The 576,716-nt window shown below is 46.1% G+C and overlaps 1 protein-coding gene and 1 long non-coding RNA gene across 13 annotated transcripts; one reads left to right on the forward strand and one right to left on the reverse strand.

The window, feature by feature from the left end:
- Window positions 1-91,747: 91,747 nt before the first annotated feature.
- Window positions 91,748-447,738, reverse strand: LPP (LIM domain containing preferred translocation partner in lipoma). 12 transcript variants are annotated; one of them, XM_075418090.1, is made up of 14 exons: window positions 447,410-447,738; window positions 421,881-421,986; window positions 421,262-421,311; window positions 406,088-406,235; window positions 374,660-374,759; window positions 317,382-317,583; window positions 284,749-284,861; window positions 264,233-264,355; window positions 226,450-227,124; window positions 179,178-179,301; window positions 152,271-152,440; window positions 111,840-112,018; window positions 108,554-108,674; window positions 91,748-106,755 (listed from the first exon to the last, which is right to left on the reverse strand). In XM_075418090.1, the coding sequence occupies exons 6-14, from the start codon at window positions 317,572-317,574 to the stop codon at window positions 106,627-106,629; spliced, it is 1,827 nt and encodes a 608-aa protein (XP_075274205.1). In that variant the 5' UTR covers window positions 317,575-317,583; window positions 374,660-374,759; window positions 406,088-406,235; window positions 421,262-421,311; window positions 421,881-421,986; window positions 447,410-447,738; the 3' UTR covers window positions 91,748-106,626. The 12 variants fall into 12 exon arrangements, 7 of the variants coding, with proteins under 7 accessions (XP_075274205.1, XP_075274208.1, XP_075274204.1 ...); XM_075418093.1 differs by lacking the exon at window positions 447,410-447,738 and adding an exon at window positions 447,077-447,146 and having other exon boundaries at window positions 421,262-421,293; XM_075418089.1 differs by lacking the exon at window positions 447,410-447,738 and adding an exon at window positions 447,077-447,146.
- An 81,375-nt stretch (window positions 447,739-529,113) lies between these two features.
- Window positions 529,114-538,398, forward strand: LOC142361019 (uncharacterized). The gene is made up of 3 exons (XR_012763562.1): window positions 529,114-529,291; window positions 529,530-530,039; window positions 537,621-538,398. It is a non-coding gene; the product is annotated as an uncharacterized LOC142361019 (long non-coding RNA).
- The last annotated feature ends 38,318 nt before the right edge of the window (window positions 538,399-576,716 follow it).

Consider the following 576,716-nt stretch of genomic DNA (forward strand, 5'->3'; position numbering starts at 1 on the left):
CTCCACTTCCACAGCCCACCTGCAGAGAGGCACAGGGAATCCTGTAGCTGCGGCTCTTGGATTAATTCATGTAGGGTCCAGAAGCAGAGAAAGAGGAAGGCACTGCCAGAGCCCTAACAGCTGTGCGCTCAGCCAAGGGACTGGGTCTCTCACGTTGCCTCCATCCACTCCCAGTACTCACCTCTCCAGATTTCTCTGGGATGGTGAAGTGGCCAACGCAGGCCACGGTGGTCAGCGAGATTCGCTGCACTGGGAAGCAGCTCAGTGTGGTGCAGTCCCATTTGCAGACCAGCAGTTAGGAGGCTGTGAGCACCACGACATGCTCCTTCTAATTATTTCAGTTATCAGTCCTAGGGGGAAAAGCAGAGAGTTAACTCCCAGCCCCGTGCCTCCCCACCCCAAACCACAAATGCAGTTCTGCGTCTGACCCGAGGCTCTGTTGTTTCTAGCCCACACACTGATTATCTGAAAATCAAAATAGGAACTCAACCTTCATTTTCCAAAAGCATCCGGAGTAGCAGTGCTCAGTGACTTGGGCTGTCCGTGCCAGTTATTGAAAGCAAAGAGTCTGGGAGGTTTTCAGAGCCCTTTTTCAAGATCCAGACAGGTTTATTTCCCGTTCCAGGGCAGAGGATTTTTTTTGCAGATGAGAGACTGGAAAGCTTATTTCTCTAACGTGAAACAACTAAAATTAAAGAATAATCAACATTTTCCTCACTGGTCTGCAAACTGTGTTACAAGTGAGAGACAGCTTGGTGCGAGTTTGCAGGCTGTGCTATCAGCAGGAGAATTTCCCTCCCCATTTATGAAAGGAAATGAATTTTGCATCCACCGGATGGCAGTGCAGGGAGAGCAATCGTCTCAGTCATCGTAGTATTGTTTTCCTTCTAAGCCTCTCAGAAGTGATTGCAGACACAGAAATCCATTGCTTATTAAGATCTCCCTGTATTACAACCAGGGAAAAAAAATCTAGGTCTCATTAATAAACCATCTTCTAGGATCTCTGTAAGACAGACTCTGATTAGCCAAGATCTTTCAATAAATTATTTGGCTTATCAGACTAAAAGAAGTGATTGATTGGAAGGGAGTATGCTTTAAATAGTTCACTCTTCACAATAAAAACAAAGACTTTAGATGGAAATACAACTAGTAAAAAGGCAGTATTTCTAACTCAGCAGAAGATAATTCACGCACCAGGCTGGTGGTTGCTGGCAGTATACACAAAGTTCACTTGGGAGTTCAGACTCTGCAGGACTGAATTATTTCAAGTCTGAAATGGCAACGTTTTCTGCATTTTCTGTTGTCAAAACATTTCAACAAGCAGGAAAGCCTATTCTACTCTCAGACATGGCAGGACATTAGTTATTGACTGCGGAGACCAAAGTTTTGTTTCCTGCATAGCATGAAGCTCTAAGTAATCAAGCCGAATGATAAAATGCAGGTAGATAACGCTATTGAAATCCATCCTATCAGCAAGACGATTGCCCCAGGGTAATTAACGGCGGAAACCCACCAGGAAGCCGAGCCACCGGCTGCCCGGTTGCCACTAGAGGGCAATGGCAAACCGGCAACCAAACACTCTCGGCGAGGCTCTGAGCGAGACAAGCTGCCGAAAAATCTGCCGAGTCGTGTTTACCGAGGCGGGAGCCGCGGCTGCCCGGGGAGCGCCGGTGCCGGGCGGCTCCGCAGCTCTCCGGGAGCGGCGGGAGGGAGGGACGGGACCGGACCACCCCCCCCCCCCCGCCGGCGGGGAGCCCCCAGCCCCGGCGGGGAGCCCCCCAGCCCCGGCTGCCGGCTCTCTCCACCCCCGAGCAGTGAGCAGGTAGCGCCCGCCGTCGGCTCCGGGTTTTCGGTTGGTCTGGGTTAGTCGGTGGAAAATATTCACAGCTGGTTTTGGTCTGGAGCACGGCCGCGAGGAGCAGAAGTCGTTTTAACGGCATGTATTTAACGGCATGTATTTAAGCATCATCAAATAGGTGGTCAGACGCCCCTCTGAAGAGATGATTGATCCAGAATGACACATCATTCAATTCCAGATGTTGCAGAGAGCAAGAAAGGGAGGTGGAGAGGCTTCAGCAGCCTGATCTATTTGGCTAACTAAAGGGAAGGTTTGGAGGTGGTTTGATCTAAACCCATTAACATTTCTTAGTGGGGGCCTGTGAAAAATGAAAAAAGGCTCAAGGCCCTAACAAACAAAACTGTAACTAGATCCAGAAGCTCAAAGTAAAAGCTGGATAAAATCAAATTGGAAATAATATGAGCATTTAAAAATTAAAACTTTCAGTAATGCCAGTGGTTAATCTTGAACAAATCATGTAGAGTTTTTTTCTGCACCCTTGGAGCTCTTAAAACAAGATCTCTGTCCGCCTAAAATATGTGCTGTAGCTTAACAGTGAATTTTTGGCCTTGATGCAGACATTACAGGTACAGGTCTCATCTGAACGAGGCAGAAGGTGAGGCTAGATTAGCAGCATGGTCTCTTCTTGTAATTACAGTCTACAAATCTCAAGGTTCTTGTTGCAGAGAATTGTCTCGCAGCTGTAGGGGCTGACTCCCACCTTCGCAAACTCATTTCACAGGCTGTGTCGTCGCAGTAGCAACAGCAGCTCTAAGGACTCTCCCACAAAAGGAGGAGAGGTGGCCTTTGGCTAACGGGGCAGCTTCTGTTGCCCAGTCATTACCTGTCTCTTCAAAGACAGAGAGAACGAGCCTAACTTACACCAGACTGTCCAAGACCAAGAGCTGGGTCATTCCAGCACGGGTACCGGTTCTTGGGGCTGTGGTACCAGCTGGGAAGAGACTTGGGCAGGAACGGATCCATCAGAGTGACAGAGAAGTGTGGGCCAATTTCAATGTTTTGAGCCTCCAGAGACATTAGTCACACAGAGGCCATGTAGCACAGAAAGTAACATCTGCAGTGCCTACCCTTTTCCTTCCCAGCCCTGGGCCACACGGAGATCTTTAGTGACGGAAAACAAACGTATAGTGGATACAGCTCCTTGGGAGCTGTGTGTTGTGCAGACAGACACAGACCTGTGACTCAAGCATCCAAAAGCATCATACCATTGAAACAGTCCCAGCCTCAGCCCAGCCCTTGTGTGCTGCAGGACAGACAACACCAACATAAACAAAAGCTCAGCCTTTCCCACCAGAGACACAGAGCAGTGCTATTCCAGCTGCAAACTGTTTCCAACCTAACCAAATGTCAGTGCTTTACAAGACTGGACAGCTATAAACCAGACAGCATGTGATGACAGCGTGTTGGCCTTTGCAATAACTCAGGGACTTTTCTCTGTGGAAGCAGCACAGGGTGGTGCAGGAATAAGGCAGGTAGAGAGCAGGCGGAGAGCAGCAGAAGCACACAGCGGTCAGTGCTCGCGCTCCTCTGCAGTAGAAGGGCTTGCAGATGCTTCTGAGTGTTTTGTCAAGGCTGAAAGGTGCTGTTAGTGAGCCAAGGGAGCTCGCTGGGAGACAGCGCAGACACAGCATGCTGCACCAGGCAGGGGACGACAGCCACATGTGCTGAAGTGGGTGTGCTGGCCCAGGTGACTATGCCTGCCAGACCTCCAAAAGCCTGGCTCCAACAGTGACAGGGAACTCAACACACTGGGCTGCTGGCTTGGTTTTCTGAACCGGAAAAAAACTCACCAAATTACAACAAGAGGATTTGCTGTGAAAAGGAAGGTGACAAGAATATGTTTGGACATTGTACTGTTTTGCAGGACAGGATATGCCCTGGTCCAGCCTCCTCCAAGCATTCCCCCCCCCCGACTCATCTGTAGCAAGTCTCTCTCTCTCTCTCCTTCCTCCTACCAACCTGTGGTCCTACGCAAGACCCCCAGAGGTGTCACTCCTGCTTTCTTTAGGCTTGGACTCTTACATGTCCCCTCACCTGTGATCTCTCTAATGTCTGCAGCCTACCTCTGATAAAGACACCACATCTGACGGGGACTCCTGTTTAGCCAAAGCGATCAGCAACTAAAATCCATCACTTAGGATCGGCCTGCAATGCCTTTCTTATTCTGGCGTGTAACTGGAGCAGTTCTACAAATCAACAAGTTGCACTACTTTTCTGGGCAGGTCATGTTCAAAGCAGAAGGCCTAGAGTGACAGCAGCTGTCCCCCTTTCCAGGGCCAGTGGCATATAGGGAGCACCTTTATGCACGCTCACATATACGCAAAGCAAACACCGTGACCTTAAAAGCAAATGCTGGAGCCGAGACTGTGCTCCTACACTCTTCTACTCAATTTGCAGAACAGAAGGGAGGAGGTTATGGGGCAGCAAGTCTGATACAAGCAGCAGTCAGACCGACACAGCGCTGGTGGATGTAGGAAAGTGAAAGCATCTAGGTGGGAGTGCACAGCCGAATTAGGGGTCGAAGGGTTAAGAGAAGAGAGCCCATTATTCATCACTGCCACTGTGTTCCAGGCATAAGAAACATTTGGAGCTAATTAGAGGGAGAGCAGAACAATGCACTAGAGAAAGCAACAATGCCCTGGTTCAACCCAGCAGATGAGCTCCGTGCTCAGAGCAAATTGGTCTAAAATGAGTATTGCTCCATCTCAAAACCAGAAAGGTGTGACCTACTTCTCTGACCCTGGCATCAGCTGGCAGGAAGAGAATTGACAGAATGATTCTTCGTTCCCATCATGTGGAGATTGAGCATATTCAGTTCCATTTCAGAAATAAAAGCCAGCAGCTTTTCCAGCTGAATTTGGGGTAACTAATAACACAGAACTGCACTCATTAACTAAGTTGGCTTGTATTGTAAAGAGCTCCAAGCCAGCAACTAAATGGACTTGGTATAAACAGCCATGATAATCTCTATGTGATTTACGAGCCTTAACTAACAGCCTTAATATTTTCAAATGTAAAGTATACTCAGCTTTTAAATTATTCCAGTGGACTTTTGCTGAGCCTTACGCTCCTGAATAGTGACAATTTTCAAAACTGAGACTACAGCACCTGAATGCTGTGCTCTATGCAAGATCCGGGAAGCGCTTGGGACCCTCTCAGATGAACGCTCCCAGACAATCATAAATAATTAGCTGTAGTTCTGGAAGTTATTTTCCAAAGCCACTTAGAAGTTGCAGTGTCAAACTAGCTTGATTTTATTGTGAGCAGATTATTTTGGTGCCATCTTTTAGGGAAGCCATTCTCAGACGTTCAGCTTGCTGAGCACAGGATTCACGCTCTGAAGAAGAAATGAATACACTTCAAGTTTTGATGTCTGGGGAAGGAGAGAAAATGTCAAAGGCTCAAAAGAAACTAATTCATCAGTGGACTTGGGGGCTACAAGCAGGTATTTTTAGGTAGCCTGATTCCCCAGTATGTGTCAATAAAGAAATCTCAAAAGCTCCTGGGTTCAGAGTGTCTTGGTAAGAACGGCATGGGCATGACCTATATTTGGTAGCCATCAGACAGGTAGCTTTAACAACTTCTGTCTACAGGCAGAAATTAAGGCATTAACATTTAACAAATAGCAACTACTCTTTATGAGGAATGCCCACCAAACATTTTCAAACCTTACACAAATCACCACTTCAGCTGAACTGGCTTGAAAGCCACTTTGACACATCTTCACAACATGCAACACAATAGCAGAGGACCTGGAGGATGGCAGCAGGCTCTCCCAGAGAAGGGAAAATTGTCACATGTGCCCACCTGACGTCCTCAGTGACTCAGCTACACTTCACATAAGGCAGAGAACGTCGTGTTGCATACTCCCTATACCACCTTCCTTTGCTAGATGGGCTATTTAAAAAATTAAACAAATATGCATGACTGCCAGGACAGACAACTGCTAACCTGAATATCATTGCTGAAAGGAGGCCTTAGCTCCAGTGGTCCAGGAAGAATGTGGATGGGCCTGACAGCATCAGAGGATCACAGCACCATTCCCCACGTGCAAGGGACCTGCACTCACTGTGGTTTCCAGCTGGCACTTAGCCTATTATTAGGTTAAGCAACCTACGGTACATGCTGTGTAATTACACTGCCATGGCAGTATGCACCCAGCCATTACAAGATCATTTCACTGTAGTTACCAGGATGCTAGAGGCTTCAGTGTGCGGACGGTAGCTCCAGGGCTGCCACTTGCCAGACCAAATGCCATTATGATAGTGCAGAGTTGCTGCCTAACTAATTGCATCCTTAAAAAAGTTAACAGCCCCCCCTCCAAGAGGGACAAGAAGTGAAAGCCACAGGCAAAAGTCAATGGCAGGGATAAAATGCCAAGGAAGACAGCAGAAAGCCAGTCTTTGTGTCTGGGGACTACACAGATCTGGATTCCCATCTTCTGCCAGAAACTCCCTGCATCTCAGAGCCTATTCGGTACAATAGTGTAGATCCTGGGGAAAAGATATTTGAAAAGATGTGTGTATTGAGGATACTGTATCCACAAACGAGGTGGAAGAAGCCTGTTGACAGCATGTCTTCTTGCTTCCAAGTGATCAAAACAGTTGTTGTGGGAATCTGGGTATATTTCCTATGCTGTCCACAACAACTGGATAATAGCAATGTTTTTGAGCGCAGATTCCTCTGTGCCCACACCAGCTTAAAACTGGCTTTGGAAAAGTAGCTTCCTCATCCCTGCTTCTGTTCCAATCACATATTATTTGGAGAAGGGACTGGCTGAGGCTCAGGGCATGCGCAAACACCACCTGGCACTGAGAAATGCAGCATCAGTTTTGGCCTCTTGCGGCAAGATCACATAAAAGGCAGAATTGGCATCTGTAACCTGGGATTTAGCAACAAGAAGATATTTCAGTGACATCTCGGAAGAAAGCTCTCTGGCCATGTAGTAATGGCTGTCAGCTGGGTTGGAAGATCTTAATACTGTTTTAGCAAGACCAGTCTCTACAACTGGGAAAGCCATTTACTCAATCTCCTCTACTCTTTTGTGCCTTCACCTGCTCCACTAAGATCAACTGATGCCTCTTGTGTGAAGCATCACTTCCTGAAAATGCAGAAAGTGATTTTTGGTTATGGACTTGGCCTAAGCAGCAATCAGCTGCAAAATGGCTTGGTCCTGAGTTCAGATCCAACATTGGAGAACAGCAGGAAGAATGCTCTGCCACAACACTATCATGGAAATGGATGCCTTGCAGTAACTCTAACCTATCTCCTCCTTTCAACAGTTTTTTCAGGCATGTTGAATAACAATAGTATGAGAGTGATACAGTGTATCAGTGCCAGTTCGCTGTCAGTGATGTTGGCTCCTCCAGCAGCTATCCATACTCTTACTGGTATAAATGGCCACCTTCCTTCCAGCCACATTAACCTTCACTAACTAAAGATCAGGTAGGGACTGCTTTCCTGCTCCTCTTTAGGATGGCAAATAGAAACTTAACAAGTTTTTCAGAAAGTATCAAGAGGGGGAGCAGTATTTAAGACTTGGAAAAAAGGCCTTCTCTCAATGAATGACATTTTGTGGATGATGTCTTGCAGATATACAGCTGTTTAGCACACAATGGTTTTCCAAAGTGCCTAAACCTCATCCTGCCAGTATCTACTTCTGCACTTTTCAAATGGCTTCAGGAGACCTTAGAATTGTCAGGAATGGCAATAGATGTTATTCTTGTCTCGACTAAATCTAGGGTGCCACCTGCAAAGACTCTTAAGTACAGAACATTTACACTCCCAGACAAGAGTGATGTGCCACCTATTATACTGAAGAGTTGTCATTTGCCAACTGCTAGGATTTTCTTAACTAGAAATAGGTACTGCAGAGAAGCACCAAGTTCCAGCAAAAAGAAGAGCTCTGGCACCAACCTTTATTGTTTCCTTTAAAGAAATTGCTAGCAAAGACCTTTAAAGTGAAATCAATAATGATTCAAGTTCCCATCTCCCCTTGCCAGCTCTGAGCAAATCAGATTCACTGACGTTGACGTGTCTGTTGTTATTATTATCTTGTCTAAAAAAGAAAATAGTAATAACTTCAAAAATGCATCCAGAACTTGTAATCAGTAGGTCTCCAAGTAATTTTCAAAAAGGACAGTGTAATTATCTCAGTTTTATGAGTGAGTATCCGCATTTTAATAGTGGAATAACTAAGGCACAGGAAGAGGAATTAACTTGCTCAGCTGGCCAAAGAAATACCAAGGAACAGAGCCAGATATCCTGAATCCCTATCAAATGCCCTCCAGATAACACTCTTGCTAATATAATCAATTAGAAACATTACATATCACCCATCTTCAAAGAATTTCACAAACAGTGAACAGACATCTTCGGTGTTAAACCGCACAGTGCGTCTCGGTATCCCATTACACCACCAGCTTTGATCATCTTTGCTCTGTGCCTACAATTCATGTAATTAATAGTTCCCATTCTAAGAGGAGTGAGATAATTGACTTATCTAGCAGACACTTCGGAAAGAATATTATTGGAAATAATATTCTAAACATACACCTACCTCTACATGAGCTAGGCCAAATAGCAGCTCCACGTGAAGCAATGCTAGCACAGAGGCCAGCATAATCCAGCTGCTTGGGTGTTTGTCCTATGTTCACACACCTCACATGCACCACTGTGCTGCACCTCTCCCAGCCCTCCCATGTCTCCTTTCCAACAATCCATTACCCACACCATCACCACAGCCAGACCCCACCTGTACCTTCATCACCTCTCAGTCAAACTCCAAAAACTCGAGAAGTTTCCTCTGTACTCTTGATGACGTAGACCTTCTATGGCTTGGTCAAAGAGTCCTGGCTAAAATAAGGCAACATTGCAAAAGAATAGTAAAATAAATCTGAAAATAAAAGACTACAGCTAAAACATAACTACTTCTGCTTCATTTCTAGATCATCATATCAATGTCAAATGTGTAGGTGTTGCCTTTATAGAAAGCTGTTAACATTAATTTGTTTTGCATCCTGCACTCCGTAGTAGCCAAGTCAAAACTGCTCAGCTAGCCCATCACCTATCCTCTATCTGACTTAAAAAAAGTAATTAAAAAAAAAAAAAATCTGTGTTGTCACGTCTCATGCAGATGACAACAAGGCAGCCATGACATCCTCACTAACAGTCTGTTGTAGGATTCCTCACAACAGAAGACCTACCAGCTCTGAGAAAGTAATACCTCGGTCACAAAAATCAAAATGTTGAATACAGCCAAAGCAATCTCAAAGATCTTGATCTGTCACAGCAGAACCTTAGGTGGAAGCACAGGGAGCCCAGTGGGTTGCTACAATCATCTGTTGGTGTGTAGAAGTTTCCAACATGTTAAAGTGGGTTCCTTTTTGCTCACATATTATTTCAGCAGCTTTTCTGAAAGTACATGAAATTTAAAGCAATGCTAAACAAAGAAAAAAAAAAGACAAGAAAATCTGGGTGATTCTGTATGAAGCACATCAACAGCTGACACAAAAGACAGAGCTGAAGGGCAAAAAGTGTGGAGCTACTGGTAGTCTCTCCTGAGATACAAGAAGGTGTAAGAGTTGTGTGAAGCCCCCAGACCTCACATGCTCCTCTGCCTAGAAAGCCCACAAGCTTCAACACAAGTGACTTTTCATGCCAGTAGCAAAATGCAGAACCAGGAGCATTTTAGATGGTTTCAGCCTCCCTAACACTCCTTCTGCACAGCTCTAATTTGACTGTATTGATCATCTTTGCTCAGAGGAAATAAAGCTGCTTTCCACAGAGAAAAGTAGAGCAAAAGGATTAGACAGAAAGGAGCATAATTAACAAAGCCAGATATTTTTTCTACTAGCAAGGAGGATTCAGATCTGCACGTTACTGTGTGTGCCTTTAGCCCCCAAGGCACCTCTGATCTGCCTCCTAGCATTGGGTTCAAAGCCAGTAAATAATGACTTTCTCACATAATCATTACACTTAGGGTTTTAACCATCTGAATATTAACCTCTAGAATGAAGGCTCTGTTATGAGTGTGCTTATATGTTTGATTTCACACGTTCATGTTATTTGACTTGTACAGGCAGAGTATTATGTGGCTGAAATGTCCAGATTAGTTTTTGGGAGTATGTAGTGAGCCTGAATTGCCAAGATCTAAACCTAAGCACAGGGAACTTGCCTGTTCGAGTGTTGCTGCTCACAGCACAGTGCAGGCTATGGCACAGCAACAAAGAGCCATTAATTAGACAGCAACGATCCCATGGGTTTAGCTCCATTCCTCCATACATCACGTGTTCTTAACTGTCAAATTCAGGGATAATTATTTCCTCTCCCCCTTTGTCTTTTGGGCACAATAGCTCATGGGCAGCCACTGATGGCAGCTTATAAATATCTCTGCTGATGAGTATGGCTCTCCTGAGGTGATGTTTTGGAACAGCGGTCTCCAAGACAAAACTAAGGAGCACATTCACAACATGTGACAGATTAGTGGCTTTCAATGCTACTTTTTTCATTTGAGAAAGCCTCTCTGCCTGTCCCTTAGATTGATCCAGAAACCGAGGACACAGCCTTGCAAGATGTCAAGCAACTTCTAATTGAAGGGAGCAGGAGTTTAAAACGCTTAGAATTGAGCCTTTGCAAGAAGTGGTTGACACAATAAATGGCAGTGATCGACCAAGCACACACTAATACCATCCTTATACATTCCCAGATTACATGTACCACCGTCAAAGAAGGTGTTGCAGTTGGTCACTGCAAGGTAATTTCAGTCTCCTCTACTGTGCTCTGCTTCCTAAGCATTAGGGAATAAACCACCACCAATATAGCAAACTAGACAACAACATACTTTAGGACTTTGCTGCAACTCCAGCCCTCAGTGACTAGCACAGCTTCAAGTGTAAACAAACAAAAGCTGCAGTTTGCGCCAACTGTTTACTCTGATTTTAAGTCAGGGTTAGCTTTGCCAGTACAAATTATGCCTCCCTTTGTCTTCAAGAAAGCTGGCCATAGACTAGAGGAATGGAGACAATTTTTTTTTTATTAAATGAGCTGTCTGATAAGATAGATCCCTTTTCACCAGCTTTTACTTCTCCATCAATGACCAAGGATTTTACAGCATTTATTACATCCCCTCTCTTCCACCACTAATCAAATATAGATTGAGCCTATATCCTCACCAGAAGTTTGGGAGACAGATTCATCTGCTGGTGCAAATCACAGCATGAGTGTTGGTGAATGAGATCAAACTGCTGGGCACTTCTTTGCCCTGTTAACGTAAGTCATGAAACTCCATTTCAAATTTGGGCTCATTAAAGCAGAGAGCTTATGATTTCCTTGGCCGTATAAAACTGAGTATTCCAGATGAGACTCCAGCTCCCAAACAATTCCCAGCGCAGATGGACTAGTGAACAGTGAAAATAAACTGTTACTGGCTTTGCTTAACCTGGTAATGAAGAACTTCCTCACGGGATGCTGCTTTGCACAAGGCTTTGCACAGAGAGTAGGTTTGGAAGTCACAGGTGAGGACATGGGAATCCCAGTCCAGTGATGATCTGAAGCTTTCCCATTACCATCTTTGTCATGTTTCTCTTCCAGTTGCCCCATCTGGAACTCTTGCTTGTTTTTACCATCTGACATTTCAACAGCCTAAAAACAAGCAAAACAACCCCTCTAAACAACTAAAATGTTTGATCAGATCTTTTATATAAATGAAATGCTAGTGTATGCCAGGCATCTGAACTTGGTAAAAATAAATGAGTGCTTCAAACCCACTATTGTTCTCAAGGTCTCTGACCTTCAAAACATCATTCTATTCTATTTGTAAACAACACAGACATGAGAGAACATGTGAATACCACTTCACCCTTTGGTAGCAGCATCTATCCGAAGACCTCAAAGTGTTCTGCAAATATTAGCTAAGACTCTCATGCCTCTAAAGAACTCCTTCTCTTCTACAAATATTAGCTGAATCTCACCCCACGCCACTCAGCTCATAGGAGGTTAGTGCCGTTCTCCAAGTTCAGAAAGGTTGAATGGTCCGGCTAAGCTTATTCAAGAGTTCTGTAAAAGACTCAGGCAGCAGAAATACAAGTTTCTAAGAATTTTATGTATGCCTGAACATTTGGAAGCTCGTCCAGAGTATCATCCAAACCTGCACACCACTTTTGGCAACTCTAATAACACCAGGCCCAAATCTAAACCAATCCAGATTCAATTTATACAAGAGAAGGCAACCAGGAAAACTAAAACACTAGTATAACCACTCATCTTCTCTCCCCTACCTTTTTAAGTCTCATGGTCAGTTATCCTTTTGTGCCCAACCAGGTAAACCAGGGAAGAGGAAGTCTCAGCTTGCATTTAGCAAGGAACAAAAAGTGGCATGGGACCCGAGAGCAGCACACTGCACAGTTAAAGTGAGCGGTGATGAACGTTAGTTGAACTCACCTAGGTTTCCCGCAAACAGCAGTTTAGCACAGCTGCACTGGCACAGCTGGACCAGTTTCCTAGCCACTGACATACTCATACAGAGAAAAGGCCATGGTAACTTCTACATGGTAAACAGCCTAAATGTCCTAGAAGGGCTTGTTGGAGGCAATTCATTTCCAAGGCGTGGAAAACGTGCTTGGCTTTCGCTCACATATCTCTCTTGCATCTTTTGTAAAACTGGTCATAGACATTTATTTAATGGAAGTTTGCAGTACATCATGCCAAAGGGCATCACTCCAAGCTCTGGCCAAAACTGCATTTTACACGGATTTTGATTCCCCCGGGTTATGTTTCCATCAGAGGGTAGGAACACCTTCTCTCTGTGCTGTTTTGGGTCACCCAGACTTCCCAAGCAGCCCATCTACTTAAGGATTACCACAAATCCAGAAGCTCAGAGCTTGCACGTTGCAGACTTGAAATACAAAGCAAAGTTTCCAAATACGCTTTTCTTGCCTTTAAGTGACAGTTTATTTCCATTAGGGAATCAGTTAAGAATAATATCTTCCCAGAAGAGTTATACAACTCTATATTAACATAAAATCATACCCAGTCTAAGATGACAAATATGAGGTCCAGTCTATAATTATAGATAATGTGTCCAGGTTCCCCCCCTCCTGAGTTTTCTATATTTTATTCAGTCTTCAATCTGCATTGAACCTAAACTGAAAGAGCTGAGTGATGTTGACACAGCAGAAAGCAATGATGATAGCAGTCAGTATGAGGTTAAAGTTCTCCAGGTGGTTACGTTATTGTTGGATAGAAGGGGCCAGTCCACACAGGTGTTAGTTTTTGGCCTTTTTACAACATATTGTTGATTGTTAGAGTGCACTGTGACCATTGCACAACACTGATAATGAGTGTTGCCAGAGTCTTCCAAGCACTGTAGGAGCAAAAAGAGAAGGTCAATGGACAACTTCATGACAGCCTACAGGTACTATTTGGCTCTCTCAGAGGGAAAACTACTTGTTACTACAGTGCACTTAAGCCACAGGTAAAATGCAGAGCAGAAAGTGAAAACTAGGAGCCTGAGCCAGCCAGCCAAATTCAGAAGGAAAACAAAACCTACATCATAAACTTGGGGTTGGGTGGGAAGGTCCAACACAAGTGAAGTGATGGATTGTTTCCTTGAATGTCTGCAGCTCAAGACTGGGTCCCAGCTTTTGGTGGAAGGGTAACCATGAAGGTTGTGGTGCCGGTACTTACGGAGTTGATCAAACTAGAACAAAACCAGTCTCAGCCTTTGATACAGTGGTTCAAAGTGTGGAAGAAAAAAAGGCAAAAGAGGTCTGAAACCCACTTTCCTTTTTCTGTGACAAATTACTAGAAGCAAGAGAGAGTTCTTCAATCAATAGAAGTGATTTTTCAATCAGCAGAACTGACGCACAGGTCAAAAGGGTTGAGAAACTCTTCTGCTCTTCATAAGAAGCCTGCAGGACTGTCCTCAGAACAGCAGCCACATTCCCTCTTCCAAGACGTCTGCTGGAGGTCGTGCTCTCAGATTGGTAGCGTGCTCACTTCCCAGGTACTTTGGCCTTGCCTCTTGGTGATTATATGCCCTACTCCCATCCCCTCACCATCTCTCTCTTGAACCTGGGTGTGCGGTTAAACACTGTGCACCCCTGAAATAGTTACCAAACTTCATGGTGTCCAAAGGCTTGAAATGCTTCTGAAGCAACACAGTGGGGCAGAGTCTCAGAGTTTCCTTTTCTCCAGAAGTAAGTTAGGAAAGTGAATATGCCTTCTCTCTGAATAGGCTCCTACAATTCGTACTTCCCTGGCTAAAGAGCTGCTCTCAAACCTCCTATTAGCTGGTACAATGGCAAGTCTCCATCTCCTTGTGCTACCCTACTGCAGGTGGTGCAGAAAGGTGCTCAGCTGGAATTACTCTGTCATAAGGCACAGAGAGAAGGACAAACCACCTGGCTGCTCCATGGGTCCACTCCTGCTGCACAGAGCCCCAAAGGCTCCCTGTGTGACTCCCTGAGCTGAACTGGCTCTGCGGGCTCCAGACTCACTGGGCGAGTCCCCCCACCCTTCCTACATACAGGTTACAATCAGCGCTGCCAAGAGGCCCGGTACCATGCGCAGCTTCCTGTTCTGCAGGATACCATATAAACGTAAGCTAAGACACTCCCTGCCCTGAAACGCTTTATGTTTAAGCAGAAAAGAAAAACAAAAGATAGCAAAATAAAGGGGTGGCCTTAACAGCCAATCCAAGAACTGGGGCTTTTGTTGCAGAGCAAAGCAAGGTTTACCACTGATGCTGCTGTTGGTACTCCTAACAGTGGAGTCACAACACACCTGGTGTGCCTGGTGCTTCCCACAGGCTGTGCGTGCATCCGGGGAGCGCTAGGAGCTGGGCAACCTTGTCTTTGATGTTGGATGTCGGGACGAACTGAGGACGAATCTGTCTTCGAAGTGGTGTCTTCGTACCTATCAACTTATGCCACACCACGGACTTCTGAAGCAAGAGCTGTTGCACAGCATTCTCATCTTTGCTTTCCTGCTGCCCCATCCATCCATCTGCAAGGAGGTCACATCCCCTCTGACAAGTTCTTTGCTTTACAGCTTACTCCTGCTCATTTCAAAGGACCTGCCAGTGTTGTGTTCTTTTTGTAGAACTCCAGGGAACTTCTAACCTCATAATTAAGCAAAACAAATCCTTTGAATATTTTCCAGTTAACCTGAGATTGACACTAATGCTCTTCTCTCGGTGTTTCCACTATTTGAACAATTGGATTTCTCCTGTATGCCCCAGTTGCCTGGCCTTTTGCAGCATCAGAGATCTAAGGAATTCCTTTCCCAAAGATCACTCTGGTTTTAAAACACAGAGACCCTTTTCTGCGAAGTTCACTTCTACATTGCTCTTCTAGGTTGTGTCATTTAGCGGCAGAGATCAGAGAAGCCTTGCAGCAGCACACATGCAGTGAAGATATCAAAGAAGAGACAGCATGGCAAGTTTCTCATACACTAGCAACAAGGGTGAGTTAACACTGCTGAAAGCCTTCAGGGTTGCATTCTGCTCCTAATCTCACAGCATAAATATCCAGAGAAATGCCTTGCTGTCATGACAGAGGGTTAATTCTGACATCCAGAGCCAGCAGAGAGCATAATTGCAATGCCATAAAAAAATCTCAACATTTGTAATTCTTGCAAGAGGCTGGAGGTAGCAGGCACTGTGCCAGTCTGGTGCTTGCAGAAGCTGGGAGCCTTCTCACTCGGCTAAAAAGGCAGTTCTGCCAGCAAAGTCATGGGCAGCTTCTGTGCAACCCTGAACAAAGGGAGGAGAAGGTTCCCAGCACAGAGTAAAATAGCAGCACTCCCTGCAGATACAGAGCCCACACAGCACCTAGGGAGCAGCCAACACATTAGAGACAACATGTTTATACCATTTATTGCCCACTGTTGCTTAGGTAAGGCACATCTAAAAGCTATTGGGCGGATTGCCAATGTGTCCCAGCTGCCGAGGTGGGGAGTTTCTGAGCACTTTCTGTCCATTAGTTTGCAAACATCCTTCTGAAGAAGGTAAAATATTGTCACCCACACTTCATAGATAGGAAAATTGAGGCACAGAGAGCCAAGTATCCCAGTTCTCCCTCCCTTCTTTCTAAACCATCAACAACAATAATCCTTCCCCAAGTTACTGGAGCCAAAAGGCTCTTTCAGAAAAAGGGACACTGCCCCTTGCCTTGAACCAAGTAGCCAAGAGCAGCTGGACGTAGCAGCCTGAAGACAATGCAGTGCCTCACACGGTTTTACCCTGAGATCTTTTCCTCCATCACATCTCTGGGGTCCTTGCTTGTACTCGGGAAAACATGCTGTGCTGTGTATGCTCAAGGAGTTTACCTTCAATAAATAAACCAAACAAAGGGAGTCGGTGCTGGCACAGTTGTACGGTTTTCTTCAGGGAGAGTTTGCAGCAATGTCAAACTCACCTTTGCTGGTGGCTGCTGCCACTTGCTGGGAAGGAATCCAGCCCCCAAAGGGGAACACTTCAGAATATCAAGAGCCAAGAGCAATTTCACCCCCATTAGTTAATATCAGATATAAAGGACACACTCCAGTACATAGCAAGCAGTCATTGCCTCCCTGAAAGACAGTTTAAAAAATGTGGGTTTTAGGATCCTTAAATGATAAAACAGAAAAATATAGAAAGAATGTTTTTGCAGAATAATTGCAGGATAAGATTGCTCAGTAAGCATCAGTAGAACTCAGATTACTGCCTGGAAAAGTCCTGGGTCAGAGGCATATTGCTGACCCAATCCAGAGAGCAAGCAGTGAGCCCCATGGGCAGTACTGTTCAGGATGTTAGGCAAAATGGCCAACAGCATCCTTCTGTTTTTAATACAATGAAGTGGCATTCATTCCCCCTATCCTGGAAAAACAGAGAAACCAACGAGTGGCAAGACATTCTGAAGGAAGAGCAGGATCCAGGGTTAAACAATAAAGACGTATGCAAGTGCTGCTGAAACTCCCAAAAGCAGTTAAGCAGACCCACACTGTGAAGCAGGACTACGCAGCTTTCAAGCCCAGATCCCTCGGGACACTTGGTGTCTCCTGCAGCCCAAAGCAGACACTGTTGGGTCAATGTACCAGCCTGAAGCTGGTCCAGAGAACGCTGTTTAGTCTACAGGTGCACTAGAACAGGCTTCAGCAGCAAAGGCGGTCCTTCCCATCACAGAATTGAAGAGGATGAAGGAAAAGATGCATTCACCTCATGGCCCTTGAGAGATGATTGCAGCCCAACAGAAAGCTGGTAAGAGGAGCATGAAACTTAATAAGGGTAATGAATATCAAGAACAGTAGTCAGCTTGTCTAGGAATGCAAGTTCCCACTCTGGCTAGCCCAGAGCTGATAGCAAAGATCAGGCTCATCCTTTGGCTTTCCAGGCCCTCCAGGGCCAGCAGCTGTGCTGCACCGCTGGAACCAGCCCTGAGACAGCACGCAGCCTGCTTTCACTTTGGCCAGGTCAGGAAAGAAAAGCTAGTGGAGGGGACATGTGAGGATGGTGGATTTTCACAAAGCAGGGACAAGGGACGCAAAAAATTCCTGGCGGACTGATTCTCCCATAGACACTATGCACGTCCTCTTGCTAAACATCTGCCTTCCCTTCCTTCTCCATCCTTTCCTCTGTAAAGTCCTTTGTTTCTCTCCCTAGCAAAACTCAGGAATAAAAGAACTTTCTCCTCTTCCATGAGTCATATACACCAGTGATAGTAAAGCATATAACAGAAGTTATTATTGCCTAGAAGAGGAGAAAGAATTCTCCCTTAACGTCCCTACCACCACCAATGTCCTGCCAAGAATTCCTGGCAAAATCTGGATCAGAAACCAACTTCAGGGCTAAATAAGTGCTAGTAGAAATAGGTAAACAGCCTTGCGCTCCGTCATACTCCCTGAAACACGAAGTGTGCCAGCAAAGGCAGCACAGACTCTCAGAGCAGTAAATAACCAAGGAGGCAGAGCAAACAAACATTTGAAACTCCATATGGCAGAAACCCTCTTTTTGGAAGGAGGGGGTGAAAACAGTTTTGTCAGAAAGGAGGAAGTTTTCTCCCCTTCCCGTCTCCCCACTTCCCCAGTCCTTCCTTCTCTTGTTTACTTTGCTTCCCTGTTCCTAACCAAGTAAGAGAAAATCTAGTATTTGTGGAACTGGGCTCTTTCTGTTTAACTCGAGCTGTGCCCACAGCCCACATACTGGCTGGGTAAAATTTACCCAGTCTGACAAAGCGGTTTCTCAAGCTTGAAGTAAAACCGTAGTGATTTTTACACTACTAAAAAGACCAGCCCTTGATGGGACTAGCAATTATCTATGAATTCCAAAGAAAAAGCTTGTTGCATGGCACAGAACTGTGTCTGAGGATGCAAGGGCTTTCTATGCTTTTTGCTCTAGCTTTTCAGATGCTTTTAAAATATGGCAGCACAGGGAGCTCCACAGCAAAAAAAAAAAAAAAAAAAAAAGAAAAAAAAAATCCCACAGCAAAACAGGTCAGAGGATTTTTACCTGTTACAGGCAAGGGGTTGGAGGGACCTCGCTGTCAAGGAAGAAGCAGCATTCAATTTCAGAGAAAAGCTCTTGCCAGGAACACCAACCATGAGGCTCCTTGGGGGAGGTGGGCTCCTGCTGTGGTCCCCAGCACAGGGTAGCTGTACCTCTTTCTTTATGGGGAATACCTGCACGCATAGACCCGGAGTAGAAGAGGAAGGCAGTTGGTTTCCTTATGTTTGGTTTAGGAGTGGCTGCTGTGAGATCTAACACCCAGCTCTTATTGGTGAGGGTCTAGGGCCTGCAACTGTGTTATCGGGTATCAGAAATTCCCCTTGGGCAGGGACTGTGGGAGCAGAGGCTGCCCTCCGCCAGGCAGCACGAAAACAAACCTCAGCACAAAAGGGTAGGATGCCATGAAAAAAAAAATCCTTGGGAGAGGAAACAGGGAGAAACCAAAGCTGAAATCTTGATGCTTCTAGGAGACGTGGAGGGGGATAACTGAACAGGAGGAGACATGGCCAGCACAGGGTTGCACGAGGGCAGGCTGAGGGTCTGAGTGGGGCCAGCAGCCTGGGCCAGCTGGGCAAGGAGCAGCAACACCTCTGCTGCAACCAAGGGCTGCTTCCAGGCCGGCAAGCAAAACCTGTCAGCGCCAGCCACACTGCTGCTTTCTGTTTGTCTGCTCTCTGAGGTCTGGCAGACAGACTCGAGCTTCGCATTCCGCCTGGTCAGTGCCCAGCATAGCACCAAGGGCCTCTCAGTCCTTCTTGAAGGGAGAGAGCAAACCTTTTCCCAGGAGAACAGGGGTGAGGCAGACACAGGGAAGGTAGGTGGCAAGCCCGTCTTGGTTTCACATCTTTTCAGACCGAACATTTTGGAAGGAAAGTTTGCCTCGGACTGAGCCTCTGTCTGGGATTAATTCAGCTCAAATTTGTGGTCACCGCAGGCAGCAGGGAAGCTGCAATAGCTATTAGAGGACAAGCCAAAGAAGCAAAAGCAAGCAGGGACAAAGAGTAGCCCTTACCCTTCCCTAAAAACAGAACGGAGGCACAGGGATCCAAATTAAAGGGCAAGTACTAGTCACCAGTACTAGCGAGTCACTGTGGGCTGGCCAGCAGCAGGACAGCCGCCCCAGCCAGACCCTGCCTGCCAGCAAGTGGCTCTGGCGCAGCAAACGTGGCACACCCTCCTCGGGCGCGCAAGCCCCAGCCCAGCAGCCCAGAGCTGACCGGGGAGGCCAGCGGAGCTGGGAGCAGCCACGAACTGTGGGGATGGAGAGAAGCGGCCAGCTTGCCTCCTCCTGCGATTGCTGCCGGCAGGGTGCTTCCAGGCTGTTGGTGTTGGTCTTTCTTTGGCTGGGGGGACCTGAGTGTCCGAGAAACCCCGAAGGAACAAACTGCAAAAGGAAACAAGGCCGTTGCATGGCCGAGACAGAAAAAAACCGCAACGAGACAGTTCAGTGCCCGGCAACATCACCCGGGACGACCGACAGCCTTCTGCCCTTGCACACATACAGCCACCTCTGCCAAAGCCTCGAGGAGGGGTGGGTTTCCCACCTGAAGGCTGGAGGTGGCTTCCCACCTCTCCCGTCGGCTGCCCGGGCTTCGGGCGGTCGCTCCCCGCATGCGGCCGCCCGCTCGGACGGGAGGTGGCAGCAGATGGCCGCCCGCAGCCACCGGCCGGGCCCGCAGCACCTCCCGCAGGCAGCCCTTTACCCGAGGGAGAAACCCTCCGCGGCCCCCAGCGACGCGGACAGGAGGGCGGGAGGTGCTTCCCGAGGGCATCTCCCCATCCTCCGCCCCGTCCGCTGCCCCCATCCCGTTTCGCACACGCCAAAGCCTGGAAGCGCTTCGCCACAAATTGAGATGTTTTAAAAGCAGCCCGTATCGAGAAAACAGATGGCAGCAGCTAGGAAGCTCTGATTATTATTGATTAACGCAGGGTTGCGGTTAGCAATAGGAGATACTGGGAGCAGCAAAAATTAATGCAGACATTACTGGTGGAAGGGGGGAAAAAAAAAAAATCAACCATGAAGCAAAGGCAGAAGGAAGGAGAGAGGTGTGCTGCCCAGGTTCCCTCCTGCTCTCAACAACAAGGGAACGTGCTCAGAGAACACCTTGACCTGCAAATGTTTGTGCCCTACATCATCTGTGAGCCTTCACTGGAATAAGACTTTTTCTGAAATTTAAAAGAAAAAAATATCAACTGGAATTATTTTCCAACATTTTGAAATTTCCATTTCCATCTGCCAGCTTAGGAAATACCAGCGGGCAAACAGACCAGCCCAGTTGAAACAGGGAGTCCCAGAAATCTGTTCCCTCTGGATCCCTAGGGCTACCGTCCTTAGACCTCTAAAGCCTGAAAAACAACTGGATTTTAGAGTTCCTACAAGTCATCTCTCCAGAGCCGCAAAAAAAATTTCAGGTTTTAGTATTAGCATGCTGAAACAACAACACGAAACAACATGGACACCAGTACAAGGAATGGACTGGGATACCCTGCAGCCAGCCACCAGCTTGGCCTCTACCTTTCATCCCGTCTCCGCAGTCTTGTGCCCAGGTTGCTCCAGCCTCTGTCCCCGTTCAGATGCCTGTTTTACACAGCCACCCTCCAGGCAGGGCACCACTGGCTTAGTTTGCACCTCTAGCCCCAAGCAAAATGTGTTCTTTCAGGGAAAGCAGCTGTGCTGACTGAAGTCGCTCCTTCAACCATCCTTTTTTATTTTTGCGTGCTGGACCTCACCTCTCTCACGCAGTTATCTGCCCTTCCAACAGGAGACGTTCACACACAGCTGCCCACCAGAAGTGTCACCAGACAGAAACCAGCAAGCAGTTTTCATATCCTCTTCCCAGAAAAAACAGGTCTCCTCCTAGGAGAAATCCCCATGAAACATTACAGATCACAGAAAGCAGTACTGAACGGGAGCTCAAAAAGTCACCGACACCATCCCCTAACATGATCACCTAAAACATGATCACCTCCATTTAAACAGTTCTCGGTCTGGATTATTTTGGGAGTTGGGTTTGGTTGGGTTTTTTTTTGGGGGGATGGGAGTGAAGGGGGTTTCTGTGGGGTGTTTGTTTGTTTGTTTGTTTTCCCCCATCTCCAGCAAGGAAAATTGTATAACCTTGTTCAGAAATCCATTAAAGATTAACTCTTCTTACCCTCAGAAATTACTGTCTCATGTCTAGGTTTGATCAGATTTTCTGTTTCAAGGTAAGCCCCAGACTTTTGGGCTTATCCACAGGCAGTGTGAATGTTTTCTCTTTGCAGTATCTGCTTACGTGTTTGAAGACAATTCACAGTTCCCTGTCTCCTTAGCTGCAGAAGAACCCTTCAGGTATAGATAACTTGATGTAACAGCAACTCATATCTGTTCAAATTTATTGACTTTCTTAGAACATTTCAAATATAAATAATGGGAAGCAGAGGGACAGATCTCAAATCCAGCAGCTCTTTAGTACTAATGGAAGTCACAGAGTCCAAAAGTGTGGTTTATTTAGTTTCCTTTTTTTTTTGAACCAGATGTACAATCTGTTTACTGAAGACTGTATCAGAGTGCAAGATGTAGACTTACCTGCTTTACAGGTTACTATGGAGACATTCTTCCCTTCATTATTCTGTAAACAGACCATGTTACACAGAAGTGAGAAGTTCTTATTTTTGGCCATTCAAAAATTGCCTGTGATTAGGGTGTTTCTTGTGCTATGAACTAGTAAACATCTCTGGTGAATTGGTTTGTTTTATCCCAAGTTTGGCCAAGGGGAACTCAACTGACCAAGAGATGAAGGTCAAAGACACACATCTTACAGCCTTATAGTACTTCTTTTGAAGTCCCATCAGAGAACCGATGGCTTCACTTGCTGTTAAGTTCCCAGAAACGTTGATATCTGTCCCCAGAATAACACAGACCAATCCCATCAGGCTTGAATAATCACGCCCACCTTCTCCTCAAGCACGTTTCTAGAGAATTCTTGTAAATTATTTTGCCCAGTGTCAGATTAGGAGAACTAATAATATCAAACATTTGATATCAATAGTACCGTCTGTTGATTCCCAGTGGCCTTTGGGTCACGACTACTATATTTTTTTCTTTTAGTTCGTTACAAGTAACTGACAGCCCTTGTCTGTAATCAACACCATGGCAACAGCATTACCCATGATCTACGTGTCTCTAAAAATATGCCTTCAACTTTCCCCTTTTTACTTCACTGGCACTTTCCAAATGCCCAAGGGGTGGCACCTGTTAGTCTTGGCCCTTAATACTGCTTCCTCTACACCAACTTTTTGATAGTTCACTACAGTTTGCATAAACTACAAGAATTTTCATCTATTTCGATTGCTTATACTGCAATTCTCTTTCTTTAAATCTTTCCCAGAAATCTGAACTAGAAACAGGACAGTCAAAGCTACAGTAATGGGTAAGGATACAAACCAAATGAGAAACCGGTAGCAAAAGATGAGCAAGGCCTAAATAGAAGCAAAAAATGTAACCTGCCATGAAGTTGGCTCTGACAAGAAACTCTGACTTGAGTCAATCAAAATCCAAATCACAAGCCACGTCAAACAGGGATACTGCAGACAACTTCCTCTCAGAGAGATGGCCACAAACAGTGCTCCCACGCAACCAGGGGTCACTCCTGGCAAAGTTACGTAAAGCCCAAGCACTTTTGGTCATCAGAAGTGCTAAGATCACCAAGCTGACCAGCAGTGACAGGACAGAGGAGGTTTCCATCACACACCATGAGGACACTATACCTCTGCAAACCAGCCCTCTCACTTTTCCAGTTAGGGATAGCATTTAGGGCAGGGATCCAAGCCATCTGAAATGAACTCTGCCAAACTGAATCCACAGGCATTTGGGGGCCGAGAGCTGTAGGTAGTTCCCCGGTGCACAGTGGTATTAGTGCCAACAAAACCTTGCGCAGAACCTCACAGACCTTCTCTGTCCTTGTCACAGAGTACCAAAGCACAGGAGCAGAGAGGAGTGCAGCACAGCTTAAGGTCTCTGGTGATGGAACCAGAGGATATAGGTTACAAACAAAGAAAATGCATCTTCAAAAAAGAATCCTCCCTTCTTCCCTTTCCAGATGCAGAGAGTTTCTGCTCAGTTATTTACTTTGCAAAACCACAGTTATTCCAATGTCTTTTTTTTTCTTACATGGAAATATGGATGATTACCAGAAAAACAAATAATTGGGATGGAGCCCAGTTGGATATCACTGAGGCAACTAAGTGAGTATGCCTTGTGGAGGAGGAGAAGAGAGAGTTACACAGTTAGGAACTGTCTGTTGTCACATTTAGGATAAACATGACAAGAAGAGCTGCTTGTCCTCCCGCTACTGAGGACAGACTAACCACTCATAGTCAGGAAAAAATTGACATCCAGGTTTTCTCAGGAAAAAGATTTCAGAATCTGATTTAGGAAGTTGCTTGGAAATACCCCCTTTTCTAGACATATTCACATAAGCATGTAAACACACATGATTACTCTTAAATTCTATCATATTTTTCTGAATTTAAACCTGTGCTAAAATACTTTCTTGAACTGCATTTTTGTCTTCCTGGATTAAATTTGGATTAGTCACCTCCTCAGGGAGACGAAATGTCTCTTGTTCTACTCAGTTGACCCCTCCTGGGTCAATCCTCACATTTTTAATTGAGGTAAAGAAGACAGAAAGATGAGGTTTGGTTGAGGCTGGCATGAGCACACCTATTTTCTGTCTCCATGTAAAGTACAGGGTTTTCGTCATGTAAGCACACATGAAATATTCTGGCTATATGGAATTGAGGAAGGTACATCTTCTGCTCCCTGGTCCAGGTCTTTCTCCTATCCATAACCATGCTCTGAGATAAAAAAATCTATTAGCCAACAGCTTATTTCTATCTTTCTCACAAATCTTGCTATAGCTGTCGCCTTCTAAGACTGCTACAGCATTATGGGTCAGGACAATAAAATATTCACAAAGTGATATTGCAGATATGAGAAGCAACGACAGAGACAGAGTCCAAGCTGGGTAATACACATTTCCTTGTGTCTTACCTCTACTAAGCAGTATAGAGAAGTGTCATAAAGAAAGAAGCAGCTCTGTCTAGCAGGCACATTATTCTTATTTAAACATAAAAATGCCAGGAAGCACATTGGGATGCTACAGTCACTCATAGCTTCAACCATACAGGGTTGAATCTTCTACAATGGAAAAGTGGCCATTGGTCTGCTGCCACTTTTCCCTCCCACATCTCAGGACTCAAAGTTTTTGTAATCACACTCCTGAACTTCTGACACTACTTCTGTCACTAGCTCTTCATGACAGCCGGATACAGGCCCACATTGAAATAACTTCCACTCATAAGAAATTGTCAGAGAAATGTCTAAGAAAAAGCAGGTGTTGAGATCAAATGCACTCAATAACTTTTACTTCTGACCTTAGCCCCAACCTTGACTCTAGGATTCTTCAAACATCAAAGGCTCAGGGCACCAATCACAAATTGGTGGTTTTGCAAATAATAACATGAGTGTGCATGAGTAGAACAGATGCTTGTGGTCCTCAGGACAGGACTGACTGAAGACAGCTGTGAATAAGCCAGCACTGTGAGCTCATGACTCAGATACCCATATCCCCGCTGGACCACAGCAATAGGTTTCTTGCCTCCAACCCGATTCTCTTCAGATCCAGCTTGTATCTTTTTCACTAAGGCCAGAGCTCTGAGTGCCTCAGGGAAGAAAAGCAGAGGACATCCATCAGAGCCATCAGTGAGAAAACACTCTGAATTATTCATAACACTCGAATAGCAAAATTAAAATTAAACTACCTTACAAGACAATGGGAGATATGCTAACACTGAAGAAATTTCAGGGCTACTTTTATGTGCTGTACAATGAGCTAAAGCTGGAATGAAATACTTAATGGCTAAAAGGCTCGCCTGTTTGTTTTCTCTGCAGATGGATATATATATTGTTTTGCCTACATTTATATCCAGTTTTTACATAACTGTCGGCTTCATACCCGAGGCTATCTTCCCGAATCAAAATCTCTCCCGTACTGGTAGCAGAATAGGCTGCTTCTAGCTTTTTAACTTGTTAATAATGAACTTGCTCTTGCCTGATTCTCCTTGTTCCCTTCTGCTTGTGTGATACCTGCCTTGGGAAGTACACGGCTTTTGCATCAGTGTTCAAGCCAGTTTTCTGTATTTGCTTAGATGGCTGTCAGGGCTAGTTTTCGAGGTACAGTCTCCCTTTGATAGCTCCCAACTAGAGGAGAGCCAGTTCCTGAAATATGTTTCCCTCACGCTTGTTTTTCAGGGTTCTCCACTCTGCAAGGACTGACAGTGTGATAATGAGAGGCACTCCAGACTGGATTTAATGCTACCATATGCTAGACAGAATGAGAATGCATACTGCAGGAGAGCAGCCGGTACATTTCCACGTTAACAGAAGCCTGATTGCAAATTGCATTTAGTCTCAACAGCTCAGTTCACTGCACACAGATGCCACGGGGGACTGCAAAGTTAGCAAGATGTGAGGGAGTATGGCTGAATTTTTGAAAAAGAGCCTTGGCTGATCAGATGCCACAGACATTTGGAGCTGATGCCATAGAAGAAAGTTGCTGCTGCATTTGTTCTGCCAGAAATAAATAAGAATAATGTCATGAGCTGTTAGTCAAATTACAAACTCTTGCTAGGCTGGTGATTGTCTGCTGATACAAACGGCAGTACCAGCCGTCAAATGCTGCTCTTACAACTTGACAGCCAGCATGCAAATGAAGTCAGAGAAGAGGAATTTACTCTTTCAAAATCGGTCAGCATGAGATGAGATGGGTTTCCAGTCGGAGTGTGCCATGTCTCCCTGGACTGGCTGCAGAGTGCACCTCTTAGCTCTTACAGCAGACTTCACACAACTGAAGATACGAGGAGACTAAATGACTCGGGCAGGTCTTTCTCTCAGCTCATGGATCCGCTCAGAGCTGGTGGAGGACAAGTGCTCTTCTCTGCTTACTCGTGTATGATCAACCAAATCAACTTGATGGCCTCTGTCCAGGTCCTATGCCACAAAGATACTCAGCTCAGCTCATCCTAATAGGCGTTTCGATGAGCAGGCTGAACAGGGAGGTCAAGGACTTTTCAGTCCCTGGCCTGAGCCCGTGGGGCACAGATCCAGGACAAAGTAAAGATGCCTGGCAATGTTTTGACAAAGCGGTACAGAGTGTTTCACTATCCAAAGCTCCCAGGCTAGCAGCAATGCACAGAGAACTTGAGCACTTTTAAATATGGAACGAAACCATGGGTGCAGAAGTACTGCATGTAAATACAGTCATGGCGCTGCAGGATAAATGCTCTGCTCCATGTCGATAAGGTGAGATAGCTTCCTCCCTCCTTTGCCCTACTCATTGGAAAGCATCACACAGTTCAGCTGCTTAGATCAGTGTTGGTGAATGAAGTAAACAATCTCTCACGACCCCTTTTCCAGTCTGACATCAATATGAAACATTCCCACGTTCCTAAAGAATAAAGAAAAAGCTTTCCTTACCCCCACTGTACAGCCGGCCTGCAAAATTCACTGTTACTGAAGGTCACCAAGTCAAACACGGCAGCTGGGTCATTTTATAGCCATTAGTAATTCCTGTAGCTCAGAGAATAAAGATAAAAGTGATCTAAATTCTGCTCTTTAGGACATGAGCCAATCTTTACCAGGGTCAGGAAGGAATTGCTCCCACACACACATCACATAAGGGATCGCACTATCTGCCAGGTGCATAGGGGGGGTTCATTTCTTCCCCCTCTTCCCCACCATGTGTTACCAGAAACTGCAGGGACAGACCAGAGCATGCTCCGTGCCACGCTCTGTGGTTTCACAGATGAGTGACTACCAGCCAGAAGATCTAGGGTTCCAGGTTGCTCAGACATAAAAGCACTTTACATAATTTCCTAAAGCCCGGTATCAGCAAGGTGGCAACAGCTCCATGTGCAGTGAGCTGCCTCATGCAGTTCCAGGAAGAAAGTGCTATGGCTTAGCAGTCCCCTGTGGCATTGGCTTTACATTTCTGGACAACAACTTCATTGCTAGGCAAAAGGCATTTTTCATACTCTCCCTCTAAACACGTTCCCAGGAATCAAGCATCCAAAGGAAAAGAGAGAAAGAGAAGAGCCAGTTTCCCAGAAGGTCTCTCAGTAAAGCCAAAACAAAAGATCAGAGAGGAGCTTGAGATTTCAGACAATAGAAACAAGAGAAGCACTATTCAGTTCTGCCAGTGCCACAGGCAGGATGGGAACTACAGACCTGTTAGCAGCGGGTTTCATGTCTAGGGAGCTAGGAGGTTTTCATGAGAAGCAAGGATGGTCTACCTAGCGCTACCAAAGATCAGGCTTCCCCAAGGACAGCCTCTTTTCCTACCCACAAAGAATCCAAAGGGATTAGTCACTCGTCTAGGGATGTTCAAGAGACCAGGATAAATCTCCCAGCGAGAGCTCAGCTCTCAATCCCAGATCAAAATACAGCAATAGGAATTGCTGGGAGAAGATGGCCAAGTACCCCAAGTTGTTTGAGCAGTCAGCAAGAAGCTTTACAGAAGAAGCAAACCCACTTGAGCAGGTAGCTGCTGAGTTGGCTGGTAGTGAGCCATGGAGCTGGCTGTCTCTTGGGTGTCCATGCAGCTGAAGCAAATCAATTTAGACCTGCAAAGTAGACATGAAAGCGGGATCTGGTTCCCAGCTGGAGCTGGATGCTCCCATGAAACCTGTTCTGTTCTTCCAGGCATCCATGCTTCATTCCATGACGGCAGAAAAACCCATGCTTTATGAAGTTCTTCACTTTCATTTTCCGCTTTTTATGTTATATAAATTGGTGGTTTAGGGTTTCCTTCCACTGCTTGGAGTTCTTTATGAGGCAACAGACTCCTTTTTGCACTCCAACATGGATGGTCATGTTGTGCTCTTGCAGCACCCCATTTTGTGTGCTGAGCAAGCCAGGGACTAGAATGATGCAAATGCTAAGGGTTTGCAATACTGAGTTTAGTGGTCAACTCTCATCATCAGCTCTTTCACTCAGTCACACCTCAATACTCAATCAGAAGAAATATCACCCTGAGGAATACAAGCATTTCCAAGAGAAATACCCTGTCCTGAGTTCCAGAGGCATGAGAGGAAAGTAAGTGGATTCCTGGAGATCATAAAAAGATAGTTCCAAGAAAAGTTGTGAAGCTGCAACGAACTCTCAGAGAGAATACAAGATTGACTGTTTTCATATGACGAAGAGCAGAGAAAACCAGGACTCTACTAGCGTTGTCTGCAGTACAGAGGCCTTCTTTAATTTATGCTTTATCAGTAAATAAACTAAGAAGTCTAGTCCTAACCTCCATCATGGACACTCTCCTAGTGCTGGGATCCATAATTAGTTCCTGCACTGAGCCGTGCTTCCTCTTCCCTGCTCCGTTCATCAGTCTCACCTGTGTTTTTATCGGTCTTCTGCGCAGCACTTTTCTTAAGATCTTCAGTTGTTCCTGTAGTTTTCACAAGCTTGGTATGAGCAGCCATACCAGGCAGACGAGCCAATGACCCTGGAGACTGTCCTGTTCATACCAATATCAGCAGCATAGCTCTATTTTCTGTCAGAACAGGAGCCTACAAAAGGACTTTCCTTAGCCTTCGGGAAGATGTGTCCAACATGATCACATAGGGGTGGCTTTTTGGTAATGCATCTACTAGATAGATGAAAGCTGTGTAGTTCATATTCAGTATTTCCAAGTAAGATGTTAAGATAAGGATTTTCCACACATTGGAACAAGGCTCTGAAAGCTAACTCAAGTACTGTGGTTGAGAATATCTGCCAGGTCCTAGCCACATCCATCTGATTGACACTTACCATTTCCTAGAGCCCGGGCCTGCAACAACCCCCTTCAGCTGGGAGAAACAACACCAAAGACAGGCCTACTCAGCCTCACCCATACTCCCATCCCAGCAGACGAAATATCAGCAGGATTTGCTGGCCGACACTGAACACACTGAAACTGCTTTCCCCACACACTTTTTTCAATTTTTTTTGACAGAGAAGAAATGTATAATTTGGCAATACATGGCTTCCTATAGACATGTCACGCGAGGCACCTCCTTAACACTGTGTGGACCCCATGAACCCTTTGTCTTCTAAAGCCCAAGATTCTGCTCTAAAATACAGAACTTGAAGAAAACAATTAAGCTTATTTTTGTAATTAGCAAACAATTTCCAGCCTCATTCTCTAAAACAGCTGAACAACTTTAACTGAAACTTCCAAAACAGAAAGAAAGAAAACAAGACCAAAATCACAGAGGAAAAATTACTTTTTAGACAGTAGGCATCAGATGAAGCAGTTAAACTCTGCAACCTGTGAGCTCCTGCAAACAGTGTCTTCTGATGGAAAAGCATCAACCTCGTTGGTGATCCTAATATCTCTATCTGTAATGCACATGCTATAGAGACTGGCACTACTCTTTGCTGAATGGCCTGCACAACAGGGGAGAATTACATACTCCTGCTGCATGAGGGACAAGTCCTGAGCCCACCAGTATTCAACAGCTGGCTTGGCTGCAGATGCAAGGTTTGACTCAAACAAAAGCAATTCTTCTTCTGCCTTGGACAAGGTATTGCAGCTTGCCTACTGCACCGTTCACATCACATTCACACTGCACATAGGAAAGTCACCCTAAAGATTATAGTATGACAGGTCTGGGTGCCAGCCAAGCTTTCTCAGCAGGAGACAACTATTTCTTAGAATTAAATAAACAAAAAGAAGCAGTGCTGTGGTTGCTGCCACTGTGGAACTCATCTCCCCCTAACCCCATTACTGACCAGGCAGCATGCAAGAGCCTTGCCTCAGCTAGTTCTCCTAAGCATTTGCTTAGCCCCTCCACCTGGTCTTTGACACTTCTTTGAATTTCTTAGATACCAAAACTTTCCCTCTGAATTGTACTCAAGCTCCAAAGAAAAAAAAAAAAAAACACACACACACACAAGGCACCACTTACAAAGCTCTTATATCATCCAGCAAACAAATGCTGTCTGCTTTGAGCTCTTGCTGTTCAGTACCTACAGACAGTAGCTGTTTCTCCCTTTGCCTCCTTCCCTTCACACCCAGACATACTGGTGCATCACAGTTACGAAAAACATCACAACTGAAGAATGACCAATGGTACCTGGTTAGCTAGCAGCGATCAACTCAAACTGGATCTTTTCCATGACACCATTCCATGGCTGATGTGCCTGCCATGCTTCAATGGGACAGCTCCTTGATGCCCATTCTGGGAGCTCCTTAAATGCTGAGGATGCTGGAGGTAGAAAACAAACAAAGAAACCACAATGCAGAAGTCATTTCATACTGTCCGATTTAGGGACTGAACAGCTCAGTCCATGAGAGGTTTTAGTTCAGGTCCCATCTACATCATTAGTAAATCACTCACTGTCCAACCTCCCTTTAGTGAGTTTTGTGACTTGGGGCTTTGCTCTTAGCTTAGTGCTGGCTGAGCAGTGTATCAGGTACCAGCATCTTTCTGGGAGCACCAGGAACCATTTTACTGCAGAAAACAGACAATTCCTGTTACTCTGTGAATGATTCCCTGGTGCAAGGTCTCCCTTGTTGCTTCTCTGATGTCTAATCACAGACAAGATAATATTTCAGTCTTTTCCCCTCTTTGGAGCTACTCATACAGGGTTTCTTTTGTCTCCAGTAATCCCTTTGAAAACTTGCAGGAATGTAATACCTTGGTTGAAGGTTCACAAGTTGTGCGATATTGGACTGCAAACGTGCTCTATCCTTCCTTCCCTTCATATCAACTGCAAGTCACTCCTATGAACACATGCTTTCGAAGGCACAAGCTGTCTGATCATGCTCCGTCTCCAAAACACCCTATACCTCTGCACAGAAAGTCATGTGTCATCCCAACAAAAAGCATACAGCTCATCTCTCTTATGTGGGCTAAGATCACCTGGGGGTGGAGGAGGACATTCCTCCTGAGACAGCCTCTGGCAATAGATCAAGACAACAGACATATGCTGCCCTTCGCTGCAGTGTGGACACTTTGCAAGCTCCAGATGTAAAAGCAGCTAGCCAGAAATTCAGTGAACAACTAAGGGTTAATCTGTATTTGTTTGATTGTCAAGCACCTGAGACATGACGACAACACATTGGCACACTTTAATTGCAAAATATTATTAAGTACCTTCAATCCCCAAAGGCTAAGACACTTTAAAAAAAAAATAATAAAGCTAATGCATATAATAGTCTGTGTCTTGTTATTTAAGAAACCTCTTCCCGGCATTGGACGTCAACAGTACATGTAAATGCACTTTCTCCAATAACTATGCACAAGAAGCAGTTTGATGGAGTGCCAGAAAGCACAAAGACTGTTCTACCTTAGCAATGTACAGAACATGACATGTTCCCTTTCGAACTAATTGCTTTATTCAAAAAAAAGCCATTTACTAAATCCTAGCCTGGTCTCTTCCCTTGATGAGCAATTTCAGAATCCATATTGGAGCTTTTGTTTGTTGTTAAAAGACAGGGACAGAAAAGTGTTTTGTTAAGTCATTTTAATTTTCATCTTTAATGGAAAAGAGTTCAGAAGGGTGTTTTTCATTGTATTATTTGAACATTTGCATTATATATTCCACTGGGCCTTCCCTTGTGAGACTCAAGGCTGACAAGTTCAGGCTGTCAAACACAACCCTTTGCATAAAAAAAAATTACCCTACACCAAGATCCAGCTATACCTATTGACACAGACCAAGCTAGACATCTGAAAGTCAGAAAACATTAACTTTGTTATTATCCTTGTTGTATATTCTCACATGCATAGCATGAAAGCACTTTCAGAACTGCTTCCAAAATCCACTGCATTCTTGCTGTCAGACTGCTCCCCACCTCCCCGCATTAAAAAAAGAAAAAGTCAGGAATTCCTTCTCTTGCGCCTTCAAGAAACAAGCAGCTGGAATGACTTCACAGACAAATCAATGCCATTTCCAACAGAATTATTTCATTTTTTCTACCTACTTCAAAAAATTACAACAATTTCACAGTGAGCTGTAGGGAATGAGCTCATGAAAACTCACAGAGCAGATAGCATGAGGAAAAGTCTTTAGTTATATATTTCAGAATGTAGCAAATGGGCCTATCTGTTGCTCTGTGAGCAGTGAGAATAATTATGTATGCATTTGCTGCATCCCATAATCATCATCATCACTGAGATGACATTTCAGAGCTGAGTTGGGAATCTGCCTTTCCCAAAATTATTTTTTGTTTGGAAGGAGAAATTATTCTAAAAAATGTCTGGGGAGGACAGATATAGGAAAGCATAGATCTGAGAGTCAGGCACTCTATAGTCATAATCCTATCATCAGCTCCCCAAGCAATTCTATTATATTGTTAACGTCACATTTGCAAAATGGTAACACATCTGTCTATGGCAGAGGCCCAGGCTACTGGGCATTTCTGTGAGATATTATAAACTGGCGTATTAACATGAACTAGTCTGACTACGTCTGTATGGAGGAACTCCTGTGGGCTTTGTGAAACCTTGGCCAGATCTGGGGGGTTGAGGGACTCCCTTCATCATTTTATCCTGGTGAAAGCGCCCCAGGACCAAAGTCATTGCCTCGCCATAGAGCAACAGGCACTAAGGACAGGAAGCATCATGAAGAGTTATGTTTATTAGTTGCCCATCTGCTTCCCTCAGAAAACCCAGAAGGAAAGAGCTCATCTTTTAGCTCAGTGATAAAGGACAGGACAAGAGGAAGAAGGACCAGCTTGAGGCACAGTTAACATCCCCCTCCTCAGGACTATTTCCACCCACTGGGGCGTTGCTAGTACTGTCAAAGATGCACCAAAGATCCAAACCAAGGGGAGGACTTAGGCAGTTGTTCTGTCTGAACATACTGCTGGATCTCTACAGCATGGAGGAGAGGCCCCAGGTGCCACAAAGCCAGCCAGGCTCAAATACCTACTAATAGCTCTTCTCCAATATCATGTACTACTTTCAAAAGAAAACCAGACCGTCTTGCTAGTTCCAGATTAAGCCACATTAATTGATCACAGAGCCACTTCTCACCACTTTTTCTTGTTGGGGTGGTGCTAAACCTAACCTTGTTGCTTACTGATTCTCCAACTTGAGTGGAATGAAGATCAGGATATAGCTGCACCTATAGCAGCTCCTCCATATAATAAACCAGATTGTCATGTAGGAAGTCATGGCCACTCCTAAACAGAAGACCTTAAATTAATTATTTGATTTGTCTCCCTTCTTCTGGTATTCCTAGAAACTGGATATTGTCTTCAAAGTGCCAGAACTCCAAAAATTATTTTAAGATACTAATTTCCATTTTCACTGGTGTGGCAAGACAGCGGGGCCCTATTTATGACACAGGTGCTAGAAGAGTTTAAAGAAACCTGAGTGCCAATGAGACCCTCACCTCTGGAAGAGCTGTACTGTTATATTAGGCATGAGGACCTTATTAATAGGCACTCTGGGTAAATATCGCAGCACTCCTTTGCCCACTATTCCAGTGGGACTTTGGCTTCCTGATCTACACCAGCGTTTCACAACCAAAAGGTTTGTACAGGCTGACTGGACCGATATGAAACAGCTCAGACCAAACTGGGCTTGAGTGAGCGCAACCTTGGTTTGAAAAGGGTTCCTTGGAAGTATGTAGTGCCTAAACCTTGATGCTGGGAAAAAGTACCTGCAAAACAGTCTTCAATGCTCAATGATAAATTAGCTATGAGCCTGCCTAATACACATAGATCAGCAATCTTTGCTTCTCTGCTACCTCAATACATAGCAACTACTTGAAAATGCAAAGCATATTCTCCAGGTGTCCTGTACAGTACACACTGTGCAGAAAAGTGATACCAGACTTCAAGCCAGGACAAATTGCTGGCTGGACAAGAAAGCCACACTTACCCAACAACATGATGTCACTTATGCATATGTGGGAGGAGGAGAAAATCTTGATTTGTTCTGGCCATAGCTGAGGGCATGGCTTGAAATTAATTGATCATGGGTGCATTCAAAGTAACAGCTTTATCCATTTTCAGCAAAAAACGATGGCAAAACTCTGGTGCACAATACTGAATGTGCCAGGCTTCCTTTTCAAAGACTTTAGGCTGCACTTCACTGTATAGAAGCAATCAGACCCTCTCTGTCACCTTGCTAGGGGAAGTTCTGATTCAGCATTTGAACCCGAGCTCCCTTGGGGGTGGGGACCGGGAGGGGAAAGATAGCCTGATGTGTATAAAGCTTTCTTTGTTTACAGAATATTTAAGGCAGAGAACCAAATTAATTAGGATGAAACTTGCATGAAGATCATTCAGCCAGGATTCCAGGCCACAGCTTGTTCTTTCTACCTGTATGATCTCCACTGTCACAGTGTTTCAGCATTATACAACCTCACTTTCTAACTACTCTCAGAATAGAGAGGCAGGAAGATGTTTGCTGTCTCCTTTCAACTGATACACCTCTGCAGAATGTAGACATTAGCCTAAGTGTCCTAACAGTGGTATTCTGTAGGATAATCCTCTACTCTTGCATGTCCAGTCTTCATTTGCTGTAACACTGTTAGAGCACTGTTTTTCATAGAATCATAGAAAGTTTTGGGTTGGAAGGGACCCCCAGAGGTCATCTAGTCCAACCCCCCGCAGCGAGCAGGGACACCGCTAACTAGATCAGGTTGCTCAGAGCCCTGTCCAACCTGGTCTTGAATGTTTCCAGGGATGGGGCCTCCACTACCTCTCTGGGCAACCCGTTCCAGTGTTTCACAACTCTCATTGTAAAGAATTTCTTCCTTATATCTAGCCTAAACCTACCCTGTTTTAGTTTAAAACCATTACCCCTCGTCCTGTCACTGTTTGCTTTTCCCCACTGATGTCTTTTACACTCAACTCAGAAAGCAAAGCTCAGCCAACCTGCTTTACTCCCATTTAAGATCAATTTAACTTCCTGGCTCTGGTGCACCTTTTGCTGTGCTCAAGACCACTGCCACACAGTTCTGTTTAAATTTGCTGACATGGAAATTAAACCATTGTTCTTCTGATGCCAATAAACCAAAGTGCTGACAATTGAAATGGTTATTCCAGCAAAATGGTCAGGAATATCCACGTTTGTCATCTTTTGATGACTCCGGATGAGGAGTGCTCAATTCACAAAAAGCCAAAAGATGAGTTCTCTAAGGACCAATGTCACAAAATTGGAATCTCAGTGTGTTTTCTTAGAGCTATTTAATAGAGAGAAGTGGTTTTATTTAGCACCTGTCATCTCTAGTTCCCAAAATGCTCTCTCAAAAATTAAGTTTCCTAATAAGCTTCCTAGCCAGACATCAGGCTCCAATTTACAAGGGGTAAACTTGCTTAAGGTCACCCAGCATGGGAAAGAAGAGCTGGGAAGCAGCTCCAGGAATCTAGAGGACCGCACCCCTCACTAGCCACTAGACCACACAACTGTCCCCATTTCACTCTAGTCATTATTAAGCAGGATAGAAGAACATTGTGGTTTTATTTTATGTTAGCTGAACTCTTGCATTAACGTTTTACTGTCCCACTGAATGTTTTCCCTAGAACATTCTGTAATCCACAAATTAATATGTGAAGAACATCCAGTACAGTTTGGAGGAATAAAAAGAAATTATACAAGTGGCAATGGAGTTTTGATTTCCACCAGTTTCATAAATCAGAAAAGATGGAGAAAGAAGGTTCCTTACTTTATCACACATAGCTTTGTGTAATCCCAGCAAAACTGCTGCCCTTCCCAAAACCAAGCAGAAACCCTATTGTTGCGGCAAGCCCCATCTGGTCACATGGAGAACTTAAAACCACATGGCATTCTGTTTTGCATGGACAGAAAGGGAGTTTTGCTCCAAATACATGACAAGGGCCAAAAATAATCGTGCTCTACCTATGCACAGTATCTGGAGTTTTTGTTGTCTGCTCTTATTCATCACTTCATGTTTTCTATAAGTTTCCTTTTAGCTTCTGGAATAAGGGCTTCTCTATCCTGCAGACCTTCCCCTATTCTTGTTTTTGTCAAATCATTTTGTTTAAATATTCTTCTAGGTGGAAACAGATCCTCCCCTTTTAAGGACAGGTCCACGCTGCACTCAATGCAGTGAAGTGCAAACCTAAGGCAAAACCCAATCCCTATTCAGAAATTCTTTAAGTAGCATGAAAGTTGCCCACGATAACAAGGCTTGGATTGGGCATAGGCCCTGCTTGCTGGGGAGGATGCATCCGACCACAGCGGTGTGCTCCGTCAAGAAAAAACAACGCTATCACCAATCAAAATCCAATGCTCCACCCTGACTTTGAAACTCCCCATGGAGCTAGGCAGAGCATAAACCCTAATCCAAACACAATTATTTAAAAACTGTTTAAGGCAAACTAACTAGTAAACATTTCCCATCTGCCAAATAACATCGGCTGTTTCACATCAACACCGTCCGAAGGTGCGACCCCCACGGAGCCAGCGGCGGGGGGCCCCGCGGTGGGAGTGGGGGGCCCCGGGGCAGGAGCTCTCCCGGTGCTGAAGGGGCCCCTCCCCGCAGCCAGCCCTGCAGCCTCAAGCAGAGCGCACTGAAGTATTGAGTTTGAGTGAAGCTGCGGGAATAATGCAACTACAGAGCTGAAACAAGACTTGGCAAGACCGACTGACAGTGCAGGAAGGGTAAATGCCGGCAGGGAGCATCTGTATTGCCAGCATGAGCTGGGTGGAGGAGAACGGGAGTGCACCACATGTCAAGGTTTTGAGAAAAGTGCCTCCTTTCTACCCCCCAGCAGCCTCTGCTTAAGATGGTGCTCTCCCTTTGCCTTTCCTTGCAAACCTAAGAACAGCATAAAAAGCATCATAGTGATAACAGTTTAAGAGGAACAAAGCTAAGTTCGTCTAGTCATTAAAGGTATTATACCACTTTACCCAAAATCAGGACTGTTAATCTCCATGTCCTTGACCAACTTCCAGCTTGGGTTGTCAGAGTCTGTGCAGCTAAATTCAACTCTCAGCAGTAACCAGAGAGGCTGTCCTGCTTTATCCTTCACAAACAAACATTGTTCTGTATCATAATTCCAGCCAGAGGTAGACACGTGTGCCTGGACATCGAGCATTTTGGATGCGCTTCAGAATGGAACAAGCTAAAATACAGATCAGAAGGCCAAGGAGAGGCAGTTTTAATGCTCATCTGGCAGGCATGAACATGACACTGCTGTCACACAGCCTTAGCCAAGGAACAGAGAGAGGGTGTAAGTCTCCTCTTTAATTCACCTGGCATGACAAAACTGAACTTTGGTGTCCTAATCTGAGGCAACAACTTCCTTAGCATGCACACAAGGAATTTCATTTGTTCTGTCAGCATTACTTCTTCATCCTTTATGGCCACCCACAGACTGGTGTAAAAGTGATTCCCCGACACCAGCTCTCATTCTCTGTTCTGCTTGGCATTTTCCCCAGTGACATCGTCTATCCTAGGCCACTTCAGGGATCCAGCAGCTGTTGCACACTCAGTGCTGGTCTGCCGTGACTTTTGATTTTGTCAGACTGTACGCCACTCCAGAATCAGCACTGGTAAATACAGTAGCCAGTAGGCTAATGGTGGGTTTGTACTGCACAGAGTAAAACATCAGAGTAGCCATTATTTATGTTGTTCTTTTATTGAGGAGCCTGGAAAGCAAAAACCTGTACAAAATACTTTTAGCACTCTTGGGCCCATGACAGGATATCTACTGTATGAACAAGACAGTATAAACTAGTGTTTATGGGATTGCACCTGTCATCACTTCTCCAAAAGGGAAATCTCATAATAGAAGCAATTTCAATAGGGCAAGCACACTGCACACGTCCCCATTGCATCTATCAAAACGTACACAGAGATAGCAAAAATATGACCTGATCCACCTTGGTTATTATGAGATCTCAGAACATATGAAGCCACCCAAATTATTATGTATACTGTTATTGTGCTTAGAGGCTGCACCTGAGATCTTATATGCCCTATAATCAGACCTGCCTAACATAATCAAACCTGTCCTGTGAGTGAAAGTTTAGGGGCTATTCCCCACCACGTGACAAGCTGCAACTGAGTATAGCAGAAGCAACACAGTTAACCCCTTTCTTCAAGGTTTTACACTCTAGATAGACAAGGGAGACAGAAATAAAGACAGACTGGCAGAATAAGGTAGACTGGAGGAACAGCGTTGAAGAAATGTAGTGTAAGTGATGGTGATACTGCAAGGTGCTGGGGACAAACAGTAAAGACCTAGAAGGACATACCCCAGAGGGATCAGCATGAGAAGAGAGTCTGCATCATGGAAAGCATTACTTTTGGATGTCACTGCAACCCATCAAGGTGACAGAGGGGATCTGGCACCGAGGTAAAACCCAGTGCCAGGGAAATTTTTGCCAATGACTTTGTAAGGACACAACACATTACTTAAATGAGTAACGACTGCTTTACGTAACACAGTCACAAAAGGCAGACAGCACTGGCCACGCGCATTAAAAGTGCACAAATACTTAAAAGATAATGGGATGCAGCCTGTCAGCTCCTCCGCCAATGTCTAGGCACACAGTCCTTCCAAACATGCAGCTGGTGAAACCAGCGCAAATGAAGCTTCAGCAGAGGTTATGGATTTCTGCAGACTAATGACACCACTGAAGCAGGTGAGCATGATCTACTGCTTGTGTAACAGCAATATCCAAAGGTTTGGTCTGGAAAGCAGATTCAGTGCACTACACTCTGCAAACACTCAGCAAGGGCAAACTCTGTTCCAAAGAGCTTGAGGTTCAAGTGACTAAGATAAAGACAAGGTCATAGACATGTTTAATGCCTTGCCTGTGGTCATATGTGTCATTGACAGCCTATTCAAAAATCCAGCTAATATCTCTTGAGCTCCAGTCTAGCATCCTGTCCAAACACCCTACCTTCTCTGTAGCTAATACTTTCTTCTATTAAACAAAGCAGGCCAAAGACACTTCAAACTACAATACAGCCTTTGCTGAAAATTAATACCTTTAAAGAGGCCAACAACTTTGTTTCTATCTACTGTCAACTGACTAATTTGCTAGCTTTTTCTAAATACCTCTATTTGCAAGTCAGTCCTCCAAAAGTGCTGAAAATAACAGCACCTCCTTCCACACACCAACATGTTCCTTACCCATGGGACAAGATTTGTCTCCAACATGGTGATGAAAAGCCACTTCTGTGAAGCTCAAAATTACTATTCTTCCTGCTCTTGTCAGTGGGAATCGGTAAGGTCACTGCAGCATGAGCTCCTATTGAAGGTCTAAAGCCATTCAATTAATCTTGGTTTGCAGAGAACTCAGAATTTAAGTAAGGTCAAAGAGTTAAAAGAGATCAGGAGATTCTACACTTCCCACTGACATGATATTTCCTGCAGAGCTGACACAGACATGTAAGTTACTCCACTGACAAGAAAACAGAGCTTCCTGCAATCAACACCCTAAGCACGTATACATTTACTTTGAAAGATAGCAAAACATCTGGACAATCCATCTCTGCTTGCTACACACTGTCACCACAGTGGCAAGTTGTCATTCTGCAGGAAAAGGCTCTGTTTCTTTTTTGTTTAAGAGATCCTCTGTTCTCTAGTTATCATAGAGTTGCACAGACATGCTTCTCTGCTTCCTCAAGTGAAAATTGGCCAACCATGAGTCAACTGTTGTAATCCTGAGGACTTCATGGGTCCAGAATGTCTCCTTTGTGCCTGCTCAGTGTGGTGTAGAGCTCTTGAAGAGCTGGGCACTGTTCTCACACACCAGAAAGCAAAAGATGAAGACAGAAACAGTAGGAAGGGTGCAGATAATAATGCTATAAAAGGGAAGCCATATAAAGAGCTCTAATCCCAAGCCATGCAAAGTGAACCCAGACATCCCACAGATGCTGCACAACTGAACTCCTTCCAGGCACACTGAAGGACAAGAGGCCTGAAAAGTTTTTCCCTTTATGCAGCCTCTGCTCCTCAAGGAAGCCCATCAGTGTAACACTTATCCCTCCACACAAGGGACAGACCACATAGCTAAGGAGCTGAAAAGAGCAGCAAAGAAACCAGGCAATCAGCAGCAGGACAAGGATTCCCATGGGGAACAGCAAGTGGACAATAGTAAGTGCCACTTCGAGAAAGACCTACAGAAGTCATGGGTTGTGCCCAGACACAGGCACGTAAGAGGACATGAAAATGGCCTCAGAGATGCACCAACTCCAGGTGCCCCCAGAGGCTCAGTCACAATTGGCTCCTCAAGACAAGCAGTACTCATTCATGGCTCAACTACTTGCACATGCTTAAGCATGTTCCTGTACAGGCACATGCTGAAAGTAAGTTCAAAGCCAGTGGTTCTTGCCCCAGTACTAGGGACAATATTTGAAACTAGTGCTGAAGACGTCACTTTTTATGGCTGGCACCACACTGAAGGAAGCAGCACTGGAACAGGCCAGCCAAGCATGTCTGTCAACCAGTCCAGCCAGGGCTAGCAATGGTGCATGCAGGGATCCGCAGTCCCCACCCAGGTCAAACCTCAGTGCATAAAAGCTAAGCAGGACAGCACTCAGCCCAACTTCAATCACCAAGCTCTAGCTTAAAGGATCCTGACAGCCTTCCATCAGGCTACCTTTTATTATCACTACTTGGACCATCTCCATCATTTGCTAATGCAGAACAGATTAGGAGGTCTATCTATACATTATGAGATTCTTCCTGCTAGTGCAGGAATGCATTTCAATAGTTATAATATGTGACAGCCACAGAAACCCAGCTTTTCTGATCATCTTACAATTACATCCTTGTAAACAAGGACACAGATGTTGCTCTGATCATCACCAATGGGAAAATAGCTTCTAAATGCCACAATGAATACAAAGCTGTGCTTGTATCACCCCCACAGTTGCATACGTAGCAGGGGATTCCTGGCAGCTTCCCTAACTGAGAGGGCAAACCAGGGCAAGGAAAAAAGTGGCAGGAGCGTAATTTTGCCGGCAGTGTTAAGACAGAGCAGCCTCCAGGCAGCTGTAGGATGAGCAAGGGTAGGGAAGCAAGCCGTCATGATTCATGGTGAATCCTTGCTCCAACTTCTGTTTCCTCTCTCTTCAGCTGTGCAGAGTAGCTGGGTGAGACAAGATTGTCCTATTCCTGGGGACAAAGCAGGAAGACATCTGGGGAGGTAGTGCCTCTGTCTCCTCTACAGAGTGACAGTGAGACCTGTTGATCTTCCAAAATAAGCGTACAGGGCATGTTTATAACACCGATTGCTACAAACAACATCCTCCTCCGGCTTTTGGTCTAAAAAAGGACTATGCAGACAGGAAGGATGGAAGGTGGTGGTAGGTGAAATGGTCCTGGGAAAACAGCCCACTGAAAATATTTACAAGGGAAAACATGCATAACTTTGGAGGCAGCCAGTGCTGCCAACAGACCAACCCGAATGAATCCTTGCCATCAAGATGACTGCTAGGGTTTATAAGCCCTTTCCCAGGAGATGTCAGCATACATAATGTATGGATTCACACAAGTTCCCTCGTACAAGTACAGAGCACCACCAACACCATCCCTGTTTACCTGCCTGCTCTTCTGGGATAGCTGCATTTCCTTACTCTCCAGCATCATTAGCCAGGCACTGTTCCTCCACTTGCCAGCGCAGAGCCTGGTAGAAAACAAGCAAAGCTTTATTCAGGAAAAAAGTGCAAAATGAAAGACCATTTTTGGAAGATACAGCAACAATTTATCTGCTTAAATGATAAATAAAATACTTTCCCATGTAACCTTGGCAGTCGCCTGTCAGCAGCGTTCCACAACTAATAGTGGTCCAACCAGCAAACATCCCTCTTCCACATTACCTCCCTCTCCCATCCACTAAACCCCACTCATGGTTTGGCATCAGTGGGTAGTGATGACCTAGCACAGCAAGGTCACTCAGAGAGCAACTCCGTAGGGCATCTTGCAAAGTCTTTCTTGATTTGTTGTGAGAATTCACCACTGATCCCAGCTACCATGCCAGTGTTGGGAAGGGACTCATTCCTCTGCTATCTTATCCAAAATTTCTGTTCAGAGAGCTGCCGCTGCTTCAGCTTTTGTTGAATACTGCCACCAAATGCAAAGTCTTCAAAGGGAAATAGTCAGTATTACATCACAGTAGAGCAAAGACCTTGCTACAAAGAATCCATATGCTGCTAGACCTAAAAGCCACTTCCCTACTCTGTAATTTACCTCCCACCACCAAAATGTTTGTAAGGCTGTACCATGCTACAGTGAGTCCCAAGGCACTATTGCAAGATTTGTGAGCACCCTATCTACGCCTGCCTTATCTCTCAGAGTTTCTCTTTACTGTGTTGTGTATGAAAAACTTCTGTGGAAGTAGCAGTTCCGTGCTCATCCTTCCTGCGGTTCAACAACACATGAACAGAAAGCTCATTGCCACCTTCTGTACCATCAGACTGATGACAACTACATGGCTATACCATTTTATGGAGGGTCAAAGACTGAATATGAATTTGCTTATTGACCTCCATACCACTAGTTTTAACAGCCCACATTTTTTTCAAACATTTTATCATTTTTCCCAAGCTGAAAAATCCCATTCGTTATCTAGAAAAGCAATGTTTCTCACTCTTACATCCCGAGAAACTAAGTCATCAGTTGTTTAAGCAACTTTCACTTCCCCAAAGGAGGAACTTGAGCACTGGAACAGGTTGCCCACAGAGGCTGTGGAGTCTCCTCTGGAGATATTCAAGACCCACCTGGACAAGGTCCTGTGCAGCCTGCTCTAGATGACCCTGCTTCAGCAGGGAAGGTGGACTAGATGACCCACAGAGGTCTCTTCCAACCCCTACCATTCTGGGATTCTGGGAACTGGAACTTAGAGGACCCTCCTCTCAAAACCACTCAAACACATATAAAGTTGACACAGACCCAGTCCTGGTGTCGCTAGAGTAAAGTCTCCAAGCAGAGAAAGCACTTCTCTTATGCCAACACTGTGCAACATCAACACTAAAGATGCTGTGTCCAAGGGTGCTCCTTGGGGTGCTCCAAGGAAGCAATACCTTGCAAATGCAGAGGCTGCAGTTCAAGCATGAGATTGATTTCAAGTGTGACCTTAATGCCCATTTAACAAGCAAGCTCCAGTCTGGCAGCCTGCACAGAGAGGAAGGGCTGTTGCGTGGCAGCTGGTTATGCAGCTCACACGTGATCCATTCCGCTCAAGGCAGACTAAATCTCTACAGACAAGTAGAAAAGCAGCCTCTCCCACCCCAGGCATAGCCAGTGGGCTCCTGCATAAGACCCTGCCCTCTAGGTATCTGCTGCAGCATTGCCAAGAGACATGCAGGTCCTCAGCAGAAACAGGTCCAGACCCTGGATGCCTTCTACACCAACCAGACTTAGGAACAAACCTCCTCCTCCCCCATTCACAAGCTTATTCCATGTGTTTTGATTTTTTTGGTGTTTTTTTTTTTTTTTTTTCTTTCTTTTTTATAGCTCACCTCACTTCACACCTACCTCTTCAGCCTGAGGGCTGGGACCAAGTTGGCAAAAGCTGAAGAAGTTCTGAAGAGAACATACCTGACGAACAGGCCTCCCTTCTCTCACCAAACAAACCAAGCTTAAGGCAATTCCCACCTCACAGGCATCACACCCAAAGGACAACACAAATAGAAACAGCCTTGCAAGCAACAGCAAACATCCAAGATTGAAAGGAGTGTGACTTGGCTTTCTTCAGTAGCAGTGTTAACCTCCCCTGAGGTCAGATCCCACACGAACATGGGCTTATTATCAAGGAACTGAAAGAGGCATTGAAGAGGCACCAACACCTGACAAAAAGGTCTCATAGCCCAAACCACGCTTACACTTGGCTCTGTGTACCCACTTGTCCCTAGTTCTCTTCCCCGTCCCAACATTCCTATACGTCTAAAATCAGCACCACCCTCCTGTCAGACAGCTACCCCTTCTATGTTACAGGTGCTCTTTGTTTCAGAAAATAAGCAGTGGGTTATCTACTCTGTTGAATCATTAATTTCTGCCTGATGGTTTTCGAAATAGCAGGCTTGGCTTCTAGCAAGTTTCACAAGAAACAAACCATGACACCAAGAAGGATGCTTGTACTAACTACACAAATTCAGAATTTTGCTCACGAGCTGTTGATACAACAGCTACTGGCTGTCATACAACATTAGCACCAAGCTAGAGAATTATTTACTTCCAGAATTTTATTCTAAGCCTTGGCTGAATTTTTCCCCCAAATCCTGTGGCATGTAAGTTAGCATCACAGTAATACTTCCTGCTGGGAGACATTTAATGATATTGTTTTATACAGCACATATCTAATTATTAATAAGTAATGCATTGGACAGTTAAAAGAAAAATATCTACCCTGTGTGTACTGAGCTAACAAGGTCACACATTCAGAAGCTAATACTGGTACAGTGTCACGCTGAGCTAGAAAACCTCCTGGAGCTTCTGCTATCCCTGCATTACAGATTTGTAAGAAAGACAGCCAAAAGTTGAAGGACTGTAAGGATCGATTAGACCCAAACCAGAGCCTAACAGAGCTGTGAGACGCCAGGATAAAAACAAGATCGCCGAAACCAGACAAAGAAACTAAATACTCGGAAGTATTGGATCTGCAATGCTAGGAAACAACAGGAAGGGCTCTCTAGTGGGTTCTAGGGCTTTGTCTTTCCCAAATAGGAACACCAGAATAAACCAGGTTAGATAATTTTTCTGCTTTTTGGAATCCTTTCAGATCCATTTACATTTCTCCCCCCAGCCACATGCAAAACAAATCCCACCATCAGCCTAAGTTCTGACCCCTGATTTAGACCCTTGCTTAAACATCTTCAGAGTTTGAGTACTTTTGGGTGCACACCCAGTAGTCAAGGCAAGCCTGCAGTCCTGCTCCTTAGTTGAAATCTAGAAAGGACATGCTAACAGCAGAATAAGTGGTATTGCTTGGTTAGCCATGCAGATAATCAAAACAGTGCACTTCTGAGTGTAGTATTCTACATGAGAATAACAAAGAACAAAAAAAAAAATCCAAACAATTTTAAGCTATTCTCTGAAAAACACTAAAAACTGAGCTAGATCATACCAGACTGCATACTTCCTGCGTCACTTGGAAAAATGCTCTTGGAGCAGTGCTCTGGGAAAGTTCCTGAAGCGATATCTCCACAGGTAATGCAGAAGACCAGGCATTACTACTTTCTAATCAAAGAGGAGTCTGAGACCTGCTTTAGGCCAGTATGCAAGAAAAGGCACCATTCTCATCATATCACTGCCTCTTCTATGGCTGTGCAATGGAAATAACCCTCCATACAGCTGTTAGAGATGTGCTGCCTTCTAAAAGCAAAACAGCAGGGAGTCTGCTGATATATAAACACTTTGCCAGAGCACCAAGAGACTAGTTGCTGGCCCACAGTTTTGCTATAGACTTTAACTACTAGCTTCCAAACACAGGTATTTATGTACTTAAGTCTATTGCTTTAGCACCAAATTGCACACACTCAATATATCTGAAACACTGGCTTGAAACTAGAACGCAGGAGTAGAACTAGGTCCTGTGCTCCTTCAGACTCTTCAGTCAGAGTATCTGAGCACTTCTTGATCTTCCCAATGGTAGAGCTCAAAAAAAAAAAAAAAAATCAACACAAGTACGCAATAAGTCAGTGACAAAATAGGAAATTGAACCTGGTTCGGATGCCCTGACTGTATGGAAACTCTTGTCTCCAAAGTGTACACGACCCCACATTTTCCAGCACTTTGACCAATTTGCCTCTAAATATCTCCCAGAGGGAAAAAATATTTCATGGTCTAATAAGTATCAGTGTTGGGAAAGCCAGCTAACATTTCCCTCTGGGGTTAACGTGGACTAAGCACCGTGAGAATTACATTTTGACCACGTAACTCAGGTTCCTCTTACATGATTTCAAAGCACCCATCTCAGCTCGGGTCTCAGGCATAAAATGCTCAGGCATCTTTGCCTGGTTTACTGTCTCTCCATGGCATCTGCAAACACAACCCAAATTTTGCTGAAGTCAATAGAGGAGGTAGTTTAGCTTAAAATCAAGCTTTTTCTCTATTCTAAGGCTTAAGGTTTGCAAAGATAGTGTAGATAAGTTTCTCATGACTCAAAGTTTGAAGGATGCATTAGACAGTTATTAGAAAGTGTCCTAAGCAAATACTGATCACTTCTGGTAGCCGAGCATGAGGTATGTTATTTTTAACATGCTTGGCTAACCTAGCCTTAAAAACCTCTAGCGACCAGGAACTGCATGACATTCAGACTACTGCGTCAATATCTTTACCACCAGAAAGCTTTCTGAAGTGTCCAGCCTGGCTCTCTTATTACAATTTAAGTGCATTATTTCCCATCCTATGTCAATAGCTATGGAGAGCAGTGTCTTCCCTGCCTCCCCCCCCCCCCATGGGTCGTTATATATTTTGAAACTTCTGTTGTACTTGCTTTATTTTCATTCCAGTTTAGTCAGCTTTTTCCCCTCCTTGTTTTGAGGTTATGCTTTCAATATCTACAATTGTTCTCCCTGTTCTCCTTTGGCATCTCCCCATTGTCCACATCTTCCCTGAAATGTACCCAGTAAATTGTACACAGTGCTCCAGCTCTTTCCCCAGGACTGTGTAGAGTAAAAGAATTACAGCTGACTCTCCTGACGCTACATGAGTACTCATGGTTCTTCATAAATCTAAGATTTGTTCATTCTCCTGCAGTTACATAGCAACTCCAGATTTTATCTTCTGTTCTTCAAGATACGGAGCAGGCAGGCAAAGCTCTTCAAAACTACAGTAAGGGATGTTAAAAAGAATCCCAATTTAGAAGAGGGCTTCATTAGAAGTCATCATTACCCTTTGTTTAAGAGAAAAAACCCTTTTCATCCTTTCCTTAACTTATCTGTACTCTGTGCCAGGTCTGTTTTTAAGTGCACTGAAGCCTGACAATACCATTGGAAGAGAAAAAGAAATGAGCTATTCTCTGGAGGCGTTATTATGAATTGCATGTGTTCCTGGCTGTTTCCTCTGGGCCTATTTTATGAATCAGTCCCGAAAAGCAAACAAGTCATTCAACAGTCTCACCATAGGGTCACTCATCAGCTCAGGTTTTTATTTTAGCAGGAGAGTAACTAACCTAAAAGCTTTAGGCTACTCAAAATTTCAGCCAGAACCTGATACAGAGTGATGCCACTGAAACAGAGTTAAGCTCTCTCTGCACTGCAGAGACAGCAGCGTTGTTCTCTGGTTTGTGCTGGGGCTGTTGACAGAGGAACCATCTCTCAGGAGGGAGAGCACCAAACCCAGACTCATGGCAGAGAGCAAGCAGCCTTCTGTTCTTTCCACACCAGCACAGAAGTACTAGCCCCAGAGTCTTCCCAATGCTGACAAGGGACTATACAGGACCTGCATCACTTCTGCAGCACAAAGCAGTGTTTAAGCTGCTGTCTAGAGCAAAAATGCACAAAACCATTGCTGTGCACTTCCCACAGGTAGAGTCAAAACAGTTAACCAAAACAAGCCAATGTGGAATAAAATACAAAAGTCAGAGTATTAGGCAAAAATAAAAAAGAGCATGATTTGCAAGTTCTCCAAGGCATATATTTCCACCTTCCTCCACCACTTTGGTTCTGCAAGATTGTGAAGACATGCAGTTCCCTCACAGGTTGTCACGCTCTTTCTTTATAGGCTTCATTGGCCTTTGAGATGGCTCATAATAGATTTCGAACAGGAAAGGCTAGTACTGGACTATTGGTATTCAATAGAACTAGAAGATAAAGCGAAATTAACTTCACATTTTTCGGGTGCAGCACCCAGAATAATGATCTAGATTCATCTAATTGTACTTGGATCCAGCGAATTAGGTCCACCCATAGTAACAAATGGAACCAATTGCAAAATTTGGATGTGGGTCAGTGTTTAGAATCTAATCCAGCAGTTGGCAGTAGGCTTTGCAACTCCTAACATTTAAAGAGCAAGGGAAGAAAGAAATGAGCTAGGAGAGCCGATTTGACACAAGAGCCCTCTGAAATGCTGAAACCCTGAATATCAGGATACCTCCTGATCACCAGGAACAGAAGATTAGAAAGATGGCATCACCAAATCATTTAAACATGTTTGACTAATAATTGAAGGTACTAGGAGGAACATTAAAACACAATTCATGGTTCTGGGTGAGCCTTTTTCAGTATCTTGATTTGATTTACAACCCTGGAAATAGTTAGGGAGCCCAATATGAGACCTAAATATCTTTGGGCAAGCAATATGAACACCAGCTATACTTTGATATAATTTCATCTATGCTGCTACCAAAAGGCTTCCTTCACCCCACTCACTACTCCAAACACCACCATTTCCCAGTCTCACAAGGGCTGGAACAGTCACATAACCATGGTGGGCTTCCAAATACTGCAAGTTGAAAGCTGGGATATTCCACTTGCAAAATACAGGTTCTGGAAACACCAGGTGAGCTAGTGCATTTCAACAAGGTCCATTTTTAGCTTCTGTTTCAAACTATTTTCCAAGCTCACACCCAGGGAGTAGGAGAAGCAACAGCAGCCTACATAGGTGAGCACCATGTGCTGATCCAGTTTCCTCTAGTAAATCAGGCTGCTAACTCAAGGACAAGCAGTGCCATTGTGAGGGGAGGCACAAAGTTGTCACATGCGTCAATCATGGCAGCAGAAGCCAGGAATGCCAGCAGGGGAACAGAGATGGGCAGCCACATCCTCTCACCTCTTGTGCCCCTTTGCTGAGGCAAGAGTAATCCTGCTTACCAAGCAGCCTTCAAGGGGCATCATCAAGGCTTGTTAATGCTTGCACAGTGTTCACAGATCCTTGGAACTAAAGCCTTTTAAAAGCACAGACTAAAGCTGGAATTTTAAGTCAGCCAGTTTAAACAGTAAACAGAACACTTATTTTTAAGTGAAAGGGTAATTGGCCCTTGGAACTGCCGAGACTCACTCTGGATGGGAGAGCTTTCTGCATGCCATGGTTCAGCTTAGCCACCAGATACGGGCTGCCTGCAGGAGCAACTGGCTGCAGATCTCTGGTCTGTGCTTATTAACTAATGCCATCCTCCTGAACCCTGCCCTTTCTAGGCAGAACTATTTTTAAACTAACCTTAAAATCTCTTCCATGGAGCCAGCAGCATGACAAAACCCTGGTTAGACTGTAGACTGCCACTTCCACCACTCACCAGCATTTCCAAGCCTATGCAGAAGTAAATTGGCTGAAAACCAGAAAAAGTTGGAGGTTTCAAGATTCTTTCAGACACAGGGCTTTAGCACTAGTTTCTGTGCAGCTCAGGCAGATGCTGACAACACCAGAAGGCTGCCCAAGTCAGTTCATCCAGCCCTGTTTGGTACCTGGAAAAAGTGGAAAAAAACCAAGAGGATTTCAGCTTGCTAAACTTGACAGTTCGAAGTTGCTGAAGAGGTGTTTACAGCAGAGGATGGAAGCGATGAGCAGGATTTAAATGCCAGCCCTCCAAAGAAAACTTTGGGTTTCTGTGAACAGGACTACAGAAACAATCAAGCCCTCCAAATCCAAAGAGGACCCTCACATCTAGGATTTGACAGTTTGAGCCTTCCTTAACTCAGTGTCACTTCCTCCAAGTGTGCTCCCACCCCATCTCTGAGGTTGGAATGCTGACCTGGTGAAGAAACAAATAGTTATGTCCTTGCTGAATGTGCTTGGAAGGACTGGGAGCCCTGCAACATGTGTTGACCCAGGACAAATTCAAAGTGAATTTTTCTGGAGTCACAATAGTAATGTCATAAACAGGCTGGTGAAAATCAGAAAGAGTAACTGTGCCTCCAGGAACACAGCAAGACGATTAGCACCCCAAACTCTCTCAAGCAAGCATTGCTTTGAAGGGATTTTGGCTTTTTTAAAAAAAAATAGGTCAAAATTCTGAATTAGGCAAGCAGAGATCACCATCCACACAAAATTGTAAACAGTACCCCAAATTAAGGGGTGCTTACAGGGATAAGCCACATCTCCAGACCTGAATCACTCTCCTTAAACACTAGGGGGGCTTGAAAACCTGCTGCAGAGAGAAGGCCAGGTTTGAGTCCATCTTCCAAACAGATCTATTCCAGGCACAGAGAGTAACGCTGGGTGAGAGTTGAGAGAGCTGGAGGGCATAAACCCTCCTCCTTTTTCATACTTTAATTTTGCAAAGAAATAAAACATAAATAAACCAGGGGACTCAAATCTATAAAATTCAGGGGGTAAAAAGAGAAATTATTTACAACCAAGGATATTGGGACTGCTGAGAGTGATTTTCCATGCATGTCTCATGTTTTCTGCATCAACTGTTTGGGCTGAACTATAAGGGAGAGGAAGGGGGAAAGCCAGGCATGAAAAAACTGCCACCACTTGCTCACAAGAGCAAGTAAAACTTGCCAAAAGGAGAGGTAGGTCTCTGGCTCACCCATGCCAGACAAGGGCATGTGGGCCCACGGCAACAACCGGGCCTGGTGCTGTCTGCTGTGTTCCCCACCAGTTCCTCCTTCCCTGCTTATCCCACACAGCTGGTCATCCATCTTCCCTAATCCAACAGTTTTCTTGCTCTGCTTTAATGCTCAGCTGCCTTACATGACACCATGACCGACTTTTATTTTTCTCTCCCGGAGGATGGCAAAGCGTTTCTTCAGTGTGGCTCGCAAGGAGGAAAGGCAAAATTAAGGAGTGCTGGAGGAGCAAGGCAGGGCCCTTCTCAAAAATCCGTGGCTGTTTGTGAGAGGTTAGGCAAAGAGAGGTGATGCCAGCCCAGGCTCTCCAAACCGTGCAGCTGGAAAGGAGGCAATAACAGGAAAAACACAAGAAGGGTCTTGAGGTTTGCATCTGAAAGATGACACCTGAAACAACTTTACCAAAATCAGAGCATTTTCCCACCTGGCTCTTGCAAAGCTTAAATCAGCTCATTCAGAGGCAAGGGTAAGAAACATCATCGGGGCAGCAGCAGTGACTCAGGCAAGGGAAGACTGACTCAGGAGACACCAGCTCATTTCCATCCTCCCCTACAGACATGATCTAAGGAAAGTGCTTAGACCCAGAGCCTCCAAGATAATCAATTAACATGCCTGTATACCAGAAAAGTCAATCAGCTTAACCCTAACCCTAGGGAGATTCTGCTATCTCCACCAGTTTTCAGAGCAAATTACAAATCTTTGTTCCTTTGAGGATGTGGATTTTAGTCTCCATACATCTCACCTCCCTGGTGTTTGAGAGGACATAAAATTTCCCTAATTCTGCAAGGTATTCTGTGCAGCAGACTGTCAGGCATGCTTAATAACTCAATGAAGGGGTACCGAGAAGAATAAATTGGAAGTATTTACTCCTAAAATAACTAGAGTTTGGTCTGTTCTGTAAGGCCAAATAATCCTTCAAGGATTTTTGATTCTCTCATCCATCCAGACCTCTTTAGCCCTTGAGCTTTGAAAAAGCTTGTCTAGCACGATTTCAAAGGTACATTGCTCTGGCTTACCACGGCTTTCTTGAAATACATGGATGGTTGTCCTTGAGAGCAAACTCAGAACACAATTGCAACAAGGCAGGTGGTGTTAGTCTGCTCTCTAGCAATACTGAAGAGTCAAGACAAGCTAATTCCAGGCTGGTATTTGCTTTCTTCATTGCTGAAGAGTTTGCAGGACAGACAGAATCAATTCCCACACTTGCAGGTCAGGTCCAAAAGGGTCCTCATGACTCTCGCACTTTGTGTCAGGACTTAGCTTGCAATGGAGCCAATACAGACATGGTTTGGCAAGAATGGAATGAACCCTGGCAGCACTGGGATGGCATTCATGTGCTTTGGAATAATGGTCTCTGGGACTCGCTGGCAGAAGTGTAACCATGCACCAGGTTGTAAGCATCTGACCTAAGGAATAGCTCCAATCAGCAGCAGCAGCAGGCTTTTATATCATCATTCTCAGAGCTTTAATCATCACAGTGCCTGCTGCTAAGGAGGAGCAGAAGAGCAGTAAGTTGTAGCACTAAGTTTTGAGAGCTTCTTATAGCCAACTTTAGAACCCATTCCTGCTGGAAGTCACTGCACTGTACTCACTACCCACTGATGCGGAAGGGCTGGTCTGCACTGCTGCTGTTGAGGGAAAAGCATCTTGTTTCACTCATCTCTGAGTGTCCCCTTAGGGACTATTCTTTGCTGAACATGTCAGTAGCCTGGGAACAAGGTGCTGAATGTCCACCCTGTCACTTCTCACATAAGTACAACACAACACCAAGGTCCCATCCAGCTCTGTGTCCCAGGCACACCACTTATCCTGTGCTGTGCTTGGCTGCACTGGCCCACAGGGCTGGAGCAGGAGATGCTGCAGCTGGGAAAGCTCCAAGTACCCAAAATTCTGCTAGACAGCCAGATGCAGGTTACAGCCTCTCTCCTATCGCACACCATCCATGTCTCCATATATGACCCTGGGGGGGGGGGGGGCATGTTCCACCTTTTAGGAGAAAAAACAAAGAACAGTGAGACCTGATAGACTTGATCTTCACTATAGGATGCATTTCTGAATGGAGAACAGGGCTCACAATCTTACTGCTCCCCAGCCCCACAGCAGCTCCTATAATGCATCTCCAAAAAAAACCCCACACCTGGAAACTACCCCCAAGTGCAGAAGACACTGTTCCCTTCTGAGCATCTTCTTTTTTTCCAGAGCCCTTCCGGAACCCATCCGCTCTGCTGAATCCCTACTCAGGGAGAACACACAGCAGCCCAGCACAAGCTGCTCTCAGTTTTCCACTGCAACTAGCATAGGTGTTGTTTATCTTATTTTAGAGTGACCTGGCTTCTCTGGGGAAAGCCCTTGTCTCCAGCTCACTCAGAAAGACACAGTAGTTCCTTCTCTCCTCTCGGCATGAAGGGACCTTGCAAATGGTTAGGATGGATGAGCGTAGGGTAAATGAGAGTCACCACCACCTTAGGCACTAAACATGCACAGGGTCACCACTAAAGAGCTGGAATCCTCTCCCAGAGTCTGCACATAAGTCTCAGTGGCCACATCAAAGGCTCAGGGAGCTGCTTTCCAAAATCCACAGATTCCCCAGGTTCCCCACAACTTGTGGATAGAAGAGTAAAACAACTGACCTACATGCAAAGAATAAACACACAAGAGACAATTGGCAGGATCAAGGTACTCTGCACCCTCTCAGCCCAAACACATGCTGCTGGACTTTACAGGTCGGCAGCCACCATGCTCCAGGTGCTACTTCCATCTTCAGACATATGTTAGCATGCGCAGAGCATATCTACACAAGCATCCGAATTCACATAAACAGGGTGCTTTAGAAGCAGACCTCCCAATTGTCCCCACTTACTGCTTTCTGGTTCACATCACAGGGTGATCTTGGAGGACACAACCTGGACTGCTTTCAGAGGAAGCTAGACTGGGAGATACATGCCAGAGCACACCAAATGGCATTTCAACAACCAACATCTAATCCTAAGGACTGGTCCTTCAAGGCAGAGCTAATCCAAAGCAAAACACCCCGGAAATGCAGATAGCACTGATGTTATGTTCTCACCTCCATGTGATCTACTCCACAGAGCCTGTGTGGAGTTACTTTACTCCACTGGATTAAGTTACTCACACTGCCCAGTGACACCCTCAGAGCCACTCCAGCTACACTTTGCTCCCCGCCATCTGACTGTTTTCACCTGCTTCTTTTGCCTGGTGCTTAGATGATCAGTCGTCAGAGACAATCCCTCAGCTTTATTGCAGGCAATTGCAACAGCTATTCAAACAGGGCCCTTAGCTCTCCCTGCCTGAGATGTCTGAATAAAATGAAATTAATTCATTGCAGTTTTTACTGCCTCCAAACTTGCTTTCTACAGATGTTTCCCTCATTTCACCATGAACCATTATACTTCAGTTTCATTTGCAGAAACCATTAACCCATTATGAATGGGCTATATTGGCCTATTATAAAGAGCTGGTTCTAGTTCCTCTGCCACAATAAACAATAGCAGCAAAGCTGCTTGGCACTAGCCACCTTCTGAGAAGCTATTCATACTCTGGTGTTTGTGCACACTGCATGGTTTACGGCAGGGATTTTGCGTTGTTTATCTTCTGTTCCTCTGCAGACAGTGGCATTGTTAAACAGCATGTGTCCAAGAGAATCCACCCTCTCCATGGCATGTCCTCCCAGCTATTACGGCACTTCCCAGAAACCTACTGAGCTCTGGAATAAACAAGTCTCAATGGGGGGACTGAGCCCACACCCAAGAAGTAGAGTGCCATGAAGCCTCCGGAGCAATGAAAGTAACTTGGCTTTGCATGAAACCTTCCTTTTGCCTAATGGAAACCTTGTGTTGTCACCCTTCCTAATGATACTCTCTTGTCCCTTGCAGACAAAAGACATAATAATGGACTTTTCTCTGACTTGCTCCAACTGCGGTACAGGCCATGAGAGAAGAGGTTTTTATCCTTTTGACCCATGAGCTTGGGCACCCAAAGTGTTTCCCCTTGGACAGAAGGAGCAGAGATCAACCCTCGGTACAGATGAGCTGGGGTGTGGAGTGCCAGGATTCCTCCTAGCTCTGAGAAACCTCCCACATGCTCAGTTGGTTTGCTTTTCCTCACCCATCCAAAGATAGACCAATTGCCAGAGTTGGAGGAGATTCCTTCCTGTCCCCAAGTCCGATTGCAGCAACCATTACATAAACAACTTTTGTTTGTCCTTTTTGCCCCCTGCAGTTTGGGACCCGGTACATCCTCAGTGTCATCTAGCCCTGCTCTCCTGGCAAACGCCCTCACAGCAGCATTGGGAAACCTTTGCTGGCATTCTGACTTGCATACATGCACTCCTCTTCTGTCATGGGATACAGAGAGATGCTCTGCAGCATGTTATATTAGCTAAGGTCAGGAAGACCCTGCTGGTCTAAACATCCCATATGCAGTAAATTAAGATTGTGACAACTTGGATTCATTGATTCAGTGCATTTCATACTCACATTCCTAGGCTGTTTTTTTTTCTGGATGGCAACAGATGTCCAACATTTCTGCTGCACAAGCAAATCACTAGCAGCTGACACAGGCTCATTGTAGGATCTGTAGCTGGCAACCCACCTCTCTTCTGGGCCAGAACAGGTCTAGGCTAACAAGCAGGATCAATGATTGTTCTCCCTATGGCAAGACAGGCAAATATTCTAAAATCTTCCTGTGAATAGGAGGACAAACACTCAGTCCTGCATTTCAAAGATTTTGCCATCTGACCTTAGATTTGCTCTTTTTTCTATGGGCTTTGAACAGCATTTACCCATCTATCTAGGTCTTTCAATGTTGCTGTGTTTACAAGACATGCACATTTTACTCCTCTTCATAATTCATTCCCACTATAGTCTAGCTCAGGCACAATCAAAGCAAAAGCCCTTCAGAAGCACTAAACCCAGTACTAGGTTGCATAAAAATGATAGTTCCCATATGTCCTTATAAACACCATGCCAAGGTGTATATGTACTGTATTTACATTGTGTTAACATCTACCAAATTACCAAACCAGCAGGAGCACACACACCCATTCACATTTCTAAACAAGGTTTATAATCTGGGTGAGCATTTAACTTTTTTTCTTTAAAAAAAGAAAATTTTAGTATAATCTTGGCCTGCAGTTTCATGTTACTTGCCAGAACTAAAACATCTGCATCCTGTGGTATCAGACTACTTGGGGACTTTGTTAATTCAGAGGCAGCTAGAGTCTCAGATGGGATTACCCCCAGGAGAGCTTCCTGTCCTCCTGACATTTCACATGGTTCAAAAAGAAGAGAATTTAAGCTACCATGACTAAATTGTTTCTCTCCTTTACACTTGCATTTATTTTCCAGCATACAGTTCTCCGAAACATGGAACCAGGTCCATTAACAGAAGCTGAGGATCTGAAACTGCACTCTGGAAAGTTCCTTTCCTATCCAGGAATATTTCCTGGCTAGCAGCCTTCAGATTTTCTCTGGCTTGGTCTTTCTTTATAGTTAGTAGCTGATCAATCTCAAAGCTTGTAATAAGAGACTCTCACTGCAGTTTTTCAGCTGAGGAGCAAACCCAAAGTTCACTTTCTGGGGAGACATAGGAAGTCAAGTGCCAAACAGATCTGAGCAATAGTCTGTTTAACCAGTCCTTCCCTAACAGCAGCAGACAAGGGGCAAAGTAAGCTCTAGACCTCCTGCTCAGTGTCATGAAGTCTTCCTAGCCTGATGAACTGGGCAGCAGATTGTATTTTTAGGCAAAAGGCTGGCATCTCTCCTTTTAATCTGCATAAGATTCATCCTAAGACCTCGGTGAGATCTCCAGTACTATAGCAAACCAAATCACCTAGCCCAGATTTGAAGCAGAGGCTGAAGTCACAATACAGTAAAAAGTCCTTTAGATGCAGGTGTTACAGCCTCACTGTGCTGTAGGTTCTGACTGTGCTGTAGGTTCAAGAGAATTATGGTTGCCTCTTCCAGTATAAAGAGATGTCCAGTAGGATTTGAGCAGCAGAGAGCATCAGTGCATCTCAGAGCACTGGTATACAAGAGGGTTCCACCATGGGACCACTCAGGCAGGCTTTGATCAGACTGTTTTTCTTGCTGTTTACTCAGAAGTCATCACACTCTTCAGCTTCCCTTGCACAGCCCACCGGACAGCAACAGCTCTCAGACTGCAGCCTTGGGCTTGATCTAAATGGACAGGCAGAGGCAGACCTTCTAAGGCGTTGCTCAACTGTTGATTAAACCTGTAGCACCGGAGTGGAGGAGTGGCCGTAGGCCTTGATTCCTCATTCACTGACTCTGTGTATTATTGTGCGCAAATGAAAGTACAAATTCAAATTAATTTGTCATAGTCTAAGTATTACTTTTTAGCCATTATATTGATAGCAAAAGGCAAAGCACAATGATGTTTGGAATTCTTCATACATGCCCTATTATAACTTTCTGCTTATTCTTCACGTTTGAGACATTTGTCAGACCTAGAACAAAAGGAACACAGTTCCCTACTTTCAGGCCAACAAAATTAGAGAAGATGATTTTCAGATACTTCAGTTTTGAACTACACATGTATTTGGTAGACAGTGCAAGTGAAAAGCTTTGTAGTTAGGAACTTGGGCATTAAACCCAAGGGAGTTCCTGGGTGGTCATGTCCAACTCTTCAGACAGCCATAATTTACACAGCATTTTGGATCATTTCTGCAGGCAAGTTCGTGCTCAGGTCTTGGATTTCAACCACAATTTTGTCCTAGTTTTGTTTTTGTGATTGTGGTGCTGATACTCTCTTACTTTGCTCTTGTAGCAGCATATGTTGGATATATAGGATGAACAGAGGCAAGCTATAGTTCAAGAAAGAATGTCATGCATGAAGAAGGATTTCAGCATGTCCATTGGTGTTAAAAAAAAGAAATCACTCATTTTGTCCGGAAACCTAATCTACATCAAGACTTCTGGTTGTTTCACACTACTTCAGGGTTGAACCGAAGAACTATACGGGAAGATGCCCTTCACTTACCCCAGCACCCTTCCTCTCCCTTGATTCTTTGAGAAACTCAGAATCTGATGAAAAAGGATCACCACAGGAGCAGGCAGGACACACTCATCCTGACAGCCCCTAGTATGCAGGGTGGACAGGCTGCATTTCTAAGAACCAATTCACCCATTCTGCAAGGGAGGAAGGAAAGCACAAGAATTTGCCTGTGGTCCACAACTTATTTATAGCCACATCTGCAGTTAGAGCTCAGGTCCTCCTGGCCACTAGGAAAGCACAGTCTGAGCTCCAAGCATCTCTGAGGGTTAGGCAACCTCAACTTCTGCCAGCTCCTAAACTTTAAAGGAAGTTGGGTTGTTCTTTTTTCCTTCCCTTAAATCCAGACTCAGGAGGAGTTTTAAGTGCCTAACAGTAACATTTCCAAAATGCCTCAGTGATTTGGGAGCACAAGTCACAGTAATTTCATGCAGACGCTGTGGTGAAGACTGACCACTGACGCACTCCGAGTATGGAAAAGTTTTAGCCACCATCGTTCTGAAAGATGGTAAGAACAGGGCTAATCTCCAGAAAGCCTCAGTACAGCCTTTGAAAAACATCTTACTAATACTTTATCATGCACAGCGTCAATGCTGGAGTTGCTAGAACTCATTCATCTGGGACATAAATTCTTTTCCCCAAAGTGCTATTTAAGCTATATAGTCATTGGTTTTGAGCACAGTTCAAGACATTCCTTTTCCCTTAATATATACGCCTGTTTGGCCTAAAATTAAGAGTTGTGAGAACTCTGAAGGACTTTTGATAAGTAAACTGAACTGTATGTGAAGGAATGTAATAAATTAATCTCGAAGTCAGGGAATGGCCACTACCTGAACTACAGATTCCATTTAGGATAACAGAACATCTTAGAAGAGTCCAAATCTAGCCCGGGATTTACCTGTGTCTTTTGTGATGAACATGTTTCTTGATCTTGGAGTGAGTCTGGTTTTCTTAACATCTACTCTGCCAACCTGAAGTGGCCCTTTCTACACCATCTGCAAAACAAAAAAAGCAAACACTGTCTTCCCAGAGCACTGGTGGGATCTTTCAGCTGAAAGGGCCAACCAAGCATTTGTAAAATGCTGGCATTCAAATTCAGTGTAAGAGAGAAATCCCATCCCTCCTCCTTCCACAAAAGCTTCGGGAAATGTTTCAAGACCAGTATTTGCAATTAGCAGAAGCCTTATTCTACATAACCTCTCAGGGGAAGTCTCACAAGAGGAAAGGCTATCCAAGACAAAGATCTCTTCCAAACAGCTGGAAAACAACATGCGTTCATTAACCTATTCAAGATATTAGGGAATTTTGCAGAGCTGTGCTACAGATGTGTGCAATATCTTGTATTACAGATTTCTGATCTCCAAAGACAATGGGAAAGAAGGGATGGATGGGAGAAGCTGCCTGTGATGGAGACTTCTAGTTTCCAGGCTTGCATCTGGCACCCTATTAGAGCAGCACTGGGGAGATCAGGACTCCCAAGCATTGTATACCTGCTGTATCCAGGGATGAGTGAGCACCAAGCTGCTTGGTTTGCCACTGTCCATGCACATCTCCCCCGTTCTGAGAGGTGCAGGTAAAAGCCCTTGTTACTCCCTCACTGCCTATCACAGGCAGCACCTGTCAGCCCTAGCTATTCACTCACCAGCACATAGAGATGGCCCCTGCCCAAAGCAGCTCACGGTCCTGATGGCAGAGAAAGGTAACACAAGTTGCCAAATGTCACACACCAGTTCAAAGCCAAGAAGAGAACCCAGGATCCCTGGTTTGCAATCAAAGCCATCATCCCCTTCACTTGCATGCTTGCTATTGCCAACTAACAGCACACGATGCAGATCTGGGGGTGAAAGACTTGCACCTTAACGTGCCTGCACATCAGAACAGTTAACTTTTTCCTCCTTAGCACAAGTCTAACCTAGATCTTTACTGAACAGAACAAACTCAGTGACCTCCACGGATGAAAGAAGCCCTGCTAATGAACTGTCTGTTCAGTAAAGAAAAGGCCTTAGCACCTCTGGGATAAAGCAAAAAAAAAATTAAAAAAAAATTGTGGAGCATAAAAATAAATGGGCACAGAAGACCGGCTTGGCAACTGCTCCACACCAGCTGAGCAGCTCTAACATCTGGGAGCCATGAGGGCTTCAGATCACAGGCTCTCAGACATGCGCTCAACACCACGAACAAAGCATTTCAAAGCAAAGGGTAAGGTGGGGGCAAGGCCGGATTTGCTTACTGGCAGCATCCAAACATGTGCTGACAGAGGGGGCCAGAAAAACAAGCCAGCTGGAGAGGACAGCCAGTGATCGCTTACCATGCAGGTAGGGAGCCATCTCATAGCACATCGTCCACTTCCATCAGGGCCTCAGTTCTTTCATTAGCACAGCCAGGCTCGCTGCAAGGAGTCAGTAGTGACCATAAGTTAACTACATCAGACCTGCTCTCCTCAACCTACTACAGCATAGTCCTTCCGCAGAGCTAGGAGCACTACAGCGCAACTTCCCTACCCTCCACCACCTTAAAAAAGAAGTAGGAAGAGGTGACATCATCAGTATTGCCTTTATTGCTGGGTTGGACTTTGCCATTGCCTGTGCCATGCTCCTCACCAACATCCTAGAAACAGCCAACTCTGAACAGATAGAGCCAGCACCAGTCATAAGAGATGGGCTAGCACAGCCATGGGCCCTCTTGAAAGGCAAGGTGCAACCATCAGGAGTAGAAACTACAGATATTTTACTTTCCACTTGCACAAACACCACATTAGAAAATTGCCTGGAAAGCAAGAAAAAAAATCCCCAACTTTTTCTGCTCCTTAAAAACTGCCAACACTTCCCATACAGGGAAAGGTGACCGGAGGGTCAGTCAAACACCAAAAAACCCCGAGTAACTTGAATGACAGATATAAATTTTGGCACACAAATTACCTCTCCAGGCAGCTTCCGCAAGGCCTAAGCAGCTTAACGAGCATGTGAAGACCAAGAAAACTTCAAGTGGCAATGAACTACGCTGCTCTGAACTGGGTCGAGCTTTCCTAGCCTGGCTACTTCCATTATCCCTGACTTCAGCTTTGCCTGCAGCCCATGACTGTAACCTTCCATCATACTGCTCATTTACCTGTGAGGAAAGATGGTTTTGTGATCAAACATTAGCTTAGGCTTCAGAAAGGCTGGGGTCAGCTCCCATCTCACCACTTGCTCCCTGTGGTCGTCCCCCACCACCACTCATATAGGCAGGCAGTAAATACATTAGCAATCTACACCATTCTGCCTCAGTTATGACAAGAGCCATAAAAAAAAAAGCTATGAATGCATCGGAGTCTGCAAATTTCTCCCTTCCTCCCCATTCTGCCCTAGGCTTCTGTTTTGTTATGTTTTTTTCCCCCCCTTCTTTCCTGGGAAATGTGATGAAGGAGGGTGGAGTGGCTCGGGCTATGTGCAAATATTCAAACAGTCTCTTAGCAATAAATGGGCCTCAGTCAGTTCTATTATCTGTCTGGCTGTGGCTCCTATTATCTGCTGTGAATTGTAGCACTGATCTCTGGAACCGCATTCATCCACCATCATTACTAACTTCCACACCCTCCAAAGACCACACTCTAACAAGGCATGCTGGATAACACTTGCCATTAGAAGAGAGAACATTAAGGATTCAAGCTACTACTAACGCAATAAAAGACTCTGCATGTGGCTTTACTTTCATTGACCCTGGTTTGTTATTAAAGAAAATTCTAGGTTCAAAACTTAGACCTGCATTTTATATAGCGCATCAGCTGATTTATACAAAAAGCTGACTTCAAGCTGTTCTTGCCCATTCCCCCCCTTCATCCTAAATCTTCACGTAACACTGCAGCTGGAGAGCAGGCAAGGCACAGCACAGGTCTGCCTCGAGCTTACGGTGCACAAGTTTGGGTAAGCCAAAAAGCGAGCTTATCATGCCCCACAAAGCACCTGGGAGTCCACAAATGGGGACACCACAAGGACCATCTAGCAATTCAGGGCTGAAAGCCTCTGAAGCAGCACTGGTATGGCTTCTTGTTAGGAATGGGAATTTTGGAATCCAAACCCACATATGAATTCCTCATCATTTTCAGAAGCCCTCCAGTTCATTTGGGGCCCGTCTGTAAAGCCTAGATTGAAATCTAATATCCTTCCCCAGGGTAGGACGAAGGCTTTAAAAGAAAACTGCTCAGGTGTCCCTCCCATGGCCAGCAAGGCAAAGTCACAAACATTAACTCCACCAAAGCTCATTTTCTGATGGATTTCTACCTAGCAATGGATTGCTTTCAGCCTCCCAGGCACAGAAGCTCTGAATGGAGGCTTTCCTGAAACTGGGATATTTCAAAAGCCTCCCTCTCCTGCACAGATTCCCTGATGCTTTTCTCACTTGGACATCTATTTCATAGCAGGGCTTAATATCTGACTATTACCCTTCATTCAGCATGGCTGAAAAATTAGTCATCAACCTAAAAAGTTATTAGGAAACACTTGATACTATGATTGCTTTCCTGTGGAATGAAGGAAAGGGAAGAGGTGGGGGAGGGAAGGTGGGTGAACCCTTGCACTTACAGTCGGGAAGGCTTTTCCAGCACAGACACAGCTCTCCCGGGAAACCTCAGCCCACAGGAGAGCCCCCAAGATCCCAGCTTGGCACAGCTACTCCCACTGCTGATAGCCCAGAAATAGCCAGCAAAGACTGCCTTAAATAGAGCTGCTGCTCCCTGAAGCCATCTCTCCAGGCAGCACCACCCATGGCTAATGCAGTCCAGCTGAAAGCCATTCATCATCCAGAAACTGCTCACAGGCCTCAGCTGGGAAATGCAGCTGGGTGCTTCTCTCAGGTCAGCCCATAGGCACTTGGGTGCAGGAGTGGGACTGGCTGTTGTCCCGTCCGTGCATAGACCAGCACGTGGATGGGGTGAGCAGCCGGCTCTGAAGTATCATGCCATGGGCTGTGAAGCCCAGGAAAGGGCTGGGGGTAAGGGAAGAAACATATAGGATGAGTTCCACGGGGTCCACTTGTGTCGGGGACTTGCAGCTGCTGCCACCACCACCATCTCCTGTGCATCCCTATCCACAGTTGCTTAGGCAAAGTGGCTCAGTGTTGTCCTGCATCCTCAGATGGCTTCTGGCTACCCAAAACTGCTGTCACAGACCACCCTCTGCTCTTGGCACAACTCTTATCCAGCACCCTGGGAGCTGCTCCAGCTCTGCAGACGGTGTGATGTGCAGACCTGGGCTGGAGACAGTGAATGGCGCTGGAAGAAAGGAAGAGTTAGTGTGCAAAGACATGGAGGAAAAGTGGGAGCCCTGAAAGAGGCTGCATGGAATTGACCACAATCACAAAGGGTGTGGAAGAACAGAATATTACACCTCTTCAAGGTCATTTTCACACCATGTGTAGCCTGACTCAAGGGTGGAGGGAGAAGTAACCTGTTGCTGAAAACCAAGAACCAACAGACTAGAAAAACATGGCATCTCCTTAGGCAAGATTTTCTGCGAGGAAGAGCACAGCCATTGTATCCACCCACTCAACCCCTCTCTCTTACAGCTGAAAAGGCGTTTGCTGGGAAAGGGCTGCCGCTGGCTGATAGCCCTCGTGCCCACAGCAGGGCTGGCTGGAGCTGCCAGTCTAAAAAGCTTCATTTTAAGTGGCTTCCTGGCAGGCAGTGCCAAACATTTGCAGAAGATGTTTTGAGAAGAAAAAAAATCACACCTCCCACCCATTTTTATGCTAATAATAACATATTTGATTTGTATAGTTTATATGCTTCATAAAAATGCTAATTGCTCTTCCAAACAGATGAGAAACAGGGCAATTTTTTGCATCCCACCCTTCCCCTTGCACTACCCTTTATGCTTTTATGACGCAGCATTTATTTTAGTCGGAATTGTGCCCAGCTCATTCTATCTTTCGCACGACGCATCCTCCCTTCGCTTCCCACTTGTAAAAAAAAATAATAATAACTTGCAAATTCGTTTCAGTGGAAATATGGAAAAATATTAAGAGAAAAAAAAAGCATTGAAACATAAAGTACACAAGGACTCCAACACTGCCCCCCTTCCCCTTCCACAACTTTTTCCTTTGGTGCATACATTTTTCCAAGGTCACCTCAGAGGCTTTTCCTAGTTGGCTATTAAAACAAAAAAAACGCCTGCCCCAAGAAGCTCATGAAGCCATCGCTGTGGCTTGGACCATTTCCCTGTGTACAGATGCCACGGGAGAAGCAGCAGGGCGGGGGGGACCTGATATTTTTCCAAGACTTTTTCTCTCACCAGAGGAGGAGGATAAGATGGAGTGATGAGTGAGGTTCCATTTGTCCGGCAGCATGAGTCACTCAGCAGCAGTTTCCGATACACACGGGTTTTTTTTCTTTTTTCTTTCCATTACAGAATTTGGTGTCATTTATTCCTCCCTCCTCCTCCTCAAGAAAAGAAAAAAAAATCCCGCTACCGTTATGTCTAATTTATTCTGGGAACTTGTTTGTGGACCCACCAAACATGGTGGGGGAAGGGTGATTTGAAACACAATCCAAAATATAATCGGCTCTGGAAGCTTTTAAAGAGATTCCTTTAAGGCTGTGCCAAACCTTAAAGAAGGAAAATACTTCCACTAAATCCCTCCCACCATGAATGGGATCCTGTATGTCTGAGGCTTTTTATTGGCTGGGTGGTTTTGAGTTGTTGGTTGGGTTTGTGGGGTTTTTTTTTTTATATCAAAGATTTTACTCTTTCAAAAAGTGTCTGAGCTTTGCGGCTTTTCGGCAGGCAGTGAATTCTTGCTCCTCAGGCATGCAGTGATCTGACACAGCCCTCCTCCCTGCTGGGTCGGGTTCTCAGGCTAAGGTCTGGCTCCTGGAGCTTGAGCTGTTGTTTTTTTCTGGAAGCTGTTTTTTCCCCTCTTCACCCTTTAAAAGCAAAACTAAACAGAACTAAGCCCTTAAAAAGAAAAAAAAAAAAGAAAAAAAAAAAAAAAAAAGAAAAGCACCACGCTTCACAGGGCCCGGAGTCCCAGCCTGGCCTCCCAGCACGTGAAATATCTTCTTCGTCTGCAGGCAAGGGGGGGTTGCTGCCCGTGCAACCTCCATCAGCTCCACCACACCCACCCAGCACCGGGGGGTTAGGCAGGGGAAGGCCCCACCAGTGAGCAGATGATGTGCACAGGACTTCACTGTTGCGGCAAAGACCACCCAACCAACAGTTCTATGAGCAGCAAATGGACATGCATAGCCATGTTGCCTATAATTTCCCCCCAGAATAACCCCACTCAGTCTTGCTCCAGATCTTAAATGAGCAAATCTGAGCTGTCCCTCTACTGTAGCTCCTCTGTGACAGAATTGGAGCAGACTTTAAATGGTGATATTATCTATCCTAGCACTAAACCGGTCCTCTGCATAGGCAGAGAGCAAGGATGATTGCAGGGTTCACGTATTTATTTTGATGGAAGAGTATTTCAGGGAGCTCTGGAAGCACTGTTCTATTTTATCTAGAGGAGGAGGTCCTGCTGCCCTGTAGCTCTTTCCTTCCAGCTACACTTAAATCCAGGTCTGGAAATGCATACCACTATCATTTCTTTCTTGCAACAAATAGCATTAATTCGGCCCCATAGCCTGCACAGTATTTAATCCTGATCGTTGATTCTTTCAGATGCCACATTTAGCTTCAGCTCCTCTGTCCAAGTCTGTCTCAGCTCCACCAGTCCACTCTGGGCAGTGAGTAAATGAGAAAACTCAGCGCTCTGCGAGCAGTAGTCTCCTTTCCGAGTTCAGAAGGCACGGGCAAAAGGCTGCAGGGAGAATGACTGGAAGTTTGGTTGGAGTGAACCCTGTTTTGTCTGAATCCAGGCATACACCAGAGTCAAAGAAGGGACCTTTCTCCATTGACTAGGAGGTCAGGGACCTCAAGGCGTCCAGCCTACGACAGCCTCATTCTTCATGTGCCATGAGCAACTTGTCTTCTGCCTTTCAATTTCTTCTCAACTGCAATCTCACCCAAAACCAGTAAGGCCCATCCTTGTACCAGTGACTCTTCGAATACAGACTGGAAAGCCAGACAGGAACCCTGGCACTCTGACTGTTTTCTATTCAGTTAATATGCTTCTCATAAGGGGCAGCTGCAGTTCAAATATTTTATCACTGTTTCTCCTCCTTCCCCCAGAGGAACGTGTGCTCTTGGACTGCACCGGCTGTTCTGTGCAAATGGCTGCAGCAGAAGGCAGCCAGCTGTAGCCAGACCTTTCCTATCGGTGACTCGGGAGCGCACGGCGTTTTGCGTGTCCAGCTCCCGGAATGGCCCAGGTCGCTCTGTGTCCCTGGCCAGGCTTTGCGCCATCTGCCATGCTGACCAGTGCTCTCTGCTTGGCCGCTCTTAAAACAGTTGGGTATTCAGGGCCCAAGAGCAATATCAGAGACCCCACGAGAAATACTCCCACTGAGTCCTGATTTCCTGTTTACAATGACGTTTTGGGATGTGCTTCCAAGCCAGTGTTTAATCCCTTTACTTTGCCACATTGATTTTGAATCATTCTAGTTTAAGTGTTTTGAGTACCAAGACAAATATTTTTCATGAGTCTCAAACCACAAGTATCTTTATTGACCTTATTTTTAATTTCATCAAAAATAATCCCAAGTTTAGCTTGACAGGACTCATCTTCCACAAGGCCTTCTGATTAAGAACCAGCCTCACGAAAGCAGCCATTTAACAGGATTTCAAGGCAGCTCTGAAAGGAACAGGTTGAGACCTCCTATCCCACAGTAAAAAAGGCACATAACCCCCTTCAGGAATGCAACACAAACTGTTCTCAAAGAAAACTGTGCTCATCCAGCTTTGCATTTCTTATACATTAGGCTTCCGTAGCTGCCAAAACATGACTGGCATTTCCCAAACACACAAACATTATTTATTAAAGGAAATTGGAGTCCCCTCCCTGAAGAGCCAATGGGTCCTCAGTCTAAACAGAGCACAACCCAAGCGAAATCCAGAGCACGGAAGTACTGCAGCCTCTGAGCACTGCCACATCCATCTACAGGTTTGTGGCTATTTGCAGCTCAAGACAAGTTCAATGCAAACTGAATGGCCTGTTCTCTACACAAAGGAATACCATGGGATTTTCTGTGAAGGCAGCTTGCAGCAGAAAGCTCAATGTATTTTCCTTCCCCATTTGACAAGTTGTAATTCAAAGCTCCAGCGTGACCCAGCAGAATGTGTTTTCTGAATCTGTGGAGGAACCCAGTTTAAACACTGTAAGTTAAAGGGAAGCAAAAGAAGCCAACCTCACACCAGGTTTTGTGTGCCAAACCTCACCATATAGACATGTGCAATTATGGAACTTCCTGAAATGTATTTTTGCTAGAAAGAGAAATGGATAAAGGTTACTTGGAACTCTGAAGAGTCTCATGAAATGATGCAGGATCGTAACCAAATGACCCACTGAGAGGGGAAAGAAAACCGCAATGCCCAGTTTCGGGTAGCAATCAAAGTCTGAGCTCTCAAATATATGTGATAAAGGAGGTGTCCACATGCAACGTGTGCCAGCATGGTTTTTTTGAAGCACTGATTATACCTGGAGGCAGTGGGCCAGGAGTGCCTTGCTGAAGATTTGGTGTTGCTGGCATGAACATGCTCATTCATTCCCAGGAAAAAAAGTTACATATTTTTGCAGCAGTGTATTCTAATCTAAACTTCTCTGGCCTCCTACTAAAATGTCAGCACTTCTGGTCAGCTGCTCAGTATCACCGAGAGAGCTGGAACCTCTCCCAGCGCAAGCGCCCACATCTCACCCCCTGCAGGGCCCTGGGATGGGCAGGGTTTAAGCAGCCTTCACTGCGTTGCGATGTGCTCATTCATACGGTTGTTTGTGACCTTTTTTAAGAGTGGGTTTTTTCTTTACCCTCCTGATCCTCATGAACCCTAATTATGAATCCAAGGTCGTTATCAGCGATGTCAATTATACAACGGCTGAGCAGCTGCTCCCCCTGTTGCTGGCCCAATAGTGCCGTGTTGAAGCAGACAGCAGAATTTCTTGTGCCATTTAAAATTCGCTCTATCATGAGTTTCCTTTCAATTGCAAAAGCAGAAAAACAGCTTGAGTACTTTTCCTCCTACATCTTTACTTCAAGCTGCTTTTACAGTCCTCAGTGCATCCTTCAGCATCTCCTGCCTTAAACACATATCCCAGGGGGAATAAAGGGGAACTTAACAAAGAACAACTTTTCCCAGATGGTACCCAAAGTCATCTACAAACACAAAGATAGGAACTGCTTTAAAATAAACTCTATTGGAGATTTTTGACTGTGGGAGTATAGGGCACATGGCCGCTCACGTGTTACGAAGTGCTGTACTCTGTACTAAAGTACGACTGCTTTCGGGTGAGAACTCAAAGGCAGCTCACTAGTGCAGAGTAGCAACAGATAATGTTTGAATGCAGGAAGCAGAACAGCATTTTGCGTGCAACTGAAATGAAAGGGGGCCTTTCTTCACCTTGATATATTTTATAACAGTTGAGATAACTAGAGGGAGGTAGCCCCAAGAGCAAACTATCACAGCTATCAGCGATTTCCTCTTCTGTACGCGGGGTGAGGAGTGTGGTATGCCACATCCCACCACGTAGGAAGTGTTAACAAGCACTGGCTTCTGCATGGCAGGCATATAGCTAGCAAGTATCAAAAGAGACCTAACTCTTCCCCTTTCACATCTTTTGCTTATTTTTTGCTTTTTCATCTTGGAAGATGAAAGGTAGCTGAATTCACATGGGGTGACCTCCTCTGTGACTTCCCTTGCAAGGTGACACAAACCAGCACCACTGGGAAACACCCATTTGCCAAATCTAAAGTTTGTGGAGGAGCCTGCTTCAGTGCCTCTTCTATGCAAAGCAATGCTAAAATGATGTTGTACAGAGGAACACGGCTGTCTTTTATTCTGCACATCAAATGTTCATAAATGGCCATCTCATTTATTGGAGAGCTGCTGGCCTCCTCTTCCCTCCAGCCTCCTTATTTCCCACTCCCAGTTTCCACCTTGCAAAACTCCTACTGGGGCCTGAGACTAAATTTGGGCTCTTCCTTACTATTATCCCCAGCAAGGAAAACCAACGGGCTAATTTATGGTCTTGTTGATGCTTGTACAATCCTATCTCAGTGCCCATCTTTGCTGTGTCCCCTCTTACTGTAGTAATGAGGACCGCAAGCAAATTAAAAAACCTTGCCAATGTCGGTGCAGCCAGCAGCTGTGACTCAGAACACACAGAGGCTGCAGATCTGGTAAGATGGAGCTTTTTCACCCCAGACCACTTTTTTCTTTTTTTTAATAGTCCCATTAGAGAATAGAAAAACTTCAAAGAATTTGACTCTTTCTCAAAATTACTATATGATTAAGGATTTCTGCTGTAGCCACCTTTTTGGCTAACTGCAGTGACAGATGAGGTTCTCCGTACTGCCAATATCGCACAGTCTAAGCAGCTTCAGAAGCTTAAACACCTCCGTGAAGCCCTTAGGGTTTGCACATCTGGGCTTTAACCATGCGAGATCCAGAACTCTCAACGTCTTCAGACTTTGAGAGCTTCCTGCCTAGGCCAGGGGGATGCTGTCAAAATAGACTTCTTTACTGAGTGACTCAGTGCTGCTTTCAGTCCTCGCCAGAAGCCAAGCACAGAGGCATGAAGAAAACAAACAGAAGTTACTGAAGCATTTCAGAGTTTTCAGAAAAGTTTGGTTCAGCTTTAATTCCCGTAAAGCTCAGAGAAGGACGCAGAAGAAAAATATTTCCTAACCAAATTCCCCATGCAAAGGCTCTTAGTAGACAAGCATGTGTAAATTTTACAACAGCTCTGCATTCCTGGTCAGGACCTGCGAGGTTCCACATCCAGATGATGGGAAGGATTGTACACATACAGAACACATGGAAAAATGCCCTGTAGATACCAGCTCAAGTTTTGCCCTCAGTCCCACTCCCACGGCCAGCCGACTTCCCTGGAACTGCATAAGTGTTTCAGAGCAGAATTCAGCATCTTTTTTTTTTTTTTACGTTGTTTTTGAAGCGCTATAATCACTTTATGGAGGAGCCTGGCAGACACCAAAGGCTGCACGCATACAAGCTTGTTTGCTGGGAACTCTCCCCAAGGAATGTTCAGCTTGGATCTGGCCAGCTTTTCAGATAATTCAAACAGTAGAATGCCAATTTTGAAAAAAAAATTGTCCAAAAATATTAAGTGTGAAAAGCAAAGCTAAATTTGTGTAAAGTTAGAGAAAAAAAAGGTTAAATCCCAAACATGCTCACTAAATACTTCCATGCCAAATCCAATCTTGGATTTGTATTCACACACCCCTTCGTAGGTTGTTTCTGATTAATATCAGTTTGATATTGTAGAAAGGCAACCAGCAGATGCATCATCAGCTTCTTCCCTGCTGCCTCCCCCCAAAAAAAGTACCATGGCTCAAAGTAGGACAGCAAAGCAATAATATAGACTCCTCCTAAGCTTGTGATAATGCCACGATGGAAAATAGTGTGGCAAAAATGTTGATATGCCACATATAAAAATAATTTAATCTAATCTGGGCCAAAGAACACTGAAATATCTTCTTCATGACAAGACAGTTATTTCATGACATCGCTGAACAGCAGAGGGAAGTTCAAATCCCTGAGAACACTGCTACAATGACATTATTTTAACTTTAACCTTTTAAAATTTCTTTTAAATATAACTGTCTACTTCATGGGGTTTATGATGCTGTGATTTGGAATACTTCAGCCAGCCTACTATTTATTTTTAAACCACGCGCTTCATATACATGTATATGCACAAACTCAAATCCATCTTCATGAGAATTCTCTACTCTTTAAAAGAAAAAGCTACACAACCATACATGGAGCTCCAGCCTACAAACCCAGCGAGAAGACAGGCTCTGCAGCTGGACGCAGCTACAGCCCCCATAGCTGCAGCCGATCCCAGGGTCCGGACACAGGCTCAGCCCACCTCCTCCCATCAAGTCACAGACACCATAACATCGCCTGGCATATGCAGCTGCAAAGGGAGAGTGGTCATCGCCCCTCTGCAGATTTATCTTGATCAGTAGCCTATCTGCAGGCTAGTTAATCCTAACAGAGGGTAACCAGTGATAACGTACCTTAATAGCAAGCTGATGTCTTTAAACACAGCTGTGCATAGGGTATCTCTGAATTTCAGCAGCACAGCAAATCTCTGATGCTGTTTTGTTCCAGCTTTACAGTTCTTCAGAGCAGAAGAATTTATTTTCCCCTCCTAATTTAAAAATTTAAAATCTCCTATTATTCAGACTAGTTAATGGAGCAACTTGTAAATTCTCTGAAAAAATCCACCTGACATGCAAAGTCCACAGACTACAGATTTAAGGGAATCATTAGGCTATCTTCCTTAGGCAAGACAAGAGGAGTTAACTCTGGCTTTTTACACAAAACAGAGTCTCTGATTCATCACTGCACCAACTGACTAGCACAGTAAGACCAATTTAGGCAGTTTAGAAGAGACTACAGAACCCAAACCAAACAGTCAACAAAATTAGACCAAAAACCTGTGCTTCGGGGGGAGATTCTGACCCAGCCATAAAACAGCAACTGCAAGTTCTTCAGTCAGTGTTTGTAAGGTCACACTCCCCTCATCAAACTCACTGGAGATCCAGAAGACAGCTTCAATGTGTTCTCCCAATTAAATAGCTCGTTTGGATCTAATATGACGTTTATTGACTCCTGGGCCTGTATTGATTCTGAATAGTCTACAGCTAAGGTTTAGTAAATGCCTTGGAGATAAATCAGCATGCAGGTAATAAACTGCAGATCACATAAGCAAACATTACTTAATTATATTTCTATTAATATATTGAGTCTGTAATGAATTTTTGAGGCATTTAATTATCAATTTGACAAGATAATCTAGGGGTAGTTAATGATGGACCAGTAAATTGTTAAAAAAATACAGACACTTAATAAGTCTCCTAACTGACACTGAATTAACTTGCTTTAGCTGTCTGGTTAAATAGACAGTAGTTAATTACAGAGTGCTTAAACAGTCTCACAATTTTAATATATGACCCTCTTTGCTGTGCAGTAACCACGCAGCAGGAGACAAGGGGTTTTCTCCATGTATTCCCTTCGGGTGGCTGAGTTACTTGCTGATGCCACCGCTTTGTCTTCGTAAGATTTGTCTTCTTCAGGCCTTTATTATTTACAAATGCAACGGACCACTCCCTCTCCTTAGCGATTGGAAATCGTGGGTTTTAGTCCCTGCAGGATTAACAACAAAAGGGGAATTTTTCCCTTGTAGGAGGGGTAGAGCTTTGGAAATGGAAGAGGGTGCCCCGAAGCTCCAAGTGGTCCCTGGACAGGCAGAGACACCCGCTAGACATCCTGGCTAGCCACAGAATCACAGAATCACAGAATCACAGAATAGTAGGGGTTGGAAGGGACCTCTGTGGGTCATCTAGTCCAACCCCCCTGCCGAAGCAGGGTCACCTACAGTAGGCTGCACAGGATCTTGTCTAGGCGGGTCTTGAATATCTCCAGAGAAGGAGACTCCACAACCTCCCTGGGCAGCCTGTTCCAGGGCTCCATCACCCTCAGAGGGAAGAAGTTCTTCCTCATGTTCAGACGGAACTTCCTGTGCCCCAGTTTGTGCCCATTGCCCCTTGTCCTGTCACTGGGCACCACTGAAAAGAGCTTGGCCCCATCCTCCTGACACCCACCCTTCAGATATTTGTAGGCATTTATAAGGTCCCCTCGCAGCCTTCTCTTCTTCAGGCTGAACAAGCCCAGTTCCCTCAACCTCTCCTCGTAGGGGAGATGCTCCAGTCCCCTCACCATCCTTGTAGCCCTCCGCTGGACTCTCTCCAGTAGCTCTTCATCTTTCTTGAATTGGGGAGCCCAGAACTGGACACAGTACTCCAGATGAGGCCTCACCAGGGCAGAGTAGAGGGGAAAGAGAACCTCCCTCGACCTGCTGGCCACACTCCTCCTCATGCATCCCAGGATCCTATTAGCTTTCTTGGAAGCCAGGGCACACTGCTGGCTCATGGTTAACCTGTCGTCCACCAGCACACCCAGGTCCCTCTCCGCAGAGCTGCTCTCCAGCAGGTCCACCCCAAGCCTGTACTGGTGCATGAGGTTGTTCCTCCCCACGGATGTCAGAACATTGCTGTCTAGATATTCATGTATATCTAAGAAATGTGTTACCCAGAGCCAAAGTGAAGCTCCTTCTTTGGATAAAATCTGACGCTTTATTGTGACAACTGGTTCAGCGCTGACTCATACAAAGACGATCACTTGCCATAGTGTTTTGGGAGCATACAAAAAAATCCAAAAAAGGCAAATGAGCCAGCAAAGGCTGCACCAGAAACAAGCATTGACAGTTCATTCTTCATACCAGAGGTTAACGAATAAGTGTAACAAATATTAATAGCCATGACACCTTCTCTAGGAGTAGCCTGATCCTTTCTATCAGCCTCAAGCTGCATTGAGGAAGTGCAGCTTCCTTGAGCCGGGGAAGTCTTGGCAACAGCTGGTTTGAAATCTAAAACACTGCTGATAATCCTGGGCTGCGCATTAATAAAACATGGTAGATCCTTAATCAGCTGGAGAAAACACATACCGGTCATTTAAGCAAAAGACATTTCAGGAAGTAGAGCAATGTTGTTTGACTCCAGGAGTTCGGAGGCCCCGAGTCTTCAGTCTCTCCCATCATTAGCTTAAAGAGAAATTTTTGAGTGCTGGTTCTTTTAATTTATTTACTTTGGGGAGCCTTGAAGGATCAAGTTGTTTTCCTCAGTAATCATGCAGCCTAAAAGCCCTTTCTCCAAAGATAAATAAAAACATTCATGCAATAGCACAAATCCAGGAAGTAGGGCTTTAAAAAGCCACCAAATATTATGATACTGAAAAACTTCAGCAGAAACCGCAGGGACCCTTACTCAGCCAGACATTTGCATGACAGTGCAATGACACCAGCCACACCATTCTGCTCTTCAAGTCGTTGGCAGCTGTGGTAGCGTTAAGTAGCAGGGTTAGCGGGCAGAGTCCTTCCATCACAGCCTTCTTGAGGTACAAATTCAGGGGAGACAAACCCCTCAGTCTGGGAGTGAAGTAATTGTGAGATCTGTGTCTCTAGCTGCTTTATTTGTCGTGTCACATTCTTCAGAAGTAGACCAAGAAAGACTGAACGTGGTTGTTGCAAGGCTCAGTTCCCAAGGTGGTGTTCTCCAGCTTCAGCCAAGTGAGAGGAAAAGGTTTCTGCCACCTCTGGTTTGCCAGCTGGGCTGAGGGCAGCTTGAACACCTGAGCAGGCTCTGTTGGCTGCTGAGGACACCCCCATCCTCAGCTGGAGCAGAGCTGCTTAACTGTTCCTGCAGACCTGTTCTGCCCAAGGAAGACATGAAAAGCCATAAGGAATCCTTGCCATCTCCATAATATTGTTTGCTACATGTTTATCACTGACACAGAGGGAGGGAAAGGACCACATCTTCAAATCTGCATGTTCCCAGGTCTTTCCCTCTTGCCCAACTCCCCCAGACTCATCACGGATTTTTCATCCACTGATCAGTGACCTCCCCTCAAGGGGTACCTGGTTATTTTAGGGCAAACCATGGTTAACAAAGACCAGCATCTACACTGTCTCCTCTTCAGAGAGCAGTAGTTGAGGCTCGAACTCATGTGCAGCCCTTCAGCTTGTGATGGAGGTGGGACTGGGCTGATTCAAAAACCCTTCACTCACCAGGGCAACAAGGGGAAGCAGAGCTGAGTTTAACCCCTTGCTTACTGAAAGAGAAGGCAGTGCATTCCCTGTGCTGACATCAAGCCAGCCGAGGTCACTGGCAGGGCCGTGCTCTGCAGGGCACTTGCTCATGCCCAGTTCTTTGGGGGATGCCGTTTAGAGAAAGCATTTTGCCAGAGATGTCAGATTTACCACCAGCTCCACACGTGCGACTCAGCACATGCATCACCAAGGTGCTGTGGTGTTTTTCAAAAGCCACTTTTGGTCCCAGCACCCCTTGGGCTGTCTAGAAACAGGCTTTCACTGCATGCTGAGAAGCACAAGCACAGCCTGTGGTGTTTCTGAGCTGGCTGGTGATGGAGTGATTGGTCATGGCACGCAGCCGTGCTGTGGCCTCGGAGATTGGCTCACAGCCATGGCTCTCCTAGGATCCTTGACCAGTGCTGCTGTGGTCCAGGGCCAACTGAAAGCCATTGTCCTGCTTTCCAAGACTTCTGCTTCCTCTGACCTATCGCCACAGGCTCCTTCTCTGTGATTTCTGCTCAGAGTGGGCAAGACGGTCCTATTGCCTCAGGGTGAGCAGCTGCCCTGCCCTGCTGGGTCTGCAGAGATGGGCTGTGGGTGCCACCAACCCTTCACCTCTCCTCCCCAGCATGGATGAGAGCTCCAGCCCCTGAACATCCCTCCTCCTTTTACCACAGATGGTTGCCGGGGTTTCTCTTTGGCTGCTGCTTTCGGGCCCAGCTGCGGGAGGGCTCTGCTCCAACACAGGCTCAGCTGGGCTAGCACAATGGGAAAACAAAGGCCCGCTCGCTGGGGATCTGAGCCTTTTCAGCCCCGTTTCCTTTTCCGATGCTTTCATTTCCTCCGAGCGAAAGGCTGCTGAAAGGAGGACAGTGTCGCTGTGGCTGCTGCCGTAGGCATGGGGGGCTTGGATGTCACTGGCTGCTTCTTCCTCTGGGTCAGTGATTTCAAAGGGGCCTTCACTCAGCTCCTCCCTTAGAGATAACAGTTCTTCTAACGAGGCTTTCACAGGCAATCGGTAGAGACCTGAGATCACTCTACGTTAGAAGCAGCTGGCTTTGCCTGGCCCATGTTCCCACAGCAGATCCCAGCAGAAGTGCTGGACATCCTGGAGGAAGCGCAGGTGACACAGAGGCTAGCAGAGGCTTCTTGATTTTTTGGCTTTTGCTCTGCAGCCTTCAAGGCACCCAGCAAACCTAAGGAAGTGTTTGGGGAAGTCAGGAGGAACTGGGGCAGTCCATGCTTTGGCAGTTACAGCGTGGGGTGGGAAAGGGAAGGAGGGAATGAATGTGGCTTGATTTATAGCGTGGCTTTGCTGCGACTGCCTTTGCCATTGGGGGCTTAAGGGAAGTAGCGATGGAGAAGGGCAGGCTAGGTTAAAAGTTTTTTTGGCAGGTGACAAAGTTATCCTTGCTGGGAAAGGGAGGAGGTGTTAATCTGCACATTTGCTAAGGAAGAAATTAGACCCTAATTCCCTGACCTTACAAGAACTTCTAAGTTAAAACCAACCAAACTGAACCACACAGCGAAGATTTCCTAGAGGTGGGGGTCTCTCAGTGACCGGTACCTCCCCAGAGAAGCAGACCTGGATGTGACTGTTTTCAGTGGCGCCCCGCGACAGGACAAGGGGCAACGGGCACAAACTGAAGCACAGGAAGTTCCGTCTGAACATGAGGAAGAACTTCTTCCCTCTGAGGGTGATGGAGCCCTGGAACAGGTTGTCCAGGGAGGTTGTGGAGTCTCCTTCTCTGGAGATATTCAATACCCGCCTGGACAAGGTCCTGTGCAGCCTGGACCCTGCTTCGGCAGGGGGGTTGGACTGGATGACCCACAGAGGTTCCTTCCAACCCCGACCATTCTGTGATTCTGTGACTCCAGCGTGTCCTCAGGGAGCTGCAATCCCTCAAAATGCTGCCGCCACCCCTCCACACCCCCCCCCGGGGCCCGACCCCAGCCCACGCGTGCCCGCCCCCCCCCGTGGAGGCTTTCCATCACTGCCCACCGCGTTTCCAGCTTCCTCCGGCCCCCCCCAGCCCCCCGCCCTGCGCCAGCCCGGGCTCGTCAGCAGAGGGCACTCGGGGAGAAGGAGTGGCCGCGGGGCCGGGGGGATGGGGGCGTCGGGGGGGGGGGGGTGGCCGCAGTGGTTTGTGCGGTGCAGGTGGGCGGGGGATGCCGCCAGCACCCAGCGATGGGCTGCCGGAGGCCAGCATCCCGCCGGGACCTCCAGGGTCCCCTTGCCGGGGCTCGGTGTCCCACGGAGCGGCTGTGGTGAGGAGGGAACCGCACTGTCCCTCGGCCTGGGCTGCTGCGGGACCCGGGGGGCGGCTCTGCTCCAGCCCGGCCCCCCCGGGAGAGACGCAGCTGGAGCACACAGCGCTTGGCCCTTGGCCCTGTGTCTCCCTATCCCAGATGTGCCGCGGCCGCTTTGAAAACGGGGGGGTGGACTCAGAGCAAAGCCAACGTGTGTTCGCGCGGAGAAACTCGTGGGGGTCCCAACGTAACGAGAGGCACAGAAGCAGGCAGTGCGGTTCTTGGACGGCCCAGCCAAACAGCTCCCAAGGATGGAACTTCTCAGGAGGAGGAGAGAGATGGAAACAAAACACCTCTGAGGGAGGAGGCTGGCAACCTGACGCCTTTCTTCCCCTCTCCCATCCACCCCAGCAGCCTCCATCCCATGATACCCTCGCTCAGCAGGGCTGTGGGAGATGGGGATTTTTTGGAGACTCAGCACCCTCCCTCTGCCCCTTGGCTGCCTCTAGCCAGGCCCCAGTTCTGGGGAAACAAGACCCCAGCCTGCAGAGCCTTCAGTGCTGTTGGCAAACAGGTTTGCTTCATTTCCAGTTTCACCAAGTGACATGGGTTACATCTTTGGGGCTCAGGTCCCTCCTTGTCCCGCTGGTTGTTGTTTGGAGGGGGACCAGCCAGCTCTGCCCAGCCCCAGCACCTCCATGCAGGAGAGCAACTCATGGAGACGGGGTGGCCAGAAACAACTTATACAGCTATGCTGGGGATGGTGAAGGTGCGTACACAGGTCCATGGGGTGATAGCAGCGCCCGGTTTCAACTTGCCCAAGGGTCGCAGGGGGCTACAGCCCAGCAGAAAGGCCCTTCCTCTGAGCCGCTCTAACCAGGAACGGCAGGAGCAGCGCGCCACTGGAAGCGACTGGTTTGCTCCAGTAGCCTCTTTACAAGCACCAAGGGACAGCTCCTCGGGGACCGCCGGGATTTTAAAAGGCCACTTAGAAGCTTTAACACTGCGCTGGGGGAGAGGGTGAGGAGCACGGGGGGGGTCTGGGAGGGGTGGTTGCATTGACTGCTTAGGACTTCAAGCTGTAAACCTCTTCTTCCCTCGCTCCTTGCTGGGACGTTTTTATTGGCGAGATGAAGGGAGACAGAGCACAGCTCCACAACTTGCTCTTCTTCTAGAGGTTAATGACCCAGTTAGCAGCTCTTGGCTGCATTTCCCGACATTTTGCAGACATCAAGACCCGTCTCCCTGCCAAGTACATTCTGTTCCCTGGAGCTCAGCCAATGCATCTCAGATTACTATGTAATGCGACAAAGAGGGAGAGCTGGAGGTGAGGGTGGGGGCTGGAGGGGAGATACAGGAGCCGTTGGGAAGGGGGCAGGGAGAGGGTGGGAGAAGGGGAAGCACCATTTCTAAATTTAACATCTGAGATGGAAATGAAGCTCCCGAGGTGCTTATTTGCTGGATAAAAACGTGAATCCCAGGATAAATTGGAGTGATGCTTCTGGGAAACAGATGCAATCAGCAAATAATTCTCCCCTCGGGACCGTGCAGGCCTGCGCTTCCCGGCTCTGCTGACAGTCAAGCTCCTGCTTCTGATGCCCTTGGGCCCAGGACAAATACTACTAGGGAACTGGGGCTGCTTTCCTGAATGAGGGTCCAATGTCCCAAGAAGAAAAGTACCTTAGCCAGGAAAATGGGGAGTGAAGAGAGGGAAGAGGAAGAAGTTCCTGCATGGTCTTTTATTCGTATTTTGCACCCAGGGCAAAAGATGCTGCTCAGAAGCTCTGTGCTTGGTGAGCTTTGCTGCTTCAGATCCAGTTGCTTGCACAGTAACGGGAGGAAAGTCAGACCTTAGGGAAGGCTCTGTTGGCAGGGGTTGAACATACAGCTCGCGGGGCAGCTGAGCTACCAAACCCATTAGCAGCAGATGCCCGCCATTGCCAGAGGCCAGCACGATCATACACTCCACACACGCCAGCAAGCCTTTGCCCCACGAACAGTCTCATGTTGTCTCCTAAGCCATGCTGGGGTCTTCCCCTGCACCTCTACTGAAATCCCTTGGCCATTACACACACTGAGACCCTCTTCGCCCTTGCAGACTTCCCAGGCATCCAGTGCCATGTTTCTGATAAAAAAACCCCACATTGTTTTCTAGATGGTTCCTTGAACCAGAGAGCCTCACTTGTTGCCAGTGTTGAGAAGCAGGTTTGGGGTCCTGACCCAAAAGCAACCCTTGCAACCCTCCTCTCCCAGGCTGGCATCTCTGTTACAGCTTCCCCATCCTACCTAGGTGCAGTATCTCCTGCTAGTTCAGCTCTGGGTCTTGCTCACAGCTACTCTGGGAACCTTCCAGGCAGACCTGCAGCTCTGTCATGCCCTGGGCTGCATGCACTGTCCTGATGACATACCACAAGCTTTTCTCCACTCCAGGCACAGCCTCTAGCATCATATGGTCATGCCAGTTCTCAGCCCCAACCCTTGCCAGGCCAGGACTTTCCTTCCCCCCCCACCCTCCTACAGCTCTATCAACTCCAGTTGGTCCCAGCATATCCCTCACAGACTTCCCAGCCTTGGGCTCCTCTGCCCAAGCCCCACACCAGCAGCTCACCCTCTCCCATTCCTCCACTGCTGCTCTCTCAGACATAGCTATGCTGTTGCATCATGGTCCCAAACCCAACACATTCCCTTTCCTGTCCTTCTCCTGCCATATCTGACTGCTCCCATGTTGCCTGTCCCAGTCCAGCCTGGCCTCTCCAGTGTACAGTCTGCTGTTGGGGGGGGGGGTCTCCTCTCCTGCTCTCAGCACCCTCACGGCTGAGCCTGCTGGCACAGCCCTCATGCAACGAGAGACTCACTCTGGGAAACCAGCCTCATGAGCCACCTCTGACCAAGGTGTGCATGGACAGAACCAGTGAACGAAGGTGAGATTCCACCAAGCAAAGCAGGAGGCCTAGGCAGAGCTCAGGGGAGCAAGCCGCCACACACGAGGTGTCAAAGCCTGCCCACAGGACCTGAGATACCCTGAGGTCAGGCCCACGCCATGGGCACGCCCAGCATTGCTCCAAGCCCTGCTGTCTCTCCATGGCATGGCAGGAGTGGTCAGGCAGTGTCTGTGCTCAGGGCATGGGGAAAGGGCCAGTCCCCAGCCATGACATGTGCCAGGCAGAGGGTCTTCTCCCCTGTTTGAGGGTGGTTGGGTAGGAGCCAGGCTCCCTGGCAGCACCTCGGGACTCTCACTCTGCTCCCACGGGCTCGACAGCCCCCCTTGGGCCATCCCTCAGGATGCCGTCTCATGAACTTGGAGGAGAAGAAACATGAGAGGTCTGGCTCGATGGGACTGCTTATCTCCCCGGAGCAGAGCCCTCCTTCCTCTTCAGGAATTATTTCCTTGAAAGACAAGAAACAGCACAAAACTGCCTCTTGCTCAGCTCCATCTGCCACGCGGGGGCTGGGTGCTGGGAGGCCACAACTGCTCACCACACTTGCCAGACATGGCTTTAGGAGTATTTTTCACCACCTGCAGCCCAAGAAAGAGATGAGTTGGGTTTACCTGTACCAGGAGTCGCTCAGGAAAATCCTGAAAAATATTTGTGTGTCTGTGGAGAGGAACTTCCTCAAAAACCACAGTAAATGCCAGCATCTAAAAATCTGGCACTTTGTTACTTCACTGCTAAGCATCTGTCCTCAAGGCCAGCCCCATAGAGAGAGTCATCAGGGGCCAAAGCATCCTCTAAAACATAAGCCTAGGCTAACCACAAACATGCAACCCTCCCAACTTCTAAGCCACACGTAAGCCTCCTCCAAAGATGAGAAGGTCCAGACGCAGTCCTCTGATGCAGGACAGATGGGAGGAGAGCAAAGGTTGCAGGAAGGAAGGAGCAGCTCCTCCCCAAGAGTGCCCTTACCTGAGGAGCTTGGTGGAGGCATACATAGAGTTGCAGTTTTCTGGCAAAATCAGCCTTATCCTCTTTGTCTGGCTCACGCCCTTCCACAGCAGATGTCCCTCTACGGAGATGAACCCATGTCACAGCAAGCTGTGCTAGATGCTGCACAAACCCAGCGTGAGATCGGAGCCCTGGCCCAAAGCGTCTGCCATTTTGCTGTGCAGCAGAGCTGCTTGCAAGGGGAGCAACCTTCTGTCAGCAGGGATGGCACAGATGATGATCGTGTGCAAATGGGGAAAAAATTGCCAGAGACATCTCAGCATCTGGTACAATGCTGAGAAGACTTCAGTTGAGACAATTACAATTAAAGTATCGCTGCTACTGCCAATGCCAGAAGAAGCATTTGAGCCCTTATCAGGGTGAATAATAGCAGGTAGGTGACTGCTAAGTTCATGCTATTTTTTTCCACCCTTCCCTTTCTGCATAGATCCGTGCCAGAGCAGAAACCATGGCAGTGGACAAGCATCAAGGCTAACATGTATAAAGACAGAGAAATGTTCCAGCTCTATTTATGGAGCAGGTCAAGCCAGGCAAGCACCAGCTGAGTCCCCAACGTGACTTGTAGTGAAGCTGGTCCCAAAAGCTGAGACTTTTTGTGGTGTTAGGAGACTAGCAAAGGCTTCAGTCCCATGTGAGCTGGCTCCTGAATTGACCAACTCACAGAAACCATCAGGCAGTTTTTGTGCGACAACTACAGCCAGTCCAGGCTCAATTTCTCACTGTTTAACATCACCCGCAGATCCACTTGCCAGAGGAAGAAGTAACCCAGGTAGAGTCCTGTTCATTAGTCCAGTGTGGGCAGGGCAGGAAACAATAAGCTTAAAGTGCATCGAGGAAGGTTTAACTTTGGCACTATCTCTAAACATCTTAACTATAAAGCATAGTTAAGCACTGAAAAGATTGCCTAGGGAGATCATGGAGTCTGTATTCTCAAATGCTTTCAAGAATGCGACAGAGGCAAACATCTGCCTGGACTTGTTTGGGTCCAGCTGGTCCCATCTGGTGGCACAGTATGGACCAGATGACCTCTTGTTCTGCATCGGCCTTTCCCATCCCAGTTTCCAGGCACATTTGTTCAGCTTCCCTCTGTCACATGCTGTCCCCTCTCTGTGCGTTCACAGGATGTGTGGCACATCCTGAACCTGATGCTGAGCAAGTTGGTCTGACTTGTGAAATCATATTTTCCTTTAAATTACGATGAGTTTTGAGATATACATAAATGTATAGAATACCAGAGAATATTTATTAGGGTTGAAATTAACATTGATTGATTTGATTTTTGCTGATTAGGTAATTATGAGAACTAAAGGGGTAATCACCTTTTCGACAAGGAAATGAAACAATCATCCAAGCTAGACAAGTCCTGAGTTTCTAATTTGAGCAAAGGAGAAAAAAAAAAAAAGCTACAGGTGAAGATCGAAGAGTAGTATCTACACCACATTGTCTCTCACTCTCCAAGCAGACATGGGCTGGGACTTTTCCTACCGTGCTCATCTCAGTTTTATGCATCTATGTGGTGCCTTGTGCGACCGAGTGAGGAGATGCAAAAGGGTTAGCCCAGGAACTAAAGCAATGCAAGGAGCAGTTCTTGGCTTACTTCATGCCCAGTGGAGGAAGAAGCCTGCCCTATATCTCTTCACCAGAAGAAGGACCAGATCTGTCAAGTCACTGACAGCTGAACACAAGACTCACACCAGCAAGTCCTGCCTCGCTCCCCTCCCTGAAGCGCTCTCTTGCACATCTGCAGTCCCTCAGGGCCTCTCTCCTCCAAGGTGACCCCATGTGCCAGACTCGTTTGCTGGATGTTTGGGATATCTCCAGGGCTCACATCTCAGTGCTCCAGGGTTTCTTCCCCAGCCAGGAACACGGGAAGCGGCCACCGAGTGCAATCCTCAGCCTGATGCGCCGTGCCCGGTAAGAGAATCCCCTCGCTGGCTCGCGTGCGGCTCAGACACACATACACACGCCATGACTCCTTTCCCCTGTTCCCACCTGTATTATAATGGAAACCAGGATGAAGGGAGGCTCTGGAGAGCCAGCTACCATCCGTCCCTTAAAAACAAAACAAACAAAGGCCTTTTCTCAGCTGCAGTAGCATGAACGGAGCTTAGTCCCCCTGGCTCCTCCAGGATGTGGCTGAGTTATATCAGGGAAGAGCAGCTGTCAGCATGGATGTGCCTAAAATTAGCTCAAAGAGAAGGCTTCCTCCCTTTATTTATTTCTTTGCTCTTTAAAAGGCCCCTCTTATTAGATGCAAATTCAGCACAAAAGCTTCAAGCCAGTACAAAGGCGCTGCTCGTATTTCTCGATTACACTGAGAGGGAGGTCACAGCACTTTGTGTTTGAACTTCTGCTTAGTTCTAGCTGCTCCTGGGACAGAGGCTGGAGCGATGGGGTGACTCCGTGGCGTTTGGCTGCACGAACGCCTTTGGAAGCGCTGTACCAAGTGCAGCAGGTTCAGGTGGTGAGTGAGTTGGTGTGCTGGACACCAGTGTGTTATTTATTTAATGTTACAGGTGCCCCAGGAAGGAATCATGGAAAATGGGTCTCTAAACTTAGTTTATCTCCTTTCAGATATACACCCACCCAAGACATTTCTTATGATACACAATGGCATTATCTGCTTTCATCTGTTTGCCAGCTTTTCCCTACCATCCATCCTTCCCACTCTCTGACAACTTCAGGACTCCTTCACCAATTTCACTCCCTCAAACTGGAAGGGAAGGGGTGGATAGGTCTTAAAGATACTAGATTCCAGCAAGTTTTTGTCAGAGAGAAATACCTCAGTAAGGCCTTCTGTAAGCAAAGGACCGGAGACTGAATTCGCTCCTGCTTAGCAAAGAATCCACATATGGCACAGATCCATAGGAAAGCAGGCTCGATCACTTCTGCTGCTCAGGGGACCAGTTGTTAATTATAGAGCTTGGAAAACTTTGGCTCATCTCCTCTGTTTGTCTCTTGCCACAGGACTTGAAACGGGAGTACCTATAAAAACGTTTAGAAGTACTGAACAGAAGGAAAAACCTCAAACAAGATCTCTTTTAGTGTACCTATTCCATCCCACATACCTATCTTCAAAAAATACCATAAAATTTCTTCGTCAGTATTCCTGGAACGGGCCTTCTAGCACCCCAGTGTCTGCCTTCAAATTCTTCCTGACATTGTGCTCTGCAGCGACCCGTTCCCAGCCATTCAAGAGCTGGTTTCCTGAGGCTGCTGCCTTCGTGCCGTCTTGCTGCTCTCCCAGCTGCCTTCTCTTGTTGCCTTTCATTTTGTACTCTATCGTTTTATTTGAGATGAGGAATTGTTGTTGCCATTGCAGTAAGGTGCTGGGTGAGACTGAGACAGCTGGTTCCTACTGCAATATGAAGAGTCGATTAATGAAATGAGCAGTAAGTAGCAGAAATGGTTAACGTGGCTTCACAGCTGGGGATCACCCCTACACACAGTCGTGCTACAATACAACACAGTCTGGTCTAGCCTAGTCAAGTCATGCAGTAATCTTCGTCTACTGAGTCTACAAGTCTTTGGACCCAGGTTTTTGATTTGTACAAGCGTGGGAGGCCATGGACTATGACTACGTGCTATCAGAGCCTAAATAATAGGTGGGCTGGAGCGCTGACCCTAGCTGGACTCTTCCATCTAGAGCCAGTCTCAATATTCAAGGTCCAGGAGTAAAACTTCCAGACTGCAGCTTCAGTTTCTTCTGATCTCCCAAGTCAACTGGATGTACAAGCAAGCTGGATCCTGAGGACCCTATGGCTTTTTAATGAGAAGGGGAGAACTATTTATATTCTGCACAAATTTTTCCCTTGAGACAGCAATCTTGGGCAGAGCTAAGGACCTGCTAGAGCTACCTGCCTACCATATCTTTATCCTCTTCTCCAGGAAAGTACCTCAGAGAGCAGAAACTCAAGCAGCTCACAGTATGACTGGCTTAAAAAAAAAGTTCCCCCTCCCCCCCCATATCGCTCATCCATCTGCTCTGATGGCATCAGTGTTGCTCTGAACAGCACTACAAGTAGTGCTGATTGCAGAGCAGCAGCAGGAAGGTGGGAATCATTAAAAAGGCTCAGCCAAAGCCCTCTAATTAATTAGTTAGAAAAGCATCTTGGTGTTATTAGCGAGGCCTCAGCAGAGGAAGCGACACCTCCGTTCTAACAGACTCACCTTCCGCCCGAGCTGCTGCTGTGATGTTTGACATTGTGCTGGTGTAAACAGAAATTAGAAGTCAGTGTGACAGGAGAGGAGCCGCTGGCAGGCTCTGCCCTTGGTCAGTGCTGTGCTCTGTGCTGGGAGGTTTCCGTGCTCTCCTTACAGGTAGAAATCAGATCGCGGAGACGGCTCAGGTAGGGACAATTGCTACTCACCAGGAAGACCCTGATTTTTGCTGTGATTAAAAGCAAGCCCTGTTTTCCCAGGGTGCTGAACAGAAAGCTGGTTATCCAGGCATCTGTGATTGTAAACAGCCAAACATACACAAAAATGTGACCCAAGGCCCCAGGAACCGCTGCCTCCTGGGATCTAGACACATGCAGGATGCTGCTGTCCCTGGCAAACATGCACAGGCTGGCTGCATGGAGAACTGGGCTATGCTCAGAGCTGCATATTCATGGCATGCAAATGTTAAGCTACTTGCAAACTCCCACAGATGTCATCAGCATACAGTACCATGGCCACGAGCCCCAGAGATGGAATAATATCTTATGGGGAGCAGCAGGATGCTGCAAGTTCTGCGTGTTGCTGAAAATAAAAGCATCAGAAGGAAGATGGAAACACAAGACCAAAATAGCCAGGATTGCTTTAAGGACTCTTAATTTCCTTTGGGGAAGGAGGCCAGGCAATGTGGCTAGTACATGGGGTGAGGAGGCAGGAGGCCTGGCTCTACCACTGACCTGCCATCATACCTTTGGCAACTCTCTTTTTTCCCGTGCGCTAATTTTGCCCTTTCCCCACTTGGTACTGTCAGGCTCTAGGAATTTGTAAGTCTTGAGTTGATCCTCCAAACATCATGATTTTGGCTTAAAAATCAAGAGCTATAAGCATATACGTATGAATTATGGGCCTTTTTGAATGGCCTTGTGGTTTCTGACTCTTTAGGGATCGTATTTCCAACTGAGCGTGTCAGATTTTTTTTTAGTATGATTATTATTATTTTAAATGAAAGCCAAGAATTTCATTTAAACACAGGGCTCTGGCAGCTTGAGTTGGCCGCGCTGCCTGCTCTTCATGTGTCCTGCCTACTTAGACTGGGAGCGTCTGAGGCATGGGCTGTCACTGGCCATGTCTGCACAGCATCAAGCAAAACCTTCCCAATCTCAATTGGCTTCCAGCACTTCCCCAGGACAACTGATGACAAACAGCCATTCCCGTGGCTGTTTCCAGGGAGGATGGTAGGTGGGAGAACTCCCCTGAGTTTGGCCTGCATTAGAGCACAGGTGACCAGCAGACTGGAAGTGACCCAAGAGTAGGCTCCCAGGGGAGATTTTCGGTGCATCCTATTTTGGTCCTGCTGTTGCAGCCTTGCCAAGGTATTTCAAGGGCTCTTCAAGGCAGCAGAGATATTAAAAATTGAGAACATGTCAGTGCATGCATTTGCTGTTCCGTCTGCTGAGTTTCAGTCAAGGTCCCAGTCATCCTCTGGGCAGCGGTTTGGGTGGAAGATTGTGCTTAGTTGAACCATCTTGCTCATCCCATGATGTTGAACAACTCAAGTCCTGCACCTTTCACCTTGCAGATGTGTGGATGTACCACGGGAAGCTCCCCGTCTGAGCAGCTGTCACCAGCTCTGCAATGACAAGAAGCATGTCTTTGGCTCTCAACTCTGAAGCTCATCTCTTTACAGTGGCTGCCAATGAAGACGTTCTCTGAATAAATGAACAAACAGAGATCTTGAATCGAACAACACGTTCTTCCTCAGGTCAACTTTGCAGTGAAAGCAAATATTTCAAGAGAATATGGTTACTGCTTGTAGCTCTCTGGAGCCAGCCTGCTAACTATTCTGCGGTGGCTATAAATCTGATGGTGGTTCAGTTTAAGGACCTCACAGATGCTATTTCAGACTGATATAATGTACCATAAACGGGATTGAAAGCTCCCATCTATAGCAGACAAAGCCCTTCTGGTTCATTCAAACACTGAGGAAACCAACTATTGTATATATGAGCCGTTGGGATTCATCCAGAAGTGAGTGATAGCCAAAAGAATTTACACGTTCCTTGGCTGGAGAACATGTTGATTTCAGAAGGCAGCAAAGGTAACATGAGGATACAGGGAGACTCCTTCTCCTGGCATTTATTATTTAAAACTCGTCCTTTGACTCACCTCAGACTTGCTGCAAAAGGGGAAAGTCCCAGAAGCACTGAAGAGCCCCCACCATATACGAGATATTCCTGGTTTAGAGGCAGCAAAGCATTTGGTCTCCACAGGACGGCAAGAAAATAGAAGCTCATCCCACAGCCTCAGGCTGAATATTAGGGGATGTCTGTGTAGCTAAAGAGATACATCAGTATATATAGTATTGCAATCAGCTTGTGGAATGCATTTCTATAAAGCACTGTGAAGAACCAAGTGACTCCAAACAGGTCTGGAGGATGCAATTCATTGGCTTTCGACACAGGTGACAGCCACCAGACTCACCGCATAACGGTAAAGGTTAACAGCAAACAAGTAAACCCAAAGGCACACTGTAGTGGGGGGAGCCTGCCCTTGAAGCGTGAGACCATTGCTAATTAACATGGGTCGGGGACAGGCTCCCGGGGCAGACGGGCACGTCAGCGGTATGGTGGGGTGTCCTGGGAAGCTGTGCTGCTGGCATTGCTCCCGCGTGGGCCACAGAACAAGAGGGATCCCTGGTCTGATCCTTCCTGGCAGTTTCTGTGCTAAATGGGGCCAATTTGCTGGGAAGCTTCCCACCCCCAAGGAGGGAAGAGGTGGGCCGCGAGTTTAACAAACATTTCGGTATTTGGAAGTCATTCCCAGCTCTGGTTTAACACACAGACTGCATTTCCCATTGCTAACTGGCAGCAAAGAGCTCATCAACATTTAAATAAGAGGCTTGTTAATGCCAGCGTGAGGCAGGTTTGCATGCCAAGGCTGGCTAAGGTTTCGTGCCAAGGATTTTCTAAGAGAGAATTTCTCTAGGAAACTCCTTCAAAAGAAGAATTCATTTCTGGTTAAAGAGAGCGAGGGCTTAATTTGAAGAGGTGCTGAGCTGGTTAAGACAAACGGATAGTGCAAGAGCTGAAAGCCTGCGAAAATCAAACTCCAGCTTTTAAATCAATTAGCTGAAGAATGGCATGTGGTGTTTTGCAACTGATTATGCTTTCTGCAATGCAATAGCTAAAAGAAAAAAAAAGGCCACACATCACCTCTTCCATCAGTGCGGCTGACTTGCCCATCGATGCCAAACATACTAAGGTGGGGCTTTAAATGCACCTGTTGGCTGAGTGTGGGAATGTGACTTCTGCAAATGGTCAAATCCACCTTAGTACAGGAGAGATGTGAAATATTTGACTTTGTTTCTAGATCTCAAATGAGTCCTATAAATTACCAAGAATTTTCACTCTGTGACCTTGTTCTGAGCCTTCCCTATGGAGACCCGGCCCCCTTGTCAGAGCCAGTATGGATTAAGAGCACAGGTTTTGGCAAAGCTAGGGAGTCCTGTACTATACGTCTCCACGGCATGGTGTATTGCCTTTCCTTGTTCTGTCATATAACAGGAGTAATGTCCGGTGTTGGAATATGCGCATGGTAATTGGCTTTTGCTGTAATTAAATGCCTTGGTGCCAGCGTTTAATCAGCCGCCAAAGCCATTTATTGCCTCATATACTGCTGCACCATGAGCATTACCCCTTAATTAGTTGCTGAAATAGTGATGATTTAGCAGCGTCTTTATATTTATACTTTAAGACAGCAGATTTAGTCCAACATCAACAATATTGCAAGATAAAAAAGCAGCCCAATCTGCTATGCAATGATTTGGGCTTATTTATTTTTCCTTACCTTGTGGAAAACAGTGTCACGTGAATCTCCTGGTGACACTGCACTGGAGCTGCAGTTAGCACTCTGAAAGCAATTGCTACGTCTCTGCTCTGCTTCAGGACTGACCTTGTGTATTTTAAGTGGATTCAGTATCAATAAAACATTGTCCCCAGAAACTCTCAGCAGCAGCAGAGGTGTAGGTTTCCCACTCTTTGACTCACCATTACTAGGACTGCCTGGATACCTGGTCCAGCACCCAGCGGCAGCAAGCTCCCAGTCTTCCTCCTGAAAGCTCCCTGGGGAAGGGAGCTCCTCTGTGGCCCAGAGGAGCGGTACTTTGTCTTGCACGACCCTGGCAGGTTGTGATGGATGGCACTGACAGCAGCAGCAGTTCTCCTGACAGCCCGATCCAAACTCCTCTTCCCCCCTTTCCTTGCTGGTTTTTGCAGTGGAGGTGATGTTACGCAGCCCCTTGCCATTTTGTGGGGAATAGACAGTGGTGAAGGAGCCCACTCACTGGGTCCATTTATCTTCTCCAATTTCAGTTGTCTGCAAGCGAGAGGTCTGGACTATGATGGTATTTCAGAGCCCCTTGACGGTTAATAGAGTAAGAGGGGGATCTCCAGAAAACAGTTCATCCTGCCATGAAGAAGGTTTCTAAGAGACGTTGGAGGAATGGCCCTTTGGAGGTGTCCGTCTGTCACAGAGGGAGCCCTGCACCTTGCTTGAATTGGACTCTTGTTCCCAAACTACTGGAGATCGAAGAGATGAACCCCGCCCAGAACACCAATACTGCTTGCTAAGACTAGCACTGTGGACAGATTCCCCAGCTTTCCAAGTTTCTTCCCAGCTTTGAAAACACCTGAGGAAGCTTACAAAACCCCCAAATCTTCTCAAAATTAGCTAGAAAGCAAAAGTCATCCTTGCTCAGCAATAAAACCCCATTTGTAACACAGAGGAAGCCATACAGCAAGTTAGCCTAGATATCTTCAAGACAAACATACAAGACCCATCTTTGTTCAAAGCCGGGTGGTTAAATCTACAGTAGCCACAGTTGGAGATAGCCCTCACGCCAGCAGAACAACTGGTTCTTTGTTTGACCAGGAATGTCACCAACAGAGCAACCTGTGGGTTCTCCCAATGGTCCACACTGCCTCCATCCCACCCTGAAGCCCCAGTACGGCTAGCCTTGGCTCCTGGGTTTTAGACACACGTCACTCCCAGAGCTTTCATTAGTTTCAAAGAATTCTTGTTACCTTTGACAGCAAGAAGAGCAGTGCCAAACTATCGAATTAACAGCTCCCCCACCCTTGGCCTGGCCTCTGGCCCCTGGCCTTCTGATGTGTTTTGATTTGTGTGTGGACAACATATCCCTGGAACTTTTCCATCGTAACAAGTTTAGGAAAAAATACCTTGTCCTATAAAGGAAGTAATAATAGCGAGTTTGGAAAAATATATAGCAGTTCGAATGGACTTGAAAGCCTACACTCCCCTTACTGCCAAGACAAAGCTTGTCAGACTCCTGTGTCCTGTAGGAACAAGCTGCAGAGTTCGACCTTTCCTGAGGGAGAACACAGGCCCTTCCTAAAGGCCCCTGGGGAAGGGGAGGAGGAGCTGGGAGTGAAGCTGCTGCTCGTGCCTCATCCACGGCTAAGAAAGCATCCCCTGACAATACATAACCTGCTAAAGAAACCTTTCATGTTCACTGGAGGTGGGAAGGGAGGTACGAGATTTAATTTGCAGCCAATAGTAAGTCTGGACAATGGGAAAGACTGTCCACGGGTGAAGACAACGCCACTACGGAATGGACTGACACGGGATGTTGTGGGATCTTCATCTGTGGACGCCAGATAAAATTCTGTTGGGAGTGACAAACAGGGAATGGGCTTAGCTGTATTGTGTGCCTCGGGATCTCTACAACTCTGTGAAAAACTGTTTTAAAAAAACTACTTTTGCCGATATGAGTGGAGGACAGTATTCATCTCATTTAACTCTTAAAGACACAAAACAAACCTGCCTCAGACGCTCACCTGAAGCAAAGATGACAGACCTTCTCCACTGACTACAGAGGACTAGCAGGCCACCTCGGACAACAAAGCTGTCTTCCAGGCTGCTAAAGTTCATCGAGATGAATCCCACCCTGAAGACAACCTGTGTAGCTCTGCACTGAAGAAGATTTCTTAGACCAAAAGGTTTTTACACAAAGGTCTAAGGATAGAGACAGTAGAAAAACAGAGGCCATTAGCAGGGTACAGACATTTAGCAAGTAAGAAATGGTAATTGGAAAAGCTTACTGGGATACACTGGATTCCCTGTCACTTGAAGTGTTTCGGTCAGGTAAAGCGTTCGGTGAGCATCTGGTGCTGTGCCAGGTTGTCTGACCGGAGACGTGAAGGTCAGGCTGTGTGGTGATCAGTGGTATTTTTGAAGCAGACTGGACTGGACTGGGAACAATCCAGATTATTTACCACAATGACACCCTAGAAACAACCTCCTCGAGAAGACAGGCTTTGCAAACCACACTTCTTTCTACTCTGCCTGTAACAGTTCGAATAATGTTCCTCCACTCAGCTGCAAAGCAAGGTGCTTGGCTCTGCTGTCACCCCATCACAACTCAAATTTGAGAATACTTGCGGGCAACCTCTGCACATAACCCACCTCTGCAGATTAACTCACGGTTTAGGAGTGGAGTGCTCCTTACTGCAAAGGCACACGTTTTTAAGAACAGCGCAAAATTCATCAAGAGATGGCCAGTACAAGCAGGAGGTAGCCTCTCTTGTCACATATTTCTAGCATGCTTGCTTCACCCAACAGTGAAAGAGGCTCTTGAATTAAGTATGCTGAGAAGCCACACAGTGAAATTTTGAATCCAAAAGAGAGAGAGATGTAGGATATGAAGCATAATTGCAGGTGGAGGTTGGGAGAAAGTAAATACCATTCGACTTGAAAAAATAATTTCACACGCTAGCAAACAAAAATAAAATTTATAAGGAGTTTATTGGATTGGTAAAATGTAATAAAAAAGCATTTGTGATACTTTTTCTGCAAAGAAAAAAGGCATCTGGCGATTTTGCATATTTATTTTCCCTTACAAAACATTAGAAAAGCATAACTGATAGAAAGGATAACAACTGAAAGAGCAGAGCAAAGAGGAAAATACATCTCAATATAATTGGATAATGCATAATAAAAATACAGAAAACACATGCTTAAAACCGCTTTCATTCCTTACTGTAAAAAGTCATTTTACGTGTTGAATAAAAAATATATGCCGGTTGCTCTGAAAACTGCAGTTTAGAAGAGGTAACTAGCTGAGAACAAAATATATATATCTATATATTTTTATAAATATAGAAAATGTGTATATGCTGCATCTGTCCTCAGAACAAACTGGAATAAATGGGTTTCAATTCATGCACACAAGTTACCAGAGAAAAAACTTCATATATTACCTAGCGGACCAATCCTGTAAGGTGCTGATTGCATCTCCTATGTGCCCTCCAAGCCCTAGGGAAGTCATCAGTGAAGGAGACAAGTGGCCTGATGGGCTCATTGAGAAGGGAGGCTGCTCAGCAACTCACAGGATTCAGGAAAACTCCAATGGCAGCAGGATTGGGCCCCTCACGGGCTTGCATAGTGCTTGTGCTCAGCAAGGGGTAAAACTCTGACAGACAGGAGACCAGTCCTAAAAACTCAAGTAATGTTACTTCATTAGGATCTGAGGGCATGGAGTGTGCAGCAGAAGGCATTCCTCACACAGGGAATGCCTCCTTGTGCCCCTTTCTTGCCCAGATACCTAGGCTAGTGATTCACATTTAAAAGGAAGATGCTTCCCATACCACTGAGAGCCTCTGTCTGCCGGCACAGGGCGAGGAGAAGCGTGGTCACAGTCACGCTCCCCTCGCACCTGCAGCAAAGGCAACAATGCAAAACCTTCTCTATCTCAAAGGCTAAACTAACAGCTACCATAAAGCTGAAATATCACCTCAAACCCTTCCTAGTCATCCACCATGAATTACGGCACATCCAATACACTTCATCGCGGGTGAACCCTAGAACAGACAGGTCTACAGCTGGCAGGAACAGGCCAAAGCTTAGCAGCTACACAGGACAAACACATTCCCAGGGGCACTCCTTCCTTGCAGTTCGGAAGAGCTAAGCCAATCTCCCAGCCCTCGAGGTCTTCACCTTGGGGCATTTAGCCAAGAGGATCTTTCTGGAATGACCTGTGTATGGTTTAGACCCCCTTGTATCAGCCCACAGGTAAAGCCAGCGTGAGAGATTAGGGTCTGAAACACAGCAGATCTCTGCTGTTTGCTCTGAGCTGGAAAGTGCTGTTACCAAAACTGCAGAATTAGTACTCCTAGTCTCTCATGTGACTAACTGGAGGGAAGGCAGGGGGGTCTGCCCTTCAGTCTCTCTGATGGTCTAAAACACAAGCCGTGGCATGGGAAATTGCAGGACACTTACGGAAGTTGACGTCTCACCAAGGCAGATCCTGTCTAGCAAGATCATGAGAAAGTTCAAGCACAACCTTGCTCTGCCCATACCTCTACCAATATTCAGTCCTCACTCTACAGAGGGACAGCAGTGGAGGTCACAGTGGTGCAGTACTGAGCATTAAAACATCAAACCTTTCCCTTTGCTGCATTTCCAATAAACCTTGCATTTCCTCTCTGACCACAGCAAGGAAAAGTTTCCTAAAGCAAGATTTTGGGGATTGAAAGTGAGAGCACATCTTTTTAATACAGCAGCACCAACCAAACACCCAGCCTTTGGTTCACATTCAATCCTCTTCTAACATTACATAAAAAATGAATAATGGAGACCTCACAAGAGACAACAATAAGCGAATAAAATCTCCAGATACGATTGACTCTGGAGTTGTGATAAGATACAGACGTTTGAGGAGATACACCCAAGCACCTCCGCTACCGAACAGTTGCCTACCAGACAACGAAGTGTGTTAAGCAAAACAACAAGCAGTGCTGATGGGATAAGCCATTGCTTTGCTTATACCAATGGAGAACAGATGCTCAAAATTAACCTTTTCCTTCTCTTCTACATCATCCTCATAGATCCCATCCCTGCTTGGCACTAGGGCTATTTCTCTGCTGCCCTTAAAGGAGCACCACAGTTCTCTGAAAAGGCACATAGTGAAGAAAGTGGAATACACTTTTTATAAAGGCAGCTCTGTTAATAGCCTGCCCTTCACCTTGCTGGTTGTTCTCCTTAGATGCTTGTCAGGTGCTTAGCTACTTAGGCATTAGGCACATTAGAAATACTACTTTTGGGGTGGATAAAGAAAAGAACTAGATCAGGCTCAGGGAACAAGGCAGAAAATGTTGATTTGCCAAACCAAAATGGGCTTTCAACCCATACAGAGCTGTCAGTAAAGCACTAGCAGATATAAAAAAGCGCCCCAGTTCTGTATTTTCAATGGATACCATCTCAACATTTTTGAAACGCAAACCACAACCTCTGGCTGTGCAGTTCAGTGCAAACTGCTCTTATCTCACACAGCCCTGAATGAAACATTAGCACAAAGGCAGCCTAATTGGAACAGGATCTTCTCCTCCCTCCCTGAAAATCCTAACCATTGCACACAATCACAGAGCTAACAGCAGAGAGAAGGCACCTGTGTCTGGCAAAATACTTGCACTAGGAAGGCAGGACCAAGCCCTAGGCTGGACACTGACTCACCACAGGGAGCAGCTGTGACTACGGAGAGGATGAGGTGGACCTTGCTTCGTTAGCAGGCCTTCCTGAATCTCATCCTGCAAGAGTGGCAAGCTAGAGCAGAGGTTGTTCTGGGTTCTGGCTCTAGTTTAAGGAACACTTCAGAGGGTGGCATTTTTCTCCTTGGCCACTGGCAAAAAAACAATAAAAGCAACAAGAAACTTCACTGAATGGCCATGTCCCTTTCATTTTGAAATCTGAGCACTTTCCCAATGAAGGCATTCCTCCCAACTAGAATTCATATTTGGAAAACCTCCCTATATCAGAACTGGAAAATATTCTGATTGCATTTTTGGGTCCTAAACTCTAGGTGAGCTTTCCTAGACAGAGCTCCTAACTTTGCTTTAATTCAGTGCCCAAAGCAAAATGGCTCCATACCATATAGAGACCAGAGCAAGACTAGGACACAACATACGATGAGTAAAAATAATGGCACCATGCAAAAGCACATGGTCCTGACCATCAGAAATGCTAAATAAGCAAAGCTTCTAGCAACAAAATCCACATGAGATGTAGCAACAGCCATTAAAAAAAACATCAGAGCAACGTTTATTATTTTCACCTCTCTCTTCTCACAGATGAAAAGGGGCAGGGCAGTTCTTTTTCCTACTCCATTCGGCTTTGCTCTCCAGGCTGTCACGCTGCTGGCGCAGACCTGCGGAGACAGGACTTCCCACACTTCAGGAGAATGCTGAAGTGAGGCTATTTTTTTAACATCAAACTATTCCTGTTCACCATACACTTTGCTTCCAAAAATAAAACAAGCATCCGAGTCTTTAAACAAGCGGACGGACCCTTTAAAGTTTCATAACAATGTTTTCAACCTGGAGTAGGAGGGATGGGAACGGGAATACATTTTCCTATTTAGGGGAAATAATGCAACCAGCGTTTCTGGATATGCAATGCTGGGTAATAACAAATCAGAGGTCTGTTGTTGAGTCCGTTCTGCCAGCCAGCCCGTGTGAGAAAAAGACAGCGAGAAAACAGGTTTTTTTTTCACTGATGAACTTAAAATGAAAGGAGGGGCAATGCACGGGAAGGCAGAGGGTAGACAGGTACACGGCATGGAAATGACTTGCCTGGAGCAACCACACAAGTAGGCAGAAAAATGGCAAATATAACCTGTCTCCTTATTCCCTTAGCCCTGTTCCTAAAACTAGTCTGGGAGTGAGCTGGGGAAAGGGGAGGAGGGAGCAGCAATTTGAACATGGCAGATGCTCCAGTTTAAACCATATCTTCCCAAAGAGGAACCGAGGGTGGGGGCAGGGGAGATGGCTATTATTAATGTCCTTCCGTATATAGCAAAGCAGACATCCTGCATAATGGCAACACAATACATCAATAATAGCCCAAGAATAGCTTCCTACCGTTTTTTTTCCCCTGACAGTTCAAAACATAAAGAGAAAAATCAAGCTGCTGAGATAAATAGCTGTGTCTCCACCCCCACCTCAAATTGCCTTGGCATATTTTAAGAGATAAATGGTTCTGTGAGAAATTTAAATAGCTTTCTCTTTTCTTTTTTGGCAGCTGCAGGAACTGGGTCAGGTGTAGAAATTATTAATTTTGAAGCCTGAAAAACCCAAGGTTTTTTTTTTCCTTTAAAGCATCAACTTTCTTAGAAGTAGAGTTGGAAAAAATTAAAAAATAGAGGTTTTTTTTAGACAGAAGTCAGACCAAATATAATTAAATAGCAGCGCAAGCTGCAGAAAAGGGACAATTTGCATAACAGTTTAATGGACATTAAAAATATCCACAGTGGCTTGTTATTTTTTTTTTTTTTTCCTCTCACAGAGGGTAGTATTTTCATTCCTCTTGATCAAACATAGCACTGGGAGTACACCTTGAAGAAAAAGACTGGGGGGCACCATTCTGTAGTTTTACCCTAACTTTAGTGCACATTTCCAAAGAGACAAGAGATTACAGCCAGAGTGACTAGCACCAAACACTTTCACAAGGAGTCCATTAACTTCTTGACAGGTCTCAGGATTGACACCCCGGTGAGCTGATCTGCTTGAGGCTGCACTCACTGGTGCTCAGAACTGGTGAACCTGGTACTGAACCGTGTGTAAATCACTGCCTTCCCCCTTCCACTCAATTTACTTTTGCTTTACACATTGATACCAGGATTTCTAGCCCATCTTCTCCTCATGATGCCAAGAGCCATCTCCCACCTCATGCCATATGTGGAAGGATCTCTTTGCAACCATAGTACCCTGTGCAACCATAATACCCTGAATCTTCTTGAAACAAAAGGTCAAATCCTGTAGAAACCGCTCTGAGCAAAGAAATGCCGATATATAAACTCCCTCATAGGATAGTACACTAGTTAAGGCCTGTAAAAGGTTCACATTTCCAGTCCTACAAAGACTCCAAGATCTTGAAAGATACTCAGAGCTGGCATGCAGCCCGCTCTCTCTGCTGCACGACTGGTAAAATCCCCCATCCCTTGTGCTCTGTTCCGTGTCCCAAATCAGGCGGATACCTGAGAAGGAGGAGGACTCCCTCGTTAGACTTGCTGCACCTCCACAGGGCTCATGGCTTGTGCTCTACTTCCCTTCGTGACCAAATCAAAAATTTAAAAGGTGACAAAGACGCAGATGTAGATAGAACTGTGGTGCCTAGAAAGTCAGAGCACAGATAGGATCAGAAGACAGACTGTAATTACAGGCCCTGCTACTTATTACATAGGCCAGTTGTGCTACATGAGCCTTTGGTGGAAACTTCCTGCGTAATTAATAAAGGAGAAACAGAATACTTCTGCAATCACTTTTCTAGCTTTCACTGTGGGGGTCCAATCCTGCCATCCTGGATTAGCTCTAATCATAGACAATCCTTCTCTGCATAAACTGCAGGCATCTGCTCTCTAAGACTGGGGAAAAAAAAAAAAAAAAGAAGAAAAAAAATGACAAAACTCTCATTGCAAACCTACACCATGCAATCAAGAAGGAAAGGAAATTGATCCTGAAAACCCCCACCCAGATCGTAATCTGACAATGTTTTCAAGGCATCTGGCAAAAAGGAAGAAAGAAGAATGCTATGAAATATTTAAAATCCTACTTCTGTCAGGAATACGTGAGAGGGGAAAGGTGAGTTTAAAAGGGCTGCATTATTTGTAAGCCAAAACCTCAAAGCACCACCTTTTGCATAGGAGCATGAGATGCCCTTGGCCCAAGCCAGAGCAGTCCTGAGAACAAGTACCAGGCGCCGATTCAACAGGGACTGGCACGACAAAGTCAAGGCTGCGTGTGAGCAGGACCACAGAAGCTGTCCTGCACACCACAGTATGTACCACGGGACGTCAAGGTTAAGGCAAACGAGAGAGTTAATAACACAGTAAAACAGCTGCATGTTTGCAGCCCATAACCGCAACTCCTCATCTAAAGCTTCAGTCGGATTTTCAACAGCATGGGGAACGGGGCATCCCCAAGGGAGGATTTCTCCTAAAAGCATTTCTCTTACTGCTGAGACTCTTACCAGGGAGGGACATCCAAGGAAGGGGAAACTGCCCTGTGAGAATCGAGATGCATTGAATGGCACTTTGCTTTGCTCCTGCACCCGGGCTCTTGCCCTTTCTATTCTTGGATCCCCACAGGTGTGGAGCACCTTTGCAGAAAGATCTCAGCCAAGCCTGGCCATGGGGCTAATCCCAACCTGGAACATGAAAAGCAGGCACAGAGAGAGGGAGGGGAGCAATCAAGCAGGCACTCAGGAGTTACGATGCTCAGCTGCGCCTTTGCCTTGGTCACATCCACCTGCCTATACTGTACAGTTCCAGTGGAAACCATGAAGCACTGGGCATACCAATGGGATCAAAATGATTCTGAAACACTGAAACAAAAGACACTTCGGAACAAAACTGGCAAAACCACAATCCCCACAACACTTGCATAAGACAGAAAGAAAGAACCCCTAGAATGTATTTATCATAAGCTCTTTTATGCAGATTTTTCCATCTGAATATTTAAAACATGGTGAATATTAAACTTCAGAGAATCTTAATACATTCCAAAGCCCCACAGACCTTTGAAATGTTAGCTCATCAATATGCAACATCTAATCTTGTCAAAAAAAAAGAGGGGAAAAAGAAAAGCTATTCATCCTTTGCACATAGAGGTTACAGTGAGAATCCCAAGAAAAAAAAAAAAACAAACTTCCAGCATCTTATGCAATAGGTTAAATTTACTCTGGTTGGGAAAGTTTCACTTTCTGCAAGAGAGAAAGTGCCTGTACGTACATTGCTGCTGGAAGCTTCTTCTGAAGTGTGAGGCTGAAACTGTGTAGCCGGATTACAGTAAGTAGTTTATTAAAAAAACCAAAGCTTGTGGCTTTGCATCCTGCTCCAGTCCAATGCAGTCTCAGGATCCCCTCTCCAAAGGCCAGCAGACAGTGTGCCACCTAAAAATCCATTCTAGTCCAAAACGCTGTGGTTGAAATGGCTTTGCTTGTTTATAAAGTTTAGTGTTTCGTATCGCTTGCATCTGACCTTCAGCAGAAAGCAAAGCTCAGTTAACTGTGCAAATATGTACCAAATGGGAGTGAGGGAAAGCAGCCAAAAATGCTGCATGAGCTTCTGCAGGGCTGCAGGCTTTTAGGAGCACCAGTGAGATGAACTGGATGAGAGGTCACATTGATTTAGGCTCCAGGCAGGAGCTTAAAACACCATGTCATCCAAATTCACAAAGAAAATGTTCTGTTACTGCAACCCCAAATTTCCTGCACATGAAAACACTGTTTTCTTTCATCTTTAGGAGATGCTTGTTCTGTAATCCGACATTTAAAAATGAACAAACAAACAGGAGTCAGCTGACAAAGGATTCTTGCTGGTGAATGGAAGTAGGTCACTCTGAGTATTTTGCCTTTACAGTCTGGCTTAATATTAGTGTTGTACACAAACCAGTAACAAAACTGCACTAGAGACAGGCAAAGACTCCAATTTTGCCTTTTCTATGAATATTAGCGTTAACATTCTGCATTAATGTGCAATGCCTCCCCAGTACCCAATATCTGGTTAATTAAAAAAACTCCAAAACCTCAAAGAAAACCACACACTAAATTAAACAACAACAAGAAACCCTTACTGGTCAGCCTGCATTTAAAGACATCTACGTACGAGTAATCGGGCAGAGAGGAATTTTCATGAAGGAACATTAAAGAAAATGAAAGCTCCACATACTGGACCAAATAAAGTCTTCTGTCTCTCACGAATGCAAATTCTGGCTGCCCTTTTAGACAAACATATTAAAGGAATAAAACCGGAGGAAAAAACAAAAGAGGAAAAGCTAATAAATTCGGTTTTGGAGAAAAAAATATTTAAAAACAAATGAACTATCCTTCAAACAAATTTCTTCATGATAAATCCCTGCAATCATGTGGTTCTAAATTACATGGTTAAATATGACTGAAAAAGTAAGGCACAATTTCATAATCATTTTAAAAGCAATAATTATAATCATTTTCTTTGCTATCCATGTGGCAGGCCACTGATACTATGGATGCAGTAAACTACTTGATTAAAGATCTGGAAGAGTTTTTCCAACTACCAGCTAAGAGTCACAATACCTCTGTGAAGTAAGTAACATACTATCTTCACTGCAAAGATGAGTGCATGCTGAGCAAATGGAAAAAGCGGGTAAGAGAGCTGCTTGCGGACAAGGGAGGCAGAGGCAAAAAAGTAGAGACGCTCGCAGTGCCCGGTTCCTGGCGAGGGACTCTAACCCTCAGAAGCATAATGTCACCACCTGGGGCTTGTTTCACTCCTCATTTTCTAAAAGATCTAGGTATGATGAGAAATATGGACAAACAGCAAAAAAGAAAGCTCAAACTGCATGCTCTTGATACCGGTGATGGACCCCATTGCTTCCACATGTAACATGAAGCCAAAGAGACCAGGAACACGTGGCCAGGAATAAGGCCCAGCAAGCAGCAGTGCTCAGCGCTGCAGCTTCTACTACTTAGCCGTAGGCCCACAGCCACCTTACATGTGCATGTGTACGCCTGAGCGGTCTGCAAGTGTTTGAGGTTAGTTTTTTTGAGATCACAGCAGAGAATTTCCAGGCTGAGAGCTGCTTCTCAATGTCCACCAGGAAACCTGCCGAGGTTATGGTTCTTCTCTTAGATTTTCAGCTGCGGGGTGAATGTCACAATTTCACAAGTTTAAAGCCTACTCTCTCTCATGCTCCAAATGCCAGTCAGGCAATCGACTGTTGCAAATTCAAACTTGAAATGCTGAGGAAGCCAGGTAGTATTTCTAGAAATGTTCACGGAGAAACGCCATTCCCAAGCCCAGAAGGGTATGCGGCGATGAAGTTCAATCAGTATCTCTTGATCTTTATGGCAGTTGCCATAATGTGCTTATATTCTTCAGTAATTTCAGGGGGAAAAAAACCCAAAGAAGAAAATTGCAATTGCCAGAGAAAAAGACCCTAGCACTCCCCATAGCTAGCCACTCTGTGGCTTTAAGACGGGAAAGAATAATGAACCCTACAGAAGTAACACTGTTATTTTAAGAAGAGTCACATTATTCGGATTGTTCTAACAAAGGAAACAGTGACTTCAAAATTAGCAAAACTAGTTAAATATAGGGAAAAAGTATCTTGTGAAAAGTTTCAAAGCTTTTTTTTTATTTCACCAAGTCTAATATTGAACCGTTTCCCAAGAACACATGTGCTTGTTTTCAAATAGAATTTTTATCCAAAGAAGTTTTCAAAATTGTCACAGAAACTTTAATTTACCAGCAGAAGAAACCCAAGAACTACAAAAAAATGAGAAAGATGACATGGATTTTTGAGAAAAGTAAAATATTTGTTCACAATTCTGAAATCTATTTAGATAAAAATTCAATACGGTTTTAATTATAACAGCAAAACCCCCACCTGTTGTGGATAAAATTGCAAAAAGAGAGAATTTCTCATTAAAAAAATGGCCCTTCTAACATCACATAATTTACTGTAAAAATTGTGACCAGCTCTAACTAGAAATAGTGTTTTCACTGCTCTCTCTTAGTTTGTACTTTATTAACCTCTAGATAAGACAGTACCAAGTAGTTCCTGCTATCCTTTGGCAACAAACCCTCAATTACCATCACTAGTGTTTTCTTGTGGGAGTTTCACCGCAGTGAGGTTTTTCAGCACATCTCTCTCTGCTAGCCCTGACTTACAGTATCAAAGTCTGTACAACGTGCAGTCAAACGAACCCAGTGAACAAATAGCAAATCAACATGAACCAAGTGCAGGAACCAGGTATCAACAGACCACAGTTCAAATCCTTTCTGAGCCATTCAGCTGACGCACCAGGTGTCTAACATTTCTCTCTGATGCTGAAGCAAGGCAAAGACACAGGATTTCCCTCAAGAACCTTCTCTCGGGTCCTGTTATCCCTCATCTGCTGTACTTTCTCAAAATCAAAAAGAACCAGCATTTATGAAACCTAAGCTAGTCTTTGCTGACCATGGCCAGGCAACAGCCGTAAGAGGTTCAAAGAGATTTCAGTATGACTTGTTGCATATTCTCTTCAACAACCACCATTACTCTAAAACACCTCTTTCTCATTCTTCTCGGGCACATTTTGCTGACAGGCAGGAAGTCAACATGGCCTGTGTCTCATGATAGTCTTGCTCTTGCCATCAGGCTGAATGCTGTTATGTAGAGTTCACTATGACAAACACTTTGATACTCCCACACCTCTATAATTAAGTCATTACCCAAGTGTTTCGCAGCGGTCATAAAAATCTAAGAACTAAAATATTAAAAAAAAAACCAAAAACAAAATTAAAGGGGCATTATCTGATAGGCTAAAGCAATGGTGTTGCTTTCTGTTTTTAAAAGCAACATTCAGACAATGATTATAATAAGTGACAATAAAACCATCACATTCACAAAACACTAGTATTAGCCTTGGGGATATGCTTAAGGATTGGGCTGTAACCAAGGCAACGCAATCTTCTGGAGAAAGTTTAAGCAGTTTTAAAGCCATGGTTCAAAGATACAGCAAATCTGGCTGTAGGGCTACTTGTGACATATGGAAGGGCCACAGCTACCCAACATGAAACACTGACCTTTTAACAACTCATCCTCCAGTTGTTCAAACGTTGCGGTGGATCAGGCACCGGGTGCCCTCCTGCAGTTGGCACAAGGGCAATGCAGGAGCCATTTCATGTGTTCTGGGGAATTTGTCAGAAATTAGACTGTGCCCACATCCTGCCCAGATCAAATCTGTATGACTGGGCGATACAGAATCAGTCTGGTATTAATGATGGTAGACCCACGGCTTATGTCACACCATGCAATGGCTTTAAGCCTGTGCTTAAACAAACCCCAAGGGCTTAAATATTTTGCTGAATTAGAACCTGATCCTGGACCCTCCTGGGCCCCGTCTGGCCACAAAAATCATGGGATCAGGCCCTGCTTGCCAACAAATGCTAGACAAAGCCAAAGGAGCATAAGCAAAAGCTCTTCAGACTTGAACAGAAATGTCTGTGTGATCTTCCAACTCTTTCTGAAAAGAACAGTTTGGACATTACCACAGCCACAGATGACATGAATTTTTATCATGACTAAGAAGTGCACCTGAAGAAAAGCAAGGTCTCTTTGGCAAAAAGACTCCTTCCTTGGAACAGATAAAACAGGACATATTATAAATGTGTGATAAATATTGTGATGAAGCAATATCCCAGTGGTTCTTAACTGCAGTGTAATTGAGGTAAGTCCACTAGCATTTCCTAATTAAATCCTGAAGTATCAGAAGGGAGATTTCCATACACATGCAGGCCCGTGAGAGCCTCTAATGTATATACATTTATGCAATATCTTCCAAATACATTTATAGCAATTTTAGAAGCCAAACCCACACGTATTACAGAAAATAAAGAAGAGTGCTTTGGATGCTCACTTCTTCCAACAGGCAGATGGCTTTGGTGTTTCAGGAGTGAAAACAAAAGCATGATAGAACCTTTGCCCAGATGCCAGGTCTAGAAATTAGCCACAGTACCTCAAATGTCAACACTGCTCAATCTTTGTCAAACATCTTCTATCCATGGAGTATATAATACTTGAAAAATTTGGCTCTCACCTCCTTGCACGCCAGCCCAACTCACCACAGCACCCTAATAACACAGAGGATTCAGATCTAGATCTACTGGCTGGGCCTCAACTTTGAAATAGGCTGGAATCCCAAACCTACATACCAGCAAACTTTTCTGGAAAGAGAAGACAGAACTCCAAAAATCAGTAGTTTGGGCCAATCCAATTCCCATAACATCCCTGGGAAGCTGGAAAGAAGTGCTCTTGTGCTGAGGGCAGAAGACAAGCAGTCATATGACTTGCTCCAAAGCCAGCTCATGGCAGGGCCATAAAAAGCCCAAAGGCTCTGGACTTCAGTCTTCTTTAGTCCAGGCCACATTCTGCAGGATGGCACAATAGCTTGTTTCCATTAAATACCCCAGTGTTATTCAGGAGAGTCTCATCAGCCGCTTGATTTAACACTAACAAGAATAAGGAAGATCAGAGCTATGTTTGCTGCCTGATGAATGTATTCTGCACTCTAACGCATCACATCCTCCCCTGTGCATGCAGAGACGTAAAATCCTCCACAGGGATACAATGTGTTAGCAATCCCAGCTCTGACCTCTCATGTTTTTGTAGGGTTAGTTCAAACTGGATTTGTTCAATAGTTGCGAGGGGTTTTTGACTGGTGGTGGTGCAGACTGCATGTAAAGAAGTGAGTTCAGAAGTACCTTATGTGCAACAGTTCAGGGAGCAGGAGCCCAGATGGAACCTGGCAGGAGTCACGGCACAAAAAAACCCCTGTTTACGTCTGAGGCAGTAAAATTCTTGAAGGCCAGGGTAGAAATCTAGTGTAAAAAGGCAAAATGCTTCAGCACAGCCACTATGGTGAAGAAAGATTTCTTTTGCTTAACGATGCCACCCTTCTACAAAGAAGGATTCATTCTGAGCTGTGAATTTTGGGAATCTTCCTGACACTGGTGGAGTTTGCCAACGTACAAACCATGTAAGGAACAGAGGTCTCAGACTGGTATTTCTGTATTTGCATTTACTGTATACAGCTAAAGCCATAAAATTTCACAGTGCTCTTCCATAAAGGTTAGTGCTAAACTGAAAGGAAATGCACCACTTCCACGAGCTGCAGTGAGTATCTCAATTTTCTCCTCTTTGTTTCCTATTGGTCTTGTTCACGTAACTTTTCCTTTCTTTTCAGTATTAGTGGGTATAATTATATCAGGCTTCTGTTATACAGAATAAAGATCAAAGCACCACATTCTTATTGTTTTTCAGTGGGTTGCATGAAAAAAATTCTTATACCTTACTCTTGAAAAGTGCCAGTTTGTCACTTATATGGTCCATCAGCCTGCAACTGTTTCAGTTCTGCTTCTTAATTTAAGTGCAAAGAAAGGTATTTTCTTTGATTACATCTGCAAATAAGATATTAATGTCAATTCAGTGATATGAAAATTACTCCCTCACTATGTAATTTGCACCTTAGTTATTATGGGTTTCATGAACAAGAATATTATAGCTGTTCAGAGTGCTGTGGATTTCTAACTTTTTAACTTTCTCTTAATTAATCAAACTAAAAAAAAACCCAAAACATCAACATGAGAAAAAAAGATTATCTGTGCCCAGCTTTTATTTACCTTGGCATACGTTTTAATTCTGGATAGAAGATGAAAATGCTGCTGCTGGCCCAGAACTCTTCTGCAATGACATTTCACCAGAGAGAAGTTATAAGTGGCTTGGATGAAAATGAAATAAGAAGAAATAAATGTTTACTTTTTGGAATGGCATAAAAAAGGGTTTAATACCTTCTTTAGCTTTTTCAGGTAAAAGCTGAACAACAGCATGTATTTAGAAGGATCCTTCTTGCTGTTGTTGAAATAAGTTCTTTAGTTTTTTTAATGAGAACTCCAGATCATGCGTGTTAACACTAGAGAAATGTATATCCCAAGGCTTGCTCCAATCCCTGTTACAGTTGAAGGAAAATCGTCCCGTTGCAATACACAGGAGATAGAACAGGACCCTATTGCTTAAATGTCTACCCAGAAACCAACACTGCCAGTGGTCCCACTAGACTGGGGTGTGTGAGAAAGCGGCATAAGATCTTTTTGAGCATCGCTTTGCACTGCAGTTGTGTAGCCTTTTTTTTTTTTTTAACCACTGGGATTTTAAAGATGTCTCTCTAGCCCCACATCCTTAAAAGACCTCCTCGACAGACATGATTGGCTTATACCTCTGGTAAATCAAAAGCACATTGCGTGTACAGAGTGTGTGTGTAGTGTATAGTGTGTGCAGTGTGTGTATGTGTAGTGTATAGTGTGTGCAAGCTCACATCTTTCTGTGATTGCTCATACATTGTGAATTGGAAGCATCACTACCGAATAAACTTAATGCAATAGCAAAATATAATTTCATAAGAAAAAGAAAAAAATCCTACTAAACTGGAAGGGAATGGAGACAAGTAAGGGCCTAGGACAAAATGTATAGATAACAAATCTGTTCCCCAAGGATGCAAGGTCACACCTACACTCTTAGGTGCAGTACATTTGAAGTTGCATTGTTTGTGTTGTGATGAGAGGAGTGCTAGGTCTGCTCGCACACTTCTAGGGCAGTGGAGCTACTTCTGCTAGTGATCCAGATTCTATTCAAATCAAAAGGAAGCTCCCCACAGCTTCAGTGACAGCTGATCAGGTTCTCAGAATAACTTGGGAGGATGAACTAGCTCAGCCATCTTTCAACTTCTACCTTCATGTACTTCTTCAGAGACAGGAATCAAACACAGAAGTATAGTTAGGACCATGTTCAGACCTCCTTCTACAGGCAGATAACTTAGGTGCTGTGACCACTTATCTCCACCAGCTGCAGAGACAGCAAGTGGTCTAACTCACTCGCTACCCTCCCGAAAAGTCGTGTCTAAATTAGGTGCCTGTCATGGGCAGTCTGAACATGGCCTCTCAAACTGCCCTCTTGTTCCAAGGCCTTCCAGTTTTACTTTTTTTTTTTTTTTTAAAAAAAAAACACAGATATTCAGACCCTAGGCTGTAAAGAAATCATGCAAAGCTTGTGCAATATCCCCCAACTGGCATCCTGGGGTGGGTCACAGTTGATACTCAGAGATCAGTGCTGGCCTTGGCAGTCAGAGCCTGGATCCGAGCAGAGTTGCAGGTCTTGCAAAGGATGTGCCCATCCAGAGGGTAACAGCCCTGATTGTCCCCTTCAGACAGGAGGCCACCACAGTCCTAAGAAATAAGCAACCAGAAAGAGCAAAGTAAATAAGAAAGAAGAACAAGATTAACCAAAGAATCTATCAGTCAAAGAAAATCTCTCCTCACTCTCCACCTTGTAACAGGATCCAGCCTGAGTCAGCGCAAAGCATGAAGCTGAGGTACGTGATGTCTTTCACGATTAAGCCATTTCCTGATAAGAGACAATGCTGCAGAGAAGATGGGTTCCCAAGCTCTCTGCTGAATTTAATCCAATTGAAAATAAAAGGAGATTATTCTCTTTGCATTTCTGAAGGAAGGAAGGGTCTTTAGCATTGGAGAAAACCTCAAACTTAAGCACATATTTATTAATGCAGAAAAGGATACAAATGAAACATCACTGGGAAGGAAGCTTGGGATCGATATCTGCCTACAGGTAATCTCCTTTGGAAGAGTTAACACCACAAAGCTATAGCATCCATTCCAGGAGTGACAGTTAAGCAAACTTGCTGCCTGTCTCCCCTTGCCATAACTGTCACCTGTGTGTGTATTGCTGTTGGCCCAACAGATTGTGGCTAAAAGGAGGATATCACTGAGACAAGCACATGGAAACCCCACTAAAAGGCCCAAAACCTGCTCCAAAGACCTCAGTCTCTACGTATATAAGGCTAAGTATAGCTGCTAGGAAAGGACGGAATTATCCCTTGCTGTGTGATCAGGCTATCACTTGGCCCAAGACTGCTGATGGAGCTGTAGTGCTGCGATTGCAGCTTGCTTAGCGGCCATGTCTCCTCATTGTAAATCTGTGTTTGTAAATATACAAGCAAGTGGGGAAAAGAGGAATATAACTGTTGTTCCTTTTGAGATAGCTGAGGCACATGGAGATCAAGGTCAAGAGAGTGTCTGTGTCTTGAGCTCTCCACTGCATCTGACATTCATGTGTGTGAAGCCTAGGTAACTCAGAGGCCAGCACGAGGACATGCTGTACGACAAATTAGGTTCTACAAAACCTAGTGTAGGAATGTCCCCGCATCTTTAAAAAAAACACAGCCTAAGTAATAGGCTGATATATATCCTGGAAGCCAAGGTCAGGCTGAGAAGTGAACCATATGCCTCAAGTTTCAGCCTAGACCTTTAAGCCTTAGTCCATCCTTCTTTCTAGTTAAAGTTATTAAAACCTGCAACTGCAATAAATACATTTTGTCTTATTTTCTTACCCTGCCATCTGGCTGATGTATTATCCAACAAGTAACACTCTCATTGAACAATTCTTGAAGGTTCCCTAACACAGCTCTTCCCACATGTGAATTGCTTTCAGGTGATTTTTCTTCTCCATCTTCAAATTCTTACCATCAAAATTATATGAAGTGCGTAATGAAAATGAACAGGAAAATAGCACAAAAAGCACTGCACAAAACAAGAACGATCATGTTTATGTGTCCATTAAAATTCTTCACCCCAGAACCATATGTTGAGTTTCCTGTACAATCTTGCTCAAATTCTAACACGCATTAGCTTTCATTTTAGGAACATAAACATGAGCAACATTTGTGTCCAAGCTATAATTTATGAAGTTCTCAAATATTAAGCCCTAATTACCTGAGTCACATTCTCTTGCTCTCCTGATGAACCTGTTATAAACAAGGGACCTGATTTTCTCCTCATTTGCACTGATATAAATGATGAAAAATTCCTTGCATGCTGAAGTCAATAAAGTAATTTGATTGCAGAGCCAGTGTTACAATAGGGTATGCCTGTCTTGTGTATAACATGAGGTGGTGATGAAATTAAGCCAACTTTTGCTTTCTGTCCTTCATGCGATTAGAATACTAACCTCACATCGGTAGCACTGGACATGGAAGTCACGATCCAAGGCAACAATGCGTACAGTCTCCTCTTGTCCTGGGGCCGGCATGATGGGCTCCTTACACACTGAACATCTCGGTGCAAATTTCCTGAAGAAAGAAGAGATGGTCCCAGTCATTTTCAAACTCGGACCAAAGTTTTTTGTTAACTGCACCAGCAAGCCAGAGCTGTGTACATCTGTACAAACACGCCTCCATGTATGTACACACGTCACAGATTGTAGCTTTGCACAGCTGCCTCCTTAGAAAGAAGACAGGAAGGAGCACTTTAGTCTTACAATGCAATTTCAGGCTTGCAGGAAATTAAAAAGCACTTTGCAGACCATTGGGAGAGGACTTCAGGAATACCTGACAGGCAGCAAAGTGTATTCTGCTGGCCCTAATTAATAACTAAAGTGTCTGTTAAACGATCCACAAACATGACACCTATGCAATGCTGCAACTCTCAGGCTCAACCCCCAGCCTAACTCAAAGTCCACCCAAATCCTACGGTTAGAAAGATGACCAGGATCTACTTCAAGAGCATCTCTTGGGAAAAAAAAATAATCAAAATATCAAAATTTGGAGATTGGAACAAATAGGGAAAAAGTCTTAATAGAGTGGTAAAGATTTGCCACACACTACACTAATCTGTTGAGATTTATCCCATCCATTTTAAACTTCTGAGCCATCTTTCCCATTTATGTACACAGGAGCATGCCCCTGGCTGTGCTCACTCTCAAACAAGAAGCATCACGGCAATTCTGACTAGCTGCATTTTCTAACTAAAACTAACTCTCAGTTATCCATTAGTGGGTTGCCTGGGCTTGAAAGGGAACAGGTCTGATGCAGAGACACCAATGCTCTCTCTTCCACAGTCAGCCCAAGTTGGAGTTGTACAGTGACACGCACTGTGTGAAGGGACTGGCTTGGTCAGCTCAGGGATCAAGAGGAGCACAGACCTTTCTTTTTCCCCTTATATTGCGCACCGCATGCCCTTCTGGCTAATTCATATATGTTCTGTGTTAGCTCTTGTTTTGTTCCCCCCAGTTGCCTACAAGAAGTGGCCATTTCTGATCCCAGGCAGGTGGGGATGCCCGAGAACATTTAGCCTGCGGCGAATCATTATTTGCTGTTTTGGTTCAAAACCTATGGGTACCAATTCCCGGCTTGCAAATTCTGCTCACAAAAAAAAAAAACAACTTGTACCTACAGAATCTGCTGCCATGTAATGAGCGCTGGGGTCACAGGCTATGGAGTGACAGAGGGCAATGCTTATTGCAAACATCAGAACACAAGGAGATCAAAGGCCATTCTTTTCTGAAATGCCTAGGAAAGATTGACTGTGCCACCCAGCCTGTCGCATGAACCACCTCAGAATTAACTAGCTTCGAAAAGAAAGAAAGAAAAAAAAGAAAATCAATCTGTACTAGGAATAAAGAAAAATATTAATTTAACTGGCAGCAGATGAAAGATGTCTGTGTAGCTGTGATCTAAAGAAAAAATGAATTAAACAGTGGCTATAGCGAACACTCTGAAAAATAACTTAAATGGATCATGATATGACCAGAGCTGTAATCGCAGCTAATTATATGCTGCTTCATGCAGGCTCTTCCTTGTGCCATTTAGCTCAAATGTGGAGCTTAAAAATACTTCAATATTCCTCTGTCCAGGCCACTGTGGGTAATTCATTATGAGCCAAATATTAACTTCCAGGACCCAGAGATGACTCCTGCAGGGCCCAAGCTCAGGGGGTAGCAAAGTGACAGTCTGAGCATCAGGTACAGTATCCTTATCAAGAAGGATGTAGAAAATGTAGAGCACTCGACCTCCAGACCAGGAGATCTTGTTATCCCTCATCAATTGCAGGGAGGTTGGACTAGATGACCTTTAAAGGTCCCTTCCAACCCAAACTATTCTATGATTCTATGAATTAAAGCTGGGCTGGCTGAAGTGCTGCTAAATCTGTGGCTGGCCAAAGACATTGAGGGTCACATTAGATCTCGTGCTATTCCCATCATCTTCCCCTCAGTCTTTCACTCAGCAATTTTGTATCCTTTCCTCGGACTGACAGCCTCCCACTACCCACTCTCAGAGCCCCGAGGTCCACACCCAGTCACTGCCGAGGGACTTCAACATGGGACATCAGCTCATGTTCCGAACCTTTACTCCTGCAGACATGTGAGCCCTTGGCCCTTGGGGCTTAGGTAAAGAGCAGTCTCCAAACTGGAAGTGGGTGTGAGGAAAACCCTTCAGGAGCCTGAGCAGTGTGTAAGCCTTCTGTTGGGACTATGCTCGGGACCAAATTTTACCTCATACACAACTACTGGCACAGAAAAGCAAGGCAACACAGCAGCTGCCAATTAACCCAGCCTATCTGAGCTGCAGGGAACATCCTCATGTTGAATTTTAACATGCCAGTTGATGGTGGCTGCTTCCCTTTCTGTCAAGTCAGCCTGCTTCTTTGAGCTTTCAGGCCCACACACTGATGTCACAAGGCTCTAATTAAGTCTACCCTCTTAGACTTAAGAGATAAATGGCTGAGATGTAAACTCACATTTGTCAGTATTGATTTCCTCTTTTAATTGAGGGATGTAATGTGCCTGTCTTTTCCATACAGGGGAAACATTTGTGCTCTGATTATATCTACCTGTCTTCCCTAGATTAGTTGTGATGATGGGGGTGGTATCATGGCAGTGACAGAAACTACTTGCTACTATACCTTTCAACTTACTTTAAATAGCAGTTTCACTATAAATTATTACCAGGGCCATACTTTTAACAGCTTTAAAAAGCTAATTAGCAACTAGAAACACGAGGAGCTGTGAGCATCCTGTGGCCACCTAGATCCCTCTAGCTGGTAAGCAAACACCTGCAGAGTGCAACAGTACAGGACCTCTCTTAATTGCTCGGTGGAAGTCGGGGGAGATGCTGATGTGGAAGCGCATGTACAGACAGTGAGGAGAAACGTGAACATGTTGAGTGCAGGGGAAGGTGAGGGGAACGCAGAGCATTTAAAACAGAGGAACACAAAAGATTATGTACAAATTCAGATCTAAGCAAAACCGTGATCAAGCAGCACTGGTTCCTAACCAATTAATCTTGTATGCCACGGTGCGTCTGCTTGAAGCAAAGCTCTGCCTACTATTTAAGAGCCTTGGGAGGAAGTGGCGTAGGGTTCAGATCTTTCTGGACATTCAGAAGTAAAAAGGAGGATTTTTAGGGACAAGAGAGAAAGTCAATGAGCAAAGCCACTGAGAGTAGCTTGGGCCATACTTATGGAAATCCTCGATGCAGTGGATGTTCCCACCAGCATCCACGGTGAAGGGGATCCCGTCCAGGCTGCGATGGCACATCACACAGGTGAAACAGTGGGGATGGTAGGCCTTCCCGGTAGCTCGGAGGATCCTTTCCATGATGGGCTTTGCACAGACGCTGCATTGCTCCAGTGTGTTCTGCAAACAAAACACACACAACAGATGTGAGCACAATCTCAGGAGGACATTTACACAGAATCATAGAATGATAAGGGCTTGAAGGGACCTCTCGGGATCATCTAGTCCAACCCCCCCGCTAAAGCAGGGTCACCTACAGCAGGCTCTGCAGGACCGCATCCAGGTGGGTGTTGAATATCTCCAGAGAAGGAGAATTCACAACCTCTCTGGGCAACCTGTTCCAGTGCTCCGTCACCCTCAAAGTTCTTGCTCATGTTCAGCTGGAACTTCCTCTGCTTCAGTTTGTGCCCATTGCCCCTTTTCCTGTCACTGGGCACCACTGAAAAGAGTCTAGCTCCATCCTCTTGACACTCACCCTGAAAATATCTATAAGCATTTAAGATCCCCTCTCAGCCTTCTCTTCTTCAGGCTAAACAAGCCCAGCTCCCTCAGCTTTTCCTCACAGGAGAGATGCTCCAGTCCCCTCATCACCCTCACAGCCCTCTGCTGGACTCTCTCCAGTAGCTCCTCATCTTTCTTGAGCTGGGGAGCCCAGAACTGGACAGAGTACTCCAGATGGGGCCTCACTAGGGCTGAGTAGAGAGGGACGAGAACCTCCCTCGACCTGCTGGCCACACTCCTCCTCATGCATCCCAGGATCCCATTAGCTTTCTTGGCAGCCAGGGCACACTGCTGGCTCATGGTCAACTTGTTGTCCACCAGCACTCCCAGGTGTCTCTCCACAGAGCTGCTCTCCACCAGTTCAGCCCCAACCCCATACTGGTGCATGGGGTTAGTCCTCCCCAGGTGCAGGACCCTGCACTTGCCCTTGCTGAACTTCATCAGGTTCCTCTGCACCCAGCTCTCCAGCAAAGATCAAAATAGATCATACTGACCTTTTAAAAAGGTCATCTGGGTTGGAGGCTGCTGCTGGTCTACTTAGAAGCTTTAGGTACTTTCCTTTCATTTCTTCTAGGCAAATGCAGTACAGTCAACAAAGGGTATGATAACAGTGCAGGGCCTGGGTCAGGTCTTTAGTCTAGTGTGGGAACACAAACCAGAGCCTTCTCTCAGCAGCTCTGACAAGCGATCAGAGATGGGCCATCAGTGGGTGTGTCTGAGACATTGCAGCTTCTGTAGCCAAGAGCACACGGAGTTTTGCAGCCTGCACTCCTGGGTTTTTGCCTCCGGACTGCCCAGTCTGAATGACCTTTTGCAGCTGAACTGATTAGAGACAATCTCCATAGTGTGCAGTGCAAAGCTGAAGCGCAAACTCCTGGGGCTACACAGAGATCCCCTAACCAACACAGCTCCCATAAAGGATCTTTATCTGCCTTGTAAGAAAATCTCAATCTTCCTCTCCCACCACAGAGACTACTGTTGAGTCTGGAGCGAGAACAAAGCAGTGTCTGCAATGAAAGCATCGCAAGGACAGGAGTTCAGGATGACTGAAACTGTTCATCTATCTCCAGCCCACGACGTTTGAGATAATGACTGTGAAATGCCAGCTCTAAGGCCATGCTCCTTGCCACACAGGTTTTACATACTGGCCTGCTCCTGAAGTGCTGGAGCCGAAAAACCCCGCCTTTCAAGTGGGGTCCATTGAATGATTCATTTCATATCAACCCTCACTCATCCTTGCAGTCAGGTATAGGAACAACAACATAATTTTGCTTCAGATGGTTGTCTGTGAGGCATACCAGCTGACACCAACTGCGCAACTTACCCTTTCAAACTAAGCACCTTAAAAGACACATGCCATGAATGGAGGATGCAACCCACACAGACGGAGGCACACAATAAATCTGTGGCAATGATTTGGGTTATTTTATGGACTTTTGGAAAGAAAATTTTACCTACTACTCTTGCTTGATGCATCTGGTGTTATCAAATAACGTTATGCTGCACGTGGGTCAGGGCAATCCCAAACACAAGTACAGGCTGGGCGGAGAGTGGCTTGAGAGCAGCCCTGAGGAGAAGGATTTGGGGGTGCTGGTGGATGAGAAGCTCAACATGAGCCGGCAATGTGTGCTTTGCAGAAGCCAACCGTATCCTGGGCTGCATCAAGAGAAGCATGGCCAGCAGGTTGAGGGAAGGGATTCTCCCCTTTACTCCGCTCTCGTTGAGACCCCACCGGGAGTACTGCATCCAGCTTTGGAGCCCCCAGCGTAAGAAGGACATGGATGTGTTGGAGCAGGTCCAGAGGAGGGCCACGAAGACGATCAGAGGGATGGAGTACCTCTCCTATGAGGACAGGCTAAGAGAGTTGGGGCTGTTCAGCCTGAAGAAGAACAGGCTCTGGGGTGACCTTAGAGCAGCCTTCCAGTACCTGAAGGGGGCCTACAGGAAGGATGGAGAGGGGCTTTTCACAAGGGTGTGTAGTGATAGGACAAGGGGGAACGGCTGTAAACTACAAGAGGGCAGATTTAGATTAGATATTAGGAAGAAATTCTTCACCATGAGGGTGGTGAAATACTGTAACAGGTTGCCCAGAGAAACTGTGGATGCCGCCTCCCTGGAAGTGTTCAAGGCCAGGTTGGATGGAGCTCTGAGCAGCCTGGTCTGGTGGAAGACGTCCCTGCTCATGCAAGGGGGGTTGGAACTAGATGATCTTTAAGGTCCATTACAACCCTTACCATTCTATGATTCTGTGTTTGAATCTTTGATGAGTAGAAAGTCTGATTACAACATGGATTATGATTAAGATAGACAGAAATAAGGAGAGAGGAAAAAAAGAAAGGAAAAAACCTAATAGAACAGAAATATAAAAAGCCGCTGAAAGGCAGACCATGTTGACAAACACAGGAAGGCTAAAGTTCTTCTGCTTCCTCATGCAACAAAATTCCCAGGGAAAGTAGTGCTTTGACTGACCACATTGTTATTGCTTCTTTGAGCCAATATTCTCAGGGGCAAGATCCAGCCCTTACATGTGCAGCCAAAATGTACTGTCAGGAGATGAATCACCCAGGAGTTCAGAGAGGTTACTTCTACACTCACGTGTTTGCTATCGGACATTATCTCTGGGCTGCAAATCATTTGTAAGATACAAACATAGAAATACACAGGTTCATATTTGAAGATCAAAAGGATTGTTTTTGGAAAGGTCAATATGAAAAGTCCTGAATTGCAACCCATATGAGAACTGCCTAACACATTTGTAAAGACAGCACAGCCAGACTAGCGTTGGTTTCAGGCTGGATTTTGCTCTATGCCTTGTAATAATGGGCAGGAAAGAATTATTGCTGGCCTTTCTGTCTGGTTGCTGTCACCATCATCATCATTATAACAGTAGCTGGTATGCCAGAAAAAGCAAGGTCAATAATTTTCTCCTTGGAGAAATAATCTGGCAAATTTACCATTTTGCTTTGCATAAGCAGATCACATCATTTCAGTCCATATCCATCCTGTCCTCTGTACCGCCAAGGAAGGAATCCAGCATACCTGCAGATACTGATGGAAGATTGTGCCACTCATAAGGCGTTTGCTATGACAGCTGAATATGTGCAGGTACAGAGCATTTGCCTCATCAAGTCACTGCTTGCTTTGTTTCCAACAGCTGCCAACAACGGAGGCCAAGGTATAAGAACAGGGCAAGCAAAACACAGCAGTTCCTTCGGATATGCTCCCAGCCTCCAGCAATTTCTGGCTCAGGGACTTCCTGAGCTAGAGCTCGTCTCCTCTGTACTACACCTCAAGCTGATGTTTCTCCCATGAACTCTCCCGATCACTTTTTTAATTCAGGTAAACTGAGCACTCACAACACAGCCAGGAGTTTAGGAGCTTCACGGCTTACCTACACGTTGGGTCTGACCTGCTAAGCACTTCCCCTGGTCTGCTACCACTGCCCACGTAACAGTGCTCCAGACCACAACACCGAGCACAGCCTACCTGGGACTGTGAACAGAGCAGAAACCTGCAGCTACAATCCACCCTGCAAAGGGATTTACCACCAAACAGCCAGGCCTGGAAATGCTCTCACTATGGATCTGACAGAATTGCTACTCACATGTTTCTGACAGAGTTTAAGACCAAAAAAGATCATTACAACCATCTTGTCTGACATCTCACATTAACACTGGCTTTGGTGGAAGATTTGCAGTGAGCAGGACAGCAGGTAATCACTCTTATGGATTCTGCCTTCAGAAAACACGTCTTCTGCTCCCAAATCTCAGCTCAGTCACACTGACCTTCTCGCAGCTAAGACAGACAAGCGTTTTAAATTAACCAGCTCCTGATTAAACCTCTACAACCTGAAAATCAGACCCGAGAAATTTATTCTTTTCATCCTTCCAAGTCTGTACCAGTGAGGAAAAACAAAGTCATTAATTGCAGACTCCAGCTCACTCCCTGTCTGGGAGTATATTTGCTTAAGCCTCTTTCCTTGCTAGAACCCTGGCTCAGACCCTTCTCTTCGAGGTGCTACCAGAAGATGCCAAAGGGAAAGCTCCTTTGATTCATACCCATTTGACATCAGGTGGCTGTAAGGCAGGATTTGGCCTGTAGAGCTAACAGGATTTTCTTTGATTCTCTAATCAGGTTATCCCACATGTCTAAGTGCTGCCCCAGCAGCTAACAACCTGCACAAAGGTATTTCTGCACACTATGGGAATGGCAACCCTGTAGGATGGTAAATTTGGCTTCTTGATTTTGATCTCTTTCACAGTTTAGCTAACTCCGCTAGCACCTCCTGGAGCTTTCAGACCTTCAGAAAGCCAAACAAGATGAAGAAAAAAAAAACAACCCAAAACCTAACAGCCCTACTTTTCTTCTTTTCTCCTAAGATGCCATTGCCAGCCCTCTCTGTAATCAACAGGTAGAGCTGAGTGCATCTGATGAGCTACACAGATGACCAAAGCAAGACACAGGAAAGAAAGATAAGAACAGGTAGGAACATCAGACCCAGGGGCTGTGGTCAAATTCATGTCATAAGAATATGGACCACAAATCCATCACGGGCTGAGGGGAAAGTTTACCACCCTTTTCCCATATTTTTGACTAAGAGGCAGGGAGTGCCCTTCTCTTTTAGAGACACTTGTGTCTCCAAACCCAACTAATTTTGGGGGTTTGAAAAGGAGGGGGAAGGAACGATCCACTTCTAAGTGGAAGGTTGCCCCAGTGTTAAAGGCTGAATCTTGGTCCACATCTTGAAGGCACAACTTCTTATCCACGACAAAGAGAAAGACTCTCACCTGGGGAAAATAATGCACCCCAATATACCAGTACGAAAAATAACTCCAAGCAAAGATACACTAAAACACAAGCAAAGAACTGAAATGACCAGGACATCAAGCACCAGCTTGCAAGTAAAAACCAGAAGACTTAAATGCGTACAGCATAATCAGCAGCAAAGTGGGAAGAAACTGCTTGGGAACAAGTACCTGATAGCATATGGTTGGGGGAGTTGTCTGAGGGCCTCCCTACAGCAACACTCAGCCCTTCAGAAGCCACTGAAGCCAAAGGGAGTTGCTCTGCAGATGTTAAGGTTTAAATACGGGACACAAAGTGAAAATCCAAACTGCTGGGAAAGACTTCTGGCACGCAAGAACCATTGAAGACTGCAAATTGGAAGTGGCTGAATTGCCTTCTGAAAACTTCACATCCCAGGTTGAAAGGGCTTCGAGGACCAGAGGTGCAGTGACAGCCTGTGGGCTGCAGCTCATCCTGCTTCCCTAACGCTGCAGGTTATAACCCCTCATAACCAAATTTGGGACGACAGCAGTAACTTGCAATATGGTGCGGCACAAGGACCCTCCCACAATGACCTAGCAAAGAATGCAGAAGAAAAGCCACACAGAGATTAGTCATTGCTTCTTATGTATTGGCAACTCATCCAGAGCTTTAATGAACATAAATAATCTCTCCTGTGCTCTGAGCAGCAGACCGAGGAGAGCTCCTGTACGGGAACGTGAGCATGGTATAGCTTATTCTGCTGGGAGAGGGAAGCTGCTGGAATAAGCTACATTGGCAACTCGTGCACAGGGACACCAACTCACTTTCTGTGAGCGCTGCAGAAGAAATACGTTTTTTTGGAGTGACTGCGCAGAGGAGATGGTATTAGCTGCGGGAATCAAAAGTGACTGTTGTGCTAAAAACAGGCACACGGTCAACTACCGTAGTTGAACTGTAACTTAGTAAAGTGCGGTAAGTGAATTGCTTTAAGTCTTGTGACTCCTTCCTTCATTTCCTCAGACTGCGAGGAGAGCAGAGAAGGAGACATTTTCCCCTTTGTGGGGTAATTTTTGAGGCTTGAAAATGTTTCCATACTTAAGTGAAGACAGAACACTTCAATCTCAAGAAGTCTGGTGAATTTATAAACCCCAAATTAGATCAGGTCAATTGAAACGCTGCACTTCAAATAATTTCAAATGGTTTCATTTAGGTTTTGGGCCTGCAAGTATATAGTTGGATTACAAATTAAATATAAAGCAGACATTGGTGGAGGGGTTAAGTGTCAAGATGTAATTTCAACACTTTCAAAATCTTTTTTTTGGCATTATTTCTAGAAAAGGAAAATCCAAGACCCGATTTTGCCCCCGTAAAATCCCCAGCCATCCCCAACTGCTGTCTCCACAGATGGGTATTGGCATCCCTGCAACATCACCAGCATGATGTGGGTCTGAGCTGCGCATACAGCTGCCAACTGCACAATGTAGACTCAGGCCCTGGAGGTTGCTGTATTCAGTGGCTTTCAAATAGTTCTTCCATTCGGCTCAGTTTTTAGTGGCTTTCCCAGCACAGTAGCAATACCACAGCTGGCATGCTTCCCCTCTGCTGGAATCTGCTTTTCTTGTCAGGAAAACCTAATTCAGCTTTGTATTTTTGGACTCGGAGCAGCTGGAGGTGAATCTGGCAGTCTCTTCCCAGCATACAGGGTGAAAGAGTCCCTTCCCCTTGCCCTGTGACTGAGAAAGACTATTTTATGGCTTATGTTAGTAGCAAATATGACAATGACATGCAATTGAGTCCACAAATGTGCAGTAACATAAAGGCCATGATGAAAATGGAACAGGGCTTGAGAAACGCTTCACAAATGATATGCAGATGTGACAATAGGCTCTACAGTGAGAAGAGGAAGGAGCTCCATTTGCTTATTCCTTAACATAGCTGCCTTACCAAGTGAAGGCAAAGGGATGGCTTTGCCATTGTCTGAGCATACCAAAGGATGGAGAAACCTAGAGAAGGCTGCTGGATCTGGCAGGCACACAAGCTGGCCAGACTACCTGGAGAAAGGTACACATTTTTAATGGTGAACATAATTAATGTCTGGAACAGCACAGGCAGGGACAGAGTGACTTCTGTCTTGCTCAGTGCCAGTTTAGATAAGACCCACATCCATCTCTAGTACCACCAAGAGTGATGAAGTAACATCAGGGTTAAATGATTTGCTCTGCACTAGGCACAATGTCCAACCACAATCACACTGACTCCTTCCAGCTAAAAATCCACAAGAAGCCTGATGTTGGAAATTACTTAACCACTTTCTGGCACCCAAAGCTACTCATCTTCTGTACATTCCTTGCACTGACAACACTGAGATCTTTGTCACTTTAAAACAGTAGCGCTTACAAATGTAACAAATGAGGGATTCGTTCTCTAAACTGGCGGGCTGGAAGATAAAATGCCTGGATTTTACTTCTGGCTTTTCAACCAAGTAACTCTCAGAGGCAAAGCACTCCTATGCTCTGTGCCTCAATTTGCCTGTAAATAAAATGTCTGTAAAAGTTGCATATTCCAGTGAAAAACCGGATGCTATTAGGTTCGATAAATACTTGTAAAGTAGTTTGTGTGCCCAAATGGTTACTTTATGGAAACAAAGTATTTTTAACCGCAACAACTCCAGGATTCTTATCTATAACAACTGCACACACCTCAAAAGTCAACAAGGTCTGACTTTGGGAGGTGCAGCACTGGGGAACAGCATCTGAGCTGTTACTTGGAGTACTCCAGTGTGATTACAGCAATTTGCAACAGAAAATTTAACACCCGGGAAATGCTCCCCACTCACAGGTGACTTAAAAAAGCATGGAGAATAAAAAAAGTCTACACCTATAATATTTTTTCAACAACACTAATTGTAGTTGCACATAATACTACAGTAAGCCAAGCAATTGAAAGCATCTTTAGCAACTACTACATAAAAGGACATTTCTATTTATCTTGGTAATTGGCTTCTGTCCCTTCAGTAATTTTCATTCTGGTGGACGTGCACTTCCAAACCTCTCACATCTTGTCTACTGACACCAAAAAGGAGGAGCTGCACGTTCCCCACAGAACCAAAACAGTGCATGGTGTGTGTTGGCACAGGCAGCTCACGCTTGCTGTTAGCATTGCTGAGCACGCTGCACAGCAGGTACGAACTCCAGTGTAACTGTGTGAAGTCGGTCACACTACGCCAGGACTGCACCTGGTCCACAAAACATCCCACCACTAAGCTGGGGCAGGCTGTTCGACCGCTGGAGAGGTGAGCACCCGTCAAGCACAGCAGCACCAGCAGAGCACAGGAGATGAGCCTGCCTCGGCAGGGAGGGATGATCTGATAAGACAGTTTCCATCTCGGATGTCTTCAATCCGAGGGGAACTTAAGCTCACGACCAGACATTTGGCCTCTGTTCCAAACCATTGCATAATACAATGCCCAGTGCGCGATGCTGATTTTCAGCGATATCTAATTTGAAGGAAATCCCTCAGAATCCTTCCCTGACTGCCAGAGGTAAACAGTTTGTTTAGGGCTTCTGCAGCTCAGGCAAACTGGCACAAAGCTACCCGCGTTGCACAATGGCGGCCACACCTCAGAATATTAGCATTGCTTCATACCACTGAAGTCGCTACCTAAAGATAAATCATCTGCTGGCTTTGCTGACTGCATAAAAGACAGGTTCAAGGATTTGTTGGGACTCTTTCCTTCCACTTGAGTGAACCTTGGTATTTTTAGAAACTATGATATTCTATTAGCTTTGCTCCTAAGGGACAGGGGGAATACATTGCAGGTTTTGATAGCCTGCACGTTTACCTGTTATTAACACCCACATGTCAGGTGAGAGCACCTACAAACCATAATCATAACTCAGGGCTCTGCTGTGCAAAGTGCTCTGGGGGATAAAGCAAAGCTGTTCCCTATGCCCCAACGCTTCCAGTCTTTGTGTTATAGACGTCGTACTGCTTGCCTTACAAGTTCTCACCATCAAATCCATCTGTCACCTCAACACATGATGTGCCTGATCTCGTACGCCTGGCAGTTTTGCCTAAATAAGGACCGAAAGATCTGTCCTGTTGTGATTACTTTCTGCACAGGCAGCAGAATTGTTTGCCACATCACCCAGCTGCATACAGCGAGCAGATACGCTCTGCTCCTTGTTTAGATACAATTGTGGACAACACAGAGATTTCAAGCTTAATTAGCAACGCCAAGGAAGCTGTTAGAGAGGCATTTCAAACAGCTTGCAGTTTAAACTGATCAGAACTTTATGAAAACAAAACAAAATTGTGTAGCAAATTGTTAGGCTAAAATTCAAGTCAAACTGAACCGCATCAAAGGAAATACAAAGAAGTGACTATCGGCAAGAAGCAGGCTTTTTTCTTTTCTTTTGGTAGAGAATTTAATTTCATAGCCTTTAATAAACATGATGCTCCAATCCAAGCTTGCCACTCTGGCAAAGAGCTTAACCAAAATAACACTGGAACTCATAGCTGGCAGACTGAAGACACTATAAATTCATCAACTCTGGGCAGTATACAAGAAAAAAAAAATCCAAAATTCCTTTCAATTTTCCTGTTTTAGAATTTTGATGCAACTGACCATTGACATGGAAATGTTATCTTGACCTTAACTGCTGACTCGTAGAGGAAAAAATTACTGACTCTGTGACATTTAGGTGGTTATTTATAGTTCCCCTCACCCTCCTCTTTCTCAGTATTTTTGCATTAGAAATGAATTCTCGCCTGCCATGTTTTTCTGAAGGACTGTCTGAGCAGTTCAGAATTTGTGACATAAAGCCATCAAGAAAATGGAATCTTGTTGACTAACACAGAAATCAAATTTTGGTTGGAAACTCTGTCAACAAATTAGCATCCAGCAAAGATTAGGGTTTTTTTTTGGCTACAGACTGAACATCACCAGCCTCTTAACTACAACCTGTTTAAAGCTGGCATTTTATGCCTCTTGCGCTCTCCAAGAGAGATTTCCTAGAGAAACCAAGGGAAAAGACAGAGGTACTACTTGAGAGTCCGGGTACCTCTAAAGTTTGTACAAAAAAAAAAAAAAAAAAAAAGCAGAATCCTTTCCCTTCACTCTTTGAGAATAAAAATAACCTCACCTCTAAGCCCCAAGGAAAGTCACACAACCCATTTCCCCCCAGTTATTTCAAGTAACAGATAAGGGCATCTCTAAGTTGCTGCTAATAGCTACCAAAAGTTAAATATTTCAGCTGAGTATTAGTTTAACAGCTCCCCCTTACCACCTCAATTGCTCAAGCAAAGAGAAGGGAAAGCTTCTCCTGAATTGCTCATAAAAATCACAAGAGAAAGTCCTGTTTTCTAGTGGGAGAGCACTGGAAATTAAGGATGTCTGGCTTCTGTCCCTGGGTTCACCAGTGACTCTGAGTTTCATTTCATTATTTTCCACCTCTGTGCTTCACATTATCTGTGCAGTACATTTAGTAAGCTACTGGGAGGCCTGTGATGCTCTGACAGAACTCATATCTTTATTACGAACATCAAAGTTTACACCTAGAACCACGAAGAAATAAACAACTCCCTAAACCAATCCAAACCAAAAAACAAGCAAGAAGGTAATGACATTTTGCACTGAATTTTACAGAGCTTTCACTCAAACATCTTTTAAGCGCAAGATAATTTTTCAGTGTATACGTGAAAGTTGTGAAATACAGGTCATGGCAACAGTTCAGCACAAAAGTAGCTGCTTTTAACAAATAATGTAATCCAGTATAAAGCTTGGGAATAAAACAAACCCCAAACTCTCACAGCACTTGGATGCTGCTGCTACCTAAACTGACACTGAGAATATGATTCTCCCAAATCCCTGATGTGTTTCTTAAACAGTTGCCAAATGCATTTAAGTCCCTGATGTGAGAAGAACGTGTCAGAGCCTTTACCGCAATAGGAGACTTCTCTGTGCCTGCAATACGAGGGCCGAAAACCTTGTGGGTGCTCTAAGGTCCTTCCAAAGAGAGGGGAAAAAGTGGTTTCTTATTTCCAGAAGAAACCATCCTGAGCAAAACGTGTATTTTAAAGACTTTGGAAGAACACTGGGCATGGAGCACAGGCAAGCAGCACTCGCCACTGTCAAGAATAACAGAAAGCAGAAACTAGTGAGTGAATTGTAAGGCAAGAACTGTGTTTCTATACTCTTTCCTCTATACCAAGACCAGGAATTTTATTTCTTTTTGGGCCAGGATTTCTTCAGAAGCTTGAACTGAGTTATCCCCTGGAGCAACACCCATTCTTCTATCTAGAGTCAGACTCTAACTGGAAATAAATGCAGGCTGCTGAGTAAGTCCAGAGCCATATATATCACCTAGCAGGTACTGGGATTATTTTTAGATGCAATGACATTCCTATTCTTTTTATTCAGATGACCTGGATGCTTGCTTCAGTTCCTGGTCTGGAGAAGCAAGTTTGAGCCACCTGCTGAGATAAGGGTGATAAAGAAGGAAGGGATACAAAAAGGAAAAACGGAGACAGCTATGTAAGAAGAATCCAGACAAAGCGCAGCACAGATAAGAGAACTTCCAGAAGTGAAGTGAGATGTGAGAAAAGCGAAAATTCATCTGCTTTCTAGCTGGAGACTGATGTTCCACCCTGAGAACCCATCCGTCGCCTTCCTACCTCCACTATGAGATGATCTCATCCACAGAAACATAGAGAAGACGATTCACATCAGCCCCCCTGTACCTCCAGTCCACCTCCAAGGGTGCTTCTACTAGGACTCAGCTCAATGTACAGTTGGGAGAAAGGATGATACATTATATTCCTTCTAACCTTACAAACTGACACCCACGCTATAAATCAGATCTTTCCTGGAACAACGTGTGAAAAGTAAACCAGAAGCTTTGGGCTACTCTTCTGTTCAAGCCACTGTGGCGGGACTGCAGGCAATTGTGTTGCAGGGAATCTTTTGTCCATCTAGCTGATTTAACCTCTTGGCATTGTTCTTTTGCTCTTAAACTAGAAAAATTAAGGCTCCTTGTGAAAAAAAAGAAGTTTTCTTATTTTGGACAGGCAACATGGAGACTTGGATACAGAGATCTTGGATGGCAAAACCACTGGAACGCAAATAAAAATGACTTGGGCTCAGAGTTGCCATCAAGAGCAGATGGGCATGTCTGAGTGGGTGGTAATTCTCTGGTGTCAGCAGGGTTAGTCAAGGATGTTCAGAGCAGGAAACATTCACTCTAAAGTAACTTCTTTCCTTTCCATCACCACAAGAAATTCTGGATTAATTTGGAATATGAAGGACACTGGTCTGAGCTGTCGGGAAGGTTTATGTCAGAGCAACCCAGACCAAAATCAAGCTGACAGTTGGCATTTCTTTACCAGCTCTTTTATATCACTTGAGGAGGCTGCCCTGGGTGTTACTTAAAGTTGAAAAGCACAGTCACTGAACACTGTGCTAGTCAACTAACTATCAGTCCCTAATATATACTAACCAGATTACCCCAGAGTTTGTGAAACCAACACCAAAGGCTTTCAGCCAAATATTACGTTTAAAAAAAGAAACAACAGTTGAGAAAAACCAGCAAAATCCAACAGTGAATGGAGCTTTTGAAAAGAAGAAGAGATTCAGTTGGGCACACACAGCATTAACACAAACTCCACAGTATTGTGACAGCGCTCAAGACTCAACAAGCAAAGCGGAGCAGCAACGGAAGAAGAAACCAACTTGTCCAACCTCACTGTTTTCCTAGTGACACAGTTATATAAGAAATGTGCATTTATATAAACACACTGAATGTATAATAGATATTATATAACATGTTCATTCTCCAGTTGATAGCGTCCTCTCAGCGTATGGACTCTCGGGCTGAAATCACAGAGGTTATGGAATATAGGGGAAAAAAATAACATTATTCCAGGATCATTCTGTTCTGTAACTGTTCCATTCTGCTATGAGGATTTTCTTTCCATAACAGTGGAAAAGACCATGCTCTGGTTCTTCACACAGTCTTTTAAAAGGTCTGAGATCACCTGCACTAATGGTTGTTTCTTGTTAACGTAACTGCTGAATTGCTCATCTTCATGCTTCTACAAGTTACTTCCAACTTTCCTTTCTGAAGGCCAGAAATTGCCATTTCCCCAGCAAGAACATCTGAACACCCAGAGTAATCTGACCCTCACCTTTTGGCAAGCGGCTCATACAAAGTAACACTAGTACAGCCTGGATCTTTCCATAGCTGCTGATTTAATGGACCAACTATGAACAACAGAAGGAAGCGCCATTCTTCACCTGGCTCTAACCAAGGACCAGATCCAGGTGCAAAACGACAAGACAATCTGGTCATAAGATGTGGCTCATGTACCCAACTGATCCAGTTAATGCAGGCAATATGGACAAGTGCTGGTGACCTAACGAAACAAACACATTTTGCTGCCAGCACCATGCTACCCCACTGTGCAAAGTGGTCCCTCCTCACATTCACTGCCATACCAGCATCCAAAGAGACAAGGGAGAAGGACAGAGGGACAGGGAGTGGCAGTGGAGCGTGTGGGAGCAAAGAAACCATCTAGGACTTTCCGAGTCGCCCTCTTTTTCCAGGTTTGCTGCTGGGGCAGCATAGCCCAACTCTGCCCTACCTGTAAGTTTTCCTATGGAAAAGTTAACGTTGGCTCCTTCACATGCAGCGCGAGTCCAGCGAGCAACCTCCTGCCAGTTCTGCAAGGGCAGCTAAGGAGTCTTGCTGGAAATCTGGCCCCAGAGAGAAACAGCAATGGAAAGCAGCCATGTCAGAAGCACATTATTAAGCCATCAGACCAGTAGCTACAGGATCCCCACGGAAAAGTTGATCCAGGCACTTTATATAATTACTTGAGCCCTCCCAGAGTCATTTATTCCCCTTTGTGGCTGGCAGGGAAAGGCAATATCTTCTGGAGCTGCAAAGTCGTAGGGCTTTTTAAGAAGCCAGGTGAAGACGTTTCTCTTTGCAAAATCTTTGCTTGAGTACACCGTTCAGCAGCGATTCAGGCTTTTTGCAAAGCTAATACAGCAAGTTCAAATGAGCATGGCACGCAGACAGGTTTAAGCTTTCCATTTGCTTTACCTACATATGTTTTAACACTCACATTTTTAGATGAAGAGGCATAAAAATAGCTTAGTTATGCATATTGCCTACAGTGCTGCTGGACTCCACCTGTGGGAAGGAACTGGAGTTTAAATTTTATTAAAGTTGCACATGTTTCCAGGAGGTTGCTAATTATCCTGCGTGTTTTATACAGTATTTCTGGCTCCAGGGTTTTTCTGTACTTTTCTGAAAGAAACCAAACACAAAAATATTTGAGTTGAGATCTGGAATGCATGATTGAAAACTAGGCACTCATTCCAGGGTTCATCTGACCCCACATATCCCTGTGCTTACCAGGCTTTGGAAAGTGCTTTGAGATCTGCTGGTGAGAAAGTACAGCCTGGATACCAAAGACCTGTCTTCCCAATTTAAATCTCCTGCTTCCATGCACGTTAAACTCCACTGTTTGCCTGACATCCCCAGGACTACAGCTGGGTGTAGAGTTCATCTTTTCAGGGCCTGATGTGCAAATTAATTCACTCTGGGTACAACCTTCCTTTCAACTACCAATCGCTCACAGTCACTCACTGCGGAGTGTCCTCAGGGATGGGGTGTTCTATACTTCAGGGTGGTTAATTCAAACCGCCTTTTCTTAAAGGCGGTCTATGCCTGCAGCCTGAGTTGGGGTATGTTCAGCATCTTGGAAAAACAAAAACAAATCAGCCCATAGTCTCTCTCAGAGAAAACAAACACAAGATGGCTAGAAAGAAGGCCAATTTTTGAAAACACCAGCTTTTACCTCTTCTGACCTCAACGCCTGACCACCCCAAGCACCACCTAAGCGCTTTTCTTTTGCTCCTTGAACACAGGCAGACAGATCTCCAGTGACCATCATTCTTCAGTGGTATCAGCTGGAGCTACTGACATCTGGACCTGCCATGGCAGTGGTCTAACATGAGGAACGTGCTAGTTAGTGCCATGAACAGGACATGGGGACCCTGCCAGCATATGATGTGCACGCTTCCCATCTTCGCACCATGCCTGGGCTCTCTGCTCTCTTTTGGAAATGTGACAAAAAGAAAACAAAACAAGGCACCACTCCTACCCCAAATCCAGAGTTTGTGAGGTCCCTGGTGCTATCACAGCATTGTTTCTGTACAGAATCCCTGGCAACTGATCCACTTATAGTTTGTAGTGCTTTATAGGTTTGACTAAACCAGGACTTCCATGAGAGCGTCCAGGCCCAGTCTGAAGACATCAAGAGATGAAGACCTATCGCTTACCAATCTTTTGTTCCAGTAGTAACCAGTCATACTGTTAAACTATTTGTCTCATTTCTACTGTGAGTGTGTTTGGCTACTGCTTCCACCATTGTTCTGCCTTTCACCACTATAAAAGTTTATTATTAGCCAGGACTTCACTTATACATTACATCACACCACCTCTGAGAAGCTAAAATGTCTGAACTCATTTTAAAGTATTTCTTCTCCTACATTTGGCGCTCTTCTCCACCTTCTTCAGTGTTTCAGTGTCATTTTACGGAATGGACAGCAGACTAGATGGGGGAATTCCACTCTCTCACCAACACTGAACTTGATATAAAACCACTCTTCATCTTAGCCTTCCCCAGTCTTCACAAGCAGGCCTTTGCAAAGGCTGGTATCAGCCCTTCTTGCCACAACACTAGAAGTCTTCCTTAGCTGGCTGTACAGAAAGCTCTGCTCCTTCCTAAGGCAGGCACTCTGCAGGATGAGCCCCCGGCTATAAACAGAGCTGGTGTGCCAGAAGACGATGAACTTGTTTCTGCACAGACAGATGGCTTCACTGTTGTGTGTACTAAACCAGCTTCGCTGAAATGAGTCCAGGATGTTCATCAGTCCATGCCCCTCTATTCCACTGCTCTGACATCTTACTAATCCACTAATTTTACCAGCAGTTATTTTTTTTTTATTTGTTGCTAATAACAGATTACAGATAAGCATCAAGTACTATCAGAACTAACAGCTCTGCTGTACCACATGAGAAATCTACCTCAGCCATGCTCCTTCATGTGGTTTCTGTTGTAGGGATGGTTGCGCTGGCCACAAAGACGTGGTTGGGGGACAGATGGTTTATCCCAGGCTGCCTAGTTACCATCACGGGGACTCTTAAGCAGAAGCCATTAACGAGCTGTGTGATATAATGACAATTTAGGGTTTGTATAAGTTCTGGTAGTTAGTCCACATGTCTATACGAAACAAAAACTTCAATGTACAAAAGGTTTTGCAGAAAGATTTAAGAATTGCTTCAACAGGAGGAAAAAGTATTTTACCTAACCACAGGCAAAAAAAAAAAAAAAAAATTGTTAATCACTCTGACAAGCACCTGGAAAGCAACAAGCTGATGCTGGTTGTTATTGTGTAGGTGATTGTCACATTTAGACATGTCTGAGTGACAACATTTTCAAAGCCACTGGTCAAAGCTACTTCTGCAACAAGGACTCAAAATCACCAGGCAGAGATGGTCCCAGAGCGGGAAGCACGCAGAGAGCTCAGAGACTATCCCTCAAAAGACAGAACTTCAGTATAAAAGAAAGTGCTTGCCCATTGCCAGATCTTTCACAATCAGAACCAGGAGAAAGAGATGAGAAAAATCCCTGTGGAAGAAACTGGGAAGCATCTGCCACAGCCGATACAGAGCAAGACAAATTTCTGAAACTAATCTAAGATAGTTTTGTGCATCTGTAACTCCATTTCTGTAAGCTGCAACTTCATAAACCTTTTTAATTATTCAGTGACTTTCGGATGTTACATTTCTTTGCTCTAACCTGAACTTGGTTTGAATTAATGGTGATGATACTACATCAAGGTACTTAAAGTGGAGTACCAGGAGCATCTAGCGATGCCCTCTGTCAAAACACACTGCCACAGAGAAAAGAGTGTGTTTTCTCCAAGCTGCTCTGGCTAGTCTAGGAGATGGTAAGGCATAGAAGAGAAATTCAGCTAGGAGAAGCTCCTAACATCCCAAGACCATGGCCACCCAGTCAGCTAAGCCCTCTGAAGTCACTCTGTGCAAGTCTCAATGAACAAACAATTAACATCAACCTATTTCTCAGGGAGGTAAAACTGAGGCACGGGGAAGCAACTCAAGCTGAGCAAATGATAGACATAGGCAGCAGAAGAATTCAGATCAGGAGCAAGGGCTGGGAGATATGGACCCAGCACTCTGTTCAAATAGCTTAGCCCCAGCTACCTTAAGTTAACCAGATTTCTCATTTTCTTCCTTCTCCTTTAGGGCACTCTCAACAGCTTTGGCATGCTTGAGGCCAGCACGCATTTATGTTATGGATCTAGGAGCTAAGGGAAGCACTGAGGGGAAGGACTGGTAGGCACCTGAATGGACATAATGATGCTCTGGGCAGGAGGAGGAAAAACTCACTTCCCAGCTGGCTCCCAAAGCCCAGAAATGACAGAGTACAAGAGGTAAGCCAAGCACCAGGAAAACATCTTGGAGGAACGCAGACAGTAAACCTCAGTGCTGAATGCAGCTCTAGTAGCCTGGCCATGCTGTGCCAGATAGATGGTGTTACAGAGGGCCTAACATAGCTCACCTCCCGATATATATACCCCATATGGGGTAAAAGCAGCACGATAGGGCCGTTTTCCCATGCTGGGAGCTCCTCCCCGTGAACACCAGGAGTCCCTTCATTTGGCAGACTTGTGAAGGGCTGGTTACATTTTCCTCTCCCATTCCTACGGGCGCTGCCATTCGCACAGGCGCTGCTGGTGTATCAACTGCGCATGCATCTGAGCTTTGTAACTCCCATGTAAGAACATGCTAGCTCAGACATGCAAGATGAACACAACATATAATGGAAGAAGATTGACATAAGTAGACTCCATTTTTCAAATCTTGGCAAGGATTTCACAGGGTAGGGTAGTCTCTACCCTCTGTTTTCACATGCCAGGATATTTTCCAAAATGGTTTGTGCTTTAGATCCCATTCACTTCTTCAAAAAACGTATTTTTCACCAAAACCTGCTGGAAAACAAATCTATGTACAGAAAGGGGCAGCTGCACCATGCAGATATGCACAGCTGAAGATCTTTTATGTAAGACTCCTCCTGACCATGTGGAGAGCTGTTAAGATGTCAGATCATGGTTTGTTGCTCTCAGGGAGGCTGCTGCAGCACTCAGTCAGAACAAGTTTACATCTTGGAGGAATTAATTTGTCTGAATAATGTCATCCTGGTTAAACAAAATGTTAGGGAAAAATATTGCAGCATTCTGGTGCACCTCCCAGAACTGATGCCTATATATGGGGATTAGCCAGCGTGAAAGGGATCCTGCCGAGTCAAACTGGATTATAGCAGTATTATTTCATAGAGACAGAAGAGAAGGGGAGGGAGGGAGAAGCTAGGAAAACCTTGCAAAAATATCAGCTGTTTGACATGTTAAAGCAAACAGCACAGATGTGAAAATGCTGCCCGCTTACATGCGTGCATCAGAGCCAGGTCAGCTGACAACAGTGACCAAAAATAAGTTTTTACCCCTTTTAGCCCTGTAGGCAACCCAGCTCCCAGACAGCATGGTGGACTCCAATCCTTTCCTGGGCATCAAGAGACGCGCTGGCTGTGTTTCCACGAGGCACCAGCACCATGGCAGCACCTCAGTGGTGGTGATATTCCTCACATGGGGAGGATGTCCCAAAGATCCTTGCTAGGCCTGCCCAAGTGCAGGAACAGCACATAAGGGAGCAAGCAAGCTTGCAGACTCAGCTCTTGGAGCCCCTGGGGAGCTGGTACAGATGGCAGGAAGAGAAAACACGCAGGCTTTCAATAAAGCCCCTGAGGTGCCTCCATTTTCACCATCAGGCATTCACACCACCATTTATGCACTGATTGTTCAATGCTGGCTGGAGACTCGGGGCTGGTGTCAAATCACAAATAGGACATGCCCTTGTGCATCTTGTTTGCAGAACTGGAGCTGCAGTGTGTTCTTAGAGCGTGCCTGGAGGGCTGGTGTCCTCTCTCTCCAGCAAACAGCTTGACCTTACACTGACAGCATCAACTCCTCTGCCTGTCTCTCTATGGCCCAGCAAACATTTACCTGTGCAAAGCAGAAACGCTTGTCCAGGAGTAAGCAAGAGATGCCTACACCAACCATCTGCACTCTGCAATGCAAGAGGGAAGACTGAAGTCTGCCTGCCAGCTCTCACTTCAAAATCAGCCCTAAATATCCTACGTCTCAGGTCAGTGCTCTAAACAGTGGGACTGTACGAAGGGCCTAAGAGTGGGTGAAGATCCCCCGTACCTTCATTACATCATTAAAGGACAGACCCTGCTTAAGCACAGAAGAGCAGCAAAACTCAGGCAGGGGAGAAGGTGATACTTTTCAGGCCAGAAAGAGATGCCAAAATAAGAGGCAATGCTTATGCCTCTCTTTGTAGTACTTCTATTCAGCAAAGCTAGCCTTGGTGGATCAAAATTCCCATGTCTGCTCCTCCTGGGAACTGTCAGCGCCTAACTGAGTGTGGTGGATTATGCTAAAAGTTGTGCTTTGCAACACTGAGCTGAAGATGGCTGTGGTAGCAGTGGAAAAACACTCCTCCATCCTCCACTGCCCAGCTCCAGAATATCAAATGCAATGCTAGGCTACCCAGAGCTTACAAACACACGGTTCAAAGGGAAAAATTCAAATGGATTTGAGTCATGGGAGTACGGGAAAAAAAAAGATTCTCAAAAAACAAAAAGAACATATCAGTCATGTTGTAACTTAGAAAGCCAAAATTTCCTCCCAAAGCCAGCAGTGAAACATTTTCCAAGATTCCAGGGCACATCTCTGTCTGGACCTAATACAGACATTTTTTTAATCCAAGTTTCAAGCCCAGTAAAAACCATTTCTGACAGTAAGAACCCCTCCTGGCCAGCCAGCCAAAGAAATCACGCCATTCCTCCTCAGCCCGCCTTTTCCCCACAGGTAGCAGTGTAGCCCACACAGCTGCACCCCTCCAGCATCGCCATGCCCACTGCACATCTCCCATGGAATAAAACTCCTTTCCACATGTTTTTTGCAGTTGGCAGTCATAGCCCTGTGCTTTTCCAAGTGGGGAGCTGAAGCAGGCTGGGAGCCCATGGTGGAAGGACAGGCGCGGTCCTCACCCACATCCTCCCGAGGAGCAGTCCCATCCCTTCTCTGCCCCTGCACATTTCAGCGTATTTTCTGCATGCTGGCCTCAGCTGGGGCTGCAATGAGACCTCTCTCCTCTTGTCCCACCTACACCTCAAAGAAACGGCAGTTTTGGGGTGGTTCTGCCCTCTGGTTGAGGAGGTTTCAGAGCCAAGGTCACTCATTTCCAGGGCCCGTCTCCTAACCACACGTATTTCAAAAAATAGTCTGGGTGTACCGCACCTCCACTTTCTTTTCCTGGCTCTGTCAAAGAAAATGGTCAGAACTGCCTTTTCTGGTGGAGCCAGCCCTGAACGAGGATGAACTGGAGCATGACTAAACCAGCAGGCCACTCGGGAGGTATAGGTGGAAGAAAATCTACTTTCTAGGCACTCAGACAAGGCTTGCCTTAAATCCACCAAGCAAAGGCAACACCGACACTGGGGTGACTGCAAAAGAGTTGTAGGTAGGGCTGGTTAAAACGTTCTTCCCTGAGAGGTACCAGCAAGTCTCCATCATCACTCCCAAGAGACATGCATGTCAGACTAAGCATGTGGCTTGTAGCTAGATGAAGTTGTCTGGGATGAATCCCACCACAGGCATCAGACCCATTTAACAGAAATCCAGTTGTCTCCAAATCAGACAAAAAATGTGCTCCCTTAAAGAAATAGCAGTAAAAATCAACCACCACCCCCAATTCCCTGTGTGTAAACATCAACAAAAACTAAGTTAATACATTTTGCAAAAGTAAAACCAGAATAAATGCTTTGCCTCCAACACATAAGGAACACATTATTACCACATTGTCTTCAGTCATTATTCAAGCAACGCATTTAAACGTTCAGGGAGAAGAATGTTTGCTAAAATATTGTTATGTAACACAGCGAAAATGACTAATTCTGCCCTTGATCTTTTCGTATTTTGCTCCAAGTAAGAGTCACTAGATCTTATTCTCTGGTTGAAGCAGCAGCATGGCCAAATTCTGACCTGATTCCCCCAGTGGCTTTTACAGTGGGCCGATCCTATCCCCTGTAGCTGAGCTACTCCAGACATAGTGAGCATAACTGGCTTCTGAATCAGTCCTTCAAGGCTGCAAATTTCCAAAGACAGGTGGAATAAACAGCGCACATTTCTCCCTGCTCCCTGCTGACAGAGGTCAGAGATCATTTACTTCCAGTTCCTCATGAGCTGCGCAGAGTCTGGTGCCTTACGCATACACCAAGCAGGGCCAACTCCATTGAGCAGTCATAAGCATGCTTTAGCAACTGCTGATTCATGGAGCAGGTTTGCTACACGAATTCCTCCCTTTTCCTCATAGCAGATGGAGAAGTTATTGAAGATTCGTGCTGTGGGTATCCTTATTTCCAGTTCATATGCATCAAGAGTATACATTAAAGACAAGTAGACCTGTCTGTTCTTACAGACAACTACTAGAAGCTGCTGTTTTCCTATCCTAGTGGGGGTGGGAGGGAAGAAATTTGAGTTTATAAACTTTCAGTAGCCTTTTTTAAGCTGCAATTCAATCTAACCTGTATTGGGGTGAAATCTGTCCTGCATACACAGAACAAAGGTGACACTGACCCTGGTGGGTATTCTTCAAAGCGCTGCAGCTAGGGCTGGTAAAAAAATATTTTGTTTAAAGCTTCGGAAATCCCCCTGACTTCCCCTCCCAAACGGAAATTTCCATGTGAAATGCCTGATCCTGACACACTTTTAAGAAGCAGCTTTTCAACAGTGGGGAGAAAAGAATTGTTGGGGTTTTCTTTCAATGCTTTTAGATCCCATCCTTCAAAACATGGGATTAAGATTTTACAGTTTGATGATAAGGGAGATGAAAACAGGAATTCCCGTCACCTTCAGTTGAAATCTATTTCTTGTGCAACTCTGAGTACGTGTCCCCAAGTCACCCAAGAGGCAGCGACAATTTTTAGCCCCCACGGGGCTGCGTTGCCTTATCAGGTGATCTACCATGGCTTGGGTACCTGCAGTCCTCACAAGGCTGGGATTGTCTACATACCCTTTCTATAACCTCCAAGTAGGAGTATAATGCTATGCATGATAAGATGGGCTGGACATGTCTAGGTCTTGCTTAGCTTGGAGTTAAGAGGGAGGAGAGATATTTAAATGAAGTGTTTGAGATTTATCCAGATATTCCCACAGCCAGATCCAGCTCCTTGGAACTGACCCTATAGCATTCTCCCTCTTTTCCTAAGGGCTTCCTCAGACTGAGGTTCAACGGCACTCGTGAAGCTCTGTCACTGTATTAACCTGTACCAGTGAGACTTACCCAATCTGCCATTGAGGCTGTAATTGTCACCCACTGAACACCTACTACAGCATTTCTGTTATTTTTAATTAACAACAGGCAAAGTAAAATTACCAACTCAGTCCTCAGTGAGTCTGACTTGAATCTATGCCCCCTCAGTAACAGAGAGGTTCATTGTCAGCAGAGGAAAATGCATCAACCTGTCAAGGGATAGCGAGGCAGAAAACCCCTAACCATACCAGAAAGTTTCGGAAGACGAACAAGGCTCCTTCTCCGGCTAGAGCATCAGGGCTTATTTTGCAATTAGGAAAGAGAAGATAAAGGGACAAGTGAATTTCCTGCTGTGATGGGGCATTTGCAATAGAGTCCCTATAACTACATCTTGTTCCTAGTGGTACCAATCTACACAGTGCTGGGTTATTATGTAGTGTCTTGGACTGCTTGGAGGTAATAAGCATTCATGGAAAATGGACTGCTATTAGCCACCAGCAAAAGCTGATTATAATAGTGCGAGCACTGGAATATGTTTTCCACCCATTTACAAGAGGAGTAAAATAACAGGAGGGAAGAAAAAAAATAAAATAAAAAAATCACATTTGCCAGTGTTTGGAGCGTAGTGTGCTCTACATACAATTATCGAGAGAATGACAGGAAATTGACCCATTTACTCAGAAAAGTTCCTATCGTGTTCTGCACTATTTCATTTCATGCCCATTTGAGAACAAGTCATTTCTCTTCAGGGCAGAAGATAAATTGTCAGCTCGTACACACATCTCTTTTCACTGCCAGGCACAAAAATATCACAAAGAAACATTTCCCTGCCCTCTGCTTAATTTTCTTTTTCTTCTTCTTCATCTTCTCTAATAAATGGTGCTAACTATAAAAGTCAACTGACTGTAAATAAACTCAATTCTATTCCTACCTTACCTTATGATTGATTTTCGGACATAATGTATTCCACCCACAAGGTCTCTTGTCTGATTCAACCACTCTTCTCAGTACCAGAGAAAAATCAGATAGCAACCTCGGTGGAATAGCTTTATGTAAAAACAGAAACATTTGGCAACTACGGTTTTCTTAGTGGCACATTGTAATACACACTATACCGCATTACAGCCCAGCAGAAAGGCTTTGTGTCAGTATGGAGAGCTTGTGTCCTGCGGTGGGAGTCTTCTCTGCAGGGTCTTTGCTGCGCCTTTAGGCAGAGGTGCTGCCAGCATTGCCACTGAAGAAAAAGCAGAATGAAGTGGCACTTGGGTTATGGTAGGTATGTGTGGTACAGGGTGCAGGGCAGCCTAGCCATCTTCCCAGCTCTGTCCTTAGACTTCACCTGTCATTTGACCCATCCACTTCTCCACTCACTAGGAACATGCTTGACAGAGAGGGCAAGAGCAGCAATTGGATCACCATGATAGACAGAAAATTCACAGAAAAAGGAGGAGCCAGAGACCTAAAGACAGCAAGGTCCAGGGGAAAAGGCAGCACACGTGGGCGAGAAGAAAAAAAAAAAGTACGCCATGGAGATATCTCTATCTACGTCTACATCCTGATCTCAGGTTTCTAGAGAACTGAGCTTGCTGTCCCTGCTGCTTTCAAGTGACAGTGCTCAGTCCTGGTTAATATCAAGGACATCAATGAACACGGAATTAAACAGCGTCACCAATGGAAGTGCCAGCAGTCCGGGTCTGCAAGCAGAATGCAGGTGTCTCCCGTGCTGTACAGCTGGAGAACTGCTAATGTAAGGATGAGCCTTGGGCACAGAAGAGCCAGCATGGCAGTAATTTTGTACTCTCCAGCTCCAGCCATATCCTTCAAACACCCTTCCAGTCCTCAGCTGCTTTCTTCCCCAGTTTCTTGAGGTTCAAGTTAGAGCAGCCCAGCAAACCCCGAGATCACACAACCTTTCCTGCAGCTTGTGTGCTGGCCAGCACACCTCAGCTTATCCTCCCATCCCTCACTCTGCAAGGTGTAACCTCCTCTTCTGTATGTCTGTAGTACATGTGGTGCTGAACACACTGTTCATTTGCTCTAGGACTTCACATTCAATCTAATCACTTGCCATAGTTCTTTCACCTGAATATTAGCTTCCCTGTGCTCTTCCATCCTGGAGCATCATCACCAGGCGTGAAAATTACCAACCATTTGGAGCAGGAAATGAGATGGGGAAGGGAGCCCAGAGTCAGCACCAGCCTCAGTAGTTACACCACTTCAATCTTAGACTGAGAGCAGCAAAACTCATGTTTTGCACAGAATCTAGTCATGGGAAATGTTATTCTGACCACAGTTTTGACTATAATGGAGCTATGCAGAATATGAGCTTGGGAAGTGTCTTGCGAAAGAAAAAGCCTTTCTTCACAAACAAGCAAGATGTTCAAGGTTCTGCTAGCTCACAGCCAGACTAATTATTTTTTTTTTTTTTTAGCCCCCAAAACACTGTTCCCCAATTAGGAGAAGGGATTAGCAGAGTAACAAAAGGAGGAGCTTCCAGATCAAGAATCATTTGGAAATTATAACCAAAACCAAATTGCTGGGGTCTGCTCCCTGTCCCAGAGAAAAGCTGTTTGCTGCTGCTTAGCATAGAGCACAGCTGCCTCTGAAACACAGAGTCTGCACATGCCTACAGGGAATGAGAAAAGGAAAAAGAGAGAAAACAGCTCTCTGCCTCTCAGCGAGAGGGTTTTGTACCTCTCTGGCTGACAGCACGGACCTTTGGACATGTACAAGCGCACAGCAGAGAGCATTACCTGCTTGGGAATAGCACTGCTGTTCGCCTCTGTGAGGGCGGACAGATTCGCTCAACTCCCTAGAACAACAGTGAAAGCATTAAAAGACACTTTCACCTTCCTGTCTTCATCAGCCGAGGAATGAATTTCCTGTAGCTAATTACGCATTTTAGTACCAAGATAGTGATTGTCCTCTAACTGCAAACATCTGCCTCCAGCCTGGGGTAGAGCCCAGCGTGGACTGCAGGACCTTGAGCACTGGCATCAGGCGATTGCAGGACGGGATGGCAGTCCCTTATCTCCTGCCCAGTGAGTGATGCAGACACAGTTACGGGAACACGAACCTTGCTGAAATGGGATCCAGCACCGGAGGTGCCAGCTGCTGACCGTGCAGCCTCCTGCTACATATCAGCCCCATCCAGTCCTCCTCCCAGCTGCCCTCCCTGCCTGCTCAAGGCCCACACGGGAGGCCTTTGGGTCTGCTAGCTACCAGAAGAAGCTCAGCTCTTCCCTTTAAGGCTGGATGCAAAGCCCATCAATCCACATATCTGTGGCAATTTTTACACTGATGGGATATGGCTCTAGCTTTTATCAGGTAACTGCTGCTTATCCACAGGTCAGGCTCGCTGGGCTCACTCTTGGTCCCTTAGAAAATAACCAAACTTTTACTAACATTGAGTAAGGAAAGTCAGAGCCCTTCAAATGCGTGTCCTACTCCCTTCTCCTTGCTCCTTATTCCTTTGTTTATAAATGTTGAAGTATGAGTTAAACCTTGACTGCTGCCACAGCCCTGAAGTCACACTGATTCCCAGACAAGGGTGAGAGCAGCGATGTGACCCATCCACCATCCGCACAGAAGCAAACTCCCTTGCACAGGAGGAAACTTGCTTCCCCACTCCGTGTCACTTCATACATCAACACTCACCTCTCAACACCAAAAAATAAGGAAAAAATGAAGCAAACATCTTCCTCTGCCAACACATACACACATACACAAATATTCTGGTAGATGGAGGGGTTAGTGCCAGATTTTGAAAATTATTAAACATTATGTACAAAGAAAACATAATGAGCTCCTATGGGATGTAGAAAAAATTACCGATGAATGAGGGGAAAATGGATAACCACTCTTGGTTTTGCCACTGGTGAATTATTTAATAATCACTCCCCAGCAGATGGAATATATTTATCCACCCCATTAGAGCACATTTTACAATTTATTTACACTGCTTTAAAATATGATTATTTATTTTAAAAATAAACAAGGTATTCACAAGGGAAAATGGAAGTAAACACAAGTTAAAGTGTGGGGGGGAAAGCATCTTTATAGCTTTTTAGTTAATTATAGGGAATTTCCACTAAAATTCATGTCAATCTTCCTTAGTTATCTTCAACTTCAAAAACTAGAAACTGAAAACTCTGTTAATGTAGCCAGTCTAGACTCCTCACACAATAAAGAGGGTCACTTTATGAGATACAGTCTATGCCTCTTATGCTTTCATTAATCACATTGTTTTGGGTACTAGAAGTCTGATTCAGCTCCCAGTAATATCAAAGGAAAAATTCAAATCAGGATCAGTGGGAGCAGGCCCATACCTTAGACTAATTGGATTTACAGGATCAGGTCCCTCATCTAATCTAGAGTGACTCTACATCCGTGGACCGCCAAACAGCACTTAGCCTTGCCATTTAATTAGCTACTTATTCTAAAATGCAAAGGGTGCCATTTCGCAAAAATTGAAAATGCAAAAGGTATAATTTAGTACCATGTAAGTGCATGAGTATACTGTCTGCTCCCAAAATTAAAATAGCAATTGTGAGCAAAAGGTTTCGCCCACTCATCAGCAAAGTGTGCTACTGATAACTGCAGAGTGATTTAGACGAGCTTGAGGGAAAGTCCACAAGGGGAAGGAATACCTTTCCCAGGCAAATACCAAGTCCTTTTAGACTGAATTGAGGTTTCCAGATTCTTCCTGTGCAAGTTTGTGTGTATGTACAGGTATACACTGCCCATGGCAGGGTGCAAAGGAACTTCACTACCCAGGTGAGCACTGGTTTTTAGAGCCAGAATTTATCTGGTAGAGGAGAGGTCAAGAGACAGACCCACAGCGCAACACAAGTTTTCCTACTTTGCCCATACAAAGCAAAAGACAATCCCCAGCCCAAACCCACTGTCCCCTCACCAAAGAAAAGATTAGTTACTGTTGGTGAAACCTCTTCAAAGTTAGTTTTTCAGTAACCCATTGTGATTTTCTTTATGACCAGCAAAGGTTATTTATAGATCTCAAAGGCAGGAGAGTCCCACAGTGAAACCATCAACAGCTATTGGAGAGGCAACACTTTCAAAACTGACTAAAGATTAAGATTACTTAGTAGTAATAGTTAAAGTCTCACTGTCAAGAGTGGGTTAGCAGACCAAAAAGCAAGTTCCTCAGTCATTTATGTGCTTTTGAAAATTTTTCTCCAGGTCGCAGAGATAATTTCTTTCTCATACCTTGTTTCCCCTCCCCAGACCAAGAAATTCTGCAACTGAAATGGATCAAAATACATATTTTGCAAAAGATACCACCTTAAAAAGTAGGGACATGACAGACTTAAATCCAGATGCAGGTGTGGATGTCAATGCTTTACCAGCTAACTAGTTCAGTAAAAGGGCTACTCTATAAATAAACTGGTATAGTAAATGCTATACATCTTTAAAGTTAAAATTAAGTACTAGAATACTATAACTTAAAGAGCTCAGACTGAGGAGAGCAAATTGATATGCCCTCCTTGCTAGCAAAGGGCTCAAACATAAGCAAGCCCTCTCGTGAACTGGGAGTGCTGTGCTTTTCAACAAGAAAACCAAACCAACCTCTAAAATCTCAACATCCTGGAAGAGTAAAAGCAAGTTCACTGCATATTATTTCTGGAAAGACAGATATCAGATTTTAAAAACTGCTTCCAGCACAATCGCCTAATACAGGATTACAGACACAGATACAGATGTGCACTTCTCTGCTGGGATACAGATGTTGCAGGCAAGGGAGGAAAATGCTCCCCTACCCTCTCTTTAGAATGCAAAATAGAAGGGTCAAACACCTCATGTGGAGTTATGCACTCATTTATTTTAGAGACAGAAAGGATTAAATACATCTACATAAAGGAAAGAAAAAGTGTTTAAACAACAATAAAAAAAGATTTAGTGGTATTAATAAAGAACTCCCTTAAACCGGCATGTCATCATTAAAGTAATTAATAGGGCACGCAAGGCACTTCAGTGAAAAGTGAGCAGTGCTCACATTAGAACCTTTCAAGCTTTCACATGACCTCAAGACAGACTACGGCATTTCTGTGCAAAAGTACCCTCTAAAACAGAGATGGGAGCATTCAAGTCTATAAAAAAGTGATTTTAAAATTTAACTGATATGGTCTAAGTCTAAAATGCAAAGGTTAAGGGAATATTAGAAGGGCAATAATTCTATCTGATTAAACTTTCATCCGAAGTGACAATAAAATGTTCAAAATGAATTAAGGATTTTATTAACAGATGCAGAAGCTCTATAAAAGAGTTTGAAATCTAAGTAGCAGAGGAGAGGTTTTATGGATTTTTTTTTTGTCTGGATGGAGGTGATATTGCTATAAAACTTCAATCTTATTGCCACGCCACAGTGAAAGTAAACCTGTCAGAGGTAACAGAGCAAATCAGGACCGCTTTCTCTTCCTTCTCTATGCTGCAAGGACCTCTTTCCAGCATATAAGAATCTGTACATTCTACGTACAGCATTGATACTATAGGTGACAGACACACAAAGGCAGGTTATGTGCTGGTGATTCACCTGGACTTCTGCTGGTTGCAATAGTCCCAAGGTGGTACATACAGGCAACTTATACGGACTGTTCCAAACAAATACTGAGCAAAAATTGGTGCTACGCCACCAGGGACTCTTCAGAACGTTTCAGCCTTTCCAAAATGGAATTAAATCTTTCAGGACTGTTTCAGATATTTTAGTTATTAGTACCTTTGTGTAATAAGTGGATCACATCAATTTCTGAGCCCTTGAACAAATGCATTTCACTACCTTAAACCAATTAAGTTTAAGCCAACTATAAATCTCTGGAACAGGATCAAATAGAAGACTTTTGTGAAAATTATTACTAAAAGCAGGGCGTATATTACTTAGAGCAGAGCTCAGCCCCATCAGGGCAGTTTAGGCTCAGTAGCATTCGCCAGCCATGATTTAGGCCATCACTAATTTTTCCTTCTGCCTTGCTGCCGCTAAATTCTGGCAACTTGGTTGCCTTGGTGATTGCTGCAGTGTCTGTGGCACATGCACTGGAAGACATCTTGCAAAGTGGGTTGGCTTTTCTGGGAACTCATGAGCCTTTTGTGTATTGGCAAGAGTGCTATGGTGATCACCTGTGCCACGGTGCCTACTCTACCACCCCTCGACCCACCAATGCAGCAGTGCCCGTCCCACACTGCATCCTCTGTGCAAGGACCCAGGGCTCAACCTCTCGCTCCCTGCAAAGCCCCATCGTGTGCTGCAGCTGCCCCTACTCGCTGCTGAGGAGCAAGCCCAGAAGGCAGCTTGAGAGATGCTCATACCCTTTCTTTTGCCTTACACTACCCACAAGAAAAGCACAGCTCCTAAGAGGAGCAACCGACTGCAAATTGCCAGGGAGACTAGGATGTCAAACAAATATTTTTCTTTTCACAACAGAACATAAATATTTGGCAGCACATTTAATTTTAAAAGTCTAAAAGTTACTCAAATAGAGTGGAGAATGTTGCTATGATGTTCACTTGCTTCCTAAAATATGACCAGTCACAGATGGCTTGCTGTAGGAAATATTAAATAAATTTTTAAAAGTGTTGTCTGGCTTTAACACAGATTGCATTTACACAGATACCTCTGTTGGTGGAACGCCAAGATGGTGTATTGGTTCAAACACATACTTAAACAAAAAACTACATTGTCAGTAGCTAATGGAATATTCATACTTAAAATCTCAATCCCTGATAACATCTGAAAGTTAATTTACATTTCAACACTGTTCCCTGCCCCCCCCCGCTATATTTTCCTTCACAAGCAAGGGAAAATATCCAGGTTTGGTCAGTAGCAACTTTAAGGTTTTGGGCACCATAACGATTATTTGCTTAGATTTTCAGAGTAGTTTGAAATAATACTTACATAAAGATCATTAGGTAACATGAGAATCTGAAAACAACAGAAGGCCACTTTGTGTTAAAGAGTCGAACAGTAAGGACATAAATACAATCAGCCGCAGTGTTAAATTATCATATGTTAGCAGATTAACTCCAGCAAGACAATAAAAATCAAAACAATACAAAGATCTTTTCCAGTTCTCAGCATCTACAGCAACACATTCCTCTGGTGCCTGAAGAAGCTTACTGGATTCCTGCTTTATACCTGAAACCAAAGATGTTACAAGGGTTCTTGATCCGGTTTTCTTCCCCCACGAAGCTCCATGTTTGACAACAGCAAAAGTGTTTGGAAGCATGGGCACGTAGCATAAAGAATGCCATCATTTCCCGATGCCCTGCACTTACTGCACTGCCTCAGAGAGCTGGGCAGTAAGTCTGCTCAGAGGGTCACAGCATCAAGTTGCTGTGAAAAATCTATGTAGTGCTTCTACATTAAATGTCTTCCAGGAAGCAGCAGCCAAGGGAAAGCAGGGGCAACTCCGTGCAGATCCCGTCTCTCATTTTAAACCACCCAGACACCCCACCAGCCCCACACTTGCGGACACGCACGGTGCCATTGCTGCCTCAGCTCACCTGGATGGTCCTCACGGGGAAGGGTGCAGACACAGCGACCACAGGTCTCGCTGGCCACACCAACCACCATGCTCCCCGCTGCTGTGAGCTGCTGCCTACCCATGCACAATCATCTCTTGTCCCCAGCAAATGCTACAGCCCCAGAGTCGAGCTATAACCTGGCCTTCCTTCTGCCCAGAATACCCAGGTGGGTGATTTACCTGTCAATACTGTACTCAGCCCATGGCTTTACAATCAATGCAGCTGAGAAACAACAACACGCTCGCAACTCGCTTTGACCCTCCCCGTGAGCACCAGACGCTCACCGTACTCTTGGAATCAATAAACTCTTTCTCCTGTCATCATTCACGCCTGTTGTGCTTTCCCTGAACTGCCACGATTTTGTTTTTTTCTAACCAGAAATCTACCAAGCCCGCTGGGGTTTCTGCGTGTGGGCGCGCGATGGCAAGTTAAACCCTCTCCTCTGCAGCAAACCAGCCCCGCAGGCAGGCCCAGCAGCCCTGCAGGCAGGCAGCGGCCGGCAGGCTCAGCCCTGCAGCCAGGCTCAGCCCCGCAGCCAGGCAGCGGCCGGCAGCCCCGCAGGCAGAGGCCGGGCCAGGCCGCTAGAGGGAGCCCCGGCCCGCAGGCCGAGCTCCGCGGCGCGTGGCTGCACCGCGCAGCACGAGCCCCCTCCCCGGCCGCAGCAAGAGGTCTGGGGCGGGACGCGGGACCCTCCGCTCTTGGCGGGGCTGCTGCGGGGAACCCCCCCGCCCCCCCCCAGGCGGGGCAGAGTCTGCGGGGCTACTGGGAGGTGCCGCGGCTGGGCTGCCAGGCCTGCGCTTCACCAGCAGCACAAAATAACGGAAAGAGTTTGCTAAAAGTATTCGCCCTGTATTTACTTCAGCGGGGTCCGAGTTTTTTCTCTGGGAACTGGGTGGCACTTGGGCATCGCTGCATTAGGAAGGACAGAACACCCTCAACAGCACATGAATCCAATGGAAATGCACACCTAAATTACAGGCGCCGTTTCAAATCAATCACAGCCTTTCCAAAATAATTGTCTTCAGCAGTCCGAACTGACAAATAGCTGTGTGGGGCTACAAGCAAGCAGTCAGGCTTCATGGAAGGGAAGACGCGCATGGTACCTCCCGCGCGCTTTCAGCTGCCTGCTCGTGTTCATGCCCAGTCGCTAAACAGCAGGGGTTTGAGGAGGGGAAGAAAAGCAAGGCTGCTCCTCCACTTGAAGACCTCTGCAGGCTGCAACCAGGCAGAACGTCGGACATGGAAGACCTGAGCTGCACACTACAGGCCGTGTTTGTGGTCCTGGACAGGGCACTCCAGCTCAGAAACAGATGAAGCAGGGCTAGAAAAGACCCCCGGGTTCACCCTCGGCAAGAGGAGGCTCAATTTTTTATTTTTTTTTTAACAGATGTTTGCCCCACCTGTCCTTGAAGGCTTCCAGCAATGGATATCCATGCTGTAAACAAACTGCATTTAATCCTCTTGCAGTCAGTTCCCTATCTGCTGTACGGAGGCAATGCCACTGCCTTTCCCCTCCACTTGCTGCTGTGTACCAGGAAGGTGTTTAGAGGCAGAGCCTATGGCCCGTCAGCCACTGACGCACCGTAATGGGAGTTTATTACAGTGGGATCTCTAAATGCTACTCAGGTAGCAAGGGGTGAAAGCGGCAAACAGTTTGCTGAGAAGGTGGTGAAGTACAACTGAAAGAAAAGCCGAGATGAATGCTACGAACACTACATGGGGCTTCCCATCTAACACCCATCTACACTTGACCGCAAACAAGGAAGATGTTCCCACTGTTACAAAGATGCTGGTGCACAAGACTTTGTTCTTTCCTTATGAGCTGTTTCTGCTAGATTTCAAAGGCAGACAAGATTTGGGCTACCTTCTAAAGGGAAATCTCAACACACAGCTTGAAGTCATTGCTAAATTACTTCACCATCCGCTTTACTGTAGTATGATCAATAAGCAGATGTATAGCCAGAAGCCATAAAATCCTCCTGGTCCTGCAGAAAGGGAGACTATTTTCTTCCTAAGAATATACAGTTGGTCAGCAGAATTCACCCTGTTAGGCAAGACAGTCACTAAATGGCAGCAGCTGGTCCTTCACAATATCATCTTATTTCAATTACACCAAGAACTCCCTCCCCAAAGTTTCCCATGGTATAGTTTCTCTAGATGACACATCAAATCAAAGTTTATTTCATATAATCAAATATGAAAAATGCCTCTAATTATAAAAGCACAATGCAGAGAGAAGACAATTCAAGTAGTTATAGCTGCCAACACATGCAGGAGGAAAGATCTGGATCCTACCAAGCCATCACAAAAAGTCTCAAGCAAGCCCAGGTGTGGAGGAGGAGTCTTCACCTAATAAGGACACATTCTTAAAGATGGACCATGGGAAATGATCCACCCATCCCTAGAAAAACTTTGACCTACCAAGACATTGCTGAACTAGTTAAACTGCACTTCATGACCAATCTTCCAACATAGATGTATCTATTAAGATGCTGTCCAGTACTGTGGTGACTTTTCCAAAAATATCCCCCTCGTAACACTGGTATCATTGGTATCATCTAGTTGCTTTACCTCCACCATCCATAACTGGTCTTCCAGTAAAGCAACACTCCAGCTCTCTGGATAGTCAATTATACCAAGATGTGGCCTGATCCTCTCCCTATCTACTTCAATGTTAATCAGCTGCATTTGCAACAGTCAACAGCATGAAGGCAAACAGCAACCATAGGTTGAAAAACAGGGTGCACTACACCTTTAATCCTATCAAGTGATTTGGCCCAGTTAGCCAAGTCCATCCTGCTGCACTGAGAAAAGAACTATTTCATCCTCTTTAAGCCACCCACAGCAGACAAGCACGTGGTCTCAGAGAATGAGGTGAGCCCAGTGCAACTCTTGGCAGGGCTCATGCTCTCATGTCTTCTAAGAGCAGTAGGAATTTTTCCTCTTACAGCCTTGGTTTGAACACTTCTTGTCCTGTCCTTGTTGGATAGCGAGATGAATTGGCCCTGTCCTCTTTGATGGGATCCTCAGTCTCCACAGAGGAGTTCTATATAGCATACCTCATCATCTCACAGTATGCTTTCTCCCCTTTCTTTGTAATTCCAGTTTAGAAAGGAGGCTATTGACCCCTTCCCCCTTGCAAAGGAAGCTCTTCCTCCTGCCTAGTGACAAAATAAGAGGCATGACCCAACCCCTGTAACAACTGGTAGGGCATTGAAAAAACAGATGCAGGCTTCCGGACAGCCAAGTTCAGAATCCGTCCCAGTTTTGACAGAAGCTGCTTCATTCATCTTGCACACACATGTTTTTGCACCTCCTAGACATGGGCTGCAGGCAGCTCCAGGTGCAGCTCACACAGTAGCACCCCATGCGCCTCTATTTTATGCCCTGATTGCACAAGACCATTTACCACCCAAAGTAGTAGTGCTGAGCTTACGGCCGCCACTCCTCCCCCGGCTTCCATCTGTATTTTTTGTATCAACTGTTGCTGGGTGGTATTAATAGAAAGGGCTGTTACACTCGTCAAAGATATATTCCTTTTTCAGTTTTTACAAATGCTGATCAGTTTACCAGGAACGACAGTCTTCCCTTTCCAAAGTTGTTACCAGTTCGGCCTAGGCTAGCAAAATTATCGCAGCTAATAATCAATAGGATTAAAACATGCCTGTAAGCAAACCAAAACTCTGGACCTGTTTTTGTGTCTGCTGTGCCCACAGGCCTCTTCTGTTGTGGGTAAGAAATATCCAGGGCAGGAGCCCGCTGCCGTCTGGCACAGCCGAGCTGCGTCTCCCTGCTACACCAGCCGAGACTTCGTGCTTACAGATGCACGGGTCACAGGTTCAGCTCCCTGCTGCCGATGAGTCATGCAGGAGCACCGAACTAAAACTAGCAACACCAGCTTTTTTCTAGGAGAGGACTGAAGAAGAGCATTGATCTCAGTGAACTATTTCGAGGGCAGAAAAATTCCACCACGTAAAGAGTGCGTGACTTCTCTTTAGTTTATTTTATATTTTTGTTCCAGTTGTCATTTTGAATTCAAACTCTTTGGAAAGCAGGCATAATAGTCTTAATGATCCCATTGAGCAGTTTAAATTCAAATTGTGGAGCACTCGCAATACCACGCTGGCAGCACTTTCCATAAATTACTCTCAAATTCAATACATTGCTCGACAAAAACAAGAATAAAGGGCTTTTTACTTTAAAAAGAAGAAAACTTGTATCATAAAAAAAATCTTTAAATTATAGTTTCTCTTTTCTGGTCCAATTTAAATTGTTACATGGTTGCTAAATTAGCGCTGTAATCTCTGCTTACAAATTGCAGAATTATTTTTAAAAATAGATGTAATTTTACTGCAGGGATCAACCTTACACTTAAAGCTGTATGTGCTGGAGGTAGCTGCTCTTGCGCAGCTATCAACCAACCACACTCACGTGCACACGCAGGGTGAGGTTTACAATACCTGTCGCACTGAAGCCAATAGCGGTTTTACCAGAGATTTCAATGAGCACAAATTGAGTTAACACCGACATTCCAGAGTGATTAGCAAATTTAAGCTTTCCCAGGATGCTCCGTGGCACCAGTGGCTCTAGTCATACCATTTCCTAAAGTATCAGCACTTCCCTTGTGGTCTGGTCTGAACTACCTTCTCCTACTGAACTACAGCCTCTGATAGGCCAGGCAGCTAGAAGCTAGCAAGAGAGAGAAACCTTGAAGTTATGGGGGTTTTTTTCCCCCAAAACAAATAACTGGGGACAAAAAGTGGGGTGCTACAATCCTGAGTTTAAAGCTGGGGAACAGCAGTGACCAGGGCATGACTTCCGCGCACAAATCTTCCCCCTTCAAGCACTTCCCCAGCTTTAGTACTATGGAAAGATGAACCTCACCCTGCCAAATCCTCGTAAGTGATCTTTGGGGTAGGGTTTAAGGTCATGTCCTCAATATCTTGCAGCGCTCAGCAGAAACAGGAAACCTTGGTCCCTGAGTCTCCAGAGCGCACTGTAGAGCACACCCACCATCTTCCCCCACTCTCCAGGTAGACAGACAGATATGAGAGTTTCTTTCCTGTCCTTCAATTACTCATCATTTCTAGCCCACCACTCCTCCAAAATCTCCTTCTTCTGAGCCTAGCTATTTCTGTTTTGCTTGGTTAGCTGTTTCTGCTTTCTTGTCCCCTTCCCTATTGCACCATGGTCCTTCCCTGAGGGCCCAGCAGTGGGTCACGTTGGCTTGGACACAACAAAAGAAACCCTCAGAGGCCAGGAGCATCTGCAAGATCTTGCTGCTTTCTGCATGAACTGCAGGTGCTCAGCACCTCTCAGCCCTCTGCCAACCACCAGACTGCCAGGAAAGAGGATAAAGAATGGAGGAAAATTTCCATGTCCCCAAGAAAGTCATCAGGACATCAAAGAACATCCCATTCACAAAACAGCAGCATCACTCTTGCCAGATCGGTGTGTCTGGTTAACCTTGTGTTCAGTCCTTATGATAATACGGTATTTGGACAGCAGACAGCTGGCACTGCTCTAACATCTTGCTCTTCAATCTTTTATAACAACAGTCCCACTGATATTACTCTTAACCTCTTCCCTGCACTGAGTCCAGTGCTAAAATCTCTTAAACTACTTAAAGGAAGCAAACCAAATGTTTTTTGTCAGTAATTTGCCTTGTAAGGGAGGGGAAAAGTATACCGATAACATACTGCAGACACAGCATTCATCACATGTACAGCAGTATGCTGGTTACACTGGAAATCCTATCATGGTATTTCAGATGTTACTTGACTGTCGTAATGACTAGGAGACATCTGTCTCCTATTAACACTTTATTTTTTGCAGTTGCTTTTAGTTCAGCAGAAGTGTCTTAATAGAGAAGACTGGTACTCTTTTAGAAATAACATCAATAATGAAAGAATCCTTGGATGCGGAGCAAAACCAGCAAACACACTGGCAGCAGAAGTCACTGCATTCATAAGATGTAACAGGAAATGATAGTGACTGGCTTTTGGGTGGGGGGATTTGTGTGAAAGATTAACTCTGGTACTCAAATTCCCATTAGGAAAAGTATTTTTTTTTAAGACAGGTGACTGATCTCCTTAGATGTTAATTCAGACTTTTGGGGAATTTCTTAACTTGGTCACTGATAAATAAAACCAGAAACAAAAACAAAAACCAACCCTTCTTCAGGCTATTTAGGCTTGGTATTGACTAACCAGTAATTAAATACAGCTCTTCGCAGTAATCTTAATTACAGCTTCACTCCACCACAACTAAGAAGAGTCACATAAACTGAGAAGATTAGCCAATTCTAACTGTTGAAAAAAGTGTATTTTTATTTTTGTGCAGAGTTTTTATGCACATCAGGCCACAAGTCACACAAGGGAATTATTAAAAAAATAATCAAAGAATTCATGAATTTATATATCATGACCAGACAAATACTATAGCTCATTAAATAAACAAAGCAGCTTGGGCTAATGGTTTGCATAATAGGTCACAACTTTTGGACTTAGGGAAATGGGGATGTGTGCTAGAAATCAGTGTGAATTAAGTAGACCAGTAAACAAGCTTCATTTAATTACTCAAATTTATACCAGCTGAGAATCCCATTCTTTCATCTCACCACAGCCATGGATTAGCTGTGCAATCTTGGGCTAGTCACACAGGCTCCACCTTCCATGGGAATTCAGGTCCACAGGAATCTGAGTCTGGGTTCTTCATTCCCTTTGATTTTCTACAGAACTACAGCTCCAAGTGTCAAAGTTTTTTTCTGATAATGGGATTTGGGAAAACTCCAAAAAAAAAAAATCAGAGGCCACAATTCAGCAAAATCCTTATGCACAGGCTAGATTTTAAGCAGGTCATTACCTCTCATTGACTTCAGTATGACCACATCACATATCTAAAGGCAAAAGCATTCAGACTGTGCCCCAGCAATCGAAGGGCCCCCAATCCATTTGCAAGAACAACTTGCAAGCTTAGCTCAGGCCCTCAGTGTACTTACGCACTCACCATACCACTGAAGCCAATGCAGACCTCATTTCATTGAAAAATCAATGAGACATATGGTCTATGACACAAATTCCTCAGGCCTAAAGCCAAAGGCATGACAGGTGCTTAGATCCTTGGTAGATCTGGCTTTCGGCACAGCAGAGTCCTGAGCTTTCTGAAGGGTATCAAGACTTAGGCTCCCAACGCTTGTTTCTTCCACATTTAAGAGTTTAATGTGTGCTTGGGTGGTTTTTTTTTCCTTCGCCACATCAGACTGCCAGATTCCTGTTTTCTATTTCCCACTCACAGTACCAGCTGTCCAGCTACACATACGTAGCCCCATCAGCAGTGCCGTCCTTTCCCCTGCATATGCAGGAGCAGATGGATCTGAACGTGTTTTGGGTTAAATCCATAACCAGGTTTTTGTTGACAGCATGGATAAACATTTAAAGGCCCCTTCTGATTATATAAAAGAAAGCCATTAAACGTTTACTCTTTCCTCTGTACTCAGAGCTGCAAAGTCGTATCACAGAACGTACCACTGCAGATGCAACCAGGCAATTATCATTCCTTTATCCCTTAAATAGATAGAAGATAAATTTGAAAGAAAACGAGGAACAGAATCCTTCTCCCTTTCCTTTTTTATCCTTTTATCTCCCGATGTAGGAAGTTTACTGAACCCTTGCCAACAATTCACTCAGGCTAATGAAGTGTATAAGTAATGGGATTAAATAATCTTAAACCATTACTACAGTGGCTAATGCAGATGATTTCCCAAACTAAAGCAGATGAGTGGTGAAGAACACATGCTTGATTTAAAAAAAAAAAGAGAAAAAAGTATCAATCCGCAAGCAGATGAAGTCAATTCCAGCCTGAAGTCAATGAAATGTTTCATTCCAGTTAAAATTCCTCCAATCATATTATGAATGCATCTTCCTAAAGCCTGCAGTGCTTCGCACATGGTCAAACTTGCCACAAAGTTAACCTCAAATTCTTTATGGTGCAATCTGTTTAGTGCAAACAAAAATGGAAATGGTTTAAAAGGTACATATTCCATCAAAAGATCATTTCATTTTTAAAAGCCAAATAACAAGGCCCATATATCACTGCCATTGTAAATAAGACAGAATCCTCCCTTTTTATATTCAATATTTCAGCAATAATCCCACTGCAAAGGCTCCGCAGAAACAGAAGGAATAATGCGATATTGGTGACATTCTCAAAAATACATCTTATTGCTTTAATTATTATTGGAATGCCAGAAATATCGAGGAAAGCATCAATTTTTACTTTCAGAAGTGCAAATCCCATTCTGGACGGGTATCAGGTCCAGTGTTTATAAAAAGAACTCTGAATTGGAGGTTTAAAGAAAGACCTATCAATGTTTTAAGAACATTTTGGTGTTTTTCTTATTCTAAATTATAAGGATATCCCTACATACTGTATATTAAGGTCATACCAAGGTAAGGCCTCAGGCACATTATGTGATGTTTCTTTAATTTGCAGCTGTGCAACTGGTTCCAACTAGCTCTTATGGGAGCCTCTTAAAAGGTGCAGCTCCTCAGAGCAACTGTTAATTGTTTGCTTTAAGAGCTTGTTGGAGGCATGAAATGAAATTTTAGGGCAACCTTCAAAAGATATCCAATCCAAAGACCCTTAGATCAGTAGAAGGGCTTCCATCAAGCAATAAGAAGGTCTTGATTTTAGAAGTTTTAGTGCTATCTTGCATCCCAACTCCTAATCTTAGTAGGCACCACAGCCTGTAAGCATTTTGGTATTAAGTTTCTCAACACAGAAAGCTTCTAAGAGAAAAACTACCGCTTAAAAATCACTGCATAGTCTGCCCCTTACAGAGCTGAAATAATCACAGAAAGCACCTCTTTCCCCTGCTTTGACCACTTCATTTCAGAGATAGGTTAGACCAGGAAATGAAATTCACCCAGGAAGCTGAAAAGATCACAATTCTTCTGAAGACCATGGAAAAACTGGTGTCCATGGCACTGCCATGAGATTGTCAGGCTTTAACTGTAAAGCAACTGTACAGAAATGAAAGAAATCAATGTTTCCAATGTCTGTGCATTAAAACCAGGGTGCAGACAAGAATGGGTACTTACAATATAACAGGGTTCGCAGTAGGCTTTCTTCTCCACTGCATAGAAAGGCTGTCCCCTCAGCTTGTTGTTGCACATCATGCAGGTGAAGCACTCCACGTGGAAGACCTGGTCCATGGCCGTGCAGCCTGTGCCTTCCCCAACAACATTCTCCCCACAGCGGGCACAGCGGCCTGTCACCAAAGGGAAAGGACACGGGTCAAAGAAAACTCCTGGTCTTGACTGCAGAGGTGGTCCTCTCGCATGCCTGTGCTGCGTAGTGGGTGAGGGGGACACAGCAGCTCAGTCAACAGAAGAGCTATTTGTGCCACTGCTGGCAAAGATCCAGCACCACTGGAACGCACTCCAGTGGTGGCCCACATGAAAACATCTAGAAAGGCTTGAAACTGGCTCCCAAGACTGTACTGATACCAGTCCTGCTGCTGCTGGCTAGCAATCATCATAAAGAGCCTGAGCCCCAGATGCAAATCATTCAACTGTCATCCAACCCAGCTATATAGTCATCCTCAGCTCCTCAGTTAGATGGGATAAACCTGTGCCTAAAGCCTTGCCTCCACATGAAAGGATTTTGTGGTAGGATGCCTTGTAAAGCTGCCTCGTGGCAGCTCAATTGTTACCATTTAAAGAGTAGTTTTTGCTTGTACAGCTTAAACCAATTCCCTCAATGGAGCCAATTATACTGGCAAAAGAATTTCACTTTTTATGCTTTTACCAGTATAGCAGTATCAGTCCTCACGCTCCTGCTAACGTGCTGATACTGAGCTAGTTGATATTTTAAATAAAAAGTAGTAGCTAAAGACTGAGTGATTACCAAGAGTGCAATATCATCTCTTACATGGAAAAATGTCTTTTTTTCTGTTTGAAGATTAATACGGATTAAGATATTGTGTCTATTTAAAGCACAGAAACTATTCCTCAAGAAACTGATGTTTGGATACTCTGTTCCTACCAACCTTCAAGAAAGGTGTATGAGAAGCTGCTAGTAAGGACTTTAAGTAAAGGTAAGTCCTAAGAGCTCCATCTGTTTCTGAAAAAGGTCCCTAATGCTGCATACAATTACATAAGACACAAAAAGTCTGCATGCACACACACACACATGTACAAAAGGCTTGCTGCCTTCTTCAGATTGTTGTTGAAAATGTCATGTGGCAGATAGATGTAAAGTGAAGACAGGATTTCCGAGAAAGAGTGTTTCTTAGATCATGGGAAACATGTTCTCCTAGGGAAGACTGTGGTGCAGAGATGATGGAAAAGGGTGGGTCGAAGGCACCTTTGCAATTTTCCTCTGCCATTCATTTGAATTCTAGAAAACAGAGATGGCCCATGCAGGTCTGATGTCCTTACCCAGCAATCAGTGTAAAAAATAATTCATGCACAGAGTCATGGAAGGTATTTAAGACAACCTCACCCACCCTACACCAGAGAACCCCACCAGAGGCAACAGAGCAACTATGGTCTGGGGCTTTGTCCCACTCAAAACAGTATTCTGCAGTTTGAGAATAATTGTGGTGTCCCCAGTCTTGGGACCCTGCACTTCAACTTTCAGGCTCTGTGGGTGGAGTGGTGTGGTCGCTCAGGGTGGGAAGGAGGGGAAGGGAAGCGAGAGCTGACGTGCGAGCAGGAAGGCAGACCAAGTCCAAAATAGCATTACTTATAAATGCATAGACAAATAATATGACCATAATAATAATTAAATAATCCACCAATGATATGATGTTCTCTCATACCACAGTCTATGTTTATTGGCCTTTTCAAAAAAACACTGCAAGACTTCCTAAGAAGGCTTGGACGTGCCTTATCATCCCAACATCAGGGCTGCTGTCCTTGCGCAGTGCAACATCGATGTCCCCGCACTCACAACTTCTTCCCTGCCTGTCCAAGACTCCAGTAGGCTACATCCAGGGAACAAAGCACGTAAGCTACTTTTGGATCCCTCAGGAAGTGGCAGGATGATATATGTATACACATTTGAGATATATTAGGAAAGCTTGGAAAAGAACCCAGATCATTCTGATTTGCTACAACGGCACAACCGTAGTTGGCACTATACAGGACAGACAGTTCCTGACTCAAACAGCTCCCAGTCTGAGCAATGTGGAGAGAGAAGTCACCAAATAAATCCAGACAAGCCTGGAATTCCCCCCCCTAAGGAATTAATAATGTTGTTTTTATACTTAACTTTCTTTAGCATTTCTTATTAGCATTTTGATTGACAGTGTTGTGCTTTAATCACTCCACTGTAACGCTTCTTGTGAGGACTCCTTTTTTACGAGCAGAGAAGGAATTCAGGGTTCCCAGCATGGTGGTGAGGCTACAGATCATGGGGGAAGAATGGAAAAAACCATAAGGACCAGGAAGAAGAAAAAAAAAATCTCACTGGAGAGAACCACAGGAACAGTACTGCTCTGGGAAGAAGGCAGAAGAAACCTACTGTATGCACCACAGGAGCTGCATGTACAACAGGAGAGCACTGCTTGGTCCTGTGTGCGGACAAGACCGAGCGTGCTCCGGGGCCTTCTCCACACTGCTCGTGTAGCTGGGCTGTAATATGAAGAGACGTCTGGGGAGCAGTTAATATCTCTATATATAAAACACAAAATTGAAAGCCATTAGTGTATTACTTTACACAGTGTTTTTCCAGAGGGAATATTCTGCTGAAGAATTTATTTTCCCTGGTGTGCCATTCTGTGATCATCCGGTATTATTTTTACGAGGCATTTGGACACGGAATAATGTAGTGTCTATGCAAACACTTCTCGGCTTTCTTTGTTAACATCTGAGTAGAACATGTGGGAATCTTTTCTTCCCCTCCTCCTCTTCTCACATTCATAATTTAAGCAGCTCTTCTATACTTCAACAGTTACCTTCCTCTTTGACCAAGGCGTCTCTCCATTTGCTGGAGAAGCTGTCTATATGTAGACTGTACTTCTGGCTCTACTTCTTGTATCAGGCGACCTGGGGTTGTTTCCTAACTCAAACATACACTCTCGTAATATTTGGCAAATCACTTGGTGCCTTTGTATCTCCATCTCCTCTTTGAGCAAAGGGCATAAAGACAACTTCTCTGCCTCTCAAAGGTGCCCTGAGGCTACATTCCTGCCCAGCTCTGAGGCATTCCCCAACTAGAGTGCTGGTGGCCAGGTACAGACCAAAGAGCAGCACAACAGAAGTCTTGGCCAACTTCTCCCCTTGAAGTTGGTATTTCCTTAGGCTTTCCTTCCTCTTTCTGGGTTTTTCCACAGAAGATTCCCATTCAGGCAGCGACAGACTTAACTATCTACATTTATGAGAAGTCCAGCTTCTGCTATTCTGTACACAGACAGAAATGCTCCTGTAAACTCTTGCACAGGAAAGCTTAAAGAAAGGTTCCTTTTTCATAAGTTTATATGCAAATTGTAACACTGTGGCCTGGAGCAAACCATGTTTTTCATGAGACATGGCCACTCCAGTGAGAATCAAAACACCAGCTCTGTGCCTAGCACCGCCCCCAACTGACTCACTTGCCCGAAGGGTAAAAGCAAGTAAGCCAAAATATTCAAATTTGGGAGCTCACAGTTAGGTGGCCGGATCCACGTAAATGCACGCAGGCAAACACACGACCGATCTGGCTTGCAGTGGTGCGGCTGTTAGAGGCTGCACCTTCTGCAGACTCTGGGGAAATCTGGGATTTCACAAGACTTGTGTAAAACCAGGTCTCTTCTTCCCCCTCGCACACTCTTTTTGTGCCTCACTCAAATTTGGTTGAAAATGGCTATGAGTTTCGAGCGTTCTTGGTGAGGAAGGAACTGACAGACAGACAGGCACATGCACACAGGCAGTGCGATTGCACAAGCCTCATTTCCTCAGAAAACCAGAAAAACCCCACCAAAAACAATGTATCTATCATTATGTCTGATAAAAACAAAACAAAGGTCTGCTTTTCCTGTGTGCCAATTACCAACGGCGAAGGTATTTGTGGTTGGACTCACCACAATTAAGTGCCCACACATGTTCCCCATTTTAATATTTTCACACTGGTTGAAATAACCCAGTCCGCCGTGTGCAGAATACCCACGAGTGAATACAGAACAAGTTGCACGGCTTATTGGGAAAGAAGTAGCAAAGGCAAAGCTTGCAAGACTCAAGAACAAACAGATTGCACAAAAAAGATTACACAAATAATCTAAGAGAAAAATAGCAGGCAGTGTATTACAGTAGAAACGTAGAACAACGTGACCCACTTGCTTCCCACAGAGACAAACAGCACTTAAAAGGCAGCTTAAAGACAAAGGATAAAATTAGTACTGAACTGCATGAAGACGAAACTATGTCATTTCAACATTCTTCTTTTGCCCCTTCAGCCCTTTTTAGGTCCTTTCTCAAGATCATTTCGGCAAAACTAGAAGGTGATATGCTGGCAGCAAGCCTGGGAGACTGGAGTCCTCTATTATTGAATGAAAGAGTTCACAACCTTGGCCATGACCTTCCTTCAGCTTCGCCTGGCTGCCACATGTTGGTCTTACCTTGGTGGGACGTGCAGAGGTGCCCACAGAGGCTTCCCTGCTGAAACTGCTGGAAATGCCATCATTACTGAGTGGATCACAGGGAAACAGTTCAGCAGCTGAAAGGAAACATCCGCTACTATTCTTTATTCTGAAACCTCTTCATATACTGTCTTCTGTTGTATAAAACGATTGAAATATTGTGAATCTGAAGGAAGGAGGGGAAGGGAGGAGAGGAGCTCATATTGCACACGATGCCACGTTGTAACTTCTTATTACTTACTACTCTTATTACATGTTTTTTGCTTATACCATTACAGATCCTGGCTGCTCAGATTATGGAACAGCCCTGTTGTGCTGGGAATTGGACAAACACAGAATACAAAGAAGGGCTCGACTGCGGGAGTTTGCAATCTAATACAAGCAATACCAACTGAGTATAGATAGGAAATACAAAGAAGCAATCAGACAAAACCGGTCTGCAAGGAAAATTGTGGTCTCAGCACTCTAAATGTTTTACTATTGACAAGGAGTCTGTAGACAGCCCAGCAAAGGAAAAGGTTAAGGAAGAATTTCAAAGAGCATCCAGAGGGAGTTTGGGGGAAATTTGATGGGATGCTTCTGAGGGAAGGACAAAGACAGCACAAAAGGTAACGTAAGTGCTTGAAGACTGAACATAGACACCTGCAGACAGGAAGGATGAGTTGATACGTCACTGGAGAATACTAGAGGAAAAAAGGGCGGGAACAGGCCATGCAAGTAAAGACAAGAAGCTTCTTTGACAGTGATGCAGAAATATAGCCAGAGGAGAAAGTAAGAGGCAGGAATGATCCGGCCCAAGTTACAAGCCAGCGAGTGACATCTGCAGCTGCATTCTAGCTGAGCACGAACAGGGAGAAATTGCATTTTTAGCAAAGGATGTTGCAGAGATTCAAGGTCACTGGAGCTTGGATGCAGGCTTTATCTGTGAAGATGAATAGGAAAGGCCATAATCTGAGCTGTTACTCAGCAAGATTTTTAAGATTTGGCCAGAGTCTGGGCTTACTGTGGAGATGAGGAATTAGATACAGGGTGTCCAACCTTATCTGGGACATGAGTCACTTTTAAATGTCAAATTAAGAATGTGAGCCAATCAGACAAACATCTACTACTTAAGATGGATGATGGAATAGGTACACGCCATACTAATGCTTATGGCATAATATGCCGATACCGATCACACTAGAGCCAAATACAGAGGGAATGTAACTCCATCCAGCTAGCTTGAGCTGCTCCTGTTTGTACATCCAAGGACTGCAGTAGCCTCTTTTAGGCTACAGCATTATTTGTCTGTCATACCTACTTAGACACTAAGCTGTCACGGGGAACGACTATCTCTTGCTATGTGATGTACAGTGCCTAACACAGACAATTCAGGCAATAACTAGAGATAGAAGAGTAAAGAAAGCAGAGAAAATGTGCAAACCTTCTCCCTACAAAAGGCTTAAATTCATTAATTCAAAGCATGCATTCTATGTAGAGAGGAGACAGGGGATAATTTTCTGATAAAAGCATCAAAGTAGGAAGGTTTTACATTTGCTAAAATGTGGGGGAAAAAACATTGATATCTCGAAAACTTCTGCATTATGGAAAAAACTGTTTCCCAACTAACAGTACTGTGGGAATATACCACAAGGTCATATCCTCAGTGCCTATCAATTACACAATTTCCCTTGATCAGCTAAGTGTATTCCCCGGTTCTCACTGCAGCCCTGATACACCACGCAAGAAAGAACTAAAGAAATACAGCATACTGCCTTTACAAAATTGTACTAAGAACATTTTTAAAATATGTAAATACATTGAACAAAATATCTCGCTAAAAGTTCCCCTGGCAGCCTCTAGACACCCAGTATTTCCGCTGCGTTATTTTTCTAATCATCTCTGTTTAGAGTTCGCCAGCAAATGCATTTTAGAGATTCATGACACATTCTGCTTTTGGACGGCTTTGAATCAGCTGGCAGTAAATGTGGAAAAATCATTATTCCTAATGAAGAAATATTGATGACAAAACAGCATTTCGAGGACAACGTTGACCATAAGTCAACAATGTAACCAGATTTTCCCCTCTCTTCGTCCTCTTTCCTAGTGACTTTTAACCAAGGGTTTTCAAGCATTTCCCAAGCACGTGGGATTCCTCAGGGCACCTATATCAGACACCCACAATTATTCCATTTCAAAGGGATCCAGGAGCAGAGGTTCATCCGTAAGGATAACAGTGTAACAGCAGACCTTAACTGCCAGTACACCTTAATGGAGTTAAGTCCCAATGGTAGAGATCCTGCAACTCATAAGCACCCAACAGGGCCTGCGTTCCTTGATTTGTCCAAACGGAATAAAATAGGAATCTCTGATCCACAAGAGAGGGTTTATTCCCTTCCTGTGCAGCATGGGAGGTATGTGTCTGACTGTGGCTATGTTAGGGAAGGATGCGTTGATCATATTTGTCCCAGAGTTACTCCAATACTGTGGCACTCAGGGCACTACAATAACAGTATGAAGGGAAACCCAAAGGTAGCTTGGGCATTTTGTAGGAAACAATGGTTATTTTTCTCATCTTATCCTTGCCTTCCTCACCTATGCTTTTTTCCCTTTTGAACTCAGACTTCTCACTGAGTGGGAAGCCCTTGGCAATGGTTTATTGTGCCAGGATCCAAGCTTGAAGTTTCGCTATTTGACAGCAGCAGGCTGTATGCATCAGTTGTCTTACACAGCCTTTGGACACGAGACAGATCAATCTTAATTCTCTCTTCTTCAGCAGACATCAGAAAACACAATCCTTCACAGTAAGCAGAGCTTCATGCTGCAATGTGTGCCTGTAACACTCCATAAATTAAATCCAAGGCCATGATTTAATTACTGTGTCCTGGTTATCCTGCTTTAACTGCGTTGCACTTGTACTCCAGACGTACAGGTCCCTGCAGTGACCTCCTTGTCATTTGTTCTGTGCTTGTCCAGCAGTAGCTGCACTCTCCTGCTGCCTGCATCCCCTTCCTCCAACCACAATACAACTTCATATTCTCACTTCGCTTGGCTGCAAACCTGACACAATCCCAGTATGCCCTGGAGGTCTCATTCCACTCCACACAGCAAATGCACTGCAACTGTGCAGGCTCACGCTGCTAACACTTCACTGCACCTTTTTGAATGCTTCTCCATGCTGCTCATCACAAGGTTACTATCCCAGCCAGTCTCTAGCCCTCACGGTGAATCTTTCCAACACCCCGGGGAAGGCAGAGGACTGTCAGGACACCCAACTTGCAGGTGGGGAACTTGAGACCCACACAGGTTAAATTACTTGCTGAGGGTCACACAAGGAGTTTGTGAAGGAGCTAGGAACTAAAGCCACATCTTCTCAATCCCAGTCTAGTCTCCATCTCTGAAAAGGCTTGATGATGAGACAGACTTGTAGCATGAGAACCCCTCCATTTCAGAGTGAGGTCCCAGCCCCAGCCCTGCTAGGGTCGTCTCCCCAGGAGGAGGAAAGTGTTCCCTGGGCAGGCCATGCCATCACTCTTTGGCAGCCTGGCTGAGCCACGTAGCAAATGGACACAAAGGGTTTTGTGCCTCTGCTACTGTTGTCTGTAATAAGAGAGGACGAAAGGCCCATTTCCTTCAACATCCATGTGACGACGGTCCCTGTCCTTTACACATCTACTTCACCCTCTCTCCTCAACTCCCTGGGACACAAGACACAATTTAGCTTGTTTCTGATATAAAGCAGATTACAGTAAGTGCTTACCAACGTGATAGAGGTACCTTCCTAAATTACTGCAACCATAACTCATCACTGCCACAAAATAAAGGTTGAGAGAGGAGCACTCCTGATTTTCCCACAAAGCTATAAAAAATTCAAGTTGAACAGGATCTTGAGAGGTCATGGAAACTATCTTACTGCCTCAGAGGCAGGACCAGCTCTCTCTAAATCATTCTTGACAGATCCTTGTTTAACCTGTTCCTAAGATCCTCCAGCAACGGGGATTTCACCAACAACTTGGGCAAAAAAATTTCACTAGCCAGCCTTTCTTTCCATCAAACCAAAACGTCCCTAGCAGTAATCTAAGCTACTGCCTTTTTACTCTACTCACAATGGACATGAAGAACACATATGGGCTTGGTTTGGTCTACACCAGTTGCACGGGAAGCTCCTGAAGCACGGATCCACAGGAACCCTACAGCAAAGCTGCCCCCTCTCCCTCCCCAGGCACGGCACCTTGCAGCATAGGCAAATGCTGATCTGACCATGTGCCCAACACACCTGTGAGGTACCGTCCCCCAGCTTGGGTGATCTGCAGTGAGTGTCCCAGCCCAGTGGGGGTCAGTGATGCTCTACAATATTTAAGGTCCCAGATACTTTTTTTTCAGCATGCTCTGCCCTTTATTGTGTGTTGTTTTTTCTTTCTTTTTCTGTTGTGTCAACTTTTTGGTGCATGTTTTACCATGAAACAGCCTCAAAAACATCTGGAGACAAAAGAAAGGGGGTGAAAAAAAGAGTGCGAGAGGAAACACTCCTCCCGTTACTGATCGATCAAGGAAATACAAGCGAGAGAGTAAAGTGTACTGTTACTTCCTTTGTAAATGTTTCCTTTAATGCTGACGAAAGTTGCCAGATGACAGAGGCTACAGTTGTGTATCCACTGAACAGCCCCGGCTCGGCAAACAGAGGAGCGAGTTGCCTGCACAGCTTTGCCAGGCGCTCTCAGCCGGGGCTGGGGGTGTTGTCTCTGGAAGCAACAGCAATTCCTCCTCCAGCCCCTGACTCCCCCCGTCTCGCCCACACTGCAAACAGGGTGCCACGTCCCATGCTGCTTCCTGGGCACACCTTGCTTCTCTTCACTACTGCTCCCAACCCGGGCTTAATACTGATTTGCACCGAAAACCCCAGCTGACAAATGCTTAACTAAATAAGGAATGCAATCACTTCATTTGGTTAAAAAAAACTTTAAAAAAATTCCTGCTTCCACAGAAGTCCCCCACCTTCCTGTGCCATCACTCCTCTCCTTCAGGGGAAACTGATCACATATAGGAAGTTTAAAAAGCAAGAGACATAAAAACCTCCTTTATTTTCCAAAATAAAAATGGGGCAAAATTTGTAACGGCTGTGAGAAAATGGGGCTTTCCCATGCTTTCAAAAGCTGAAAAAGCTCTTTTTAATTTTACTTTCATAGGAAAATGAGATTTTTTAAAACAGAGATGACTCTTCTCCTTGGAACACATCACTAACGTTGAAATCTTATTTTTTAGTGAGACCTTACCACTACATGACACCCAGGGAACAACCTCAGCAGCTCTTCACTACTCTGGTGAAGGGAAGGCTATCAGCCAAGTTCTGGCAGGGCAGGCAGGAAACCTCTCTCTGGGCAACTTATCCCAAAGCTGATACTGTGGGGCTTTGCCCCTCCTAGGAAGGACCTTAGCAAGGGAAACTGTTGCTGGCACAGCTGTGGACCAGACAAATTTTGGCAGTTCTGGTGATCACAACCGCAACAACCATTGAGCCAGGTCCCTTTACACATTTGCAAAGCCACGTTGCATGATAAACCCTGAACGGTGGAAGTACCAAACATATGACAGCACACAAGCTGAGCAACCGCGCTTGTCCGAACCTCCTGCAGGGAAAGGAAGGCAGGACAGGAGGCAGAAAACACACCTCCTCCCACCCTCATCAGGGGCGATGGGCAAGGGGGGATTTCCTGGGCGATCCCCTGGCCCGCCGGGCTCACTCTGTAAAGCTGCGCCAGATTTCAGGATCCTCTTTTGGAAAGTCACAAAAAAATACCTTGCAATTACTGGGAGGGCCCGTGGCGGAAGCCCCAGCCAGTGGCTCCATGGGGCAGCTCTCGCTGGCCCGTCGGGGCCCCCTTGCAGGTGTCTCTCCGAGCGTGCTGTCCCAGCCTGCTCGCCCACTGAACTCAGGAGCTCAGACTTGCTGGTAGAGCAGTGGAGGGTAGTTTCAGGGGCTGCTGCACCTGACCCCATATGTAAGCGGTGTCTGCAAAAAAGAGCGGATCTGGAGGCCAGACGAGCTGGTCTCCTCTTCAGATGCTTGGTGTTCATTATGCAACGGTTCATGGATCTTCTCCCACCCACTCCTCCAGGTGGGGAGGACCAGCGACCGACTGCCCACAGGCTCATGCTGCTGCTCAGTGCAAGCATGCCATAAATGTAGATCAAACTCTCTTTAGCACTCACTTTCTTAACAGCTGAACCTAGTGCACAGTCAGAAGGGACCGGCTAAGAATCACACTGATACAGACTGCAGCCTTTTTGTCTACATCAAAAAACTTGTTGCCTTTTATTGCGTTCCTAATGGACTACAGTTAGGTTGTAGCACGAAAGCAGCCCCAAGAGCCCAAGTGATGGGTCGAGGCCCTGCGGTGTTAGGTGCTAAACAAAGACAGAGCAAACAACGTCCCCTTTCCCAAAGACTTTCACCTCCAACTGCTTCCATGTTGTGCAAGGGCCCTTCAAACCACTTCTGTCCCCCAGCCCAGCCAACCCATTTCACAAGCCCAGGACAGGCGCCATCAGTGTGTTCACCAGACTCCAGCCCTGCCAAAAATCACATCCGCTGCTGGGCATGAATGACTCAATTCACTCTTCCATAGCCTGGCTGTGCTCCAGCTGGTATTCAGCAGCTTGTCTCTGTCTCCCTGCATCACTGGGAGGGTGGTGGCATGAAGCGATTTTTACCAAAGGCTCTGTTCAGCGGAGAAGGTGAAAACGCTTGAGTAATGATGAAGTTTTGAGTCAGAGATACTTCCCATGCCAATGGCTCTGGCCTACCAACCTGGCATGCCTCCCACATGCCTACTTAGGGAAAAACGTCTGACAAAAAACAAGAAACAGGGAGGGAACCTGTCTTCCCCCTGCCAAAAGTTAAAAAAAGAAAAAAAAAAAAAGGTGGAGAAAGGCTGGGTCCCACAAAGAGCAGAGTCCTGAAGAAATGGCAGCTCTCACATCCCCAACAGCTTTGAGGCCTGGGGTTTTCAAAGGTGTCTGACTGCATTAGAAGAAGATGTCCCACCAAATTTCAACCAGCACCTCATTTATTTAAGGTCTTTTGAAAACCCTGCCTTTCACAATCCGGCACCAGCCCAACGCTTCCTTGCTGTTTAGAAACATGTGCTGTCTGCGTGTCGACAGCAGCCCAGCCGTAAATCACATCCATCGGGTGCTGGAAACCGCCTCACCTGTACGCTGACCATCCACCATCCCTTGCACTGAATTCCATCACTCCAAATTTCTCAGCAGCTGGAATCAACTAACTGTTTTTTCTCATGAAAGCAACCTACTGGACAGAGGTTTCCTTCTTCACCCCAAAATCTGGGACTTTTCCAACCAGGTGCAAGGTCCAAGATTTGTTTACTCTCTTGGACAAGTAACAGGCACTTTGCAATCTGGGATGGAGAGGCACTCCCATTCCAGAGGGGACGTGCGACATTTGTTTCTACTCAGGATGACCAGATGTGTCATAAGCTTAAAATGTCACATTGGTATTGAGAGCAAAAGTCCTTTTAAAATAACATTTGATGTTGGTGACACCATATTAATTATACTCATATAATTATGCAATAATTACAATTCTGTGCATCATTTGGGTCATGGGACCTGCTTTTACTGGCTGAGGTAGATGGAAAGTAATACTGATAACTCTAAACCATTTTCAAAATGACCTCCCTGTGGCACGTGCTGCATATTTGAAGTCCATGATAGAGCAGTATGATATCAAGTATCAACAGACTATTATTCTCATCTGATTGTCACATTCTCAAAGCTTGATGGAAAAGGAGACATAAGCTTTCTTGCTTGGCCCCCATTAGAAGTAAATTAGTGTAAAATATGAGATACATATTTATAAAAATTATTATTTTAAGAAAGTATGTGGAAAATCCATCTGCACAATCGCATGTGTCACTCTCACACATCCTACAGTTTTTGATTCATAATTAGAAAGGCTTAGGAAATAATAAGAAGTTAAAAAAACCCTCATACCATAAAGCCAAGCTGTTTAGTGGCCCTAAGACTGTTCGGTTTGAGGTGGTGGTTTAGACTCTAAGACCTGTTGACTAACAGTAGGAACCATGGGAAATGTGGGTTCTGATCCGTATTTATCATGATACTGATTGTCCTGACATGTAACCTGAAGTCCTCCGTGAGGGGGCTCTGATGTTGATCAGCATCTACAAAGGCGCACTCAAAGTATTACTCATCACATTTCTAAGATGGAAGGTTCTTTCTAAATTGGTTTCTATGTGAAGGGCACCAATCCCTGTCTCTTGAATTATTCACACAATTCTTGACCTGAGAATTTCGCTCTGATGGAAACTGAAACCCCAAAAGCTTTCCCTCCTCGTGACAGGGCAGAACCAATCGTAAAGGACCGATCCGGTATCAAGAGGTCATGATGAGTCCTGCCAGTCCAATGTCCTTGAGCGGGCATTAGAAAAGGCAATCATCAAGGCTATCATCAGCATGGATTATAAGCGTTTGCCAAAAACTTGGTGTTGAAAAACGGCCTGAACATCCCGAACCAATGACGGCATCCTCCGTATGAAGAAAGTTGGCAAATCGTTGCGCTCTGAACTTTCAGGACACTCTTTACTGGTTTACTACATACATGGGAGTTCACTGCGAAGACAGTAAGTATATTTAATCCTCATAAAGCACTTTGGTACGACAGTAGGGAAGACTGATGGACTTGTTTACATGCGATAACAGAATCATTTGAAATCCACTAGACCTCCAAATTTAGATCTGAGGTACGTGTAGAGACACTCATTTCAGTTTATCCCAAGCCTGATTTTAACTGATGTAAACTTAGTCAACTTCAGGTACGTTTGAATTTATATGAACAATCCCAGAAAGCCAATGCTGGTTCAAGTCAGTTGGTTTCCATTTGCACCTAAAATGATGCAACTTCGTTATGTTGACAAAGTCAGATGTGATGAGTAGATCGGGGAAGCTACTATTCACACCCCAGCATAGGAAACCATGTGGGAGATTTTCATCCCAGAGAAAGGCTACAACTTGCAAAACTGAGCATCCAAACAGAGAACTGCCGCAACGTGAGACCCAATGCAAATGTTTAAGACTTTAAACATTCTGGAAATATCTTTCATTGTTTTGCACTGCTCTAAGCATTCCTTTTGCAGCTTCTGCACAGATGAGTACCTATGAAACAACATGAATTATGCAGCTCCTGGGAAGTCTCCAGCCCATGTTCTAGGCCAGATGACTCCAGAAGCATTGGAGTTAAGCTTTAGATCCATGTCCAAACATTAGAACACCTGGAAAAAATTCTGAATTCCAGTATTGCTTCATAAGAAAGTCAAAGCAACCTCTCCGTAACAAGACAGAGACTGGCATTTTGGGAACCACAAGCTAAAGACTTATGAACTTCTTGTTCAGCAGATGAGCCCTGTCTGAGGTACTAAGGATCACCATGGGATATTCCTAGCTAAGAGGGATATAAAATTTGTTTCCCGGGGAAACAATATGAATATCTCATTTTATAGTCTTATTTCTGCTGCACATTGTTTTGTTCTCCCCTGTCCCCAGAGCATAAGCATGAAGCCACTGAAGACACTGATCTACTGAGAGCTTCGTCTATATTTAGTCAGCCAGACCTCTAGCCAAGCTGATAACAGTTTAAGCATCTTCTAGTCATCACACACCTATTGAGATGTGACCCACTATGCATCATGATTAGACCATGCTCCAAAAGATCATCCCGTAAAATGTTACTTGTTCTTCCGAACAGCTGAAATTTTCCTAGGCCAGAACAGCTCTTGTAATCAGACATTTGCCGGTTGCAGACCATTCCTAATTGCTGTCTAACAGCTGTTATTCATAGTCTCAGGACTTTGGTCATTCACAAGAGACCCAAGGCTACAGGTCAGCCTTCTTCCCTTGCCTCCTGAATGAAAGCACGTTGTTCTGCAAAGGGCAACAGGCAGTGAGACTGTGGGTGAACACCTTGTAATTGTACAAAACACAGGGAAGCTGAGCCTAGCAGACTTGAATCAGCTTAGTTATGGCTCCTCATGCAATGCCCTGCCACAATCAGACCAAAGAAATAACAGAAAAACCACCAAGATCCCAAGACCAGCTGGCTTTCTATGAAGTATTGTTTTTGTTTAAAAGACCAAGCCACACTTAGATCAATAGGCCTTACGAACAAAGCCCTTTACTCATGAACGTGGCATGACCAGGGCTAGCTCGGGGCACAGATCTGCAACCCCAGAACAGCAATGTCCCTCTGCCATAAGCTTGGGGGTGGCCTCTTTCCAGATGCCTGCCTCCGACCCTTGTGCTGAGCCTCCTGAAACTTGTGTTATCTGCGCAGTTTTTCGCCTAAGCCCTCTAGACCTGAAAGTATGTGTCTCTCCCCTGCGTGAGCAGAGCAGTTACCATTCGTCACTCATTATAGAGACAGCAGTGCAGAAAGAGACTGAAAGAGTTTAAATGACAAGCTTTCCCTAGGAGCTGGCCACATAACTGACACAGCCCTTCTGGCTCTCCTCAGCCGCCCTTCTGAAAGAGGGATGCCACAGAGATGGCAACGCACCAGCTGTGCACATCTGCAGTGCACATGCTCCACTTCCTTCACCTTTTGAATTATGCCTGTGGAAAAACAGTGGAAATAATTCTGACCATAAGCAACCTCCCTTTTTCACTCCCCTTCTCTTCTTGTTGCCTTGCATGCAAATTGAGTATAGACAGATTGACTATAGATAGAATAAGAGATTCTAGTTGTAGGTTGTGGCCATCAGTAGTGGCCTAACGGAATTACACCAACATGGCACACAGATGTGCTTTGCCATCTTATCTTTCAAAGAAGACAATGTTTTTAGACATATACAGATAAATGATGGAATATTTTAAAATGTCCCACTCAAACACCCACTCTTATTGTAGCCATACCCTCCCCAGTCCTGTCCGCCCTCCACACCTTCCTCCCTCCTCTAAACATGCACACTGGATTTGCCAACACAGGTGACAGCCACACTTCACAAAATCACGCAGGCATCAACAGCTGGATCAGTTGATGCGAGATGTTGAGATGGAGAATGGGAAAGAAGGGAACGCCATTAGAATCCAGGGTCCATGCAGCATCCTGCACTCCATATATACAGAATCATAGAATCATAGGTTGGAAAAGACCTCTAAGATCATCGAGTCCAACCATCCACCCAAGACCACCATTCCTACTAAACCACATCCTGAAGTGCCACATCTACACTGTTTTTAAACACCTCCAGGGATGGTGACTCCACCACCTCCCTGGGCAGCCTGTTCCGATGCCTGACCAATATATATATGCACGCACACACACACTTATATACATATATGTATTTCAGGATTCTCACTAATTTCAGCCACAGGACAGAAATGAGAAGCAGCTGCCCAGCTCGTGGAGATGACAAGGAGAACACATGACCAGAATTAGCTCCAAATTGGCAATGACAATCGCTAGGACTTCTCTGTCCAGAAGAGCTGACTTCACATGACAGTCTTCTGCAGAGCATAAATGACCCATGTTAGCATCCCTTCCAGACATCTCCCTACAGGACAGCTCAGCCCAGACACAATTCCTTCACTCATGTGATCACAGACAATCCCTGTGTTAAAAAGAGGTGGAAAGTCAGCACTGTCATGTTCCAGCCATTCATCAACACAAGCAAAAAGTCAAGGTAAAAGACTTTAGGTTTTCTGCAGGTTTTCTGGAAGCCAGCAGCTGATTTCACTTGCCTTTCAGGGCAAGCAGATAATAAGGAAATAGTGGCATTTTAAAAGCTGGTGTTTTTTAGAGTGTAATTTTACATGACAACAAAACCAACCAAAACTCCCCCAAAAAACTTCCCCTACTTCCAAACCATCCTTACAGAAAACGCTGCACATCATCTGCCCGGTCTGCCCCTGACAGCCCTGACAGAATCAGAACACGTGCTTAGTAGATAGTTATTAACCTCTCAAGATACTGTCTGGAACCAGAATTTGTTGAGGAAATTGTATATTAAAGCTGAACACTGCTGCTAACTGAATACAGCCTGATTCACAGCTTTAAACAAATAATTTAGCGTGGCTGGGACAGTAATTTGGAAAGATCTACAGGAGAAAATCATTCACATCCCGAGTCCAGCTGCCTGTCTTTAGCTGTGGACAGTGTCTTACGCTTTGGAAGGTGGTTGCACCCACCAGTGGGTTTGTTATTGCCAGGGTGCTTTACTGAACCACTGTGCTCAACATGGAAGTTAATTTTCCATACTGCTAAAACCCATACACCTACCCATGCTTTCCCCTTCTGATCCTGGTGCTGTGAGCGTAGTATTTCAGGGGTTAAGCTCTCACTCTCAGCTCACACTACCAGAGGTAACTATTTCTACATCTCTGTGTATGCCTTGGCAGACACACAAGAAAAAAAAAAAGAAAAAATAAATGCAAATGAGCAAGATCATAAATGAAAGCTGGTGACGAGGTATCAGATGTGGTCTCCGATCTCCAGTTTGTGCCCACAGCGATCCTATTGCTATTGAAGTTTTCCATTTCCCTCGATGGGGCTGGATCAGGCAGGGCCACAGGACAGGCGTGGTGCTTTGCCACTCTCCTAATCAGCTGACAAAATCTGTGCTGGCACAGTCCAGGCAAGTGACATCTTCACAGCAAGTTTCACAAGTTGAAACAGGTTTACTCTCAGTTGCTGGTAGCATCCCAAATGTGTGCCTGTGCTGCCTTCTCGTGATCTGCCTGCCAGTTTGGGATGACAGTCTCCTGACTTTTGAGCACCGGTTGTGACCTTGAGTTGTAGCCAGAGATGTGAAAACTGTGTTCATGTCCAAGATGACATGATGAACAGAAAGGTGCATTTGCAGACATGAAAAGAGTGCAGCTGACTAAAAGCAGCAGGAAAGTTTGGCTACTTTTGATTCTTTTCATTCTTTTAATCCTCCCCTACCTCTCTGCACCACCGAGAAACACTCTGTATTGATTATGCTGACACTGACAGCAGAGCTGGAATTTTTTTTTTTTTTTTCACATCTCAGATGAGAAAGTGGGTTATGATTCATCTCACACAATCTGAGTCAAAGCGATTCCTTAAAAAAAAAAAAAAAGAAAGAAAAGAAAAGAAAAAACCAAACAGTTTTGATGCGTTTCCATCAGAAGAGAACAGGCTGGAGGAGAACACTCCGCAAATGAGACAGCTCCGTTTAATTCTTTTTCTACCACATTTCACTCTCAGATAAAATCTGGCCTTTCCCCCCAGCTAAACTTCAAATGACACTCAAAAATACCCCCAAAAGTTACTGGCAAGAGACAAACCACCATATCAAAAAAGACAGCATGAGAGAAATGCCACCAGGAGAAGAAATAATAAATGCCACACTGTGCCCCCCACCCTCCCCTGTGGAACTGTGACTGCTAGACTGAAATGTAACAGATTACTATGGTGAATTATGAATTTTCCTAATAGCCTTGAACTATCTAAATGCTGAAGTGTGATAGCATTAGTGGGTACATTATACTAACAGCAGTTAAAATTACCAGGTGTGATCCCGGAGCGCTTTTCTCTCCCGCTTCTTATATTCACAGCCATGCTATTAACCCTGGAAAACAGGGCTTGTGATCTAACTGCTGGGAAGAGCCTTCAGACTGGTTGCGACTTCTCATCAGACAAGGCTCATGAGTCCAGTTTGTTGATTTTCACATAAAATAAAGAGTATGGCCACAGCTGTGGATAAGGCATGGGACTTGAAGGAATTCTAGGCTCAATTCCCACTTTGCTACTGCTTCTCTGCATGACTCTGGGTGAATCATCTAAACCCTGCCAGTCAGCCCCTCGTTTGTAAATTAAAGACAATAATCATTTCCTGGTCTTTGCCACATTGTCAGTTTGGGAGCTCTGAGGGATGCATACTGCTTCCTACTTCATGTTTAATTTGCACATAGTGTAGCATGACCACAGTCTTGCTAGCGGCCTTAGATGTTATCGCAGTACAAATAAGCCATAATATAACACGGAAGCAACCGCAAATATAGTGCAACCAGCTTCAAACAATAGGTGAGCTGTTTTCAGTTTTAAAAAAGCGAAAAATGGTTCATTTATGCCGCATCATGTGTGTAACTAACTCAAAACAAAGAGAAATTACACTGTTTTCATGTCACTGGGACAAAGATTTGCCCAGGACTGCACAGCTGGAAGTGTGGTTTCTAACTCCAGCTCCAAAACTGAGTGCCTGTATCTCTCTCCACAACTTAGCTGTAAGTTATGGCCAAAAGAAGACTGTCTTGAGGCTCACAACACTCCAAAGCTCTTCTGAAGTGAAAATTATTTCTATAAAACTACAGTCCACAATAACATTCTCACTCATTCATAGACACACATATGTACACCCCCTCTGAAAATACCTGTGCATGAGAATTTAGGGCTCATGAAATTGTGGATGGAAACTCCTGGTTTCTCTCATTTCCATAAAACAGATCTACCAGGAGGAGAGGTAGAGAGAACAAACCCTCTCCATCCCACATGCCCCTAGACAAACAGTCTGCCTTCAGCTCCTGGCCTCCTCGAGGAGATTCCCAACCAGGGGTCCTCCGGGTGCCACAATTTATGTTTTTTAGTGAGGTGATGACGTACCCACAGAGAACCCCCCTGAGACCGGCCAACTCATTTCATGTGAGGCAGGAAACAGCCATAAGGTAGGTCACACTTTCGCTTCTTAATGACCTGAGTTAGCTACGGACTAATGACCTGCAGCCAAAGACTTGATGGCTCATTATCAATTATTTAGCCATTTCAGTTCATAGAGAGTTTACTTTGGACATGTAAGTTTATCATGAACAAGCTGGATTCTCTTTGAACTGCTTCTCAAATAAAGATAAAATATTTACTTTGTTTTGATGCAGGACTATTAATTTGAGGGGGTTTGGCTAGTAGCCTCATCATTGTCCAAAGTCTATTCAGAAAGAGGCTGAGCTTTGCTATCTGTTTGTATGGTTCCTCGCACACTAAGGGCCCTATCACAATGTAAGAAATATCCACCACCCTCATGGATTATTTTTTTTCCATGGATATGTTAATTTTTGAACATGCTGAAGAATCCTGTAGAATACGTCTTTACTTTAGAAAGACACATCCCTGACATTTCATTATCACATTTCACTCCTCTTAGAAGACAGCAGGAAATTGTCAGCTTTCATTTACTGACTGTTGGGACAAACCTCATTCCACTCATGGCTTGAAGCCCACCTTTCTTTCACAGCACACAGGTTATCATGGAAATCCCTTTGCTAAAATGCTATCTTGGTATTCTGCACTTACTCTCCATTAAATGACTTTTGCATCACATCAGTTCTTTTTAAAAGTAGAAATATGTCTAGGTTGACTGCCAGCCATTCAAGCTAAACCAAGGACTTAAAAACACCAAGTAAGTCAAGCTGCTTGCTACCTGTTCCAGCTGGCATTTTATCACCTACAGTAACAAAGGGTAATTTTGGTTTTGATGCAAGCTTTAGATCACATCTGGGAAGCAGCGCTGGTCTCTGAAGAGACTGTACTTCAGAAACACTCATGATGCAAACTCTCGTCCACTCTTCTGTGGATAAGAAGAGGAAAAAGGGAATGTGAGTCTCCTGCCTCCTGGTACATGTGGGTACCAGGTGCTCAGGGCTTGCAGGAGTGCAGGCTTCCCTCACTCCCGACTGCTACATCTGCTTCATCTTCAGTGAGATGAGCACTCAAGACTCTGTAAGACTAAGGTCCCTGGCACAAAAAGATCTAGGTGCTGAGCCTCACAAAATATGTTTCCCACAATTACTGCAGAGTAGGATGTGGATCACATGAACAAGAGGAAGAATCATAGAATCACAGAATCACAGAATGTTCGGGGTTGGAAGGGACCTCTGTGGATCACCCAGTCCAACCCTCCTGCTGAAGCAGGGTCACCTACAGCAGGCCGCAGAGGACCTTGTCCAGGTGGGTCTTGAATATCTCCAGAGAAGGAGACTCCACAGCCTCCCTGGGCAGCCTGTGCCAGTGCTCCGTCACCCTCAGAGGGAAGAAGTTCTTCCTCATGTTCAGACAGAACTTCCTCTGCTTCAGTTTGTGCCCATTGCATTTTTGCATCCATTTACACAGTCTTTCAAATGCTGAAAAGCAAATTAAACCAGTTGACAGCTTCTGCATCCCTGTTTTCTCTTCCTTTCTCATGGCTGGAGATAAATGCATGTAGACATGGTGTATTTTGCTCTCCAGCCACTCACTAGCCTCCTCTTCTTCTCTTCTCACTTTGGAACTGTGGGCCAAAATCCACCCTGTAGGATGTGTTGAGACTATCCTTATAAATTTTCTCTCCAAACCCTACCTGCACGTGCTGTGGAAAGATGCCACAGCAGAAGTCACAGGACTCCCTGAAAGAAAGCTAGACGAGGGCGGTGAGCATTGACAGAAGTGAGACTGAAGAAACAGGCTCTGAAAGCCATTTACGAGGGTAATTAAAGCCCCTGGGGAGCAGAGGGAGGGTGACTCCCCTTGCGGCAGGCCACAAGAGGGCAGCTGGATGTTGGTGGTGCCGCACCATGACCTCCCTGCGCGCAGGCTGCTCCCAGCCTTGGAGGCTGTGCGCAAATGCTGGAATATGGCTTGAACATAAAAAATAATAACTTCAACTACAATGGAGAAAAGGGTCTCCATTATATATCTGTTCTTCCTGCTTTTGTGAGCAGTTACATAACAGAAAATGACTGTCGGCTCATCAGTCACTGAAAATCTAACCTACTATTTTCTGACCCAGATGTTGTTCAGATCAGGACATATGCTATCTTCCACCAGAAACCCAGCTTTTAAACAAAAGGTATGATGACACGTCACATTACAAGGCAAAATTACGACGTAATTATACTCTTGTAATAATTATATGCATCTTTTAATGATAACCTTTTCAGAAGAGACCTAGGAATACAGGCAAGATAAGACAACTTTCATTTTCTGGTGGTAATTCAAATGAAACCAAGAGGGTACCTGAGCCTCTTAGAGGCTACAGAAATGCCTGACAAAGACTGAAATGCAATGTAGAACATGTTCAATTTATAGACACTGGAATTGTTCAGCACACAGAGCCATGTCAAAGGAAACAAAGACACCATGAACTGAAGGAAGCCTTACCCGGACAATCTAGCGTGCCTCCTCATCTGAAGCTTCTATGACTCTACCACATTCTCTACCATATCTTACTTGGACTGCTACCTGCTAACCCACACCCTGCCTCTCAAGAAGTAAAATCAGGGAACATCTTGGACACCATTTGGACACCAGGTCTCTGGTCCTAGTGAAGGATTTTTAGCTTATGAAGGAGATTCAAAGCCAGTGAGTGAAAAGGTTGACAGAGCCTTGACAGATTCCATACTGGTGCCACTTGTCTTCCTTTAGCCTTAATTGTGACACAGTATCTCAAAGAACCATTGGAGATGAAGGCTTCTCCGTGGGGGTCATTCATACAACTGTTGCTGTTAGTCATCTCCTGTCTGAAGGACTATGCAGATCAAGTGCCCTGCAAACAGGGTGAAAGGGGAAAAAAGGCAGTTTACAAAAGGTAAAATAATCTGCCACAGGTCTCACGAGGTGAGGATGAGAAGCAGAAAAGGAAGGTAAGCATTCTGCTTGTTGGCCTTGCTCCTCAGCCTAACTCTGCACCACTTCTCCCATTGTCAAAGTCAGGGCATGTGGCAAATGCACGTAAGAAAACTACATATCCTGAATTATCAGCTCTGAGACAAATCAAGGTCCCTTTATTGTACAAACAGAGTATTTTCAACAGGATCATCTTAGTACCCCTATTCTCCCCATGTGCATGCCTACAGCACACTGGAACTACAAAAGAAGACTGCTACCTTATCAAATACATAAAACTGGTGATTCCCTTGGTAGCTCAGTGCTTACGGTAAGATACCAGCAAAAGTTTCGTCTCACCAGACAGGGAAACTCCTCTGCTGTGGGGAGTGACTCAGCTGGGACATAGTCCAGAAGGCACCAGCAGATGAGGGGCCCTGATGGCATTTTTCCAGTCTTAATCAGCACTGTCTGCATGGTGATACAGACTGATAAGATGCCAGAAGTAATTTCTTTCTATGAGACTTGAAACAGTGGTCCAGAACAGTTGTGATCTTTGTGTGTGTGCATTTTGGTTTTTTTTGAATGCAAAATCAAGGATTTTAATTTCCCATGGTGACCAACAAACAATTTTGATAGTTTCATCCTAACCTCCTGTAAATATCCACTTCTTCTCCCCCAGCCTTACTCAATTTCCACTCCACAAAGTATTCTTTTTTTTCAGCAAATCCAACATGTCTATCTACAATATCACATTTATCAACGCGGAGGGCTGTGACAGAGAGAAACCATCCCTACTGCACAGCGCATAACACACTTGGGAATCCTTTCTAATAAAAAGGGATTTGATTAAAGACAGCCAACTACCACAGATCAGCAACTGAATCAGCAGTAAAGAAGGAAGAGTAGCTTAGACTTGAGAGACTTCAATTTGCTTATCTGCCAAGGTCTTCCCAGGAGAAGTCACTCCATAAGTCACTCCGTAACACAGGGGAGAGTAGGACAGGACACGCACTAAAGATTGCAGTGCTTAGACTTAAGTATGGTAGTGTGCCCTTTCAACAAAACTAGGTCAGGCAGAATACCCAGCATGCATGTTTAACTCCTAAAAATTCACAGTGATTTTTTTAATTATTATGCTTACTGATGATGTTTCCATGCTTAAGCACTGCCTTGCCAATGGCAGCTAGAGGATTTCCCAGTGACTGCATCGTGCTGCTGTGTAAGTCTAGGCAACAAATGGCTGCAAACTGTGATCTTGCTGCTCCGAAGTGTGTCTCCAGCATGCTTCTTCTGGCTCTCACCATGCGCCCAGGCTCCCCAGGAATGCAGTGTGAACCATGTTGTGCTGCCAGTGGTGTGTGCTTGCACGAGCAAGTTGTTGGCTGGAACAGTTCCCCTAACTCTGAAACCACCTCCAGTAATTTCCACCCCGGGAAGCTGCAGAGGGGTAGTGAACACAGACCTGATGGAAGCACTGGCTGTTCTGCTCCTGAACTCAGCTCACTTGGTCTACCAGCAGTACCACCTGGCATTTCCAGGGCAAAGAGACAACTTTAGCGGCTCCTATTCGTCTTCCCTCCCCAGGAACCTCCACTCTGCCCATGCTGACTGCAGAATCAAGATGGCTTGATTGAGAACCAGAGATACGGCAACTAAAATTGCAGAAGGAAGATGCTTACAGAAAAGATCCCAGAGTGCTGATGGGCCAAGTAAAATGACCTTTCTTCAGCCTGACAGTTCAAATGTAATTATTCCAACAAATTATTTTCATGACTTAATATAACGCCTTGCAGCTTTCTAGCAAGGTTAATTAGATTCCTCAATTCAAAACCTATCTGCTCTTAACCAACTTCTAATACGTTGAAATCCAGTTTTCTAAATTCAAACTAATAAAAGTGATTAGCTGACAGCTATCTGGTATGCTACAATTATCATGGCATTTAGACCTCAGGCAGAAGATATTTAATGCAAATCAGAGTCAGTGTCTCTGCCCATTTGTCCTTTTTCTGATTATTTCATCAATGTGCCATATGAATCTTGTACAATCCACGCTACCATGCTAAATAAATAAAGAACAAAGGCAGAGATATTGGTTGAGACAGTTAACCAAAGTTGAAAGACTCTTTTTTTCCTCCCACACTTAATTTGTTCTTTCCACATGAGCATGAAGTTACTGAAAGGCACTGGCTGACAGCTCATGTAGATGAGTATTTAGCTCTGACATAGCCAGAATTAGTACAAAACTCTCGGCCTGCACTGCCATATCAAAACCCCTCATCCACTGTGACTCCAGTGATCATCTTCCGCTGAGAGTAGCTTGGGCTGGAACAAACCTAGGAGGATGAGGGCAACCCACCTCTTTGATTTTATCCGACCACACAAAGTGGTTGTTCTCCAGAACTGCTGGTTTTGTTTTATGTTTTTCTTGGTAGGTATCTAATCAGTTGTGGCCATGTCTCCCAAATGGCCGCATGCGGCACAGCATGCTTAGAGAGCTGAGGAGGAGTTCAGTCCAGCACATGGTTCTTCTGCACATCAAGAATGCCAAGGCTGGACACTGCTTCAGAGATGACCTTTGGTGGCGTAGACTCAGTGCAATTAGAAGATCAATCAGATGCAGCTTGTAATTAAACATCACCTGCCCGAGCTAGGACTAGGGTTGTTGTTTGGTTTTCATCTTCCAGCTTGCATCATGCATGGTCATTCCTTCTTTGATCATGCTCTGCTTACATAAACAACACTGGCAAAATTTCTGACAGCTCTGGAGCCTCCTTTCCATTTTCTTATCTCCTGCTGAATTAAGAGCTATTGGCATGGCACTGGTCTGACCTCCCATCTGACAGCCAAACTGATGACCTAATGTTGAGAGACTTTATGTTCCAACCCTCTGAGCTATGCATCCTTTTGTATGAAAAAACTCGGATGTGCCACACTCTCAAACAGACCAGAGCCATCTTAGCAATACAGTATTAGTCTGCAAAACCCAAGCATTTCAGCTTTATGAATACAAGGGCTAAACAAAACTAAAGCTCCACTTCAGGAAGCAATTTCTGAGCTGTGAGGAAAATTAATCACTAGAACAGCTTATCAGGGTAGGTGGTTGACTCACCATTGCTTGAAGTCTTTTAAGAAAAGATTAGATTTCTTTTATTTTGAAGTCATGATTCAGTCATCTTTCTGGGAGAAACTGAGAGTAGGACATTAGGCAGTGTAATGGCAAGGTCCTTTCTGACTATGTGACTCTCCAAGTTCTTTGTTCACCTGCCCACCTTCTAGGGCTATGAGGAGAACTGGGTGGGCTTTGGTCCCTCAGCCAGATCCTGCCACTCACAGCTCTGCATTAAGTAAATTACTGTAACAGAATCTCATGTTCAGGGCTTCAGCCATTTGTTTGAAAGGAGCGGGAAAAAGGTTTCTCCCTCTTGCCCGCCCACGCTAATGGCTAAACACGTGTTATGTTTGTTTGGTTGTTGCTGTACTGTTCAAACATCAGAGAGTGAACACAAACGGATATGGGCAGAGATGAAGTCAAACGCAGCATCACAGAAAATGCTTTCTGGATATTCTCTCTTCAGTTAGTCATTCTCGCTCACACCTTAGATCTGTGCTAGTCATCAACTCTGATGATATCAATGTTTATAGAGAAGATATTTCAGCTGTGAGGGTGGAGGCCATAAAAGGTAGAAGGTACTGACAGAGAATGGGGACTGATATCAACGCCATCTACAAGGGCAATGTCTGTCTGATGAGAACATCTTGACCTTCTCATGTAATCAGATCCTTGTCACTGCAAGATCCTCGTTTATTAGTGAAACCTTGGTCCCACCTGCTTTCTGATTAAACTAAACCACAAAAGTTTCTTTAAGCCAGAAATGTTTTGGTCCAACCAAAATCTATAGCCAATAGACCTGGCGGCAATCTAAATGAAATTCTTAAGAAATAACGAAATAAAGAAAGATAAAGAAGACAAAATGAATGGCCTGCCCCAGTCTTTAACTTTACAAACTACAGCAATTTGATTTCTAACAACACTGCCACCCAGGCCTGTAAGACTCTAAGCATACTAACCAGATGCATCAGATGTGCCCAAGGCTCTTGATTTTAATGCTGAGTTCAGACATCATATCACCTGTGTTTCATATAAAGGTGATACATGCATTTTACACCTATAGATGCCTGAGATAATTCAATTATATGTCACTTAAGAAGGAAGCTGCTTATCTGTTTCCAGGCAAGGAAGCTGACATGATTATAATGAGCCAATCAGCTCAGATTTGTCTTTCTCATACTTGTTGGACCCAGTTCTGAGTCCCCACACAAAACGAACCTGATTGATTGACTCAAAATGGATTTCCTTTTAATCTATGCCAGCATACAGAAAATGAAAATCCATGCCTTGGGAGCATAACATATTTACAGCACCAGTTTTTGTGCAGCTGCAATGAGAAAAGATGGGGCAGAGAGGCAAGACAGCACACCACACCTGAACTCAGTCTGCTAGCCTAGAAGCTGGGGACAGATGGCGTGAAAATGAACCAGACTCAACTTTATAACCAGGAAGACTGTAAACATACAGCAAGTGAGCATGAGATTTATGCTGAAATTACAGAGGAATTCCTATGGCTGATTACACTTCCAGCCCAAGCATGGAAAGCAAATCCATCAACACAAATGCCACTACATTAACAGCGTTATTGTCAGGCCTCCCCGTTACCGAACCTGGTAAATACAGAAAGGGGCTACAGACAGATTGATTCAATGTGACGCGACACTGCTCACCAAAGTAGTCATCAGAGGGAGGATTCTCCATGTCATACAGCATTTTCTTGGTCAGATGTTCAAGCTCATCCTCAGGCCTGAAGGCAGGAGTGCTTGATGCGGGTCCAGAACTTGGATACCCACTCTGAAAAAAAAAAAAAGACAAACAGTCTGTGATGTGGTATAAAAGCATTCGCCCACAGTAAGAGGCTCTATTGACTGTTTTGTGTTGAAATTCATTCTTTGTCTTATTTTTGTTGTTTTTTTTTTTTAAACCTAAGGGATTCATGCAAGTAAACATCTCATTTAACGTAATGAAAATGGACTCCTAAAAACATCCAGTGAAGTGCTATATATCCTCCTAGAATAAGAAGTGTTCTGTGCCTCATAATTAGGTGTCTACTGGGTAGCACATAATAATAAATAAAGGAGAAAATTATTCCAAGGATAACTTGATACGAACATTTTCCAACACTGAACAAGGCCTTGGAAGCATTTCAGTTTAGGTCTGGCAAAAGCTTCCATCACTTCCCAACGCAATATAAATGATGCTAGAACAATCATTCCTACAGTGGTGGCGTACATGGACAAAGACAGATAATCCCGAGCTGCTAGTTATGTTCTCTTCTTGTTTGTTTTGACACAAATCCTGCTATTAACATTAGTGAGAGCAGGAGCTGGTCTACAGATTTTTAGTACTAGGGATACAAATGTTTTAATATGTGCTTAGAAATGGAGACCTCTTGGCCTTCATATGCTAACAGCTGGCATATAGTATTTGCCATCTGTCTCAGTGTGTCTTCTCCCTGGAAAACAGCAGAAGTACAGGCATATTTTGAGAAGCACAGAAATAGTCTCATGCCTGGAAGTTTCTTAGAAGAAGCTAAGTTTGGTGTCCACAATGAGAAACTCGGTCATTTCAGGATTAAAAAATGCTGACATCAGCTTTCCTTGCGTGCACTGCTTTCTTGAAAGACTTGTATGTGAAAACTAACTTATTTATGAAATGCAGCATTTCAGAAAACCAAATTATTTCATTGATTAATTGCTGCCTTCATCAAGGATTGGATCTTAGATATGAAACTTATGAGTCTTAGTATACAAGGAAGTATTTTTCCATGCTCCATACCTACTGAAACGGGACAAAAAAAGTAAAATCACTGGAGAAACAACACACTGGCCACCTCTATTTGGTTTAGAGAGACTACATCTGACAGGACGAGTCTTTATTGAGCCAGTCATGTTCAACAGAGAACAGCAGCTTTAAAGCACTGCAGGAGAATTAACTAAATGCCTTCATGCTTTTTTCTTTCAGGCAAGTAGGAGATTTCAAATGAGACATCAATCAATGTAGAGAAGGTCTCAGAATGGCGCTCAGCAATAACACTTCAATCATCCACTCCCAGAAACCAAACACTTGCATGTTCCTGACCTTGTTGTATTTATTTTTCCAGGGTCCGTGCTCAGCTGTCACCCTTATTGCGTGCTGACCTGACCCGTCTCCCAGGGGCTGCACCCACGCGCACAGCAGTGTGACCGGGATCCCTGGAAATGCTGGGTTTGCCATGCACACACACCGCAGCAGTCGCACCCGCTGCCGCCCACCTGCCCGCTGCTTTCCAGCAGCAGCATACCAGGGAGGTGGGGGCACGGAAGCCAGGGCACCTGGGGTAAGCCCCAGGCTGGATGAATTTCCCTGGAGGGCTGTGCAAGGCCTACTTGCCATACACTCAGCCACCCTGACTGAGAATATAGATTGGAACTACCACACATTCAGGTTTTCCCAGAGATGTTTTCTTTTTCTGCTCAGGGATTTTTTTCTGAGCATTATTCAACAATTTTCTGCATTTGTCCAGGATTCCTAGATGTCTAGCAGTTGTTCTGAGGAAGCTGTTTAACATCTGGAAATTCTGAATGTCCACACACAGCTCAGTAAACTCTATCATACAAATGCAACCACACTGATGTGCTTGGGTTACCACAACTTCTTTTTTCATACAGGGAGACAGGCCTGTGCGGTGCACAGGGCTTACACTTGCTCTCTAAGTCATGTAAGTGCCACCTCTGTGGGATATATCATTTTGGTGGGGATAAGGCCACTCCTACGATTAAGAGTTTCAGAGCCAGGTACTTGACCCAGCACACCCAGGCACCCTTGGCTGGTGCTTCGTGGCTGTTTTTAGAAGGCTAGTTGACAACTATTTCATTAGAAATAATAAATAGCATAACCCTAAAAAAAAAAAGGTTTATTAATAAGCCAATTAAAGGTGTCAAATGTAAAGCATTTAATCTTGGAACAACCTATTTTTTCACTTTGCTCTCTTGTTCCTAAGAGCTGATCATGAATCTCGTCTGAACATATATTTTAACACAGCAAGTGCAGCCAAGGATTTATTAGCTTGAGAAACCTGGCAACTGAGCCTCTTAAAATATTCCATCTATTGTACCAATTTCAGTTTCCATGCAGAAAGGAATGACCACTGCCACCCACTGACTGAGACTCCTTCCCTAGACTTCGCATGGAAAAGACAGTACAGCCCGAAGCTGATGATGGCCCCCATCCCTATATTTCTCCCATTAGCAGTCACCAGTGTGGCACAAATGCATAAAGTGCCATACTCCAGCCTCTTCTGCTGGGCTCTGTCCACACATAATCTGAAACACTGATTTTACCCTTGGGCTTTACAATATAAATGGACCAAAACAGAAGGCATGAGCTGCTTTCTGTTCACAGAAAAGGGAAGTAAAATACATGGAGCTGAAGCGATTTGCCCACCATCACCCATGGGCTCTAAGGCAACGACAAAACCTGCATCCAGGCTGCTGCGAGATCCATGTCTTCAGCCTCGCACAGAGCCCATCAGGGCCAGACTCAGCACTGCAACCCACACCAGCCACTCTCCGACCCAAAGCCACTGCTTCTGCAGGCCACCACCAGCCAGGCTTGGGCAGGAAACCTTGGGCAGGTGGGGGAAGCCCCTCTCTCTCTTCCACGCTGGCTTTCCACACCTCCTGATCACAGGGTCCACTCGTGCTCCCCTCAGTAAGGGCCTGGGTTGTGCTATTTTCAGTTCTGTCTGACTTTCTCCGGTTTTGGAGGAGGCCACATTGCCTCGTACACACAATAAATAGGCTGCTCTCGTATTTTATCTACATTGCACTTTTCTAAACCAGGGAGATTTCTTATCCAGTACCCAACGTCAGCAAAAATAACAAATATGAACCACAACGTTATGAGACACTTTAACTTATTTTGACTAAAATGTCATGCCTTTTTGACCAACATTTAAGCAATGCTAGGCACATCTTTTTCCTCCTCACATGCCACGTGCTGACTATGTGCCTCCAGGAAAATGTATTTCATGCATATGAACATACTGTTGAGTTTGCTGGGACACGCACGTACACAAACATAGAGAGAAAAGTGTATCCTTAGTCCAATCTAGAATGCTTGTTTCAGCGAAACAGTTTCCTTCCTCCTCCTTTGTTAGGTCAGGGTAAAAATATAACTCTGGCTTTCTTTACAAAACACAGTTGTGGTGTTGTTATTTATTAAACTTCCTCTGTTTTCTCCTGATCTGTACAATGATCAACGCTGTCTAGAAATCCAATCTGCTGTCTAATCTGCCAGACTTACCTTCATGCATTCTGTTTTCTCCATGATGCCTCAATGCACACAAATATATACTTAGCCAGACAGAGCTCAAAGCTGAGGTCTGTGCTGAATTTTGACGTGGCCTCCCAAATTCCCTGAGCACCACTCTGCCTGGATCATCACAGCAACATCAGGGATGATAAACCAACCCATGCAGATGGAGAAGAGCCTTGGTCAGCAAAGAGCCAGCAGGAGGGACCATGCTTTTGGAGCAGGAGCACCTGAGTCCAACCTCTGCTACTGCGATTCAACACCGAGGAACCCCAGGAAAGAGCATGATGATTGCAGTCACATGTGCAGACGCAAATGCATTCATGAATAAACACTGTCCCGCACACTCAGTGAATGAGATGCTTAGGCAAATGCCAGCATTCCCAGGGTTAAACCCCGTGGCAGAAAATATCTTCATGCTACAAACCAAAGGAAGTGAGTTCATCGCTTGTGCCACTCTCAAAGCACTGCGACAACATCTGGCTCATCTTCCTTATTAAAGTTCAGTTCCTAAAAAGCCAGGCCAAAAGAAGCAGTCGCATGGAATCACTGCATAAGCTGATACTTGTTTCAGTGCTTCTCTGGTGTGTGTTTTCTGCTCCAGACCTCTCTGGTAATCAGCTATCTCTGATGTAATGGCTACCCAGAAAAAGGGAGCTCTGCAGCTAGTGTAGAGCATTCGTCAACATGAACCTTCACCATCCACATATAAATTTTTACCCGAATGGGTAAAAACCTGAAGCATCATCTGAAAATGACGCTGTGATGAATGCACCATCATTCAGAGTGCATTGTATGTGGTCATTTTTCTTGTCCATTTGCAAATGTTGTAGAAGAAGCTTCTTCTCTCTAAGAGAAAATAACTTCAATTATGTGTGATCCCAATTACAGAAACGTGGAAATTATCTTCTTTTCAGAAGGTAGAATTAGCCCAATTTGGAATTGAAAGGCAGCCAGAAACATCTTTCACTGATACTTACTTTCCCTTTCATTTTTTTCTTCTTCTTCATCTGCATAAAGTTAGCACTTTCCTTTCACTTCACTCACCAAAACTGATCATCAGTTAAATAAACAGTTAAATAGCATTGCAGCACATTTTTTTATTCAATGGCCTGACAAAGACCATACTTTTTCACTTAAGTTATTGACTGTTCAAAACAATCGCAAACTTTCAGACCAAAAAAACCAGCATGGTACCACATCTCTCATGAGCTGAGCTCCCAAAGAAATATCAAGATTGCCTGCAGCTGTAATTCAGTTTATAATTAAGGCCAACTAATCTGTCTTACAGAGAAGATGCATTGGAAAAGAATATTTTAATTCTTGATTTATTTTCCCAGTGAAAAGTTACAGCTGCCAAAGTACATACAGATTCCTGAAAAGATGATTCTGCCTAGATTCCCTGCTACACACACATTCCTGGGTTTACTCCTGGTTGGAGAACAATTCATCGAGATCCTTTGAAGAAGCTGCCCTACACGAGGAGGTATCCAATGACAGCCAGTGACCTCCTGCCCATGCCAGCAGCCCAAAATCACAAGTCTTTGGGCAGGCAGGAGCAAATTCTTCTCTGGGACTTGCCAGAGCAGGACAAGCCACTGGTTTCCTCGCTGCCTACCTGCTCTGCCACCGCTTCCCCAGCAAACCAGCAATCCAGAACAGGCAGTTCAGGCAGCAGAGCCCTCATTTGTTAAACAGTGGCTTGCTTTGAAAAAGCACAGTTTTGTAACTACTTCAAAGCTCTAGATGATATTTTTCTTTATTTTTAAACCTCATTATTGTAACTCTATCCTCGCTTGGCTATCCATACACACTCCCAGTCCTATTCTAATCCTGCTAAGCTCTTAGTTTCAATGATCTCTCGTGTCAGTAAGTTGCACAGAATTTGAGCAATAGTAATAATAAAGGTATTTTTCTCTGTTTTAACTTCACAGCCTGCCATTTTGCCCAAATATCTCTTTTTCTCACACTGTGAAACTGGGATGCAGACAGGTGGAAAAGGAGGTATCTTGTCTGACAGTTTTAAAAGGAAGACAACAGAGTCAGAATGCAAAATCATTAAATACCTGAGAAGTTCCCAGGACTTCTGAAAATCAGGCTGCTCATACAGATGCCTGTTTTGACTCTCTGGAGCCCAGCCTTTAGCTGGGCTTTAGTCATGAAAACAAAATCTTGGTCTCTGTGTATTGATACTGAATTCAACAGGATCACAGTACATGCACCCTAATTACTCTGTAAAATGGGTTTTACAATATTTCTCTCTTAATTAATCAGTGCCTGCAAAGCTCTCCAAGCTTCTGCGATGCAAGTGACTACACAGTGACAGAGTGCTTTATTAATCATCAAGCACGGTAATAAACGAGCATGACTGTTTTGTCCTTGGATTGTTTGTATTCTATTATATGCAAACAGACTAAGTAGCTTTTCTTGCTATTCTTCACGTTCTCACTAAAGTTTTGAATCTGGAAGGGCTTGTTATTTTTGCTAGGTGCTATAAAAGTTGGATAACCTGTAAGCACTGGTATCTGCTGCTGGCTTCTGTGTTAACTTCTATTATGGAGACTCGTCGTTTCTGCTAGGTACTGTGCTTTGTTTATATATTCACTGTTAAGAGGAGATGAGCTAGATTTTTATGGAGCAAAATTGGCCATTTCTCATTAGAAAAAGCAAACCAAACAGATCTCCAACTAATAAATATTTGACGTGTTATCTCAGGAAACAGTAGACTTAAGCTATATTTCAAATAAGAACACCTACAAAATACTGCGTTTTAACGGCCCATTGCTGCTCATATGCATACACAGACACAAGTGCAGCAGCACTCGATCTTGCCTGGGGCCTCTTGACCCTATCATTACACAAATACACTTTACTTGTCAAGGCCTACCTCATACGAAAAGAGGAGCTGGCTGGTTTGTTTTGTGTTTTCCTATTGACCCCACTTACTTTGGTAACAGACATTTTAGGCACTTTTTTAAAAAGCCAGGAATTCGAGGCACAAGCTGTACGGTACTACTGAGAGGGAGAATGAGGCATCACCATTATACCAATATATGGATAGAGATTGCATCATTTTAGCCCTATGATTTTGGCTGGAAGAGCCTGGTCTGCTTCAGAAAACTACACTGGGAGGTCCTATGCTTACTTGTCTATTTGTTTCAAGATTGAAGGCTTTATTCTGCTCTAAGCTGCTTTCCTTTCCACATCTCTCCAGGCTCAGAGTCAAGCACTCTTACTTCCATGCATCATGACCAGCAGTAAAGACCCAATAGTCTGCTTATCAACTACCCTCCTCATTATGTCATAATACTGTAGGCTTCCAGGGCTGCCTTCAAAGCATTAATTAATTAAGCATTATATTTACTGCCATCAGCAGGTCAAAATCTGCATTTCAGAGTAGGAGCCATAAGCATCCACAGGAGATTACAGTCTCGAAGCCTTATTCCCGAGCTGTGTAGGGAAGTGCTGTGGATGAGTTTGAATTCGCTTCTCATCATCTTGGCTATACATGTCGGGGTACACAGTGCCATCTAGGGCTTCCTGCTTGGGAAGATGATGAGCCTCAAGACCTGCACAGAGATCCCCTGTGTAAATCCAAGGTAGCACTACCAAAACACTTAGAGCTGTGGGGGGCTCTGGTCACAATGAGTGGCACTCCAAAGCGCGGTTCATGGTCTCACCCCCCACTAAGCTGCATTCTCATCTTATAGGACAAGCACATGGGCACACCTAGTAAACATGGGGATGCTCCAAAATTCATACTGATGGTAAGAGATGTGTTTGCTCACACAGTACACAGAATCACACAGAATCACAGAATGGTAGGGGTTGGAAGGGACCTCTGTGGGTCATCTAGTCCAATCCCAGTCCCGAAGCAGGGTCACCTACAGCAGGATGCACAGCACCTTGTCCAGGCAGGGCTTGAGTATCTCCAGAGAAGGAGACTCCACAACCTCCCTGGGCAGCCTGTTCCAGGGCTCCATCACCCTCAGAGGGAAGAAGTTCTTCCTCATGTTCAGCTGGAACTTCCTGTGCCTCAGTTTGTGCCCATTGCCCCTTGTCCTGTCACTGGGCACCACTGAAAAGAGTATGGCCCCATCGTCCTGACACCCACCCTTGAGATATTTATAAGCATTTATTAGGTCCCCTCTCAGCCTTCTCTTCTTCAGGCTGAACAAGCCCAGCTCCCTCAGTCTCTCCTCACAGGACAGATGCTCCAGGTCCCTCATCATCTTTGTAGCCCTCCGCTGGACTCTCTCCAGTAGCTCCTCATCTTTCTTGAGCTGGGGAGCCCAGAACTGGACAGAGTACTCCAGATGGGGCCTCACCAGGGCAGAGTAGAGGGGAAAGAGAACCTCCCTCGACCTGCTGGCCACACTCCTCCTCATGCATCCCAGGATCCTATTAGCTTTCTTGGAAGCCAGGGCACACTGCTGGCTCATGGTCAACCTGTCATCCACCAGGACACCCAGATCCCTCTCCGCAGAGCTGCCCTCCAGCAGGTCCACCCCAAGCCTGTACTGATGCATGGGGTTGTTCCTCCCCAGGTGCAGGACCCTGCACTTGCCCTTGTTGAACCTCATCAGGTTCCTCTCTGCCCAACTTTCCAGCCTGTCCAGGTCACGATGAATGGCAGCACAGCCTTCTGGTGTATCTACCACTCCTCCCAGTTTTGTGTCATCAGCAAACTTGGTACATTCTAACTCTTCATCCAGGTCATTGATGAAGAAGTTAAACAAGACTAGGCCCAGTACTGACCCCTGGGGGACACCACTAGCTACCGGCCTCCAACTAGTCTCAGTGCCGCTGATGACAGCCCTCTGAGTTCTGCCATTCAGCCAGTTCTCAGTCCACCTCACCGACCACTCATCCAGCCCACACTTCCTGAGCTTCCCCAGGAGGATGTTATGGGAGACCGTGTCAAAAGCCTTGCTGAAGTCTAGGTAGACAACATTCACAGCTCTCCCCTCATCTACCCAGCCACTCACGCCATCGTAGAAAGCTATCAGATTGCTCAGGCATGATTTCCCCTTAGTGAATCCATGCTGACTACTCCTGATAACCTTCTTTTCCTTCACTTGCTTGATGATAACCTCCAGGATAAGCTGCTCCCTCACCTTTCCCGGGATGGAGGTGAGGCTGACCAGCCTGTAGTTCCCTGGGTCCTCCTTCTTGCCCTTTTTGAAGATTGGAGTGACATTGGCCTTTCTCCAGTCCTCGGTCACCTCTCCTGTCCTCCAGGACCTCTCAAAGATGATGGAGAGTGGCTCAGCAATGACATCCGCCAGCTCTCTCAGCACTTGTGGGTGCATTCCATCGGGGCCCATGGATTTGTGGGCGTTCAGATCGCTTAAGCGATCCCTCACGCAGTCAACACAACTAGTCTGGGAAATTCATTGACACAATAAAAACATTGAAAAAACGTACTCTCTTTCCCAAACCTACCCTTCCAGAAGCAGCCTTAAAAGACAAGGAAGTAACTGAGCTTTGTTCTTTTTTAAGTTTTTCTTTTGTGAAACACTTCACAAAGGCAGAGCTCAACCATTTTCACAGACAATGAAAACGGACGCTGCACGATGGGCTCGCACAGAGCGCCGGTGCAGTGCCCTCTCCGGCGGCCCACAGCGACAGGGGAGCTCAGCGCCATTCACTGCACGGTACTGGGGGCTGGACGGGGTGGCTGGGCGATGAGCACCACCTGCCCTGCAGTTTGGGTTCAGCGCCTGTTGAAAAAATAGGCTGTCCCAGCTGCAGCGCCTTATCAGGTAACAAAAACAGAAGTGCTGGGGCATTACTTGTTTCAAAAGAAAAATAAATCTCACAATTTTAATGGTACTAATTTTGCATATGAAACTTGCATTCATACTGTATTAACAGTTTAAATATAGCTTTCTTGCCAGATGCCTGAATGTGCTAGAAAAGATACTTAAAATATGCAAATTAGGTTTCTGTTTTAATACACAAAGAAACTTAAAATCACATCACTTTCCATCACCAAGACAGGTTTCAATCTAAGCTTTTTTCATGTGAAAACTATAACAGCAAACAAATGGTTAACCAAATGTGTTTAACCCACTGTCTGTAGTCTCAATTTTAGTCAACTGTGACATGGCCCATTACACTTCCCAGGACACCAGTGACTTAAATGAAGACTACATATTTGGCTTAACATTAAAAGATTATATATATAAATTACAGTAAAAAAAAGCTTCTCAGACTGGAGCGGGTGCTTAGTTCAGCATCCATAGCATTGGAGGGCAGGATTCCTGAGTTTTATTCTCAGCAATATTCTTAACCAGTGTGATCCTGCACCCTGCTGTTATAAATGGTGTTCATAATGCTTGGCTGTCTCAAGAGAGTTTGAGAGTCTCAATGAACTCTTGATTACAAAATGCTTTGAGATCCTTGAATGAAAGATGCTGAATGAGTACAAATTATGATTTTTGTAGCCAAAGTTGTGCCTCCGTCTACTCACATGTGCCTACGTTTTAAGACATCTTCAAAACAAACACTGGTCTCCCAACATGCCCCTCAGCAGTCTTGTTGTATAAATAAAAGTGATGAGAATAATATTAGCAAAAACAATAGTGTGGCAAAAGCAAATTACAGTCCCGCTGGACTCAGAAATTTCTTCCTTATCTCAGGAGAGGAAGATTTCTCCATTTTACTCTTGTTCTGATCCCAGAATCACCTTTTCTCTTTTCCTCGTACGTGACTGGTTTCTCTCTAAGAGCTTTGCTGTTTTTCTTTTAGCTTTGCACAGGCCGCGTTTCTTGCAGTGCTTACTGAAGGGTCCAAACCCCTTTTAACAAAATGAGTACAAGTTCCTTTGGAAGACAGATGGGGAGCTCTGGACAACTCAGAGCGTGTAAGCACTGAGTATGATCCTTCATTTGCCTTTCTGCCTCTCAGGTGACTGAGTCAGGGGAAAGGAGGCATAAACAGACAGTCCGGACATCTGGATTCTGCCCAGGCCATCTATTGTGCTCGCCCCTCAGCTGAGGTGTGCTTCAAGGATGAAAAAAGAATTTGCAAATAATAATGAGAATATTGCTGTTCTTCAAATCAGCTCTCCCTCTCAGAGGGAGAGCTGATTTGCTTGCACCTGAAGGACTTGTAGTGCAAGACTCTCGAGAAGAGTATTAAAAGAGTAGTGACACAGCTCAAGACAATATGTAAGGAGTAAAGATCAGAATTCATCCTCTAATTTCTGCCTCAATTAGAGCATCTCTATATTTTATACTACCTATGTGGATAGTTCTGCTGCTGAATGGTTTATACACCTTTAAGAGACTGAAGTTTTATTGCATTTAAAACAATTAATTCTCCTCATGAAGAGCCTTCTGCAGGTATCTCTAGGTCACCTGAATCCCAGCTCAGCCACCTATGGCTCAACACCATGTCAAGTACCATTTGCAAAGATGTGTTATTTAATTCATGAGGAGCAATAGCCCAGACCATCAGTGTTAAGGCTCACAGCAGATCACATGTACCACTTCTACCAGCAAGCCCTGGCCTCTGTTCTCTCCAGCCCAAGCTAGGCAATGGCCTCTTCACAAAATTACCAGACTGGAGTTAATCATAACGACTGGTAATTAAAAACTTCAAGATCCCTCTCACCTTTTCTGAAATGGAGGTGTCCACCAAAAGTGGGCAGTTGGCTTGTAGACCTAATGCTACTTGCCCGCATTAGAGTCTGAGAAATAGTGTGGCAGTAAGCTCGAGGTGCAGCTCGCACCACAAGTCATTAGCTGTACTTGCAGGTGCTACTGTGATGCTGAGTACTGTCAGGCAGAGGAAAGGACACACTGGCAGTAAGGAAAAAGGTGGTGAAATTAAACAGTGCCATCAGGAGCAGAGGGAGTAATACACAAGAAAAGGAGAGAGTGAAAGGCTGCAGCCCCCAGTGAATGTCATCTTGATAGCCTAAGCACTGCTGCTTTAGAAGAGACTTGTACATGTTTCACTATCAATTACCCCAGGATATTCAGAAATAATATTTTCAGAACAAAGCAGTGCCAAATTCTATACTGCACTTAGGGGAAAAAGGCCAGGGCAAATGCCTGTCATCTAGATTATCATTTATTTCACCCAATGTACTTATGAAAATGATCTCTCATTTGGCTCACAGCAGTAGAAATTTCTCAACAAAGTAATAATTCTCCTGTATTACAGTCCAGGGCAGTTAAGTATTACTCTGATAAAAGCTCGAAGTTTCCCTTCAGCACTGTTCCTGCTCAGGAATTTCCCACAATCAGAGGGAGATGGGAGCTGAGAAAAGGGCAGAAAGAGATGAGGAACGATTTTCCCTTGGAGGGAACAACAGGCCATCCCACCTGGTGGCCAGATCGTGGCAGGGAGGCAAAGGAGCAGAGGTTATGGGATATCAAAAAATGCTGCAGGAAGTTTCACCACATTCATTCTATATTCACAGGGTCTCAACCTTCTCCTTGCAACCTGCTGGCACAGGAGCGAAGATCTGAGCTGGCCATGCTACTCACAGCTGCTGTGGGTGCTACTCATCCCGCTTGTGGGGAGGGTAGGAGATGGCCCATGGAGGAGAAGAGCCACAGGAGCAGAGAGCTCAAGGTCAGAGCTGGAACGAGAGCTCTGGCAACATGGGGAAAGAGCAGATTAGCCTGTTCCAACAGAAATATAACAATTTAAAAAGGCAGAACTACAAAGGCAAGAGAGAAGTGCTGGCAGCAAGAGGTAGAGGGGAAGACCAGTCAGCAGGCAGTGTTCAGTTGGGGGTTTGAGACAGACGCCAGCATCAGAGGAGAAAACCGGGACAAGGCAGAGAGGAAGGAGGAGAAAGTGCAACCTGGCTAGGAGCTTCCAGAGCTGGCAAGAGCCCAAGGAGAGAGGGCTGTGTGCACCCACTACAGGAAGGAGAGTGGCTTAGAGAAGACTAATAAGTGAAGGGGCTGGATGAAATGGAAGGATGGATTAACATCATTCTCAGAGCAGGCAACAAGCAGGAAAGCAAGAGCAAGTGACAGGTATCAGCATCAGCTGATTTTAGTCAGTCAGCTCCCTTGTCCAAGAACTATGCAATATGAACCAAAACCAACCAGTTTCAGACTATGGGATTGGTCAGATGCTTCCAGACACATGTGTGTGTGTGATTTTGCTGGGGGATCAGGAAGGGTGGGCACCCACAGCAGAGCACTACACCCTCAGTCTCACTTGATACCCGCATGGAAGTATTATATGGGCTTCAAATGTCACATGCTTCCCCCCTCCACTTCCCCTGCTGCATCTAGTGCATGATCCCACATCCATCACAGGCACCCTTTCCAGCCAAATGGAAAACGACTTTGTGGTCACGATACTCCAGATGGTAAGTGCATAGGTGCTTGTGCTGTGCGGACTGTGCTGTGTACTGCACAAGTACTTTTGGTCTCCAAGCCAGCTCAGGTTAGGAATAAAGAGCAAGAATAAGAAATTCCCTGCTTGGCGCTGGAGCCAGAAAGGGATGTGGGGCTCCCTGGATTCAGAGCCTTTCTACTGCTTTCCCTTGTCCTCTGCTTTCCTATCAGCCTCTTAAAAAGCCCCGAGATCTTGGCAGCCAAACTGGGCTGTGCACTAAGGAAGGGAATCTGAATTTCCCCAGCTGCAGCCTCTAAGGCTGCTGCCAGCCTGAGGGCATAGCCACTGCACTGACATACAGACCTAATGATCTGCGCTGTTCAAGGCATCAAATGCTTGAAGAAACTTGCCTTGCTCAGAAGGCCACACTCGAGCTGTATTTCCGTGCTGTCTTCTGTGTAAGGCTGGGACTGACTTTGAGGAGGTCAGGAAGAGCCTGATGGCTCAATAAATAAGAGACACGTGGGAGAGTTAGCAGAACTGACAGCTCAACAAGATCCATGTTTAGCTGTCAAAACATTCCTCCATGTACTGAGATGCAGCTAAGAAGGCTATCCACATACCTCCTGGGCTAGAGAGGAACTTATCTCGCTAATTGGTCAAGCAGTACTTCATGGAGAATGGAGCGAACCGAAAGAGGCAGTGGCATGTGCAATTAAAGCTGAGGAGCCCGAGGGCTGTGGCAGGACATAATGTTGTGCCTGGACCACTGTGATGTATTAAAAAGATCACTTTGTCCGTGAAACTTTTTCATGTCCTGTCCAACCACAACAACAGCAGCAGCCCCCTTCTGTTTTTTAATGATTAAGCAGCTCGCGGGTTGACTGAGCAAAGGCTGAAGGGGAAAAACAAAGAGATATATATATAATTCTGCTTGCAGATCTTACTTGAACAGGATGGGCTAGACATTCAGATGGTGCAAATCAGAGTCACTCCAGGGAACTCGCTGATTTACACAGCAGCGGTGGATCTAGCTCAGAGTGCCAAAGTGAGAAATATACTCAGGTGTACACTGGCTGGTCGAGAGGCACTATTTGAGTCAACAAAGCTGTCCAAGCCCAGCCCAGACTAACTGCAGCCCTTTGAGCCATCACCTGCATTTGTCTTTCACGGGAACATCTGACACAGGGAGAAAACCAGCTCCCAGGCTGCCAAACCTAGAGCGAACACTGCAAAGACCCCACCCTCTGGGAATATGGGTGATTGAAACCTGCTTCCTTGCAGGTGACACTCTAGGGCTTACTTCAAGTTCCCGTCCCCAGCCACAGGGCCCCTCTCAGTCTGGCTTTCATGGACTCCTGCTACCACCTCTCGGCTCAGAATAACCTTTTTTTCAAGGCCTCCTCTCTCCTTGCTCCTTCTGGGGAGCCACCACTCTCTTGGAGGGGACCTCAGAGCAATTATGGCTCCTTCACCTCCCTTCTCACCCACCCTTCTTCCCAAGAGCCAAGCAAATTTCAAAAGTATATCTAGAAAAAAGTTGCGAATGTCACTTTGCAGACTCCTTTCTCTTCTTTCCCTCAAAACTATGTATTCTGCTCTCCATACTCCCTTCCTGCCCCTCTTCATTAATTTTACATTATTAAATGAGGGTCTCAGGCCCCCTCCCTGTATAGGAGACGCATCTGAAAATCACTTACACACTTTAGAGGGTTTGCAATGCAGAGGAGGAGAAACAGTGAGGCCAGCAAAGTGCTGGAAGAGATTGTCTGTGATTTCCATCACTGAGGCTTTTCAGAGTAGGAACAAACAAATATTTGTGAAGAATGGCTTAGGCAGAGTTGATCTTGTCTCTGAGCAGCAGACAGATCTTCAAGTCTGTTCCAGCCTTCTTGTTTATGCTTCTGCGACTGTGATAGCAGTTGTGACATGTTCTGCAACAGTTAAGCAAAGCCAGCTGAAGGCCCTACGGATCATCTTCAGGGCTGAAGCTGCTTAGAGGAAATGCAGCTCATGTGCAGTATTAAGTTACTTTATGGTTTTCTTCCCGACACTAAACCAAAGAAACTTCGTCGAGAAATGGTATGACAAAGATGCCAGCTCCCAAACAGGCATAGTGACTGCCCTTCTTTTACCATCTCCAAGACACTGTACCTCCAGCTTAGACTTCAGGTGCATGAGGCAGCTCACATTCAGAGCACCCACTGTATGGGCTGTAAATATTTGTGTTAGGTAAACAGAGGGCTTCTTTTGTTCCGGTCCACTGGAATGCCCATCCAGCACACATTAAAACCTCCCAGAGCTAGACAGAATGCAGACGTCTGTCCAGGAGCAGGGAAATGGCAGGCAAGTAAGCACTCAGAAAACCAGTACAGACGCCCCAGACAGCAAAACGCTCCACGTGTCTGTTGTGCAAAGACCCACGTGGGTCTGCAGTGGATGGAAAGAAAGAAGTTACTCCAGAAACACCCATGCAAGCCTATCCTGCAATATCACCTTCTGGGGAAAACAAATGGTAGGGGAGCTATCTAATCTACTCATCGCAAAGTCTTTAAGGCACAAGATGGTATTTACTAGCTGGTACCAGACAACACTCAAGCAAGAACAGAAAGTCACTTTCCCAGCCCTCCTTGTGAATTGCTCCCATCTGTGCAAGAGAGCAATCCAAAGTCCTTATGGCCATGACAGCACTGCAATCACACGCCTCGGTTTTTAAACCCAAAATAGTGTGAGGCAGACCACGGCGAGGCTAACACATCACATGCAGCTGCGCTGATAAAGAGGAGAGACATTGCAAGCGGCTCTCCGGGGCACAGGTTGCTAGGGAACGTCGTGAAGCCGCTGCAGATTTCACTGCCACTTGCTGGCTCTTTCCCCCTCTTCCCACCTTGTTTGCGCTGTGCCAGCTTCTTCGCCCCGAGAGTGCCGTTCTTCCTGTCTGAAGTGTGCAAAAACAAATCTGCCAGCAACAATGGAGCACGATTGCTTGGCACGTGTTGCCGACAAAAGAATTCTCTCTAGCCTTTGATTTTCAAAGGCAGCCAGCTGATGGGTTGGCGAAAAAAACACTCTTGCTATTTTCTCCATGTCTGCGTGTTATTTCATTCAACCTGTTCCATGATCAAGGGTGGGTGGCAAGCCCAGGTGGTGCAACTCAATGGGTTCACTTCATGGGAGCTATGCTGGCTTGCAGCTGGGAAGACATAGTGCCCTGAACACCACGCTGTGCCCTCTGGACCCCTCCTCTTACCCGAACATGCTGCTCTTTTGGAGGCTGTTGAAGGAGCCAGCACAGCGCTGTGAACACGGCTGGGCCACTGCACGGTGCTCCCACTGCTCAGTGGGCAGCAGGGCTTACGAGAAAGCGCACACATGCAAGGGGAGGGACGCTGGAGAACTAGGCAGGAAGGAAAAGGAAACTTATGCCTTCTCAAGAAAGAGCTGGGGTGAGGAGAGACCAGTGACCAAGGTGGAAACAAAAGGCTTTCCAGTGTTAATCAATCTTTAAACAATTTGACTGAATGATTAGGAAATGCAGTGCTCCCTACTGAGGCATTAGAGATTTATATTTAGATGTTGGGTGTTTTTATCCAACCTGCATTATTTTTAGCTACTAGTTGATGCTAGGCTGGTGGTGGCTGCTGTCGGATCAATGAGGCCCTCCCGTGATGGCAGCTGGGTGAGAGATGGCAGTCGGAAGTGGAATCTTGTTCACCCCGGGGATGCTGCCCATTGCTGGAGCCCTTGGAGACAGCGCGAGAGCAGAACAGTGGCTGGTTCCCCAGATCTGTGCTCACATATCAAGGCTGCAGGCCTGGTCAAATATCCTTCAGTATCAACAGGGACTTAATTAAACTCTAAAAGCAGCAGAGAGGAGACACCTAACAAGCCTGTGTAACTCTAAGAAATAACAAGAGAGAACAGATTTGGAAGTGACTTTGAGAGATCGTTTCATAAGCCTCCTTATCCCAGGAAGGAGGAAAATAAAGTATATATGTGAAGACCCATCAGACACGTTAATTCTGGAGACTGAGGAAGAGGCATTTCATTTTCCTAACAATAGCACAGCACAAATCTTGGGTGTCCACAATGCTTGTACTTACAACACCCTCCGGACAAGGGGAAGCTCATGTAATCCCCAGAGCAGACCAGATCTGCAGTTTCTGCCCGCTGCAGTGTCCTGTCTTCAAGAGGGACCATTACCTGATGATGAAGTGGTAAAAAGTACAAGAAGCATAAAACAATAAAATACTAAATAGTGTGTCAAAAGAGTAATTCCTCCTTGACTCCAGGTAATTTGTAATTAGACTGCTTTGAGACAGAAGGATTTATGCTGCTTCTCAAAAACAGAGACTCTTACGCAGCGTGACAGCATGCTTTCTTATCTCATGACCAGCCAGGGAAGGACGGTCAAGGTCTCATCTTGAACTTCACTCAGCAGCACAGCAGTGGCACACCAATATGCAAATACCCTCCACAGCTTCGTGGCACGCATCACGTTGTTAACCTCTACACAAACAAGGATCATTCTCATTTTATGAGGGAATACAATAATTTGAATGCAAGTGTATGCCAGTACATCAACATTCCTATAGAGAACTTGCTCTGCACCACCGCATCATGCTCCAGTGACTCTGTGGCATGACCTTAAAAATCAGAAATAGTGCCAGCATCTCCTAGAGCAATTGTGTGAACACCACTAGCCCACCTTCACCTCCCCTTTAATCTACATTTCACAAATTATATTCATCTGCAGAGACATGCTCGGTTGATACACACCAGGCAGACTTTATTCCTCAGTTCGAACCATATGGTTCTAATAATAGTGGCTAATAAAGGAAGAGTATGTTTTCACCTGTAATTTTTCAAATCCCATCAAAATGTGGTGCAACACAGACCACTGCAGACTGCAGCACAGCACATGTGCTAAGCCACATTTTGCACTGCTCTGCACTTGCTTTGCTAATGGCCCTTAATTAATATGCACAACCATCTCAGCATCAAGGACAAAGAGAAAGTGGTACAACTATGTGTTTGCAGAAATGGAACCTTAAATTAAAACAAACAAAGCAATTGCAAGTTTATTAAAAGTGCGTTTTGGGATCAGAGCCCTGTAGCAGACTTTGGAAATAACCAGGAACAGAGGACATCAAGTTATCTAATGGGTTTTTGGCAATCATTTTACTTCAGAAATAAATTTTTTGGTAGTACAGAGATAAATGCTCAAGGCCAACCTTGACATCTTGGTCTTGGCATGCCTCAGTAACCTCTGCAGTTAAAATCATCCATTGGGCACTTCCAGGAAAGATAGCCAGTAGATTTCTCACAGAGAAAAATCTGCAAGTAGCAACCATAGCTAACTCAATAAAGCTTAATGGAAAGGAAGCAAGGGCTACGGCCGGTATTAACACCCTGGTCTAGAGCTAGGGGATTTCCACCTAATTTATCGTGGAAAAAAGCATCATTCACAAAGTCATTCACAGAGTATATTCTGCAACACAGCGTTTAATACAATAGCCTGGCATCATCTGACTCCAGATGAAAGAGTAAGAGGATATATTTATACTGCACCTGACTCCAGCCTCCAAGAATGCACCTCAAGGCAGCAGCAATGTGGTCTTTTACCCAACAGTGTCCTTAGCCTGCCACAACTACTGTGCTCATCTGCCACAAAAGCATCGGTGTACACAGCCAGGCTTGCTGGGGAGACACTGGAGTCTGGTTAGCAACCCAGAAAGCTTTGTTCCACTGCTGAGGCACTCACTGACTCCCAGGTGCCTCCCACAACTCAGAATGAGCCTGAGGGCCAAGCAAAATCTTCCAGGTGACTTTTTGCTTATGGAAGAGGAACCCAACAACCCATCGAGAGGCTGAGCTGGCAGCCGCACAATGAGCTGCAGCAGATGGGTGCCCTTGGAGATCCCAGCAATATGCACATTGCCAGAGAGGATGCGCAGACTCAAGTTTAATAGCTCACCTCTGGGCTGAGCTACAACCATGTTCTCAGAACCTGACAAATCCAACAGTGAAGACGGGCTCACTCCAAAGGACTGAGGCGAGGCACAAGGCCACCTCAACAGCACACTTTCCAAGTAAAAGCTAAGACACCAAGCCTACATTCAGCACAAAGAGAGGTTAGTCCAGGGTAAGCCTGGGACCGAAGTCTCCCTTGAGGTCCACGTCATGAGTCTGACCTGACTGTACACAAACCCCCTTGAAGAGACAGTCCTTTTCTCTAGGGCCTGCAGAATAAATAGGATCAGACTCAAATTTCTTATTAGATACATGTCTAATTGATCAGGGTGTCACAAATTTCAGTGCAGCACCTAAACATTAATTCCCACCTTACAGCCCTGTTCATTGGTTCAGCTCTTTAGGAGCTGAAGTCTATTATTTTTCACCTCATGGGTTAGCAGACCAAAAGATAGAGGCAAGGGAAAGAATAAGATGATCACCTGCCTTCTCAAGCAACTGAAAGTTGTCTCCTGTCGTTCAGGGGGATCCAGCTGCTTACTGTACATATATATTCCTTTAAATTCAGAAAAGTTCCTGTCTACAGCAGAGAGATTTTGCACACAAAGTGAATGCCAGAAGTTTACATTCCTCTTTTAGGGGTCATATCTCTTGATACACATGACCCCTACTGAAAAGCATCCAAGTGGGGACACTTCTTGTTAACATCACAGAAAGATTCACCATTAAAAAGCCAAGCCCTCTGGAAAGGGGGGGGGGGGAATTATGTTGCTAATAAGCCGAGTGGCTTATTTCAAACTAAGCATTGGTAGTCCAAGATCTGTTTTCTTCTTATCACAGGTCTTGGATTTTCAGACCAGATCCCTGCCAACACCTGCTCCCTCTGCTCATCAAGTACTAGTGCTAGCATGCTAGTACTAGCTCTAGTACGAGAACTAGCTGATGCGCAGTTCACGGCTGCCTCCACTTTGCATCCCATGCACTTTCCCAAAGATAGCTGCTGTGTTTTCAGCGACCTGAGAAGAAATACTTGTTCCCTTCGTAATTAGATTCACAGTAAATGCGGGAAGCGAAGCAAAAAGAACACAATGTTCAAAGCTGCCACTCATGGTTAAATAATTAGTCAATATTACGCTCAAATGCTGCCTCCAGTGTTCATGCCAATCTGTACAGGGAGGCATTTGTCCTTACATTACTTTGGCACCTCGTTTCAGTAATTTCTGTAAGCTGGCAGTCTGGCCTCAGCAGAGAATGGGTCACACACTGCTAATTCAGATAGATTACTAAATACAAATAAGAATGGAGAGAGATCAGAGGTAGTGAGCTGTTAACAAAACTTTGTTAAGTAATATATGCAAGAAATCCTTTCACCTGATTTTTATAAAGTAGGCCTGGTCTAAAAACGAGGGGGCTAATTAGCTGATAATTAATGCAGAACCGTAATCCTGTTTGGTCTATGTGTCTGTTACAATTCTACACAGAGAAGTCCTATCGGTTCCCAACAAGAGGGATTCAGTTGCTTCTTCACACTGCATAGGAGCCCACTCCTTTTGCTTGACAGTCGATAATACTGTGGGCCCTGGTAGGATCCCAACATGCTTCACCAGTCTGGAATCAGCAGTTCGCTGAGGCACTGCTCCATCTAGATATTTATGTCGCTCCTCCCAGCGCAACATTAATCATGTCTGTATTTTTCCCCATAGCATTTGTGTGCGCTAGAAGGGTTTCCTGACAAAATGAGTCGTGATGGCTTACAGCTCCTCTAGAGCTAAACTTGATTCTTACGGAGTGTTAGGTGATGCCCGGATGGATGCTGTTGCTTGTCTAAGTAAGCTCACTTAGAAAGAAAGCATGAAATATTTTATAAGCAACAGTGACAAGTACGGACTAACCCCTGGAACGCTCCTCTGTCACCTGCACAGCCTTTCTAAAATGCTTCCATCAAAGGAACAGAGACTATTTCCACATTTACCTTAGTCACCTAGCAGCTGCACGGCTGCCTAGCTCATACCCGGTTAGGCTGAGGCAGTGTCACTTCCACCTCATGCCACCCAAAGGCAGGAGTACTACAGACATGAATGAAGTTTCCCCGCTGTAAAACAGAAGCAGGAAGCAAAGCCAGCTCTGGCACACAGCAACCCTTCCAACCCTGCTGGACTGCGAAGCCCCTGCCTGGAAGCTCTCCACCACGAACATTGTTTTGATCTCAGGAAAAATTTCCTTCCAATGCATTTCACCAAGACAGAACTCAGCAATGGTCAATAAAACAGCCACATACCACAGATGTGGCAACAAATGGTGCTCTGCAGAATGAAAAAGCCCAATTAAATACCAGCTCCTTTTCGTAACACTTCTTGCTCCTGGAAAGGAGACACTTCTTCCTGACCTATGTCTGCTGCAGAGACTACTCCGACTTGGGCTACTAAGAGCATCACTAATAAAACCGAGAGCATCGCTGCATGTCCGCGCATCCAACCGGCTAAATGCAATTCTAATTTACAGCACCTGTTGGATATGGAGACTAACGAGCACTGAGGTAGTGGGAGCGTGCCTGAACACCTCGCCCAACCTTTAACCATGTGAAAGAGAAGGGAGAGGAGAAACACTGATAAGAGAACTCTGAAATGATTCATTTTTGTCTGAGTTTTACTATGCATGCCTGACGGTGACTTCATTAATCAACATAGCTCACGTCTGGGTTGCCACCCTTTCCTGGCTGCTTCATCCATCCACACAGCTTGCTGGGGGAAAAGAGAGTGAGACGGGATCCAAATTAGAAACTCTTTATGATTGTTGAAGTACAAAATGAATTGATTTTCTTCCCCTTCTTCCCCCATTCTGAAACACCCCTCCCAGCGAAATTTGCGCTGAGAAGTCCTTGTGAACAAACACATGGAGAATAACAGAACATGGTCCATATGTACTAGCAACCAAAAATAAACTGAAGTCTGAAATGCATACAGTCAAGTGGATTCATAATGTCTGTCTCTACGCCATGGTAACAGATGGTCAGTGAACTGTTACAAGATAGACCAAGACTAGTTAAACAGATGGGGAGTATTATTTTTATACTGGTTTATAAGTGAATATTTAAGTTTCCGCTAGTTTATTTGAATCGCCATCAAAGGAGCACACTCCTGCAGTCCCCATCCAGCCTGAACCAAATTCCATGGAAGGTTTTACGCAAGGAAGCTACTGTCATTTCTCCTTACGGCCTTTTACTGGTGCTGCTAGTACCTGTGGCAAAACCCTCCCAGACTCCAGCAAGGTTGGCCCAATGCCACTTGTCCCTGGAAGTCTCGCTGCTGCCTATGGCAGCCTGGGGTGTTGGCTCACCCTTGATGGCCCCGCAGAGCCCCATCCGATGCCAAAACAGCCGGGCGGAGGCAGCGTGAGAGCTGCACGGCTCCTCTGGCCGCATCCCGCAGGCCCCCTGTCTCTCTTCCTTCAGCAGGTTTTGTCCTGTTATTAACTCACGAAGCGTGAAGGATCTAAACAGCTTGTGCTCAACTCAGGGGCTGAGTGGAGAGCGGTGGCTAGCAAGAGTCATTACAAATGAGAAAACGGAAATAGGGCATTTTAGAAGAGATGTGCATTTAAAGACTTGTCCATGATGAGGGACTGCATGAGAAAGACCAACCACACAGCAGACTTCTCTCCATTTTTGCAGTTCGCATTACCTTTTTTGCAAGTCTCTCACCCACAGACACACTGGTCAGGTTCACTTTCCCCTTCTCAGGGTTTAGGCAAAACATCTGGGTTCACAAGAGGGCAGGACAGACTAAAAAATAAGTTAATTCACAGCTCACAGTACCTGAAATCACATTCAGAAACCTAAATCAACATTTGCTGAAGACAATGACGCATCTCACTGCCTGATGGCTTGAAGAAACTGGGTTTTTTAAAAACTACTGAACACCCTTTGACAATCAGAGCAGCCTACTGTTTTCAAGCTGGGCAGAAGTATACCAGAGACAACCATATTCACCCAATTGCAAAAGGGAAAAAATAAAAGTGAACAAAACCACCTGTGTTCTCTAAGTGCCCATACACTGAAAAAATCAGTCTCCTACCCACAAGACGCCTGGTTGACATCTGCCCTACACCATTTTTGCAATTTCTGCAGTGGGCAGGTGCAGATTAGCTAACCCCCCACTTTAAAACCATTTTTTTACAAGCAGAGTGATGCACCCAGACTTAAATGTGACCATGATTCAGGTCTCCTTTCAGCATGACTCTGCTGCAATCAGATGTGGTCACAACTGTTGGAACGGTGCTCAGTTTTGAAATCCCACCATCTAAATCCATTTCTTACCTTTCAGAGTGACCATTATCTTCTTACTGTTTGAAATATTGCTGACCACTGCTATGAAGCTGCAGGGTTTTGCCTGCAAGCCTCAGAAGAGCTTGTACTTGTACTTCTTTATACAGGAGTTCCACTTTGTCGCTGCATTATCTGTCCAGCTGCCACCAGAAAATAGTGCTAAAGAGAAATGAGACTCTCTTTGCAAGTATTTATTCCTAATTTACTAAGGGCTAACAGTATCCAGTGACAAAACCCAGAAAGTTCTCATTGAAATATTTCATTTACCTAACAGCTTGAAGTCTCCAGGCTGAAGATTATGTGTGCACACGCGCCTGTATGCTAAGTCTTCAATTAAAGAAATTATAAAAGCTTTGCAGTTTAGCCACTGGGAGACTTTTAAGCATTCACAGCCTTGCCTCTTTGCACATGAAATGTTAATGGGGCAACCACACACGGCTGGCTCCACAGATAATGGTTCAGATAACAGTGGCTTTGTGATACCTATCATTGGGCTTCAGAGGTGAGTGGGCCTGTCTTGCTTCATAGTTGATGACATCTTGTCAGCATGCCACGTTCTCCAAGTCAGTTCAGGAGTTCATTGCATCTAGATAACACCCTTTTTGCTCTCTGGCTCACGTTTATTAATGCCACACACAATTCAGTGATTCATCAGAGAAGATGGAGTGGGGTTCTGCAGCAGGCAGACAGCCTCCAGTTGATCCACTGCCCTGGTTGGAGTTCAGCACAGGGCTTTTAATTTCATGAATTCATTTATTGCATTTCCTGAAAGTCCAATGCTGTTACAGACAAGCTCATAACTGCACCTGACAAAGGTTCAGGCCTTGTCAAAATCGGTCTAATTTGTATGTTGTGTAAACAATATTAAAACTTTGGAAGTTTAGCACTAAGTCTTCAGTTATTAAAATGTCATTTTACAATATGCATGACTAGAGAGATATTTGCAGAATTCATTATTGTTAGCACGGCTGATAGCACAGGCGAGCAGTCTGTGCTGTGCTGCCACACACAGACAGCAACCTACTGCTGCTCTCTTAGGCCAAGTGTCATAGTTCAGTGCCCACTGCTGTGGAAATTATTTGTCTGAGAGCCTCTAATAATTACACAGAGAAGACTTTGTAGTTTTGCTTGGTAGTTTAAAAGAAACTCAACTGAGGAACTGGCAGTACCAAAACCTACTAAGGGCTTTAGGCCTGATGCACAAGAGGTGAACATTTTGAAATCCTTTGCATTAAACTTATATTACTTTTACGTCTTTCTCTAGAGGATGCTTGCAACATCCCAATTCCTCTCCTTCAATCGCAGTTCTTTTAACATAGGCTCTCCGTGCTCTGCTTTGGGTACTAGAAGAAAAGAGTTGCTGGGAGAACAAGACCAAGATTTTTCAAGAACACCGTCCCAAGCATATAGTATACATACATCTAATACATGCAATATACACACATAAAGATAGTATAGCTATATAAACATGCAACCATATATTAAGCATCTATATTATTAATCTGGGCAGCTCAGTGAAGCAAGCTGGAAGTGCCACAAGAACAGCATTTAGAAGACCGAGTCACTTGTCTTTGTGCCTAATACCAATGCAGGAAATCTCACCTTGGGCCTGTGTTTCTAAACTCATCTTGGAGGACAACAGCATCCAGCCACCGGAGCTGCGATCCTCTGAGACAGGAAGGCAAAAAGGAAAGAATGGCTCTGCATTCTATACCGAGACATAAGACAATTCTGTGCCACTAGTTTTTTGATTTGGCGCATGCATGTTTTACAGGGGCTCTGATCGAGTATGAGAATGTAATTTGCAGGAAGATTGAAAAAAAAGGACACGTAAAAGGCCTTTGATGTGACTCTGTTTCACTTAAAGGAAAAAAATTGGTGCTTATTATACCACAGATGAAATTTTGGCTCAACCAGAGTCAGTGGGAGTTTAGCCAAGAGCTAGGTTTTCAAACCATAATTCCTCTACAGAGGCTAGCACAATCTAGTATTAGATTTATCTCACGGTCTGATTTTATCTGTGGAGAATGGGTTTTTTGGGGGGGGGGAACACAAGAGTGACTGTTCCACTGAGTGAATATACAAGATACAGAAGATAACTATTGTTGTAACAAAAGATGTTACTATTACATTTAACTTAACTTTGACTGAAAAATATACTACTGCAGAAGCACTGAGCCACAGTTTTCAGAAACAGCAGTCAGCTGAAGCTTGGAGGACCAGCAAATCCCTGCTTTTCAAGAAACAGGAAATGATACATAACTCCACCAGCTAAAACCAGCTAAAATCCATTCCAATCTGTTAAATAGAGGTTTATTCCTGAAACGCACTTTTTAGACACTTTATTTTCAATCCAATTTGGAGTTTTATGGACCAGCTTGGTGTTATGGCAGTTGCTAAAGCAGTTATGTTAGTTGTTACAATTATATCTTCCTTCTACCCAAGCCCATAAGCCTTCCCACTTGTTGCATAATGCTGCAATCACTCCATAAACTCTGCTGGTCAGTTGGTTGACTGCAAAATAACTTGTCAATGAAAGCCATTGGCCTGCACAGAGGATGAGAATGCAAATGGAAACCAGGGGATTCACCAAACAGATTTATGGAGATTTTATTGGCTGTTATCAAAATCTGCACAAGATTCAAACTTTCCTCAGCAAAATAATTTGCAATTGTAAAACAACAAAATCGCAATGGAACTTTCCATTGCAGGGTGTGAAAAGGGAGAGAACGAAACACTGCTGCGCCCAGGGACATCACGCTCGCCCCCACTGCCGCGCCCCCGGGCCTTAATTCTCTAACCCCGAGGGTTAACCCCTTGCTCTACGTGGTGGCTGGCCTCTATAGGGGCTGGAAAATGCCCAGGCTTTCTCAGGGGTGTGAAGATAAGCTCTTGCTCTGACTAGGAAGAAGGAATATGAGCAAAATGCCAGCAAGCTGGTTTTTATCTTCAATTTCTTGGACTACTGCACACTATCAAAAGCCTTTTGCTTCTTCAAACCCTGCAGTTCCTCTTCAGCTGAACTGTGAAGTTGTTTCATCAACAAACTGAATATAAACTCTCAATGACAAGCCTGGAAGATTTATGATTTTTGTCATCTTTAAATAACCATCATAAAAAAAAAATATTGGCAAGTTGCTGAATTCATTTGCTGGGAATTGACACTTACTGATGGCTGCTGCAAAGGGATAATGTGGTGACCTGTTACAGTAACGACCAGATAAGACTGGCAATAAACTGAAAGAGGAAAAGGACTTTAGGTCAAACATTTTCAAATTCACGTGCCTGAAGTCAAGCTTTGAAATGCATCTGTAAACACTAAAGCAGAGGTCAGCTTTTCTGAACTGCTGCGTCCCTGCAGCCCTTATTGAAGTCAAATGCATAGTGCTATGGAAAATCACACCTCAGGCTGCTTCTTTAGTAGCCAAATATAGATATATACATTTAATGCTAAGTGCCAGAGAGAAAAACTTGGGGTCAAAGGGAAGAAAAATTACAAGAGAGATTGCAGTGTTACAGCTGCAGTATCATTCTCTCACTGCATGGTTATTTCTAACAAGAAAGACCAGCTTCTAAGTTGTGTTTGCAAAATTAGGGTTTGAGGCCTTGATTTTATATTCTTGGAAAAAACCCCCCATCATTTGGCAACAGAATTGCAGATTTCCTTCTTTTTAAGAACAGAGAAGACGAGGCAGCCCAGGTGTCAAACCCTCCCAAATCTACTCCTAAAAGCATCGCAGCTCACTGCCCCCAGGGCAGGCCCACATCTCTGCTGGTATCAAACATGGCACAGGGGGAACACCTCAGCAGGGCTGGCTCCACAAATGTGTGCCGGGAGAGCCTGGGCATCCTCGTGGCATCACACCAGCAGGAATTCACGTCAGGAGCCCAGTGGATATTTGGTAGCAACTGTGGGATTCCCAACCAGCAGTTGCCTTTGCCAGGAGAAGTGTCTGGGAGCTGGTCCCTGGGATATACTTAATCCTGCTTTGCTGACGGGAATGGGATGAGATAGATAGTCTCCACCACTCCTAGTCTTACATTTTTAAGATTCATTGAACTGAGGTATCTTGGGTGACACCAAGGCATCTGGCTGTTCCCTCAAGAATGTACATTTTTGGCAGAGAGACGTCCAAATTGCTCCTCTCCGCCAGCAGGAAAGACTTTTGGCTTCCCCAGCTGCTCTCTCCATCCTGGAAATCAAGAGGGAAAGTGTAGCCAGAAAGGGGAGAAAGCTGTAGAGATCTAGTAGTTATACTGCACTGTCACCAGGGAGTTTCCCTACTCCCTCTCCCTGCCTCTTTCCACAGAGTCACTGGGTGCCCCCTACTTTTGCTATAACTGTTGGTCAGAATCACCCCATTTGTTCCATTCTCCCCATTGCTGCAGGACACAACATACAGGAAACGATGCCCCACCCCTAACGAAGGTCACAGATGCACAGTGATGGGCTACCATGACTGTCCACATCCAAAGCACCCTTTTTGTAATGACACCAAAAAGCAAGCTGGGCAGAGGTTGCCTGGCTTGGATGCTGCGTTACGGAGCTGCTGTCCTGTGATGGAGCAGAGTTAGGGTGGTGACCACTTTGTTAAGATTTTGCTTTCAGCACACTTAGTGGCATGTTGGGTGCTAAATGATTCAGTCTGTCCCCATAACATGACCCAAAACCCAAAGAAACCCATTGGATGTGACTCTGCTTTATTTGCTCAGCTTTGCACCAAACCCTATCAGCATGACTGTCAGTGCAGAAAAGCAGCAACACGGAGGGAGTGGTGGATTCTCACCATGGACAAAAGCAGGCAGTGGATGTGTGAGGCTGAAGATAAACACCCAGGGCCAACTGGGGACAGCCACGGCAAGGCCCACACAGATATCTGAACAGAAGCGGTGTCAAAAAAGGAGAAGGGTGAGGACCACAGCAAAGAAGCAACTGAAGCTGCAGATAGGTGAATAAATCATGGATTCTGGGGGTGCAAACTACGGCCAGATAACGAGGAAGGAAAAGTATGTACAAATGCAGTGAGCAAAGCCAAACCTACTCTAACCTAGTCCAAAGAAAGGCAGCATGCTTTGGGCAGTCTCAGAGTCAATGAATTAAGGGGAAAGAATAAAATGAACAACAACCTTACAGGCTAACCCAGAGATACTGGGAAACAGGCATCAAGGAGCAACATGAGTTACTGGCTGAAGAAAAAAGCCTGGCCATGTCTAGGGTCAGGGACTGGGCAAGAGACACCCAGATTACTGGCTTTCTCGCGGATGGATCACAGGGCCCTGCAAGGCACGGCACTCACATCTTTCAGCACGAGCAACCTAGCCAGCTGCAAATCCTACAGGACTTAAATAAAACGTGGCTCCTCATCAACAGATTGAATGTTAAGAAACTTGAGTGCGAGGCGGGTGCCAGAACCCACAGCCAGTGAAAGTTGTTACGCACCAGAGGACATGGCCAGACCAGGCTTTGAGCCTGAAATGACTGTGACAGGAGCAGCATGTTTTCTCTTTTTAATGCATTGCTGTTTCCTGCACCGTGTGGTTACAACAGTGCAGGTGACAGTGCAGCTGAATGGTGACACCACATACCGCAAAGACCAACTTCTCATAGCTCTTCTCAGGGCCGAAGTGGTGGAATCTGACCATGGCTTTCATCTGATCAATCTTGGTAAATTCAACAGGGTTGCTAAATGAGGTGCAGAAACAACAGAAGGACTGTCCCTTGCTTGAAGATGTTGCAGCCTCTCCAGCTCAGGGCTGGGCTCTCATAACCAGACCAAAGCGCAATCCTCATATCTGTAAAAAGTGTCTTGCAGGCAATAGGAAACTATGCTTCATTAAACAGCAAGTCAGCAGCTTGCACATGTGCTGTGTTTTGTAGTGTAACAGATGTAGGAATAGCAATGGCTCAGGTTGACATGACAATTTTGGAAAAGACAAAGACAGGAAGGTTTCTCAAAGCTTTTGACAAAGGGGTTTGCGGTCATTTCGCTGAGGTTTCTTGTTTCTCTCACACTTAGCAAGGGAGTCGCATGCTAGAGCTCTGTCAAAACCCTTCAGAGTCACTCTAGCCTAACTCCGAGCACTGGGTACCTTAAATGCTGTCCTATGCAACAGCCATTTCAAAGCTGCTTTTGTCTGTGGTAGACATGAATCCTCAGTGTCCTGCTTTCTCTGAGTCTTTCATTCCCCAGCTTTGTTTTTCTCTGGGGGGAACAGGGCTTCTGTGCTTTTTCAGTGCTTGCTCCTCTGTAGCCAAGGATCATAGAAAACCAGAAATGTACAAGCTTGTCTATATGCAAGATCTCTCTGACTTCTATTTGCATTTTAGCTGCTGTAAACTAATAAAGAGCCATTATTGCTCTTGTTCTTCTAAATGCTGCAGGTTCTGCAGGATCTCTCTCATTACCAGCCCCACAAATGGTAGAAAATGCCATTCATGTACGTAGCCAGCTCCGGAGAAACTGTGTTTAGTAATGCATTCCTGAGAGGGGATTTTTCAAAGGGGGTGCAAAACAAAGTACTTGACCTGCTTGCGATCGCTGCTGCCAATACATCCCAATGCCACCCTCCAGGCCAAATCACAACCGTTAACATTCATTACAGGGCACCACCTCCTAAGCTCTGGGCACCCCAAAACAGGCAAGAGCAGCTGGGCGCGCTCCTTTTGAAAAGCAGGTGCACAGACACGTCGGAACGCTGCAAGTATGCAGGAGAAAAATAACATTCCCTTTCTTGGAACTTATTTTCGGCGGTTGAACATTTCACAAAGAGAAACTGTTAGTGCAAACACTCAAAAGGTCAAGCTCTAAATAAACAGAGAGACAGAGTGATGAAAGGGGTTAGTTGTTATTAATGAAGCTGAGATGATCACAAGTCAAAAAAAGCAAGGCAGCAATGAAGACAGAGAGCTATGAGCACGCTAGAAATTTTGGCAAGATCACATACGAAGATACAAAAAGCAAAAGTTACATTCCCTAGCCTGAGATGTAACATGCCCCCAAAAATCCTTCTTTGCTTTTCCCTGGGATTTTCATCTACTTTTCAGCTACTTTTACTCCCTTTAGGAGGATTAATGACTGGTTTTGCACTAGAAATGAGTACCACCTATCCCCACATAAATACTGTACTCATTCTAAGGCAAAGGATGAAAACAAATCTAACTTGCACCTACTACACAAACCTTGTTTTATCTTCATGCCTGAACAGGATTTCCTTCCAAATCAGATGCACACTTTTTCCTGACACATAATACCAGTAAAAAATGGTGTATAGCTCACATTAAAAGAAATCTCTACAATTAAGAAAAAAAAAAGCAACCAACCAACCAACCAAAAAAGACAATGGCAACATTAGACAAAAGATAATTGTAGAAAATATTCAGGGAAACTTTGATGATGTAAACCCTGTCCAAAGCTTTTCTGTTTTATTGGTGTTTACTTTTGGGACTTGCTTGTTTACCAGTCATGTGGCAGCATTACATTGACTATAAATATGTACTTTACAGAAAATGCAGAGCTGTAGAAGTTACAGATCAGTTCTTGGCTCTGAGGTGAAATTTAAATCTGATTATGAATCCCAGTTAAGGACTGGCCTCCTTAGAATGAGCTAAGCCCCAAACATCAGCACAGTCAAAATCTGGCTCTACAGTTTGTAGCTTGACCCTAGGTAAACCTCAAACAGAACCATTTGTGGTTCAAAATAAACAAACAGAAAGAATCCCTTGATGTTTCTGAGTCATCACATTGCATTATTTCAATTTTCAAAGGCGGATTTGTCTCAGTTGGTCAGAGAGCTTTTGGTGGGATCAGTAAGTGCTTCATGGCTCAAAGGTGAAATGGCATCAAGGACACCACTTGTACGGAGGGAAGACCTACGTGAAAACAGCCGCAAGTTCACACCATGCTGAGCCTCACGTGCAAGGCTGCAAGTGCCTATTTGCCAGGCCCTCGCTCGCTGAGAACAAGGAGAACACTTTGGACATTCCTGTGAATATTAAACATTTGCTAAAAGGACAGGATGAAGTCTTCCCTCACACATGAGTACCACCTCTCCGTGCCATCTCACGCTGTGCTGTACATCTTGTCCTCCTCCTGCTGGCACCCATCCAGGACAGTGTAATTAGAGGACACATGGCGTGACAAGAGCAAACAATACGGCAAATACGCACAGATCAGCTGCCCCAGCTGCACAAGTGCCAGTGTCCCAGCACAAGCGAACAAAGGTGCTCAGCAAAGCCAGCAGCCCCCTAGACACTGAACGACAGCAGGAAACTCTCTAAAGCAAAGACTGGGACCAAAACAGCTCATGCGCTGACGGGAAAATCAGCAGGTCTCCCAAGATGCTGATCCGTGTATGTGGCACCAGCAGATTTGCAAACAACCCAGACAAAGAGAGCAATGCATGTATGCAATGGCCTTCCACAAAATGGGAGACTGCAGAAACTGGTGAGTCAACAATCTCTTGGCTTTGGGAAAAATGTGAAGAAAGGAAGGAGTGCTGATATTAGAGATCAGGGTGCTGAGGAGACAGGAAAGGAAATAGCAACGAACTGCTGGAACTCACTGCTGTAAGAAATAACCAGGGCCCACACAGCTGGGTCAACAAAGCATCAAACACGATGGAACCTGGCCCTGGTCTTGACCTGTCGCCTCTAGGTTAAAACATGTTCGTGTTAAAACATGAACAGCAAGGGAGGCAAATGCTGAAGGTCAACCCTGCAAGGTGCCCGACGCTTTCAACAGAAGCCAGCCAGCTGCACAAATTCATTCTTATATGTTAGAAGATGCAAGGGAGATGTAGAGTGAGGAGAAGTGAATTTGTACATTCATGAATCAGCAAGTACTAATGTGTGTTGTGGTGGCAAGAGAGTGAGAACAGGGAGACATCAAATAAGCAGGGTTGACTATGCCTTGAGCTACACTCAAAGCCATTCTTTTGGTTTGCTCTTTCAGTGCCGTCCACAGGATGACATTCGGGCTTGCTACATCGACAGGCTGTCCTAGTCTTTGGATTAAGACAGGGCTAAACTTAAATGCTCTGTGGACAGTGCTGTCCCCTAATAAACCACACAACCAAATGATTGATTGAGATAACGTTTTTCGAAAGGCGGCTGGTGACCGCTGGCTGTCCCCTTTCCCTCGCACTCTGAAATAAGCAGACAAGGCAGCTGCGCTCTGATGTGCAAACACACACACGCAAACCCATCCATGTTTGCTTTGCTCCCTTGCCCCGTGCCTGTGCATCCCAGCCAGCGTGGCAATGTCATTCTGTAGCACCACCTGAAAGATCCCAACTCCAGATCCTGGCCTCAGCTCACCTGTGGTGCCCAGCAGCTCCCAGGAGGACACCCAGACATGCCCATTTCCCTCAGAGCTGCTGACAACCCAACGCAGCAGGAACAGAGGAAAACTGAAAGACCCACTGAAACTTGGATTTGGCGGTTTGGATGGCCTCACACAGCAACCCTCAGACCTGACAGGTGCCATCACAACTTCTCCTTTTAAGAGGAAGCACAGACCGCTGCATGTCAAAACCTCTGGGTTCACTTCCCCACTTCAGCACCAACTCACTCTCTGGACTTGGGCATGTTAATTAACCCAAGCAAGGTCTGGTTTCCCTGTCTGCATGATGACCACCAACTATTCAGAGGCATTCTTACAGTCCTTCGCTGCTTGCACATAGAAATCTCCCTTGTAGGCAGATTCAGGGATCCCATCACAGTCCCTAGGAAAGAAGAATGAGCCACCCGAATCACACATGCCTGGGGCAAGCCGGCCTGTGCGGGGAAATCAGCGTGGAACAGCTCATCCACAGTAATCCTCAGGGGAAAGGGAGGTCATACAGGGTCCAAGCCATCAAACCAAGCTGGCAAACTCTCTGATCAGAGTGTGCTAAAGGCTGACGTTAGGCCACTTACACTAACCCATGTTTTTGTTGAAAACAACTCACTGCCCATGTTCAGCTGACGGCCATAAGTTGCAGTCCTCAGCATCAGCACTTTGAATTTCTTGGATAGGAGGCACAAAAGCAGAAGAAATCATGGGTGATCACAGGTGAATGGCCAACACCAAGAACATGGGTAGAGTTCTAGAGGTGCAATTACCCAGCTGATACTTGCCCACATACATGCCCGTGCACGTGGTTGTTAATATTGCACAGCAAACCCCAGACTCAACGTATGTCATACAGTTGCCAGGTTGCTTCCTTTTGTGAGGTAGGTTTTTATATTCATTCTTGTAGTCCCCTGATTTATGAGTCCTCATGGTTTTCCCAGCACTCCAATCTCTTGGGCTCCTGCCAATCTAAATCTATCCAGTGGCAATCACATAGGTCTGAGGAAAGCTACACACCTTTGCCGAGGAATCAGTCTCTTGCAATTCAAGTGAAAAATCAGTCCTGGGGAAGAATGCCATCTACAGAACAGCTGAGGCAGATATGAGATGGTATAAAACCATCAGCAATAAACTCTCATCAGCAAAAGCTCAGTGTCTGCCTTGCTCACTGTCATCACAATGCTCTGGACCTTGTATATTGAACCTCATACACAGACATTGTATATATTCATCACTGAGGAGGAGTGAACAGCTGCCTCTTGTGCACAGTGTAAAAAAAGCAGGAAAAAAACTCTCTCCAAGAAAAATAGGATGTAAGATACAGAGAAATCCTTCTGGGAAAAATCAGGAGTAGAGGGCTTGGAAATAAAGCTTAAGAGGAGACACAGATCTGCAAAAATGGCCCAAGTGTTCAATATTATTCCTGCTTTGTATCTGTGAGGATGCATGTTCATAACCAACCCTTCCTGACACCTATCTTTGCACTCTATCTATACTGCCAACAGCCCTTTCTGATCAGGCCCACATCCCTGGTGGTGTCAGTGCACAAGCAACCCAAATCAGTCACATCCCACTCTGAGAGGTAGAGGAAACCTCCCCAGAAATGGACGGGTATCCACTGTGGGGTGTCATTTACTTGAGCTGTTCTGTTACCTCATTCCTTTTCCTCCTTCTTTACAACTCACACATGGATACCTTGTTACATGGGAAGTAAAATCTCTGTTTGCTCAGAATTAATGTCTCACGGAAGAAAGTATGGAAAAAAGCTAAGGATAGTATACACCAGTCCAAGCTTTCCTACAAATGAGCAAGTATAAAGTGGCAATTCCCCTAAAGCTAACCATAAAGTCACTGTAACACTACAATTAGGTTCAATGTGTAATTGATTTAGGCAGGCAAGAAGTAACAGAATAGAAGAGGCTACTCTATGATTTACTCAGTCTCCTAGTTGTTGCTTGAGCACCCCAGATGACAAACACTGTGTTAACCTCTGATCTATAGTCCCAGCTGTTATTTAATCAACACAGCTGCTCCAAAGTTAATACAGCTATACCGACATCACTCTGGTCCAACGTACATGCCACAAAACGGTAACCTGCATGTTACAACTCAATTGCCTTCATAGGATAGATCAAACTCACTGTTAAAATATTATTCTATACGTATTCTGTATCTGGACTTCATATCTACGGTGTTGTATCTGCTGCACCTTTTTTGGATGTCTGCATGTTTCCATTCCTGGCTTCTCGTTTCATAAACTTGCAACAGCTGGAATTACTGTACAGAGATAGCCTGACTCCAGCTGCAGAACAGCTCCTTTCATAAATGGGTTTGTTTTACATCCTTCTAAAACCAAATGGGGCATAACGTGGCCACCAAACATCCAATGAGCCATCCCAGCTCGAACACCAAAGAAAACTGGTTGAACACTCCTGAACACTGGGCAACAACATTAATACTCTTCCTCAGCTCCCACATTCTTTTCATCTGGTTCACCATAAAGCACGCAGATGCTTCAGTAACAGAACAGTCCAGGACCCTAGTAGTCATGCCTGATCTCACTGGCCTTTCCTCACACTTGGCAACAAAATAAAACAGGGACTTCTGCCACAGCGAGACACTGTCTATTCCCGCTCTAAGCACACACTCAGCAGATGAGAGAGTGGGCCACATTCATCCTAAATCCCACCAAAGCCCTTAGATCCAGACAAGGTCAGAACACTGCATTGTTCCTCAAGGTTAGCACATATATACCTCACTGTCCTAAAGCTAACTCCTCTTTAAAACCACATGACTTGGTTAATTAATTCCCTCTGAGGCAACCTTTTCATCTCCTCAGCACAGGTACCCAGCTACCCCTCTGTCACTGCATCAAGACGCAGACCGATGGAGGAGAAAGCCATGTGGCTGCCACCCAGGTGAGCCCGGCTGAGTTACCTTCTCCCTCTGGGAGTATGGGGAGATGACCATAACAGCAGAATATTGCCATATGCCTTTCAAAGACTTTGTGAAGAATTTAGTTAAGATTCATAAGAGGGCTTTGAAAATATAAAACACTACATAAATGCGAAAAGGTAACTGTTTTTAATAGCCACAGATTTGAGAGAGGTCTTTTCTTCCTTTCCATACAAAAGTGCAGAAATATCCTTCATTGCAAATAACCACTGTGCCTGCTGTGAGAGGCTTTGCACATGATTTCAATTGCCTTTCACATAGAAAATAAGAATAATACTTTGCATTTATAGACTTTAAAACTACTTTGCAGACAATCAAGTCTCAAAACCCCCGCTGTGATACAGGAGGCAAACATTATACCTGTTTTACAGAGGAAACTAAGAGGGAAAAAGGTTAAACTCCCTAGCCTAGATCCAGAAAGGCGACATAGGAGAAATCAGCCATGCTAGCAAGGCCTATCTAGATGGACACTTGCTCTTCTTCATACACAGGCAACTCTTTTGCTCCCAAACTTCTCTACAGCAGGGCATACAGACTACATGGCAATAGTGGCCACAGCATTTATCTGTATTACCAGCATATTTAATCTCCTATAGATACTTCTGTTGACCACAGAGGGTGCCTGGAATTGCATGTGGCCACTTATTCCATTTCCTAGCATGTGTGGCACTAGAGAAGTTGTTGACAACTAAAAGTTAACCAAACATTTATTTTTAGAACCTAAGTCCGACGTTACAGTGTCTGGACTCGTAACTACCCATTTCTCTGACATTACGCTGAGCTACCACATGAGAAAATTGCTAGAATGATAGCATTTCCAGGGCATACTGAGTCACTGTCCAACATCTAAAATGGGAAATAAAATAATTTCTCAGAAACTGTCAGCACAGTGGGAGGCAAGGTTTGCAGGAACTCAGCTTGTGTAGAAGAATTCAGGTTTCTAGTCTAAAACAGGTCCCTCGGCACTGAACACACTTTTTTTTTAATTTCCTGATGACAGAAAAACAATTAGGTCCCATGGTATTGATTTCTTGGCATTATCTAGTATTTAGAACAATTATTAAGCAACACTAGCAAAATTATAATGGTGATAACCAGGGAGCAGCTGCAGCACTATGTAGACTCAAAAGCATGTATCATGTTTTGCTTTGATCTGATCCATGCTAGGGATGTGCTAGGGATGGTCCCTGCCTGGAGGTTCGTTCTGTCCAGTCCCTGGAGAAAGCTGCCCATGAACCTCATTACCCCCTACAGCAGAAATTCCCAGCCCAACTGAGACCACCTTGGCTTGCCTCCTCAATGGCCCATGGGGAATACTAACGTGCAAGAGTAGGAAAGTCCCCAGGGCAGTGGTTTTCTGCCTCTTTTAATTTGCATACCATTTTTTTTTCTCCCTTGGACCTGCAGACCCCTACATAATGAATTCAGACTTCTGACAACAGGCTTTCATAGATCAGGGAGAAGTAGAGCTCAGAAGTAATTTGCTGACGCTTGGGATTTGCAAGGTGAAAGCCACCAATCTACTGTGCAGGTACGGGATAGCCTGTCCTCCAGAGAAGCCACTATGGTCCCACAGTTAATGATTAACTTCTAAATGGAAGCAGCAGGGTTGATGAGGATTTATGACTGCATATCCTTTGTATCCTTTTTAAAAGCAGAAACAGATGTTTCCAACCACTACAAACTTCCATTCCACAAATCTCTTGCTCTGGCTGTTACCTTGGGGCAGTGACTTCCAAAAGCTGAATTAAAAAACAAACAAATTAATTGTTTTACTGGAAGGCTTGGAAAAGAGTCTGGGGCAGAGAGTCAGAGGCTGAACGCATTCCCTCACACAGCAGTGTGCTTGCTCAGAAGGCAGGAGACAGCACGTGCAAATCCTGTTCTGATGCTGCTTTTTTTGCTGGTCATCAGGTTCTTCAAGACTGTCAGTTCAACTGGAGAAGAGCCCTGGAAAGTATTCCGCTTCGTCAGCGACGTGGTCTCAAGTATAAACCCCATCACCTCCATCAAAGTAATGCTTTTGCTCCATTAATTTAAATTTCTAAACAAACACCAGACCCTACCAACCTGTTTAATGGTGAAGAAGTTAATTTTATCTGAGGTGTTCGAGTTTTCCTCTGCTTTTCTCTCCCACTTTCAATTGATGCCATCTTGATTTAAAAAAAAACAAAAGGATCAGGAGCATTTTTGAGTGCTGCCTGCAGATGTGCATTTGTAATGTTTTAACTAACAGAAGGGAAAAAAGTTAATTTTGCTAGCAGCCTGCTGTGATATAAATAAAAATAATAGGTACATTCACAGATTTTGAATTTTTTACAGCCACTGCTGCAAGAAGCAATTTTAATTTATAACCACGGAGTCTTGCAAAACATATAACGAAGACATAATAAAATGGAATGTTTATCCTGTGGCTCCCATTAGACCTCTTCCGTTTGATGGTTGTAACTAATGACTTGTTTTTCCACTTTTGTATTGGAAGCCTTATTATTGTGCTGCACAGAGCATACCTTATTTGATTTTCCTAGCAATGCCTGCACCTCTTGCTGAAGCCTGCAATTAGATGCTTATGAAATAATATTAAAAAGCTGCATAATCTTGTCTGTGGTCAAAAATTAAAAAAAAAAAAAAAAGAAGCCAGCAACAAACCAGCCCTGTTTGTGTAATATTATGCGGAGTACAATAGACCAATGTTCACGCCAGTGCATGTGTCCTTTTGACTAGCCACTTCTATCTGACAACCTTTTTTTGGCAACAGAACACATTGTACTTTTTGGATAACTGACTGTGGAATACAACATTGTTTATTCAAAAGCGGGTCACACAGAACTGAGCTTCCAGTTGTCTTTATCCTTTTACCTTTCTTATCTTCATGCTGTTTAAATTTATGCTGAATTTCTTCTAATTACACATACGGTTTTAAATGCTGTGCCGTATTTATTCACCAGAAGGTGACCTGATGGTGAAAGGATAAAGAAAGATGGGTGGGAAGCTGAACTCAGATTTGAAAACTATATTTGGACATATTTATTGGTGAGCAATCTCACAAAGAAACAAACACAAGCACACGCATTTCCAACATCCTCTGTTCTCTACAGGGCCACGTTTGCCTGCAATACATCTGTGTTGTTTCTTTGTACTTAAAATCTACTGGAAAGACTCATTCACCACTAGCTCAGTGGTCTCAAAAGTCAACAGCAGTAAAAGCCCCAATTTTAAGTTTAAGCCTCGAGGGACAAGCACCCTCAGGGGAAACAATGTGGAAACACGTAGCAGTTATATTAAAAATCTCGATTATGGGAAATGCAGTTAGGGAAATGTGTTCAGGAGAGAGGTTTAACTGAAGTATTCAAATGAGGCTGTGCAAGAACTGAGGTGTTTCTAAAGCATGTTCTTGGGACGCAGCCTGGAGGAAGAGCGGTCACAAAGTAAGTGTTGCTTAACAGGAGGGAGCAAGGACTTTGGTGCGGCAAAGGAAACAGAAAAGCCGCCCTCTAACACAAGCTGGAGAAGGAGGTGCAGGACATCTCTCTGGTTCAGATCATCAGACCAGAGGAACACGATAGTCACCTGGGACTTCAAGTGTGCAAGATACTCATGAAACCAAGTTTTACAAGAGCACAAATGTTACAGGGAACTTCTTCTTGAAAGATTTCTCCTGTCATCTGACTCAGACTGAAAAATAAAACCCAGGGGGCTTCCTGGTGACAGCCTAGAAGGAATCCATCAGTGGCACATACACAGCAGGAGCTTCTTTGGCCACTTGTGCAATTTATTCCCCTGAAAAAGCCATGAGTTTTCACTTGAAGCTTTCACACAGTAACAACAGAAAAGAAGGTGATTCATTTAATGAGCGACCAGCTCTCACGAAGCTGGAGGAAACCCCTGGAAAAAGTATCCTTCAGGTGCTGGTAACAGAGTCTAACTAGGCAACAACAGGATCATAGCTCAGGTGTGGTTCCATTTTACTGATGACTAAAGTAATCCTAATACGTCAGTTGAAGTTACTGCCAATTCATTTGAGGAAATTTTGTTTGTTTGTTTAGAAAAAGATTTAATTGGGGAGGATGAGTGATACTGACAGTAACAATAATTCTTCTGTCTGTGCTGGTGCTAAACCACGCGGTGGAAAATCCTTGCTAATGCTAGATTGATCAGCTAACACACAGCAGCTCCGCTCTTCTAATTTGTTTTCTGTAGCTGACTTCAGACAGCACATTTCAACCCAGACTATTCTGAGGATCCATGTAAAATTAAGTCACTGCCCTGTTAGTGTGGCTAAACAGGCATATGAATGCTACTCTGCTACAAGCAAGACACAGTTCATCTGATATTTTTTCAGGCAGAGAGAATACACTGCATCTGGAACAAAGAAGAAAATGTGATTGGAAAGTTTAGAGCCCTTAAATTAATTCCCTAGACAAAAAGTCGAGGCACCGTATTCATAATATCATGTTATGTAACTTGCTCTGGAGCCAGGCAGCTACTAAGTAAAATACTATGAGTTATAAAAACAAAATATTGTTGTGAAAACAATTTTACAACTTTATAATTCACTATTATTTTCATTTAAGAACAAAACTGGCAGTATAATTGCAGATTCTGTTTGCCTCGCAGGAGTTCTTTCAGCTTGTGATAGGAAACCTCTTCTTCTTCTTTTTTTTAAACTTTTTTTTTCCAAAGTCTGTTATTTAATTTACTATATTGTGTTTCTTTATAGTTATCCAGAGGTGAATCCTAACAGGGACCCCACTATGTGTGGGCCTAAGTTAGTTTAGTACCAGAATATTTATGATCAGTAAACCTAACCATATATTCTAAATTATTTCTTACCATTACTCTTGGAGGAAAAAACATTACATCAGCAGCCATCACAGACTATTTTCTGCTCTTTATAACTGAATATCTATTTTAGGTGGGATCCTACACAGCTTGCACTGTTCACTATGCACCATGACCACTTCCTAACTTGGCTGCTTATAGAAGTACTAGGCTCAAGAGTCTAGTTGTAGACAACCATGCCTACCAATGGAGAAATGAATCATCTTTGAAACTGTGCACAGCTCCCTACACAAAGTGGTGCTTTAGCAACATAGCATTACTGTAATATGTGTACTTGTGCCATTAAGAACTGGATGAAGACCACAAATATGCTTCACAGAGGTCAGTGAAAGAGGCCCAAAGAGTTTCACACCAACAGGGCAGCCAGAGCCCTTCTCACCTCGAACAGACGAGCCACCCAATGACACCGAGAAGCTCCTCGCTCTCCCCAGCTCTCCTAATTGATTGGGGCCTAAGCTTGGGCAAGTTTCCCTACTCACTCATGTCCTAGCTTCATTGTAATAAACCTGACAATAACACAGAGGTTATTTGATAGAAGAACAGCTTCACCACGTGCTCTGGTGCCTTGGCTTTGGAAGAATTACTATGTGGTTGGACTCAAGTGAATTTTAAAACGGAAACAGCTCCTCCAGTAATCAGCAGCATCATCACACTCAACAGTCAGCATATGCCTGCGAATAAAGTGGCACTCACTTTTATGGGTGCTGCTTTCTGAACTGCAAGCTGTAAACCAGTAGCAAGGCCAAGTGTCCTTGCCTCATCGTGCTACAGACCAGGCTGCCCACCAAGGACCCTAGCCCAGCCAACCCCAGGGTTCAGTTAAGCACTATTGCTCAAAAACCACACAGCCTCCTCATCAGATGTTCCTTTCCACCTATAGGTAAATACACGCTCACTACATTTTATGGCCTCAGATACAAAATGCTCATCTGTTACACTGTAAGATGATCTGGCAGTTTTTGTCAAGGTGGACATTTGGTTATGAAGAGTTAAACAGCACAGAAACAGCCCTTAATTAACTTCAAGGTTGCCCCATGCCTTATCATGTATGGAGGCATTGTCCTCAGCTTATTTTAAGAAGGAGCAAGAAAGAACATCCAGGTATTATGCCAAAAGCCTCTTTCTCAATTATTCCTTTTACATTACTAACCCATTGTGGCTGAGTACAGGGTAAAGCTGCAAAAGCTGCATCCTGAAGCCGTAAATTTAAGTTGGTTTCTCAGTATATGCTGACCTGACTTACTCCTGTAACTGCAGGCTCCCTGTTATCTTTAACTTCAAGGTAATTGTTTGGCAACTCGTTGTTTCTCTGTTTCAGGAAAGCACCTCAAATATATGATTCCTAAGAGACAAATCTGATTAATTGCTCTGTCGTCAGCTGGTTCCTGCTAGTATATGTAGTGCTTAAATAATACAAATATAATACAAAGAACAAACAGTAAAGTTCTGAAACAAAAATGTTAAACATATTTCAAGCTGAGAATTGGGCTCTTTCAAAAGTTTAGGGTATAAACCAGACTGTGTTGGATTCCTGCAGCCAGGATAAGCACGCCATGCTCAAAACACCTCTTTGCACTATTGCCAGAACCTTTTCACCCGAAAATCCTGAAGAACTCCACACAGATTTTGATGCAGAGATTTATAATATCTTGAAGAGGAAAAAAGTCATTCTCAATGCCACAGAGTACCACCGAGTCCTAACTCTGAGCTTCTCATCTCATCGCTAGACACCACTGCCTTCTTCCCCTCCTCCTCATTTTAACAGCATTTAATTTAATCCACCCAGAAGCTAGGACGGAGTCAGCAGATGAAATACAGCTAGTGCTGCTTAGAATTCGGAATTACTGTTTTGTGAAGAATGTCAACATTTTGACATTTGTTGCTATTCTCAGGGTAGAAAGGAACAGCATATTCATCTCAAAATTTTGAAATGTCACGTTGAAATCACAAATTCACTCTGAATTTTGAAATTTCACCTTTTATTTCATTTTACATTAGCCTTCTGTCTTTTTTAATTCATTAAATGCCAAAGTAGAATATTCTAAATAAGCTTTTTTCATTTTACTTGGTTTTGCTTTATTTCAGCATTTTAAAACTATAGGAAGCCACTGTCTCACACTAATAGAAAACCAACTTCAGCCATCATTTTGCACAGTCTCTGAATCCCATTGAGCGGAAATTTTTGATACGTGACTTTTGGGCAGAGGACACTTGGGCAGAGATATGAGATTCTGGGGGAGAAGACACTCAGGGGGAAGCAGGCAATGGACAGCAAGCATCCTGCTTTTCTCCACAAGCAAAAAGCAACACTGAGAAAGAATATATCCCTGTGACAGCAGGAGGGAATCTGACAGATTGCATTTATTCATCTGCAGAGAACAAAAAATTCCTAGTCACTAGATTAACAGCAAACAGCAAGAGCATTAGTCTCAGTTCAAACGCAAGTGCCGGAGGTATCTACTTTATGTGAGTGATGGCAGACTGTAAAAATTATTAAACCAGTACAAGAGAAGTGCATCAGTCATGGCAAAGAACACTGGTGAGCAGATGTTTCGGAGGCAAAGATGAAACTTCCAAGCGAATGTCTCCATCGCAGGTATTAAATCAGTGGAAAAACTGACAAAAGCTGTGTAAAATGAGAAAACAGCAAGCCGTCACAGTCCTCTTTTGGGCACTACAAGTTTCATGAGACCGTGTCGATGCTGGTTGCAGCAGGCAGCAAAGAAACGCCACCTCCAGCAGTGCGGAAACGATGCGGTGGTTGAGGTCTGCTAATCATGAGCGGTCACCACCACCTAAACCATGCCAAAAGCATAAGCTGCATCGTTAATTTTACCTCCCGATTTCCAGCTGTCTCCCCATTTAATTTCCAGGGCACTCACCCAGAACAGCGCACAACGCTGAAGGGCTGTCTGAAGAGGAGGTCATGCTCCACACGCACCCATGCCTGTATATATGTAAATGGAGACAACGGGACTCATGGCTGGTGGGGGCTAAGCACGTTAGGGAACCTGTACACTTGTGCCATGTTAGTGGGAACAGACACAGCTACCAAAGCAACACCGCTCCCTTACTCCTTTCAGCAAATCTGCACCAAAGGAACATGGATTGCCTGCTGTAGGTGACCCTGCTTTGACAGGGAGGTTGGACTAGATGACCCACAGAGGTCCCTTCCAACCCCTAACATTCTGTGATTCTGTGATTTGGATGCTATACTAAATCAGAGCTACAAGATACTTATGTCCTCCCCAAATTGGCAGACTGCTCTCAAGAGATCAATGCTTTTGTTAAGATTTCCACCACTCTGGATCAAGACCACAAGCTGTCTCAAGTGATTTCAGTGGCACCCCGTCTGGATGCTGAAAATTTGCAGGTCCCTTTGAGAGGGAATGTGGTTCCCCAGGGCTGTGAGTAGATTCAGAAAGAGGAAGGAGAATACAAGGGATTCGAGATCTAGGAAGAACAGACCTCCCAGGTGTCCACAGTGGCCACCTCTCAAATACACCAGGAGCCACATGAGGTCCCTGAAAGGTCCACAAAGCCATCTGGGAGACATGCAACAGCGTCTCAAAAACACTCCAACATGACCAAAACCAGTGAAAAGACCTAGACCTATTTGGAGATATGAGAGTTTGACAAGGGCGTTTTAATCAGTGCAGCACAGAAACACTTAATGACAGCTGAGCTGGTCAGTGGTGGGAGTTTCATCAACTCCATTTTGGCAACAGGGCAAACCTGCAGGAATTCTCCATGTCAGAAACCGGCTTTGCCACTTTTGTTTTCTACTGTGGACATCTTGGTGCCAGAAATCAGCGTACTTAACGAGTCGCCCTGGTCTTGTTCTCTCTGGCCTTCAGGAGGGAAGAAGCTAAGAGAGAAGCTTCAGGTTTTGACTTGGTCTTGAGCGGGCACAGCACCACTGCCAACGAGGCCGAGAGGAGCCAGTCACATCACACGTTTCTGCGATGGTCTCATAACTCCACTCTTGCTCCTACAGAAACCCCCACCACCTACCACCCAGAGGAGAAAGCTCCTGAGGCTTTTGGCCAGGAATGCCCTTGAAGCACATGAAGGTTTAAATGAGGACATGCACTACACCAATTCATTTCCTAAGTAGGACTTGGGCATTAACGCTAGACGGGGTGCTACAAAAGACTAAAATGCACAGAGGTTTCGCATGCATGAGTCTCACTTCCATAAGTGGCCCTAGGACAGAATGCAACACAGCGTTGTGTGTGAGTAAAACTCATTGTTCTCAGTGGGCTTTAACAACCAGTACAGATTATTTGCTGTTCCCATACCATTCCAGATTTATTTCGGATCAGCAACAACTTCAACACGATTAGTACACAGCAAAAAACACAGAGCCACAGTACCATGAACCTATTCCTAGCCGGAATGCAAAATAGAAGCATTCTTTCTTATTTTTTTTACCCTTTAAAAACCCTAAACAAATTTAATGAAAAACTTCATCTCTCACATTGATGGAACATGGTATGTATTAGAATTAAGGGCCATGAACTTCTAATCTGAGATGGATTTGTTACAAGATCCTTAATATTTTGCACACAAAGTGCGTTCAGAATTAAGAATGCATTTTTTTGAACACATTTAGAAATTGGTTTATTTTTTAAGATCATTCCCTTGCAAGAAGAAAAATTCCTAAAGGTCTTCTTACATTTTAAGTGATACATGTAAGTGCCTGCTTCTTACACCAGCTTCTCAAATCAAGTTCCTTAACTGAAAGGCCTCAAACCAGCCTTGAAAAAGCAAAACACAACAAAATGCAGAAGCCAGTTACGTTTAAGAAAATATATTAAAATTCACATTGTAGCCAACAAGTCAAATTACAGTGACAATTCTGCCTATCAGATATCTGGCTCTAATACAGCCTTCCTTTTTTTCCCTTTAAATAAAATAATTCCAAAAGTTGATTTTATGAATGAGTTCATCTGCAGAGGAAGGGAACAGCATGTGGTAAAACTGGACAACACTACTTCATTGGTAAAGCACACAGCGTTTCACTACTGAGCATTTCCTCTTAGACTGTAAGCTCACCTTCAGTTCTTCACCAATTAAACTACGTATGTAGCAAAGCAGCCATCAAGCAGAGTCTGCCACCAATATGTTAGAGAAGAGCTGTAAGTTCAAAAGTGAGGTAGATAATAATGCAGATATTTAGCAGGCTGGAAGGGAATGACAGTTTGGGAGGATTTATCAGGGAGCAGATAATACTCTGTTTTGCAGAAGAACTGAAATTATTTTTAGAGAGATACATATGAAGTATTTCTGCACGTGAATTTGCAAATGCCACGTGCACGCACACACAAACATATATATACAAAAATATATATATGCATACATGAAACCCCAAACTTGAGCTAAATTAAATTGTCCCTTCAGCTTTGTAATGCAAATGAGACTAACAGGCTTGTGCTGTTTGTGGTTCGAGATGATTTGCGTCTCCATAGAGATGCTGACTGAAGTTTTAAAATTTTTTATATATATAAGCTTACTTGTATCTATAAAAGACTAAATATGGATCTGCTGTGCCTCAGCATTTCCTCAGTGACTCCACTGGAACCACAACGACCTACACCAGCTAAGGCTATGTGCAAATTCTATGTGTTTCACTACTTTCCAATCTAAGCTCTATACCAAGTACCTGCAGAGCCGGTACTGGTATTGCTTCTCTCCCCAGTCCGAGCTTCTTGGTAAGGAAGTGGAAGAAAAGAGAAAAAGGAGTTTCTTAGCTGCTATTAGATAATATTTCAGGGACTTTTGTAATTCGTTGCCCTCTCTAAACGGCCTGGAGAAACACCTTTGACTTCAAAAGTTCCCACTGTCAGGAAATCTGGAATTCGGGGAAAACAGTCTGTGTGCTTCCAGTGAAGGAAACGCCAAAAGGACAGACTTTCTGTTACATGTCAGAAGACTTTTCCCTTTTCCCCGTAAGCACTCGCAAGCTGAAGGGCCGCGACAGGCTGAGACGAGCCAGGGTGGGCCTGGGCAGCGATGGGGTCACCATCTCCCCGCCTGGGCTCGGTCATCCTCACCCTCTGGTGGAGCCTAAGCCCGTGATACACTACAAGGACCCCACAAAGCTAAGGCTCCTGTTCACCCCCCAGAGCCATGTTAGAGATGGCCACCAGCAGAAGTGACAAAAGCCAGTCAGGGCCAAAGTTTGGGCAAAGAAACCAGGCAGACTGGTTGAACTTTGTATTCCAAATCAGCTTCGCTTTATGAGGTCTGGGTACTGGTTCAAGTGGATGGAGGCCACCCGCTGTACCATCACCCGAGAGGAAAATCAGAGCTGAGCTCTGTGGGAACTCATCTCCATGTGGTTTCAGCGATAGGTGATTTTTGAACAGTGACATGCCAGAGGTCAACCTCTGTCATCGCTCTGAAACACAATCAAAACCAGCCCCCCACGTACCTCCCATCTGCCTGGGCAGAGGCAGGATCCATCCGATGAACCAGACGTGCCCACCGCACACGGAGCAGCAGCTCACACCCAACCTCTCATTTGATCTTAGGAGGGCTCGGAAGGGCAGGCCCGTGGGCAGCGATGCTGCAGGGAGGGTCGACCAGCGAGCTCCTCGGGTGCCAGCGTGTCAAAGGGACGAAACCGCCCTCCCGCCCGCGGGGTGACACCGCGCCTCTGCACATGGCCGTCTCGCCCTTTGGGGCCGATGGTGTTTCTAAGCCCCCACAAAAGTCTCCCTTCAAACCACATGAGAGCTCTTCGATTTCCAGCTTGTAAGAAGCTGTATGGAGGCAGACGTGCCCTGAGCCCCCACAGGCGCCATTTACCCTCCCACACCGCCGCTCAGGAAGGGTCCCAGGGCACACTCGGCCATGTGGCTCCCCGCTCCCCAGGGGAGGCCGGCGAGCACCCGCATCTCCTACCTTTTGCTGCATGGCAGGCGGCTGTGGGGCCAGCACCGGGTCGGTGATGTAGGTCTTCTTCGTGCCGGGCGGCTGGTAGAGCCCGGGAGGAGCCTGGCCCATGGTGTTACCGGCAGGATATGCCGGCTCGGCCTTCCAGGTGCTCTGCGGCATGTAGGGCGCCTCGGCGCCATTCCTCCCCCCGTACCCGCCGTAGTAGGGGTCCTGGTAGCGGCCCTGCGGCGGGGCGTAGCCGTAGGCGGGCTCCGCAGGGCGGCCGGGCGGCGGGGCGTAGCCGTAGTCGGGCCCGCGGGGCGGCGGGGGGCCGTAGTGCGGGGCGCCGGGCGGGCGGGCCGGCGGGGCCATGTAGGGCTGGCCGGGCCCGGGGGTGCCGTAGTGCGCGGGCTGCGGGCCGGGCGGCTGGTAGTGCGGGCTGGGCTGCGCCGTCCGCACTTGCACGTTGAAGGCCGGGCGGCTGGGCGTGGAGGCCGTGGCGTATGAGGCCGGCACCGGCTGCGGCTTCAGGGTGCCAACGGGAGTCACTGGGATGGGCGCCGGCTGCCCTGGGCCCTTGGAGGTGGACTTCTTGGTGGCGGTGAGGGGAGGCTGGTTGGGGATGATCATCCGCTTGTGGCCGGTGACTGGGGTTGACACGGACGGGGTGGTGGCAGCGGAGCTGCTCGAGGTCCCAGGGCCCTGCAGAGCAAGGAGAGAGAGCCTCGGCATCAGCAGGAGCGGCCGCTCCGGCGTCAGGCCAAGCAGCAAGGGGTTAAGTGGAAACAGGGTTTTACAGTAACATCTGCGCAGCAACTCAAACTGCTTAGGAAGCAGGCATGTACCTGAGACCACACGTTATAAAATGGTAACAGCAACCTTCCCCTGCTCCGACAGAACAGGGACAGTGCCACTCTAGCCGAGCAGAACCGCCGCGTGCGGCATTTCATCTCTCATTGGAGTTTTCTCCCCCACCTCCACACAAACAAACAAACTAAAAAGTGATAAACACAAGAAAAAGGGAGATTCCCTGGAGAATAATTAGGGGAAGACCTATGCATTCCTGTGAAAATAAGAGTGTTTTGAAAAAGAGAGAAAATGAGATTAGAGTCTCTATGGAGGCACCAAAATGGGATGGCCTGAAAGCAGCTCCCAAACCGTAAGAATTAGCTTGGATCAAAGCAAAATATCGAGGTGTCGCAGCCCCTGGCTCCACTCCTAAGCGCTGCTGGTTGAAAGCCTGGAGTGACCCCAGCAAAGGCAAATGTTACACACAGGTCGTTAAAGGGCAGAAAGCGGGCCAGAATTCCTAAGAGCTGCAGAAGTCAGCTCCCGCCATGGCAGCCAAGAAACCCTGCACCAGTGCCCCAGGCATCGCAGCACCCAGGCAGCCCGGGAAGAGGTTCACAGCAGGTGCCGCCGCTTCATGCCATTTGGCCACCAAACGAAGATTTAGTGGAGTGACACTGTCCTAGTAGGCATCGTACATCCTTCTGTCCAATGAACTTGTTTGTCTGGTTTACCTCTTATTTAAATCCCATGTCCAAAAACACCGGTGTGAAAGGACATCCTTGTTAAAGAGCTAACAATGTGAAATAGTTTCTGAAGAACACTGAAGATCACCATTTTTTCACTAAATCAAAAGAAGAGCAAACCTGAATTTTGGAAGTTTAGGGTCAGGCAAAATTTCTTGCCACTCTCTATTTTCCTTTATTCTGAAAGAGTACCTGCATTTCATGCCTTTCTTTACAGAGATGCATTAAAGGGCAGACATGCAGTCTGACAGTATTTCTTTGCTGTGGCATTTAACGCGGCAGCTATACATCATCCAAACTTCCCGCACCAGACTTGGTCTCCCCCGGGATCCACTTGATAACCTCCAAGCTCACAGCAGCCCACAGCCAGACCAGCTCAGCCCTCACTGATGGCTGCGTTCACGCTAAGGCACATGCCACCCTTCCCTAAATGACTAACCTTGCACTTGTCCCCAGGTGCTCCTGCTTTATGCAGGCACCCTGGCCTCCACTCCCTGCCCCATCACCCCCTCACTGGGACTGCTGGACTGGGTGGGGAGCGGTGGGGCCCATCCCGGGCACCAGCTCTGCCTGGTCAGCAGGTGGCGGCAACTAATTGCTGCCAAACCAACCCCGGCCCGCGGCTGGAGAGGGACCGCCACCGCCCGCTTTGGTGGGCCTCCAAGGGAACTGAACCCCTCTTCCACAGAAGGTGGGAGAACGGCAGACACTGCCCCACCCACCCCTTGCCAGCATCTGGCAACCACCACATACAAAGAAAGGGGAGATAAGGGCAAGCCGCTCAAATTCTAGTCCACACAGCCCACAAGCAAGTCTACCAAAGGAAGAAGGAAGCTCTACTACCAAACTGGTAGCTCTTCCCTGGTGATGTGCAAATACATTTTTGATGATGCGTTAGTAAAGACTTCACTCCTGTAATCAAAGCTTCACGGCAAATGTCTCATGAGAGTAAACTTCCCATGAGGAATCACTACAAATGAGAAAAAAACAGTCAAGAGCATCAATCTGTTTTGAGAGATGTAGAAGGTGTGTATGCAGAGGTGGGGAATAATAAGGCAGCAAATTTCTGCCAGAGAGCAAACATCTCAATGTATTCGAACCCTGACCTTGCCAACAGATCCATGACAAGGCAGTACACAGACAGACTGAAGAGATTTTGAAACTGAGAGCAAAGAAGAGCTGAAGCGTGTCTCAGTTGAACTGCAAGGGCAGAGGGGTTAAGGATCTGTAGCCCTCCACTAATATTGCCTGATTCTTCTATTTCTGAAACACCTGACGAAGGGGCAGGCATTCCTCCATCCCTGCTTCAGAGCACAACTGCACCAGTGCTCACTGCTAGCAAGAAAGTTTGCTTTCTGTTGGAATTGTTCTCCCATGTCAGCTTGACATTTACGCACGGGAGTGCTAGAAACTTTCCCATTTCCTCACCTATTTCATTCTTGTAAATGACAGTAGTTTGTCCACTTACTGTAATGGGATGAAAGGTCCACAACACAACACTGTGTAATTACCACCAGAAAAGGATATATTTTTTCCCACATGAAGAGGGAGAAAGTATAATGTTTTAAAGACAATGGCCTACTGGGGGGAGAGGGAATGTCCAAAACAACACAAATGAGCCCTGTTCATCACGTCTTGTACTTCCGAATGCAGATGCTGGAAGCAGGTGATGACAGACCACTAGCAAAGCTCTTGCGATGGAAGCCTATTCCATCTCAGGAACCGGGGGACTTTAATCTTACTTATAAACATCCACATAACACTTCACTTAATGTGTTGATGCCAGTCTCCTGTCTGTACTGGAATACACCTTAAGAACAAATAATAACCCCTTCCTTCAAAAAACCCCTCATTCCCTGTTGACTGGCACTCTGAAAGGCTCCGGGCAGCTCCCACGTCTGACACTACGAAGAGGATGTCTCCCCCCCTGCACCAGAGCCCAGGGGAGGAAGGTGCTAAGCTGGGGGTGCCCGGGCCAGAGACGAAGCTTTGCCATCAACTTCACGGCAGAGGCTCAAGCTAACAAGTACCGGCTGCATTGTGGCATTCAAACCACAGGCTGCCTTGAGGAGGAGGAAGTTTGCATCAGTAGGAGTCCCCAGAGGCTCCCTGCGTGACTCATTCTGAATTCCTCTGAGAGTGCTGGGCAAGTGTATGATGAAAGCTGGGCTTCAGGGGGAGGAAGAGGGTGTAAGGCTTCTTAACGTGGTGTAGTAGAGAAAGGGGACAGGGTAGAGGGAATTTTACACCACCGGAGCGCTGATGATGTACAGGGATGCAAAGTGGCTCCTGAGCAAGGGCACAGGTGAGGTTATTACCATAAATCCTCTGCCCTTTTGCTTGGGAGAGAGAAGGATGGCCTCAGTTCAGCCTGCTGTATGTCTAGCCATCCACTCAAGTATCACCCCAGGGTTAAACCTCTAGATTATTAATGGATTAAGAAAAGACTTTATAAACGCACATGAACTATGGACAAGATTCCTGCTCCGAGGACAGGCATGTGCGGAAGGATGAGAAAAGGGTACTCAGATACCATGGGGAAGAGTGATTACAACAGATGTCTGGAAGGCACCAGGAGGATAGGAGGGATGGATGAGGCCATAAGGATGCCAGGTATATGGAGAGGGAGTAATGAGCAGAAAGTCAGAAAGGACTACCTAGGTACAGTCCTAGCAGAAGAGATGACTGTCGCAAATGTTTCATCCAAATCAGCCCACAGAACTTCTACCAGTGCAACGAAAGAGACTCATCCAAAAGCACATTAACATGTCAGCCCAGAAGCATGAAAACAAGTACAAACAGGAGAAAGAAAAAGGAGACAGACAAAGACAAGGAGTGGATTCATAGTACAGGCATCCCTTCCTCCAGCAGCTCCCAGACACCTCTTTTCAAAACCATATTGCATCTGCAAGTGACTATCGCAGCCAAACACGCTCTCTGACATCCTCTAAGGGCTGTTTTCAGAGGAAGACAGGCTTTCCTCTGCTCGCCATGCACTAGATGAAACTGTCTGACACACTTCGCAAGTGCAAATTAGAACCACGCTACTTACCATCAACCCCTTCTTGCAAATTCATATTTGCAAAGAGAGAGTAAACTAGAAACCCCAGGTGCTGATAACGCAGAGTTGTTAAGAGAAACTAGAGTAGGAAGGAGTTAAATTCAGAACCTCATCTACCACAAGCATTATAATACAAATTCTTTTTTTTTAATGGGGAAAGCACAAGAGCCTTGTTTAAACACAGATGGAAGTACCTAAATGTACTGCCTCTTCTACAAATGAATTAACTAGTAGTTCAAATAAAGGTGAACTAATACTGACAAAAATCAAGTAAAACTCAATCGATGTGGGAGGAAAAAAACCCCTGAACACTTCTCCTAAAAAAAGTAACCATGTGTAACCATGAGGGCAATCATTTTGCTTGGTAACTCCTGCCTTGTCTTCTTAAATGCAGTGAAAGTTTATAAACATTTGCAGGAATTTCTCGTACCAACCATCATACGAGAACTCTATGGTTGTTGTGATAAACCCGTGCTGTCGTAGGGGTCTGACTGCCAAAGCTGGGTATCTGGATTCAAAGCTACCCTGGTGGGGAAATCCAAAATGTTGAGTATCTGTGTGATTCTTCCTTCTGTAGAAATTATTTACATAGATCTTAAATTAAATTCAATGTATACCTACAACTAAAAAGTCATCATATTGGTACTAGGGATGAAACCTGTTCTATAGAAATTAGCCTGTAATTCCATACAATTTGTCAGGGTTAAATCTTAAAAAGAGTACAGAATAACTACAGTCTACAGCAGGAGCATGATTCTACATGATCAGCTGGAACCATTATGAAAAGGACTTCATCCTCCTTTTATTTTGTGCATTTGTAGAGTATTTTCTATAGAATCCCTTCAGTTATTCAGTTTCACAGACTGGATCAAAAATGCCAACACAAAGTTTATCACATTCTATTCAATTTTCCAGGCATTTTTCATAAAGGTACAGTTGAATAGCTTTAGCCCTTTAGCTGTCAAATTATCACATATAAAGATACATTATTCCAGCTCAGTGGTTTTCAACCTTTATGCTCGGCAGCCCCCAAATGTTTTTCAGAAGAGACAAGCTCCTTTACGAAGAGTTAATCTACTGACAATAAACATGGCTTTTCAAGTCACCTTTCACTGAGTTCTTCTTTGTTACCTTAGGAGTGATCCACAGACCCCCAGGGTTTGCAGAGCACAGGTTGAAAACCACGGCTCTAGCTGCCTTCTTTGAGCATTTCAGGCACTATTTACTCTAGGAGAGGAATAAAACAACTCTTCCTCCTTGAAAGACAGAAACCTGGCAACTACCGGCAGGCTGAACCCAGGATGCAGCGTTCCCCAGGGGCTGCCAGTTCAAGCTGCCGGTGCAGCACCTCTTCCTAACTCAGCCACGCTTCTTCATGGTCCACTGGCACAAGCTGGACAGAAACATGGGGCCAGCTCAGGCATGGGCCATATGAAATCTTGTAAGTATCACTCAGTGGCAGTGGCCTGGGTGGGAAAGGCAGCAAAGGGTGGAAAATTAACTTGGCTTCTCCTGATGCCACTGATTGGCATTTACCTCGGCTAGCTGGAGGTGCATAAAGCTCCCTCTGTGAAATGCATCTCCACGGGGTCATTTATCCCGTTCTGATATTGAATACTAAAAGAGGGCAGATGAATCATCCAGTGGGGGAACCTACTTCACTGACTGTAAAAGCAGCATAAAAACAGCCAAGACAAGTCACTGAATATTTAGACAGCACAAGTTAATGAAGAGAAGTTCCACAATAAGCAGGTAATTTCAACGTGGCCGTAAGAAGCACAGATACTTCTTCCCCGCACTAAGCGCGCTGCCACTCAAGCTGAGCCAGTGCTGTGCACCGAGGGGATCTCTGAGTGCAGCTGCTCAGACGATCAGCCAGGACCCTGCCACGCTGCGCAGCCAACACAAGACCGAGAGGCTGGGCTGCAAAGGCATTTCCAGCATATGCAGGGGGGTGACATGAGCAGGCCACCCTTTCCCAGCTCCTTTCCCCCTCCATGCTGAAGAGTGGCTCCCGCTGGAACTGGAGCGGCTGCCTTGCCAGGAGCAGTGGCTGGGCTGAGCCTCCCTCCCGCCTGAGGCAGCAGACCCCAGCTCCCCCTTAATTTGGGAAGGATAACCCCAGAGAAAAATCAAATACTCTGCTTTGAAACCTGGGCCTTTAGATACCTGGAAATGCGAACAGGCATTTTGCAGGGTTTCCTGATGTGCAAACACATCTAACCCCTGCCGACTTCAAATTCTGTATTTGAACAAGCTGCCTTACTAGTGGTAATGTATGTTCCCCTGAACACATACATCCTCCTCTTCTGTCTGAAATAACATCTGAGTGAAAAAGAGAAATCTTTGGCCTTTGATTTGGGATTTGCAGATGCCTGGAGTCCTGGTAGAGCTCCAGCTGGGTTGCTGAATGTCCAGAGATCCTGGGCAGATGCACTGCCACCATTCAGCATACCTGATGTATTTTCAATATACAGGATTTTCTGGCCTTCTTTTACAATGTCCAGACAGTAGCCTGAGCACTCTGAGGACACCTCAGTCCCCTCTGCACTGCTGCTATGTGGTGCACACAGCTCAGTTGCTAACACTGAGCTCTTTAGGTGTCAAAATGCCCTTAGAATCCGGTCCAAAATTTTGAAGTCTGTTCCAAAACCTTAAAACCCTCAGCCAAAGCATGTTTATAATTGGATGGAGATTTTCTTTACAGTTTCATCATTCTCTCATTTCTAGTTTACAGCTGACAAGTGAGTGTCACGGAGGCATGGGCTGCGCATGGATCAGCAGCCACACTCATACTTCCCAGATGTGCTTATAGGGGAATTCAGCTTGTTGGCTTGATCACCAGAAGCTATCAAGGTATTTGAAAGGATTGCTCCTAGGCATTATACCAAAAGAAGAAGAGGAGAAATCTAATAAAGTGTTCATCTCTGGTTCTCAAAAGAAGAGAATACTTTGCAGATGCCATAACGTGTTACAAGAACACACTGCTTCTGAGCTTTGATCTGTTTTTCAGCTGCTACTGTGGGTGGAAAAGGAGTCAACATAGTTGTTAACATTTCTGTTTGCAATCTCTTTCGTACTCCTTGTGACGGCCCAGCTTGAAACACCAGGGAGAAGAGCATGCACAAAAGAAAAGGTGATAAAAAGTTGACCTCCAATATGTTATCATGGAAAACAGCCTTTCACAAGCGACTTGTGCAGTTACAGACACACACCTTGGTTCAGCTTTCAGTACTGGTGTCCAGTGTTTTAGGCAATCTGGGTTTCCACTTTCCAATACCCCATTAATTCCAAAGAGCTTGAACACATCTGAAAAGTTTGGTCTCCAAAACACAGCAGTGTTATGCCAGGGAAGAATTTCGCTTTTCCTTCTCAGTTTCATATTTACTTTTTATTTGTTTACCCCATTACTATCTCTACGATGACTACTATGAGCTTTTTTTGTTTTTCCCTTTCAGATGAGTGATCATCTGGTATTTATGAGGACTATGTGAGAGACCAGTTTTAAATACATGCAAACAATTGACCTAAATACTTCTAGTTCTGGTGGACAGTCAAGGGCTATAATTTTAGCTCAATTCATTGAAAGGGCTAGTTATGATTAAACCTCTCCTATTTAAGCAATTCCACTTGACCAGTTCAAACGCAGTAGCAACTTCATCTACACGAACATCGGATATCAGCACAAGAAATATCTTTGTCAAGAAGCTAGAGAAGATGCCAGTCATGAGAAGTTAAATGTTTTCTGAATTAGTCTTGGGATATTTCTGTAATTTCCCACTCTCCTCACTAAAATGACAAATTTATGCCAGTCTGGACCTCAGGAACATGCAATGGCAGCCCCCTGCGCTGGCTGAATCGGTGGCACATCAACTCAGCAGTAAATTACATAAGGAGCTGTGCACCACAGCTCTTTGGTTACATCAAAATGCAGAAGTACTGAATACAATCCCAGAACAGAAGACCACAAAAAGGGTAGAGCAGCACCATGTGAAGACAAGTCACTATGTGCATGGAGCAGTGAAACTGAGCTCCCAATAGAGCACCTTCTCTAAGCCTTAGCAACGCAGGAATGTCCAAAGCATTTCCGTTCAGCAAACTGGGCCCTTCTCATAGGCTGAACAAGTCTCCTTCTTAATTCAGACAAAATGTTGCCCTGCCTGTCAATGGGGAAGCCCCCACCCCCCTATAAATAAGAACTTTGGGTAAGCAAAGTATTTTTATGACTTTTGCTATTACTAAGCTAGTGAAGCTTAAAGTATCGTAATTACAACATCCACAGACTTAAAAACGTTTTTTTCTTCCTTTTATAACTTGCTATTTGTAATGGAAAAGAAGCTCTTGTGCACCATAAATACGGGCAGGTTGGAGGGTTATACAGATTATGCTGCTATCCACAGATGTGAATCATGATTATAAAAAACGGATCTGAAAGGTACAATGGAAGATGCGTGTGTGAGGAGAAGGGATGTGCACCTGTGAGTGACAGGACGAAACACACATATTCATGAAGTCTGCTGGAGAAGTCTCCTACAACTTCTATGGAAAAGTTATCATTTCCTATTGCATGTTGAACAACTGATTTAAAGAGCAGCCCAAAAACTCTATAAAAGCTTCTCATTTCCTACTAAATTGCAAAGGAGTTTTAGAGTGTTTATAGAGTATGCAAGCTTGGTTCCTTTATTAATTCTAGAGAACATTAAAAGAGTGTGCATATGCACACATAAAATAATATGAAATACATATGCACTCAGGCACTACTCGGTTTACTTTGTGTTACTTGTTATTTGTTTACGATTCCATTTATTTGCTGCATTGCTTGCATTTATAACCTATTTATCTTTTCAAATTCCAAAACTCTACTAAACCAGATTTTAAAAATTATCCTACCAGAGGGCATAAACATTTTCAAATGTTAGTATTGTCTCTATTTCCTCTGAAAACCATGTGTTTTCATTCTTCTTTTCCTCACGTTTTAAAGGCTGTGCGAATAGTAGCACAGAAGAGCAGAAGCATCAGCAAACAATTCCGTGTTCATACAACATCTGCTTTCTTACGGCTCACTTGAGGTCCAGAACCCACCGTCATCCGCCAATATTTTTAGTGGGCTACAAAACGATTCAAGTTAGTAACTTGAGTGGTTAGCAGCAGACAAAAACTATACAGCCTCATCAGAAAAATAACAGCTCAACCAAAAAACTCCATAAAAGACAGGCAGATGTGACAGAAAGGTTATTTTCCTATTAGGTCCAATGTACACCTTTCCAAAAGGCTGACGAGATCCAACAACAGGTCAAATTTAACTGTTTTCCCAGACAGCTCCTTCTGGGAAGTGGAGTGGAACGTTCCCTCATTTATCCATCTGCCTAGGTTATCACCACTGCCCGAAATACCTTAGTCTTTCCACAATATCGCAGACTCCAAGTACAACGTTGAGAAATCTATCTGATTGGAAAGGTTTTCTTTCATCTGCTGTGGTCTTTTAAATTGTTCTATAGGTATATAAATACATACACTATGATACATAGAATTTACCCACTGTAACATGCCTAGTCAAAACACCAGGGCAGTACTGTAACAAGTCAGAAAAGTGAAAGAGAGAGCATTAATTTATAGCACAAGAAAAAATGCCATCTGTACCACAGAACAACTCCAGTATAAAACAATACCGAAAGTTAGAGTATTTTTAAAATAAGGTATTAACTCAGAATAATAACTGTTTCCTCACTATTTTCCTCTCTTCATAGAGAACATATAATTACATTAAATGTATGGCTAATAGAGTGTTTACTCAAAAGACACACTGATAAAAATTTAGAATCATAACGGTATCACGCTAAAAAGCCTGTGTAAAGCAATGTCAAATCCATTGCCTCATCAGGCTTGGTTCTGCTGCAAACAGCATTATAAATTAATCCAGTTTTCCTAAATATGCCTTGAGGAAACAAAACCACAAATAGCCATTGTAAGTTCTAATAGAAAAAAAGCATAAAAAAAAAAAAAAAATCTTCTCTTCATTCTTAACCAGAATGCAGGAGCTGTATTTTTAGCAACTGGTAGTGCTGAATAGGTTACATACTTAGTCCAAAAACGTCAACTTCTTTTGATGCAACTTAGTCCCACACACTAGTTCAACACCAGGCCTTCTCCTATGCCACACTCCTCTCAGCTCAGCGGTTTTAGGAAAACAAAAAAGGTTGCTAAATTTCATCAACAACGACCTAATGAGCCCAATTAAGTTCTGATTTATAATTTCCCTCGCTTACACTGTTCTTAGACCCAGATGACATCCCAAGACATTTGCTCCATGGCTGCCGATTGGGTTAAGGTTATCACAGTCACAGCCGAGAAACAGAATATTCTTCAACACCTCTTGTTGCCTGCGTTACACTTTTTTAAAAATGCCTTGTATCAAGCCAGATTCTGATCTCAGGGACACTGGTGCCAGCTTGAGCATGACTGTTGACTCCAACAGTTCTACTCCAAATACGCTGGCTGTTGCAGAGCAGGATTTGGCTTACTGCTGCCTCCGAATTTGGAGGGTTCTTCTCCCCACTAGGAACACAGCAGAGGTTTCTATGCAAACTGTAATGAATCCCATGGATCTAACCTTCTCCAGGTAATAATCATCTACCTTTGCTTAAAACTCAACAGGTAAGGAAATCTTGGCAATTCATACTGCTGCCACCCGAACGAAAGCAAATGAAATTTATAACCCAGGCAAAATACAGCCTGCACTGGACCAAGCCTCAGCACCTCCGAGTGCCCAGCTTGGCACCGAAGGGCAGCAGCATGGACCGGTGCAGCTCGCAGGCCAGCTGCGCACCCTGACCGGTGCACCCATCCACAAAGGCTTTTGCCTTTAGGAATTAAAAACAAGCGTGCTAATTCAAAACAAGCAGACGTATCCTCTCTCTCTCCTCACTTCTTTCCTTGTGGTGGATGTATAAATGCATACTGATGCCTACCGGGATTTATAGACTAACCAATTTTGACATTTTTAACTTCAGAATTTGAAACAGCGACTTTCTAGCCTTGGGGCCAGGTGTGCTAAATGCTAAAAACTTTAGGACTACAGAGTATTAATTTAGTCCTTCTGAGCAGCTTGGCTTCAACAATGTTGTAACAAGCGCTCAATGCTCTCCAACACTCAGCAGTGGACGCCCAAAAACTGCAAGGAATTTTGGATCCAAAATGGAGTTTCATGGCTTTCGTTCTTTTTTGTCACAGGTCAAAGCAAGCTCCAGAACTGAACTCGAGGGGAGAAGGGAGAATTCAGGTCTGGGTTTGAATTTACGGCAGGATTAAATCATATTTCATTTCTAGCTTGCAATGCCTTTTTTTTTTTTTTTTTTTTTTTTTGCGGCTCATGACTTATTTGTATTTTAAGAAAAAAAACAGCTATGCACGGAGCAAGCGTCCTGGCACCACAAGTCATCAATAAATCTCTTTTCCATAACAACCCACAAGAATTCACTGCAGGACCCAATTGTTCAAACACAAAGCAATGACATGCTATAAGCTTTCAGAAGTATCATTCTAGCCCTTGTGGACTCGCTGAATTCTGTAAATGAGTCACCGGCCTCTCAACAGAATTGTCAAAATTTAGGTTAAGCCAGGTTAATTCCCTCCCCCCTCTAACTTAGCAGTCCAGCTGCAGAGCACGGCTTTCCAGTGAAAAACCTAAACTCAGACCCCATTCACCCGGAACACGAAATCTCACAGGGCCCAATGCCCACTTTTTCCTAAAAGCTAGAGATGAGCCACACTAACTGGCAAAAAATGTGATTTCTGAAGCCTCACCGGCCATGTGATGAAAAAATCAATATTCCTCTTACATTGCACAAATAATTTTCTGCTGAAGGTCAAAGGACCATAGCTGAAGCTACTACAGCTGAGGAGGGAGAAAGGGCAGCTTTAAGAAATGGGGGATGAGGAAAGCAGATATTTTAACCAGAGCAGGGACAGAGGAGACACTAAAACCAACTCTTCTAACCAATGCAAGTGAGCAGATGTGGCGTTCGGGCTTGGGCTCAAGGCTTCAGCCAGGTGGGACACGGAGAGGACATCCCCTCTGGCCCGCAGGCTCTCCTCGGTGGGAGCCGAGACGACGGGTACTCGTCTCTGTCCAAGGTTACTTGTGACAACCACAGCTTGCAGCACAGTGTCCTGCCTTAGCTACCTTGCCTCTAGCTAACCAGCATCAGCTACACTGGAACCCCAGAAAGAAAGGTTTTGCTGGGCAGACGCAGCATATCATACTCTTCGTAAAGGGATAAACTATACTGAAAGGAACTCAAGTTTTTGTACCCCCACGCCTGTTCTGCTGGAAGATCATTTGAAAACACGACTGCCTAGTTTGTTAGGAAAAAACCTAAATTTCCAGGATAAATATTTCATGTCCAGTTTGTCCTCAGGAACAGCTACAACAAACAAAAATCACAGCAGATCATGCCATTGATTTCCATAGTCTATATAAATTTAGTAGCAACCAATAAAAACTCTAACCTTCCAACAGCTCTACAGTTTTCACCACTGAGAATATATCCTAAGGAGGAGAGGTTTCAACTAGGCTGTAATTAATTTTTTTTTAATAAAAAAAAAGTACCAGCAATTTTTTTTATAAAGGAAAGTTGGAAAAGGAAAAAAGAAAAATACAAAAATGAAAAAAGTAAAAAGAAAAAAGGAAGAAGGAAGAAGAAAATAAATTGTTTATCCTACTGCTACTGCAGAGAAATATTTAATTGATGATTTTGGACTTTATTAAAAAGTAGTTTTCAAGATTGCAGAAAAAGCTTAAAACACAATAATAGCTAAACAGCCTACTGGAAAACTAAGAAGAAACTGAAATAAGGTTTTATTAAAGAAAAAATATAAATTATTTTAAATTGATCCCATGATATTTTTAACAGCTGGAATTAATAATCCTGAACTCAGCCATATTCTACTATATTTAGTTTTATATCTATCAAAGTTGACACGACTTTTCCGTGAGACAGACAGAGAAATATATAGGCTGATAGACAGATGGATAGATACATAAAAAGAAAAAGGAAAAATATCATTAGGAAAGGGAACATTTTCTCATCTGTTCTTTCAGTATGTTTTTTTTATTTCATTTTCTACCTTATTATTTCCTATAAGTAGAAACAGATTTTTCTCTCTTTCAAAAAATTCTTAAACAGAAAACCTCCTTTGACAGTTTCAGCAGCAGATTAATCTCTTTTGCAACCCACAAAAAAAAAGTTTTCTGGAAAGCATAACTGTCTGTAAATGTAAATGACAGAATTACTCTCTCTTATGCTAAGACGCCTACACATTCTCTCACTTCCATGACTCAGCACCAGATAAAAGCTTGTGAGATAATAAGCAGCAAATTTTCCTTAGGAACAATAAAAATGGTTAAAACAACAACTCTTGCTCCCTGCTCCAAAATAAAAAGAAATCCCCATGATGTTTAAATAAATACTGCCAATGGATTCCCCTCCCATGGGAATAAAATACAAATATCCCAAGGACTTTGGAAAGGAGAGGGACCAGGCTGAAGCAGCATCAAAATCAAAACACATGCAAACACGAGAGGCTTTTCCTTTTCTCCAAATGAGCAAGAATGGGTCTGTTTCAACAAAGAGGAATTTTATTACTGTTCATCCTCTGCCTTGCTCTAATTTGGTAGACAAATGAGTTGAAATCTTGCTCACCTATAATGAAAATTTCCAGGCACTCTACGGCAACTCACTCATGCCAAAAATCACAGAAACCTGTGGGGAAAGTAGGGGAATTTCAGTGGGACTTTCCCTCCTGCTCTGTGGTCGTTGTCTGAGTTGAGCTCATTAGAGCCAGAGCAGCTTCTTCAGCAAACCGAGTCAGTGGCAGACCCTTCAGACCAAAATATTACTCTTATTTTGGACAAATCTTTGGGAAAAAAGCTGAAAAGGACAGGCTCAGACCTCAGCTAGGCTCTTATGATGCTCCTGAAATGAACAGGCACGGTCTTAACGCTGAAATGTTGCCAGTTGGCTTGCAAATGCTGCTGGAACAGAGACAGCCACCTCCTCTCCATACATTCATCAGCCCCAGCACGTGGGTTCAGTAAACAAAGGGTGATAATTAAGAGAGGGCTGATTATTTACATCTTACTAGCTGTGGACCTGAGGAGGAAAGGGGTGACTTCCCAAGCCCGGGTACAGTCTGGAGTCCCCCTTGCTGAGTAATGGACGTTCCTGCTAAGACCTTCCATCACCTCATGTGCTGAGTGGGTCACTGGGAGTCCGTGTCCCTCAGAGGCAGCTCACTCTACCAGGAGCTGAAAATTACCCGGTAAGTAAAGCAGCAAAACGCTGCTCATGCCCATTGCCTGTGGAGGAAGCACAGTCCAGCCACGGAGTACCACAGCCCCTCCTGAACACACTGCTGCTGGTGGCTTTTACATATTTTACGCTGGAAATTGTAAATTAATGGTATTAGCCATTAAAATTTAAATTTAAAGGAAAGCCCCAGGGTAAGGCTCTTTCAAGGCAGCAGCCCCATTAGGTCTTTAATCTCTCTGCTGCGAGGATTAATGTACTGTACAACATTGACAAACGCAGCCAGCGTGAGCGACAGCATACGGGGCCATGAGTGCGGGACTTCTCGATGGAGGGATGTTTTGAACAGAGCCAGAGGTAGAATCAAACCCTTCAAAATACCTTCATTAATAAAGTGCACCTGCTCTGGCAGGAGACTGGTGAGCAGAGCCAACGTCTCGGTGTGGTGTTGGCAGGGCTGGGGCTGGAGCACGTGCATCCCCCACAGACCGAGGTGCGGGCAGGAGCATCCCTGTCCTGGCTGCTCCTCACCGCTGAGTAGGGAGCACTGAGCAAATGGAGCAGCGTCCGGATGCTCCGGCTCAGCTGGCTGCCAGGTGGGCGAAGCATCGCCACTGACAACAAATTCAGTGTCTCTCATCTTTCCAGAGCAATGTCTTAAAATTCTGGGCAGAGTCCCCCAGGCGCTGCTTACTTCCCACAGAGAGTGACCAGGGCTGGGACAGCCATGGAGAGAGGCCTCTCATGCACCCAAACACCATTCCTTTTCCCCAGCGTACCCAAGGAAAAGCTCTGTAAGCTCTAGATGACAATTTGCAGGCCCAGAAAATGGCAGCACTGGCCCGTTCGCATTTGTGTCTCAAAACCATGCTCTTAATTTCACAAGTAACAAATTTCCGCATCGAAATCCGACTCAAAGCAGGTGTAGCTCCAGTGGTTTCTGTGCAGCCACATCTGCTCACACTCCAGGGCAAACGCCAAACTATTTATTGCTACTTAAAATTTATTGCACTTTTAGTCCTCCATCCCAAAACTGCTTTTGTTGAAAAATTCCTTTTAAATCCTTCTATGCTCACTGGATAAATCAAATCTGACAGTTAAAATGGTAAATTGTTCAGAATCTCAGAGTTTCCACCTGAGGATCTCCAAATACTTTTGGAACTTAAATGCACTTAATCACTCCCATGCCTCTTGCAAAAAGAAAAAGAAAAAAAAAAGCACCCTTTTTCATTCTCTTTTCACAGATGAAAAACTGAAGTCCTGGGACACCACAAGGGCCTGCTAGGAAGCCGCCTGCCCCAAAGACTGCGCATCCAGTAAATCAGAGGCAGGGCCGGGAAGGGAAGCCAGGAGTTTCAGCAACTCTCCGTCCTCTTGTTCTCGCCACTTCATCAAACAACAGGCACAGCTATGTGATCATGCAGTTGTCAGTGTTCTCCCTCAAGGGGGCTGGACAGAAGATGCTGAAAGGATTTGATCCACATGGTATTAAATACTAGCACTGAACCTTATTGTTCAATGATGAAAATGCAGACATAAATAACTGGCTTGTTTCAAATGAGTAAAAGGATGCCTGTGTTTGCAGGAAACTTCCAAGAGGGAGTAAAGAACGAGGGTGTTCCTTTTCTTTTATTATTACTCTTTTTATTTCTTTTGTAGCAGCGTCTGGAAATAAACCATCAGACAGAGGAGCTGCTCCCGCTGCTGCTGTGGCAGATGGCAAGCACGGCTCGAGACCGGGGCTCTGCTCCGACAGGGCTGCGTGGGGAATTCTGCAGCAGGAGGAAACAAGGCGAAATGCGCAGGCTGCCGTCTGCATTCAGATAAAGTGCTGTCTGTTGCTAGCAGCACAAGTTGTTCTGGAAACAAGAGTCAATCATCTGTAGCCTTATTTCTGTACATTTCCTGCAGGGGTCTCATGAAATAAATGAGAATAAATGTAAGGGCGAGAGTTCCTATTAGGAGCAGCCTCGTCAGCATCACCCAGCCAAGCATTTACGTCATCAGCATGCTAATTTAATCAGACCTGAGCAGTGATGCTATAAATGGATTACCATCCCAGCTAGTATGGTTACCGAGGTAACTCAGCCCTTTGTGCCACAGATACAATCGGCTTAATGATAATAAAAACCTCAGCACAAATGAAACAGAAGGAAAAGCCTGACAGGGCTGACGCATACACGACCCTTTCTCTGCTCTTCCCCCTCCTCTTCCCCAACCTCAGCCGCTTACTGCAATAAAATTAAGTGCTGCTGTGATCTGTATGCACAGCATTCCCACAGGGAACACGCAAGTAAATAGAACCCGCGGAAATAATTAATACAGGCTAACAACTAATGCCGTCAGCACTACTTAGTCATTCCAGCAACCCTGAATGCGAGGGACACGCAGACAGAAACACCGCAGACTCCAAAGAGCCTGCAAACGGCTTCAGAGCAGTAGTTGCTCACCCCATGCAGCATTATCTCTATCAATGGAGTGCTTGGGCCAAGAGCTGACTGCAAAAGCGGGGTCAGTCACTGCGCACCCCTGTCAGGAGGGGGGGCATTTCCACATCATCTCCTGCTCATCTGAACCTGGAGATGTCCCAATAAGGGGGAGCCCAAAGGCCAGGGAGAAACTCAACTGCAACGTCACCAATCCAGGAGCAGAGAGGACCTGGTCCTCTGCAGCAAAGGCTGAAATGGGGTCCTGGGCTTTCCTGCGTTCAGACAGCTCTGCAAAACCTGCAGCCTACTCAGCTCCCGGCTTAGCCTGGGAAAGGACAACCCTTGCAAAGCACTCACCTCGATGGGCTAAAAAGCAGTCATATCCCTGCCTTAAAAGGGACAGAAGATCATACTCTTCAGCTCCCCTATCTCTGATTGAGCACAAAGCTCCCTGTGGATCCTGCGTGCCACGCATTCACCTACTTCGGGTGCCAAAGACCAAATTTCCCATAGCTTTCAAGATTTGATTTGCTCTTCCTCCTACCCAGAATCTCAGCAACCATGAGCTCAAACACCAGCATCTAAGCGCCCAGCTGCCAGAGCAGCTCAGGCATTTCACCTGCCCTTACTGCAAGTCACCACCTCCTCACCTACCACTGCTTCATCCGAAAGCACCAAACATTGCAATGGGGTCAGGAGCAGGATGGTGTACCATAACCTCGGGCTCATCAGGCTCCTGGTGGGTATTGCTCCAGTCCAGGCAGGAGCTTAAGGGATTAGCATGAGACCAATATCTTTTGATGGATTCACCAGGAGTGCAATGAATTCTCCATTGCCTGTCACATAAACACATGCATCAATCTTGCTGCCTTGTAAATGCCAAAACGCAGCTCATGCAGCCTGCACAGAGTCTTCCCAACATTTACAGCTGGACATGTACAGAAATGGCTTTACCCTTGCTCTTGTTTCACAGACCAGAGCTCTGTGTGTGTTAGTGGTGGGATGGCATGAGAGGAGCTCATTTCTACCCCGGGGAGACCATCTCAGGAAGCCCATGCAGCACTTTTTCACCGAGCAGAGGTACCCAAGTGTTTGGCCCCAAAACAAGCATTAGTGAGATCAGCTCTTCCAGAAGAGAAAGCTCTTTCTGAAGTGGCAGAACCTCAGGAAAACCAAAGCTGCCTCTGTGCACTCCTGCATGTCCCTGCAATGAGCAATAGCAGATTTGTCTATAGAACAGACACACTCAGGCTCATCTCTTGGGAAATCTCACTAAATACTTTCTCACTCCTCCACCAAGCAGAAGAGCATGAGTCCTCCTGGGAAATTTATTACATACTTCTAGAGAAACAGTTAAATAGTTCCTTTAGGAGCCCTTTTAGATCAGATAACAGGAGTACACTTTTCCCTGGAAGGGAGAGAATCCTATGCAAATAACACCAAATTACTATGACAAGTTACGCTCTTGGCTGGAAACATCTGACTGTCTGAAAGCACAGAGCTGTCCCGTGCCCTCACAGCAGCCAGGCAGGGGAGCCGGGAATAACCCCAGGAAAGGAGGTGGGGGGATAAAAATCCTCAAACCAAAAGGCAGACGGAGGAGCGCAGAACGCACAGCTCTGGAAATGGCGCGACTGTGATGGCAGCCATCACCTTTGCTTCAATTTAAAAGTCAAAGTGACAGCTTGAGAGATTGTAACATTTAAGTGACACAGCGACGGCTTGATCCAGTCCAACAACTGCAATTCGCAGACGTGCTCGAAACGCAAACCCTGCTTCCCTGGGTGCAAAGCAGCTGCTCCCTTGGGAAAGGCATGGATCAAAGTGGGGGATGTAACACCAGAAATGCTCCTCCAGGATGGTCACTGGGCCAGTTATTCTGCATATACCGCACCCGTGACACTGAACTGGGGCTTTCTCCATCCCTGTGGCATGGAAAGGATCTGAGCAAAGACTGATGGATGGAAAGAAAATCGGGAGAACTAGTATCAATGTGGAATGTTCCATTAATTTCAACGGGAGCTACAGGTGTGCAGCACTCCAGAGAAACCCCTTTAATATCTTTGTTGCCACAATCAAGTGAAAACTAAACCATGCAGCCTCCCTCTTTGCCCCTAGACCGCGCTTCTCCTGCCAGCCAGCTGGGCCCTGAGGTGCTTACAGCGATACAGGGCAATGCAGAACAGCTCCATCCAACTGCAGGTGTCCCAGCCATATTAAGAAGAGAATTAGGTGTCCATTAAAACTCACAGTATATTTCTGACCTCGTTATAGCTAGGTGCTTGTTCTCTTGGATATGAAGTTATATTAGCTATGCTGAGCTTTTATGGGGGAACGGGGGGGGTGGGGGGGAAGGTGCCTGCCCAATGTCCTGCTTATTCAATTTAGTGCTGTGGAGTGATGCCAGAGGAAGAACTCCAGGTACCGATGTCTTCCTTAGCAGATGCAGAACAGCCAGTGCTGGCATTTCTTTTCCTGAGGTGGCTTCTTTTAGATCCCCGCAGCACATCTGGGAGGCATTGCTCTATGTCTCTCTGTAGATGACTTCCCAACACAGTAGCACTTCTGGTGATTTGCAAGTGGGTCCTAACTGTGGGTACCAGTTAAATCAATTACCAAAAAGGAAATACTGGAAAAACTGTCCACAAAAAAAGAGTCGCTAGGCAAAACACTTATTTCATCCCTTACAACCACAATGCTAAAAGCGCTGCTGTGCCCCTTCCTGCTGCCCAAAGGCCTTGGCATCCACAGGCAGCATCACAAGAATGATTTTGTTATTTTCATTATTATACGACTTTTTCAGTGATCCACAAAGGTAGAGCAGCACAACACACGCTTGCCAACTGTCATCACTCCACATATATAGTCTAATGCCTTTAAAAACCAAGTCTTCTCTCTGTAACCAAGCTTATTTCACTGTTTTCAGGTTGTCTCAAAACCAAATTAATGAATAAAAAGCTGAAATATTTTTTTGCAGCTGTTTAGCTTCCTAAAGGCATATTATGAACTTCAGAAACATTAAGACAATAACCATCTCAAACAGAGAAACCAGTGGCTACAGAGCTTACCATCTTTGGAACATCTGTTCTGCTCTGCAAGTCCCTTGGATTACAACGGAAGCCAGAAAATGAAACCTTCAGTAATGGCTCATTTCCAAGCCTTTATGGACTGATCAGTGGCAGGGTACTGAATTGTGCTTAGAGAGAAAGCAGGGCATCCTCAGCTGTTTGATGTGCACGAAGGTGGTCAACGACTGCAAGGCAGCCAGAGACTCGCAGGTCTCGGACGCGCCAAGGGAGACCATGCGCTGCCCCGGCTGAGTGCAAGTCTTCAGCAAATCTCACAGGTTGAAGGGGACCTTGGGAGGTTGTTCAGCCCAGTCCTCTCCCTTCAGGTAGGACTGACCCTGCCTACACTTTTCCTGACAGATGTTTGCACAACCCGCTCTAAAGCCCCTCCAGTAATCGAGGACCTAGCATTTCTCCGTGCCGTCACTTTCTGGGGTTACCTGTCCCTCCTATAGCAGTGTTACCCTAACGGCTAATCTAAATCCCTTCGGCTGGATTTTAAGTCCCAGATATTGTGCTCTCCAAAGTAGATGTGCGGAACTTATCATTCCCTTTTTCTTTGCAGCTGGAACCAGACAGATCCTGAACAATCAGGAGGCAAGAACACCCACAGGGAAGAGGTTATTTACATAAACGAGATCACAATGTGCGTGTGTTTATGTATTTATTACTTATAAAAAAATACCGCAATCTCTTCTTTTCTAATTAAAACACCCAGTTTGCCCTGCTGCACAATTGCTAAGCAGATTTAAAATGGGGACTTCAGTAGCTATTTTACAGCTAATCAAATGAGTAAATATAATGATCTGCTCCAGTTCCCATACTGATTACACAGTATAGCTATTTCATTCCCTCAGTAAGATCCTTGCACCCAAAAAAGAATAGTTTAATGAGTTTAAGAGTAGAATGTTAGGCTCAATTTCTCTATAGGGTAATAGAGTGGGAGTGTCTGTATAATTAGCTTTGTTGGGCTCCCTCCCTCACTTTACAATACTTTCTGTACAGAGCTTTCACTGTCTCTACAGGTCCCCATGTTAAAGCAGCAAAATAACACAGAACACATTAGATTCATACTGGTTGCACAGACGAGTTTTGGAAGACAGAAAAAGAGCTGGAGAAGTACTAGTTATTTCAGCTCAAAAGTGCTCAAGTTTTAATTTAGCTTTAGCAATAAAAGCACACATGTTCGTGCACATATCTTATTCATCTCTAACGTATCAAACTCTTAGATGTTACTGAAAGTTAAAATCCACCAGACTACTAACAGACTGATCAAATCAGAGTATAAATCACTGAAGTACACTCAACATTTTCTTCTCTGCATAGAACCTGAAATTAAAGTAAGAGCACATAATTTATAATGCGAAACATTAGCTAACACATTTGGAAGAGTCTGACGCTGAAATTCCTTACAGAAAATAAAAGTATTTTATATCCTGATTTTTCATTGTAAGAGACTTTTTTTTACATAAGCTGAAAAAACCATAATATTTTGTGCTTGCAGAAGAATTTTCATCTGAAGATCTGAAAATTGTTTCTGAAATCAGACAGCCAGGTGGGATATGTGATTATTACCATCTCTGTTTTACAGATGGGAAATGTAATGCTAGAACAGTCCAACATCTTACTGAAAATACAGGGGACATGTCAGAGATCTGGGAGGAAAGGGCAAACAGCAGACCCCATTTGGTTCCAAAGTACTACGGCTCCATCAGACCTCTCCCAAATCAGTCATCTTGTATCTCTCCTATCACTTTGTATTTGCAAGCATCAAAGTGGCCATGGATACTGTCTTCAGAAAATATCATGCAAAAACCTTGCCAAAGAGGTAAAAATCTAGTCAAATTGTTTAATCCTGCAATGACTGGGGAAAAAAACAATTGAAAAAACAGAGCGCTAGAGAAGTTACTCCGAAAAGAAAGTCCCACAGTCGAATCACAGGCTTCACCTCTAACAAACCAAATCCACAGTTAATCCATTGCTTCAGAGTAAGTCAAAAGCAAATAACAAAGGGAATAACACAGGTCCAGGAGCCACTTCCATTTTTTTAGCATTCAGACTCTCCAGTTTGCAGTTAGACAGCAATATCTGATTAGAAACAAATGGATACTGCACTTAAATTTTTCGAACTCCTCTGAAACAACAAAGTATACCAGGAGTCTTCAGCCTTGAAACGAGATAGCTAAAACTCTGAGTGGCACAAACAGGAGGAATGATTGTTCTTTCTCTTTCCATGGTAGAAAGCAGCAACATGAAACCACCCTAGTGGGAAGCAAACGCAGAACATAAAGAAGATGGGTCTGCCCCACCTCCATGGAACTCCTTTGCCGTGGGATACTTTAAATTCCAGAGATATACATGAATTCATAAAGCATTTGGATGATCTGATGGAGGAAAAATCCCTGAGTATTACAGAAGACATCATTTTCATCAAGCCAATCTCTGTGAACAGCAAATTCTTAGATAAAGGAAAATATTCTGGGACAGTATTGCCATGAATTTGCATTATTCTTGTCTTCTTCCTTTGGTATGAGAAGGATATTGAGCTGGAGCGACCATTCATCTGACACAGGATCGACAATCTTGGGTTCTTAATTTCAGGCCTACACACACTGACACTTGATAGAAAGATACTGAAAAACCAAGGCTTCCAATTTCTGACCCAGGCAGATTCTTCTTCTAGAAACCAGACTTTTGCTACTTCTGTCTTTAGAAAAAAAGCACTAGTATACCAACACTATAATGCTAGGAATTGGGACAAAACATAATTAATTGAGTGCGCTCAAGATGTGACTTCCCTCCACGCTCAGTTGCAGACTACAAGGTCCTCCAATGCAACAGAAGTTGCATCTAGTCTAGGAAGCAGAATACCAATGCTTTCATCACATGAGCCAAGCCAGAGCTGAAGCTGGGTCTTCACGACAGCCAGCATTTAAGATGCTCAAGAAAACTTGGCAGGTAAATAAGGTATTAAAAATTCCCCAGGGGTAGTCTTTCAACAGAGTGAAACTGCAGTCTCTTCTGTACATGAGAAGTCCAGTTAATGGAAGGCCAGTCAACAGCATGTGATGGAGCTAGTGCTGGATGCACTGGTACTTCCACACACAATGCATGTCCATGGGAGATGGCAGTCCGGAGCACAAAGATTTACTGCCTCCCTTATACCATACTGCACTTGTCTGCAGGAAAAATTCCCAGCTGTTGGGCACAACATCCCACGTGGGAAGCCAGTTCAAGCATCTCTGCAGAACAAGAGGCTCTCCTTTGTGTTTCCTTGATTCGTGAGGTTACAGCTCCTCAGAGGTATATTAGCAGACTGAGGGACCTGGTTCAGATGTGTCGGGAGTTCATAAGCTGTTGAGGCAGAGAACAGCTTGAACATAGAGAACAACAATAGAGAACAATACTTACTTGGTAAGCATTTCAAAGGCAAACAGACACCTGTTTTGGTGTTGGCTGTGCCAGCTTAGCCACACGGAAAAGTGAAACAGCTGCACAAATTTGCAAAGTTGTGCTCAATGTAAGCCTTGAAGACAGACAATTTATCCTAATCTACCCATGGTGCAGTCACAGAAGAGTGTAGGGAAGAGAGCCCCAGGGAGCAGATGCAAATACTACAGGTCACAAACAGCACAACATTACCTACGCCTCCTCACTGCGCCGGGTACTGAATGCTCACCCAAACACCTTACACTGAGCAGACGGGCAAAGAAATGAGTTTATCCCTATTTAACAGAAGTGCAGCTCAGAGACACAAGACGGCTCAGCCAAGGTTACACAACAGCAGGTGGGAGGTCTGGGAGCCTCAGGGACACATCTACAACATGAGTCTGAGAAGAACTCACCTGCTCCTCAGGTTCAGGGTAGGACTACATTGGAAGAAAGTCCAGGCTAGTGATAGATGCTTCAAACTGAGTATTTCTTTCTGCCTCCCTCTTTCAGTATAGCCCTACTATCTTTAGTCAGCTTAGAGGAAACAATTAGAAAAGCTGATGGCAAACAGTGCAGCCTGATCTTTCTCAGGGCCAAGCCCCAAATTTGTAACCGGCAAAGCTCTGATGGACATATCCGAGAGTCCTGCAAGAGCGCAGCAAGGAAAGCCCCTTCAGGGCTCAAGCTGCTGTTTTACAAGAGACATTTTTAGCCTATAATTTTATCTCTTCCATCCTTCCCCATTGCTTGAAATTAAAATAAACATGGACCAGGGCCTAGGATTTTATCTGTCACATATTGCTATCATTAAACACACTTGAAACGAGTGGGCTTAGTTCAAATAAAACTGTCTCTTCCCTCTCCCTTTCTCAGTTCAGCAAACATAAAATAGGAAACTGCACTCCAATACATTCAGAAGCAATACACGTTACATCATGAGTAGATGATCCATCTGGCAGGCTGACACAGTAATAAGTTTGCTTAATTATCAGGTCAGGCATATTACAGACCCAGTCTGTCAGTCCTTTTATTATAGCTCTGTACTGGGAAATTTCAGCCTCCTTGTACCCTGTACGTATGGATGTGGTACGGGAAGTGAATGCATCCACACGGTAGGAGCACACACGCATGGACACATACATGAAGTGTCACTCAGAACCAGGAGATTAAATTAAGCAAGGAAATGCTGAAGTCAAACAGCTCTTAGCAGCTGTATATGTTTCAGCCTGCGACACTCACCCAAAGAAAGCAATGAGATATTTACATTTCATTTATTTGAATTCCGGGCTGGGGAAAGCACTGATTACAGGGGATAATCCAGCACTGGCTGATAAGTGAAAGAGCCAGAGATCCTCAGATGTTCCCTTCATTTATACTTTCTAAGCGATCAGCCCATCATTTCATTTTTTACTCCATGCAGTTCTTATCACACGGTGTCCTGAGACTGTCCATATGTCCTGAGAAATCACTGAGTACACTCAGCAAATGATCGAATTCATCAAATGGTTGTTTTCCCTTTGAAAAACCCACAAATCAAAACAAAAAAACGTTTTTTCTCTTTGCTTTTGAATCTTACCTCATCTCCTTCTCTTCATTAATGAGATCAATTCTGAAATGATTTTATTTACAGGAAGACTTTAAGGTGTTCTAAAATACAATTTGTAGGAAAGATGCCAAATATAAACTGTATTCTCTAGATCTGCATGCATTTGTGATTTTACATGAGCACGCACACATATGTTCAATATAGAAACAGCAGGTGTTCTCTAAAGTTTTATTGCCGTTAGTTAGAAATGACCACATTACTCAACAATATCAAAGCCAAGTCTTGTCAAAGGCAAGTCTTGCCAAAAAGCTAAACAGCCTGATGACTTGCAGTGTTATACAGCCCTGCTTTGGGGTGCTGGCTCTTCCAGATACCTCCAAAACTTAGCAGTGATCTACATATACCTTAAAGAAGTGTTCAGTGATTGCATCCTCCGCATGGTATCTCCATGGCTTTTGGTGCAAAGTTGAGAGTGTGGTCTTGAGCACAGTAGCAGCTCTCCGTCACTGTGGCCTCATAAAATACCGTGACCCTCATGGCCACCTTGCTCCACAGCCACATCCCCTGTCTTGCACTTTGGACATTAGAGACTCCTGTCAAAACGTTTCCAGAAAAAGATTAAATAGAGTTCAATACAATATTCATACTATCTCCCTGATGAACTATACAGCGCTCAGAAAATCCCAGCCGAACAACAGTGGCTTATCCATCACTTTTTAAGACCGCAAAAAGGTCTTAATTGCACAGATATCTCATGTAATGCACAGTTGGTCTTTCTGCAAATCAGCACAGTAATCAACCCGACACCTTCTCTTCCCCTCTTGATAATCAAAGCTTGAAATTGAATGTACATCATGGCTTTCTGCTGGATAAAAACAGAACCATCCTCTCATCCTTCTTGAATTCTCCTTGGATCACAAGCTAATGGTTTTGGAAGAGGGAATCAAAACTGCCTGAGCCCCCAGGACGACTGGAGTGATTGCTGGTGTGCAAGATGGCAATTCTTCATGGCTCTGAGCTTACTGGGACAGCAACGAGCTCTCATCGACTTCTTACAAATCACTCCAGAGGGGGTAACATACCCAGTCTCTCATCAACTCAAAGATAAACAACAGTGCTATTTATGACAAGATAGCAAGGTCTCTGACCGGGGTTACGCTAACAACCAGATGAGATGATCACAACAATCCTATCTGTCTTTACCTCTGTAATGCCGTAAAACTGTGCAACTTGCCCTTGCGCTCGCTGTACTTATGCACATGAAACGACTTCTTTCCAAGCAAACAACTCATTGTAAGACTGAATATTTCGCTTGGGCAGGGAGGAATAAGTCTCAGACTGCAAACATTGGCAGAAATATTTATAACTGCATCAAAATCTCATTTTTCTGGCTAGGTGCATTTTTTGCTTGGGTTTTTTTGGTTTTTTTGTTTTTAAATCTGTGGAAGAAGACAGTAATACTCATTGGACCAATGCATTATTGATTTCCCATAGAAACAGCAGTTAGTCAGAGCACTCACTTTCCGCTGTGAAGCAGCATGTTAGGTTTATCTTGCTGTAATATTTTTTTCCATTTCATCCTCCTTTACATACTCATAGAAGTTTCCTATTCACTATTGAAACACCATATGGTGAGAATATATGCTAACACAGGCACAGTCACACAGTCCACAAGCCTGCTATTGAGCAAAAGTTGACAGCATACGGCTGAGAAAATTGTAAGTGCTTCCAAGCCACAATATGTACGTCACCTAATTGCATTTTACTGTGATGCAAAGAAGTCTGAGTCAAAGAAGGAACTTCCTTACAATGAAACTATAACAGCCTGGAGTAATTTACAGTTATTTGAAGAGCTACAGCAAGGATCTATCAATTCATAGCTTTCAGATACGGGCTGGGTGTGGGTTGGGTTTTTTTTTTAGCCTAGGCAGCTTTAATACACAGAAAGAGACAAGGCATCTCAGCACCGCAGTCATCTCTCAAAAGGTTCCAGACAGGAAGGCAAAAGGCAATCAATAAGAGAAAATACAGACACAGCCTCTTAAACCGTCCACAGATCCATCTGCCTCTTACTTTAATGGTTAACGGTTTTGAACGAGGAACATCTTGCAACAATCCTGAGATATGTTCAGGCTATAAATGTATCATGTTTATTTATGCAGTGGTAGCAGGGTCTAATGTAGAAACTGCACGGCCAGCTCTCACTTTTTTACAGGGCTCTAGATTCTTCCAGGCAGCCCCACCTGCGATGAGGCTGGGAACAGACCTGCCCTGCCTTCAGACTGTCCAGCAAGGGCTCTAGCGAGGGGTCCTATCTCCCTGGCGGGACAGACCTTTGTAAAAACACAGCACGAAAGACAGGACAGACTCGCAGATGACAACACTGTCCCGGGACGTCACTGATCTGTGTCCAAAGCCCTTTTTTACAAAGAGCTGCATGGTCTCTCTGTTCCTCAGTTCTCCATTTGCAGAACAGAGAAGAATCAAACCTCTCCTTCCTCAAGGCATTATAAGGATAAGCGTGTGAAAAGGTGCAAGCGCTCATGCAAACAGGCACCAGCAAGTAACCACAACAAACTTGTGAAGGCCATACCCTAAATGCTAGGGCTCCCTAGCATGTGTTAGGCTTCACCTTTCAAATGTATTTAGAAACTGCAAGCACAGAAGTTTGTTGCCCTCCTCTTTAAAAGAGTGCAACTCAACAGTAACTCATGTCAGCAGGATCTGTGACTGCGCTTCAGTGGTCTCTGGATAGATTCGAGACAATCTGAAGGCATGTCAAAGCAATGCCCTCCTTGCTGTGAGTGTAATGCACAAACCGCAAAGTCGTCATTCCTACTTTGGTGGAAATGGCCTGGGGAAGATGTCCAGCACAGGCCACAGTGGGAGCAAAGTCCCGAGTGATGCATTGCCATGCAGGTGTTTCTCTAAGTCACTGTGCTGTTCCCTTGGCTCTGAATGATTTCCTTTCCCTAAGAGGGAGGGAAACGCAGCTGGTTCCTAGTGTGTGCAGAAGAAAAAATAGCCAACACAAAAGGAACAGAAACGACAAAGAGCAGAGCAAAGGAAGCCTAATTTCCTACGGACTTGTGTCTTGCATCTTGAGCAGACTCTGACCCTTCCTGTTCTCCTCCGTTGCCTCTCCTGACTGCCCCTTCCCGCTTCCCTTCTCCCCCTAGTATTAGCTTTGGCATTTATCTGTGTATGTCAGCCAAACAACCCGTGTTTCAGGTCAGAGATCCTGGTTATAGCACAGTCTGGAAGAGCAAAAGTTCAGGTTGCCTGCAAGACATGCAGCAGGCTTGGAGCACGCCGTGCCCATGTGCGTATGGGCCAGCCCTTGGGCCACAGCAAGGACAGCCAGCACCACGCCGCAGCTCCCCAGGAGACACGGCTCTGGGTCCCTCCTTCCCCAGCCACGGCATTCTGCATGCATATAACCCCTTCTTAGACCCACTTAGAAGTGGCTGCTGGATTCAAATGGTATGCGGGGAGAAGCCAACTGCCAGACACCGACGAGTGCTGGGTGGGAAGAACTAATCTACTACGCTGTCATTTCAAAATCTGCCAGCTATTCCCTCGTTCAGCAGTGTGTGGGAAAGTGGTGGCCGCACGCATGGGGACATCACCAATTTGTCCCATAGGTCTAAGTTCAACTTCATACACTTCATTCCAGTCATATGCAGGTGAGGAGAACAACTTCCCACTTCTAAATTGCTGGTGACATCAGAGGGTGATGATACAGGTCCAGGACATAGCAACTTTCTAGACCTAGGGGTTTGAATCTTTCAGGGTCTGCTTACAAGACAGTGCATCAAGAAGTCTATTGCCTGTAGGTCACAAAACTGCAGCTGAGTATCAAGCAACATCCTCCCACAGAAGAAACAAAGTTTTTTATTGCCCCTGCCTGGTTCACAGGCTGCAGGACAGAGGTGGACGCCATTTCCCTACACCTCAGATGGCTCCAAAGCCTCCTGACAGGGAACGTTCCCACGTATTCTCTGCCCGTCCACTCACACGTGCTACAAGAAGAGGATAAATTCGTGATGGAGTAGCAGGGTGTCCATGGCCTGGCTTCAGCTCCTGTGGTGACCCATCCACAAACCAAGTCATCTAATCTCCCAGTACCTCGGTTCCTCCCTTGCATGTGAAATAGCAAGCATACTTCCGTATTTCACAGGGCTGCTGTCGTGGTGGTAAATCTAATGCTGCTGAAGCACTCAGCTGCATCGACCCATGCAAGGATGCAAGCAGAGTCTGCGCCCCAGCGAAGCGCAGGTCTCTGCCCCAGAGGCGGCTGCTCTTTGCTGGCTGGACACACGGACAGCTTGTGAAGCACACCAGGTCCCTTTGAGACGAGTGCCAAAGCGCTATGAGTGCCAAAAACCGAGGATGGGGAAACGATGACAGGCTTCCTGAGGTGACGGTATACAGCAGCTTGGTCCCATTGCGGGGAAAAAGATAGAAAACAAAATAGAACAATAGGTAGAAGGCCTTGAACATCTTTAGACAGTCAGAGCCCAGCTCTCAACCACTCACAGCAAAACCACCACAAATGCAGAAGGAAAAAAAGACCAAATTATGAGGTACTATTTTCTTTTTATCACTGTTCCCAAAGTAAATGTTTATCTTTATCCATACACAAATTTGAGATGCCTGCACAGATTTTAAAGTCCAATACACCCAACATTAGTCGTCATCTAAAGCTGTAGCCAAGCACATAGGCAAAAAACCCCAAAACAAAAGAGAAAGGGAAAAGGGTAAAAGTAAACCTTACTGAGATTTCTGTGAACTTGATTATATATCAGGAAAAAGAAACAGCAGGAGTAGTGCTGCTTTATTTTCACTGTGATGATAGTACAAGAGGAAGAAATAATACCCTGCAAAGGTCACTCTTATCCTGTTCATCCGTGACGAGCTGATAATCTGGGATCTCAGAAAACTTTCTTTAAAAATCTTCATGGACCTACTCTTATCAAAAGGATTAAAGTTTAATACATACCAGCAGATGCAACCAATTCGAGCATCTGCCAATCAGAGCAGCGCCAGTTCAGCGCACATGCCGGCTGGAGTTGATGAGCACAGGAAGGCTTCTCTTTCTTGTAGAGAAAGGCCAAATCCAAACATACCGGAATCACCTGTTGGCTACGCCTCCCAGCTCACACATATGTGGTGGAACATCCCTGCCCCGTGCACGCTCCTCTCCCCACAGCCGTGTCAGGGACGGTGTGACAGATGTGCGCTGCTTGCAGCCAGCATGCCCAGCAGCGGTGCTCCTAGAAACCTTCGACCTTGGGACCATCTCAAACACGACCCACGCGGCGTGGGAATGTCACTCTGCCTTCGGAGTGGGGAACCACAGGAGAGTTTCCTGCATGTAGAGGTTTTTCTTCTCGAGTGCTGGGAGGAACCCACTGAAATTGTTCCAGATGGGATGCTCCCTTTTCTACTTTAAGTAATCCACATGGATTTTCCAAACAGCACAAAGCCAGCATGCTGCACCCAGAAGTGGGAGCGCAGCTCTCAGAGGTGACCCCATCTTTAAAACAACCCGTGCAATTGCTGATGTCTGTGACTACAGCTGAAGTGTCACAGCCCACTGAGAACAGCCCTCGCCAGCAGCCCTGCAGTGAGCCTGCATGAGCTCACCGGTGCTGCTACAAGCCCCAGAGCTCACCAGCTCAACACCAGCTTGGGCATACCTCTACGAGACCCCGTCATCCCTCTGTGTCCACACGAGCCATCCAGGTCAGTGGGGAAATAGTGGCAACTCGCAGCCTTCATGAAAAGCGTTGTGTAGCACATGTAGCTCTGGAGTAGCTGGACGGTCCTACTATAATGTCATCAGCACTTTAGGATGGGTGGGGGATGCTTCTCAGTTTCAGCAGATGGGCTTATTCCCAACAAGCCTTTCTGCCCCACGACCAATGAGATTAAAAAGCCCACAAAAACCAAACTGCACTGACCTCAAGTGAACAAATACAGAGAGGCCCTTGCCACTGGGAAGGCACTGCCTGGCTACCATGCTGGGCTGCTGAACTCAGAAACCTCTTTGGCAAAGCTGCGCAGATGCCCACGGATCAGATGTGCTTAGACCAGCACAAAGAGGCCTGGGCACTTTTATTTACTTCAGATATTGTATCCGAAGACAGCAGAAACGAAGCCATCGATTTCAGCCCAACTAGCACTGAAAAAGACACAGCATCATTCTGAATACCTGAAACAGCCAAATCTCACCAAGTCCCGTAACTGAGGAACCACAAACTCTGTCACATAAATGCTACAGGAGGGGGGAATTGATTCTGAACCCACCAAATTAATCTTAATTGGCTCGTACACTCGTACCCCTAAATTTTCTCTCTTAAAAGAAAGAAAAACATTCCTGACAACAACTGGGATGCTACCAAATACGGACTGTGCTCACGAAATCTCTTCAGTGCATACCAACCTAACAAGCCAGGACCAGGCAAGTAACAGGAACAAGGAAACCAGACTCTGAGCCTGGAATAGCAATTTTGCATGGACTGTTTTGAATACGGATTCGACGATCTGTTTTTCACAGAGCCTGTACATCTATCCCACAGCCCAAACCAAGAGCAATCGGAAGGCTCTTTTTCAATGCTGGGGGAATGCGCTGCGCTTTGCTGAGTAGTAGGCTTTATTCATGGGTGGAGGTGCAGCTCGGCGTAAACAAAGATAAAACACCCAAACACTTAGCCGTGCATTCCTGGAACAGCTGTAAGTGGGGCACTAAAATTAGAAATGCACATGGAAGAGTGCTCCTAGGAGTCTTCAGCGCTCAACACTTTGCCTCATTTCGTGGTTTGCCAACCTACAGCTGGAACTGTTCAATTCTGTTCCATCACTCTGCAAGAAAATATGTCCAATGCCTTTTCACTGCTTTTGTTATCCCCAACTGGTTGTCAAAAGAAGTGATGGAATAACAACCAACGCTGTCAAACATTTAAATCCCTTTTAAATTCCAGTCATTAGAAGACAATATTTCCCAGTATGTTTGGAAGTTAATGAAAATGTATCACTGATTTTTTAATTTAATTCTCTCTACTTTTTTATTGTTCTGCAGCTCACATTGAGAATGAGCTTCTTTTCCTTCAAAATATTACTCACTTAGGCTGACAGTGCTGGATAGAGGCAGATATCTAGTACTGGGGGCTATGATGCAGAGGCAGGGACACAGGCAAGAATCCTTAGATACCCTGCCTAACTCTGCCTTCATTCTCCGCATCTGTTAGATGAAAAACATAATTTCTTTCTCTTTTTCATTATTTGTACAACCACATCACCTGAAGGCCTTCAACCCCAGACTAAGGTTTTAATTTGCTAGATGCCATGTTCATGGGTAGTAAGAGGCAAATCACATTGAAGAGGTTGCCAAGCTACAAGGACAGGAGAGATTTTGAGAGGAAGCAGAGTAGAAATGCTATGTTGAAGGTCATTTAGCACAGTGGTGGTAGCTGGGAATGAAACAGGTCTCCAGAGTGCCAGCCCAGTCCCCTCTGGATCTAGCTGCCTCTGACAGCTGTACACAAATAGACTTCATCTTGACCATCAATGCTTTTTTTTTTTTTTTTTGGCTATACAAATACTTGATAAATTTTGGCCACCCAGCAACTGCTTTTAAAAAACAGCTAATTACCTTTGGACCATCTACATTTTACTACCTGGTACACCTTCCACAAAGACCTGTTTTGCCAAACAGACAATCTGTTGGAAATTCAGGATAAAACTCAAAGAGTTTCAGAAGGTAGGTGTCCAGTTCCAGACAAAGCAATCAGCATTCAATACATAATTCACAGCAGGGACAAAAAATCCTCAGCTTTCGTATGCTGCTATTTCCAGTATTTCATTTTCACAGCCTCTGCTGGAAGCCCTCTCTCCAGAGTCACAAAGTTTTCTTGGTTTTTAAAAAATGCAAACATTTATTTTACGGGCTGAAATTTGGCATGTTTGATGTTTTTTTCTTGCTTAAGGCCTTGCTGCACACATCTCTTCAGCAAGGCTTTAAGCAAAACAAGAAAAAATTGTGGAAAATACCCTTTAATAGAGGAGCCAGATGACCACAGCATTCACCAAGTCCCCTAGTCAGGGTTCACCCAGTTTAGGAATAGCCCCTGCTCCCATCCATGGACATTATGTCCCTAAATGCCTTGTCTATACAACCTCCTTTTACTATTGAAATGCATAGTGGGTTCTCTGCCTCTGAACTTTCCAATGGGTTACTGCAATTTAGAAGGTGTGATATGTAAACAGAAAACACATTGCAGCTACACAAGAGGAGCTCTGTACTTTACACATCTCACTACGATTTCTAAACTTTACCAAACAAGAGGAAAATATTAATTAGATTTTGTCATAACACATCTGCAGTTCTTCAAACAATCCCTAAGAAAAGTTCATCTATTAACAGGCCATTGCAGTCATGGTAATTCTGAGATCATGTTAGTCTCCTTCTCCATTTCAATCACTGCACCAGAAGGCTGGAACTGGCCATGCTGGCAAAGGTCACACAGAAACCTCTCAAGCTCAGGTGCCGTTTGGTCCTTTCTAGAACTTCAGCTCCAGCTGAATTTTTGAAATACCATCTCTTCTACACCAGCGTGCATGACAGAAAGCATCCTTAGATGTTGTTGTTGCAGTTAAAGATGATGATTTAGTCTTGTAATTTTCTGGTCTTTCTGACACATGAAATTTTGAAACAAAAAAACCCAGTGAAAGAGAGACTTTCACCAAGTCATGGGCTCAGCCCAGGGCTGAGGTGATGGTGATCAAAAGCTGCTTCTCACTTGCATGTTGCTGATGGCCATTATGAAGTAAACTATCAATGCCCAGAAAACATCTGCTGCAGGCCATTCTTTCAAGAACTGCCTCAGGAGAGAGGCAAGAACTAACCAGAAACGAAGTTCGGCAACACTGGGATTGACTCACATTGGGGTACCCAATGGCTCACAGAAGGACCTCCTCCCACCAAATATGCTGCTATGGGGAGGAAAGATCTTTTCTGCTCCGTAAAGGACCTATGTTGAGAAAATGCTTTTCAAACTTCTCACTTCAGAGAATAAGGCAACACAGCTCTGCAGGACAACAGCATCCTACCACTGCTGCCTGAGGTGTGAGAAGCAGCCAGCGGGACCTGGATGACTCCTCTACCTTCACCTTCCAGCTCAGCTGCCTTGAATTAGGCAGGGCCACTGGGTACAAGGAGAGTGCTGCCAACCGCAGGTGTCAAAACTCTCTCCCTACCCTCTGGTAGCAGTGGTCAATTTTAGCTCATGGCAATGTCCTTGTCACTTGCCTGGTACACAAAAAAATGTTATCAGAGGGATTCTCAGGTAAACAACGCAGGGATGGTGTAGAGAATCATAGAACGCTATTGGTTGGAAGGGACCTTTAAAGGTCATCTAGTCCAACTCCCCTGCAATGAGAGCAGGGACATCTTCATCTCAACCAGGTTGCTCAGAGCCCCGTCCAACCTGGCCTTGAGTGTTTCCAGGGACGGGGCATCTACCACCTCTCTGGGCAACCTGTTCCAGTGTTCCACCACCCTCATCGTAAACAGTTACTTCCTTATACCTAGTCTGAATCACACTCATCCATGTCCTCAACAGCAGGTACGCTGGCCAAGGGGAATTGTCTGGGGTTGACATTGGCTCACCCATTCTGAGAAGTATTATGGACTTGCCAAACCTTCTGCAAAGGGTATGAATCCCTCTGTGTAAGAGGCACCTCCTGGGGCAGTGTGTCTCACTGCAATCCCGAACTTGCACCAAGGATCAAAAGACACCCTCCCGCTACGTGAATTTATGCCAATGGGTAGCGTATGTCAAATAAACTGCTTGTCATTATCCCGCTATCACTCCTACTCCAGTGAGAGAGGACTATGTTATAGTTTAGTTTATGTTGCTTTTAAACTATTTTGAAGATAAAATACAAAAAAAAAAGAAACCTAACAGTAAAATATCTCTTATTCCAGAATGGAGGTATCCCCAAGGGTGAGGTATACCTATAACATTATTATAATCCTTTAACTGCATAAGCACAACTGGAAACATCTTCTCTGAAAACAAGTCGTAACTCTATTTTCCTATCTGCAGCCATTATCCTGATAAATTTGGGGAGGTCAGCTAAGGTGTAATCCAATAAACGTGCTGATGTTCTGAGTAAGTACCTCCCAATTTGCAGCCTAATCTATTATCTTACTCCAAGACCACCAAATGACTCACCAGTTTTAATACTTCCTACAGATCAAACAAAGGAAAATATCAAAGCTTTACATTCTAGTTCCACCTTTCAAGGACTTATTTGAGTACTCTTTAATTACAGCAGATGATACATTCAACTCTGGCATTTTCTTTCTCTAACAGCTATAGTTAGAAGTCGCTGTAGCTGTAGTTTTCACAGGACATCATTATTTTAACCAATAAATCCCGGAAGTCTGATAAATTGAAGAAAAAAAGTTGGGATTAGGTCCCAGAGCTTCTTCTGCCCACTGGATCGCACACAGTGATTGTAACACACCAGGGAGCAGCAGCATCCCATCCCTCCTGGGTACGAGGGACGAGTCTTCAGAGCCCCCACCCAAACTGCGGGCAAAAAGCCATGGGAACGAGCACGCGCACCGAGCAGCACACATCGTCCTGGAGGCTGACGAACTTTAACAGTCAGAGGAAGACCAAAACTTGGGCTACACTTTCTGATTCTCCAGAAACTCAAATACACCTGCAGAACTTTGCATGTGAATGCCGTGATTTTTTTTTTTCATGGTATAGGTACAAAATAAAAGTGATAAAACATCCTATCCACGGAACACCAGATCCCAAAGGAAGGAGCATCGGGAGGCAGTCAGCAGCGCTGCCAGCAAACTGCAAACGCTCAGCAAAGCAGAAGCTCCACATCTCTACAAAGACGCTGGAGGCATTGCCAAGGAAAGCGGTGAGTACGAATCTCTCCCCCTGAACTCTCACAGTGTTTTGACACTATAAAGCATGTCCCAGTAACAGTGTGCATTTGTATGTGTTTGGCACACACAACCAAAACGAACAAGGATTATTCGACACAGTGCCTGAGCACTACCCCTGTTAAAACTTGTCTCATTTATCGCAACAACAAAACCCATCAGGAAAAGGACCAAACTTTATCTGGTTGACGTTGTTGCTCTTTTTGACTGACCTACCCAAATCAGACTGTTTTTCAAGGACAAGTCTGTAAGTTCACGCAGTAACTGTGTACATGCTGCTAGAATGAAAGCAGAGTTTATCGGGAGGTCCTGCGGAAGGGATGGAAACCACACAGGCCACCACGCCAGAGCCTCCGCATGCAGATGGGATGCTTTCAAAAGTGCACAAATCTGATTTAACTCTGCTTTTGCGGAGTGCATATAATCTAAACAAACTCTGATCACTACTTTAGTTCTGCTCCAAAGGTATTGGTTTTCAATTACTTTAAACAAATACAAGAATGAAAAGAACCCAAAAAGCAACAGACTAAGGAGATGGCCTGTGTGGATAATGAGTGTGCACCACATCACTCTATTTTCTCACTGGTTCTTTCGACTTTTGGGGTTTTATTTCGTGCCGACCTTGCTGAGACAAACACAGCATATACCTATAGCTGCATACATGCCTACAGACCTATACACATACAAGAAATGAGACCAGTCATGAGATCAGGAAGGGAAGGCATTGCACAACTGGGCACAAACCGGAGAATTTTAGAGATCTCAAGAACTGTCCTTTTTAAAGTGCCACTGGGGTGTCACCACTTCCTTTGATAAATAGATGACATCTTACCAGAACTTAAATACTTCCACTCATGCAATACCTAGATGAGTGACAAAAATTAGCTGAGCTGCTGTCACCCCTGCAGTCCTTGTCTAGACACAGCAGAGTAAGTGCAAATTCCAGTCTGCCTTGCTGGGCTACAGCCACCTTGACAGCTGAGCTACGATCCAAGCCACTTCGTCGCCACTGATTAGACGACAAAAACAAAAGAAAACAACTTGAGACACGGATATCTGGATCCGCTGGCAGCGTGACAGAAAAAAGGAAAGAAAACAAAACAGAGAAACAACAAGAAAATAAAAGCGTGAAAGTACTTGTGAACCGAGCAGGTTTTAATTCACAAGCTATTGTTGGAGACGAATGAAATGCCATTTTTTGCAAGTATTTTTCTAACGATCTCCGTGGTAATCTAACAATCGGGATCAGAGGCCCTTCGCTCAGAAGTACGGCAGCTTTTGAGCCGGTGCCCCCTTCAGAGTGGCTGCGCCCTTCTCCCCATTGACAGCCACATCTGGATGCTATCAGGAGGAAATGGCATGCCTGCTCGCAACAAATACCAAGCAGTTAGCAAATTGACTCCAGCAGTGGATGCTGGCCACTTTCCCACTCGCTGTTTATGCGATGTGCCACTAACCTGTTGAGTCCGAGGTTTGTACGGAGAGCTGCTCTCTAGGTCAGCCAGGATGCTGGTCAGAGAGTCGATTTCTGCGTCTAAACTGGACCGCCTCTCCTCAAGCGTCTTGCCACCAGGATTCACCTTAAAGAAGAAAGAAGACTTCCAGTTATTCAAACTGCTGGGCCTGGCACATGGTTTCTTACTGTCCTCATGGAGCTGCTACCATGCCCCAGCAATAACCCTCGGGTTGCAGGGACAAACATGCTGAAATGCTACAGTTTTTCCCCAGAACCGGCAGCAAGCCTCCCTCTTACAAGGATTCAGGCTGCTTTGGGGCTTTTCTTTATGAATTTCCCACAACTGTCCTATTGTCTAAAGTTGACTTGGAGGATTATACAACTCCATGCGCAATCTGCTGCTGAGGTGAGGAGGCAGGAGAATCCCCGCTCCCGCAGACAGAGATGTATTTTAGCAGGACGCCCAGCTGGGCAGCCAGGTTGGGGTAGGCTTGGAGAACCTCTATTCTGAGAGAATCTCTTCTGCCATGTCCCCATCCCAGGCAAAGCACAAACACAGCAGAGCTGCAAGCCACTGTGGCCAGGAACCATCCACCTGCATCTGTTATTTTAAATCAGTTCGTGGTAGATACCTGTCTGATTCAACACTTCTTCACAATTTCTATCTAAAAAATGAGCTCCTTCAAGGAGGTATGAAAAAGTTCAATTCATTTCCAGCAGATTCAAGGCGAAGGGCATCATTTGCAGTAAGCGGTCACAAAATGACATATGTAAGGTCCTTGGGAAAAAAAAGGGCTATTATGCAGGAAAGCCCATGCCCAGAGCAAATGCCAGCCTACAGCCAGGACCCTTTCTGATTCAATAATTCTGCTTTCTCTCTGCTTTCAAAACAGCCCAGCCCCACCTGTACCCAGGCTGGTAGGGATGCTGGCTTGGAAGGGAAGAGACATGAATTTTCACCACCGCCACCCACCTCCAAAAGTAAAACCCAGGTCTCAGCACCGCAGGAGAGTATGCAATCCCCAAGTTATTGTTCAAGGGCTGCACTGCAATCCCTGTTAAAATTGGCATTTTAAGTGAGGACTCGTCCACGCCCTTCGTTCTTGAAAAATCAGCCTAGTCCAAAACCTCTGGGAAAGATCTGTGCTGTACAGCCCAACACAACAGCAGTACCTCCTGGCAGTGCAAGAAGCGTGCACAAGCTAGGAAACATCTCCCGCCTCAGTGTTTTCAGGGCTTTGGTAATTAGGCTCTGGCAGGAATGAGAAGTTCAAGAACACCACCTAAGGATCGCCATCAGGTGTGATGTAGGTGCCAGGAGCTTACCCAACTTAGCCAGCCACATTTAGGGCATTTGCAGAAACCAAAGTTTTTGAGTCAAGTGAAATATTACATACTGAAAGTCTTTTCTCAACCTGAGTCACAGTCAATATTTTTCTTCTGTCCTTCCAAGTCTGGCTTATCTGCAAATTCTCCAGACAGAGTCTCTCCGCATATGTGTAACTACAGAGCTCAGTGCAGAAGAGCACATTCGCAGCTTGACTACTACAATAATAAAAGTACGAAAGACTACCTAAAAACTCACCTAATTTCAACTGTAAAGCCTACTCAGACCATACCAGCACCTCCCGACAGACAATCCAGCTCTGTTTGCCTTCACTCTCACCAAGTTACTTCAATTTTCCAAGCCAAAAATTTGCCTTTCCCTTTGGCTCACTGTCTGCTCCAGATAGTTTTTATTTAAATTTCATTTCAGGAGCACTCGATCATTACCTGTTTTACAGAACTCCCCAGTCATCAATCCGACACATAAATGGCAAGTTGGTCAAAGAGAGACAGACTATGCAAAGCAGGCAGGCTCTGATCTGCCAAGCTTATACGTGCTAAGGCATTCATTAGTTCCTAATGATTATTAAATCTTCTTGGATTACAATAAATTTGGCTAGACTAACAAGAAAATGGAAGCTCCAACGTGCTTTACGCAAGAACAAATCATTTCAAAGGCTGAGAGTCGGGTGAGAAACTACATACAAACTCAATTCTTCTTGCCTATTTTTATTATAGAGCCAAAGTTTTTCCATCCAAACTATTGTTCAAAAGAAGAAATACTTTTCACAGGAATTAGCCCAGACCATTACTCCTGGCTAGCTGTAGGCACCTGGATTTTTAAATCTGCAAAAGTCCAATTTCCTTTCCACTATTTGTGCACTTCATGGCTCTTATTTGGTTTTTCTCCATCCTTCAGTTGTTGGCCTATAACTACAGAGCAGCCACAGGCTTCCCAGACACAAAAACTGTGATTGCTCCACTCCAGAGAATTTTTAAGCTAAGCAGCCAAAGCCAGCCTGGAAAGTGGGGGAAATGCAAAGTGTCCCAAGGCCCCAGCATTTGAGGCAATACGTCAAGTCAATGGCAGACCCAGGAACAAAACTGGAGTCCCCACATGGCCTGTTCGGTACCGTGACCCCTGAGAGGAGGGATGGTGGCAGATGAGAAGATCAGCCGATTTCATTTCTGCTTCTCAGCATTTCTAGGCCATATTATTCCCAGGTTCTCATTCCCCAGAACAATTACGCAATAGCTGACTAGCAAATGCTGCAGAACAAGTTGTAAGGTTGTAAAAGTTAAATGTCCTTAGGAAACCTAGAAAAATAAAATAAAATAGCATGGAAACATCTCTATTGATTCTGGGCTCTGTAAAAGATTTATTTATTCAATTAAAACATAATCAACCCAGATTAAGAGCCCAATTCTACAGCTGCTGGAGCACAATGCAGTACTACAGTGCCAACGAATAACGCTACCGATGTGTGTAACGGCCTATTGGGACGGGACTGGACTTTAAGTACATTTAAGAAATGGTAATCCTTGCAAAGGCAGGTTTCCGCTTGCTCTCTCTTCCCCATCTCCACAAATCTCACATTTTTCTCCCCACAGTACTCCTGTTTCAACCAAGGGATTTGCTGCATGCTGAAACAGAAGACTTGGCAACACTAACTTGAGCAAGAGAGGGTTAAGTTATTTCTCTTCTCATGCTCTTTCTCATGACGTTGCTGTAAGTGTTTTATGATATCAGTCTGGAACAAAACCCAAGCGCCAGGTCCCAAGGCACAACAGGTTCACACAGACACGGCTCTGCTCCGAGGAACCCAGACTGGTTAAGCTCACGACCTCGCGGATATAAACAACGGAATCAGAAACAACTGCTAATTCTATTTCTGTCTGGATTTATGGCGTTGTTGCAGACATGTTGCTTGCGTACCCTCCCTTTCAGCCAGCAGAATATGGAAAAATGGGTTTAAAAAGAAAAAGGATGCTATCTTTGGCCCCATCAACGTGAGTTCGACAAAAAGCAAACATAAGCCAATCCAGTCCAACAAATTACTCATGCCAGAGACTATCCACTCACGTGAACTTCTGCAATGCCTACACTCCTATCCCCTGGCTCAGTCCCTGCTGCAAGGCAAAAGAGAGAAAAACAGCAGAGAGTTTCACTACTTGGCTTATTTGTCCGCCCCTGAATTCCTGGTGTGCAGCTCAGAGCAGCTGTGATGTTAATCCACTCCTGAGCCCTGTCAACCCGCTCTATTCTGCTGAAAACTGGCTTTAATTTTGCTATCCTACCACCCAACTCCAGTCAGTGCCACAGGTCCCCCTGCACCACCCCAAGGGACATTCATTACAGAACATGCAGAGCAGAGGGCAACACAGGGCCTCACTGTGCTAAAAACGCCATAAGACTGTTCACTGAGCTAGAAAACAGCAAAAGCACAATGATTTCCCTAGATGCTACCTTCTCCTACAACCTAGATCACCTACTCTTCTCACATTTTTCAGGTTACAGCAGAGAAACAAGAATGCTTCTCAATTGTTCAAGCCAGCTCGTTGCAATGGGCTCACAGAGAAGAATCTGGCTCCCAGATGTCCTTTCTAGCTCCTACTCCAAATTCCTTCTCCTACCCAGACCCAGCCGCCTTTCGTTGATTCTCTGTTTTCCCCTCTCTCCATATCGATTGCTGCCACACAGTGCTGTAGCTTGGGACGAGAGATGCAATGTGGTCTGGGCTGCCAGGCTGGCTTCTGAGCCTCTCCAGGACGACATGTTGATGCCCCGTAGTGTTGCTGTGTCAGGGAAAGATGGAGGGTGGCTCTGCAGTAGCAACCTGCTGACTTACATGGATAGTGGGTTAGAAGTGACGCCGGAGTCCCAGGGTATTTTTTCTACCAAAAAAAGGCAATGGCCAAACTCCTGAACACTTTCAGAGCATCAGGAACTTGCTCACCACAGTGCAATTTTCCAGCATCAAGATCCACCTCCTCCCCATCCACCTTAGCCTTGCTGAAGTCTCCTTTAAAGTAAGCTGAGCGCGTTTCATGAGTGTTGTGGCCAGCTCAACGCTCCAGGAACATGAGCTGTCACTACTGGGAAATGCAATGCTGTGATGTATGTACATACACATCCAAGACAGCAGAGCTACAGCTAGACACACATCCTTCCTCGCAGCATCAGCTCACTCTGCACGCCGCACTATCACAAGTCACCAATAACCTCATAACTCACAAGTGACAGAATGGAGATGGAACACCATGGATATTATGACAGGTCCTAGCTAATGACTTGAAACAAACAGGTTGGGGCCCCCAGTGCCCGCTGCTCTTGGTACATTGGTTTTACTGGGAGCCTGAGGCGCTTGGGGAGCATTCTTTGGGCTGCAACAGGTTAACACTGTTTGAATTGACACATTCAAGCACAGGGAAAAGCAGGGAGCAAGAAAAGCCCTTTGCAGCAAAGGTAATCATGGAAAGGAAGGACTAAAGTAACAAGAGGAGCAAGGAAGAGGGGAATTCAGGCAAATCAGGTGTTGTGAGCAGGTAGATAGTAAATAAGGACTTTTGCCCCGAAATATTTTACTGTCTTTTCCTCCAGTAAATGCAACTGAGCCAGACGAGGCAGCAGAGCTGAGAAATTCAGCGGCCGCTGCTTGCTTCCACCAGGTTGCCCCCACAGCAGCTCCCTGCCAGGCTCTGCAGGCTGCTGAAATCCTTGAATAGACACTGAGGTGGTAGGAAGAGCAAATGCATCAGCTCTCCAAGCAAGGAGTTAGCATCTCTTTCTACTCCTTGGCCTCAGGCACTGCATTTAACACTCACAGACCAAGAAAGAAGGATGGGGCTCTTACTTCCTGTTTTAGCTGGGGGCACGAGGGAGAAAGGATGGAAAGATGTTTGATTTTGATGGCATCCACTATACATACAAGAAGAAACTGTGAGAAATTTTAACCAGGAAGAAGAAAAAAGTGATTCAGTCTTGATATACTTCAGGCTGGGGTTTGTGTTTAATTTTTCCTTTTTTTTCCCCTTTCTTTGCACTTTCACCAACAATACCACTGCCAGAGACAAGATCCTTTTCAGATACACAGCCTTGCTACCCCACCTCTCTCACTGTAGAATTTCCCAGTCTTCTTTGCAAGGTCACAAAAGCCATCTAAAGCCCCAAAAGACACTGCAGTGGCAAAAAGACGCATCCTCAAGGGTATCTATCAGGAAAATGAGGCACCCTGAAGATGCTACTCTGTCTACTCTCCCCTGAGCCTAAAAATAAGTGCAAACATTTTCTTCCAAATTCCCTAATGTAAATTAAAACAGTCCCAAGAGGCGGACCCACCAAGCACACACATGGAGACAAGAGCTGACTGCAGCACCAGGCATGAGGGGGGTCTGATATGCTTGACTGATGCCTCATCACCGTTCCAAGCACCAAGGAGGGGCTGGAAGAGTCGTCATGCCCTTTAAAAACAGACAGATTGAGTCTTTTGAAACAAATCCGAAATGATGGAAGATTTCAGCAGATGTGACCGCAGTGATTTCACCAGACGTGATTGTATCAAGGATCTAATAGAAAAGAACTTCCCTGCTGTTCTATCAGAGTGAAGCCAGGCCTGAAATATCCTTTTTAGCCTTTTGATGACATCAAGGATAAAAGCCAAAGGAAAGTTAGGTTTTGATTTATTTTTTCCCCTGCTCTTTCTTTTATTCAGGCACGGAATAGTTTTACCTGGTTTGTGTTGCTGGATATTAGCCGGACCAAAGGAAAACACTTCAAAAGCTTGAAGTAGGCTGTTCAAAGGCGTTGTTCGGTGTCTCTTGGACTTATGCTGTCATTTAACTGAGCAACATTTCTACAACTTCAGCCACTTCTGAAGATCCCCCCATAAGGAGGCAGGTGGGCCTACCTGGAATGGGACCTAAATGGGGTGGGGGGGCAATCATCCACTAAACACCAATAAATAAATATGCGAAATATCTTCCCTTGGCAAAGTTCACACCAACAGCTGTGCCACAGCAAACTGCAGGAGACACAGCCGGGTAAAGCGGGCTGCACTCCTGGGACCTTATAAATGCTTATTAATATCTTAAGGGTGGGTGTCAGGAGGATGGGGCCAAACTCTTTTCAGTGGTGCGCAGCCACAGGACAAGGGGCAATGGGCACAAACTGAAGCACAGGAAGTTCCATCTGAACATGAGGAAGAACTTCTTCACTCTGAGGGTGATGGAGCCCTGGAACAGGCTGCCCAGGGAGGCTGTGGAATCTCCTTCTCTGGAGATATTCAAGACCCGCCTGGACAAGGTCCTGTGCAGCCTGCTGTAGGTGACCCTGCTTTGGCAAGGGGGTTGGACTGGATGACCCACAGAGGTCCCTTCCAACCCCGAACATTCTGTGATTCTGTGAGGTCCAAGCTCAGCTCATTCCCAGACTTACAGCATGGGTCCAGAGTAGCCACAGTCCCACATGCAATTCTTTCACCCATGCAAAATGTAAATAGCACTGGGTGTCCTGAGGATTAACTGATCTTACCTCCAAAGCAGGAAGGTGCTGTAAAGAACTGCACAGGCTCACAGCTGGGGCAGATGAACAAGAAGATGAAGAAAAGTTATTTGCTAAGCATTGCTAGGAGACATCTTGTGAAACCTTAACAACCAATTTATAAACTCACTGTGGTGTAGGAGGCTTATAAAAAGGACAAACAATAAAAATTAAAAAAAAACAAACCCAAAACAGAGAAAGCATATAACAGAAGAAGAAAGCATGAAACTAGAAGGCGTCAGCCTCGAAACAAAGAAAAGAGGGTGGGCGTTTCATCACACAACACGCTGCTAAGCTGCAGAGCTACTTCTGCTGCAAGACATCGTGTTTGCCATAAGTTTACACAGACTTCAGATGCAGCTGGAGAAACACACGGAAGAAAACTCCACCAAGATACTTTAAAAATAAATAAAAAAATCCTCTGTGCTTCTTTTTTAAATTTTTCTCTGGACACTCACTGCTGACCACTGCTGGTCTCATTTGGCTCTCTACAGACATTTACACGAGGCCTCTACTTGTGCTTTATATCCATCAACTGACACCACCCGGGAGTTACTTCTTCTGCTGGAGGGTACATGTCAGTCTCTGGGGGTTAATAACTGACCATCACCTTAGTGCCAGGGCTTGGACCAGCACCTGGTAACTCACTTCTTCCTTGCTTGTAGCTGAGACAACAGAAATCACAGCCAGATGCACTCGGCCTCCTGGGACACATATATGAAAGACAGCAAAGACTTTGTTGCAGTTATGAATCTGTATGACAATAAAGATTTCTGTTTCCCTAGAGATCAGTGTGACTGGCATTGTTCACATACAATAGTTAGGAAACATCCTGGTCCCAAGGAGCTTATTGTCAACTGGATACCAGCCGTGGGAAGGGAAAGCAGGTAGAGGGGTGGGAGCGACTCAGAGACACAATCAAGCTCCTTCTGGTCACCAGATAAAGACACTAATCTACGGAGCCAACCCAGCTCCTTAATGGACATTTCATTCTCTGTATTTGCCGTCCCAGCCCTGGCAAAACATGCCAGTAGACAACAAACTGCCATCCAAGCCATCCAAGCTCCAGCTGCAATTTCACTGCAGGATGCCCCTGGTTTCACATGATCATAGGGCTGGATCCCAGCTGTCACCATGCTGAGTGCTGGCTCGTGGGCCAGCAGTCCTTCTTCCATCACTGTTTAATAAGCCATTGCCCTCTGCACTTCCTGAGAGGGGCCCCAATCCCGAAACCAGCACCTTGACCAGGATGCCACCAGTGCGGACGGGCAGCAGTAACGCCAGCGCTATGCTCCCTTCCAACAGCTCCGGTATCTAACACTGGAGAGAAGCTTTTGCCACAGACACCCACAGTTTGTCCAGACTTCCCAAGACCACAGAAGAGGATTTGGCCCTGGATATTGGATGGGTGAGGAGAAACAAAAAAGGATGAAGCTGCATGACAGAAGTTTAGCCAACAGGCTCCAAGGCCTGGGGCATGCCCTGCTGAAGCCCTGGGTCCAAGGCCAGCAGTCAATGAACTCAGTGGCTACAGCGAGAGATGGACAATACCCATGAGATGTGCAACAGTCCCTGTCCCACTGGCACCCCTAAGGACAACAGAAGGCAATATTACAACACGAGTACAGAGGATGCAGAAAATAGGTCAAAGCACTCAACAAGATCCACCTTGCAGTCTAGGTGTATGCTTGTAGGTGCCCCAAAGCCGGAGATGCCAACACAGAGGTCCTGTGCTGTCTGGTCCCCTCAGCCCCCATCTGCTCTGCCCCAGGACAGTGTTATCCGGCCCCCTGCTCCCCACATCACAGACCGACACATCTACCTTGGGCATTCAAACCTGCACCAAGCTTTTTCAGGTTTCTGGCCACTGCATTTTGCTCGTGGAAGGAAATTCTGGAGATTTCAAGGTTGGCTAAATGGGGCTTTCAAAAACTGCTGTGCTACTGAAAAGCAACAAAACGGCAAATGTCATTCATGAAGATCTTCGTACTACAGGCCATCTAGTACACGGGGAAGAGGCATCATGATCCTCAAGCACATGAAAGCAACAGGACGGATTTGACATGAACAGTCGAGGGACGAAGAGAGAGAAGTCCCACAAGCCGACATCTGCCAGAGCAGCAGACCCGATGGTCATGATAGTTTACTTAACATGTCTGATCAAAAGCTTTGGGAGTCTTGACTGTGTTAAGTGCTATCAGATGCAAAATCAGCAGCAAAACGAGAAGTGCATTAATAAACTAAGGAGGCACATGTTTGAAAACTGAATGGGAAAGATGGGGAGAGAAGGGGGAGAATAAAACCAGTTTATTTTTCCATTAAGGCAATTTAATATTCTCCGGGAGGAGTTACAATCACTTGTCCTTGGGAATTAAACTGAATTAGTGAAATGTTCCTGTTCATCTGCAGAATATACAACATAAAGTGGAATATATAATTTTTTTTCTTTATGCCTTCTGCGGGACAGCACTACCTCTCTGTTCATGGGGCAAGAATAGCTGGCCCTGAAATCCTTTTGACCCAGCATGACTTTCACTGACTGTAACTAACTTTACAGCAGTAGGGAATATTTCCTTTTTCTTTTAATTAATGCAATTACATTAGGACTCATTATTGATAATTATGGTGACTGCTAAAAGTTTCCCCCTTCTTTGCCCACTCCCCCGTCAACTTAAAATCTGCTCCAATATCGTCACAAATTAATGTTTAATTAGCCATCAAGCAGAGCTGACGTTCCCTGCAGAGTATCGCCACTTGCAGAAAAGCTGAGACCTAAGAGGAGATATCGGATATTTCATCATCTGCCTCCAAGGGGAACCATAACCAAAATGTAACCAATTACCCCAGTACAGCCGCAAAGCCTAATCAATGTAGAAACCAAATAGCTCACTCAGTGTCTGCTGCAATAAAGGAAGACCTTCCCACCGATTCATATGACGCGAACGTTACATTTGTAAAAGATCCCACGGCGATGTCCAAGAGCAAAGACTCCATTCACCTCCACATCCTGGCCAAGACACGATCTTCCTCTTTCCTTTTCTGGCATAAGAGAAGATGGAAGAGGAGCATGCCTCCGACGGCACAGGACATGTCTGACAAGCCATGAATTACAGATGCCCACACACAGGGAAAGCTGTCGCACCCAGGACCCCGACTTCGGATTTATATTCCACAGGGGAAAACCACACCAAACACCAGTACCTGTGTTTGGTGCCCTGCTGTCCTGGAGCAAGGAAAGCGCAGAGCTGAAGGTGGTTTTACTCCTTTCAATGCTTCTGGTGCGTCTGCTGCTGGCTTACCGTGTCCAGTTTGGAAGGCAGCATTTTAAAAACTTGAGAGATGTCCCAGAAAAACAGAAACAGCTGACAAGGAGACACATAAGGAGCTCACTCAGTTTCACTTATGAAGGAGATTGAGTAGCTCGACAGCAATATCTAAACAGCTTCACAGAATGAAAATGCCAGATACCAACAAGGCTGTCCAATCCAGCAAAACTGAAAAAGACACAGCAGCTGGGAAGCTGAAACCAGGGAAATTCTATTTAAAAATAACTGAGATATTCACTAATGTGTAATATTGCAGGCAATTAAATGCTAGAACAAATTTCCGAGATTTCTCCACCTCTTGATGTCTGCAGATCAAGGCTGGATGCCTTTGGTCTCCCTGGATGACCAGGTGAAGCTTCATGATCTGCGATACGCAGCAGGGCACAATGGACAAGGTAATGGCTCTGCCTGGCCCCCACGGTGACAGAGGTGAGGAACCAACAGCACTGCTGCCGTCGTAAAGATCTGCTGAAATCACTTGGTGTTTGTACCACTTTAACTGGAAATTAAATTTACATGAGCAAACTCTGTCCCACACAAGACTGTATATTGTGACAGCTAAATGAAGAGCTTTTTAAAAGGGACACGTCTCAGGCAATTTTAATCAAAAAAGATAGGTTTTGTTAAAGCTACCAATTTCAGAAAATTAAGGTTGACTAAAACTGTTTTTAAGAACTCCTTTTGGAATTTAATCACATGTTGGAAACCCATATGCAGCTGCTTGTGTCACCTGCAAAAGGCTGTATAAAACATAAGCATATGCTTAATTTTGTACGTGTGCTTAAGTTCTATAAACTTTAATCAAGTTTAAGCATACAGTCAGGCTTCTCTGGATTTGAGAAAGCATTCCTGAACACGGGCTGCAAACCTATTAGGAAATCACCACCTAAAAAAAAAGTAAAATTAAAATCGGCCAGTCAATTTTCACAGCCTGAATAAGCTCCAAGTCCAGAACTTAAACATATAACGTACTTCTGAATTTGTTTGCTTGTTTTGCTGTAATAGGATGGGGTGCATGCCAAAGCATTTGCAAGGATTCAAGAATCTCCCAGCAAGCTTGGCGAAACGTCAGCAAAATGGATGTATAAAACTACACGAAAGTCAATGGCTTGGGTTTGGCTTCTGCAGAAATGAGTCACGTTAAAAAAATCTACTGTACGTCTCACAAAGCTGAGAAGAGGATAATCTGGACTCTGCCTCAGTCTGCAGGTTTTTGGGACAGTTGATGGCTGCAGTCCACGGGGCGGGCAAGCCTCAGCTGGGCAGATCCCGCAGTTCTGATTCACGGAGGAAGGTCCTTGCCTTCAAGAAGTTTGCAGTCTCATTTTCCAAACCATTAGGCCTACTTTTACCCTCCTTTCATGGCTCCCAGATGCGTGCCTGGTATTTGATTTGCCTAGATGACTGTGGGTTTTCTTTCTTTTTTAACAACCACCTGCTCGTTCGGACACCTTACATTCTACACATTGCCTAAGTGAGAACCTCAGCTGAAGAAAAAGGACCTGAATTACACAGAAAGCTGAACAACGAATAACTTGCGCTGCCCAGAGACCGCTGAAAACCCTGCAGAGAGAATCCCCAGTGTGCAGACCCCTCCCGGGTGAGCTCCAAGGTTTATATTGATACTGTCCATATGCAGATAAATGAATGTAAGCTGTTGTTTTTCAGTAAGAATTCATGCATCAGAAAACGTGGTGTCCCCAGTACACGTTAGACCTCAGGAAAATATCTTTTAGCTGTATTTCTGCTTGGGGCCAACACAGCCACAGAAGCCAAACAGGGCTTACTTCTGCACAGAAAGTATGTTCCCTACCTAAACATCTTTAAGAGGCTCACCTGACCTTGGCACTGACCGGACACAGCTCCCTACCACCAGCCCTACCACCACACCGGGGGAAGCACTGGTGCCCAAACATCTGCACAGACCTTGGCAGTGGCATCTTTTGGGAACACAGAAGCGTACTGCAGGGCAGGACCAGTGGAATTTGCAGAGCCAGAGACAGAGGGAGGAAAGGGAGAGTAGCTTGGGAGTGAGCGGAGTAGCAGAGCTGAAGAGGAAGGCTAGACCTGGGGTTACAAGCCACAAGGCTGTTTCCATGGCAAAAGAGAGGTGCAGAAATGAGGAGATGGAGAGGGAAGGAGTTGTAGCATGGGACTGTTGAATGGGAGGAGGTTGTAGAGCACTTCTGGCAGAGCTGTCACTTGCTGGCTTCAGCAACAGTTGGAGTTCCCAAACGTTTCTATCTTATTTCTCACACCACTCAAAACACCACTAAAAACATCGTATGATGTTATCCAGATGCTGTTCCTTACCTGTTTTTTATGTGTTAAAGCTAATCACCATCCTGCATTTTCACCAGCAAACCAAAAGTGAAAAATACAACTGGGGGGAACAGTCTTGCAAAGGTGGAGTTTAATGGCAGTGGACACTTAAAATCATGCCTGCCTTTCTGTCCTGGAACAAATTCCTCCAGCTCTGGCTACAACAACATTTCTCATCGGTATTTCTACCACCTTCGAGCTTGCTCAGTCATTGTGCCGCACTGTCTCTTTGCAGAGACAACACTTGGACAACAAAACCACCCGTCATGGCAGCTGAAGCTATTTTTCACCAGTGACAGAAACTCAAAAACAGAGACAGGAACCTGCATTTGAGCCACTTCCATTCTTGGAACTCAGACGCTCTCACAACTTCTCCATATCCACGTCTCGCTACTGCCAGGCAAAAATTCATCAAAAATTGGATGAAGTTTGCCCTACTCTTTGAACTACTCCAGGGCTGTAAAACTGAATTTAGACAGACAACTGGATTGTCCAATCAGTGTATCTGTATCTCCTTTCAGCTTGTGTGACCAAAGCTCATTTCTGTACTGCACAGCACCATAGTACTTAAAGGACCAAAACCAAGGTGGAAATCCAACTCTGTCTGCTCTGTCACATTCCAGCCTACCACCATGTCCACGCTGCATGGAAAGATTGACTTTCTAAACCACATCTCCCAATCCTAGCCAGCTTCATAGAAAAGGCATAATAATTTGTCTACTACAATTTTTAGAATTCCTTCTTGCCACTGACAGTCTGTTTGTCTTAGTCTCACCGTTGCATTACAGCTCCCTAATGCAACACAGGCTACCCAGGTTTTGACAGAGGAGCAACCGATCTTGCAAGAGATCTCTCTAGGATCTGCTAATCCAACAGAAGGTTTGAATAGCATTCAGAAGTGAGAAGAATGGAAATTTCTTGAATTCTGATCATGTTATCTCACTCTTTTCTACAAATCCCCTCATCTGCTTTGATTGGAGAATTCCCACATCTTCATTATCTTTTCATTTTCCCTCTGCTTAAATAATTCTACCTTGAATACAATGACGTTTTTGCTTCTTGTCACAGGTCAGTACTAGCTCTGACAGGAAAAAATTGCCAGCTTTTTCTACTTGCTCTCCATGCCTCCCCTATTTCCACATTCAAGTCTATTATCCACGGGTGGATAATCCAGGTTACAGACTGACCTCTCCGCAGGCGCCAGCACTGAACCCGCCTCCAGCAGCGTGCCAGTGTCCCACCGAGAGACACACCCACATGAGCCAGGAGATGCTCACCGGGGCTTGTAACCGCGGGCACAGCACCAGGGGACCGCAGCCCACTGTTTGGACCCAAGCCGGCACATGTGCTAACACTATTTCATGTCTTAACCTGGGACGGTTTTACCTTGATGATCTCTGAACATCACAATCAGCAACATCTCTGATCTTTCTGTTTCCTATCAACAACTTTTTAGACAGTCTCATACCCTTATTTACATATGATCCATATTAGGCTTTTGCTTTCTTCTGCTCCCTCACCTCATCACCGGCCGTATGGCAGACTATCAAAAGCCGCTCTGTTCCAGCTCCGAAAGCGTCTCCCAGCCTCAGTCACAACCCTCCTCCCAAAGGCAGCACAAGTGCGCACCAGTGCAGGTCCTGGCGCATCCCACGTGCTGTGTTACTATATTAAACAATAACATAACAAATACATCAAATAACAGAGTAATAAGCATGATGAAAATAATGAGCACAGTTAACTGTTTGGAACCTTGCTGCCTTTGTAGTCTTTGCCGAGAGGTTTAGCTATTAAAGGCTGTATTGCATTCTAACATTGCCAAGATATTAATAGCCAGGCAGAGAGATGAATGGCAGGCTTGCACCGTACAATTAAAACTTCTCCAGTTTACCCTTTCAGTAAAATTTGTGGTTTATAATAAGCATCTTTGTCTATTCTGAAGAGATTGGAAAGTTACATAGATGGGAACAGAGGTTCATTAAAGATTTAAAATAGAATGTGGTCTGGCATTGTAAAACAAACATGAGCATAAGATGGGTTGCATCAAGAGCTGCCTGAAAGAAATGCTCAGTGTTCTTTTTCTCTTGAGATCCTGTATCTACTCATCATGCTACCCGCAGAAAGGGACAAAAAAGCAGCAGGGATAAAATGTGCATGCTTGTTTCCCAATAACGTGAAGGTCTGCTCTATATGCCCACTCATTGTGCATTTCTTCTACATATATACAGTGTGTATATATGCATATAAGAAAAACCTGAATTTTACCTACCAAACATTCAGATATTCATCAACATATTCAGACTTTGTATTACTGATTTTTCACACCTTAGTGCCTAGAAATCCCTATTATAGCACAAACACATATTGACCTGTAGAGACCTAGTGAGCATTTGAACATGCAGAGAGCATACACGTTATTCATTCAAGCCTAATTCAGACCACAGCCCATTGCTGTTCTCAAACACAGGAGGAAGGCAGAAGAAGGGAGACAGATCAAAAGCATTCCTGTAAAGCCAAGGTTTGAGTAAGAGGGTTAACGTTACCAGGTAATTTATTTATACTGTTGGACACGGCTTCAATTTAGATAAAAGGCAGTTGCTTATCACATGGATTTTAATAAATCAGGTTAGGAGTCCCAGAAATCTCCAAAAGCTGGATCTCGAATGGCAAGCGATGCACACAGAGTCGCTGGGGGCTACTGCTGCTCGCCCGGAGCCATCAGCCCTGCCGGCAGCCAGAGCTGCGCTGCATCACCGACCATCCTCGCCAGCGAGCACCTACACCCAGGCCAGTAATCCCGATGATTAACAAAATCTAGCACTAGAGGGAGGCTGAACACATGTTCTGCTCTCTTTGGTCTTTTCGGCTTCTCCAAACCTCGAAAGGCAGGCGATTTACAGCAAGCCCAGCACCCAGGCAGAGCCCAGCCGCCACACTGCCAAGCCGGAGCTGTGCAATTTCAGGCAGCCCCCCCTGTAGGCAAAAATCTCGCTCTCCTCTCCCCAGCTATTTGTCAATATGTGCACCCAAAATAAAAAAAAAAAAGGGGGGGGGGGGGGGGGAAATTTCCTCCGTTCCGGCTGTTTCCTTAGCTGGTGAGTCACAGCCCACGAAGAGGCACCACCGCCGCCGCTCGCCGGGAGGGAGTCAGACAGCAAAACGCCTGGCAACCTCCTCTGTAACAAGGATGAGGCTCTCGCTGCTCGCATCTATCAACGCGTTTCCACCTTCTCCCAGGCGCGAGAGCTAGGGAGGAGAGAGACAGGTCTCCTCTGAACAGAACCGTAGAGGAAGGCACATATGCCTTCAGACCACGTTTCGGCTTTTCTACTCCCAAAACTCCTTGGCAATAGGAATTCGAGCCCTTTGGCTGATTTCCGGCGCATCGAAACAGGATGATACAACCCAGTCCATGAGTCCAGTAGGTCTGAACATGAGAATGGCTCCTGCCCACATACAGCAGGGTTAGAAGGGACTTTCAAGATCATCCAGTTTCAACCCCTCTGCCATGGGCAGGGACACCTTCCACTAGACAAGGGTGCTCAAAGCCCCATCGAACTTGGCCTTGAGTGTTTCCAGGGACGGGGCATCTACCAACCCTCTGGGCAACCTGTTCCACTGTTTCAACCACCCTCATGGTAAAAAATTACTTCCTAATATCTAATCTAAATGTACCCTTCATGTAACTGTTCAAAGTCTGATTGTTTCTTCACTCTAAACCCCATCCTAAGCTCCTTTTGCACATCCTTTTTGGTATGTCCCAAATTCCTTCTAGTCTCAGCCACTGATGGTATTTACTCATTACTTCGCAGTTTTTACAGTAATGAGGCAGTGCAATGAAGCAGACAGAATTGCTCTGGGACACAGGAGATCTGGGTTCTATTTTTAGCCTGCTGCTGGCCAGCCTGGTGACCTAGGCAAAGCACTTTCCCCGCTACAGCTTCCTTATCAGGGAGAGACTGGTATTTCTTTTGTAATGTGTTTTGTGGCCTGTCAATAAAAACAACACTGATAACAGCCAGGTGTTGTTGGGAAACAGTCAGTCTCCCAGCTGAATACAATCCTCTCCTTTCGTGTTGCAGTAGCATCTACAGGATCCCAAATGAAAATCAGACCCCTACTGCAGACACAGCACCTGTGGGTAATTAGCAGCAATTCCTAAATCTGTGTTTTTCCAAGGTGGCCCTTGGCAGGTCTGCAGCTGAGGGTCACATCTGCTGTGAGCCACCCAGGTCCTGCCCCAACATGAAACGCTGGGCTCTGAACCTCTCCTTTAAGGAGAAGTGGACATTTCAAAGCCAGCAGAGGTCTGAAGCCCCCATAACACAGCTCATCCAGAAGAAACCGCAGTACATGCGGCTCCAAGCCGGCCTTCCCGGGGATGGGACACAGGGTAGCGACTGGCTTTTCACGCCGCTACACAGAGCACTCATCCCTGAGCAACCCTGCCTGGCGAGGAAGGAAGATACTGCTGGCACCACGAGTGAGGGTCCCTCTCCATGAGCAAACAGGGCACTCGAGAGGTTGCTTATGAGAGTTTTTCATTTCTGCCTGTTTCGAAACTACAAGGCAAAAACAATTAATAAAAATCTGCCTCCCTCCCTCCCAGATCTATCTATTTCCCTTTGACAAACAGTGATTTCATTTTTCTTCCCGTCCAGGATTTTTTTTTTTCTTTCTCTTTTAAAGTGAGCCCAAGTCAACGTGGCAAAAAGCTCTTTGCTCGTGTCCTTATTTGTCAAACACGCCATCGCCGCACCCTCACCACCATTCTGGGAACAAGCCCTTGCCTTCACTGGCTGACTTCAGCCGAAGGGGAACTTCCCAACACGACTCTCCCCCAGCCCCAATGCACTCTTTTGAAAAGAAACATTTCCTTTTTTTTTAAAAGCAATACAGTTAATGAGAAGAGAGTTTAAATTTCCTTCCCCCTTCCTCCCCAGCCCTGCTGTGAGTCTGAACATGGCGGACCAAGACGGGAAAACAGAAACTACAAGAAAATTGCTAAGGTATTTCATGACCCAGTCCTCCTCTGATTTCCATCTGAGCATGGACACAGCAAGGGAAGTCAGATACTAAAGTACCTTTTTGGATCTGATCCTAAGTGGCCAGTTCCACTGTCCAAATAGAGATCCAGAGATAAACAGGCCTATGAAAACTGGGCATTATTACTTTAACTGCTGCTCTTAAGCTACAACTTTAACTGTAATAATCTGTGCAGCTTTTGGCCGTCTGCTAACAGTAATACACGGCATGATAATAAACTAAACATACATATTCTGCTGCCCTCTTCAACTTTCAACACCTAGTATAAAAAGCTTTACCTGGAGCCACAGCACACATATTTCATAAGCTGCCATCAGCACTCTGCCATCAAGAGAGAAATTTCTGTTGTAAAGGGGCTGATTCGCTGGAGCAGATAACTTTCAAACTCTGGAGTAAACCTGGAGGGCTTGCACCGAGACTGCAGGGGCCAAACCACGCCAGGCAGCAACCTCAGATCTGGTCCATGCTCAGGAATGGGATCATCTGCTCCAGCACTTACATTCAGCAACAAGGAAACTTGAGGCATGGAAATGAAAAGCCCTGGCATCGGAGAGCAGAATCAGGCTTGGCTTTAGTTTGTTGGAGCCTGATCCAACACATGCTCATGAGATTCCTGCCTTCAGGCAACCATGTCCTGAGGGCTGAGAAAGGATTCACACCAGAAGGAACACAGCCACCTTTCATTCTGCTCCTTCATCCTGGGAAGCTCCGTCTGGAGTCATGAAAATGATTGTGTTCAATGCACGAAGGCATCGAGCAGCATTCTTCATCGCCACCTGCCCTTTTCCTGCATCTTTTGGGCCTTGCGTCTTGCTTCAGCATGGCTTTTGCTGCTCCTGCAAGATAAGGAGCTGATCTTGCAACACGAGACCCCGCCGGCTCCGGACAGCCCTGGCTTTTGTCTGCTCCCAATCGCCTTCAGAGGATGGAGGGAAAAGAAAGGGGGGAAAGGTGACAAGAGAGCACAGATTAAAGGCAGGGACTCCTGTTTGCTGCGCAGAGTAAATCTGAGGGTGGTGACAGTGCTGGGGTACAACTGGTAGGCTTGCCTTGCTCCAGACAGGATGCCATGCAAAGGAATCTCACTCTAACCAAGCTCCTGCCTAAACCCAACGCTGTGAACACGGCTCCAGCCCCAGCTTCCCAAAGCCAGAGAGAAAGGGTGTAACAAATAGCAATTTCATGAGCTCAGCAGGGAAGAGCCGTCCCGCTGGGTGGTTCTACCAAGGGGTACATCCCAGTGACAGCCCCAAGCAGCTCAGACACATCATTGGACCCATCGCAGGAGGCAGGCACGAGGGGCTGAAGACACAAGCCCCTTGCAATAAACATGGCGAGGTCCCCTCCTCGGGCAACCCGGCAAGGGGGAAGCCCAAGCCCCTCCATGAGGCCCCACAACCCCTTGCCACTGCCCGGCTTATGCGCAGGCAGCACCCTGCCCACGTCAGGAACATGCGGCTTCACCGCTTCCCAGGGCGGGCTGGAAGCTCCCCTGCTCCCATGGGGTCTGCTCTTCTCGAAGAGATAAGAGACAGAACAACACTTGCTGTGGAATTACTTCATTCCCCCAAGGCTGGGAAAAGCCATGCTCTGAACTTGGCTAATGTCCCTGACGGCTGCAGCCTTTCCTGGCAAGGGAGAAACCAATCCTCATTAACCCCTTCCCTCCCGAAGGCTGCTTATAACACTGAACCCACTGCAGGAACACGCTGAGACTTTATGACAGCACCCGAACATCTCGCCACAGGCAAGAGATCAGAGGAAGCCCACGAGGGAGGGAAATGTCTTCTTTTTACAGAGGCACAAAGTAGATGAATTGACTCTACAGCTTGTGGCGGGGTCAGGAACCAAGTCAGGCCTCTTGAATCCTGTTTAATGTCTGCCTAGCAGCCTATTCTCAGGTTCAAATCCATCGAGGGACAAACTTCCAGGGTCACCAAGGGCAGCACCATGGCTGTGGATATGTGGTTATACAACTCTCACCAGCCCCAAATCTAGACCACGCTTGCTTTGCTCTCACTACTCCTCCCAGAAGGCTCTTTCAGACCTTCGCAGCCTCAGTGATTAGAAACTTTCGAAACACCAGCATAAAGGTACTTGTGGCAAGCTCAGCTTCTCCTGTTCCTGCACCAACACTCACCCAGAGCTAAAATAGTTGTTCTTCTTTGGTGCTTATTCCCCATACGCATTTCAAATTTGCAACCATACCCCCTCCTCAGCTTTCTTTTCGCTCAGCTAACAAGCCAAACTCTTCTGGTCTCCACTGGCAAGACTAGCATCTTGCTTCTTGATCACCCTGACAGCCTGTCCCTGCAGTCTGAACACATCTCTCCTGAATGCGCTTGAGCTAACACAAGGGTACCCAGCACTCCAGGCAAGCCGGCGATGTCTGCACAAAGGTGTTCGTACCTTTCAGAGGTGTTCAAGGTATGTCCCTATCCACACAGCACAGGCCATCATCACCTGATGCATCTGAGAAGTTGCACTTTCATCCAGATGGCAAATCCAGAGGATCCAAGCCAGCAAAAACGGGGTGAAAAGGGTCTCAGTGACATCACTGGAGCCTGGGCCAGGGTTTATTTGTTTCACTTAATTTTAGGCATCTAAACAAAGCACTTTTCGGATCGGATTACTGCCCTGAAGTCTCTCCACAGTCCATGGAAGGAGATGGCCCTTCCAGCAAACAATTCATTCTGGGAAGGTTTCACTCCCATCTGCCATCACAAGCAATTAGTCTTCTAATTCAAGCCGGATGGGAAAAATCCTTTAATAGCCCAGCAAGTTTTGAATGGAAATATTCCCTACTTGGGAAACACAGCTTGCTAAAGCTGACTTGGTTGTTCCTGACACATGATTTCTAACCACAGCTCTCTGCCACCTCATTTTGGGTGATAACCCATTCATTTCCACAATTTTTGGATCAGTTCTGAACAAACGGTAAAATTCTCATCTTCTTACCTGCACATTGAAAGTAACATCATCCAGAGTGGGCGGTGAGGGGAAGGCACCTTGTGACGATGTAATGTTCCCCAGGTCATCCACAGGAGGTGGAGGTGGAGGAAGGAAGTCCCCTAGGAGAGAGAATGGGAGAGCTTGAGACTGACCAGCACTTCCCCACATCATGCCATGGATGAACCCTGCAATACTCTGCCATCAGTTTTGTGGCGCAGGCAGTAACACATCGTTTAACCATTAATGCTCAGCTGTACCCCAGACAGCGCCAGGAGATGGCTACGACAGCTCAGTAACGTTGGCAGATTGCTTAGAGATGCTCAGACCCTGCAGCAGAAGGTGACTTGCCACAAAGCCTGAAGGCACCAACAACGGGCTCCACAGATCAAAGCTTGCATCTCAAACCTGCTGCATGCAACCACAAGGCTTACAATGCATCCCACCCAATTCACTCCCCTTGCATGCTAAATTATGCCAGCTCTTCTTGATCACTATAAAAACAGCATCGGATGCTGTCCAAAAGCCGGGATTCCCTGTTGCAGAGGACACATGGAGGGCTGGAGCTGGAGCCCAAAATCTAGACCAGCCCATCTCCTGCATCCCTGCTGCTGGCAGGCAGCCATGCTCTTTGCACCTCCCTCTTTCTATAAGGGCCTCATAGCTTCATGTAAAGAACTGCTGGGAAGATCACAGGCTCTTCTCAGTGACAACCACCATGTGACGGACCAGCTGCAAGCTCAGAAGCATCCACATTTTTTAACTCTGAGGAGGCTTTTTACATGGGGCTGATGTACAAAATATCTACACTTTAATTTGCTTGTCTTGAACTTCCAGAAGTGCTGATGTCAAGACAAAGCAGCACACTGGCTGTGAAGCCATCCAGCTTAGCATAGAGATGGGAGACGTCTCCTTGAGAACTTCATGGGAGGTGGGAGCACAAAGAAGAAAACAAGGACAGAGCAGCAGAGGCTGCAGGCAGCAGGACACCAGGCTCTGAAAGCACCTCCTAAGGGCATTTGCCATTAGCACTGGATTTGGCTCCTGGGAAGGCAGTTGTCTGTAATTTGGACCACTCTGGTATGTTTTTATTTCTTCTCATAAAGCTTGATGCTGCAAGTAGAGCTGTTTGCTGTTGGCCCTCATGTTTGCAGCATCTGGGGTGGAAGTTCAAGACGAATAAGTGTGATATTTCACATATATATATATATATAAACTGTTGCTTTTGGAGGGTTTTAACCCTTTTGTGAGGAAACATGGGCTCCCTACTTGACCCGCCACATCTCCACACAGTGCCACACAAGCACTACAGGCCCTCAGCACCATCCCCAGACACCAAGGAGCAGGATCCAAACCGCTCAGAGGGGTGCTCAGCCGAACCCCAGTGACCCATAGTACTCTGGACCACCCATGCCCAGGTCCCAAGCCCTGGGCTCAGGCCACCCCAGGCACGGGCACCAGCTGGGCAGCGCTGCTGGCACGCCACCTTTATGCTGTTTGCCATGGGAAGCAGATGGGTGTGCAGCCCTGGAAAATTCTTCTCTTTGATTTCAAATCTCCCTCTGAAAGGCACAAACTCCCCCTAGGACTTTTAGGGATCTTATTTCCCAGGAAAGTAATTTCTTCCCATTTTCCCCAAAGTGAGCATGGATACAACTCAAAAAAAATCCCTCTGAATCCCTAGGAAAGTATCATCCTAAATACAGATGCATGAAAACAGTTCGAAAACAACACACTGAAAACTAATTTAAGACAACCACATTGCTTCAATACATAAAATCCCATGAAACCTACTGGCTCATGATATTACAGAGTTCAAGATCGATTTTTTTAAAAAAATTATGTACAATAACATCTGCAGTATCCTCCTCTTTGCCCTATAATTAATCCAATATTTTATTTCATATCATATGCAATACAATACAGAGTAAAAAAAAAAGAAGAAATATTTTTAAATTAATATCTTGGTGTTAGTTCTAAAAAAATGCTGGCATGTTTGAGAACTAAGTAAACTTTTCTTCTTTGCTCTGAAAATGACCCTCCAACCAACCAATGTGATTCTGCAAACAAATCCAACTCCAGTGAACACTTACTTCCCGAAGAATACACTTCGAATGATGTCTCTCCAGTTAGTCCTGGCTCTGACGCCGAAGACACATCTCCCTGCACAGCACATTAGTCAGACACTCCTGCTTTATTACAACCCTTCAAAACACCTAAGCAAAATCGAGGTAGAGAACATGTTGCAGAGGATGAGACAGGGAGAAGGACCGGGTTTGTGCATAAACAGAAGGGAAAAATAACAACTGCATAACAGAAGGGGAAAACAACAATTGCTCATACGAACACAAAACAAGTATCATTTTGCCCCTTTGGAAGGTCCGTTCCTCCCAAAAGAAAAAAACACTGGCAAGCTTTTTTAGAAAAGGAGCAAAGGACAGAAACAGAGAAGAGCCCTTTTCTAAAGTCTGGAAGAAAACACTTTTCTGTGCAGTAGGAGACAGCTGGCTTTACCATGTCCCAGCCCAGCTCTGCTGACTCTGTCCTCTGTGTCAGATAAGCTGCTGGCTCTGCTCTCCCCACAAACGGGAAGGTTTTTAGACTGGGAAGCAGAGAGCAGATGCCTGATGAACTGGGGGGACCTTGCAGATGTTTGGCCTTTTCCTGGTCCTCTGTGAACAGATGGACTTTTCTCCTTCACAGCTTTAGTTATTTATCCTGCCACTGCACTTTCCTCTTTCCCACACACAGCCACAGGACCCAGTGCTGTTCCCACTGCACTCGCGGGAGAGTATTCCCTTGGATGCAGCAGGGACAGCTGTTACTGTATTATTATTATTATTGGCATTGCTGGAAGTCTCCCTCCGGCAGAGAGGGAAGCCTGCAAAGACCATAAAATCTGTGTCCTGATCCACGTGTACTGTTTTAGATGATGTGTGGAAGGAACAGGTCTACGTTTTGAGGGAGTAAAGGAGAAAAAAAAAGCTGAAAGCAAGCTTACACTCCATTTAAGCAGCATCTCCCTACAGACTGCTCCAGTGCACCTTCGGGACCTTCCCTCATCCCAGAAGCTTTGCAAGCCAGACAGATTTCACTTGCTTAGAGCTGGGCAAGCAGTGGGAGGGGGCAGAAGAGTCCATGTACAGGCAGAGCACAGCACTGCCCACCACTGCTGACCACCTCCAACACCAGCCAGCTACGTGGGGAGCCATCCGGGGAAGGGACCGTCCCCTGGTCCGCATGGATGCACCGGCAGCCCCAGGGGAAACAGGGTTCTGGGCTTACCAGAGGTAACCATGGGCTGGTGGAGGACATGTCCCACCACCCTGAGCGCTCACCCTCTCCTGCCTCACCCCGCTGCCCCTCTGTGAATAAGGGGTACGATCAGAAAGAGGCTTATTAGCATTGATTGCTGCTCAGGACCGAGATTAGTGTTTTGGTTGACATTCCCCTGGCATCAGCCTGAACACTTGGAGGAACTTCAGTTATGACAGTGACTGCACTGAGCTTCATCAGTGGAGAGACACCAAGGCATCTCCAGCAGGCAGTTTATACCTCAAGGCAGGTGAAATCACCTTCCAATGGCAAGCTCCCCGCGGAGGCAGCCCGGGGCAGGAACGTTTGCAGGCGGGGAGCCGCATCCCGCCCCTCCTCACACCGCAACCTACCTTCCGCTTTTGCCATCAGAAACATCTACCCATTACCATACATTTAGAGGAGAAAACAAACACCCTTCATTGTGCCAGCTACTCATTTCTTCTTCTTCTTACAGCTGAGAAGACCATGAGTCAACCTACGAAGGGGCTGTGCGGTGTGACACATGCGCCAGCTCGGTTATTTCAGACACGACGACGCAGCGTGCCGTGAAACCGCAGCTCTGAGCTCTTCTCTCGGTGCCTGTGTCCGCTCCTCAGCCGGAGCATCACCCAGCACGACCACGAGAGATGATATTGTCAGCCCCAGTAATGCTCTCGCCCACACTTCACGATCAAGTAATCAGAACAGAAATTCAGTCGGTCCATCACAGCTGTGTTGGGAAACGACAGCAGAGCCATAACCAGAAGCGATGCCTCACAAGCCCCAGCCCGGATTCTGGCTTCAATCAAATCTGTGCCATGCATTTGCTAGGTTTTATCCCCGTCCTCTCCAAAATCTCCCCTCTTACACATTCCAAGGATATTTAGATGTTTCATTATTACTCTTCTCAAATGCGCAAATAAAAAACTGTTCAAAGCCTTAACAGATGTCTGCATCAGCACGAGCCTGTCACGCTGAACAGCAACTCTTAAAATTTTTGCCATTGACTGCCTGATGCCTTCTGGGTACAAGCACAAGCTGAGAAAAACATCCTGTCTCATGTACCAAGCACCTTTCTCCCTTACAGTCTAACCTTTACATTTTTAAGTGCACTTCAGTGTTTTGCAGGATCAGATTCGTATGTCTCAAGCCTTTGTTTTCACGGAGATACATCTGCCAGCCAACAAGTGAGTTGCAGCACAGTAGTTGCCTCCTCCCTTGACTGACACAGTTGTTTAGACATGAAGATTTGCAGCTTTGAAACTTCTAGACATGAAGAAGAGCTCATATGTTCAGTAAGAAGAGACTGTTTAGGGGAAAAACCCTCGGAAACACAAAACAGGCAAAACGTCCTATTTTTCCCTGAAACAATAACTTAATGAAATCTATCAACCAACAGCACAGGGTTCACATGGGTCTTCCCAGATCTCTGGTTGAGATCTGAAGACTATATGCCCAGATGTTTTTCATTTTTTCTCCTTCCAAATAAAAATAACCCTTTCTCATCATCATCTTGATAATTTCTGACTCCGAAGTTGGTACAGAATCGGTTTGAATCACCTGAAAAACACAGCTCTCCCCTGACTCAGAGACCAGAATAAGCACAGTGATGGAGGAACCCCCCACTGATGTGTTTCCATTCTGATCCAAACAGACTCCATTTGGGAAAGCACTGAGCAGATACAGGAATTCCCCACTGCCCTGCCAAGGATTTCACTTCTACTGCAGAAAGCCAAAGTTTGCAATTTGAGGGTGTTCTACATTGAAACAATTAAGATTTACACTCAAACTCTAAATCGTTTAGCTCTGGGCTAAAAAACTTTTGATTGAGGCTACCATGAACCCGTATTCCAGAATAACCACTGCAAAAACCTGTAGAATATTGTAGTATTACTATGTGGTCTGGGAAACTTCATTCTGCAGAATTGACACCACACGATTTTTACAGAAAACTTCAGCTAGATATGACCTGGTGACTCTTAGGTGTGAACACACATCTTACTAAGTTTCCTAAAATGAACATTTTCCTGTAACATCTGTATTTAACACATATCCACTGGACAAGGAACGCACACGATTAAAATCATGTTTTGTGTCAGTGCCGCCATGGTCAGAACCGTGTCGTGAGGGGTCACCGGCACCACGTCAGTGCAGGGGAAACCGCCACACAATTACACACCAGCTCCACTATCTACCTAAATACACCACATTGACCTGTGATTCCTAACATAAAGCAGCCCCACCAACCCAAACCACTGTTTAAATTACCACTCTCTTACCCATTACTAATCCTACCATTTGAACTACTTTTGCTAATCAGCTACTGTATTAATAAGCAAGAAGGAAGAAAAAAAAACCCCTCACTGGCTAATTTCATCCTCAGCATTTAAAAAAGGAATATTGAGTCTGTCAGGTAGTTGCACTGAAAATTTACTTCACCACCTGCTAGCTGAAATATTGCTTTTATGGATTTATATTGTATTAAAAGGTCACTGGCTGTTTAAGTCTTAAACAGTTTTAATCATTCTAAAAGTCTCTTAACAGTAAGAAAAGGAAGCTCAGAACAAACAGCAGCAGGGATTCTAATTAAAAGGGCCAATTCATCTAATTTTATTTGGGGTTAATTATTCAGGATTCACTCTCTGATGTGTAAGGAATAGCAATTAGTAATTTTAGTGATTTGAGGAACATTGGAGGTGTAATCAGTTAAAATGAGTGAGTGTTTACAACACAAGATGTTGAATTAGTTTCTCCCAGCTGGAGAACAGGAACATTAGTCCCCTACAGTTCAGGACTATGAATCGCAGGCCTGCTTAAAATGTTCTCTTCAACGAACAAAACAAAAAACACCCCAGACGCCAACAAGCATCTGGTAATTTTGTTTACTACATGGACAGACAATAGGCAACGTGTACCACGGCAGCTTAGGCATCCTCACCTCCACCTTCATCCCTGCGTCCGACTACCCAAAGCCCTGGGATTCACTGGGAACAATTCCCAGCGTTTTTCCTATCTGCACAACTTCAGCTGGACTACCACCCTCCTGCCATGCTGCCTTTTACCACAGCTAGCTGAGCTAACGAAAGAAGCAGCCTGTGAAACTTTCAAATGTTAATTAACTCTGGTGGTTTAATATAGAGAGGTAAAAATGACCACACCATTAACTTAAAACCTCTAGGTACAATTCCTCCTGCAAACACAAATCCAAAATAGCTCCGCTGGAATCGCTCTGGATTTCTTCCAGTGTTACTAGAGCCAAAATAAGTTACTAAAGCTTTCAGGAGTAGCAGACGAGACTCTGATGGGGACAGAGGAGTTGCATAGCAGAGTGCTAACCGGGAGATCCAACACTGGATGCTTTGACAATTGTGTCTGAGCTGAGGCAGCAGCTCAAAAGCCACTTTTTGCTAGCTCTCAAGAGGAAACTGTGTTTTACCACCATTTAGGCATCGCCAGGGACTTCGGTAGGGCTGGAGCTGGACCCCTTGCATCGCCTATGAGTTTGCGACCGCTAAAAGGAGCGACATTGACACACCACATCAGGCTCACTTCAGATGACACACCTTGTATTGAGCAACTTGATTTAGTACGAACAGTTGCTATCTTTAGTGTCCTGTACACAGATCTTTCACTCCAGCTCTGGTCACCAGTGGGGAAAATCCTACCCACCTCTGGTTCACGTCAGAACTCACTGACCTCCCTCTTGAAACGCCCCAAACGCAGTAATTAGCACAAGGGTAGGAAACAAGTGCTCAGTTCCCCAAATTATGCAAAAATCTCAGCCGCTTCGCCACAGTGGATGCCCCTCATTGTGAAAACAACACTTTTTTTTGATGAGACTGCATTTTTGTTCAGCTTGTGTCTGCAGATATCCAGCCGTGCCATCCTTCCCAGCACAACGTGACCAGTGCTGCTGCAGCCCCGACGGTCGCAGGGTAGGTGAGGGTGGGTATAAACATGTGCTGGGTTGTTTTCCCACACACACACTGGCCAAAAATCCTACACACCGTACACTCACAATATACGCCACTAAGTACAGAGGCATCGATACAAGGCTGCATTTTGATTCTTCAACTTATTTTTACATATGAAATTCCCATATTTTCTAGCTAACATCCCACGTCAACCTCTCTGCAATAGAGATGACTTCTTTTGTTCACCTCAACAACCCATTTTGTAAACACAACATGAATGAGCCAGTTCTGCTCTTGCTCAGATCACGTTACACGGAACTGTTCTCTCCGTAGAGCTGATATCTGCTTAGAGGAGAGGTCTGCTAGTATCAGAACTCAGCTCTATGGAAAGTAAATCAGTCGTTTACTAAAGCTTAGTGAAGGACTAAAGCTGAGCCAATACAAGAAACAGCCCACGGCACTGTAAAACTTTAATTAAAATCTGTGCTAAAACAGAAGGAGGAAGAAGAGCCATAAGATTAACAGAAAAGCTCTAAACACTGTTCCTTGTCATAGACTTCTTTTAGGACTTTGGGGATGCCACCTAGCCCCGCTGTGCCTCAGTCCATGGGTATGCAAAGCCCTCCTCTGCCTTCCCTCTGGTGCTTATCTGTAGATGTAAGAATAGAGGCCATCTTCCTTGGTCTGAGCAGCAATTAGTACAATGAGATCCTACTATCAGTTGCTCAGGTCCAATAACGAGGACAAGAGTAGTTCCAAATAGCTTTAAAAAAAAAAAAAAAAGACAGAAAACAGCCTGCTGAGATGGAAAGATTTCAACACAAACAACTGGAAATATGCTGGAAATCAGGGCATCTAAGTCAGAAAAGCAAACCCTGTCCTTGGAGGGGAAACACGGGCTGCATTCCCACACACCATCCCTCTCCTCTGCAGACCAAAAAGTCCATGAAACAACTCACCGAGGGAAACACTGCCTCACTCAGAACAGAACCGAAACGGGTTATCTGTTTGTTTATTAGGTTATGGTGTTCAACTCATTTGTTCATTGCTAAGAGCTCCTGACGAAAGTTGACATATGCATTCATTTACTGAAGTGGGCTGTTGTGAAGGAGTTGAAAAAAATGAGCTACGCCACCGGATTAAGACCTCGTTCTCCCTGGCTGTTATTGCACGGCTCAATCAAAATGAATCTGTTTTTTCGGTCAGCTTTTTCCCCTGAGGAGGCAGTCAGGGAAGATGATGACCATGTCCTTCAGATACCTCCTTTCTTATCACTAATCAAACCCTCTCTGTGCCTAGTGATGAAATACAAAACACTGCACAGACAGCAAAAAAAAACATCTCCCAGAGCTCTTTACTGCCAAGGGACTTCCTCAGGTTTTGGAAGCTGCAGCCAACTGTTTTTAAGCAACCTTGGACTTATCGTTGCCTATAACTGTTTTTGTGTTGTTTTCCCACTTTGGGGGTGAACTGCAATCTCAGCCGTCAGAGGAAACCCAACGTGCTGCAGCCTTGGCTTGAGCCTCGGAGCCAGCAGCGGCCCGTGCTGCAGAACATCTGGGAGCGCTGGATCCATTCTGCTTGCACAGCGCACACAGGAGAGCGACAACAACCACTACCGTAACTAGACCTCTTCCCTGGGTGATGGGGTCAACCTTCCTGCAAGGCATCTTCTTCACACAGTCTTCTGCTGATGGCTTGAGAGACTGGAGCAAAAACATCAATTGGGAAATGCATGTACGGCTCTCACAGATGTACTGATAAAAAAACCCCCACAAGCTGACCTTCAGATTGACTCATTTAGTTCCTCCCATCCTCTTCCCAACTCCTCACTATGTAACTCTTACAAATATCCAAACTTGGAAAGATTAAAGCAAAACATGTGTCTTTATCAGATGTGTCTCAGTTCACTGTTTTCACCAATACAAACAGCTCTGGCTTTCTTCCTTCGATTGCAATTGGTCAGTGCTACTGCAAAGTAGAACAAGTAGCTAGATTTTCTTCATGCTGCAAAATTAATTGCTTTCTTATTCACCAGTGCAACAGCTGAATAATAAATTACATCCCTAATCCCTGAAGATAATTTAAGATAAAATCAAATGCTGGATAAATAGAATTCCCCTCTATCTTCTTCTTTCAAAGTAAATAACTAATATTCCATATCTCCACATATAAATTTATATAAATATATATATTTATATGGAGTTGTGGTGGGTTTTGTGGAGAGAGTTTGGTTCCTTTCACTGGTGCCTACTAGAAATGTCACACACGATCTGGCTAGACCATGGAAGAGAAATGGGATTAAAATCAAAAGAAAAAAAAAAAAAGATGAGGTATCTTTCCTTGGGTAGATTCCTCCTGGAGATGCTCTACATCCTCTCTGCTGTACTTCTGGCAACAGGGAAGGTGGCGGAGAAAAAAAAACTAGTGCAGTCTTTGTCTTCTTTGAGATGAATTTTACCCTAAAACACTGATGCACAAGCTTCCCATACCAAGGATCACTGCCCAACACCCCAAAGTTACTATATACACTGACATGTGCAGCTATCTCCACATTTTAACCAGAAATTCTTTAAAATTTACACTTTTCCATAATTCAACAAATTAACTGGTTAGCAAAGAACATGCTGGACTGAATCTTTAGGCAAGAAACAACATTTATGTTTTCCATATTCCACAAAATCCCCTAGCAAGACCTGCCCCCCTCATCCTTCCCCTTGCCGGTCAGAGCCCAGAGCACCACGGTGGGGAAAAACAACAGCAGAGAAAGCACTTCCCATCCGGAGCATCCTAAAGCGGGCGAGGGATAGGTGAATGACGGAGGCACAAAAAGGACTTCCCAAGGATGAGAATGACATTCCCATTCACAACACTCATTACAATAAGATTAACTCCTTCAGCTGACCCAAGTAGAACACCTATTCTCAGAACAGAAGCAGGGATAAAGGATGCCACCATGGTACCTGTGCTGGTTTTGGGGGACATGTGGCTCTTATCTTGCATTCCCTACAAGAATGACCAAGATATTGTAGTTATCCAAGCACACACTTCAAGCTTCTGACCATTCCAAAAAAGCAGTCGATCAAACCAGTGGTTTTGCTGCAACTCTGCTCAGCACATGGTGTCTCCCTTCCAGAAAAAAAGTATTGGGGTCTGGCACTGGCCCAGGGTAACCAAGAGGGTGCCCACACCAAAAGCTGGGTCAATTACTTGACGTACAGAAACCTGGGTGAGATCGTTTTCAGACTGAATTAAAATATTTCTATTTAACCAATAGAAAATGAATTACCAAGATGTTTGTGGATATCATTGAAAGGAAAAATGTGGAAGAAAATTAAAATCTTCTGCAAAGATTGTGGTTTTGTTTGAAAAGCCAGAGATTTAATTCTTGAAATAAAATGTTGTGGGAAAAAATGATAACAAATTGTAACATATTGCGCGAGCTTTTAGAGTGGACTTCTGAAATCTTCACTCTGAGGTTTGGTTTTCCCTCAGAGCTGTTACTTGGGCAATTTTAGGCCAAAAAAATTAAATTAGGTTAGGTGGGGAATCTCTCTCGATTTTTTTCCTCCCTAACTTCTTTTCCAGCCTTGCTGCAAATTCATTCTTCTCAGATTAATGATTGATCTTCATTCTAAATCCCCACTCCAATATTAATAACCTCTCAGAAAACAATTAAAATGGACAGATTGTTTGAGTGTGTGCTCAGGGAGCAAGAGAAGAGGATAAATCTTCTATGAGCACAAAAACCTCTAGCATACCTTGAGACCTGCTGATGCCTGCAGTGACATACAAAGGTTATTCGCTGTAACATATGCATCTCCCTACACTACCAGAAGCACATTCCTGAGCAGTGAACAGCACCAGGGAAGGGTGGATGGTCACAGAATCACAGAATGTTAGGGGTTGGAAGGGAACTCTGTGGGTCATCCAGTCCAACACCCCTGCCAAAGCAGGGTCACCTACAGCAGGCTGCACAGGACCTTGTCCAGGCGGGGCTTGAATATCTCCAGAGAAGGAGACTCCACAACCTCCCTGGGCAGCCTGTTCCAGTGCTCCATCACCCTCAGAGGGAAGAAGTTCTTCCTCATCTTCAGACGGAACTTCCTGTGCTTCAGTTTGTGCCCATTGCTCCTTGTCCTGTGGCTGCGCACCACTGAAAAGAGTCTGGCCCCGTCCTCCTGACATCCACCCTGAAGATATTTGTAAGCATTTATAAGATCCCCTCTCAGCCTTCTCTTCTTCAGGCTAAATAAGCCCAGCTCTCTCAGCCTTTCCTCACAGGAGAGATGCTCCAGTCCCTGAATCGTCTTTGTAGGCCTCCGCTGGACTCTCTCCAGTAGCTCCTCACCTTTCTTGAAGTGGGGAGCCCAGAACTGGACACTGGACTCCAGATGGGGCCTCACTAGGGCAGAGTAGAGGGGGAGAAGAACCTCCCTTGTCCTGCTGGCCACACTCCTCTTAATGCACCCCAGGATCCCATTGGCCTTCTTGGCAACCAGGGCACACTGCTGGCTCACGGTCAACTTGTCCACCACCACTCCCAGGTGTCTATCCACAGAGCTGCTCTCCAGCAGATCAGCCCTGAGCCTGTATTGGTGCATTAGGTTGTTCCTCCCCAGGTGCAGGACCTTGCACTTGCCCTTGTTGAACTTCATCAGGTTTCTCTGTGCCCAACTCTCCAGCCTGTCCTTCTAACAAAAAACGCTCTATCAATGAGACTGAACGAATAGACGTTCTCCTCCGTTGGGCAGAAGATGCTGTGGGAAGGAAAATGACTTCCAATTCGACAACACTAGCAAGTGCAAAGAGCCAGAGAGAACCCAAGCAGGCAGTTAGCTCAGAAATTGTAATGTGCACAGGTGCCTGATGGTCTGAGGCTGTACGACGAATTGTGGAGCCTGTATCATTCAGAGTTGCTTATTAGCCCAGTTTCCCTGAGCTCTAAGAATTTTAGAGCCAATGTCTCAACTTTCTTCATGAATCAGAACAAGGAGAGAAGCATCTTGTGGGCCAACTGCTCTGGACTGTTTTGTCTCCATGCTGCCTAAGTTAGTGCTCTCTGTAGTAGACTGGCTGCACCCACACTATACAGCCCCTGGTGTAGATCTGCCCCATGACCAGAGCGGTACCCTGGAGCTGAGAACTTTTACTGCCTCTCGCCTTTTTCCAGTCCCAAGTGAAACAACGAGAAAGTTGTGTTGCTGCTTGCCACTGTGGTGTTTCTGCAGCGTAACAATGAGAAAGCACGCTGTCTGCCTCGGTGCACGTGGAGATATTTAAGGTTGAAGAGCTTTCTTAGAGGACCATTTTTCACATAGGAAGACAAACTTGAGAATCATGGCCCTAGTGTCTGCCTAGAGGAGAAACATCCTCCTTTGGAGAGCATTAACCAGCTTTGCTAAATGAAACCGAACAACAGCAGGCTTTAAAAACTCACACTGCAATTTTGCAATGCATGACTTGCTGCATGCTGTCATCCAAGGTGACTGCTTTATGCAAAAGCAAAGCTTGTTCCTAGAAGATTTAAACAATCACAGTCAGATTTCCTTCAGGAAAGACACCCAAGTGAATAACACCCTTATTTAAAGAGAAAACATGGCATGTTTGGGTACCTGGGCTGTCAAGAAAACAAGAAGTAATCAAGAACACACCTGAGAATGATGTGAAATTAGCCAATGTTTATCTTTCTACATAAAGGAAAAAAAAAATAAATTTAAAAACACAAGCACAACCTAGCTTTAAAAACCAGTGCCACATTTAGGTTTTGCCTAGATGTGGATGCTGAAGATCATTTAAAGAACAAGATTCTCTGCTTTCAAGAGACTGAGAGATTTACTCCATACCCTTATCAGGCCATACGTATCTCATGATGTCACAGTGATTAGCATCTTGCTTGATTAAAATCTTTAATTCCACTGGATTTAAAATGCTAATTTGAGAGCCACTCAGACAAGAGCACAAGACTGGAGCTGATCACAAGCACAGAACCAGCACACTGAGGCAGCCACACTGATATCTGCTCCCCTGGTTCTTCAAAATGGTGCAGCTAAAAGCATCTAACCAAGGTGAGCAAACAAAAGCGTGTGTCAGGTCAGCCAGCAAAACCTTTCAAGTCCATGGCTTCACACTCATCATGAGAAAGGAGATAAAACCTGCTCTGGCTCACCCTTACTATATATTTAACATTCGCAAGAGAAAAGTCAGGTGACTGCTTAAAGCTTGGGATGATGCACGCCATCTTCAAGCTATTCTTTTGAGCAGAATGTTTAATGTTTCATGTGGTCTGGAAATGGCTTAAATTCCCTGCTGCATTTTTCATGCCCATACACAACTTAGCCTTTATCAAAAAAATCCCCTTCAATTACGTACTCTGCAGAAAATGCAGAAATTCTTCGGAAGGGTTCTAGTTGCCTTTTTCCCCTGGGTTTTTTTTTTTTGTTATTTTTCGGCTTGCTAGGGTCTGCATAGAATATCCTTACTTGGATCTGCCCACTGAATTTATCTGGACTTCACCACTTGTGCTACTCATAGAAAATCAATTCCCCTTTCTTTCCCTCTCTCTCTCCATGCCTTTATTTTAACTGAGGGGAATGGGAAGAGAGAAGAGTGGTGGGGAGGGGCTAAAAGGTTGCAGACTTTTGGACAGACCCTGCTTTTTACCCTGACACGCAACAGGGAGTTGTAAATCTGCAGCAGCGGGGCCGCGGTGGAGCAAACCCGGCAGGCGGGCAGCCTTTGGGCGATAAAGCCTGCAGAAGGCACGGCGCTCCCAGCGCAGGGGACCGCAGCAGAAGAACGGACGTAATTAGAGCACGGCAACGTGTCAGCTATTCTGGGAGGCAGAGCAGCCCCTCGGGAGCTACTGCAGGAGACCGACGCGAGGACAGCCCTCGGACCGCTCTAACCCACGTCACAGGCATCCCCAGGAACACGAAGCCATCCTCCCATGCTCTGTCCTGCCGAGCAGCTCAGGCGAAAGACACCGCCTCTCTGTTGCTTTTGTTCTCTGAACACCTTCATTTTGCTGAGTATACATCCCCTAAGGTTCCAGGAATATTAACCACACACAAACATTATTTTAAAGAAGTGTTTCCTATAGTTCTCCTATTTTTGGAGATGCATCTTAAAAAAGCTTCCCTAATGCACTGGAACAGGACTCATATTATCTCTGCATAAAAGGCATCCAACTTCTATGCTTCTAAATTCGTTGGTAAGCAGTTCAGACTTCCTTTTATACTGTAAGATTTCCTTCCCATAACACACAAGATATATTGCCTCAAGGGAAAAGCAGCTTTATGAAGAGGAAGCTACATGTGCCAGAATTGTTCTCTTCCATTATTTGCAACATCCTTTCTCCCTCCCATTGTTTTAATAGAGTTGGTCACCAGCAGAACCTGCAGCAAAACCACCGATACCCTCAGCAGAGCATCTACCTGTCAAGAGCCCCAAACCACATCGACTCTTCTGCAGAGCCTTCTCGATGTCCAGAAAACATATGCTTTCTGTGCACGTCCCATACGCAGTTCTGACAGAAGCACGACTTTGCTGATAGACTTACTTTCCGCTGTTCCCACCAGAACAATGTTTGAGGACATTGCTCTCAACGAATGGATAGCTCACCAGTAACCTCCCACCTACGCATATGTTTGCAGAACTTCATTGAATAGAAGGACGAAGAAGGAAAAAAAAGGGAGAGAAAATACATTCAGTAGTGGCTAGTGTTACAGGGAGGAAAAAAAAAAAACCAAATTAAAACTCTGGCATCTGATGTTCCTACACATGACCCAGAGAAATGTTCCCCTCGCGCATGCACGTGCTTGTGTGTAGCACAGACTCAGATACATGCTGAAGTTCAAGCGCATGCTTAAATGTTATGTCCCACGGGGCTTCGGAAAGCATGTATCAAATTAGGCATTTGCCAAAATGCTTTGCCAAGCAAAAGGATCAGTTTATCTACTTTTCCCAAAGATTCTGCTGAAATGAGGCTGCATGGTTGCACTGGTACATCTCGGGAGATCCCCAGTTCTTCCCTGAAGCATCCACTTGCTAGGATTTCACTCTTGCACATTCTACTTTTGGGAATCAGTATGGGAAACTGGGACCAGGGAATTTGCGGCATTAGAAATGACAGTATTACGAGGGGTAGCTAACGTAACTTGCTGGGAAGGAGTACTGTGCCCTGGTTATTCCCACTTGGTATGGGTATATTTCCCACAAATCCCTCCAACTGATCCCGATCATGCACCCCACCAGTGCCACTGACATCTCTTCAGTTTCTTTTAGAAACTCCTCTAAGGGGTACAATCTCTCCAAATTCAAGCAGAGGGAAGTCCAGGATTCCCCCATATCAGAAACTACTTGATTTGGGACACAAGAAATCTGCTGCAAGAAGGACTGAATGGCATTGCTAAAAATAAGCAAATATTCCCAGTGTTTCTGCACTCCTCTCCCTGAAGTGAAATGATCAAGAGGATTAATTTTAGAGTGTGCACAGTTTCAACGTGAAAAAATCCAAGATGCATCTTAGCTTTTAAGCAAAGACCAGATGGAAAGACTATCATTAGAAATGCCAAAGGCAGAATACACTCAAAGTTCACTCCAGGATGGAAAGGTCATTTCTAGTCATCCTTGGTTTAAATGTTCTCTGCAGCACTCAAGCTTTTTGTAATAAGATGGTTTTCTTTCAGTTTATCAACTTGATTTCCTCCAAAATAAAATAAAAAAAACTTCAAAACAAAAATCACCAAACAATACAAGACAGGAACTTTAAAGGCAGGCACCACCTCTCTTTTTTCCTCTCCGAGCAAAAGAGTCATTAATTTTTTAATGAATTATTGTTTAGATGACAAGAAACGCCACAAAGACGATCTGTTGATTCCACCCACGGGTGTTTACTTAGATCTTTACTAGGAGATTTATGAGATGATGGGCAACAGATAACTTGTCAATGAAGTCTAAGAAGCAACACATTGCTTGTCAGGTGCTGATGTCAATGAAGAACATGTCAAGCTGATGAGAAACAGATCAGGTCTCATCGCTATGTTCAAAGAAACATCCCAAACCCCCAAGGCAGACCATATACCAGTGGACCAGTACAAATCCACTAGCCCATCTGCATCATAACTACGATGCTACTGGTCATAAGATCTGAGAAGCTCAGTAAGGACCTCCTTACGGCTCAAGATGCCTTCTTAACTCTGGTAGCTCACATATGATGACTAGGAACAGGTAGAACTGTGATTGATGATTTTCACTTGAGTTATTAGGGTCACCTGAAGATAATGCAGTGCTTACAGCTTTACTCCACTTGCTAACTCACATGCTAGCCACACTCAGCTTCAGCTGAGATTTCCTCAGTCCCTGGTCTCCACATGCCAGCTAACTGAAACAAACTCCCTCCCCATTAAGATAAGCCCACAGTTGAAGTATAGTATGTGAAAAAGCCTGCTGTGACACAGCTTCCAAACCCTGATAGCAAAGTATTTAATCAAAGACAGAAAACTCCATTCTCTGATTATCCAAAAAATACAAAAAAGCACATAGATACAATGATACAAAATTGGCATTTTCACTGTAAACACATCTGTGTCCTGGTGTAGATTATTCCCAGTAAGAACTGGAGCTACTGGCTAAAGCTAAGATTGTTTTTTCCTTGCAGGCTGTGCCTCTTCCAAGCTCAACTGGGCCAGCCCTGACAAGAAGGATCTGGCTTCAGGTCTTCCTTCTGCATAAACAGCGAAGTTATTTGCAAGGTCCAGACAGCTGCATTTATGTAAATTCACTCAGAGGAGACAACGCTGACCTAACTTAGCGGCAACCGGGCTGCGCAAGTGTCAGAGGGAAACATGGCCTGCAGTATCGCTGAATGAGGGTCAACCAGGCAAGAACAAGATTTCATTCTCAAAAGACCATGCTAAGATGCTGGAATCTACAAACAAATGCTTTGTTGTTTCTTGACCACTTGCAAATAGCAATTATTCCATATGAAATAATTAACAAGCAACAACAGAATCCTCCCAGCTCTCTTTAGAAATCTTCTTTTCAAAACACACCCTCATTTTAATCATTTACCATTTGCAATAGAGAAGAAGGTAAGAAATCTGAGATGATCAAACCTTCCCAAGTCCCCACAAACAGACATTCACTGCCTTCACTTCTCATTTTTTTCAGTAGACAAAATATTTCTTGATTAAATGCTCATAGAAATAAAATGCATCTTCCTGCTTCTTCTGATGCCTCATGAGCTTTCCGGCTCCTCTCACAAAGAGTTTTCATTACTCTGGGCAAGACAAAAAACAGAACGGCTACAAGAGAAAGCTCCAATATCAGCTCCATCTCAGTCACCGACCCAATGCCCAGAACCTTCATCACTGCTCTCGGATCATGGGAAAAAAAGAAACAACAAGAAAAGGGGAGTTTGAGTCCTAAGACCAGAATCGCATTTGCTGGATGGATTTGTTAGAAAAAACAATCTCTGAACTTTGTGTAAACTAAGCATATTCAGTCAGGTGGTAGGAGATCAAACAGATCGGGAGCCTCACGATTCCCTTCCTGCAGCCTCATGTTCGTGGTGACAACTGCACTTTCCACGAGTGAAATGTGACCTTTAGGCCCTGACATTTAGACCCAAATTTTCCAACTTCTGTTACCTCCGCCTCCAGTTTCACAGGTGGAATTCATAGCACTTTAATGTCTAAACAGTTGGCGGTGTCCACCAAACACGAGCCCAACAGATTCTTAAAATGGAATATTCCTGCTCCAGAAACCCATGCCATGCTGGATGCCAAACTTACACGAGGTATTGGATGTGCTGTATCTCTTGGGGAAATCAACATAGCAAGTGAAATCTCATCTCAAAATAGTTACCCTGCTACCTTATTTCTCTTTTATTTGTTTTCCTGCCACAGTTACACAACACATTCTCGCTGGGGCAAAAGGGATCATTAGCAAGAGCACTTTTGGACACATACAAACAGGCAGTGATAAATGTGCACCTGTCATGGGTTTGTGTGGCAAGGTTTTGGTAGCGGGGGGACTATAGCGGTGGCTTCTGTGAGAAGCTGCGAGAAGCTTCCCCCATGTCTGATAAAGCCCATGCCAGCCGGCTCTAAAACAGACCCGCCGCTGGCCAAGGCCAAGCCAATCAGCGACAGTGATAGCGCCTCTGTGATAACATAGTGAAGAAAGGGAAGAAAAAACTGCGGTGAGATGGCAGTTAGAGAGAGGAGTGAGACGATGTGAAAGAAACAACTCTGCAGACACCAAGGTCAGTGAAGAAGGAGGGGGGAGAAAGTGCTCGAGAAGCTGGAGCAGAGAGTCTTCCCTTGCAGCTCGTGATGAAAGACCATGGTGAGGCAGGTTATCTGCCTGCAGTCCATGGAGGTCCACGGTGGAGCACATTTTGTCCAGGACAGTAACTGGTGAGTGATCTCTCCCTGTCCCCATCTCTAACCCACGAGCTTTTCGTCATACTTCCGCTCCCCTGTCCAGTTGAGGAGCGGGAGTAGTAGAGTGGTTTTGGTGGGCACCTGGCATTTATCCAGGCCAAACTAAAACATTTTTGGCGAGCCAGCCAGGAGTCGAAACCTTCAGCCACCTCCCCACTGCAATACTGAGCATGACATCAGATGGTATAGAATACCGTTTGGGTCAGCCCAGCCAGCTTCTTGTGAAAATTAACTCTATCCCAGCTGAACCCAGGACAGCACCAGAAATAGGAAGATTAATAGTCCTCCCACATGAGAAGGCATAACAAGGCAAACGGATCCTCTGTTAGCATGTCTCAGCGACACCTCAGGAAAGCACCACATACTCAGAGTCGAAACATGGTGGTTCATCAACAGTGATTGTAGGGAAAGAGCTCAGCTGTGATCATGCATTACATCTCTTGTCTTGGACTAGCTGCTAAGTTTCTGTCTGGCCAACAAGAGCGATTTACTGGCTTGGAGAAATGTTTTAAATATCAACAGTTTTCAGGCTCAGCCAAACCAATCGTTCCTGAAGCTCTTTAAATGACTCTTGTACCTAATGAGGGAAGTGAACAATTGAATCAAACCTAGAGATCTGGCAGCTGGATGGAGATCCACCACCCTGACCCGCTCCTACTGCCACAAGGTCATTTCTCCCTCTTGAGGGCACATGTCCTGTTTTCACACACACATGCTGAGCACCTGATGCACCAGTAGAAGTCGGTTGAGTATTCTCATGTTACAAATCCAACTGTTTTTTCTGCTGTAGAGCAGGATTACAGGCTCAAACTTTGCAGGACCACTGTTGGCAGGGACAAGTTAACAAGGAAAATGGAATTATGAATTTAACCCAAACCTAAGGCACTGGACTAAGCAAAAGACGAGGAATATACTGCAACACTCCATACATTACCAATTATGACTGTGTGGTCTCATGTCCATTCCGATACCAGAGGAGATGCAGGCCAGCTGTGATTTTACCCAGCTCACACTTCTCTCATGTGTTGCCTCTTGTCTTTATAAATTCATTTTTACGTAAGACATCTGTGTCAGGCCTGAACTCTCTGTGCAATTTTCCTTCTGTACTTGCAGAATGAATTCAGCCAGCCAGGTCCTATTTCTCCTTGGGCACCACAAAAAAGAAATATGAATGGCTCTATTTGCATCCAGCTGGTACAAAAAGTGATGTCAAAAGCATAATGGGAAGGAGGAAAGGATCCAATTACAAAAGCAAGATCTGTGAGATAATCTTGGTCCCAGGACAGTGAGAAGTAGCAGTTAGGAAAATCTCATCTATCTGTCAGTTGGGGTCATTCAATGAGCACGTTACCGAGAGGAAAGGTGGCACCTTGAAATGCCAATTACAACTTTCCAGACCGAAATGAGCTTCAGCCTCCTCTGCCGCCTGTGCCTTCATCTCTAACATGACAGGAAGGTAAGCTTGAGCAACAGGAATTCAGTTTCCAAGAAGGAGCCTAACTGTACTGCAGTTTAACAACCAAATGATGGCTTTGCAGAAGTTGCTCACTCCACCCAGGGGGCTGCCTGGCTGCATGGAGGAAGTGCATGGTGTTGACTTCCCAAACTGACTCATGGTTGTAAGCCCTGGGGCGGTATTTATAGAGTTGGCGGAAAAATTTCCAGGAAACATCACTTACTGGCACTCACAAAAATAGCAAGGAAACTCTTCAATTACCAAACTTTTAAGGAACAAAATCTTTCTTCTTTATGACAAGACAGCAAAGAAACAGCCTCTATGATTTGCTTGGAAGCAGTTACAATTAATATTGTTCCTTATCTCACTTTTCCCTGACAGTAGTAGATGTTGCTCCTAAGCTATTAATTCTGTACAGCTGCAAGGTTGTTTTTTCTCTCCTCTCTCTTCTACTGATTGTTTCCAGGATAAGATGCTCAAGTCAGCCTTGTCTCTGAAAACTTTAGCAGTTATCTCCTGGAACGTGTCTGCAATACCATTCACAGGTTGAACCCAAGCTCATGCATGCAGAGACTCAAGCGAATCCAGGAACCAAGAACAGCTCAACCACAGCAGCCCAGAGGTGAGCCTGAACCCTTCAGCCAACTGTCCAGAATCCTGATTTGGGGAAGTGGTTGCAGTCTTCATTAAACCACATGAATCTGCAGGTAAACCTGCTACTGGAAGTCAAGCTATCCCATACAGAGGTGAGCTTATCCTTCTGCACAACCTAGACGTGCCCTGGGATCACCGACTGGACAACAGCAGAGGAAGGGCACAGATCAGTAGCTGGATCAGTCCCCTAAAAGTGGCTGTTCCCCTCCGCATATGCAGCAGTTTCCTTACGTCTCCTCAGACCCAGAAACTAAGCAGGCTTTCAGAAACATTTTGTCCCAGCAACAGTTTTAAGGACACAACCGCAAATCTAGGGGAGGCTCGACCACCTTAGAGCATGCACCTTTCCATCAAACATGGATTAATGCTCTTGCTTAGCGAGGGTGGGCAAACTATTCCAGACACGGTCCCCTTGCCCTAAGAAGCCCATATATCCCATTGGGAAGGATGTAGACTAGTTGACCACAGAAGTACCACTTTCTGGAATAAAAAAATCTTTTAAAAGCACAAGATACAAGCACAAGAGCTTGTCCCCATCCCACAGACAAAATGCAGATGCCTAATTTTATAACTATGACTTCCACACTGTCCCCACCACCATCCTCCCCTCTGAGGCCTGGGACCAGTGTTGGCCAAACAGTCTTTGAGAAGGCCTCAAAGATGTTCCCCTACATGTCTTACACAAACCAGTAGCTTGGAAAAGGACAGACAAGCAGGGTAATGAGGGAAAGGCTGCTAGCATGAACTTGACCAGTACCTGCCCCGTTTGACCTCTCAGCTGTGCTGTCCCGGCACAGCTGCTGGGAGGGCACATCGGGTCCAGCTCTCCGCCAAGCTGCCAATCAGCACGGCACGCGGCCCGTGACACTCATGGGATGTAACACCCTGGGCAATGCAACGGAGACCCGACAAGTTTGTTTTGCACATGCCACCGCAGCATCGGCAGATACAGCAACGTGCTTTGGCCAGCACTGACATGGAAAGCATTCAAAGCACTCACACAGAGATAAGAGGCTCCCCTCATCTCCTGCCTGAGACACGCTGACCTCCCCTCCCTCCCTTCTCCCCAGCATTGTTAAAGATAATACAAAAATCTGCCACTTATTTTTTAAAATGGCTCTGTTTCAGAGGGGGTTGTTTCCCCCCTGTTTTTCTGAGGCCAATTAAAAATAAAAGTTTACCGGGAAGATGACAAGAGAAAAAAGCGTCTGATATCATTGGATTCAGCCTATAAGGATCTCACACATAAAAGAATTATGTCCCTGAGCACTTTCCAACAGACTTTCAGAAAATTTCATCTTTCTACTTCCTTGGCTGGATAGTCTGTTTGAGTAATTTTCTCTTTCTCCTGGGGCTGGTTGCTAAGAGACGCGCTATTACTTCTCCCTCTCTTATGACCCGATTACTGTGATCAGCAAAGACAGCGTGCAGACAACAGCCTGACATGGCTCATACAAGAACATCGGGCTTGTTACAAAATGATGGACTATATTAACACTCCGCAGCCCCTTCGCTCATGGTGGCCTTTGCAGAGTCTCCTGGCACAACTGGGGGCTTTTACTTCTCTGGCTTCTGAAGCGCACATTCAAACATTTTAAATCGCAGGACTGGGAAGGGAGAAAAATGGACTTTTACCTCCTGTGTTTCACTGCCTGCCAGCCAGACCAGTGTTAATGGATCCTCACTGAAAAACCCTTCTTTCCTTACCCTTCCCAAGAAGTGGCCCAGCAACTACGATTATCTCTTTTTTCTCTTCTGCAAAAAACTTTGCAAATACGTAATGCACATTGTTCTGGCTAGCACATTCCCTTGAACAGTTCAATGGCACATTGTAAAGCTGATCTTGACACTTCAGGGGCTGAGAGGTGACCCAGTCCTGCAAAGAGCTGAGCTGGATTGTTCTGCATTATTCCGGAAATGCACCCAATTGTAGGTTCACAGTGGACCCAACGAAGCCACTGGGACGCCCAACATGCTCCCAGTAGGTGCTGAAGCAGCCACAGCCTGGCACGGTGTCCTTTGCAGAAGATCCCTAGGTGACAGGGCCAGTGGGGGAGATGGGAAACTCGGAGCTGTGGTTGTGAGCTTGACCTGAGGGGTGCGTTGGACAAAAAGTTAAAGAAAGTTGATTTTGATGATGTTGTTACCAAAGAACAGGTCTGCTGCCAGCTCAGGATGGGGTCACCAGCCTCAGAGATCATCAGTCTCCAATTAGTAAGAATTTAACCCTCATCACATTCACTTTTTATAACATAAATTTCAAACTTCTACAAATGCTTATATTAAACCTACTTTTGAAAGATTGTGCTTACTAGTACTGCTTTAATACCATTTTCCTGCTCTTGAGGGTCCCCCTCTCCTCCCACCAGCTTGCTCAGGGGCAACTCCCATGGCAGGACCCTTGGGCAGACCCTCACACCACAGGTGCCTGGACTGTACAAAACAAAGTCCAACGTCATTGCAGAATATCTGAAAAAGTCAGTTGCTAAATCTTTCCAAATGGATCTTGTAACAGAGGTGGCCCAGATGCACAGGTCTCTCTTCTTATAATTATTCCTCACCTCCATGGCATTTCCCATAAACTCAGTGCTCAGCAAAACAAATGCCATTTTTCATGTCAGTGTGACTTCTACCAACCAGCCCTTCACGTCAGACTCTGCATTATGGTTTGGTCAAGTCTAGACTAAACCAAAACTTTTTCTTAGTCATTGTCATCACAGGAATTAAGAGTTGGAAAAGACCTGTGAGTCTTTTGCACTTCACAGCTCCTCAAATAGTTTGGGTAAATCCCCAGTCAAGCTCCTAGAGCATGCTTGCACGTTCTTCCATGGCTATGACCTTCCAGCCTGTGCACTAGTTAAAGAAAACAGAAGGGGAATTTCTAGAGAGTGATGTCTGTTTATTAGGTACTAGACCAGATCCCCGCTCATCCCCTTCTGCATAACCACCTTCCCCGGCGCAGCCAGAGCTACAGGACTCTCAGTCCCACTCACGGACCCTCAGCTCTTGCACCCAGTCCATCTCAACACGCTTTGCTTAGCAACGAGCATTTCTGGCCTCATACATTTAGTCCAAATTGTAATTGTGTCGTGTTCGCTGCCAGAAATGCTTGCTCTTTGGCCACAAGTACAGCTTCTGTGGCTTCAAGAGTTGCTCATTCATTCTTCTAACCTTTTATTAGACCAACCTGTAATATAACCCAATAGACATTTATTGGTTGCTCTGATTTAGCAGTACTCTGTCTGGCAGAGTAAAAAAGCTTTAGGCAGAGAAAAGGAAAAGTATACGTATAATCCTTTATTATAACAGTTAATGTTCAGGGCATAGAAGAGCTGCATTGTATGAACAAGGGCAAAAAAATAAGAAATATTACTCGACTGTTAACTGTCATGTAACAATTGTTATTATTTAACAGACTAGCATCTGGAGGATGTTAAAATTTCAGATTAAAATAAAAGGGACAAGTGCTGCCTGCTTGAATTCAAGCTATTTCTGCATTAACATTGCACTCTTGCTTTGATTGGGCACCACAGCCCTTTAAAACTATATAGAGGACAAACATTACGTTTTTAAAAGTAGGTTTGATATAGTCGATGACAGATGTTTGCAACCTGAGTTATAAAAAGATGGCTTCTTTCCATTCCAGTGTATGTCAGAACTGTCTTTTTTTTCTCTTTTTCCCTTCCCTTTTTTGCCCTTTTTCTTTATTCTGCCCAAACTATTGTGGTTCATAGAACAGGCCACTGCAAAGATGAATCACTATTCGATGTTTGAAATAATGAAGTGGAAAAATTAAATATAGTATCTTGGAAGAACAAACAGACAGGAGGAAAAGAAAATGAGAAAAAAAAAGACAGGCATGGCAGAAAAAATTAAAAATCTACCTGCTGAGGAGTGTAATGTTTGCTTTATGATACTAAATAACAGAGAAAATAAGAGCTCAGTCACCAGAATGAAAAACAAGGCTGGGCACTACTTCAAGTAGTTCCCAAATAAGAGGCGATGTGTTCCAAAGCCTGTGAAAGTTTAATATTTGTAATTCTAACAAAACACAGTCAGAATTGCTAATAAAACCTGGTGGCTTGACTTGACATTTTGTGAACTACAGATAAGTATAGTGTTTCAATAATAGTTTTTATGCACCTGTTTTATGTTGCATTTCTCCCGGTGCCATTATCTGAGCTGGTATTTCAAAAAACAAAATGCTCATCCTGAGAGCAAAGCCAAGAGCAGACCTATATATTTGTCTCTAACAAAAAAAAAAAAAAAAAAACAGATGCAGACACTTCCAATATCCCAAGCAGTAACAACTTCTGGGATGACTGCAATCAAAACAGCTGGACACACCCAGAGCCAGTTAATTCACAACGGTGAGAATCACAAGTCCTGACACTGGTTCACCATGCTCTGGACAACCAGGCAAAACTCCATGTCTCCATAACTCATAAGCTATCGAGTAGCAGGATGCTGCCCAGGCACAAAGGCACCAACTTGGTCTCACGCCTTCTCCAACACAGTTCAGCTTGCCTGGGGCAATTTAAATCTGCTATTACACAAATGAGAACCACCACTCATTTCCAACTGGTTTCACTTGGTTCTTAACCATCGGGGAAGAGGATGTCATTAGAGAGAAATCAATGGAGACTTCGGAAAGGCTGCCTCAAACTGGTTCGCAGCTACTCCTTAACGAGGGACCCCCGCCTTCCCGCTTGTTCGGCGGGGTTCAGGGGCTTTGTTTGTGCTTTAAATGCTCTTGCATAGAAGATAGCAAAGCCACCACAAAGAGGCCTGGAGCTTCAAGTACATTTTCACTGGCTCTATTTTGTAAAAGTCTGTGGACGATGCAGTCCTGACACTAATGAATAAAGTATTGCTCCATCTGCTCCATGTCATTCAGTGCAAGGCACACTTGGAAGAACGAGAGCAAGGATTAAGAATGGCTTTATAAAAGTTTACAATATGCACTTTAAAAAAGCTTTCTCTAAAAAACGAGCACCAACGTGGGGGCTGTGCTCAGGCACAGTCAGGATGATTTGCAACAGTAAGGTTACTTCTTTATTCCCATCTCCACAAGCTCAATCCCAAGAGCATGATGGGACCAGAAAAAGGTTAGAGCACTTCTCAGCCTACTTTTTTTTGTCCCATCACTGAGACGCTGCCTCCCCCGCAGAGCATCAATGACTTTTTCAGCTGGCAGCAGAGCTGAGGAGTGAGGCAGGAGGCACAGACCAGCAGATCCCACTGGAAAAACTCTAGTACTCACAGGACTCAATTCAGCACCAAAACGACTGAGCAACAACATGTTCCCATCCCTCGTTTGGGCTGCAGCAATGGTTCACGTGCGTAACTCACAATACGTGCAAGACAGCGAGCCTCCGTTTCCACCAACATGAAAGACTAAATCGCATCATCTCCGTCAGCGTTGGACAAGGCGCACACAAAGCAGCACGGGCATGTGGCTGAGACAGCTCGCTGCTCCTGGCCCCGGCCTCCTCCCACGATGGGCACGGCACCGCGGCAGCCCACGAGAAGCTCCAAGGAGCAGGTATGCTGCCTCTCCGCCAGCACAGCCCTCCTGCCAGCGAGGATTCCTTTTGCTATGGTGCAGCACAGACAACCAGAAAAAAAAAACACCACAAACCCCGCAGAATCTCCCAAGTCAGCCTGAACTTATTCTTCCAAGGCTCTCATCCAAGTAATGAACAGACTCCGGACCTGGTTAGCTTCTACGAACTGTCAGAGATTGCCAAGCAAGGAACAGCACAGCCAAAACACAGAATGTCCAGTCCAATAAATCCATACCCAAGCTTCAAATATTAGACAGAGCTACTGATAGCAGCTGCTGTAAACAAACCCCACTAGGTATATCTGCCTATAAAAAAAAAAAACAACAACAAGCAGCCTGACAGTTCAGGCTCCCAGTCCCCTGCAGACACAGCAGAATATAACTTGCCAGTGCTCACGAGCCTCTGCATGCATGAAGAGGAGGAGGGCAGGGAGGGCCAAGCCCTGGGAAACCCAAATCAGCCCGGTTCAAGCACAGACACTGGTGTCAACCACATAACCTCACCCTGGAGCTGGCACTGGTGCTGTGTCCGGTCTCATGAGTCGCTGCCCTGACCTCCAACCACAGCAAATGGAAGGAGATGTTTGGGGGGGGGGGGGGGGGGGGGGAAGTAACGAAAACATCAAAGACCTTCACACGAGTCTTGTTGTTCACTATAGCTGAAAGTTGCCCAAGGAAAGGAAGGAGAAGGAAGAGCTCGCTTTGATTCTCTTCCCTTTATTGAGATCCATTATTAAATCCATATTAACTGTTTCTGCAGGTACTATATTCACCAAGGGTGGCAACTACAAGGAAAAGACATCAGCACTAATAAATACTGAATTTAGAAGGACCCAGCAGCACAAACTGAAGTGGCTAATTTTGCAAAGCTTGTCCACAGAGCCTCAGAGGGTGACAGAGAAGCACTTCCAAGCGCTGTGCAGCCCGGTAAGCCAAGCGACCGTCCTCGGAGCGATGCTGCCTGCACATCCCTTTCTGGCCAGGGTTGGCACCTCAGTATCTCGGTCTGTCTCAGGCAGCTTGAGAAACACACGCAGTTGGATTCGTACAAACGAAAGACATTGCAAGAATATGAGGGACTTGGTCTCTTGGGAGAGTAGACAGTCATCTTTGCAGGAGCAGGAGACCTCCTGCGTGCCAAGCAATAATCTGGCACTTCCCAGTAGGCAAGGAGCGACTCGTTCCCTTCCCTGCCACTATCAAATTACCATTCAAGTGACAACGCATGATGGCAAGGAGGGTGTATTTGACCCGCAGGGAGCTGTGGCAGTGCTCATGAGTGCTGCACTGGAAAGCCCAGCCCTGCAACCCAGCCTCCCAGCGCTCACCGGCTGTGCTCGACCTGCATCAGCACAGCGTGCTTTCTCCTGGACTTGCACTGCTTCAGGTCTGTAGAGTTTTCTTTGGAGGGGAGGCCTACAGGCAAGGGGGAAAGAGCTCTTGCAGTCAAGAAAACAAGCTTGAAACTAAAAGGATCCAAATCAAAGGGCAAATCCCACCACAAAGCTTGCCACTCACTGCACTCAAGCCATCCAATGGCCTGAAGAGCCCAACTCACGCTTTTCTGAGTGGCCGAGGCTTACAAAAGATTTTTGCATGTTTTTGAAGCCCCTGATTTTGGTCTCACGAGCCCTGGCACCGTTCCAGTGCACCCCGACTGCTCTGCCGCAGTGGCACTCGTTTGGGAGCAGCCGCCATCTCTTCCCCGTGCCACACGGCACCAGCGCTGCCACCACCAGGCCCACGGCAGCGTGCACAAAGCCAGTAATGGATCAACCATCGACAGCCTCGCTCCACACCAGACACCTCCTTCATCTGCCCTGGAGGGTGAGGGCCTATTTTCTGGGATTAGTGAGAGGAGAAAAAAGGGAATTTGCTTCATCTGCAAGCTATAAATCCTCCCCATTTTCCTGAGCCCAGCGCAGACTGGAACAGCTGCGTGGCACCATTCCCCCAAGGCCCCAGCTCTGCTGATGATGCTGAAATACCAATTTAAGTGTAAAAGCTGGAAAGCAGGAGAGAAATAAACAGCAGGAAAAGGAGACAGGGAAGCCATAGGATCACAGAATGGTTTGGGTTGGAAGCAACCTTCAAAGATCGTCTACTCCAACCCCCCTGCCATGGGCAGGGACATCTTTCACTAGATCAGGATGCTCAAACTCTCATCCAACCTGACCGTGAACACTTCCAATGACAGGGCATCCAATACTTTTAAAGGAAACAAAATTCACACTATTTCCTTGAAAGAAGGCATTATTTTGCTTAAGAGATTTTTTTTTTCTCATTGAGTACAGATATTGAGACCTGCTATGAATCCCCTTGGACGGGGTCTGCTGAGGAACACAGGGAAGAGGCAGGTAGCACCAAACACATGTAAGCACAGAGAAACGAGCCAAATACAAGAGGTGGACTGTGAGGACCCACAGCTGGATGATGTCTCATCTATCTCAGGACCCGTCTTCTCCCAACATGCAGAAGATGCTTTCCATCTGCAAACGCATCCAGGTGCATCCACAGACCACTGTTGGCCCCAGTGTCGCTGAGCCACTGCTCAACTGTCTGGACACCTAATTTTGATTTCCAGCTTAACTCCTTAGCAGCTACACTTCCTCTCCATGCACGCTTGTCCATCTCGTAGAAAATCACTCCCCCAGGTTCAAACAGCTCTCCTCCCTCTGTGGGGTAAATGCAGAGCTGTGTAAGATGTTGGGCCCCTGTACGTCCCAGGGACCGTGGTACTCAACCCTCCCAGGATCAAGCAAGGTTAATCCCCCATGAACTGTTGTAGCAGGGAGCACTAGCACTAAATCCTCCAGAAACCCAGCCCAGACCACAGCACATGGAATTCTGGTCCTCTGTTTGTAGGACCTATAAAAACACAGCTGTGCTCGCCTCTCCAGCCAGCTGCACAGCAGAGACTCGTGTAGGATGTTAATCAGAGCTGTGGTCTTATTGATTATTATTTATTATTACTACTACTGCGGTCACACCCAGGGGCCCCCAAACAGATCCCTGTGACAGCAAGACACTGTCTCTGCTTTGACGAGTTGACAACCCTCGTCTGAAACAAGTCACAGCGAGGCAGCGTGGCACACAGCGAGGAGGGGAGCTGGTAATGCTGGGAAAATTGCTCACTGAGCTGGTCTGAACCATGCTCTCCTTGAGTGCTTCCAGTCATACTAAAATGCTGCTGGTTTATAAACCACTGGCTGCTGCGATTTCACTTTTTTCAATCATTTAACCATTTCTCACTTGTTTTAAAGTTCCGTTAAGTAGCTTTTAATCTGGCTGGTTTTTGTGCAGGTGTCAGGGAAAAAAATAAATAAAATCAAAGTGAAGGTGAGACCAAGGAAATGCCTTGGTGGGAGGGAGAGTGGGGGTACAGCTGTTCCCCCACTGTGCACACAGTGCCTGCTCCACAGCCTGTCACTTCAGTGTCTTTCCCCTGCACTTTCAACATGTTCAAGAAATAAAACTACAAATGCTATCAGCCATGAAGACCCACAACATTCAAGCAACGTACCTACAAAATAATAATAAACACACATGAGGCCAGAGGATGCATTTTCCCGAATGTTAAAAGCAAGGAGCTGAAGAAATTACCGGGAACAGAATTTGCTGGCATCCCTCAGAGATTCCCAATATGACCCCTGCAGCCTCTGGTAGCAGGGAACCAACTCCAGCGACACGGCTGGGGCAGGCCAGGCTGTGCCAGGCTGTGATGGGCACGGCTGCATTCTGCCCCATCGCAGCCCTGGGACAGCCCTTGCCTGGAGCAGCTCCCTGCTCGCACTCCTCTCTGGCGGAAGGATGCTGCGCTAGGTGCTACCTGCGCACTTCGCCTCCAGCGAAGGACCTCCGGAGGGACAGGAGGGATGGAAACATTCCAGGGTACAAGGGGATGCTGCAGTTCCTCCACCTACACACTCATCATTAACCAGATGGGAAAGACCTGTGACCAATGGAGAACAAACTTAGGCAAAGCAACTCATGGTGCCCCTTTACACAGGGAATCAGTGGGGCATGAAGCAGTGTCCCAGGCTGAATTACTGCTGCAAAAACAACAAAGGTCATTGAAGAAACAATTAGGGAGCTTGGAAGAGACAAGGGAGCCACAGAAGGCGAATGAAGCATGTTGGGCTAAATATTTTCTGGCTGTCCCCCCTCGCCTGCCAGATCCTAGAAGTCTCGTGTTCTCAGGGTTATATATGGCTGGGCTAATGGCTTCGCACCGGCTGCTGACACCAACCAGCAGTGTGTCACCTTCTGAAAGTGGATTAGCTTAAGCTGCAGAAATGCTGTCACATCACTAAGCCGGTCCCTGACCAGGTCTTGGCCAACCCTTAGCTCTTCCAGGCCTGTCAGATGATGATGAGATCTGCAAATGCCCAGCACCAGACAAGGCAAGGGACTGGCACTGAAAAAGGCCTCCTGTGAGCTCCTGATACCTCCCAGTTTCCAACAGATGTGGCGATGCTCAGCTGCTTGGGGGACTGGGTAACCAGTGTTGCATGAGAAATGTTTGGTGCTTTGTCTCTTCAGCCTGTAGTGCCTGTCCTGCTCTTAGGGAAAGCCTCCTTCCCCAAATGCCAAGAAACCAAGACTTTTTTAGAAGGTGGTAATTTCCCAAGTCACATATAATCAGATTTACACTCACTAAAGCACTGACAATTAAGGCATACTGACATTTTTCACAAAAAAAATACTGGTTGATTAACAATAGTTTTCCCAGAAAAAAAAGTGTCATTTTCCATAATTACTTTAAATTTTAAGAGAACTAAGAAAATAAGAATTTCCACTTGACTTGAAGGTGACACCTTCATTGCACTTCAGAAACAGATTATTTTTTTACTTTTTTAATTCCAAATGTCTTTCTCTTACTCGCTAATGTTTTGTTACTGAAGGCAACAGAACAGGTGCATACGACTTCGCTTTCCCACTCCAACACATTTTCTTTTTTCGTTCTGAATTCCCTGAAGTTAGCCTGGCAGAGAAAAAAACCCAAACACTCGTCAGACTTTTCCAACTTTCCCACAAAATGTCCTTAACTTTAGAAGATCACTCAAGTGTGAGATTTAATATGCCACTTTGTTTTTCCTTTCTGTTAGTCTGTAGTCTTCCTGTAAATGCATACGCTTTCAGAAGATAGAGCAGAAAAAGAGAAAAAAAGATACAGGAGACATTTATCTTATTGTCCTCAACATAAAAGAGGGAAAAGTGGTGATGGAACAATGCAGAGCATCCAAAACCAGAACTCAAAAGCTGGTTTGGCCATTTTCTTGAAGATAACTGAGTTTTTCTTTGGTTAAGGATGGGGGGGAGGAGGGGAAACAGTTTTCCACTCACTTTTAACCAGAGTAAACCACGAAGAACAGAAAAGTCACTGCTCTGCCAAGAGAGCTATCACTCTCTCCCAAAATCCTCAGCTTCCACCTTGTTTCTGCTTCAGCAAGGTTCCATCACACACTCTCCATGTCAGCGAGGGGCATCCCAGTTGCTCCAGCTGGCCAGTTTCCAGCTGCAAGCCCCAGAGGCGCTCCCAGCCATGCGCTCCCACTGCCGGGAGCTCCCTCCCTCCATGCATCCACAAGCCAGGAACCACCATGCTCGCTGCTCGACCACGTGAAGGCAGGAGGACTTTTGTAGCAGAAGGCAGAGGAAGGCTGACACACAGTGACTGGCAGGCGTTTGTTTTACTGACATAACAGCTCCAGAGGCTACTGAATGATCATGTAAATATCCTCAGAATTACATCATTAAATTATTTCTTATTCAAGAGTGTTTCATAGTAGAGGGAAAAGAATAAGTGTACAACTGAATCAAACCAGCAGGCTGGAGAGGAAGCACTCCTAAAGCCAAACTTATTCCCTTACCACCTTAATTATACCCATACTCTTACAGCTCAGCCCCACATTTGTAGGGGATTCCCATTGTGCTGGGATGAAAGAACCAATACTGAACAGGGTTGTTCAAGCCCCAGCTTCTTGGATCAACACATACCAGCAAAGACCAAACAAGCAAAACCCCTTGAAAAGTACGCATCTCGGACATAGGACATCTGCTTCCAATTAAAAACAAGAAAGATTTGTCCTCATGTCTTCCACCAGCCCTGCACCTCTCAGGAGGGTAGCTAGCCAGAGCAAGGGTAAGAGATACCTTCACATTCGTCTTGATTTGAACGATCTGAAACAGGGAGGCTCCCACAAACTCATCAACAAAGAGCAAGCCAAGAACAGCCTGTGTTAGCAGTCAGTTCCTCTGAATTAGACCATTGTGGTTCCTTCCAAAAAAATATAAATACTTACCATCACCTCCTGGTTGCTTGTATGGGTTGTACTTTGGCTTGGGGGCAACAACTGGTGCAAACTTCTTTGGTGTCTGCTGGGTGGACACCGAGATGCTGGGAGTCCCAAAGGTGTGCGTGGTCTCCATCCTTGCAGTAACGTGACCAACAGGCTCGTTGGTGCTCTTGGGTGGCAGCCAGGACGGGTGCGACATGGTTCAGATCTGAGAGGAGAGGCAAAAAGAATCAGACGTACGTTAGGAAATTAGACTGGGGAACCAGCAGTTGCAAACTCACTGCTTTACTAGTTCATAAAATCAAACCCTCAAATCCCTGTAACATGTTTAACTTGCGCATGCTTATCTTTAAACATATTGGTCCTAAGGTATAGGACTTGTGATACAAGTTTGTCTGTCTTTCCCCAGTAGGTCAGAATTACTGATCAGCCCACTGGTGCTGTCTGCAAAAAGCACTGCTATTTTCCTCTTCAAACCAAAGCGGAGGCAGGCTGATACCCTGGAGAAGCCCATCAATCCCACCATCCATTCAGCACAGTAGTGATAGATTTGCCTTTCCCTGTTAGGCTTTTGCGAGTACATTAGCGTACAACAGTGCAGGTGCTCTGGGGACAAGCGTAGTCACAGATGTGCAGACACACTTCCAAAATACACCTTGAGCGCTTTTTCACACGTCTTTTAGGACCACATGTCCCAGTAATTTTCATTCAAACATTTAAGAACAAGGATTTCAAAAGCAGCTAATCATTCCTGATGCCTCCATTTCTGAATGCCCAGCTTAAGATATTTTAAAAGCACGTCAATTTTGAAAAAATGCCAGAATCCCACAACCGCTGACAACAGGCTCCTTTCAGACATCTTGACTTGTGTAACAGAAAACAGAGGCAGCCCAAATCATTACTTATTTATGAAAATCTTGGCTTTGGCCTCTTAAAAGCCTACATCACTTTTGAGAACTGGACTCAGATGCTGCTGAAAATGTTGCCCATAAAAACCTGTTCATTGCAACGAACAAGTGCATCTCCCTGCACACAAACCACACTCACTGGGTAGAAGTGATGGTCCTACAGTACCATCAGATGGTCCTACAGAGCTGGATTTGAGATGCGATGAGGAAATGAAGACCCCACACAGACAAAAGCTCATGCTAATTTTAGTGCTCTTGAGCACCCTGGCACTGCTGCCCACGCTCTGCTTTGGTGTCAGGACTCCTCAAGGCCACCAAAACCAGCAGGCAGCTGCGACCCAATCAGGAAAGATTTGTTTTGACCATGGAAAAGGATGAGCACAAGAGATAGCACCAAGCCATGGGGACACATTAGCAGACTGCCATTGCAGAAAAGCACTTCCATCTGGGAACAACAGGACAAAGCAGAGGCGCTGCTGGATTTTCCAGGAGGTGGTCTCTAGCTGCAACAGCAAGTGCAATCTGCTGGGGCTGAGATGCAAGGGAGAGCTGTAGCTCTGCTGAGCGTGGCAGCAAAGGGCTGTATTAGCTGGTGTGAACCATCTTCTGGGCTCAGGGTAGGAAGAGGAACGGGGACAGACGAGAGGCGGCCTCTGGCAGGTGTAGACCCCCTTGGAGTGAAATCATTACCAAAGTCCACAGTGCTACAGCTCTCTAACTATTCTGACACAGCTCTGTGGTCACGAACGCAGCCACCTATTTGAATGGCTCCCAAGGAGATATTTCCAAAGCCGAGAAGTGCAGCCACACACAGCTCGTTGACACCATGCAGGAATGCAGCCACAGGCCCGCTCCTAGCCTACCTGGGCACATTCTTGGTGCCTCACAGCTAAGACTTCCACACACACATGCTTCTTGGAGAAACACTGAGCTCTTCAACCAGCCCCTAGGATTATATGGAACATTTAGGCAGGAATAAGGCATATCTGATGGCATATTTAAGTCTACCTAGAGAAAACAAAGCAGAAATCACAATTCATTTCCCCTTTCTCCTAATTTGGGCTCACACATCACTAGAAATGTCAAGATTAAGCTGTTGGGACTTAGGAGCAGAGCCATTCTGCCAACTCATCCTGGCTGGCAAAGCATCTGCATCCTACAAGCTCCATGGTGGAGCAAATTCAGCTAAGTCCTTTATCAAAGAAGCAAATGAAGACTCTTGGGCATAAACTAGAGAAAATAGCCCTGTGATTTCCCACACTGAAAACCATGTCCTAGCAGTTTGCTGTTAGCAATGCTAAGTCAGCCTGGGGGAAAGGAGAAAGGCCTCCACATGGTAGTGTGGGGACAGTACCTCCAGCTAACAGCAACAACTGTTAAAACTGCTGTGTATATATGTGTGCTTATTCCAGTCCAGCATGTTTACTCCAGGTAACGGGGTTTCCTACTTCAGGAGTAATTTCTACTTAAAGTCCCAATGTCTGACCCAGCACTAGGAGACAATTTGTGGTCATCTTCCACCTCCATCGCTCCTTGCGTGGGAGAGAACCTGGCAAGTGCCAAACATCAGCCCCATCACTTGTGGCTCTTCCCACCACACAGTCTGACCGCTCAGTGTGCACGCAGCGGTTTTGCTATCCCTACCACTGGAGGGTGAGCCTGTTGTGCTAGACATCTGGTATCAGCAAGAGGAAGCCACCTGGGCCAGTATGGAGGGACTGGCTAGAAATGAGGTAGACAGGAGCATGGCAGGAGCACCCTGGAGATGGACAAGCACCCAAGGCTGAGCTGCAAGGATGCAACTTTCCCTCCCACATATGCCTGCCTTCCTACCTTACATTAACCGTGTGGAGCATCATTGTGAAAGCAAGAAGTGAAAGGCAGGTCCTTCCCCCAGGGCCGGAGAGGAAACCAGCGGTGACGAGACGGGGGGTGGAGGGCACGCGAACTGTGTTCCCACCCCCTCAAACTTCCCCTAATCAACATCAGCCCTGATGGACCTCGAAAACAACTGGCGCTCCAGCAGCTAGATTCACCTGCACTGCTGCCTCCTCCTCCCACATCCCTCAAAAATGTAAAACACAGCAATAAAACTCAGGCAACTATCTAGGTTTTAAGAGCAGAAAGCAATGAGGGCACTCAGCCCTAAGAGATAAACAGGACAACTCCGCACTCTGCAGAGTTATTACATGCAAAGACGACTACACTTTACCCATTGCTAAAAGCAGTCTGGAGTTTTATTCTGATAGGTTTTCAGCCATGGCTTGACATCTCATATGAAGGAGCATCCCACAGTGTGAAGCACCCTCAGACCCTGGACATTACCTCCACGCTGATTCAAAGAAAAAAAAAAAAAAATCTCAGTACTGACTAGATTATCATCACTCCTGTCCTGGCAGCTCCCTAGTTGTTCCTCAGCCACCTCCCAGGCAACACGCCTTGGTCCCACCGAGCTCTCGTGGTCTGCCAAGTTGATGGCAGGGATGGACTGAGTGATGCACAAACCACAAATATTTCCTTCAGTAGTCAGGCTGCACAGTGCTGGGGATGGCTGAAGACGATGTGAATCTCAGTGAATGAGCTTAAAAAGCAGACTGCTCTTATGGATGGTTTGGGACCGTGAAGACTCCACTACTGTAACTCAGTTGTTGACTGTAACCTGGCATGCGCCTCCTTCTCATCTACCTTTTAACACAGTTGTTTTGGCGGTGGTGGTATTTTCTAATTATTTCCCCATTAGCCTTTTCTCTTCCTCTTTCTCCCCTCTCATTTTCTGTTATGCATTTGCTGCCGCTCATTTTTGCTACCTGTGCCTTGACAATGTTTTCAGCAAGTTTCCTTTTCCTTGCCTGTTCCAGCCTCAGCTCCCTAGACTCAATTAAATTTCGCCTAACTACTTTGCGAGATCATAAAAAAAGAAAATGAATTAATCTCTTTTTAACAGCTGAAGCTAAACTTCTGAGTTTGCTGTTATTTTCTCCCTGTTTTTTCATCTGGTAAAAGGCCAAGAGCAAGGCAAAATATAAGGGACAGTGGCTTGCAGACGGGCACAGCCCCCACCTCTCTGCAGACTTCTCCATAGTGGAGCACCTTCGCTAATTCAGACAAAGCCACCAGTGCTCCCTTACCGTTCCCTGCAATATTGCCTGGTTTTCAATCAAAAGCATCTTTGGAGCAAAAACAGATGAACATTTTGTGATGTGGGCAAGTAATCAAAAAAAACCTGGGCTTACAACCAGTCCTCTTACTCTAGACTTACTCTTACATACTCCATCGCCTCTGCGTCATTGTGGTTCCTGCACTTGGACGAGAACCTCCAATAGGTAAAGGCAGTGCTTTTCAGGCTAGCCAGCAAACACGACCAGCGAACGCAAGTTTCATTTTTGTCTTTTAGGTGTTTCCTTCCAAAAAAGTTATTTCTGCCAGTTCTACAGTAAAGAGTATTGTTTTCAGAAGTTTCTCACTAGATGTGGGGGACTGCAGAAGTCAGCGCTTGCAAGAAGGCTAAAGTCACTGAGAAACTCAGAGAATCAAAAGAACAAACTGTATTGGATATTGCAGGCTGCCGATAACAAAGGAACAGGTAAAACACAACAAAAGCAGCATCAGGATGGATGGGCTGGGGGAACCCAAGAAGCAGGACCAGAAAAAACATCCTGGGAGCATGTACACTGGCAGGAGATAACGTGGTGAAGCGCAACCACTAACCTTGGCTGTCAGGGACAGAGCTGTTACAATAGCTGCATCACCCATTTCTAAGGGTCAATACAGCAAGCTCCTCCTTCAAGTGTAACAGCAGATAGAGTGAAAAACCATCAAACCCAACCAGACCACTTTGGTTCTTCAAAAACTGTCCTCCCCAACAGAGAATAGTGAGTCTCACCAGCCTTTTGCTGGACAAGCCACCTACTGCTGCTTCTTGGATGCCAAATGAAAGGGCCTGGTCCCTCTGCTGCTCAAGTCAGTGGCCGGACCACAGAGCTCTCACTGAAAAGTTAAACTGTAGGTTAAATGTACAGTTGCCCCCGACATTTCTGCTCCAAGCAAATCCTTTGCCAGGCATGGTTTGCATTCAATGAGCCCCTTCCTAGCAAAGCTGAATAAATCTAGTCACCCAACATTTAACACAGCCCTTCCTAGCAAATCTGAATAAATCCAGCCACCCACCATTTAACTTAGCCAGGCTGGAACAACCTTTGTCATCAGAGACCATGTCACCAGGAAGACAGCAACCTCTCAGTTCCCCATCAGTGCCACATCTCCCTCTGTCTTGGCTGAAGACTTCTGCATTTCTGCAAGCCACTCTCACACAGCCACTCTCCTTCATCAGCAGTAACTCAACAGCTCTGTTCCTGATGTGGCTGCTACAAGCTTTTCCTGTGACTCCTTGCTCACTGACCACTCTGGCAATACCCCTTGCCCAAATTCACTACACCACCCCAGACAAAAATCTCCTAAATTTTTCTTCTGTCATTGCTTTGAAAGCCCTTCTCATTGACCATCTCATTTAGTCCTTCTGCACTGTGCAAGGCAATGAACTCTACCCAACGTTACTCCACAAAGCTTTTGTTGACCTAAAGAATATTTGTCATAAAGTACACATAACCTCATCTGAAAGAATGCAAGTATTGGAGAAAACACCACAGCATGAGGCAAATTGTTTGGGCAAGCAATTAAGCACCATAATTACAGCTTCTACTTTATGTCTGGCTTTAAATTTATCTAGCTCTGCTTCCAACCATTGGATTTTGTTACGCTGCTTTGTCATCTGCATTACAGACCTGCCTCTTCTTTACACAGATCCTTTCAGAACACAGCCAAGTCACTGGTTAACTCAAATCAAAACATTTAAATTCCATATCAATTAAGCTCACTGTAAAGAGCAGGCTTCTCTTGATTCATTAACGTATATTCACTCTGAACTCTCTTCAATTTTTCAGCTACCTTTTATGAAATGGTGGATGCTGCATAAGACCATTTTTTCAAGAATGGTAACTTAAAATGGAAGGGGTAAAATGATGAATAATATCAGCAACAAAAGCCAGACTGAAATCAGCTGTGGCTGCCCGAGGTTCTGTTACCCTTCCTTCCTTGGAAGCATTAGTCATCACCTACTTTTGGAGGCAGAGGATAAGACCGGACTAACCATGATAAATAACATTAAGAGTAAAGAGTGAAATCACGCCACATAAATAAGGAAAACAGTGTGCTCTGGCTCTGGTTCTATCATTAGGATGATCTAAATGGCATAGGTTCAGAAAATTCTAACCATGAAAGAATACACCTCAGCAGAGGAACTGGAATCCACGAATCCCAAAATGAGACCGCATTATCTAAAAATGTCAGACCAGGAATATCAATAGAAGATAATACCAGGCAGCAATAAAAGCCTGACAAGGCTTATTGTTCTTTTTTTTTTTCTTTCTTTTCTTTTTTCTTTTTTATTGTGTGGGCATAAGTGCTTGTTTTTGCTTTTAATTACAGGATGTCATTCACCTTTGAGAAACAAAGGTAAAACAAAGAGGGCTCCAAGTCAATTTAGCCTCACATCAGACAAGCAATGGAAGGGTAGAGTACCAATTTGTCTACTCTTGAAATTGTTAGTGCATTCATCTCTGAGACAGGCTGGCTCTTCTGTGATTAGACTGTACCCAAATAAATCTTCATTTCACTTTCATATTTATAACATTGACCAAATACTCCTTGGATGTTGATGGACTTTGCCAAGACAGAAGAATTTGTCTCTGAGTTAATTAAGCTAATGCTTCATAGTGGGTAGCAACAGTGTTTAGCAAAAAATGAGCGACAACACTCTGTGCTTCCAGACAGCCTGCTCTGTCTTCCATCCCACTACTTCCTAGATCCACTGGCTTGATGTAGGTCCATAGTGTTCTGTCTTAGTATCACCCATGCACAGTTAACCATCACTCCTAATGCCAAGGGATTGACCAGACACAGGGAACCAGGACCTTGTTTGCTGACAGTAGGTGCACCTGGAAGCCCTACTGCAGTTTGTCGCTGATATAATTCAGGAACACGATCGAGACATCCCCTTCCCCAGATAACGCAAGTTTGTCTCTCAGGTCTTACAAGAGCCATGTGTAGAAAGGCAGACTGCATTCTCCCTACTCTCCCTTCTCTTCCATCCAAGTAAAAGAACTCAAAGAGAAAATTTTTTACTTTATTTCACCTTCCAACTGAGTTTTAAAGATCAGCTCTAGCACTGAACCAAGGGGACACCCTTCATGATGGAAAATCATGCCACACCGCCCCTTTCAGTTAGAGGTGCAACCTACAAGACTGTATGTCTCTACTCTAAGCGTCTTTGTCTTCATTTTGTTTTCCTGAAATTTCAAAAAGGACAACCCCAAATGCCCTCCTAAAATACAGTTCTTTGCTTTCTCCTCATCACCTCTACTCCACTAATCAGCCAAAAGCAGTAATTGAGGCTGGCCAGAGAGATTTGCTCTTTACAAACTCCCAAAGACGCTTATTTCTCTTGGCACTGTTCCCCTTTGAATGTTAAATTAATTTATTTCTCCATTTATGCCCAATGATCTCTAGCCATGCAGCTTTCCTGCTTCTTGTGGCCACTGAAAGAGGATAAAATGTCAAAATTCTGGTCTCATTAGAGGTCTTTAACCAAACATAGGAAGTGCCATAGGTACTTACAAATTCGGCCCAAGCTCTCCTGGGATGTCTTTCCCATGTGGTACTACTTATGCTCATCAATTTTACATCATACGGGAAATTATGTGATTTGGGGAGCTGGGATTCCTTTTGAACTCCCTTAATCATTACCATTCTGCACAACATCTCACCAAATTTAAGTCCTGTAATATTAACCAGTCCAAAGAAGCTCCTCCCTGAGACCCTCCCAGCAACAAACTGACTCTGACCCTTCGTGCTCCTCAAACGTCACATCAGCAACCACGAGACCCTCAAAGCTGCAGGAACAACTCCGAGCACTGGGGGTCCTCTGTGTGGTGCTGATGTGACCCTCATCACTAGCGAGCAGTGGAAAGCTAACAGTAGCCAACTGATCCAACCAAGCAACTCGAAGACATGATGAAGAAGAACGGAACATGCTGTCACCCTCCAGTGATGGCCTTCTTGACCATCTGCAAAACTGATGCACGTGGACTCTGACTCCCTGTGGCACATCTCTCCCTGAGATCAGGTTTCTTTGCTTGCACTCATTTTATCCTGTTTATGGACACTTCTTCATGCTTTGCTTTAGTCTTTCACAGCAGGTGTCAGCTGGAGCAAATTTAACTCTCCCTCTGCCCCCAGACCTAGAGTTTCTTCCAACTGCCAGGATAAGGCAGAGTTTTGTATCTTCAGCTCAATCCCTTCAAAATAAATAAATAAATTTTAAAAAAAAAAATCAAAGTCACTTCTTCAGTTAAACAGGGCTGAAAGCATTCACTAATTTCCTGCTGTGGGACATCACTAATGTAATCACAGGAATTAAAGGAGAAAGAAACCTAGTTAGAGCACTGCTCGTGTGGAATTATTCCTTGAAGCATATAATCTAGTATCTTCTCACTCTGGCTTTAACAGCTTCAATCAAATTTCTATGGGATCCTCCAGAAGACCTGATTTAAATTCCAAGTTCGCCCTGCTTTTAGCAAGGGGTTGGCCAAGATGACCTTCAGAGATCCCTTCCAAAATGAATTATTCTATGACTCTAAAACCCCAGACTTCCAGCTGTGACTTTATGTGCACTCTAAAGGGTTTGCAGCAATACAGCTGTATCCCACTTAAGATATGCCAGCAATATCACCTACTGGCAATGCAGTATTATATTCCTTATTGTCTAGTTGCAATGGTTTACATATCAACACAGCATGTGCCCATTCTCTTAACCAGTACTTGGGAAATAACTTTTTTGTTTGTTTGTTTGCTAGCATGGCTGTATCCACATTTCTTTTTTTTGCCAGCAGATCCACACTAGTTTGGGATGTGATTTTTGTTTTATGTACTCAAGTCACTACAACTTCTACAATATTATTCAGACACAACAGAAAGACAGCAAGTCCATAGAGCAGATTGTAAAGACATGATGGTAAAGAACAGTCACTCTGCTTTCAAACATGTTTGACACAGGTTAATGTCACCATGAATATAGTTCATCAGATACCAATCCAACATCACGATTGTTCTTACACCAAAACCCTGCTGCTGGGACAATTTTGGTATCAACCAAAAACACACCCTTTCTTAAGTTTCCTTCTTAGCTCATTTCTCTTGTATCAGCTTCAGCAGTGGAAAAGGCAGAAGGGAAAACTCAACATAAAACTTCTTTTCTCTCCCAATATAATTGCATTAGTAGTTTTGGGATCAGGCTATTTCAAGTTGACTGCTGCTGCAAAACACACACATAAAAGCTGATGAACGAGATCTTCCTTTTACAGCCATGTCACATCCTGGTGTTGGATGACAAACTAGGCTTTAAAATCCCCATAAATTGAACTTGACTGGTCCATGTGCATTGAAACAAAGAGATAGTACTGGCTCCCTGGAGATAGATATATCTATCTAATCTAATACAACTCTAATCACCACATTAGAATTTCACCAGAGAGCAGGCTGATTCTTGACTTCTGTGGTATGAGACAATCCTCAGCCACTCCAAACATAATCATATTGGATAAAACATTAATCCAAGGCCTCAGCTACTTGTGGTCTCAGCAAACCCCAGGGCAATTGCAATGGAGGAGGTAGACCTGGTGGCCAGCCCAAAATGCTTACTCAAATACAGCAAAGTTTGTGGTTGAACCTTAAGAGCTGAGCCAGGAGGCTGCTCTGAGCCAGACAAACTTCTTCCAATTCTTAAAACTTCTCTTCCTGATAACTTGACCTACAAGTTTGTGAGGGTGTTGCCGCATCACAAAGAAAAGTTTGAAATGGATGTTTCAGATTTTTGTGTTATAAAATGAGAGAGGAAATATATTAATACGGAAAGCAAGAGAACAAGCAGAATGATGCAGAAAGGTTATTCTGGGAGTCTCAGACCATGAGATCCCTGACACAAATACTGTTTTCCTGTACATGATTTATTTTCAAGATCGTTCCGCCAAAAAAAAGCTGCCTTTACTCCTTCTGTGCCCATAGTCATTGTCTTGCCCATAGCACAACTCTGTACTTGGCTTCCTACTTCAGCAAGGCACTGCCAAGCAACATAGAGCTTATCCATCAAATAAAATGGTTAAGTGACTGGATTTCTCAACCAATGGTGACATACTGGAGACAGGCCTATCAAGAGAGTCCCACATAAGAGAAAAGAAATCAGGACAACAAGAGATGACAAGGTTAAATCTGATAGTGCAAGCCCAGGCTGTTTGGATGCTGGTGCTGCCTGTAAACAAGAAGGAACCGTGCAGAACTAACATCCAGCTCAGCAGTGAGATATCAAGAAGACCTCAGTGGGACCAAACGGGACCACGGCAGCATATTGACACATAGATAATTGTACTAGCTTTGCAGAGCGCTGTGTGTATATGACTCCGCCCAGGGAGCAACAGCAGGAATCTGAGCTCAGCAGGGAGTGGGAAACTGATACAGAGTGAACAAGGAAACACTGCAGAGCTTGAGGTCCTACCCAGAAAGTCTAGCATGGGTGTAGGTGGGTTTTTTATTTACAATGGGTTCCCTGCACTCCATTTTTCTTCTAAAATAGCTGCGGTTGCAGAAGGTGTCAGCTGCTGCCATCTCTGGAAGAAAACATATCTGCTATTGGCAGTCTGAACCCCAAGCCATCGAGAGGATTTCTGCAAATGGAAAAGGAGCTGCAGCCCAGAATATGGGCACAGCACAGGCCCTGCTCAAGAAGCACACAGGTGCAAGGCCAGCGTCACTATAACCTTCTTTTGACACCTCAAGGGGCTGGCAGTACAAACCAGACTTAGAAACCATAACGCCTACAAAGCAAGCAATTAAATCAATTAATGGGCAGGAACTGTGTCCAGGATCAAAATCTTTAATCCCTTCTTCTTTTTCTCCCACCTGATCCACTTAACTTTTCCTCCCCCAGATCCCAAGCCATCCTGGAAGTCACAGCCTCAAGTATGACAAATCCCTGAATGATCTCTCCTCCTTTCTGAGCACTGCACCAACCTGTGCCTCATTTTTGGCAGCTCAGCCCATGGCACCTTGCGAACAATCCGGGGAAATAGCCTTTTTCCTATGGAAAATTCTATATCCTAACACACAGAAGAGTGATTGCTGCCAGATGGCTGGGAACTGATGCTGCGAAGAGATTGCTAATGGAAGCAAGATACTTGAGTGCATGAAAACTGTAGGAAAGGAAGTACACAGACCGCTTCATATAAACAGTTAGAAAAAAGACTACATTTCTCTGAGTTTCACACAAACAGGTGATTTTACATCATCAAGACATGAGCATCCCAATGTATTCTTGTCTCCCTTTTGCAACACAAAGCAAAAATAAAGATTAAAGTGCTTCTTCCTTTAAGAAGCTAAAAGCCTGCAGTACTATCAGGCAAGAAAGAGGATCTCTGCAGGTTACCGGGTTCTGCTTTTAGCAGGAGACTGGACTATCACCACCACTAGATAAGGCTTGCTGTGGCTTTGTCCTTGAAAACCTCCAGAATGGAGAATCCTCTGCTACCTGGTGACTTGTTCAAGTGTTGCGCTATTTTCCCAATGAAAATGTTTTTCCTACCTTCCAGCTGAATGTACCAATCCACTATGCATGTCCATGGAATTTTATTTTGCCATCTGGCCAGAAGCATTTGGCTCTGTCATCTTCGTAATGACCCTGGCAGTAGTCACAGGCTGCCGCTGGATCACTGCTTTGTCTCCTCTCCATCAGAGACAGGAGGAAAAGCTCCCTCAACCTCTTCTTGTAGGCCATGTGTTCTCAGTCCTTGACTGCCCCTCCTCTGACCCTGTCCAGCTCTTCAACACCCCACTGCAGCTGGAGGGCTGACGACTGGGTAACAGCCTCACCAGCAATGAGTAAAGGTGAACAACTACTCACCTCAGTTTACTATCCAGGCTTCTCCTGAAGCAACACCATATCCAGTTTGCTTTATTGACAATGACAGCACACATTGCACTCGTATTTCACCTGGTGTCCACTGCCTACTTCAGGTCCTTTCATCAATGAATAAAGAAGAACGAAAGGCATATTTTGAGATAGGGTCTAAGCTGGAGGAGCTCCAGAATGTCCACAGCCACATGGACAGGAGGGTAAGCCATAAGGTGATGTTAGCTATCCCTGTACTATTTGCAATAAACACAACATAGAGCTCATTGAGAAGGCAGCTGCTCAAAGAGGAGTGTTCTGGAAGCATGGGGAAATGGGTGAAGAGGAATATTAAGAGCAAAGGCAAGCATGCCATGACACTCCGGAGCACATCAAGATAAAGCCCTGTTTCAGTAACCGCAGGGCATTAGTTCTGCTCTGAATAGAAACTTGTGACTGAAGACAAGTGCTTGAGATTTCATTTTCAATTCTTCTTTGAGACTCATAAAACCACCGAGCACCAGCCTAGGAAACTGTTGCTCTTCCCTTTTATCTCAGTGTCCGTTCATTCAAGAACAGTGATACTCAAAGCTCTGAGAGATAATTCCTCAGCTGGTGCAAACCACAGTGCCAGCAATTAATTTAACCCAGCCAGGCATCCACACTGACCTTGCAATTTTGCTGAAGAACCTCGGCATATTAAAAAGCTAACTCCAGTTGCTCCACCACTATCACATTGGTGTGTTCTGGTTTTGACCACCCAAATGAATCGTTTGTTCCCCTTCCCAGAAATCAGTATGAGGTTTTGTTGCAACAACAGAGTTTCCATACTAGACTGGCCACATCGGTTCCCTAGATGTGAAATGGCTCCAATACGACAGTCTCCAGGAAAACATTACAGTGCTCATCCATCTTCACTGTGCTTTCTCAGAAGAGAGTGGGGAGGCGGGGGTGGAAGAGAGGAAATGAATCATGAGCAGAGGGAATTTTTGGAGGGAAGGAAGAACCAAACTTTTAATGTATCTAGAGACAGTGACACACTGCTGTGTTTTAGCCACGGCTGACAACCACTTGTGTTCTGCTTTTGAGCTATGCCAGGGCAGCTGGGCCATGCAGCTGGTAAGTGCTCACACAGCTCAGGTTATCAAATGCCCTCCAACAGTTGCTACCACTATCTCACAGGTCTAAGGAAACGTGCTCCCTCATACAGCTAACCTTCTGCAAGGCACTTCAGCATGCCTTTGCTGTGTAATGCACATATTTCTCTTTCAAAGTAACACAGCTGCCAACACCTTAATCATTCCACTGGGACATCCAACCCTGCCAGCCCCTTAAGTGCTTCATTACCTCCAGCGTGCTCCTGCAGAGCTCACATCCCAGGTGAGCTGTACGAGCACAGCTCTCTGCCAGCTAAAGAAAGCAGACCAAACTGCAGGAGATGAGAATCTGTGCAAATCAGGTCTAACAGCCTATCTACCATCACTCTTTGTTCCCACAAGTTTGGCCTTATTTACTGCAAAATATCTAGGACAAAACGCAAGACAGCAACAAGAAACCACCTTTGAGACTGAAATTGTTGCGTATTTCTCTTCATGAGATCCTGCGGGAGAGAAGATGCTTGCTCCTCTGCACGGACTCTCTAAGGGACTATGGAGACCAGTCAAGTAACGTAACTGAGGCACCTGAGTTGCATGTACATCACCAAAGCTTTCTTGTTTTTAAGTTAGAAACTGCTGCCTCAAGTCATAAAAATACTATGTTTGAAATTGTATTGATATGTTCTTGGCACAGAAAAAAAATAAACTGCAAATGCAACCAATACAGAAACTTGAGCTGCCCTTTGTTTCTGCAGGACTTAAAACGCTAAGGGGAAAACCTAAGCAGCAAATTAAATTGATTCATGGAAAGACACAGTCTGTTAGGACTGGTATGCAAATACCTATTTTGAAACTAGCTTGAGCACACGAAGGCATAACCCCCCCTTTGAAGTTTCTAGGTTGCTCCCATCAGGTTCCTTGAGATGACACTGCTGCAGATGTCATCCTGAGGAATCACTTCCAAGGCAAGTCCCTTCTTAAAGCAAGTTACCTCAGGGCCATTTTTTGTGAAGCAGCACCACCAGGAAACAGCTTCACTTGCTCTCTTCATGTCAGCTCTGCCCTCCCTCCTCTCCAGTCCCTTCTACAATCCATTGCCCTTCCAATTGAAGTTATGATGTAATGGCTCAAGATGATATAGGAAGGCTATTTAATCATGCAAGGAATATGAACATATGCACATACATGTGCGCATCCCTGGGTTTTTGATTCTACATAATTTGCTCAGGAAACTGGTAGAGGGAAAGAATAAGGATAGAAAGCAACAGTTGCTCACATGGATCAACACTTCCAGGCTCTCTCTTTTGCAGCTCATCTCACTCATACTTGTGGTTTCAACATGTGATTCACATTAGGCCCCTCTGCTCACCATTTGATGGCTCTGCTAAACAGATGTGAGTTTATTTAGTCACAGAGCCCACTCTTTACACTGCCTCTTTGTAGAACAGATGGGCTTTTTTTTTTCCCCGTTCAACAATATTCAGAGAACCATCATACCCAGTGCACAGGTTTGCTTGATGGTTTTTGTATGAAAAGGAACAACACATGAATACAGACATGATCTCACAGGAGCTCTCTTCAGCAGCGAGGACGCACTGCGAGAGGTGACAGTACTGATGGAGAACCCCAAACTACAACACCAGCAACATCTAGAGAAGCCTGAGGTCTCCAGGATCCCTGAGGCCAGCTCCATAACTTCAGGCCAACATGCGATGCCCACTGCACCTAGCAGGCTTCAGAAGACACATCTGCACCAACCACCCATCACAAAGCATGTCTACCCACGCAAAAGCTCTGGTGGAAGAGTGAGCTGAAGGGTAAGCTCCTGCAACATTCATGGGGACATGAAACCATGTGCATGTCCTGGGACTCCTCAGCATGGTGAAATAGCATGGAAAAGCTATTTGCTCCCTGTGTGGGCATTCTTCTTTCTGCACTGAGAGTGCCTTTGGCAGCGGATGAAGCAGAACTGCACAAAGGCCCTCTTAGAGCAGAATAAGACTGCCCACATGAGAAGTACACTTGGAACAGCTATTGCACTTTAAATTCACACCCTGGGTTTGTTTCGCAATACTCTCCCTGTGCAGAAAGGCCCAAGGCTTCAGATTCCATTTCTGCCCATATTATCAATAGCTGAGAACTGGTCCCATCCCAGGCTAGGACATGGCCTATACAAGAGGCCAAAACACAGTCTGGGAGGAGAAGCATGAGCTTCGCACTTACTTTGTGCTATTTATATGGATGTGCTTCTGTATTGCTTTACTAACTGAACACTGATGACTTCACCCTAGCAAACAGCCCTTCTGTGTGGGTAAATCATCTCTGCTTTACCACAGAAACCAAGCACGGGATGTGTATTACATGGCGCACACAAATGCCATGCCCAATCCTGTGCAAGCATCTAATCTCTTTCCAAAAGCTGCAGCCCTGTCCCTCAGCCACAGCTTTGCCCTCCATGCACTGCCCACCTGTTACAAACATGACCTCAGTTTCTATGAGAATCTTCTTAGGACTTTCACTAACTTACGAGAAAAAAAAAAAAATATATATATATATATATACACACATAAACACACACTTTAAATGTGGTTATATTAAAATTTTAGTTTCTCACTGGAGAATGAGACTCCAAGTTTCAGAAGGGAAGCAAAAGTGGAATTCTCTGCTTGAAAAGCACCCGGGACACTGCCATCAACACCCCTCCCTGGGGGCCCTAAAGGAGAACATTTACAAGAGCAGAAAAATATGTGTGGCTTTCTTTTGTGGGGGTGTGCATACAATTAAGCAGTATTAAAAAGCTAGTAGGTATTAGGCAGTAAAATATTTTCAATAAGAGAAGACTGGAACAGAAAAGGACAGTTCAGGCCTTGCAGGGCGACAGGCACTTCCAGCTACAAAGCACCTCATGTCTTCTGAGAGTCTTTTCTTTCTTTTTTTCTTGACAAGTTCTGAGCCACCACGGTATAATTATCATTCCTATTAATGACTGTGCTATATCCACATATTCTGTGTATGGACCATACCCCAGCACTTTGCTCTTTTGTACATCTTAAGCAGCAGCGACAAAGAAAAGCACTGTCAAAGAGAGACTTTCATAAGCACAAAGCAAATTTTTGGGCCCAATTCCCAGGAGCTGGTTGCCCAACCTTCAGTGTGAGCCTTCAATAACTTTCTTTGAGCAGTGGAACAACGTGCTTTCTTTCCTCCACGTAAGCAAAATGAAATTCCCTCCCATTTCGCCCCACCTGCTCTGCAGACCTGGCAGGGCTGGTGCTCCTGCTGGGGCAGCACCGATGACAAGACAGAATGTGGCATCGGGGACCAGGGCTCCTCTGCCACCCCTTCGGGCCACGGCGGCTATCTTTCCAGGCATCACTCTCCATCTGCATCCTCCCTTCCCTGTCACCTCCATCCAGACACTGAGGACAGCATTTAGCCCCTTCTTCACAACACCTTGAGCTCAGAGACAAAAAGCGCTCTGTAAGGGCTATCCCACTGCAACATGCAGAGAGCTGCAAGGCATCCAAAGAGCCAAGTGTGCACATACAGGTTTCAGTGGAGGGTTAAACCAGAGGGAGCGGAGCTATCTCAGCTGGCGAAGGCTTATGATGGATAGCAGTGAGCTGTCCAGAAGGAAATGAAGAAAACATTTTGAATGCCCTCCTAAAAAGGAACAAATAGGTCCAACACTCCAACAGAAGGGGATTTTTTGCATCTCTGAATGATAGCGCTTCGCTTTTACGGCCTGCAGCTGCTTGGGAAATTCAAAGCTATTTCTCTGAAGAATTCATTTGGACAAGCTTTATGGCTTTGATCAGTTAACTATTTTTTAATGCTAATCCACCCCAGTGATATTTGTCCTCCTTTTCCCCATGTGCACAGAAGCACAGACAGAGACAAATACTACACAAAAGCAAACATTAGCCAGATGAACAGCCAGGAACAATGACATCCAGAGCCCGTAACCAAACACCAACTTCATTCTGTTTTATCCTCTCCTCTCCTAGCGGATCAAGATCCTTTGGCCCAGTGTGACCTGCTAGTGGAAATTTAGGAATCAGATTTCGGTGCCCAGCAGGTATAATGCTCACGCAGTGATTTGGCCACAACCATTCTCAGTTAAGTAAAAAATTTAAATAATTTCCCCTAAAAGTTGCAACAAAACATGTGGCTGAAAGGTCTTATTTGAAACTTAACACAAACCCCTGCAAGTAGCCCAAGTACTGCCCCATCCTCCGGATGAATAAATAAAAGTACAGAAATAGCGATATTCGTACATTTATGGAGCAAAGATCAAAAATGAGCCAAGAACAGGACTGCAGTTACCGGACACCTATCATCTCACTAGAATTGCTCTAACCTCCCCCACAATCTCAGGCTTATAACCTGAACATCACGCTAAGCAAAATTCCACTTACAACCTCCGCGTACAAATGTGTCTCCTCCTTTAGAGCACCAAAGTATGTGTACCAGGAACACACCAAGTATCTAAGCCAAAACTCCATTATCTGTCATATCACTTGCGCCACCATGACATCCTATGACATATACAGCAGCCACTACACCAAACCCCCCCCTACACAAGGGACAGTCCCTGCTTTGCAGCTCCTCTGCTATTCAGGCTGCTATCTAAACTTTGCTTGCTGTCTTCGGGTAACAGATTCAGGCAGTGTTTCCTGTGGCAGAGAATTGCCCAGGCTGATTACCCTCTGTGGAAAAGTGAAGAAATCCTGGAAGCAATTTTCTGTCTCAATTGTTCCCAGAGCGCAGGAACAATCTTTCAGCCCTCTTCCTATTTTCTGCTCAATGCCATCCAGGCTCAGCGGGCAGAATCCATCACGATGACGCCTTGAGTCTGGGTCCCGCAAACACTCACCCAGGTGAAATTTTACACATGAGTAACCCTAGAGACTTCAGCTAGCGTCAGCCTTGAACTTGGCCACAAACTTTTTAGAGGACAAAAAGAACGGAACGAGATAGGTGATAAACTCTCAGTCCCTGGGAAATGTTCTGTCCTAGGTAGGCTTATCTCAACAGAGTAATACAGATAAACACTTTGTTTTGAAAGAGCAGCTGTACCTGAGAATCGTGCATCACAGGTAGAGCTCGTAAGACAACAGATCATTTTCTCAAACTAAAAACTTCATTACCATGGAAAAAAGAAAATATGGACAGATATTGTCTACAGGGGAAAAAAAACCCCACACCACTTTTAAGAGAAAAACCTAAACGCTGATGGTATTCTACCAGAGGCTGAAAGCATTCCCATGCAAAACTACTGTTCTGGTGCTGACAGCACCTGCAGGTGTGGAAGGACAGTTTCCAGTCTCTGAAGTGCCCCTGCAGACTACGCACCCCAGGAGGCACCACCGTCCCGGGGCGTCAGGGACTCCCAGGCTGCACAGACTGAGGAGACATGGTTTGGTACAAGACCAACCCACGCAGAGGGGCAAAGGGCTGGGTACTGCATACCAACCCGCACCCCTCCAGGTATGCTGCAGCAGAGACTCCAAATATCTGCTTTTCAACATTTTGACAACAAATACTTTTCACCCATGTACACATCCACACTCGGAACTATTCAATCAGAACTTTATTTTCCACCCAAAAGAGTTTTGATAGAAATTGTTCAATTTGCCCTAATCAATGGGGCTTAAGCATCAGTCAAAGTATTTTCTTGAATTGACACCGTTGGTGCCAGAGCGGGAGAACAAACTCTTTAGATAATCTGCCTCCAAAGGCAGGTACTGACCTTTCAGTTATGTTATTACGTTTTTTAATAAAGGTAACATTTAAAATATTGTTACTCTTCAGCCGATGCTGCTGGGAGAGAGGGAGGGAAGGGGGCTGCATGCCTGCTGCAGAATCGCACGCACAATCTTAGTATCGCTTAATTTTCAAATGAGGAATTTGGTAGTAAACAACCTTTTCCTTGTACACAAACATTTTTAATTTCATGCCCTGCTAATCATACATCTGTTAGAGCTCCTTTTCCATCCATTGCAGTAGCGATAATAAAAGAAAAATCATCACACTAACAACATGGTTTGTCTAAAATCAAAACTGAATAATAACCAATTTTTCTCCGTGGGATGAGGGAACGCAGCAAGCAGGAGCACTCGCTTGACAGAGGTGACAAAGACGTGATTTGAAAAGCGACACCTTCACACAGGCCCCGCTGGTGGCCCTCGCTGCTGTCAGCCCCTCTCTGCCCATGTTTGTGTAAGAGCCTTTTTGGGACTGGCTTCACACGACTGCTTCTCTTAGGCTTCTTGGTGGTCCACGCCAGGCACCACCATCAGCCAGAGCCTCTCATGCCGTCACAGCCTCACCCACCAGCCACCTCCTTCACTGCTTCCTTTCCCCTTTATTTTTTCCTTGTCTCCTCTATCAGCAGGATATTACCGTGAGAGATGCTACAGCAATGCCTCCACCTTCCCAAATCTCTTTCCACCAGTGAGACCTAGTGGGCCTCAGTGTACCAAACTTCAGACATGTTCAGCATGCTTACCTGTGCCTTCCACATGAGAGCTGTCTAACATGCTACTCAAAAGTGCACTTTAATATGTGATTACACCTCTGAAAACAAGTTGTTATCATCCCTTCAATAACATTAGTGAAAGAATTGAGGTTGTTATCCAACAGACAAGCCCAGCTGAAAAGCCAAGTTAATCAGGCCCCAAGAAACACTCACAATCAAGAAGACCATCTTATTTGACCTAAGGAAGAATTTTTTTACTATGAGACACTGGAACAGTTTTCCCAGAGAAGCTGTGGGCGCCCCATCATTGGAAGTGTTCAAGGCCAGGTCGGACAGGGCTTTGAGCAACTTGGTCTAGTGGAAGGTGTCCCTGCCCATGGCAGGAGGGTTGGACTACATGATCTTTAAAGCTCCCTTCCAACCCAAATCATTCTATGATTTTATGACTGCAAGATTTACTGTCTTACACTCCTCTTTTCTGGAGTGCTGATACACAGCTTTTGCTTTTTTAGACTCCTCCTATTCTAACAGCCATGCTGGGCCAACTCCAAATCAGAAATATTGCACTTGTAAGACCTACACAATGGTTACTCTGCAACTTCTAATAAGCAGTGGGAATCCGTCTGAAGCCCGAGGCAATGTGGCAGAAAGATGTTACAGGCAGAGGTACACGGCTCTGCTCCACCTGAGGCTCCTCTCTGGCCTCCAGTCTTCATAGTAGCATGCCAAACCCTCTCCTTCCAGAGGCTGTTTCCTAAAGCACAATTATCTACATGAACTCCCCCTTGTCTTCATTAAGAAGCACAGTTGTTTGAGTAATCGGCTTTAAGGAGACTTGCGAGTAACTAACATCAATTAGTTACTCCCATTTTGCAGACAAGCAAACAAAAGAACGAAAAAAGCAAAGTATTCTGGTCTAAATTCACAGAGGGGAGTTCATGGCACAAACACACTCCTTCATCTGGGTCCAGAGTAACCAAAGCCACTGGGGAGAGGACCTTGGCACCCCCACCTCCCTGCTATTCCCTTCTAGGACCAACACCAACTCTTCGGCTCATCAAAGGCAGGCACACAGGCAGCCTTGAGTTCTTTATTTCACTTGTTCCTTCATGCCAAGGCTATAGGGATTAGAAATGTTACTGTATAAACCAGCTTTTCATTATTCAATAGGCAGTTTTACCCCAGCTCCAGGAGGGAGGCACCAGTGCTGCTCGGACAGGAGCTTCCACCAGCGCCGCAGCCTGAGCCCCAGCACACACGGCCAGCTGGGGATGGCAGCCCGCCTGCCTCTGCAGTATGCTCCCAGTGCCACCAGAGCTCCTACCATACACCCAAACCAGGCAGGTCTTGCAGAGTGCCTACGCTGGGCAGCAATCCCCAGGTTGGAGTTGGGAAAGCTATTTTTAAATGCCAAGCAAGACTTGCACTCCTCACCCACAGCATCCCTCCATTTCCCTCGATAAGAGAGAGCTGCTTGCATTACAACACTCTGTAGTCCGTGAAAACACTGCTGGGCTGAATTCTCCATTACCACAGCCCACGTGCCCGTTATGGCCATATATATAAAAATCAGAGCATCCCACCTCCCAGTCACAGCAGGCTCGGGGCAAACACTGGGGACACAAGGTAAATGTCATCCAGACCAGGCTGTACCTAAGACTAGGTGGCCACGATCGGCATGAACACAGGCACTGATACATCCCATCTGTCACTATGCAAAAGAATTTAGCTCTGGATTCTTCCAAACTTTAATCAAAGTGCATTCAGTCAAACAACTCTACCAGAATTAACAGTGAAAAGGGAGGGGGAAGGAATAAAAAAAGACTTTGTTGAGCAAAAGTACTGTGAGACACATTTGATGTAATAGTCATATGATTAACAAACTGTCATATCAAAGTTTTCTGCAAAGTAGGAACACTCTGACAGTTCATATTTTAAACACTGACATTTTGATTCATTACTGTAAATAGCACTCTGTATTAAATATTGTGACAAGGCATACAGTGTATTTTTTGAGCTCTATAACATTTAGGAAGTACTGAATTTTTTTTTTAAACATGTATAATATCAAAAGCAGTGAAAGCAGAACTCCAAGAAAGCTTCTAGAGGAGAGAATCATTATTTCTGAAATAACCTACTTCTCAGCCGTTTTCTCAAGCACTGCTGGGAACTTTGGCCCACAAGGATCTTCATGTACTGTTTCCATAACAAAACAGAGAATTGTCTCGCAGAACAAAAGAGCTATAAGGAAAGTGTCTACATTAAATAATGTAAAATTACTCGGTAGCAAATCATCCCGAAGTTGGCATGAGGGGAAGAACACTGTAAGGTGCTGAATTACCACTCAGGATATCCGAGAGGCCAGGTTCAAAACCAAGATAAACAACATGATGTTCAAATGACTGCCCAAATGTGCACCTTGCTGATCCCCTCACTCTCTATCCACATGTTTTGCCCCCTCCTCTGTCCCATCACTCATGTCTGTAAAGGATAACAGTGACTGTACGTGAAGAAATGAGGGTCGGGGACACACAGACAGCAGGACCACCTTTTCTACAAACTCAGACTAGTTGAACCTGCTCATGAAACCACCTCCTCAGTTCAGTTACTGCCCATCTCCCCAACACTCGGAGACCATTACCTCCTTCTCAGCGGCTCTGCTTTGTCTGTTTAGATTGTGAGCTCTCAGGGACAGGAGGTGCCTCGCCCTGTGCGAGCAGACCTCCATCTCCGCCAGTCCCCTACGACCTGCTGAAACCCAAGCGTGGGCAGAGAGCTGCTACCACCCCTGCAGCCCAGCACAGCCATGCTGGTCGCAGGCAGAGGCAGGGCACGCAGCACTCCCTCACTGCCAGGGCCAGCAGGAAGAGCTGCCCAGACCGAGCTACTGAGGACTTGCACGTAGGTCCACAGCAGGGCAACTCAACCTGTGGGGATGCTGTGAGCCACCAGAACAGACATACTAACCAAGGCCACTTAATCCCCTTACCACTCCCCAGCAAGTCCCTCCCATCTCATGGATCCCTCTCCCTGGATCACCAGTACCAAGGCAAACAGGACTGGGCCCAGAAGCAATAATGCAAACGTTTTGCATTTCCTCAAAAGCAGCCCGTGTGATAGAGAAATTAAAAATTTTAGCTCCACCTAACACAAAAAGACCTTGATAGAGCAGCAGAGGAAAACCAGAGGCTGCCTAGCCTGTTTGCAGGATGCTCAGGTGTTACTAGGACTGCAGCCAAGTGCTTTAGAAAGAAAAATGGTTACCATTATCATTACTTGCAGCCAGCTGCAAGTGGAGCTCTGGGCTCAGTCTACTGATAGAATGGATATGCTGCCATAAACACAAGCCCGAAGCCTAGCCCGGGGCATGGTGAGGCAGTCACGCACCCTGAAGATGGATCACAATGCTGTTTTAACAGGGGGATGATCCAACACAGCTTGCCTTTCCCCAGGAGCAGCTACATGCCACTCATGCTGGAAATCTTGTGGATGTGTCTGCATGCCAGCAAGTGTGGTAGTAGTAGTGGTCTAGCCAGACATCCAAAACATATTGGCACCACTATAATTTGTCCATTCACCAATATGTTTTCCTAAAAACGCCCATATGCTTTTCCTGCAGTTCCCATATGCTTTTGCAAAGAGAAACAAAAACATTTGTTAGTTGCAAGCGATTGATCGCCACATACTTCACAGAAGTCAAGCAGAAAAACAACAACAAAAAAAGCAGTCAGCTGCTTCCCCCTCCCTTCCCTCTCTGTTCACGGAGGGAACTGTGAAGAGCAGGAAAAAAATTCAGCCCACAGCAAAATACACACACAGCTCATTTTTTCACTGCAAGATATTCTAGGAATTACAGGAGGAATCTTCATTAAAAACAAGCTATCAAAGCTCTGGCAGCCAGTGGCATACCAGGCACTAATTCAGGGTTGGGAGTTGCGCTCCGCGTTCGGCGCTAGCTCGGGTCCTCTCCGCGGGCAGCGCAGCCCACAGGAATCCATGCTCCCAGCGAAGCACATTAAACGAGACTGGGGGGGGGGACAGCGTGACAAAGAGGTGACACAGCCTTTCCGATTCACAGGACAGCTGACTTGATGCCAAACCTGTCTGTACCTGCAGGTACGAAGCCCCCTCTCTCGTGCAGGGCTTGCCAGGGAGGTGCCACCTGGCCAGTGCAAACCCCCAAGCAGCGCGCGTGCGAGGGGAGCAGGCAGGCTGCTGGGTTCGGCTCGGAGCAGGCATGTGGGTGTACAAGTATGCGTGTGTCAAGGCTGGAGCATGTGGGAACCGTAGCTGTTTAGTTAGAGACTCATTAAGAAATGCAGCAGACCCAGGGCCAGCGTTCAAAGAGGAGCAGTGTGAAACATTTCTCTGGAGAAAGATTAGCGCTTGTTCTTTACACAAATAAAATTAAAGAGAGAATCATAATATGGACAAATCAATTAACTTCTGAAAAGCCAAGGGCACCGCATGCAAGAGCAGATGAGAGGGGAAGAGCTTTATTACAGGGACACTGAAGCAGTGCGTAGCCTTTCTTTCCTGGAAAAGAAGTTCAGCTATTGCTGCATGAAGTTCTGATATCAGCCCTGTCTTCATCCCGCTCACTCTTACGGACACGCAGCTGCTTCCTTCCCAAAATGACCATACACATACCTGTACATTGCCATAACCTTCTGCATGAAGAGCTTGGATCCCCTTTGTGAAGACTATGAAAAACACATGATGGCAGACACCACAGGACTACTGCAGTGCTTGACTTGGTGGTTTCAGCCTTAACGTAGGAGTTCAAGGCTGACCTCCTATATAGTGCGCCCAGAACAGCATGCACCCTTCTACCAGAAAAACGACTTTCCGTGACGCAGTCCCATGTTCTATAGTTCTCCTGCAAACTTAACCAGGAATACTCTTTTCAAAGGTAGCATTTCCTTACAACGATCTAATCTCACACAGTGCCTAATGAGAGGCCAGATGCAATAGGTCAAGAGCACAATTTTCCTCAGAAACAAAGCTGAAAACCCAGCGAAGAGAAGAGAAATCAATCTCTGGCACAGGACACAGAGTAAAAAACCAATTTGTCGGAGACAGCTTGCTTAGCAAGATACATTTTATGATATGTTTTTGTCCTGAGAAGAGTCATAAGCACCTGAACATCTGACTTCACCACTCACAAATATACTGATGCTGTCGCTTAAGCTTTGAATAGAAAGCAAAACTAATATTGTTTCATTTAGTTAACCATCTATGAGGATGGGCTTCTTCCTAGATTTCATATTTACAGCAACCCACTGGGACAGTTTATTAGACTCAGCCAGGAAAGCTGCCACAGGAAGAGTGAGACTAACAGAAGAGCTGCCATTAATCTTCCACAACCCAGCAACTGGGAAGACCAGGCCTTGAACCAAATTCGACTCTCTTGCTATTAATCTCCCGTCCTCTACTTATTAATCCCTTGTCTATCTTTGCCTTTCAACATTTATTAATGTCCCCAACTGTTTGCAGTAAACAGAATGCTGAAATCTCATCTCCAGCTGGCCATAATTTACACGACAGAAGAAAAAAAAAACCACAAAAAAATAAATGCAAGAAAAGGGTAAAGGAAGAAAGGAGCGATGTGCATTGTGTATCAAAAGGGCAGAATGAAAGCACAGTTATACTCAGTGACACAACGGGGTAAAGAAGAAGCACTCCCAATTTCAGCATGCCTTACAGATGTCTTACAATCCTGAAGTCAGATAACATCAAGGCAAACAAAGTAGCTCCACTACTCAAAACCACCAGGGTAGCAGAAGAACAAACGCCAGTCCACACTTCCCACACAGCAATGGATTGCTCTGGACCCATGCTGGCTTGCAACACACCACGCGTGGCCTTCTGGTGCTGCCACCAGGCTCCGGGAACCATCACCGCAGCAAAGACTGCCCGGAGCCACCACACCCTCCTAAGGCACCTCTCCTGCTGGAGAACCTCATGGCCACGGAGCAGTTATAGACCCGCTACCAGCCATCCCTGTTCATTCGTTACCCGCTTCTCAACGGGGCTGCTCGCTGCTTTCTTCCCCCAGTTGCCATGACTTTGTAGCACCTCTTTTGCCTCCTGGGATGGCACAACTGAGAGAGGCTTGAAGACATACCTAATGCCCTGACACTGCTCCTCTTTTGCAATATTACCCTCACTGCAATCGAATCATTGTATCATGGGATGGGCAAAAAGCACAACTTATGTCCTACACATAAACTGGCAAGGGACTCCTACAAGAGTCTGAGGCAGTTTATCAGGGTGATCCATAAGTCATCTCCAGTGAATTTGACAAAAATGGCCATTCTGAAGAGTGAATTAACTTGCTCCTCACATCAACTTCTATTCAGGTTATTCTTAATAGACTTATATACTTCTCTGCTTTTCTCCACTGAAGCACAGTTAAAGCCAGTAATACAGTCTGCTCTCCATCATCAGCTGGGAGTGTATCCAGGCTGCAGAGAGCCATGCCATGGACAGGGAGCGAGTTCAGGTCCACAAGCAGGAAAGTCTCGTTCAAAACGAAGTCAAACTAATGTGGCCCACAGGACCACGCAATCGTTCCCATGCAATACTGCCATTCCCAGGAGGGCCTGCACATTTGCTGCTTCCAGGTCTGGACCTCCCGGGTTAGCCTGGCCTCCCCTCACCCCAGGCTTTGGAGAAATGCCCATCATTTGCTGAATGACCGAACATGGTCCCAGGGTCTTCCCACTCTCTCTAAACTCAGCAGCTGGCAAAAGCCCCAGGACCTGATACATTCCCACCTGGAAGCAAGGCAGCCCCGCCAGACACCCAGACAGATGTACGGACAGCCTCTTCCAAGGGAGCTCTGCGGGTGCAAACAGAAAGGTCAGAACCAACAATTTGCTCATCATAAAAGCAGAAAGTAAACCAAGCTGGCTATGTCACCTAGCCAAGAAAACAGCCTCAGAAGGGCCCAGAATGCCAGCCACCCTCCTGTACAGAGCAGATCATAGCATTTTTTCCCCTCTGATACAACTCATGTGTCAGTCTGTCCCTGTTTTGACCCACATAAGGGTTTTTCACACGTTGGCAGGACAGATTACATCTGAGCAAGCGTCAGAGTGACTGAGGTTTATTTGGGAGAGAAGCTACTCCTTTTAAATCACTGTAGAGCTGGTGAAGGGCACTGACGTAAGGGCTGCAGGTAACAAAGTCTCTTTCAAAGCCTGACCAGACACCCTTCTGCCTCTCATGCTTAAAGGGCCTCTTCTTCCCAAGCCTCCTCCACCGCTCAGTACGTGAGTCACCCTCGTGGCGTCGGCTTTGCTGTGAGAGCACCACGAAGAACTGCAGCTAAGACGAGACTCATTAAACACACTGCAATTGTGGAAAAAGCAGCAGGGTGGGACAGCCCAAACCCTATCTCCACCTCCAGCCCTGTTTGCCTTTTGCATGCCTCCAAAGGTGCCCAGTTAAAAAGAAAACACAGGTTTTCTAAGTTACCACAAGCTGCTTTCAACCAGCAGCCTTTCATACTTCCAGCTTATTGACATCTGAGCCTGCTCTGGTGTTTTCTATTTCCTTTCATCTCAGTCCTGGAGAAGCAATAAGCAAGTTTAAGAAATGCTAGCAATGATTAGTGAAAGGTCCAATCCACCTTCGCCTGCCCCAGCACTCCCAGCCCACCACACTCCCGGCTGCCCAGGTCACCCCCAGATCCTCCAAACTGCATCCTCACCCCTATTTTCCTGAAGCCTAATTATCTCTACGAATGTGTCTGAGATTAACCAAGGAGCTAAAAATCATTAAAGCAAGGGAGAAGAGGCATACCTAGCCGGCCACATACACTATTTTTTAAGGAAACCAGGCTGAAACCCACTAGCCCCACCACCAGCTGTCTTTGTTCAGGAGAACCGGGTCTGGCAGGGCAGCAGCTTTGCCCTCCTGGTCCGCAGCGGAGGAAGAGGAGCACAGAGGAGGAGAACTGCAGCAGTTGCTTCAGATCCACACCAAAGCACAACAAGCACACAAAAATTTGCTGAGGACCTGCCCACACAGATGCTGGCTATTCCTTTCATATTTACCATGACAAAAATTCATGTTAACATTTTTGCAAGCACTGTAAGCCCGTATCAAGTAACAGCAAAGAGGCAGACAGGTGTCCTGACCACAGAGGAGACAGCATATGTGAACAGTTTGGAATTTATTATTATTGTTATTTTTTTAAAGGGGGAAACAAATCCCAGAGATTTTTCTGTGCATGATACATTTTCTGCTGCCTGTTTGATGTTGCTTGCAGACTGAAGACTTCAAATAGCTAATGCTAACCTATGCCTCAAGCCTGCTTTAAACTAATGCCCCTTATGTGACCAGAAATGAATGCATGGTGAATCACTTATGCCACACACAGTGGGGGTGATGAGCGGTGGTCCACATCTCTCAAGCACCACACGGACACGGATGTGTTGGGGGAAAGCACATCCCAGCTCTCTCTGCATCACAGCCTGCTAATTCCACAGTAGCGCCTTTGCATTTTCGGAGATGGAAAGCACAAGCTCCAGGTCAACAGCCCAACCATAAGCAGTCAGAGAGAACAACATAACAACTGGCATTTTCTGCAACGTATGTAGATATATATATATAATCTGCATAGGCTGCACTTCCATTCTCTCTGCCTGCCTTTGGGAGATGCTTAAGAGAAGCTGCATTTTAATTACTAGCCCCAATCAAGGGAATCTGATCTTGACAGCAAGGGAAAGAAAGTAAGCCAAAGTTACAGACTTCAGGGTATATGGGTCCCAGCTCTTTGCTTCTTTGCTGACATGACTGCTTCCAGGAATTAAACCAAAACCCCACTTAACTTCAGAGAGGTTGCAATTTACATCTAAAGCGCTGCCTGAGCCTCAGTTGTAATAAACAGATACAGCTCCACTGAAATCGAAGGAGTTGTTCTGATTTTGTCCGGTTACAGATCTACAGACCCATAAACATTACAGCTCATCCAACCTTCAGCTAAATATCTTCTAATAGAAGACCATTATCTTTGTCAGATTGACTGGGATAACTCGTTTCAAGCACTCTTGAAGACTCATTAGCATCGTTTGGTTTTGGTGGCTGTATTTTAAGAATAAACCCCAGTAGCTATTAAACACTTGAAAAAGATATGTTAACAGTTTACAAACGAAGCTGGAGTGGAGACATAACTATGGTTTTGGATTCTCGTTGGGAAATTGGTAAAATGGAAGGAGCAAAGAAAACAGAAAAATTAAACCGAGCTGTGCACACACACTGAAAAATCACCCATGTTATTTGACAGATAATGAACTAAAAAGAAACACAGGGATGAGGAAAGCAAAATCATGCTAGAAAAACCCAATCCTCTCCTCCTCTTGAGCCTTACTAAATTATATTTCAGGTACAGTGGACAGAGAAGACAACTTGCACCGCAGGAAATACAGATGCCCTTTGTTGCCATCACTGGCCATAACAGCTGATCTCAGGTCACGCTCCTCTCCCTCGAGCCTTCCTCATCCCCCTGTAATAAAGCACTCCAGTGACAAGCTCATGCTGACCCTGCTCCCCAGCAGCAGAGCAATGCTGCTGACTGATTTTACAGCTCCCTGCCCAAGGCTGGATGCTACTGACCATCACTACATCCATACCATGAATCCATGGTTGTCATCTTCAAACCATCTCACCAAATGAACTGGTTCCCTCGGGCAAAAGGCCATTCCATCCACTGTCACTGAACTCCTGTTCAGATTGTTCCATTGCCACAGCTTTGTTGACGGAGAGTCTTGGTTTGTTTGTTTTTTTCAGTTATTTATTCACATTATACTGCCAAGCATCAATTATAAGCCAAGCCTCAGACAGGGAGACGTGGAAGAGTCTTGCCCGACATTTTGCAGAAAATCCGCAAGCATCCCAGGCCCTGCCCTCAGGGTTCAGGTGGTGATTATGACAGCCCACCAATACCTCGCTGGAAAGAAGCCCTTTTTAGCAGTTCCTTGACCTGCGAGCCTTTGGGAAGGGCAGCCATGGCGCTGCTTGGCTGCGGCAGCACAGCAGCAGACGGCAAGCCACTCACCCCAGCTGCTCCTCAAGGCTGGCATGTCACCAGGCTGTGACACCCACACAGGTCCCTGCACCGGCCACAGCTCTCCACGGGCTCAAACAGGAAAGGGCAGAGAGCAGCACAGCCACCCAACACGCACCCACCATCAGCGAGTGCACAGAGGTGGTGGGGGACAGGGACACTTACAGCCCCCTAAGGCACACTCCATCGTAACTCCCTTCTGCTCTTCCAGCCCTGGATGTAACCACAGCTCCAGACATCTAGCCCACACGCTGCTACTCTAGCTCAATGAGCAGGGAATGAGCTCAATTTCACCAGTCAAACTGGAAGGGATCAAAAGAAAAAAACCACCACACACACCAAAGACAAACCTAGAAAAAAAAGAAGAGATACGGAAAAACACTCTCTGCTATTGCTTCAGTGGCAGAGAGCAGCTCCCATCTGCAACCAAAGCTCAGGTAGCTCAGGTGCCGGAGGAAAGCCATCACACTCTGCCAATGTCACACACCATGGTACTGTCCTGCCACACCAAAGCGCTACCGAACTGTGATAGCAGCTGGTCTGGGAGCATGAGAGGGGAGAGGATGCTCGGACATGCTACTTACTGCTCCCCAGCACCGTTTGCTGAGCTGGATCTGCAGGAACAGCAGATCTGGGACAACGATCACACACATTCCTCCTGCACTGCAAATCAATAGCCAAACCACAAGTACCCAGGTGTACGGGGGACCACGAGCACCCAGGGGTATGGGACAGCCAGTACTCGAGCAGGCAGGGGCTGCCAGCCCCTCGCCCAAGGCCCTGCCATGCACAGCATCTCCAACAAGCAGTGGGCAGGTTTGCTCCCTGCCTGGTGAGGACCCTCTTTCCACCAGCCAAGTCTCCCTGCCGGTACTTAGGAACTTCCCAGAGAGACCAAAGAGAAAGTCAGGCACAGCTCAAATAAGCACCTGGATCTACAAACAACAGACAAAATTCTCAAGCTACAAAACTATGTTTTAGCAAAAGTGCAATTGAACTCCATGTACTTGTTACATTTCTAAATATACTCTGGTTGTCAAGACAACAAAGAGACTGACGGATCTCTAAAGTGTACTGTATCTATTTAATTGTCAGCATTTCAAACTGACTCGAGGAGGGGAAAAAATGCTGCGTGATAAGTCTAATCGTCATGGTTACCACTGGCTAACCCCACAATAAAAATATATATATGCTAGCTAAATGTGCCAAGCCATGTGAGGAGCAGATGGGAGACATTGTCATTACTGCGACAGCCTCCACTGGAAAACTAAACTTGAGGAAGGATGCGAGAGACTTTACAGAGACCTCAGACACAACAGACGTCGTGGGCTGCATCTTCCCAGCCGTTTAGCAGCAGTCGCTCAGGCTTTTCCACTGTGCTTATTCACCCCATGCGTGCTGGAGCAACCCGCTGGGCTGGGGCTCCCTGACTCACTAGCATTCCTGTTTGGAGATCTCATCTCTCTCCAAAAAAAGCCCAAGATGTGAGTTGTTACTCCTTAAACATCTGTAGACATAATCTCATGTGCAACTGCCTTGGATTTGCACTCCCACCTTCGCCCGCTTGCTCTGCTCCCTCCGGGCAGCTGTACCCGAGCCCATGGGCATTACTGCGGCAGGGGGCTGCTACAGCCTGGCCCTTCTGTTCGCGTATTGTTAACACCTAAAGCGAGGGCTACACCCAGCCTCAGAGAAGAGAAACAAGTGGAAAGAAACAGCTGGCCACCGCTGCAAATCCACTGGCCTGAGGCTGAGCTGGGAAACATCATGCATCCCCACCCAGCCTCTGCACCCCGTTTGACAAGCACGATTCAGCAGCATGAACAGCATCAATACTCAGGCGAGGTCCTTCCTGAAAGAGATGCTTTCCAAAAAAACCTTCAAACATCAGCTTTTTACATTGAAGACCTCCACAACAACATCCAACATATCTAATTGTGTATGAAAAGATTGTGGCTCTCCTTCACTGACCAAAACTCATCCACCTACACCCAGTTCTCACTTTTCTTTCATTAAACCAAAGTTTAAGTCGCAGAAAAAAGGCACAAGTTTCCTCCAGTTATGAGAAGCAATGCAAAACAACTCACGTTCACCTGCTGAGCATTGATGTCAATGAATGGCCAAGTTTCCAATTAGTCTGAAGCTTCCCCAACATTTTTGACAGAAACCACATCAAAGTCAAATCATCCTTAAAAATCTCCCTCAAACTATTTCACTCCTTCATACAGATAAAAGCTCTGTATCTGTGCTCTCAGAGGCTTTCATGGAAACCATAAGGCATTGCCCAAAACCATCTCCAAGAGAGCCACAGTAAACTCGAAAGCCAAAGTAAAACTCGATCTGGTTGGAAAACACTACTTAAGAGAAACACCACTTTCCAGGTGCCTCCAGCAACACATTTCAGTTCGTGATGTTTTCCCTGGAGCTTGCCCCCGCTCATCACCAAGATGAACAATTTCTGAATTCCAAACATGAGATTCTCAGTGATGTAAAATGAGCTTTTGTGCCTACCAATACAGTCACTGTGCGGTTCACCTCGCGCACAGCTTCACAGAGCGGTCTGTGCACGGAGATGGGCAGCCAACATCAAAACAGAAGTAGCACAGAAGTGTTATTTCCGGGGTTTGTCTGAGAACGATTTCAAATACTACTAAGGTTAGGACCTGAAAAGGAGTTTTAGGCACATAGAAGCCTATGTCTCAATTAAAGTCAACGGGACTTAAAGGCAACTGGTTTTTTACAAGTATCTGGGTACGCCCAAAGTGAAGCAGCATCAGCATTTTGTCCCTAGGTGCCTAAATAATTTTGAAACTAAGCATTACGCATAAGGAACTTCAAAGAGATTACAGCCCTTCTGAAAGTTGTATCCAGAGCTTAACTGAGCTGAAATCCCAAACAACTGAGAGCTTAAAATCAGGCTCCAAAGCGTATTTCAACATCATACGGGTGCAGGAACCTCACTTTGGTTTTCCTGTTACTGAAAGTGCTCGCCTAGGGCACCAGGCTCTTACGGTTATGGCTTTGGGACAACTATTACATTCTGTTCTAATAAAGTACGTGCTTTCTAGAGCAAACTCCCCAGGATGACTCCTTTGCTTTGGCACAAATGGACTCATTTGGTTGAGATAAAAGGATGTTCCCGTGCATCATTTTCATTTGATTTTTTTTTTTTTCCAAGATAGAGAAACAGTTAATTTTGCTAAATGAGTGCTCGGTTGCCATGACTTCACCGCAGACAAACACAGAGCCATCAAGCTCTTTTTCCTTGGGCGTTGTTTTTTTTAAACAGGTATTTGATCATCTTGATTCTCTTCTTTCTTTTCCCAACATCTGGATTTCCATCAATATCCCACAGTCAGACAGATACATAATGGCCATAGCTACTCACTAAATTAGAGAGATACTCCTGCACATATTCCTCCCCTCGCAACCCACCTCTGCCAGCTGTGCCAATGCGCCCTCTGTGACTCCAACACGCAGAGCAGTGCTGCCTGCAACACCAGGCAGCAAATCTCACCAAAGGAAACCCTGAATTTATGGCATTAGTCCCAAAAAGTCAGAATTCCCACGCTCCCACCAAAGACTGAAGTATGGCTCCATCCTGCTCACTGGCAAGCCAGGCTGCTGCCCAGGACATTGCCCCAGTCTAAAACCAGAAGCCTCAGTTGAAGTCTTTCCCTCTGTCTCAGTTTCTCAGGCGGATGAAGAAGGCTGCGTGTACATATCATCTGCCTTCACGGGGTGTTGCGACATTGGTGGAGCTAATATTCATGAAGTACACTGGGGATTAAGGGAGTATTACAGACGTTACTGAGGTAGCAGGTTTTTTCTTTTTTCTTTTTTAATGTTTGCATTGAATAGACAGACTAAGCAGAAACGGCATTTGTAGCCTGCAGTCATGATCCTAGTAAATGGCTTATTACAGCATGCAGCCTACCAGCTCACCTCCATCCTGTCTCACCTAAACGCACGTAGGTGGAAGCGCTGCTCATTCCAGAGAACTTTCTTTTCACTGTCTCTGTCTGATGGAGACTCTTGATAGCTGGGCTCACAAGACAGGGCTTAGGATATAAATACTTCAGTATGAGCTTGTTGTTTGGTACCTAATTATGACAATCACAGACCAATTAATTACTTCCCGTCTAAGACTAATTCCCGTCTCTTCCAAAAAGGCTGAAGGGTGGCGAGTTTTGTCTCAAGACTTTCAATTTCCTGATGAGTCACAGCAGATCCACTACAATAAGCTCGATACTTCAGTCAGAGTGTTTCTTCTCAAGGTATATTCAACACGTCACTAAGATGTGTGCTATTTTAAGGGCTAATTTCAGGCATTGTATCTACAATGCCTTCTCATCTAAACATGTGCTTTCTCCTGGACAAGATGGAGGTACCTCCTCCACCACCATCCCTTGTCCCCCCACCATATCATATAGATAAATCAACACTGCAAGAGCAGAAAGTGAAGAATTGTACATTTGGTGCACAGATTTTCACAACACATAGCCCTGCAGTAAGTAGCCCTCTCTCCCACTTCACTAGTTCATTCTCTGCCCTTTGGCAATGAAGTTACTTACGGGACAGCAGCAACTGACAAGAAGAAAACATTCACAGACTGCACGGGTTGCAACAAGTCCACAGCGTCTTGCTTTCTTCGTTCTAGGGCCAAGAATCATACTTTTATTTTTCTGCCCCAGGGAGCAACTCTGCATCCCTGTACGAATCCTCAGTTGTCCCCAGTTCCCACGCCACCCACTCTTGAGCTCCCAGGCTCCATCAAGCAGGCAAGAGACACCTTGCCCAACCTCCGAGCAGCAACACAGGTTACGGGGACCAGGGGGTGCCCTCTGGTCCTCATTAATTCCTTTATTTAACAAACTCTTAGATATAATTTACCGTGTTGATTGGGTGATTGATCCCAGACAGGTTGTTGAAGTCTACAACAGGTCGCCCTCTACATTAGCCTCGCCACAGTCAACTGTAGCGGAATCTGCCTCATCTGACCAAAGACGACTACAAAGAGCAGAGCAACAGTCACATCTCCCCAGACCATGCAAGGGCCCAGGTTCTCAAAAGCAATGCAGCTGAAAGCTCCCAAACACCAACAGCTGCATAAAAAACTTGTAGCTATGATGATAAATAGGTTAAAGACCATGGTGCATGGGTGAGAGAGCAGGTACAGGAGACAAACAGCTATGCTCTCACTTTTGGAGTCACTAGCGTACCATCCAGGACACCATCAGCTGCTGTAAGAGCAGTCACTGCACAGACACCACGTCAAGATGACACCTGTGCTGCTTGCTAACAGCAGTTTTCCCCATGGCACAACTGGACTACGCAAACAGTTTCTATGCAAACAGCAGCAATGCCAGTTTCTGCCAAGACTGTACTAATTGCAAGCAATTCCAGCTCAAATGTTCCTAAGTCAGAAAGTATTTAGGTGACGTGTAACCAAGGTCTCACATTCGTCTCAACAGCTCTCCAGTGGTGAACCAATCTACAATCAGCTATGAAGACCTGTCACTATCTCTTTTCTTTTCTTCTCGTTGGAAACACTTTCATGTACATTTTAACTTTATGTCAACAGAAATGCAGACCATTTTTGATCCTCACAATGCCCTCAGTCTGTTAGTGTAATTGAACTGCCAAAGCAATGCAAAGGACGTAGCCATGGATATTCCATTAAAGTTGAGGGATCCTCCAAGGCTCAGTGGCTCCTCAGGTACTACTTTAAAAGTGTCAATGTCTCTTCATGTATCACATTTATCTAAAAACCTCGGGGCACCTTAGGAATATTCAACCAGTTTCACAAAGTCCGGGGGAATGAAAAGGGCAAGTGGTGAAGGATCATTTCACACTGCCAAGTCCAACCTGGAAGAACCAAGGAACTGTAAGTGTAAACTATGGCAAATACCCTCTTGAGTAGGTTTGGTTAGTTAAGTTCACTTTAATTGAGGTGAGGATACTCACTCAAATTTTATAGATTTCCATTATATACACTATCACCTCAGTCTGGCTTTTTATGGGATAGGCTCTAAGCTCCACGAGATCTACAACGGCACTCTCTAAGAGCTGCAGGTGACAGAGCAACACAGCTCTGAATACACACAAACGCCCAGCTGGAATCTCACCATCTGCTCTCTCTGTTTTAGAGTACCTGTGATAAAGTTTCCTGAGTGAGTTCTGACTGGACAAGCCAGCATCAGTTTCTAACAAGGCCAGAAATGTGTACTAGACTGTGCAGCTCTCCTCTTCTGTGGGTGGCTCCTTTGAAGAAAGCGTCAGGCAGCAGCAGAGACCGTGAACTGGTGGCCTCGGCTGTGCTGCAGAAAGTGCCTGCAGAGTCACTGCCTCAACAGAAGTGCAAGCAACTTTCTTAAAAAATAGTGTTATGAATAAAGAGAAAATACAGGACCACGTTAACAAAGATGATGAAAAAAACCACCAGAAAACCTTAAACTTAAAAGGGATTATAAATTATCTTTTTTTTTTGGACAATATTGCTGGTAGCATATGGTGCTGCAGCCTAAACAGACAAGAGATGAGATTTAGGCTCGTGTTCTTAAAACACACAAGACCAGGATTCTCCCATGCCAGGCAGTTAAGTCCCTCTGCCTTCCTAAAAAGCCATTTGGAAAGTTTATAAATGCAGTAAGAGAAAAACAATCCTGCTCAGTCCATGCCTGCGCCTCCCTCTCCTCCAATTAGCACACGGATTGAAGGTTGGCTTAGAGCAATCCAACATTTCAATTTGAATATGAATCACTCCTCTGGTGAGAAAACAAAACAGAAGCCCATTTCACATGAGCCTTATCTGAAGATATAATGAAACTCGACACATCTAACAGGAGCAATGGAAGCAAAGCACAGTAAAAATACTGGCTCAGACAAACAAACAACAATTCCTCCCATGCTAGAGGATCCCAAAGTGCTTCACAAGTTCATAGAGGCAGGACCCATTTCATCTGCCAGTGAAACACGGTCACCTCTGGGTGGGTACTCAGCTCAGCACCGTGCCGTAGCTCATGATGGAGGGAAGATCGCCATCGAGCAGGAACCTCATGAGAGTCCAGGAAGGCACGATCCTGCGGTGGGAACTGGCTGCGAGGGGACCTTATAAATGCCTACAAATATCTGAAGGGTGGGTGTCAGGAGGATGGGGACAAGCTCTTTTCAGTGGTGCCCAGTGACAGGACAAGGGGCAATGGGCACAAACTGAGGCACAGGAAGTTCCGTCTGAACATGAGGAGGAACTTCTTCCCTCTGAGGGTGACGGAGCACTGGAACAGGCTGCCCAGGGAGGTTGTGGAGTCTCCTTCTCTGGAGATATTCAAGACCCGCCTGGACGGGGTCCTGTGCGGCCTGCTGTAGGTGACCCTGCTTCGGCAGGGGGGTTGGACTAGATGACCCACAGAGGTCCCTTCCAACCCCTACTATTCTGTGATTCTGTGATTCTGTGAAAGCAGAAGTTGGTTTAATTTTGATTCATATGATTCAAAACAACATTATGTGGGCTGAGCATCTGAACATCAGGCACACGTGATGTTGTACTTAAGTGACCAGCAGTAAGAAGGATGGAAATCAAACTCGCATATATCGGTGCTCTCCAGCTTCTGGTTCAAAAGGTTACAGATGACAGTGGCAAGGTAGAGGATTAAAATATCTGAATCTGCCTGGGTTTTACAAATGACTTTCTTCTCACCCGCAGGACTGAGAGATCAGCATTTCCTGCCCCTGGTTCAGCTGCTATCTCCACATGGAGTTTAGGATAAATCGCTTCTCCTCTCCCCAGCTCCCATCCGGCAGGCACAGTGATATTCCACCACTATTAGGAACAGACTGGAAGAAAGCAAAGCATTATTATTCAACACTGCTTCAGAAAGTGGGTCTTGCCTATCACCAACTTTGCCAAAACCCTGACAGAAGCACCATGTTCATCCTCTCTCCTACGCCCCCTCGCTCTTCCTATCTACCTGCTGTGCCCATGGTCCGTGCTGCCAGCTCACTGGAGACAGTCATGGCCTGTTGTTACAGCACTGGTCAACAGACACTCAACCCAAACTCAGGTCTTTCACATGCTACTGAAATTCCAACAAACAAGAAGTACAGAAATTCTTCAAGGAAGAGACCCTGAGCAAGTGATCTGCACATTTCCAGATCTGTGTTTACTTCTCCTCCTGGCAGCATCTGGAAGCTTGCAGGCTATTTACCTGCATCTTGGAAACAGCTATTCAATCCTGCACACACATCAACAATTCACCTTGACTCAAAAGAACAGTTTTTGGAGGTCGGAGGAAACAGTGAACAAAATCATCACCTTTTTTTTTCTTCTTTGGCAAATGTCTGATAGAGCTTTTCTGAAAAAGGCTTACTTAATCTTTTCCTACATTGTATTCCATATACAGCTGCCGTTCCAGAAACAAAACAAAACAAAACTTGGTGCACAAATGCAAACAAATCAGAGTTTGGCCTGATCTGCCTAAACCAAAAGCCAACTTCCTCTCCTTCTGGCTCAACAACAGAGCCCCAAAGCCAGTAAGTTCCCAGCGTTTCTGACAGACTGACTTTAACATGGGTTTGTGCAAATTCGTCTTCAGTGTCTTGGGACCGCATGATAATTCAAGGGAAAATGTCCTCAGAAGGAACATGGATGGTGATAAATTGATTTGCACAACTACTACCAAGCCATCTCCCTGTAGAAGTGACCCCTCTCTAGCCACGTAGTCGTGTTCTTGCCAGTTGGAGACTCACCCTCATCTTGGTTTAAACACAATGAAATAATTTATCTTTTCTGGGTGGGCAGAATAATAATAATAAAAAAAAAAAAAACAATAAACCAGGAAGGACAGTTACAATGAGCTGAACATGATTTACAGGTAAAGTGAATTGCCAGGTGATTCAGGTAAAAATTCATCGCTGATGCATCAAACAAGACACTGAGCTGTCTTAAGATCAAGCTATCAAGAGAAGACACTCTTCCCCTCCACCTCTTATTATTAGTTACTGCTGGAAGTGACCTTTCTGCAAATCTCTAGACCATTTTGAAGTGCTGGAAACTTTAGGAAGCAAAAATTAGTTCTTCAAAGGAACTAAACTGCTTCAAAACCTATTTATTTAAAGGTTGCATCTTGCTTCTCTCTCACTCCTGGGTATTTAGGATAAACTACCCACTACAAGAAAACAGCCACTGTGCAGTTCTAGCTGCAAGTCCCAAATTCGGTGACAGAGGTGTTTATTAAGTTGTAGAAACTAAGGGGGAGAGAAGTTGATGAAACCAAGGGAGAGGGAAGCTGCCCGATGCCACCGGAGCAATCCAGCAGCAAAAACCCGAGGAGAACCAAGGCGCCTTGTCCCTGAGCTCTGCCGGCAGCCTTGGGAAGAGCTTAGCAGGAAGCTGGCATCGCCTGCAGCCAGCACCGAGAGCTTGTCTGACTCCAGAACCTGCTCAGCCTGGCAGAAGAGTAGGAGGTGCAGTTGCTGGCAGGAGCAGGCAGAGCAGTAAAGCTGGTGGAGATCATAAATGGAAGTGTGTTGTAAAACATGGAGGTGAGCACAGACTGACACTCACCTTCACAGTTCCCCCACAGAAAGGCACGCCTCGCTAGACTCTCAAATTTTTGAAATGCGTCCAGCCTTCGCTGGATCGATCCAGGAACCTCATTCATATGCATATTTGTTCTCACACACAAACACAGCAAGGGTTTAACCACACACATTTCGCACAAGTCCCGCAGGCCCAAACTTACAAGTTACTTGGGAAACTTGGTCTTAAATGGGATTGGAAACCAAAGGAAAGAGATTACAGATACAGGCAAAGACCACAAAGAACCACAGAGCAATCTGGGTTGGAAGGTAGCTTTGGAGGAACCCAACACAGAGGTTCCCCAAAACACCCAATCTTCAGAGGATCTTTTTCTTAAAACAGAACTGACTTAAAAGATTGCACCCAGTGACCTTCGAAAACTGATTAGTCACATGAAAATACGGGGTAGGCTCTCTTCATTTAATATCACTCACGAGTGGAAAGTCATCAAAGCTATAATATATTCAGTTCCAGAAGAATAATTAGGTGGCATTAGACAAGCAGTTGTAACTCTCAGAATTAAACGGCCTTACTATTTATCAGTATGTGCTGCGCCTTTAAAAGTTTCCAAAAGTGATGGTCTTTTTTTGTGCATACTGGAATATTCAAGAGCATTTCATATCTATTCTCATATCAAGAAAAGATCAATTAGATGAATAATGAAACAGGAGCGCTCCCTTTTACTTTCTGTGGTTTGCAAAGAGGTTCATGTTTCTGTGTGAGCACAGCTCTTGTTTTAGTGATGTGAAAGTGTGTGGTTTGTGCGATACCCAGTTTCTTCTAATATTTTAGTTTCTGTTGTTATCTACCTACAATTTACAGTAAAGCATCTTTTATTCTCACACCTCTCTATCTCAAAATTAGACCAATTTTCCCAACAACATTTGATTACCCCATGTAGACCTTTTACAAATACTGGAAAGCTTGCCAACGACTCACTCCTCACCAATACACCACAAAATCACAGAAGACAGCATTAGTGTTACTTAGTCTACGTATACATCCACCTGTGTATACAGACACATGCAGAAGCAAACCCAAGCTTTTCCTTGGGGAAAAGGACCAATCTTCTGTTTGGGAAAGCAACTAGAATTCTCTTGCAATGTATGCCAAGGGTCCCATGGCACTACACGCAGTGGGCAAAGATTACTGAGCGACATTTGAACATCTGTTTACACATCACTATTGTGCTATTCATTGTGATTAGATTATTACTATTTTCAAAAGTATTCTAAATATTTAGAACTGGGTTGTTTGTCCCTGCTGCAGAGCATGAATCTAATTCTAGCAAAAATTTCTTAAGAACTCTCCAAATCAGAAGGACATTGCAGCTACTGGGGATAGGTAATCTGCTGGCTCCAGCATCAAACCAAACCACACCTTTGTAGCATTTTGACCCTCTCCACAACAGACGAGAACACTGATATTTTAGCCAGAAATGTTCATTTTCCAGATAGCTGTTTCTGGCCACGTGCTCTACTCCAGAATCTTTGCATGTGTTGTCCCTGTGTCTCCCATAAAAATGCATCTTTGTCAAATACACTGAAGGTCTCAAAGAGAGAACTCACCTTCTGGCAAAACACAAACATCAATCCAATGACAAAAATCAAATCAACCAGAACACTAAATATTTCTGAAGAAGAGAAGCAAATCACCAACAGCAAGGTCTTCAACCCTGTGGCAAGTCATCTGGTCAGTTCTGAGTCTGAACCTACTAAGCGCGCAGGCTAAGGACTCTCCACTTCTCAGTGATTTCCCTGTTCTGCACCTCTCTGGACCAGTCTAGTCGTTTGCGCACAAATATTATTAACACTCCTAAAATCATCACGTCTTCTCTAGCATTAATTTAACACCGCTGTCACAGCAGTGCACGACCTAGTCATCCAGCTGCTTTGACTAAGCTTAATTCAGGCAAGCCAAGACACAAACATTCAAACTCCTTGATGCATCTTGCACCCATCCAGGGAGGACCTGGCTTTCAGCCAGTTTGCATAAACCCTGGTGGGACTAGCCAGTGTTTGAGAGGCTCATTTAAAAAGGCCATGACAGGTGTATGTAATTCCCCACAAGGCACATCCCTCAGCCCGTTACAACCAGCAACAGGGATGCCTAAGGGCACACAGCAAAAACCATTATAACCAACACCATGGAAAGGAAAGTGGCAAATGTACAATTTACTCTGCCACCTCAACATGAAGCAAATTTATCTGATTTTGTTATCAAACATGCTGAAAACGATATGTTTGGAAGAGATGCACAGAGAGGAACCACGAGACTACCGCTTACTTGGTTCTAGCTGGAGCAGAACTGCTGAAACCTTCAAGTTTCATCCCTCTGGATTCCTTGTAGATAGCCCTGATGCTATCGGGAAGTGGCAGTACCTAAGTCTAGACTAACACAAGGCACTTTAAAATATCTTTCTCAACTGTTGGGCAAAAAACTAACATAAAACACACTCTGCTATAAAGGCACCCCAGTTAGGGCCACTGTGGGCAGCCATAGGTCAGAAAGTGCTGTTTGACCAAATGTTTAAATTAAGGATGGGTGCTAAAACAAAAACATTCTTCTAAATCAATCTCACAATAGACCACAGTGACCACTGAGCTCAAGCGTGTCGTATTTCAGTGGCACCTGGTTTTCCCTCTGCTATGTCCATGCAGAAGACCTGACCGTCCCCTGCACCCAAGCCCCCGCAGGCCCAGGTATTTATCAAAGTTTGATGACATTGTGGGATCTTTCTTTGGAATACAGGCAATGACAGGCATGATACAGCAAACAAACCATGGGAACAGCTTTGACTTTTTTAACAGGAACTCCTTACCTTAGGAGAGCCGTCAGCTGGCCTATCCCTCAACAAACCACCAGAAAGGAGCTCACTCTGCTGCTGCAGCTTAACCCAATGCTGGGAACAGCTCCAAACATCTCTCTGGAAACTAGTATGATAATAAAACTTCTTCTGAAGTCATATGGCTCTCAGGCAGCTCAAGATGGGCTATTAGGAAGTGGAACCCATCTCAAACCAACCACAAGCTCCTCGCCAACAGAGATTCCCAGCAGCAACACAGCACCAGCCGTTGCCCTCATCTGGGTGCTTGGCCACTAGAAAATGTTGGAATAGCCTCTTCCATTCTCCTCCTCCCTCAGACATCTTCACTAACCATCACCACTGGCCTCCAACTGCCTTGCCTCACCACTAGCCCAAGCAGCATATGGACCACTACAGATGAGGTGAAAAGATTTCTCCTCATCCTCCAGACCTGCCTGCGCACCCTCTCCCCCATCTCGAGATTAACGGAGCTTGTCATCGGCTCCAAGTGACCTTGGCATGAACAATAATTCTTGCCTCTCTAAGCAAGAATTTGGAAAACCAGCTTTTACTGGACAGATACATCTGGCTGAGATTTGTGATCAGATGCAATGTACGGTACAGTGTGTGACCTGGAGAAATATTACCATCAGCTAACAACAGCACAAATTTCTTTCTTCCCTGTCCTTCATTAGCCTCAGAAGCTGGCCTTGCCAGCAGCAGTAATGCAAGCTGAGACAACAAAGCACATTAATGATGGGTCCCGTCATGTTCCGTATTAATTACTGTAGCTGGTAGTAAACTGTTGGTTATAAATTATATTTTGATAAACTGCCCTTTCTTTGACAAGCTAGCTCCAATGTTTAATGTTGCACTTAATCCTCAGGTAATACCCCAGGAGTCCTCACTGTGCCCAGCAACAAATCAAAGCAACCTTCAAAAGGCTGGCACAGGTCCCCTCTTCCTACTCACCTCGACCTGAAACCATCCCATTGCACCAACTTTACTGCAGGACAGCTCCAAAAGCTGAGCTGCCAAAACCAGCAGCACGCTCAGTTACCGAGGGCTCTACAGAGGTGCGCAGCAGTTCTCTGGATGAGGGAGCAAGGCAAAACCCAGCATGGAGCATGTTTATATACATGAGCATGTTTATATCCATGTGCAACCATTTTCCAGAAACACTGCAGTATAACAATGTTCTGCAAGGTAAAATAAAAGGATAATAAACCCCAGAACATCTCAACATTCAAAAGAGAGGACAATTTCTTCTACCTGGGACTGAAATAGTCAAACTCTTTATCCGAAAACATCGTATTCTTATTTTTGTTTCTTTTTAATTCAGTGACATTTAGCTAGCAGAACAGCTGTTAGCAAAGGTCTAGGAGAGGTGGAATCCCCTTTTCTATATAAAGAAAAATGTTTTGGAGGAAACTGCAGTTTGACAAAAATATCTATTTAGCAAAGTACATTTTAAAAAGTAGAAAATATGTTTTGTTTTTTTTCTAGGGTCACAAAAAATCCATAGTGGCTCATGAAAAGGATCACAAGTCCTCAGAACGAAGGTATAAAATTATTTTGCAACACACATCCAGGAAAATAAGGAGAAGGGATATGCCCTTTCAAAATCAGCATGGGGGGAGACCCTCCTCCATCTCAGACACATATGCCCATCACTTCCCACCACCATCAAAACACGTGAAAAAACTAGCCATGGTCTTCCCAAAGAGCAAGTCCAGTTCTCATCGGTGACAGCCAGGAGTTTGCAGCTGGCTTCAGACAGAGCCGGGTCAAGTCTGGCACAGCCAACACTTTGCTTTTACTCTGAAGGCACAACTCACCACATTGAGCAATGACAAAACGTTGCGTGTGGGATTTACAGTGCTAAAAACCCACAAGCTCAGGGAGAGGATCAGCAGTGGCAACCCAGAATCCCATCCTCTCCTCCACAAAAGGATGGGAAGCCCTGCGGCCTTGCTGCAACTTGCAAATTAAAACTGGTTACAGCAGTCCAGGGTTTGGTCTTGTTCTTCCACCAGTGGTGGCAGATGGCGCGTGCTATTATTAAATCTTGATTTCCAACTTATAATAGTAATTGTATGAAAACTTCTGCCCTTGGACAACAACTCATTATCTTTATTTTGGGAAAAAGCAGAAGTCTTGCAGTTAAATAACTTTCCTATTTCAACAATTTAAAAAAAAAAATCATAACACACTTCTCCTAATTGGAAACACACAAAAAAATAGGATATGGCCATATTAGTTAAAGGTCAATGCACATTTACCCACCTCTTTCGAAACTGACAGCATTCTTGTGACAGCCATAAAAGCTGCTTTGAATTTTAGTTCCCTAGAAAGTAAATATAAGGAATCCCAAAGCCATAACCACAAGTGCCGCAACTCTTAACACTGATGTCATATTCAGCTTCATGTGTGCTGCAGAAGTCAGGATGGTAAAGCTTCAAAATCATCTCATCCACGGTATAAGGGAAGAATACAGGAATTATCCCCCAGCCCACCGCCCCGGGCGTGTGCCACAATGCCTGCATTGGATGCAGCATGAACAGTGGGACGCATTTTATTCCCCAGCATTTGGTGTGGGGCACGGCGGGGCTGGTGGGACCATTTATGGGGTCTGTTACAGCCAAGTATCTCATGCTACCGTATGTTTTATTTCGGTTTGCAACTGCTCCTTCCAATTCCAACTACCAAGCAAACCTTCCCCTTTTGGTTTTTTTTCCAGGAACCAGTTTACATCTACTTGAGCCAATTTGTTTTTGCATCAATTAGCCAGGGCAAAGGTAGTTGCCTTTCAGACCCTTTTCTGGTATGTTACACGTAAGGGGACAGTATAATTAATAGATGTCAGGCACAGTCCCCTCGATGCATTGATTTCTTACTACTTAAGAAACACTCGGGAAGAACACGATCACCCCTGGCTGTCAGGGGTCCTCATAAAATCCACAGGCCTGGATTTACAGAAACTGTAGAAACTAATCATTCTGGATGCTGAGAAGGGGGAAGGCAGAGTCTGATTTTGTAAAACAAAGGAAAACTCTCATTAACTGTAACGCCCTAGCATACTTCAAAGGGAGCTTACAGGAATGCAGAGTTGGACAGCCAAGAGACTTCCAGAGCAAGAGGCAACTCAGAAAAACTCTTTCGGTCCCAAGCTGCATCGAGGGAGATGCAAACACTCTCCTTGAGCTCAGAGCATCATCATCTCTGAAGCACCCAGACCAGGGATCGCTGCAGCTGGACCAGTTGTCTCCCCACGCACCCCCACTGTCACACCATACCACAGCCTTCACCTTTCCACCATAGACAAATTGGATTTCACCAAACCATCTATATATGAAGTTGAACATCTAGGAAAAACAACGTTTTATGACTATACACGTTGGTTATTTCATTTTAAGCTCTAATTTTTCCATCTCTTACATACAGTCCTCAAAAAAAAAACTGAAGATATTTGATTATTTCCATCATCCCCTAGTTTTGCCCGGGAGTGCGCAGCTACCAAACCGCACAAGACCAATATTTGTGCAAAGATAGTTAAAATATCCTAATTCTGAGAATACTAAACCTCCCAACACACACCACACAAAGAACAAGCACAGAAAGAAGACAGCCCACAAGCACATCAGGCAATCTTGCTGAATATTATGCTTAGAGTCACACAAGCGATAAAGCACTTATCACTGTGCTACCCAGAACACGGGCTACCCACCACTGCTCACTCCTACCCACCCCACAAGGTACAGGAGTCTAATCCTAGTTTTAAAGAAAAATCCCCTTTGTTTTGCTGAGTGATGCTGAATCTTTCTGGAGAGAGAACATCGTTTTGGCTAGACAGCATGTTTTAGTATGAGATAATAGAGGGAAAAAAGGAGATGTCAGTGCCATGCCACCAGCAGGCTGCAAACCTCATATTTCAAACCAATGTAAATGGCAAATTGTTACATCTCTATCTCTTTAGAAGCCAGGAAACACCCCTCTTCAGTGTTTACCTTAAAAATACTGCCCTGTGTAGGCATCTAGACAATCCAGCCATCTGGTCTATGACAGAGATGTACAGTGGGGAAGAGAAGGAGTACAGGCTGGTCTGAAACACCACCATACACACGTGGTCCCGCACCACCACCCGCCAAAGTACACATTTACTAACAGCTCAACTTTTGCAGCCTGCAACTGCTGGATCCATTTTCCACTGGAAATCTTTCTGCGATGATAATCTACTACAGAAGGAAAATCACTAGAGAAGGACACCCAATAGCTTCCAGCCAGAACACAACGCGCCTTCAGCAAGACCTTTGATTTTCACAGGCACACACAGAAGTTGTTCTTGACAACAAAGAACAGCCCGTCTGTTGCGTAACTAACCTTAGGCTGCATTAGAGAAGTCATGCCTTCTCACAGATCAACTGACCTTAAATAATGTCCCCAGTGTGTTCAGAGCCAATAGGTTTCTCTTTTAGAGCTCAACTGACAGGTCTTCTCCTTACAGCTATTTCTTCAGAAAGGCACACAAAGAAGTTTTCAAGAGAAATCTTGTGCTTACTGTTCCAAGAGCAGCTCTCCAGGCCAAAAATGAAGTGCAAGATCTCAGCTCCAAGAGTCACATCTCCCTTTGAAGGCTTCTTCAGCACTTCATCGTAGCAGAGCAAGTGAGAGTCTTCGCAGGACGAAAAGGGGATTGAAAAGGATGAGAACTGGAAAACCCACTATAACTCAGGAAAGTTTTCTGCAGTTCTGCCACTGAGTCAAGCCAGAAGGAAAACAGCCAGCCATGCCAATGAAGCACTGCTTTGTATTCTGGATAAGGCAAAACAATAGTCTGGTGATGAGGAGCTCTCGTGTGTCGTGCAAGGGTCAGCAGCAAAGGCAAATTCCACCACGGCATTTCCGTCCTGTTGCCCAACTCATTACTAAGAGAGGATACAGCAGGATCTTTCATTGCTCATCCAAAAATGCCATTTAACATGGCTGCGCAGCATCATGCCGCTGCCACATGCCACTTCAGTGGTGGGATATCCGTCCCCACACAGACCTGAAGCTGCAGGGCACTGTGCAATGAGCAGATCAGCTCTTTTTACACCATTTCTCCAGCCCCCATCCTGGCTGCAAGATGATGCAGGAGCTCTGCAGCAGCCTGAGCAGTGGAAACACTTGGGAAGAGACACAGACAGTGCGAAAGTAAGCATCACACAGCTCCTGACAGGTGACTTCTTTGTCCATGCAAATGCCTGTGCATTCCCCACTGGTGGAGGCAATATTTTTAGAAGCAAAATGCTCTGCAAAGTAGCGCTGTATCCCTTTGGAAACCAAATCCCTTTGCAAATACCAGAGCAACTGCTCTGTAAACCTGCGGCGAAGGCAGAAGCACTGAATGCCTGGCTATTTTCTGACGTCAGCTGAGCTGTCCGACAGCCTCCACTTCAGCACCAATTTCCCTACTTAAAAATAGGGCTAATAGGGCTCCCCTTCTCGCTACTCCTTGCTGCACTCATCCAGCTGCTGCTTGACGAGAGTTTTGATACGAGGGCAGATCTAACACGCATCCAGCAGCTCCCTGACCTCTTCCAATGGAGCACATCAGGGCAGGAGCCCTGCCTCGCCTCTCGCAATCGGCCGAACCAGGCTTCGTTGGCAAGGCTCTGCCCTGCAAAAGCGCCACATTATTTCTGTATCAGCCATCGCTGCCTCTCGCTGCAACTGCGTGAACCTGCCGGACTTGCAAGGGTTGGGCCAGAGGAGCTCCGCGGCTGCTGAGGAGCTTTCTAGTAAACCGAGCCCTGCACGCAAAGCAAAGGGCTCACAGAGCCGAGTTACTGGAACCTCTTCCTCCCGCATTAGTCAGCACATATAAATACATCCTCTTGCTTCATTAAATTTTAATTGGAGTACACGTGAATAGGTTTTCCTGGTTACTTAATCAAAGGGAGTCTGAGTGCAAGGTGGCCACGTGAAAAGCTAGAAAGCAACAGCCTTTCTAGCTTTCCTTTCGGATTTTTTAAGCATCCATTGTCGATTTCTTCAGGTCAGTTGACACTTTGGGGTTGCTGCAAAAAACCATGAAAAGCAGCCACAAAGTGCAAATAAAGCACTTTGGAGGGAAACCGGACACAGATCATTAACCCTGCGTTCGTCGCTATTATCCAGACAAAAATTAGACGCAAAATCCCGGCGCAGCTGTTGCATTAGCTAGCTGACTGGTAGCACTAAACATAACGATTGCCTTGCTGCTGTGTGCCACGCATGTTTGGGCTGGATTGCCTGGAGTTTCATTATTTTAAGCGTCCTTAGGTACCCTGAAACCACAGCAGATTTGAACCTATAAAAAAAATCCTACTTGTAAACTTTGAGATTTCCTCAGTAACCGCCTTCTCTTGTACCGCAACGCAGATGCTTATTTGTTCACAGAGGCTTTCCTGGAGCTTAGAGGAACGTTGCGTGTACTTTCTTGCCTGCCTAGAACTGGGTGACCATCTCTAGAACTCCTTCCTTACTGAATCCACGAGCTGTAAGACTGGATTCTCAACTTTCTATAAAGTCCACATAGTACAGCTCGAACTGGCTTACAGCAGTTTACACTGCTGAAAATCTACCAGTGAAACAACTCCAGTCTGCAAGAGGCCCAGCTGGGAACAGGAGCTCGGCTCCCAACCGCATGAGAAACAAAAGGCAGCTATGTTGTTCTGCACAGCACTGCTTGCGAAGTGAATCAACAACAAACAAAAAAACTGCGGCAATTTAAAACCACGACAAAGAATTTACTGGACTGCTCCTGCGCACTTGCTCAGAACTGTACACATTCTGTACAGCGATCGGTTCTGGCAGCCTGGGTCTCTGACACACTTTCTAGGGCAATGCTCTAATATTAGAAAAATTTGGTCATAAGCTAAAAATGTTACAGAAATAGCACAGGATCATAAGTTACCAGCTGAGTCAGAACTCTGTCTGCTACTTGACTTCTATACTATTTTCCTCTTTTTTTTAAAAAAAAAAAAAGCAAAAAACAAGCACATCACTGTTGGTTTTTTTTTTAAACAGTTTGCTTCTGCCATTGCTTATGAAGAAGAATGAGCCTTTGTTGGGGGAAGAAAGCTCCTCAGAATGGCAAAAATTGATCTGCAAGGAAACAAAGGACACAGATCCCCTCACACACCACAGCCATGCGTGTAGCAAGCCCTTCCCCAAAAATGCGGCCCCTCTGTGTGCAGGCTCTGGCGAGCAGGAGGCTGCCTCTTGCTCCCGGGTGCGTGACGAGTCCTCCATCAGCAGCCCAGGGACGATGATGGGATTCTACCTGGCAGTACAGCGGCACGAATCCCAGGAATCTTAGGAGTGCAATGCAGTCTCCAGCATTAAAGCATTTTATTTGCACTCTGTACTTGTAAATCCTTGGTAAATAATTAACAGACAGCATAAGCACGTAACAGAACTGCGTCGCAGGTGTCAGCGAAGGAAAACTGCTATAAATGGATATGTCACAGTAATAAGCCGCCTGTTCACCTGTCAGATGCTGCAGAAATTAATTAAACAATTTGGTTTTCATAAATTAACCCCTGACACCCAGAATCTTACTAGAAAGTACAGTCGTATTCAGCCTTTAAAATGAAGAAACCACGGGTGGCCACAGGCTCTTCTTGTGGTGAGAGCCCCGGGGCCCCACGCGGGCCCATTCACCCATCCGGCGGAGGGAAGGGGCGATGGGGGCGAGGAGCCCGGGCCCAGCATCCTGCTGGGAGCTGCCGGACTCGATGCCTGCAGCCGCGGGAGGGGATTTGCGGTGTCCAAACGCATGAACATGGCAGAGACGGAGACCCCCTCATTCCACATCTCCTCTTCGATTTCCCCCTCCTTCCTGCTGCTCCTCGGGTCCTGCAGGCTGTTTTGGCAAACACAGCCTAGGAGATTTTTTTTTTTTTATTGCATGTAGCAGCAAGGCAGAGGAGCAGAAATCCCCCTGCAAAGAACCCAGCTCGGCAACCGGAGCTCTCCGTGCTCCCTAAAACACCGGAGACATTCAGCATCACAACATTTCAGCCGCAAACATGCAGCTGCTTGAAGGGCAACAGGCAGAAGCCTGCCAAAACGACAAGGAAAGGAGAAAGGATGATTCCTCAGAGAAAGGCAGATGACTAAAAAGCTGTTCAAGCCAAAGCAGTGCACTGAGGAAAGCCAATTGTCAGCGGCTCGCAATTGTTCACTGCGCGTCCCTCAGAAAACATGCTGATCCCGGCTCGTCTGCACCTCCACAGGGAAACAAATCCCAAAAAGGCCCTTTTCTGACAACAACTTCAAAATGTTCAAGTACATTTCAATGTGTTTGTGTTGGTTTTTAATACGGCAATACACAAGCAATGAATTCTTGACTTTTTTTTTTTTTTCCAAAGTACAGCTCCCATAAGCTTAAAAGTAAATGGGAGTGCTTTGCTTCCTGGGGTATGTAACTGGAACATTTTTCTAGCACCTAATAAAACATTGTTTGGTTGATACTAACCATTAAAATATGTGTTTCAAGTCATGTAATGTTCCCTGTGAAATCTGCCTTTTTGCTCCATGAAAAAAGGGCACTGAAAGAAATCCTGCAGCCATAAGGATCTCACTTTTTTCATGGAAGTATCATTTTAAAAGCCTCACAACATGATCAAAGCACTGTCAAGAACAGATGTTCCAGGCTTTACAAATTCCAGCGTAAGTATTTTTATGACATTTATCACTGCTACATTCTTTCAGCTAATTTTTTTCCCTGCAAGAAGCATGGAGACACTTTCCTCCTCAAGGAAGACATGTTCATGCACAGCCTTGGCTCCAGCTGCTGAGCTTCATCTCCCATCATCCCTGCTCGCCCATCATGAAAGAGCGCCGTGTGGTTTCCCCAGCAGCTACGGTGGCAGCTAGCCTGGAGCAGCACTGGTTCTGCAGAGCTGGACATGGTGTTCTCTGCTTCCCCCTGTTCGATGTAGGACCTGTGCCACTGTAGTGCAGACTCTGGCTCTTGGCTGACTGCTCATACAGACCCTCTCCCAGAAACCTCATTGCTCCATTACCTTGACACCAGACTACAGCTTCCAAAGCCCTCCATAAGGTTTCTTCTTCTTGACCAAGGTGCACATCTTCACCATCCCTTGGGATCACACCAGACCACCATTGCCATGACAAGCCCTGAGCAACCCCACCCAACTTGAAGCTAACCCTGCTTTGAGCCAGAGGCTGCACAAGAGACCTGCAAGGTCCTTCCCACCTAAACTGTTGGAGGACTACAGATCTCAGGTAGAAGCCACATTGAAATGCCCTCAATCACATCAACACCCCAAGAAAGCACCTTCCCTGGTCCCCCAACTCCTCCTATGGATGTAGGAACCCTCTGCCTGTGCACAGCACCTAGAAGGGTGCTTCCCTGGCCACAGCAGAAGACATACACCTCTACCTAGCTACAAGGCTAGATGCAAGCAGGAGTGCTCAGGTGGCTAACGTGTTGGAGGCTATTAAAGCCAGATGAGCAGAGCCAGAAGGAGCGATAGTGGGGACCTGCAGGACTGTGCAGGACCCTGCTTGTTCTTGGGAGAGTAGCTACAAGTCCCCATTCCTGGAGGTGAACAGGGAGACAGTGAGTGCATATTTCAACTGCAATTCAAATCACAGCCAAATTTCCACTGAGAGCGAAGTTCCCGGGAAGTTTAGCTCTCCACAGTCGGTTTCTGTGTATTCCATCTTCCCAGGAACATCACCAAGTTCTTCAGTTGACACAAAGTCTAAACACCATGCAGTGCTAGGGAGTTTTGTGAGAGTGAGCTGTGTACCAACGCAATACTCACAACTACCCAAGAACCTGAAACACACTGTTTATCTCTGCAGAATAACTTGGGTTTTTGTATCCCCCCCCAAAAAAAAAACAGGATCTGAAACAACCAGCTCCTTTCAAATTTCGCATATTCGCAGAAGAAGGTGTTTGTGAAGAGGACCCCACAAGCACATCACTTCTCTAATATGTGCCCATAGTTTCACCTGTTTCCATGTGCTCCCTTCCCAATTCCTACAACCTGCTTGCACATCCTGTTTCACTATGAACACGAGTTTCTGCCTCGGGGCAGTGCTGCCTTCACTTCTCCTCATGGCGTGAGCTTAGGTAGGTCACGCTGGGAGGGGAAAAAAATCCAAACAAGTTTAGCCCTCCTGCTCACGCAGGCTGCAAGCCCAATCAAGGCATTGCAAGGGCTGTGGCAGCTCTTCACCATGGACATCACGCACCACCAAAATGGCAAACAGGGAAAGGTCCACCATTAGTCATCCATTTAGCGAATGGGAAAGCGACCTCTGAAAAAGCAGCACAAGGTAGAGGAGATCTCCCAAAACAAGGGAGGATGAGGACAACACACAGGAGGAGAAAGATCCCAAGATTCAGCAACAGGGAGGAGAACAGGGATGCTGGAGGTGAACAGTGGTCCGAGGAACAAGGACAACAGACGATGACAATCTGAAGAAGTCAAGCAGAAGCTGAAGAGTGTGGAGGAGTCAGCTCCACAAAGAGGTGTCTGAAAACACCCTCCACCCACAAAGGAATCATACAGAAAAGGGGGCACATTTAACTCGAATAAATATGACACACTGCATGTCCCCATCGGCTGTCACCTCAGAGGGCTGCAAAAGATTCAGGTCTGCACCTACGCAAGAGCAATCACAGCAGTGGTCTTCCTCTTGCCAAATGCTTGTGCTTTTCTTCACGAACCTCTTCTTTCGAGGACTTCTTGTGTTGTTTAAAACTCACTTCTTTATTTACGAGGTACAATTTCATATTTTAAATGCATACAGAAAATTTGCTTCCTAAATGCCTTTTGTTGAAAATTAAAATACACACACGAAACCTCGCCATGCTGGCAACAGGGATTTTCTGTGTGTAGGTGCACACATGTGTCTATGTGTACAAGCAGGTGCACGCACACAAACACATGCACATTCACATCTCCACTACAGATTTTTCTGGAAAAGGACTGTTCCCCTACGTGTCCCAACAGGGAGAACAGAAACAGGGAGGGGAGCGCACAGTGCTGTCACACAGCCACACCGTGCTCCTCCGCTCCAACCTCAGGGACAACCAGCACCGGCAGCAAAGCCCCGCCGTCCCATGGCTCCGGTCTGGTCTCTCTCCTCATCCGCGAGCACTGTCAGGGCACAGAGCTGGGCCACCCCTGTCCTTGTACTGCTCTGATGACAGTGCCGTCGGTTGGGGGGGGGGGGGGGGGGGGGGGGGGATGCTGTCTTCAGGGTCTGGGACATGGTGAAGGGATTTTAAAATCTCAAGACAGCATCAGGACTTAGTGACATTGTTCGCTGAGTTATTAACATTGCAACCCTGCTCCACATCCAGGTTTGTTCCGTTTTCTCCTCTTGCCACCACAAGTGTATTTGCTGAGCAATTTTTTTGAAACAGAGAAAAAGGCCGTGCCCAGTTTTCAGGTCTTTTGATTTAGCTATTAAAAAATGAAAAAAAAAATTCCTACAATGTTTCCCCTCTTGTTTTTCTAAATAAAAATAATGTATAGCCCTAACTCGATAATAAATATGCTCAAAAGCTGTCCTTAAGTAAAAGCTTTTGATAACAAATTGTCTGTGCTAACTGCTATTTTACTGTTGAATTTTTTATTGTTGCTTAAGCACTGCAATTATGCTAATAAGCCTGAGAGGATGGTACACTAAAGCATTGAATGTGACAGATATAATACTCAATAAAATGTTAATCTTACCTGAAAATTGGAATCAAACAGCCTTATTAGTATTTATGGATATGGCATCTCTAACATATTTCTTAAGAGGAATATATATATGCAATAGATATTTCCAAATATACCCTGCTATTTCTCATGCCTCCATACAATTTAACTCAGGGTGGCTCTTACCCCCGCTGCTAATTGCCAGTCCCTTTTGGATTAAGAAAACAGAGCGTCGGCATCCGGGCCATGCAAAACTCCTGCGTAGTGCAGGGCTCTCACCCTTGGTACCTTGAGGATGGCAGCCATCCACGGGGACAGGGACACCTTGCCCCAACGCAGGGCAGGAACACTGCTCTGCCACCCTCGGTCACCTGTTTTTCCCCAATCCCTCTAGTTTTATGTGCCAGGCAGGTAAATCCAGCATAGGGTTAAGTTATTTATAGGCACTGGAGGAACAGCTTTTGGATTTTAAGACAGGATTAAACACTAATTTATTCGCTTTATTTTTAAACTTTTCAGCCGATGCTGACAAGGAACCAGGCCCATCTGTTTCGCTGCAAGTTACGGCGTTGCAGGGTTAGATCCCAAGCCGCTGGGCTGTCGCAGGAGATTTGTCACTGAAGTGCCACATGACTTTCCACAAGTTGCACTGCATTTTGCACCATTATTTCACCACCAAGTCCAAGGCTGATTTCTCAATTGATGGCATAATTTTTTCAGGGAAGAAGCTGCCTGTCACCATCTGTAGCTTTTTTTTTTTTTTTTTTTTTTTGGCCAAAGCTATGGGTCTCAGACCCAACCTTGGGGCTCCACTGCCATGCACCTCCCTGTGGGTAAAGCAAGAGGTCTTCAACACCTTTACTTTCTCACCTATGGAAGGAGGAAAAAATAACCTCAGAAGAGCCACATGCTTCTGACAAACTACAATTACATCCATGACCAGATGTAGAGAGACCATTTCTACACCACAGACTGGTGTGGTTTTCAAACACTGCAGGTTAATGCTTAAATAGCAGCCGCTGGCTCCCAACTTCACTCCTTGTGCTGCTCTCACCCACAGAAGTCAATTCTGCTGACACTGATAATCACCATTATATTTTCTGATGGACAAGCAAGATTCTTGCCACTGGATGCTGCAAGCCTCCTCGGTGGCAAGCGCTAGGTGGGAGACATCTAGGAACGGTTTCAGTGAATAGTCACAGGGGGGAAAACCCAACCAGCTGTCCACCAAAACCTGGGATTCCCAAAGCGCTCAAAGATGCCAGTGAGCAACGCGCAGGGCACTGCTCACAACACACCAGGATGCGCTGGGACTTCCTTGAGCAGTGCTTGCAATGCACAGCAGCTTGCACTCGGAGAGCAAGGATGGAGGAGAGCAACAATTGTTTTGCAGGACACAGAGCTTAGAGCAGCTCCTTTAAACCTTGTTTGCAGACATAAGCAAGGAGCGCAGCATTAGAAAAAAGGAATTTTCAGCTGCAAAATCAAAGAGAACTGTGGAGTTAACTGAGCTAGCACCTCAGAGAGCTGGGAGATGCACCTTGGGGCTCCTCTGCCCCAAGTCAGCCCCAGCACAAGACGCCAGACACCAAAACTTCAGGCGCAGCCAGTAAGTTAGCCAGGCACATAGCTGCAATGTGCTGTGGGACCATGAGGCCACCACTCCCATAAAGGTGGCAGGACTCATCTCTGCCATGTTAAGTGAGTCTTGTCATTATTTTCTACTCTGCAGGGAAATCTAAATTGAACTTTGGCATATTGTTTTCTTGTGCTAAGCAGGAATGCTTGAATGTTAACTCCGGTCCTGACAGGCATATTTATGGAGTATTCTTTGCAAATAATCTTACCCTGACCAGTCCGAAAGGTCAGAAACATAAAAAATAATAACAACAACAATAAAAAAGCACAAGGCTGGAAAACCATCACTGCCATTGGCACAACCCCTCGACTTATTAACCGTCCTTGCAACAAGGTGAACTGCAAGGTCGTAGATTTATTTGATTGATTGAGATCAAAAGATCAGGGGGCACACAGTAAATTGTATCTTTCCATGAACACATTTTGCTTTCAAGATTTGAGCAGATAGTTGCAGGAATTGAAAACCTCAAGGGGTGGGAGGGGGAAGAAAAAAAAACACAACCATGTACAAAGGTGACTTCAGAAAGGCATCCCCTTATTTCTCTCTCAACACCATCTGCATTTCTTAGAGCTATTTGAAAGTTTCTTCCACGTTCCCACACCCCTGGGACACAACAGCTTATCTCTGCTAAACAGAAGATGATAACGAACAATAACACTAGTATAACTCCAGGGGAGACACCAGTATTTGCTGACATTAAGGATGAAAGGTAAATACTAGAGAAACCAAACAAATCCCAAAGTCCAACGAGAGGTTGAAGAATTCCCCACTGAATTTCAGGTGTCCTGTGAGACAGGACAGCTATCTCACTGTCCTTCTTAACCACACAAGGAAGATGAAGCACCTGAACCCCACTCCTCTCATGATGATGGCTCAGAGGCTGGCCTGAGCCCAGCCGCAGCTCCCAGGGTAGTGAGGAAGAAGCAAGGGAATGAAATGAGCAGCCATCTTCAGGGTGTAATTTCAAGACCCAGCTGGTGAGCTAGCATTTCTAAACACACAAAAAGCCTGCTGCGTTCGCTGTCAAGACCAGACAAAAAAACACAATGGAGAACAGGAACAGAAGAACAAGAAAAGAAAAACGAAACTCTCCACCATCTCATCATGCCTGGAAACAAAGAGGAAGAGTAATCACTTGGTCCCTGCCTGTGTCTTCCACATGATACTCGTATTTTGCTCACTGTATCTGCATCTGTAGCATTGTGTTCTCATGTCGCAACAAAGCGGATGAGACTACCCACCTGAGAGTAGCAGTAAAGCCTCTACATGGATCACAGAAGAGACCGGAACTCCCAGGAACTTGCTACAAAAGAACCAGAATTGATTCAACCACGAGTTTACACTACATGCCAAGGACTGCGGACTGAGCCTTTCCAGAAGCTTACGCTTCCCTCCAGAAGAACATCACCATTCAGGTGACAAAGACACTGAGCACCCGAGTTGATTGCTGTTGCATCAAAGCTCATCATCTGACCAGGCACCTCCTTCTGCACAGATACACTGAGCCTTGCCTTTTACCTTATCAGTTTTGAATAAGATTGTTAAGGTAAGAATTCTACATTCTCCAATTTCTAACCATCAACAGGTTAGGAAGACTCTCCAGAAATCACCTAGTCCACTTCCCACCACACAGAAGGATCAGTTTCCCTAAAAGTACATCTGATGGAGCTTTGCTAACTTGGCCTTAAACCCTTCCACAACTGAAACTTCCTAAGCTCCTCAGGCAATCCACTCCAGCGCTCAGCTACTCTTAATGCAGGAGATCACTTACTAATGTCTCATCTAAACTTCTCCTGCTGCAACTTAAGCTCGTAATTTGTCTTATTTACAGTGGGCAGATTTACAGTTTATTCCCTCTTCCACAACACATTCAGTATTTCCAAAATTTACAAGCCGAGGCACCAGTGTGGCTTGCCCTCTCTCTGCCATTCTGCTTCTGCTCAAGGAACGTTCTTAATCTTGTGTCTTTGCATGTGTATTTCCTTTCTTACCCCGAGAGAAGAGGCAGCTAGGATATCACAAGGCTGTTTCAAGTGAAGACGCTCACATCCAGAGGCTGATGCATTCAGGCACACCCAGTTATAAAGGGTTCTGAAATAAGAAAAAGAAAAGATTTATCTTTAGGATAGTAGGCAGAGGGTCCAGTAGTAAGGAAAAACCAACAACTTTGAAGTGCAGTTTCTTCCACCCCATTATTTAACATCCAAACAGATCTTCAAAAGCAACATCAGTGACTGCAGATACATCATGTGCCACCGCTCAAACTTGGCCACATTTTCTCTGACAACCGCCATAAAAGTTAGACAAATCTGTGTTCTAGGAAACAAAGTGCCCACTGACTTTGCAGAAAGTTCTGTCAAGCTATAAGCGATACTCAGCACACATCAAAATCAGATGGTTCTGACTCCAAAGCTTTATTCGCTGTGACAGAGGACAAACCTTCAAGTCGGCACCAGTGATTTTATTTACAGTGTCACTGAAATGAAGAGGGAACTCTTCTAGTCTACTCCGAGATTCAGTGCGTGTAATTACGGGATAGACCCAGAGGAGAAAAGTGAGGTCTCATGAAAGACTCAGTAACTTTTGTGTCCACAACACAGTTCCTACCTCCTGATCTTCAGGACGATCTAACCAGCAAACAGAAATCTTTCTACCTGAATCCAAGGGTTTGGTGACAACAAGGAAAGCCTAAAGAAAGGATTTAACGTGAACTGTGTTGGGAAACACAGGGAAGAGCTCTGAATAACAAAAACATCCCAAATTTCATGAAAGAGAACAAAAAACAAGGAAGAGCAGTGATAACACATTTTCCTTCATACTTTTGGAGGCTCTACGAAAGAGAGTGCCAGACAGCAGCAGTCAATTTCCCACAACAGCATCCTTCACCAGTGATCACCTTTTGGATCCCACCCAGTCTAACTCCTGTCTCCCCTTAACAGGGGCTGCTGCTAGCTCCAAAGTATCAACTGGCTTCATAACAAACAGGCATTTTCCAAGGCCACTCAATTGGCCACCTGCTGTGAAAACCAGATGCCTGTTGCACATCTAAGGATGTGCCAATGAAACAACTCAGTGTCTTCTCTCTTGCCTGCACTATCCACCCGACTATCCCTTCCACTGCTGCACTTTGTCCATCTCCAAGTTTCCACTTGGAATGTTTGGGGGTTTTTTTCTCCTTTTCAGTCCTTCTCAGCTGTCCTGGCCTTTTACTTTCCTTGATCATTTCCAACTCTTACCTATGCCAACACTTACAGCTAGACCAATGGCTGTCAGAACAAGAAGGTGACACACTCCTATTTAGCACAGATTTGATAACAGAAGTGCTGTTTGCAAGGCTAAAGAGGAATACCTGCACCAATAATGTCCTTACAGCAGCATACAGTAGCTGAGGAGACTGAACAATAAATGCCTTTCACTGAAGATGAAGAATTCCAAGTAATGTCAAAATGTATGATGGCCAGCCAGTAAAAGAGTTCAAATACTTGCCCATCTTTAAGGGTGAAAGTAGCTCCAAGGACTTCAACAAGATCATCTGCAGCATCAGACACATTATCTCCCAAAATACTACTGAGATTAGGATGTTTATCAAGGGACAGAGATACAAGGAGTGCTTCCACCGAGAAAATACACCTGTTTCTATGGCTGAATTATGACAGCTGTTGAAAACTATGGAGTAGCATTGAATGGCAGCCCAGGAAAGGGAGCCAAGAAGACAACCACATGCAATTGAAACTGCCAAGGGATTAAGTTAGGTCAAATGTAATTACAAGAACTGGAACCTGGCCAGGGTACTGGCTGGTTTAAGAAAATTAAAAGAGGTGTTCAAAAGTTCCAGAGACAGAGTCCTTCTCCTGTTAATTATTTGGTGAGTCAGTCACTGAAGTCTTAGTACTCTGGGAGGCTGTCTGAAAAGGGGGAAAAAATGAGGCATAAACTTGAAAGGCATTAGAGGCGATTAGCAAAAGCCTTTGTTCTCCACAGCAATCCTTGCTGCACTAGTGCGTGAAAGCCTTTCATGTTCATGTTGAAAAGTGGCCTTCGTTCCTTTGATACTTCTGGAAGGAAGCATTTAAATTTACAAATATCCCCCCACCAGAAGTTACAGACAATAGTCGAGGAACTTCTGCGTATTCCAGCCAGGTCCTACCTAGCTCTAAACCCATCTCTCAGGCAGGCACTGCTCCTGCTGAAGGAAGGAATACAAACAAGGACATGTGGAAGCTCACCAAGACCTGGAGCAACATCTACTCTACTTGCTAGTGGCATATGGAAGTCAGATCATGTGGAAAAGGAGGTTGCAACCATGTGGGACAGTGGCTTCCTCACCTTCATTCAAGTTTTGGAAGATGGTGAACAGGCAAGGCAGGCAATGGCAAGGAGACCAGGAAGGATGCTTCGTGGTCTGGCAGCCAAGCGCCACTTTGAAAGATTAGATCCGGTTTATGCCTCTGCCATAAACCTCCTGAGTGATAAGAGGAGAGTCACATATATCACACATATATCAATTTTTCCCAGATATTTATTGCTGTGCCTTTTCTTGCTAACTAGAGACAAAGAAAGACCACGTCCAGAAGAAACAAGAACTACCAGCCATGGATTGAGATTCTGTGTTCAATACCTAATTGAGACTTGTACTATAACCATGTACAGTGCCACAAAACATGAAGTGTTCTGAAAAAAAACATGCACAGTGTCAGTTTTGGCACCTGAAGGTAGTAGACGGCTCTGCTACCTCTGCATCTGAAAATCATCATTAGAGATACACTCATTACTGTCTTTGAAGCAGTTGGATGTGACAGTAAAAGCAGTACGGAACTGCAGATTAACCTTTTTGGGTAGCTTATTCAGTGAAATGTTCTGATGACGCACATTATATAAACCAATTTTTTGACTGATGTGAAAAAAACAGAAATATTAAATAACTATCTTCTTAGCAAGTGCCGTACACCAGGCGCACTGAGTGACACAGTTACTTCTCGAAGCAACAGCAGGTGAACACACAACCAAAGCCTCTGCCATATTGACTTTGGGCACTTTCTTTTTTTCCCCTTTTCAGAAAACAAGACAGGAAATGGCAGACATTTCACAGCACAGAGTGGTGCAATTTGTGCTAATGGCCTAAGCGAAGATGCAAACAGCAGCTCGCATCTCCTCGTGTGAAACAGTCAACAAGTTCTGGTGGGACAAGTGCTACCACGGCACACCTTGCCCCAGCCCAGCAACACCTCCTCCAACACACAGCTCCAGAATGAGCAAGGCATGAACTCGGAGCACAGGAGAAAGTCTGTGCTGTCTTGCAATGGTGTGCAAACACCAGGGGCAAGCAGCCATAGAAAAAGGTTGCAGTCTGCTGAACATGTGCGAGCTGTCGCTCTTCCAAAATGTAAAAATGTAGTTAGTCTCCCTGACAGCAGAACCACAAATGCCCCAAGTCCCTCATCCCTGGCACTCCTCTGACAAGGCAAATCACCTCCTTGGAGTCCTCAGGCACCACAGACAAGGCAGCGACACAGATTGCCTTTATTAACAGGAGCAAAACCTTGCTGCAGCTCTCCCCATTCTTCCCAAACGCCTTCCAACCAGCCTCCTCCAAAGCAGCTCCACTGCGTGAGCTGGAAATACCAGTAAAAAGAGGTTTCGATGGAAGCAGAGACCTAACATGGGAAACCAGAGCCCAACTGGTGCAAGTCAGAGAAGATTGTAAGCAACAGTATGATAATGCTTCTTAAGTTTAAAATATTCAGCAAGGTCAACATGGAGCATGTCGTTATCTCCGGGCCTGTATATGCCCCAGGCTATAGGCACCGACAGCACTATGCCGAAGGCAGCCACCTCACCCGCGGCAGAGCCACCAGCAGCTCCCGGCCCTGAGCACCCTAATTAGCAAAACGTGGAGAGGATGCTTAACAACGATGTCATCGACCTCAACAGTGGCGTGCCTCATCCCTTCTCCTCAAGTCGGGACGAAAAGCCGCGCAGCGCACCGCACTCGCCCCGCTCCCCAGTGCACGCCATCGCCAGAGACACGCACGGGCACCATCCCACGTCAGGGGAAAGCACAGCACTGCTGTTACGCAGACCACAAAGAATATATTTTTTAGCATGACTGCACACACCGGGACAACCCACGCAGCAGAGGCTGGGGAGAGCAGGGCAGCCCGATGGCTTTCATGCCAAAGAGGGACTTGCTGCTGAGAAGACAAGGCAGCCGAGGTGGCCAGAGAGTGCAAGGGGAGGTCTCCCTGTGCCGGCAGCAGTGATTAACCGATACTGCTAATGGCCTCTAGTGCCTGAAACAAAGCACAAGCAAATGGCATGGAAAGGACTAGTGCCAAGCAGTAATAAAGACAGAGTCAGGGCTGTTGCTCAACTACGCAATTTTTTTTTGCCTAGGTTACTTGTTGTTTTAAAAAAAAAAAAGTTTCCGCATTCAGGGACATCCTGTTCACCATATTAAATTAAAGGGATGATTCAAGAGGCAACAGCTTTCAGTAGGCAGGGGAGGGGAAATCAATTTCAGGTTGCTACGGACAACTGGGCTGTCTCCTGTAAAACTAAATCAGATTCAGCTCTATGAACCTGAACACTAAACATTCCCTGAAATACAACACACACACACTCTCTAAATAACTAAATACAATAAAATACAGTCTTGTGTCATCTCCCAGCTGTTTTTTTGCTGAACTAAGGATGTGCTCAAACCTGCTAATTACTGCAAAATTCAGGACTGGAGTTTTGGCTCAGCAGTGGCTTTCTGACTGCCAGTTCAACACCAACTGCTGACTTTCAGGGGAGAAGATGATGGCCGGGTGGCATTTGGCACAATGAACAAGAGCAGAGCACAGGTCCACCTCGCTCTGCACCTTTTCACATGCTCTGGACTTCCAGTGGGATCTAAAACAACGTTCTGCTGATCCAGGCTCCTGCAGAGCTCAGCTAGCAAGGGCTAGCTCAGCTTGGGGCTTTCAAACAGGTCCTAGCTGACACTGGATGGAGGCAGCTTAACCTGCTCACGGTCCATGAACAGCCTGAATAGAAACAACATCCTCTACCTAAGCAGCTTACCTGTGGTCACAGCAGCTGGGTAGGAACCTCACATGGAGGGACCGCTGGGGACAACACAGTGGCCGTGGCCTGATGGCTGTCCTCTTCCCTTACCTTACACCAGAATTGTTTCAAACAGGTTTTAAGCACCATCCTCGCTCCCTGCAACAAGTAAAGCTGCGTGGGCACAGGGCTGCGTCACCTCCACGCCTGTGGGATGTTCTCCTCCAGCCCAGAGCAATGCACTGAGACCCCCTCTGCAAACCATGGATCCCCCAGTCCTCACCCAACCCGAGCAAAGACGACAGGGAGCATCAGCAGCCCTGGGAGCCTCACCACTCCTCTATGCTGGGTGCATTAATCCCTGCAGTCCTGGGGGGAACTGGGAGCTCACGAGAGATGTAGTAGGCATGGTGGTGATGGGTTGACAGTTGGATTTGATGATCTTAGAGGTCCTTTCCAACCTTAATGATTCTATGTTTAAGAAAGCAGAGGCACAATTTGGCAAAGATCAGAGACACCAGCCAAAAGCTGCATCAGGCTTCTTGTGAGTTGGAAGGAAATTAAATTGAGGTGTGGGAGGAGCTGACACCCCATGAAATAAGGGAATCATCTGCCCTCCATGCGTGCAAACTCCCACTGCAGCATGGCCTCCAGTGTGATGCCAGGCTGGAGCCGCATGGCTAGTTATGATCCTACAGTCCTGCTGAGCTCAGCGCCAGCCATGCAGCATCCTTCTGCATCACGGCTGGACCCAGCGGATGGACATCAGACCATGGCTGCAGCCCATTGAGAAAACGAAGGGTAAGAGCTGGATGCTGAACTCCAAAACCCTGGTCGGAGAAGCTGGAGCAGAAGAAATGAGCCACACGATTTTGTACCCTTCCCCAACAGCTGTTAAGCAACCAAATAAATCCATCTAGATCAATCTGTCCATCAAGACAAGAGGAAACATTCCTATCCCACAATACTATGAGCCTTAATTTTATGGAGCAGTTGATGTTTTTCCAATGAAACGTACCATTAAAATATAAGATTTTATTAGCAAAATCAATGATGTGTGCAGAGACAGTCCCTCATGGCTTTTAAAAAAATCTATGAATAATTATAAAAGTGATAGCAATAGAGAACATTCTGCAATTATTACAGCTGATTTACAGGATTGTCTACTAATGGTGGCCCGTACTTCTGGTAAGGCACCTTAAGGCAGTACCACAAAAAATATAAATAAAGAAAAAGCAACAGAAGCTCAGCATTCCCCTGCACTTAGAGGGTGCAAAGATGTTGCCTGCTTTGAGTTTATTGAATTACCCTTTTTTCCCCATCAACACAATAACATTCTGGAAACAAAAACACCAAAACATTTACAGAAATATTTACCAGTCATGTGTCTCTTTCTCCTTCTCCACTAGTTTCAGTGTTTTGTTGCATTAGAAAAGCAACTGGGGGAGATTTATTCCCATTTAAACCTAGCACAAATGGAATCAAGAAAGAGAGGCTGTGGCCTTTCAGCACCCACAAAACGCATGATGGTCTTTAACCATGCACACAGGTCAGGCATCTGCAGCATCTGAAAACCTTCTGCAAGCATCACCCTAACTGGGGACACAGGCGTGGAGTCCTGACACCCATCTCCCTCACCAGGCTCAACGCCTTCTCACAACGAGCAGCCATAACACCCGACCCACAGCTGGGGCTTTGCCTGAGTGCAGCTCCCCTCCAACATTTCATCCAGCACCAGCTGTGGAGCAGTGGCAGACAGGGCAGCTGCATCTCCCCATCTTCAGGAGGAAGCCAGATGCACACAAGAACCCAGCTGCAAGTCCAGCACCCCAAGCCATCATAATCCTCACCTCCCACAGGACACTATGAGCATACCTAATCCTCCCAGCTTGCCAGTCTACTGTTCTCATCTGGTATCCATCATCCACACCAACACCATCGTAAAGAGCTCAGTCAAGAAATTCAGGCACTGCAAATCCGACATTTGCCAAGCTCACTGTCCAACTTGTCTGTAAGCTCTGGCTAACGTGCAAGGAGCACCATAAAGTCTCAGGTACTGCAAAGCACTCAAGAATGTGCTTATGTGAAGTAGTGCCAAAAAACAATACCTGCCATTTCTAGCCCAAATGTTTCACCATAGCTATCCATTTGCAACAGCTGAAGGTCCACCCAAGGGAAAAAATAAAGTCTCCTTACTCCACCTGGCTTTAAACAACCTCCGGATGTGTGTGGGGATGGATGAGGAAGGAGTAACATGAATGCTCAACAGATGTTTTCATTAGCATAAATTTGCCATTCATTCCTCTTCTACAATCAAACTCCTCCATTATCCTCGCTGGATAATTTACAGTGCTTGTTGCAAAGTACAGTCTCTGAGAACAGAGACAGCACACACTTGATAATGTAGAAGTTCAAAGAGCTGAGCCACGCATGACCTGCAAGCAGATTGTTGCTATTTCCTTGCATGGATAAAAGAGCTTTGCTTTCATGCAATGCTGGAACTTGTCATCATGAAACACCCTCCTATTACAACATGGCCCAGAGGAGCTACTATTTCAGGTCCTAATAACGTGCTTGGTTTTACAGGAAAGCAAGAAGGCAAGTAACATCGAACAACCCAGCTGTCAAGTAGAGAAACAGATGGGATCCTCACAAAGCTGCACAGATTGCCTTAGTCAAGTGCTGTCACAGCCCATCCTCAAGATGGGAAAGCACGGTGCAGAAGCTAGATGAAAGGAGCTTGTGAAATTAAGTAGCATCATCACCTCAATCAAGGCCCGCAAAGAGACAATAGAGAATTGCTTTCCAGGCACTCTGATCCCAAGGCAATAAAACATGACTCAAAGTTGTTAAGCTGTTTTTTCCCCTACTAGAAATGCCTTTTGGCTGAGTGACAATTGCCCAATTCTCCCACCTGCTTGGCCCCCACGAAACACAGAAAGCGTCCGCGGAAAGACACACCAGGAGGCACAGGTCGCGTCCGTGGGCTCGGAACAGCTCTCCCTCCAGAAGCGGGCGCGAGCAAGGCTGGGTGGAGACATCCCTGCTAGTGTGGCCCCAGGCACTAGCAGGCAGGCAGGCAGCACCATGATTCACTCCTCTGTGGCTTCCAGTCCATGATTTAGCTTCCAAACAACCCAGGAAACCACACCACTTGCCATGGCGGTTCAGCTCCCGTGTCGCTGAAGGAGGTGCCTTTGCATACCACGAGGCAGCAGCAAACCAGGAGAGGTGATGGGCTGGCCCAACCTTCCTCATCCAAACTCTCGAGAAGATGCTAAACTCAAGTTTACAAATCAGTGCTTCAGAAATCCAGGCCCGCCTGGAGATACCAGGGCCCATATCTAATAAATGCAGGAGCTGTACTTTGTACCTACAGTCCGAGCCGGGATTAGAGCAGCCCCTGAGTGCAGGCGGCCATTCATGCCCCTAGTTATTCAAGCAACAAAGGCTGCAAGCAGAGGGAAGGCTGAAGCCAGATTATGAATGAAGCATCAGGATCGATTCCCTTATCTACCCTCCGCCTCCGACTAACTGGAAGATGCTATTCAGGGAAAATATAATATAAAGGCGGAGGCTAATGATGAATCAGATTGATTTTTAGAACAAGAAAATAGATGTAATTGCAGGCTACCTGCTTGCAGCTTGCCAGGAGTAATAGTGAGCTTCAGGACAACCCCATCTCCTCTCCCCTTCCTCATCCCAGCTGCTTTTCCTCCTCTGTTCCCCACCAAAGAAAGAAAAAACCCTCGTAGAAAAGACAATTCAGTGTTGCCTGGAGCCAACTCAACGATGGCTTCCCTCTCCCTGATAAAAAGCACAGAGCCTGCATTAATGGATGTGCAGAGGGTCCAGTTTCTGGGGAAAACCAAATTACGAGCATGCAGCTGGGAGGAATGCATCGTATGTCTGGTATTCACGCTGCGCCCTCTTTTCCTCTTTCTTTTTTTGGCCGTATAAGGAGCTAAGCACAGTAGGCTGGGCCGGGGAATGCAGCGCTGCGTGCTCAGCGCTGTTAGACTTCCGACTTTGTTTGTCCTTACTGGAAATCCAATCAATTCATCTAGGAAAAGGGCTGGTGCCTACACCACGAAGCTCAGACATCACGCTCCTGAGATGCAGGAGAAAAAGAGGAGCAAGCTGAACTAGACCAGCCCAGCAAGTGTTCCCACAAAGATGCATGCACATGTACATATTCACAGGCAATAATTTTCTTAGTTACACCAGAAGGAAGAGGCGTGCTAACTTAAAAACTTGAGACCATTGGAGCTACAGTCCTAAAGGGTTGTTTCCCAGGTTAGCAGCACTGAACTTGTATCTGCAGAGCAAATAAAAGACAACTTGGCCTTCAGTGCATTCACGTGGGGCTGGGAGGATTACATATCCCCGGCCACAGAGAAATACATCCTCTCTAGCACACGCAGGTTATAAGCAGGAGTGCGGCATTGTGCTTCAGAGATGCATAGTGCTGATCATTTTTCCTAAAGTCCTGATGATTCTAAGTTAAAGTCTATTGCAGCAATTTCAGCAGCAGACTGGGATTTCCGTATCCAGGATGGAATTGCAATATTACAATCTAAAAAGAAAAAAAAAAAAAACAAAACCCACACCTTTTTGCCATTGCTGTTGCTTCTGTAAACAACAGACTGCTCTCATGGGCACCCAGGACTTTGCAGGAACCAAAAGGAGAAAAGAAAGACACGCTTCTCCACCACAGGCAAGAAATCCTGGATCACTAATAGCAAGGAAGAATCTGCATCAACTCCCCTTTCTCAGCCCTGTTCAGCATCAGAAGAGCATCTCTCATGTCATCCCTCAGGAGAGCGGTGACATCAACCCGAGGGATGGGGAGACAAACGTGGGATTGATCACTGTCGGAGCATGGCAAACAGCACCAGGAAAGATGGAAGCTCACAGACACGCTGCCGATGTCCGGATTGTCTCCAGTCCGGTCCTGGCTTTTCCTCCTTTACAGAACACCCGAAAAGATCTGCACAACCATCCATGCTGTTCCTTACCCTCACCTGTTACACTCAGAGGGAGACAGGGATGCTCAGAAGCACCCAGTGGAGTCACTTGAAGACACATGGCTGAAACTCAACTGGGGGAGCCAAGATTTTTAGCCTCATTAATAACAGTCTGAAATCAAAAGCAGAGCTTGTAGTACAGCTGCAAAACAAGCTACCCTGCTGCTTGCGTTAACAGCGTGGCTTTGTTATGGTCAAGGATTAAAAACTTCCAACAATTAAAGGAGGGAAAAAGGAAAAAAAAAAACAATAAAAAACCAAAAAAACCTCTAAACAACTGAAAGAACCACCACTAACAAAAATCAGTAAAATAAAAAATTCCTGTGGGCTGGAATGATTAGCAAAAAAAAATTGCATGCCATGAGGAGCAAGAGTGAATGCTTCCTTCCACGCTGCCAGCAGGCCCACCCAAGCCTCCCACCCAGTATATTTGACCCTTACCCGTGGACATCCACCAGCCACCGTCCATCCCCGTGGGACATCACCCCCCACCCCAGAGTAGGTGCTCTGCAACCACCCTGCTCCAAGCAGACAGCTTGGAAACCTTCCTCACTCCAGCTGCCTAAATGCTACGGCATTAAGCGAATAAAGGAAAAGAAAAAAAGTCTTGCAATAAATGACTAATATGCCTGGAACTTCTCAGGAGGCACCAGTCCTCGTCAAGCAGCCAGAGGAGGTAGAGAGGTGAGAGGTGGGGCGGATCAGCAGACTCACGCAGCTGCTTGCAAGAGCCCAGCAGAAGCATGCCCACGTTTCTTGGAGGTGAGCTGGTTGCCCAAGGGCTCCTAAAAGGCAATCACCCTGTGTGCCCCAGCGTCAGCCCCCAGCAGCCCTGCCGCCAACCGGCATCGGGAGCCAGCGAGAAACCTCACTCTGTTGCGTCTTGATACAATAGCTGTTGCTTTCGAGGGCTTGGTCAATAACGCTGAGATTTGAAACAACTTTCTTTTCTTTGTAAGAATTAAAGGCAATAAATTCATAAGAATCTACAGCCAAACCACCGACTAGGTGCAGGTTTAGCAAGCCCAGCCCTTCCCAAAGAGAGAGACTCCTGGACCTCCACAGGAACATCTACGAGGACCAGGGGCTATGCAGGGACCTCAAAAGCCCTGGGAGGCAGTTTGCAAAACTCCTGTGTGAGCAGGAGGGAAAATAAAAATAAACTAAAAACAGAGTCACCTCCACGCGTGCACATGAGCCAACAAACAGAATGGGAGTAGACAAAATAGACGCTCAAAGGTGTTTCTCCAGGTCTCCAAGCATGAGTGATTCTTCACACCCCAAAATCCTGAAGAGGGACAGCCCCCAGCCCAGGGAAGGGGGGAATGAGGAGCACCCCATCCTCATGCCCATGTGGACCTCCCATCATCTCAGCATGAACAGCAGGACCCACTGCTCCCCTCAGTTTCGGGGGGCACAGAGGCAGGAGGTCCATACTCAGCAGTGAAGACGACGATGTTTCACCCTTTTTTACCATTACTACCATGAAAATTGCCATGGGTTTAAGCTTGGCACCTTTCATCTCCATCAAGGTGGGATGGAAACCAATGGTAAAATTTCCAGGGAAATCATCTATGTTCACTGCAAAGCTACTGAACACCACACGCAAGGTTCACACTTGCTTTTTCTCAACAATGTTTCTCCTCTCTGCCCTCACAGGTTTGTAGTCCAGTTGTCCAGAAGCTTTGGAGTTTGGGATTTCTTTTACTTCACTATTGCTTTTGCCTTTGAACAACAAAAGAAAGCAAGCACAGTCGCACCACTGAGGGAAGGCAAAGGTTGCCTCTCAGCCAAACACAACCACACCTACAGCTCTTCCACCACCGCAGAAGGCTTGACCTTCAAAATCAACCCAAACCTTGCACATCAACAAAAGCTGCCTTCTTTGCACTATGTGGATATAAACCCAAGGACCAGAGGACATCCATGGAGATATACTCTGGGCAAGAAATTGCTGCAGCTACCACAGAGCTGCAATGCTCCAGAGCCAACATCCCAACACAACCATGGTCATCTGCACCCAAGACAACAGACCCAGGCTCCTCCAGCAGTTTCCCACAAGGCCACACAGGACCAATTTGGTTCTTCTGGCTGCAGCACCCCAGCAGTAAAAGTGACACTGGGAGCACCCAACAGATCTGAGCCTCATCCTTGCTCTGGGACAGATGCAGAATCACTTTGCATAAGGGCCTGAAGCTCCCTTAGCTGGGGTGCAACTATTAAGTGACAGAAAAAGTCCTTGCCATTTTCAGAGACAAAACAGTGGATTCAGGTAAGGTTTTACTGCTGCAATGAAGGATGACGATGCCCAACTCAAACGAAGAAGATCCGTCATTATATGACACTGCATGTGTCTAGACAGCTGCTCTCAAAAGCCTGCCAAGAACATTTTACACTGTTCGTTTTCATAAGCTCAGACACTCCAAGTCAGGCTGTGCAAACGCTTTATAACTCCCTTCACTGTAGGACTACAAAGGGCTTCAGCAGAACTGTACTTGAAGTCGTGTCTGCAGAAATATCACAGCTAAGGTGGCAAGTCCCCAGCAACCACACAGCTGTCTGCACCATGTCCAGGGCTGGTTTGATAGCGTAAGGAAACCAAAACCTCCTTTCTTTTTCCCAGTAGAAGTTTCCAGTATTTGGAAAACATTTAAATTAAAACTAACAAAGCCCAGAACACACTTTCTCAGAGAGACAGCAGAGCACTTTCTAAATACCAAGGTGACTGCAAGCAAAAGTCACCACAGCTTAACAAATTTGGGTGAAATGACTTCTCGGTGGTTTCAGCTCAAGGGCTTTGCCTCGCATTTGCAGCAGGCTGGGAGCGCACACAGTCGCCGCAACTCAGCCAACGTTCAGCCATAATAACACATCACCTCCCTGCAGCCTCGCAGCCCCACGAAGGGAAGCATTATCCCCACTTTGCAGGCAGGAGAACTGGAAGCTCAAGAACAAACCACACTACAAAAACAAACAAACAAAAAGCCCCAGAAAATAACAAAAAAGAAAATGAACTGTAGAGGTGAAGTTCAGAGCTGCACTGCCCCATCACAGCCACTCCCGGATGGAAAAGAAGGGGATGCCTGAAGGATGCTGGATGATGGCTGCACCAGGTGCAGCCTGGCAGAAGTCAAACAGGCTGGGGCATAGGGAAAGCGCATCGGACCAGGAGGAGCTGAGCAAGTCCTAACCAGCAAGGAAGATGCTGTGGCCATAAGGCACGTGGCAAGCGAGCAGGAAATTGGACAATTCAGATCCTGTCCTTACGAAAAGATTCTACGGTCTCTATCCCACACAGGACAACTGCACTGCGAGATTCCTCCTCTCACCACAGAATTTGTGACCCTGTACATCACAGCTTTTGGGTGCAAGTAATGTCCATCCCTGCACAGGCAGATGGGGATCAACGCTACGGCTGGTGTCAAGCCAGCCTGCCTCTTCTCTTAAAACACTGTGCTTCGAGCTCCAGTAGAAGAATCTCCATGTGCTCAGACACCTGAAATGGCCAAAATCACGCAAGTACTGAGTACTGCCTTCCCTTAGAGACTTTACCAACAAACAGCTGAGCGAAACCATGATGGACCCCCTGCATATACTCCTCCAAAACTGTACTCTATTCAAACCCACTCCTCCCTCATCTCCTCTGACATAAGCTCGTATTTCTCCATGAATAGTTGAGGTGCTGCTGCTAACCTGAGCAGAATGGTGATGCCCTTTCAGAACTGATCCCCTTCCAGAGCTTCGAAGTCTCAGTGAAATAGCCAGCTGCAGGTCAGGGTCAAAACCAATGCTGAGGCCAGTAGCCTCATGAACTACAACAGCTTTAGAATTTCCTTTACTGCATTACTGGAATTTATCAGATTTAACACACTAATACATCGAACCCGCCAAGGACTTAAACTCTGTACCTATACAATGCAAGAACATGCTCATGACAAATGTCGTAACACACCTACAATAAACTATTACTGCATTTCCAGAGAAGGAAATCTAGGCACCTGTAGCAGCAGTGGGTTGTCAGAGAGACAAAGTACTACAGTCAAGGAAAGAACTCCAGTTTGCCACATTTTCCAGCCTATCAGAGACACAGTCTCCCAAGAATCCAAGTCCTTCCTCATTAAATGAGGAAGCAACCACCCTTCTGGGGTGACACCTGAAGCTTTGCTTTTTGTTCCCATTTTAGCACACGCAACTCATGAGGAGCTAAGGGGACCCGTGAGCTGCTGCCTCTCAGAGAGACCGGACACTCCTGAACAACAGCTCTCTGTAGTTCAAAGCTGGTACCTTCCAGTTTCTGCCCATTTCCTCGGTTCTCAAAAGATAGCCTGCGGTCCTCCTTCTAGCTTGACAAGTCCACTTTTGCACTAGTTCTCTGACAAAAACAAATGGATATCTGATGCAAAGAAACATGCATCGATACAGCTAGGAGATGTCAACATTGCACAAACAAGCCTTCAGCATCACACCACACGTGGACATGAAAGCCCTGAGATCCTGTCCTCCTCTTGCTAAAGTACCATTTGCCTTAGTGGGACTTAAAATGGATTTTAAACATTAGCTGAGAACTTTACTGAGTAAAGGTGGTCATCCAGGCACCTTTACAGGAGCAAACCTCCTCCTCAGGGTAACCTGAAGTTAGAAAGTTTTGCTCGGGCCAACCCTGGAGAGAGGACTTGATCAGAAAAGCACCCAACATCATCGCTGATCTTGGCAAGGTTGGATTTACTACAGCGAGGACTAGAAAGAGGATCTGCCTAGTCTGGAGGCCAGAGGTCCAAAAGGCAAGCCAAAAAGTAACTCGTTCCCTTTCCTAACAAACTGTGTTTTCAGCTGGAAGACGCTTGGCAGCCTTCCTACCAGAGGATGCGGCAGGTCAAGACAAGGGTTCATTCCCGGGCAGGCCGAGCAGGGACACGAAACACAAGAACAGACAGCGCTTTGCAAACATGGGCTGAAACACCAGAAGGACTGCATCAGCTGGGCTCTCCGGACAACAAGGGACGCTGCTGGACAGGGTTGCCGGGCTCCGGGAAGCACCGACCTGCAGCAGAGCGAGGATGGGGCAAGCACCGAGGCATGTGGAAAAGTAGTCAAGGCAAGTCTTCAGGCACCCAGCTGCACCGCACCTGCCTCGTGAACACCTTTGGTTTCTCTTTTCTGTGAAAATCAAACACAGTGGCATTTTATTAAAAAAATGTCACTTAAACTCCTTATTAAAGGTAATTTCCTCTCCCACCCCTTTTTTCATTAGCGACATTCAAGCATTCATCAAATGATCCTGCTCTTTCCAGGCAAAATGTTAGTCTTCTTACGAAGAACCTATATATTAGCACCGTCTATTGTTATAAATGTAAAAAGTTCTACTGAAAAAATCAATTCAGAAGCAAAGTGTCCCTTCCACCTGAATAGGAATTTACTTAAATAAACCTCACACACAGGGAAACCCATAAGTGCTTGGGGAATAATGCTCATTTGGGGAAAAGATGCAGCAGTAACCACATTACTTTTCCCTTCTAGGCAGTAGCTTTCCACTTAAATATTATACAATGCACCTGCTTATTATTCTTGTTACACAATATTGCATTCAAATCCACGCTACAAGCATCCCACTCTTCGCCAAAAGACTTCAGGAAGAAAAAAAAAAAAATTACATTAAAGAAAAATAATCTATAGTAGCACATTACACCACACCAATTTCAAGCAGGCTGTCATTCTGATCACACCAGACGGCACTTCGACTCCAACAGTATCCTTCCGTGAAACATCCTTGTGAACACATTATTCTTGCTATGCGGAGCCCTTTGGAAACGAATGGTACAAATTCTCTTAGTCATTTCAAAAAGACTGTGTCGCTCAGAGCGCTTCAACTTTTCACATCATCTTTTCCAATAACTTGCAAAGCAGTAAGGCCAAAAGAGGCCATTTTTAAGGAAAGAATTAAAAATGAATAAATTGGCACCTGCCTGGGGAAGAAGCTACAGAACAGAGCTATGTATCCCAACTCAAGGGATCCTTATGCGCCATTTCAGGTCCAAGCCAACTCAGAAAATCGCTTAAGCACATGATTAACTTTAATATGCGCTTAAGTTGCTTTGACTTCCGTAGGACTTAAGCATATAGTTACATGCTTTCCTGTACAGAAATACTCCCTTAAACTAGGTTCCATTTTGCTGCATACACATACATGCACGAGTACGTGCGGCTCATGGCCTCAGGAAAGCTCCGGCTCCTCAGCCTAGCTGCAGACCAGACTGCCTTAATTTTGTGCCCACCTATAGACCAAAATGTTTCACCCAGAGCTTTAAATAAACACCCTGAGTTCTGGAAGTCCCTCATTTGGGACAGGGACTTTATGAAGGGTCAGCTTTAGGTTTTAGACTTGGTAAGTGATGTAAAGGCAAATATGAAACACTACAATGCACTGGAGTTGCAGGTTTGTCCAGGAAGAAAAAGTCTCCCTCAGACCAGTTGTGTTTACTCTGGACCACACTGTGGTCCAGCCCCAGGCCATGCAGACACAACAGGTAACAGAAGGACCTTCCACTCCCTTCCTAGCCACCACTTTGCCTAGCGAGGTATGGGTTATGGCTCAAAACACCACAGTTTTGTCCACATGTAGAAAGGCATACATACAGATCCACAACCAAGAAGTCTCTTGGCTTCAAATGGGACACCACGTTTCAACAGCTCTCCATGATACCCATGAGCAATACAGCAGCTTTCTCCCAGTCTTCCACCACACTTCTTCACTGGGCATCTGTGACTGCTAAACTCCCATGTCATTTCTGGTCTCTGTGATGCCTGGCATCTTCTGTGGCCCAGGAGAGCAACACAAAGCAGACATCAAAAAAGCAGGCACATGAGGAATCCAATGGCATCTCTTTCCTCCCAGGATGCTCCATGCCATACCCAGGGAGGTCTTGGATTCCCAGGCCAGACATTCCCAGTTCACTGTGCCACAGAGGAGAAAGGTTATGGTGTGGTGCTGCAGCCAACCGCTCACAAAGGACCACAGTTACTGGCCCACATTACACTCACAGCCACCACCTTGCAACCCAACATATCCCCCACCACGGCAGCTAGTGCAGTGTTGTCTCTCGTAGGCAACTGCAAAGCCAAGAGCAAGGAAGGATGCAAAAAGTGCTAGAAAGCACAGCCATCTTTAGTCCTGCCCAGCAAGGTGGGCTGAAGGACTACAGCAATGACCGAAAGGCACGGAACTAGCTCCATCATTAAGGAGCTCTCGTACTTCAAAACAGAGCCCTAGCCAAAAAAAGCCCCTTTGCCCAACCCCTCCCCTCACTGGCTACTGTCTTGCTATTACAGTTAATTGCAAGCGCATCATTCCTACAGTTTGTCTGATAGAAAAGAACTCCTGCTACATAGTGGCTTGGTTTTCTCATTTTGCCCATTACCAAGGCAATGCAATAAATTATGATTATATATGTCAGCTTTGCAAACAACTAAAGCATCCATGCTGAGTGCCCGGGCAGGGGCATGCTGTTTCTCAGTGTGATCCAAAATAGCCAAGACATTAAAATCCCACAAAGAACTGAGTTTCTAATGGAAAAATTGATGAGCCAGATGTTGACACTGAAGATTATTTTGCTAGCCCAGGGCAGAGCCCAAACCCCTCTAGGTTAGAGGGCCTCATCCTTCCCTGTTCCTCAATGACCCATATGACAGTCTAGGTGCTCCCACATCTACCCACCGCTTGGGTTACTCGCCCAAAAGAGTGATGCACACTGTCCTCTCTGAGCCCTGGCCCTCCCCCTGCATTAATCGCCACTCCCAGAGCACCTGGATAAGGGATCAACAAGCTCTTCAGTCTTGAATTTGGCACGGGCAAAGAAACACTTCACAGTTAAGACATCAAAACGCTGCATCCAGGTTTTGGATGCCACCAGTTCAATGGCTCCACACAACCTTCCAACTGAGGAAGCCCCAACCGAACAAAACCCAACTCTGCTTCAACACTCTGTTCAGCAGTGCAGGATGACTTTATTTTACCTCGTGATACCCCTCTCCTTCTTTTGGATGCCACGTGGTGAAAATATTAGAATGAGAAACCTCTGCAGATTCAAGATATCAAGATCTTAAGATCGAGCCCTTTGCCAGGCAGCAGGAAAGGATCAGGACAGAAAACAAACACTCCCAGTGCACCTAGAACTTCTCTGTGCCTAGGCTTTGTCCAATTCAAATCCATACTGGCCTTTTTGAAGCACTTCTCCCCAGCTTGGTGAAGCTGGCTCCAGGAGCAATGGAGCTGCCTGACACATCCGCTTTGGGCCCAAAGCCAAGAGCAAAGGTGCCACTTACCAGGGCTGCTGCATGGAGGGCCACGCAGTGGCATCGTTCCCTGCTGCAACACAACTTCAGGGCTCTTCCCCCACTCTGGGACCTCCCGCACCCAGTGCGATGGGATTCTGCATCTCCAGTAGCACGGGGGCTCGCAGAGCCGCAGAGAAGTCTCGACCTGCACTCCCACACAAGATGGGCAAGGGGGTTTGAACTGGAGGGTGCCTGTGCAAGTCTTACGTTGTATGCAAGATGTACAGCAACGCCGAGCCTTGCTCCAGCTGAAGGTTAAATGCCTGCCTTCCCCTCTAAAAACACAGAGATGTCAAAATATCCGCTGATCAGACAAATTACAGAAACAATTAGAGACCACACAGTGACTGCAGAGAGGAGAAAAGCTGCTGCAAGCCTGTCCCGGGAAAGTGCAGCATCCCAGCGTGCTCCCCACAAGTATAAAAAGCAAGCACCATCCAAAAGTGAAAAGAAAATAGAAAAGTTTACTGCCTGTGTCATTGAAATATGGACTTCTGTTACAGAAACACACCAGGAGCCTGCCTTCCCCCTCAGCCCCTGCATGGAAACAGATCATCTTCTCCCAGAGGTGACAACGGAGGAAATCAGACCAGGAGTGACAAAGAAGCAGGAGGAGGAGAGTTGCAGGGTGCTGCGACTTCCCATTTCAAAGCAACAGACTCTTTCTACCGTCAGGTTCAACTGATTTTCAATAAAGAGTAAGACCTGAGAAAAATACAGGTAGTTTCAGGACCTACGCTTGTGCTGAGTCCCTTGCCCACCTTTTCAATATGTTAAAAAAAAAAAAAAAAAAAAAAAAATCAGTGATTTTCAGTAGTTTCTTTCTCTCGTGGGAAAGTCTTGCACAAACCATGGTAGAAAGTCACTACTTTGAAACACAAACACGATTGCACACATCTATTTAACATGAAGCAAAACAGAAAAACACGGTTTTCCCCAAATTATATCATGAAATTTCGATAGAAAGGAATGTGTTTTCTTTAGCCAGCACCATCCTTTCAAGCTGTGCTTCAGTCACCGGAATCACGTGCCCAAGACCACCAACATGATGCAATTTCCATCTCCAGAGCTTTAGTCTTGTAGGATTTACTCGTTTAATCTGCGAGAGGGAAGCACATTACGTACTGCTGACGGCGTGCATTTGCGCGTGTGAACACAGATGAGGACGAGGTGAGATCAGGACAAGCTCGCGGGGAATTAGCACTGTGGGTTCTTTATTCCAAGACAGCACAGATTAAAAGGGCTGACTGTCCCTTTGGCCTTACGAGCACTCACGTGAGTTACCAAGCACGTTGGTGCATTCATGAACAGCACTTTGCATGTGATTAGCGTGACACCTCCCAGGATCCCAAAACGTCTTACAAAGAAATGCTCTTGTGAAGCCTCCCTGGGGTCAGCTGGCCAGATCAGCAGATACGGTGAGTCCGAGGGACTGACTCCCCAATCCACGACCTCAGGGTCCTCAGACAGGACCAGCCTTGCCCAGTGTGCTCCAGTTCAGCAGTATGCCCCACAGTCAAAGCCTCCCAGTCCCACTCCAGTGCGGAAAAGACCCCTGCTCGTGCCCTGTCCTACTGGACCAGGCTTCACTGAGGCTCTCGAGGGAATTTAACAGTAGAAACCAGGCGGCCTCATTCCTACTGACCCATTCTCACCGTAACATATTTCTCATTTCCAAGCAATTGGCTGTTCTCTCTTGGTTCTGGTTAATATTATTTGTGTTTTAATGCTTTCTAGGAACCATTCCAGTTTTACATCACAACAAATACCACTGGGTAGGGAAAACACTTAATCTGCCTGCCTGGCCACGCTTTGGGTACTTTGCTTTAGGAACTGGTCCAGGCAGTCAGATAAACAGCAGTGCCTGCCCCAAGGCCAGAGCTCTCCCCACACACAGCCCCACTGGGGACGTGGCCCGTAGGTGGCTTTCACCAAGGTTGAATTCTGGAGCTCCTCCAGAAATCCTCCAAGGAGCGTGAGCAAGCAAAATAAAGAGAAACCCACAAAAGCTTGAGATCAAAGGATTCTTTGGGTTCCTTTTCTCTGTAGACGCATTGGGTATTTCACATTTTCTTACTCTTGGTCTCACCAGCAGCAGGTCTTTCTGCAGCCATCATTGCCACAGCACGTGTCTGACTGAGGCTGAGCTAGTGTTGTACAACACTCAGGAGGAGGTTTCCACCGCTTACCAGAAGGGGAAGCTCAGGCACGGAGAAGCGCAAGAGTTGTTTTTCCAAACTTCAAGAATCAATTCACTTGAGACTATTGATTCTGGTACTAACCTTGAGCCTTTTTAACTGACCAATTTCCACATGAACCCCACTGAAACACAACAACAGTCACGCTGGCCTTCTGGAAAGCACTGAAGGGGTCCAAAATTACACAAGGAATCTGTGAGAGAACTGAAAACAGCAGTATCAGATTTTGTGGCTTCACAACCTATAAGATATTTCTTCACCTCTCAAGGGCATCTGTTTTACAGGTTTCCTAGGATTTTACACACCAAGTGGCACCCCAGACAAACAAAACAAAAAAAGCCCTTGGCTGGAGCCAGGTGGACTCTCACAAGGACAGGTCACAACAGTTTGGTGCCCCAGGAGGGACAGCACAGGGCACAAGGATTGGTCCTATTAAAAGACACAAATTGCCATCTTTTCTCCTTTCCTTCCACCTGCCTTGAAAGAGGGTAGGAAAGATACCAAGTCAGAGGCCCACCTTTGTAGGAAGACAGCAGGTCTCTGGGTCACAGAGCTCCTGGGCAGGATGGTCCAAGCCCTGCATGGACCACACTCCGTGCCCGGCTCCCACCCTGGGACCACACAGGACCCCAGCAATGGTGCAGCAGCACCATACCTCCTCGCTCCCCGCAGCCCCAGCACACAGACTCTGACCGGTGCACGGCACTGCACAGCCTGACAGCATGCCTAAAACCAGAGCATCGGCAGAGCCGTTGCTCCAGCCCATAATATACCTTTGGTTTTAACTCAGCCCAGAGCAGAGGCACTTTCAGGTGACATCCAAACCAGCTGGCAGTGTCGCAGGTCCCTAGAGAGCAAAGGGGGATGACACAGTTGCTCACGGCAGGGATTTGGTGTACAGGCAAAATTCCCAAAAGAGCTGGAACTTGTGGTTTCATGAAGGGCTTTGGGACAAATAGCAAAACAATGGGATAATCCCAAAGTTTCCAGGACTGCAAGCAGCTATGGTCACAGTCTAATTCATACCTACTGCCCTGGGTGCTGGGGAGGCCACACTGCTTCTGGAAATCTCGACACAGCAGCTGCCAACAACCCACTTGCCCTGAACTTCTTTGTTACCGTAAGTATTGCTTTTATTAATAGTGCAACTCGGGCGGGGGGGGGGGGGGGGTGTGTCTTCCCAATGAAGAACACAATACACTGACTGCTTGCACTTCCGACTTTACTCTGCAGCTTTTAAGCGTGTGGCCTCTAATCGATACAACCCTGACTGTTGTCCCCTGCCCTGATGTGGAGGCTTAGGGGAAAGGATTTCAGACACCACTGCAAGTCCCTCCACCCCCACCACGTCCTGGAGAGCTACCATCACTTGCATCTTGGAGACAGTATCACAAGCAGGAACGGATGGTGCAGACCAGCTCTTCCATGGCTGTTTCCCATGCCCTCTGTCCTCACTGTACTGGAGCACTTTCTGAGGATGGCAGGACAGCTCAGATCCCTTGCTTGTCATCCATGGAGTTAAACTCATGAAGAACCACCATACTGGCGTACGCACAACCCAAGTCATCAGACATTACCCACCCAGAGACAGCCCTGATGACTCCAGACCCTTTTTGCCACCACGTCACGCTAGGAGCTTGCACTGAACTACTCATTGACACACACCTCAAAGTTGCTTTTCAGAGTCACTTCTTTAGAGGCCATAACTCCCACCAAGGTTTTAACTCGCACTCACTGTCCCTTCCTTCCCATCCTCATGTCCAACTCATGAAACTCATGCTTTACAGCAGCCAGAACGACCTTCAGGTCTGCGTCTCCTGCCAGAGCAAGAGCTGTTCACCAAGAGGAGTGTTTTGTTCCAGCCCAGGTCAGTTACGGAAGCCTTTTTGGAGTGATGTTTCTCTTTGCACCACGCACCCTGCTCAGGTCAGGAGGAAGCAGGTAGGAGAGGTGAGCACGTACCAGGCACATCCACCATGGAGTGGTGCTGCTGCTTCCCAGTGCAAGCTTGGGACCCCAGCCAGACCTCAGCCAAGTGCAGCTGTTTGCACAGAGTGGGTTTTTCCTCACACCAGTTTGAGCCGAAAGAACTCACTTTACCTTTTTTCAAACAAGAAGCTGTTTTTTCCACTGAGCAGGGATGTAACTAGACCAACAAAGACTTGTAGGTCAGCTCCTCGTCTGCAATTCCACCTCTCATTTGCAGTCTGTGCATTATTTACTCTCACAAAGAGGAGGCAAAAGAAAACAAAACAAAAAGAGAGAGAAACCAATCAAGGAGATCTGCTCTTTGGGACACGTAGCACAAGCTCAGAAGGGGAATATTCACTGTCACCAGTTGGCCCCAGGGAGGGGAGAGGAGAGAGGGAGCTCAGTGTTACGCCATGTTAATTATTTACCCACAGACTTTCTCAGGAATTCGTAACCCACACCCAGCATCTCAGGAGCATATCCACAGGTTGCAAGCTATGAGGAAGTCGGGGAGGGAGAAGAGAAGGAGATACCTTAAATCAGCAGGAAAGCACTAAGAGTTTGAGGCCAGGGATTATCAACAGGCAGAATGACCCAGTTACGCAGCTGAGAGGAGGAGGAGCAGGGTAAAAACACCAAGGACGGCTGAGCACTGTTCAGTTGCCAACATGCACAAAGCACAGAGAACCGGCACAACTGACTGAGGGCATTATGTTCAAATACAGATTACACAGCACGCACAAGGCATTCAAAGAATCCTCAAGAAACTTACTCTACCTCTTCCCAGCAAACCCACCCAGTGCTACGGAGCAGCAGAGAGCATCTGAGCTCCTGGCAGCACCTGGAGATCTCCCATCAATTTATTTCCCAGGAGAAGTCTGCTTATCTCCCACCACTGAGTAACAACGCTTCTGTGTGACTTTCAGTCAACATTTCAGTGTTCTGGAGGGGAGGGAGCTTTGTGTTGTACTGTTTTTTTTAAACCAAAGAGGAACTAGAAAGCTTGAAAGTTCAGATTCTGGAGATGTCTATGGGTTTTACCGGGGGCAGGAGGGAAGGTGTTCAGGAGTTATTTTTTGTCAAAAGCAGGATGTGCTTTTTGCTGTTTCTTTCTAATTTTTCCCTTCACGTGAAAACACTTCCCATTTTCCACCCAAGTCCTAGTTTTGAGCCCTGCACAGCAGAAACCTCTCCTCTACCAGTGACTGTGGCAAACGCTTCTGACAGGCTTGCACCATCCCAGCATTTCATACGCCCTCCTTCCAAACCCCAAATTAATCCCCTGCTCACCTTAGAATTCTTTTTTTTTTTTTTTCTAGGAACTTAACCATCGCTCCTCCTCTGATGTGTTACCAACCAGTGGACTGAATCAATACATCTCAGTTTTTGGAGGAGGAACCATTTACACCGCCTTGTTTTCACACCAGAACCACTGTGTACCTCATCCAGCCCCAGCTCGTCGCTCCCTCTGCTCCTTGCTGGGTCAGTCCAGCTCCCAAGCATTGTTTTTGTGTAGGTCCTACACTCCCACCCACTACACAACATACTAAATGCTTGCTTAGACTTTTTGGTTGTTTGTTTTTTTTTCTTTTACCAAGTGACATTTTTCAAACCAGCTGACTTTTTCCGCTTTAAAGGTTAACAAGAGAGTGCAGGGTAAGAAAAGGTGAGGAAACTAATCAGTTCATCTTCTTCCTCTAGTCTGACACAACACTGCCCTTACTCTCTTATGCAGTAGCAGCACTTTTCAAATATATTTCTTTCACCCAAATGTTTAAATACTGCAGAGAAATTGTCTACTAAGATGACTGGCCTATACGTTCTCTCTTTTCTACCACTTTCAAACAGCTTTGCTCAACGCATTAGAAATAGCTGTTCTCTCATGTCTTTGAGCAAGCTTCTTCACATCGTATACAACAGCCCTCCTGCTTTTAAATGCCACAAGGTGCAGAGCCGCTCAGGCATCAGGAACACACACCAGACAAACCCTCTAAAGCTGCTCCAGGCTAATACACAGGAATCAGGAGTGCAAGGTTTAGGACTAAAGATTTTAACTTAGAAATTCCCTTGTGTTGTCAACAAAAGTCAGCCACAGACCCAATGAAGGTAGCCACACTTGGAGATTATTGTGCCACATCACCTCCTCACCCTACTGGAGCAGCAGCAAATGTCTGACGCAAGAAAAAGGTAATTTTTGTTCCCTCCCAGGCACACTAATGAAAATAGCTGTCATGTTTATCCCAGTTCATCTTCCTGCTTGTACAGGAACCATGCACGGTCAGTCCCGTCAGATGAGAGCACCTCATGTTTGCCAAGGTGAGCAATGGGGAAGGAGAGCTTCTCTTCACAATACAAGAGAGGGAAATGGACAGTTCCTGACCTTCATGCACGGAGCTTGGAGCAGCTTTAACCATCGAGATCACTTCAAGAGCTGGCCAGGACAGCAAGAAACTGCTTGGCAACAGGGAGAATAGGGAAGGGAACCACATTACATCCAGAGTGACTTCTAGCAGGCAGAAGTGAAGGGGTTGTTCTAACACCCATCTCTTACTCACAGATGCAATACTTTTTGGTTTCCTCCCTCTTCAGATGCTCTCCTCCCAGTGCTAGACTTTTCTAAAGAGACATTGCTTTCTCTCCTAAAGCATACATCAATATTCTGAGCAAGTCCAGTCTCCTCCTGATCCTGACAAACTGGATGGTAATCCTCCCCCTGGTTAGAAACCCCAGGTGTACTCCATACACAACTCCTAAGCAGCTGAGGTTATCAGAGCAACCTCAGGAAAACAAAGTTAGGTCCTCCCACACCCCCCAGCCTAAAAGCTGTTCCTCATGATTATATTTTGCTCAAGTCTGTAACATGCAAAACTTACTTAGAATAGGAAAAGAACGTGACAGGATTAGACCACAGCAGTCACCACTGTACTCCAAGAGCCTCACCAATTTTCACTCCAATGTTCTTTTCCTCTAAATCCTTCCACAACACACCTTCCATTTCCCATTCCTCCCCTTCGCCCCCCAGAAACAAAGAAATCAAGCTGGGACCCAGCCTAAATGTTCTCACCATATAATCTGTCCAAAGTCTACAGACTACTGACTTGTGGTCACCAATTAAATAAAGAGGACTCAAACCTGCAGGTGAGAAGTAAAACCTTGTCTGCTTCATTACGCTTATGGCGATTTGCTCTCAGCCACGGGTGTGCCCATCCGTTGGTTGCCAAGAGCATCCCAGCTCCTCAGCGCTGCCCTCCTTCCAGCAGGAAGGTGTGGAGCAGGCAGCATCCTTGACGCTCCATCTAAGTGGAAACCCATCCTGCAGGCTTCTGTTAGTCTTTAACCAGCACCTTGCCTTCTGGACCAAGGTCTGGTACGCAAAAGCAAGGATTTCCTGTCCTTTCTGTTCCAGCGAAAGTTTTTTTGTAAAGGAAAGGAACAAAGAGGAGAGGATCCCCCGTCACCAGTAAGGAAAGCCACTGGCTCTCCATCAGTGCACCCTACCATTGTCACCAGGCTTGCAGGGACAGGAGGTGGGGACAAGCACTCTGACTGTTGACATTGGGCACTGTGGAAATTCAGCTTTACTTTTCATCTTCAGTCTTGCTCTGTCCTCTTCCAAAAGAGAAAAAAAGAAAAAAAAAGAAAAAATAGAAGGAAAAAGCCACACTGGCGGTGCTGCACGGCTCACAGGAGATGAGCAACAAGCCCTGCTGCAGCTCCCAGGTGTGGTGGAGGGAGGAGGAAGCTCTGCCACCAATCCCACCGGCCTGACTGCCAACATGTGAGCGGGCAAGTAGCCCAATTATGGACCTAACACCATTAGGCTCTGCTTTCTCCTGGGACATGTGGGATAGGGGGATGCAAGCATGTTACCAGAGAAGCAATGGCAGTTAGGTAACACCACACTAAACGGGAGGCAGGAGGGGTTACACCACACCGTGGGAAAGCAAAACCCAATCTCAACATCCACCGCTGTCCCGGCAATCTGCAGTGACGGGCCATTCCACAAGCCCAAGGCTCCAGCATTGCCCCCAGCACTGCCTGCTCCCCTGGCCACCGGCCCACGAGGGTTTCTCACCGGCCAAGAGGCCCATGACCGCTCGCAATGTCACGCTGCCCACCCAGAAAGACAACGCTGAAATCTACTCCTGTTTTCCATGAGCTAAGCAAAACAGCTTAAATATTACCCAGCACTGCCAGCCCTCGTGATGCGTAAATGCTTTCGGGATCAGGGGGACATCTTTATTTAAATGGCATCTGCATGGCAGGTGGAACATCAGCTTCATCACCCAATTAATTTGTGTCAACTCCTTATGTAAGCGGGTGCGAGTATGCCCCGTCACACACCCAGCCTGCTCATACAAGAGGACGATGTGCCAAGTCAGGGCACGGAAGGCAAGCACGCTGACCCCTCTCTGTTAAAATCGGCATCAGCCAGCTTTTTATAGAAAACAGCTGATCCCCTCAGGACTCCCTATTACCATAAAACAAACTGCAAAAATTTCAGGGCCAGCTGCATGGCTTGGGATCTGCCTGCCCAGCTAGGTAATGACTTCAAAACACAAAAAGCTTGCAGAAAAGATGCCCGATGCAGATCACCTTATTTCAGGAAGAACAGAGCTGTTTTTTCCTCTGTGTTTTATTTAACTTCACCATCCAAAATAACCTGAACTATGTCGAAAAAGGCATGTTCATTCTGGAACGAGGCAGCATGCATACGAAGCTCTCGCAGCAGAGCTGTGGCAGAACAACTTGTTCTTCAACAGCTATTCTGAACCATGGCTCAGTAACAGATCCAGAGTATGTCTCCGTAAGCGAGACGTTGTGTTGATCTGACAACCCAGTTAAAGTGGTGGGTAGAAGCTTAAAACCTTTACAAAAGCATAAGCTCTTGCTGGCAATTCCCTTGAACTAAGGGCACAGCGACCCAAGAAAAATCAGACATCATTCGCTTGTTTTCTAGAGACCTGCTTTCCAACTTCTAGCATTCAAAAACCATCAGTCCAGCCTCAAAGTTGGTAAGAGTGGCTTAAAAACTAACACAATAAAAAAGAGTGCTTAAAGTTTTCCCCCTGTTGGCACTCTGTATAGAGAGCCCTTTTCCCAAAGCTTTCCTACACGACCACGAGGCCCAGAACCTCCAGTTTATTTTAAATGAAAGATCAGGTATTAAAGGAAATTACATATTTAAGGGAGCAGGGGCTATAAAAGACTTGATACAGGGCAGAGCTTGCAACAAGATCACAATCAATAGAAAACACTGAACATCATGAACATTCAAGCTGACACTGAACATCTCAAAACTCCATTTTCCTTGTTACCATTTTTTGTGATTGCGAGGTCCCACATCAAAAAGTACTTCAGAAGAATGACCTTTATCCTCGCTGCTTTCACACAGGCTGAACGCTGCCTTTCTGAAGGGAGACAATTTCTTGAAATAGTGTTAGTATTTTTCTTTTTTTTTTTTTTTCCCTTCATAATTTCACCCAGCATTACCAGCACTAGTTAATGCAATCCCTTTCCGTGTGCTCCGTTTCACTGCAGGCTCTCAGTATCCACGTCTCCGGCATAGTGGGAAAATCTTTAGGAAGCAACATTTAAACAAAATAAACTGCAGAAATTTTCCCCCCAAAAGGTTTCACAGGCTTAGGGTTTTATACCATAGCTTGTTTTTACCAAATGTAAATTCAGGATCCGGTTTAAATTGGTGTTTTGTTACAGCCACCCTGCCTAAAACATGCACTTACTTCCTTTTCAGCAACGTGAATTTGCTCACTATGGCCAACTCATACCACATCCATGTATTAGATAGCTACGCGCATATACCTGTGTATGTGTGTATATATATATGTATAGGCGCATGCTGTCTCATCTGGAGCTAGCTATGACCGACACAAGGCTCGTTCAGCCAGGAGGAGGGTTACTAAAGCGTTATCTGCGCTCGAAGTGGTTTAGTGTTACTGGGCTGAAAGGAAACAGCGAGACATCCTGTTTATAGGCTGTAGAGCCCCGATGGATAAACAACTGCACCTCAGCCTAAAGCAGCGTTGGGGCGGGGGGGGAGCAGAACAGGAGCTTTGGCGGGTGTCAGGATAATGAAATACCAGCCGAGCTGCATGCCTGGCAGCGCAGCCCGAAGCTGCCGGCCGGCCCCACGTGCTGCGGGGCTGCAGAATGTACAGAATGTGCCAGCACGCTGGGGCTGCCGGCTCCTCCAACCCCGCCACGGCCGACCCTGCTTATCTTTCACCCCGATACCGGGTCGCTTCCTGGCACCCCATGAGCTGACACCGGAGCTATTTTTCCACCCTCCTCCTCTCTGTTCTCCCAACGCATGCCCACGCTGCCGGAGCTTTCTATGTATTTTGTTTTTCATCCGCCGGCAGGGCCGCGCCGTGGATGCTCGGGGTTTTTGCGAGGTCGGAGCGGGAAGGGCATCGTGCAAGGTCAGGGCTCGCCGCAGCCACACCTCTGCGCTAGCGACGCGGGGAAGCTGACAGCCTTCCCTCCACACCTGCTGCTGGACCCTGGGCTGGGTGGACATGGTCTGAACTGACCCGGCATGGCTGCTGTAAACCCAATCCCCAGCTACATCAGGAAGGAGACAGCCCCAAGATGTGTCCCTCCCACTCCTCTCCCATCAGGAGAACACTGAATGTCCATCTCCAGTTTAGAGCAAGGTACCAGGCTTGATCTCATTTGAATTATCACTTGCATATGTTGGCCCAGCAGGAGTGAGTGGGTCTGGGCCAGAATTGTGGGATGGATGCAAGAAAGGCGAGATCTACAGAAAAACCCTGCGAACATCTCTCTGCTTCTGACATCAATGATGGACTGAACAGAGTGACAGAAAAAGTTGAGGTTCTACCTTGGTCCAGATCCAATAGTCCCTCGTGCCACCAGTGAGCGTAAATCTGCAATACTCTTCTGCCCTTGCGTCGCCCTTGAGGGGGACGCAGAAACCCTCTGGCCATTTGCACCTCCCCAAGCACCAATGTCATGGCAATGGCGACTCACTGAGCAAGCTCCATGGAACTACAGGCTACCTCCACCCTCCACAGCCAACTTTCCTCCAGAAACACCACAGTTCTACAAGGAGCTGGCAGACAAGCATGCCTGGCCAGTGTTGACAGCACCCTATCAAGCCACAGGCAAACTGGACTGGGAACACAGCCCACCTGTCAGGCACAGACAAGCTGCAAGCCCCACAGGGACTCTGGTCAATCCTCATAAGCAGGGGTGACTGCTTCTAATATCACTTTCCACACCTTTGCTGCTCCACTGATCATTTTTTTCCCCTTACCAGTGAATGTGGGAAATGGACCCACATCCAAAGCCTCCATTCCCACCCACAAACACAGAAGGGGAAGTATTGGCTCCCCTGCTTTCGGTTACAGGACAAGCAGCCCACCCCAGCACGCAGAGGAGGATCTGAACAGAGCACTGATACCTCAGAAGGTAACCCAAACAAGAGACCCATGTCAAGGTTCAGGTATGACTTCTCACATCTTTGTTGCCTTTTCATTTTTCACTGCCTTACTTTCTTTACGGGCCCAGAAATTCTCTGCAATGGAGTTACAAACCCCAACACGTTCTCCAGCCCTTCCAGTCTGAAAGACTCCACCCAAACCCAGCCCGAAGCATTAGCAACAGAGAATTACCCCTGTGTGTGCAAGCAGAGCTTGCTGACGATGCCAGCGTTCACCCTCCGAGCACTTCCATCACAACATGCCTGCCACAGCCAGTGCTTCACAACCACCACAGAACCCCCACAGCTCTGCAAGGACCCACAAAAACAGGACGTGCCCACACTGTGACAGGTCCAGGGGATAAGCAGCGCTGCCAGGTCCTCAGCCGATGAACTGAGGCCTGGGGAACCTGAGAGCTGCTCCTAAAAGAAAATCTTAAACAAGCCATTTCTCATTTGTTTCCTATCCTATTCTTTTGTCTCGTGCAACAGAGATGTGTCTGACTCATACCAGGTTTCCACAGGGCCTGACACAACAGGTCGACGGACTTGCCTTGAAATAAAACAACAGCACACGAGGTGACTGTGTCTTGGCCAAGAGGGAGCCAAACTCAAGACAGCCCTCAGAGGCACAGCTCCAAAGTAAATAATTGTTAATGAACTCCTTGCTCATCAGCTCCGTGTAGTCCTGAAGCCTTTATTTTGCCTTCCTTCCAGCTGGAAAGAAAGTTCATTGAGAATGAAAGCTAGTGACTTGCAGGGAGGAGTGACAGATGCTGCCTGCCTGCATGTGTGAAAAAGCTCTGACAGGCAGAAATAACGCACCTCACATGTCTTATGGTGGCAGTGAAGCAATAAATACTCTAATAGACTACTAAGGCTCATAGTAATAATGTTGTGCCCCCTGTTCAGAAGCCACTCCCCATGCCGGATGACATCTGCCACGGTATAGATGTTCCTGGAACAGGGAGATATTTTTAAATCTCTCAATGTGGCACAAAACTGTGAGTGTATCAGCCAAAATACCAGCCACCATAGCGTTTATATATAGCCTTGCACATACCATATATAGATGGGAACATAGACAAGATACGTGGTATCTAGCAGCATTACACACAGACATTCTTCTGCTGGTCTCGAAGCACTTGAGAAGAAACTTCTCAGCCCACAGCTCTGCCTCTGTCACCCTGCCCCATACATCTCTCCATCAGCTCCTGCTCCTCGAGTGTGTTAAGTGCTGTGTCCTCATTCTTGAGGATCATCAAAAGTCTGTCCCTCTTAACATATCCGCCTGTCTCTTCTTGCACCTCCCCATGTCCCCACTCAGAGTCCTGGTGACTGGGTTTCCCCACACCCCTGAGCACCCCTCTGTACACACACCTTCCAAAGCAGAACCCACAGGCCCCAAAACTTCCCCCCTCCTTGCTGAGATAGGTCCTGAGAAGGGATGAGCAGATCTTCAGGGCAGTCCAATTCATTCAGGAGACGCCTCCCTCACTCCAACGCATGCAAACTCCAGGTGTGGTTCCTATTAGAGGCAGGAACAAATTGCTGGTCACAATAACAGAAAAGGATTTGCAAGCTTAAAACTAGCAACAGCTCCCTGTGGAGCACCTGCAATCGCTTCCCAGGAACCTTCCCGGCACCCAAGTTATTGGGGGGGGGAGGGGGATTTAAAAAAAAAAGAGGCTTGAAATAGTGCAATAAATTTTCTCACAAGCATCAAACATGCATCAGCATTTCAAACAGAGCACCGCAGCCTTCAGAACCAGGTTGATGTTTAAGGTCTTGATACAGTTATCTGCCTAATAACAACCCCAAAGAGCACTCCTTGCCTGGCTGCCTGCCAGACCACATGCAGCCTCTCTGACCTTTTTTTTTTCTTTTTTTCTTTTTTCTTTTTTTTTTTTTTTTTTTTTTTTTACTTTTTTTATATTTTGTCAGACATGGAAATGTTGACTCGAAGAAATTCAGTCTCTTCCGTGAAACAGACTGGCTGAGACTTCTTTTTGTTGTTGAGGAAACCATGATTTGGGGGCTTAAGAGGAGAGAGAAAAGGGCAAAACTCATGTATTTTGCCTTCACATGGGCTTTGTTTTCTCCTCTGGCAGGAAACAGTGAGAAAGGATCTGACCCGGCTGTCGTCAGCTGCATTGGAAATGATTGTATCAGCTCCATCTGCTTAATGTGGTTATTATTCAGGACTGCAAGGACAATGATTTGGAGACAAATCAGCAGCGACTGGTGCGCTCTCGAGGGACAAACGCGGCACGCTCGTGCATGACACAAGTGATGCACAATAGCGGGACAGTCTCAAGGTTGGGAGGAGGAAGGAAAGCGGGGAGGGAGGGCTGAACATCTCCCTGTTTTTTTTTTTTTTCCCCCAAACAAAGAGATATTACAAGGAGATCGCAGCTCGTTCAAACATTTCAGAGGTTCCTCTGTGTTAATTCCAGCACTCGGGAGCAACAAAGGAACCGCGACGAGAGATCCAGCAGCTATGGCTCGGGGAGGAACGTCGTGTCTGTGTCAAGCTTTCAAAGCCTTATAAACAGCAAGGAGTTCAACACGGTTGCTTTCTGTTCAGAGCACAGCCTTGACAGAGCAGGCTGTGAGGCACCACGCTTCGCCATCCACTCCCGCTTCGGATCCGGCCCCGTGCACCACCGAGCTCAGGTGCGGTGCAGCCCCCTGAAGCAGGTCCCGCGGACTACTCCTTAGAGCCGGTGCACTTGTGAAAGCGCTATCAAAACAACACAGGAGCCTCCAAGGAGCATGTGGACAATGCTACAGGGTTGAGCAACTGCCACCAAAGCACCACAGAGGCACTTCAATCGAGTTTTTAAAAGGAAAAGATAAAACGGAAAAAGTGTACCTTTGCACGTTCCAGCACAAGCAGAAAGGCCCAGGTCACCGCTGTAGCTAACCGGGAGGGTGACGATGCTGCTCACTGAGCTCTTTTCAACTCAGCGAGGCTGCTCTGAGCAGGTGCCCCACTGTCACTGCTCTGCACAGCGCTCTGAAACATCCTCATGTCTTTTTATTTTTTGTTAAATCAAATTAACTCTACACAAACAGCATCACGTCTACAGCAGGCTGCTCGTGTGACATCCACACCTCCAGTCAGACCCTGGGAAGTTTTAATGGGCAGGTCATGCCTGCAAAGATTTTGTCACCACCTGATCTGCTGCCCCCACCACGCACCCCGTTCCCCAGCAGTTTTACTCCGGCAACCTCGCGGGCCTTCGCCAGAACAGCAGCTCAGAGACAGCAGCCTGCTCGCAGACACCGCGCGTACAGCTCAAATGGATGAAAAGCCCTCTAGCCCATTCTGCACCTTATTTCTCTGGGATTAAATAACAACATCTTGGTATCTTGTCCAAAGCCCTGAGAAATGCCAGGGCGCTACTCCTGACCCTCTCAACTGCTGCATATACTTAAACATACGTTACCCCCACACACACAGTGATGCCAAATGACACTCCACCAAAACAGACCATGTCAGACATCGGACCCTCGTGGCCCACATGGGTGAGTTTTCATATGAAATTCAGACTTTTGTCCCCACACAATCAGGGAGGTGGAAGCAAGCCAGGAACGAAGGGAGGCATCGCCCTTTGCAAACACCTAACGAGCCCAACTGAAAGCGCCGAGCCCAGCACCTCTGGAGACGTCCGCCCCCCCGCACACCCCGCTGGGGCAGGCGGTTAGAGATGAAAAAGACCCACCAGGAAAGCCCTTCTGTAGGGACTGATACATCAGCTATTAAAGAAGTTTCTGTTTAAACAGACATTAATTGCACACTCAGGAATTTCTCAGTTTTACCACTTAAAAAACACCCAAAGCCACTCTGAGGCTTTTCCTTTTTTCTCTCCCGCCTTCATTTACTCTGCAAACACATTTGTGTGCGCCCTGGATCCCGTAACATTCATTTTCTGTGACAGCAGCTTCGAAGCAGAGCAGCAGCTTCCTAGACAGTTCACCGGGGACTGCCAGGCATCCGGGATCGATCCTGCCCCTGCCACCACGGCACAGCACGATGCAGAACCTCGCATCGCCCGACTTCTCGCAGGACTTTCTCCCAGTACAGGGTGAAGCAGAAGATGCCGTTAGTGCTGTTTGCGCTACCAGATAACACTATCACGAGTGAGTGCCCATGAACCCAGCCACCTCCCTCGCAGGCTGAATTTGTCTGAGCAAAATCCTACCTGCTAGCGGTGTGGTTTGTTTATTAACGCAGTGTTGCAAGTTTACCAGCAGATCAAGGCTTTGCTCGTGGCAGGTGGAAGATGTGCTATAAACGCAAATACTTTGCAACCTTTTGAGGTCAGCCCGGTGATCTTTCCCATCCCATTCGCACGCACGCAGCTCTTGCCATGCCCGGCGAGAGTGCTGGACAGGCACCACCTGATGGAAAGAGCCCTGGCGGAGAGCATCCTCCTGTCCACCAGCACAATTATGGCTAGCTCTTACAGTAGGGCTGCCCATAAATGCGTCCCTGAAGATCCCAGGAAGAAGGACAGGACAAAAGCTGTCAGGAAACTTAGATCAGTTCTTGGCCTTGCCGTATACATACCTACTGTGCACATCTGTGTAGCTTTGGGCAAGTCCCTTAGCTTTCCTCCCTCGCTGGTCAGTAAACGGAGGGTAATATCAGTGCCCTAAACACACTTTAAAGCCCAAGGACTGTGTAAACACCTTCAGGCAAGAGAAAGCCCAGCATCTCCATCTCCACCCCATTACTGCAAACAGTAAGAAACTTCAGCGAGGACGCACCACTGAAACATCTCATCAGCCCAAGGGAGCAACCAGTGGCACCAGCCCAAAGGGGCTGCTGGCAGATATCCCATGATACTTTCTATTACGTCCCTTTACATTGCCTTTTGCCTCGCACGTCCATTGGCCTCCCTCCCAGGGAGAAAGACTGAGAGTGACTCCTCTTGTCAAACAGGTCTGCTCAATGCCTCAAGTGATGTGAAATCCCCTGAGAGCAGCCAGGCACCTCCTTCCCTCTGAAAGCAGGTCATCTCCACCATGCTCAGCCTCAGCCCATCCAGAAAGTAAAGTCGGAGCCAAAACTCTGACAGCCTTTTGCTGATCTGGCTATGCCACCAACCTACACCAACCAAGAGACACCACAACTAGCTCTAGGCAAAGCAGCCTCTGCAGCATCTCACAGAAGGGGGTTTGGAGAGAGGAGTCATTTTTGGCAAGAAAAATGGAAAGGAACATTTTGTATCGATCTATTGTGGAATGAGTCATCTGCAGAGTGAGTTGCCTCCTCTTCCCCTCGCTTCCCCACACCCAAATTATGGACTGTAAGAAATGAGCCGAGATAATGGACAATTTCAGATGTTCTAAACTCTGTTTTTTCTCCTGCTGGAACAGCGTGCAATGACAGAAGATGGACTGAGCTCCAGAGGAGATGCCCTTCATGTTCCCACCACTTTTACCGGCTGCAAAGAAGTTGTGACTAACTTTAGGTAATTAGGAAAGGACTAGAGGGATGGGGGACTACCTTGGAGAGGAAATGAGGAACCAGAAGGAAGATCTTGAAAGCATCAGCAGTGAAAGGAGACCAAAAAAACAGACAGGGATCAGACATAAGCACCAAAAACAGATAAGCAAGCTGGAGGGGGAATCAAACTGGGAAGGGAAAGGGTCTACGTGAAGCTACTGCCGCTGCTCCAGGAGAACTCTGCGGACTTTCCAGTATAGAGGCACTTGTCAGGGTACAAATGCCAAATATCAAGGATAACCACTTCTAAAAACAGAGAAAAAAAAGCAGAGAAAGGCAAATAAGGCTGGTGACAGTAAATTCTTCCTCAACTCCTTCAGTCCTTGTGGAGGAAGCAAAACCCCCAAAGAAGCTGTGGAAGTCCCAAGGTCTTTTTAGGGAACTTAAGCCTGCGTACATAGGAACCAGATGACCAGTGAGTTTTCCCAGCTCAGTTACATGGAAGTCAGTGTACAAGGACCTCTGACCTTTGTCCAGACTACTGCTCTTTTACTGGGAACTGGGTATGGCACAATATAAACCACAGATCCCACCCATATCCCATCAGATGTCACTGAAGTGCAGCCTGCTGCACTCAAACCCACCCACACTATACATATTTAATATTGATGTATATATCACACACACACGCACCAACCTCTGATTTGCTAAGTCTCCAGAGGACTAACTGATGGCATTACGCAGAAGGTGACAAGTTATTTATGCACTTGCCTATCAAGGTTTGGCAATGGTGTGCACACAGGATTGCATGGCGTGTAACCACCCAGCACCCCACCAGCCGCACGGGGCATTTGAGTCTGGCCAAGAGATATTTCAGCATGGAACTTCAACCAGGACCAGTACTCTCCATTCAGAGAAGAAACTGGTACTTTGTACACTGGGAGATGACTAATCCCAGTAGCTGAGTTACAGCATAGCTTTTAATACAAGATGAAGAGACAATAAGGTCATCTTGACTCTCATCTACAGCATCCCACAGTATCCCCCCTCCCACAGCGGACTCGCTGCTCTTTTTTTCCCTCCTACTTCTTTTCTCACTTTCTACCCTCCCCTTCAACCTTCTTTCCTTTCAGGTCTTCTCACTTCCTTCCATACCCATTTACCCTCCTCTGTCTATTCACTCCTCTTGTACCTTAAACACCCTTCTCACTACCTACAACTCCACCTCAGAAGTTATTTTCTTCTAGGAATCCGCTTTATCTGGATTTCGATCTCCAGCAATCACCCATGCCCTCCCTTCCCTGGCCCTCAAGTGCATATTTGTCTGCCTTGGATTGCAGACTCTTTAGGACAAGGCCTGTTACTCCCCACTTTAAAGCACAGTATACATTTACGGGGCAGGTAAATGATAAATAAGCAGTCTCAGCACTTCAGGGTAGCTCAGCATGGGCTCCCTCCACCGAGCTCCCTTGGTGTTTGCTTTCCCTCCACCACAAACTAATCTACCCATAAGACTTATTCTTCCTTATCTCTCAGCTACAAGGCTATCACTTAAGTTTATCAGCATTCTTCAAAATATAGTTGAGAAAGGGAGGTGGGGAAACAAAGGGCCTTTAGCAGCCTTATTCACCCATAAGCTCAAACCCTGAGATGTAGGAGACCTTGTGGGAGCACTGCAAGGGGAGAACACAGCCAGAAATAGCTCACTGGGATTATTTCAAGCCCGCACGCCTCATTTCTGTTCAGTTTTCAGTGGGTTTCTGGCCGAACAGACACACATGGCTGTTTGCTGTGGGAGCATCTATCAAACCTACGCGAAATTCCACTGTCTGAGTGTGTTTCTGCCTTTGGAAGGAGATCGGAAAAGAGTCAGGTGGGCTGTTGAAATGGAAAGCTGGGCTAAGGAAAAAAAAGTTGTGAAGTAAAGATTACCCACAACACACAGGGCATCAAGAGGTGACTAAGAGGCAGCCCATGCTCCAAGTAAAAAAAAAAAAAAAAAACAAACAACAAAACACATCAGTGAAGGCAAAATCCCCCCTCTATGCCAGGGCTGAGCCGATGCATGGAAGTGGCTGGCCCATGCATGATGGGGGATTTGCACAGCAGGAGTAGCATTTCTCAGGAATCAACGTGATAAAATGCTCACTCAATGAAAAAAATTTTTAAAAAAGAAAAAAAAAAAGAGTACATGCTAGACAGTTCACAGAGTTGATGCTATCAGCCAGTTCCTTATCTCACAAGCGCCTGAGTTGTCTGGGGTTTCCTAAAGCCCCAAGTTGCTGCTCTCTGGCCCCTGCACTCCTTCACCGCATGGACTTCACCCCCACTCCCCCCCTACTCACCAGCCCCTCGCCTACACCAGGGCATTGCCTTGGTCACTTCAAAACACACATCTCCAACACCCTCCCAGCTTTGAGAAACTCTTCACTGGGAGCATGCTCAAAAGCCACGTCCTTCTCTGCCCCTACAGTTTTCAAAGCCTCTACAAGATTATCTGATGTAGCACTCATACATCTCGGCAGAGAATTAGCTGATAACTAACAAAGCACTGCAGGTAGCACGCGCGTCAGGAAGTACAAGTGATAACACCGTTATGCTATGAGAAACTTCATCCAGACCCTTAGGAAAAATTACAGTTTTTGTTACTGGTTTCATCTGAACTCATCAGCTATCCTCAGACTACACAGAAAACAGGAATACCCTCAAGCACGCAATCTGGGGGGGCATTCAAACCACCCTGTGATTAAAGGAGACGGTCACCGCGTTGGCAACAAGAAAGACTCAATGAAAATTGAGAACAAAAGTCGGGGACAAAGCAACCACCTAGAAAACAACAGGAGACCACGTAAGAACGAACCACACAACAAGCATGCCTTCCTTTGCGCTGAATGCACTTTTCTGCGTAGCAGCATTTCATGAGATAGAGATGGAAGAGCTGATGCTTAACGCTGCCCCTGGAGACTTGCCCAGAAGTTTCCACCCTGCTCAGCACCCTGTGCATAAAAGGGCAGCAGCGGCGACGCTCCTGGTGAACTCCCACCGGCCAAGCTGTCTGGCAGGTAGAGCTAAAAGAGCCAGTTTGGGAAAATATTGCCTTTTTATAGCTTATCTCAGTGCAGACAGCTGCCTCGCATCTCCAGAAATAGCAGGATTTAACAGCCATGTTTGCAGGGACAGATTTTAAAGGTTCCATCTTCTAAGAAACAACCTACACATCCAGAAACAGGAGGCCAGATTTGTTTTGATACTGGAACCCCCTTCCATATGCTAAGTGTGCCCACGGATTTACAAAAACCCTGCTCTGAAAATCGGATGTTCATTCAGCAACTGGCAACAAGTTGACTTGCGTTTGCCTTCCTATAGAGTCTGTTCCCAGTGCAATCAGCAGGAAAACAGCACACGATTAGGCTGACATTGCCTTTTGCTGAAAGTCGCTGGCATTTTGTAAGTCAAATAGTGGTGGAGCAGAGCATTAAACACTGGGAAAACAAGACTAAGAAGTTAAGTAAAAATACCCCGCAGCTACAGCTGATCAGCACCTCCCTGTTGTTCCTTTTCGGAAGGAGCGAGCCAGGATCAGATCCCAAAGCACTGTTCCGATTCGTTCGAGGTGATACAGACAGAGCTGCGGGCTGCATTCCCACCTCAGTCCCATGGCTGCAAACCCCAACCTCGTGAGCCTGGAGGAGCGTGTTCAGCCCCCCCGCCTCCATCATGCTTCTGAGTGCAATGGGGATAAAGTTATTTTGCTACCTTTTAGCAATAACAAGCTTTTTTAGATAAAAAGCAAATTCCCATGAATTTAACACTGATGCTAAGGACGTAAATGGCTCTGAATGTAACAGGACCTTGCAAAATTTCCATGGTACCACCTTTTACTAGCAACAGTTGGACCAGTTGTCTACAGCATCTTCCTCACTATGAGATTTGTTGTGGGGTTTTTTTTTTGTTTTGTTTTTTTGTTTTTTGTTTTTTTTTAACTGAATGAAGGGGTACTAAAGAGAACGACCTGCTGTGAAATGACCAAAATTCCCATGCAAACAACCCATTAGCAGTGTTCAAATGCAATTTAAATTACTAGTTGTTAAAGTGCTCCTCAATTTCATGGTAAGTTTCCAAGGAAAATTACATGCTATGTACTATTTAATTGATTGTTTTCTACTTCTTAACATCCATTTATTCCCTCCTCCTGCCTTTTCCTTAATTTCAAGGGATGATAATGACTTTTCAGGGAGGAAGGGGGAACAGCTAACGGAGTTAAGAGGGATTTGCCTGACGAACAAGGATGTAGGAGGGAGGTGGCTGCAAAAATGGGCAGTTTCACTGGAACTCGTCCCTGTTATATTTTTGCAGTAGGGGTGTGAGACAGCACAGCACAAGGACTCCTTTCTTCCCCACCACAGGCAGCCAGGCTTTCGAAATCTAATGTTTCTTCAAAACGTAGTCACCCCTCTGATGTCAAGCAGTAAGCAACTGGAGAGCCTTACCCACAGTTAACTGTTAGGACGTGGTGGTAAAGCAACAAGAGCCTGTTTCCTCCCCCCAGGCATGCCAGTCCTTGAACCAACACGCTCACTGGAGGCAAACAAGTTCTTCTCATTTGGGAGATCTCATCCCAAAAGCAAATACCTGGTTCACAGGAGCAAATCCTCCCACCCCCCACCCCCCCCCCCAAGCTGACTGAAGAATTGGGTTGCAAGTAAGACCTCCTGCTGCCTGCAACAGCTGTTACACAAGAATGTGTATTATAAAGCTAATAACAACAGACATCTCCAAAAGCCTGCACTCTGCTCAGATCCTAGGAAGGAGCAGTGGTACGATTAGGTAAGGTGCCATCTGGAAACTCCTGAAGTAACAGTATGTGTTGGGATCATGCCACACACCAGCAATATGTATCCATTTTATGAAATACCCAATACAACGTGGTTTACCTTTAAGCAACCAACGCAGAAATATTTCGTGATCAGAAAAGTATGACTTTATTAGAGTGAGATGGGTTTCACCTTTATGGCTCGGCACGAGGCTGCCTCAGTTTCTACACCGGCACACCAGGACAATGCAGCTTTCCCAGCCTGCGGGCACCATTCAGAGTGTCTCCGAAACCTTTGTCTACAGAAACGCAAAGCATCAGATGTGTAGAGCCACCTACGCTCCTGACCTTGTCTCGTCTTCGTCCCTTCCATGCCCACACGTGCTAGCCCCATGTTACCTGGGGCAGCTTCTCTTACCTGCTGTGGGGCACGTACACCCAGCCCTTGGCACACGCTATGTCCCCTCACAGCACTCGAGTGACACAGTGACAGTGTCACCACTTCACCACGTCCTCTGCAGTGCCAGCTCTGGATCGATCTGTGAAACAGTCGGGATGAAGGATGGGCTGCCAACCAATCCTCCTTACATGGGAGCTAAAGCAAATCCTCTGCTTTTAATACATCATCTTAAGAAAGGCAGGCGTGGAGCTCTGAGCACGCTTGAGGTCCAGCCCCATGGAAAGCTTCTCAGACTCAAGTGTTTACAGGGTGCCAGGCTGCAGGAGGAAAAGTCTTCAGACAGCTGTATTAATTTACAGGTCAGCCCTTAATGGCTCTGTTCCTGGAGCAGAAGAAAATCCGCTGTGGATGCTGGTTAGCATCAGTGATCACTGGATCTGCTCAGGTCCTGGAGAAATACCAGATGGAGAGCCCTGGCAGCCTGCAGTCCCAGCCGCGGGCATCCTCCATCGTCCAGAGCTCCCCCAGCCCTGCCCAGCACCCATCTGGAGGGACACAGATGGTACGTGGGGAGCTCATCCTTCACAGTCCATCCAGCTCTCACGTCACGTCCTCTCGGCGATGAGATGCTGCACCAAGGAGGACAGGCACGTGAAGATTAACAGTGCTTCCCCTGAGCAGCACTGCCCAGAGCCCCAGGTTATGGCACCCGGGCACTGCTCATCCTTGTCTTCCAACAAGCAGCCTGTCCTGGCGAGCGGGAAAGGGGACAAACCATGAGGCCACAAGCAGCTGGCAAAGCCTGGACACATTACATCCAAGTGCAACAGCAGCAGGGGCCATCCAGGGCATGGCCAAGCAGGGAAGCTTGGTGCAGGGAGGGGGCATCGCCGGCCACGCGTGCAGAGGCGAAGCACAGAACACGGAGCGACATGGACCGCCGGCTCGCTGCCCTCCACGGCTTGGCAGCACCACGCACGGCAGAGCACGGGGGGCTCCTGGGCCAGCCGCCGGGCTGAGGCTTCACGGCTACAGCTCCACTCGCCACCCCAGCACCCTGTTCTCCAGCCATCACCCACACTGCCCGTTCAGGCTGTACGCTCTCGAGGACAGCCGTTCTTTCCTTTGTACTGGTACCAAGCCCAGCTCCGCGGGGCCCTGACCCCAAACGCTGCAGTAATCCAAGTAGCTTGTTGAAACAACAAGGATTAAAATGCAGCTGAAGTCTGCAAACTCCCAACACGTCCCACCAGCAGGCATAAGCTCCAGCAGTCCCTTCCTCACCTTTGGTGGCCGAGTGCTTTTCAGCTCACATCCCGTCCTCGTGCAAACTGAGCCAAGCATCTTTCCCTTCCCAGAACAATCAAGCCAGTTTCGCACCTCAAGAACCTACTGCAAATGCACATCTCTGGAAAACCCAAACTTCCCACTCAGCATTAATCCCTATTTAAAAGGGAAAAAGAAAACCAACATGAGATTTAGTTTTCTAAGAAAGGTCTTAAATTTAAAAGAGAGAGAGTATGATAACAACAGGTTTGAACCAGCCTAAAAACACCAGTTAGCCGAGAAGATACAGGCATCACTAACCAGCAGTAGGAACTACAAACCGTGTTTCACCAACGCCCCTTCCCACGTAAAAGGGCAAAGTGCAGCGCTTTCTGTCCAAGGCATGGGACCGGCTGCCACGCAACCCCCGGAGCAGCATTAAAAGCACTCTATACGTGTTACATGCTCCAAATGACATGAGGAATGCGGGACGGTGGATCTCTGCTCCAGATTCCTCAGCACGGTTTTAGCTGCCATGAATCAAACAGGAAGCAGAGCATCTTCCAGGTCCCCCCACAGCCCTGACTGACTGGGCAAACAGCAGTTTCCTTTCAGGAAAGAGAAAGGAAAGGGGGGAAAAAAAAGAAAAAAAAAAGAGAAGCAGCCAGCTGCGATATCAGACAGATTAAAAACTTCACACTAAGGAAAAATAAAGAATAACAGGAAAAACCAGATACTGAACTTTCATCTAGTTACAGCAGCGAAGCTTCTTCAGGTCCCTAACCAAACAGAGTTAAACATTAACATTTAGAGAAATCTCTCCGTACATTATGCAGCCTTTTTAACACACACTTCTGCTTAGGAGACAGAAATCATCCTTAAGCTGTATTTTACTCGCTGACCACATGCTTGTACACTCATTTAACTCTACAGTGCTCTGCTGCCTTGCTGCATTAACGAGTGAAACTAAGCAGAAAAGCACGACTGAATGGGAGCTGGCTTAAATTATCTTTATACCTAGGCCTGAAGAAACATACCACCTTTGAGACCAACCCACAAAGCTAACCTTCCCTGCTACAGAAGGTTTCACTGGGTCCCTTGCTGTTGACTGGCGATCCACATGCCTGCCTCCACCAGCAACACACACATTTTGATGCAATTCATCTGACTAAATAAAACAAAAAAAGAATCCCAAGTTGTTTGCTAAAGCAGCAATGATGCACTTACCAGCATCCAGGCAAGCTCCTTCACTAACATGTTTCCCCCTCGAGCAGATCAAATTTGGAACAAGGTCCAGGAGTGAGAGAGAACTGAAAACTGACCACAACAAGCTTCCAAAACAAGAAAGGGGGGGTAGAGGGGGGGAACCTTACTACAGGAATTCAAATCCTGCTTCCACCAGACCCTGAGTCACCTCCCCTCCCTTGCAATAGATCAGAGCAATGGGTAAACATTTCCAAATATGGAGATCAAAACTCCAAAGGATGTCAAAAAAAAAAAAAAAAAAAAAAAAATCACTCTTCTCTCCCTGGCTTTGGCACTGGGATGACTTGCCCTTCTGGAGCCTGAGCTGAGCACATCGCTGTCGCTGACCCACGCACAGCCTGGACGTGGGGCCATGCGTCGCCATCTTGACCTAAGTTTTGGAAGTTCCTGGCTATCCAATGGGTGACACCACATCTCTGTCCCCTCACAGGGATGCACAGGGAGATGCAATGGGAGCAGTGCTAGGAGCCGTTGCCCCTTGCCCCCTACAGCAAACCTCCCTCTCATCCATCAATTTGAGGGGAAAACTTCCTAGAGCTTTTTTCTGGAGTGCTCTTTGAAAGCAAATAGGCAAATCCAGGCTGTGTTTATGGTGACACCAGCTCGGCACCACAAAACATAAGGCTCAGCCATCAGCCCCACTAGAGAGGTCCTGCTGCCGGGTCCCATACTGGCTGCTCACCCGGGGCAGGGAAAGATTCCCCGGCCGGCTCACCTAGCTGGTGCTTTGCAAAAAGCAGGTATTTCCTTTCATGAAGCAGAATCAAAAAAAACCACAGCTCTGTGGAAAGGAACATGCTGCTTGGACAGGGCAAGATCTCCCTGCAGGAACAAGGAGCCCCAGGATGGCAGCACCCCTCGATCCTTGCCGGGACACACAACACAGCATCATCCCACGGCAGGTGGGAGCAGGGGAGCACCCAGCCTCCCCACCTCTGACAGAGGGGCTTGAGGGTCAATGCTCAAGCGCATACAGCAAATTTAGGAGGCAGAACAGTTACTCTTAAAGGGCACAATTGTCCCTGCAGAGCCTGCCTGACATGGGCATCGCTCCTTGGTGGCAACAGCCGACCCGCAGGCAGCAGGGAGGTGACTACGCCTGCCAGCACAGGACAAGAGCCTCCTGGCAGCTGCAGCCATCGGCTCCCGGAGCAGGCAGCCTCTCAGGAATGTGCAAATCAGGACGTTTTCAAGGAGAACAGGCTGCCCAGGCGATCCAACCAGACCAGAGTGATTCCCCAGCACCACCCACAAGATGCTATTGAATTTATAGGGAAGGAATTCCAGAGCTGACTCTGCCCATGTATGGCCAAAACAAACTGTAAAAAAAGCGACATTATAATACATCTGGCTTTCACTGGTACCGGAGGCATCGGGAGGAGTCAAAATCCTGCAGTGACAGAGGCTGTACCTCCAGTAAGCAGGCAGAGGTCAGGGGCACGTGGCAGCATGAGTGTAGCCCGATATCATAGGTGACAGAAAACACGTAAACCTTTGCTTTAGAAGAAAACAAAGCTTTCTGCCTCCTTGAATAAGAACCACATTTAACTTCGTGATCCATCGCTACCACTGCAAAAAACAAACCTTGCCGGGCAGGGCCAGCGCATGTCCGTTACACTGGTAGTTACAAAGGCAGCTTTAAAGAGCCAGCGGTCCAGGTGGCACTAAGTGGTACACCAGGGTAACGTCGATGCAGTGCAGGCTGGGACTAGCTCTCGGTGGGCCACTGACCAATTGTTTTTCTAAAAACCCACTAAAACCTCCCCCAGAGCCATTCGCCCCAGCCAGCAGCATGGACACTAGGAGCATTCTGCATGGTCAGAAATGGCGATGTTCTGAGCGCTGTAGTGACCACGGTAGAAGACGCTCCAAAATCAGGGTAAGAAGGCTCAGGTAGGTGCAGGTTTTACAAACTCTGACTCAGTTTTCCAGCCCCTTGCAGAAGACAATTCTCAAGGTATTGCTTTTTGCAAGGAGGAATGGCAGGATGAAGTAGTGAACAAGTCAAGTCAAGGAAGGGAACATAAGCATGGAGGAGGAACACCTGGACCAGCAGAAAGCCTGTCCCAGGTGTGCACCAGCCCTTACTGCTCCAGGCTCCCACAGCACGGAGAGTTCGAGGTTCTCCTTCACAGTTAAACGCCATTACCTCGCCTGCCCTGCCAGCGGAGGAAATATTAGCTGTGTCAGCTCGAGAGGCAAAGGGCTTACCGAACCAGAGAGGAATGCAGGCTGCAGTGGCACACGGAGCGGGGACAGGGAAACGAAAGCCGGGGGAACGCGGGCTGCTCACGCTGCCTCTGCCTTTGCGCTGCACAGGGGTCACGCAGGGTACGTTTGAGGGCTCCTGGGTTGAAATCTGGGACTCACGGCTTTGTGAGCTTAGCGGGACTCCCGTGCCAGAAACGAAGATAGCTGTTCGAGGGGCTGGGAGCGCAGGGACCTGAGCGCACGAGGACAAGCCGGTTCCCGGCGCCTGGCAGGCAGCCCAGCGCTGCTTTTCAATAAGCGCAAGCTGTACCCATCGGACCAGGAATGAGCACGTGCCTCCTCCGAGCAGCATTTGCTGACAGGAGACCCACAATGCGGCTATTCCCCCAGCTTCATGTTCCCCAGGACAGCATTAGGATTTCCCCTCAGATTCCCAGCTGAAACTGCATTACACCCTTTCCCTTGGTACTGTGCTCACTTTGAACAGCGATACCCAAGCACGAGTTGGTGTTCAGTGCCTCTGCTTTACAGCAACTTGCACCCGAAACAACAGAGAGGAGAGAAACCAGAGAGATGGACACATCCACGTCCAACCACAGCCTAACCAGGGGCTCCCTGACACATCGCACCACCAGTCCCTTTCCTTGCCAGTCCTAACCCTGGGAAGTAAAAGCTTGGGGGCCTGGGAATAAAATCCAGTTCAAAGCTCCTGCACAGCAATACAAATGGTGATCAATCAGACACCAGGTCAGGCGTGGCTAATTTCATCTAAATGACATTACATAAGCAGGACAGCTGAGACTATTTGATTCATAAAAATGTCTTGAAGGGGTTAGAGAGCACAGCTTGCGTGGCATGCATAACACAGAGACTGCAGGAATAGGGACGCAGACCACATGATGCAGACAAGCAAGGACCAGGGATGCTCACACACACACATGCACAACTATGCACACATACGTCTCCTCCCCCAACGTGCACAAAAGCAGACTTAGGACTTGCAAGCTGAAGTCCTGTGCGGCCAGAAGTTAGCACAAATGTTTGCGACAGGCCCACTTTGCAGGCAAGGCAAAAAGCGGGTGCAGAGGAATAAATATAGAAAGAAGTCAGGCAGGCAAAGCAGGTGCTAGCTTGTAAAACCTTGGCCAGAAAGGCTCCCCAGGAGGTTGAATCTGGTAGTTTTGCAACAGCTCCACAGAGAGACAGAAGAGACAGAAAAGAAAAAAAAAAAAAAAAAAAGAGAGAACATGAATGCATATGCATTCTTTTATCACCATATATAGTGTATACAGACATTTGGTATATACACCCCCAAGCTCTCATACGTCACCATATAGTACGCACTATGTATGCACTGCATATCTTTGTTTCCATGTGCCTGGATTTGTACCGCGTGTGTACATTCATGTATGTATATGCATTTCTCACGTGTGCATCTGTCATTACCCCCCATATCACCTATCTGTGTGTGCTGTCACGCAACACGCTACTCAACAGAGCACATCTAAAGCCTCAGCACCATACTCTGGGATGAATTCTGAACACTCGCAGCTTCTTGCTGCTGAGCCTCTGGGTGCCAGCACCACCAGGGAACCACCAGTTTGTCTTGTATTTTCCAGTAATCCCACCCCCCCTCCACACTCTATTTGGAGAGGACATTCTTTTTCTGCAAAGAGCCACAAACAAGGTACCACTGTCAGAAAAGCCACAGATCCTTCTGAGAAGTTGCCCCTCGTGCCTGTGAAACACGTTTACGTACCAGTTCTCACGCTGCACAACCTTGCTGGTGGGATGAACTCAGAGTGGGGCTTTTGGAGACACGCAGGGCTCTGCCGGCGTCACGACTTTGGGTTTCTTTCCCAGCCCTGCAAAGAGAGAGACACTTGTGTGATACACACCGGACGGGCCTCCTGACAGCTCATCTCCAAAACTTGCAGTTTAACCCACACAACTTCTGGGAAACCCAGCATTTTCCTCCCCAGCTTTCTTAGGCAGAAGCTTCCATACTCCTGGACTCCTTTCAGCACCCCCTAAAAGCCAGCATCACCACCTCAAACTGGGCGAATGACCAGCACCAGCTCTCAGCTGCCATAGCTTGGCCAAAAACTCGCACCTCCTCAAGCCACAGCTCCTTCACTGCTCTTAATGCCTCCAATAAGGGGGAGAAAGACAGACATAAAATGAGGCATAAAATAAGAGAACAGGGTGAATCCATCACTCATCTCTGTGACCTTGGGCACAGTGAGGGAGCTAGGAGGCATCATTTAATTCAGTTTGAAGTTTATGGGTCTTACCACTACCACAAGCAGAGCTACACCACCATCCAGTTCACCTGTCCTCCACCTCAGGAGAGCCTTTTCTCTGAGGAGCTCTGCCCAGCTCCCATCAGGGACTGCTTCACCCTTTCCTGTAGCTGCAAAGCAGATGCGACCCCTTCTTGAAGTGACCAACTCAGTGCTATTTTTCCCCTCTGCAGAAGATGAAGGCAGAGCAGAGAGGCCAGCCAGGCTGCATGGCCACCTTCTCGCACATGGCATGGCTAGGACACACCACCGGGTGCATCCCATGGAGATAGGCGGCATCTGAATCGCACACTCCTTCCTGCCTCCACCAGCATCCCATCCCAGCCACGTCCTGGTCGCCCTGACAGCCCTATCTCTGCTCATGACAAGCACTGGCTTGCCTTGTCATCGCCACTCAGTAGAGAAAGCTACTGCTATTTGCTGCTGTAACGATGGAAATGCTCAGTTCAAGCTTGCGTTTGTTCTACCTGTGCTGTTCATGAGGGTGCATGTGAGCCCATAAGTCTACAACCAACACACAGCAAAATGCAAAAGAGTGCTGGTGGGTCACAGTCCAGGTCTCTCTTCCCTGCCAACCAGTGGGACGGCTGCCTGGCCCTGCTAGCACCTTGCATCCCCCACGCCATGTTTGATGCTACAACAGCCAGGAGAGCGACGAGACTCTTGCCTCTCCCAAGCAGTGGTAGATCTCCATTGCACCAAGACCACAACATGCTGAGGTCCACCCCGACCCAGGAGGCACCTTCCTCGCTCAGTCCCACAGCCCCTGCAGTGGCATCCAGCCCTGACTCCCCACAGGGCTGGGCAGGTACACAAGTCCCCAGGACCCTCAGAACTCCCCTGAGGTGTGATGACAACAAATTCAACCAGAGATCGCAATGGCCTTTCCCATTCACTGAAGACTTGGGATGACGATGAGTGACTGCAGGGTTTTATTGCTGGTGAACTCAGCCAAGGAGCAATTTCTCTCCATCCATCAAGGAGGAGACAAGTACAAGCAAATATTATGGTTCTGCATGTTTACTTTTCATTTTAAAATGATGTAGAGTTATATACAATTTAGGTCCTTCCCACAGGCTCCTGGCAAAATGCCCTTCAGTCTTATCTGCAAAGGCAGAAGACAACAACATTCCTGTCTGGTTCCAACACCGTTTCAGTTCAAACCCACAACAGCACCTCTGGGAGCTCCAGGTAAGACAATATTTCTTGGGACCCAACCTGTGTTCAAAAGATCGTGGCTCAGGCCTGTCTTTCACCAGGTTTAACTCAAGAAATGCTTACAAGATCAGTTACGGGACTCAGCAGACTTGGCTAGTTGAACCGCATCTGCCTGGACATACTTCCACACTGGCTGTGCTCATCACCTTGTGACAGGGGTTCCTGCAGCAAGGTGAGCAGGGGTCTACATGCCCTCCCCAAGCCACCCAGCTGTAGCATTCTGTGAAACCACCCCCTCCAGCAGCAACCCACTGTCGTCTGCACACACACTCCCTCCTAGCCACACATCCACAGCTGGGCAGGACAGGGACAGCCTGGATGGTCACAGCAATATCCACCCGAGCCAGTCTCTCCAACAACTCCATTTGTGACCGTTTCTCTAGCAGAAGGCTGCAAAAGTCGGTCCAGGTCTGCACAGTACAGAATACCCAAATCACCGCCATTGACTCCAGCACAAGTCTTTCCCCTGCTGAAGTCCCTGGAGAAATGCATGCAAGGACTGTCCCTAAGGAGCCACCTCCGAGTTTCATACATTCCCCCAGTAACCTTTATGGGGAATATCCAGGCGCTTTCACAACAGAAATAGTAACAACAGGCAGGCTTCTAGCACTATGAAACTGAGGTCCTCCTAGTTCAGAGCCACCACAACAGATGCTCAGTGATCTGTGCACAGCTAATTCTGATTTTCATCTCGCAACAAGAAATCCCAGCTTTCTATCGCAGTCCTGCAAGAGATAACAGCAGGGAAGCCTCTTTGGTAAGACAGCTTTACACTGTCAAGCTCCCATCTGGCATAACTCAGTACGACTCTCGTGCCTCCAGATCACCAGCTACAGCAGCCAAGACTTCGGAGTCTGTACACACCTACGCGTGCACACCCGCATCTTCATTTTTATGCTTAGCACAATACAGAGCACTTATTTTAATGCACCACCTCAACAGGCAATTTATCATTTAAAAGTAATTTCAAGCAAATGCCCAAGCAGCAGGAATCTGCTATCAGAGTCAAAGCCTTAAGTAGAGTCTGTGAACAAGCTACTGGAACACGATTTACCAAGAGAGCACATCTTTTGCAAAAGAGTTTCTTCATTTGTTTTCTCCAACTAGTTAAAAATCAAAGTACAGTTCATAAAAGGCCAAAAATGTGATTAGAAGTTAAAAAGCCACCCCAAGCTGAAAGGAAAATAAGGTGAGAGGCTGAGATCTACAAACTCTCAAATCCTTAAAGACGTGATGATCAGAAACAGCCCGTTCACTCACCGGCTGGTAATACTGATGCTGTATTATCGACAATAAGAATCAACATTTCTCAAGCAAAAAGAAAAAGAAATAGAAATTTGACACACAAATGGAGTACAGAAAGCAAGGTTTCCTGTTTGCAGACCTAAATCTAAAAGCAGTAGTTTACAATGCCTGAATTTAAACATTAATCCTCTGTTACGGTTCGACTGTTCTCACATCGTTCGGGTTTTTCAGAAATGGACATCTTAAAGCCTCTGCAAGAATTCCAAGTTTCAGAGAAGTGCAGCCAGCTCTTTCAGAAAAGCAGGCATCCCTAGCATAACTTTATAGTGGTCACTTAGAAATTGAAGTACCCAGACTCCCCAACCCCTTTAAAAGAAAAATCCTACACATGAAAATAATTTCAGCAAGTGCTAACTACACTTCCCACAGAAGAGCCTGGCTGAATGGCGTCTGGTTTCCTGACTGTTCAAAAGTTGCATTCGCTTTTAAATCTCCTTTACACCTGAAAGTGTCACCAATATTCAGAGCTTAATTTTTTTTTTTTTTTTAAATGGGTATGGCTGTACTTGTAGAAGCCCAAGCATGATCACTACTTAAACTGGGATAAAGCGTGCTTGTGCTGGGATCCTTTGTTCCCCTTCCTACATGGAGCAGATGGCTCAGCCTGACCGCCACGAGCAAAATTGTCATTTTAACCGTTCCAGTCATCAATTTTTAAGCACAGACAAGCTCCCAGCAAGTCAGCCATCAGTACAAACTGACAGGGGTCCCCTCCCGTATGATTGGCAGGTGCACGTACAGGTCCCCAGATGGCAACCCCATTCAGTCTGACCTTTTCATTTTAAATGAAAAACACTTAAAAGCCTGCTCTGTTCTGACATATGCATTTTTATGTCCTTCCCACGCTGTGCCAATATAGTTGTTATTTGCTGGCCAAAGTTCCCAAACTGGGAAATCTCACATTATCTCCTCCGCTGTGGGAGCCCTGATCGTCAGCCGTCCCGGCCACCGCCGAGAGAGCCATCTGAGGTGTCCATCTCCTCAGACATTGGAAAACCAGACCCCTTATATGCAAACCTCAATTCAGAGTCCAAACCCGACTTAAAATTCAGCTTATATGCACGGGTAGCTTTACACCTAAACACAACCACCCAGAGACACGGACTGATCTCGCTGTCCCAGGACATCAATGCCTGCAGGATCTGGCCCTGACTAACAGCTTTCCATGTTTGCTTCTCAGGTTTCTGTTATTAAAATTCAACTGCTCGATTCAAAAGTACGCTGAAGTTATCTAATCAAAAGATCACGCTAGATAACAAAAGCTGGAGGCATGTTTCCTCCGCTCTGCTGCCAGCAGCGGCACCTGCTCAGAGAGCCATCAGTACAACCAGCAACAGCCAATACACCGGGCTGCTGCCTGCGGGGAGGCCAGACTCCGCGTCGGTGCGAAGCAGCGACTCTGTGAACGGCGAGTTTCGATCCGCAAGGAAGCGCCACCCCTCCTTTATCGCACTCGGCACGGAGCTGCTTTTAAATCCGCCGCAACCCCATGTGTCAAAATTGGCAGTAACGGGACTTATCGCTTCCGAACTCCTGGCCTGGCCCTTGCGCTGGAGGAAGGCTGATGCCGGCCACAGCACGGACCGTCATCTCCGATGGGGAAAATTAGCTCCCACAAAGGAGCAAACTCCCCGGCAGCCCCCGCACGCTGCGTTAAAGCATCGCCCCTCGGGAGCCCTGGGGTCCTGCTGCAGTGGCTTCGGGGCCAGGGGACTCGTTTTTATCTTTGCTGCCACACTGAAATTTCAGGTTTGTCCTGCGGTTCACAAAATGAGGCTAAATAACAGGAAAAAAAGAAGCAAGAGAGAAGGGGGAAGAAGGAGGAGAGACTCCTCCAGTGGCACAGCAGCACTGAAGGGATGGCATCCAGCCTGTACTGAAAGGATTGCATCCAGCTTTCCCGGATGGAGACTGCTGTATTGTAACGAATGAAAAAAAATCATTTGGGGCAGGACAAATTTAAGCAGTGGCTGAGGAAGCTGCAAGACAGCCCTACCTACAGCTCCCAATGGCCAGGAGCCACCCCACTGGCTCTCAGCCAGAGCCACCGGGTGATGGCTGAGGATCAGCCATGTTGCACCCCTGTTATTTTAAATGCACAAGGACAGCTAGAAAAGCAGGGTGGCTAAGGAACAAGAGGAATCAGCACGCCTGTGCCAGAAACCCTGTGGGTCCTATGCTGGAGTGACCTTTCAGCAGCTCCCCGCTGCTGCCAGCAGCGTTGCCTGTGATTTACGCATCTGTAATTGACACCAGGATTGGACCCCGTGTTTTCAAGCACAGACCACTGGCCTCATGCTGTTTGCACTCCCTCAGTCTACTGGAAGTGGTAGATTTTCAAAACAGGCTCATTGATTTTTTTTCTTCCTTTTTCTTTTTTCCTCCCACCGTTTGCTGTCTGCATTTCACCAAGCCTGGTTGGAGAGACCTTGAGCGAGAGGGGGGCAGTTTCACTTTCTCACTCGAATGCACCCCGGCTTCTTGATCAAAGAAGGATAATTGATCTCGCTTTCAAGTTCTCATGCAGTATCAGAGCACCACAGAGCCTGGGTTTCAAACAAAGGATAATGTTTTACAATTCAAATCCAAAAAACTGTCATTTCCCCCCCCCCCCCCCCCCCGAGGAAAGGCCATGTGCACCAGGCAGCGCCGGCAAAATGCTGCCCTAACACGCCTCCCATGTCTCCCAGGATGCTTGGTCAAGAAAAACAGACCCACAGTGACCATGAGCACAAGGGAGCAGAGGAGAAGCACTGTGCTCCAAGGCGCGGAGGTCAGGAGGGCACCCGGCTTTCCCCCCTCCCAGCCCAGGGTCCTCCGCATCCACCTTTAGGCTGAAATCTCCCAGGGCAACATGGTATTTTGGTACACATTTGTTCAAGTCTAACAGTGCCACTAAGGATAACAGCAATGAAAATGGTCAGAAGGTAAGTTTTATTATAAAGGATGATGTTGCTCTATCCATCTCGGTTTTAAATCGCCCAAACTTGTGGACATAGTCCACCTTCTCCCAGGCTTGCTCATGTGCCACCACAACGAAACCCTTGTCACCATGGTGGGCTCCCTTACCGCTCTTCTTAAAGCCACTTGTAAATGAAACTTTTAAAACTTACAGCCTACACGACCAGACAGTCTGTGTTCAAGGCTTCCGTTCTATCCAGTTTTGGCCAGACCATTTGAAAACAGCAACAAATCACAGAATCACAGAATGGCGGGGGTTGGAAGCGACCTCTGTGGGTCATCTAGTCCAACACCCCTGCCGAAGCAGGGTCACCTACAGCAGGCTGCACAGGACATTGTCCAGGCGGGTCTTGAATATCTCCAGAGAAGGAGACTCCACAACCTCCCTGGGCAGCCTGTTCCAGTGCTCCGTCACCCTCAGAGGGAAGAAGTTCTTCCTCATGTTCAGACGGAACTTCCACTGCTTCAGTTTGTGCCCGTTTCCCCTTGTCCTGTCACTGGGCACCACTGAAAAGAGCCTGGCCCCGTCCTCCTGACACCCACCCGTGAGATAATTATAAACATTTACTAGGTCCCCTCGCAGCCTTCTCTTCTTCAGGCTGAACAAGCCCAGCTCCCTCAGCCTCTCCTCGTAGAAGAGATGCTCCAGTCCCCTCATCATCCTCGTAGCCCTCCGCTGGCAGCCAACTGGATTCCCCACTCCCGTGCCCACTTGGTCAGGCTAGGTATTTGTGAAAGACTTGTAATCCATTGTGATGTCTAAAAAAGCACAATCAGCTACAGCACCAGCAAATCTCTCTGGTTTAGGAAAGCCTGTCCTCTCCTTGCCCACCCATCTCCAAGGATGGCCGAGCATTAGCTATCTTCTTTCATTCTTAGCACTTAATAGCAACCCAGTTTAACCCTGGGAACAAATACCTTCAGATGGTATGAGCAACAAGGGGCCTAGGACACCTGTATTAAAAACAAAAGTTTCTCAGGGTAGCTGCGCCTCTTTCCAAACACCTGGATCGAGAGGCTGAGGAAGCATATTCCTTCAAAACCAGAAAAAGCCGGGATGGGGCAGAGAGGCCCAGGTTAACGTGGAAGAGTGGCAATCAGCCAGCAGTGAACGGAGCAGCCTCACCGCCGACTGCTTTTCAAAAAAAAATTTTTGTTTTCAACAAATGTTGTTACTACCAGAAATAGAAGAATTAGGGAAAAAAAAAAAGCACTAAACTTTTTTGCCTTTTCAAAACAAGAACTGAGCTGTAAGCTGATGCTTCCCGCAGAAAGCTCCATTTTGAGAGAGGAGCTATTTATACCAAATATAGATAAAAAATTCTGGAGCATTTCTGACAAGCCCTAATAACTGCTCTTACTACTTTTCAAAACTAGGAGGACCGCAGACATCTGTGGATGCATCCGCCTTCTGAACAAGAAAGTACCATTACTTCCAGCACAGATGGAGATGGAGACATACACAAAATACATCAAAAAGCTGGTTTAGTTCCTAAACTACCCCCACTTCAGCTGGAAGTGAGGCTTCTCACTGAATTTGGCCCTTATCACCAAAGGAATAATAAAACAAAAATAATAAAATAAAATACTAAAAAAAAAAAATCGCAGAGGCAGTGTTCCAGGCTGTGCTTCACACTTTTCCTCCCTGTGATGTGGAAACCAGCCTGCCACCGCAGAGCCCCGCTCCCAGGCTGGGATGGGGACGGAAGATGGCCAGGGTGCTCCGCTGCAAGACATCACACACGTGCTGTCACCTTCACACAGAGCCACCAGATCCCACCACAGACAGAGCCACTGCCCCTCTTCTCCCCCAGAGGAACCCCGAACTTCATCGTCAATACCCCTGGGGTGTGCAAGCCTCATCCTAGCACTAATAACTAGAAGAAAGGGGACGGAGAGGGTCTCCGGCAGCACGACAATGGGAAGGACGGGCCATCCGAACGCCCCGGCTCAGGAGGACCGTCCTGCGGCATGGCTGCCAAACACCCGTCCACCTCAGCACAGCGGCCTGGTACCTGCCCGTGGAAGGACGCACGGCTCCGCGCGCTTCCCCCACGTGTCAGGGAGGGACCTTCTGCCCCGAGGCAACAGCGGTGGGGACAGGGGACGCAAGCATGTAGCCGCCACACTGTCTGCCCAACACCCAGTCCTGTATGTGCTCCCGTCCTCCCAGCGGGGCTTGGGCTCAAGCAAAGTGAAGACAGCAGAGCTCAGACATCTCTCCATCACCTTATGCAGGAGAACCAGCTGTGCAGACTTCCACGGGAATTCTGCGGATTTCCTTCCCCCAAAGGAGCCTGTAAAAGGGGATTGTAGTTTATCACGTAACTTCTTTCAGCACAATAAGAACAAATATTGCCACTTCTTTCCTCTCCATAAAAATTAAGGACAGCAAGTCTTTAGCCCCTGTGTGCCATTTCATCATGACCTGGAGACGTTTATACACTGGACTTGCACTGCATTTCCTTTATTTTTTGCCTAGCACCAACAGTGACTATAAAACCGCATCCTGCACCTTTATAATTCAGTTTACTTCAGCTGCGTCCCTGTTTCTCAGTGGAAAGAAAGCAGCTTTTGGTTTGCAGAACAGCAAAGTTATTAATCAAACCTCCTCAGCACCCTTACTGGACCTCATCAGTACCCACACTGACAGATCACACTTGTTCCCATGAACCTGATGGTTTCTCAGCACAAAGTTTTGGTAGTTACTAGTTCTCTGTGTTCTTCCCAAGAGTTTGCCACATGGTATCCTCCAGCCTGCTGCACCCCAGCCTTGTGTTTTCCAAGAGTAGGTGCCTATTTGTTTGTAACATTAGCTACAAGTGTGTGGGTGCAACATCACACCGAATGTACGAAACATTTGAGACCAAGAAAGGCATCTGCAACCTCCTTCCACCTCGCTGGTGTGATTCACAGGAGCACCTAACAGTGTAACACCACCATCATACCTGTCCTCGCCTACTCCTCCCCTACCATACTGAGCTTGTCAGCAGGAATTTTGTCACCAGCCCTGAAGCCAAGTGTTTTTATTTTTTCACTTAATGATGGCGAAAAACAGAAAGGAACTGCAGAAGCTTTCGGAGACAAAGATCTCTCCAGGGCGTGCCAGCTGATATTTTCAAAGACTTACTTGGCACAACATCAAGGAAGCCGGCATCCAACATGCAAGCAAGACCAGCTCCACGCCAGCCACCAGCCAGGCTCAAGAAGCATTAATGACTGCAGTCAGGAGGAAGGAAGGAAGGAGAGGAGGGAAGATAAAGACAGACTAATACTGCGCTTGTCACAAGAGGTACAGCCACACACCTGGTCACCACCCAAGAAGGAAACATAGAGAACAAAATGAGTGGCAACCTCTGTGAGCAACCACAACATCTGAGACAGCAGTGGCCATGCACAAGTCAGCACCTGCCAAGACTGACCATGCAGCAGGGTGTGACATACCACACATGCCCTTCAGGCTAGAAACAGGAGACGTATGGGAGGCTGTGTGGGAAGAGCCGGCAAGTGAAGACCGTGTCCTATCAAGGCTGCAAATCTGCACATCGCACGCAGCGAGGCTCACAGCAGCCTCGCATAAGCCATTTGCCCGTAGCCACCGTGTATCTAGTTACAACCCCCAGTAACACAGCTGACTTGATCACCAGGCCTCTATCAGCATTCACAGAGACCAGAGAAGGTCAAGAGAGTCATCATCCAGGAACAGAGGACAAGCACAGTTAGCTCAATGGGAACTTGACAGGCCAAGAATGACTGCGGTCATGGAGGACCACGGAGAGCTCGTTCATGTTGCCCTCATTTTCTGAGGCTCTCAAAGACGACAAAAACTCTGACCTTTGATTAAACCAGGTTACTCTCAGAAGAGGGGGCGGCTTAGGGGCTGATGGACTCTGTAAGAAACTATTTATCTCAAGGTCATGGGTTCATACCCTCTTCAAGTTCTTTTTCCTTAGTCAATTAAAACAGGGGACTCAGTCTGCATTAAAAAAAACAAAACTGTTACTAAGGGCACAGCCAGATACTGTGAAACAGGCACATTAAGAAAATACAGCCCCTTTGCTGCTCCTTGCAAGCCCCACAGCCAAGCACAGCAACTTTGGGAACGCTCCCCATGCAAAGCGAACACGACTCGCTTTCACACCCAGAGTAGCAAAGCAAAGGAGGGGACTGCAGGCGAGCAGGCATGGCTGCCATCGCCAGCCCCCAACAGCGGGTTAGGCACATCCCCGTAAGGAGCATTATGGATGCAGCTGATCCTGCCCCAGCCTCCGAGCCTGGTCCTGCGAGACTCCTGCCCATCCCTGCACCACTGCTTTGAGAGTGGGTACCTTCAGCCAGCAACCGCTGCCCAGACGCTCCTACGCCAGTTCCTCCTACGCCAGCTGCTTCTCAGCGGCCAAAACCTCACCATCAGGTCACAGTGGGGATCAGTAGGAAGACTGGAGATGTACTTCTGCCTTTGCACGCACAGAGCAAACAGCATGCACGGGGGCTCCAGCCTTTGCTGCCTGGGAGCCCAACCAGTTTGGACTGGAGGTTTTCCAGCCCTCAACCCAGTGGTGACATTGGACAGCCCCTCCAAATTGCACTGAAGGAGCACGAACACTTGCATAGACACTTAGGACCAGCTGAAGGGAGGAGACCCTCTGCCCTGCTCCTGCCACAGGCCCAGCCCCAACGGTGACAGAAGTGTGACAAACACCAAGGTGGAGCACACAGGGAGTTGAGAGCACACCTTCCACTACGTCACCAGGGCCAGAACAACACACGAACCAAAGTTAATGTGTATCTGAAACCAATTACTGATAGAAACCAAACTATCTAGGAACTCCAGCTGCTGCATTCAGGGTTCCTGGTAGTGAGCACTGACACAGTCAAAACCTTTTTTCATTGTTGTTGGTTTTTAGCCCATAAAAAGTCAAGATAAAAATGTGCTCCTGCACGCGGGGTGCACACACTCGCCTCCGTCACCTTTAGTGTTAGTTTTCCCACTGAGAAAACACATCCTCTCCCCCCCCCTGTATGCAACTATAAGGTTTCATAAAATTTTTCATCACTCCATGCTTTTCCTATATTTACCCTTCAGTCGAAAAGCAGAGAAAGGATTCAAGCACCAACTCCCCGTGCACCAGGATGGAGCTGCTGGCCCTGCCGGGGCTCTCCCGTGCATCGTAGCCAGTGTAAGGGTAACGCAGCAAACGCAGAGCTTTCGAAACAAGTGGGAAGCAAACAAGAGTTTTCTTCCATTCACCAAAGACGGTAATTATTTTGGAGAGGACTGCATATCCTTTTGGCTTTTAATTAGCAGCAAACCAAGTCAACCTCAGTTCATATGAGTGAGAAACTATTAGGGGCTATGGATCTGCAGCCAAGGAAAACAAATCTGTATCAGTTCTTCACCCCCAGAATAACTTCTGATTGTCAAGCACAGTTACCAGGGGAATGAATAGCTTCTCCTACAAGCTCCTCACTCAATTAAACTAATGCAGACAAAAAGGCCAGGCAGCAGCAGCAGCCGGCAGCACAGGGCAAGTCAGATGCACACACTTGGCACACACAGAGCAACGTCAGCAGGTTCAGAGCAATGAGGGAGAGGAGGAGCGGTCCACAGCCTCCATCAAAGACGACACCCAAGGCTTCTCCTTGAGATGCTGAATGGCAAAAACTGGTGGGGTCTGTGCCCTGAGGAGACTTCAGGAATCTTTAACTGAGAAGACACATGCACATCTCGGTATTCGGAGCTGTCATCCATATTTAACAGAGACTGATAAAGATCTGAGTGAGGAAACACCTAAGAAAAATCCTTGATTCATTACTAACCCAGAACTATCCTATTGCTGCCTCCCCCTCCACTCAGCAGCCTTACAATTATAACTCTGCCTGAAAAATCAGGACAGCCATCAAGCCAGAGCACAGAATAGAGGCCAGGAGAAACAAGTACAACCCTTGGCCCTACTTGAGCAAGAAAGCCAAATGTCTAAAGCATCCCAATCATCTTTCAAAGCAAGCAGGAAAAAAAGAAAATAGATGCAGCAGGAGCTCATTTTTGCTCCCAGCTGCTCTTTGCAGACAGGCTGTTGGGGCACTAATGATCCACATGAAGAGGATCGATTCCTGTTTTTCCCTCTTGTGCAGCTGAATTTCATTAAGAGGATGAATACGGACCTTGGAGGCTACAGTGACATACAGCAGCCTTCCTTACTCTTCATTCCTCTGATGTGCTACAGCTTCATTTTCTCTTTGGAAAGTTAGCCCAATAGCTTTTATTTTTTTAGGGGAAAGCAAAGCATCAGGCAGCTGCTGGCCCATGTAACACTGAGCAAACTTCTCCTGATAAAAAAAGCTGCAAGATATTCATTAACCAAGATCTCTGAATACTCCATGCAGGCAAAATTACTGCAGTGGAGTTCCCTGGTCTTCAGCGTGTTACCTCTGGCAGCTGGCTGGGGCTGCACTTCACAGTGCGACGGAGCAGGAACAGCCACAACATGAGTCGCAGACTGCAGAGTCCAGAGACAACTCCAAGTTGCTTCTTCAGCAGCATGGATCCATATAACTTGCTTGACCTCAGAGGCATCATGGAGCTTGTAACTAAATGTTCACATATGGGGAGAGGGAGGCAAGCCAAGGATCCAGGCCATCCAGGAGCATCATGCCTTCACACACCACTGATGAGGAGGTGGGCACGTCAGCATGGGGACAAAGGCAGGCAGCAAGCAAAAGCCACAGCTCCTTCCTTTCAGTGGGACTTTATTGAAGTGTGACTGCGCAAACAAAGAGCTAAATCCCATTCCCCCTCAAAAACTAAAGTTGCACCTTTGATTTCAAAGGAAGCACAGCCTTGCCCTCGCATAGCTGGAGGCAGTGCAAGCCACCGAGGTCAGACCAGCCCGATGCAGCGGCAGCAGGTGCTCTGCAAAGCTGGACCCACGCAGCCACGAGCACGCCCCAGCTCGGATGGGCTCTTCCAGCAGGTGCTACTCGAATCATGGGCATCTCTCTAGCGAAGTGCAATGATATGTAACTTCCTTGCGGGCTCGGGAGGCTGCCAAACATCTGTTGGGATTAGTTGGTTCGTGTTTGTACAGCGCACACAAACGCTGTCGTAAGGAAGGGGCTGACCTATTTACGGATGTGAATGCTGGACCAAGACCCAAACCTACACACTGTATTTGCACATAAGGCTGTATCTCCCCTGGCAGATTTTACTGTGTGAAGCTAGGATGGAGGCATGAAGTGTCATCTACTGCTTCCAGCCCACTTCTGGTCACTGCTGGTTTAAGTGAGTCATACTGCTCCCCTCCTCCACTTCACCCCATCCAATTGCACAAGTGAGTTCTGTTAGCAAGCTGGGCTAGCGCAGCTTTACCAGGAGCCGCCAGATGCCACATGGGCTGCCCTTTGCAGGAGAAACCCACCTTCCTTCAAGCCTCCATCCCACTCTCTGGAGTCCCACCAGGACTGCAGATCACAGGCTCAGCCCACGGATCTCTGGCAGGCTCCCAGAGGCCAAGCTGCAGCAGATCAGCCACCCAAATTCCTCGTGGCAAGGGACTTCGCATCAAGTTTCACACTTCTCTTGGGTGTCCCTCCCTCCCACACAGGCTTCCAGTGAGTAAGGGCTGAGGAATGAGACAGCGAGCGTGCACAGCTGAGAAACCACAGCAATAAACAGCCATGAGGGAGAGGAACTCCCCAGGAAGGACCAGGAAGAGCCCAAGCAGGTTTCAGATGGAACAGAGCATGTTTGTTAAAGGGATTATAGGTGGCAATGGCTTGAGATGGCAGGGCCACAGGAGCCTTACATTACAGAATCACAGAATCACAGAATAGTAGGGGTTGGAAGGGACCTCTGTGGGTCATCTAGTCCAACCCCCCTGCCAAAGCAGGGTCACCTACAGCAGGCTGCACAGGACCCCATCCAGGCGGGTCTTGAATATCTCCAGAGAAGGAGACTCCACAACCTCCCTGGGAAGCCTGTTCCAGTGCTCCGTCACCCTCAGAGGGAAGAAGTTCCTCCTCATGTTCAGACGGAACTTTCTGTGCCTCAGTTTGTGCCCATTGCCCCTTGTCCTGTCACTGGGCACCACTGAAAAGAGCTTGTCCCCATCCTCCTGACACCCACCCTTCAGATATTTGTAGGCATTTATAAGGTCCCCTCGCAGCCTTCTCTTCTTCAGGCTGAACAAGCCCAGTTCCCTCAACCTCTCCTCGTAGGGGAGATGCTCCAGTCCCCTCACCATCCTCGTAGCCCTCCGCTGGACTCTCTCAAGTAGCTCTTCATCTTTCTTGAACTGGGGAGCCCAGAACTGGACACAGTACTCCAGATGAGGCCTCACCAGGGCAGTGTAGAGGGGAAGGAGAACCTCCCCTCCTCCTGCTAGCCACACTCTTCTTGATGCACCCCAGGATCCCATTGGCTTTCTTGGCAGCCAGGGCACACTGCTGGCTCATGGTTAACCTGTCATCCACCAGGACACCCAGGTCCCTCTCCGCAGAGCTGCTCTCCAGCAGGTCCACCCCAAGCCTGTACTGGTGCATGAGGTTGTTCCTCCCCAGGTGCAGGACCCTGCATTTGCCTTTGTTGAACCTCATCAGGTTCCTCTCTGCCCAGCTTTCCAGCCTATCCAGGTCACGCTGAATGGCAGCACAGCCTTCTGGTGTATCTACCACACCTCCCAGTTTGGTGTCGTCAGCAAACTTGCTGAGGGTACATTCTAACTCTCCATCCAGGTCGTTGATGAAGTTAAACAAGACTGGGCCCAGTACTGACCCCTGGGGGACACCACTTGTCACCAGCCTCCAACTAGACTCAGCGCCGCTGATGACAACCCTCTGAGTTCTGCCATTCAGCCAGTTCTCTATCCACTTCACCGACCATTCCCGTGACTCAGAATCGCTTTGCACCAAGCTGCAAGTCCTACACATAGAACTTTACTCTGTCAGAAGGCACTGCTCCCCTCTCCTCCACAGACACACTTTGATACTTATCAGGTCTCCATCTTAGTCACATTCCGCTAACACACGCTTTTTACATCCTTTTCATCTTCCCTCATAATCAGTCTCTATGCCCTCAAGTCAACTGCACTGCTCTTCTCTCACCATTCTCCACTTTATCCTCACCTCCCAGGGCAGGAGCTCCTCAGACCCAGATGGCACTCTACAGGTGCAGTCTGTGCTCTCTGCTCAGGTTCACAGGACTGCAACACGCACAGTTTGGCAGACTCGCTGCTCTCCTTCGGGTAGCGTAACAACTGGCAGGCTCGGCCCAGGATGCTACAGGTCATATTTAGAGACATGGACAACACAAGAAAATGCTGTCCATGGGATATGGAACCAAGGACAAACAGGAGCCCAGGAGCATACCAATACCATACCCAGAAATACTCATTAGAAGGATAGGCCTTGTCTTGTTCTGGAGATCAAGAGCATCTGGAATCACTTCCGTTACATGTCAGCTAGAACACACACAACTAAAACAAACAGTAAATATTCCCATTCTAGCAGGTGTATCTACCAACACAGCTGGAACTAAACCAGATGATCCAATGTGGGACTTTCTGATAATACACAGCTACCCTTTGTACATGCAGTTCCACCCATGAGACTGGGCACGCCCTTAATCAGGTATGAATCAAATCACCTGAGACATGAGAAATTTATCAAGAGCTGTTGCAAAAACCCAGAAGGTTGCTTGTGCCTCGCTGCACTTCACCTTCAAGGGATGGGAGCAGCTGATGCAGGCACACAGCCGCCCCAAACACAACAAAGCCAGAGCAGATCACTTTCGCTAGGACTTCTTGCACATGACAGCATGACCCAAGGGCTGAAACACCTCCTCAGCCATGCAAACACATACAGAGAGGAGGCTTGGGCTATGGCACCCGGGGAACCCCAGCAGGCAGGGAACCAGGGTGGTGCAGGTAAGGGTATGACCCCCCGGGCAAGTGGCCTGGCCCCAGATGAGGTGGGGCACTACCAGCGCAGACGATCGTTGTAGCACACCGGAGCACGAGTCCTCTCTCTTTCACCCCAGGGTACATCGCAGCAAGGCAATACACCAGGCAATGCAAAGGCGAGGTGATGCCAGCCCATCCACCCTGCATCCTCGGAGAGGACCAATACTGACCTGTAAAAACAGCAACCACAAAACACTGCACACAGCTCATGTGCGCAACAAGGGACGGGAGCCAGCTTCACGCCGAATAACTTACAACCGAACCCACCCTACAGGGATCCCTGTGTGCAGCAAGGCAACGGGCTCTGCTAAAAACTTCTCCGCCGATTTCCCCAGCCTCCGCACACCCCGAGCTCGCAGCTCTCCCACGCAGCAGAGCAAAACGCGCCGGGCCAAGCCACAGAAGAAGGCACACGGGCACTCCGTCCGCTGCTATCCTTTCACCCGGACACTTCCAGTACCTGGGTGGGCGGAGTGCCTTGGAAAGGCATGCTCATCTGTATCGTTTTAAGTTCACCTGCTGCTCTGGCCTCGTGCCCAAATCTGGTACGCAGAGGGAGACACTCGCAGAGGCATCACATGCCAAGAACGCCGCACGCGTCCCAGCAACAACGCTGACAGCCAAGGCGTTATTCCTAACTTCCAAAATACGCTTCTGCCGCACAACTTGTCACTGCTAGCGCCTTGCAACTTGTCTGCTTCACTCCGAGCATGATCTCCTGCGCTGTTCGAGGCTGACTCTTCACTGCAGCGAGGCTATGGCCATTCCGCATGCTGCAGCACTGTTTCAGAAGCAAAGAAGCCCGACACCTCCCCAGATCCCAACTTTAACCCTTCTGCCCATCGTTTCTTCCCCACCTGTCTGCCTTGGGAGCAAATTAGGATTTGGGTACAGGACAGCACTTAAACACTTGCTTATCTTTAGGCACACAAGTGGCTGCAGAGAGTTCAGCTGGATTACTCATACACTTGAATTTCAGACTTACTATGCGGAAGGTTCACCAAGACCTCCTTAAATGGCAAAGATGCAATGCTGTGTTTTCCAAGCCTGACTCTGTGCATCCCAAGGAACCCGAGAAAGAAATGGACTCTTCAAAAAAGCACCGAAGTGGAACCGAGGTAGGGAAGGAACAATTTTCACTCTCCCAAAAAGCAACCTGCAGGATCAGAAGTGATGGAAAACCATCACAGCTCTAAAGGAAGCTTAAACTACTCTAAAAACTAGCAGTCCTACTGCACACAGGAAAACAAGTCACCGAGGAAGTGTCCAGCTGACGACTTGTCCCTAACTCATATTCTACTCCTTGAAATATGTTTTTATACATAAATACCACCTGGACCTTAAGCATTTTTGTGGTTCACTTCTGGACCTCCCCACCATCACGTTTCAGATTCAACAGTATTAAACTGCCCTGGTTTCTAAATGCCAGATACAAAGACCAGCTTCCGTACTAAGCTAGGCATGTCAATACCCACGCACAGCGAGTACAGGCCTTGCCCCCCAGTCAAGGATGATGATGATAGTGCATGAGGCAGGTAAAAGCAGAAAAGATGGGGGAGATAGACTGTAAAGATAGGCATAACTGCAATAAGCAGTTCAGAGTAATCTCCAGAGATAGGCAGAAAGGATACTAACTTCAGTCTGTAATTACAATTCTTTTCAACCATTTCTCCGATTATCAGTTATGACTGCAAACTAAAGAGAGAAACCTTGGTCTAAATGGCTTTTTTCTCCTGGATTTCAGTGTCAGGGATGATGGAAGACTCCCAACCTCACTCCTCTTCAAGCCACAGTGTCCCATCAGTAAAATGGCAAGAATAATTTTCCTTCACCTCCAGAAAGCACCGCAGAAATAGGCCCCCACATACACTCGCAAAGCGCTCCAATGAAAGAGCAAATAGCACTTCAGAACAGCACAAAAGGAAATTAATAATTCTGCATTCAGTCCTGAGTTCGAAGAGTATGTAGTAAATAAGGCTTGGGGCCACACACTGCACAAAAAGAAAAGAAAACGAATAGCTGCTCATTAAGTATCACCTTCCACTCTGGGCACAAAGAGTAGGTGCTCTGGCAATTAAGTGGTTATATCATAACACTCGAGGCCAAATTAAGGTTTCATCAATGACCTGCATTCTGGCATTTCGTAGCTTTGGAGCACTTGGACTTTGCAACTTTAACACCGTCCTTTTAACCAAGTTCACTGCTTGTAATTAACTACAGGACTGCCATGTGGCTTCTGCAACCACTGCTTCTCTTGGGAAATCCAGATTAAAGGCTTGTCTTGGGCACAGCAATAGCTTGAGGTATCTCTCAAGATTTGCCCAAACCCATGGAAGGCAAACCAAGCCTCTGCCTCCAGCGATGAGGTGTGGTAGATTCAAGCCAGCTGATCTCCTTCGAGGCTGAGCTGAAGGAACGGCGCTGACACCCAGGCAAGGGAGGCAGGGGAGATGCAGCAGCCGGAGTTACAACCACTTCTCAGCTGCTAATCCAATTACTCTCCCAACCCCGTCACTGCGTGCTGCCTGGGAGACTCCTTGCTTTCATTCAAGCTTGCCTCACTAAATGGAGTAATTCAAGTCTGTTAAGGTGAGGTAATAAACTGCTGAAACAGAGAGAGCTCCTCAGGGTACGTGCACACAGCACATCGCACACGCACGTTACTGAGATACAAACCACCGCAGCTGGGGTACAATGACCACAGCAACTGCACAGAACCACCTGCAAGTCACCTGTAAATCACCCCACGTTTCTCTTCCAAAGAAAATAAGCCCTCAGCAATCTGAGTTTCATGCAGCCAGCCATGTTGCTGAAAAAGCCCTAGAGGAGATAGTTACGCTCAACTAAGGTTTGGAGCTGCACTGCTTTTACCTCATCGTGCAGTGCATCTCTCTCTACGTACCCCACTGGGCTCCACAGCCCCTTCCTCGAGGTCTGCAGCAAGATCTGTCAGCCTCCTCCACCCACCGACCCACCCAGCCAGCCAGCCTTCGTCCAGCTGGCCAGGCTGGTCCCACCGCAAAGCAGCTGTGACCCAGTTCCTCAGCAGCCACAGCCCCAGCCGCGCAGCCCTGGCAGAGGCTCTCCAGCTGGAGGGCAGAGCAGGAGCAGAGGGAGAAGAGGACACGACTGCAGCTCCCCACAATGAGATCCACTGGCCTAAAACAGGGAAGGAGGGGGTGGTCTACAGATTGATGCATAAACAAGACCTGACTCTGTAATTCGGAGCTAACAGGGTAGTTTACTGAATGTTAATTAAATCCTCAGTGCCTGTTACCAGCTGTGGAGATCAACTTATTTTTAAATTAAATAAGCAATAAATGCTTAGATGAACTTCTATTAAATTTCACCCAGTGAATGAAGTATGTGGGCCTTTTAATAGACATTAAACAAGACAGTTATGGCAAGTTAGTTGATATTTTATTACCTAAAGATAATGGCCATATTAAATCTCAACTAACTATTCCACTGGCGGCACAATCATCCAAGACTTGGCGGAAGTTTGCCTGCCTTGAAGCATCACTGGGCAGCGGTAGCAGGGGGAGGAAGGCAGCCAAGTGCTGAATGGCACCTACTTAGAGGATGCTTGAGTACAGAAACCCACTTAGGCACAAAACGGGATCCCTCCCAGCCAGAAGCGGAAACCCCAAAGAGGGCTGACGGAGGCTCTCGCACAGAAACAAAGCTGGCATAAATGAGAGAGCATCAAGCATCCCAACCCCACCAAACCAAACGATGTAATTTACTGGGTTACCGAGGAATCACTGTACCAAGAGGTTCCCTTGTGGCATCAAGGGCAACAGAAAACATCCCCTCTAACAGCCTGCAATGCTCAAAAGCTTGTATCTTTTTCTAAGAAAAGGTTATCAGCAACCCCCAGCTCCACCGATGTTTGTTTTCTTTCCTGAGCACGCTGCGATAGTTTGGGAGCGCTTCTGAGTGACTCACACGTGTGTCACTGTCACCCACAGATCCCAACAACAGATACTGACAGTCTAAAATGACAGAGACTTGCTGACAGCGACTTAAAAAATGCTCATTTTCACGCCAGCTCTTGCGCTTGCTCAGAACGTGATCGAAACCAGCTCTTTGAGATGAAAGCAGAATCTCCACCAAGGTGTCTCTACCGGTAACCTTAATCACAACGATTAAGCAGGTTTTATTTTTTCACGGCCGGATTGGAAACATCATCTACCTGCCCTGCTGTGCCCAGAGGCAGGAGGAACAGAAAGAGCCGAGCCCTGCACCCCGCTAAGCCCTGCTTCTCGGGCAGGCACAAGCTCTCAAAAAGCTTTTAAATTTTGTGGGGTTTTTCTGGTCTGTGGTTTTCAGTTTGATTTCTTGTTTTCTTTTCTCTGTTTGTTTCCATTTTACAAAACTAAGAGCTCCGTAAATTAAAAAGAGGAAAACACAGAGCTCTTCATACTTTACTGATGCTCTCCTCCAGCATCCCAAGGTACATGGGAAAGCTAACTGCAACACCTTCCCTCCAATCCCTCCTGTGGAACCGGTGTTTGTAAAGTTATTTCAAGTCCTGTACTTTCCTACACATGACCCACACTCTTTAAAGGTATTGTTCCTTGCGAATCCGTCCCTCAGATAACCCACGTGCTCAGATACGCTACGGTTTCCATCTCCCCCGCTCCTGCCCACTTTTGAAGCATGGCTGCAGTTCCAGTAAGCTCTCTAGATTTTACCAGAATTACCCTGCTATGAGAGCCAGAGCAAAGGGAGACAGTGAAGCTCTGGGGGTAAGAAAGCAGGCTGCGGAGCACAGCAAGCAGCAAGAGCATTGCTCACGCGGGCACGGAGCAAACAGAGATGCTGAACGCCAGACTTCTGGCAGGTCACAAAGACTTGGCATTCTGCTTCCCTGAAGGCTTCTCTCCATCAAAAAAACGTACCTAAACAGCACAGATGCACCTAAAGGAAAAGCATATTTCTTCATCATCCCGATGCTATCTTTAAAACCCCTCTGTGCATCCACAGGGACTTCCCTCCAGCTGAAGGGATTACCAGGGCTGCCATGGACTGCACTGGGAAGAGTGCGGTTGACCAGCCAGAGGTGAAACCCAGCGTGGTCCAGGGCCATTCTGAGCAGATGGTGCGAGTGTTACCCAGAGCCACCTCAGGGCCAGAAGGGTTCATTAGGGGAAAGGCAGAGCTGTGTGGGTCAGGCTTTCAGAAGCTTGACGAGGAATGAAATGCCACCAAGGATGCATTGTTCGCACTACCACAACGGGCAAAGGAATAGAGAAGCCACTGCAGGCACCCTGAGGGTACGTGTTTCCACAGATGCACAGAAACTCTTCTTGCAAACAATTTGTCATCCACCCAAGCTACTGCTTTTCTCCAGCCACAGTCAGCAAGAGATGTTTCATAGAAACCTGCATGAAACAGCGTCTTTGTCCCAATTAGATGTTTGCGATAGAAGAGGCACCCAGCATTAGCTGGTATAACTCTGAACAGACCTGACATTCACACAACCATCCCATCTCTTTTCCAGATTTGGCTAAATTCTTATCCTCAGCAGTGTTCTGCATCATAAATGCCACAAATTAGTTGCATGGAAAAGCACTTAAATGTGTTCATTTTTAATCAGCCACTTTCACCTTGGCTTGCACTGGTACAAAGGAACTGAGATCCCTTTTCCACAGCACTCACTGTTTCTGTGACACCTTTCTAACACGTGTCCTTTGTATTGGAGCAATTCCAAATCACTAGTCAAACTCCCTCAGGTTTTCCAGCTGCCCATCATTTTTATTATTCTTCTCCAAAACTGCATACACCAGGATTCAGTGATCAGAAGGGAGTCACCTAAGTTTTATAGTTAGACAGGCAAATACAAGCAACAATTCTTACAAACCAGGCAACAGTCAGGTGTCAGAATTCAGCGAGCAGCATCTCCACTCTGACCATGAACTCCCCATGTCGTACTTCGTACTACGAATTATAATTAAAAATACACACTGGTGATATTATCTATTGAAAGGCACTCCAGCTCCACTGAGACTGTAGCTGACCCTATTAGGTGCCTCGCAAAACTCACTAGTCCAGCTCTGGAGCTTCACCCCTCAACATTCTAGAGAAACGAGTGCTTTGGCAAGGGATGCACATCTGAATCTGCACTTCCATTATTTGAAAGCCTGAATTGCACTGCACAGGTTCCTGATTCTGGTAAGACAGAGCCCGTTACCTCATGCTAACACAGCACAGCTGGAGATGATACTCAGAGCAATGCAACTTGTAGATCTGAAGTGCTCTGCAAGTTTCCATGAGGCAAGGCAGCTAAGCTGCACAGGAACCTGGGATTTTCTGTACCCTATCCATGATTGCTGGGATATGGGATCTGAAATCCACCCCTGGCCCACCAGTCTAGAGGTAGGTTTGCCCTGGTTTCACTAGAGCACATCACAAACAATAGCATTCAATGCTTTTAACCCCCAAAGCTGGGTGACTGCTCGTCTGAACAGTAACTAACAGAGGACAACAGGACCCACAGAGCTGGAGCCTGCATCAAGATGGGGATGCTCACCAGCACCCTGCCCCAACACCCGGGCTGATCTCCAAGCATGCTCCAAAGGTGAAACTCTCACCTCAGTGCAATAGGAATCGGAGCTTCTCTCCCAGCTTGGTACCTGCCCCTCTGCTCAGCCAGGTTATGTCAGGGCAACGGGCACCAACCACACCAGGCAATTGGGACCCTGATGACAGGCACAACCGTGCAACGACAGAAGCTGTAATCCTCACCAACCCAGGCACCACGCACCATGACAACTGCACAACAGCGATGCATTGCAGTTTGGGGCTGCACCTACAGAAGCTTCAATGAGAGACAGTTTTAGCTTCATTTTTCTGGACGTGTCCTCTGTTTCCACCCAGAAGTTTAACCAGGCAGTGTACAAGGGCCACATAGCCCTGACTGGAACTTCTGGACGGCAGGACCACTGGCAACACACGACACATGCACAGCCAACATGCCCATGGCCTCCACAGACCGCACACACTCTGGGGCTGACTTTTGGGAAGAGGGCATTAAAAATCACTCGGGTGCCCTCTCTGTACACGAGCAGTGCATTTTCACAGTCCAACAGATGCATTGCACACCACCTACCCACTACCAGGCACCTCCCTCCAGCCAAGAGATCCCAAAAAAGCCTTCAGTGACCTTCAGCAACCCATGTGCTCCAAACAGGCCCTCCAACCACAGTGCTGGAGGGCCCACAAGGACCAGACACTTGATGGCAGGAGAGCCCCCAGCACCATAATTGATGAAGACTTTATACTACCACCATCCTGGACCAGGATCCCCCAGCTTGGTAGCTTTTCCCAACAACAGCCAACACAAGCTGACACTGGTGGGGAAAAAAAAACAAACCTGAAGAAAACAATTAAACAAAAACTACATATGAAACTCAACAATTAGAGGGCAGCAGGGACAAAGGTCCCATTAGCAGAATCACTGGACCTGTGTGCAGGATTATACACAGAGGGTAGGAGCTTGCTGCCAGGTGGCCCCACAGCCACCGCCCACACCATCACCTGCTGACAGCCCATCCCGCAGGGAAAAACCCTCCAACAGAGGCTAAACAACTGAAAGAGGGGAATAACAGAGCTAATAAATTTAGGAGTGATAGGATGAAAGGTCATCAGGTGGGCAGGGGAAGACAGAGTAGGCCAACAGGCAGAGAGTTTTCAACAGTAAATCTTTATCCTCGGATGGAAATATTTCCCAAGGGAAATCCCATATTCCAGAGTATTATTTAGCCTTGCCTGGGTCAGCCCTGCTGCCGCAAGGGTGGGGATAACCAGAAAGTCCCTCACATCCCCAAACTGTGCTGCTGCACAGCGGACTGGGCCACACACAGGACACCAACCAACATTTTCCAGCATGAACATGGCTGGTAAGGCACAGATGAAATGCTGTGTCCCATTTCTGGCTCCAAGCATTCCCCTGCCTTCCTAATATCCCATATCTGTAAGTACTTGGTGAGCCAGCACCTGCTGTACCACCAGCTCCCAGACATTCAGGGACTCCCTGCTCTGTCTTGGATCTTGCCCCCAAAATCATTCCTGGAAAGTATAGGCACAAAATCTACAGGTGAACATGCCCCAGGAGGCAAAGAAATTCTCAGATCTAGAATGTTTCCAAAAAACTCAAGACTTCTATTCACATGGGTCAAAACCGCTCTGCGTGCAGGGAGACACTCGGCAAGCTTGAGGGCTCCTGCAAGCTCTGGGAGCTTCTGCGTGTCAATTCCCTAGCAAGAGAGAAAGGTACCAAACAGGAACCCAACCCGAAAAACAAACAACTGGGCTAAAAAGCAACTTTGTATAGGCATAGAAAACAAAACAAACAAACAAAAAGGAATCAGAACAAATCAGGAGAACCCAACGCTCGCTTGTTTCACCCAACGGGGCCACACTGCACCGGGAGGTGCGGCAGCCAGAGCAACCAGGGCAGGAGTTTCTCCATCACCACCTCCTGCTCCAGAGCCCTGCCTTCTCCCCGCGCAGCCCCGGGGCGCGCAGAGCCGCTCCCCAGCAAACGCCAGGAGTCAGATCTGCCCGCGCCAACGGGGAGGGTGAGAGAAAGGGGAGAGCGGGGAAAAAAAAAAATTAGATATATTAAAAAAAAAAAGCGCCCCGTGTGACGTCAGGCTGTGGGAAACTTTTACGTCCTTACCTGCTGGGGAAGGGTGGGCCTCCCCCGGCGTATAAAAAGCTGCCAGGGCTTTACTCAGCGTGTTATTTGCGACCGAGCCCCGGCCGGGGACGGGGGGAAGGCGGGGGGGGTCAGCGGGGGCGGCCCCCCCCGGGCCAGGTGCACCTGCGGCCGGTAGCACCGCGCCGCCCGCCCCGGGGGACCCCGGCCCGCGGGCAGCCCCCGGGGGGGGGGGAGGGGCAGTTGTGCAGCGGAGCCGCTGAAGTACCGGGGAAGTTTCCCCCCGCCCCACACCCGGGAGCTGCCCCCGCCCCGCCGAGCTCGGGCCGGGCCGGGCCGGGCCGGGCCGGGCCGGGCCGGGCCGTTCCCCCCCCCCCCCCCGGCGGCCGCGGTGCCCCGGGCGGAGGGAGGAGCCAGGCGCGGCCCCCCCCGCTCCCCGCCCCGGCCGGGGGCTCCAGCTGTTGCACAGCTGCCTCGGCGGGCGGAGGGGTGCGGGGGGGTGGGGGAGGAGAGGAAGGGGGCAAGTTATTATCTGCAACAATACCTCGGGGGGAGGAGGCAGCGGAGGCGAGCGCGGCGGCGGCGGCGGCGGGAGGAGGCGGCGGGGGGAGGTGGGGCCGGGGCGGGGCCGGGGCCGCGGCCTTGCCCGGGACCGCCCCGCCGCGCCCGCCCCTCGGCCCCGCCGCCGGCCCCTTCCGCCCGCCGCCCCCCCGCCCCCTCCCTGCCACCTCCCCCGGGCAGCCCCTGCCGCGCTCCCCCGCCCCCCCGGCAGCCCCTCCCGCATCCCTCCCTCCGGTCCTCCCAGCCCCTCCCGCGCCCCTCGGCATCCCCCCCCCCCCCCCGGCATACCTCCCTCCGCGCCCACCCCGGCGCTCACCTCCCCTCGGGCGGAGGACGGAGGGGGGGACCGGCAGCCCCCACCTCGGCGGGACGCCCCGAAACAAAAAGCGAAAGCGGCGGCCGCTGCCTCCCGCCCCGCCGGGCCGCTGCGCTCTGCCCGGGGCTGACGTCAAGGCCCCAATTCCTGCCTTTCCTCGCAGATTTGTCCATGTAAGGGCTGGGGCCGGGGCCGGGGCGGCAGCGACCGGTACCTCGGGGGCTCGGGGGCTGGCGGCGGGGCTGGAGGCAGCCCCGACCCTGCCGGCATCGCCCTCCTGCCCGGTGACCCCCGGGGGTTAGACCCAGAGATACACCCCGCGCCTCGCAGTGTTCAGCTTCTCGCGGAGGAGTTTTGTCCAGGGCTCCCTATGACTTTTTTTTTTTTTTTTCTGGTGCTTTTCCAACCAACTTTTTCCCTGTTCTTCCCCAAAAAGGTGGGGGGAGGTGAAAGATGCTCGGAGCTACAAAGGAGCTGCCTGCTCCGAGATTCAGAACAAAACCTGTCGAGCATACTAAGGAAAGGGGGCAGGGAAACAGCATTTTCTGTTTGATTGTTTTGTGGTTATTTATAAGGACTGCAATTAAAATAATTTGGGTTTTGAGCGTGATTATTTTTATACTGGAACGTTACCCTGTGAGTAGGTGTTGGGTATCTGCATTTGCCCTGAAGAGAAGGGGAAGACAGCAGGGTTACATTGCGTTCAGGTTGTGGAGGGGAGAGTTGCCAAGCCTTACTCATTTGGAAAGACATTTCTGGATGAGTTTTTAAGCACTTTAAATGTATTTCATTTTGACAGTAAAGGGCTCTGCTGTGCGCTTGCAGAAGATGTTTACAGTCTTATCCCATTACCAGCTTTAATGTCCACAGTCACCGCTTGACAGCCCCAGGAGGCAGAGTTTGCACGTGAGGACCCAAAAAAGGACATTAAGTGCCTAAAAGACTTCAGAAGCTGGAGCACAGAGTTGTGATCCAGCCTCCCTCCCCCTTCCCTGGCTATCAGAGTGGCTAAAACAGCTCCCAGACTGACACGAGCCCTCTGGCAGACCGGAGACCCCAGGAGATACCACCCCACCCCGAGGCACACCCCTTCCTCAGCAGGCACTGCAGCAGGGCAGGCAGGACAGATCCCAAATTTAGTCCTCGGTGCGAATTCCCCATCTGTGGTTGATCTGATGTCCTGCGCTGGCCCCCCATACCAGGGCTACTAAATTCCTCCCGAGGGATGGAGAGGGCTGCCGGGGCCAGACGCTCTCTTACAAGCACTGCAGCTACATCTGTCAGTCACAGCCACGGATGTTTTCTAAGCATCGTGACTATGACTAGAAATACCCTAGCCTTGTCCTCGCTGCATACCCCGTGTTTAAACCCTGCTGAGATCCAAAACCAAAGCGGAATAGCGCATGAGTCACCAGGGCCCCATGCCGTAGGTGTACCTAGAGTGCCGACGGTGCTCTGCGAACATGGCTTGTGAAAGACACAGGCGCGGCTGCTTTCCAAGCGCCGGTGGATGGGACCGTAGCACCAGTACAAGCAGAGCAGCCAAAGCCTTTGCCCTGTACACCTGGGTTCAGTTCCCTCCCTGGAGAACCTGCTGTTCGAGCGTCTCCTTCCAGCTGAGCGCTTCGACCACCAGGCTGCAAGGTCATGCTCCTTCTCCGAGGAAAACTCGCGATGATATTTTCTGCCACAGGGGTCATGCGGACATCACGAGGGACTTCCTGGCACTCGAGTCTGTCAACCTCAGCGTGGTGGGGCTCTCAATGGAGTCCTGATCTGTAATGCTCCGGAGAAGCAGATTTACAAGGGGATCATTGCCTCTTTTGGGTTTTTTTTTCTCTTCTCTGTTCAGTCTTTCTTGCAAATCTGCAACAACCTTTGTGTTGTGTCAGCTGGTATCTAGGGGAAGCATCTGAAAACTAAAAGAAACTGTTTGGCCCGAGATGAGAGACAAGTGTTCTCCATTTAGTATTTCAGAGAAAACCAGTGGTCAAATATTTTCCTTGTCCTGTATCCAACAATTATTGCTTCTTTATCCATCCAGCTTATGCAATTTTCCAGTCGTGTTAATAGGAGAGTGAATACTTTGCACATCCATAGCAGCCTCCTTTGAACCATCTCAAAAGTTTTATAGCTTTGAGCCTCCACAATGTGAGAGTAACTAATACTACCTCCATTTTGCAGGTAGATGAACTGTGACTAATCCTCTGCAGCACCGCAGCAGAAGTTTGGTTTGCAGCCCATTACTTCTGTAACGCGCTGCCCAGAATGGTCGCTGCCTTGTCAAGCACAGCATGACTTTTCTGGTTTTTTCAGTTTCCTATCATAACCTATATCATACGCTTTGGAAATGAAAGTAGAAATTCAAGGTGTTGAGCCTGGCTGTGAGAATCTTCTCCTTGCCTGGAAAGAATCAAAAATACTGGCAACATGCAATCATTCCTTCGGTAATATCTACCGCACCCTGCACCATAGCAGCAAAATGAATTAAACAGCAAAAGCCTGAAATGCCTGGCATTGCATAGGCCACTCAGGAGGCAGTAATACAAGAGTCAGCCTGGGCCAACATTAATTCAAGGAAATGAAGTTTTTTAGTGGTTAAGGTGCATGACTAGAAGCCTGGAAGCCTGGCCCCTGTTCCTACTTTTCCTGTATTGTACAACTTTTGACCAGTCGGTTCACCCCCCCATGTCTGCTTTTCAGAGTTTGGGTCTCTGCTTTTTGGTGAGACTTCAGATGTAAAATCACAAAATATAAAAAGGAAGGGAAGATCCCTTGGGCAGCCACAGGAATTCATCCCTCGGGCCATAGAGCAGGAGCAGCATTGCCTAAACCATACCTGACAGAGGTTCACCTACCCTGCTCATAAGGATATTTAGAGGATCCATTCCAGAGCTTCGCAGTTGGAAAACCTTTCCTTATCTCTAACCCAAGTGATTTTTGCTGCAATTCAACTCTTTTATCAGATGAAGTTGTGGGGATCTGACGTGTTCCCTCACTAGCAACAGTTCCAGAACAACAGGAAAGTCGCCCACCTGGTGAACTAATCCTTCCATGGGTAAACACCAGAGAGGCTGGAAAACACACTAAGCACGTGTGCTTGGGAGAGTTGCCACCTAATTTTCAGACAACGATCAGATGCAATTAACCTTAGATCAACTGGAGATTCCTCTGCCCCAAACAGCAGCACTTTTCACCCGCCTCACCGTGAGGACACCCGTTCCCATCAAGAGACACGCTACAGCAGCACGCTTGACCCTTCGGTCTCCGAAGGGGTTCTTGGAAACACATGCAAAATCTGAGCTCACAGCAACAGCATTCCTGCGGCACTGGGGAAGGAATGAGGAAACACCAGCATGGATACTAGGCAGGCAGGAGAGAAAACACTCAACCTTCAAGCCTCAGTTCATTCCCAACCAGGGTGCATGTTCCTGGTTTAGAGACACACGTACACTTGCTGCCTGGTGGAAGGAATCTAGGAACAGCAGCGGGCCAAGCTTTGTCATTCCCCATTTTGCAGGTATGTTTCAATCCACACAGGAATGCAAGGCACGTACTGGGCAGGCATTAGTAAATTACAGATCACTGATAGTGATCGAGTCTGGGCCAGAACCCCCAGGGGATCTTCACTGACGAGAACTACAACTTCCAACCCCCCCCCCCCCCAACTTTCCAAGAGTGTATCAGAGGGAGCAACCATCATCAAACCCCTCTGCATCTCTGTACCATCTTGGAGTTGCACATGGTTCACTGGATGCTCGGTTTTACCTGGCGATTAGTTCAGATTCCGTATCATTTTACTGTTGGCCACGGTGATTTCTGGGTAGCTCAGGAAAGCATAAACCTCACTTCACCCATTTCAGGCTCTGCTCCCTGCTCTGCTCTGTCCACCATCTGGGCCGTAGCTGCCTGTGCCACACTTTGAAGAAAGGGTAAAGCTTTGTAACACAGCTAAATCCCAACGCTGAGAAGTGCCATAGAGCAACGTGCCGGTGTAGCATACTTAATTTTAAGGACATACTTAAATCCAATTCGAGCCAGAGAGATTTTAGCTTAGGTTTAAGCATTCTGGTGAACAGAGGTGGATTTAAGGATTGAAGTGTTCTGCTAGACTGGATCTTTGGTTAATGAGGAAGGAGGGTTGCTAGTGCCTAGAAGAAAGAACTGCCTGCAGCTCTGTGGCCACAGGCAGGCCATAGCTAGCACTACTCAATTTTTCTAATCAAATTTGATGACATTAGCACATAGGATTGGTGAAGAAGTTGACAATTTCTTTAAGAATCCTTACTCTCTGGGTCTCAGCTTAGTGGGGGGGGAAAAGAAGCAGTTTTATAGTATCTCGTCAGAATGATGTGCTACAATTAAAGCAGAAGTCACTAGACTTCGTGTTTTATACCATCTGGTATCTTGCATGATATCATGATAACGGTGAATGTCTCGTGTCCAGATTTTCTTGATGAGTGCTTTGTTTTACAGGAAGGGAATTGGTCAGATTCTTTAAGGAGTCCACACTGAATAAACAAAGAAGAACCCCAGTCTTGAAAGAAGTGTTTGTGGTAACAAATATTTGGGGGGATGTTTTTGCATAGGCTCTGACCTCCCTGTTGAGAATCAAAGCAAAAATATTGAATGTACTAAGCAGATGTCTTCTCCTAGTGACAGCAAGATGAGCAGAGACAGCTGCTTAGAAGAACAACAACAACAACAAAAACACATCATCATTCCTGCTTTGGCTCCAAAAAATCTTGGACTTGTTGTCAAGGAAGAAAGCTATGTATGTAGGAAGCCAAGAAAGAGACAAATATTATTGAATCTGGTAGCATTTTAGTGAATGTGCTGAAAATAACTTAAGTAGGAAGAAAAACTGGATGCGCTTCATTGTTTATTAAAAGAATGCCTCTTCTTATTTCCACAGGGACCTATAGCCCGTATAGTCATTAACACATTTGCAAGATGTATATTTTAAATGTTGCCTCACTCATCAATCTTGTGGGCTCTTCTTCTAAAGTAAATAGAATTACAGCACGTAAAATTGTGTACAGCCACATGAATATAATCTCTGCAAGCTAGAAATGCCAACTGTGAATTTCGCATGCAACTCCTTCAATCAGGGAAGATGAGTGTAGTACAGAGACAGTTAGAGAGATCCAAAATGTTAGGAAGGGAGGAGAAAATGAGAGTCTCCCTGGTGAAAAATAAGGGAAATCATTAAAAAAAAAAAAAAGTGGAAAGAAAAAAAACCCTAAATTAATATATGAAGAGCTATTCTGGATGAAAAACAGTCTTAGCTGTGTTGAACAACAGATCAGACAGGAGTTGTTTGACAAGACTGCAAAATAAGCCAGTGACCTTCTGGTCTCCCTGCACAGAGGTAATACACTCTTTCCCTCAGTGGTTTTCATATGAACAAAACTTGAACTCTCTGCTTGGCCCCTGGATAACTCTGTTTCCCTGAGCTTGGGCAGACTTGAGGGAAGAACTACAGGATTGATGGGGAGAGTTTAACAAATCAGAAGCTGTGCAGTTTGGCCAGCGCCAAAGATGAGTAACTGGAGGTGGACATTCCAGGAGGAGCAGGTAGACCCTAATCCCATGCCATAAGGTATTGCCCTATGCAATAACAAAGGTCTGGATTTGCTGGCTCAGGAGGTGTCATCTATGGAGTGCTTCAAAATCCCTAGCTGTCTCCTATAGAGGTCCTAAGTAGTTTAAAGCCTCAAACAAGCAGAATTTAAGATGGCATCAAGGGATGAGAATTGAAGGGTGTGACCAATTTGACAAACCATATTATAAACAGAGGATAGTGAAGACCAAAGCAGAGGACATGGCTACTAGGTCTCCCATTCTTGGCTGCCAGCTTTGCCCATTCTCAGTGACATGATTAGGCAGTCTGTGTACCATCATTTTCTTTGTAGGAAACCAGGATTAAGACTCCTGAGCTGCAACAGGGCAGATGTGGGACCTTGGGAAAGTTGTAGACTGAGCTAAGCTGGAAAAAGCTTCCACCATTTGCCAATATCTTGGAGAGTGTGGAAGGTTTCCCATCTCTGCTGTGACAAAAACAGGACTTCTCAACATTTTTGGAGGACTTTTCTCCCTTGTAATAAAGGACAAAAATAATGCAATGAAAAATGAATCTCAGTGCCAGAACCAACTGAGGATCAGGGCACTGTTCTGCTTGCTCTAATTCCCCATCTTACCAGCTTCATCTCCAAGACCTGACCTGCAGTCTCCCAGCCACCCCAGGAATGACCATGCCACAATGGAAGACCATTTCGGCCAGAAATTCCAGAGTGATTCCAAGAAAACATTTCCTAGAGTGTCTTGCTGAAATGGATACACTCCCACACGCACAACATGAAAGGAATCGTGTCTGACAAATAAACATTTTCTAATGAGAAACATTTATCCTGCGTGTTCCTCCACAGCGACTCTGGAGCTTTGTGCCTTAGCGCACCATCTATAAAAAGAGACAACAGCCCTTCCCAGCCTCTGGGAGGATACACTTGGATAATAAAATGATGGACTCACTACCTCCATTAGTTACCCCAAGAGCTCCGTATACCTTATAGCACATAGTTATAGACTGAATCAAGAATTTTTATAGGCCCATTGTAACCCATGTGTTTAACCTTGACCAACAGCATCTCTCCCCACAGGCTGCTCCATTCCTCTGTGGGACTCAGAGGTGACGCAGGACACTCCAACAGCCCTGGGCTCAGCCGTTCCCGCATGCACATTTCCTCACACCATTGGGAACTTGGATCACCAAGGAGCCAGCCCAGCCCTGCTGCCAGTGATGTGACAGATCCCTGGCACTGGAGACGGGCTCGAGCTGCTCATGAGCTGCTTGCGGCTGGAGAGACATGCCTGCAGAGAACTAAACCAGATTGCTCATAGATCTCTTCCAAATTGTTTGCCCCTAATTTAGCGGACAATTTGAGAGTAAGTGTGCTCAGGAGAGCGCCATCTCCTGCCACCCTTCTGCGTAATGACTTGAGAACATTGAGTTTGTCCACAGGTATTAGGAGATGGTGGCACTGGCGAAACCTTAGGATCTCGCTGGTGCCCTGGCAAGGGTGTAAGATGTCAGAGCCACCTATGCTTATCCTTTCCCCTCTTGCAGGACACGTCTACTTCAATTGTTTGTTTGATGCTATAGACCAGACAGAGCCACACAGCTGCAGGAGCACAGCAACGGTCCAAGCAAGGGCTGGCACTCCAGACTGAGCTTGTGAATATGAAGCGACACACCTACAAATGCTTGTTTTGCACAGAGCTTTCAGAAAGGGCCAAATGGCTTCAAAACTTGAAGAAAGCTGACAGTTTGGTGTCACCCATACATTTCAGACCCACACTCACCACAGGAGGGGAGAAAAACTTTTCAGCTGGTATTTGCATTATCGTGTCTATGTTTCAACCACACAGTTCCAGCACTTGCAGAACTTCTGGACGCCCATCTCACGTGTTCAGCATCTCACCCTTCCCGAGCGTAGGCTGAAAAATGCCACTTTTCTCCACTATGAAATCAAAAGCTGACTACACCCATGTGTCAGCTGTTTACCACCCTCCATTCCCTCCCTTTGGGCAGCTGACCAGGGATAATGACCTATATCCTTGAAGTATTTGTTTTATTTAGCATTACAGAGAAGAAAGGTTTAAGGCAACAAGCAACCTAAGAACATAACCTTTCCCACCCTATCTTATTACGATCAGAGAGATCAGCTTGCGACTTCACTTGTGGGAGCACAGAGAACCAGCTAGCTCAGCTCTTTCAATGGCTAAGACTTCATCTGAGCTCTCTCCTGCTCTGCTTTTGTCCTAAAGAGACTTGCTCCAGCACCTTTCAGTTAATACCTTTCACTCGTTCTTTACCTTCAAGTAGGAGCAACAAGCTACTCGGCCTTGCTTTAGCCACATCGGCACTACTCTGGAGATGCCTTGGTGAGGTGGTCACTCTGCACGCGTGGTAGCAAGGTGCCGACGGAGAAGCCGAATGTCACAAGGAAGAATTAGAAAGCACCAGGACTCTGTCACAGCCAGAGTATTGCACCACTTGACACTCTTGGTGTCAAACACCAACCGCAAGCTCTGCACAAGGATCCAGGACTGGTACACGCCCTGCGTCAAGCCTCACCCCGCAATGAGACAGGCAGGCAAATGAGAAAAGTATGGCCCTGGCCCCTTCCTGTGATTAGATCATTATAATGGGTAAATATTTTCCTAGATAGAGAGCCGAGATAAAGGACTCCTGGTGTCTGAAATGGAGTTTGAACAAGACTCAGACTATTCGCACCTTGTAGTTCACTATATTGTCTTTTTACCAAATGAATGCCTTTTCCCTCAAAATACCTAGGAATTAAGTGCAAACTTGCTAATAGCTAAAGATGAAGATGCGGATCTCACAGAATAAATTTTTCATTGAATAGCCAGAACAACAAAACTGCAGCTCAGTTTTAGTCTACAGTCAAATTGTTCACCAGTAAATATACAGAAAGGACTTAGTAACAGCTACCAAGGGTCAAATCCCAGAGGACGTTACAGCTCTACACCATTAAGTCTGATTATTTACTGAGGAGTAGAGAAAAGTGTCTCAGTGGTAGAGGCAGAGAGAGGCAGAGACCCAGAGATTGGCTTAGTGAAGTCTCTTCAGTGGGAGCCTGGTGCTGCACAGAAAAATGATTTTCAATGAAAATCAGTGTTCTCGTGTTCCGATCTCACCCTGAGCTTTTTCAACATTTGGGAGCCTTTGTATCAGAGAAACTGGTTTATAAGCCTCTTTAGTGGACGGTTGTCTTTGAGGAAGAAGTCTGACTTAAATCTCACTTAATATCCAAGAATTTTCTCCGGTATTTGACATCTGCGTAGCTGAAACAATATTCTTCAGACACAATAACCTTGGTGTTTCAAGCTGTAACCAGCACCTGTGGAGTTTTCAAACAAATAGGATCAGGGTTCCTTGATGCACTCTTCCTTACTGCTCCCAAGTTTGATTGCTTTGTGATTACACTTGTAAAATGTGTGATGGGGTTACGCAGGGGTGCGGGAGGAATTTTTTTTCAAAAAACACATTTCAGAATGGGAGGGGATTTATGGGAGCTGCAAGGCAAAGAAAAACCCACCTTTCTTTCTTTCTTTCTTCACTGTTATCTTTGGAAGGCAGCCACTGAAGTTTCCTTGTCAGTAATACAGCGATTTGTAAATAGAACAAAGAGCTTCCTCGCGCCGAGGCTCAATTGTATAACACCAGCGCCGTCACGGTGTGTCTTCAGAGGCAGTTCCCTTGAACTTTACGTCTCGCTCCTCCTGAGAACAGTCCTGCATGCCAGCTCGAACAGATGTAGTTTCCGTCAGGAAGGGTTTGCTGTTGGGGTCATTCCGACTTCCCTTTCAGAGCTTTCCAGCCTCATGTGCTCTTTGCTCAAGGGATTACTGAGGTGGCCGCTAACTCCGTGTGCTACTGTTAAGCTTCTCCTCACCTGCTGGCTGAGCTGAATGAACGCCGAAATCTCTGTTCCACAGAAAAATCTGACATTTCATGTTTTCCTGAATCAAACCGGAAAGTTGCAATTTCCTTTGAACCCAAATTCAGAGAAACGTCATTTCAGAAAGAGCCAAACAGCCTCACTGCAGTCTTTTGTTTGGGTGTTACCTACAAGTTTTTATGCGCGACTTAAGCTAGCTTAAATTGCATCACATTCCAAGTGATCCCAAGTGCACCCAGGCAGCACCCACTGCTCCCAAAGCCACCCGGGGAGCTGCGGAGTCTGCCGAGGGTGCTCTGCCAGAGAGACAGAGTAAGGAGATGCGACACTGAGCCAGACGCAGTTTTGTCTCACCCCGTGTACTTATTCTAGTATTGTTGCTGCTTTGATTCCACCAGTGCACTTATATACTTTGAGCTTACAAGCATTTAAATTCTTATTTTCCGGTCTCACTGAAAGCAAAGTGTTTTACTATCTCTCGCTGAGGATATAACTCAAAGACGATAGGTCGTATAAGCCCAGCATGATATTTCCAACACACCGACTTCATATCAAATGACACTAATTTAAAAGAGTGCAGCTTTAAGAAGTTTAGAATAAATCAGGGCACAAGGCTGTGTAGACCCTCTTATTTAAGTATTGATAAAGCTGTTTTTTCAGCTCTGCTTGGTTAAAAAAGTTATTTTTTTAAATGAACGAGAATAAGACATTCTACAGCTGATAAAGAGCATCAAATGCCAAAGTTCACGCTGGTTAAACTAAGCTGAGGTAGGCTTGTGTGTAGGCAGCTCTGAAGCAGCAACGATATAGCAGGAAAAACAGCCATACGCTGTGAACAAATGTGAAAAACAAAACAAAGAAAACAATGGAGGAAAAGCTGCTGCTACCTGACCTTCATGGAAAAAAAAGAAAAGGAAAAAAAGAGGGGGTAAAGAACTAGCAGCATACTTCAAGGCCAAAATCTCATCGGACTTAAAATCAGTGTAACTTCCGCATTGCAAGAGATTGCGGGTCTAACAGACACAAAGCTGTTCCTTCACCTGCAAACCAAACACAAAAGTCACGGAAACCCATCATGCCAATTCTGGGGCTACTTTCCAGAGCAGAATCTCTTTAAATGTCAATGTTCCCTTTGTTCTGTGCACCCTTTATAATGAGTCTATCATCTGTTTGGTAAAAGATCCAATGAAATATGTAATAAGGTTATCTCACCATCTCTCTCTGTTGTAAAGCTGTATCTCCTCTTCCACTCATTAATTATTGTCTTCCATTTCCTGTGTCAGGTCTAAATTAGAAAATAGGGACTCAGGACTTACAAGCTTAACAACTTACTACGTATCAGCTGAGCTGTGGTAACTCTCCATGTGCTCCCTCTTAGCCCGTAATAAACAAAGCCGGTGTGACTTTGCGGTGCACGAGCTTGCAGTCTCTGCAGTTTAGCTTAACCTGCTTCTATTGTCAGCTAAGCTGACAGTGACAGTTACCATAGCTCAGCTGATGTTCCGTCCTTATATTGCAAGACTTTGCCTTAAAATCCTGGGAGCAGAGCTCTACGATTATAACTATCTGGAAAGCTGCAATGATTTATGTGCTGTCAAAATACACTAAAAAACAATGGGGGTGAAAAAAAAGCACAATTACATGATTATCAGCCAGTGCCCCTTGGTTTGCAGTTTTTCAAGCATGAACTGCTCAAACTTTGGATCAAGAAGTGAAGCAATCTGTTTCTGGAGTGCAAACAAGGAAAAGTTATATGAGTCTTCTAGCAATTTCAGGCAAATATATCACAGAAGCAGCATGCTTAGCCTTTTTACTGTGAATCTGTCTGAGGTTTCCAGTAAGATTTCCCTGATATATAGTAAGAGTCAAAACTCTAATCTGTTTTAACTCTTTTTTATTGTCTCTGCAGCATTAACTTTGAAAAATGGCCTTGTCCCCAAAGAACTGCACACAGTCCATGTAGGGAAGCTGTTAAAATAAACGCATTACATAAAAATATTGCAGAGGAACTCAGTTCGGAGTGTTTGGGAGCTACAACATATAGATATAAAACAGAACAGCTAAAGTATGAATGGAGGCCATACTCCAGGAGAGAAGCAGGGAAGTCCTCTGTCTGGCAGTTGTTGCACATCATCTCCGAAATCAACAGTTCTACTCTTCTTTCTCAGGGCTGTAGGGTTTTAATAAATGACTTTTCTCGTGTTAATGTTCTTCTGCCTTCCTCCTCTCTGACCTCAATACACACCAAGCTGATTCATAAAGTTTCTTCTTTTGCTGTATTTGAGTGCTTTCTGGAGACCTTATTTGTGCTGTTCTGCCTGCAAGACATCTGGCTGATTTATAGGGACTAAGACGCAGTTGAGCGCTACGTTGGCTGCCTTATGTAAATACTGTATTTCCTACACACTGTGTTCCTATCTCTGCCCATGCCGCGGTCTGAGTTTAGGTAGTCTGTACGCTGTTCAAAGAAGACAGCGTTCTTTCTGCCTCGCAGAAAAGCTTCTGAGATTCTCAGGAGTAAAAATGTGCTTTTCCTTGTCTTCCTGGCAAAGCAGCGATATATGTCTAGACACTGATTGGGGAAATTCAGGCAAGGAATAATGTGCAAATGAGAACATGATTCAGTAGTGGGAAAAAACAGACAAATACCAGGTGCCTCAAAAGTCTGAATCACAAGCAACACAGTGAAAAGGTCTAAGAACGCAGGAGATGATGGAGGAGCTCAGCTTGGCGTTCATGGGTTTATTCCAGCACGATACGCAGATTCCACCCTCAGGACATCACTGTATCATCTCGCATCATCAGTGTCTCATGACGCAACCCCTTCTGTAGCGCTGAGTCAGCATCATTGTGCGATCTCCTCTTGGCCATGCAAGATGGGGAGAAAGTCTGTCCAGAATGGTAGAAAGCTGTGACCGACCTCTCAAGAGGTCTCCAAAGGGATGAAAAACCTCGTGGTCATCTTGTGAACAGTCCTATCAGGAAATAACGTGCGCTCAGAAGATTGTTCTGTGAAGTGACGCAGCACTATGTTATGGAGGAGCTCCCACAGCAGAAGGGAGAGTAAGTAATATTGTGAGTTGAAATGAAGGACTGAGGAACACCTAGACTTTGCTCCTGGAGCCCCAAAAGAAGTTGCAAAGTACATTTTCCCTGTAACCAACAGGTACTGGTGATTCTACCTGCTGCACTCTTCTAGGGGGCTGGAGCTGAGAGAAAATATCTTAAAGCATCACAGTCAGCGTGGAATACTAACCGTCTGCTCCCCCAAGCAAACAAAAGCTGTTTCCTATTTTGGCAAAAAAGCAAATGGAAAGAATCTAAAATATGCATTCAAGGGTCAACTTGCAAGAGGTAATGTAAAGAGCAGCTTTATGTTAGAAGGAACCCAGCTACACAAAGATTAAAATACTGGCCCACTGCCCCCAAGACTGGTCCTAGACAATCCCTGAGGCTTGAAACACAACCCTAAAAACATACAGTGCGGCACTTAAACGTCCAATTCTGTACAACAGGGCCAGGGGGAAGAGCTCTTCCTGGAAACACCAGGTCCAGAGGCCAGGAGGCTCTTGTCATATTTGCACGTACGAGTCCCTTTTGTTGGAGGATTTAGGTCACAAGAGCGTAGGAAAGGCAGCTCTGGATCACCTGGGTCTTGCACGTGTTGCCTACATGTTGTGCAAAGGTTTCTGAACTCAGCGTCCTCTCAAGACACACCCTTTGTTTGTTACTTTCTCTTAGGGCTTTTTCGCAACCCCATCCACTGCCAACATAAACAAGGTTGCAACATCTTCCTCCAATCTGTCTTGCTCTGCTGTGCTCTAAATGTCAACCAGCAACATGGTGCTGTTCACTTGCTTAACTGGGCAAAATACCTCTGCTGTTGTAACCCTGTGTCTTGACTCCCTTTGGGAGAAAGTTTCTTGTGAGTGGTAAGTGACAGAACCTGCAAGTCGGTCTTAGTCACGTTGCTACCAGATACAGAGTCTTGGGCAGGTAGGAGCTGTGGTTGGCTTTGCTGAGCAGCCATCAAGCATCTGTAAAGCTCCAGGGAAGGTTAGGAAGAGCAATTATCAGGGATCACAATGTTTAGTAGAAGTTACTCCTGCAATTGTAGTGCTTTCTACTTCTGTGTGCACCCTCTGCAGTGTGTACCCTATGCACTGAGTGCAGGGGAGAGAAGATGCTGCCATTTGGATGGCTTCTATCAGCTCCTGTGAAACAAATGATGGGACCTGGTTCCACTCCTAATAAGTAGGATAACTAGAGCAGATCCCTTCTCGCTAAAGGGACACCACAACAAACACTCTGTGAGCACTGTCTGTAAGCAGGTAGGAGACACCGTCACCCTGGAGAGCCTCTTAGCTCCCAAATCTTGTCCACACCAGAAAGCAGATGTGCAACACACTGGACAGAGGATATCTAGCAAGCCCAGGAATACAGAGGGCTGCGAGGTGCCTACGCTCAGCCTCTCCACACAGCCATCACAGCCGAAAGATTAGCCCGGCTGCCCCAGGACTCCCCACGTGTGGTGTGTAATAGGTGTTTGCATCTGTCCACGTTTTTGGCATGGCCTCTGCTTGCTCAGGTGGAGCTGCTCCGTGCGTGGGATGGGACAACATCCTGTTATGCTCTCACCCAATGGGCGCACTCAGCATGCTGGACTGTCATTAGCCTCCAGAGCCTCTGCCCAGCCTGGCAGGCCAGGAGCCAGGCTGTGGGCGGTGCTGCTCACCGGCTGGAGGCGGTTGCTTTTATCAGCAGCCTTGATCATGGGGATTTTCTCTTACCTCATTCTCTAGCTTCCTTCAGCCTGGGATTTGCATAAAATCCGGGATTAGGACTAATCTGATCCCAGGGTGAGAACTTTTCATCAGGCCCAGCAAATCCGCCGTCCCAAACTGTCTCTTGACCGGGTGTGTTGTCACTGGAAACAGAACTGTGCAGAGACATATGGTGGCTTGAGTTTGCTTTAGTAGTAGGAGATGCCTTGCTTTGTATCTCTTTTAAACTCTTGTGCTATGTGCAGGATTGCAGCGGCAACTCCCAGTCAAGCCTCTATTTGTTTACAACCCTGGTTGCCACAGTAGCCAGGTGCTTTCCATGTTCATTCTGCGTTGCTGAAATGAGAAGTATGTCCAGCCTCCAGGGCTTGCCAACAGCTACTGACTAATAAGAGCACGTTGGCCTTGGTGACAGAAGGTAGCATCTTGCTTTATCTATGCATTCCCTGGCAGGCAGCAGCAGTGGAGAAACAGAGATGTCTCACTACGTAGGTAGGAGTATGAATTCAAATCTCTCTCTGGTCATGCTGATGGATGCCCCTGACTGTAAAGAAGCATGTGGTCATTCAATTCAAGGAGTTAAAGACAGCAGGTTGTAATAGTAGCCATGACACCTTCTGAGGGGTTGTTCACTATGGACATGTGTCTGATTGGCTTTTCTAGGTCCCACTAGATTAAATCCAGGTACATGCTTGGGGAAGTGGAGGTGATAATCCAGACAGGGTTCACAAATACTCTTAAGGTTTTGACGGGGTAAAATGACAGAACAGAGTCAAGGCTTAGCAGTGGCAGGTATCTGGTATAGCAACCACCATCTATGCTGTTCACCTTTCCATCACCACTGTATGGCCAAGAAGGTGGCCAGAGCTCTTCTGTTGCTGAGGACCAGATTCACTTGCTTCAAGAACAGTTTGGCATCCTGACCTGGAGCTGTTTGTATAAGTATAGACACAGTCATGTACTATTGCAGGATGTAACATGAACATGAGGTTGCGAATGACACTGGGGTGCAGCATGCCCCATGGCCCCAAATCCCTCAAGACAGTAGTGACCTACTGTAATACATCAATTATCTTGCTACAATATAGATATACTTCCTGCTGAAAACGGCATGCTCTGCTTGCCACTAGATACAATCTAGATCGTCTATGTCACTACAGTATCCAGTGCCCAGCAAGCCAAACACTAACAAACTCTGAAACTGAAGACAGAAACATGACCCATGGAATCATGCTGATTGGGCGAGTGGTGTTGTACGAGCAAGGAGACCACCCATCCACTCCCATGAACTGTCATCCTCCAGCTCACAGCTGGTCCAAAGGGACACATCCTCGGTAGTTCAATCATTGCTATCCCATCGGCTTGAAATGTCATTATTTCAGACATTGTAGTATACGCAGGCTCAGCTGAGATGTCACATCATGAAACTAAATGTGCAATTGTAGTGATGGGCAAAAACTCCAGTGCTTTGTTTTGTATCAGCAATGCTCAAAAGCCAAGAGTTCCTTCTTACAGCATCCCAGAAGTAAAATACCCTGTGCTTTGCCCAGTTACAAGCTACGCAGTGGCTCTGCCTCACACCAAAATGTCCATTCCCCAACACCATATTTATTGGAATGATAGCAAAAGATGAAAAATCTGCAGATCTTTTTTTTGAACTTTCTCTTTTACTCTTAAGATCAGAAATCTTGGGATTGTGGTAGGAGCTTTCCCACATTGCTACTGAGAATAGCTTTCTGTATATTATTTCATTAGGGAGTTTTCTCAATCAAGAGGTTTTCTGTTTTGTTTGGGGAAGTCTTTGTCCTGATGACAATTCTGGGTCATGCCGCCAAGCCTCCACGTGAACATCTCAGTTACAGAGCTGCAGCCCCACCTTTCTTCAAAGAAACACCGAGAGCATTCCTCCCCCTCGCAGACAAAGAGAGTGAGCTCTTTGCCTAGAACAACAGAGGACCCTGGCTTTCCTGTTAGCAAATACCTATTCATATAATCACCCAAAGGAGAAGACATGTTGGTGACAAGTCTTTTCCTTTTTCTGTTCTTTCCATGGGGAAGGGCATTGTTTCCTACCCGAATTCTGATTCTCTACCAATCAGGGTGGTTTTTTCCCTTTTTCTTTTTTGTTTTCTGAAAAAGACATGGTGATGTAAAGGATGTTCAACTGCTACTGAACCCAGGTGACGACAGGAGGATGGCATTTTGCTGTTCCTTCTTCTGTAAAGCTAATTCATGCAGTTGTATCCTGAGTTGTAGGCAACGTGCTGCTTTGTGGCGTTGTGTGCACTGAGTTGGCTCAGCATAGTGAGCCTGCACCGCACCGCAGTCTTGTACCACTGAACAAATGAAGTAAATTAACAAAAGTTTGTCCATTAGTTCGACAGTGGCAGTGAAATGACTGTATATGATGATGAATAAATAAACATAAAGAATATTTATCAGTGACTTCCCTCTGAGAATCAGACTAACAGTAAATAAACTTTTCTAAACTCCGTTTAGAAAGTCATCTACATTTAGGTAAACTGATTCATGATTCATAGAGATTTTTCTGTTGGCGCAAATATAAGACAAAGCCAAGAGTCCCAACTCTCATTTCTTACTTTAGACTCCTAGATGCCAACCTTCCTTCTCCATGAGGACATATATAGTCAGTGTTTACATTTTATTGAACCACTAGACATTGCTGTTGGCCATGACATGACAACAGTGCAGCAAAGAGAGCCTTTCATTTGCCTGTGCTTGGCAGAAAGTGTCGTTCTTTGGTTACTCAGCTGAAGTTGACAAGTTGCCCAGTATTTTTATTATCAGGTTGTCAGCTCAGTCTCACTACTGCCCTCTTAATTTATTATTTTGCATTTCAAAATCACAGGTGTGACTCATTCCACAGCCAGAGGTTATAATGAAGTATCCCACTCATCTTGTAGTTCACCCTTTGTTCAAGACAATGCAGATTGCAGAACATTTCTGAGGAGGTAAGAGGATTGCAAAAGAGCCGAAGACTCCTCTTTTATCTCACCAATGTGTGGGCAGTGAAACTACCTGACATGAAACCAGCTGGGTGCAAAGGTGGGCATGGAGGTTCATCTGTCGTTATGATAAGGGTTGAAATGCAGAAGATAGAGCAGCTGTAATTGAAGATAGGCACCCAAACTGGAATCACCTCACCCTAAGGATGAGGCCAAAGAGAGAATCCTAGGATAACACGCTTCTCTCAAGATTTCCTCTACACTTTAGTTTCTTACAGGTGAGAAGATGAAAACCAAGCAGCCAGTTCCTTTTCAACTAAAAATCTTATGGTCTGTGTCTTATGATTTAAATTGGGAAGTGACTCTAAGTGCAAGATTTTGAGGCATTTGCTCTGCCACCATTGTGCAAATGAGAATCTTGTTGCATTAGAGTTTTTGAAATATAAAAATATGTTTCTTAGCATAAAATGATGCATCATCTATATTTCTCATAGGAGCATCTGAGACAGGGTGCTGGGGAAAAGGAAGATGGAGTACAATTGGAAAGCGTGTCTTGCTGATGACTATGGAAATGATGTGGAAAACATGGGATCAATTAAGGATTTGTCTGTATGGGTAATTGATGGGAATGCTTCCTGTTATCAACAGCTGGCGCGAAGAGAGGAAGAGACCTTTTTATCCCAGAAAAGTGTCCAAATCCAGAGCTATTCTGAACCAATTTGCTCTTTTAATTGGCTTCTACATGCAGCTGGCCCCACAGCAGAGATGCTGAGTTCATGCCACAAGAAGGCAAACTGCATAAACTTGAAAAGATATTAACACAATTTGTTCTCAAGAGGAGGAGTTTCCAAAGTCACCCTACACAGTGTCCTGGCAACTCTTATCTCTCCTCCCAGTGGGAAAGATGCCTGTCCTCTTGCCAGTCAGAGTACCCTGGAGCGGTGACAGGTAGGGGCAGAGCTATTGGGGCACTCAGGTTTTGTGAAGCTGCAACATGGAGCTGTGGCAATGCCGAAAGTGTACCTGGCCAGCTCTGTCTCACTGCAGGGGAGGGAACTGTGGCTCAAAGGCTGTCCAGCGGCAACAGAGAAAACTACAGCAAGAGCACTTGTTCAGCTCTGCCATATCCAATTTCTGTCAAGTGTAGAATAATAGCTACCCAGCGAGCTGGGACATGCCTTACCAGCATCAATAGAGTTGTGCTTCAGATCATCCCTCGAGGTAGCAGAGAATTATCCCCATTTTATAAATGAGGTAACTAAGGCACAGGGATTAACGCCAAAATGTTCCAACCTGGCTGCCTACTGCTAGGTACCTACACCCATATTTACGCAACTCGTGGCCTGATTTTCAGAAGGGCAGGGCAATGAAAATTTTGGCCTGAGGGATTTGTTCACACACAGAGTTTACTGGTAACAACACCCAGGATGGAAGCCTGGTCTCTGCTACCTGTCTTACACCTTAACCACTAAAAACATCCTGGCTGCCACTAGCCAAGAGTTGGCAAAGGTTCCTGCTGTCCCCATTCACCACGCAGGAGCTCAGAATGAGCAATGCAAACTGGCTGCCTACATGCTCACAGCTAGAGACTTTTAAAGAGCAGCAGCAGGAGTAAAACTGGTGCAGTTTCTTTGCTTTCCTCATAGCTCTTCAGATCCCAGGCAGCTTTGCTTGACTTGCAGTGCTTTACTAAACCAGCAAGTCTGGTGTGCAGATCTCTGTCCTGCCTTGCACATGGTGTCCTTCTCCGCTCCTGTCCCCATACCATGTCCTGCTCAGGGCACCTCGACTGGCAGAGCACAGGTCCAGTGCAGAACCAGTAACAGACCAGTAGGAGAAGGGGGAAAACCAGCCACAAGGGTATCTGAATTGTTCAACAACACAAGCACCAACAGGAGTGAGTTGATCCCAGTGCCCCTTCACCTCCCTACCGCACTCTATTTTTGGGCTTTAACTGAGCTTCAAAATGTGCCCTGGTTTATGGGAAACTCGTGAGAGGCAAGAAAATTTAGAAAAACCTCCTTCCATACCAACAACCAACAAAACCCAGGAGGCAGAGCACTTGCTGGCTGGCTATAATCGAGTTTGCAAGTGTCCCTGCTAAAATCATCCCTGCTAGGGGCTAATGCGATGCTTGTCTTAGCTCGTTAGAGATCCTTGCTGTCTTGAGACATGCGCTTGAAAAACAATGCTGGTGGTTGGTTGCTATCTAAGGGAAGGAGGACAAAGGATCTCGACTGTCTCTCTGGAACGGTCACTGGTCAGGTCACCTCAAGCCTGACCTGTAATAACAAGCGCACGCTGCAAATCCACTGCTGTCAGCCCCCGTGCCCCTTCTTATTTGCTGTGAAGTCCCAGACACCTACGACATCTTCTTTCCCTTCCCCGAGGCCGTGCCCCGCGCATGGGGCTCCTGTTCAGCTGCTCTGTAACATCTCCCCACACAGAGGGAGGACAGGCAAAAGGAGGTGTCAACCTTCAGCAAAGGTTAATGCTGTAAAAGAAGGAAGTGTCAGCTCAATCAGGTCAGCTCAGCCAGCCAAGTGCTTCTGTAATCCCTTCGCCCCAGGTCGCTGCACTGTTCTGCCTGTGTGCTGGATGCTACTGTATGAGCAGCACCCCCTTCACCCTGTCCGCATGGTGCTGCAGGCTGCAGCGTCCAGGAAGGGAGATGGGGAAAAGCATAAGGAGGAAGCAGCTGATCCTGGGAACTTCCCAGCACTGTTTCCAGCCCTCTCCTTTTCGGTGCTTGTTGGTAATATGGACTCTGAGATGGACCTTACTGCTACTGAAGTTCAGAAGCCCACATTTGGCACCCCCTGATTTCTTCAGAAGAAGGCTGAGAGCCAGATCTCAACCAATTCTTGCGCTCCAGCTCAGCTCCATATTCCCAGCAAACCCAGAAGTTTTGAGAAGCAAGTAGTGAAATAGCCCCGGTTCCTTCTGTCTAGGTCTGAGGTGCTTGTTCTGGGACAGAAGAAACTGAGTCCCGCCAATCTGTCAGCAACCAGGAGGAAGCCAGGGAACAAATGCCTCCTATTCGATAAAGGTTGGGGCTGCACTTTGCGCGGCAGCCAGTGCATTATTCCGTGGTGAAAACAAACCCTATTCTTCTCTGCCAGATAAACACACTTGATCCTATAAAGAGCAGCATTTCTGACTGTTCAGCAGCAGCCAAACTCACGATGGGAAAAATAGCAGGTGTTTGTCAGGCACTCCTTGTTTATTCACAGGGCTTAAAATAATTGCTTAAAATAATCTGACAGAGATTTAATTTTCTATGCTTCTACATTTAAAAAACAAAAACAAAAAAAAACCCTAAGCTTGGCTCATGGTAGTTGAAGGCAATTCATTGTGAAAGAGGTGCTCTTTCTGTTGTGGTAGCAAAGAAACCTGCTTATAAAAGCTCCAGAGAAGCAGAATAGTACAGCAAATTCCTGCCTAGAACCAACACCTCCCCGTGCTTTTCAATGAGCTCTCCAGGTGGAAGCTTTCGTTATCAGAACATGTAATTTTATTGTCAAAGTGGGACGAGCAGGGATTAAGCCCCTCCAGTGGGTGCCCTTCATTGGCCATCTCTATCACTGTGCCTTTTAGAAAGCGACAGTAGCCTTGGGCTGGCCTATGCCCTTCCCTCTTGTGCTAGTGGTGGAGCAGGAGGTACGTGAACTGCCCCAGGGAGGAAAGTACCTATCAGATGCAGAAATCTTCTTCAATCACTGCTTGCTTCTCCGGGAAATAATTGGCAACGGATCCTGATCAATAGACTGCTTTCCAGCAAGGCAAGCTGACACACAGTGCTGGGGGAAGAGGAGAGAAACTCCGTGTCGCCATCCCCTCTCCCCATGCTCTGCTTACAGCACAGGTGGGGGACATCCTTGAGCCCCTCCAGGGGGTGAGGAGACACTCAGAGCGTGACAAATCTGCGTGGCATCTCAGTACATGGCTGGAACATGGGTTTGGCCCTAGGAGACCTTGTGGTGGTGAATAGGCCATGGGTAAAGTCCCTGCAGGAGCCACTCAAGAAAAATAGCATCATTCTTGAGAGCTATAAGCTTCATGAGACAAAGACTGAAGTGGTCCTCTGTCCTCAAGACTTTCCCTTCCTACGGGATATGCCTTTCCTGGAGCCTGGCCCACTGCAAGCTGCTGGGATGAGAGAGTCACAGATGCTCAGCAGCTGCCCAGGAACCTGGAGGGATCCTGGAGCCCCAGGAGCCCACCCAGGAGCATCTCAGTGCTGCCCCAACCCCAGCTATTGCTCCTTGTAGCTCCCAGGCTGCTGGCAGGGGCATGGGTGGATGTAGCCATAGCTCACCCACTTGTCTCCAACATGGGGTCAAGACCCCCTGTGCAATCAGCCCTATGCTGGGATAAACACAGCCACGTCTCAGTCTTTACTGTTCCCACAAAGGTGCAGGAGAGGACACACAAACCAAACCTTCTCCCTGGGAGGGCTCATTTGTCTCCAAACCATGGACATGAGAGACGGGCCGGACTGCAGTTCATGCGGACAAGGGGCAGAGCAGGGACACGGCTTATGATGGGGACACGGCTTACAGTGCTGCGGTTGTGATCTGCGCTACGGCAGCGTTCCCAGCTGAGACCAGGCTGTCATGGTACCGTCAGCCCTGTCACACACAGCAGCCTGCGGCCTGAGCAAAACAGACAGATGAAAGCCAGAAGAGAAACAGAGTCACTGGGGAGAGCAGTAATTTCCCGGAGGTCAGGCAGCAGGGCAGCGGTCACTGCCGGCTCAGCGTGGGTCGGCGCGGGGCTCGGCAAGGTGCCCGCTGCCACGCAAGATGCAGCAGCGACATGCCCCGCTGCTAAGGGGCTCCTCACAGAGCGGTTCGGACGAGGCTGGCCGTGGGTTTCAAAAGGGCATTTCCACAGGCGGGGAGGAGATGAAAGAAGGCTGGCTGCAGCGAGATGAAAGGGGTTTGGAGGCCAGAGGAGCGAAGAGAAGGGACTGACCGCGAAACCAAAGCCGGCGTGCGAGAGGCAGCGGCAGCCACCATGCACAGAGCGGCTCCGGCATTAGACAAAAAGCAGTGCGGCAGCAAAGGCGCGGGGTCCGAGAGGGCAACCGGCGCAATCAGACCGGCCCCGAGCCCCGCTAGACTGAAGAACTCTGAGCAACAAAAGACTTTGCACTTCTCGAGTGCTGGCCGTCGCAGGCCTGCAGGGCGAGGCAAGGCTTTCTGCACACAAATGAAGTACAACCAAGCCCTGCGTAGCTGGCATGTTGACCTGCGCAAAAAGCAGGGAGATGGGAAGAAAGGGCAGGGTGTCAGGGGAGAAATCGAAAAGCAAAGCTTGTCCCTTTGCTTTGATGCCAGTCAGGCACCGAAAACCATGAAACATTCTCCAAGATGGCAAAGTCGACGCAAAAACGTGGCATTTCCAAGGCACACCGTGCCTTTCATCATCCACCAGCAAGCTATTTGTCGGCGTGCCCTGAAGCAGATGCAGGCGCGTGAATCTCCTGTGCCACGCAGGCAGACCCCAGCCCTGTGCAGCATTTCATCTCCACTGGAGCGATGCTGGTGACTCAGCGCTTCCCCTGCAAGACGCTGCGATAGCCTTGCTCCAGCGACGGGATTATAGCAGCAGCCCAAGTATAATAAAGGTACAGCTCAGCAGCAGGGATTTATGAGCAGGCAAAGAAAATGAGAATTATAGGTGTCCAGTCCCTGTGACAGAACCACCATATATTTCCTTTAACAAAGCGTGTGACAACAGCTTCATAAATTCACATAGTAACAGAAGCGAGTGCCAGCTCGTCATCGCAGCTATTTAAGGAGCCAAGCAGCATTCTGTACTTATTGCAGAAGTTCACAGTTAGTTAAAAATAAGCTCTAAAAAAAGTCACTTTTGGGCTCTGGCTGAACAAGGCTGTTTACTCAGGATGCCCAGTGTTTTATGCCGTCTCTCCTCTTTTTATGCCTGGATAAGCACTGCTTCGGGTATTTGTTGTTAGGCACTGCCAGCTTCCTACTGAAGTAGCTGAACTTGAGATGTGCCATAATCAATTGTAAAACTTAGGAGTGAGTATGAAATACTTGCTCCTTTTCAATTACCAACAAGTCTGAAATGTGCTTTAAAAATTCTTTAGCTGCAATCCGTTAAATATATAAGGAGAGCTTTCCTGAGATGTAATTGCTGAAGAAAATAACCCCAACATCCACAACATGCTGAATCGGATTTTTAATGCTGTCTCACGATTAGATTATTTGCAGTACCTGTCAGCTAATGCGCTGTTTTCATTGCTAATTTAACACTTCTTCCTAAAGGGAGAAGGGAGAGGGTGAAAACAACTCTTCACAGTGAACTGCAAATCAAAAAATAGCTGCATGTTTTGTTGTCACTTCTGTTACTGTCCTTTCTGACGTAGAAAGAGAAGCTCACTTTATAAAGACAAACTCACCTTTTAAACATGACAAATACCAAGTTTCTCTGAATCCCATGGCTTTTTTCTTTCTTCTTCAAGCTTTGGGCAAAATTTAGAAGAGACATCTGAGCCAGCAAGTTGGAACTTTCTTAGGTTAAGCCTTAACTTCAGCAGCGACAGGAATGTGATTTTCCTATAAGAGAAAATATGGCATCTCAGTGAAAAACTGAAAGATAGGAAATGGAAATTAAGGGTTGTTGTCTGTGGATCTGGAGCACCAGCGAGCTTTGCCCCATTCTCCCCCAGAGCGCTACTCAGCCTTGGTTTGCCCTGTGGCACTGGCACTCCTGCCTGTTATTCCCCTTTTTTTGGGAGCCCTTCCTGGGGTCAGGAGAGCGAGTGGGAAACCTGCTCCTTGAAGTCTCATTAAGGCTTGGCATCTTTGAACTAAAATTTTGCTGAGGCACATCCTGTGACATTTTCCCAGGGTCAAAATTATTCAGACTAGCAAAGAGCAAGGAGATTCTTGTTCGGTTGGTTTAGTAAGAAGTTGACGTTTTGTACAGAAATGATGTAACTTTGGAGGAAAAAAATAAGGTTACTCAAGAGCCAGGTTAAAAGAAAAGTGTTTAACGGAAAATTTTCAGCCAGCCCCACTAAGATCCCTTCTTTATCTCCAGGTTTGGAAGAGCTGCCGCTTTGCTTTCTGCTGTGGCTGGTGTCGCACTGCACGGCTCCTCCGAAGGCGGCAGATTGCTTATGCATTAGTTCTTTTGCATAATACCAGCAGCTATAGTGGGTTTGGGGTTTTTTTTTACACACATTGTTCACTGCTAACAAACTCAGGAAGGAAATTTACAGTCGTGAATGGCGAGCGAGGTCTGCGAGGCGTCCCCGCCAGGACTGCGCTGCTGCACTTTGCGGTGACTCAGGCGGCGCAGGAAGCGGTTGTTCGGAGCAGCCCCATCTCCTGTCCGTCCCCCTCTGCATCAAGCACAGGGTTTGAAAACAGGTCGTGGGAGTTTCCCTTAACTTTGTTTTTGGGGGTGTTTTTATTCTTTTTCTTGGAGTGTTTCACTGCTTTCTGTATATAAGGTTGTTTATTAGCAATAAACAGCTAATGTTTATTGACGGACGACATGCTTGAGCAGAAAGCCTTGAGAAGGGGATCTTCGGCTTTTGCGTCAGAGGATCTTCTATCCCTGGTTCCATGCTGCCATACTAGTTATGCTAAATTAGATGCCCTTGTTCTCTACCTCCCTTCCCACCTGGGAGGCTAAATATTGCGTGCACAATTGGAGGGCTGCATATGAGGGAGCAGGGCTCAGACAAGACGGGAGGACAGAGAGGAAAAGAGAAACAAAAGATCAGCACCAGGACCTAGGGTTTCGTGCAGAGACCTCCAGCTGCATCATTATATTTCTATCTGCCAGCAGCTCTTTGTGTTTGGCAAACTCACCCCACCTCACCATTCCCACAATTGACATGTAATGAAACCAATTAGAATACTTGTTAAAGTAAATAAATAAATAAAGGCACTGTAGAAGATGTGACTCTTCAAAGCCTAGCAGCTTGTACTTGTGCATTTTTGTCTCCTCATTAATCTGTTTATGAAAGGCTTTTGATTACTTCCATATATTCAGCTTCTAAAGTTAATACCATAGTGGCCTAGGGTGTTTATACCAAAGCTAACACTGAACTTTCTCTCAGCTGCAAAAACCATGTAAATCTAAACAGATTCATGCATGCAAAGCAAGTTGTAAAATTGAGTTCAAAAACGTTTTTTAAATAATATTTACAATGCTATGCGAAGAAATGGCACAGGTCACCTGTTAGTTTGTTCTGGGTGGGGAGACTTCACACATCCCTGTATTTCTAGAGGTATGTTTGTGTCTGGTACAGTGACTCACATCTTTTAAATTATTATTCTATATGATCATAAAAAAATGCGGCAGCTCCAAAGTTTTCTTCAGCTCTTCACCCAAACCCATAACCCAGCCCCTGTCTGATTTGATCCTCACCTGCACATACACGATCCCAATCTGATTCCCACCACGTGCTCCTCTCTACTTGTTGCAGCACAGCTAAACTTTGTCTTAAAGGAGACTCCCACCCCTATCAACACTTACGCATGTGCTAAGCTTCATTCCGGTGGCTGGGGTGGGTTGGATGGTTTGCACACAGACGGTTAAGTGCATGTATAAATATTTACAGAGTTTGAGACACGGTCTGCCTAATTAGATTTCCATAGCAATTAGCCCAATATCTTGATTAGGACCTGAGGCTGCTTCTATTATAATAAAAAAATAATATAAACCTCATTATATTGAAATGATGAAACCAGAGCACTCTTACAAGAAGAGAGTAGATGCTGGCTCAGCAGCAGGCAACGGACTTAGCCGGGGCACTATAATAAACCAAGTGAAAGGGACACTCTGCAGTGCGTGGAAATGCTCTGCATCCAGCGACACAGACTGAAGTGTTACAGAGGAATTAGGCATCTTTGCAAAGAGCAGCCACAGCTGGGCTTTTCCTGGGTTTTTAGCCTGGTCTTTGTTGCTGTTTTCAACCAGCATTCTTAGAAAAATGGTGTTTGCTCACATGATAGAGAAGTGCCTACAGCTTTACGTTTACCTCAGAAATATTTGTGTGGTTTTACCAAAGGTTGAATTCAATATTATTAGAGAACTCTTAATGAAGGTGCAAAATACAGGGTCAGTGGAGCAATAACTTCTTCACTGAGAGAGCGTTTCATGTCTCAACAGTTACTAATGTTGTACATATTAATTACCATGAGCAGCAATCCATGAAGAAATTACATCGGCACAGCAGTTGTGCTTGTGCTGTAGGTCTGCTGCAGCCGTTACCAGAGAGGTCAGCACTCCTGGCTGGCGGCGACCAACAGACCACGTGCACGCCAGACAGACAGATGCATAGCAAACTGTAAAACTGCCCAGCCTTGTCTCCCATTCCACATCTGCACCGGACTCAACAGGAGAGGCTGGCACTAACCCTGTGAAGCTCCAGTGACAAATTCCCGCTTTACAAATGCTGGCACTGCTTCCCGCTCAAACCAGCCTTAATCTAGCGTCACACCAGTGCTGAATATGCTTTGCCTTGTTTTGTAGCTTGGAGATCATTTCCTTCTGCGTCACGAATTTTCCTTTTTTCACACACAAACTTTCAATACAAATTAAACCAGAGCTATATCCTCGGATTCTGGATTTTTTTAAAAGGAAGATGCTGCAGAGTATCATTAGATCCATGGCAAATCTAGATTAAGAAAAACGGCAGCTCATTAGCCTTCATGGACAGACATTTAAAGTACTTAAGAGGGGACATAGAGCGCTGCCCTTTACATTTACTTTGGCACTAATATCAGATTAAAAAGGGAAAGGTTATTAAGTAAAGGTAATTGTCTGTTTTGTAGAGGGAATCTTTCTGAGGCACAGCCTGAAGCACTTAACTTTAAGAAGGTTAATTGTCTCATGGTGGAAGTCAAGCTATTACTGTTATTATGGACAGTTAGGAAAAATTCAGCCTGACATCCAAAGTCCAATAATGAGCCTCAAAAATGGAGCTGATTGGCTGATAGCCACAGATCTATAATTAGAAAAATTGGCATTAGGAAAATAAAGACGAGCTAGTGGTGAGCCCTATCTGTGCAGATGTGGTACAGCAGCTGCAGCCGGAGATCAGCACAGTGCTGCTCCAACAGCCAGCTGGGAGATGAGTTTAGGAAAAGCCCTGGAGCTGGGTGAGAGTGGGGTAGCCACAGGAGAGGCTTCGGAGGGAGCACGACACTGTCCCTGAGCAAGGCCAAGGCTGTTAGTGCTTATTCTCACATGCGATGAAAACAGGCACTGGCTCGAAGAGCTTGAGAAGTTTAACTGGGACTTTGCAGTTGCTGATGGTTGGTGAAAAAAAGTTTGATTCTTGTTTCCCTCCTATCAAAGAAGTTGAGATTCTGTCCAAAATGCCCAGAAAATAGTTTAGAGTTTTAATCCTCCTTGCTTCACTCACGCCCATCATTCACCCCCTGTTCAGCTCCCCCTCTAGTACCTCTACAGTCATCACAGAACCATAGAATGCTTTGGGTTGGAAGGGACCTTCAAAGGTCATCTAGTCCAACCCCCCTGCAATAAGCAGGGACACCTTCAGCTAGATCGAGTTGCTCAGAGCCCCATCCAACGTGACCTTGAACGTTCCCCCTTCCCAACTGGTTTAAGACAAACAGCAGGAGCAAGAATCTCAACCAAGCCCAGATTTACCTCTGGAAACATGCTGAGAGGCAAGTCAAGGCTTCTCCTGCACCTCTCTTGGGCATAGATGGGGAAGACTGAATATTTAGGCATACAAAATTACCAAAACATTCATACATGTAATTCTGGCTCAGACTTACAAGCTGCTGGCAGAAAGCTCAGCAGGAAGCCCACTGCAAACATTCCCAGGAATAGAGTTTCCCTCCATTTGCAAATATTTGATTTTGGTGGGGAGGCTTGAATAACAAAACTCCATCTCCCAGACAGCAAAGTTCTGGCTCAGCAGCTTTCTGTCCCCTCTCCCTAGAAAGCCCCAAAGGCGAAGTTCAATTTACAGCTCTCAGCATTTCCATCTGATTCTTTACATCCAGGCTGGGGATTCCTCCTCAAGAACAGGAAAGCCTTTTGCTATGTGAATCCATCTCTCTTTACTTGGCTTTCAGCTTTCTGGGCTTAGGCGGGCAGCAGATGAGGGTTTTTCATCATCACAGTTACTATGTGCTGGTACCAAGAAGGAACAGCTGTGACCTACGCAGTGCTGGCAAAGAGCTCTGGGATCTTTTACAACCTAAATCCTGCGCCTGTTCTTAAAGAAGGCAACTATTTCTTCTGTGTTTGCATCAATATTTAAACACCTCAGCACATCCTGTTGACTGCTTAATGGTAAAACTCAGCTTGGACATTTTCCTACTCCAAGCCAATTTTCATCCTCCAAAGCCCCCAGCAAACTATGTCTTTGCTGATGCTGCTGGGAGAAGTTGTCACCAACCACACTGCACGGATAGGAGTAACAAGGGGACACAAGTGCAAAGGGATGGTCCCCAAAATCTGTGGCACAGCCCAGAAACAGTATGTAGAGCTACATTGCAACTTGATAGTCCCGGGGTAGCCTTACCTGTTGAAGGGTGCTGCAGCCCTGAAACCAGGGCATGTGGGATCAGAAGCAGCCCTGAGGCTTTTCATGGCAGCCACACAGAAAAGAGCAGAGAGACAGGCTAAAGCAAAAAATAAATCAGAGTCATGAGAAGTAGTCAGGACAAGCAGTGAGGCAGGGATTGATGTAGGAGCGAGCCTGCTGTTCCTCCCTCAAACACTACAGTGCGCTGCCAGGAGTCTGCCCCCCAAGACCCTGGCTTTTGAGCTGTCTGCAGACAACTGGCGAAAGACAAGAAGAAGGCGGATGAATGTGCTTCAGTGACACAGTTTGATTCGTGCAGAGACATATTTCAAGTAAGCTCCCTAGACAGGGCGGGCCAGGTCAGCAGGATGGATGTGCTCATGAACAAAGTCCTGGAGTCCAGACTGCGCAAAGTATCTGAGACCCGAAACTGTGCATTTCCCAGGAAAGCAGTGTGGATGGAAACCAAGAACAGGGGGAAAACAGGAGTAGAGGCCAACATAGGCTTATAGCCCAAGCAAGTTTTGTGGGGAAAGGGTGGTCCTTTTGTCCTGTGCTCCTCCAAATCTAGCACGAAATCAGCCCCTGAGCTATGCACTTCAGCTGCGAGATGACAGACCACAACAAGGAGAGGGGCTGCACCCAACAGGGCTGGCCGCAGGGCACTTGCAAAGACACCGCCTGGCCATAGTAACAGGAAAACAAACTGGAGAGGACCTTGGGAAAGGCTCTCTTCTGCAGCAGAATAAACTCTTTGGAGGTCATTCCTAGTTTACTTCTTCCTTACTTAAGACTGCTATTTGTTGAGTTTGGCCCTGTGCTGGTGAGAAATCTTTCACACCATCTTCATTGTAGTGCCGCTGAGAAGAGTATCAGAAGCAAACCACTGCAATTGTATGTTTTTGTTTTGTGTTGCTAAGACATGGGTAAATCAAAAAAAGCTTCAGGATACCTACTGATTGCAGCATTTATTGAGTAGAAGAGCACAGCCTCACACAATGTTAGACAGCTTGTACGATGAATCAAGCCTTATTACACCTTTGGCCTTAGTGCCTGTACTACAGCAGAGTCCCAAGTGGCAGACGGGGCCAGGTGAGTGAGGTGGTAATTTGCAGTGTTATCGCAGCTCAAGCATGAGAAGATATCTACTAATTAATGGAGCTGAGTCTCATTTCACATATTTTCCCCATTTTTTTGTAGGTATAATTAAGCCACCTGAAAAGAAGAGCATAGCATTTAGGCAAGATCCTTGTGCACATGAGGTCCAATAGTAAATAATTCTCACTGTATAGACCATGCTGATTCATAGCTATAGAGGGTCTACCTCAGCAATTCTACATGGACAAGTCAGAACAATTAATCCTTTCCACTTCTAGCCCCTGAAAAGTGCTTTTCATTTGTCGCCAACATAGGGGAGTATCATTTTACTGCTGGAAGAAACAAATCATGAGTTGATGCAGTGATTAGCTTGAGGCCCTACAGCTTTCTCACAGTGCCACCAAGGAATGACAGCCAATGAATGGGGTGAGGCAATCACTCCAGTGTGTCTTGTCCATGTAAACTAGGATGATGAAAGCCAGGTCTCTGGACTTCCAGTCTAACTCCATATCCAGTAGACCATGGTACCCTTTCCATTGCTCCTTCTCAGCTGATAAACCCTCTCCCATGTCCCTGAAACTGCTCTTACAAGTCTGCTTCCCCCAGTGCCTATAGCTGTACAGCCAGGTCCTCCATCTCAGCTCAGAAGGACAGGGGCAGGATGAAGTCACGAGTGGTAGGTATCAGTTTCCTTACAGCATATTTCTGCTGCCAAGGAGAGAGAAAAGACAGGCTCACAAGCCATGGAAGTTGGCAGAGTCCCCGTGAGGCCATTCTCTGCTGGCCAGCCTTGACGATGTGCTGTAGAACAAGAACTGGCCAGGACCCACAAGGCAAACCTGCCGCTGACTGCAGGAGAGCTTCAGAAAGGTTAAAACACTCTCACCATTTCACTTTGACATCTCTGCAGCCCGTTCCTCCAGCCAGAGCTCCACTTAATAATTAATTCAAGAAATATTCCCCTTACCAAATGGCAACCAGAACATTTAGATCCTCCTGAGAAAGGCGATGTCTGTATTTCTGTCATGACTGGCAGCAGGAGATATGAGGCATTTACAGAAGGAGGGCAGAGTGCTGTCGCCGCTCAATCAGACTATTGACCTGTTCTTGCCAACCACTTCAGGGCTTGGTGCAGGGAATTTTTTATCCCTTCAGCATCCGCTCGCCACTGAGCTGTGCCAGACAAAAGGTGCAGGTTACACAGTGGCTGCAAGGAGGGATCAGGAAGCAGTGCTTTCCCAGAGAACCAGGACAGAGAAAGACTGAGGGAGGACACAGGAGGTCTGAGCAGAAGTGGATCCCAGGTCATAGCTCCACTGCTATGTCATGCTCCTGTCTCTTGTCGCAGCAGAAAGTGTAGGATCAGAATACCAAAGTTCATGAGATTTTAGTTCAGAGAGGATCAACAAATTTAACAGACAAATTCCCTTCCAAGGCAAGCCGTCCAAAGGGGCCTCTTTCCTCTTCCTTAGTCCTTTCACATGCTGTACAGCCAGGCAGTTCTGGCATTGGTTGTGGTGCCTGGTCTGTTTCTGTGCTGCTTTCAAGCTGTATGTGCTTACAGATGTGTATATAGTCACACCCAGCCACGTACATGAGGAGGCAACATGGTCCAGTGAGTAGGACATCACACTGCATATATAGGGAAATGAGGTTTGCCCTCCTCTGTCTCGTATATAATGGCTTGTTCAAGTCTCAGATGTTCACTGTATCTCTCAGATATTAATTATCACTGCAAGCATAACGTGAACAAGAAGAATTCCTTAAAGAATGATCAGAGATCCTCTGATCAAGAGCAGTAAGTGTTATCATCATACAGTCGACTTAAGTAGAAGCAATAGTTGTATGATTAGTTATATTTATGGCACAGTCCTTATCAACACTCATTTCACGTGTGCTCTTCTCACCAATCCATATTTACTACTTGGAATGTTTTAGGCCCTTATACAGCCTCATAAATCCTAGCCAATTTTGATTCAAGATGGGCAACATTGAGTCCTGAGCTGGTAGCTAAGCTAAGATCTACCAAAGCTAACTACAAGAACTTGCATCTGATGGAGAACGTATAATTCACATGCTACTGAACATCTATGTGCCGTGAAATAGTATGATATTTGGTAAACAAAGTAAAAAGCTGGAACTAGAGCTCTGTTGAAGTTTGCATGCATATTTTACAGTTTTTTAATTGACGATGTCAGTAATTTAGAAGAATTCAAAATATCCCAGTCCAGGAGCAAGGAATTGCCTCTCACACCTTGTGTCAGACTTTGTACTCAACCAGGCCGGATGACAATGACCTTCAATGTTATTTTAAAACTATCATAGATATATACTCCTAACCTCCCTTTTCCTTTTGCAGGTGTTGTGCTCAGGGTAACTAAAGATCTCTAATTCACAGGCAATAGGATAAGCGTATAACTAAATGTTGCAGTGAAAGCTTCAAGAAACAATATTATTTTCTGGCAGTTACATGGTATTTAAAATACATTAACGCACAGGGGAAAACGCTATTGATACTCGCTGGAGGTGGTCTCATGGGTATAACGAAGGTCACGCCAAGTCATGACAAGAAATTGCACAACAATATCCAGTCTAATTTCTTCATGACAGGCTGTGCCGAACTCTCGCTGTTCCCCACCTGTCCCCCTGAAATACTTTGTTTTGCCATGTCACTTGCCACCGCAGAGCCCTGAGATCTTATAACAGAGAGACTTTCTCTGCCTAAAGGCTCAGTGGCTTTCACAGCTCTATAGTAGGAGATGGTGAGAAAACAGATCAGTAGGAACACAGCTGAGTTCTGAGATCTCATTTCCTTTCAACCCTTCCAGAGGGTTGGACATGCTGCCCAGAAGTCCCTTCACATTACTCTCTAGCAGTGCCTCTCTGTTTACTCTGGAATAACATTAGACTCTTAAAAAGACCCATACTCCCTCTTTCAGGCAGCTCAGTCCTCTCTGCCTGCATGTGTGGAATATTCATGAGCCAAAAAAAATAAGCCTAGGGTAGATCCCAGCCTTCTGAATGTGGATGCCGGCACCCCAGTCCTGCAGGCTGAGATTTCTGCTGGAGTGAGGAAGGCTTGACTGCCCCTGGTTGTCACACAATGAAAAGGCACTTTCCCCCAAGACTGACCAAAGGAGTCTCTTGCTGCAGTAAAGACAGGATTGGCTGATCCTTTCAGACAAGTGTCTTCTCATCTAGGAGGTTTTTCCTGTGAGCATCTCCTGATTTAGACACACAATAAGTACTTTCACCACTGTTTGTACTGTTCCTGGGTGGGGACAGATTAATATCAATCCTCTTGTAGATGATCCGGCTTTTCTCCATGGCTACTCAGCTCTTCCAAGCACCCTCTCCCTACGTCTACATTCAATGCCTGCCCATTTCTTCTCTATGACCCAAGCCCTGCCTGCTACACTTAGTATATCCTACAACCCTACCATACTCCTAAATCCTACCCATTTTACTGATCTTATTCTGAGCTCCTAAGCAGAAGCTGCCACCTATGCCCAGCTGTAACACGATTTTGCAGTGTAGGGGAACCCAGGGACTGGCTGGTATTGCCAAGAACCATTTTCATTCAGGTCAGGTCAACTTTGTGAGTCTGTGTTTAGGATAAATGGCTCACAAGCCAACTCAGACTCACAGAGTATATTTTGAAAACCATAATGAGCTCTATTGCAAAACAGTGAGAAGGGAGAGTATTTTTCGCTAAAACAAAACAAAACAAAACAAAAAAACCCAAACAACAAAACCCAAAACTTTGCATTGGCTGCTCTCTTATTAAGGGAATGAAGATGCTTTTTTGCACCTCTGAGGTTCTGATAAGTAGCAACTGGGTTGTTCCTGCGTATGCTTCAGTGCTGAATACATTTGTTTCCTTCATTTCTTGGATGTCTTTGCATCTTCCCTGATAACAAAAACTTTCCACGTGGGGCATTTTATCAAATTTATCCTTTTGTCTCTTCCACCAACAAACAGGAAGAAAAAAAATTACTAACATAGCATCATGACTGGGCTGCTGTCCCAAACTGGCAGTCCATAGCTCTGATGTTTCAGGCAACAAGCAGATTTTCAGGCAGGCATTTCCAGGGGAGACCTTCAATCTGTAGTCCTCACCACATGTACGTTTCCTCCAGTGCTTTACAGGTGCTGCTAGTGCCTTCATAAAAGTAGTAAGATTTGGGATCAGGGGCCCTCATTCCACAAGCTATACTAATGCACTGCTCCATGTCCCAGCACCACATCACACCCAAGGGGATTTAGAGTTATGCGAGTTCACTGGTGATGCAGATGGAGGAGTAACAGCAGTGCTGGTAGGCCCCTGTGAGCTACCTTTAGCACCAACAGCGGCAGCAAAGACCTTGGTGAAGGCAGAAAACCTGCCTAGGAATCCAAGCAAGCATTAGGGTAGCTGGAACTGAGTCCTGTTGCCAGGTCTACATTGATAGTGGTACCCAACCCAGCCAGTCCGGCACCAAGCATTTTGTTGCTAAAAGTGTTGGTTGTGCCACGCTGTAGAAAGAACTGCCCAGCACAGATCCCTGGCCAAGGGCTGTGCCGCACGGACTGGATCACCGTGTGCCTGTGCATCAGCTAAAGTCAGATCACAACGTGCAGATGTACAAGGCAAAGCAGAAGAAAAGAAAGGCCCATGTTTTACAAATAAGTGAACTGAGACACAGACAACACAGGCGGTTAGTGTACGAACCTATGGGAATTCTGAGATAGAACTGGGGATCGAGCAAGTTCTCCAGAGTCCAAAGTCAAGGCCCAGTCATGGTGTCAGCCCTAGACACATGTGCACAAATACACACACACAGCCCCTCTGACATCTGCCCAGTGGGAAGGAGTTTAATATTTATCTCTTAAAGACTCTTTCTTGGCAAATAAAATCACGAATATCTGTACAGCACTTTAAGAGCCTTGAACAGAAGGCTCCATCAAAGCACTGTATTAATGGTTTGTTTGGTTATGAAAAAGAAAACAGATGGACAAAATCTTGGAAAAAGGAGAGAAACAAGATGTGATTCTACATTGTAAAACTCCTTTCCCTCTTCCACGAGTGACTAACACCCTCCACTTGGTGCTATTGTACAACAGAGATAAAAGATAATGGGTTTAGTAGGTTGGGTGTTTTTTTTTTTTGTATGTGTAGAAATCTCTTTATTGAGCAAAGCTACAGACTGCTGGCTCCACTACCCACTGTTTTAATGAAAACCTGAGGTAGAGTTGGCAATTGATAAAGCCATTTCTGGCATTCTTTTATTCCCTTATCTCCCTTGTTCTTGAGGAAGCAATGAGGCATTGTCAGGCAAGGAGCGCCTGGATGCTGGATTGCAGGGGCACCTCACAGCAGCTCTCAACAGAAAGGTCTAGAAATTTCCACTGACAGATCATTCTGCACCACTCCGGATAGATTCAAGCTGACATGCCTTTTCGTATGCTTCTTTAGGCCTTAGCTGTTTCAGAGTGTCTTCATTGTACTCCTCCCCGTGAATGTTCCCTGAAAAGAAAGCAAGTTTGTCATGGGTTCATCATGGATTTGCTTTCAGAGCTGCAAAGAACCTGTAGTACCAAACTTGGGACACATCTTCATCTACAAATTCTCTTAACAAACAACAGGGCAAGTAATGGTCACTTGAAAGCACGCAACAAGAATAGGAGTAGAGGTGAGTTTTCCTTCTTCCAAATGCATGTGCTTTAGACGAAGCAGTCTCCACTTTGTGTTTGCGTCAAGTATTCTGCTGCAGATATAGGTAAGTTCTTTCAGTTCAACAGAACAGAGCAGGGTCCAACAGCAAGCAAATATCTTCACAGCTTTGAGGTAGCTTCCATTAATATCCATATAGCTCCCAGCTGTTTCCAAAGTAATTTTTAAAGTCAGAAACCTGCTTCAGCCCCATCCAGCCCTTTAACAGACAGGTGAGCTGCATGCTAGCTACGAGAGGGTTGAACTAGATGACCCACAGAGGTCCCTTCCAACCCCTACCATTCTGTGATTCTGTGAGATGTGCATTTGGTTCCACAGGCGGTTTTGAAGTGTTGCAGCATGGCAGGGTTTCCAGTCAGAAAGGAATAGCATTAAGATAGCCTCCAGAAAAGAAAATTACAACCAGCTGTATTATTTAATTACCAAACATAACTCACATACATATGTATATGCATGTATTTACACATATGTTTATATGTAAGGCCATTGCAATCAAAGTTGAAAGGTTTCATTAAAAATAATGATAGCTGAATGTTGTGAGAACCTTTTCCTGTATAATAGCAAAACTGAGATCTCAATGAATAACACAGTTTTTCAATTCTTTCCAACAAAAGGCTCATCTGGAAATGCAAAAAGCCAGTACAACTCCCCAAAATGCAAGGCAGCAGGAGACAGATACAAATGCTCCTTTCTCTAGCAAAGAGTGCCACAGAGCTCCTGATGGACATGAAAGCCTGGGACCCCCCCTTAGGCCACCAGTTTGGCACCCTCATGTCCTGCCAGGGGCTGGAGCACAGCACTGACTGGCTGACAGACAGCCATTACTCCTATCTTTCTACAAGACATGTGATTTCTAGGAATCAGCAAGTTCTTGCTGCTGACTCAAGAAATTTGATCAGATGTGGCTTGAGATGTTGCAGCTGGGTCTGAATATCTTTGCTATTGAATGCACTAGCTGGAGAACAGGACCAGGTTTCCAGCTGCTATAAATCACCTGCCTTCACTGAAGCCCAGTAATGATCTTTGCACAAGGTTTAAACACCACGTAGTCACAGGCAGAATTTGCCTGGCAGTGCCCAGCTACTCCAAAGATTGAAAGGAGGAGGGTGAGATTCAGGCATCCTTCAGGAATGTCAGAACTACAGAGGTGCTGGAATTGGTGACAATCAGAATATCTTCATGTGTCTCAACATGATGACCACTGGTACTGGGAAGTAGTGCACTTTACCAGGTGTCCCATTCCTTCCAACTCTTCCTGCCATCCCCACAACAGCACACTGTCAAATAGCTTGTGTAAGGAGCATCCCTGAACTCTGCAGACTCTTGAGGGATGCTGTGAAGAGTTTGGCATTGCCAACGTGAATTCTTTGGGAGAGGCAACAGCGAAACACCACTGCTGGGGACTCAGGGAGGAGCTAAATGATCCAAACAGAGGAACACTGAAAACACTCAGAACAGCATACCTCTACTCTTTGAGACCCGAGTTTGCTTACAAGCACAAGGAGATGAACCACAGTCCTTAGCCTCTTCCCATCCCTCCACAGTGAAAGGCATCACAGTCAGGGATGAAGCTCCCTTTTAAGACAAGGGACGATTCCCTCTGATCGGCCAAGGAGCAATCCTGGGAAAGCAGAGGACAGTGGTGCTGAGGGCCAGGCCTTCAGCCCCAGCAGGCCAGGAGGCTGCAGCTCCCTTGGGCTTATCAGGGACAGGGACTCAGCCATCACCCCTTGAGAGTGCACACAGGACTCAGAGGGGAAACTCAGGCTGCTGAGTCCAGTCTCTTGCTGCCAGTAGCAGACACATCCTAGGGGTTTACCAGGTTCATCTTAACACTACTTTGGGTTGCTCAGTTTTGGTTTGACTTTGTAGTCCCAGTAGTTCTGCTGGGAGCTGCTCTCCAGTGTTTTCTCTGGAGGGGTGCTGCTGAGGTCAGGACAGGGCAGAAATGCTGCCTTGACCCTACACTGTGTTTTAACACAGAGAAACAACATTTATACAGAATGCAGCTCAAGCCGCATGTGTGAAGGGACACAAGGTGCAAGTGAATAGCAGATCTTCTACCAAGGCAATGGAGCAGGAGAACTTCTGAGCAGGTTGCATGAATGGCAAAGATGGGATGAGTGTTTCATGCACAACTGGTTACAGATGCACTTCTGTCCACAGTGGAATCAAAGATTTAACACAACAAAGCTCTGGGTTTTATAGAGCTCTGTGATATCTCCAGAGTGCTCGTGCTTTATGTACAGGTCTGCAGAGATATACTGCTGTGAGGCCAATTTTGCTGTGCAGGCTGGAGCAAGTCACCCATCATCTATGTCAGCAAAGTGGGGATTGCTGTACTCTGAGATTCTTGGATGAAGATCATCACTCAATACCAAATTCTTTGCACTCCCATTTCACCATCTGATTTCTACAGCAGCCAGTGCTCTATATAGAAATGTCATTTGCTTCATCTCACAAATCCACTGATGAGCTGTTACAGGCCCAGATGTCAAGGTTTACAGCAAGAAAAAAGAATTAAGGTATCTGTGGCAGTTTTGTATTTTGTTTAATATAAAAAAATATGCATTTCTGTGTTAGAACTGTAAAGAGAGCACTGGGCTAATGGATGGATTTTCTCTAAATAGATTAGAAGGACTACCCACACCAGCAGAAGTGCTTTTGTTCCTCTCAACAGGAAGGATGAAGGAGGGATAGGGAAAGCTCAGATGCTGGTGTGCCTGCAGGAAAGGATGGACACAGCCACTGCAGTGTCAGAGATACAGCACTGTCAGCCGTTGCCTCACAAAAATCACAAGTTAAGGCACCAGAAGAATTTGAAATAAAGGAAATTACAAATATTTTGCCCTGGCAGGTGTTGTAAGCTTACCTGTTTGCTTTCCCTCACCCAGCATAAGCATTAGAGAAGAAATTAATCAAGATATTTAGCCCCTATATTCCAGGGGCAAGGTCACATCGAAGAGGGATAAAATGGCAGGAGCTGTGCGCACTGGAAGATGCTCTTACTTGCTCCAGCAACTGTGAAGGGACAAGAAAAGCAGCAATTAATTATGATCATATTTTTTGAAAACTTCTTTTTGCTTTGAGAGTTCTCTGTTAGTAAAGGAGCCAAGATTTTTATTTTTAGGGTATGGCTATTGTTTTGACATTGCCCAGTCCTGGACACAAGAAATCACCTCTGCATAATTGGGGGTGTAGTAGGGTGTGTGCAGGGGTTCTCTGGAATAGGTACAACCTGGCCTCCCCAGGTTTCATGCCAAATCTCTGAGCAGAAATTCATTTTTATTTTCCCTGCACAGCCCAAGCATATGCAAAGGGATGGGTAACAACCTACTGCTTCTTCTACAACTGAGCACAGCAATATAAAAACCTCATTCTCTCTTTTTATGTTGCCCATAAAGCTCCAAATGTTGCTCTTAAATGGAGTCCCCCTCATGCATATAATTGAGTGAGTGATTTCTCAGCCACCTGCATTATGATGTTACTGGGCCAAATGTTGCCCATTTCCTATGTTAAAGCACTTTTTGGTGAGTTTTCAGCTGCTGCTATGCATGAATTTTCCAGAGCCAGAGCAAGTATAGACAGCAAGTAGTGTAGGACAATTAATATTTCCAGTTAACCTTGTTGACTTCCATTGTGCATCAAGTAGACAGCAACACAAGATTCAGATTGACATCACTTGCTGCTTTCTTAACAACCCTGAAAATCCTGTGCACTCTCCTTTGCTGAGAACCTACATACAGAAATAAAAGACCCAACAGATCCAGAGTTAATTCACTAACACCACGCTTGAGTGAATTCAATAGCTCCCTGACAGTGATGCGTAGGAAGACTGCCTTCCTCTTGCTCCTGCCAGGCTGGATTTGCTGGTGGCTACTAATGCAGCCGAGCTGATTTTGCAACCTTAGCTGTAGCAGGATTTCCCCTTCCTTCAGAAGACAGGTTGAAAAACCAGGTAGAAAGTAAGTGTCCTTTACTTCATTTTTATATTTTACTTCATTTATACATATTTTTATTACTTGATTATTAAAACATCATATGGGCATCACTGTCCAGCTTTCAAAGAGGTTTGGAAGACAGAAGAAAACTACAGTGATTTCTGTTTTACAAATAGGGAAACTTAGACACCAAAGTGTCATGAGTCATCCCAACACTCACACAGCCCACCAGAGCCAACTTAAGTTTTTCCCAGTTTGGTGCACTAATGTATCAACAGCTGCATTGTCTGATATTTGGGAAAAAAATGGGATAAAATGATGGCAGTCAGATTTGTGATGAGACTACCTTTTTTGTTGAACGTAATACTTTGAGAAACAGTAAACTGCAAGAATGGAAAGAAAGCTGGAGTTCCTCCTAGACCATTAAAACAGAAAGTTGCATAAAAAGCACTTTTTCAGCATTTCTCAAGGACTTGCATTTCACTTCAAAGCCTGCTGTTATTTAATAAATTATTTCTAGTGGCAAAACAATTAAATGTAAGGAACAATTTAAGGAAGGAAGACTCTCACCTTTCATACATGGCTGTACTACCTCCAACTTAGACAATTCAGGGCAAATCAGACCAACTGCACCCACAAAAAAAACCCCAACAACTTGAAACCTGCATGCAACAGCTCATGGATCACTGCCTGCCCATGCTGACCACTCACTCCTCTGTCCCTGAAAAGACTTTGGCTTGCATGGGCATTGAAGAATGTGGAATTCCTCACCTTCTCCCAAGTCACCAAACCTGTCAGCCAACACCTCAAACAACCCTTAGAGTGAGGGTAGGTCTCCAGCTAGTGACCCCTCCAGGCCCAAGTGGTACTCAAGCCATTATTGTGGATTGTACTGGCCAGGGGGTAGCTGATTTCTATCGTGGAGGTGTGGTTTTATCCTGTCCAATGTAACTAAGGAAAATCACTGGGTGAAGACTTTATTTCATTATAGCTTTTGGACAGAAACATGGATTTCTAAGCAAGCTTTGTTCTTCCCTGTAGAGTGTTTTTCACCGCTAAATGTAGAGTCCTTCTCTTTTGCAAACAAAGCTACAGTGCCCCATGGGAACTGTAGTTTCAGCTGCTCTGCTCCCCTCGTCTCCATCTGGTCTGTATTTCTGATCATACAATCCAATCAGCCCAGGGCTGCATTTCAGCACCCTTCCTCCCTGGGGACAGGGCCACAAAGTCTCAGGAAAGACTGGGATTCACCCATGAGCCTGCCCCAAAGGAGACTGAAACACCCAATCTTGGACCCCCCACAAGCCTTGAAAAATATTTTCCCTGTGGAAAAGCAGTAATCTGAAACATTCCATTTAATTTCTACTAACAATCAACTTTTAGAGCAGATAAAAATTTTCTTTTTTTTTAATCTGCCCGTCTAGCTGCATTTTTAAACTTCAGACTTAGCAACGCCACCTTCAGTACATCATAACCATATATTAATGATCTAGCTGTACTCATTTTGCTTTCTTCCTGGCTAGTTTAAGTGGATGTTTTGATTCCTGGCAAATTCACAAATTAGGTGGCAAGGGGTAAATGTGCAGTACTTACCATGCAAAGCAAAATCAAGGACATGTTGATCTTGGTTTGGCTTTGCATTGTTCAGTGTAAACAAATTCCTGCAACTTCCATAAACGAAAGCTAAAAATGAAAGAGTATGACCTTTTTTTGTCCAGTGGAGACTTTGTGCCTCCCTGTGCTAGGGTTTAACCCATTCCTGTTGCTGTGTAGGAAATTTCTTCCAAGTTGAGTGAGGTTTATGGAAAGAGCTATCATCCTATTCAAACTGACCCACTCTCCTTCTTCCTGGAGAAATAGAATACAGGTTACAAGAAGTGAAAAAGATCCGGTAATCCTGTCTTATCCTCTGCCTGGTGATGCTGAATTACATCCTATAATCTGCCTTCCAGGGCAGAGCCTATTATTTGAAGATATGAGACACTGCCCAGATGCTGTACGTTTTTGTGACGCAGCCCATGCGCTGCCCTGGAAGTCATGAATTAATTGGCTGCTACAGATAGTTTATTCCTTCCTCTTCTGAAAATTGCTGCCCAAGTCCTACATAGTCAGTATCTGCTGCTTCTTAAGGTGGTCCAAACTGTCTGTGAAAGGCTGATTAAGCACTCAAATGCACACAGCACCCATAGCTGACATTGGTCAGGGGATAGCTGATTTCTATCCTGGAGCACCCATTCTCTATGTGTGTTTATCTGTTATCCAATGGAACTAAAGAAACTCACCAAAACCTTTGACAGCTTTTGACCTCAACTAGGTGTAGTGACTTCTGCAGCTCAATGTACACCCCTCCACTAAACACTGAATCTTTGCATTGATTTTAGATAGCAATATGGTAGAGAAATGGCCTTTCCACAAAAAAAAATTTCCTCCAGCTTCATTTTCAGAAGACTAACAAAGCACAGCAGATGATAACTTTCTGCTATAAACTTTTTGGCTATAGCTTTAATCACCCATCTGGGAAGCAGGGCAGCATCATTCCCAGCTTTGACAGGAGATGCCAAGGCAGGCAGCTACCGGTTCAACCCCAGCAGAGCTGTGGCAGGAAGGGGCAGTGACGAGCCTGTGCTTGGCAAGGGTAGGGAGCTGAAGAGACAGGAACTAACATCCTTGAGGGGTAGAATGTTATTTGGTGGTGAGATCCTGTTAGATGACTAAGAGAAAAGAGGCAAAAAAAGGTATATTTTTTGTTCTCTGACAACCTAGTGAGAAGGAAACCAGAAATGTTTCATTATACCAGAAAATGCAATGGGGACAAGAGACAACCAGTCTCTCTTGCAATGAGAGTGAAGAGGGCAGTGGAGCTACCATAAATGGCACAGCACCCATAATGTGAATACCAAGCACATCTGAAGATGAAGAGCTAACTTGCTGTCCTTTCTCCCCATGATGAGAATGAGGACTGAGCAGAAACACACAACATTGGTCATGTTCATGGCAGAGGCTGCTGAGAATAGCAGAAAAGCAGAAAGCTGCAACAGTGCACAAGTGCAGCCAGGAACTGGCACCAGGATCCATCTCCCGATAAGGAAATACTGTCCGAAATGAAGCAAACGAAGGCAGGACCTGGCAGCTAGTGCTGCCTGTTGAATCTAGCTCCTCACACATCATACAGGGTTTGCAGAAGGCAGGAGCACTCCTGCAGCCTTCGTGCTTCTTTGCTTGGAACACACTATTGGGGCACCCAGGAGGGTGAACAGGGAAAGCAGCCATTTACTGGTAGCGTTATTTGCGCTGTGATTTTGTACCTAGCTGGTCTGGGCAAACAGGCATCAAGGGCCCGAGACAGTTGTTGCCTAGAAATTTTTCATTAGGGTAAAAAAAATTAAGGCTGATGTGTGCAACAGCTTCTGAGCAAAGGAATCTTAAGCACTTGCTCCAGCCCAGCCCTCCCTTCTCCTACCACACTGGCCATGACTGTGCCTCTGCAGAGTCACCTGATGGACCCTGGCACCTCACATCTGAGAGGATAAAGGTAACAAAATGAATGAAAATGAAAAATTATTTTTTTCAAATGAAGAATGGAAACAGAGCACTAGATATTACTCTACTCTGGTGTACAGCAGCCAGTTTAGCTTCTAGAGTGATGCTTGCTTATACCATGGCCTGATGTTTTCTGAGAAATAAGCCTTATTTAGGTGATACTTCCAGCACCCTGTGGAGGGGTGCATGTAGTTACTGGGTTTTACTCTTCATCCACATGATGTGCCAGATGTCACAGCAAGCTGGAGGCAGAGCCATACCTGGCCCCTGTTCATGCCATGCTCACTAGATTGAGTCCCTTTTCTTATGACAATAAACCTACACAGCCTAGCAGAACTAAAACACTGAATCACCAGACATAACCCAAACCCTAAACCATTTAGAACAAATTTGAGGGTCACTTTTATACTTTAGTACTAAAACAGTTAAGTCCCACTGCTCCCAACTCCCATCCCATGCCATAGAGGTCAGAGTCGGGCTTGCTCCCACAGCGTGAGCAAGACTGCCAAGAGCCTCACTGGCAGCCAGTCCTTGAGTTACACCGGGCAGGCTCCTGCTGAACTGCCTCACGGTCTGCCTGTAGGGCCAGAAACCTCCTCAGAATCGACACAGCAGACAGAAGGAACAACACGAAGATGAGAAGTCAAGCCCACACTGGCAGCTCGTTTCCCCCCCCACTCCTAAAGTGATTTGGTTTAACTACCAGATTTCTGCCTTAACCACAACCACCAGATGCACCTCAGATGAAACCCAGGCCCTCATACAGTTTCCCAGCAGAGCTTCTCTCAGCTCAGACACTGCCTCACTCAGAAAGTCCCTGGTCACCTGGTAGAGGTACCATGAAATTACAGTTATTATGATTCCACTGCCCTTTCCTGGCCATCCATCCTGGGCTACTGCAAGTTAAGAGCTTCAGTGAATCCTCATGCTGCATCCTCTCCCCCCAGCAACTGTGTATCTTCCTTGCAGCCTTTTTTTACCCCACCACTAAACCTGCAGTAAGGAGAGCTCTCTTGCCCAGCAGGCCCCCAGCAGTGCAGCTGCCAGCAGTGAGTGTGCCCCACCCCTCCCTCCACCCCACCCACAAACCGTCACTCCCCTTCCCTCTCAGACTTCGGTGCTCTTACAAGCCCAGGACAACTTGCTGGCCCACATGGGATTTGGGGCACTCTTCTACACCAAGAGCCCAAGTCACAGCATTTCATCCTCTAGCAGCCCCTTACCAGTCTCAGCCCACCTCTCGCTGAAGAGCAGTCCCCACCTGCTAGACAGCCAAATCTCCCCTCTGTTTTGGCAGTGTTATCAGAAAAGCACCCAAGGCTAAAGAAGTACAAGTGCCAAGATATGTAGGATACATATCATATCCTTTGTGGGAGAAGGCAGCTTGATTCCCAAAGACAAACACCCATCTCCCAGTAGGAGGAGGAGCTGAGCGACACACAGGTTCATTCTTTCTCTGCCTCATTTTTCTGTATCCTAGTGAAAGGCCAGGCTGACTTCTGTCTTTTGCCCTTGTTTGTGGCAGTGAGTAACACCAACCCTAAGCAGAGGATTAAGGAAAGCATAGTTACTACCTCCCCCCCGCCTGGCATCTTACCCTCTGCCTTCCCCATTGGGACACACTGTGGTATTGTGTCCTGCCCTGGCATGGGCGGCTGCCTGCCGATGCCACTGCCATCCAGATAATCAGCGATTATTGCTGTAAAAGTCTCTGAACGTCACTACCAAGAGGAAAATTTGGGGTATTTATTGGGCCATGGCAGTTTGAGAGCAAAAACTGGGACTGGGGTCCCTCATCCCCATGGTCCAGACAGGAGGAGAAGACTAGTCCCTTGCACCTGTCAGCGAGTCTTCTTGCCAGCAGAGAGGAGCTGTATTTGATTTTTTTTTTTTTTTAACAGCTCGGTAGATCATGTCAGCAGACAACAATGTGCTCACTCCACAAGACACAGAATTTGACAGGCAAAACAACCTGCCAGTTACTTATCATTAGTGCAAATGACTGATTTTTCGGTTCACTGGCAGTTCAGAATAATCTGAAGGTTTTATTTTGAGTCAAACTGAAGATTTTTTTTTTTCAGAACTTTCAGCTTACCTTGATATTTCACATTTCTCCTCCAATCTCTTTGGAAAGAAACTTCTATTCTCTTAAAAAAAAAAACTGCAAAAAGAAGTGCTTCATTTGATCCAAAACTATTTCTAGTAGTTTAACTTCCAGCTAAAAATTAAGGGAATAAAAAAAGGGAATTCAATAGCAGTTTTTTCTCCCAGTAAATAAGGAAATTCTGGTCAGTTGAAACCCCAGATTTTCCTTGGACAAAGCCTTTTTACAATAATTTTGGAACAACCTTTGTCAGCCCTTTTTTCCCCTCCTGTCACACTGCAAGGGCCATTGCCCACATCTATTTTGTGTAAGCTCAGAGCCCACAAGTCAAAAGGAAAAGTAGTGACTTCCCATCACTCTTCGCTTATGTCCCCCACTCCCCACAGTGTCCCCAAGACCTTTTGCACATCAACAGAATCCAGTTCTGCCTCATCCCTGAGTATTTCGGCCATCCAAAGCCAGCCTTATGCTATCCACTGTCTTGGAAGTAAAAACACATTGAAGAGCCAACCAAGGGGAAAAAAAATCAGTAGGTGTGCAGGCCAACCCTGCAGATGCTTCTGCAATTGAGTCTTGGCTCAGGGCAGTACATATTAGTGACTTTTAATTTCCTCTGTCCCCAGGAATCCTGGATAATATCACTCAGATAGCACTGATTCAACTCCTGGCCTGGCAGACAGTGCTGGGTGTCCCACCATGCTCTGTTGAATACAGTAAGCTTCACATAAGCCTGCTAAGCCACTTGGCTAGTTTGGCAAGTCATTTAATGACACTGAATGTGCTTTTCCCTACAACTTTGCAAGGATGGGAGGAATCTACTGCCAGGGGATTAAAGACCCCCAAAGAAATTTTAAACAGAAATTGAATTTTTTAATTGGACTGGAGTGCTGAAGCATATTCAGATCTTGACCTCAAATCAGATCAGAAAGGAGAAGCAGGAAGTCAGTTGGCTCTGGAGGTTTGTATGGGGTCACAGGTGCCTTTAATAACTAATTCTGCAAGTTAATAGCTTGGTTAGGGGTGGGAATAGACTTAAGATTATGCCAAGGGGTTAAAGTTTTAGTCTAGTTTGCTTTATAACAAGTGCTAATATCACAAGAAGATCACAACTGGAACAGGAGATTAGAAAGACTCCTGGATCAGTACATTTAATCTCTTGATATTACAAACCTTCTCTTCTTGTAGTTGTGAAAAATTTTGAAATTTGTCAAGCCACATCCATAGGCAGGGCTTTCTTGCATTCATTGCTCCTACTGGGAAGCAATTTCAAAATCTGAGGGTTAGAAACTTTCTCCTAATGAGCAGCCCAAGATGCTGTGGTTAGCAAAGAACATTCTCCTTTAGCTTTAGTAGCAATTCTCCTCATCTCTTTAGGAGCAACCCACCAAGAGGGTCTAGATCAGAATGGCACAAAGGAGAAAAGCATATTTGTCCCAGGCTTCAGAGGACAACTGTCGAACTGCTGGATCACCACCGTACCTTTAGCTGATGCCTGTCAATCCCTGAAAAAAAATGCTGATCCATTACTTCATCTCCAGCTGCCCAGAACAGCACTTTCTGCTGTAGTTTGCCCCAATGATCTGGAAAGCCTACATGTGGTAGACTGTAGGATGGGTACCAGTTGTTACAGGGGTCCCACTACTGTTCAGAGCAAGGACAAGATTTGGTGCCAAGGCAGACTGAGCTTCACAGGTCTCATAGGCTAACTGCTCAAGCAACCACAAGCTGAACTGGCCCAGCCTGGCAGCTGTGCTGCTACCCTGCACTGTTTCCCACCTAGTTCTCTTCCTCAGCTGTACATAGATGCATGTTTCCAAAGGTGTCAAATGGAGTGGATCCTAGTCAAGAGTTTGCACGTAGCTTCCCGGAGCTGCTTTGAGAGTTGCAGACTCCAGGTAGAATTTCAGATCTACGTCTCCGGTTCAACACTTCACTGAAGAATCAAGAAGAACATCTTTGTGAGTGTCTGAGAGCCACTGGGTTGTGAAGTGCTTAAACATTTGGCTGCTGCCGAGAACCTTGCTGTCATGTTTAAGTCATGACCTGAGCACACACAGTTCCGATTTGCAGACACCAGGAACCAGGCGCAGTGGACAATTTTGAGGATTTTCAATCTGTTGACTGACATTTTCTGAAGATTAAAATCTTGTGGGTTGAATGCCCAGGAGAGAAAGCCCCCTGCCCCCCAGCTGGTTCTTGCATGGGCCTTGGCAGTGGGCCCAGACAACTTCAACAAGCTTTGAGCCTGACTTCTAGCACTATCTGAGACAGTGAAGAAAGCAGACACTCCCATGACAGCATTCAGATTCAGGTCTTGTTGATAAAACTACCAGCCATTAATGCCAAAAACAGCAGAGAGTTTTTTTACTATGTGGGCTTCAAAATTCACGTCAACAAGCAGAGTAGCATCTTTCACATAGCTCCTCAAAACACCTCTGTGCCACAAACCTACCCCTCACACCCATCTGGCTCCAGGCTGGCCCATGGCAAGGCATAGCTTCCTCCTCATTTCATCCTCCTCCAACACTCCCATTTGCGTTTTGTCCACTTGTTACATCCTGTCTAATTCCTGTTCAGGCATTTGTTAGGGAGGGGAAGGTTGTTTTTGCTACTTGCCTGTGCTGCACCCAAAGTAATGAGCCCAGAACCCTTATGTGATCTCCTACCTGATACTCTGATTTAAGCTAGGGCAAGGAAGATTTTCCTTTCTCCCCCCCTTGACAACCAAGTGGAAAACACAGACTTTTAGCAAAACAAAGATAATTGGGAAAAGCACTTCAGGATCTGTCCAAAACTTAATTTAACAAGCAAATTTCTGGGGTTGGTTTTACTTAACTTTGCCCTCCCCCTTTCCACACTTTCACACAAAAGTTCTGTTTCAAAAGGATATTTTCTATGCGCAGAAGTCAAAATGCTGTCTGCAAGCTATGGGAAAAAGTTTGATGTCAACACTCCTATTCTTCCCTTGACCAAAACTCCAACCACATTTGACACTAAGGAGCAAATAGGCTGGGCTTTACAGAAGCAGTTTTGGGGCAAATTCACTGCTCATTCACAAACCCTAACCATTTCTTTATGCAAAGCAATGCAAGCATGACTTCAGATCATTTTTGACCTTGGCCTTATTCGAAGCAAACTAGAGCCCAGCGCTTACAGATTCCAAGTATTTATCCCCCAACATCCAAAATCTTTCTTTGTTTGCTCAGTATTAAAAAAAATAAGGGCCAGTCTGCCCACCCCCCAGCAAATGCTTGCTGCCTTTGGACAAGCTGATATTGTGTGTGTCCTTCAGTGTGTTCAAAAGCAAGGCAGAGTGCTCCATTCTAATTACATGGCTTGGCTTATCAGCCCAGCAAAGGTTTGGGTTTCAGGTGTGGCTTGGCACCAGGTGTGACAGGCCATTCACCATTCACAGAGCACAGAGGGGATATGGAGCATATACAGGCTTATGGACTTTTTTTATCACAAGCACCAGGAAATCATGCTCTCACCTGCTGATCCTCACAGACAAGCAAACAGCCTCTAGCTCCAGAAGATGGATCAGGAGGAATTAAATTATATTTAGCAGGTTGATTGAGAGCTATTATGTGATTTGCCCACTGAAAGCAGGAGTAGATTCTCAGCTGTATTTTGATTTCACCACTCTATGGCCAAAATCCATACAGAAGAGGGGATGGTAACACTGGGGCAAGACTTTTGCATTTTCTAGTGTACTATCAAGAGCATTGATACAGAGATTTTGCCTCCTAAACTGGGTTGGAAATTATTTACAGGTGAAGGACCAACAAGGAAATGGTTCCTAGACAAGGTGATGAGCTGGTGTGCTAGATAATGCTACTGCATAGACAGGCTGCATCATAGGTTACCCATAGAAACATGATCACTTTGAATCCATTGAGGAGTCCTCTTACTGCACACTTAACATAAATTGGTAACTCATCTTCCACTTATTAATTTGGAAACTGCATACTGTATTTACATATAAATGTAAAATACTCTACATGCGAACTCTTTTCATTTATGTCTCATAATGAAAATGAACTCCATAAGCTGTCTGAATGTTCAAACCCCCCAAGACCTTCTACCATTGTTTCTTATGCCACTTCTAATGCACCTAGTACTTCACGAGGTTACTCAGAGATTATTACTACGATCATTCAGAACACGCATCTCCAGCAGAATTTTTAATGAACAGTCTACATCTCTCTTCCACCAGTGAATCATTAGAAACCATGCCCTAGTGTTCTTCAGTTGCCCAAACAGGTGCCCCTTTGACTGGCCAATGTAGCCAAACCAGCCCTTGCCTGTAGTGGACTGAAAAGTGCCATTGCCCAAGGGGCCACCTCTTTCTCCTAGCAGACCAACTCTTGCAGAAAGGAGGGAGGGGTGGAGACAGGAGGAAGAAGGGGAAGTTCCTCCAGAGATGTGATGAGTGTAAGAAGACTGCAAGCTTTGAGAAGGCAGTGCAGCCAGTGGTAGCTTATCCAAGTTCCTAGTAAACCTTGCACTCATTTGAGTTAGGTGTCTGTACCCTGGAGAAGTTGCAAACATTTGAAGGCTCTAGGTAATCCCTAAGCAGGTAGTTTTTGCTAGTTAATTATGCCCTGCAGCTCTTCTTCACTCACAGACTGAATTCACAGCCCTGAATTTACAGACTGGACTAATTTCCCTGATTCATAGCCTGGACAAGGCTCTTACAACAGGGAAACCTCAGGTTCCTGGTGCTTCTGGTGCAAGTTTTCAGGTGACATGCCAGTTCAGCAAGACCTTCAGGATTTGCCAGTGTTTTTACAGGAGGAGATCCTGAGCATTCAGATGGTTACCTAGTCCCTTCCAGCACCCAGAGGCAGGTTCAGCTCTTTAAAACCTTTCCTGAAGTCAAACCATCCCCTGAAGCATTCAGACACAAGAGCTCAAGTACCTATTTATACAGTAGGAGCTAATGTGGCTGTCCTGGTCATAGGAGCACAGTGTCTTGCAGTTTTAGAGGTGTTTACCACCACAGCAATCCCGCAAGTTAGGGCGGTGTAGCTATTTCCATTGTATCGCTAGGGAACTGAGTCACAGCACTGATGTAACTTGCCTGAGGCAGATGATGAAGTCTGGGGCAAAACAGGGAACTGAGCACAAGTCCCTCAAATTCCTGGCAGGCACTCTAAGCCCAGACCATCTCAATGGCCAGTCACATTTGTGAAAACATCTGGCAGGGCTTCAGGTGGAGCGTCTAAGATTTTTGCTTGCTTGAGCATGCATGGAAGCGCCAGCTATACCCTTCTGAATGAATCTGCTGCAGCAGGATGGGATGCCATTGCATCACAGCCCAAAAACATTCTGCAAAACCCTCAGGAAGAGAACCTGGTGCAAGGCACGGGATCGCCAGGCAAACTGTGGGCAGTTAAGAAACCTCCAGCACAAGCAGCATCATGCAGCACCTGATCCAAAGCTCAACAGCAGCCGTTACCTCCAGCGCACTTTGAACACACTTGTTCAAGTGATCACTCAACACCAGAGGTATTTGTGAGAGATCTGCTTTTGAGTGTGGTAATGTCCAGCTGACAAGTGATAACTATTAGGCTTTTGCAGTACACTGCACACACTCCAAATCAAGCAAACCCAGAGCTTAAATGCAAAAATCACAACACAGTTTGTCTTCCAAGATGAAGCTTAACTTAAAATCCATCTTCAATGTAATGGTCAATTAAAGTTGCAGAAGCTGCTTAACAACTGAACTTACTCACAATGCTCTGAGATTTGGAGGTGCCTCTGTCTGTTGAGAGAACAGTCAAGAGATGACAATGCTCCATCTCTGGCTGACTCCCTATCTTGGGGCCATGTTTTCTCAGGACAATGCTGAACATGGGATGAAAATCCTGTTAAAACCAATGGAAGGCATTGAGCACACTCAGGCTCAGCTCTCCAGCAGCACGGCACTAGCCGCTAGGCACCAGGGTGGGCTATGATAGCTTTGAATTTTTATTTTACAAAGATAAAAACCCTGCCTGGAGTTTGTACAGCTGGAAGATGAATGGAGTCACTGCACAAAAACCACCCACCACTGGCAGCAGCAGAGAGATAAAAGTTGCTAGAATTTGATTGCACCCATTATTAAAACTTATCTTTGACCATCTCTGTCTATTGATTTCTAGCCAACTATTAACTAGCCGTGACCTTAGTGTCTGGAAAATAACTGGGGAAGTCAAGTCAACAAAGGGGAACCCAGCTGCATACAAAGAACCAAGATATTTACAGAGACCCTCTTTGCCTCTGCTCATTGCAATAAACTTGTGCTGAGTATTTTTCCATTTAAACATCCGAGTCAACGATTCGAGAAACTGAGGGTGTGGACAAGCAACTGGGTATATAGAGGAGGAGAACGAAGGAATAGGAACTAGTTGTAATAGTGTCTAGAATCTTGAATTAAAGTCATCTCAAGCAAAGTCAGAAAACAAAGGTTCAGGTTTTAGGACCTTAGCTCCATTGGCTGTAAGCCTTCATGTATATTAAGCAGAAGCATTAATTATACACAGGTCAATTTGACTTTTTCAGGACATAACATTATACTGTGCAGAGTGCCAAAGAAAGCCACTTTGTGTTGTTTAAAAACCTGATGAAAATAGGCAATAGGAGTTCTTTTAAAATGAGAAACCAAGTATTTAATTGTACACCTAATGTTTCATCAGTCAAGCTGTGCCAGGCCTCGTCATTCCTCTTTCAAGATGGAAGAATGTGCAAAATATCCTTTCACTCCACCAGCACATCTACCCTAGTGTCCCCCAAATTTCCCTTCATACAGGGCTCCAAGATCCCCCCCTACAGTCATCATGACCTACCCCCTTCCCAGCCCAGTACTAACAGCAAAACTCTCCGCCTTCCCAATACACCCAGCTCCTTCCAATGTCCTAAAACTATCTATTGGGAAAAAAAAAAAAAAAACAAAACAGCATTTGCTGTGGCTTTTTTCAGGCTATTTGTGCTCCAACTGGACAGTCATCCAGCAGGTCAAACAGTATCTATAACTTGAAAATTGCCAGAGTCTTGTATACAGGGCACACTATTGCCTGATCATTGACTTTCAAGCAGCTTTTTGTAACATGATTATTGGGCTTTCTTCTTCCCTGTTTGGACTGGCTGAAAATGGTCAACAGGTTCTAAAATTTCTGAAGGCATACAATAAAGATACCAGTAATACTATTTTTGTGATAATTAACATTCTTACACACCTCCTTCTGCACTATCTCATTTTTACCCTTGCTTAGAATGATGGTCAGAGCAGTAGTTCATAACAAAGTCTCAAAATCTTGGAAAAAAATTGCCAATGTGTAATCTTCTTGATTCATAACCCATCCTGGATCCAGTAGCTAATTTATGTGAGAAGAAAGTTAAACATGTCCAAAATGGGGCCAATTGTGGTGACTGTACAGATGAAAGTAGGAAATTCCAGAGAGAAATGTGAGATCCATTGGGTTTTGAAAGTCAAATGTGGGTCTGTTTCTCCTTAAAGGAGAACAGAGGTGGGGGCATTCACATATCCAAGTTCACACAGGGCATAGTCAGCCATAGTGGAGCAAGAAAAGCCAGCATCTCTTTAGTCATAGTCCCACACTACAGAAGTAGCTCTTGCGAAATTCTGGTGCTTCCAGTTTGTGGGGAAATCCTTCAGAAGAGCTTTGTGTGCTTCCTCATCCTCACCATAGGCAATCCAGGACTGCAGGGGCAGCATGAATAAAGTCATCTGAGGCCAGAAGAGGAAGCTATCCAAATTCTTCTGAATTTGAAACCTCAGTAGAACTCTTAAGTATTTTGGCAATTCAGCGGTCCACAGAAATGATGATTTTTGGACTGACACTCAGATTATCCTCCAGCCATCCATCCACCTCAAAGAACTTTTGAACCTTTTTTCTCAGTTTGCTCACATTTGAAAGAGTGGTAGAAATTTCAGCAACAAGAAGTATGGACTGGGTTGGGGAGAACCCATGGAGGGGTGGAGATAGAGACCCAGATGAGTACCGCACTGTGGAAAGGCACGTGGTTCTCAACTCTTAGGACACAGCCACCTGGTCAAACAGCACGTGTGTCCTGACTGGCCAACTAGCACTTGCACAGCTCTGTCCCAGCTACAGCATTATGTTATCTTCTGTGTCGTAGCGTCACAGGAAGAGCAGTGTGAAGAGAGCTGGGGTTATTAGGGTGGAAACAGAAGTAGGATGAAAAGGCCAAAGGACAAAAATCCACAGGAGACTTCAGTAACTCTGGTGTTCAGGAAACAACAGGGCTCTTTCCCATCCCTTCATCTTCTTCCTGTGAAGGGAGAAATTACCCACCCTAAAGGCAGGAAGACACATACACCTCCCTCACCAGAAGAAGCATGGCGTTATAATAGCAGAGCTATTTTTTCCCCAGGAAAAAGGATGAAATCAGCTATTTACACTGGACAAATTACAAGCTCTGGAAAGCACACGAGGCACACAAAGAGAGCAGTTGTATCACAAATAAGTATATGGTGGGGGGAACTTATTGATTAGCTTTGTAAACACAGTTGCCCAATCAATAGCAATTTCTGGAAATGCCTGATACTTATTTGGTGCAGCTTGTACAATGAGGATAAATAATAAGAGTACTTAAGGAGTGCGTCTCCTGACACTATTCCTGAGCCCTGTACAACACGAAAACAGAACATGGTACAACAATTACACAAGCCAGGACCAATCCACTATACCTCTAAAAACAGAAAAATCACAACAAGCACAAATCCAAACACAGCCACACTATCAAAATAAACACCTGGATCCCAAAGGTATCTTACACAAGTTCCTGCTGCTCTTGCTGCAGATGGCTGGCACAGAAGCCAGACGGTATGAAGCTCACCCATTTGCTATGCCCAGCTTGGCCAGCCACAGGTCTCCCCCAGGATCCCTGCTGTATGGAAGTGCACAAGACCGTACTTCCCTCCCTGAAAAATCATACTGCTGTAGGGGTGCTTCTTAGCACAGTGAAAGCCACAGATTTTGGAGGAAAACAAAAAGGGATAAAGAAGCTTGCCCAAAAGATTTGTCTGCTGCAACCCCTCCACGCCAGCACCAGCCCCTTGCCATTCATGTCCCTCTGCCTCTTGGAGCCTGGGCTTGGACACATTGCTCTCTTCCCATGCTTTGCCCTCCAAGGGTACCCAGCCATGGTGGGGTAGGGCAGGGTCCCAAAGTGGCCAGCAGGACCCCAGAGAGACCACAGCACTCACTGCTGACACAACAGCAATACGACAAAGGTGCAGAGGGGGAGCATCTCACTAGCTCCCCCGGTTAACCCTGACCCAGGCTCCTGGATATACCACAGCCCTGCGCTAAAAGTAGCACCTGATGGGAAGGAGGGAAAATCCACCTCAGCTCCCAAGGGGCTTCTCTGCTTCCCTTCTTCTCAGATAGGAAGTTTGCTCACATTAACATGAGATCATAGCACAGGAAAGACTGAGGAACCAGACACTCATTCATGCTGCAGCTTTTTTACTGCAGCTGCCAAGGATAACGATGTTTGCATGAAATGTGTTTACAGATATCGCTCACAGCCCTCCAGTGAAGTAGCCTGCACAAGAGCCACTGGCCAGCTCATCATAACAAAGACTTTCACCTACCCTACTTGCTTTAACCGGCTGCATGACTTCAACCAAGATGGGGCAGGCAGCTTTCCTATCTATCCCACAGCACCCAGTGCTTCCTGTGCAACCAATACCTGGAGAAAGAGGAGAGAGAAAGGTGCCTGCAAGTTAATCCCTCATATAGTTTTTGGCTGTTAGTGTATTTGCATGCAGATTGCTGCCAGCTGGGTGGTGAGGGCAGGATGGCCACTCTTCTGGCTAGGCAGAGCCCACAGGTGTTTCACATTCTTCCTTAGGGCCCTAATGACTTTTCCCATCAGCACAGCCTTCCTTGGGAGCTCTCAGGACATGGGTGTCTGGGGAAAGTGCTGAAACTTTTTCTTCCCTGCAAGAGAAGTATAATTTACACCATCCCTCACTGAGGGACTCCATGGGACGGTGCTGGTTTATAAATCACGGCAGGATGAGAGAAGTTTATGTGGAGTAGGAATGACTCATTTTTCTGCTCCTAAAATGTTGGTATTACTCACCAGAAAACTCCCCACATATTCTGAGGGATTTCAATGCTTTTTGTCTTTTATTAACAGCTCATCTTGTTTGCTTCCTTGTCACAGCATCCTCCTCATAAGAACTTCCTGCATCCATTGTTACCACCTCACAACATCATCGTGGTGGCCAAACGGCCCATGGAGGCTGGAAAAGCCATTAGGCAGTTAGAGATCACTGCTACTTAGAGAAGGTCATGTTAGCCTCCATGACTTCAGCCAGTGTTCCCCACACCGTTAGACATCGAGGCTGTGAGTTGCATGGATTTTTCTTGTGACTCAACGCAATTTTCATTTACTGTCTGGAGCTGAGCGTGCATTACCAAAGGGTGCGTAAATGAAAGCCTTCAGGCTTATTGCACAAAAGGGATTTAAATCCTTCCTTGAATTCCTGCGTCTCCTAGCAGGGAGTGCATACGCACTGCTTTTGAATAGGATCATGATATAGCCAATATGGGGAATTAAAGACATAGCCAAGTTATTTCAGCTATCTGTGCCCTAGTTTTCCCAGCTGTAAAGCATGTTTCCTTTGCATTGACCTTGAGGCTAAACATAAATTTCTAGGCCTGGAGTTGCTACACACAAAAGACTGTACCAAAACAAAGAAAATTTCTTGGGGACCTGGAAAGCAGAGAAAGGGAATACATTCAACATAGGACTATTGTGGACAATGTCTCCCCTTTACTTTCCCTCCATCCTACAAAATCTTAAAATTTCTTTTCTTGCTTTTTGTTTTAAATAATTGATGTGTGAAGTGCTGACTCATAAGTCTGGGGTTACAGGAAAGGAAACTTTGTTTCTTGATTAAAAAATTAATTTCACAGCATAGGTGGCTTCCTCTTGGGCTGGTTGGTGGGTCTTTGGCCAAATAAGCGTGCCGTGCAGACACCATGACCTGCCAGTGGTCGGGTTTCCCAGACAGTGTGGTTCTGCCCATGATTCTGCAGCAGGGGAACCCAAGTGCTGCCCCACCAGGAGTGTGGCAATCTCGTTTGAATAAAGCAGAGAGTAGCAGAGCTCCCTTCCCTTGGTGCTAATGCGGAGGTAGGGCCACAGGAGTGTGCCAGGTCGCGCTCCGCTGTGCACTGTGTGGACCTGTGTGGGCTTTAGCTGCTGCTCTGCTCCAGCATGAGCAGTTTGTGCTGGGGCTGCAATGACAACAAGCTGTCCCTTGCCTACAAACAACAGACCAAATGTTGGCCTTCCCCTGTTATTGCTATGCCAAAAGAACAGTGAAGAGTCTCCCCAGAGCTCAGGACTTGAGGCTGTCAGGTGCTGCAGCCTCCAGAACAAACCGCTTCATTCCTCAAAAACCTTACCATATAAAGAAACAGAGGAAATATTGTCTGTACGTCACAGAAGCGAAGAAACTCCGATCCTTAAAGTTTTTTCAGCACCTGACCTGCGCTGCTTTCCACAGCAGTCAGGCACTCGCACTCCTGCAATGAGCCACACGTCAGTGACTCACCCAGTGTCAGACAGAAAGTCTGCAGCGCGGCGGTGAAGACAACTTCACTCTTCTGGTGCTCACAGAGGTAATTCTAGCACCCGGGGCACAGTGACACTTCCCCTCACTCCCTTCAAGCAGCATTATTTCATCGTGTCTGCCAGGCACAATTTGCTGCTGGAATTCGGTACTTTTATATCTGCTCTTTGATGGACACCCTGGTGGCACGTTTGACTCATCTTCTTTCTAATATTGTCATGATAGAATTCAACACCCACCCCGTTCTCCTCAGACTTTGCAGAAAAGGTGAATTTGGAAACTTCTTTCTCAAAGCAACTGATCATAGCAGCTCCATTGTGACTGAGAAAATCAGTCACAGTCTGTGCCTCCGAAAACCATCGGAATGTTGTTGCTATAGCTGTGTATTGTGTTGACTATGGCTGTGCAAGATGCACAGTAGGGAACCAGCCTCTGTCCCACAGAGCTTGCAGTCTTAAAAACAATCCATACACAAAACACTTACTATATAAATATTTAGCTAAACAAAGCATCCAAGTCACATAAAAGATTGAAAAGGTCAACGGAGAAACAAGTTTTTCAGGTGACTGGGTTTATCCATAGTATGGCAATTTACAGAGCTTCCTTGTTATATTTAGAGAGAAGTGAGAGCTCATAGGGAGAGAAGGACACTTGAGATGTAAACCGTTCCCGTGCAAACCCTCCCTGTGCAAACTCTTCCTAAGTAAAGTCTCCTCCAGTGGAAAAGAGAGGAGTAAAAGAGCTCCAGAAGTTGAGCAACCTCTGCCTGTGCAGGGCTGATGGACTCAGGAAATGCTCAGGTCCTGCTGTATAGATGGATGTCGGAGAGCTAGGGTAGAACAGGAGCTATGATGGTTTGAATCTCATACACCAGGACAGATTATTTAGTTCAGGATACATCAACAGGTATTGATGCAGCTGTGTATGTGTTTATGTGAGAGGAAAAGAGATGGCACATCACAGGCAGAATTAGGAGAAAACCTCAAGTCTTACTCTTGTACTGGGAGAAAGAGTTCCTTGAGCTCTTGATGCTAATAAGAGTGAGGAAAAACTGTTTCTCTGAGAAATGCTTTCCTATTTAAATAATAACCAACTCTAGACTGAAGTGGGATGCTCCTATGCAGCACCTACACAATAGCAAGCTGCTTTTTTTTTTTTTACAAGCAAAGTTCAAATCACTAGAAAGTGCTTATGGTGCTTCCCTTTAGCACTCTTGCTACACACTGCAAACCACTGAAAGACAGATGAACAAGGACTCGTACAAACGTGGAAACAGGGCAGGTTCACAAACCTACACCTACTTTCAGGGCTCTTAAGGACCACTGAGGAACGAGCATCTGAAGCCTCTGAGACCACACCGTGGCTGGGCTTGAATTCCTGCTGTTCCTTCATACCATCTAAGCACTGTCCTCTACGGCTGCTTCAGAGGGTGGTGAGAGGCAACCACAGGACCCGGCAACCACATCTTCTCTGTGGTGGCAGGACAAGAAAAACAGATGTATGATTGCATAAAAGGAAAAAAAAAAAAGGAAAAAGAAGAGCTTCGTTTCCGCTTTGTCAGGCCAGCTTTGTTAACAAAAATGCTTGGAGAAACTGTGGGTATAAGCTGTGGCCTTGGCAGCAGTGTGGGGACTGTCTGAGAAAGGGTACAGGTCTCTGGGGAACAGCCAAAACCACAAACATTTTTTGTGCTTTTCAGCTATACCAAGGACAGGCCATGACTCTGCCCTTCAGCCTCCAAGGACCAGAGGTATTGGGGCATGATAGCCAGCCAGACTGCCTCGGGGAGATGTTCTTCATGGACGTGATGGCAGGGTCCTGTTTGGAGACCTCTGCTCCCTGAGCCAAGGCACAGGACTGGTCTCTCCAAAACGTGCACCCATGCACAAATGTCTCTGCGTGTGTGTGTTTAAGCATACACATATACATACATACATGTATATGCGTGTGTGTATATATATGTATGCACTTTGCCTTTCAGGTCACCTAGGGCACGTGAGCTTAGACTTTCTGAAACTGATGGCCCACATGGAGGAATGAGTCGAAGAACAAGTGATTTTAGGGTGATTTAATTCCTCTCGTTAACATTTACAGCCAGACAGAATTCTTCATATGGTTGAGCACCTCATGTATCTTTACTAAATTTACCTTTCAGAAACACAGTCATGAACCAACACTAGGGCACCACTGTGACAGGTGCGTTTCAGTGAAACTCTGGTTATTTCTTCCCTGTCCATTCATGGCACAGCCAGGCAGAGCTGTGTGTTATCGAAGATGGGAATCAGATGACTGATACGACTCTTGCTTCAGCGGAGGAAAGACACTGCCAGCCGGGCATGTGAGCAGCCCTGCCTCTCGAGTTTGAAACGAGAGTATTGCAAAAGAGAACATGTATTAAATATTCTTGGGGTTTGATGCTGTTGGGTTTTTTAAAATTTATTTATTCTTGCTGGGAAAAGTTTGTGGTTAGTGGGCTTTTATTCTGCATTTCCTGTCTCATGATCTGTGTTGTTCATACAGTAAAATATTGAATGTAAGAATTCAAAACAAATTGCTTCTTGCCATATTCTCAATGGCTGTTATGACATCGCAGCCTCCTTTTCTAGTCATCACCCCCTTCCTGTGAAGCCTGGGCACATGAGCCTTGTCTTAGGGAGATCTCATTCTTTCAGTTCTTCACTGCACTTGGGATTACCTTGGTTTGTAACACACTGTAGTTTTGTTTTCATCCATGTTATGCAAGATTTTTTGAATGGACTCTTCTGGTCAGCATCAGACACAGTGTCTCTTTGTAGGTTATAAATTGTTCTGTACAACAAAGGAGAAAAACTGATGGTTTAAAAAGTGCGAAGGCCAGGATCCAGAATGCTTGGCACCTGTTCCCAGACTGAGCAAGATACTCTCTGTGTTGGTGCCTCGTACAAGACCGCTTACACAAAGTTCAGGCAGCCCCCAACAGCCCCTCATCCCACAGTAACTGAAAGGCATGAACATTATGCTGTCAAAGTTTACCCAACAGCCTTTCCAACACACCCCATCAGGAAATCCCTTGAAACCGCTAAAGCCACGTACCCTTTGCTGGCTGAAGCTCAAAAGCAAGCAGGACTTACGAGGCTGATCCCAGCAACTCCCTTTTGCTGCTCTCCAGTTAATGCTGCCGCTCCCTGCTCCAACAGCTCCTGAAACGCACAACACACCCAGGGACTGCATGGTGGGCACCTTAGCAGTGCCCAGGGACCTCCCAGGCTCTGCTGCGGGGTGGCCTTGCTGCAGTGACCAGACACGTTGGGTAGCACACAACCTGTGCAGTCTTGCAGGCTTCACGCAGGCAGCAGGAACTTCCCGGGCTGCTGAATGCTGTAGATGTGTCCACTTCCAAAGGCATCAGTTGGAATTTCAGATCCTTCTTGCTAGTCAGAACTCACTACGCTCTGTGTATTTTCGGAGAAATGCCCCATACTGAAGTGTTTATATTACTGCAGCACTGAGGATGCCACTTCTGGGCCAGGATCTTTACTATGTGAGATGCAGTAACACAGGAGAGGAAGGTTGCGTGCCCTCAGAGCTTGCTGTAAGTGTAGTTCGATGGGCAAGGGGTGCAGACAAGGGGCTAGTCCGAGGAAACGCAGAGGTGATGCTGGTCAGTGTGATAACCAGTTGTCTGAGTACTCCTTGGCCCTAATTTTTCCAAAGACAGGGCTTGATGGAGGTCAGTGAGGCACCATGCAGGAAGTTTTGGGGTGCTCCCCCCAAGCATGTGTGGCTGCATTCCCAGCATCCCACAGGAGAGTCCTGTGTCTCAGGGAGCATCCCGGCCAGCAGCACCTGTGTGTGCAAACATTCCACCTACGGGAAACACGCTGAGCTACAGAACATGTCTCCAGTTATTACAATGGAATTTTAATGATGGGTAGTACACCGATTGCAGCCTCAAATCAGTGCTGGAAATCTCACTTGGAGACTGCAAAACACGCAATGGTCTCCCTTTGCTAAGTCAATACCATATAAGCCCCACTGAGACCCCATCCAACTCGGGCAAATCAAACCACATCCATTTCCTCCATCTCAGCAGATCTGCATGGCCTAGCAGGTGGTCCGAAAGGCGGGGTGTGGATTTGCAGCTTGTAAATATGTGCGTAGCAAGGTACGTCTCCTAAGGAAAGAAATAATCCTCTGGAAAATGTCAAGAAGAGAAGACTGCATATCACAGTCATGTAACAAGGGGGTGGTGAAATTGCCATTGCGTTAGAGCTGAGCAACTCATGATTGCTCTGTCCTGCAAATGTTTTCAGTGTTTAAACATTTTTCCTTAAATGCAGATATAGGTGATGATGAACATGTTTACAAAGTGTGAAAAAAAGCTCAATGGGGGCAATCAACACTGCTTCATTTTGATAAATTTGAAGTGTTTTGTGTTCAGCCATGTAAAAAAAAAAAACCAAAACTCATTAGCTTAAATTGTGAAATCAAAAGTAATCTTAAATTAAATGAACTTTTCATTTTGGAAATGATAAAGGGGCAATTTCCATGCTTTAAAATACAACCCAAATTGAAAAATTTACCCAGTACAACCCCTTTCAGGGAAAATGCATCATTTCTCATGTATTAACATTTGGGGGTGAAAATATGGTTCATCAAAAACCTCTGCGCCTCAATAATCTGCGTCTAGGCTTCCCCTGATTGCATGGTGACTGTGCGTTGCCTAATTGCGTGTGACTAATACAATTTCTTGTGCATTTCCGTGCACTGGGGATTCATTGTTGCCACATACTACCATTGGGAAATCGCTAAGCGTGTGTCTATGAAACAATGGCAGGGAGACAAGAGTACCTCCTCCAGAGAAGAGACCTAGGAGGAGGCGGATGACTGGAAGCAACAAATTATCAGGGCAGAACAGACAGAAAATAAAGCAGCGATGCCTTCTCCCCAGTTTGTGGAGCACCAAACCTCCTCTGTTCAGCAGGACTTACCAGGACAGTATGTTAGAGGTCCTTCTTTGATAATGAGAGCAATGAAACCTAAACAGTGCTTGAAAAAGGCAGGAGTGGAAGAGAACTCTCCTGCTCAGGGAGAAATATCCTGGGCCCAAAGAGCCAGGTGGATCACAAGTCCTCAGCAGCATAAGGAAGGCAGCTTAATAGGCACCCTTTCCCCAGGGGGAGAAAGACAGAGGAAGGGCAGAATCAAGCTCCAAGCAAGCTACTGTCCTCAGCAAGAGCTTGCAGCAAATGGCTACAGAAACCCTTCATTCAAACCTTACTTTGAATGGCTGGTGTAGTGGGCATGGAGGGTGTAGAGCCCTCCTCTCTGTGACCAGCACTCGGGCTCCCAAATTGGGGGCCATTCCAACCCCTTTGCGTGCAGCAGCACCCAGGCTGCTGGAGAGGAGGGCTGGTTTGTGAACAGGTACTTGTGTTACAGGGCTGCTGGTCCCACATGTCCATCCTATGCTATAAAACCCCCTGTGTTGGTGGAGGGTTTCTAGGGACCAGGTGTAGAAAGGGGAAGAGATACCTAATTCAGAGTAGGCTCTGGATCTCAGGAATTAGGCTGGGGCTCTCTTGGAAACATGTGGGAACCTCAGAAATGGGATCCAAACAGATAGCATTCTGAAGAATAAACCAACAGGGGTTGAACCAGAAGGAGAAAGCAGGAGTGACCACAGTTTTCTGTCACTGGGAGGAATTTCTTCCCCCGTGCTTATACATGCATAGAAGAAATAATACACCACATTCGATAACTGGAAGGTGATGCACAGGACTTCCTTAACAAGGAGGCTCAAGTGAGTCATCGTTTCACTGGAAGAGCCAGGGAGTCAAGCCCAGACAACCTATAGCTTGGCAGCGGGGATGTGTTCCCGCGTGGTGGCACATCCTATAAGTGAGTTGGGTGAGTGAGAGGGAACATGCAAACCTCGTCCCTAAAAGTGGAGCAGCTTGTTTGGGGTGAGTCTTACATGTTCTCAGAAAGCATCTTCTAGAAAGTGTCTTGCTGGGAATTAAAGCATTTCTCTACCTAGTTTCTGGATGTTGGAGGTGTACACTGTGCTGGTTCAATGCTACCAAGAGCGAGTTGCTGTGTTTGGTGCAGGGGCAGAAGCAGAAATGTAGCAACTCGAGAGTTGGAAGTTGTCAAAAAACTGTGGGCTAAGGCATGGCTGAGGTTAAATGGCATCTGATTAGGCTTCTTCCAGATATTGAAGTTTTGGACTTGGTTTCCTCATTTTCAGCCCTGTGTGCCTGCACACAACTCCCTGCATGGGAGGGGTAAATATGAGGATAAATCCAGTTGAAAACAAAAGATGCTGCAGAGAGGGGAGCCCTATAAATAACTGCGAGTGAGGGGATGCAAAGAGTCATCTCCCAGGGGAAGTATCTGCTTTTTGCAATGTTTATAAAAATTAAAGTAAATGAAACCAGCAAAAGTGCTGAAGAGTCCACCACCCACTACTGCAGGAGGGGAGGGGCAGGAAAGCCCTTTGATGAAAACTTTTGTGAGAGCAAGAGGCTTTCCCTGCCTGGCTGCAGTCCCAGCCAAGCTGGCCCTTGTGCAGGGGGCTGCAGGATGCTGCCCTGCCCTGCAGGGCCCCTCTGCTAGCCACAGCCCCAGGAAGGGCCCGCTCCCTGGACCCTGCCTGCAGCTTGTAGGCTTTATGGGAATGCACATAATGTGTATGGCAATAGAGATGCCATTATTGTTATAATTACTGCTAATACCACCTGAATAAAAAAAACGAGATGAATAATAAAACCTGTTCTGCCGGCAAGATGACAGGAAAAGGCCTTTTTAATCAAAGAGGAGGGACCCATCCCTTTTCCTCTTCTAGTATCCTCTGCTTTGTTGCCTACAAAATTTTCACTGTCTTCATCCAGTGTTTCTTCTTCTTTCTTTTCCTTCCCCGTACACGTCGTGTATTTAGTCCTTTCTTTCTACTCATCCCAAGCCCCCACTCGCAGTAACTCACTGACAGTTTGTCATGCTCTTGACCCCCAAAGCCTTTCACTAACTGCTTACCTGGCTTCTTGCTTTTTAAGTGCAGAGTTCTCCAAGGCAAGGGCTCCCCTTTCTGAAGTGTTTACTCTGCTCCCAGCACGCAACACCCCTAACACTAACACCAATCTTATTGCCTCCGGCATCACACAAAGGGGTTTTAATATCGCAATGGGCTGGCTAATGAACTTGTTGCTACTGCTGGGCTGGTCTCCTGAGACGTCTGTGTGTGGAGGGAGTTCTCTTCAAGGGAGAGAGGATACACAATTTGGGATTGAATACAGTGCTCCAAAAAGGAAGGTGACTCATTGAGCCTAATCATTAGGGTGTGTGATGATATTATCTAATGAGGAAATGCTTGATGATGCTTTTAGAGACTGCAGAGAGCCGCGAACTGGCTGTAGAGGAAATCAGAATGTGAGCGCTTTCGACATAAACAGTGTTCGAGAAATGGGATCTGAAATGTCTTTGGGGAGAAGAGCAGGGCAATTTCAACACCATCATGCTTGCATCAGGGTGTGTTGCTGCTTCTGTTTAATCTTACTTGTTCACATAAGTCTCTCCTTAAATAACCAGCTCTCTAGAATTCAGGACAAAGGAGCCTTGCCTGAAGAACAGATGTCATCTCATTTGTTTTCTGCAGTTTAGTTTTGTTGTTGATGTGTTTTTGCCTAAGTTGAACTGCGGATGAGGTTTTAATTAAAGGAAATTGTCAGGTTGGTGTAGGTCCCAGATCTAGGTTTAGTTAAGTAAGGGTTTTTTACAGAATCTCTAAGAGAAACATTTCAGCTGTTGCTGTTTTGTTTTGCTCTGGGGTTTTTTCTTTGTTTGTTTTTTAAGAAATCTGCTTGAAATTGTTTGCTTGGTTTCCTCTAGAGAATCTGCAGCTTTTTGCTACCTCATGAAAACCAGAGAGTGAAACTGTTTAGAAATACCGAGTGGTAGTCCCCATTCTCTTTTTTCTACATTGAGAAAGATGAATGAGCTAGCTGCCTGACTTGCATTTCTCACTCCCATCACTACTTGTCTAAGGCATCTGTGATATAGCTGGGCAGTTTTCCGTAAGGGACCACAACAGTGAGTATCATCATGCCCCAGGAAAGTCAGTAGAAGGAGACATTCTGAACACCTTGGGAATACCCACCAGAGAAAAGCTTGTTTGGTTGGCTTCATCAGGTGGGAATTTGGCTGTGGTCGTCTTATTTAAGTCCCCAGTATCTGATAAAGTAATGTGCTCACCAAGAAAGAAATATTGCAGAGAGAATAAAAACTATCACAAATTGAATCTGACCTCATCCCTTGAAACAGCAAGAAAGGTCTGCCCTTCCAGAAACTGCATCATCAAACTAGGCTTTCTTTGCACACAAATTTTCAGTCTTATTTAAAATCCATTAGAGCTAGAATGGTTTAAGCCAATTCTTCTTGTATTCAAATTAAACTAAACTGACAGAGCACACACAGCATTTTGACTAAATGAGGTTAAACTGGTGTAAGTAGCCTTGGATACTTTTCACAAGCATCAGCTTCAACCATTGCAGCTCTGGGTGCACATGAGACTTTAGCTCTGTTTTGAGTAAGAGAAAATGGAATAAAATCACGATCAAATGAAGGCTAAGGTCTTGTGTGACCGCTGTGGCAGCTGTATCTCTGATGCAAATGTCTGCAGAAACATCAGGAAACCTTGGTGCAGGTGTTTGGGAATCCAGACGTTAGTTAAAACAACAATTTTTTTTTTTTACTTTCTCCTGCTCTAACTAAATACATCGCTGGGCTTCAAAGCACTGTGTGGGCTAAGGCCAGGCTGGTCTTATGGCTGCAGCTGTGTGTATGTGCGTGCATGTGCATGTATGTGTGTGCATGTGTGTGCATTCCTTCTCACTCTTGTAAATGTGCAGCAAAAGTGTGAAAAAGAGCAGCTGGCACATCTGAGAAAAAAATTGCAGTGGAAACAGGGCATACTTTTTGGAGCTTGGTTACTGTGACATAAATCATGAGAGCTCCCATCTTCCTAGGAAATACTCAAACATCAATTAAAGCAGAATCTGGCCTCCCAGTCCCCCATGACCCCAAGGCCAGTGACATATTAGGGTGATCAGAAGGCATAGGCTGGAGTGTTTCTCTTCTAATTGATCACTTCTGTCCATTTCTCAGACATGCTTCATTGTTAATAATCATGAAAAGACAGAGGAAGCGGTGAGGACAGCATTTCTGAAGGAGTGGCTATCAAATGCTGGGTATCTGGTCCTCCTTCCCACAGTGTCCTTACCAGACTTTGCAAATGTCTTTGCAAAACCACTTGACACGGCCATCAGGAAGAAAGTATGTGCTTCGGAGATGGTAGCTGAAAACTTAACACTACAGAAGAGTCAGTTTGAACTCTCTTTATAAAATATTCTTCTCTTGAGTGCAGCTGTGCTTCTAACGGGGATTGGCTGAGTCAGGAGAGCACATAAAGCAAAGCGGGAGCTCAGCTCTTCAGCTGCTAACACGACCACATCCCACACAGAAGTGGACTAGCTCCATGCAGGTGCTGCACAATCTTCCAGTGTAGCTGGGAAGGAGAGACAAATTTTTGCAGATTTCACCAGGGAAAATTCACCAAGGAGGTAGCGCAGAGCAGTGTTAGAAACCTGTGGGATGCTCACTTCATCAGAGAGACTATAAAACCAGAAGTTTCACCTTGCTTTATAATAAGATAAAGCTGGGCTGACTCAAAGGACCTGAGTATAGCTATCCTCCTGCAGTTCTGCAGGAAAGACAGCATCCAACAGCTGAAAACATCCCTTCTTCTTTGCTGCTCTGGACCTTTATCACAATGGAGTCATGGTATCCCTCGACCAGGTACTGGCAGACTGGAGGAGGGTGGAAGGAGCCGGAAGGGACAGAGCCCTTTCCCAATTCTTTGTCCTAGAGCTGGTGTTTCAGGCAAGCATGGTTTGGCGGTACATTCCCAAGCCCAGGAGTTGGCTTTGAGGGATGTGCTCCTGCAACAGCAGCCACAGTCTAGCCCGTACTACATAACAACCATCTGCCCTGGGCCACACTTTCCAATGTGTACCCAACTGCTGTGCACAATGTTCACCAAGCCATTGCCATCCCTCGTGTTTCAGGTAAGCTAGGGGACTTTGTTACCTTGCCAGGTTGATCTACTGGAAGATGCTTCATCTAAAAGTCCAACAATATAGGATCAGTCTTCCCAATTAGGTGAGCACAGCCAATGACTATATATAAAATGATAATTTAAAAAAAAATTCAATAGCCTTTTAGCATTCCCCTCTTCTGAGAATGTGATTCAATGTTGATGTAGAGAAAATAGCACTTAACCAACCTGATTTAGTTCTTTGAGGAGATTACAAAGTTGCCTGATAAAGGTAACTACGCAGATATGCTATACTTAGCTTTTTTACAAGAGGATTGAGCTAAAACCGTGACATCCTGCTTAAAAAATAGCACAGAATAGTATGAACCAGAGGATATGTGAGACAGATTGAGAGCTGGATAACTGACAGATCTCAAAATGTTGTTGTCAGTAAGGACTCATCACCAAACAACAAACTCCAAGCAAGTTTGGGACTCAGCCCTGCCTAATCTTATGCTTTTTATCAGCGATCTGGAAGATAATGTAAAATGGTCACTGATAAATGGCATGGAAGACCCAGCTTTGGTGACAGGGTGGTTGATGAGGCAGCCACACTGGGAATGACGGCTGCTGGGTAAGCAGGGCTCACTTGCGATGCGTTCCTGCAGCCAGTGCTCCAAGGTACCTGGAGGGAGGAGGAGTGCAGGTTGTCCCTTACGAGCAGGACTGACCCTGTGTAGCAGAGCCCCTGAACGAAGGCTGGAGGTCATTGTGGGCGAGTGGTTCGGTGCAAACACCTCTCCCAGTGTGCTGACAAACAGGGGCAAGGGTTGCCTGGGAATGAGCACACAGGGAAGGTAGTAAGTAGGATCAGGGAGGTTAATTTGCCTCCATATAAAGCACTGAGACTAAAGCGGATAAGATAACACATCCAGGCCTGGGGCTCACATTTTAATATTCAAAAGGTGGTTAAAGTGAGGGCAGGAAAGAGCCACAGAAATGAATTAAGGAGTAGAGAATATGCCTTAGAGCGAGATGCTGAAATTGTTCGATCTATTTCACGCACCCAAAGGGGGAAGGAGGGGAAAATTGAAGGGTGAGTTAAGTTCAGCATAGAAGTAATTTCATAGGAGAGAAAACAGTGAGTGGGACAGGGCTTTTTAATGTAGTAGAGAATAGCATAAACAAGAACTGCCACTGGCTAGAAGCTGAAACCAGACAAATTCAAATTAGCTGCAAGATGCACGTGTTTAACAAAGAGGTGATTAACCACTGGAACAAACGACCAAAGGGAGGGGCATCTTCTCCTCTTGGTATCTTCAGATCGTGACTAGACACCTTTCTGGAAGAGATGCTTTATACCAGCGCAAGTCATTGAGCACTGGTAAGGGGTAGAGAGGTAAAAGCAATCAGACTGTCCTCTATGGGCCAGATTATACAGTCTAATGATTTTCCCTCACCTAAATCCTCTCAGCCTCTGGTACTGATCCACTCTGCATATAGAAATGCCTTGCTCATCTGCACAGCACCCTGTGTCACCCTAGTTAACACCGCTGTTGTTTAGTGAAATTATATAGGGAAGCCCATGCCAGAGCTTGGTGTAGAATAACTCCTGATTCCCACCTGAATGTCTTGACTTCAGACACTATCTTCCCTGCAAGAACCACAAGATTGTATCTAGGTCATGCAAACTTTCCCCCAGAAGCAGCCTCTGGGTATAACAACAGTGTGGCAGATACAGCATCAGATCATGGGTTAGTATATGTGCTTGTAAAGGCTGTGCCTCCAAGGCATCGGCTTGGGCTGGGAAAGGAAGGTTCGCTCCTCTCCCATCACGGACAGCAGTAGCTTGATAGGCTGACCCAAAGGTTTGTGATCTGTCCCTCACCCGTCATCATTTAGGTAGTTCATCCTGTACAGCACTATACAAGGTGGTCAAGAAGGAAAAGGGAAGAAAGCATGCTGTATTTCCATGCCCATAACAGGGCTGGGGGGGTAAATGGGGACAAGGGGCTTTACGTTAAAGTTCCCCTTGAGTTACTCACACGTGCATGCAGTCTGCATTACTGCTGAATCACTTTTTTTTAAAAAAACAGCACATTATACATGTGAAAATATAGCACTGCCATGGTCTATAATGGGTCAAGGCCTCACCAACACATGCAAAGAAGGGGGAAGTTGTTCATGTAGCCATGAAGAATGTTTTACCTCCTGTATCCTGTTCAGTTAAAGGGAACCCAGAGTGGGTACTAAAGTTAAAAATACCTATACAGCTTATATAACAACATATATACATTCTTTTACATAAATTCAGTCTGTCTTTGCTGTCTAAATGCCTTGGGCTGATGCCCCTCCTCAAATGATACAAGCTCCAACAGCCTCTGCCCTCCATCTCTGCTACCACACACAGAAAACCCTCCAAGCTCAGTGGGCAGGGGTCCTCCACTTCAGGGTCCTGTCCCAGATGTGTTGGTTGGACCAGTGACCATAGAGCTTTCTTGAACTCCTGGCTGACTGGTGAGTGGTGCGTGGGCCGACACGTGCTCTGTCTGTGCATTAGCTCTGTCCCTGAGGAGCCCTCAGTTTAGGGCTCAAGTGCCGATGTCTGCATTCGCGATGAGTAAGCCGTAAGTCCCCAGCCAGCTCTGCTGGGTCCAAAGGCACTGTGCTAGTCATGAGACCCACTTCAGGAGAGAGGATGGGATATTCAAACACCTCTGTGTCCTAAAAGAGAGGTATTCTGGTTCTTGTCACCCACGAAACCCAAAATGTGTATGGGATACCTGCTACAGTCACAGATACAGTTACTCAGTTTAGGGCACCTGGTTTATCTGGAAGTTAACAAGATCAGTGTTTCCCAGCCACTCAGGTTCTTCCAAAGATCCCAGCTGGCATGATTGGATTACACAAGATGCATGTGTGAACCATGCTTTCTCACTAGTGACTTTGCCAAAGGGTCATCAACATACAACACCAGTGCTTACGGAGCACATTGCCATGGGATAGATCCTGTTCAGTGGGTTTTGTGTGGAGCAGTTTGGGGCCCAACATGAATTAGAAACTTCCAAGTTCTGCGTAGTGGTGGATGAGGAAGATGTCAAGAGGATGACTTGGGATGGAGACAGAGAAACTGAATTGTTGCCGGTGCATAGTGGTGTGGATTTCTGTAGCACCTTCTGCCTGCTGCCCAGACCAGGGCTTCCCAGCGAGGCAGGATGCTCTGCTCCACAGGGGAATTTTCCTCCAATGCGGTCAGGCAAGATCTGGGCCCTTCATCACACCTGTGCTTGCGCCAGGGGCCAGAGCACAGCACAGCACTAATCCAAGGCTGGTTTCTGGGACAGATTTTTCAGCCAGCCCCTAGTGCTTAATGCATGATCTCACCCAATGGCCTAGTTTTTCCAGTGATAGTGCTTTTCAGGAGCTTGCAAAGCCTTTCATAGCATCTAAGGTGTATCAAGACGTGAATCCATCCCCCCGTGGCAAACCCAAGAGCCACAAAAATGTCTTAGGCACGAGTAAGTGGCAGTAGCTAATCTGACCTGACTAGCAGCTCTGACAATAGCACCAACAGTTCAGCACTTGAGCTCATTAGTCAGAATCCGACTTGCTAAGGTTGGACAAACATCGTCCTCATTTGACACAACCGCTGTTGTGGGGAGGCACATGGCAAAAGACCCACAGGCCTGTGGGATGGGGATGGGAGGGGAGAGGCAAGCCGAGGACTGTGCCTGGAATCTCTCACGCTGCTGCCCCGACAGAGGGAGGATGGGCATGTGGCATTTTCTGCTGGCATGCAAACAGCTGAACCTATCTGATATCTGGCACACAAGTGTTTGGCCTGCTATTTACCAGCTTGCAAACAGATAAAGATGCAGAGGGGATTGCTTACAGCTTTCCCACAGAAGGGAAGAGGAAGAAAGAGAGAGACACGGCAAAAAAACCCCAAAACACCAAAAAAAAACCAAAACAAGAACAGGAGCGGGAGCGGGAGTGAGAGTTGTCGGTGCCCGCAAGCACTTGCTGGAATAATAGCAATAATCACTGTCATCCGTAAGAGGCTCTTGCGCCAGGTTCTGCCTCTCCCCCTCCCTCCCCTCGCCTTGCTGTCTGAGTCACTGGATCTGAGTCACACTCCTGTTCTATTCCTGTACCCTTCCCTTCAGCTGGGGATGTAGATTTGTTTTGGCTGGAACGATCTGGGCACAGGAGGGACCATCTGCTGCTAGTTCTTGCTTGCTTTGCTCTTGTTTCTTTCCCAGAGAAGGGAAGTGAATGCTGCCATTGCAATAATTCAGAGGGAGCATGCTGGGAACATACACCCCTTACTGTACAGCCAAGGACTGCCATTTGTCATCTGCAGGCTCATTATCCATGGCTGACCCTGAGCAGTTGTCTCCACGTGCTTAAGTGAGCAACTCCAACAAAATCCCTTGCCTGTGTATCAGCTCTTCCCGAGAGGGTGTTTCTCCTTTGGTCAAACCCCAAACATTCTTTATGGGTGGCAGCAGCACAGCAGTTGGATCCAAGGTGGTTAGCACAAGCCTCCACATCGCTGTAATGAAGGAGAGGCACACGAAACAACCTGACAGCGTGCAGAGACTTGCTGTTGGTACAAGCGGCGAATGTTACGACGGAAGGAGTGCTCCCTTCTGGTTTTCTCATCCATAGCAGCAGCCGCAGTCGTTGTGTGCACCCTGTCTTCTGCTGCAACACTAGTAATTGGCAGTGGTGAGGAAATGCAAATGACTTCATGTATAATCTACCACAACCAGTGTCTTGGCTGATTCCTGGATCCTGAATAGGAAAGTCGGCAGAGCAAAAGTACGTGAGAGAAGAATCCACTGAAGAGCTGAACAAAAGGTGTACTGGAGGATGGGGCTGAATGAGCCAGAGCAATGATCTGGGACACAGCAAAGTCACACTACAGGCATGCCAGGGTTTTCAAGAGTGACCAGACACTTTAGAGGCTCTGTATCTGCGGCATCTCTCTGGAGAGACCTTTGAAGTATGTAGCAGTGGCAGACCTGGTGTCAAGCGTTCTGTAAAGGAGAGGCTGCTCCTTCGAGCTCTGCCCAAACATCCCAGAAATAGAGGTCCCACAATGTAAAATGTGGAAAACCAAACCAACCAAACCAACCAAACCGTCCGCTTTCTTTTCCTTTACAGTCTATGAAAACTTGTGAAGTTAACCTAAGCTCTAGAAGCCCTGGAGCACTCTGTAGGTGAGTGGTTCTGCAAGCCCTGAAGACACATCCATCTCCAGTGATACCTTTCTTATTCCTCATTGCCCTTCCTGAATAATTCAGACTGAGTTTCCCAGAATCCCATGGTTGTAAATGCTTTAAGTGGCCCATCCCAGGGTGGAGAGTACTCACAACGCCTGCAGATCAGGGAGCCCTCAAGAGCAGACTGACTGATGATAGCCACCACGCTAATGTCATCCCCCCTGAGGATCAGGGTTGTCAGGCAAATTGATTCTCTGAAGAGTGATCTTAGCTCTAATTTCAGCACAGTGGCAGTTCTTTTTGAGGTAAGGATGCTCCGAAAGCAGTTTGGTGATCAGGGAATTGTACAAAGCGGCTGGATGTCAGCAGATGCAAAACCACCACCTCTACTGGTACATGGGTCACGTCAGCATCTAAGGCACTTGTTACATCAATGTCTTTAATGCAGAGGGAATTCAAATTACCAAAAGAAGCTGACTAAAAAGGTCTGGGCCAAATTCTCTACGGGTGGAGAGTGGCCACATCATTCTTAATAGAGCTACAACAATGTGATTTACCCTCCCCACAAGTGATGGCTAGACACTCACATCACACTTCCACCCAAGCTAACTCTAATTTGCTCTGGGTCTGAGTCATCCGCCCAGCCAGAGACAAGATGCTTCATCTCCAAGTGGCTGAGACTGGCACCCATTTGCTGAGGTTCGCTTTGCAGGTGTGCCCCGGCCAGGACCCCTGGCCCTGAAGGCTGCCAGCACAAGCCACCAAAGGACGGTCCCTGCCTCAAAAACCTTGCAGTGCATGCAAATGCCACCACAGGTGCTTCCTGACTTCTCTAGGGTCTGGACACAAGTTACAGCAAAGAGGGCTGCAGCCTGGCGGGAGAAGTTCATAGGAGAGACACGTTAATCACCCAGCCCTTTGTGGGGTGCTGGTTTGTTATTTTCATGCTCTTATTCAATCCCAAGTTATACAAAACCATCCGGTCTCCAAAGAGGCTCCTGTCCGACTTCATCACTGCCTACTGCTCCCATCCCTGCTTCCAGCATGCCCCTGTCCCTGTAGAGAAACCGTGACCCCACGAGGCCTCTGGGACCAACTGTGCCAAGTTGCCCCTCAAGCTCAGCCAGCCTCTCCCAGCTGAGTTTTAACCCAGATAAATTTTCTAGTTTCCACAGCCTTTTCTGAGGAAATTCTCAAAAAGGGAAGATGCAGGGCACAGCTCCTGACCCCTTGCTTTGGCCACGTCCATTTGAGATGACCGCCCATTGCAGCTGTGCTCACTCCAAGAGACATGGAGGGGGATTTTTAGCCTATGCCAATTAAAAAGCATGCTAATTGCTGTTCTGGTTGTGTTCCTCCTCTTTGTGCAGGAGATGTTTTCCGTTTGCTCTCTACCATGCATTATTTAGCACTTAGCACACCCAGTTCCTCCCAGAGATACAAGAGAAACCAAAGGCCAGTCTGGAGTCTTAGGTGACATTTCTTTCCCCTTAATGGTCCTTTCTTCCTTCTTGCATCCTTTCTCTTCTGTCCACCAGGTTTTACCCTTTCCACACCTCTGAAACATGAGGCTGATTATAATTGGCCCAAGACAAAGCACGAGCAGAGACAGTTGATCTTTGCTGGTCTGCGTTTCTGATCCCAAGCACTCTAGGGATGACATCCTCAGCATTTCTCCTCTCCCCAGGCACACTTCGGGATATCCTGGAACTGCAGGACATGCCGGTTGCTGGGATTTACAGCTCAGCACGTTTAACCTTAGATTATTTGAATAATGTGCACACGTCTTGCTAAAACCAGTGCATTCAGTGAAGTCTTGACACACTACCTTATGAAGCTGTATTAAAAAACCCATGCCACTTCAACCATAATAACCCAGGCACACATTATAAGCCTAACCACATGTCATACCCCAGTGCTATCCCTTAACTGTAAACCTGCCCATCTGCAGATCTGCCGCGTCTTCAGAGTTTGGTTTGCTTCTGACTAATATTGCTTGGACAGTAAACGCAAGATAGGAGTCTAATGCATGGATTGCAAACCCAGAGAGGTGCAGGCACTTAGCAACAGCCAGTGCGCTGTGCATTTGCTTCAGAATTTGACAGAGAAGACATGTGTTGACTAGAAAATGATTATTGTTACTGCTGGCCCTAATTGATCACATGTAGAGTACACAGCCTGCTTTCCTCTCTGCTGAGCTCTGAAAGCCTCACCAGAGAGGGCTCATCCCGGCGAAGGGCAGTGCGTTGCATCAGGCCTTTGCCTGCCTATAGACAATCCCAACGTTTTTGTTCCCCAGCTCATGGGAGTAAGGGGGTCCTGTGAGAAAATGTCACATTTGCTGCTGCTGTATCCTCCAAAACCCAGCCCAGCCTCAGCAAGGTTGGACTCACCAGAGAGTCCAGAGTCATGAAACCTTTGCAAAATGTACATGAATCATCCAGTTTGCACAAGCATTTGTCACATCGAGAGTGATAACATGCAGGATCAGCCTGATCCCTAAGAGCAAACATGGAGAGCTGTACCCCACGCAAAATTTCTACAACCGGGGATAAGGTTTCTCCCCGTGAATGGTACACCTTATTGCTCCTGGACACAGGTATGTACATATCCTGTTAACCTTGCCAAAACCTGCTGAGCAAAATGAGTTTGAGACTCTGTGAAGCCCAGAGAGACTCAGACTTGGGGACATGGGAGATAGCTCTGGCTTCTGCCATGCCCAAGATCCTCGTCCAAAGCAAAGAGCACTAATCCTGATGCTTTGCCATCTGATGCACATTAAAAGGAGAAATTCAATAACAGTGTTCCCCTGGACTTGCACAGGATGCTCAGGATTTCATGCCGCAGCTCTTGTAATTTCATCCATCAGAAGAACAGCCCACAGAGTGACTAGAATTTATTTTAAAAAAATAAAACAATAACAAGAAGTTTTCAGAACAGCCTGGATGAAGCTGAACACATTTTGAAATCTCGGACAGCATGAGTTGTATCTGTAGTCCTGAAACAGCAGGAATCTGGAGCAACTCCTCCAGTGAGACACAGTGCTAACAACCTGATGCAATTCACCTCTCAGGCAGGAGCGATGCTTGAGGATAAGTGAAATCAGACCGTTTGGTTCTGAGCGATGACAGCTCCGAAGTTTTAATGTTTGTAGAGAGATGTTTTCACCAAATATGATATACAGTGATTAAAATAATGAGCTGGAACAAGCTGAAGTTATAATTGCTCCTTTTCCTCCCCTCCCCTGAGTCGGTCTGAGCACTTCGTTAACTACCTTGATGAACCAATCAAGAGTTGGCTAAATCAGGGAAGGAGCAAACAAACCCTGGGAGACATCCCTACAAGAAAAGGCATAATCTGGACACTGAGCTTTGAAGGCAAGCTGTATAATGAGAGCTGACTATATCTCAAAATCCATGTTAGCTTGAATGAACTTATGTAATAAACATTTATCACGGAACATATGTCACTGAGCACCTGCCAGACTTCAGGAGTGGAGCCAACGCAGCTTGAATCGTATATGTATTAAAAAAGAAAAAAAAAAAAGAACTTGGCGGCAGGAGGCTGGCAGACGCTTTTACTAGAAAAATCAGAAGTGATTTTGAGAGGAGCAGAAATTTCCTGAAACCTCTCTCGCGCCATGTGGGAATATTGCACTTGGAAAAGCGAGAGGCTGATTAGCCTACATGGGGTGGAGGGAGCCGGACGAGCTCCCCTGCTCAGCCTCTTCGGAGTGAGTCCCTGCATCCCCACCACCTCTGGGCTCTCTGGACATGGCTGGGATGAGCTATGGGGAGCCACGGCGTGCGGAGCATGGGTTGGAGGACTTGTGCCTGGCTCTGCCCAAGCAAAGACGCAGCACTGGACAGTGCAGGGAGGCAGTTGGAATAACAGCGAGCATAGGGCTGAGCAGGGTTGGAAGGTGAATTTGTGTCTGTGCAGAGGGCACCGGCAGAAGACGAGTAGAGCTACCAAAATCAAGGGGGTTGTTAGCACCCAAATCAGGTAGAAGGAGGTGGTCGAGGGATGAATGGAGGCTGTGAGTGGGAAGGAAATCCAGAGCAGCAGCGTTCAATGGAAATCATGGCACCAGAAACAGAACTGACTTTAAGATGGGCAGAGGTAGGGCAGGGTAGAGCATGGGCAGCACATACATGACCTGGGACTTTCTTCCTGGGCCAATGCTCCCAGAGAAGTGAAGGCAAGGCAGCAAGGGGCCTAAGACAGGAGATGTTTCTATCTGATGTGATAATGAGGGGCCAGGGCAAGCAGGGAAAGGCTGTGCCAGGTGTGAATCATTAAACTTCAGACATAGGCTGGGTGTGAGAAGCCAGAGAGAGCGAGCTAGGGAGAGGAGAGGAAGGGAATGGCCTTGCTTTCCCACAGACAGGCATGTCTGCACTGCGCTGTGCTGTGTCCAGAGCTACCCCATGCATGCTCCCTCAGGTACTCGCGGCAGGGCATCCGTGACAGTGCAGTCCCTGCTGGAGGTGACACGGCTTGCTTCCCTGCAGCGCTACTAACTCGGGCTGTGCAGGAGAGGAGTGGGACTGTGCTGCTCCCAGGCTGTGTGTCAGCAGCGCCGGAGCAAGCTCGGGTATCTCTGCAGGGCAGCGCCTGGGCGCTGAACCCAGACCCTGAATATCCTGTCTATTTTAACAAACACACTCACAAACTGACAGCCAAGCCCAGCCCTGGGGAGCGGGCTCTCCGGGAAGCAGAGCAAGATTTCTCTTTGCAGCAGATATTCTCATCTTCTTTTTTTTTTTTTTTTTTTACTTGATATGGGCTCTTCCTGGCATATGGTTTCAAGCCTGATGAACTCTGCAAAGCTACCACAGGTTGAGGGCTTAAGAGGAGTGATAGTAATTAGCACAGGAGTAGGGGAGAAAACTGCCATGAGAGATGGGGAGGAGAGAGGTCCTCAGAAGGCTGATGTTCTTTTTAAAGTCCAGTCTAGGGTTGGAGAGGAGGGAAGAGAGACATTTTCTAGTCAGACTGTCCAAACTACACTTGAGTAAAGCCAAACCCCCCTTCCCTCCTGCTGTCTAACTTCAGGACTTAGATGACTGCCATTATCATTGTGTCTGAGCACCATGGGATGCTTCTGTGCTTTTATCACTGCTTTTCCCTGCTGCAAGTGTCTTTGCTTTTCCCTACAGCTACAAATGAGAGACTAAGTCTTGGGAAAGACAAACAGCTGATCCTGAATTGACCCTTTGGACTGCTGACCCTAACTGGAGTGACTGGGGACTTGGCACCTGACTACTAACTAATCAGCTGCCCTGCATTTGGGCTTAGGGCCAAGGGCTAGCGGCCAGCCCAGCACACCCCCAGGGGGATTTTGCCCAACCCCATTCATTTTGGTGGTCCTCCACTTAGACCAGCTGGCGATCAGGCCCGCTAAATGCAAATGAGAAGACTAGAAGAAAGCAAGAGAAAAGAGAGAGAAGAAAGATGGGGCACTGAGCTAGCGAGAGTGCGAGGGAGCGCGCGTGAGGCGGTGTTAATGCCGTCCTTCTGCGGGGAGCTGCTGGCTCTTCCAAGCAGCCGCTGGCTGAGCAGGCTGACTCAGATACTCAAGGCATGCGTGCAGCTCATTCGTCTCCCCAAACGGCTGATCCCAGCTGCTCCACGGGAAGGCAAGAGCCTATCTGGAGAGAAAACCCTCACTAACCACCTGATGGTACAATGTTAACAATAAATGATTCATTGTTATTGCAACTCTCTGCTGCAGTGAATCCGTGGGCTTTCATTAACGTGCATTCAAGCTGGCTCTGTCATAGGTGTCCAGCGTTCACCTGGGACACAGCTTGCCTGCTGACCTTCAGCTGGCCACAGTTTTGTGCCCTGGAGTCACACCCCTTGGGTTTTTTTCACCTGTTTTTTTGCCCCATCTTTGTGGAAACACAATTGTTGATCCTGTCCGTGTGTCAGATTCTCTCCTGTATCTCACTGCAGGAATCGCTTCAATAAAACCCTGCTAAAGCAGAGCTCACTGGCTGTGATGGTTCATGGTTGTGCATTTCTTCCACCAATGCTGAACATAGGCTTAGATTACAGCAGACCAGGCATCAATACCTTCTTAGATTTAGGGTCTTTTGTATTTAACAATCAGTTTAAAAAAAGAAAGTTTTGTTTAAGATTTGTAGAGGGAAATTATGCCTTGAATAAAATAATTTTTCAGTTTTTCTGAAAAAAGTTCAGGAGACATCCTTTTCTTTCTCTCTCCTTCTCACCTGCCGAACACCCTTGTTCCCCCCAGATCACCCTGATTTTTGGATGAAGAATGTCTGTTTTGAGTAGCCAAAACTAAACAGAAGTTAAGCTTCCCAGGTGGGAGCTCAGTTTCCTCAGTGGGGAGCTGACGTTGTTGCCCAGTGGCCCCTTCCAGCAGCACCCAGTTTGTTTTACCATTTCTGGAATTGAGTGATTAAAGGGCAAACCCTTCCTTTCTGTGGTGCCGCACCGTTTGGAAGACGTTTTACTCCTCTGCCAAACCATAACCTACATCATGATAATTAATGAGTCAACACTTCTTTCTCTGCGTGACAGCGACTGGCTGGTGGTGGCTGGAAACAGGTAAGGCGCCCAGCTAGGCAGGAGAGCGATGACACCCACATGGATGCCCCTGGTTCCCGGGGCTGGCTCTGCACACCCACCACCCCGAGGAGTCTCCGCGGCGGGCGGCCAGGTCATGCAGCATGGGGGGGACGTAGCTCATCCACCAGCTGTGACAAAAACACCCGACCCGTTGGCACGCTGGGGAAAGAAAAAGGCATGAAAGTGAGAGGAAGTGGAAAAGATCAAGGCGAGAGCGCAAGGCGGCAAGCTCACCACCGGAAAACAATAAAAATAAATATGGTCAGAAATAGCATAACTGACATGCAAAGGAGATCAAAACAGGCCCTCACAATATCCCTTGAGGGGGCAGGATGGGGTGTCAATGGTGGACACCACAGTGCAGCCAGGGGATGCTCAGCGTGTGGCGGTGGCGGTCGAGCATTGGCCGTCCTCTGGCTGCCTCTGCTTGCTGCCTGCCTCCCCAGCTTCTGACCTGCACGTCCCTGGAGGCTTTGGTCTCCTGGGAGATGAGGAGTGCTCCGTGCCTTCCTCGAGGCGTCAGAGAGCACGAGATGCTGCCAGCATCTTAGCCAAGGGTGGTGTAGGGGCTCTGCTGGGGGTGCGGGTGGGATTCCAGTTTGGCGCAGCCCCGTTTGCCCAACCACTCCTCTGTTGCAAAGAAAAGCACTTGGGTCCTGTTCCACTTGCTCCAGCATAAATTCAGTTTAAATCAGCAAAGGGACTGGGCAGAAGGGAAAGGAAATCCAGTTCTCCAGGGTTTGCTTTGCTGGAAAGGACAACTGCTCTCAATTTGCCTTTGTGAGAGTGCTAAGGTCTTAAGCTACTGAGGCATTTAATCAAGCTCTGACCTTTAAATAAAGATAAGGCTCCTGAAGTCAGCATTGTTTTGCAGGAGGTTGCTCCTGTGCTTAGAGCTGAGTGCTCACTTAAACACTTATTTGTGCTGTGTTCTAGGCGTGTGTTTCAGACTGCTGTGAGCACGGCAGCAGGGAGCAGGACTTGGTCCTATGGGTCAATCCCAGCTCTACTTCTGCCCAGCAGTGTGACCGACAGCACGCAACCAGCTCTGCTGCCTGTTGCTGAGCAGATTTGGTCTCCTGGAGAACCAAGCACAGCCTAGACATCACAGCTGGGGCACAGTCCCACCACACGTCCAGAATAATGTGTCTTTCACTCTTGCACACTAAAAAAAAAAAAAAAAAAAAAGCAGAGAATTCACACCAAGCATGGTTAGATCTCCAGAGGAGTCCTTTGGGCTAATCTGCCCAAACTTGCAAGACCTAGTTGCAGGCTTGCTGCTGTTCTGGCAGCTTTCCAGCACCCTGCGAATCAGGGAACACTGTGACTGCCACTCAAGGACAGCAAACTATTTAAACCATAATACCATATTCCCATCTGGTGCACTGAAATGCATGGATGCCCATGGATGTGTTATCCTTCATTCCCTCTATAATAGAGCATGTGATACAGAGTTTTCTCCAAGGAGAAGCAGGGTGAGTGAACACAGTCAGGGAATGTCATCGTGTATCTTGAAAGTGTAAAAGGTAGGGCTAAGTACTCAAGATTAATTGTTACAGCTGCTTAATGATGCTAGGGATTTTTAGTATTATTATTTCTGTGAGTAATCTGAGCTGGGGCCATGGCAACAGGAAGACAAGAGGACGAGCTGCCTGGACCATGCCAAATGAAGGATGCATGGGTCACTTCATGCTGTGCATCTCCCTCGAGCTCTGCTTCTTCCTGGGATGCACAGTGCATCCTGACATGGGTCCTGGCGGGGCTGGGCTCCACCTTGACTGGCAGCAGGGATCTCCATCCTCTGCATCCAGACATTCTTGACCAGAGCTGGGGGGACTTCTAATCCTTATGCAAAGCAGGCTGCTCTCCTTGAAACGGGTAGCCAAAAATGGCCAGTCTGCAGCCCTGGTCCTGCAAAGACGGTGATTGCATCAGGACTTTGATACACCAAAACACCACTGTTAGTGTGCTAAAATTTTGCTGCTCTGGTCAATGAAATGAAGCCAAAGGGACATGGACACCACCTACTCTTGTTCCTTGAATACCAATTCATGCTGGAGTGAAGTAGAAACAACATGTTCCTACGTGTGAAAAAGGGAAACGTTTTTTTTAGTTTATGGCTTCACAAAGCAAGGGAGACTCTTGCACATGTGTTGAAGGAAGTTTAATAAAGGTTTAATTAAGTGCCTCAATCTAGATTTAGATGTTCTCACTTCTGGTGTTGGAGCTTGAAGCTGTTAATCATTAATATTCATCTCAGGTAACTTCAACCACTCTCAACCCCTCACCTGACGCATGCACACACTTGAGAAAGATTGCTGATATCCTCTCTGAAAACTAATGAAATCACAGTGTGATATTTTGATTTCAAGGGCATCAAAGTAATGCAAAATAATAATGGGATCGGGAGGCTCTGATACCACCACCACACCACAGCTCTTCTTGTCTCTAGATCTGAAAGCACCTTGTGAAGGAGATCTGAATCACTCCTCCTCTGTTCAAGTCCGAGAAATTGAGGCACAGAGCATTGAAGAGATGCAGCCTGCAGGTCTGGGATAGAGTCCAGGCTCGAAGCCAGCTGTCCCAGCCCCAGGCTAATGTAACAGTCATTGACCACACTTCTCCCTGGAAGAGCGAGATGGGATCTGCCACAGACAGATCTCTATGTATGTATGTGTGTTTGTGTGTTTGTCTATGGGCACACAGGTTTTACAGAGAGAAGGATACCAGACACAATAACAAACAAAGAGGAAATCAATTCTATGGTCAGCTGGGAAAGCGGGTCCTACTTTAGCTGGCTGGAGTTTAAAGGGCAGCAGTGGACAGAGGAAAATGCTTTGTAAGGGCTGGAATGGTAACCAGATTTTTTCCTGGGATTATTTCACAATATTTGTAGTTCTTGTTTGCTGTGCAGAAGATTAGGCAGAAAGGCCTGATCCCCTTTTTGTGCTTTTTAGCAGAGGAGAGTGCTCCAGACCTGCAGACGGCGAGAGCCCGTGGTCAGGGCAGCTGCAATAATTCACGAATTACTGAGCTTCAGCAGAACAGGAAAGGGAATAGAAATGATTCTGTGTGTTTTAGAACAGTCTCGTGGAAAGTGGAGGGATCATTAACAAATATTCTCCATGTGGCGCTGGTGGTTTACTGCTAAAGGACAGAAGGCACAGGTCTCTTAAGGTCGTTAGTAAAATCAGCAAATGTTTCCTTTGCTTGCTAGTCTGAGTATGTCCAATTTTTGTTGTGGGAAGAATGCCATGCCCTGATGAGGGTTGTTACAGGGATCACCTATACATGCAGAGATCCTGCGGCACCTGGGAAAGGTTTGCCTGCACCCCAGAGATGCTCTGGGTTGCCAGAAACCTGAAGCTCAACTAATCAAATATCTCTTTTTCCCTTCTTCCCTTTTCCCTTCAAGGCTGGCTATGCAGAGCTGCTGGAGTACGCACAGCACTCCTTGGACCCTGCCCCGAAGGCAATTGCTGCAGCCTGCGCTGGGGTCGGGATGCACCGCGCACCCCGAGAAGAAGCAGAGCTCGAGGGAGATGCACAGCATGAAGTGCCGCGCTGCGGTTGCAGTTGCTGGGTGTCCGTGGGCTGGAAGCCTCTCTGGGTATCGCAACAACTATCTCAAGATGACTGTGTTGGTAAGAAGTGTGATATCAAGAGTTGTGAGGCTTTGCCCCTGGAAAGTTGTGGGCATGAAGGCTCCGGATTTGCTTCAGAGATCTCCTCTCCTCCTCCCTCAGGAGCGCTATGACTGAATCAACATGAACAGACTCAGCCTCTCAGCTAGTTTACGGACAGGGAAACTGAGGCACGAAGAAAAGTGACTCACTCTATAGTCATCTACCAGTCAGAAACTGGTCTAAGGGACAGAAGTCAGGAGAAAAGTCCTTGCAAGAAAACACAGTTTTCCCTAAGTAAGGTAAGAAGTTTTCTTCAGGCACCCAAGCCAAGGGCAACCCCAGTAAGGTCCTCCTGAGCCCAAAACCCACCCCAAGCCTCTCCCAGTCGGCGCAGCTCTGCAATCACTCTGTGTAAGGGGAGGGTGGGATGGTCCAGAGATGGTCGCAGCCCACAGAGCAGGGGAGGGCATGCCTGCATCTGGCCTTGGGCACCCAAGACATCACTTGCTCTCTGCAGTGCCACCACGAGTGAACAAGGGGTGACTTCCCAGCAATGGCCCTGCAGTGGAGTAGGGACCTGCCTTCCTCACATCCCCAGGGTCCTCACACCTTGTCACAGGTTTCAAGGTCACTCGACATCCACCACTGAGGCGAGAGGTGTTTTGGTATCCTGGGTCTTATCTGCAAGGCTTTGTCTCTTCTTGGTTTTGGTGCCAGCCCAAATCCCTGCTGGTGCCAAAACCAACACCAGCAAGAATGCTCCACAGCAGCTGATCACCTGGGGAGCCCAAGCCTCCGGCCTTTCCCCTACCATTTCTGCCGCTAGATTGATATCTGCGCTTGAACAAGAGCAGGATGGTCAGAGATACATCCAAATGTGAACAGGACTCTTGCCAGTAGTGGAGAATCCATCATGGCCCTCCAAGGCTGTGCCAGTGGTTAATTAAGCCTCCTGACAGAAACGCACCTTATGCCTAATCTGCATTTGTCTGGCTTCAGATTGTAGCCTCTGGATCTTGTTTTATCTCCCATAGCCAGGCAGGCCTGGCTTTATTCAACCCCCGTACCACATCACCTCCCAGAAGGACTTCCCTGGGCCTGAGTTAAGCTGGGCATCTCTTTTCCCTACCCGGAAACATTACCTGGGTGGAAGGTGAGGGTTTCAGACTTTCCTTTGACATTTTGGATGCCAGGCAGCCCATTCAGAGCTGTGTGAACTCACACGTGTTTCCCCAGGGTTAGACTGACCATACATGTCCTGTGGATGCCCTGCATGTGCCCAACCTCTTCCCCACACCTCAGACATGCCAGAGTCTCCCTCCAGCTTCTGCACAGGTCAGGACAGAGCCGAGGATGCACTCACTGTTCTTCACTACAGGGCTTGTTTTCCTCTCTTTTCTTTCTCTGCTCCCTCCTGAACCACCTTCTCCTTGAGGGACGGCAAGCGGTACCCACCCCAGCACCTGCTGGCTGTGACCGCCTGGCAGAGGGATCGCAGCTGCTTGGCTCACCCTCACTGCTGGGTCCAGCTCCCGCTCTCCTGCAGCCCCTTCCTAACACCCGGCTCCTCCTGCGGGCAGCCCCTGTCTCCTGCTCTCCCTGCCTCCGCTTGTCTTCTCCCCTTGAAACACAGCCCTTTGCCTTCCCAACAAGCCTGTGTCCTCGGGGGATGCAGGCTGCTCGGCAGCGCGCGTGCCCTGATGGATTGATTCATTTTGACTTCCTCCTGTGTATTTATTCAAGTTTCCTAGAAAGCCTTTTTCACTGGAGGCTTCCTGAACGAAGCAGGTGGCGTGGACATGCACATGTGTGTCTATGGGATGGGGTGGGAGCTGAATTGCCAGCCCCTGCTGCTGCCCCCATCACTGTTATGGGCTGTGCCAGCTTCATGCATCCACGCAGCGAGGGTTGGAGGGATCTCGGCATTTGTGGAATGAGCATCTGGGAATGTGCCTCTGATCCTCAGACCACGTGAACGGGGGGCTAAAAATAATAACCAACTGCCGCTCCATTCCTCAGCAGCATCTGGAGGAGCTTGTGCAGGGGGAGCGGCCATCACCCTCTAACATCACCCAGCAGCATCCCTCTGCTTCGCAGCCTGAGTTTGTGCATATAAAAAGGGTCAAAGGCTGCAAGCTAATATTTTTTGAAAGGATTTCTCTCAGGAAGGGTTATGTTATGAATTTTCTCCAACTTACCCATCTGCTGCTGACCTGGCCTATTAAAAGATGGCCTGATTTTGCACTTGAAACCTCACTTGCCCTTTGCAGAGGAGCTGACACAAGTGCCCACTGTAACACTGAAAAGGTGACAGCATTACGAAAGGAAGGCTGTGAAGACCGTCCCTGTGAATATGGGTGGAGACCACATTCTGAGAGCAGTCCATGCCTTCCCCTGCTGCAGAGTTGAGCAGAGTCCGGCTGTAGGAGATCTGCAAGATTCTGGTGGGAATAATCACTGCCTTGCCATTGCATTTTTGCACATCTTTCAGTCATCGGCTTTAGCTGTGCCACTCTCTCTGCAGTGGCACTGATCAACTGTGGGAGACAGAGTCAAAAAAGAGTCACCTGTGGTGACAGATTTGTTTAAACTTGCGTATTCTGTGGGGTTTCTTTTCCTCTCTCCTAATCCAAAAATAGCTTTACCCATAGATTTCTTTCGATGAGTAAATACAATTTCCAACCAAGGAACAACAGCAGCGTATGGATCAGGTGCTGGACATCTAGCAGAGAGAAGTTCAACAGAGTCCAGCTCACACCTGGATTCACTTTGGTCCTCTGCAGAGTCTGGGCAGCTCTGGAAGAGCAGAGTATGGTTAAACCTGCCTATGTCTGATTTCTTCCTCTGTAAAATCAAGCTCGTGTCAGACCTGTACTTCATGGCAGAAGGTGGAGGAATCCTGTCTGCAGGGTTGCAGACAGTAATAGAGCCTGGCTGTGGTCCTTGGTGAATGCTGGCTCAGCCCCGTGCAGGGGTTACGTCTTCCCTTTTTTCATCCCTCAACCGGCTCTGCTGTCCCAGGGGACACCGAAATGACCAAGGACTGAGCAGTGAGTGGTTTCTCTCATGACCTACAGGTCAGAGAAATGGGCAAGACATAGGAGCTGCTGAACAATGGGAGAGGTTTCTGCTGGTGCACGGAAGGTGTCAGGGAGCACAGCATTCCCGCAGCAGCTTTCTTGCAGGTCCCCTCACTCCCCAAATCTAGTGCTGTAGCATTTCAGTCTTGGAGATGGGGTAACACCTCCAGGGCTGGGCGATTTGTGGCTTGTGGGCTGCCTGTGGTTCACAGGCTGTTTAAAGCTAGATCTTATGCCAGGTGAGCAGCAGTGGCTGGCAGATGGGCTGCTGCATAACCCACATCCCTGGCTGGGAGGAAAAGGGGGTGAACCCACTAAAAATTATTTTTCTGGGTCTCACAGCCACTGAACGCCTGTGCCTCCTGCTCCACTGAAGAGCCAGAGAGCCCTCAGAGCATTAACTTCTTCCAGCATCACAGATGTGATTTGGCATCTTTGGGATGACACCATTGCCATGCAAGCAAGCCTGAAGGTGCCTCAGGTGTGGCCTGGTTTCTACCAAGAGCAAGGTCAAAGCAAGACTTGCTTAGCAGAGCAGAGGTGTTTGTGGTGGTGGGAGAAAAGTGATGCATTGCAAAAGGGAGGTGGAAACACCAGGTTGCTGGCGGCTTTCCCAGTGGGTAGGGAAAGGCCTGGCTGGACTGAAGCTGGGACCACCACAAGGACATGGCAAGACTGTCTCTGAAATCCTCGTGTGACACTGGGTCTCCTGGAAAGCCAAGCCAGAACACAGGGTATATAATGCCCTGCCTGCTTGGCAGCCCTGGCAGGTAATGAGCAGCTTGAGTCATACCTGGGCAAGGTGTCTCCAGGCTGTGATAGACTCCCAGTTTGGGTGGGTCAAGGCGCAATTGCCAGGCTCTGTGCCCCAAATTTTGAGGCAGGCCTGGATGCATCACTGGCAGAAGGCCGTGTGGAACAGAAGATGACAGCTAGCAGCCTGCTGGAGGAGACACGGCTTGGCAGGGAGATAAAGGCCCTGGGAGTGGGAAGCAAAAGGAGAGGAACCAGGAATGAGAACTGGGCTGGGGTGGGGTATGGGAAGCAGAGCTGAAAAGAGAAGTCTGAGAGTTTTTCTGTGGGAGATGAAAACTGAGTTCCCTTGGAGCTGGCAGACCCATTGAGCCCTGATCCAGATGCTTCCCAGCAGGCCATGGAGGCTCTGCAGCATCCCCACCCCTGAACTTTGCTCTCAACAGTACCCAGAGAAGCTGGGGAACAACAGCAACAGCTCTGCAAGCTTTGACACCTCCCAGCTGCTATGAAACCCTGTGGAGGAGAAGCCCCAGCTCGTTTGCCATTTGCTATGTACAGCCCCAGACCCAGTTCCTGGATGGTGGCCCCTTCCTTTGCATAGGGCACGAGGCGAGGGAACAGCCCGGACAAGGACAGGGAGTACCCGTGGCAGTGTGGGAGCACCATGGGTGGGAGCAGGAGGGCTGCTGACCATAGGTCTGAGAAGTGTGGTAGACCCTGACATTGCCTCGCCTGGCTGGAGGTAAGAGAGGTGAGCTCAGGATGTGCGGGTGACCCTTGCATTTCTGCTGCGTGTGGTCAAAAAATGTCATATCCTTTGTTTATCCAACACTTTCCCCTTTATCCTTCCAGTCACTGAAATATTCACTTTTTATTTGTAAATGAAAATCTCTCTGAGTTGGGAAATCTGCTGCTGACTCTTCGGTTGGATGCCCTACGCCCTTTCTTGCTTCCTGGGAGGCGGGCTCCCCGCACATGCTATCTCCTCTCCGATCAGCTGTGAATCATGGACCATCGAGGGCACTGCATGCAGAAGGAGAGCGAGACATAATTACAATCCCCAGGGAGTGCTGCGGCCATCTCTGCCTTTTGAGGTTTAGGGTTGTGCATTAAAAAATCCCTAATTTCCTATTTAAGAAAAAGAAGGAAAATTTCCAGCTACACAGTTCCCAATCCCAATCCGTGGCCAAGCCACAGAAGCTTTGCTATTGTTTCCTGGCTCCAAAGTCGAGAACCTGTCCAGCCAGGGACCGGTGCTCACAGCTGAGCCTCTGGAGGTGCTCCACGAGACTACTCAAAACGTGGCCCCACCAGCAGCAGCACACTGCTGCAGGCTCTCAACCCCGGTTCGCCCAGCCCCTCCCGCCATGCACAGCAGGAACAGCTCCGCAGAAGTGAACGGAGTTGCACCCCTGCACAGCGTGAATTGTGTCCAGCGAGTCTTGAGCTGACCCTTGCAAGGAGCTCCTGAGGCATCGCGTGAAAATTATTTATGGGTGGATTTTATTGCCTGTAAGAGGATGTAGAAATCAGACAGCGCCTTTGTGGTTTTGTTCTGTCAAATTACGATCAAGGTTGCTATTTTGCTGCCCAAATACTTAGCAGGACCTTTAAAAGGGCTACCACATTCCTTAGGTTATCTATATTGGTGCTGCTTGGGCCCATAAATTCTAGAGGGACTAACAAAGTAAACAATACATTTGCCTGCACATATGTTGCTCCAGGGGAATTCCTTGTTCCTGTAGCACAAAGGTCAGTAGGTCAGGGACCTACCTGCAAATCAACAGAAAATTACCTTTCAAGTGACACCTGCATTAACCTTTGACTCTTGTTGGTCTGGATGAGGTTAAGGCCACCAGTACCCATAGGGAGAGTCCTCCATTGTGCCTATGTTTTATTTGCATTATCTGTTTTCCCTGCTTGATCTTTGAAATTGCTGGCACAGTTCCCACACGGCTTTTGGGGCCGTTTCCCTGTGCATTGGTCAGGGATGGCAAGAGATACACAAGGCTATGCTTTTTGCTTACAGGTGTCAGAAACAATAAGGAAAATGTGTATATTTTGAAAAGAAGAAAAAAACAACCAACTGGAAGCAATTACAAAGACCCCCTGTCAACATAAAGCCTGTATATCTAAAAGATGTGTTCTTAGCTCAATCGTTAGTGACATCCATAGATCATTAAAAGTGAATGAGTCGTAAAAATCAAACTCGCTTGCCATTAGAATGGAGCTGGAAAGAAAATTGCTGGATCCTACAGCCTTCAGACTGGTGTGAATCACTCCTTATTTTCATCAGGGGCTGTTTCACACCTTGTATTTCTTTCAGCTTGCATGAGGAAATAAGACTGGCCATTTCACTCTGCTCATTTCTTTTAGTCTCCATTCATTGCATTGCTGCAAGCCAGCGCTGATCCACTGGGAGCAGAGGGTTTAGCAGAGCACCCCCTGCTCACCCCATCCCTTCTGCTCCCATGGCAGTGCTCACACGTTGCCAGCTCAGTCTCACAGCTCACCTCCATCTCCCTAGCCAGCACTTTGCTTAGCAAAGGGGTCATGGTCCTGTCCAAGACGTGACAAAGGGGTCCTTGGAACCTATGCTGCATAGTTTCCCCATAAACCAATTAATGTGGGGGATGGCTGTGAGCGCTTTCCCTCTCCCCTTCCACAGAGGCTCTGGAATATTTCTTTTCTGGGTATTACTGAGCTTGAATTGTCACACAGGGATGTATGAACACAGATCTCTTTCCATCACTTCAGACGCTGTTCCTTAGTGTATGACGCAACTGCGTCTTTTTTTTATTTCTAATTCCTCCTTTGCACCCCAGAGAAATGCTGCTTGGTTGTTTTGCTGCTGGTGAAAATCCTTCTGCAAAGCACCTCTCTCTGAAGCAGGTAAGGGATGGGATGATCATCGGAAAATCTCTGACGTATGTCAAACAGCTCCTGTAAGGACTGAATTCCCAGTCAGCCCAAGCAATACCTCCAGAGTGTCCAAAATGCCCAGTGGGTTTTAGATAACACTGAGCAACGCTCAGCTGGCAGGAGGGCACTACGTCCTCAAGCCCAGCATGCTGGCTTGACAAAAGTCTACTGGCACAGGCCACCACCTTGCCCTTACCACCCTTCTTCCGTCCATGGGGACACCCCAGGTGCGGGAGCCCACGTGGCTCTCTGAAGCTGGGTTTCCTGTTGCTCTGGGCACGTGCATTTTTGGCCACTGGGTTCTGATTGTCTCTTGGGACCTGTGGGTACTTCTGGAAAGCAATTAACAGCCAGAATTAAGATGGACAGACCATAGGACTTGGCATAATGCAGTTGGCAAATGCTCCCTACCCCTCTGGCTTACTTCAAGCGCTAAACCTAGCTGATTGTGTCCTGTTAACAGGCTTTGGTTCTGATGCCATTGAGACTCTGCCAAGCACAACCTGGAGGATGTTTTAATTGGAGTAGAGAGCAGTAACAAAAAGACCTCTGACCAAGCCCTGCAGATCAGGCTAACAGGAGAAAGGACCACGCTGCTGTTCAGTCACTTCCCTTGAGTTGTACTTGTTAGAGGGAATGGACTCCAGCTCCAAATCTGCTTGCCAGCTGTCTGTTCTGCCCAGCCACTTTGTACACAGCAGAAATGTGCTCTGACCACCCAAAACTGCCCAGGTATAGTAGCACTGAGCAATTTGCTAAGGCTCCCCTGAAGCGACTGTGGTGGTGACATCCCTCACAGTCTCACCTGGGAGGCTGGGAACATCTGTCTGAGAGTCCAGCACAGGTGAAGACGCTCCCTTCCCACAGCTGTCATAGGAACAGGTATCTAGAAGCAGCTGGGGAAGACCTTGCAATGCAAAGTCCTCCTCACCCCAGTCACGTTCAGGTGATTTCGCTTTTCAAGGGGCTTCCTGGGAATCAAAGGTCAGGATCTGTCCTGTAGTCTTCACTCACAGCTACTCAAAGCAGTGGCATCTTCACAGCTTTCTCTTTGGCTCAGCTGGGCCCTGCAAGCTAGGATTTGCCATGGTGGGATGACACTACTCGTTCGGTTTCTTGCAGGAACCTCCCCTCCTGAGCACCCAAGGTGACCAAGCCGCCACCTCGTTATGCAACTTTTGGGACACTCACCCTCAGCAACTGCAAGCTGAATCACAGAACAAGGATGGACGAAGCCTGTGCTCTGTCCCAGTGAGCAGGAGGATGCTTGTTTCCCAAGGAGGCTGCTGATCTGCAGCTCTACCGGTAAAAGCTTGAGCCCTGGGACTGCTCTGCCACCTGGGAGCCTCTGCAGGCAGCAAATGTTTCCTGCTTTCCACCCTCCTTTCCTTTCAGTGTCTGCTCTGAGCTGCTTGGTGCCCTTGCTGTGCAACATCACACAACACCTCTACTCTGCTTCAGAAAGGGTCGCATTCACTCGGGGGCCTGATGATGTCCTGCTAATCTGCCTGCCACATGCTATACAGTCAGCAAGAGAACATCAGAGGAGGGCCAGACTTCACTATGACAACATTAAAACCAGTGCTGCCTCACATTCCCAAGGAGCTGCATTTGCTGGCGACCCCAGCTTGGCCACACAGTCCATTGAGGACTGGGGCGCTTGGTCACTGGGGGTTCACCAGGTCCTGCAGGTCCCATTAGGGCTGGAAACAGGGCCAAGAAGAAGTTATCTTCGATTATGCAATGGCAGGTCAAAAATCTAGTCTTGGTCGTTCCCCTGTAACTCACCCCTGCCCGGGCATCCCCATCGTGGGCAGCACAGGCAGTGTGGGGGCAGATGGGGCCGCGTGGGGCTGGGGAGGACGGCGTGTGCCAGCGTGGGAGCCCAGCTCACCGCATCCCAACCATGCTGACTGAAAGCACGACGTCTCGCCCGCTGCCGCGCGCCGGCACAGTGGGACCACGCGGGCTGGCTCAGTGCCAAGGGGGCTGCTGAGGGGAGCGCGGGGGGGGTCGGCTGGGATCTCGGTTTCACTTCCTGCCCTGTGTGGGGAGAGATCATTAAAAATATCTGACTAAGGCAGACTTCTTTGTTCTCGGTATTACTAAGCCCTCCCGCTCCCCAGACCCCCTGCGACGACAGCGGTGTGGGCAGAGCGATTTCACTTTCCCCTGGTTCACAGCCTGGCAGCTGGGCAGGCAGGTGTACGGCACTGCCGGACTGCACACCTCCCGGCCTCGCCAGCCTCGCCGGTGCACCATCCCCTCTCCAACGGACCTGGGCGCTTTTCCCCAGCATCTCAGTGGGTCACAGCATCTCCGTCCTCAGAGAGCTCTGGGGACACCAAGCCAGGGTGATGTGGGTGATGCTGAGGGACATCAGGTCCCAGGGTCAGCACAGGGGGATGCCCAGAGCAGGGGAAGATTTGGGACCCTGCTTGCTGGGCACAGCAGAGCTGGGCTGCACAACCATCTGCTGTGTGGTGTCACAGAGAGGTAGAGCTTGATGATCTCAGTCTTGGCTGCCATCAGGTTCATCATAAATTGATTTCCTTTTGGATTAATATCATTACCATGAAAGATATGAGCATTTTAATATCTGCCTCCACAACTGCAATATCGGTTTTAATGGTCATGTTGACTAATGTGCACAGTACGTTACAAATCTGTAACATGCCTTTTCTTGCCAGAGTAACTTGCAGCCTAGTGCACATACAGACATTGCAACTTAGAGGACCAGTGGTTTGTAATTTAATGTATCCCCTTTCATGTGCATCAAGCCCTGTGGTGCAATTTGATGGTCTCTTTTGCAAAGGCAGTAATGTAATGCTTCTGCAGTAGCCTCGGAGTTGGGAGTGGGACAGGGCTTGTGAGGTAAGCTAAAGCCAGGTTGCACAGGGTTGAATGGCTATCAGAAACTCATCTTCTGAAACAACAACACTCAAGAGACTGGCACAGCAGGTCAGCTGGAAAGACTGTTTCTTCTTGTTTTTCCACTCTTGCCTTACTAAACCTTCTTGTTGATTTCACTGCAGATAACTAAATACACCTACATGGTCTATCATGGCGTCCCATGTTTCATTCCATGTTTCCAAATTCCAGACTCACTTTGACTACTGGACTAGATCAGCTTTCCTTGCCCGTATTCTGCCCATCTCCAATGCCATTCTTGCAGCTGTACTGGTGCTTGCTACGGGAACCCATCAGATGTCAGATCAGATTTCAAAATGAGTGAGATTAACCTGGGGCAAAATATCCACACACTACTTAAGCTCTAAATCCCTTGAGTTTTGTTGCTACAGAAGATTTATGTTTTTACCCTGTTGGTGCAAGCAGGTGGCAGACTGGCAGGTGATAATCTGTTGATATTAATGCTGTGCTGCAGGTGAGTGGAAGCTGCCATATCTCTCCATCAAGAACTTGACTGACATTGGGTAAGCCTGTCTGGTTCTTCTGCTAAAATCTTAGGTGAGATGGCATTCAACCAGGAGGCTTTTTTAGCTCTGTTTGCATATAGCAATGAGGGCTCTGCTGCACTTGGGATGGGAGCCCTGGACCCCAGCTCTGCTGCAGCCCATTTCCCCCATCAAGGTATGGGGGATGAGCGCATGGGGGGCCATCCAAACCTCAGGTGCGGAGTCATTCATGGAGATGGGTCCAGAAGCAGGTGTATAAGATAGATGGAGCTGCCCACCCATGTGACCATCCCCAGGGCAATCAATGGTGCTGACCGGGGCTGATGAGACCTGTTGCCTCCCTGGAGCAGGCTGTGCCTGTCAGGGGAGTCCTGGCCACCCCACCACTGCCAAAACTTCACATGCAGCTAGAGAGACCAGGAGCAGGGCTGGCACCCTGTGGGAGGGCACTGTGGAGGAGGAACCCACAGCATTACTTCACGGCAGCAGCAGAAGCTGATGAATAAGGCCAAAGGTGCTGGGCCAAGCCCACTATGGGGAAAGAGAAGGTGGTTTTCAGTGAATCCATCCTCTTTTTTCCTCACGGGAGTGACAAGATAGATAGCAGCCGTGGTGGAAATGCTAACAGGGCAAATTATTTCCTGCACAGACAGACCTCTGAATTTAAAATCCTGGGGATAACTTGTTTGGCGATGCTGCTGAACAGGAGCTGGTGCAGACAAAGGCTTTCAGAGTGAACATGCCACAGTGCATCTCTGGAAATTAAACGCTGCGAGGGATGTGTTCTTGAAGGCTGGGGGAGGACACCTTATGCATGCAGCAGAAGCCCCATCCCATCCTGAACAGGCTGCTCCTTCAAAGCAGAAGAGACTGGTCACAGCATGGGAGCATTTTTGTAGAAACTAGCCGGGAATGAGAGATAAGTGGTTATTTTCAAAGTTTAGTTTAAAAGAGTTGATTTTTCTCACATGATTTTATGAAGAATGGGAGAGGCCTTCCTTAATAACACAAGGTTTTAGGAAATGTGAGGCTATGTGCACAGTTTCCAGCACCCCAGGGTGCTGCAGGTGTAGGGAGTGCTTAGGATGCTTCAGAGAGGAAGAAGGAGGGAGAGAAAAGGTTTTGGGATGAAGTGGATTTCCTTCAGCTAATCAAAGCTCCTCGCTCAGGGCTAGAACAAAGCAACCAAGACCTCTCCTTTTTACCATCATCAAATGAGAGAGGTCTCTGCTGGTTGTTTGTCATGGGGGAGGTTCCAGGTCACTGTTATCCTGTTGTCGAGATCTGAAACCCTGGGCAATCCCATCCTCCCATGCAACACCCTGTGCTGGGCAGTGAAGCTCCTCTGGGTGCTGGTGAAGAGCATCTGTCAGTCAACACCCACCCCTTCCAGGTCACCCTGAGCAGGAACTGTCTCAGCCAGGTGGGGTCCTGGCCTGCAGACCCCAGCCCCAGGGCCAGGACCCACCTCCCAAGCTACCCCAGATCTCCAGTGCTGACCACGGGGCACTCGCAATCTGCTTTGGACAGGAGCTGAGTGTGCCTGGTGTCAGGTGAGCCCCGGGTAGTGGTCCGGAGGTGGCTGGTCCATGCAGGAGATGCTGAAACAGGGCACCGTCGACTCCTCCAGCCTTTCCAGGGCAGCAGGGGTGGGAAAAATCTCTGTGTGTGTGTGTGGTTCTGCGTATGCATGTGTGTGTGTCTGCGTGGGTGTGGGTCAAAGCATGTAAATAGAGGTAAAAAACGTGCTGTGTGTGCGAGGATGGAGGCTGGGAAAGGAAAAATTACTTAGCCACAAAACAGAACTCCTTTACCTGTTTTTCTCATAAAGCAGCATGAGGATGTTGCTGCTAAAGTAGCCTCCTTTCACAGCAGCTGCATTATGAACTGACTTCTTAACAAATCCATCTGCCTGCTTTTTAATAAGCAGGGCTTTCCACCATTGTATATGTGCAAGGTCTGACCTTTTCATAGGAAAAAACATTCATAACCAAAAACTATAAATAGAAACCTTCAGACTGGAGCAGATAAAGATGTAGGTTATGTGACTTTTTTTTGAAAAAAAGTATAATGTGGGAGGGAAAGGAACAAGCTCTTTAAAAAGTCATAAACTTCTGTTATTGCCTTAAGCTTTCTTAATATTTACTGAAACATTTAAGGAAAGACTTCAAACAGTGGGGCTTACAAGACAGCTGTACCTAAGCAGGTATTTTTACAAAGGAAAGGAAAGAAAGATTAGAAATGTGTTTAGCTTAGGAAAAAGGGTATTTCCCCTGACTACAAAACATAAAATTTATACAAGGTTTGTATTTCTAGGAGAAGTTAAGTTTTATATTTTGTTCGTGTTCTGGTTCTGCAAGCTCTCATATATAGACGTAACTTTGCTCATGAGTGTAGACACTTTGCTTTGAAAGGGACTACTCATGTGAGAAAAGCTGATCATTCATTGTTTCCACTTCAAACCATATTTGGTCCTGTATTTTAAGCCCTAGCTGCTGGAGGCAGGTGATTACATGAGAATTTCAGCTTTCTTAAAAAAAAAAATGGGTAGAAAAGCAGGTTTCTAAATCTTGTGGTTGAAGAGAAAGCTTGAAAACATGTCCTCTACAGAGCTTCAGAACCAGAAGGCAAATAATATGAAACCAATCTTCCGTCTAAATCTGCTAATCACACACATTTCTTGATTGGGAGCGATATTTGTTAAGTGTACAACAAAAGAGTTCAAGAAAGGGGAGTAGGAAATGATCAGTGCAGTTGTGGCTTATCTGAGCCACGTCAGCAAATCACTGTTGCCACATGCAAAGACCCTTGGTGGATGCCGGCTCACAAATGCTCTGAAGAGCTTCACTTAGTGAGCACTCACATAAGTCAAAGTGAATCAAGAGAAGGCTTTGGTTAAGCATGCACTTAGCTCCTCTGCTGTATCCCATGCCTCAGATTCTAGGATATGCATATTCTCTGATACTGAAGATAGCACAGAAAATAAATCAAACTGCTTTGTGCCATCAGGATGGAAATAAAGATAAGCTGCTAGCTGTAGCCAATGAAGGGTGCAGTGGTAATACAATACTTCGAGCCTCTGTGTTGTTTTTTGATATACTTCAGCAGCGTAAGAAAAAATTACACTGATCCGTATTTCATCAGGCATTGCAGGCTGAGCATCTTTTACGACTACTGTGTAGCTTCTCAGGTGTTGGCTTCAGCTCCCTTGGAGAGGTATCTTTTTGCTGTGACTGCTCAGTGCCAGGTTGCTTTCTCCTGAGCTGCAATATCTCACCATCACTGCTCCACGGCATAGTGCAGTGACAGCCTTCCCTTGAATTGAACGCCTCCGGTACCGTGACACCGCTCACGTGAGGAACAGAGCCAGACCAAATAATGGGGTTTGTCCTGCAGCCGCAACAAGGAACTTTGTCTCTTTTCTGCTGCAAGGCATTTTAGGTTGAGTTCGTGTCACCACTTCCCCGATACCTATAAATATTTTTTTTGTATGTAGAAAATGGGAAGCTACTTAGAAATCGTAGAAATGAGAGCGGGACGGTGATTTCTGCAGTGATGTCTGCTTGTGCCACCGCAGCTCTGTGGGCACAAACACATGTGCATGCTCACCGCACGTAGAGTTTGCCTCGTAGCTTCATTTCTCCCAAAAGATGATGGCCTGTTAACCAAAAGCCTCCCGGTCAGGAATGTTTGAAATGTTTTTCAGAAGCTGCAATTGCTGCAGAGATATCAAGACCCAAAATCATGCAAGTGAAACACAGACCCTTCGGGCAGCCAGGAAAGATGTCATAAATTCTGCGTGGGTGGTTTGAAGAGAGGGGAACCCCACCATCCATGTGCAGAGAAGCGGGGCATGGATTTTGCCCAGCAACCGGTGCGTGGCTGCTCTCCATCACCTGAGGTAGCTGCAAAGAGGAAAGAGGGGCTGCCCTTGGGAGAGCCTGAACTCTGCAACAGATGCCTGTTTTAAGAACAGAAATATTCCTTTCTTCAGGGCCGCACCTGATTTAGCCATGAAGGTGAAATCTGGCCCTGCGGAAGCTGGTGGCAAAGTCACCATGGACTTTGGTCTGGTCCGAATTCCACCCCTTGGGTTTGACTGTGGTCCAGTGGCTGCCTAAGCCTGAGGCTGGCCTCCTGCCCTCTGCCAAGTTTCCTTGTACAGCGGTGGAACAGGGCCTGGGTTGTATCTCACCAATAAAACAAATAGAATTAAAAGATGCAAGGGTGTTTGAGTCATGGTTTTCATCAGCGTTTCCTTTTCACTGAGCTCAAAGTCTAGTTTGAATGCAACCTACTATTTCAGTCTGCAAGAAAAGACTACATAGAAAATAGGTTTTGAATCAGATGCTTTACATAAACCATGGGTTTTACTAAAAACTGCTCTATTCTTCTCTTTTTCACTCCTACAATGGCGACTCTGCAGGGGGGCATTAGAAGTTTCAGTACTTTCATCTTGTCTCAGAACATTTAAGGTGGCCAAAGCAGGTTATAGTAATAATAATAATAATAATACCAACATTGAAATCATTCATCACCACTAATTTATTGGAGGAATTTTGTCGTGCGTGGGTGTGATAAGTCATCCAGAAATAGGTCACAATTTTCTGAAATGTATCTGAGGTGAAGGATTATTTGTCAAGTAATTTATACCAAACAAATCCTTCTCACTGTTAGTAGATGGTGCTTTTATTTTGAGTTGTTTTGACTGAGAGCACCATGGTTCACATGGCGAATATCTGTTTCTTGATTGGAAACTGGAGCAGGCACCTAACTTTAACCATGTGCCGGATATCTCCTGGCTGAAGCCAGCCACAAATGCACGTTCACACTAAGGGAACACAGGGAAGTTGATCCTGGTGATCAGCACTTGTGCCAGGAATACAGAGGCAGCAATGGGCTCAGGGCTGTCCTAAGCCTGGAGATGCTGCAGTGGGGAACAAGAGCATCATTTTAACTGCCCTTCCTGAGATTCAGAAGGGTTGGGGATGCTGTCCTGAAACAGCCACGTGGACGGTGAAACCATGAGAGCTGTGGGAAGATGAAATGAAGCCCTCCTTCTGTTGGAAGAGAGCAAATTGTGGTCTTCCTTTGCTCTGCACTCAGTCTTGCTCGGTCCTAGCTGATGCATCTGGCTTTTTACTACCCTTTCTGAACACAACACCTTGGGGTACCCCTGCAAAGCCAGGCAGAGAGGTGGCTGGAGCCCGAGGTGCCTCCCATGCCATCAGCTTTCTATCCACATCACTAGGGGTTAGGTGTGGCTGAAAGCATCTGAGAAAGCTCCCGCACCTCCTGGCAAACTGGGCTGCAAATGAGTTAGCCCTCACCCTGCACTGCCCCGTCTTGGCATCACCAGGGAGAGTTTGGACTCCTCTCCATATAAAGGCACTGGAAGTCACCTGAGCTTAGTGCCAAGCATGCAGCCACTTACAGGTGGTGTGGAGAAGTTGTGGATGGACCTTGGATTGTCCTCCTGTACAGACATACTGAAACCCTGGCTTTCACTCCAGCATGGAGTGAAAAACTCCATCATGGAGTGGTCGAAAACAACAGCTTACCTTTCAGTCCTCCCCTGCAAGGAAGAAATAAGAAAATTCATGGCTGTCTCCGATACTGTGATTTATACAGCGCCCAGCTAGATTTAGTGCTTTTAGAGAAAAGAGTCAAGATTCCTTATCCCAAGGGGTTTGCAATTTAAATCAGGGAGAAAAAAAATTCAGCCCCAAACTGAAACAAGTGTCAGAGGGGACACCCTTGTGAATAGAAAGGGAGGATCCATCAGAACTGCTCTTTTTAGGAGTTTTGCAGGTGAGTGAGTAAGTGAGCTTTTAGAGTGGCGGAGATCAGTCTGCAGCCAACAACTTGTTTTTGTCTAAGGGGTTGCTTGGCACTTCCAGGGCTTGAGTTGGTGGTGGCAATAAGAAGACTCTTTGTAAGATGACCCTCTGAGGCAGTTGACATCAAGCCCACAGATGTCAGTCAGAAACCTTTCAAGGCATGTGGCAAATAACATGAAATTGCAGCAAATAGAAGGTAAGAGAAGTTTATCAAGGCCACTGGAAATGAGAATGTTGTCAAAGGCGAATCACCTGTCCCGATACTTTCTTTTGAACTCATCCCACAGTATGGAACAAGGAGTTGCTTACTGATTTGGGCTTCAACATTTATTGTAAGCCTGTGTTTGTGTGTGGGAAAGCAGGAAACTCCCCTACTGTGTTTGGAATTGTAATGCTATAGAGGTGTTTATACGTGTGGGGCTTATTCCTTTATGAGAAGAGGGATAAATTATACTTGAATAAAGCTATCACTACATCCACCCTAGGGAATCTCTCTATCTGCCTATCATTCTAATGCTCACTCTATCACTCTAACTGCAGTAGTTAAAGAAAAACACACTCTTGACCAACACACAAGTACGAAAAACAGTGTAGACTCAGGCTTTTCTGCTTTCTATGGTTCTCACAGAACAAAGGCAAATGAAATGGGTTGTAAATTAATTTCTGTGTGCATTAAGACTCTTTGCACAGCCCAAACAGTTTAAAAGAGCTTTGGTTTCACCCAGAATTAGCTAGCATAAATTCAGAAGACCGTATTTCTTTACACAGCACATAATCATTTCCAAACCATTTGCCACAAAAGGGGGTGATAGAAACAGATTTCCTAGTGGATAATTTCCTGCCTGTTCCTAACACTTTCATCTTGGGAAACCAAATCCAAATCTCACGGTTGCCAGTGTGACAGCTTAATGGATCTCAGTGGACTTAGGTTCAGCTCTGAAAGATATGAGAACAGATACTGAGAATTTGTGTATCTGGAGCTTGGGGCAGCACTGTCCCTGTTTCACATGCCACAGCAAGACCAACATGCAGCAGAGCTCCTTCCCGTTGCCATCGTCCTGTGGTCCCCATCCTTTTCCAATGCTTTCAACCCAGCCAATGTGACATGGGGTTTTGGAAATGGATAGTAACACGGGCCTGTGATCTGTGGAGTAGATCTCAAATTGACACAGTTGGAGACTATGGGAATCATTTGCTGATCAGATGGTGTGGCTCAGCATGGGAAATCTCATGTTCAGGTGGACCTTCCCCAGGTTTCCCACTGTCAGCCCTCCCCTGTTGTACCTCAGCATGCAGGCTTAATGTATCTCCAAGAAGGAACATAAAGGTGCATAGTGAGTGTCTAGGGAAGCTTCCCACCTGAATAAAAACACCTCCCCCACATCACAAACCAGGTACCTGCATTCCCATAGGAGCTGGGACAGCTGATTCAGTGGGTAGAAACCTGGTGCTAGCTGAGGTAGCTATTGCTGATTTGAGTTGAGAACGAGACTTCAGTGAAATGAATTGATGGTTTCAGTTCCAGATCTGGTGGGCAAATTAAAAAAAAAACAAAACTGGGCTCTGTAATTCAATGCTTGCTTTCAGGAAGCCACACAGAACAGAAGCTGAGCATGGAGACTGACTCATAACTTGCCCTGCGATATGAGCCCCTGCCCCCCGACCGCAGGAGAAGCAGGCAGGGACCCTGTCTGGAGAGCTGGCAGCACCCAGGGCCCGGAGGGTCTTGCTCCTGCATGCACCTTCTCTGGGAAAGAGCAGCACCAGGCAATAATAGTGAAGTGGAAAGCAAACCTCCATCCCTGCAAGATCCCATTCATACCAAGACTGCCCAAAATGATTCAGATATAAATATTATCATACCAGAGCTTGCTGGCATTTTCATTCAAGTACAACTTACAAGGGAATTTCAGTTAACCCTTCAGTGGCCAGAAGATATAGGCTGGTGTAATTTATCACACAGCTTAGGAAAGCCAGATTCATGAGAGCGGGCAAGTCAGTATCCCTGTATCTCCTGCCAGTTATACCAGTGTGCACTCCTCTGTTGCCGTCTGAGGAACTGCAGCTTTCACACTTTTTCAAAGTCCCCACCAGATCCCTGTGAGAGATGTAACAAACCACGTCTTTCGACAAAGAGGGAGAAGAGGGCACTGGAGATAAAAAGTGTGAATTTTGGAACCCGGTGGCTGAGCAGTAGGGAGCAGGCAGGAGCTCCTGGCTGCTGGGAACCTGGCCTTCCTGAGCAGGCAGTCAACAGGACAAGTAGCAGGAACAATGAGCTAAGCGCTGCGATGGAAACAAACACCTTTTTTTAGGCGCTCTGCACTAAGCTGCTGCTGCTACTTTTATCACACCATTCATTTGGGAAGAAAGCAGCGCAGGAAAACAAGGTGCACGCACAAAGCCGTGTGCTGCGTCTGAGCTCACACAAGTTACCAGCCTGAAAATTTGGTTGTTAAATTATTTAATTTAATGGTTTGGGACTGCAGTGTTCTTGTATGATGTTGAGTCTTTGTAACTGGATACAGCTGGGTGGATCCTTAGGGCAGGACCTGGATGGTCCATAAGGGGCCTGAGGACCACAGATGGTTGTTAACTTGTGGGCAGCCAAAGCCAGCGTTTGCACCTCACAAGTCTTCCATGAAGGCTCTTGAGCTGTTTTACAGATAAACATACACACGTGCACGTGAAACCGCCTGGCAAAAACAATGGTTACTTTGCATGCCAAATATGTCAGTTGCATTTCTTTTTACGACTGAATTCATTCTCAGGTCATGAATGCAAAAAAAAAAAAAAAGCCTAGTGAGTGTTTAAATTTAGGGCATTAATTTTGCATTCCAGTGTAGAGGGAACCCAACAGTCTCAAACCACAGAAAAAGCCACTCCACCTCTGCTTTATAGGCAATTTCATTCTGCTTGTGTTTCCAGAGCCTACTTCAAAGTGCAGATGCATTTCAGGTAAATAACGACAGCTTCGGAACAAGTTTTCCTTTTAACACAAATCGCCTCACTAATGAAATCAGGGAAAAAATCAGAACAACTTGATACCCATCTGCCTGAAATCAAATCCTTCTATTTATATAGTGTAACTAGGGGTCTGATTCCTCCTCCCATCGAATCAGGAATGAAAATCCTGCAGACTCAAGTGGGAATGGGGCCAGCCCTTTACCCTCACATGTTGACCATTGCCTGAGCCTGGGTGAGGATGCCCTGGTCCTTCCAGTGCGTGGCAGAGAACGTGTCTGTGGGTGCAGCAGCAAACAATGGGGTCAGGTTCAGAAGAATATGAGGCACCTTCCCTCAACACAGAGAACAGTTTCTATAGTTTCCACATTTCCTTCCTGCTCATGTCAATCATGCACAGGAGAAAACAATGAAGAAACACCAACCCTACGTGGAATAAAGTAACGGGAAACCCAAGAATGAGCCACATGCTAAAAAGAAAAGAGCTGTCACATCCAAGGTTGAAAGTATCGACCGGCTGGACTGTCAAATAAATCAGACTAGCCCTGGGGACTTGGATCTTTACTTGTACTTACCTCTTCACCTCAGAACTCAAGAGCAAGCTTCCCTTTTGCTTTGGAAGCCTGGAGGTGGGCAAGTGGTGCAGCTCTTTGTCACCTTCATCTGCATCACTGAATCACTTGCCTTGCTGCAGCCCTGTGCCTGCCTCTGGGGCCACTGCTTCTCTCAGGTCCCATCAGCCTTCCCAAAGGCTGCACAGAAGGATGACGGGGGGCCCAGATGTCCACTTGGCTTGGCAACAAAGAAAAGAAAACTGCACTTGAACCTGGAAATTTACAGGAATGCAGAGCAGCCGTGTTGCTAAGCCAGCTGCAAACCTGCTTTGCTCGAGGCTCTTCCCTTTGTAGGGTTGAAGGAATGAGACACGAGTTGCCAAGTAGGACATCAGTACTACAAACAAATGGAAAGCCCTTATCCCACCAGCAATCTCGACCTGGTAACGGGCAGGCAGCTAGAGTAACAAGCAAGCTCGGCTCCTTCCTAGTCACAGAAAGGGGAGGCGGTAGGACACAGGTTATAATTAGAGCCACCCCCAGCAATTTTGGGGAAGCTTCAGCACATGGATTGGTATCTTATTGTATGTGCTGCCAGCTCACCATCTGCTTGGTCTGGGCCAGTCCAGAAACCCAGTGGCAAGCACCCACAGACACATCTCCTGCTTGCCTGGAGTTTAGCGGTGCTTTAAGCCACCTTGGTGCTGGCAGGGGAGAGTGCACAGCAATGGGAATTTCTGTATAAGCCCTTAGCCTGAGTGTCCTCCTAGTTTAAAGTATTTGCCTTAGGTTTGGAGACAAGCTCACACTGGAGCCCTCACTCCTTTCTTTCCACCGGATTATAAAATGTCAGAGGTTCATCCAAACTGGATCTTCCCAGCACAGTTTCCAGCAGCTGGAAAAACACCGGTCCTGCCAAGCGCTGCATGCCAGGGGCACAGCACGTTTCATTGCGCGGTCACCCCTTCCCCATGCAAAGCTGCACGACTGTCCCCTTGCAAAAGCAGCCCCATGGGGCACAGTGTGAGGCACACGATGTGGCCATGCCTGGACTGAGGCACCTCAGAGCCATCCCCAGCTCTCCATCCAGCTGCCGTGGAGGCTGACAGCCAGCCCAGGCCCACACCGTGCTTGCCTCAGACAGGTCGGCTTGCATCCTCAGAGCTCAGCCCCAGCAGGCTGAGCGCTGATGTGGAGGACTAAGAGGCTGATGTGGTCTTTACGCTGGTGACACGTGGGCCTTGCACTCTCCTGGGCTGAAACATGAGCATTTCTGCATCACCTAACTCTTGTGGTGCTAATTTGAGTGCGGATTTGATATCCCATGTATGACCCTTCAGCCAGTTTTGCTGGTCCAGTGCAGCTGTTTCGTCAAAAGTATCCCTATCCCCAGGCAGGAGTTACCGTCTCTCAAACATCCTTTTTGCCCCCACCAAAAGCAGTGCAGCCCCCCATGGTACAGGCTAAACCTCATCAACATGAAGATTTAAATCACCTGATTGGGAAAGCTAAGCCACATCAAGCCATTGTCAGAAACAGGGCCTGCCTAGGAGAAGTGGGTCCTCAGCAGAGGCAATGCTGCTGAAATTGTTACATTTGCTACTTCACTTCTCATAAACACATTGATTTTTGGTGCTTTCCCCCAAATCCCTGCTGCAGTGCCCTGGACCTGGCTGAGAATCTCAGCTTCTGCCATCTTGCTTTAACCACTGGGATTTCTGAGCCTCCCTGCTTGCAGAAATAGGCTTCAAAACACGAGCCCAGAACTCTCAGAAGAAGACAATTCCTTCTTTTTTTTTCTTCATTTTTTCCCCTACCACTCTGATTTATTTAAAGAGGGACCTGGGGGCCTCACTGAGGAGTTTTGGGTACTGCTCCATCTGGGGAGAGTAATCACACAGCCATTACTGCAACACAGCAACCTCGGGAAGCTCTGTGATAACTGCGCTGGCGTCCGTGCTTCATTCCATGTGGAGGGGGTAGCTTTCCCGATGAAGGCACAGCCAGAACTTTCTTCCAGGTAGATGGAATATAATTATGCAGGCTATGAATGGCGATGTGTCTGCAGGGGTGTGGAGATGGGGCGAGGGCGGCGTCAGTGTGTTTTGTAAATGCTTTGAAATGTATTTGTGTGTTTCTGAGACGAACCTTAAAGAAAATACCTGAAAACTGGTTTCGCTTTTCCTAAAGCGTTGGCTCTTTCGGGCAGCGGCTTTGCCAAAAGTCATTAATCACATCTTTATTAACAAGGGTGGGGGAACAGTGACCTCAAACAACCGAGGAAAACAACTAAAAGTGCATTCATTTGAAGGACCGCTTTTTAAAATCTCTTCTGGCCAGCACATGCTACTGTTGACGTAAATTTAAAGTGTGCTGAGTCTTTGGGATATATTGGGACTTCTGCACAGAACCAGGGCAGGACTTGACCCAAGGGTGTGTTTGACTTAACTATACGTCTCCTGGAGTAAAAGGGGAAAAAGAAGAAAGTTTTTAAAAGGTCTTCACGCTTTTCCACTACATCAAAGTATATCATGTGAGTGGGACAGGATAAACACACTGGCTCTTCACTTCTGAAGCCTCAAATCCCACAGATTCACAGATGTCATGATGTGCATGGTTCAGATCCAGAAGGAACATTGTGATCACTCAATTCCTTCTAGCCCTGCCAGCCTGTTTGCTGTAAACTATCCAGCCCTGCTCTTAACTCCATGGCACGGAGTCCGCCATATCTCTCGGTGACGTGCTAATTTTCTGTTAAAAATGCAGTCAGCTCAATGAGCAGCCATGTTAGGTGGGAGACCTAACCTACGCCCTAGGCACCGCTGCTCTTGGGGTGGGCACGGCAGAGGATACAGTCCCCGCGCCCCTGCTTTGTGCTGCCAATATTCCACACCTGCTCCTCATTCCCTGCTCTGAGCTGGTTCATCAGCTGGGATATAGGTATCGGTGAGAGAGCAGGGGCTTTTGAGGGGGTTTCTGGAGACCACCTCAAAATGCATTCACTGTAGGGTGGGCTCTCCTGGCAGCATGGGGAAAGGGCAGGTCCCCACCTTGGGCAGGTTGCTAGCTGGTGCATCACAGCAGGCAGACTGTGAGCCCAAACCCTGGAAGGCTGTTGCCACTGATAACACCCATCTGCTGTGGCATCATGTCCACTGACATAACCTTAATTAATGATATTACCAAGCTAATGAGGAGATAAACCAGTGATCCCAACTCCTGTTAAGAAATTGTCTTAAATACCAGTCAGTAATCACTATGGAGAAACAGATAGTGGGCCAGAATGCGCACCTGGAGTAAAGAGGTGTGGCTCCCATGTTTTCTGGTGAAGTTGCATTTGTTTACTCCAGGGCTGGCTATGAACCATCCTGATTAACACACGGCGGGTGTGCGCTGGGCGTGAAGTTGTAAACAGCCCCAGCCTTATGTAATGGCACTGGTCTTGTGCAAGAACTGTCATCCAGATGGCAGTAGGATTGATGGCTGCAGAGATCAGCACCATGCCAGCCTGGGGTGCAGATGAACATGGGAGTACACCGAACCCAGGCTTAATCTTCCCAGACCCTGGGCCAACGCAGAGGGGCTCTCCAGCTGCCTCTGAGCCCTGAGATGCTTCACAGGGATGGCTTTGGGAATGGTGGATACCACCAGGCATTTCTTGGCGGCTAAGAGCTTTTTTGGGCTACTTAATTGGAAAAGATTCATCAGGTGTGACTAGAAGACTTCCCGCTGAGGTGGTGTGGATGTAACTTGTAAAACAGGGAAGGGACCTGTTTCACTGCGCTGACTTGATTTTTTGGCTGTTACTTTATTTCCTTGCTGTTGTTATTCTGATCCAATGAAATTAAAAAGGCATGAGTAGCCTATTTGGATCTGAATGTGTGAGTTCCTGCCCTGCAGAGCTTTCAGTGGAGATTAGATTTTACATGCCATTGTGTGGGGGAGATGTGCCATCAGGCGAAGGAGGAACAAATGCAGGCGGGGCAAGACTGGAGAGACAGAAGCCGACGCACTCGCATGAAGCTGCCTGCTGCTCACCAGGGTGGTATCTCCATCTCACTGATGTTTGGACAGGTATCTCAGAAAACATTCGCCCTCTCTGGTTTCTGCAGGATGTTCAGCTCCTGGAACATGTGAGACAAGGCAGCCACTTCTTCCTCACGTTAATCCCTTAAACCTTGTCCTGAGAGGACCTAAAATAAAATCTATGCATAAAAACCTATCCCAAGCCTCATGTTCCTGAGCATGCAAGCAGTCTAGCTAGGGGACCCTGACTCTTAAGAAGAATCCTAGAAGTTGCTGGCAAGGTAGATATGCACTCAGTCTGCTGGTATCCAAATAAATGTCGAAGGATTCCAAGGATTTACATTCTCACCTGACACACCACACAGACATCAGGAGCAGACAAGCCTGGCACATTGCTCGTGTTAGCAACCTTCCACCTATTTCAACTACTTTATGCCAGCATTCTGTGTTTCTATTCAGTCAGGCTGTTTCCTGTTTGACGTAAAACAAAGGTGTTTGTTTGTTTTTTAAGTGATCATAAGGCATGCATATATCAGAGAAAAAGAAAGGATATATCTTCTTCTTACATCTCTAGTATTTCTATTGTTCAAGTATGCCCCAGGTACTTTCCCAGACATGTTGCCTTCTGTTTTTAACATTGCCATCTGGGAATCAGATACTGTACATCTTTTGTGGTGCTGTTCAGCAAAGAGGGAATTTGTTATCACTGCTCGTGAATAGTTCTGGTTTGATGCACATGGATAACTCAGAGAAAAAAGATGCCATCGGCTTTGTGGATGCTGCCCTCCAGCTCGGGGACAAGCTAAGGCTGTGCATGCACAGCGCATCTCAGGAAACAAGCTGAGAAAGTTCTCACGACACCTGCAAGTCAGGTGATGTCCACAGGATCCAAACTCCTTCACTGCTGAGAATTTATTTGGTTGGTTAATTTTGCACTGAAACCTTTTCGCAATCTGGGACACTCAGTAAAATCTTTAATAAGCACTTGCTTTGTGGAAGTTCAAAGAAAGAAGACGTGATCTCCACGCAGCAGCCACAGACCAAATCAGTCTGAACTTCAGGGCAGTTGGATCTCAGTGCAGAAACAGATACAGAACTGAGCTTCGTGGGTTGGACCAATCTCTCGAAGTTGACTCTGATCATTTCCTCATTCAGAGCCTTGTGCTTTGACTACAAACCCATCATATCCCATCCTCTTTGGTGTACATCTCTGTCTGGTCCCTTACCTAAACACTGCTCAGCAAAGGCTCACAAATTCGAGAACAGAGGCTCCTAGTTCAAAGTCTGCCATTATCAGGGCAGCTGGAAAGATAAATTAACAGCAATGAGAATCAAATCATAGCCAGGAAGAAAGCCTGGGTGTTCGAATGTTGGCAGATAGCTGCTTAAGACATGTTTGTCCAGCCTTCATTACACCTGGTCCTGAACATGAAAACTAGCTAACCAAACAGTGCAACAGGTTGTAAGTTCAGGTGGGTTACTCCAAAGTGGGCTGCTCCTGACTCTGGTAATTTTGTGAGATTATTGGTCTTCGTGTTCCAGCGTAGAAAGCAGAAGAGCCGCTATCCTGATGCAGTCATATATCTGTAGGTAAGAGGAATGGAGATGTACGCTGGTATCACAGTGTCTTGTGGGATACTGAGAAGCCAACAAGCTGTGACAGAGTGTGCATGTGCGTGCTTTCTGCAATAAAAATAAGCTTGGCGGACTCTTCTTTTTTCTTATTTCCCTTTAAGACACAGTGGCTAAAAATGGCCTTTAAAAAATAAATCAAGCCTGAGGCTGGGTCTGAAAGCACTTAATGAGGGGTAAAAGTGGTTAAAAAACGGAAAAAGAAAAATTCCCATGCTATTCCTAGCACCGACTCCACCGCTTCTGCATGTAAACAGTAGCTGCATCACTCCAGAGCATTTCTACCAGATTCAGACCAATACCTGGTCCACTTAGGACTGATGATGGGAGAGGAAAGACTCTACCCTGAGACCTTTCCAAGAGGCTCTTGTCTCCTGAAGGCACAGGGCACCCCTCCTAGACACCTCCCAGCACGGCTCAGCATCTTCAAAATCACAAGGGCGTGACAAGGTTTCAAAGCAAAACTGCGCTACACAATAGGATGAAACCAGTTGAGGACAACATGATGGAAAAGCTGTTGCAGTAATAAACTGAGTGGAGTTAAAAGCTGTGACTACTATTTGTGGCAGTTTGTTCAGCCTTGTTAAATGAAAACCAGGCCTTTCAGACAAATCTAATTATGTTCTTTGGAGAGGTTAAAAGTTTGGTTGGGAAAAGCAACTCAGCGGATGGGATAGATTTTGGCAAGGTGTTTGACTTAGCACATTCTCTTAACAAGTAAGAATATATGATATTAATAGCACGTGCTGTAGGTGGCTTAGGAAGCAGTGAGATTAAAGCTCTTCCAAATGAGCAGTCCCTGAGAGTCACTCAGGGCATGTCCCTGGACGAGAGCCTCAGGGACTGACAGGACATCCAATAGTTTTCGATGATTCTATCAACCACCTGGAAGGTATTGCACGACAACTGCTGCCAAACCTGCAGATGACACCACACTGGTGGAGCGGTGGAAGATGAAAATGTCGGGGCAGCAGTGTGGAGAGATCTGGGTCACTGGGCTCCTGCAGACAGAGAGTGTGCTCAGGCAGCTGAACGCAGAGCCCTGTGCTGAGGAGCCGGGGATTCAGCCAACCGGTGCGGAGGGACAACTCCTATCCTGGAAAGCAGAGCAGGGAGTCAGAAAAGGATGCTGAGGTCAGAGTGGACAAGCACCTCAACCTGACTTTGCTGAGTGATACTGCAGCTAAAGAGCCTTGTAGGAACCTTGGATGGAAGAAGACACGAGCTTCAGATTGAAGAATGGACCAGTTCTGGTTCCACAGACGGTAGTCTTCACCAGACTAACATTTTCCCCTTTGCTGGTCTCTGCATTTTACAAAAAAAGTTCAGAGACTTGGAGAATCTAACCTGCTACATTAATCCAGAAATTAAGTGAAAGATGGTGTCATTATACTGCGTAAGCAGCTTCAGGAAGAAATGGTGGTAGGAAAAAAGTCTTTAACCACAGCAGAGGCCCACAACAAGCACACTACAGCCCGGTAATTTCAAGTGAAAGTAGCATGCATTTTATTAGTGAAGATGCTTAGTCTTTGGGATGCATTCCAGGGGCAGGACTGGTTCCACATTTCCTGATGCCATCAAATCCAACCTTGTTGCCTTCCTGGGAGGTCTGACTGAGATCAAGTTGTGCTTTGCCAAGCACAAGCTAAACACAGAGGTAAGGGTGTAAGAGTTGGGGATCCCTGAAGTGCTGGGGCTCAGGAGGGAGTCTCCAGCATTCCCTTGCAGCCATGAATTCTGGGACTGCGAACTACAAATGTGAGGAAGAAAAACATAATTTAAAAGGCCTGTTGCCTCTTGGAAGGTACAAGAAGGTGAGCAAGTAAATAAAAAACCTGGGAGTTCTTGTAACCACTCCCAAACTGATAAACATCCCCAAAAAATCTCTATCCTTTCTCTTTTTTGCCTTTTTAATACTATAAGTGAAATAACTTGATTATTTTATAGACATTTGTTAGTAGTGATCTTTTTAGCAGTGTTGCTCCTGTTTTGGTTTGGTTTGGTTTTTGTGAACTGCTACAGTTGGATTTTCCACTCTTTGTTTCCAAATGTGTGTTTAGGACTTGCTGAGAACAAGTTAAACACAACAAATGACTTTTGGACAGAGCTTTCAAAGAGATTAATTCTGTGGTCATTCATTCTCCTCTCTCGGGAAGTAAGTCCCATATGCAGGCATTGCTTCTGAGAAAGATTTGTCTTTATGCTAACAGGCATCCTTGCTTGATAATGCTCGCAAGACAGTAAGCTGAGGACCAAGGGTCCAGTCCAGGAAGAAAACAACAGGTATTTTACCCTTAACATTGCCTGGGGATCAGTTCATGTGTTCATGTACCAGTAGAGATGGAGTTGGAGAATATTGGGTAAAAAAAACCTCACCAAAATCCCACAGGAACTCAGTGGCAAACCTGGGATTAGCACCTAAAACACATAGTCTGCGGCTCTAGCAAGCCAAGAACGAATATGGTGGGTAATAAATCTGGAAGAGCCAGTAGGAAGGTTACAAGCTTTGGAATTAAAGAAGAACGGCTAAAGAATGAACCAGAAATATAGCTACTGAAGGAAATAATTCATATAAAGTTGATCATCTCATCCCCATATGCTTGTAATAATTTTGACAAGCACTTCATTTTATCTGTTATTATTAAGAAAATTATTCCTTTAATGGCAAAATCTAACTACATTTTTCAGGTCAGCTTGATTCTGGGAATCATTCTCACTTGCTTGTGGTTTTTGCTATCAAGCCAAACTTAATCCCTGGTGTATTCCTCTTGACTCCGTGGAATTACATTGAAGATCAGCTTGGCCTTAGGGCCTTTAGTTATATTGCCAATGGGTTTCTTTAAAGGGATATTTCCCTACTTTGAATGCAGTGATTCCGGGCAGTGATTTTCATTTTGCAGCCTGGAAGCACTCCTGCATATCTTAAGGAAGTTTTAGTTATTCTCATACTGAAGAAACCTTCCTTGGCAACAGATGACATGTCTAGTTTTCATCCGGCTGCGGGCAGGTGTGTGCACATGCTTCAGCTGCTCTGTGGATGGCAGTCTGGAGAGCCACCAGCCAGGTACCTTCGATCTCGGGAAAGGTCTGGTGAAGAGTCGCAGGGAGGGACATGAAATACTTAACAGCCCCACAAAAGCAGAGTATTTTTCACAGTGTTTCTGATCGACAGAGCAGCATCTTATCTTTCCCCGAAACCTCTGCACCCAACCCTCCAGGGGTTGTGTGTCTGTGTTGGGACGGAAGCCAGTAGCCTGATTTTGTCAGAAAGCTAATTAGAGGGATTATTTGAATTCTACTACCATGGGGAGAAGCTCCTGGTAAAAGTCCTTTGCTTGGAGAAAGACGAAGGGAAGATCCAAAATACAAAGGATGGGCCTTTCTGCATCCTCCACCCCAGACCTCAGCATCTGTGAGATGCCACTCAGTGCAGGCAAGTGACAGCACATCCAGTGCCCCCACACAGAGTGCTGCTCCCATGGGCACGCTGTCCCTGCAGGAGAGGTTGCCACCGGGGAGGTGTCACCGCGGAGCTTTCTCTGCACTGGTGCTTTTCGTCTCAGGAGGTCACGGGGCAAAAGAAAGGGCTACAAACTGATGGGCATGGGATGGTGTCAGGACAGTATCACACCTGCTGGGATGGTTTAGCAGCACTCGCCCTTGCCCTGAATGTCCCAGGTGTTGCCTGTTTCAGCTTGCTTTGGCAGCCAGGTTATTCCCTGAGTGCTCCAAATCACAAGCAAAAAAAATCATGAAAGCAAATGCAAACCTCCTGGTCTTGCTTCATGTGAGATGTGAAACCTACTAATGAACCTGACTGTAACCAGCCTCCCGTTGCTTGCTTATAACTTAGCAACATGATGCTGATAATGCAGTTCTCAGAGATTTGTCCCCAAGACAAAAGAGACCTGAGAGAGCCCGGGGCTAGGTTTAGACAGACTGGAAAGTGTTATACAAAACAGCAGCACAGAGGGTAGGGTATGTGATGAACTTGTGAGCTTCTAAATGGAAAAATCTTCATGTAGGGAATGATGATGGGTATGTCACTGAAAAGCAATGCCTACCTTGCTTTGGTGAGGACCTGTGCTCTTATTATGACCACATCTGGTCAGGAGAGAGAAGACCTGTAAATTCTGATGACTTGATACAATTGACCAAGCCAGAGTCTGAGTTCTAGGGCTGTTGTAGGGTGCTTCAGCACACAAGTATGCATCAGAGGAGAGCATGGTTTGGGGGTGCAGGGCTCAAGGGTTAGCCATTTCTGTCCCTCTGCAGCCACTGCCAGTTTTGCACAGCTATCACAGTGACCCAGCAGCCTGCGAGGCATAAAACTACTTGGCTGCAATTTGGATCCATGCAGCATCACATAACTGCTTTCATTACTGTGAGAGAAGAGGGCTGATTTCATTTCTGTATAATACAGCTGATGTGCAGAGCTGGTTGCTGATCTGACTGTCAACTCCAGAGATCTCAGCTTTGCTCTACCCTGCCATCTTCATGTGCCTTCCCTGAAGACCAGCTGCCAAAAACCTTGGCATCAGCAAACTAAAGACAAGTGACACAGTTGCCAACCTCCACTTGTTGCTTCATCTCTTTCTCAAGAAGACCAACTCTGAAGGTGGTTCTGATAAGCAACAGTGGGAAAACCTTAAGGGGTTGGGGGCTGCGTCATCTAAAGCAGCAACTGGCTGACTCAGAGAGGAGAAACCATTTGCTGTGGTGTCTGGAGACCTCTGAACAGCTGCAAAATCCCAGTACGGAGCTCTTGGTAAGGTTGCAGTTGCGATGGGCTGGGCATATTGCCAGGGTGGAAGATTCCAGGATCTGCAGCCTCCTGGGAACACCTAGCAGCCAACACGAGCTTTGTAAAGACACCTGAAAATCCCTGCTTAAAGCTTGTCAGCTTAAAGTTAATAACTGGGAGGGAAAGGGTTTGGAGCCACTGTGGTGCAGGCTGCAAGGTGAAGCACAAAGTCAAAATGGAAGAGAGAATTGAGTGAACTCAGAGAAAATCAGCTGTGCCATTTAAAAAGCATGACTAGAAACATGCTCTCTTCCCACAGATGACTGGCCTGTTTTTGCAGGATCATACACACACACAGAGCAAAAGCAAAAATAGCTATGGGGACAGTCATTGCAAATTGCAACGAATAACAATTCAATAACACGGTTTTAATGAAGAAATCTATGGCACCCAGTAAATTCAAGATTTGGCAAAGCAACAGTGTCCAATAGCCATAAATAAAGCAATCTGCTAATGACTGCACATTCCATCTCATTTTCCGTGACTTTTTCTGTGGCGTCATTCCTCTGAATCACGGCATTTCTTTTAATCTCATCTTAATCTGCAGCACTATTAGGTGCTGTGCTTCTTCCTTGACGACACCGTATTTGAACGGCCCCTAAGCAGGGCCTGCTCCGAAGCTGGTGAAGGTAGGGCTGTAACACGTGCGTGTGTCCCGCAGGCTGAGCCTGCAGAAGGCTGCAGAGCACACCTTGACGGCACGCAGTTTCTCACACTTAGTCAGCCGTGGGTAATTCGGAGCCAGAGCCACCCCCATGGCCCCTAACAGATTCTGCACTTGGGATTCAGTTGGCTCCACAGGTCTGACATGTCACGACAGAAACAGTTCTTCTTCGCGCAGCTCATTTTGACCTGAGCTAATGAGAGATTAGTCAACTGAAGGCAGCAAATTCACTGCTGGCTGGTCTAGGGAGGACATCTCACGTTGTCTTCTTAACAAGCTTCACATTTGGCTTTCCTTAACTGAAGGAGAGTTCGTCATCGCAAATATCTTGCCAGTGATACAGTCCTTGTTGACAGATGGAGCCCAAGGAAAACTGTTTGCAATGACCTAATGTTTTTTTGCTGCTTACCTGGCAAGACACCAGTGAGTTGCTTGTCCCCGGCACTGAGAAGTCACTAAGCAGATGCTCATGTTTCTCAAACAAAAAAATCTTCACTTTTTTTTAAATAAAGTAATGGTTTACAACAGATCAAAAGCACCTTGGAGCCACTTTGTCTCTTCTGCTGCATGCTGGGTTTCTGCAGGCACCCTGTTTCTGCAGGGGCTGTCCCCACTGCGTTGCTCTTGCAGCCTTGGGGAAGGCTGGGACTCAAATGGCCTTTAGTGTGGCCCTGTCAGGAGTGTTGGGAGATGATTAACCCTGTTGTCACCACTAAACCACAAAGGGAACATCTGTCTCTTTTTCTCAGTCATTAAGTTTTTGCATACTGGAATTATGAGCTTTGAACAAGGAAGTTTTCCAGCAGGGTGCACATCCTTGAGTCTTTCAGTAGAATGAGCTTTTTGAGTGTCCATAATCACAGAGTATACGACAAACCACAAGGCAAAGCTCCTTAATTTTAACTTCTTTTGGCCTAAGTTGGCCAGGACCTGAAGCTAGGATTTGAGACAAGCTCAGAACCATTTCACAATTACCATAAACTCGCATTCTGGGGGAGCTTTGCCATTGCTGCATCTGCTTCATTTCACTTCAGCTTTCCACCTCAGACTGCTTCCCATTCAGTTCTGTTTCCTTATGCAACTTTATAGGCTGTGGTAGGTGGAGATAAGGAGGCCAAGTCCTGAAATGATCTGTCTACTTTTGTTTTGCAACCGCAGTGACAGCAAATATTAATGTGCATGTGTTCACTGCCCGACTTGTCTGACCACTATGCATGGCCATCCTGGTGACAAGCAAAAACCTTCCACGCACTGACTGATTCCCCAAACACCACAGAAATATGGTTAATGCTGTTGTGAGCCCCCGGACATGCTTTCCTCTTTGCAGCTCTGCTGCTTTTTTGCACAAAGAGGATGTTCCAGGTCCAGCATTTCTCTTGTGCCAGGCCCTTCCTGGACTGTGGCTGTGTTACACAACAGTGCCCTGCGGATTGAGCCAAGCATTAAAGGTGTCTAAATTGTTAGGATATCAGAACAGTGAAAGGTCAGGGATTTTTTTATTTTCTCTTGGCTTTGGTAGGTGGTTGCTGAAAAATTACAAATGCACTTTGAAAACAAGAGGCAGCGAGGTGCAGCTTTCCAGAGCACTTGTTGGCATTCACGTCTGTGTGTGAACTATTTACAGATATGGCAAAGTGTTACTAATCTCTGAGCTACTTAGAAAGGAAGTGCCTCTAGGATCTCCCTTGTTTCTTAAACACCACTGAGTCATGCTGAATCTCCTCCCGTCCTGAAAAATTGGTTTGCAGAACTCCCTGAAGAAAGAAAAACATCCCTGGATAGCGAAACCAACAATCCCAAGCAGGCTGGTGTCCTCCTACAAGCTCATGACCTAGTAACTGGGTAAAAAATCCTGGAGACCCTGGAAAGGAGAGGTCAGTTTAGAGGCTGCCAGAGAATTCAGATGCTCTGGAGGCCCAGGGGAGGAGGAGCTCTCTTATCAGGGTCTGGAGTCCAGCTGGAACCAATCTGGACTTGACCCTTCTCAAAGTTCTTGTGTGTTTGGATGGAAGTTTCTGATTCAGACAAACCTCTGATTTCAGACAGCCCCCTGGAAGATGGGGCTGCCAGTTGGCATTGTAAGGCCTTGCTGGATGTCCAGTTATGTCTGAACTTTCCCTGTTTCCTTCCCCTCCGCTCCAGTACGCCTGTCCGCATCTGGCTTCCTGTTCCAGCTTAGCCCCAGATGTATTACATTGCAACTTTGTTCCTGGGATGCTGTTACAAATGGCAAGAAATTATGAACAGGATTCCCAAAGGAAGCCACACTGAAGAAAGAGCTGAGAGAGGGGGAAACCTCGCCATTGCTATTTATTTTTTTCTGAGCTCGTACTTCTTGCATTGCTAGAGTTTCAGAGAAAAAGGAAGTGTGTACAAGGGCTGCCTTGAACAACAGGAGGATGCTGGCTCAGGCAGCGAAGGGTGAAAAGAAGAAGTGGGCACTGTGGGAGAAGTGGTAAAGATTAGGTGGGTGAAGGAGATGCTCCAGCGCCTGGTTTGTGTGTACCAAGAGCAGCAAGCAGCGAGGACTAGACAGCCATTGAAATAGATGGGTTAAGCAGTGCTTGAAGAACAGACATGAAATGAAAGGTGACATTCATGAAGAAAAGAAAAAATGGATTTTCTCACAGCAGAATATTTCTGAAGTGCAAACACCAAGGGACAGTGTCCCTGCTTCCAAACATAACCCAACAAGTAGCAAAGCAGCTAGAAATTCAGAGCTCCTGAGCTCTGATCCTAGTTTGTATGGCACTAACTCCTCAACCAGAATGCCTACTAATTGCACGTGCCGCAGGCAGCTTTCAAAAGCTAATATAAAAACACAGAGCAGGGTCCTCAGAACCAAGGAGAAGCAAGTCAGGCTTGACTCAGGGGGATCTGAGAGCATTTGGTGCTTAGTATCTCTGGCCAGCTTTTGACCATCTGAGAAATGGAGGGTGTCTCATCTGCCACAGACAATGCCGGGAGGTTAATAATTGTATTTCGTGTCTGAGGTCCTCCAACAGAAAGCTGCCACGTAACACAATGCACTATTCTACCCTAAAGCCAAAGTCTCCTCCACCCAAATAAGTATGTATTTGTGTTTCCTGCCTCCCATTTTTAATCTACCAGAAATTCTTACCCAAAAAATAACAATAAATAAAACTCTCTGGCTGTACAAGTGTGCCAAAAGCTTGGCTAATCAGCAGGATCCTAGTATGTCGCTACAGATTTTGGCAGCCTTGTGTCAAGAAAATGATGCAACCCCATTCCTGGGAATCAGTGGATGGAAAGGGCTTCCAGCTGATTGGGATTGTTTATTCTAGGTGAAAGTTTGCAACATTTCCATTTGGTTTCACCACTGTGAGCTTTGCCAGGCCTTTTTCCAAGGCAATGAATGCTTTCTCATTCCTCTGCTTGATCTCCTATTTACAGGCCTAGTTGTTTCATTGCTTTTATTACTCTGGAAGGCATATACTTGGTCAAGAATGAGTAGATTTCATCTTGCAAGAAGCTCGACACTTTCATCTCCTGCTGACTTCAGTTAGACTGCAGAACTGAATGCCCATCGGCATGAGCAAAGGATCTATAGTCTTAAAGAAGGATAGATTATGACAGAAGAATGGCCAGAGCCTGGGCAGGAATGCATTCGTCATTACTACCACATTTCTATGCAAGTATTTACCCTGTTAGCGCTTTCACGGAACAAGCAAATGCACAGAAAATGCTCCTTGCATGGCTCTAGAGTGCAGAGCAGCCTGGCAAGTGGTGTCAGGCAGAACCTGCAGCCTTGCAGAGGTTTGGCCTGAAGAGATGAGGGCAGGCCAACCTTGCTAAGCAAAGACGAGCCAACTATATACAGGGATTTCTCCCTTGGCTTGATCCAGGCCTGCATAGGGCCTGAAAGTGTACTTCCAGGAATATAATGCACTGTTTTCAGCCTAAAACAACTATTTCCTCATTCTCTTTGTTCCTCTCTGTCATTTCTTCTTTCTGCAGCAATATAACGCAGTTCCACTTTGAAATGAATCACAGTTCTAATGCTCATTAAATTAAGGAACTGACCATTCTGGTAAGACTCACGCTGACTAATTGCAGGTGGTGGTTAAATTTCCCCAATAAAACTTCTACAAAATCAAAGCCATTCCTAGCTGCCATTCAAATTCTGGCTATCTGAGGAGCTTAGAAGATCCAGTTAGGGTGGCTTTCTAAATGGAAATCTCTCACAAAAATGTCCTAGTCCATTGCAGCCCAGCTGAGAATTTGACCTTTCTTTTCCAAATGCAGTAGGGTCATTGGCTGGCCAGTCAGCTAATATCAGATCTTCTGAGCAGTTTGCAGGCTGAGCCATTCCTTAAAATACCAGTGTCTCTCAGAAGGAAGCACCACTGTTATTGCAGTGGACTATACATTCACGTGGTGAAGTCAAGATATTCATCCTCTGTTAAAGAATTGTGGTTAGGATGTAGATGCTGAGGTTGGGCCACTTCAACGAGCCAACAAGTAATCCCTAACAATCCAGGTGTCATTGAAAATTCCAAAATCATCTGATCCCTTTTACATTAATTATGACCCAGAAAGTGTTCCACTTTGCTTTTTCCCTTTGTGTTCGTAGGGAAAATAATGGACCCAGAAATATCCCTTCTCCAGGACTACACTTCGGTGGCTTGGGTTTTTTTATGATGAAAGATTGTCTTGGGGTAAATCACAAGTGTGAGCCCCAGGCAGCGTATGTGAAGCCCTAATTCAATGCCACATTTCCTGGGCGAGTTGCGCAGCTGTGTGACAGTTGTGTTCCCCACCTGCATGACAGGAGCAGCAATCTCTTCATGTGATGGTATCGTTTGCCCTGCTTTGGAGAGAGGACTTCGGAGGAAATTCTGCCACTTACTAAATATTTTCACAAAGTGTGTCACAGGAAGGCTTCAGTCTGCAGGTTCTGTTGTTTAAAAATAAACCTGCTGTTTATTTTGTGGAGCTTGTTTCCTAGACAGAGCACCAAGAAGATGTCATGAACACCTGTGTGCTATACTCACCTTTCCCTCGGTACTCTGTGTCCCAGGCGCCTGGCAAAGGCAGCTTTGCACCGTCAGCCCCACTGAGGCTGGAGAAACTGCAACACTGCTCGTGCTGTAACAAGGCAGAAGCAGATCCAGGCACTCCTGGCTTTCTAGCACCTGTGCCTCAACCACAAGGCCAAATTACTACTGAAGGGACCTGTATTTTACAGCCCCCTTCTTCTGCATTAATTAAAACACATCGCTGCACACTTAAGCAATTTAAATGTTTTGGAACAAGTCTCAGGATGGCCAAGGGCGTTCAAAGTGAAGGGAAGGCTGGCAGCTTGCCTTCAGCTCGCTAGCTTGCCTGTCTATCACCAGCACAAGTCATGCATTACAGAACCGTGAGATCTCTACAGGCCCAGTGATGATGCTACAATTTGCAAGTCTGAAGTCAGAAATCCCTCGTCTTCCTGAGGTTCCGTCACATGGACTGGATGCCAACGTCTCTGCTGATCTTTTTTTTCAGTTTTCACCACTTCTTTTTTTTTTTTTTAACATCTCTCATCTATGATAACTGGTGGGAACTGCTACTGTAACTGATACTCCAGCACCACTGTGTCTGATGGAAAGCCCCGCTAGACCTGGGTGTTAGGGTATATGCCTTCCTCTTGGGGATATTTTTGGAGCTATTCAGGGCAAGAAAGATGGAATTAATAGCACCTCAAATAAAACTCAGGGCTGGCTAAGACTGTGTTTCGTCCCTGAGGTGATACTAAAGTTCAGAGTATAAGTGAACCTTCCCCCAAAGGTCTGTTTGCCTTTCTGTCACCTATCAGTCGGCTGTGGGAGGCTGCAGGAGAAGGGACCTCAGGTGACCTCCAGAGAGACTTGTGCACTGTGGACTCCAGGTAGCAGACAGCTGACTACAGTCTAGAATGGAAATGAAGGACTAATTTGCCCAGGGACATTCCCTTTTGTATTTTAAAGTAACGCAAAATGTCTTTTCACTTTCAGCTCTGGATGTGAGGCCTAAGACGAAGAGTCACCACCATTAGATCCACACCGTCACAACTGTAACATCAAAACAAGTGCTGTATTAAAAATAAACACAGCACTGACACAATTAAAATGTATACATATGGGTGAGGTCATTTTAATAAAGGCCTTCTGCACAGACATATACATTTCTTACCATGGCCCTAGGCTCAGAGCAGGAACACTATGCATCCACAACTAGCTGCTCTTGTGCGGTTGCATCAGCCCAGGCTCTCTGGGTGTTCAGAACATCTACCACAAGTGTCCTTATCACATCAGTGTGCATTGACCTCCCCTTAACCCTCACAATGCCTAGAAAAATCAGAGCCATGGCTTACCACAACCGTGTCAAGGACCTCCATCTCCCCTATCAATCTTCTGAAGGCACATTCTGATGCTGTTTGGAAATAACTCAGAGAAAATAATTCCTCTGTCCTGTCCATCTGCCTGGAAAAGGCTTCATTAGTTAAGGGAAAGTAAACTGGACTTTCCAGAATGACATGAAAAACTGCAAAACCATTAATGTCAGTCTACACACTAACGAAAATCTTCTGAATGTCACTGGGAAAAAAAAACCCTAGGACTTCTTAAAAGTCCTGACTTTATGTGCCTTCCTAGGTCACCCTGCACCAAAGTTTCTGTGCCTCCCACTATGATCTGCCAAGCCTCTGCAACTCAGGTGAAACACCACCTTCTCCGGCAAGACCCTACAACAGGTAGCAAAGCTGACACATGAGTCTCACCAGTGGCTTTCCTACATTTTGGGTAGCTCCCCACGAGTGCTGCCACAGCCTGGTACCCCAGGCTGCAGCTCCCAGTGCTGCTGGTAAGGCATCCAGGTGGTGCTCCAGAGACAGACCTGCTTTGGGAAAGAATGTAGGAGGGATGTCCCCAACTGGCTTCGGTCTCTTGGTCATAGGCCTGTAGATATCCTTCCTGCAGAGTCCCTGCCTGACTCTGGAGCAGCCCTGGGCAGTCATGCATGTCACCATGAGGATTCCAGTGCTCCCCAGTACTGCAGTGAGGGATGCAACTGGGGTGTTTGTCCTCAGACTGAGGTGCCTGTTGCAAGCTCAACAAATGGTTTTTGTACTACTCATCTCATTGATGGCTCTTATACTGATGCCTAGGAGAAGCTTCAGCCTGCTCCCTTTTCCCAGAAGGCCGAAACAACCACTAGTTGCCTCCAATGAAAATCTTGTCTTCCTGGAGAGGGAAGAGGGAGGGTTGCCTTTAATATCATTCAGAGCCCAGTGGAGCTGTCTTTGCTGACTTTGTTTCCTTCTTGATGCCTGAGAGCTCTTTGGAAATGTCAGTGATTGTGATATTTCTGAAGAGATGTCCAGGAACAGGCAGGAGAATGAAGCTGCCAATGGCTTTTGCAAAGTCCTGAACCACAGCAGCAAGGAGGATGGTGTGAGGACAAAACGGGACCTGTGTGTCATCTCCTCACAGAAGGCATCGCAGAAGACAGACATTCCAAAAGACACCACAGAAGTGCGTCTGCCCCGAACGCTCAGCGAATGTTTCCAAACACAACACATGTCGTAATGAGGGCGATGCTCTGGGGCGAGAGGAGTGCAGCCGGGGAGACAGGACAGCCTCCACTGGTGACACACAATGCGGGGACACAAAACCCATGCACAGGTGGGAAGCACAGAGGCACCCACCACACACAGAGAGGCTGTATCACAAAACCAGGGGTGCAACGTGGGTGCCTGGAAGTGGGGCATGCCACCCCCAGCTCTGCCAGCAGCACTGCTCTTCCCCTTCCCAGCTGGGGGAGACAGGTGATAACGTCTGGGCCAGATCCTGGCCTGATTTACCTCCTCTGACTCCCATGGTGTTGCACCAATGGATCTTGGCCTAAAAAGTTTATCCAAATCATCTCTGCACTCTTTGATCCTCCAGAGGCAGGCTCACCTTCTCTGCAGGATACACCTTCTTGGAGGATTTTCATTGGTCTCTGCGATGGGATGAGCCATAAATTACCTCGGGAACAGCTTGCTTTGCTGATGTGTATTTTCAACCTCAGTTCCATTTTAATGTATGATAATATAGACGGTACTCTCCCCAGCCAGGATCCAGAAGGAGTGAGATGATTAAAAATAATTCATCTTACACTGAATTAAACTGAAATCCTCAGGAACGGTCCCATTTGAGTTCAGTACAAATCATGGGTGACAATCTGGGTCAGTTTTTATTGGGCATGCACCTTTTTGCCAGCCCTAAATCCGCCAGCCATCAGACAGGTTTAATAAGAAGGGACAACAAGGAGACAAAAAAGGTCAGTCTCTACTCGAGAAGGTGGTGGAAGGAGAAGGGAAGACGGGGCAGGGGAAGGCAGCATGTCCCAGCAAACACGCAGGAGGTGATGTTTCCCCAGGAGAGGGACGGACAGCAATGCACCAGATTCTTCAGAAAGCAAACAGGCTGCACCTGGAGCCCATTCTGCTGTTTGCTGAGACTCGGCAGCCCGGACCACTTGCGGTTTCCTCTCTGAGTCTTGCCTCTGCCCACAGTGACATACAGAAAGTGAGGGAACGGAGATGAGACATGCCTGCTGCTTTCTGACCAGCCAAGGCATTGGGGGCACAGGGCTGCTTTGCCCAGTCTTCCACTAGGAAAGCTGCAGCAGATTCCCCTTCCAGCCACCTCTGCTGAGCCAGAAAACTCCCTGTGCATGTGGTCCCCCCAAGCCAGGAGGTCTGTGTGTTGCTTTCCCCTACCTTGGATTAAACCACCTCACTTCCCCCTCCCGGAAATAACATGAGCAAGAGTAAGAATGACTCATCTGTGCGTATGAAGACATGCATACTCACACACACGGACATATCTTACATGTCGAGAGCCTGGGGCAAAAATTTCACCCAGCTTTTGAGCTCCCTGGTTCACACGATTCTGTGAGGTGTAGTGAAAAAGAAAAAAAGAAAAGTAAAAAATCAGAACGGTGCCAAAATAGTAAAGAATTAGCAAAAGTAAAAATCAGATCCTGTTAGGGTGTCTCTAGCTTGAAAGCAAACCTTCCTTCTCACATCTGCTCTTGCATTCATGTCCCACATAGTCTCCAACCAGCGTGACCCTGTTCAGTGAGCAGGGAGTCGGCTTGCTCGAGGACTGGCCTCCAGGTGACTGCTTCAAACCCAGCTGTGCCATGTAAATCCCAACCATGGCTATTAGCCTGGGAAATGGGTAGATGGTTTCTTTCCCTGTATTCATACACAGCTCCTCTGATGTGCTTCCTAGCCACTGACGCTGAAAATGGACACTGCACACATGCCTCCGCCATTGGTTTGAGATTAAGTGGAGAGAATCATATGACATTTGCCCAGACCATTCCTAAAGCTTTATAAACTCACCATCTCCCAGAACAGTACCTGGAAAGGTGCAACTTCGCAACAGAAGGAGCTTCAAGGCCTTGTGAAGCTTGGAGGTTGTCTGGTGTTCCTTGTCCCATGCTTCACTGGTTAGGAAATCCAGCATTCAATGACTGCACCCAGGAATGTGGAGGCATGACCTGTATCGACCATGGCTAAGCACATCTGGAGCTATAGATCCCCGTTTCCCATCACAGATGAGGCCACGCGCAATTCCCAGCAGAAAGCAGTGGAAGGCAACAGAGCTGGACCCTTGGCCACCAAAATGCACCAGCCAACACCACCGTTCTGCAGTGGGTAGTTCAGCCCTGCTGCCACCCCTGCACTCTGCCTTGGTATATGAGATTGTACCACTCCAGCCCTCCCTCAGCCAGCAGAGCCCAACATGATAATATGGTGGGTCTTGAAAAGAGGGAAACCTTTTAATCATTGTGCCAGAAGAGCTGAGTTGGTGGATGGGTCTTGCTACCCAGCATTTTTGCAGCAGGGAAGGGAAATCAACTATTCACCATAGCATTGTTGTGATCGGCCATGACAAACATCCTGAGGTGGCTGTGTCTGGTGTGAGAGTCATCAGATGGCATATCCTAGTAAGAGCAGCTGCTCCCTTTCACTTGGGGCAAAGACCCTTTCTCCACAGCAGCCCCCACAGCTACCCTTAGTGCCCGGGCAGCGTGACATGATGCATTTCATCAGCTGTCGGGAGGATGCTAAGCTCAGTGACACCCATTCCAGCCAAGCTACATTGCTTAATTAAGAGCATGGTAATCACAGATATCAGCTGTAGAGGATTAAGGTTGCCTCCCCCCTCCAGTGCATTTTACTCTATATCTCTTTTGCTACGTTTTCTCTGCACCTCCAGCCTTTCTTCCTCAGGACAGCTCTTGCTGGTTCTCTCAAGAAGAGCAAGGTAAGTGTGTGAATGGTAGAACTGCAGAGGAAGGAAGTGGTGTTGCTGATTCAATAGAGTGTGCTTTTCCTTCTGAGTCAGTGCATTAAGAAGAACTGTCTCACTGGGATCAGAAGGTATTAGAACAAGAAGTCTGCCCCGGGTGTGTGTGGGCTTGTGTTTTAATCTTTCTGACCCAGAACATGGAAAGGTTGCACAGAAGGGTTTGTAATTATCTTCAAAGTTACTAAAGGCCAATTAAAACTGCATCACTCTGTGGGCCCATTGTTGTGATATAGGGATACATGTAAAAATCACAGGGCATGAACCTGCTTCTAGAAAGCAGAAGGTGTCAAGAAGCTGTATTGCTAAAGGCCAGGTAATGCTATTGTTGGATCACACAAGTTCTGGCCTGGCACTCCAGCCTGGACTCTGTGAAGATACATACAGCAGACAGCAGGTCAGAGGCAGCTAGGAGGCTGGGAATAAAATGTGAAGGTCAAAGGATATAAAGTTATCAAGCTAATTTTCCAAGATTTTCCACAGCAGATCAGATGTGGGAAGCCTGCAAGAAAATCTGAGGTTTGCTGGGCCACTCAAGACAAATACTGAAGAACAGGAAATCACACAGCAGCTAAATTATTACTTCAATTCAGCCTTCACCCCTCAGGCTATCGGGGTGATATCTGGTTCCAAAAGGAAAAGATGATTTGCTGGTACACTGAAAACAAAAAGAAGAAATGCTGGAAACATCTCCAGCTCAGGAGGAAAAGTCACAGCAGTCGTACCGCCCATGCAGAGGATTCAGCGGCAGCTTGAGAGCAAAGGAGCCAAGATGCTTTAAAGATTTGCAGGGATGCGTTGAAATCAATTTCTGTATGATGGGTTGGAAGGTAGTAAATGTTTTAATTAATATTTTTGTTTACAATATTGTTAAAAACATGAACCTGCCTCCAATTTCAAAGTTTCATGAGCATTTCTAGAGAACACAGGCCCAGGCTGGAGGAAATCCGGGTAGTGTCCCCTTTCATGCTACTTTCTGTTGAGCTCATTTCACCTCAAAGATTTGGGTGAGCCTGAACCCTAAACTGAAAGCAAAACTCAAGTGGGCATAAAGGTAAGGCAATGGAAAGTGATTGCCCAAGCCACTGTGAACTGAAACTGCCATGTTTTGCACGGTGCAGGTGTCAGAAACCCATTGAGTTTACATTGCAGCACCCTGAAGCAGCGCAGGACTCCTACTTCCAGCTCTGAAGCTCTCATGAGCGGAACAGGCTTCCCCATACAGTGCTGAAAGCTGCCCAGACACCACAAATGATGGTCAGGAAACTTGGATGCCAGCTGCTGGATGACCACCAGGCACTTCAGTACCCATATGTGCAACTGTGTAGGGCGTCTAATTCTCTTCTGAGCTCTCACACCAGCCAACTCATCATGTTATTTCTGTGCTTTTCATGTGGACAACAAATATCTGTCACGTAGGGCTTTGTCTTCATTACTTCTGGGCTGTGGGCGAGAGAGAACAGGGATTCGCTTGGGACAGTCTTATATTCAGCATCCAGTTCTTGATTTCAGGGTAAGGATCACGGGCTGAGGGATCCCACAGCCATGGATCGGCTGCCCGGCAGAGCTCTGTCTCTCTCGGGTGCAGCTCACACTTTTATTGTAGAGAGCTCTTTTGTGCTAGGGAAGAGAAATTACCAATCCGAGTTTCATGCCACTTTAAAACAGTCTAGGCCAAGGCTGTCTCAAAAAAAGAGTGTCTCAAGGATACAGCTCCAGGCTTCAAACCTGATTCAATAGCATGCTGCCTTTCTGTAAAGTGTGTTTGGTGCTCTGCAGGAACAATATGGTGTATGAAATTAAGTATAACTCTTCAGCAAATATATATTAAGCTGCAGCTGAAATATGCTGTTCCCAAGGATTTCTTAAAATGAAGTAAGGTGGTCCTAGATTTCAAACTCATTATATTTACCCTGTAACCTTCCCGTTCTTTATTCCCCACTGAACTCTCCTCACTCGTTCTGCACTTCAATCACATTTCAAAACACCAGCATATGTATATGCACAGAGACATACACACACTCACAGGCAGAGCCCTCAGGAAGGCTGTTCTATCGCAGCACTCCGTATGGTTTCGTGATATGAATGTGTTGCTTTACGTGCCTCTGCCCACAGGCTGCTGCAGGAGCCTTGCAGGTCTGGGATGCAGCCTGGCCAAGAAGTCATAACGAAACAGGGGAAATCGCAAAAAGAGAAAGCTGACCACAGCTGCTCCTCTGCGCTGCCGACAGCCTTCGACTGGGCAGGTCTCCACACCCCAGCCCGCAGCACTGCAGCTGCAGCTGACCGAAACCTTGTCTTCACAGGGAGGCCAGCGGTCCCCCAAGCGAGGTGTATTTCATCTCAAAATCTGATGGCAGTCCTTTCACTGGCTAAAAAACCCAATGCCCTGAAACCAGGCCCTGCTCCACCACACATTCGCCCTGCTGCAAACCCAGACAGCCGGATCCGCTCTCCTTGGTGAGAGCTGAAAAGTGTCTTTTGAAAAGTGAAACCCGCTCGACTGAGCTCCTTGACCAGGCTGAGCAAAAGGAAAATGAGACCTTTTGTCTGCACTGCTATTCTGAGCCCAAGGAAATGCACCTATAGTGTATGCCTGTTTTCTTCCTCATCCCTTAACTCTATCTTTTAAAAATGCTTAAATAAAAACTCCTTTGCTCTGGAAAGGATGGCACAGAGATAAGCTTAGGCAGAGCTCACAGCTGCAGGACATGGGGTAGCTAGACAGAAGCTTATTTGGTTCTGTCCTTACCAAACATGAGAGCAACACAAACACCCCCCAGACAACAGGCATTTGTGGGGGGCTGGCTGAATAAATAAATCCAAATGTGCAAGGGAATGACCAGCCCCACTGATTACAGAGCTCTTGTCCTTCAGAGAGCAGAAAGGATAAAATGCAGGGGCTGAGCAAGGCTTTACAGTGGCCACAGCAACTGGACAGAGGGAAAGGGAAGGAGGGAAGGAAGGAAGGAAGGAGGGAGGGAGGAAGGAAGGAAGGAAGGAAGGCAGGCTCTGCAGCCTGCCCGCCCACACAGTACCAAACTGGACGGCAAATGCCAAATATAGCTTTCACCTCCACAAACAGCTTTGCCATCTGAAAATCCAGTGTGAGAGGTTAGGCAGACGGGCAGACACAGCAGTTCTTGGCAGGCGGAGGTCTGAGAGCGAGCCTGGGGCTGGAGGAGGACGAGCGTGGCGGGGAGCAGCGGAACTGTCCAGCATGAGATGGCAAGAAATTGTCCAAGGACGGGGATGGAGGAAGAGAAACTGCTCTGGCAGCCAGAGAGACACCCTGCTTCCCACAGCTTAAAGTAAAAGCATTGCAGGGCCCGGAAAGGCCCCCCAGCAGCCATCGCTGTCAGTGTCCCAAGTTTGGCAGGTCTCTGGAATGTGTTTCTCAGCCACATTCAAGAGAGTTTGGCTTGTTTAGTCTAGCAAAACTAAGGAGGAGAGGGCATAGCTTTGTTGTCTGTAAATACACCACAGGCATGAATGCCGGGGTGGGAGAAGAGCTATCCAAGCTAAAAGATCCTGTTGGCATGAGAACAAATAGGGGATCAGTTGCTGTATGGAAATGTTGGGGATAAAAATTAGGAGGAGGCTTCTAACTGGTAAGAAGTTCCATAGCAGCTGCCTGCAAAGAACAGGAGCTCCAAGGGATGGCACTAGTTTGAGGATGAAGCTTGAGTTATTTCTGGAGGGGACTATAAAACATTGGATGAGCAGGGGACTGGGAAGTCCTTTATAGCTGGAATAATGGCAGAGGAAACGGCAGGGAAAATGGCAAAGCAAGAACTGGAACTCAGCTCTGTGGAGGAGGTTCACAGAGAGCAGAGGAGAAAGTGGGGATTGGATAAGCCACACTGGAGAGAGAAAAAAATGGGCCAAGACCTTTCAGAAGCATAGGTGAAACTTCTCTCGCCTTGTCAACAATGCCTGGGGAATTGTCAGACTGGTGGGGTGGCCTATCTTTATCCATGTACTGCCTGTCTGGAAGGCAGTGCTGGCTTGTAGGCAGAAAAAAACCTAAAAGTCACAGCATCCAAAGCATTTCTGTCTTCCCCTTACTGCCGTTTGAAATATCTAAGAGATGTCCCAAGAGAAGTTCCTCCTAGATGAGTCCAGAGAATTTCCATCACCTTTGAGACACAGCAGGAAGATTCGGGAAAAATTGCAGTCTGCAAAATAATTTCTGACAGCTTTCGACTGGGACTTCACTCTCTGTGCCCAGCTAGTTACAAGCACAAAAACCTCTGCAGAGAAGAGACCCACAGTTCAGGGAGATCCCTGCCTGCGTGGGAGCAGCGGGTCTTTCCAGCAGGGTGACAGACAGATGTGGGCACGCACCCCTCCATAACCAACCTTATCATCACATCTGAGCCACAGCCTTGACATGGGAAATAAAAATGGCTTCAGGAAACACCTTGTGTCCAGGAGAGGGGTCCTAGATGGCAACGTCTCTCCTTCAGCCCAATGGCACCATCTCCTCTAAGTCTAAGAGAGACTCCTCTGATGGAGAGATTTTTGAGAAGAAACCACAGTGTTTAGGAAACTGCATCCTGCCTAGGAAGGAAAACAGTTCCAATGTGCTATCCCAGACCAAGTTCCCCTTACACCTGGTAGGTGTAAGACACATGGACCTACTTTTCCATGCTTGCATTCTTTACAACACAGGGCCAGGATATGCTGCGGATGGGATGGAGCCAAACAGCCTTGCTCTTACTGCTGAGGAGAGAGCAGCGTGCTCAGAGGTGTTCATCTGTGAGTGGGAGGGAAGGCGAGGGGTGGTAGATCCATGCCTGTGTCTGTATCTATGTTTCCGCATATGTGTATATAAAAATACGTATACACACACACACAGAAAACAAAACAAACAGGACAGAACAGTCCACTGCACACTGTCCTCCCCCAGGGAGAGGGCGAGAGAACAAACAAGCAGCAGATGTGAACCTTGTCACCATGCTTAACGCTGGAGGAAGATCAGATCCCATAGTGACAAGGCAGTGAGAGAAGCCCACCAGAGCAGGAGGTAGTAGGAGGACCCCGAGGCAGAAGAAAACCACTGAAGCAGAGAGGTCCTTGAAGCAGCAAGGTCTCTGATGTGCAGCCACACTGGCCTCTCTGACTTTTCCCTTGGTATCACCCTGAGGTGGGCAGGTGCCTGTGGATGTCCTGGTACCAAGGTGGACTCAAAAGGATGGCCCTGAGCTCCTCCATGGAAGAAGGGAAGGGCCAGGAGGAGGGCTGCAGCGTGGCTGTTTCACAGAGAGCTGCAGCAAAGCCCGGAGCCAACCTGCAGCCGTGCCACCTTGAGCACCACGCTGATCGCAGTGCCAGGAGGTGTGAGCTTCTGCACTGCCTGCAAAGAGCAAAAATGGGAGAAAGACAGACATTTTCTAGACAGATTAAACAGACATAATCAATGGACCTGTTTCTCAGTTGGGTCTGTTTTTTCTCTATCTTTTAAAACAGCATAAAGGTCTTTGGACTGAACAAAGACATGGGCCCTCTCTCCCCTGCTTCCCCTTTAGTGGTGTTTTGTGTTTCCTTGTCCATCCCAGGGCAGTGGTGCTGAATGCTGATAAGGCCAAACTTGGACAAGCCTCAGTCAGACAGTTGGTGCGATTTGACTTTAAATGGTACTTAATGATTTGTTTTGAGTATTGGGTTGGGGTGAGTTGGGGCATTTGTTGTTGTTGTTGTTGATTTTGTTGTTGTTGTTGCTTCTCCCCCTCCTCCTTTTCCAACCAATTAGGTTCAATTTATTTTGGCAGAGGACATGATTAGTGGGGCTGGGCTCCAGATGGTTGGGCGCTCAGCCGCTCACTGTAAATAACCCTGGATGAGCAGTGCTCCTGCTTGCAAAGCTGGGCAGCGAGAGACCCGGGTCACCAAATCAGAGCATCCTGTGGCTGGTTTGGGAAGGCTCTGTGGTGATCTTACCTGAGCCCGCTGGAGAAGGCATGGTCTAA

This window comes from Opisthocomus hoazin, chromosome 4, assembly GCF_030867145.1.
Source record: "Opisthocomus hoazin isolate bOpiHoa1 chromosome 4, bOpiHoa1.hap1, whole genome shotgun sequence".
Classification (NCBI taxonomy): Eukaryota; Metazoa; Chordata; class Aves; order Opisthocomiformes; family Opisthocomidae; genus Opisthocomus; species Opisthocomus hoazin.

Coding starts and splice junctions, on each gene's coding strand:
- LPP (XM_075418090.1), bottom strand. CDS start 317,574: ATGTCGCACCCGTCCTGGCTGCCACCCAAGAGCACCAACGAGCCTGTT. Junction 264,356..284,748: donor ATGTTACTTTCAATGTGCAG/GTAAGAAGATGA, acceptor TTCTTCTTTAAG/GTGAATCCTGGTGGCAAGAC. Junction 179,302..226,449: donor CGCCTGCCATGCAGCAAAAG/GTAGGAGATGCG, acceptor TTTTTTTTTCAG/AGTGGGTATCCAAGTTCTGG.